This window comes from Marmota monax, unplaced genomic scaffold (genome assembly GCF_021218885.2).
Source record: "Marmota monax isolate L192 unplaced genomic scaffold, Marmota_monax_Labrador192_F-V1.1 WCK01_AAM20220418_F8-fsc00106, whole genome shotgun sequence".
Lineage (NCBI taxonomy): Eukaryota > Metazoa > Chordata > Mammalia > Rodentia > Sciuridae > Marmota > Marmota monax.
In genome coordinates, this window is record NW_026695218.1 from 8,664,353 (window position 1) to 9,241,068 (window position 576,716).

General features: G+C 44.2%; 8 protein-coding genes, 1 long non-coding RNA gene, 2 other non-coding genes and 1 pseudogene across 38 annotated transcripts; 6 read left to right on the forward strand and 6 right to left on the reverse strand.

Moving 5' to 3' along the window:
* Positions 1 to 33,971: 33,971 nt before the first annotated feature.
* On the reverse strand, positions 33,972 to 241,357 carry Dysf (dysferlin). Of its 17 annotated transcripts, none has more exons than XM_046432398.2 (57): positions 241,136 to 241,357; positions 214,030 to 214,085; positions 213,250 to 213,341; positions 196,194 to 196,299; positions 187,071 to 187,185; positions 185,708 to 185,800; positions 185,132 to 185,343; positions 183,956 to 184,084; positions 183,520 to 183,582; positions 182,765 to 182,815; positions 180,325 to 180,355; positions 179,488 to 179,603; positions 178,029 to 178,155; positions 175,305 to 175,408; positions 168,640 to 168,708; positions 168,418 to 168,461; positions 164,927 to 165,009; positions 155,944 to 155,985; positions 154,575 to 154,690; positions 154,000 to 154,116; positions 152,642 to 152,819; positions 151,918 to 152,042; positions 150,014 to 150,120; positions 144,596 to 144,788; positions 142,426 to 142,581; positions 138,960 to 139,091; positions 138,709 to 138,875; positions 137,840 to 137,954; positions 137,463 to 137,568; positions 137,068 to 137,210; positions 135,221 to 135,394; positions 120,936 to 121,029; positions 120,274 to 120,351; positions 113,066 to 113,247; positions 110,308 to 110,448; positions 109,560 to 109,589; positions 107,760 to 107,789; positions 99,562 to 99,663; positions 99,284 to 99,445; positions 98,077 to 98,242; positions 97,612 to 97,688; positions 91,594 to 91,656; positions 69,976 to 70,074; positions 59,619 to 59,747; positions 59,204 to 59,359; positions 57,627 to 57,718; positions 54,721 to 54,891; positions 53,925 to 54,067; positions 52,464 to 52,603; positions 51,320 to 51,408; positions 50,985 to 51,080; positions 50,432 to 50,573; positions 46,551 to 46,650; positions 41,458 to 41,636; positions 39,751 to 39,860; positions 38,027 to 38,174; positions 33,972 to 34,271 (listed from the first exon to the last, which is right to left on the reverse strand). In XM_046432398.2, exons 1-57 carry the CDS (start codon positions 241,221 to 241,223, stop codon positions 34,233 to 34,235), a joined length of 6,408 nt encoding a protein of 2,135 aa, XP_046288354.1. In that variant the 5' UTR covers positions 241,224 to 241,357; the 3' UTR covers positions 33,972 to 34,232. The 17 variants fall into 17 exon arrangements, with proteins under 17 accessions (XP_046288354.1, XP_046288353.1, XP_046288360.1 ...); XM_046432397.2 differs by lacking the exon at positions 241,136 to 241,357 and adding an exon at positions 229,738 to 230,144; XM_046432404.2 differs by lacking the exon at positions 185,708 to 185,800.
* Positions 241,358 to 241,887: 530 nt separating this feature from the next.
* Positions 241,888 to 242,018, forward strand: LOC124084956 (small nucleolar RNA SNORA3/SNORA45 family). Its single transcript, XR_006849302.1, has one exon. It is a non-coding gene; the product is annotated as a small nucleolar RNA SNORA3/SNORA45 family (small nucleolar RNA).
* Positions 242,019 to 263,914: 21,896 nt separating this feature from the next.
* Positions 263,915 to 333,595, reverse strand: Znf638 (zinc finger protein 638). Of its 5 annotated transcripts, none has more exons than XM_046432178.2 (27): positions 333,481 to 333,595; positions 319,626 to 321,141; positions 315,113 to 315,174; positions 311,529 to 311,567; positions 309,722 to 310,020; positions 308,470 to 308,744; positions 307,082 to 307,228; positions 306,086 to 306,208; positions 298,753 to 298,811; positions 298,488 to 298,537; positions 293,618 to 293,668; positions 290,128 to 290,193; positions 288,973 to 289,059; positions 288,643 to 288,711; positions 288,214 to 288,254; positions 286,591 to 286,722; positions 283,775 to 283,903; positions 282,386 to 282,427; positions 281,968 to 282,102; positions 279,170 to 279,295; positions 277,301 to 277,338; positions 271,603 to 272,821; positions 270,981 to 271,046; positions 269,176 to 270,115; positions 266,882 to 266,983; positions 265,859 to 265,977; positions 263,915 to 264,231 (listed from the first exon to the last, which is right to left on the reverse strand). In XM_046432178.2, the coding sequence occupies exons 2-27, from the start codon at positions 320,937 to 320,939 to the stop codon at positions 264,166 to 264,168; spliced, it is 5,796 nt and encodes a 1,931-aa protein (XP_046288134.1). In that variant the 5' UTR covers positions 320,940 to 321,141; positions 333,481 to 333,595; the 3' UTR covers positions 263,915 to 264,165. The 5 variants fall into 5 exon arrangements, with proteins under 5 accessions (XP_046288134.1, XP_046288133.1, XP_046288135.2 ...); XM_046432177.1 differs by having other exon boundaries at positions 333,471 to 333,595; XM_046432179.2 differs by lacking the exon at positions 333,481 to 333,595 and adding an exon at positions 268,273 to 268,380.
* A 66,402-nt stretch (positions 333,596 to 399,997) lies between these two features.
* On the forward strand, positions 399,998 to 402,468 carry LOC124084842 (transcription factor Sp2-like; annotated as a pseudogene).
* A 19,525-nt stretch (positions 402,469 to 421,993) lies between these two features.
* Paip2b (poly(A) binding protein interacting protein 2B) lies at positions 421,994 to 458,141 on the forward strand. Of its 2 annotated transcripts, XM_058575068.1 has the most exons (6): positions 421,994 to 422,160; positions 422,810 to 422,913; positions 428,539 to 428,635; positions 446,947 to 447,095; positions 450,857 to 451,033; positions 452,303 to 458,141. In XM_058575068.1, exons 4-6 carry the CDS (start codon positions 446,958 to 446,960, stop codon positions 452,357 to 452,359), a joined length of 372 nt encoding a protein of 123 aa, XP_058431051.1. In that variant the 5' UTR covers positions 421,994 to 422,160; positions 422,810 to 422,913; positions 428,539 to 428,635; positions 446,947 to 446,957; the 3' UTR covers positions 452,360 to 458,141. The 2 variants fall into 2 exon arrangements, with proteins under 2 accessions (XP_058431051.1, XP_046288282.1); XM_046432326.2 differs by lacking the exon at positions 428,539 to 428,635.
* On the forward strand, positions 444,125 to 444,335 carry LOC124084961 (small nucleolar RNA U3). The gene has a single exon (XR_006849304.1). It is a non-coding gene; the product is annotated as a small nucleolar RNA U3 (small nucleolar RNA).
* A 3,934-nt stretch (positions 458,142 to 462,075) lies between the features above and the next one.
* Nagk (N-acetylglucosamine kinase) lies at positions 462,076 to 471,186 on the reverse strand. Of its 6 annotated transcripts, none has more exons than XM_046432338.2 (11): positions 471,084 to 471,154; positions 469,840 to 470,088; positions 469,181 to 469,265; positions 468,931 to 469,029; positions 468,006 to 468,147; positions 467,090 to 467,200; positions 466,304 to 466,416; positions 464,595 to 464,682; positions 463,597 to 463,694; positions 463,084 to 463,162; positions 462,076 to 462,390 (listed from the first exon to the last, which is right to left on the reverse strand). In XM_046432338.2, the coding sequence occupies exons 4-11, from the start codon at positions 468,988 to 468,990 to the stop codon at positions 462,200 to 462,202; spliced, it is 882 nt and encodes a 293-aa protein (XP_046288294.1). In that variant the 5' UTR covers positions 468,991 to 469,029; positions 469,181 to 469,265; positions 469,840 to 470,088; positions 471,084 to 471,154; the 3' UTR covers positions 462,076 to 462,199. The 6 variants fall into 6 exon arrangements, with proteins under 6 accessions (XP_046288294.1, XP_046288292.1, XP_046288290.1 ...); XM_046432336.2 differs by having other exon boundaries at positions 469,995 to 470,088; positions 471,084 to 471,152; XM_046432334.2 differs by lacking the exon at positions 469,840 to 470,088 and having other exon boundaries at positions 471,084 to 471,186.
* A 43-nt stretch (positions 471,187 to 471,229) lies between these two features.
* Positions 471,230 to 477,137, forward strand: LOC124084896 (uncharacterized). The gene is made up of 4 exons (XR_006849286.2): positions 471,230 to 473,049; positions 475,295 to 475,471; positions 476,324 to 476,463; positions 476,634 to 477,137. It is a non-coding gene; the product is annotated as an uncharacterized LOC124084896 (long non-coding RNA).
* Positions 477,138 to 491,033: 13,896 nt separating this feature from the next.
* On the forward strand, positions 491,034 to 500,390 carry Tex261 (testis expressed 261). Its single transcript, XM_046432360.2, has 6 exons — positions 491,034 to 491,185; positions 492,102 to 492,181; positions 493,501 to 493,654; positions 496,690 to 496,757; positions 497,383 to 497,485; positions 497,654 to 500,390. The coding sequence occupies exons 1-6, from the start codon at positions 491,116 to 491,118 to the stop codon at positions 497,767 to 497,769; spliced, it is 591 nt and encodes a 196-aa protein (XP_046288316.1). The 5' UTR covers positions 491,034 to 491,115; the 3' UTR covers positions 497,770 to 500,390.
* Positions 500,391 to 500,969: 579 nt separating this feature from the next.
* Ankrd53 (ankyrin repeat domain 53) lies at positions 500,970 to 505,786 on the reverse strand. The gene is made up of 5 exons (XM_046432232.2): positions 505,586 to 505,786; positions 505,057 to 505,256; positions 504,165 to 504,329; positions 503,599 to 503,719; positions 500,970 to 501,671 (listed from the first exon to the last, which is right to left on the reverse strand). The coding sequence occupies exons 1-5, from the start codon at positions 505,775 to 505,777 to the stop codon at positions 500,970 to 500,972; spliced, it is 1,380 nt and encodes a 459-aa protein (XP_046288188.1). The 5' UTR covers positions 505,778 to 505,786.
* Positions 505,787 to 515,526: 9,740 nt separating this feature from the next.
* Atp6v1b1 (ATPase H+ transporting V1 subunit B1) lies at positions 515,527 to 543,186 on the reverse strand. Of its 2 annotated transcripts, XM_046432382.2 has the most exons (15): positions 536,982 to 537,116; positions 536,537 to 536,640; positions 536,075 to 536,130; positions 524,104 to 524,202; positions 523,828 to 523,921; positions 523,268 to 523,345; positions 521,962 to 522,101; positions 521,032 to 521,133; positions 520,359 to 520,456; positions 519,202 to 519,325; positions 518,785 to 518,935; positions 518,468 to 518,550; positions 517,605 to 517,709; positions 517,276 to 517,405; positions 515,527 to 517,186 (listed from the first exon to the last, which is right to left on the reverse strand). In XM_046432382.2, the coding sequence occupies exons 2-15, from the start codon at positions 536,607 to 536,609 to the stop codon at positions 517,023 to 517,025; spliced, it is 1,497 nt and encodes a 498-aa protein (XP_046288338.1). In that variant the 5' UTR covers positions 536,610 to 536,640; positions 536,982 to 537,116; the 3' UTR covers positions 515,527 to 517,022. The 2 variants fall into 2 exon arrangements, with proteins under 2 accessions (XP_046288338.1, XP_046288337.1); XM_046432381.2 differs by lacking the exons at positions 536,537 to 536,640; positions 536,982 to 537,116 and adding an exon at positions 542,973 to 543,186.
* Positions 543,187 to 545,337: 2,151 nt separating this feature from the next.
* Positions 545,338 to 574,741, reverse strand: Vax2 (ventral anterior homeobox 2). The gene is made up of 3 exons (XM_046432364.2): positions 574,460 to 574,741; positions 556,294 to 556,481; positions 545,338 to 546,023 (listed from the first exon to the last, which is right to left on the reverse strand). The coding sequence occupies exons 1-3, from the start codon at positions 574,704 to 574,706 to the stop codon at positions 545,580 to 545,582; spliced, it is 879 nt and encodes a 292-aa protein (XP_046288320.1). The 5' UTR covers positions 574,707 to 574,741; the 3' UTR covers positions 545,338 to 545,579.
* Between the last annotated feature and the right edge of the window lie 1,975 nt (positions 574,742 to 576,716).

A 576,716-nucleotide genomic window follows, 5' to 3' on the forward strand; every position in this document is an offset into this window, starting at 1 on the left:
GGTGGGTGACTTCTCAGGACAGGATCTTCAGAGCACAGATAAGCTCCCAAGAAAGTGAGAAATAACTAGGCCAAAATCTAGAGGGAAAAGATTTCCCAGAAAGTTAAAGGACACCCCCCCCCCAGCCCTGAGAACACCTCCCAGCCTGGAAGAGAAACCTTCAAAATCAAAACTGAGATTTTCACATATCTCATGGAGATGGGGAGAGAACAAAAGTCCAGAACCTTCCCAAGCTCTGACAGACCACCTGTCCATGAAGCTGGGATTCTGGAGAATTCCAACTGCAAGGTGAGGATGGACAGGGAATAAATACACACTCGCCCCAGCCTCCTTGCACACGCATGTGTGCGCAATCACGCGTACACATACACGCACATGCCCCTCCTCCCCAGGCTATGCACAGAGGTGACTTGATGCAGAACAGATCTGGGGAGAGAAAGAAAGAAATGGGGGACGGAAAGGAGGTCAGGACAGGGGAAGGAAGAATGGACAAAGTCATCACTGAGAGGTTTTAAAACAAGCCCAGGTCCTCCATTGGAATAAGCAACCAAATGTGTGTCCCTGGAAAAGTACCAGGAATGTCCACCTGTGAAATAGTATGCAATTGGGTCCATACTTTCAGTCTTTTATTTTTCCATTATCATACAACTAAATATATAATTATAAGTTATACATTAAAAGTTACTTGAAAGTTTTTTAAAACCAAAAAAGGTACTTGAAAGTTTTTAGAACTAATCAAAAACTTAAGGATACATACCATGGGATATTTACCAAAGAAACGCTGAGGGAGCCGTGTTGATTTTACACAAAATAGAATTTAAGGGGAAAAGTATTATTAAAGATAAATGGTTTCATTCACCATCATAACTCACATTCCAACAAGGTATAAGAAGCTTAAAACTGTAGGCACCTAATAACATAGCCTCAGAAGTACATAAAGCAAAAATTATCAAAACTTCAAACAAATATCACAAATCCACAATCATAGTAGAAGATTTGAATACATTCTGTAAATAACTGATACAGCAAAAGAAAAAAAGTTAGTAGAGATACAGAAATTTTGAAACACAGGATTAACAAACTTGACCTAATGTAAATAAATAGAAAATATCACCCAGTAACAGTAGATGATACATTTTTATTTACACACACTTGGAAATTGTATAAAAACTGATGTATTCAACTATATGTAGTACTAAATGTATCATGTATTCACACAATGTTTATTTGTACATATCCTGATATATTTGGGATATTAGCCCTACTCTTCTACAGAAAACTTAAATTCATCTTCTATAAAACTTCTTTTATAATCCTGGAAAAAAACTGACCATATAACTGGCTCATAAACCTAAAAAATATAAAAGAATGTAATCATAAAGAGCATGCTCTCTAGATCCTATGCAATTAAATGAGAAATCAATCAATAACAAAAAAGATAACAAAAAAATCTTCCTATGTTTGGAAATTAAGAAATAAATAAGCATATATATTCCAAGAGTCAAAAAAGAAATCATATATAAACCAGAAAAAATTAGAAAATGTTTTGAACTTCACAATGACAAAAATAGTATCTGTGAAAATTTGCTACAACCAAGAGAAAAGAGGGAAATTTACCACCATGATATATCAGACAAGGTATAAGCCAGAAGAATAATGAGAACAATGAATAAAACTTCAATGCCAATCAGTTAGAAAATAAACACCCTTCAACAGATGAATGGATAAAGAAAATGTGGTACATATGCACAATGGAATATTACTCAACCATAGAAAAGAATGAAATTATGGCATTTGCCAGTAAATGGATGGAGCTGGAGAATATCAAAGCTAAGCAAAATAAGCCAATTCCTAAAATCAAAGGTCAAATGTTTTCTCTGATATGCAGATGCTAATTCACAATGAGGAGGAGATTAGGGAGGAATAGAAGTTCTTTGGATTAGACAAAGGGCAATGATAGTAGGAAAGATAGTAGAATGAATCGGACATTAATATCCTATGTGCATGACCAATGTAAGTCTCCATCATATACAACCAGAAGAATGAGAAGTTACACTCCACATGTGCATAGTATGTCAAACTACAGTCAACTATCAGGTGTAAATAATTAGAACAAATTTAAAAAAATAAACACCAAAATAAACCCAAAAATTTAGAAGGAAATATTAAAGACAAGAGCATAAAATGGCAAAGCCCCAAACTGAGACTCCTAAAAGACCAATAAAATTGTCACACCACTAGTGGGAACAAATGGGGGAAAGAAAGAGAAGGAATTTCAGAAGACATCAAAAGCCAATATCAGGATGAGAAAGTGGACATCTTCACAGATGCTGAAAAAATTTAGAGAGGCAAGAAAATATAATGAAAAATATTATGCAAACTAATAGGCATGCTACTAAGAGGTCAAGTGGCATGCACAAAGTGCCAGCCAGCTGACTTCTGTCCTCCCAATACCTACCAAGGCCTCCGGGCTCAACCTTTCCAATGGAGACTTTTGCCTTTCAAGTCCCAGCAGAAATAGGAGCTGAAAGATCTCGTGCATCTCAGGCACAGACTTGCATTAACCCAACTCACAATAGGCAGAGCACAAACCGGACGTGGGTTTGTTTCTCTGGGGAAAAAACCGTCCATTCAAGTGCCTGGAACGCACCTCCACTCAGGGGACCCTCTCCGGGGACAGGTGGAGAACTGAACAGCAGAATCGTCATTAAGTAATTGAGATCAGCAACCAGGCTACCTGGCAGAAATCTTTGTCTAAAAATTTATTTATTTTTTCATCTTTAATTATTTTAGCTGATACATAAAAAATAAAAGAGTATGTATTTGTGGGGTGCCATGTGATATTTCAATATGTATATACATTGTGCAATGTTTAAATCAGGTTCAACATATCTGTCTCTTTATACGGTTTTCATTTCTTTATGGTGAAAACATTCAAAATTCTTTCTTCTGTCTTTTTAAAATACACAGAACATAATTGATATCTATAGTCACCCTAATGTGCAATGACACATCAGAACTTCTCCCGCCTAAGTAATGATAACCTTGTACCAATCTATCAACCTTGCCCCATTTATCTCCCCTTTCTCCTCAGTTTCTGGTAACCACCAATCTATGCTCAACTTGGATGAAATCAACATTTTTAGCTTCCACATATAAGTGAGATCATGCAGTACTTGTAGTTCTGTGTCTGGCTTCTTTCACTTAATATAATGATCTCCAGTTCCATCCATGTCATTGCAAATAACAGGTTTTCCTCCTTTTTTATGACTGAATAGTATTCCATTGTGTATATAAATAACCTTCTCTTTATCCACTCATCAGTTGATGGACACTTAGGTTGTTTCCATTTCATTTTTTGACTATTGTGAACACCACGGCAATAAACATGGGGAATGCAGATGTCTCTCTAACGTACCGATGTCCATCCATTTGGATATATATCCAGGAGTTTGATTACTGGATCATTTGGGAGACTTATTATTAATCTCTGAGGAACCTCCATACTGCTTTCCATAATATCTATACTAATTTAAATTCCCATAAACACTGTGCAAGGATCCCCTTGTCTCCACATCCTTCCCAGCACTTGTTGTCATTTGTCTTTTTGATAATAGCAATTCTAACCGGAGTGAGGCAATATGTCATTGTGGTTGGGTTTGCATTTCCATGATGATAAGTGACAGTGAACATTTTTTTCATATATTTGTTGGTCATCTGTGTGTCTTCTTTTGAGAAATGTCTATTTTGTTCTATGGCCCACTTTTTAATCAAGACTTTTTGGTGTCAAGATTTCTTTTAGTTCCTTATATAGTCCAGATATTAAATCCTTGCCAGATGTATAGTTTGCCAATCTATTCTTCCACTCTGTAGGTCGTCTCTGAATTTCTGTTGATTGTTTCCTTTACTATTCAGAAGTTTTACTGTGATGTAATTCCATGTGTATGTTTTTGCTTTTGGTTCCTGTGATTTGAGGGTCTTATCCAAAAACCTGTGCCCCTTCCAATGTCCTGAAGCACTTCCCCTGTGGTTTTTTTCCTAGTAGTTTCATGCCTTAAATTTAATTATTTAATCCATTTGGAGTTGAACTTTGTAACTGATGAGGTAGGGGTCTAGTTTTATTCTTTTGATGTAGATATCCACTTTTCCTAACATCATTGTTGAATAGACTGCCCTTTCTCCAGTGCATGTTTTTAGAACCTTTGTTGAAAATCAGTTGACTGTAGGTTTCCTTTTAGGATCTCTAGTCTGTTCTATTGGTCTATGTAACTATTTTTATGCCAGCTGTTTTGATCACTGTAGTTTTGTAGCATATTTTGAAGTCAGACAGTCTAATGACTCCTGCTTATTCTTTTTGCTCAAGATGGATTTGGTTATTCAGTTGTTTATTTGTGTGTTTCCTTACAAATGTTAGGATCATTCTTTCTAGTTTTATGAAGAATGTAATTGGTATTTTGACAGTGATTGCATTCAATCTGTGCATTGCTTTGTGTAGCACGCATATTTTAACAATATTGATTCTTCCAATCCATGAACATAGGATGTCTTTCCATTATGCATGTGTGTGTGTGTGTGTGTGTGTGTGTCTTTTTAAATTTCTTTCATCAGGGTTTCATAGTTTTCATTGTAGATATCTTTCACTGCTTTGGTTAAATGTATTTCTGGTACTATGGTTGTTTGGGTTTTTTTTTTTTTTTGGTTTTTGGTTTTATTTTTTGTAGCTTTTGCAATGTGATTTCTACTTCAGATAATTCACTGTTGGTGTATATATATATATAGCAACACTACTGATTTTTGTATGTTGATTTTGTATCCTGCAACTTTGCTGAATTGGCTTATTAGGCCCTGAAAGTTAACTGACACTCTCTGAGCTATAATTTCCCCCCATGTACAAATTCAGAATAGTAACAAATTCCTGTGAGGCGTTATTGAGTTGATACACATAAAGAACCTAGAAGAGTGCACGGCCCACCCTAAGCACCCAATAAGTGTTCCCAGAAACAACTGCCTCTCTGTGGGAAGACAATTATCACTCAGAAGGTTGCTTAGTGAATGTAGATCTAGAAAAGAGAGGTGGAATGTTTGGTGGGAGATTTTACTTCACTCCAGGGAAGCCTAATAAAACATTCCAGCTCCATAAGAGGGACTCCTTCTCCTGGTCCCACTTTCTGAGCCTCTCTTCCCTGAACATGGCTGGAAAGCAGCAAACATCTCTGTCTCTTGGATCTTTTTAATGACAATCCAGCCCTCCCAGCTCACCCACCCTTCTTGTAAATGAGTTACTGTAGCCGTGAACTCAAAGGCGTTTCTTCATGCCTCATACCTCATGTTCATATAAATGTCACAGAAGCATCTCTATAGTGAATTTCTTGTACCAGTTATCTACTGTTGCAAAACAGACCCTCCAAGTCATAACGGCTTGAAGCAGAGTTCCACAAGTGATCCTGGCTGGGTTTTGTAAAGTCCATGAATTAAACATAGTTTCTTAAGTTTTGAAAGAGTTGGGAAAAATACCAGGAGAAGAATACTATTTCATGACATGTGAAAATCACGTTCTATTCAAATTTCAGTATCCATAATAAAAGTTGTGCTGTCTGTGGCTGCGTGTGCAAAGCTAAATAGTTCCAATGCAGATCTCCTGGCCTTCAAAGCCTAAATATTGACTATCTTGCCCTCTGCAGAAGTTTGCCAACCCCTGACTTTAAAACATAAAACTGTCATTTTGCTGACGAATCCTCAGCACTTAGTGGGAATAGGTCACCTCGGCTCCTTCCCAGTATTTTCTGGGCTGGCTCAAGGCTGGGACTGACTCATTGTCTAAGGATAGACATGGGCTGAAGATCTGTTTGCTCACCTGTCTGGTGGTGGGTGGGGCTATCAGCTGGAACCGTTGGTCAGAACCCCCCGACGGCAGCCTCTCTTCCCCGTGTGGTGTGACCGCTTGACTTCCTCACAGAATGGGAGCTGGATTCCAGAAGCAAACATTCCAAAAGACAGGAAGCAGAAACTTCCAGTCTCTTAAGACCTGGCCCCAGAAACATGCAGGTGGAAAGCATCGCTTCATATTTTGCTGGTCAACTGTCACTGAGCTCAGATCACGGAGAGGAGACAGAGACCCCACCTCTCACTGGAGAGGACGCCAAAGAATTTGGCAGCCGTGTTTTAAACCCAGCACGGTGTTGTGGGCATGGGGCTGTGGCTTTGGGTGTGTATATTTGTAACTGGTAAGTCTCTCTCTCTCTCTCTCTCTCTCTCTCTCTCTCTCTCTCTCTGCTTCCTAGTCATGATGTGAGCCACCTCCCTCTGCCACACTCTCCTGCCATGATGTTCAGCCTCCCTGAAGCCCTGAGGAGGGGAGCCAGCCTTCTGTGGACCTCTGAAACTGTGAACCCCTAAATAAACCTTTCCTCCCCTTCAGTTTTTCCTATTGGGTCTTTCAGTCACAGCATCGAAGAAGATGACTAAAACAGGGGTCCTGGGGGCATCCTGTCTTCCATGGGTGTCGATTTACATCGATTCTGGTCATAACTGCTCTGGAGTAGAGTTCAGGCATCCCTAGTTCTTAGAAGGTCTTCGGGTGATTCAAACGTGCAGTGTGGATTGAGGACCCCTGAGCCCTGGAGCATTTCTGGCATCTGCAGACCCCTTCCCCACCCCACCCCCAGCGGTCCCCACACACAGTACATGGATTACATTTCTCTGGTCCTGTTCATGAAGTCTTGGGATCAAAACCGAGATTCATCTCTGAATTCCCTGCAGAGCCCAGGTTAGGCCTGGGTCACAGAAGGGTCTCAGGTGACACCAGTCCAAGTGGCGTGAATTTGAGGGTTCCAGGATTCCAACCTTCCATTCCTTGCGATTTTTTTCTGACACCAGATTGACCCAGAGCAGGGCCACCTGGCTTTTCTCCAGACTTCCAAGCCCCTTCCCATTCCCGCTTCTCCTGGACCGGGCTCCTTCTGGGAGGACACACTGAAAGGTATTATTAGCTGAGGGCCAAGAAATGGATTGCCCCTTTGCTTGGGCAGAAGAGCAAATTCACCAAGTTCCTAGTTGTTTTGGGTGATGAGAAAAGAGTCTATAGGGGGATTATGGGTGTCACCCAGCTTTGCTGGGGCCCAGAGTCCATGGCCAGCTGTGTCACAACTGGCCAATCCCACACCAAAACCTGGCCTCCAGATGCCAAGCCCAAGAATCAAGGAGACCCTCTGCTATGGCTCCATAAGTTTCCTCAGACGGTGGCCCTGGACATGGGAAACTGAGGCCTTCCAGTTGTGGGGACACATGATTTGGTGGCCATGCTGCCCCCCAACCCAGGCGTTGTCAAGAACTTGGAACTCAAAAGCACTAATGTCAAGACAGGGCACAAGTCTCCATTGGCAGAGTGGCCAAGAGACCTTTTGTGGGCAGGATTTGCTGCAAGTCCGAGCCACAGTGTACAGTGAGGGTAAAGTGCTTCTCAGCTCCATTAAGCCCTAGTTCTGGTCACATCAATGTGACCTCGGACTGACCACAACCATGGCCACAGACCGACCCTGACACTGACTCAGATTGATTGCAACTCTGGTCAAGATCAACCTCTGATACTGGCCACAGGACTGACCCTGTCCAAAGACAAACCCTACCCTGGCAAAATACAACTGACCCTCACCCTGACCACAGCCTTGACTCTGACTTGTGAACAGACTTCGTGGAATGCACCACACCAGAGCAAGGTCTCACAAGCCCACAGGTGTCAGTCTAGCTACACTTGAGTGACAGCCACATTCCCGGAGGAGAAGGAGGCTCTGTCCTGTAAACCCAAGGCCACCTGCAGCAAGCTTAGAAGCCATCAAGGACACCCGGAAGAGGCCAAGCAGTTACCAAGCCCTAGCCCGTTGGTGTCCTTTCTGCTTGTTCCAATCCTGACACGTCCAGTCCCACCCACTCGAAGGCCAATCTGACTGCTCCACTCAGGTGTTCAAAGACCGTGGATCACTCAATCCTGACAGCAAGTGTCCTCTAAGAGGGTCCCCACCTTCCCATCCAAGGGTGGATACAGGACCTGCACTTTGCTTCTCCCCACAAAACTCACTGTGGAGCAAACTGAAATTTTTTAAAAAATATATTTATTTTTTAGTTTTGGGTGGACACAGTATCTTTATTTGTTTATGTGGTGCTGAGGATCGAACCCAGTGCCTCATGCATGCTAGGCAAGCGCTCTACTACTGAGCCCCATCCCCAACCCAACTGAAATTTTTGAAAACATATTTATCTGTCTTCTTGCCGATGTGATTGCTGGGAAGAAGATCGACATCAGTATGATTTGAGCTTCCTTTTCTAGGTGGTCTGTTTTCTTTCTAAATAAGTCAGGAGGAGAGAGGGGACAGAGGGTATGTGACTGAAGAGGCAAGGAGAGGTTCACCCCTTGGGACAGAAGGGTGTGAACAAAAGAGTGGGGAGTCTGGATGACTTGGCCATGCCTTGGCCATGCTGTCCCTCCAACCTGCCTGCCACCTATGCTCCAAGCACCACCCACCCTCCCCTCTCAGTGTTCCTGAGCCTCTCACCCAGACCTGCTCTCAGAGCACAGGTCCTCCCCTCTTCCATGGCGAGGAGTCATTCCCAGTTCCTGTATGACCTAGCTAGGAGACATGGCACACGTGGGTGCCTATTGTGTGCATGTGTGAGGTGTGCATGCACGTGTATGTAGACGTGTGTGATTATATGCTCTTGTGGGTGCATGTATGTGTGTGCGTGTGTGTGTGTGGATATGAATGGGTAAGTAGGCATGGGGTCGTCTCGATGTCAGTCTGTGTCTGACACGTGTGGGTGAGTGAGGTGTACGTGGGTATTCAAGAAGGCACCCTGCAGCACCCTTCACCCATGTTCCCAGCATATCCCTGGACAGGATATGGCAGATCCCCAGAAAAGCATCAGGGCTTGGGTCCAGTAGGACAAGATCCAGGCCTCATATGTCTAAAGGCCAGTGATCTTGGCAGAGCCAGAGGTCTGTCAGCAGTTCGGTGCCCATGGGTGGCCTGGAAGAATAAAGATACCAAGAGCTTTGGGGGTAGCTTTGTGCCTCAGTATTGTTACCCTAATGCCAAGTCCAGGTCAAGGGGAGTCACTGCCAGAGCACACCACCTACAGCTAATGTCCTTCTATCCTGAAACCAAGGTCCCGAGCCCCTCCACATGCAAAACCCCAGCCTCTGCTCGCTTCCTACTCGCCGCTCACCACTAACTCGCAGGCCTCCCTGCTCCGCCCCACCTGCTGCACACACCCTGCACGAAACAAGAAGAGGGAGCTGGCACGTCCTTCACCCCGAGACAGTTTGTGTCTATAACTGGGATTCGGAGCAGGCCTGGGTGGTGATGGGGAAAGGAAGAGTAACCGGGGGAAAGGTCTGCATCCCTGGACCACACCACAGCCTCCCCCTCATCCCTGGCCACCCATGAAGGAGATCTGGGGCCTCAGAAGCTGCTCAGGGTTCTGCTGCACCCTGCAGCTGGGAGGGATGGTTAGGGGGTAAGCGGATTCCCTTTAACTGGCTCTCAGGGCTGCCAAGAGTCCAGGATGACAGCCACAGTCCACACCGACCCACGGGCCCTTCCTGCCAGGTGGAAAGAGAAAGAAAAGGTGAGGCATCCTGGGAAGAAGCTGGGCATCTTGGGAAGGCCCTGAGCTCTCCTTGGAAGGACCTGAGGCACCCTGAGAAGGCCGTGAGGCACCTGGGAGGAGTGTGTGATTTGGGTCAAGTCCCAGTTGAACTGTTTATTAGCTTTTGTGACCGACCTTTGGCACATCCCTTAGTTTTCTTATATGGAAACCATTTGAAATTCAAATTGAAACACCCTCAAGAATCCAAGGGAGAACTATTGAGTATTATATCCAGACAACAGGTGTGAACCTCAAGCATTCCAAGGGAACAGGGCATACTCACACTCTGCCATCTACCCCAGTGCCCGGGGATGATGATGGTGATGCTGATGATGACAATGATGACGACAGATTTTCAAAGCAAAGAGCCCTGGCAGGTTTTCAATCATTGCGTTTCAGCCTTGAACCGGAAACTGAGTGTGAAGGGAGGGGAAATGGCCAAGGCAGCCTCTGCATCTTCCCATCTAGGCACTGCCTCCCCAGCAGCGCCTCTGCAGGGCCTCCTGCCCTCTCCCTTCCCTGCTCACCTCCACTCGCCCCACTCCGCAGGAGAGTGGGGCATTAGCAGGGGACCGGGTCTGCCTCCAGGGGAGCGCTGGGGTCAAAGATCAGGTCAATTTTCTGGAAGACTGGTGGTTGTCAGCCAGAAGTGAGAGTGGCCCTGCAGGCACCGACGGACGGGGTCAGCCAGGTTATTTTGACTTCTTGGTATGGGGTAAGGGGACCTCGGGAAGGAGAATTCTACAGCGCGAAGAGGGAGAAACTCCATCTCTGATGAGCTGGACTTGGCTTTGCTTTCCAGCTTGGAATAAAAATGGGGAAAGGAGGAACCGGGCAAGGAGTTGGAACAGCGAGGAGCAGAGGTGGCCAGGGAAAAATAAACCTGGAGAAGAACCTATTTTAAAAGTCACTCTTTTGGGATCTAGCTCTCCCCACCACACCCCAAAACCCAGGCGTTGGGCCACAGGGTGTGGTGACAAGGTGTGTGTGGTCAGTGACGGGAAACCCAGGCGGCTGGGGAGAGGCAGGGGGGTGGTGGGCAAGGCCAGGCAGGGGTCAGCACTTAAGTCCCTTGCTTCACTACCCTTGGGTGCCCTGAGACCAGGGTCTTCACACTTTTTGATAATAAAACACATAGAGTCCCCCACCCCAAATACATGCCCTTACTAAGTCAGTGCAGCCTATATTTTTATTTCTACTTTTATTTTTTTAAATGCTGATTATAACCCGTGATTTGCTTTTGCAACCCACTGTGGGTCGTGACCTGTGGTTATGAAAAATCACTACCAAGACACTACACCCCAAACTCGAACGGGCCTGCCTATCCATCACCTGGGAGCTTAAAAATACAGATTCTAGTCCAATTGGACCGGGTGGGTCCTGAGACCCTGCATTTCTAACAAGCTCCCAGGTGATGCCAGTGCTGCAGATGCTCAGATCTTGGAGTAGGAAAACTGGTCCACATTTCCTGGATGGCACCAATCTCAGCAAAGTTTTGGGGGATCAAAGGCGAAGATGAAGGGCTACCCCACGGAGGGCTGCCTATCACTCAGCATCAAAGCAAGACTATAACCAAAATGCAGCAGAGACATTGCTACAATTCAGATCTTGAATGTCCCTGAAGGACATGCCTTAAAGACTTGGTCCCCAGGGGCTGGTGCTATTGGGAGGCAGTGGAATCTCTGAGAGTTGGGGCCTTGTGGGAGGCCCTTAGATCATTTGGGGCATGCCCACAAAGGGAATTATGTGACCATGGCTCCTTTCTCTCTCTCTCTCTTCTCCCTGGCTAATGGTGTAAATGGTCGTGCTCTGTCCTGTGCTCTTACCATGGTGTGCTGCCTCACCACAGGCCCAAATCAATGGAGCCAACAAATCATGGACCGGAATTTCCAAATATAAGTCAAAAATGAATCTTTTCTCTTTATAAGTTTATTATCTCAGGTACTTGGTTACATTAGTGGAAAGCCGACTAACAGGAAACTGGTGCCGAGAAGGGAAGGCATTGACTGTGGCTATACATGAGAAAATGTGTTCAAGCCTTTAGAATTGGTTTATGGGAGGAGTTTGAAACTCTTTGGAGAAGCAGGATAGGGTCTAGAATGCTGTTAACGGGTGGTTCTGGTGAGGGCTAAGAGCATCAGAATGTTGCTGGAAATGCTGTCAGTCAAGGCCAGGCTGATGAGGTTTCAGAGGAAATGAAACTGACCAACTCTGACATAGATGAATATGATGGTGAAGAGCCGCTGTCCAGGGACCTAGGCCAACAGCTGTGGTCTCAGGATTAAGTGAAGATAACACATTTAGAGCCCCACAAGAAAAAAGAAAAGAAGGAGAAAAGGGAGGAAGGAACCGTTCGTTTTCTTATATTGAAATCATTTGAAATTCAAATGGAAACACCCTCAAAAATGAAAGGGAGAACTATTGAGTATTATATCCAGACAACAGGTGTGAACCTCAAGTATTCCAAAACAACAGGGCATACTCATAGGTGAGTCTGGGACCTCACCCCACACTCTAACAGGCATGGTTGATAATGTCACAACTGGATCATTCACTGGAGATGGATCGTGAGTGCTAACCAGGAAGAGCTCCTATTGGTGACTGACCCAACTTCTGGGGTCAACAATACAACTGACCTTGCCTGCAAGACACTCAGTTCAGCAGAAGCTATGCAGCAGTTGGTCGGTGCAGCAGGGCCCAGAGATGCAGAAAATACTAGCTGCAGGCGACTGTCAGTCAGAAGTGGGTGCAAAGACAAGTGTGTTTGGGGAACATTGCGTGTCCCCAAACATTGCATTGCCCCAGCACCACCCTGGAATCTCCTTGTTCACCGTAAAAGGCCCTGAGAAGACAGCAGTGAAGAATCCTGTTTTATTTGTTTTAATTCATCCTTTCCTAAATTTACTAAACCATGAAGGCCTTCTTTTTTTCTTCTTCTTCTTTTTTTTAATCTTTATGGAAAAAATTGGGTCCCCTGCCCACCTTCTCAGAATTCATATTTTTTATTTGTTCCTTTTAGACACACATGACAGTAGAGTGTGTTTTCACATATTATACATACGTGGAGTAAACTTATTCTAATTAAGATCCCATCCTTGTGGTTGAACATGATGTGGAGTGACACGGGCCGTGTATTCACGTATGAACATGGGAAAGTGACGTCGGATTCATTCCACTGTCTTCCTATTCCCATTCCACCTCCCTTCCCTTCATTCCCTTTTGTCTAATGCAATGAACTTCTGTTTTTCCCCTCCCTACCCTCCCCTGTTGTGAGTTAGCACCCACATATCAGAGAGAACATTCTACCTTTGGTTTGCAGGGGACTGGCTTCTTTCATTAGCATGATATCAAAATTCATATATTGAAGCCCTACGGTGACTGTAATTGGACATCTGGCCAAGGTGGAGCCTAATCCAATAGGAAGAGGTCTGTGAGGTGGCTGGGGAGGAGCCCAGCTCCGGGAGTCCCAGAGACAGAGACCCAGCCTCAGAGTGCTTCTGCAGAGGGGACACAGAACAGTGTAGGCCCACTTTGCCATTCTCCCCGACCGCAGCTGCCATGATCTTGCCACCTGGGATGGGGCTGGGTGGATTTCCCAGGAGTGGCAACCAGCCACGCCCAGCCTTCTACTGGGGACATGCAATGTGGGGTGGGGGGTGGATGGAAAAACTATTTAAGGTCCTTCATCCACCCCATCCACACAGGTCTAGGATGGCTGAAGGAGGGGCCATCTCTGCCCACCCACTTTGCTCCTCATATGTAAATGGACCCAGCTGGATGCTCTCACTGCTGTGTGTCCTCCCTGGACTAGCTCATTCAGCCCAGAATTTGTGATCATAGGAGAGGAAGGAGAGAGGCCTGAGGCAAGCGCTAGAGGGAATGGCCAGAGGACCATTCAGGCCACCAACTGGCCCCCTCTGCCCAATGACTATGAGGTCCTGAGAGTCCTGAGGCTCTTCAGGGAGCTTTGGGGTATCTTGAGGAGCCTTGGAAGGCGCTGGAGACCAGGACCCCCCAGCATCAGCCCCCTCACATGGCTGTCATCCAAACTGAAGATAAGCCAGTTCCACTCTGCTTTAATAAACTGGGGTCCTTGTCTATTACATTCAGTGAAAGGAATCAACATCTCAAAAACTTATCATCCTGCAGGTTGGCTTGGGGGTTGGGGGAGAAGTTGACGCGTCTGTCCTGCCTGGCAGGATCAGGACCACCGTGAAGGGCAAGTGGAGGTGTGGGGGAGACTCAGCCTTTCTCTATTTCATGCTCAGAGCAGTTCTCTAGGCGAAGCGTGGTGTTCACATTTTTCACCATGGAGACTGGAAGAGATGACCCACTTGCCCGGCCCTGCCCTCACAGACAGAACCTCCCGCCCCTCCTGGGGTAGGTGGCAGCACTTCCTATGTTCATTGGCTATGGAGGGGAAGCCTTACACAGGGCCACCAGTGCCTATGGTAGGATACAGCATGCAGGGTTTACTCTGGAGAGATACCAGGCAGGGGGACAGTGGGGACAGAAAGCGGAGATGACAGGGATCGGAATCCTGTTGCCACCAGCCCCTTACAGCCTGCGTGGACGTGAGGGACCTCTTCCACAGCTCTGCTGAGTTCACCTGTGAAGCGAGGTTTCTAGCACCCGTCCCACAGGTTTAATGTGAGGACGGAACGGTTGATATTTACGAAGCTCTTCTAACAGTGCGTGGCTCCTCCTAAGTGCTGTATCAGTGAGTGAATTAATTAATCTGATGCTGTGTGACCGGTGCCCCCTGGAGCTGGTACAACCCAGCAGATCAGGAAGGGGATTGGCACTAGAGGCAAATGTCTGAGTTCAAGCCTGGGCCAGGACCTTGGATTTGACCCTGTGTCTCTGGCACTCACTGAATGATGATCTGGGCTGGCAAATCCTCCAGGAATTGCCTCCTGGTTGGGTAAGCCTGCTGAGATCAAAGCCACAACTCTCCTAACCCCTAGTGCTCTGTTCTCCCCTCACATAAGCTTGTCCTCTACCCAATGCAGACGGCAGACACTCTGCGCTCTGAACAGGTCCTCTCAAGGGACCTCCTGCAGGGAGGGCCTAGGTATGATGAGGCAGAGGGGGAACATAGTCCCTGTCTTCCCTGGCTGCGGCAGGTGGTGACATCTAAACTCATCTCCTGTGCTATAGCCACAACTCACTTCCCAGACTTCCCTGCGGGGGCCAACTTAACAAAGGCTGGGGAGGCTGCTTTTCGTGGCCCCTACCCTCTCTCAGTGAAGGATTTGCTTCTCCTCACGAGCCCGGGCTGTTAGAGGCCACAGGGAGGGGCTGGAGTTCAAGGGCTCTGGCTGGAGGCTCAATGTCTTCCAGGTGTGGGGGAGGCCCAGCTGGACAGGCAGGTGTGGGGAGGGCCGGAGCAGCTGCAGGGTATCTGGAAGGCATTTGGGCGGCTAATGAGCAAGGGATCTAATTAAAACACTGGAGGAGGAATCTGGGCCCAAGCCATGGCCGGAAGTGTAGATGGGGGCTGCCTGAGCCAGGGCTCAGTGGGAGGAGTGCCCAGCTGAGGTGCCAGGGCCCAGGAGGGACACAACTCTGGCCTTGACCCCACCCTACCTCACCTTGCCTCTTCCTCTAGGACCAGTCTAGTGGATTCCAAAGTGACAAGGACTTCCACACCTGACCCCTGCCCTCTTCAGACAAAATGTTCTCTGGGCTGAGGGCCGAGGGGGGCAGCCGCAGTGAAGGCCCAGACCTGGCCCACGAGTCCCCCAGGCCTGTCCCCTCAGCCTATGCCTGTTTCCAGAACAAACACCCACGGAGCCCATGAGGGCAGGGGCAGGGGCTGCGTTTTCTTGGCTGTGACCCAGAAATCAGTGAGTTCTAAACTCAGACCTCCCCCAAAGGCCACAGGTGTGTCCACAGGCTGGAGATGCACTGGACAGGAGGCCCATCACCTCAGATGTGGACAAGTGAAGACATCAGTCTCACACTGTCAGCAACCTCACCACCACCAGCAACTCTCTGCAAACTGGTCATTGACCAAAAATGGCCTCAAGAGTGCTCCTGCTGTCAGTGGCCCCCCTCAGGGCCTCCCCGTGGCTGCAAGTCCAGTTCTGGTCCTGTGGACACTGGCTTCCTTACACACAGTCCCAAGTATACTCCCACCCTCAGCCCACCCCAGTCCTGGGCAGAATCCTAGGGAGGAAAAATGTCTAGGTCTTCCCATTGCCCCCACAGGACGCTCCCACCAGCCGCTGCCCCCAAGGCGGCTCTCTCCTTCCCCAGTCTCCCTGCCCCCCTCCCATCTGCTCCCAATAACTGGGGCTCAGGTCTCCCAGCATGCCCTTCCCTTCCTGGTCCCTGAGGGAGGGCTGGGGAGGTGCGACACCCCCACCCTGGTCCCTGACTCAGGGTGTTAATGAGGACCAGGTTTTCACCCCAGCTGTGGCCTGCGCCCTGAGACGGGAGTTTCCTCTCTCCTGACTTCTCCTTTCTTCTTCAAATGGCCCAATTTCCCCCTCACATGCCTGGGGTTGCAGGCGAGAGTCAGGTGGGGAAAATGAAGGCTTCTTCCTGGAGTGGCCAAGACAGGGAGGGGAGAGGAAGGTGGAGAGGGCGACACCCTGCTGGGAGCCCGTGAGGAGAGGGGCAAGAGAAAGCAAAGGAGGCCACTGAGAGGGGCCCAGTCCCCGAGGACAGAAGTGAGGTCAAGCAGAGGCCAGACTCACAGACCTGGGGGTGGCCGTCTGAGGGAGCCTAGGTCATTTCCCCACCAACCCAGAACACTCAGCCCTCAGCCCACTCTGCTTCCCCACCAGCCCCTCATCTTATCCCTACCCCACGGAAGCCTTCCTAGGGACCCCCACCCTCCCTGGTCCAGATGCAGCCTCAGCCACACTACAGGGTACAGGGACACTTGCTGGCCCAGGTGAGAGGACAGGGCCGGTCTCATCTGCCTGACTCACCCCATGCGTGGCCCTCGGTGCTCAGCAAGCTCAGGGTCTGCTGACGGAATGGATTAATGAAGTGATGACCCTCATCTAAGCCAGGCAGCCTAGGGAAGGGATGGAGCTGTTTCTGCTCTCTCTGCTTGGCTGTGCATGATAAGCATAGGTTCCTTGCCCTCTCTGGACTCAGGGTCCGACTAGGTGAGCTGGGAGTCGGGATGCCACTCTCCCCTCATGGAAATGTTGGAGGGCTGTGCCTGCGAGGTGCACTGGGAGCTGCTTCACAAGGGCAGAGAAGAAAATATATCTGTGGGCTGCAGAGGTTGGGGGCCTCGGGGGATTGAGCTGAGCCCTGAAGTCAGCAACCTGGGTGGAGGACGAAAGAGAAGGGCTCCATCTCCCCCAAGGATGTTGGTTGGCATCTGGCCCACCCAGTTTTAGTGGTGGACCATGAGGAAATCCTCACTCTATAGATTTCCAGGAAAGAGAAACTTCAAAAACACCTGTTTTACTGGTGCCAGAGGTCTTACCAATTGGACCATCCAGAAGTTCTTCTTGGTATCTCACAGCATTTCCTCCTGCTGCCTGACCTGCCAAGGTGCAGTTCAGAGGGACAGAGTCCTGCCTGTTCTTCTCCAGAAGCCAGAGCAGCCCTGACCACCACTGAGTCTTCTCCTCACACACCACATGGGCTGGTGCTCCCCCAGGTGCTGCGAGGTTCTATGCAGCACGAAGCCCACAGGAAGCTTCCAGAGGTGCCGAGGCCTCCTGCCTGAGGGGCCAGCCAGCTGGACGCCCTCACCACCCAGAGGGAAAGGCAAGAGTGTGACCTGCTGTCACCTCTCCGTAGGGAGGGAGGACCCCTGGACGCTAGGGCTCCACCTTCTCTGCGCCTGGTCTTTGCCAGGAGCACCCCAGCTCCTCAGAGGGCGGGAGCACCTCACCCCCAAGAAAGACTTCTCACCGTCTCTACCATGGGTTTTAAATGAGGAGCCTGGAGAGGACCCAGAGCTGCAGCCTGCTGGGGACGGGGGACAGGCAGAGGCCCTCAAAGCTCCCACGAGTCCAACGCTTAGACTATTACCTGCTTCAGGAAATCCCACCCCGGCCCCCAAAGGGAACCTCCTCCTGGGTTCTTCAATGGCCCACAGGGTGCAGGTGAAACTGCTACCATCCCACTTCACGAGTTAGCATCTTTCTTCTTCATGGGACCCCAGTGACTACCCACTCCCAAGGAATTTGGTGGGTTCCAATGGTCCAAGCCAGAGTCCCAGTTCTCAGGATCTGGCCATGCTCCCAGCCCATGGCCAGGACCCTGGCCACATGCTGCCAGGAAACACCCAGTTCCTGCTGTCCTAGGACTGCCATCCTCAGGAGCATCCAAGTTGTACCATGCTCCTGGAGTCCCTCAGAAGTCCTCCCGAGGCTCCCAGGACCCCTTCACCAGCCAGCCTGCACACCCACAGAACCAGCATGACCACTTTCCCCTCCATCTCCCTGTCCCAGGGGGGCCCAGGCCCGAACTCTTCCTCCTTGGCAGCTATCATAGCTGCCCTTGGTCAGATTCTCCATGGCCACCCGAATGCCTTTGAGTCTTCGCTGGGACCAACCCTAATATGCATGTGTCTAATTAGTCGTCACAGAGGTCCTCAGCGCCCCAGGACAGGCCAGTGCCTCTACCATTTGACTGTGGGTTGATGGAAAGCAGGGGCTCTGTCTCCCCATCAGAGTACCTGTTCTCTAAGGGCAGAGGCTGTGCCTTCTCCATTGATCTTTGAGGTGTCCAAGGGCAGGGTCTGTATCTCCCATCAGATCTGAGGCTCTTTGGGAACAAGAATGGTGTCTCCTACCTTTCCTGGGGCTCAAAGGACAAAGACACTGCCTGCCCATCAGTTTGTGCTCTAGAGGCCACCATGTCCTTTCCTCCAATCTCTGGGCTCCCCAGAGAAGAGAATGTGCCTTTCCCATCAGACTGGAGCCTCTGTGGAGGTGAAGACAGGGTCTCTCCCATCAGACCCCAGATGTATCAAGCCTACCTCCACAATTCACAGGGCCCCACATAACAGTGTGGGTTCCTGAATTTTGAGAGGTGATAGCAGGACACTAGATCTCTATGGGACCCCGTTAGACAGCACAGGGCACATGCCCATGGAGCCAGCCTTCTACAAAGGGTCCCCAGGTAAGGTGAGGTAGAAGATGAGGAGCTAAGAGGCCAGAGGGAATGGAAAGAGGGCTGGAGGTGAGCAGGACAGGGCCCAGGCCTGAAGGAGGGACACCCGGGGTCACCTCCACGAACAATAAAGCATTCACAGCAGCCTGGCTCCCGAGCAGCGCCCTGACGCCAGGCTCAGCACTGGAAGTGGTGCTCCACTCACGGAGCCGAGCGCTGGCAGGGACTCAAGTGGGAGAAAGTTGATCCTGGGGAGGAGAGGTGGCCGCCGTGGAAACATCTATTTTTACCCTGGCAGGCGAGGAGGCAGGTCAGCCGTGGCTTTGAGTGAGTCCTAGAGCAGCCACCACGGGGACCAGTGAGGGCCTAGGATGGGACAGCTGTGAGGGAGTGGGACGTGGGGCAGCCCAGGGCCACCCAGGCAGCCCACTGAGAAGTGCCAGGTCAGGCCTGCCTTGGGCCCAGGAGCAAGTCAGCACATCCCTGGGATAGACCCCAGGAGGGTCACCACATCTGTTCCCAGCTCTGTCCCCCTGACACATGGGTCCCTGCCCTGTGGACAGGGACAGTCTAGAGCAAAGTTGAAGACACATAAAGCCCTGTGCACACCACCCACTTGCCTGCTCCCAGGTCTCTGAGGACACTCTGGGCCTTCAAAGTTGGGGAGGGCAGAGGGAGGAATGGAGGGTCATTCTAGCTTTCTCTAGAAGGGAGACCTGATTAATTGTCCTTATTCGGGAGTGGAAGGTGGTTAGCCTTTAAAGAAGGACCTGGAAAAGGTGGTTGCCAAAGCCCAAAGCCATCCAGTGAACCCCCTGGCAGGGATCTTCAGACTGCACCACCTGGCCCCCACTTGGGTGGCCGCTCCACAGCTCCTTGGAGAGGCCAGCTCGTCCCCACAGCCTGCCTCTGGCAGCCAGCACGAAGCCCCCACCTGTCCTCCCCACAGGTGGGACGTTACATAAACCCAACGGCACTCTCGTCAAGACAGTCTGTGGCTCCCCCTGAGTAATGACAGGGCAATGGCCTTCTCGAGCAGGGCCAGGCTGGGCTCTTGGCCATGAACCCCAGATCCCCTCTGACTCCCGGCTGCCTCTGGTCCTCTGCCAGCTCCAGGGAGGAGGAGGGACAGCTCTGCCTGCTCACCTCTGCCAGCCCTGCGGGGCAGCCCTGAGGGAGGAAGGCAGGCCACTAGCCCCTGCTAAGACTAAGAGGGATTCAGGTCCCTTGTCCCTAGTATAGGCCCCCAAGGTGGCCTGAGGATGTCCCCAAGGTGGCCTGGGAGCCTTGGGCTGATGCAGAGGGCATCTGCCTTTGAGTGACAGTTCAGTGTCCCCCTTGAGAAGGCTCCCTCTTCAGAAAGGACAGTCTGCAGTCCTCCCAAAGGCCCCTGGCCCACTCCTCAGCCTTCTGCCTGATCCATTGCTATAGCAAATCCTTCTGTAAGGTTCTAAGCGCTTGGTATTTATTAGCTGGTTTAATCCCAGGTCCAATTTCCCCTCTTTCCTCACTAACCAGAGTCCCCTTCCTCTGAGCTGACAGGTGAACAGTTACCCCCTCCAGGTAGGGACCAGGGGTCCTTGAGGCAGGAGCTGTCCTCGAGGCTGGGGCAGGGGGAGAGAGGAGCGAGCCGAAGACAACATTGTCCACATCTGGTTGCCCAGCCTGTGTCCTATGCAGCCCCAGGGAGGGGCGATCTACCTCATCGTCCTTGAGGACGGGCCCTTAGAGGTGTGCAGGGCGCCATCTGCAACCTCATGTGGCAGGAGGGGCAGATCTGGGCTCCCCAGGAGGATCCCTCCCTCTTTATAGGTCTTCTGAGCAGCCCTGAGGCCATCCCCTAACAAGTCCAGCCTGTCGTAGGGGCCTAGCCATTAGGGTCTAGCTCATAAACCACAGAGGTCTGAGCTTGGAAGGGAAGAAAGAAGGGGCTGGCCCCAGCCCCCAGCTGGGGGAGGAGAGGGCTGCAGACAAATGGTTTTTACACTTGGAGTTAATGAGGGTCAGGCCGGGGCACCCACTGGCAGGCGGGAATAAATGAGAGGAAGGGGGGGCAGGAGGAAAAGGAGGGGTGAGGACACTGAGTGACGGAGGCTTGTCCGACGCTCAGCCATGAAACCTCTCCCAGATGCACGTTCATGCCCACGCTTCCCACGCCCTGAGACGGGCCCAGCAATGAAGCTGTGGTCACCAAACCCTTCCACAGCAAAGCCCTGTGGGTGAAAAGCATGAGCCTGCACTAGTGACCTCCCCATATACTATATCCTGAGTCAATAGCTCAGGGCACATTCTAGGTTTAAAGCAAGGGTCACTGCTACAGATAGTAGATGTAAGTAAGTCCTCATGGCGTTTCAGCTTGCGTCCCTGATTTCTTGGCAGATCTAATTACAGTCAGCCCTCTGTACCCATAGATTCCTTGGCCACCAAGTGTGGATTGAAAATAGTCCCCCCACAAATTGCATCTGTACTGAGCATGCACAGACTATTCTTCTTGCCACCATTCTCTAGATAATGCAGTATAACAACTATTTATAGAACATTTACATTGCATTACATATTGTGAGTAATCTAGAGATGATTTAAAATATACATCATATGCACGTAGTCATATGCAAACACTATGCCATTTTATATAAAGGATCTGATTTTGGTATTGTTGGGAGTCTTAGGACCAATCCCCTGTGGATACCAAGGGGTGACTGTATACCCTGGTTTTTCGCTTCCTAATGCAACCCGTGCATCAAGCCTTGGCTGGGAGCAGCTGTGGGAGTCTGCTCTGCCAGTCACTTCTGCTTGGAAGTGTGAGTTCACCTTCCATCTGCCTCTTCTGTGTGCAGTGCTAGCTTCTCTTCCGTTAGAGTGGTTTAGTGGCAGATGTCTTTTTTAAGTCATGTGTCTTTTTTTTGTAGAAGTTGGTTCAGTGAACTGCAGATCATGTAATCTGTAAATCCTCTTCATTAACCAGATTCACGCCAAAAGCTAAGACACAAAAAGCAAAGCACCAAAAGATGACCAACAAGGGTGATATGACTAAGACCTCTTCCCTGGGGTTACCTGTTGGCTTAACACAAAACACATGGCCATCAGCCACATAGCATGAGTGGAGTCCAGGGTCCATCCAAGCATCATGTCCTCAATTTTTGTTTTGTTTTGGTTTATTTTTGGTACTAGGGATTGAAACCAAGGGCGCTTAACCACTGAGCCACATCACCAGCTTCACTCCACCCGCTCCACCTCCTGGCCCCCCAGCCCTCTTGTGTTTTATTTAGAGACAGGGTCTCACTGATTTGCTCAGGGCCTCATTAAATTGCTGAGGCTGGCTTTGAACTCACGGTCCTCCTGCCTCAGCCTCTGGAGCTGCTGGGATACAGGCATGCACCACTCCACCTGGCAACTAAGTTTTGATTTTGCCAATATTTTCTTCCCATTCCCCAGTTCAGTGCTGCGTGGAGGTCTTCAGACAGTGCTGTGGGGTTGGCGTGGACGTGGAGAAGGTGTGCTAGCATCCCCTCAGGGACTTAATCTAGGGTGGAAGAAAAAGATATTAAAGAAACACTTCAAACCTGAGCGTCCCCCGTGGGCCACATCCCTGGCATCTGGACTTGATCATAACTGAAGGAGCCATGATGACCTCGTGATGGCTGAGGAGAGGGGACAGAATAGTCCCAGCCCTCCTGGATGGTGAGGGGAGATGCCTGCGTCAAGTTCAAGCATGTGCAAATAATTGCTGTTCACACAGCAGGGTGGCCAGGACTCTGAGGGAGACTGGATCCATGAAAGCAAGGACTCCATGAACCTGCTCTGGGAGAGAAATCAGGGGCAGCTTCCTGGAGGAAGCAAAAGAGGCTTTTCCTGATTGGTGAGCCTCACCAAGCCTCAGTCCACGCTGCACCCACATTTCCCTGGGGGGTGGGCCTCCCAGATCTCCCCACCCACATTCTCACCCCCAGCTCACCTGCAAGGCCTTCTGCACATCCCCAGGATGCGCTCTCAGGGCAGGTGGTGCCGATCACCCCTTCCTGCTCTGGGCCCTGGGTCCTCCGTTCTCCCCACCATCCCTACCCCACCTCAGGAAGGTGCCTGAGGCAGGACAGAAGCCCAGATCTGCCTTCCTCTACAGCAGGGCTGTTTGTAGACAGCTGTGGAGATAAAATTTCCTAGTTAAATTTTATCTCCTCTGTCTTTCCAGGGGTTCCATTTTTGCCTGGGGGTGTCTGAGAGACTTCAAGACCTGCCCTAGAAAAAGAAGCAGGAACCTTCTCGTCCAACCAGACTCCCATCCAGAGCATCTCACCCTGCCCTCCTATCTCAAGGATTGCTTAGACATTTCAAAATAACCACCTGCAGCGGCCACAGGTAAGACCCGGGGACACGATGCTCAAGAAGAGGAAAACTACCTAACAGTCTTGACCCAGAGGAGCCTGACTAAATGAACCGTGGTTCCTCTGAAGGATAGATTGTCAGACAGCCATGAAATCGTGTTGGAGAGGCGCATTCAGTGATGTGGACGGACGTACTCAGAATCGTGGTTACAAACCACTAGGTATGGTGAGATCACATTTTTTAAAAATGCTCACATATAGTTTATACATGGAAAATTCTAGAATTACCCCAAGCGCCTGAAGTGGTTCTTTCTGGGTAATGGGATTAGTGGCTGGTTTCTATTCTTCCTTTTGCTAGCTGTTTTCTCAAATTTCTATAATGAACATATATTGCTTTTGTAATAAGACAAAAAAACCAATAAAAGCTATTTTTAAAAATAAAATAAATAGTCACCCTTGCCCATCTGGAAATAGCATGTTGCCCAAATCCCCAGCGGGGGTTAGAGTGGGCAGCAAGGAGTGTGAACTCCGGAAGCATTTCCCAGGGCCCAGGCCGGGTTCCAGACGGCCAACCATGAGAAAGAAGCCAGCCAAGGGGCTCTGTGCCCGTATTGCCAGCCCAGCCTAGAGAGGATGAGGGCGTCCACGCGGGTCCCAGCAAAGGCAAAGCAGTGAGGGATACGAAGGAGCTGAGATTCCTTCCCAGGCCCAAAAGAAGGTTAAGACAGGCCTCATCCAGCAAGCCATTTCTGCCTCAGGGCCTTTACACCTGCTGGGCCCTCTGACTGGAATGACCTCCTGAGGTTTTCAGGCTCCCTCTCTCACCTCATCCAGGTCTTTGCTCCCATGTCACATTGTCTTTTGAGGGCCTCTCCCCTCTCCCATCTGAAAAGAACCATCACTTCTGATAGTCCCACCTAGAATCATTTTTCAAATGTGTTCACCTTACTTGACTTTTCCTCCTAAAACTCATTCATCACCTCCTGAAACTATTTATTATCTGACCCTTGACGAGGACCCTTGACAAGGACAAGGCCTCTGCTTAGAACAGTTGCTCTAATGACCGTTTGTCAGGTGAATGGACACACTGCAAACTCCACAGAACCAACGCCACCTTCATATCCACGGCTCCTACCTGTCTCCTGAGTGCCACCCCTGCCTGCCCTGCAGGACTCCTAGATGTCACAGACGTGAGACTGGTTGAGCAGGAGCACCTGGGCTGGGGGTGAAGAGCAAGCCTTTTGTCAGAGACTGTGTCACCTCCAAAGTTTTCTCATCTCTAAAATGAGGCTGGAGATAGCTGCCACTCACGGGGGACGACTCCAGGTGTGGACAGGCCTCACACAGTGCCTGACACACACAGCCTGCACTCAGCGGGTAGGGCTACTTCTCTGACTGCCCTGAGGCCGGTCAGCCTCCAATCCCACTTCACCCGCAAAGGAGCAGCTCTGGAGAAGGGGAACAGGCTGGGCTTCCCAGGAGCCCGTGCCCCTCCCGCTTCCCAAGTTCCCCCAACTCCCTCAGACAGGAGGGGAGAGGGGAGCGCAGGGTGGGGCGTGAATCTCAGGCATCCACAGCAGTCTGGCTGGTCATGGAATGGAGCCTCCCCCACACAGAGGCCTGGGGAAGGCAGGACAGGAGCTCGTCCACCTGGCACTGATGGCCTGGGGCTGGCACCGCAGGCCCCTGCTCAGGCCCCTGCTCAGGCCCCTGGCCCCAGCTCTGCTCCGGCCCATCCTGCTCCTTCCTACCCTCCATGGTGGAGGTGGCAGCAGGAGCCTAAGGAAGAGCCATTTCTCTGTGGCCAGGCCTACGTTAAGGAAGAGGCCCCAGAGGACCCCGGGGTGGGCAGACAGAGCCCTGCCCTCAGCCCTTGGCCTGCAGCTCCTCTGTGAAGCCTTTCCCTGGCCCCACAAGCCTTCTCCCTGCAAAAGCCTGTCTATTCAGGTCCCCAGGTCCACCCTCCCCACTCTCCTCCCCTCCTGCCTCCAACTCCCTGAGGGCTCCTCCAACTCAATCACGAACTCAACAAAAGAGATATTTATTATTTCATCAATTCACCCGTCCCCTATCAATACGGGCTTCCTCCTGGCCTCCTCGGGGCGTTCCCATGGAATTACTGTCTTTACTGTCCCCTTAAAGCAGCTCAGTTCCCCACCAGGGCCCTTCCCTTCAGAAGAGCAGGAGGAGGGGACACCTGGGTCACAGAGGGCAGCATCCCACCTGAGGGCGTGCACTTCATCCCTAGCCTCGGACAGTCACAAACACAGGAAGGGAGTCAGCAAGGAGAGGTGGCCTTCCAAAGGACATTCTCTACCCAGGAGGGCCCCCCTCCCACAGGTTTGCTAAGACTCTGACTGAGTGGGTCTTGGAACGCCAGGTCCAGGTGCAAGGAGCAGACCCCCATGAGCTGAGCTCAGAGAGGACCTGCAAACCCGGATGCCAGCTCTCGGACACACAGGGGAGACACACGTGCCCCTGTAAGCACGCAGGTGCTGGAGGCTAAGCTGCCGTCAGAGGTGGCCATGGGAGCGTGGAGAGTGAAGGAGAGGGTCAACACTTGACCCTCAGCCAGGGGCACAGAAAGACTTGACAAAGAGTCTGCTGGCCAGGCCTCTCTCTTCCCCGGACACAGTCAAGGTGAGTGTCAGCTGGGCAAACCCTTGAGCCGTGAAGATTTGCCAGCCCTGGAACCCATGGCCTCGGCAGGGAACCTGCGCCAGTCACTTCCAAGCTCATCTCTCAGGCAGCATCCCTCTTTTCAAACTTCCACATCTCCCGTGGCACCTTGGTGCTGCCCCAAGTCCAATCGGAGTAGGGAATCCAAGATCCCTGCAACTCTTTCCTGGATCCAGGACAACAGGGAGGGGGAATGGAGGATGTGGGTCCAGAAGGGTCCCCTGCCCCGCCCCATTTTCCAGGCTCAGCCACGTACTGACTTGTCCCCTCTTTTCAGTAGCTGGCAGAGAGTCCTAATTGAATTTGCAGTAGGGCTGAGAATGAAAATAGAAAACCCTTTACATGTCTGGGATTAATTTATCCCTGATGATGGCCACGTTCACACGCTCCTTTCTGCTTGGGTTTCCAGAGCAAACTCTGGCTGACTATGTGAAGCACGTACGCACACACACGTACACACGTGCACATGGAGAGAGACGTACGTCTGATGCTCGTGTGTGCCCGTGCCCGTGTCTGCGTGCGACCAGGTCCGAGAGAGCACCAGGGTGCATCCCGGGGAGTCTGAGCGTGGCCAGGTGTGATTAAATGACTGGGTCTGTCTACAGGGTCTGACCACACATCTACAGGGGACACCCATTCTGGTCATTAGGGGTGACTCTCAGCCAGCCCACCTGAAGGTGGCCAGTGGAATAAAAGCACACCACTGGCTGAGAAAGGAACCCCTGGACATGGTGTGGGACAAGGGGAAGGGGCAGGTTGCTTGAGAGACAGGATGGGATGGCGGACACCACCACGATGTCAGGCAGCTGCGTGGCTTCTCTCTGCTCCTTTCCCACATCCAGGGAGAAAGCCCAGCCCTTCCCAGGCAGAGAAATGGGGTTACATCACCCCGCACTGGGGGAGGCCCCCAGGGAGGGAACCCCCTCTCGCCTGCCCTGTCTTCCTCAGCACCTCCCTCCTGCAGCACCCAGGTGACACAGAGCTACTTCATTAAAGTGTGACAACTTCCCCCGCTTGCCAAGGAGCACCCACTAGGGAGGCGTCGTCTCAGGGAGTCCTCACGACACTGAGGGGAAGGCCATCTTCATCCCTGGGTTCAGACAGGAAACGTGACCTGAGGGCCAGTGTCTTGCCCGAGGTCCCACATCCAAGTGCTGAAGGCAGGACTCGGGCTGCCGTGCGTCGGATCCCAGGGCTCCTGCCCTTAGCCACCAGGCTCTAGGAAGATCTCCTGTGACCAGGAATCAGGCTGGGAATCCTCCTGTAGACTGAAGGAGACTGGGACCCTGAAGCACTGCCATACCATGTCTGAGCTTGAGTCTCCCCAGAGAGAGTGCTCCCGAGCTGGCCATCCACAGTCCCACTTCAGTGAAAGCCAACAGGGCGCTTTCCCCGGGGTTTTCGATGGTACCATCCTTCCATCGCCCCTGTCCTGAGGTGTCTTTGCCCCTCCTCTCCCCTTCTCTGGGGTAATCCCAGATGGAAAAAGTGCTCCAAGAGAAGGCGAGGAAGCAAGAGATTAGAGTCACAAAACACACCGGCAGGTACTTTAGAAAACTGTCACCTGTTGTATGTGGGATTTTCTTGCTGTGCTTTGGTCTGTTACCATTTGTTCTCAGTCAAGTTCCTTTTGAAGAGACCCCAGGACATGTCTGCTGAACCCAGCAGTGAAGGAAAGAGTTCCCTGCCTCGGCCTGAGCTGAGTGGCAGCATGATTGGACACCTGCGGGATCCCCATGGAGGCCTCTGAGCCTAATGGAGGGCAGAGGAGTGTGGGACAAGGGGACGGGGCAGGTTGCTGCTCCAGGCCACTCACAGACACGTGGAGAACAGCCAGGCTGGGGCAGGCACTCAGCCCACGTCCTCGGAGCTGAGCCAACCCCTCTCCCCACAAATACACACATGCCAGCCCTCAGGGTGACGGACGGTGGTGACCCACAGAGTCTGCAACAGCTCCTGCCTTCTGAGGAAAATCTGGTGCCAGGCTTGCCCGGCTGGGCTTGGGGGTCCATGTGGCCTGTAGCCTCTCCCCTTCTTCTCTCCCATATTCTAAATCAGCCTGGGAGCCATTGGGGAGGGCAGAATGGAGATGGAGCCGGTTCTGACCATTGATAAACGATAAGCAAACTGAAAAGATACTCCAGCCACGGCAAGACATCCTTGGTCACTTTCCTGTCCCTGCTGACCCTTTCCGTCTGTCTCTCTCTGTTCCTGTCTCTCACCATGAATCTGTCTCTTTTTACATCTGTCTCATATGTTGGCTCTTTTACACACACACACACACACACACACACACACTACACACACACACCATGAAAACCTGAGACCAGAACAAAGGCAGAGAAACAGGTCTGAACCCACGCTGGCCAAGCCCCAGGAAATAGAAGCTATAGCTATTTTCCCCAGAGGGAAGGACAGAAGCTCTCACTCCGGGAAGAGGAGGGAGGGGAGACTTGCTGCTGTACTCATTTCAGCCGCGAAGGGACAGAGCATGGCGGGTGAACCCCTGCCCTCACCCAGGCCATTTTCTCAAGCGGGGAAACATCTCCTGGGCTGTCACCAGGTCCCAGGCAGGGGATGCCCACCTGGCTTCTCTGGAAATCCCATAATCCCACATTTATGAAACACATGGAGAGAAGATTGAGACACGTTCGAGGTCCCTAGGGTAGAGGCAAATGGAAGGGGCAGCCTGGGCAGGGCTTTAGCTTTTTCTAGGTCTTTCCTCCTCCCTGTCACCCTGTCCTGGACTGGCCACATAAACACAAAAAAGGGATGGAAAAACAGAGATGTGCAGATATAGGTATGCATGTGTGCAGTGCGTATATTTGCATGTTTGCCTGTGTGCATGGGTGCGTGTGCACAGGTGTGTGTGTGTGCATGTGTAGAATCTCTCAAAAATACCAGCAAAGGAAAAAAGAGAGAGGGGGAGGGAGAACTGAGCATTACAGATACAAAAGGCTTATCAAGTTTTACTGAACCACTTTTTAACAGATGAGATTTATTCTCCACCTTGCAGCCAAAATTGGTCTCAAATGTTGAGGACTAACTGAATTTCAGAACATAAAATCCTATTTGAAACGCCTCTGCGGGCCTGCCTGTTTTAAGAGAACTTGCAATGAAACATTTAAAGTCTCTTCGGTGGAGGAAGCAGACATCTCATTAAGGACTGATATGCCACTTCAGCCCCAGAGGCTCAGGGAGGTGAGGGCGATTGGTCCCCAATCGCTGAAGCCCCAGTGACTGGGGAGATGGAGGGAAGAATGAAGTAGGAGCTTCTCTTGCTGGTGGAGGATGGAGATTTTGAATGAGTAACAGCCTCTGAGCTGTGGGCTTGAGTCACCCTGGGGGTGGGGGGTGGGGTGGGGGGAGCCCAGGGCTAAGCAGTTGAACAAAGTACCTGCAGCTCAAGAGAAGAGCTGGGTGAGAAGGGGATTCACCTCTGAGGACAAATAAAGTCCGATGAGGAGGTGAGGTGACCTAGGAGGTCTGCAGTGTGAAAATAAGGGCCAGGAAAAGAGCCCCAAGGAACATTCTAGACCCACAAAAAAGGATACTGAGAAGGCCCGGTCACAGAGGGGGAAGAGACCTCGGTGACCAGGGGACCACGGGAGCCAAGGACAGGCCAAGTTTACCAAGAAGCAGAGCACATCCCTATTCCAGTAGCCGCTAAGGGTCCTAAAGGACAAGCGTCCGCAGATTTAACAACTAGGGCTGGATGGTGCCCTTGGGTGAATTAGAAAAAGGTTCCCTGTCCTCAAGTAATTTACTTCTATCAGAAAACTACTGTAACACACTGGTTTTATTAGAACAAAACACTTTACTGCCATCTGTGGGGACATTATTATAATAAATAATAAGCATATGATGTCTTAGATGTGGGGCCTGTATACAGAAGCCCTGTTTCATGGTGACTGTAGTAAAACTGGATTTTAGGGAACAGAATGAAACTCCTCTGAAAGGATACTGTGGGTACCATACCACCCAGACAAAAGGGCCTTGCACAATCAGGAATTTATGATCCTGCATCACAAGACATCTGGTCTGGAGGTGGGGCAGTTCCAGGCTTGGTTCTTTCTCCAGAGCTTCATCAAGAACCAGGTCCTTCCCATCTTCCTTTCCCCAAATTTGTCTGAAGACACCAAGATGGCAGCTACAGCTCCTGTCATTACATTTTTTTCCCCACAAGATTAAGAGACAAAAGATGAGGATGTGTCTCCTTTTATATCCTTTTGTATTAAGGAGCAACCCTTTCTAGCAGTGCCCCAGTCCCCCTCCTAACTCCACCACCTTCCCCTCATATCTCATTGACCATAAATGAGTGACATGCCTCTTCCTGAGACAGTGGCTGTCAAGGTCAATGGCTTAACCTTCACAATGGGTGGAAGGGCGAGGTGAGGATGTGGATACAACCAGCATGGACGGTGCTTTCCAGAACTTTGCAAAAGGAGGAGAGAGACCTCCCTGCAGTTAGCAGGGAGACATGGAGGGCAGGAAGGGCATTTTGTTCGTGCTGTAAACACGATTGAACATCCTTATCCAGAACGGACTTGATGAATGGGAACACAGCTGACCCCTCATAAAGCCAGACAGTTGGGAAGCACTTGGAATTTCTCTCCCATCCCACCACTCCCCTAGCCCTGACGAGTCTGTCCTCAAATCCTAGCAAATTATCTGTCCATCAGTTTTGGACCCCACTATGCCAGGATATCTCAACAGCAGTACTCTTGACATTTTAGACTCGATAATCCTTTGTTGTGGGCAGTGGGGCAGGGATAAAGGAACTGCCCTGGGCTTTATAGGATGTTTAGCAGCTATTGAAGGCTAGAAGCAACCTCCACCTCTCCCCTGTCAGTTATCACAATCAAAAACATCTCCAGCCAGGCACGTGGGCACACACCTGTAATCCTAGAGGCTCTGAAGGCTGAAGCAGGAGGATCACGTTCAAAGCCAGCCTCAGCAAAAGTGAGGCGCTAAGCAACTAAATAAAATATTTATCCGTCTCTAAATAAAATAGGGCTGGAGAAGTGATTCAGTGGTTGAGTGCCCCTGAATACAATCCCCAGTACACCCATCCCCCCCAAAATCTCCAGGTATTGCCAAATACGCCCTGGAGGACAAAACTGCCCCTGGTTGAGAACCACTGTTCGGTATCCATGTGGAAGTTCCTATGGATCTTAGAGCCTGTTTCTGGTTATGGCCTGTCTTTGGGCAATTTTTTCCCTCCTTTTTTTGTATGGGGGAAGGGGTACTGGGGATTGAACTCAGGGCACTCAACAGTGAGCCATATCCTGAGTCCTATTTTGCATTTAATTTAGAGACAGGGTCTCACTGAGTTGCTTAGTGCCTCACCTTTGCTGAGGCTGGCTTTAAACTCTCCATCCTCCTGCCCCAGCCTCCCAAGCCACTGGGATTACAGACGTGTGCCATCCTGCCTGGCTGCACTCTCTTCCCTCTTCACACTTTCCCTCCCCTGCTCTTGACCCTGTACCTCCTGCCCTTCCAACAGTGTCTGTTCCTGTCCTACTTCCTGCTTCTCCTACTCAACTGGGAGCTCGTGGAAGGCAGCACCCACGTGTGTCTTTCTCAACATTCATCTCCAAAATCTAGCACCGTGCCTGGTCTGCCGACAGCCCTCTCCATCTCTGTCCCCATGTACGTCTATATGCATAGGCAAATATATATGCATGCATATTTCTTTAATGAATGAATGAAAGATAGGAATGAACGATTCACTCTAACCTCACCTGTCAGATAGTCCCCAGTCGGTTTCTGGATTCATGAACCAGCCTTCTAGAATGGCCCTCTGCAACCGGCCACGCAGCACCCTGAGCAATTGCTCTTCAGTATTTGTGACCAGAGACCACTTTGAGAGTAAGGTGGGATCCCCACGTTCCCTGCCAGAGGCAGTTGGCCATTGATTGACTTGTCTGAAGCCCATTCTGAGTCCCCTGGGGACTCCTGTCTCCCAAGACAAGAAGTAAGATGGAGGGATCATAAAAAAAAAAAAACAGACTGCTGATCCGTCAGTGGAGTGTTGAGTCCTCCTGTGCTTCTGCATTGCCTCCAGAATGAGGTAGGTGTGCACGCCCAGGCCCTGCACACCTGGCCCTGCCCTACCAGCTCATCTCCTTAGCCGCGTCCCTGCTGTGACCACACCCTGGACAGCAGAGCTCTCTGATGGCTCCAGCTGGCAACTCAGCCTCCACCTCCGTCACTGGAACCCCCCTTCTCTTAGCCTCTGGGCCAGTTCAATCCTCTGCTCAAATAATGTCCCTTCTAGAGAGGGTCTCCTGTGCCTCTCCTCCCCAAGGCAGGACACACCCCTTCTCAAACACTCCTCCTATCAGGAGACAGTTTTCCATCCTTGCTGGGATCCCTGGGAGGACAGGAGTCACAGGTAACTCACCGCTGATCCTCAGAATCTGCTCTGGGCCTACCACATGAAGCACCTCAACACTGAACATGTTTGCTGGGCAAGTGTCCCCTTAGCATCCATCCCCCAGACCTCCCTGAGTTTTTCTGATTGGCCCATGTGATCCCAGGAAACAGTTTCAAGCCCAGTTCTAGGAATGGAGCCAGCTGTAGCTAAAGCCAACCTTGAGGAGGGCAAAGCAGAGAGAAAACACAAACTCTTAGTAATCTAGTTGAGAAGCTGGATGAACCCTTGCCTGAAGCCGACCCTTGATGTTTCATTTCCATAAAGCCCTTAAGTTCCCTTTACTAGGTTCAGTGGGCTTTTCTAATACCTGCAACCCAGAGTAGCAAGGAAAAAACATCTGAGTCAATGGAACAAATGGGACAATGACCCTCAAAACCCTTTTAAGCCAGCTGATAGTTGCATGGTATGCCTTTATTTGCGCTTGCCTTCTGGGCCTGGAAGAAAAAGCCGGATCTTCTTTCCAGAGCTAACACCTTCCTTATCTTTTCCAGAAACTGATTCCTTTAAATATTCCTTTAAAAACACCCACCCATCAGGCAAACCCATACCCTCTCCTCTCTTCCATCTTTCCTGATTCAGGGGCTTCCTTCTCTCTACCTTCAGATGTTCTCAGTCCTCTCCACCCTGCAAAGCTCCCTTGGCCCCTCCTGGAGCTGCAGCCCCCCTCTTGCCCACTCTCCTGCAGCCTGCTCTGGAGGCGGCCTCCCCTCCTGCCGCACACGGGCCACACTGCGCAGGCCCAGTAAGAGCTCCCCACCTTCTCAGCCTTCCAGGAGCGCTCTGGACCCAGCTCCCTGCTGCGTGTTCTGTGTGAGTTGTGGCTCCTGGCTCCAGGGTTCAGGTGGCAGTGTTTCAGCACTGGCCACGCAGTTCTTGGGGCTCACAGCCACCTCCCACCTGAATCTCCCCTAAAGTAGAATCACTCTGTTCGGAAGGTACAGCTCCCTCCCCAAGGTAATTTCTGGACATCATCCCTCTCTCAGCCACCGTCCAACCTCCCAATCCAGAGGGGCCTGATCTTGGGTCCCCGAGTGCAGGGGAGAACCAAGTGGGGCTGGAAGGTTCCCTTGGGGACCTTGGGGCCTGGGCGGGACCGGAGAGGAGGCTGGTTTTCCAGTCCTGGGGTGAGCGGCGGAGGCCACATTTAGAAGCCACGTCCCCCAGCTCTGTGTTTTCCAGCATGTTCCGGCTGCTCCTTCCGAGTGAGCCCGGTTTCCCGAGGAAAGGACAGACCAGTGGGTAAAGCCAGGCGTCAGACTGCAAGGAAAAGCTGTCTTTCTCCAGCTCAGACCTTTAAAGCAGAAGGAGGAAGCAGAGGGAGGGGTTCCCAAGAGTGTCAGGGACAAGGCTGGCTTGAGCCAGAGCTCCTGCAGCCCTCTCAGCCTGGAGCGCCCAGCCTGACTCTCCTTTTTTGTAAAGTGGAACCTCTTCCTCAGCATGACCAAGGAAACCAGACGGTTCAGGTGACTGCCCGCTGGAGCAAAGGGCAGACTTGGAAAGGAAGGAGGGTACTTGAGTGAGGAGAGGGGAGGGGGTGAGAGGAAAGGAGGCCCAGAATGCTGGTGGTGAGGCCGGCCAGACACCGAGCCTCCAAGCCCCCTACCCCCAGGCAGCCTTGTAAAAGCAGCTCTGGGGGCTCCGCCCACCTGCTTCTCCCTCTGAAAGGCCATACCAGCAATGGTGGCACCCCGTGCACAACTGGTCCACCCAGACACACCCCTCCCCTGCCCAGCCACCCCTCCCCCACCCAGCCATCCCCACTCCCCTCCCTGCTCAAGTACACAGTCAATGCACTCTGTGGTTCAGTCTGTTTTATACTGAAATTATATGAGCTGATCCAAAAGGGGATCAGGTTGGGGGGAGAAAGAGATGATGAAAATGGGTGATCCCAGGGCTCCACGTTCATCAGTCACTCTTGCAGCAGGTGCTGTCCGCCCGACCTGGCAGGAGGGTCAGGCTGCGGAGGTCTGGAGGAGCTCGGCTGAGCTGGGCCGAGGAGGCAGGCCAGCCCTGGCTGGGAGGGCAGCCCGCGCCCCCTTCTCCAGAACAGGAGGTCCTCAGCTGAAGGGCTTCACCAGCTTCATGGCAGCATAGTTCTGGAGGGAGGAAGGAGGCAGGGACACTTGGTGACCTCTTTCTGGGCAGGCACAGCCAGAGCAGCTGGACAGGTCTGAGTGACAGGTAGGAGACTGGGAAAGGAGGCTAATGGCTCCTCACCTACCTGCCCACTCCTTGCCCACACCTGCTTCTCCCCCACACTTGGCACAAACTCCACACTGACTGGCACACCCACCCATCAGGCAAACCCATACCCTCCTGAAACCACTCATACCCTCCCGGTATCTGGGATCAAGGCCACCTGAATTGCCCCATCTTCTCTCCCATTAATCTGGGGCCCACTCCCACCTTCCCACCAGGACTCTGATCATCAAGGTCCTGGCCAAGGGACTCTGATCCCCAAGGGCCTAGCCTCGGGAGGCCCACCCTGGGCTCTTCCTGGTGCTGAAGGCAGGGCCTCAATTCTCCCCTATGGCCCTCCACACACACACACCCCACATGGAAACCCCAATCTCACTGGTCACCCTGCTCCCTGCCAGAGAGAGAGTTGGGCTGTGGAGCCCTGATGCGGGGCAGGACCAGAGATGGGTGGCCCTTGATTTAGCCCGGCCTGCTGCAGGACTGACAGGAACCTCCCCTCCCCACTCCTCCCTCCAAAAAACCATGAACACATACACAACACAACACAGGGCTCCTAATTGGGACAGTATGTTCCCCAGCGCCGGCCCGGGGAAGCCAACTCTGGAAACAAAGCCGGCCGGCCTTCCCCGCCAATTCTCCTCTTGCCTCCCCACGCTGGCCCTGCTCCCAGCTGGCTCTGAGGGGGGAGCCGAGAGGAATCAGACAGGCTGCCCCCTCGCCCCTCCCAGGGGAATTTCCAAGAGGGTGGGGGACTGGGCCCACTGGAGGGGAGCAGCCCCACCCTGGGCCCCTCTCCACCGGGCCTGGCTTGGGCCAGCTAGCATAAGCCCTCTGTCCCTGGCCTAAAAGCCAGGTGAGGGGCACCAATCCAGTCCTCACAGAAGTGGGACTGGCCAGGTGACTGACTTGGGTGAAGGGGAGCAGGACTTTACCAGGCTAAAGCAAAGCCTACAAGCAAAAGGCCTGCCATCTCAGTCCCAGGCTGGCCCCTGGGTCCTTGGCGCCCTGGACTAGGATGTGCCCCTGCTTGTTGGCTGTAGGAGAGGGAAGGCAGGGTCAGTATTTAAAGAGAACAATTTCTAGAAGGACTTGAGGGACAGTGATACTGTTAGGGAGACCAGGAGTCAGGGGAGGGCCTCTGAACAGGACCCCCAAAATGCTACTCAGCTCCTGCCCACATGGCTGAGGCTAAGGCTAACCCCAGGGACAAAGAAGGACCACAGTCTAGAAAGGACTAGAAGCCTTCCCTTCCCACCAGCCAGGCAGAGAGACTCCTTCCCCAGGCCCCAGAGTCCTAGGTCTGCCACCCAAAGGCCTCATAAGATGGGCAAGCTGGCTGTGGCCTGGGGTTAGGCATAGAAAGGGCAGTGGGGGTGCTGCTTGGGGCCTGCCCCCGGCCCTCCCCTAGGCTCTTTGGGAAGAGACATGGCTTGACATGCTGCTCCACAGGGAAGGTGAAGGAGTTCCCCTGGCCTTAATCACAGTCACAAAAGGCCAGAGCTGACCTGGTCGTCGTCCACCACCACCTCCACCAACCACCCCCCCCCCCGCCTCCACCTTGCCAAGGTCACACAAGAAGTCATGGGTGGAGCTGGTCTTGCTGAGTTCAAGTGCAGAACTCCATCTCATTTAACAGCACTTCTCCAACCTCAGTGTGCCCCAATGCAAACTCTGGGGGCTGGCCCAGGAGTCTGCATTCTAGCCAGTTCCCCGACGATGCTGGTGCTGGTGGCTTCAGGCCCACGTGGAGGAGTGTGCCTGCACCAGCCCCCCTTCCTAGCCCCGCAGCTTGGGCCTCCTAATGGAATGTTCAATTAGCCGTGGCGGTCATCCTTATTCTGTGGTCATCCTTACTCGTCCTTATTCAATGTCTCCCAGGAGACCAAGAACTTCTGGTGGCACAGGCCTCCTCATCTCCTCATGCCCCCAACATGTCCACTCTGCCCAGACACATGTGCTTGCTTGAGAAAGTCTCCCCAGCTAGCTGATGGCAGCCGGTATGTCCAATGAGCAAAACCCAGCTGGAGCGGGCCCAGAGACGGGAGCTGGGCAGCCTGGGCGGCCCCTGGGAGCAAATCCCTGGCAGAAGCTCTGGGGCCTTGTCACAGCCCAGGTCACCTCCGGCAGCAGCTTGTGCTCCAGGACACCATACTTGAGTGGTTCCTTCTACAGACCTGTCTCTAACCTTGGGATCTCTTTTTCCTTTCTTAAAGAGGCCCCTGAAATGATACAAACTTCAGGGCCCCCCAATCTGGGTCCACCCCTGGACCACAGTCCAGTTTAGCCAGTTGACCTCAACTCTTCTTCCTAGCCCCAGAAAACATGTTAACAAGGCACCCGAGGTGACCCCAGCCAGCGTGGGGGGCCTGGCCCGTAGCTGGACCCATCAGCCATCCTGGTTCTGGGCCTTCTTTCTTGCATTGGCTCCTAGAGAGCTGGGGCCTGGACATCCGTCCCTCCATGGCTCCTCTCCGTTTATGACATTAGAGACAGCATGGGGTGGTCTATGGTTTCAAGGCTTCCTCCTCTGGGACACACTCTGCCGACAAGGCAATGCCAGCTACCAACTCTCAGCGGGGGAGTCTCCACCCCTTTCCACCTCCTGGAGGGTTCACAGAGCGAAGAGCTGCCTGGGAGTCATTCCCAGCAGCTGCTGCAATGAGGACAAGGCTCCCGGACTGAAGCGAGAAACCAGTGATCCCTGGACAGGGGCTGTGTGCCTGGAGCCAGCCCTTCCCCTCCGAGTCTTTGCTGTGAAAATCAGTGTATCCAGGGGCTGATTACACCCTTCTCTCTACTTTTTTATATAGGTTTAAAATGCTCATATTACAAAGCTTTTTAAAGATGTAAAGGACGTGAGAAATCAGGTGTGATCCTGAGAATGCTGTGATCCTTTCAATGTCTAAAGTTCTAGAGACACTGGGGGCTGGGGCATTTTCAGGGTTACCTGTAAAAGCCAGGGCAGACACCTGAGTACCCCCTTCCCTGGTGAGGGTCCCATGGAGCTGGGGACACAGCAGCCATCATTGGTATGGGCCTAGCAAGCTCTTTGCCAGGTATCAGCTGGCTTCTTACCAAGTGAAAGGGACCCTCCAATGTGTGCCCTGCAAACGAGGGGCTCCTGGGCCAGACTCCCCCCTTTCTCCATCCCCACCCCCACTGTAGGAGGCAGGAACACTCTACCAAGGTCTTCAGGAGACACTGGGACCCTCTCCTGGATCCAGCCTCTCCCTTCCTCTGGACTTAGCAAGTGGGGTCCTCAAGGCAGAGTGGCCATCCCCTGTGGTCCCCCCAATTCTTAACTTCCCATCCAGACCCAGTTTCCACACCCTCCTTCAAGAAGTTTCCCCTGCTCGCTCCATCCCAAGGGGCCTCATCTTTTGCCAACCCCTTGATGACACATGTTCCAGGGGCTCGCTGAAGACAGCTGTGTCTCCCCGTCCAGGGCAAGGACTCAGTTTCCACCCCCCCGGGACCAAGGGCTCCCCAGGGTCATCCTTAGTCCCCTCATGGGACCAGGGACTCCTGGGGACAGAGGCTACTCCTCTCCCTGAGGAGACAGAGGGAGCTCCTCACAGTCAAGGATGAGCTTCCCCAGCAGCCCAAGAGCTCCCCAGGTCGGCACATCTGCCTCCCCATCGGGCCTGCTCACCGGGAAGGCGTAGACGAAGATGCCCAGGAACAGCAGCAGGATGAAGAGAATGAGGAAGAGGATGAAGGCGCACCGGAAGCGCCGCCACAGGATGAACTTCACAGTCTTGTACGGGGAGGTGAACCACAGGAAAGAGGTGTCAGGGCGTCTGGAAGCAAGACCCCAGGGGTCAGCGGACCTGAGCCTGCAGGTCGAATAGCCCTGGCCTCCAGGGTGCCCAGGACTCACCCAGGCCCCCAGCCTCTGCCCCCAAACTTAGCAGACAGGGTCTGCATCCCTGTCCCCAGCCCCTGCTGCAGCATCAGCCCTGACTGTGCCGCCCTCCTGTTCTCGGTGCTCCGGAGCTGGTCCCCAGCCGTCCTCCCCAGGATGCCTTCCCCAGAGCCTATGCCTCAGGCCTTCATCATAGACCCCAGATTTGGGAGCTGCCATGTTGGGTGAGCCGTGGCCCATGGGCCTCAGAGCAGCTACCCACTTTCCCAGATGGCCATGGCTGGGCCGCACTTGGGGAGGATGGTGGGAAGAGAACCCAGAGGCTGATTTTCTTTCCCTCCCAACCAAGAACCTCAAAACCCTCCCTTCAGCCAGCCCCACAGCTCAAAAGAACACGCAGGATTTTGTGTCCAGATCAAGGCCTGTTCACGTCTGATTGTACCCCTGGGTCTCACGGCTTTCTCTTCTCTGTCTACCAGATCCCAGCATCCGGGGGCAACCACACCCCTCACAGCTCGGCTAGATGCATGGCACTCAGGATAGCGCTGTGTCAAAATGAGCCGTCTGTACTAAGCAGGCTGGCTGGGGACATCACACACAGCCTTGAGTCCCCAAGTCTTTTTTTTTTTTTTTTTTTTGTACCAGGAATTGAACCCAGGGGCACTTAATCACTGAGCCACGTCCCCAGCCCTTTTTTATATTTTATTTACAGGCAGGGTCTTGCTAAGTTGCTGAGGGCCTCACTAAGTTGCTGAGGCTGGCTTTGAATTTGCAATCTTCCTGCCTCAGCCTCCCAAGCCACTGGGATTACAGGCATATGCCACCCTGCCTGGCCCCAAGTGTCTTTTAGTGATTGTCCAAGAGCTGCCTTTGAGAAGCCCACATCCACTGGCTTGGTTTATTTTCCTAAGAGATGTATGGTATAAAAAAAAAAGGATTTAAAAATTGTATTTACAATCAAAAAAATGAGAAATTATACCCCATTTGATTCAAATGTATGAAATGTCAAGATCATTGTACTGTCATGTATAACTAATAAAAAATAAATAAAATAAAAATTGTATTTAGTCGGGGGAAAAAAAGCACTGGTCTCCCCATTTCACAGATGGGAAAATGGAGCTCAAAAAGTCATCCGAAAGCCACAACACCAGAGGACAGTCATGGAGGCAGCATGGTGAAGGGGAAGACCTTGATGAGAGCTAATCAGAGCACACTGGAGAATTTCAGCTTCCCTACTTTCCTAGTTGGAAAAACCTTATTTAACTTTGCTTTGTTTTCTCACCTGTAAAATGGGGATAATGACCACCCAGCAGGGACGGTTCCCAAGGACAAGGTGTACATGCTGTATGACAGCACGTTGGCACACAACCCCTGAAATGATGCCTGTCACCTGCCCCTCTCTGAGCCATGTGGGCCTTGTGACCTGTGCATGGCTGTGCATTGGGTGCCCCCTCCAGGAGGGCCTGTACCCCTCCACCTCCTGGGCACCAGGAATGGGGCTGGGCACTAACTTTGGATCCTCGAGCTTTGGATTCATGTTGGGTTCGTCCCGTCCCTGGCCAGCAGGCCGTTCCTCATGCTCATTCTCTGACACGATCTCCAAGGTCATTTCCAGCTTGCCCTGTGGTGGGGGGGGGGGATACACAGTCTGATTAGGGACTACCAGGTGGCCTGGAGAGGAGCCAGGCTGGGATGAACATAAGGCCACTTCATTTTTCTTAATATTTTTAAGATGTACAGATGTTGTGATGATAAAAGCAGTACTCGCTCCCTGGGGAACACTTAGAATCTACAGAAATGTATAAAGAAAGATTATCATCCATACCTCCACCGCGTGCAGACAAGCAGTTAGTAACCTTTTATGCCCCAAAGCTGCAAGTGCAGGAAATATCACACTGTATACACAGGTCTACGGCTCACTCTTTTCACTTAGGAATATATTTCAGTATATAATTATATGTTCTTTAAAGTTTGCTTTTTAATGATTGTAAAACATTTCATGGGTGCTTAACTGTAATGTATTTCAGTAAACTACTTATTTTGGTTCATTTAGGTTGTTTCCAACTCTTTGATATTATAAATAATGCTGCAGCAAACATCCCAGAACTTTTTCATTTTATCTGGTTACTTCTTTAGAAGAGAGTTTAGAAGTGGGACAACAGAGTCCAAAGGCATAAATATGGTTACATCTCTTGCTGTATGCTACCAAAGTGCTTCTCCCCACACTAAAACCTCTAACACTCCTAGCAAAGTAAATGGGGAGGTCTGTCTCTCTACGTTCTCACCATTGGTCAGTATTTCTTTTTTGATATCTAATTTAATAAACAAAAAATCACATTAAAAATAGTCTTTTAATTACTAGAAGGAATAAACCCCTTTTTTGCATGACTAATGGACATCTGCACTTCTGTGGATTATCTACGGAGGTCCTTTGCTCATGCTTCATTTGGGGTGTTAGTATTTTGTAGTAATCATTACAATTCTTCACATAACAAGGGTATTTTATTTCAAGAGCCACTTTAGGGTTGGCTGGCTGCCGGCTGTTTCTGTGTCTGGGATTCGCTTCCTTCTGCAGCTGCTCTGGGCTGGGGGATGGGCGGAAAGAAGGTTCTCCCTGGTCCTCTAATCACCCCCCAGATCAAACCTCTCAGCAAGGAGAGCAGAGCCAGGAGGGAGGGTCCTGCTCCAATGGGAGAGACACGACCCCGTCCATCCCCCAGGAAACCCAGATCACTGTTAGGAACACACAGAATAGAAGCATCGTCCATTATCTATGTATCCATCCATCTATTTATTTTTTTATTTATATTTTTTTGGTACCAGGGATTGCACTCAGGGGCACTCCACCACTGAGCCACACCCCCAGCCCTATTTTGTGTTTTATTTAGAGACAGGGTCTCACTGAGCTGCTTAGGACCTCGCCATTGCTGAGGCTGGCTTTGAACTCATGATCCTCCTGCCTCAGCCTCCAGAGCTGCTTGGATTACATGTGTGTGCCACCACGCCCTGCCCAGCCATCATAGTCTATTTAAATAAGTGTCCCCTGGGTGTGAGCCTCAAAGGAAAGAAAGGCTGAGAATGGGAAAGGGGACAGGGGAGGAGAATGCCCTGAAACTAGAGGGACAGAGGAGAGGAGCAGGGAGCACGCGCTACCCGCCACTCTCTAAGGAAGAAGCCACCAGGCACCCTCCACCAGGAGGCTGGGGAAGCAGACTCACCGCGAGAATCTTCTTCTCACCCTCCTCTGCTACACAGGGCCACCAGCCCTTCACTGTCTTCTGCTCAAAAAGGGACACAAACAATTCCGGGTGGAAGGTGTCGTCCAGCTGGTCCAGAGAGCACTTCTCAGCCGTCTTGGCTGGCTTGGGCATGCGGTTGAGATCCAGCTGCAGGGAGCCTGCCACAGAGAGATGTGCTTTGGCCTTGGGTGGCCCTAAGGCAGGCAGGCTCGAGAAAGCTCACCGTCACCTCCTCAGCTTCAATTCATGGCTTAGCCATGGGCCAGATCCCACAAACCATCCACCCCCCATCCGGAGCCTCTCATTCCCTCCCCAGTTTCCCATCCATCTACTCAGTGTCCATCTGCATTCATCCTGTTGACTCACCCTTAACAAGCCCCCGATTCTGCCCTTCACCTTACTGAGGACCACCCCATTCACATACGCATGTCTACATTCATCATGTTTTTTAAAATTACTTTTATCAAGATGAAATATATACATCATAAAATGGATCGTCTTAACCCATTTTAAATGTACAATTTGGTGGCATTAACTCCAGCCACAGTATTGGGAAACCATCCCCAATATTTCCAAAATGTTTTCATCTCCAAATAGAAACTTTGTATCCATTAAGCAAAAACTCCCTATTCTCCACTTCCCTTAGCCCCTGGAGATCTCTAGTCTACCTTCCGTCTCTATTAATTTGCCTTTCCTAGATATTTCACACAAGGGGAATCATATAATATTTGCCCTTATGCCTCTGGATTATTACATTGACTACAATGTTGGCAAACCTCATACACTTTATAGTACACATCAGTAACATTCTTTTAATGATTGAATAATATTCCATTGTATGTATATAACACATTTTATATATTGATACATGTGTTGATGGATCTGAGTTGTTTCACCTTTTGCCACTGTGCATAATGCTGCAGTAAACGTTGGCATACACGTCTCTGAGTTCCTGTTTTCAATTCCCTGGGAGCACTGCAATCCAGGTGTGTGAGGAATCCCACACCATTTTCCACAGCAGCTGCACCATGTCACACCCACCCAAGCAAGGTACAAAGGTTCCGACTTCTGCACATCCTCAACACCTCTGACTTCATCTCAGTAGCATTACTGTATTGTTGCCCTCCTAGGAGGTGTGAAGCAGGGCCTCGCTGTGGTTCACCCCAGTCTCTTCATCCACCCACCCGGCTTTCCAACCAGCCATCTTGTCACTGAGTCACCTACCCTACCGTGCTATCCATCCTCTCTCCATAGCTGTAGCTATTTGGTTCAACCATATCAAAATGCCAATAGGTAACTATTTTTGACCTACAAGAACAGCAATCTTGTGGTTTCACCTAATCCAATCAAATGTAATGGAGTCAACAGGATAGGAGCCCCAGTCATGAGGGACTCATGGGAGAGATGGATTGCAAAATTGTTTCCTGGGGCCAAATTGAAGAGATTATTATCATGGAAAGCTTAGATTTTTCTCAGCGTACAATGCTTAGTTGCTGTGGCTGGGCATTGGATCTTATTATTTTTCCTGGCTTTCTTTCTTTCTACCCATCCTTTTATCCATCTTTCCTTTTATCTCTCCACCCATGTCAACCCATCTACCTCCCTCTATAGCCTCCACCTGTTCAGCACTATATCTATCCACTTGTTCACCAGTACATCACATTCATCTATCTATCTACCCACATATCCCTCCACCCAGTGCAGATAAATATTAATTTCCCATTTGAAATATGATCCCAATATAATATTAAGTAACTATCAGAGTATTAACATACACACACACACACACACACACGCAAACACACACAAATTATCCCATCACGATCTACATTAAAGATAGTTAAGGAAACACAGGATTATCTCAGGATGGTGAGATTATAGATGCTTAATTATTACCAATAAGATTAAAAAGTAACAAATATTCAAAGGGTATAAACTATCTAATTATAAAACAGAGTATAAAGTGGAAAAGAGAAATCTCCTAGAATTAAAAGATAGTATTTGCTAATGGTTTTATGAAGTTTTATTTTAAAAAACAAAGGATGAAGCAGGATGTGGTCCCAGCTGTTCAGGAGGCTGAGGCAGAGGATCACAAGTTGGAAGCCAGCCTCAGCAATTTAGTGAGACCCTGTCTCAAATTTTTTTGAAAAAGGGAGCAGGGAAAGGGTGGGTGGTCATACAGCTCAGAGGCAGAGCACTCTCCCAGCATATGTGAGGCCCTGGGTTCCATCCTAACACCACCAAAAAATAAAAACAAATAGAGGACAAGCCTGTTTAACTTTATTTTCACACTGTTTTCTAATTCAGTTAAAATACAATTTTCTTTTCTTTTTCAAAATTAATTCTGAAGCCTCACTCCATAAAGTATAGATGTTCCCATTTTTTTCCCAACCTAAGGATTGAATCCAAGGACTTATGCATGCTAAGCAAGCACCCTACTCTTGAGCTTCATCTCCAGTCCATGATGCTCCCAAATTTTAATGTCTCTAGCAAAAAGATTCCATAAAAATATTAAGAGCAAATGAAAAAATGGCAAGAAATTTGCAAGGTATCCTTAATATATAAAAAGCTCTGAAAACCAAGAATAAAAGATGAACATCTCAAAACCATGGAAAAAAGGCCCACTAACAATATGATTAATGAATATATTTTTTATATTCTACCTTATAAGTAATAAATGCAAACAAAAATTAAAATAATAAGGCATTGACAATTTTTTTAAAAAAGTAACAGTGGTAGCAAATGTTTAGGAGAAATGTCACCCTTGTACAAACAGGACACCTAAGTAGAAATATAAATAAGATCTTTCTGGAGGGCAATTGAACAAAATGTTTCAAATATCATTAGAATGTTCAGACTCTGACAAATCTACTTCCTACGGTTAAGGACAGCGATGTACAAAGGCTCTAAATATGTCTGCCTAGGGGTGTCACTCACATTGGTAAAACCAAAGATGGCCTGATGATCTACCGAGAGAGGATAAACCGAGCAAAAAAGGGTCCATCTACACAATGAAACACCAGGCAGGCAAATGTGGTAATGCAGATGTCAATGTAGATGGATGCCTATGGACCAGAGAGGGTACTCTCAAAATGTTAAATTAAAAAAAAGAAACCCAGAATATAAAACAATATGTATGATACACACCCTTTCACATACTGTGCAGATGAATATTTATATACATGTCATATATCTACATAAAATGCATACATATCCATGTTTGTTTATCAATGAACCAACATACAATAGTATACATCAAAAGGTTGGTAGAGGTTATCTCTGGGTGGTGAGATTAAGGAGGAGGAAGAACCATTCTTACCGTGGTCATCTAATCTTTCTACAGGAATAATAGACAAAATAACAAGCCAAATAACAAAATTCAATTTGGGTGCCATCACTTTTACATCTGACTCTATAATGAAGTCCTGAGCAGCTCCCAGCCCTAAGTGTGCTGATTGCTGGGCGTGGGACCTGGATTGTGGGAGTCCCAGGAAACGAGAGCAGTTTGATCGGCAGCCAGCCCTCCCCTGCTGAGAGCTGCTCTTCAGAACGCCCCCTGCAGAGGCTGAGGGCTCCCCTTTCTGCAATCAAGAGCCATCCAGGTGGGCATCGGTGATCTGACACAGGCCACCCTGCTCCCAGGTGGCAGAGCAGAAATGGAAGCCAGGAATCCTGACTTCCGTGGGCTGCCTTTACCATGGATTCAAATTCTTTTAAAACTTTTTTTTTCCAATTGAGGTAAAATTCAAATAGCATAAAATTTAATACTTTAACCATTTTAAAAAATATATTTTTAGTTGTTGATGCACACAATACCTTTATTTTTATGTGGTGCTGAATGTTGAACCCAATGCCCTACATGTGTGAGGCCAGGGCTCTACCACTGAGCTACAACCCCAGCCCGCACTGTAACCATTTTTAAATGTGCAAATCAATGGCTTCTAGTGCATTTAGAGTTGTGTAACCACTACCACCATCTAATTCCAGAACATTTTCATCAGCCCCAAAAGAAACCCCTGTACCCACTAAGCAGTCCCTTTCCACCCTGCCTCTTCCTCCCAGTCCCCACTGATGGTTCTGCCTCTCTGTGGATTCGCCTCCTGTGGGCCTTTCCTATACACGGAGTCATGAAATAGCTGTCCTTCTGCATCTGGCTTCTTTTACTTAGCATGTTTTTCTTTCTTTTTTTCTTTTTTGTACCAGGATTGAACCCAGGGGCACTTAACCACTGAGCCACATCTAGCCTCACTAAGTTGCTGAGGCTGGCTTTGAACTCGTGATCCTCCTGCCTCAGCTTCCTCAGCCCCTGGGATGACAGACATGAACCACCACCCACTTAGCTTATTCTTAAGGTTCCTCCATGGTGTCATGGGACAGCATTTCATTTCTTTCTTGTGGCATTTTATGGCTGAATAATACCCTATGGATGTTCCCCGTTTTCCAGAGTTAACACTGGAAGAGTTAACGCAGAGTTGCCATCTTTGTCCCCACATCCCACCCCTGCAGAGGCACTGCCTCCGGCCAACCCTTTAGCCCAGCTCCCTGCTCCCAGCTCAGGATCTCACCAGCCCCACCGAACCCCTGGGATTGGGGGATGGAGTCTATGGTTTGTTCTTTCAGCCAGCACCTGGGCACAAGGATGAGCAGTGGCTGGAACACCTTGATTTCTGGACTCAAATCTGTCTGGACTGGGGTGCAACGAGAGCACCCGCCAAGCACGAAGCCATTCAGCTGTGACAGGCAGCACACACCTGTGCAGGCTTCAGCCTGAGTTTCCCCTCTTCCTCACCTACCTGAGTCCCCCATCCAACATGGCCCAATGGTCAATGCTACCTCTGCAAGAGGCCCACCCTAGAGGCCACTCTGATCACTGTGATCAATCTGACACTGTCCTGTCATACATTTCACTCAGCACTGGGGACTCAGTGACTCTGAGCCCCCTGAGAGCAGAAAACCCTACCAGGTTTCCCAGGGGCACACGGGCATGCACACACACACACACACACACACACACAGCGGGTTCTGGACCAGCCTCTGATACACAGTGTTGGCCGACCAGAAACAAGGCTCACCCAGAAAGTCATCAAAGGAGAACTTGTCGTTGTCCCAGATCTGGAATACCACTCTTGCTGGGATTTTGCTCTCTGTCTTGTCCAGCCTCCAGAAGGCATCCTGACCCAGAGGAAGAGCAGAGAAGGAAACAGGGAAAAAACATTAGTGAGGCCACAGTCCCTGCAACCTGGAGGGCTGCCTGGAAGAAGAGGTGGAGTAGGATGTCCCTGGAGTGGGACCTGCCAGAGCCAAGTCCTGGTGGGAAGGCTGGTAAGGGCAGATTCTGGAAGGTAGTGTTCAGGATCCACAAGAAGACCACACAGGCTCACCTCACGTCAGCTGGCTCCATTAGCCTCCCAACCCTGTAAGTCAAGGTTATCACTGGCTTTTCAGACAATAGAACTGAGGCTTGAAGGAGTTAGAGGACTTTGCCCAGGTTTAACAGTTAATAATAAAAACATTAATGTCACATTTCCTACACATTGGCAGCCCTCTACCACTAGACGCATGATCCTTCCAACAGCCTACAAGGGGACACTATGTTTTCAGCTGAGGAGACCAAAGCAAGTAACTTGTCCAAAGTCCCATGGCAGGAAGTGGCAAGCTGGGGTTCCAACCCAGGCTGTCAGCTTCCAGGATCCTGCTCTCAGCCCTGCTTGGCACATGTGATCTCAGCAGCACAGTGGGCTGAGAACCTGGGATCCCCCACCCACCCTGGCTGGCACCAGAAGGAACCACAGCACACTGCGGTAAGGAGCTGGCACTGGGACCAGGACCCTAGCTCGTCCCTCATCACCCCTCTCCATACCTCTGCACCTCCAGAGCTTGCCCCAGCACTGGGAGTCCCCATCCTCCTACTGGAACAAGAGGAGGGGTCCCTTTCTCGTGGTCCCACCTCCCTCGCACCAGCTCCACCTGGAGCCAGGTCACCTTGGACTGCTTCCCTCAGAGCCTCATGGAGCAACTGAGGGGTGTGGGACTGAGCCAGCCCCTGACTCTAGCCACACTCGACCCCAAGGGCCGTCACTGGACTGTCCTGCTCACAGTGGCTTGTTCTTTCTCTTGCTGGTGGCAAGCACAGGCGAAGATCTGGAGAGGCAGACAGAGGAGGGCCTGAACCCAAGTCTCAGGGACACTGGAGGTGCTGGGGACAACAGGTTCACGGGTCCTGAGTGCCCACTGAGCAGCATGGTCACACAGATCTCACGGGGCTCTCTACTGAGCCCATGACCATGGCCCTTGAGGAGTGGGCATGGTGCACAGCCACCTACGGGACTGCTGCCTGGATTGGAGCAGGCGCCCAGGTCCCCAGCCGCCCTGGCCCCCGGCCCTCTGTCTGATGTTCCCCTTTTCCAGGCCCCAGCCCAGCCCAGCCCTCCTGCAGGTGCCTGCCTCCTCTGGCCAGCTTTTATGGCCAGCTCCAGGCCCGCCTGCAGGGCCGCCAGCAGCCTCCGATCCTCTGGCCGGCCTGGTTTATGAGCTCAGTAATGAGCCAGAGGTTCAAACAGCCCCTGGTGGGAGCAGCTGGGCGGGGGCTCCAGCCTGGGGAATGAGCCCCTCAGGTCCCCAGCGCTCATTATGCTCCCAGCCTGGGCCCTTTTACTAGCTGTTTATTTGCAGGGTGGGTGCCTGGCGCACTGCAGGCCCCGGTGGGTGTGCTGGGCTCCAGGTGGGGAGCTGGGCCAGGGCAACCAGCGGTGGTTCAAAGCAGCCGGATGAAAGGAGACCTTGTACTTTACGACAGTCTCGTCTGGTTAATGGGGTCCCTGGAGGGCCTGCCTGCCAGAGGCCCTGAAGCCCACGGCCGAGGGCTGGCTCTGCAGCAGGCCCGGGGAGCCCACAGGCTGCACAGCCCCTGAACCAGCCCACCTCAGACATGTCCATCAGCCCAGACCAGCTAATTAGGGCCCTGCTGTGGGCATGGCTCCACCTGCCACCCAGGGCCCCTTCTCCCCAGAGGCTGCCTTCAGAACCACCTGGGCTGTTTCTGTTCCTCCTCCTCCTGTGACCTCAGTCCCTGCCCCCAGCCATCCTCTGCTCAGAGCCTGAGGTCAGGAGCACCTGCTGTCCCCTCCTCCCCAAATGTGCCTCTTACTCACTCTTTGACTCCTCTCCCTCATCTCCATCCCTTTCCATATAGGCTTCTCCTCCCAAGTGGAGACCATCAGACCAGGCAGATACTCCCGGTCAGCCTCAGTGCTTCCTCTGGTACCCCGTGAGCTAACCCAGCTTCTTCACCAAGGCCTTCGATGCAGACACAGAACTTCACTGATGCCCAAATTATTAATCAGCAACTCCACCTGGGCCCTCAGAGATGCCAGGTCACCCTTCTCATGCCACCAACCAGCATATTCCATGTCCCCTCCCCATTCCTCTTTCTCCCACTCAGCATAGCCACTGTTTCCCACCCTTTCCACTTGTCCCAGATCACGTGACAGGCCAGTTTATCTCTCTTCTGTTATTTCAAAGAAAAAGACAGAAACCTCTCCTCTGGCCACACCCCTTCACCTGTCACAGTGAAGGGGTTGCCTCATCTCCCATCAGAGTGGCCATGTGCATCTCCTGGCCCCATTTTCCCCTACTGTGCCAGCCCCTGTAGGGCCTGGGGAGCCCCTGAGACGGCTCTGTTCTCTACTCCTGGCCCAGCTCTCCCTGTCCACAGCAGACTCGGGAGGGGGGTTGGGACCTGTATGACATGGTGCTCTCTGACAGATGGCAGCATGTGTTCCATTTTGACACCAGTATTGGGAAAGACAAATACTGCACAAAGGCACACGAGATGAGACCTAGCAACGGTCTGGGCTGTCCTTGACTCCACAGAACCTGTGGCTAACTTCTGCTCTCTGGCAGGTGCTACCCAGCGAACCCTTTCACCTTGGTTCTCTGTGTCTTCTTCTGTTTGATGGTCTGAGAATGTCCAATGGACATTTTGGTTTCTCTAAAGTGCAGGTGACTCTGTGTTGGGCTGGGAAGGATCAGGCAGAGGAAGCCATGAGGAGAACTGAGAAGAGCAAGGTAGCCCAAGCCCAGGTCCCCAGCCGCCCTGGCCCCTGGCCCTTTCTGAGCTCTTGCAGCCAGTCAGGAGAGAGAGAGAGAGAATCATAGGGGCTTTGGGGCCTGAAGCCTTGAGACACCCCCAGATGGAAACCAGACCAGCAGGACCTACACAGAGAGGGATCTGCCTCCTTAAGCAGGAAAGCACCAACAGGTGGCAATACATGCCAGGCAAAGTGGTGGATGAGGGTGATCAGAAGCTCCCAGGGGCCCTCTGCCTCCAGTCAGTCTGGCCAGAGCCCCTCACCGCCCACAGCAAGCCCTTCACTGTGCTCTGGTGGCTGCTCCCTAAGGGCGGGCCTCAGGCAGGAAGTGCCTGCCGTTGACTTTGCCTAGATCAGAGGTAGAGAGACTGTGGCCCAGAGGAGACCTAAAGTAGGAGATGCTGAGACACAGAGACTGAGGTCCCCAAATCCACCTCTCCCTGCTGGCTGCTGCTGGCCTGTCTCTCCAGGTGCCTTCAGCCTGCAGCGAGAGGTGGTGGAGTGGAGAGAGGAGGGCAGCACTTGAGGCTCCCGGGGACTGTCCAACCTGGACAGCAACTTCAGACACAGGACACAGTTGCAGGAGGCCAGGCAGCCAGAGGGATTTGCCAAGCCATGCCCAGTGCTACAGGCAACCCAGGCACACACCAGGCCAGCCCTCTTGGGAAGCTCCCCAGAAGTCACCCTCTCTGCACCTCCGGTGACCAAGCTGGGGTTCCCTCTCTTCCCATGTAGACCCCAAGACTCCATCCGCAACGATGGAGAGGGGAGAGTGGTGGGGACACTGATGGGGACAGTAGCCATGGGATCCCACTGGCAATGCAAAGTCTGGACCGAGAGCCCTGGGGACGAGGGACACTCACCTTCTTGGAGACAGAGCAGACTTGCTCCGCAGGCAGGTAGTCAAAGGGGAAAATAAATCTCCAGTTGAAGTTGCCCTCGCCGCCCAGGGAGCGGTAGTGCACGTCTGTCTTCTGTCTGTGGTCTTCAAAGCCGACCATCCAGCTAGACACACACACACACACACACACACACACACACACGCCAAAAGCATTTATTGTTAAGATTCACAACGTCCCCAACTTGGGAATGAGGAATTACAAAGGTCAATGAACTGGGTAAACGATATGGCAAAGAGAATTCCCAGGAAACCTCCAAGATGCAAAAACGTGCCATACATCAGAAAGCAATCTGACATCTCAGCCACTGTCTCGGGGCATCCTCAAACCTTGTAACTTTAGCCCAAAGATGAGTGCAAAAGAAATCTGCTGGGGGGACAATGTCCCAAAGGAGGAGACCCTCCAAGACCCTCCTTTGAAGCCTGCTGTTCTCCCAGAGCTCCACCCACTGGGCGCCTCCCCAGGGTACAGGGCAAGCCGCTGAGCGGGCACAGGCAGAATGGCCATGGCGCCTTACCCTTTCACATAAATGTCGCTCATCTTCTCCCCTGTGATGCTGAGGTCGTCCAGGATCACGTCTTTGGTGTTCCAGACAATACAACGCAGGAAAAACCTGAGGGGATGGAGAAAGACTCAAATCCACACAGATTTCCCACCAGAGCTGAGCAGCTGGCTCATCCAGGAAGGCCTGACACATGCCTGATGGACGCTTGACCAGACCCAAAGGAGAGCTGGACTCTGAGCCCCAAGTCACATAAAGCCTGGCCAAAGAGCAACCTGCTGCTCCCACCCAGAGCCAGCATGACCCTCCCTCCTCCAGCTTAGCTGGGAGCCTGGGGTTGGGTCAGTCACCTTCTGGCTCTCCTTGGGGTGATGTTGAAGGGAGGTCCAGGCCGCCCCAAGGCCTTGGGAAACAGGTCGATCCACATCTGCAGCTTCCCCTGTGAGATACAAGCCTGTTTTGCCACCAGCCTTTACATTCAAACGGCCATGGCACAGCTGCTCTGTGCCAGGCACTTGGGGAACAGGACAGAGAAAACTCAGGCCCTTCCAGGAAGAGGCTTCCCGCCCTGTGGGGAAGGGACCCTAATCAAGGGACTGCAGGGTCCACTGCAGAGGTGAGCCAACTTCCCCACAGGTCACCAACCTGGCAGGCTCCCCAGGGGAGCTGATGTGTACTAGGGAGTAGTCTATGCAATATGGTGGGGGGCACAGAGCAAGGTTTAGTCAGGGGACTCAGAAGGTCTCCAGGAAAGGAAGCCCCTCCACCTGCCCACCCTCAGCCCCACCCTCTCTGCAAGCCCAATGTAAATTTTGTCCCCATCTTAAGGGGCAGGGATTGCAGTGCTGACCTTGCACTACCTTGGGGAGGCTGGTCACCAAGCCACCTAGGGAAAGAGAGTCTGCTTCTGACAAAGGCATCTCCAGGACTCACCCTGACCCCTTCTCATCTGTGACCTTCTCTCCCCTTAGCTTCCTCCAAACCCAGCTCTGGGCTCATCTCCTCCAGGCTCACCCCACCCTTCTGCATGGGAGGGTTCCCCTGCCCCTCCTGTGGATGCTCTCTATGGCTTTCTTTGCCCTTTGGTCATAGGGTACTAGGAACCCTCTCTGAACACCCAGCTGCAGCTCAGCACAGGGCTGGGCATCTGACACTGAGCCTCTGACAGATGGCAGTGAGCAGGGAGACACCCTGAGGACCGGGTAGAACAGTGAGGCTCCAGAATGGTGGACTGAAGTCAGAGGCTGGGCCTACACATGGCTAAAGGGGTTGCTGGGATTCACCCCCCACCTCTGAGAGCTGGAGGTGGCCAGGGAGGCCAGTTCCTAGAGGTCCCTCCTAGTTCCAGTGGTGACCACTCAGACTGCAAAGGAATGGGTCAAAGAGGGACTGGCCAAATCCCAGAGTCTCCAGTGGGTCCTTTAGGTGTTCATGCTGACCTTGGGGTGGGGTCTAGGGCTCAAGGACTCCAGGACCCAGAGGCTGAGGTCCTACCTGTTCAATGTCTGGCTGCAGAGGGCTGTAGAGGGGCCGTGACTCCACGTGCTCGGGGACCAGGCCCTGCTGCTGAAGAACGTGCAAAGCCAGGCGCTCCTCTACTGGGCCCAGGTGTGGGTTCGGGATCCTGCCAGCCTCTACCCCAGAGAGGACAAAAAGTTACCAGAAACAGGACCCTGAGAAGCCTGGCCTACCAGCCAGAGACACGGACTTGGAGGCCCCTGTGCTAGAGGCCTGTCTGGGAGTGATGGTGGTCCACATGCACGTACACACCCACAAGTACACACCCAGGGCATTCAGGTGTGGTCACGTACACACACACACACACGTTCACCCATTGGACCTGCTCTGCCCACCTTAATAGGGGTCCCAAAGAAAGAAGAATGTCCCTGTAGGAGCCAGTGATCCGGCTCTGTTCCCAGCTGCCTGGGTGACTCTGGGCAGTTTGTTAACCACTTTTGGCCTCAATGGCCTCATCTGCAAAATCAGGCAGATGTTGGACCTCACAATTTTATGCGTACGAGCCCTGGTCCCTGTGCTAAATGTGCTCACAGAGCAACAGTGGCCACTGGAGGAAATGAGACTATCCCTAGATCAGATGCACGCTCCATAGGAAAAGGGGGGTGGTGCCTGATGGCTGAGCCTGGCTCGGCCATAATCTGGGGGAGTGAGAAAAACAGAACGAGGAGGAGGAGGGGGACCTGGGCAGGGAGGCATCAAAGCTGTCATTTCCCTTTTATAACCTCAGCACCAGCTCTGACATCAAACACCTCTGAAACAAGCAGGAGGCGAGGGGCCAGCTGGGCCTGTAAACACCTCCGGGGAGGCTGAGCTGCTCTGGGTGGGCAGTGCAGGCCTGTGGCATCCCAGACACATGGAGAGCATGTGGGGGGATCTCAGCCATCAGTATCAGGCAGAACCAGGGGCAGGGGTTGGGCAATGACAGACCTCCTGCCTGCCCTTTGGAGACATAGGTGCATGGACGGTACCCAGAGGGATTCAGAAGGTGCATCAAGGTCCAGCTGGTGGGCTGCTGCAATTCAAGTAGAATATTTTTTCTCAGAGATGGATGTCCCCCAAACTCTGAACAAAGTCTAATTACCAAAGCCAAAAGATGAATCCTATCTCTGACCCTGACCCTGACCCTGGCTTCAGACTCACTCCTATCCTTGCCCTCAGATGAGCTCCAACATGACCTTGGACAGAGCTCTGACCCTGACCACTGACCTTGACCCCACCCTGACCTCTGATTTTCACAACGGTGTCATGGCTACACAGTGGACCTAAAACACCAAGGGTAAACTTAGTGCATCTGCGCTGCCCTAGAGAAATCCAAGCCCTCGCCCTGCTGACGGGGACCATGTCCACCTGAGCCTTTACAACAGGGGAAAACCTGAAGAAAGAGGAGAAGAGAGAGAGGGAGACTCGGCGTGGTTTGGGGGTCACGGGACAGCTCACCGATCTCCTCAATGGTATATTCTTTATCCTGAAAGGTCACAGAGTCCGTGCGGTACACGGGGGCCTTGACCCTGTGCTGCTGGCAGAAGAGGTGGAGGAGCTGGGAGGGGCGGAGCTGGTCCCTCCATTGGTTCGGTCCAGAGCTGAAGCCCAAGTACAAGGCAAAGATGAGACACTCCAAGGACATTGAATGGGGCAGAAGGGTCGGTAATGATCTGTGAAACCCCCAGACAGCATCACCCACCCTCCACTTGCATCATTTTCTAGATGGAAAAACGGAGGACCAAGAGGCAAAGGATTAAGTACCCATGGAATTGGTACTTAGATGTTTCCAATTTCCTGAGTTAGAGAATCAGACCCAAACAAGACTCAAGATGGTGGGAAGAGGTACCATCCACCTGCGAGTCCCCTGACAGACCATCCCAGAGTTCCCCGCAAGGCCCAGTGGAAGCCCACTGACATCTCCTTTCCTCCTCTTCCTCCTTCCCTCTTCATCTCTTCCCAGGTACCCAGTTCTCTGCAGGCCCCCATGGTATATCAGAGAACTGGGTTATAACGATACAAACAAGAGGCAGGTCCTTAGAGTCAGATGAACAGGTTCAAATCCTAAGCACACCACTCATAAGCCACGGGCCTTATTGCACCTTAGTCTCCTCATCTGTTAAGTGAAGTCAAGGCCCCCATTGAGCTCAAGGGGAGAACACCTGGGAAGTGCTAAGCCTGAGGTGGACACACAGAAAAGCTCAATAGACAGGGTGACTGGTTGTCAGAGAAGCAACCAGCCCTAAGCACGTACACACAGTAGGTCTGCGGGAGTCCACAGCGGGCCCCAAACTTGGACAGCAGCCTGTTCTCCAGGTCAATGACTGTCTCCCCAATCTTCTCATCCTTGGAGAGGAGGTCATAGTCGTAGACGGTGATCTTCAGGTCCTTCTCCAGAGGCAAAGTGCAGGTCAGCTCAAACATCCTGCAGGAGGGGTGGACTTCAGGACACTGCCAGCCCTCTGATGTCAACAGACCCATCGAGGAGCAGGACGAGGGCAGGAGCTCAAAAGTCCACCCTTCTCCAGTCTCCTGTCACTCACTCATAGAGCACATCACCCATAAGACTCTGTACAGAGCTTGTCTGAGAGGGTGTGTGTGTGTGTGTGTGTGTGTGTGTGTGTGTCCCTTATAAACTGGGTTGAACAGGTACCCGCCTGGCAGCCCCCAGAATGAATGAATGAAGTGGAACAGAAAGTTAAAATTGAAGCTCCCACTACACCACCAGGAGACAGGAGATGTCAAACTCCAAAGCCAGGAGCCAGAGCTCTGGCATTTACCAAGGGGCTGGCCCAGGACCCACTCTCTGGGCACGTAGGGCAGCACACCAACTTCTAGGGCAGAATGGAAAAAGGATTTTTGAGCAGATTTTTTTGGGGAGAGGAGCTCCTGCAGGGTCTGAGCCCCTGGCCACCACCTGGGTCAAGGTGGAGGTATTCTACCTCTTCCCCTTGAAATGAGTTCCCTGGAGTGGGAGACACAGCCCACGGCCTAACTCACACTCAGGACGCTAACTCTGCAGAGAGGAGGAGGCGGGGCCCCATCTGGAGGTACTGCTCTCCCGTCCACAGCTGAGCAAGGGACCCAATTGCATCTCACAGAGGAGGGGGTTGCCACAAGGCCAGACTGGATCTGCTCTGAATCCTGCCCCAAAGGACCTCCCAGGGTTCCAACAGCCAGAGACTGTGGAGGAGGCCATCTTAGAACCAGGCCATCTGAGGACCAGGGGGTAGGAGACATTCAGCTCAGGGAGGCAGCATCTCCCACATCCCAAGAGGAGAGAAAGAGGCTCAGAGGGTCTCTAAGAGCCTCTTGAAAGCACCCACAGGAAAATAAACTGGCTCAAAATATTTGCCACCCAGAGAGCAGCTGAACAACAAGGGCAGCTGGCACGTGGAACAGACCCTTCCCCTGACCTGCGCTCCCCAGCCACAGTGGAGGGGAACAAAAACTAAGCAGGGCAAGGGGACAGGCAGAGACCCTCCACACGCTCACCCATACACTGCATCTGGGGAACCCAAAGAGTAGCTTGAACAGGAAAATACTCCCCTAGCACCATCAGGATGTTTAGGGTTAAACATGGATGAGCATAGTAGCTTCACCCCTATGGCTGTGAGTTTGTGGCTTTCTTAAAGTGGCTGAGCTTATCAGGGCACAGTGGCTCATGCCTGTAATGCCGCACTTGGGAGGCTGAGGATCACAAGTTCGAGGCCAGCCTTGGCAACTCAGCAAGACCCTGCTCACAGTAAAAAATTAAAGAACTGGGTGTACAGCTCAGTGGTAAAACACCCTGGATTCAGTCTCTAGGATGGATGGATGGATGGGTGGGTGGGTGGATGGATGGATGGATGGATGGATGGGTGGGTAGGAATGTAGGTAGGTGGGTGGGTAGATAGATAGATAGATAGATAGATAGATAGATAGATAGAACTTAAAGTGGGCAGAAAAGCCATGTTCCTACCACAACATCCATCAGGGAAGGGCACTATCAGACATCAAAGCTGTGTTTGATTATCTCAAGGGTTGTAGAGAGTATTTCTGCTGGGATCTGAGGGAGCAAGAAGCACCAGGCACACCAGCCTTCAGGCATGATTTGGAGGGAGATGGGAGTGAGAGGAGTGTGTTCCCCAACCTGCCCTGGGTGCACACACAAGCACAGGCATTCACGCACACACATTGTGGGACAGGTCCATCCACTGCCCATTACCACTAGCCACAGCCCTGTGCCAGCCACTGGGGCTCAGCAAACAGCGCTGCCCTCTGCACCCTCCAGCCTCCCTCCAGTCCCAGCCTGGTGGTGACTCATTGCTGACCAGATCCGTTTGCCCTTCAAAATCTGCATTTCCCCAGGCTGACAGAGTCTTGGTCACAGGCTAAATGATAACAACTAACCAAACGGATACTAGGTATGAATTCAATATGTCACTTGACTCTATCAGAAGAGGCTGCTTCTGTAGGTGCTAGAGAGACAGCCACCAGCTGTCAACCTAAAAAAGCTCACAACCAAGCAGCGATTCAGGATTTCAGGATGCCCAGAAGCTGCTCCCACAGCATGAGCACTGAGTCTTCCTTCTATTGTTCTTGTTCTAGAGTCAGTTACTATCTCGGGTCTACATTCTTCCCCTAGCTACCCACGGCAGACACATGTGGGGCACTAAAAGAGAAATCATTGAGTGAAGCATGGTCCATTGGACCAGAAAAGGAGAATAAAAGGACATTAGTGGAAAACTGGTGAGAGCCTAATAAAGTCCAGGGTTTAGTGGGTAGCATCGCACTGATGTCATTTCCTCATTTGGGCAAAGGTAAGATAGAAAGTAGGACTAAAGTTATATGCAATCGGTATCCTCTCTGTCACTTTTCTGTAAATCCAAAGAAAAAGTTTATGCAAAAAGGAATTAACCAATGCATCTTCTGAGCTTCTGTGCAGATTTCTGATCTTCTAGGCAATTGTTAAGTGTGTTAACTAGGGGCTTCTGCTGGGACTCCAGCCCTTGGCTCACTGAGAGCTAGCTCAGATTATACCCACCAAATGCAAGATTTAGGGAATACAGTTCTGCCCCAGGAGAAAGGAACTGCCCAGCAGCAGCCCCATCTACCCAGTGGTCTGTGGGGTATCCAGACTGGCTTCTGCAGCCCGGGACCCAGCTGCTCCCCACTTACTTTCCAAATACAGGCTCCAGAGTGCAGGGGATATAGTTATCCTGGTCACTCACAGATTTCTTCCCAATGGAGATCTTGATGTAAGGATCACACTGAAGGACAACACAGAGACACTGAAGTGAAATCATTCTCCCAATGTGTCTTTGGGGGCTTCTTGAGTCCCCTGCCTCCGGATGGGGTGAGGGAGCCAGCCATTAGGAGGCTGTGACGTGGACTGGGTTCTGCCAGGCCAGGAGACCCACCCTAAACCACATGGCCCCTGACACAGCCTCTAGCCTCAGCCCCTGCAGCGGGAGTGGGGCACCTGAGTCTTCCTTACTCCTGATCCATTGCCCCACTGGGAGAGGCTGGGGGAGGCGGGGCCCAGCCCCCAGGCTCGCACACACGACAAACTGGATTCTATGTGGGACTAGGCCAGGCTGGGGTCCTCTCTGTGACTGCTGCTTAAGCAGATGGAAAGGAGGAGAGATGGTCCCACTTTCTCCACCAAGACTGGCCCAAGCCGATCTCCTGGATATGGCCCAAAAGCAACAGCAGCCCTACAGCTATCCTCCAGGAACAGCCCGGCCAGAGAAGGCCCAGGGCAAGTCTGGCTTGAGAAGGTGTGAAGGATATAAGCCAACCCGGCCACATCCTGGAGGCCATCTGTGGTGCCAAGGCTGAGGATCATCTGACCTCCCGGCCCTGAGAGGCCAGGCAGCAGGAGGAGAATGCTGAGCCCCTCCCCACAGCCTCAAGGACACACAGGAGGCCTGAACCTGTGTAAGGAGGTAAGAAAGGACCACTCCTGCCTCTCAGCTTTCCTCTCTCTTTCCAGCTTTCCTCTGTCACCCAGTTTACTGTCTCCCTTTGACTCCGGGACTCCTTCCCTTCTTCAAATCTCCTTCTTCCATCTCTGGCCAGGATTAGGGTGAGACAGCTGAGTCTCTTGCCTTAGGCACACAATTTAAGGGAGGGCCCCAAAACTCAGGAATCAAGATAAATAACACTTCAGTGCAGTATTTTGAAAATTAAAACCAATGCCAATAATCCATGATGAACAAAACACCAGAATGTTAAATAAAGGCACCTCGAGCATTCCTGGTTTTCCTTCTACCTCCAGCTCCACCACAGCTGGGCACAGCAGTTACCAAACCTGCTCCTCCTTCCTTCGTTCCTTCCTTCCCACCACGGATGCCCTGCAAATCCCAGCCTCCAGCTACACCTTCGCCACACTGATCCTTATGTCGCATCCTAATTGCCCGTGGACCAAGCCCTCCCATTTCAAACCTTTGCCTGTGCTTTTGACTTCTCTTAAAATACTACTGTCTGACCTATCAAAATTCCTTCTGTACTTAAGAATCCTATTCCTTCCCCAAAAACTTCTACATATTTCCAAAGTCCTGTGCCAACTTTGCCCTTCTCTGACCTCCTACATTTTGGTCCTTGACAAAAACTCCATCCAGTGACTTCTCAGTTCTGCGTGGGTTTTTCTGGTTTCCCCAGCCTACTGTGACTCCCTGAGGCAGAGACCATGTCCAGACTCCTGAGGCCATTTGTAGTCATGCCTGCCATTCTGAGTGCTCTAGGAAAGTTACCTTCCCATTGGGGTCCTTGGGCTGCAGGCCAAATGCTCGGACAATGTAAATACGGACCAAGCACTCCTGGGGCCCTTGGGCAGCCAGCTGGTGGAACTGTCTTGGGGGCATGGGGATGGCTGGATCTTCTGGGAGGGGATAAATTTTGAAGAGGCCCTGAAAAGAATGAGAGGTTAATTTTGATTTTTAGCATTGTCACCAACACGATAACCATTATGACCATTGCTCTCATCTCTAGGAGAATCATCACATGAACTTCACCCAGCCCAATGCCGCCCCATTACCACCATCAGGAGCATCACTACTTCCACCACCCATGTGGTCACCAACATCAGCACCATGGTCACCACTGCAGTTGCTGCTCCACCCCCTTCTTCACTTAGGCTGACCCAGGGACACATCCTCAGGGACTTACCTTAAATTCCCCAATGACAGATGGATCTTCTGTCTCCTCCTGAGTCTTGCCCCGGTAGAGCTTGAAGGTGTTGCAAAAGTCGGACAGGCCTTCAAAAGCCTCCACATTCTCCAGTGATGTGTCATAGACCTGTCATATAGGGGGACAAGGGAGAGCAAACAGAGGGACAGCAAAGGAAGAGGAAATGGGAAAAGAAGGGAACACACAATAGTATGAAAGTAGAGAAAGAAAGAGAAGGAACAGAGAAGAAGAAAGTGAGTGAGGACCAAAACAAATAAAGGAACACAGACAAAGAGAAGGGCAAGATGGGAGAGGTGCAGAGGAACCAAGAAGAAGAGAAAGAAATGGGGGAAAAGTCAGAGATGGAACGAAAACCCCAGGAGAGGGAGCAAGAGGGAAGACATTGGTTCAGTCCATTATGGAAGCGAGTGTTTGAATTAATATTCCAGATATTTGAGCATCATCACAGAAAATGATTGGTGCATTTTTTAAAGAAGATAAGCTTGGGGCTGAGGCTGTAGCTCAGTGGTAAAGTGCTTGACTCACACCTGTGAGGCACTGGGTTCGATCCTCAGCACCACATAAAAATAAATAAAGATACTGTGTGTTCATCTACAACTAAATAAATATTTCAAAAAAAAGGAGATAAGCTTACAAACATATAAAAAGTTAAATTTATTTGTAGACAGAGTCAGAACTCTGGAAAATTAACAGATCAGCTTTTCAAGTAAAAATGAACCCCTGTTCAGAATGTCCAATGAGGATGGCATCAAATATTAAGCAAAGCAGACCTGCTGAGCACCAGCTTAAATTTGTTAAATCTATTATTTATTTGTCTGCTCTCAAATAGCCAATAATGATTATTTGCTAGAAAAATTTTTTTGAAATTGATAAGGGATAAATGAAAATGTATTTTTTTACAGATGATAAAGATGATAGTAGTAATATTGATATGTTTACAGGTAGACATGCTGAATTGATTAAAACTGAAATTAACAGTAAAGTTACATCAGTTGCTCTCTCATCTTTCAAAATATTATTTCTCATTTTGGGCCAGCTCAAATTCTCTCTTCCAAGTAATATTTTAATTATGCAAGTGATAGCAATATTAAAAATTAGAAATTATAATCAAATATGAAAAATTAATAACACTTAAAATCCCCCAAATAATAGTTATGTGATGAAAAATTGGTATGTGTCCTTTTGAATATTTTCTTAATATTTTTTATTGGAATTTTTTTCTTCCCAAAATGCAGTTCCAGGAAATAAATTGTGTTGTTAACTTTTTTTTTATCCTAACAATGTTCCGTGAATATCTTTATAGGTGAAAAATATACTTCTATATGACCCCCATTAATGGCAATATAACATCAAAATGTATAAATGTACCGTAAGTTATAGCCAACATTTAGTTTTGCAATTGTTCAATCTTATTTTTAAAAAATGACTTATAAATTACAGGAGTTTGAAAACTGTTACCCATATGCTTTGTGTATTCATTTAAATGTGTCTCTATGGTAAGGTTCTAGAAAAAGAATTCCTGGTCAAAACATATGAATGTTTTAAGAACTTTGATGAGCACAGTCAAGTTGCCCTCTGGAAAAATTGTCTAGACTCGTTCTTCCAACTACAGGTGCAAATGTATCATATTCTGGACTTATACTATCACTTAAACGTTTGTTAATTTTGATAGATGTTAATTTGCTAATTTGATAGATGAAAGATGGTATATTAAATTTTTAACTCACATTTATTTGACCACTGGAAAAACCTGTATGGGTTTATTAGCCCTTTGTATTTCTTCTTTATGAACTGCTCATCCTTGTTATTTATCCTTTTTCCATCTCCTGGTGTCTGTTTTCTGATTTGTAGTAATTTGAAAGGCCTCTTTGTATGTAGAGGATATTAACCACTGGTCTAGCAAACATGATACAGATATCTTGTCCCAGTTGATCACTTGCTGTTCAATCGTGTTTATGATATGTGTGTGATATTTTTATGGTATGTTTATGTTTGTATGTGTTGATGTCATGTTTGTGTGTGTTTGTGTGCTCCATTTGTTTGTTTTCTTAGCCATTCCAGAAATTTCTACACAGCTTTTTCCTTACAGCTTCTGCCTTTCAAATTAGGCTCCAAGTGTCTTCTTTCAGCAGGAACAAGCACTCAATTCAACTTCGTACACAGTGTGAGGGAAGAATTCAAATTCTTTTTCACCAAATGGTTATGCAATTGTCTAAGGTCTTATTTGTTTAAACTGTTCCTCCTTTTCACAGTGACTTGTATCACACACTAAGTGATCACACATCCTGCTGGTTGTGATATCTTTCTATTCTACTCTATCATTCTGTCTACTCCTCACTAACACTATGTCTAATTACCGCGGCTCCATATTCTGAAGTCCTTCCAGATGAAATTTTGGAACATTAAGTATAGTTCTAAACAAATGCTTCTTGGAATTTTTATTAGACTCACATTAAACTTAAAATTAATTTTGGAGGAAGGAATCAAGATCTTTTCAGTATTAGTTTTTTTAATCCAGAGATATAATCTGATGCTGAATTTATTCAAAACTTATTTTCTAGTTATCCTCATATAGGGCCTACATGCTTTTCATTAAGTTTATTCCTAGCTAAGATAAATGTTTCATTGGTATTGCAAATGTGAACCTTTCTTTCACTAGATTTTCTAAACAGTTGCTGCCATCTTCCTGGGTTCTCCTAGTGATTCTAACTTGCAGATTCTTTACAGGGGGTCAAGCAAATCCTTCACACATGATGGTAATGATAATTGCCTCCTCCTTTCTAAAATGAGTGACCTATTTCTTTTTGTCCACACGGAAATGGTTAGAATACACATGGTTAGAACAATGTATGTGGTCATGGTGAGTCTTTTCTTGTCTGTCAAAAGGGATGTCCCCAGAGCTTCCCTATAGGCCTATATTGAGTCACACAAGACTTCAGTGATCACTAATCAATAAGCTATGAACCCTCGCCCCAGACAAATGCACTTAAGGAACATTCTTTGGAAACAGAAGCCTAATTTCTAGGGATAGAGCCCTGCAGAAGTCATGAAGCTGAATGCTGGCTGTTGGTTTGAGATATATTCTAACATTGAGGAAACTCCTTCTTATTTCCGATATGTGACTCATTCCAAAGAATCAACAGTAGCTACTGAATCTTACCAAATGCTTTTCTATATCTATTGAGTCTCAGTTAATTTTACCTTTCAATAAGATGGATATTATTAATGATTTCCTAATATTGACCTCTCCTTATTTTTACCATAAAGTCAATTTCACTATCATGCATGACTTTTTATTTTAATATGTGATTTGGTTCCCTTTGGTCTTATTTAAGATTTTGTACATATATTCATTTCATAAATGAGATTTATATGTATGAGTGGGCTTTATCAGATTTTGGTAGTAAAGCAATTCTAGCTCTATAAAAAAACCAAGATTTTTTACTTTTAATTCTTTTTCTGCTGTGGAATAGTGTATGTATCATAGGAATTATTTTTTTAATATTTAAGAAATTGCCTCTTTAAATCCCCTGATTGTGGCTCTTTCTTGGGAGATAATTCTCTGATAATTTCCCTGTTTCTTTCATAGTTTTCTGTTCCTTCTTGAGACAGTCCTAGTATTTCTCTTTGCCTTCAAATTAACTCATTTCAATGAGATTTTCAATCTTATTAGTATGGAAATATCCCAAACCTGTAAATGCTCAAGTGCCTTATATAAAATGGCATAGGCTGGGCACAGCAGCACATGCCTGTAATCCCAGCAACTGGGGAGGCTGAAGCAGGAGGATTGCGAGTTCAAAGCCAGCCTCAGCAATTTAGCAAGGCGCTAAGCAACTCAATGAGACCCTGTCTCTAAATAAAATACAAAATAGGGCTGGGGATGTCGCTTGGTAGTCGAGTGCCCCTGAGTTTAATCCCTGGTACCAAAAAATAAATTAAAATAAATAAAATAAAATGGCATAGTATTTTCATTTAACCTACTCACATCTTTCAGCATAGTTACACCATCCTCTTATAATACCTAATACAATGTAAATGCTATGTAAGTAGTTATAACAACTACTTGTTCATTGTTTAGAGAATAACGACAGGAGGAAAAGTCTGTACATGTTCAGTAAAGACAAATTTTTCTCAAATATTTTTCATCCGAGATTGGTTGAGTCTGCAGATGTGAAATCCACAGACAAGAAGGGCCCTCCATAGAACTTAAAATTCTCCTGAACTGTTCTAATTCTCCATTATAATCACTATGTCCCTACTTCCATTACGGATTTTGGCTTGTTTTTCTCTACATCTCTTATTGAATCAGCTGGAGAGATGTTCATGTAACTGATTCATTTCAATTTAAGGATCAGTTCTCAGATTTTTCAGTTCTATCATTTTTTCTTAGTTTCTCATTTCTGCTTTTATATTTTCTTTGTGTTTTAATGTATTATCATTATTATCTCTGACTTAAAGAAGTCAATTATGACAATAAATCATAATTATTAAATAATAAATTTATAATAATTATTAAATTATAATAAATTATAATAATGTATTATTATTATATCCACTTCATTCTTTCTTTCATGATAATTAAAATATTTACTGCCTCAAGACTGCCTCTCCTTGCCACTATCTTGGCAGTGCCCTATTTGTATTGATAGATAATATTTTCATCTTAATTTTCTTGGCATTGTGTAATTACAGTTTTTTTTTTATAATTTGGTTTCAGAATTGGATGTTTAGTTTTTATTCTTTTATAATTAACCTAAGTTCTGAAGGCTGTAAATGTACTCTGAAAGCTGCTTTAGCTATAACGAGTAAGTTTTACTGTCTAGTATTTTATCATTCTTTCCTAGATATTCTGCACCTTTGGTTTGTATTTTCTCTTTCCCTCAAAAATTATTAATAGAAGGTTTGTATTTTTTAATTATCCATATAGAAGAGGCCGTGAGGACGTTTGATCTTGTTGCTAATTTCTAATTTTTACAGCATTGTAATCAGAAAATGGGTGTCTGTGATAGCATCATTTTTTTTTTCAATTTAACATTCTCTCTGTGGCCTGTTACATACTTATTATTTTGTAATTGTGCCACAGGTGTGGTCTTTATTTTAAGGCTTCCAAATTCAATTGGGTTAATAATTATGCCAGGGCTTTTGTATCCTCTCACATTTTTGTCCCCTTGATCTGACATATACTGATAGAGGTGGATTAAAATCTCTCTCTACTTTTCAATATGCTTCTATTGCTTCTTCCACCTCCTGTACTTTCTGTTTTGTAGCTGATGACGTTGTCTTGCTTCACACGTAGACATTCTCATTACTGTTCTATCTTGAACTTGTTCCCACTGAGCGCCATAAATTGCCAACTTTTGTCTTGTTCAATCTTAGGAACCTGAAAACTTTAACATCATGACTTCTGCTATCTTTTCATTTACATCTGCCTGGTACACATATTGCCAATTTTTTATTTTTCACTCTTTATAAATCTCTTTGTCTTAGAGTTAGATTTTGTTTTGAGGTCTGATTTAACAGAGATTTTTTTTTTGAGATCAAATTTAAATTTCATAATAAGCAGTTGATGTTACAGGTAGTGATATGTAGTCTGAGTTATACCTTTGTTTTTATATTGAGCTAGCCATGGAATTTTCTAGTTTCATAGGTTTTTTAGAAATCTCTAGCTGCACAATACGTGTGTGTGTGTGTCTTCTGGTATCTAGGATAACCTGAGTTTCCATTCTGGTATTATAAATGTATAAATATTAATAATAATTAGTCCTCTATGTCTTTAGAGACAGTGTTTGTGGGTTAAACTTTATATTCCTCCTTCTCCCTCTCTATCACCTAGTTTTAGGCAACATTTTCTTCTTAATGATTACCTTTTACTATTTGGTCATAATTTGCTTATAGTCCTATGTTGTGATCTGCAAATTTTTTAATCTCTCCACTCCATTCATTTTGTAATATAGCAATTAGTGTCCTTATTCTACGTCTCACCTTCTTTCCTCCTTCTCCACTGACTTTTTGTCAGTTTTATCATTTCTACATTTTCAGTCTATTCTGCATTTACCATATCATGTGGTATCTACATTGTCTTCTGAGCCTAAGCCTTCCATTTGTTTTCCTTTGGGTTCTAAGGTAAAATGGGATACGCACAGTCCTTCTGCTCTGGTCGCCTCGCTGGCTAAAGCTCATCTCTGAGAGTTCTGTCAAGCTGGGCTCGTAGGAATTATATTAACTCAGTTCCTGAAGACACACACCCAGCTGTCTGTAGTTTTGCCTGAGGGCAGCTTTGCTGAATGTAAAATCCTCAGGTCACCCTGCATTTCTTTGATGATCCTATATATGGTGCTTTACAGTAAGATTTTGAAGGTTGTAGAGAACTGAAATCATCTTGATTTATTTCTCCTCTACCCTATGGAATGAGAAAGAGCTATGACTACCCAAAGAACTCTGAAGTACAGTAATTACTCTAGTATATGTCTCAGAGTTGACCAAGCTGGGTCCATTTTTCCTAATACACAGTGGACCTTTACAAAATGTATATTCAACATTCCTTCATTCCAGTGACGTTGGATTAAATTATTATGTTTACTTGTTTGGCTTCACTGTTTTGGTTATCATCTTCAGAGGGGCCAATTATGCAAATGTTGGGCCTCTTTTCTTTGACTTCAATATCTGCCATTTTCTCTTTTTCCTTTTTCACATTTTTCCTTTTCCATCATTTGCTTGTTTTGGTCATTTTGGTCATTCTGTCCTCTACACCCCTGAGTGTGTTCCCCATGTGTCCATGCTGCCCTCTGCTCCTTCCAATTTCATGTTTTGTCTTCCTTTTTCCTGAGTCCTACCACTCACAGCTCCTCTCCACTCATCTCATCATCCCTTACTTTGCTTTCTAACAGCCCCATTTCTATAAAGCTCACAGAAAAATGTTCTATCACTTCTGCTCCTTGGCAAAACTTTTCAGTGGGTATATATCCTCTTTCATTGCTAAATTTGATTTCTATTTTCCCCTCCTTTCCCCCACCCAGAATTTTTAAATTAATGCTATGCCATTTATTTTATTATTATTCATCACTAAGTAGGTCGGATTTTTCTGGACCAGCTACTTCCTTTGTTCCTACCACAGAGGCAGACTGCTTCCTGCAACTATGGCTCATCTGGGTGATCCTCATGTAGCTCCACCATCTCTGCTTCTCAGAACCAAACCAGTCTAAGGAGGCTTCTGTCATCACTTTGATCCTGTCTCCAAAGCTCCAGTGTTGCAAACAGGGGATTAACTTTCATATTTCACAGTGCAACCTCAATTCCAAGAACTATATTTTAAAACTACTTATTATAAAAAATTTCCAAGCACACAGAAGTAAAAACAAATAGATAACAAACTCCCATGTACTCATCACCCATCTTAAATAATTATCAGCATTCTTCCATTTGGAAGGATATTTTCACTGGGATCTGCTACCCCTATGCGCTTTCATCCTCCTCGGTGCATCTTCTCTTCATTTACTGCTAAGTGGGTCTCTACCCAATCTCAGTTGTCCTTGGGCAGCCCTTACTTATATTTTGCAGTCTGCTACTTGTATTTGTTTCCAACTTTTCTGGTAAAAAAAAAATGGATTTTGTGGGTTTGAATGATTTCCAAGAGAAAAGGGAAAAAATGCTGATTTATGCAGTCATGTTCGTACTGGAAGTCCTAATAAAATACTTTTTAAAATTTCAAACTGGTTTAACTTTCTTTTTAAACTTTTGTTATTAATTTCTCATTTTATTTTAAGCTCTCTTGTATGATATCTGCTTTGGGGAACATATTACTAAACTAATATGTAATCAAACTTTGTAAGCATTCTCTGAGCATTAGAAAAAATGTATTCTCTATTTTTTATGACTTTTATTTTCTATTTTAAAGCTACAACTGTGACTTCATGTAAAGATGCAACATTAACTTGACATAACTTTAAAACATCTTACCCAGTTACTCAGATTTTTATTTTCTTATTTATTTTTTTACTGATCAAAAAGTAATATATATTAAAATCCCTCACTTCAATTTTAATTTCTGTGTTTTATCTGTCTGAAGTAATTGCTTATATATCCCTGTCCATTTTTGCTCAAATATTTCTAAGCATTGGGTGCCTTCTCATTGAAATGTATCTTTTTATTTCTATAAAACTCTTTTTTTCTTTGCTTTTTACTTTAGTTCTACCTGCTTCCCCTTTGTTCATTCTTACCTGAAATTGTATTTGTAGCCAAAACATTGGTTGCCAAAGCATTTTTTAATCATTCTAAGTTGTACATTTTAGACACATCTTATAAAGGGACAGTGTGATGGGGGCTGGGGTTGTGGCTCAGCGGTAGAACACTTGCCTAGCACACACAGGGCCCTGGGTTCGATCCTCAGTACCACATAAAAATAAATGAGTGGAATAACGGTATTGTGTCCAACTACAACTAAAAAAATAAATATTTAAAAAAAAAAACAGACAGTGTGATGAATTTCAACTTTTGATATAGTCTAAGAGTCCTTTTCACTTAATAGGAGAGTTTAATCCATTTTTGTTTATTAGGAAAACCAATCTGTATTGCTCTTTTTCTACTGTTTTTTTCTATAATTTGTTTTAAATGCTTTGTTATATCTTTTGTTTTCGTTTTGCTATTTAAGACTATGCATTGGTTTTTGCCCTATGCTAGTAAATTCCAAAATGAGTTTTTCTCCACTTGTTGTATACTCTGTTCTCTCCATTATGCTATAGGCTCTTTTTCAAAGACCCATGCTGGTGATGCTGGCTTTCTTCTATTTACTTATCCTTAAAGGACTTCCTTCTAAGTCTAGTTTTTCCCCCATAAATAGTTGGAATGCCTTTTTGCTTTGGACAGGCTATTTTCACTTGGATGCTGTTTGGAGATCTTCTCAGAGAGGTCAAGCAAGAGGGCTGGGTGCCAATTCAGCATCCGGCATCCTAGGGAGCAGCGAGGGGCCAGGGCCACGGGCCACCCTGGCAGCAGTCCTCATTCTTGCTTGGTTTGTCTCATTTTTTGGCAAGGCCACAGTACCACATGCCAGACCTACTGTGTTGAACCTTCTTCCTGGTACACAAATAGTCCTGTCCCTTTGCCCAACCTCACATACCCAGCTGTGAAGTCAATGAAGAGCTTACTGCTGGGGGAGCCACTGTTGCTGCCTGTCATCTAATCTCTGAGCTGCCAGGTCTCCAGGCACAATTCATCAGGCAGCCTCTAACACATCAGACTTGACATTTGCCACCTCGTGAAACCACCCTTCAGGGTCCCCACCAAAGACTCTCAGGCAGAAAAATCAGCTGAAAGACCAGGCCACCCAACTACCCTGGACCCTCACTTATTCCTTCCCCTTTAAGATCCTGGGGACCCGTCTCATGCATGTGACAGTCTTCACCCACCATTTGTTCTCTCCTGTCCATGCCTGTGGGTAATCGTGGGGCACAGAATCTTTCTCATTTACATTCAAAAGAAGTAAGTGAAAATATAGGGCACATAGTTATATTTTAATTTTAGATAAATAAAAAATACTTTCTAGTTAAGTATGTCCCACACAAGAACATAAATGGTTCTTAAAAATCATCCATCATTATCTGAAATTTAACCTGACATCCTGGGTTTTATCTGGTAACCCTATACAGGAAACTTGCAACTCCTTTTGGCAGTGATTTTTGAGTCACTTTTGTTCATCATTTTAAAAAGGAATCCACTTTTTAAAAGAGTGATCGCATTTTTAGAACTTCCTCAAAATACCAGAATTTGGCTGATTAGCCCTGGTTTTTATCCAGAGACAAGGTTTCACCATATTTTTATATTCAGAGGCCACAGGTACTTTCTCAGATTGATTCCACTTTTTATTTCAATACAAATTTTCTATTATAGGAAAGTTCGAACAACACTAGAAGAGATCAGATAGTACTACAAATCCCTAAGTACCCATCTCCAATGTTAACAATTAATGCTTTATAGGCTTACTCATTTTTAGCCTTTTGAAAATCTGTCAGAGGACCACCCATACCATGTATCTTCCTCCTGCATATTTTTGGAGTCTGAAGGGGCATTCTTAAGGCAAAACTCAAGCATCATTTTACCTGCAAATACTTCAAGTATCACAGGTACCAAAATACTTTCTTAATTATCCCAGCCCACATTGACTATAGGTGGATGAGCTTTCTCATTCCAATTAGTTCATCAAGAGTCCCAACCACACACACACACACACACACACACACACACACACACATTATCTTTCTGCTGTATCTCCCGCTGCCCATCCCAGGTGCCCAGTGACAGCAGGCCTGAAGAGAATCCCATCTTGGGAGCGAGACCTCACCTTTAGAGTGTCAAAATCCTTCTCCAAATAGGAGCCACACTTTTCGTTCTCCCCTATTGAAGCAAAGAATTTGCTCCACCAGTCGATGAACTCCTCTTCCTGAGTGGGGAGAAAGGAAGAGACCATGTAAGAAACAACTTGCCAAGCAAGGTCCTTCTTAATGGATCCCCACCAAGGCCTCTGGCTTGACCCAGATGCCAAGGCTCACCTGACAGGAGAGCTTAGGGGAGCAGGGAGCTGAAACCTTGCCTCTCCAGGGCACAGACTGGAGGAGAAGGTGTCTACCTCTGCCTGGGGTTGCGAGGCAGAGGCTCTGGCCCTCGTGCTGACCCCACTGCGTGTGTTTCTGTCAGGTTCTCGGGCCTTTCTGTAAGGTGGGTATAATTATCATGGCACCCTCTATATCCCAAGGACACACTAATGCTAAAATCAGAGGGTACCGAGGCTGCTCTGGGGGGAAATGTCAGTAATGTATTATTGATGAACAAAATGCACTAGACCTCTCCTGCCCTTCCCCTCCCCACATTGGAAACCCAAACTTAGATTTCCTAGAGGTCAAATCAAGGCACAATCCCTAAAAATCAATACATACTAAGTGACCTTTATTCAAAAGACGCTGCTAAACAGGGGAATTGGGTGAGCATAGAGGAGGCTGTAATGTCTCTCTCTCAGCCCTCTCCTTCCTCCAGTCACTCACATTTGCAGGAAGAGGAGGGCCTGTTGTCTGTGTGGCAAACATTGACCTTCCCACCTTTTATCTCCTCCAGCTCTTGAGTGGGGAACAGTCCTCCAGCCATGTCCTGTCTAAGGAATGTGCCCTGTCTCCCAGGAAGTCAGCAAGTTCCCTGAAGGAGGGATGGTCACAAGTAGGCAGGCCTCAGAAACCCACGTGGGGCTGGGCACTCAGTTTATGCCTGTCCACACCCCGGCAGCTCATCCAGTACAATGAGAAAGGCCATGTGCAAGGTGTCCAAAGAGTCCATTCTGAGACTCCTACGAGAGGACGGTGAGGAGATCCCAGAGGAGCCTGCACTAGGTCATAAAATAACCTGAATCGCTACCATCAAACTTCCGAAAATACTAGGGGCCCTTTTGGGCCAACACCAAGTCCTTTAAGTTCCTGCTTATGAAGGGATGAGCTCAAGCAGAAGCCAGGCCAGGGCCACATGAACAGGCATTCTGGGGAGAGGGTGACAGCAGGGGTTTAGGGTCCTAACATTCTTGGTCCCCAGACAGAGCAAAGAATGAGTGCCAGAGAGAAGCTGTTGGTACTGGACCCACTTACCAGGAAGATCTTCTGCTGCCAGGAGAGATAAACCAAGATTCAGATGGGTTACACACAAGGGGGCAGAGCTCCTGACTTTTAACCACTCCACAAAAAGCCAAAGTAATAGCAAGGCAGTCCCTAGCCCTGATGTTTAAGGTTCAAGTTAAAGAAAAAGATGCTACAGATAAACACACATATATGAACACATTATGTCAAACTCACAATGACCAGCACACAGGAGAAAATATTGACACAGTCACATCCAAGGGAGATGTGTATGCCAGATCGCATGTCACCCTCACAGAAACACACAAAGACACACAAATATGTACAAATAGGTACACGTAGGTAAAAATAGTTAAAATGGAATTCAGTTTAGCTGCTCAGTTCCTTTCTTTCCCAGCCCAGATACTTTAACATTTGCATTTATAAGTCAGACAAAGACAGACAACCAACTAGTATGCTTTTGTACAAAGAAAAGACAGGAACACAAGAGTTGTGGGAAAGGATTTATGTCTCTCAGTCTTGAAAATCCAAGTAAACTTAAAAAAGAATAGGAGACAGAGAGTCTGGATAATACCATTAATGGTAACAAGCAAACAAACATGTAAACCCAAAACAGAAAATATACCTTCTTTTCCAGCACCCTTGAAGCACTTAGAAAAAAAATCAAAAACCACAAAGCAAATCTCAATAAAGCCTCAGAAATAAAACCCAAGACAGTCACATTCTCTAACCATTCTGCAATAAAACTTTCATTGTAGAGGTCTTTCACCATTTTTGTTTAGTTTATTCCCTTGTATTTTTTTGAAGCTATTGTAAATAGGGTGATTTTTCCTAGTTTCTCTTTCAGCAGATTTGTCACTGATGTACAGAAATGCCTTTGATTTATGGGTGTTGATTTTATATCCAGCTACTTTGCTGAATTCATTTATTAGTTCTAGATGATTTCTGGTGGAATGTTTTGGGTCTAGTAGTTACAGAATCATATTGTCTGCAAGTAGTGATAATTTGAATTCTTCTTTTCCTATGTATCCCTTTAATTTCTTTCTTAATAAGACTTCTATAGCAAAAGAATTAAAACCAAGAATCAATAAATGGGATGGATTCAAACTAAAAAGCTTCATCTCAGCAAAAGAAACAATCAGTGAGGTGAATAGAGAGCCTACAGAAAGGGAGCAAATATTTACCACATGTACATCAGATAGAGCATTAATCTCTAGGATATATAAAGCACTCAAAAACCTTAACATACACACACAAAAAAAAACAAATAACCCAATCAATAAATGGGCCAAGGAACTGAACAGACACTTCTCAGAAGAGAATATATAATCAATTAACAAACATATGAAAAATGTTCAACATCTCTAGCAATTAGAGAAATGGAAATCAAAACCACTCTAAGATTTCATCTCACTCCAGTCAGAATGGCAGTTATCAAGAATACAAACAACAATAAGTGTTGTCGAGGATGTGGGGGAAAAGGCACAATACACTGCTGGTAGAACTACAAATTGGTGAAGCCAATATGGAAACCAGTATGGAGATTCCTTGGAAAACTTGGAATGGAACCACCATTTGACCCAGCTATCCCACTTCTCAGTCTATATCCGAAGGACTTAAAAACAGCATACTATAGGAACACAGCCACATTAATGTTTATAGCAGCATAATTCACAATAGCTAAACTGTGGAAGCAACCTAGATGCCCTTCAGTAGATGAATGGATAAAGAAAATGTGGTATATATACCCAGTGGAATACTACTCAGCATTAAAAGAGAATAAAATCATGGCATTTGAAGGTAAATGGATGGAGTTGGAGAATATAATGCTAAGTGAAATTAGCCAATCCCCCCCAAAAAAATGCCAAATATTTTCTCTGATATAAGGATATTGATTCATGATGGGGTTTTTGAGGGGAGCATTGAAGGATTAGACAAACATTAGATAGGGCAAAGAAGAGGGAGGGGAAGGGGGAACATGGGTGTAGGAAAGATGGTGGAATGAAATGGACATCATTACCCTAAATACATGTATGAAGATAGGAATGGTGTAACTCTACATTGTGTCCAACCAGAAATATGAAAAATCATGCTCTATATGTGTAATATGAATTATAATACATTCTACTGTCATATACAACAAATTAGAATAAATTTTAAAAAGTATTAGCTTTATTAGCATGATGAACATTTTAAAGCAAAAGCCAACATTGTGTTTGAGAGTACCAAGTTTTCTCCCTCCTGAGCATTTATACCTACAGCTACCTCTGTCCACAATTGATTGCATAAGATGGAGACCTAAATCAAGAATAAAGCAAAGTAGTTAGGATCCAGGACTCAGGAACAAGATTTCCAGGGTTCAAATCCTGCACTCCCAGCTGTTGACCTTGGGCAACAATATAACCTCTCTGCGCCTCAATTATCTAATCTGTAAAATGGCAAAATAACATCAACTTGAGTTATTATGAGGAATAAATCAGTCAACATGTATAAAGTGCTTGAAATGGTGCATAGCACATAAATGCAATGCTATTACTGTTAATAGTATTGTTTCATGGACCAGGTGGGCTTCTTGGCCAAGGGCTATCTCCCACAAACTGCTGGCAGAGCACAGCTGGCCTCAATCTTTCAGGAAGGCAAATGGGGAGCAAGTTGCTATAGCCTTAAAAATGTGCAATCAGGTCCTGGAGATGTAGCTGAGGAGAGAGCATATTTAGCATTCATAAGGCCCTAGGTTCAATACCCAGCACTATCCTCAGAAAAAGTTTTTTAGTGTATATGCTCTGACCCAGCAATTCTATTCCAACCCATCCAAAGAAATTAACCATGCATATTCAGAAAGATTTAACTTCATTAAAAAGAGCAAAAGTTGGAAACAACCTAAGTGTCCAACAACAAGGAACTATTTAGGCAAACTGTTCACCCACATTATTAAAGATTATGCAACGTAAGAAATGATTTTATAGAAATATTGAACTGGAGAGATATTCACAACTGATGAGACTTATAAAATGCATAATGGAATCCCAAATGTTCATAGTACTTACCTCTGAATGGTAAGATAATGTTTCATTTATTCCTTCTTTGTGTGTATCACTCAAAAATTTCTGAGTTTTCATTGCATACAAGAATGTCTTTCAAAACTTTAAAACCTAAAAATTTTTTAAATAAAGCATAACAGCAATATGTTTCAAAGGACACCACCACAGTTAAAAAGACAATTCACAGGTTGGGAGAAAAATATTAGCAAATCGTTTATCTTATAAGAAATTTGTATCCAAAATATGTAAAGAACTCACACAATAAGAAAAAAGACAATTAATCCAATTTAAAGATGGGCAACGGATTTATCTTCCAAGGAAGATATCCAAATGGCCAACAAGCCCATGAAGAGATGCTCAACAGCATTGGCCATCAGAGAAATGCAATTCAAAACCACAATGAGAAAATATCTCACACCTGTCAGAATGGCCATACTCCATAAATCATATAATAAAGAGTGTTGCTGAAGATATGGAGAAACTGGAAGTTTCGAACGCTGTGGTGGGAAAGTCACATGGTGCGGACACTTTGGCAGACAGTCTGGCCACCACTCAGAGTGTTAAATACAAAGATCCAAATGACCCAACAATTCTGCTCTTGGCATAGATCCTAGAGAAATGAAGATGTCTGATCCACACAAAATCTTGTACTTGGATGTTCATAGCAGCATCACTCATGAGAGCCCAAAAGTGAAAACAACCCTAAAGTCCATCAGCTGAAGAAAGGATAAAGAAAACAGGATGCCCTCATACGATGGCATATTATTTGGTAATCAAAATGCATAAAAAACAGTTAACATGCTACGGCACAGATCAACCCTGAAAACATGCTGAGCAATAAAAGTCTATCACAAGAAAAAAACAAAACTATGATTCCATTTATATGAAATGAGACAAAAATAATAAGTGAGGGGTTGCCAGAGCCCAGGAATGGCTGAGAGGAGATGGCAGCAACTGCTCTCCAGGATAAAGCTTCTTTTCTGATCACAGTGGGGCCACCCACTCAGTGAGTCTGCCCCCATCTCCTTCCTCCATCCCATAGAGGGGACCCCTCTTCTAGCCAACCGCCCTCACCTTCAATGCACATGGTGCCTGCAGAGGAGACATGGTGGACACATGACCTAATTTCCGCTTGTTGCCCCTCCAGTCCTTGGCTCCCTGTCTTGTGCTTCCTGCTTTTGAACTCTCTTGCCCTTCTCTGGAGCCATCTTATCTCTGACCCAAACAGCCTGGGTTTCAATCCAGCTCTTCCTGTCTCGAACATCAAACATGACCAGAGGAAAACATCAAACCACCTGCCCAGTCTCGTTCCCCACTCACGTCAGGCTCCACTGCACCCAGGGCCATCTGTCCTCCCTGACTCCTTTCCTAGCCCTTTTCTCTCCTCATCTCCTGACACCCCCACTCCTCCACACTTCTCTTTCTCCTTGGACCGCTACGCTCCTCCCTAGCCTTGCTCTTGTCATGGACCCTGATCCCTCTTGCTCTCTTTCCTCAAGACCCCACAGCACTTGTGCCCTCGCCACCTCTCCCCCTGTGCCTGTCAGCTGACCCAAGGCCAGCCTCTACTTGCGCCCAGGTCTCATCCCCTATGGCCCATTCAGGGACCTCACTCCATGATCCTCTCCATCCTCTCCTACATCATCACACTCACCTCTACCAAATCCTCCCCATCGGCAATTAGACACTGGCCGCAGTCACCCAGCTTTTAATTATTTCCGTTTGTCAACTCAGAATAAAGCTAAAGCCCTCACAACCCAGAAAGCCACTTGTGATAGGAGCCTCTCCTCTCTCACCTCACACCCTTCTGATTTCTTGCTCACTCACCCCACTCCAGCCACACTGGCCCTTCAGGTCCTCAACTCTTCACACCCTCATGCCCTTCCCTTGCAGGAGCTCCCTCCCTGCCAATGCCATCTCAGTCCTTCCCTCCTAGTGACCATATTTTACATGACAGCAGCCCTCTCCACCTTCCTACTCACCTTTCCTTGACCTTTCTCCATAGTGCTTAACCCCACCTGACACCCCATATATGTCACTTGTGTCTCCTTACCATAGGCAGAGCCCTCTATCTTGGTGACACCCATATCCCCAATACTTAGAACCCTCCCTGATACACGTTTGTACTCAGTAAATTTTTGATGGACATATGGATGCCTAAATAGCAGCAGGGGGCATCTGTGGTCTCCTGGATGCAGGTGCTGAACCATGGCTTTTGAGTTTCCAAAGGCAGATAATGTACCATTAAAATGGCAGGTTTGTAGAAAGCTTTGTTGAGCCAGCTTTCCCCCCATCAGATGCAAGTGCAGAGAGGGACAGGAAGCAAGAACTAGAGACTTGTGAAGTCTCCTGATAAGGCCTATCCTCACTCCCATTGGCTCCTCCTTCACTCTGGGGATCTGGTAGCATCCAGAAGTTACCAGAGGAATGGGGGCATGAGGCACTTGACAGAAGATGGTTTCATGGATGTCATGGGAGAGAGCCCAGCGAATCCTTGACTTTTCCCATAGATCCCAGAGAATCATGGGAGAGCTAGCTGCTAAATAGCGCCACGCTCCCTGGGTGGACTTGCAAGTTAGTTAAAGGGGGAGGGAGCAGGAGGCCTTACAGGATGGTGGGGCAGAGATGAGAAGACGCTGTCAGCAGATGGAATATAATCCATGTGCCCTGAAATCAGCAGGCCCCTAGATGCCAGGGTGGACACAAGCCAGGAATAGGACTAACTCTCTGCAGAGGTAATGACATTATGGAAGCCCAAACCAGCATTTAGCCGCCTCCCAGGGATGTAGAGGGGGGAAGAAAACCCAAACTAAAAGAAGTTTAAACCTAAAATCTTGATGATTACCATCAGAAAAAAAAAAAAAAATATATATATATATATATATATATATATATATATATATATATATATATGAACTCAAAGGAGAGAATAAGTTGACTTACAGAAAAGTAAAATTATATTTCTAACACTCTCAAAGGTGACTTGAAAATATCGTCCCTGCCATTATACTAATCTGGCTTCTGCTGGAGTTATTCGAAGCCCATTTCTTCCTTCTCTTCCCAGGAACTTCAAGAGTACCTTCGCACACCCATAAGAACGAGACCCACAAAAAAGCAGAGTAGCTTTTCCCCCTACCCCAGGTATGCCAAGGCCAACTAACCCTCTGACACTGATGGATTCCCATCTTCCAAAGTGCCAAAAGGGATGCAGCTCTATGTTCTCTAATTCCAAGTGTGCTCTTGACCTCATTTTGCAACAGCTAAGCATCTGGCCTTGGAGCATGGCAAGGAGACCAAAGAAATGCAAGAGGCTTGATTTCTGAAGTGTCAGCTAAGGTTCTAACAAGAAATCTGGCTGTTAAAACTTTATTCTCCCATGCTCCAGGTTCAAGGTCCCTCATTGTTCAGTCAGCCAACCAAGCAAGTGTGATCAAGGCACGGACTGAGAGCCTCTCCGATTTCAGCTAATAGCCAACGTTCAGTTCCCGAGCAACCAAAGCCACGTAACAAAGACATGTTTCCCCAGGCTCAATCCAGACTAATGGGCACCCTAATCCCTCCAAAGACCCAAATCAGCATGGTACATTCCAAACATTTAATCTCTCATTATCAGCCAGTGGGTCTAACACATTTAACACGAATGTGGATAGCAAAATTGGCAATAATAATTCTATCCCCTCCTTTTTGTGAAGTTAGAAAGTGGGGTGGGGTTGGAGGACAAAAATAAAACTTTTAATTTCTCCCCTGGATGACTGCTTGAATCAAAGAGAAAAGTTTCTGGTAACAATCATTTTTTTTTTGTGGGGGGGATCCCGGGGATTGATCTCAGGGGCACTCAACTATTCAGCCACAACCCCAGCCCTATTTTGTATTTTATTTAGAGACAGGGTCTCGCTGAGTTACTGAGCGCATTGCCTTTGCTGAGATTGGCTTTGAACTCACGATCCTCCTGCCTCAGCCTCTAACACTGCTAGGATTAGAGGCATGAGCCACCACACTTGGTGACATTTATCTTTCAGCAAGGTTATAATGTTAAATCTTAGGTCACCATGGAGAATGCTGGATGCACTCACTTCTAAATAAAGGAGTCCTTTTTTGTATGATTTTAAGAAGGCTTTCTTTGCCTGTATCAACCCAGAGGTACACATCCTAGACTGTGTTGAACATAATTTCTCTTAGAGAATCATTAGCATCAAGATAATTATAACAATCCAACACTGGGATTATTATGAGACTCTGAGTTAATGTCTTTGAAGATGTTCTCTGACCTATGAAGTTTACCATGATAAACTCTTTTTTTTTCTGTCTTTTTTTTTTTTTTGGAACTGGGGGTCAAACCCAGGGCTTTGTAAATGTGAGGCAGACGCTTTGCCGCTGAGCTACATCCCAGCCCATAAACTCTCTTGATATGGCCAACATCATCCGCTTCATGCCCAACACTGCTACCCCCTGACTCACCATCTGCATAACTGGAAAAATCCAATGATGATTCCTCTAATTCTTCAATTAATTGTTCTGAGGTTTAAGGAACTGAGACTACCAACTCATGACACACAAATACAGACACATACATAATACTCAAGTACTCACGTCTACAGCAGACCAGACAAATACCCTGACTTCAAACTGACCCTGCCCCACGCATACTAAATCACTTAACCCCCCCCCAAAAAAAACCACACAGACAAATGCCCACTTCCAGCTACCATGTTGATTCAGCAGAACTCTCCACACTCACAGCAAAAAAGAAAAAAAAATCACTTAATTATTTCCACAAGTGGAACACTGGGCTCTCAGACTCTTGTTGACACTCCCTGTAGTCGGGCCTCCTCGTCTGTCCAGGAGATCATTCCTCTGTGTACCCTGACTTCAAGCTGGATCAGCAGCAGGGCCTAGAGGGGAGGCCTTGAACCAAAGTGCTGAATTGCTCTCAAAGGCCCGTGAATAAGCCTGAGATCCAGCAAAGTCAAGCAGATGGTAAGGGGACCTCATCATTTGACTTCCGGTCTGTTCCAGATGGGGGCTCACATGGGCAGGAGGCCTGAGGGACCCAGCTTGCTGGCCCTTTCCCAACTCAAGAGCCTAAGTTGAATACTTGAGCCCATGGACTTGGTCTTCCAAGGGCAGCCTGATCCCATATACCCACGGAGAACTCCTAAAGGAATGGAATCCAATAGGTTGAATGGAATCCGTTCAATAGGTTGAATGAAAGAAGATTTCATCAGAGTATCCAAATCTATGAAGAAACCAATGACACATCACTAATTCAGAATCTGTGCAGATTCCAGGAGGGCTGGGTGGGCAAGAGCTCACCTAAGCCCGCCGCTGAGGGAGCCAGTTTTACTTAAAAAGTTCCAGCAAGCTACTTGAGAGAAAAACTGTTTTTGAAGGCCTTCCCAGGACAGAAGTATTTCTCAAACTACAGACACTAATATTAGCTATCTTAAATTCAATTTTAAAAGGATTTGGGGGGAGCCTACTATGGGCCAAAGTCAACCTACTGTTGGAGTCACTCTGTGCATTTTCATACACAAAATCACATGACTTTTCAAATAATTTTTTGAACTGGTGCTAACTCAGTCTGATTTCCCCAGGCCACGGTTCATGCAGAGAGGTGTGAAGGACACCCGAATGAGTTAAGGAACCTCACCAAGCACCCTGAGAGGAGCCCTATGCTCAGGAGTGAGCTCTGGCAGGTTCCAAGCACAACTAAGACTCAGGTGAGGTGGGGGATGGTGTGCAGGACCAAGAGAGAGAGGGAGGCAATAAGTTAAACCTTGGAGAAAGCTCTCTATCTGTAGATATCCAAGGACAGCCAGGAATGCCCCTATAAGAAGAGTCGAGTCTTTTTTCTCTGTATGGATCAGCAGGTCCTTTGGACCCAAGGGAAAGACCTCTTGGGGAGGAGGATGGTGGCGGGTGAAGGTGGAGGCTAGGAGAGCTGGCTGGGAGAAAGGGGCCTCCTCCTCCTCCCCGATGGGGCCTGGAGTTTGCCAGACAAGTTTCACCCCGGGCTGTCCCCCCTGCAGTGTGCATCGAGGGAGGAGGGGTGCACCCCCGAGGAGACCACAGGAATGCCAAGCAGGGGAAAGGCGCCCCGAGCCAAGGGCTCCGGCAACAAGGATCCAATATCGGCGGGTGACTCCAGCCCCCGTAACAGGAGAGACCGTAAAGTATGTGCTCTGCTTCCCAACCAGCAAACACAGCAAATAACCAATTACTCCAAATAGCTAACAGATTTCGGCTCTGATTTCCCTCTCTTCATTGCCTGCCACCCCCCACCCCCCCAATGCCTTCACTTGTCATTTGATGGGCGATTTGTATTTGCTCTGAGAAAATAAGAGAATGAGTCACAAGGAAGGTCCAGATTACACCATGGGCATCGAACCCCCTCAACATTAATGGGAGCAGAGAAGCCAGTCTTTGTAGCAGCAGCTGAACCCAGATCTTTTTAAAGAAATACACTTGTGTTACCTTCCAACACAGTGATTTTGGCTACACCAACATTGCCACGTAATGTCTTCAGGAAACCTGCTTTCAGAAGAAACTGAGTATCTTCTTAATTATTTCAACTGATAGGTACTAAAGGAGAGGTAAAACCGTGAACGCTATTAAAGTTAAAACGCTCCCACTCCGACTCCCAAGTTCAGAGGTGAAACCGTGAAGCGCAGAGAGGAGCTGTCTCATATGCCTTCTGGAAATGCTTCTGACTGGGGAGCCACGCCCTGTAATTGATTCCTTTGCTCAGAAAAACCTTTGCTTCAAAGTCTTGGGATAAATTGTTGTCAGTACTCATGAGCCGCAATGAAGCATCCCTTGAAATTTGGAATTAAGTGAAACAGGGCCGCCCTTGGAGAATCAGACCATGAAATAAATGCATGGGGATCTGAACAAGGAGAGGCAGAAATCACCTCAACAGAGAAGAATGCCTCCTTTGCTAAGCCTTAACTCTCTGTGGGAAGGTGTGAGTACATCTAGGGAAAGAATATGTCAATGAAAAAGCAATCAGTCCACCCTGAGAGAAGCAAGTGTTGCAATTTTTTTTTTTTTTTTTTTTTTTTTTTTGGTACCAGAGGTGGAACTCAGGGACATTTGACCATTGAGACACTTCCCCAGCCCTAATTTTGTATTTTATTTAGTGACAGGGTCTCATTGAGTTGCATAGCACCCTGCTTTTTACTGAGGCTGACTTTGAACTCACGACCTCCCAAGCCACTGGGATTACCGCGCCTAACCCAGGGTTGAATTTTGATAGTTGTCCACACCTGCACCATCAGGGGAGAGAGCACCAAGGCTGAAGCCATCCCTGCCTGAGGAGATGGACGAATGAGACCATCTTGGTCAGCTGCCACTGAATTTCAGATCACACCAGTGGCTCTCCTCATTCTGATTGATTGTTCATCCATCTCTAATCACAATGTGCTTCCCCGGTGGCTGAGCTTGCAGATGAAGAGCTGGCCCAGTGTTCAAGGTGGCTTACCCCAGGCAGGCGTGTCTCACCATAAACTCATAAACTGTCATCCTTAGTTTAGAAGCTTGAAGAATAGGCATCCAACCCAGAGAAAAATGACCCGTCAGAAGTCTGAATCCACAAGGTTTAGGATGCATTCAGCCAAGGCTACAGAAAATGCCCTGAAGTACAGCCCTGCCTTCAGGAAGAGGGTCGACTCTCCTTTACTTAACAAACTCCTGCAGAGAACTTAATAACAAGGACCATGGCGTGGCGCTGACCTGGTCAGCAAACACCCAACTGCCACCACAAACAGGAAACAAACTCTTCTGTCCAGAAGAAAAGCCTCTGACCCAGGATCCCTTCTTACATCTCCCATCCCATTAGATTTCCAACTGGCAAAGTCAAATCCTAGCAAATCTAAACGGTTTCCTTCTTCCCTCTAAGTTTGATATTAGGGGAGGCCACACATTGATGGACATAATCCACCTGAGCTCCTAGCACTTACCAAGCAAAAACTTTCTTCTGTAGGCAGAAGTGAAAGACAGGAGAAGGCACTCTGGTTTATAAGAAGGAGAGCCATCAGAAGGTGGAGACAAGTGTCTCCCTGAGCTCAAGAGCGAAGTCGAAAGCGGAAGAAAAAAAAAAACTGCTCTGTATGTTCCTGGGAAGTCTCAAGAAGATACCACAAACTAGAAATCAAAGTACTCAGTCCTGAAGCAGATACAACCTGCTTGATTAAAAACACAAACTTATCAAATTTAAAATTAAAATCCAGACTTTGATTTCCAGCAAAATGTCAAACTAGACAACCAGAGAAATCCTCCAAGCAAGAACATGTGAATTAACAGATATCTTTAAAATCTATTTTAAATGCATGACTGGGCTGATGGGGATGTAAAGAAAATCCTTAAGGGCAAATGAGAAAGGAAAAATCCAGAGAAATATGGAACCAAACGCATACTGACAAGGGGACCCGAAAAGCCACAAGCTGAACATTTAGTTTTAAGTGAATCTGGGTTTGTAGTGTCTCCAGGCATCTGGGAAAAGTAAACACATATCCTCTCTGGAAGAATGTGACTTTCATCCAGGCCTCAAAAATATTCTCAGATAAAGTTCCAAGGAACATGAGTTCACAATCAAAAATAGTGAAACACGTAAGGAACAAGACACCATGAGCAAGAGAACTAGAACCAACCAACTGCAGAACCAGAGCTGTTGGAACAACTAAAATCAGAATGGTCAGAAATAACACTTTACTAAGAAGACTGTTTAACCCATTACATCCCATCGTCCCATATGCGGGACACCTATGAAAACTCAAATTGAGTCATAAATATACATTGATGGCAACTTTGAAATAAATATTTATGTTTTTCGAATACTAGTCTTGAGAAAAGTAATAGATGAGTGAGAAGTTATAGTATTCATTAATATTATCATCAATTATTATCATCAATAATATTATCATCAATGTCAATAATAATTATAAATTATATCATAAGCCAGAGTCTATGATTTCCATCCTATTTTGATGCACCTGTGTCAATTTCATTGAAACAGGCACAGAATCGAAAATTTGGTATTTAACGGATTAAAGAAATAAAATACATTAGAAATATAGAAAAGGGCTAAGCAACTCAGTAAGACCCTGTCTCTAATAAAAAAAAAAAAAAAAAACAGGGCTAGGGATGTGGCTCAGTGGTCAAGTACCCCTGAGTTCAATCCCTGGTACCAAAAAAAAAAGAAGAAGAAAGAAAAGAAATATAACAAAGGGACAAGAGATCTTCAAAGACAAGCAAGCAGCCAGGCAAGAGATGCATATCTGTAATTCTGGCTACTTAGGAGGCTGAGGCAGGAGGATCACAAGCTGGAGCTGGGCAACTTCATAAGAGCCTCTCTCAAACAATATTTTTTAAGAAGGGAGTTGGGGGTATAGCTCAATGGTAGATCGCTTGCCCAGCATGCAGGAAATCCTGGGTTCACTCCTCAGCACTGCAAAAACAAACAAACAAGCAGATTGGAGAAAGAACTTTTAGAAGTAAAAATATAATACTTAGGACTAAAAACTCAACAAATGGGGTTAGGTAGCAGATAAGAAACCGCTAGAGCTAGTGAATGGGAAGAGAAATCTTCAGAAATTAGCCAAAATGCAATGCAAGGGAACAAATACAGTTGTTCCTCAACATCCACAGGACTCCGGTGAAGAGACCCGGATCTGAAGGTACTCACCAAGGCCTTTGTATAAAATGGTGCAGCTTGGTACCAAGCACCAAGCACTCGATCACCAAATACATCTTCCTGCATATCCTAAATCATCTCCAGGTTACTTATGATGTCTAAAACAATGTAAATTCTATGTAAATAGTTGCCATAGTGTATTGTTCAGGGAACAATGAGAAGGGGAAATGTATGTACGTGTTCAGAACAGATCCAATTTTTAAAAATCTTTGTGATCCATGGTGGTTTCCATCTGTGGATACAGAACCCACAGATCCCAGAGGGCCAACTGTAATGTAAAAGAAAGTTTAATTGACATAGAGACTAGAGAAGGTCCACTAGAGAAGGAGACTAGAGAAGTCCAAGTTGAGAAGGAAATGATGCAGAGACTGGGGAATATGTAAGATTTGAAGAGATAGCAGTTGAGAACTATCCAGAATTAACGGGGAGGGGGAAAAGCCCTAAGATTTGAGAAGCCAACAGCACAATGGGAGTCAGAAGACAGTGCTGACAGAAAATAATTGTCAGTGAGTCTAGTGTTTCCAACATAAGCATGAACTAAAAATATTTTCAGACAACTAGAAAGTGAGAATGTTTATAATAAACTGACCCCAATTATGGGAATTTCAATCAGTTCTACTTCAGGGAATAGAAAAATGATCCCAAGAGAAAGAAGCTTGACATTCAAAAAGAAATAGAAGGTGTGAGTTTGGATAAAGGGAAAATTCACTGCTTTAAAAAAAAAAAAGAATGCTCTTAAATGCAGTTTACAAAGATAGAACTAAAGTATTAAACAAAAGTTTGGAAACTGGTAGGTGATCAGAGTTAAAGCATTGTAAGTTCCCTGTAATGTTCTGGAAGAGGCTGTACATGCCAATTGAACTTCGACTTGATAAGTTAAATATGCATATTAAGATTTCTCTATTAGTTGCTAAAGAAATAGAAACAATGTACAGCTTTGAAATAAAACATGAGGGAAAAAAGATCAGGACATGCTAAGGGAGACACAAAATAAGATGGTGAAATAAATGCAAATATATCAGTAAATATCAGAATAATGCAAAAACAAACAAACAAACAAAAAACAGAGTCCGTCTATTTGCTATTCACAGAAGAGGCATCTAAAACAAAAAAGTCACAGAAAAGTCGAATGTAAAAAGATAGACAAAGATATGCCAGAGAAATGCTACCAAATAAAAATGGTATAGTTTTACTAACATGAACAAAAAAGACCGTAAGAAAAACTTATTTTAAAAGGTAGAAGATTTTTAAAGGCAAAGGGACATGTTAAAAGATTCAAATCTCCAGGAAGATGTAAGAATTATCAACTTGTTTGTATCTAATAACGCAGCATCAAACACATAAAGAAAATACAGACAGCATTATAAGAAGAAACTAAGAAATGTCACTTTGAGATAGGGTCTTAATATACCTCTTTCAGAAACTGATAAACCACACATGCATGAAAATTAGAAGAAATGTAGATTGGAATAACACAATGAACAAATCGGTTCTAAATGGACATATCATATGTAAAACACATTTGGAGAATACATGTTCTTTTCAAGCACTTACAGGAGGGTTTCGAAAACTAACCTTTTCCTAGGCCATAAAGAATGTGTCAAGTCATTTCTAAGTATCATTACACACATGCTACGTTCTCTGGAACACAATACAGTTAAGCTAAAAAATCAATAACAAAAAAGGTAAAGTATAAGTTAATAACTTCCAAAATACATTTTTATACTGGTGTCAAAGAGGAATAACAGAAATCATAAAATATTCAGAATGGAAAATAACAAATATACTACTTGTCAATTCCTGTGAGAAGCATAAAGCAGAGCTTAGAGAGAATTGTACAGTCTTTAGGGTTTACAAAAAGGTTAAAAATATAATACCCCCCCCAATAGAGGAAGGAAATAATAAAGAAATGAATAAACCAAAAAACACAGAAACAATACAAAAGGTCAGCTAAAACCTGATTCTTTGAAAAGGCTGAAAAAAAATCCAACAAATTATGGCACAAATAATAAAATATAATCTTAGGAATGAAAGGAGACATTACTAGACATGACTAGAAGAAGAATTTTTTTAGAAAAATTAAGAAGGTGTTATGAAAAATGTTATGCCATATTTTTAGGAGGAAATGGATAAATTCTTATAAAATATAAATCACTGTAAGTGACTCTCCTAGAAACAGAAAATCTCAAAGGTCCTATAAACATTTTTTAAAATTGTAGCAGTAGTTTAAAATATCCCCAAGAAGAATGCTAAGTCTGGACAGTTTTACAAGTGAATCTGCCAAACACTTAGACCCAGATAGTGCCAATCTTATGTCATTCTTTTAGAGACTAGAAAAAGAACATTTACACCCAGGTCCCTTTATAAAATTGCTATTACGTGGACACCAAAGGCTAAAAAGATTAGTATGAAAAAGAGAAACTTCAAGCCATATCGTTCATAAAAAGTAGATGCAAAAAAAAAAAAATCCTAAATATTTGCAAACTGAACACAACAATGCAGAAAAAAAGATAATATATCATGACCAGGCTAGTTTGTTTCAGAAATGTTTAGTTGCTTCAGCACTAAAAAGGAAAAGAAAAGAAGCCCATCAATGTAATTCACCACATTAACTGATTGAAGGACAAAAATCATACGATCACCTCAACAGATACACAAAAAAATATTCAATAAACTTAACAACATTCATGATAAAAACTTAGCTAACTAGTGATAGTTCTCCTCAGAAATTTCATACTCAATGGTGAAACATAAAAACATTCTTTTTAAAATGAATACCCAGTTACATAAAACATCCAGCTGAATGTCCTAGCCAGTTCAATAAGGCAAGAAAATGAAACAAGAAAAAAGAAAGAAAAATAAAACATACATAGAAGAATTAAAACTATGATTAATCACAAATTATGTGATTAACACACAGAAAACCCAGAAGAACCATGAATCAGTAGAACTAATAAGAAAGTTTAGCAAAGTTCCTGGATATAAGAACAGTATATGAGAATCAATTTCATTTATATATGTGTAAAAATTAATTAGAAAATGTACCTTTAAAGAACAATAATGCATAAAATACTAGATCTAAGTATAATAAAAGTTGTACCAAATTTTTTTAATGACATTATAAAAATTTACTAAAAGACATTAAAAAAGACCTAAATAAATGGAAAAACATATCATGTTGATGGTTTAATAGACGGTATTGTAAAACTGTCCGTCCTCCCCTGTTTGATCCAGATGTTCACAGTATCTCAGTCACAGATCCACACACTTGTTTTTTTCCTATGAAGTCGATAAGCTGATTCTAAAACTGGGGTAGAAAAGCAAAGGACTAGAATAGCAATGACACTCCTGAAAGTCAACAGGGCAGGGTACTTCCTGTACCAGATATCAAGACTCATTAGAAAGCTATAGTTAAAACACACACAGAGAGAGGTCTACGAATACAGAAAAAAAAGAGATGGACCAGTGGAACAGAATAGGGAGCCCACAAATAAACCCATATTTATATAAAAACCTTATATATGTCACAGCTGTTATTATAGACTAATGAAAAAGGAGGGATCATTCTATGATGATGTCATTATCATATAGATCACTGGTTATAGTTTGGAAAAAACAAAAAACTAATCTCTACCTTACAGTTTGCACACACGCATGCATGCACACACATATACTAGTATGAAAAGCAAAACATTCAAATTTTTTAAAAGAAAATGTAGACAAATAGGGGCTGGGGTTGTAGCTTAGTGTAGCATGTGTGAGGCATTGGGTTCAATCCTCAGCACCACACAAAAATAAATAAATGTGTCCATCTACAACTGAAACTAATTTTATTTTAAAAAAAGAAAATGTAGACAAATATCTCCTTTCAAAGGTTTTTCTTAAAGGAGAAAGAAAAATATGAAGTGATAATTTAGATTATCCAAAATATATGACTTGAGCAGAGAAATTAAACAACCTAACTTCACATTTGCAGAATTGTCACAGAGCTGGTTGTTTGGGTAAAAAACAACTGTAAAATAGATGAAATGCTATTAAGCCAAATAAAGAAAAATAAATAAGACAAATATACAAAATTAGTGTTTCAGACAAAAACAGGACAGATACAAAAGCATTGTCTTTAATTGTAGGAGCATGCATAAACCCAGCCCAAGGTTAACAGGCAATGCAGGGATATCTAAGCTACCAAATTCACTGAAGGCATAGAAATTGATCAGAGAATTCCCTCCAAAAAGAGGTCAGGCCAGTTTCACAAGTGGAGAGCAATTGTCTTAAGCAATCACACAAAATACCCATTCTTGGAAAACTTGTATAATTCAAAACTCATATTCTGCATACTGTTTTCTGAAAAGATGACAGGTATCCTGTTTATCAGCTAAACCATAAATAAAATTCACCACCTTTGAATTTATAGAATTGTTAATCATTTTTTTTAATTTAGGTTGATTCATATTATTATCCATTTTGTACATAAAGTAACTTTTTAAAAGATAATATAACACCATTTCCAATTCATATAAGTCAAATTCACAAAGAGAGGTTCAAGCGTATTGTGGAAAACTCCTGAGAAACAATAGTTCCCACACCCTAGAGACAGTTAAAGAAGCATGGAAAGAAGAAATGCAACTGAAAAATATTTTGTGGGATCGGTATAACCCTGATATCAAAGTCTAGTAAAGACAAGCCAAAAGCAATACTGATTCACAGAGATGCAAAAATCCCAAATAAGTAATAGGTAATGTGTAGTATGTGTAGTAGATGTTCTGCTTCCAAACTATCCCTTCACCATGAACAAACACTAGCCATTGTCTGCCAATAATCTAAGATACAGAGCCAGGGGAATGCCTGTGGCTATTCTAGAATGTTCCAGCAACTCCCAGAAGGTGAGCTGTATGTTTACCAACAGCCAATTGCATTGGTTTCCAAATCTGTTTATGCCAGTTGTTCAATGTGGTAATTAGATAAAGATTACAACAATGTGTAAAATGTTAATGTAATTCTCTTGACTTTTTAAAATTTAAGTACCAGTGAGAACACAAAAGATAGGGAATCTTAAATGTTTAAAAAAACAAAGCACTGCTCTCAGACTTTTTTGCTAGGATCATTGAGTTCTCCTCAAACTGTAATAAATACAAAGCCAAAATTCAGATGTGGTTTATAATAACAAAAGGATAACGTGGTCCTCAGTCCAGGACATCCAAATTCAAAGAAAAGGGCTCAGCACACATCAAATGATTAGCAAATGAAGATGCATGGATATGGGGTAAAGCTGAAATGCTTATGGCATGAGCTACGATTTTTAATGAGTCCTTATTAAACCAACTTTTTCAATCAGCCAACCAACTACCTGTTTGATTGCATTGGATAAGAGGGCTTCAGTCTCAGCAAACTGTAATACCATAACCAAATGGACCAATTTGGTTTACCCCAGGAATACAGTAACTATATTACAAAACTATACATCATCGAACAGGAAAAACAAAATTATCGCCTTGATAAATGCCAAATGACATCTGATAAAATTCAACTCCTATATCTATTTAATCTATCAACAAACTAACAATAAAGAACATGACCTGAACAAGATCCAGAATATCTGAAAACACTAATCAATTATCATAAGGTATGGAAAATGAAAGAATCACTTTTATTATTCAGTGACTAAATAGCTTTATTCACTAGCTAGCTATGATCAAATGTTATTCTGGAAAAAAGTACAAAATATTAGCTACTAGAAAGAGCTACTTATTACTATTTGAAGAAAAAAAATCTTAACCACCTGGAAAACCCAAAAACTCAACTAACAACTGTCAGAATTACTGAAGAGCTTAATAAAGAGTCAGTTTCAAAGTAAGTACACAAAAATATTATGTTCTATATTCTAGTAGTCAAAATCTTTTTTAGGGGGTTGGGGAGTACCAGGGATTGAACCCAGAGGTGCTTAACCACTAAGCCACAGACAGTTTAGTAGAAGTCATGGAAAACACAAAAATGCAGAGAGTTAAAATTACCTGTATTCCTACCAGTTGAAGAGAAGATTTTGATGTGCCTATGTTTTTAGACGTTTTTTATGTACCTGTGTCTACTTTTATTTTTTTAATTGAATTTGTATTGTACAATTCCCCAGACAGTTTTTTATATTTTAATTTGAGACAGAGTTATTCGGGCCTCACTATGGTGCTGAGGTTGTCTTTGAATTTTTGATTCTCCTGCCTCAACCCTCCCCCCGACCGCCACTGGGATTACAGGCATGCACCACGGCATTCAGCTATTAGTCAAAAATTCTTAAGGGAAATAAAAGATACTCCATTGAGAATAACAAGAAAGGCTAGAAAATGCCTAGAAATACATTTTAACAAGAAATGGCTAGACCTACAGAGAGTAAACTAAAACAACTCCTTGGAGGTACATAAAAGGGACAATAGTGAGAATTAACAAATTAGACATTTAATGATAAGGAGTAGTTAATACTTTATGGATATCCACAGCACATGCAACCATATTTTTAAAGAATATAAAAAATGGAAAAGCATTCTCATTATATTTTTTTAAGTTTTGAAATGTAGATTTTAAAAAAGTAGTACACAGTGCTGTGGCACAAGCCTACGATCCCAGTGACTCTGGAGGCTGAGGCAGGAGGATCTCAAGTCCAAATCCAACCTCAGCAACTTAGCAAGGCCCTATGCAACTTAGCAAGAACCATCTTGAATTTTTAAAAAATAATAAAAAAGGGCTGGGGATATGGCTCAGGGGTTAAGCACCCCTGGGTTCAATTCCCCAATACAAAAAAAAATGTACAATACAAATTCAATTTAAAAATAATAATAAAAGTCGACACAGGTACATAAAAACATCTAAAAATGTAGGCACATCAAAATCTTAAAAGTCCTTCCCTTTAACTGGTAGGAATACAGGTGGTTTTAACTCTCTGCCTTCTTTGTGTTTTCCATGACTTCTACAAAAGATAAACCAGAGAAAAATACAAATAGACAGCACTTCCTCCTAGAATTCCATAGGACCCTGAATTCACAGGAATGGAATTGAACTCACTGCCCTTTGGACCACGGGACTTGATGTATACACACCCAGGCTCCACACCAAAGTCACCTTCCCCAGGGACCCACACCCAGAAGGAGGACACTAGGGAATCAGCTGAGGCAGGCAGAAAGCTGACCAGTGGCCCAAGCAGACCTCTCAGAACCTGCCAGGACCCTGGGGCCCTTCAGTCAGGCACACCCTCCATGCACTGGGGAGGGACAGAGAAAGTCAGCCTGCTTTGCACACACTGACTTTTTGTGTCCTGTGTCCCAGAAGTCAGAGTCCAATCCAGAGAATTCCAGTGCTTCCAGTGGCCAGGCAGCCCCACCCAACCCCAGCCCCCACGCAGGTTAACAGGATTGAAAGGAATCTCAGGAGGCACCAGGAATAACATGGGGACATCACTGCTGACTGAGATCCTACCCCATAGCTTGCCCCACCCTCTTCTATTTCATGGATCGAGGCTGGTGACTATCTCTTCTTTCTTCCCTCCTCGGTTCCCCTCCTAGCTCCCACCCCTTAGCCCCCCCCCCCAAGGAAATCAGAGAGCCCACAAATAGGTAAGTAATACATACATGAGGGCCGGAAGGAGAGGACACCGTGTTAGTGGCGGCCCAGCTTGACAGACCATCCGAAAGCTACAAATTAAACAGGCTGGTTAGTGACGGGATTAGAGGATTCATTCGGGGAAGGCTGGATGGCCCACGGGAGTCATCCTCTTCCTCTATCTGGCACCCGCTGCTCCTCCTCCAAGGAGCCACAACAGTTGTGGGAAAGACGTGTGCTCCGAGTCAGAGAAGCCTGGCTCCATGGCCACCACCTGTGTGACCTCAGACAAGTATCCTGCCATCTCTGAATCAGGATCCTGTCTAAAGAACAGCACCAAGCCCACCTCCAGCAAGAGGGAGAGGAAGGGCCCACACACTCGGCTCTAGTGAGGCACTGGATGCTGCCCCTGCCCCTGACAGCCCTTTCATGTGCCTTTCCTGACCTTCCAAACTCTGCCTACCTGAGGGACACTCCTGCTCCCCATCAGAGAGGGGCTTTCTCCCATCCTTGCTGGGCAGGGTTCCTGAGCAACTGCAGGTTTCTCAGCCTTCTTGCCTCAAGAACCAGGGCATCACATGGCTCCCCAAAACTTGTACCAGGGAAACCTTAAGAGTCTTCCAGTCCCACCCTGCCACCCTATGCCACCAACTTTCTGCATCGGACCCTTGCTTGCTGTCTTCAGTACAGTAACTCGGTACTTATGGTGTACTTATCCCTGGAGTTGGGGACTCCAGGCAGGAGACCTGTTCAGAGAGCACCACAGTGGGCCAGAGGGAGGTGACAGCGGTCTGGGTAGATGAGCAGCAGACAAGTCAAGGAGATGCAGTCTCAGCAGAGAAGGTAGCAACGGCAAAGGCAGGAGGAGAAGGAAGCAGATGGTCCAGGAAGGACAAAGAAGGCAAGGCAGGAGAGGTGGGGGGGTCAGCAGGACCCAGAACTGCCAGGCTGGTTGGTCTCTCTCCTCTTTTGAGCCCCACGCAGAGGGCTCCGGGAAGAGTCCATAGGAGGTCAACCCCCCAGGCCCTTCCTCCCTTCCTCAGCAGAAAGAGCCCTGGAGACACTTCCCAGAGGGTCAGGAACAGCCAGAGAAGGACATGGAGGATGCAGCCCTGCTGGCACCTGGAGGAGATCAGGGGACTCGAAGAGGCCACCCTGCTCTTTAAAGGGAGCATCACTGCAGGGACATCAGAGCCAGAAGCCTGGGCAGGAGGGCACAATGGCCCAAGGGCACCAGCCAGGCCCATTGGCCATGTGTTGTTGGGCATGCGCGGCCCCTGGAATAGAATGGATGACCTCCCCGTGCAACCCCCCAGCCGGGACAGAGACAGGGCCCAGCCCCTCCCATTCTCCTCCTGAAGCCCACAGAAGCCCTATTGTTATTTTTACTACAGTCCTTTTTAGAAAGGTGAGAGGGAAACCGGCAGTTCACCGGAGCAAATGGGAGAAAAAAGAACACACTAAACATAGTGCCCCAAAGATCGAATCCAGCTTCAGAAATTACACGTTCCCCTTTGGGATGCGGGCATAATTTGCTGCTCCAGTTCTGGGAGTGTGTTTCCACCTTCATGGTGTCCCAGAGACTATAACTGGAGCAGCAAGCTCAAAATTACCCCAAGCCTGGGAGCCTAGGAGCCTGAGGGCCTGGGAGCAGGCCAATCCCTGCACTTCAGCCCGCGGGCGTGGGGAGCAGGTCAGTGCCACCTTCTGGTGTTTCCTCCACTCTGGCCTGCCAGGCCTGCCTCCTCGCTAAGCCCACGCCCACCACACACACACACACACACACACACACACACACACTTACACACACCTCACCACATAAACACAAACACATTCCACCTCACCACACACACATATATCCATGCACGTGCGCACCCGCACGCACACAGTCCCACTTGCAAACCTCTGCCCAGATTCCTGCCTCCCAGGCAAGCCCTCCTCTCTCCCCTTTTCTAACCCCACCCAGCCTCCTCTGAGGCCTCCCTCCTGCAACCTCCTGGAGGGCATCCCTGATTATTCAAGCCCAGGCTGACCCCAGGTCCAGGAGTCCCTGATGTTGGGTATCCTAGTTGCTAAAGCACCTCGTCCCTGTGACATCACTCAGGGGAAGTCTGATAGACACCTCCCGTCTCCCCAGGATCCAATTCCCCAAGTGTTCTCTCTCTTTCTCTCTCTATCCCCACTCCAGAAATTCTCCTCTAGAGACCTAAAGAGGGGACCACACCCACACCGGTCCCTGAGAATGCTAGCCGAGAGTCACCCTAACACGCCAAGTGGGCTATGCAGGCTTCTCCATGCCCAGAGAGGGGGCAACATTGGGGGTGCAGACCACCATGTCTGCTTTGAGCTTCGAGACGCTCGCTGGGCCTCAGCTGGGGCAGCAAGCCCTGCACATCTGCTTACTGTTTTTCTTTCCATCTTTATAATCATAACACCCAGAACTGGTTTAACTAGAAAAACAGATTCATAAACAAAGGCCCTAGTTGTTTGTTTGTTTTGTTTTGTTTTGTTTTTAAGTAGCAATGGAGTCAGAATCAGGGACAGAAGGAGAAAAGGATGGAGAATGAAATGTGGGTGGACAGCAGTTTACTTAGTTGGAGGCAATGCCCACCTGCTCATTATTTTCCCAGTTATATCAAATGAACATGTGTCATATTTATGATCAGATAAAAATGAATATATCCGTTTTTAAAGTGGAGACCTGGGTGGAATCAAGTGTGCTCTCCTTCTGTGGGGATCTACCTAGGACTGCCTCACACTCAGCAGTCAAGGCCACCAACAAGCCTAGACACACACCTCTGGCCAACACCCTCAGAGCTTGTCCACTCTCTTGTTCCCATCGTCCCCACCTCCCTTGCACACTCGCGTGCATGCCATACCACACACACACACCACACACTCAGGGACCCATCTGACACCTACACAGAGGACAGCCTGATGGACCAAGAACAAACAGTGGAGCTGATCTGCAGGAATCCCACCCCCACCCCAGCCCACTTCTGCAGAGAACAGTTCAGAGAGGCCAGGCACCCGCCCACACAGGGTCTCCCCGGCCCCAGAGATGGGTGCCGGCCCCGAGCCCCAGGAGGCAGATCTGCCTCATCCACCCACTTTGTCATCTCCAGAACTGACGACTCCTGACACCAACCAAGACGCTTCTGAGAAGCAGAGGACTTCTCTGCGCGCCAGCATCAAGAATCTCAGGTGACACTCTCTACCTGGGCAGTGGGCTCATGCCAGCACCTCCGCAGATGATGGTGAGACTTTCTGAGCAGAAAGGTATGAGCAAGGAAAGAAAGGGCGAGATCTGAGAGAACAGGGCCAGCTGGAAAGGAGCCCGAGGCCAGCGCCACAACTGGGAGCCACTGGGAAGCCATGGGGACAGGGTTGGGGCGTCAATCATGAGAATCACACAGGCTGGCCAAACAGGAGCCAGGCGAAACCTAAATTCTGCCAAAATCCTTGTTCCGCCAGTTCCTATCGACCAGGGCGTTCCATTCTATCTGCTTTGTGGGGGAGGGGGGGTCCCAGCCAAAACTACCTGACAAACTATTACAACTGGAGCCCACTGCCTCCCTGGTCAGCCCTGGAGAGGAACCCCCAAGTGCCAGGAGGGTGAAAAATTTCTTGGATCTGCCAAGTCAGATCAATAGATCTCAGAGAAAAACACAATATAAAATCAGACACCAGACTGGGGGCTTCCCTGGAGGGTCAGAGCTCCCTGGAGACCAGGGCTGGTCTCACTGCTAGATTTTGGGCTCCTTGAGAATAGGGGGGCTGTCTCCATCAGTTTGTTCAGTAAGTCTCTGTCCAGCTGGGGGTTTGCACGGGGAGGTCATCCAGTCTATTCCCTGGGAGCAAGCTGGTTTGCCCTCCTCCATCTCCCCACTCACCTCTCAGGTCAGGTGAGACCACCCACACACACACATACACCATGGTGCACCTCCAGCCAGGAGCCAGCCCTCTGCTCCAGCTCCTCACCATTCTGCCTGGCCAACAGCTCTAGCCAGAATGGCCATGCGCTCTCCACAAAGAGCCTGGGGCTGGTCCTGGCTCAGACCCCAGCCCCAGTTCCCTTGTGTCCACGCTGGGAGGACGTCCAGCCTAGCCTCCTTACTGTCTGCCTCTGGCTGTACTTGTAGCCAACAGGACCCAAAATAATCCCTTCTCATTCAAATCTGCAGACATTTTGAGGGCAACACTCATAGAACAGAGATCCGCTGGGCAGCCCACTGAGCAGGGTAGGAAACAGGAGCCAGGATCAGGCAGTCCAGAGTTTGGGGCAAATTCTCTGCCTAATTCAGCCCTAAACACCCAACCAGACCAAAAGGCATGAGCACAAAATTTAGCTAACCTTCCTATTGAGCCATCTGAAATGTCCATCTGGGTTTCCCCAGCCAGGAAAGGGTCCTCCTGAGACCCATACAGACACAGGACAGGCCACCCATCCATCCATCTATTTATCCATCTATCCATCCATCCATCCATCCATCTGTCCATTCACCCATCCATACAGACTTTCACTGAAGACCTCCTCTACCGCAGGCCCCATGCTGGGCACTGAGGATATAGAGAGGAAGGTACCCCAATCACTGTCCTGAACTTAGTCCAAGGAAGATGCTGACCTTTAGAGGACCTAGGGCAAGTTCAGTAACTGAGATCTTCCAGGCAAAGGGGAGGAGCTAGGGAAGACTCCTCAAAAGAGATGACCACACCGGAGTTGAATCTTAAAGACCAACCAGGAGTTGAGCAAGACGGCAGAGGCCAAGGTTACCTTAACAGAAAGATTGGCAGCTCAGACCTGGGGACCCCTGGAGGCTGGGGAGACAGAGAGCTCGGGGCTTCTGATGTCTTCTTAGCACTAGGAAACTACAGAGCAAGACCTTAACTGACCCCAGAGATGTTCCCCTGGAAGTAGCAGAAAGATGAACGAATGAGAAAGGGGTAAACAGCCCTAAATGACCCAGGGAAGCCCTGTAGATGTGACCTGAGGATCCTCAGCCCAACCCACACTCAAGTTGTTCTCTTCCTCTCCAAGCTAATATTTGATAGTTTAAAGAACACGGACCTCTCTGAAGCGCCACCCCATCCTGAGCACATCTGCAGTCTGGGGGCCTGAGAACACAGGGCTATCTACACAGGCTGGAAGATTCAGGCAGCCTGGAAGCTCTGGGAGCCCGAGGGTGTCAGAGATGTCATGCAATATGTGGCCAGCATCATGTGGAGCCCAGAGAAGAGGGTGACAATGTGACAGTCAGCAAGTTCATGGCCTCTGCCCCCAGTTGCAGGAAAAGATTGGGTGGCCTCAGCTCTGAAGGATCCAGAGCCCCTCTAGACCCAAGGTACAGAGAGTGCCCTCCCTCCCAGGTTAAAGATGTCACAGACCTCGGGCTGTGTCATTTACCATTGCATCTAGGTCACCAGCAGGCTCTAGGTAGCTGAATATAGCAAAGGATCGCTCTGACTTCCTCAGAGTTGAAGACCCTTAAAATAATGTCCCTCTCCTGCCCCTCTTCCTTCCTGTCCCTGGTGGAGGGGAACAAGGTAAGATGCATCACTAGCTTGGAGGTACCTCCAAGGTGCCACCAAGTACCAGCCCATGGAAGAATCCTCCTCCCAAGAAGAGGTCTACCCAGGGGAGGGTGATGGGGCTAGAGTACCCAAGACCGCCCAGCCCTCCGTCCCTACCTTCCTTCTCCTTCATGTCTCTCCACTCTGATTTACTGAGTGATCTCCAGGGGGAAACCCTCAACATGGCCCCAAAGGTATCAGGCGCAAGCTTCCAGGAAAACGAATTGAGTCTTTCCCTGAAGACCACAACTCCCTCCCCTTCAAAGACTGAAAGCCCCCATCTAGGTCCCTCCACCATGCAGTAACCAGCCACCAGCGTGCAGAGGGAGACATTCTCTAATGGCTGTGTGACAATAAAGCACGGAGAGCAGGAGCAAGAAGAGATGGGGAAGAGGAGTGGAGGGGGAGGGGAAATCCAGGCCAGCCACTGGGGGGGGAGTTGGCCTCTGTCCCATGGGGCCCTGTGCCCATCCTACCTGGATGGGGATGAGGGGCTCCTTGTCATCGATGTCAATGAGCACATCTTCTCCAGGACTGAGTAAGCTCACATCATCTGCAGGTAGAACCGTGTCCAGGCTGGTGAGGGACTCGGCCGGGGAGCTCGGACAAGACCCCTCGGTCTCTCCACTTCCTCACCTCTCAGTTCTCCCCACTCCTCTTTGCCCTGTCTCCCAGTTCTCTCTCTCAACTCTCGTCGCATTCCCACCCCCTCCATAATCCCCCTACATCTCCTCCCTCGTCACCTCTTCCCTCGACTGACCTTCATTTGGACCCATCCCTCCTCAGCTCCAGGAGGTTCCCACCTCTGGTCTAGCTGACCCGAAGCCACTTCTCACCCAGACCCCCCAAAGAGACAAGCTTCAGGATGCCTCTCGGCTGGGAGGTGCTGCCTGCCCTGCCCCTCTGCCCTGGCCCCTCCAGGCAACAATCCTGCCCCCTACCTGGGCCGCCCTGTGGGGACGGACTCTCCGGTGAGTAGGGGTCACACAGGAAGCTCTCCAGGGAACGGATGGTGCACTGGCCCACTACAGGCCGGCGACCAAACTGGCGGTTATCAATGACCTTCACCACGATGGGGGGACAGTAGAGTTCCTCCCTGGGCAGCATCTAGGTAGAGGAGAGGGAGAGTTTGGATACCAGCCTGAGCCCATTTCTGGGGAGTCTCAGGGAAAGAAGGGAGGGCCCTTCACAAGCAGGCGCGAGGAACTGGAAAGGACCACAGGCCATCCCCAATAGCCAGAAATCCAATATGGCGGACGGCAGAAACCCAGGAGCTGGCCAAGGAAGCAGAAGCCACACACCTTGCTCTCGAATGCTCATGTGGAGGCTGGCTTCCCGGATAGCTTTACCTTCCAAATACACCCAGCTCAGCCTGCAGCTCAGCAAGGCTACTTACTCTCCCTGAGCGCGCGCTGGCCGGGGGGGGGAGAGAGGGGAGTTGGCCCAGGTCGCCACATTTCTTGCAGACAGTCCCCCCAAGTGGATACTCTAGAGTTGGCTTACAGACCCAGATCCTTCTCCCCCACCCCCAAAGCACTTTGAACACAACTTGAAATAATTTATATGCTCTCCTTCAGTGGCGGCTTTGGCTCAGCCGAGAGGAGGCTCCTGTTGACAGCCACTGGGCCTGGAATCCCTATAGCGCTTTCATCTCACAGAACATTTTCCTCTCCTCAGACTTGCCTCACGCCGCCGGCCACTAGGCCCAGGCAGCACAGGGAGCAGGAGAGGGCTGGAGGACGGAGGCCCGAGGAGCAAGCACCTCTAATGGGTCCAGGCCAGGCCAGGGTCAGGGTCAGGGCAGCTTGGGAGGAAGCGCTGGGGGGTCAGAGCCCTGGCAGGTCCCTGAGGGGAGCTCCAGAGACCATCACCTGCCCTGGAAGGAAAACCAGCCGCTCTTAGAAGCTTCTGCTAATCCAGGATTGGGTGTGAGGGAGGAGGCCAGCCCCATTTGTCTGCTCTAAGGACAGGATCTTCTAGTGAGGAGAGAAGGAGCGTTTTCCCCATTTTCACAGGAAAGTGAGGCAGAGAGATGACCTGAGCCCCTAGGGATCCCGCAGGGAGCCAAAGCTCAACCCCTCGACTGCCTGAGGCCATGAGGACACTCTAGCCCCTAGGACTCTGGGAGGGGACAGAGTGGGGGCTCACCACTTCCATGAAGAGGGTGCAAACATCAAAATTGGGGTTCTTCCGGAGGTTCCTGATGACACAGGACTGCACCGCCTGGCCCCCGCACTCCACCACGAGGCTGGGGGAGGAGACGCTGGCCAGCTGGTAGCTCTTCATGTTCCGCAGACCCCATGCCAGGATCTAGGGACAGACAGAGGGGATGGCTGGGAAGGCCCAGGCCCTGGGGAAGACTGGGGCCAGGAAGGCAAAGGGCCAGGCTGCCCCCAGCCCCCGCCCCCACCCCGGGCCAGGCTCACCTCAATGGCCGTGCGCTGGAGAAGTGGTTTGATGTTCTGGGGAACCACGTAGACATTGGCCTCCCTCTGGGGTGGCGGGTAGGGCAAGTCTGTGTCCTCGGACTGCAGGGGTCAGCAAGTGGACAGGAGACAAAGGCGGAGAAGACCAAGCCGAAGATGTAAGAAAGGACAGAAAAAAATGATGTGCACAGGGAGACACAGAACAGAGACCCAGACCCAGACGTGGGGTCAGGCAGGCAGAAGTGGGGGAGCTGTCAGCCTCTGCAAGGCACCACCCTTTCCAGGATTACCAAACGCCATCCCCCAGGTTCAGGTCACCCCATTTCAAGTGAATAGCAAGCTTCACCTCCTCCCATATTGCAGGCTCTGGTGACCAAGAGCAGCTCAGGGTCTCCCCAACCCCAACACGCACGATGCCCATGGGGCCTGCTTCAACCCAGAACATCCACGTGCCTCCCTCTATCCTGCTTCTCCTGCCCCCTGGCTCAGATCCCACTGGGTTACCATCCCCCAAACCCACATCCACACCCGGACACCTTCCAGCCCCAAACCTGATCTCTCACGCCTGTCCCCCATGAGGACAGAACATTGTATACCAGAAGAGCAGAGCAATCGATAAAAGAGAAAAGGAGATACATGTTCATTATGTCTGGAACACACGAACTCTCACTAGGACTACTGGTGACACCTTTGTGACCATTAGAGTAAGATATCCCTTTCTCAAGACAGTCTACTTCATGTCAGAAAACTGTCATATTTTAAAAGTTTATTAGGACAAGACACTTTACTGCCACCTACTGGAAAATTTTTATAAAAAAATATAAATTTATGATGTTTGTGTTATAAATTGCACCCCCTTAGACACAGTTGCCTTTGTACAGTGCATAACCTGCCCATCCATACATGGAGGCCATAACATTCAGGAAAGGTTGACTATAATTAAAAGGGCTGTGCTGAACATTTTACAGAGCTGGCTTCCTGTAATCTCATTTAATCAACCATGGAATCATTAGAGTCATTCTCCAAGTAACTAGCTTTGGGTTTCTTCTGAAAGGATAACACATGCATCTACAGATGCTCTGTCATAGATGGTGAGAGAAGCTGAAACAGAAAAAAATACCATCTTCATGAAACCTCACAGCCAACCCAAGCCATCCTTTCTGTCCAAGGACACTCAGATGACGCCATGCTTCTCTGACCTGTAGCAGTAGTAATAAGCTCTGTTCTAGAATCAGACAGACCTGGACTCCAGTTCCAGCTCTGCTATTGCCTAACCGTTTGACCTTGGGCAAATCACCCAACCTCAGTGACTCAGGATCCTCCTAAAGATCAGGGATAGCAATATTCTTGTGAAGTTGCTCTGAGAATTAAACGAGACATTTATATAAAGAGTACCTGGCACACAGAAGGTGCTTAATAAATGGTTGTGACCGTAATTATTACTACAATTGTCAGTGCCATTGTTTTTACCATCAGTACCGGTGTTGCTCTTCCCAAGATGACTTAAGGACCGCAGGGCCACCAGAAGCATTAAAATGCCACAGCAATGCTGGCATTATAAGCAGGGACGCCTCAGTTTCCTCCCCCACCCACATTCTGACTGGCTGAGGAGGGCTGATGTCCAGGGCTGCACATCACGTTCCCGCCTGCTCGGCCACTGCAGTAGCCTGGCTGCTCGGGCCACCCCTAGTGTGATGTCCACCACGGCACTCCAAGGCCACCAGCTACAGGTGGCTGTGAACCGGGGTGGCCTCTCTAAAGGAAGGCTGTACTTCAAGACCCACTCATGGCCTGATGGTGGCCTCTCCTGGCTGATGCCCAGCTCACCGTGGGGCCAAGATAAAATAGGGACAAAGGGATCAAGGAGGGAACAGCCCTAAGCTCCCTGAGAAGGACAACCCGTCGTCAATACATTTCCCCCGGAACGTGTCCCCTCTGTGCTCTCCTTTTCTCTCCCTCATTCCCCAACTCCATCTTTCCTCGCCAGCCCCCAGAGCTCCGTGGTGACGACGTCCTCGCCATGTGCAGAACCTGCCCGCGGAGACCACAGCCCTGGCGGGTTAAGCGCTAGTACCGTGTGCAGCAGACCCTGGAGGAAGAAGGCAGGAGTGCACAGCTGCAGGGCGCCGGCCCAGCGGAGGCAGGAGGAGGAAGCAGAAACAGAGGTTAGAGATGTGTCCATCAGCAGCTCCCCACAAGAGGCACCAGACACATCCACGGCCCCCTCCAGCCACATCCGGTCCCCAGGGATCCCAGGACATTCTGGCCCCCAGGCTGGTTCCACCACCTCCTTGGGATCCCACCTCTGTCCCACCCACTCCACCACACAAGCTGCCACCACACTGTCCCCCCAGCGCCATGTGTGTCACACCTTGGCTCCTGGAGCTCTTCCTTCCCCGACCCATCTCTCTGGAATCCATCCGCGCCCTCCCCTCTGCGGGCCTTCTGCCGCCTCCTCCTCTCCTTCCTCTCTTCTCTCTTCCTGTCCCCACCCAGGGCCTCCCTGTCCAGCGCCTTCGGCTTCCCCCCAGCACCCCATCCTGGAAACTTCTCTCTCCAAAGTCAACAATCACCTCCTAGAAGCTCAGCCCAAAGTTCACTCGTGGGTTCCCACCTCTCCCCCTCCACAGCATCTGCCCAGCTGACCCCCATCTCCTTCCTAAAGCCACCCCTCTGGTTCCACACTGCTGTCCCTCCTGCCCTCTGATGCTAAGTCTCTCCCTGGGCAGCCTCCCCCGCTTCCTCCACCAGCCCTGAAATGCCAGGGCTCCTGGGTTTCCTGTTCCCGCTTGTCTCTTCTCAGCCCCATTCCTAGAACCTTTCTGCTCCGTTCATCCACACACCTGAAGGGCCGCTCACACTGAACTTGTCCAACACTAGACTCTGCTTTCTCCCTTTCAATGCCATCTCAGAAACTGGCCCCAACAGCCATCTAGACAACCAAGCCAAAAAAAAAGTGCCACCCTGGGTTTCTCCTCCCCTCGTCACTAATCTCTCTCATACCCACCCTGTCTTCTTCCTGGGCTCAAGCCAGCACCCTCTCTCTCGGACTCACTACCATCCAGAGTGGTCTCTGTGCATGTGAGTTGGCACACCCACTCCCTACAAAAAGTGCACATGTGCTTTGCAGCCAGTCCAGGTTTCCAAAAAATGCCACCCTCTGCTTACACTCCTGAAATCCCCCCACCCTGGCAGGAATAATGCGAATTTCTTTAATGAGGCTTCCAAGGAGGATGCCAGGGACCTGGAGAAGGGCTGTCTAGGGTCCCCACCAGATATGTGTGGGGGGTCAGCTGGCAGTGGGCAACGTGGGCCTGGGCTGGGAACCCTACCTGGGAACTCTGGGAGGAAGAGCGAGGGCCCTGGGGAATGAGCAGGTGGAGGGAGCCTAGTTGGGACTGTGTGGAGAAGGGTGCAGGTGGAGGGTGGGCCGGGAGGTGCCCAGGATGTGCCAGAGTTCTCTGTGGGCCTGTGCGCCCACACCCCGTCATGGTAACACTTTCTGGAAATATCTCTCAAATGCTGCTCTCTCCCCTCTCATCTCACTGCCACCCCAAACCCAGGCTGGGGCCCCTTTCCAAGGAGGCTCCCCGTTCCTGTTGACTTCTCTGATCACATCTCTCACCAGATAAACTTCCCCTCCAGGAGCCCAGATATTGATGAGCCACCTCCCAGAACGTGCCGACCCCCACAGCTTCCAAGCTCTAGCAGGTAGCCAGAGGCACCAGGCTCTCCTTAGCTTGGAGGCTTGGAACTCACTGGACCCTGGGTCTGGAATGAGCTTCTGGCCACTTCATCTGGTGACCTGATCTGCTGGGACTTCAGATGTCCATTTAAATCTTCCCTATGCCCTGAGCATAAGCCAAAGCTCCCTCACGGCTCCCACAGCCACATGGACTTAGTCCCACTGAAAGACACATCTATCCCTCTGCACCATTCTATGTATTCATATGACTGTGTCCCTGGTGAAATTGGCAATTCTGTACAACTGGGATCACAGCTAAATCCCCCACCTAATAAATGAATGATTATGGGTAGATTACTGAAGGAAGGGAGGGAAGAAGGGCAGACAGAGGAAACAGTGCAGGAAGAGATGGATCAAAAAATGATCCCGACACACACCTTCTCTCCTATCTGCTCCATCCCGGCCCTTGGGTCCCCGCCCAGCCCTGCCTCCCCTGTCTGCTCACCGCGCTGTCTGTCTGCATGGGTCTGCTCATCTGCCCAAATCTAACACAGCTTTCAAAGCCTAGGTCAAGTTCTCCAGGCACCCAGAAATCTCCCCAAACACTCCAGAAACTTCCCATAACCCTACTCTCTGACATCTTTCAATCCTAAATGACCCGGGCCCCACCCACAGTTCGCGCGATCCTAACCAGTCTCTGATCATCTCACCCATGGAAGTGAAAGAAATAGAAAGTTGGTGGTCCACTTTCAGAATATTTAACCTTGATTGGATCCAACTGTAGCCATTTAATGAGAGCCCATCTCTTTGCCCACCCCAATTTTAACATCAGCTCATCGAGTAGATGATAACTCCAAGCTCCTCCAATCTGGGCAAGGGGCAGTGCTGCATTAGGGATAAAGGCGGGGCCTGCCTGCCCAGGGGTGCTTGCTAGCCAGGTGGGGCAGTGTGCCCTTCAGCGGAAGTCACGTTGGCCTTGCCCACCCACTTCCAAGGTGTTCCACTTTCCATTCTTGCAGCACCTCGGAGTCTCTAACAGGAGTCCCGAGCCCATGCAGAGACGGCTCCTGAGCACCCCCTTTCTCATTTTCTCAGAGAAGGTGCTGTGACCCTTATCAGAAAATGGAGGCCCTATCAGCATGGCCAGGCAGGGGCGGGGTGCAAACTGCAAGCACAACTAGGACATCCTGATTCACTGTCCTATGGGTGACGGGGACTCCAAGGACAGCCATAGCACATAAGCCAATTAGAGGGAGCCAGCCCATTCCTGGCGTACCCTGAACGCAGGGCAGGCAGACCTGCAGCAGCTACAGTGGTGGGCCGAACGGGCAGGAAGGATGTCCACCAAGTTGGCTCAGATCAAGAGGACCCCAAGGACAGCGAGGCTCTCCCCACAGAGCTGAAGCCACCTGGAGGCCTGTCAAGGTGGCACCACAGTGGACAGATGCTTCTTGCCAGGACAGAGTAGACGGGGACAAGCCTCTCCAGCCACCTAGCTGTCCCATCACCAGAAGCCTATAGACCCCACCTTGCCCAGTGGGAGAGAGTCAGGGGACCCTCTGGATATTCACATCCCTGTTCCTCGGGGAGCTCCAGGCAGGGGGCAGCCAGGCGGGCTGGGAGGGCTCCATTGTCTGCCGGCCCCACCCAGCTCGTTAGGAGCAACATGCTGCTCTAATTACACTTCCCAGGAAAAACAGTGTTTCAAATTAAGGCCTTGGGGGAGGAAGAGGGGGATGGGGGACCAGTGGGCTTATTTTCCTGATTGCAAAACATCAAATTTTTCCTTTTCGTGGATGTAGGGGTGCAGGAGGGTACCTCCAGTACATCTCAGAGTGAGAGTCACACACCTTGTCTCCTGGATTGGGACGGACACATGGGGTGACATCTGGATGGCCCCTGAGCCAGCCATGAAAACAGTCACAGAGCATGTGATCCCTCCTACGAGGGCGTCCCTGCCACGCAGCCCTGGCATGGTCAGGACTGCAAGCCCCAGGGGTCCTCTCTACGTGTGCTCCACATCCTAAGGGCCCTGGTTAGAAAGGATCCCAGCAGCACCTCTCCTGCCCAATGTGTGTGCGTGTGTTCTCGCGAGTGTCCACATGTACACACGCTCGCACGTGCATGCACACACTCTCCAGTTCTCAGGAAATCTGAAATTGCGTTTCTTTGAACTCCTTCCCCCTGGCAGTGAGGACCGCCTTTGTTCTCCGGGACAAAAAGAAAAAGAACCAGAGGAGGGCTCAGAGGAGGCGGGAGAAGGAGGGAGGCGGCCAGGGAGCACACAGAGCAGGGCGAAGCCCAGGGAGGGTGGGAAGAGGCTCAGAGAGGGAAAGACAGACAAAAAGGCCCTGAGGACAGGGGACCTCCACACGCCCTCTGAGACTCCAGCCTCCAGTGCACAGGGCAACATTCTACTTGCCCCGCAGAGAGCCTTGGAGAGTGGCCTTCACACAGGCACCCAGCCTGGAGAAGGGAAATTTTGTCACCCCAGGCAGTGACACAGCCCCAGCCCCAGGCACTGCTGCCTGCACCCGCTCCCTGGGCCCTTTCTGCCTATTCAAACACTAGCTCGGTGTCACTTCTTCCAGGAAGCTAGCCCCGCTGTCCTGCTCTGGGAGCCCACAGCTCTGGGAGACAGCAATGCATCTAACTCACAGGCACGTGTGAATCTTTGCTGCCCTGGCACAGATGTTCTCCCCACAGGAGGGGCCATCCGGAGTCCCCAGCCCCATCTGCTCCTCCAGCCCCCTCTAGTCTGGTCCCCCATGACGGTGACTATCTCAGAAGCCTCCTTCCTAGCTGGTTTCTCCCCCAGTCCCTCCCTCCCCAACACGCACCGTGCAGTCAGACAACTTCTAACACCCCCGTTCTGCCCTCCCCACTCTCAGACTTTCCAGGGCTTCGGGAAGGCTCAGGTAGTCCCCAAAGGGATGAGGCTGGGGCCTGGGAAGGAGTGGATGGGAATCAATGGCAGGAGCTTGGCCACAGCACGGAAGACAGAAGAATACCACCAGGGCCTTGGACTCCCCGCAGGACCAACCCAGCAGCAGCCTTGACCTGCCCCCTCCCACCTCAGGGGAGCCCGAAGACCAAATAGGACCCTCATATTGGTATGAAGCTTGGCCTTGGAGTGAGTGGAAGTAGACTGAGCTATGGGGGTGGGGATCATCTGGAGGCTTGTTCCCTGGACTAGATGACACTCCTTTCATCCGATTGGACCCCGGGCCTTTGAACCTGCTGGCTCAGTCCAGCCCTGTGCCCAACAGACCCCAGGACTTGTTCTCCCCTGGCTCTGCTGACCCACAGGAGGCCTCAGCCTGTGGCCTGGCTGGCCCTGCAGCAGGACACTTGGCCCTCTGAAGGATCTGGACCAAAAGCTACAGTTTTGATTTGCTTCCTGACAACCAGACCGCAGTTGGATCCCTGTGCTTAGAATCTGAGCCTTTACTGCTCTATATGACAAATCCAGTTATGAAGGATTCTAACTTTTTTTTTTTTAATAACTCATCCCTGGGCTGGGTCTTCTTCAGAGGAGGCTGTGGGTTTTGGCCACAGAGTGCTCTCAATCAAGAGCGAGGGCTCCGTGCTGCTTCCCTGGACCGGGCTCTGCCTCCCTTTCCAAATCGGCAGTCTTTCGCAACTGCAGCCAGAAGCTGGAGGCCGCCTGTCAGGCGCAATCACGGCCAGCTCACTTGGCGGACCCCACCTCAGTCTGGGAGTGAAGGAAGTGAGGTAAGGGGCGCGGGGCCTGCAGATCCCACATCCTGGTTCTGCGCTTCAAGTCTAAATTGCACTGAAAATGTCAAACGGTGTCCGCTCCCAGCCTGGGGATTCCCTGATGACAGGAAGTGGCTGCCCTTTTCCCAACTGGCCCTCTGACCAGGGCTCTCATTCCTGTCTCTCTATCCAAGACTCTGCTGCCCGCTCACTCATCATCATCCCCTGACCCATGCACAGGAGGCCGAAAGAGAACGTGCTTCTCACGCCCAAGGACGTGGCTCTCTTCACGTAGCTGTAGCTCTAAACTTCTTCAAGCGCTAGGAGTCCACGTTCCATCCACCTCCTAAACTCCCATGCTGGTCCGTGGCCCCTTGGGCCAAAGGCGTGTTTCCACCTTGCTAAGTGCTGCACAGATGTCTGGCTAAGGCTGTCTCCACCAGAGAGGCTTCCTTGACTATTCTGAGCCCTGCTGAACATTTTAGTCTTACAAACATGCCACCTGGTAGTCAACCAGCTAGAACTTGAGTAGCCTGGGTAAGTCTGGCCCTCCCAAGAAGGCAGCAAGCCTCTGAGGTGACACACACCCTGGGACACTCCCCAGGCAGCCCTGGACCCACACAGAGCTTGAGGAATAAAGCCCAGATAGGTCCCCATATGACAGGTGCCTATTGGCACCAGGAAGCTAGAAGACTCTGGGGTATGGACAGGGAGGCTGGACAGCTGGCCTTCACCTCCCTCTGTGTCTGCCCACTGGTCCCCAGCCACAGGCCACAGCTCCAGTCCGGCTCACCTCATCCAGGATCCTTGATGTATCCTGCACCTGGACCACACCATTGAATGTTCCACATCCAGGAGATAGTGCATGAGGAAGAGGGAGGTAGAAGTCTCCATTAGTAACAGGGAGAGCTAGTCTGGGCCAGAGATCAGCACCCCAGACACCACCACCAAGAGGAGCCAATGAAAGGCCCCTCCCGGCAAGGGGAGAATGCCGTGCTCCCAAGCCACACCCTCCATGATGTCCGAGAAAGAAGATTCAATGGACCTGAGCCAGAGGGACATGTGGGAAAGACTCATGCCCAAGCGTAGAGTCCAGGCAGCTCCAGAAGTGACCGGAGAAGGGAAAGTAACAGACAGGTGGCAGAAGGACCTAGAACCCTATGAAGCAACCCCGGGAGGAAGTCGGGCCTGGGCCTTGGAGTCATTGCTCCTGCAGGGCAAGTGGACCTGGGGGACCAAGGGGGACAACCTTGAGTCTCCAGGGCTGGCAGAACTGAGAGTCGAGCTGGGAGAGGACAGAAAGGGAAACTAGCAAGAGTCGGGGGAGAAGCGGAGGGCTGGGGTGGCAGAGGCGGCCTCGTGCGGTAAAGACTGTCTAAACCTCGGGTGGACGCCTCACAGGGGCAAATGAGGTGTCCGAAAGGAGCCCGCACAGCTGCACCTGAGCCTGGTCTGGAACAGCATAAGGAACTGAATAAGCCTGGTATCTGTGTTTTCTCCCATGGCCCCCAGGACAGGGAAGGAGGGCAGGGACAAGGGGCTGAAGCTGCCATTGCTGGGAGAAAACAGTGTCCCATGAGAAGGAAAAAGTTGGAAAATCCAGTCTAAATCAGGGCTTCTGAAACTTGACGTGCATCAGAAGCTCCTGCAGGGCTGGGAAAGCAGAGGTTGCTGGGCCACGCCTCGAAGCTGGCATGAGGAGGACCCTAGGTGACCCAGAGGCTATATCGGGCCCTCACTTTCTGAATCATGGGGTGCTAAGAGCCATAGCCAAGTAGTATGATGCATGGCATTTTTGGTTGAAAGGTGATGCCAGCAAGCCATTGAGATGATATGATTATGTTAAGATCTGCATTCAAATGGATATTAGACCCCTGCTGTCCACCTTGGCCTGCTACTTTGGAGCTCTAGCAGGACTCCCAAAGAGTTCCCATTGGTTGGGAAAGTGCGGTAGGAGGGAATTCCGGGGGAGGGATTTCCTGTTGGGGTAGTGTGCACCGGGAGAACGCCGCGTGTATGGGTCGGCATATTTCCCGGGAACATACAGGGCATTGGCGGGAGTTTCAAAAATAAAGTTTGTTCCTGTTTGAGTGGCTCGTGATTTTGTGCCCAGCCAGACTTCGGCAATGGGGTTAAGTCAGTGGCCCCAGGTGCACATTAAAAGTCCCTGGGCACTCCTGGAAGGCACCAAGGCCAGGGCCGCACACCACAGGTTGTGTTCTCACTTGGTCTGGAGTGGGACAGGAGCACTGATAAGCTTTAAAGCCCCAGGTGACTCCAAAGCACAGCCCAGCCAGCAACCACAGCTGGATGATCATGAGGCCTCTGCAAGGTGGGAGTCTCCGATTCTCAGATCTCTCAAGGAATAAGGGCTGGTGAAGTGGAGGCTGGGTGCAGAGACCTGGAGTGCCCCAGCCCCGCCCACCCTGCCCTGGGGCCCACCCAAGCCCTCCCCTGCTTAAGGAGCTTTCCCTGGGACTCCAGGCAAGGCAGTGTCAGAGCGGCTGACCACCCTCCCTAGAGCCAGAAGGGGGTTAAGACACAGGGAGGGTGGAGCTTAGCTTAAAGAAGGAAAGATAAGAACAAGGCTTACCTCAAAGCCAGGAATATGGTAGATGGCCGGCTAGGGTGAAGAAAAAGAGGGCATCGATTATGCGCTTGTCACCCAAAGACCTCAGCCCCCTCCTTTCTGCCCCAGCCCGGCAAAACATGAAAATGACCACCATGGAATGTGTCAGGATTCAGACAGGCCAGGAGGCTGCAGACCCCGTTTCCTAGGAGAGGGAGGGGTGCAGGGGAAGCTAAGTGTCCCCTCCAGACACGTCACCCAGAGCAGCCCTCCTTTCAATTTACACGTTGGGGTTCACATGATGCCAAGAATAAGTCTGAAGGCAGAGCAGGAACCCAAGCCTCTTGGTTCACAGTGGCCACACAGCCGCCCAGGGCCACACAACTAGGCCATGGCAGGGCCAGCACTGGAACAAGGATCCTGCCCTTGCCTGTCCCATCACAGCAGTTAAGACCCCACCACCAGACCACAGAGGCCCTCCTCCCAGAGGCCACATCAGGATATGACCCAGCGCAGAATAAATCCAGGGATGAGAGGACTCAGACATTACAGACTCCCAACATTCTACCCCAGTGATTGATGGAGTCCTGATTTGAAGCTCAGAAAAGATGGGCAAAATGGGTCTCACTAGGAGGCCTGATTTTCAGAAGAGATTGCCCAGAATCCCACTGGGCACTGGCAGCAGGTGGGGGGATCCTGGCAGCCCTGCCCTCCCCACCCCACCAGGTACCCCTCCTGGGCCTTCCTGGGTCTGGATGCGGCCCAGCCTCACCTTCTCTCTCTGGATGAGCTCAAAAGATGCCAGCAGCTCCCCCGCTGGCTGGCTGCCCCTCATCAGTGGGAACCAGGCCAGCCGGGGCATCCTTTCCAGGCTTGGTTGACATATGCAGCGACCCATGAACTCATCTGCACCCTAGACCAGGTGTGGAAGGAGAAGGGTCAGTATCCCCCAGCTCAGGATTCAGAGTGACCTCCAAAAATCAGTAGGCCTGAATCCTGCCTCCTGGGAGGGTCCTGGGAGTCAGGGAAGCCCCCTCAGGCCAAGTGGAAAACCCTGCCCTCCTGAGAGGGACGCCAGGATCAGGTGAGATCTGAGCAACCTTGGACACTGTGCTAGGTTCAAATTCCCACCATGGTTGGGAAGACCCTCTGTATACTGAACTAAGTGCTCCTGCTTTAATGTAATCCAGCTCTGAGCCCATGAGAGACCAGAGAGACAGTCTCCCCACATTTCTCTAATGCCCACAGCCATATGAGTGACATTCCCAGGGACTTTTGATATGTCCTGACTGTTCACTTTCATCCTTAATTTCTCCAGCTTTAAAATGGAAAACTCTGATCATGCTCATCAAATTATGTTCCCAAAATAATGTTTTCACCTGATAATCCCTTTTCCCAGGTACCTTCCTCAGCTCCCTGCTGTCCAGAGGACAGAGTCCAAACCCTCCTCTGGCACAGAAGGCCCCCTCACTGCCGCCTGACACCTCTCTTTCCCTGCCTACGCATCCTCTCCTCCTCCGGCCCACTGGCCTCAGCTGGCCTCTCCCTCTCCTGCCCTCACATGGCCACTTCCCCCAGTGCTGCTGGCCTCTCCCCTTGTCAGCCACCGCACAGAGACTGTGCATCACACGCAGGCCTGGCCAAGTCCAGCAAGGGCAGTGGGCAGAACCTGGGTCTCCGCCAGATGGTGGTGTGGCCTCCCAAGCCCTCGTGCCTTGCCCAGAGCAGGGACAGACCCAGAGCAAAAACTGGGAGGCCATGCTAACTGCAGCCACACCACTGCAGGGGACCTCGCTGTCCCCAAGAGCCATCCTGGAATGGCCACCGGCTCCATATAAATGCCCACACCAGCAGGTGACAGTCTGGCACCAATTACTGAGCGTTAACTGCAGCAGCTACAGCACTGGAAGGGGTCCTGAGACTGCTCTGGGCCAGGTGTTGCCCCTTCAGCTGCTGAGAGCTAGAGACGGGGTGGGACTGGTGGAGGGCTAGGCAGGCAGGAGAGCAGGAGCTCCGGGCAGCAGTCATTTGCTAGATGCTAGCCCACAGGGAGGGAAAGGACTCCGAGCAACACGTTAAGAAGAAGAGGGCAGATGGTTTGGGCAAAGGGGCCCCAGCCTGGATTGGGGGTGGCAGTGGGATGAGAGGGGAGAGAGCAGCATTTGAGAGATATTTCCAGAAAGTGTTACCATGACGGGGTGTGGGCGCACAGGCCCACAGAGAACTCTGGCACATCCTGGGCACCTCCCGGCCCACCCTCCACCTGCACCCTTCTCCACACAGTCCCAACTAGGCTCCCTCCACCTGCTCATTCCCCAGGGCCCTCGCTCTTCCTCCCAGAGTTCCCAGGTAGGGCTCCCAGCCCAGGCCCACGTTGCCCACTGCCAGCTGACCCCCCACACACATATCTGGTGGGGACCTTAGACAGCCCTTCCCCTGGTCCCTGGCATCCAAGTGGTGGCAACTTTTACTGGAAACATCTTCCAAACCCTGCCCCCGCCATCCTTCTCCTTGCCCCTACCCAGGTGAGGCCTCTTTGCCACACCCCTGGTCATCTCTTCCAGGAGCATCAACTTCTTAAAATGTTGCTCTGACCCTATCACCAACCCCCCACGCTGTTTCCTAACTCGCACTCCCTTCCCCCTGCCAGCCTGCCCACCCCTCCCCTCGCAGCCCCCCACTCACCCCCACACTATGCTGCAGTGCCCCTCAGCCTCCCCCACCAACCCCGGGACCCCATTTCCTTCAGGGCCTTTGTCCTCCCCACAGCCTTCCCTGATGTTCCAGCCTGGCTCCATCCCTCCCTCCTTGGAACCTTCCAGAGCTGCCTTTCCAATACTGGAGCATTAGCCACCTGCAGCTATTTAAATTCACATTTTAATTCTTTAAAACACAATGAAATTTAAAACTCAAGTTTCTGGGTTTGTACTAGCCACATTTCAAGTGCTCCCTAGCCACATGCAGCTAGTGGCTCCCACTCTGGACAGCACAGCTAGAGAGCACTTCCGTCATCACAGGAAGTCCTGTTGGACAGCTCCATGCAGAGGCCCCTGCCTGTGCCACAGAGCTGAATGGCTCTCTGGGACATGCTCACTCACATACATAGAGGATTCTCTACTCTCTGGGTGAGTCTCAGCCTCAAATAAGGGACCACTCGTCTCAGTAAAGCAAGTCTCTGATAAATGTCTGAAGAATCAGCAGCTTTTGATGGGGAAAGAGGCTATTCTTGGAATCACATAAATAAGGTAGAGACAGAAAAAACCCAGGCTCCTGACCACAGCCAAGTGCCCTTTCCAGATCTGTCCCCTCACTGTGCCACAGGGCACAGCACATGTGCTAGCAATCCATTTTTAATTCCTCTTAAATAGTTTTAATTACTCCACAGCCTGAGGGGTCAGGGGAGAGGCCACCAGCCCCAGCCCTGGGGAGCACCCAGCTGGATGGAAACCCAGAGCTCATAGCACAGCTCTCCCCAGGGCCCTGCAGCAGGTGGGCAGTGGGGGGCAAGGGAGCGAGCTGGGCACACTCACGTAGGTGTCGTGGTCATAGAGCTCTACCACGATGCTGGGCGGCTGCTCAGCAATGCTGGCCGGCTCACCGAAGATCTCAATCTCGTAGAAGATAAGGGTCTGGTCCCAGGTGGGGTTCAGGGTGTTCTTTACGACCACTGTCTTCTGACTCTGGTGCAGGAAGGAGACGATCGCATAGGGATCTGTATGGGCCAAGTTGGGAAGAGAGACAGGACATGGCAGGGACCCTGAGAGTCTCCTCTCAGGAGGCGCCCAGGCCGCAAAGCTGAAGCAGGGCTGTGGCCGCCACTCCAGAGCAATGTATCCACGCTGGAACCCATTTTCCTCAGGGGCCTTTCCTGGTCAGGGGAGATCAGACTGGAGGAGGCGGGAGGTGATTCAGGAGACCAGTTACGAGGCTCCTACAATGACCCCAGGCAGATATGGTCCTGGCTTAGTGGGCGTGGACCTAAGAGCTGGTATGCAGTGGGTCGTGTGAGCTCCTTACTATCCCCAAACTCCTTTGCAGCCTGCCAGCCCTGGACGCACCAGTCTGGGACCTAGCCACAAGCCATTCTCTCGGCCCAGTCCCAAAGGCAAGTTAGTGTCACTGGAGCAGATTCTAGGACAGTGGTTCTCCAATGCAAGCAGGCAACAGAATCCCCTGGAAGGTACCCAGAGATTACTGAGTCCCACCCCACACTATGACACTGCAGATCTTTCCAGCAAGTTCCAAGGTGATGTTGATGCTGCCTTAAGGCCACACTTGGGAAAACAACAAGGGAACAGGTCCTTTGGGACTATGTGCTACTCAAGAGAGGAGCACAAGGCCTAGAAGAAGGGGCCCTTCCAACTTGTCCTAACAGAATGGGAACCTGGGGCTGAGGGCTAATTTGTTACCATTTTGTAAGTCTCCAAATGCCAAATGCTGAGGGCACTTGGACAGGAAAGTGTGGGGACACAGGAGGCTGGCAGCTGATACTGAATGTCTGTGAGGACTTGGCCCAGTGCCCTCATGGAAGCCCTATGCCCTTGGCACCTTGCAGTGCCCTACCTGCTCTGAGCCCACAGGCCTGCCCCAGCACTGACACCCTGTGGGACCCCAAGAGATCCTCAATGACCTTAAAAGCAATGGTCTCTGCCTCACTGGGCTCAGAAGGGTGCAAGAATGTCCAAACAACCCTGAGGCTGGGATGAGGAGACAGTGAACCCCACCAAGAAGACATAAGATGACGGGCTCCTGGACCACAAGGAGACCAAGGGGTAAGCCAAGGCCACCGCATAGGACACAGCAGAGAGAGGGACTCTGCCGGTAGAAGAGGTGGGAAGGTGGGTGAGGAGCAGCAGGACTCCTATAAAGGGACCCAGAGAGCAGGGCCTAAGATGGTGGGTGTTGCTCGAAGAACCCATCATACGGGGGAGGGGCATCTAAGTTACCAGGCAGAAGCCATGGGTACCCATTGGCTGGTCAATGCTGGGTTTAGCCACAGGAGGCTGACCACTAGCCTGGGGCCAGCCTGTCACCTCCTGCACAGAAGCACAGCAGGGTCAGTCATGGGGAGTGTCCTGCAGGAAATTGATGTTGAGCCCTGCTATGGAGTAGCAGAGGAGCAGAAGGTTCTGGGGATAGAAGGAACTGCAGGGGGAGAGGCGGGGGCAAATGCCACCTCTTGCTGATGGGAGCCTCCCTGGCACGGGGCTCCCCCTTCCACGCACTGGCCCTGGCAAGGCTGGCTGAGTCCTCTCCCTCCTGCCCCTGGCAGGGCCCATCGGCAGTGGCGGCGTCTGTGCATTTAATGAAACCGTCTGGCTGTGATACCATCAGCTCCAAGCTCAGCAGAGAACCTCTCCCAGTTCCAGTAAGGGAAGGAGGGTGCGTTCCCATAAATAAAACCATATTAGAGGGCCGGCGAAAAAGCCCCTTTTGTTCCCACCCCCCGTGCTTCCCAACGCTTTATTTTTATAAGCATGCGGGCCCCAGACCGACCGCGTTTACACAAAGATCACAATTGCACATTGTGGCGGGCCTTGCACGCCGTATTGGTGTTGGCAGCACCCCCCACGCCGCCCCCCGCCCCCAGCAGGCCGGCTCCCTCCAGCAGCCCCAGCAGCCCAGGCAATGAGCTCAGCACTGGGGGGTGGGTGCTTTCAAACAAAACTCACCCAGACCCACACACGGGCCCCCAGCCGCCCACGGGAGAAAAAACACAACAAAGACATTGTAAAGAGCAGGCCTGGAGGCCCCCGGCCTCAGACACTGGGCCACTGTGTGCTGGGGCCTGGCCTCTTCCCCAGAGGGCCCAGCCCCTCCCCCAAAAAGCGAAATAAGGAGGGGGGCACTGTTGCTCCAGCAAGGTGGTCAGATGGACTCACAGACACATCCTCTTGCAGAGAAACCAAGAGGAGGGAAGGTGGAGGACTGGGTTCTCACTTTCATCCCAGCCTCGGGCTCTCCCCAGGGCTGTGCACCCCGGGCCAGGGGGCATGTTTGGAAGGGTTCTCTCTGAGGACCACAGCTGCCCTGGAGAGACTCCAGCCACACACACACAGGATTCCACCAGCATCCCCATCCACAATAGAGCCAGGGGTTTCACCAAGTCCCAGGCAGGTTTGTTGATTATTGGGGGGGGGGGGCGGTACCAGGGATTCAACCCAGGGCACTTAACCACTGAGCCACATTCCCAGCCCTTTTTTAATATTTTGAGACAGGGTCTCTCTAAGTTGCTTAGGGCCTCACTAAGTTGCTGAGGCTGGCCTCACACTTGCAATCCTTCTGTCTCAGCCTCCCAAGCCTCTGGGATTACAGGCATAAGCCACCATGTCAAACTCCAGGCAGACAATTCTTTGGCTGGATCCAGTGCCCTGAATCTGGCCGTTCAGACTGAGCCCTGCTGCTCCAAAGGAGGACCTTCTGCATTCAACATCCTAAGCTCCCCTGTGGGACCTTTCCACCAACCAGCCCAGACCACCAATGTGGAGAACAGGATGGGTAGTGTCACATTCTTTGTCCAAAGAGGGAGATTTGCCCCCAGGAAGACCTGCAATTCCAATTCCAGTGCTCCTACATGTCACACTCGTTGGAAGGAGACCATGGAGTGGATCACAGCAATCAAATTAAAACTACCCTACAGCAAAAATTTAAGAAAAATGATTCAAAATTGTAACACTCAGTGTTGGCAAATAGTTGATGAAGTATGAGGTATTCTTTATCGCTGGAAGCAATTCAGCAACCTTCAGAAAAGTAATTGGGAAGTATGCCCATAAAGCATAAAGCCATTCAGGCCCCCTTTTCCATATTACTGGGAATGACCCAAATTAGCCAAACGCTATCTGTACAAAGATGTTTGCTCTGGTGTTATTTATAATATATCATTCATTTTATATAGAGTTGTTGGTAGGTTATCACTGACCTAGGAATGGGAAGATGAAGGAGACCAATTATAGCTCTTAGCATCATCAAACATCAATGAAACAAGAGATAGAGCGTAGGTTGTGTGTGACTTAATAGTGGAACACACAGGTGCAAGGCGTAGGGGTCCCCAGCGTAGCCTGGTGACATTGAGTCAGGCTTCCTGGAGGTGGTCTCCTACCTGAGCCTCAAGAATCAGGAAGGAATCAACAGAGACCAGGATAAAGGTCAGCCAAGGGTGTCAAGGCACCCAGCAGGCAGAGACACCAAAGAGCATGGGCACTTGGGAAACAGGAAGTTGTTGGTGGAGGTGAAAGGGAGTAGGGAGCACCCATGGCGGGGGGCAGAGGGGAGGACCAAGGTGAGCAGATCACCCATGGCCCTGGACTCCTGCTGAGCAGTGTGGGCTGAATACTGTAAACAGGATGTTGCCCTCCTCTGGGAGCTCAAGGGTCCCAACACGGTTGGACAGCCTCCTTCCCTGCAGCCGCAGCACCTCCTAGGCCACCGCGCCCTGCAAACATGAGAGCTCCCTCCCCGTCTCTTTCCTGCTCAGGAACCTTTCTTCAGTGGAGCATTTCACAAGCCTCCGATGCATTTGGGGAAAACACCTCCTTATGCTTCTGGGGCAGAATGCCTCCAATGGAGCCAACCCGAACAAAAAGCCCTGCCTAAAGGGAGAGGGGGCCGGAGGACGTGACCAGAATCCAGACGCAGGAAGCCCCAAAGCAAGAATTCCCCCACACCACTCAGGACAGAGTCCACATCTGTATGGAAAACTGAAGCTCTGGTCCCCAGGCCACAGTGTAGCAGCCATTCATCAGATGTCACTGTGGCCCAGCCTGGCAGGAACATCTCTCAGGACCACCCAACTGCACAGCCTTTTCCTCCCAGGAGCCATGGGGCCAGCAAAGAGGGCCACGGGACCTTCTGCCCTGACACCCACCCCAGCTATGGGTTAATGAACAATGTGACTTGGGAAGCCACATTGAGCCCCATGAGACCCTCAAAGAAATATTTCTGGGCTCCTCCAGCTAAGGGCCATCTCCTAGAATGTGACAGAATTGTGCCAGTGCTGCATCTGGGTGGCAGCTCTGCCACCCAACCAAGTTCTCATCTGGGGAGCAACTTGGTGGAGCAGAAAGCTTCCCACAGGGAACCCTTTGAGAAATATCAGTCTACCAAGAAGAGCCACCCGGCTTACATGTGTTCAGGGAAACCACACTACCCTCTCCAGAATTCCAGGGCAGGCAAGGCAGAGCTGGGTGCCACACAGATGTCACTGTCTTCTCTAGTCACGGCTTTCAGTTTAAGGCAAAGCCAGCACATACCAGAGACGCTGGCCAGGCACCAACAGGCCCATCCCCATATCCAAAAGAAGCCACTGGAATTAAGAGCATCTTACAATGTGTAGGTCTAACTGCTGTACAGGACACACACACACACACACACACACACACACACACACACACCACAGGCACTTTCCAAGGGTGCAGAGGACCCAGGCTGGCTATGTGTTCAAGCCCTATCTGAAGGGGAATCCCCAGGCTTCCTGGACAGTCACATCACCACAAAAAGCCCCTTCTAGATGGTGGAATGAGATGGCCATTATCACCCTATATACACACATGATTACACACATGAAACACATATGATTACACGGTGTGACTCTGCACCACATTCGTGTACAATGTGTCCAAGTGCATTCTACTGTCATATAAAACTAACTAGAACAAATTTTAAAATTAAAAAAAAAAATAAAGAAATTATTTTTTTAAAAAAAACCTCTTTATGCCAAGTCCGATATTGTTCCAGAAGTGTTTTCTGGGCAACTCCTGCATATCCCTCAACTCCTCAGCCAGGGAGGAAGCACAGATACAGCCCCTGCCTCTGGACAGCTCCAGAGTCCACCGCAGAGGGACAAGGAGAGTCCATGGGGGCACCAGAGCACAGGAAAGGCCCAGGTCAGGCTCAGGAGCATGCCCCGGGGAGGGCCCTCTGCCCCAGACAGCAGCAGGCAGCTGGAAGGTGCTACCAGCGACAGACAGAGTTAGACCCTCCCCTGGCCCCAGACATTCCGGATTCACACATGAGTTTCCTCAGAGAAATGCCAGCCGGTGGCCGCGCACAGCCTCGGGCCGCCAGCCGCCCCAGGGTCAGTTCCAGGGGAGAGATTGCTTTGGTTTAGGGTTTGGGAGTGAAAATAAACACTCTGGGTTTTATAGGTTCCCCGTGTTGGCTGCTGTTTTCCCTTCCATCAGCTGCTCAATTGGGCCTTTCATTCAGAAGCCAGTGGCCTCTGAGGAAGCCCTGGGCAGTGCCCGCAAAGCTCAAGGGATGTTTATCTGGGGGAGGGGTGGGGCCAGGATGGAAAGTGTGACGTCTCCGCAGGCCAATGCCAGGCTGACCCTGCCCTGCAGTCCCTGGACTGAGCACTGGCTTCCCACGCTGGTCCCTTGGAGGAGTTCCTGACTTGTAGGGTCCTCGGCCAACCAGGCGCACAGGGGACAAGAGGCCCTCCACCTGAGCCCCACCTGCCCACTCACCCTGCACAAACCCACTGCCTGCACCCTCCCCCTTCACAACCTCCCCAGGAGAGAAAGCAAGGCGGCGAACTAGACCCCTTCTTATTTCTCAAGGTAAGTTCCAATGGCCAGAGCCCGGATGTGTATCCCAGAGTTAGAAATCGCTGCAGATATTGACCTGCCCCTGGCACAGCCCTCACAAGGTTGCATCTGTGAGTACTACCTGGGCATAGGGAGTGCTCAGAAAGTAGTCATTCTTAGGTGCCCAATGCTACAGGCTCAGGGGAAGACAAAGCCCTTTCCTGGGGGCAGGGCAAGGAGGGTCATGGTCAAAGTGGGAAGGTTGAAGCAGGAAGACCCCAATTCATTTGTGCAGCAGGTAAGGGCTCTGAGAGAGGCACCAGAGAGGAAGCCAAGTGCTGTGGAAGGAGAAATTGTCTCAGCCTGGAGAAGGGCATCCCGGCGGGTCTTGAAGGACAACTAGGAGTTCACCTGGTTTAGATTAGGAAGGAAATGCACTCTAGGCAGAGAGGATGCTAAATGCAAAAGTCAGGCACCTGGAAGAGACTGGCAAACAGATGAAGGCCGATGGGACTGGAGCTAGTGAAGAGAGGGGAATGAGCCCCAGATGAAACCGGTGAGGACCACAGGGGCAGGCTGGCGAGTGGGGGTCCGTCTGTCAGGGTTTTTGAAAGCAGATGATCGATGTGCCCAGGTACGCTGAGGGCAGGCAAGCCACGAGGCCTCCAAGTGGCCTGAATAAGAAGGGGCAAGGCCAGCGTAATGTGACAGTGTGATGCTGAAGACAAGGGAACAGATCTGAGAGATCTGGGTGCCAGAAGCCACAGAACCGTGTGACTGAGGGTTTCTGAACCCCAGGACCAAGGCAGGAAATGCAGAGGAGCCTGGACCTGGGAGCGGCGGCCCCTCAAGGATTGGGTCTGGACGGGATGGGCCACTAGAGCAACTGCAGCCCACGCCATGAAGCAAGTGGAGAAGAAGGACGCCGCTGGAGACCCTGGAGAGGGTGTGGCCTGGAAGCCATGCCTGGGGGGCTTTCAGGAAGGAGGGGATGGTCAGCCATGCCAAACCCTGCAGAGGAGTCAAGCAGATCCCGGAGGAAGGGCTGCTGCACCTGACAACCAGGAGGCCACGGGACTGAGCATCCAGCAAATGCAGCAGCCACCCCCCACAAGGGATGCCTCGGGCCACATCCCCTGTTGCCTGCAGGCCTGACTCCTCCATCTCAGCTCTCAGCCCAGGGTCCCCGGCGCTCCTCCCTCTCTCCCACCTACCAGAAAAAGAGTCCTTGTCCATCGCTGGCAGGTCCCGGGCCTGGTACATGTAGCAGCGTAGGTGGTAGCGATTCCCGTCTTCACCGAAGAAGAAACAGAGACGCCAGAGTGAGCGGTTGACGGGGTCTAACTGCTGGGGCTAGAGGGGAGGGGAGTCTGCCCTCAAAGGACAGCAGACAGAGGGGCTGAATGACAGAAGGGACATAGGCCACTTCTCGAGAGTGAGCCTCGCAAGCCAGGAGGACGAATCACAGCTCCAAGGTAGAACAGATTGCTGCATCCTGAGGCCAGACTAGAGCTTCAGGAATCGGGAGGAACAGAGGAGGACAGGGAGGAGCAGAGGCCAAATAGGTAGCAGGCACTCACTAGGCACAGTGTGAATGCCCACTCTCACACTTGAGTGGATGCACACGTGCACACACACGTGCACACACACAGACACACGTGCACACACAGATACACACGTGCACACATACAGACACACACATGTGCACACGCACAGACACACAGGTGCACACATGCCTAAAGACACTGATCAGAGAGCACACAGACTCGGTTCTCCAGAGCCCCGATATACACACCTGCCCACGTAATCCCATGCAAACAGAAGTGTAGGGTGCACACGCACATCACCTCTGTAGGTCCCACCAAGGATCACTTACAGTCAAAGATGCAGGAGATGGTGGGTCTGTTCACACCGAAGCTCAAGGTAGAGACGGACACAGAATCGTCGCTCCTATCGTCCACTACACCACCCTGGAGGCACAAAACTGGTCATGGCAGATTCTGACCCCAGAGCCCAAAGCTAGTGGGGAAACATAGGGAGGACACGAGCCAAGAAATTGGGAGTCCTGAGACCCCACCATCATCATCGTGACAACTGCCCACCTTGTAGGTGGGAAATGCAGGAGTTTGCCTTGAGTCCTGCTGTCCTGGGCCCTCCCTGTGTACCCCAGGGTGTGCAGCAGTACACCTGGCCTCCACCTTCTGGACGCATGGAGCCTCTCCACTAAGTTGTGGCTACCACAAATGTCTCCAGACATTGCCAAATGACCCCTGGGGTTAGAGGGATTGCCTCCTACTGAGAACCAACAGTAAGAATTAAATCAAATGTTGTACCTGCAGCCTTGGGCAAGATGCCTGGCACTCAGTAACATCAGTTTAACTAGTGACATCAGTTTAACCCTGTCATCTCTCTAGTGTCATGTTAATTTAGTCACTTCTCCTGATCACCCACAGTGCCCTGAACTCCCCTATGTCTGCACCCACCCCTTCACTACCAGGGTCACGACACTCTTCAGCTGCTAAAAGCAGTTGTCCTCCAACGACACTCAGAAGCTCATCCTCTCTACGGCATCGCTAGACGCCAATGTCAAAGTACCAAAGGATTGTGGGAAACTCTTCCGACCCTCTAGAGAAGACTGGATAAGCCAGGGGGGAATTCTGAGCTGTTCCAGATTACAGGTTGACAGGAAAAGACTCTAAAAGACTCTCCAAGGAAGAATTCAGCAGAGAGCTGGCTACTGGGGTGCATCTAGTGGAGCCAAGGTCTGGAGGTCCCGGGTTAGCGTCTCTGGGCTCCCACTATCCACCCACTGCGTATTTATAGACAGTGCTGGTGCCAGAGGCATATAGGTCCCAAGCCAGATCACAAGCTCTGGGGAAAGGCTGTGCTAGATACTCACTGTCTCTCAAAGTTCCCACTGTGCTAGGGAGAGTCTGGGGCCAAGGACAGGAACAGAAGCAGGGGCCACAGCTGGCTCAGAAATCTCTCCATCAGTTTACTGTGTACAAAGCCATTTGGGCAGGCCTGTCACCTTGTCCTGATTAGCACTGGGATCTAACCATGGAGCCTTGAGTCACTTTTGGGAACACGAGGACCAGACCACTCCCCTGAGCCAGATGCCCACCTCTCTGGTGCCCTCCCTCAAGCCCACCTTCCTCCAAGGGCCAACAGCCCAGCCGCACACCACAGAGGGGCTGGGAGAGCAGGCACCGTTTCCCAGAGGCCCGTGCTGCCTGCTCCCTCTGCCATCGCTATTTCTCCAATCCTTCCTCCCGTCCTCTCCTCAGACCGTCACCTGCTCCATTTCAGAGGTGGTAGGGTGGAGTGATAAGGTGGCCTCTGCTCCATTTCCTTGCCCAGTGGCTCTTCCCATCCCACAAATGTGCACAACCCCTCTAAGAAAGCCCTGGCACCTTCCTGGGGTTGCCTGCTGGTCCCACCCAGGTCCACCCAGACGGGCCAGTTCTCAGCAGTGTAGCCCTGATCTTCACCCTGGATGGAGCCATTTCCCAGGAAGCACCCCAGCTCCTGGAGCTGCAGGGTCCCCCAACCCCTGTACCTCCAAATATAAGACAGTCTTTCACTTCTGTCCTCTCCTCTTCAAACCACAGCCACCTTCAAGCCTAGCCCAAGCTCCTCATCCCAGAAGTCCCTGGATGCCTGTCCCCCTACCCACCCTGCAAGCCAGGACCAGCTTCATCACCCACCGTCACTCAGCTCCGTAGCGGGAACCTTCAGTGCCTCTTATACCTGAAGGGTCAAATGACACTTCCTCCCAGTCAGGCCCCAGTGACCTGTCCCATCCCCCATCCCACACCAAGGTCTGCCTCCCTCAAACCCGGCCCCCTCAAGCTTCCCAGGATCACCCTTGCTCCCTCTGCTCGCTGTTCCCTGTCTAGGCTGCCATCAGGCATCCCAGTCCTCCCCACCTAAGGTCATCCTGCAAGTGATTGGCTCTGGCTCACTTCACCAGACATCCTCCTTTGTGACAGGGAGGAACAGTGACCCTGCCCTAGCTTCCTTTCACCACAATTTCAACGAGGCTCTAAAACCAGATCACTTGGGCCCCAATTCTGACCCTGTAATTAACTGGCTGTACAGCTGTGGGCAAGTTGCTTAATGTCTCTGAATGAATCGTTTGTGAGTTGGAAAGAGGTCTACAGCACCTATCTCAGAGGTACCGTGATGGACAGCTAAAGAAGAGAGAAGACAGAGAACAGGAAGTTCTTGGTATACTGCCTGGCACCAGAGCCAATGTTCCAGAAACGTTAGCTAGTGATGACCTTGGTAAACGGCTGTGCTGGGGTGGTGTTCAGACACCTCATACTTGTATTCTCACAATTATTCCAGGAAGCTGGAAAAGTGAACGTTTCCATAGGGGATCCCAGCCCTGGGGGATCAAACCTGCACGAGCAGGCGCCTCCCCAGAACTTGGGTCCCCCCTCTCTCTCTCTCTCTCACACACACACACACACACACACACACACACACACACACACCAGCAGGGTAACAGGGAGGAGTGCCATACTGCAGGCAGGGGAAGTCCAAAGGCCTCGTCGTCTTGAAGTCCTCCCTCCTGGGCAGCTGTGGCCCCCAGGGTTCCCACCAGGAGAGGCTCCTGGCCTGACCACACTGCTGCGCTGGCAACAAGTCAAGCAGCTACTGGCCACTGAGCACCCCTCCTGGCTACAGTGCCTGTGGGCTCTGAGGCCAAGCATGGGGACAGACTTGAAGGCTCCCAGCAGGCCATCCAGGCAGGAGACACAGGACACCAAGGCAACAGGTGGGGACACCAGCCAGCACTGGGGTTCAATGAGGCATCTGGCACTGGCACCTGGCCCCTCCAGCTGCTGGCTATGAGGCCTGGGGTGTGGTGGGGGAGAGGGACTGGGTTCAGTTGGGGTGAAAGGGCCACAGACCCTTGTCCCTCCTCCCCAGCCTGGCCACACACAAGTGCCCCACCGGCAGGTAGGGTGCTGGGTGAGCACAAAGTGGTGGTGGGGGGTGTCGTCCAGCTACACAGGCCCCATAATTCACCTCTGCCTCAAGGGCACCCACAGGGACCTCCCTGCTTGTGGTGGCTGCCAACACCCATCCCCACTCACCTCACACCTCCTTCAGACGGCCTCCCCTCCTGCCGCCCATCAACACCCCCCACAGGCTCTGTCTGGGACTCTGGATCCCTGTCCAAGGGCAGGGCCTCCCGCCTGCCATCAGAAGAGGTGTTCCCCTCCCTGGGACTTCCACCAGGGCTGGGGCCAGGTACAGGCCTGACCCACAGCAGCCCCTGCCCGAAGAATAACTCCCAGGGGGCCCTCCACCTGGCCTTCTCCACCTGCCCTGCCACCAAGGGAGGGGCCCAGCCATCCCCCGTGGTCACGGGACACCAATGCCACTCACATACATCCCTTCTTCCTCCCCTCTCCTTGCGGTTCAAGGTCGGATGGGGATTGCGAGGAAGATCCATTTCTGGGGAGCAGGGCAGACACACACTGAGAGCCAAGCAGAGGGACAGTTACGAGATCAGTGCCTCCCAGCAGAGCCCCAGTGCCCGGCTGCCCTGGCTCACACTCGGGTCAGAACTCCAGCCACACAGCAGCCCAACATCTTCACATTCTCTGGCCACCAACCCTCCCCAAAGGGACCTGGGCTCCCCAACAGCCCCTGACCCTCTTCTGTGGCCTTATTTTTCCTTACAGCACAGATGCCTGGCACGTTCACCTTTCTGCTGACTGCCTCCATCACTGGCAGTGAGCTCTAGGCGGGCACCGCTGGGTCCCCAGTGCCCACTGCAGGGCCTGGCACACAGAGGCCCTGGTGACATGCTTACAGAATAAGGGAGTGAAGTCCAGGGCCAGCTCCCCACCCACCCACGCGCCTCCCTCTTCACACCCTGGAACTTCTGTAGGGGTTGAGCCTGACTCAGGGGAAGGAGCCCCAGAGAGGCGCCCCCCCCCAGGTGAGAAGAGAGTGCAGGCAGGGACCCGGAGGGTGGCTCGGTGGTGCAGCACTTGCCCTGCAGGCGAAGCCCTGGGACCCATCCCCAGGAATGAAAAAGAAAGGAAGAGGGTGAAGTGGCGGTGTGATGTACAGAGTACTGCCAAGCGGTGTGCTAATCCAGGGACTACTCAAAGAGTCCCCACAGCCTTCCAGGGAGGGATGACAACCGCCTCTGTGACCCCAGAGCACACGGAGGCAAAGCAACCCGACAGCAGCAGTCCCAGGGCAAAAGAGCGGCCAGCAGATATGGAATAAATGGGTCACCTGTAGCAGCACGTCATGTGCATGGAGGAGAAAATCCAGGTGACAGATTCATTTTACAGACCCTGGGGCACAGACAGAGGAAACGCCCAGGCTGCATGAGGTCCCAGGAGGGGAAGGGGACAGGAACTCCCCAGGCCTCCAAGTGTGGATCAGTGGGCATAGAGAGGACACGAGCCAGGGGAAATTGGGAGTCCTGAGACCCCACCATCATCATCGTGACAACTGCCCAACTAGTAGGTGGGAAATGCAGGAGATTGTCTTGAGTCCTGCTGTCCTGGGTCCACCTTGTGCACCCCGGCATGTGCAGCAGCACAGCTGGCCTCTACCTTCTGGACGCCTGGAGCCTCTCCACTAAGTTGTGGCTACCAGGAATGTCTCCAGGCATTGTCAAATGACCCCGGGGGTAGAGGGATTGCCCCCAGCTGAGAACCAACAGTAAGAATTAAATCAAATGTTGTACCTGCAGCCTTGGGCAAGATGCCTGGCACTCAGTAAGGGGTACTAGTGACATCAGTTTAACCCTGTCATCTCTCTAGTGTTGTGTTAATTTAAATGATGTCTCTCCTCTGGTCTTCTTTAATGCCTTGAGCCCACCATCCTTTTGCCACAGGGCCTTTGCACAGGCTGTCCTCTCCATCTGACATGCCCTCTCAGCTAGCTAACTGGAGCTCTCTCTCCAGCTTAGTCATCACTGAGGCATGGACACTTCCTTGATGAGCCAGCCTCCTTCCTGCATCCATCCCCCACGCACATAGGCAAGGTAGGCACAGTTCTATGATACCCACACTCAGCCCAACATCTGGCACTTAGTAGGGATCCAGTAAAGACGGATTACGTGAAACAAACCACCATCATCCCCTTTGCCTGAACCACGTGCCAGTCAGCAACCTCCCAGCTCAGGAGGCCAGGATCTGACACTGCCTGGGTGTGGCCTCACTCAGGTCCATGATGGGGGAGGGCAGGTGGGGCGCTGTGCAGGGGGAGTGGCACCGGCAGCGTGGGGCAGGCAGCAGGAGCAGCGAGTGCTTGCTAGGCCCAGGCCACGGGGAGGCTGCGCTCTGCCCCCCACCTCCCACAGCCCTGCACACACCCTGGCCGGCCCCAGGGCCAGGGCCAGGGCATTGGGTTTCCCACAATCACATTCCTGCCTCCATAGCTCATGCTGGCGACTCCCAGGCTGGGGCTGGCAGCCACGCGGTCTGTGGCCACGCACTCTGTCCCAGGGCTAGCTGTGTAAGGGATCCTGCTGCTCGCCCCGGGGCCTGGGTGGCCTCCAACCCACTGCTGCCCGGCAGGAGGCCACGGCTCCCTGGAGGAGCCGGAGGTAGGAGGGACTCACCCCTCAGAGATGTTCCCAGGCTCCCCAGGAGCCCCAAGCCAACGGCCACCTGAGTCTGTCCAGGCCTCACCTCCAAGCACCTCAGCCAGGAGGAGGTGAGCAGGTGAGGAAAATGCAGCCTGTGGAAGGGGACTCCTCACCCACTGAAGTCACATCAAGACCAAGATGGAGCCCAGCAGCAGGCCTGAGAGTCCTGCATCCTGCAAGGCCCTGCAGCAAATGGCCTTGCCCTAGACAGGGTCTGCAGGTCAGGATCCATGGAGAGGAAGGAGGGACACAGAAGGGGTGAGAGCAGAGGCAGATGCTGCAAAATGACACAGGCTGGGCGGGCAGGTGACAATGCCACACAGCCACACCACGGTGGCCTGGCTGGAATCAACAGGACCTAGAGGCATGTCAGTGCCACTGGGGAGACCAGAGACGCCTTCCTTCCCTGTCCCAGCGGGGTCAAGCAGATGTGCCGCTCTCCTCCACTTCCAGGAGGACCCACGTCCTACCCAGGATGGTGCCAGCAGCACAGGTGGCACAGCTGTTGGAAAGGGCACCACTGCTGGGGGCCATCCCCAGCTCGACTTCTGCAGACAGGACCAGGGAGCAGAGGGTGCTAGGGCCAGCTCACGGGGCTCGCGAGAGCAGATTAAGTTTTCAGGAAGTCTGCAAGTCAGCTGTTAGACACCGTCATCAATAAAAACCGACTCATGCAGCCAGTTACGGGGGTACACACCTGCTATCCCAGCGTCTCAGGAGGCTGAGGTAGGAGGATCGCAATTCCAAGGCTAGCCTCGGCAACTTAGCGAGGCCCTAAGCAATTCAGTGAGAACTTGCCTCTCAATAAAATATTTTTTTTAAAAAAAAGGGCTGCGGATGTGGTTCAGTGGTTAAGCAGCCCTGGGTTCAATCCCTGGTACCAAAAAAAAAATTAAATCATACAAATTGACAACTCAAGAGGTCATATTAAAAAGCAAAGGTGGTAAATATTCAAACCTCTCCTAATCACTACCTTTTGCAATTATCTCTCCTCCTGCAATCAGCACCCTTGTGATGAGGTACTCCTGTATCCCTGCTCCCAGCCTTCCTTGACTGCCTCCCTGTTCAATGGTGCCTCATTGCTTAGCTCAAAACCAGCCATGGTAGGGGTGTGTTCACCATGGAAATCAGCAAATGCTACCAATCTGGGCCTTGTTTGTTCTGGAGAGCTTGTTGACCAGCACAGTACTCGGGTGCCATTCCAGATTCTCACCTTCTTCACTGTCTCTTCTCTATCTGCTTTGCTGGGACAGCCAAATAATAGGACAAGGTAGGAGAGATACGATAAACCCTGCACAACCCAGCCATTATCTGTTAAGACCTTTCACAATCCCTGTGTGAGGAAACGCAGCTGCAATAATGACGACTTGTCTTCTCTGAGCCTTATTGGTAAAAGGGGATTGCCAATAGAACCCACCTCCTAGGACTGTTAAATGAGATAATATGTAAACAGAGTGGGAGACGACTATGCATGGTATGTGCCCTAGGACAGGGGTCAACCATTGCTGACCAGGAAGAGCCAGGTAGTAAATACTTTCACCATGGACCCTATAGTGTCTGTCACACTGTTCCGCTCCCATTGTAGCAAAAAGCCACCACAAACAATATGCAAGTGAATGACCACACCGTCTGTCTGCCGAGGAACCCTTATTTACAAAAACAGGCAGAAGGCCAGATTTGGCCTGTAGGCCGTGCTTCACCAACCCCTGCTCTATAAGGGGGAGGTTATTATTGGTGTTGTGTCATTATCATCCCCCATCTGATAATCAGTGAGAAAACTGAGGACCAGAGAGACCAATGTCTACCCTGAGATTACACAGCAAATTTAGCGGGCAGAATCAAAGGTCTCCATGGCCAACCTGCTCAAGGCTTTTTCCTAACAACACCTGCTTCCCCATCAGAGCTCAGAGCATCTAAGCCAAGCTCTGGAGCTGCAGAGGACTGAGTACCAAGTCAGGACTGTAGGGAACCCGCTTCACTGCCCTGGAGCTTGGCGGGAAACCCCACACAGGCCAGCAGCCGCAGCCAAGCGAGGAGAAGCTTTTAAAAGAGGGAATGGAAGAGAGGAACGAGCAGAACTCCCTTCCTAATCAGGGCTGATTGCAACCTTAAGTAGAATAGCAGGCGAGGGTGCAACCCCATTTCATTTACAGCTGGAGCCAGCGCTTGGAAGCAGATGCTAAACTCCTTGCAAAACTACTGGCTGGCCACTGGGGATGTGGGAGTGGAATGAGGAAACCTGGAGAATCCACAGTGCCACGTGTGGGCTGGCGAGGGCATGTGTGTGTGTGTCCCTCCAGGGTTTCCACATCTCCACATGTGCAGGGTGCAAAGAGCTCTCTGGCAGGTTTTATCCCGGGCCAGCGTGCCTCGGTAATTAGGACAACTGTATGTCCCACTTTGCCTGGAACGGCCCCACTCATGCCTGTTTAGCCAGCATGATCATTAATAGTGTTCCACACCAGACAATAAATTATACAGTCCCCTAGAAATCATGGAGCCAGACCCTTGTGTATACAGGGGGGCACCTGACACCTCTGCCCAACAAAATGTGGCTGCCATTCTGTCTGGCAATTGGGTCCTCCAGAGTTTAGCATCCCAATCTGGGCAAGATAGACCCGGAGTCCACGCATTTAGAGCACTTGCCCACATTTCTTTCTCTGGAAGAGAGCCAGGGAGACAGGGAGGAGCGGAGAGCCATCAAGCACCCGCTTCCAGCACAATGTCAGGTAGGGGACAGGAACAAGAAACCTGGGCTGCACAGAGTTGCCTTCCAACAGCCCAGCCCCAGCCCCAGCCCCTGCTCAGGCCTGGGTTAACTAACCAAGCAAACCCCTCACACCTCCCGGGCACTAGCCTGGCTCAGAGCGCCAGCTCTGGGAACGGTGCCTGAGGACTGGCCCAGCACACCGCATGGCTCCATCCAGGTGGCAGGCAGACACTCCCACACACCCCAGCGCCCACCCACAGCTGGCCTCCTTGTCAGCCAGCTCTGATCTCGAATCACTCCATTCTGGAAACTGCTTCTCCATGATCCCCTCCCCAGAACTTTCAACTCCCAACTGCCCTTCCATGCCTGTGGCCCAGGCTCGGGACACCTGTCTTTCTGGGTCCTCTCTACTTCAGGGCAGAACTCAGGCCTCTACCAACAACTGCAGGCTTTGGAGGTGGGTGCTACCCAGGGTGGAGGGGAGATGCTTCTCTAGCTGCCCAACTGCCCCAGGGAAGCCAAGCCTCCTGGCTATAAGGCGGAGTGGGGATCCGGCCAAGGGCCACAGCCAGCTGCTCAGCTGCCATGTCCCACCCTGAAGGGCTCTCGATGGGTGAGGACGAACTTTTGCTCTTATAAAAGTGACTTATAAAAAGCGGGTGAAATTACCCATTTGGCCAATGGTCAGGAGACATCTGGGGAGAGGAGACAGAAGAGCCGGCTGTCTGACCTTGCTTCTAATACTGACCCATGCTCCCACTTCTCAGGACTCAGTTTCTTCTGTGCTGACATTTGGATCTCAGAGCTGTTCTAGAGTCGCACTGTCCAGTAGAACTTTCTGCAATGATGTACCATCCTGGGCCAGCTCGTGCGGCCACTGTGTGCTCAAGATGTGTCTGGTCTCACTCGGAACTGAATTCTCTTTATATTACTTTAGATGTCCGTTTAAATAGCCACATGTGACTAGTGGCTACTGTAGCCCAACTAGAGCCTCAGTCTCCTTGACTGTAAAATGGGGCTGATAATAGATGCCAGCCTTCTAGGGTCACCACGAGGATAAAATGAGATAATACAGATTGTCTCACTTTGGGTTTTGGCACGTGATTAAATAGATTTTAGTGATTCTGTCCCCTTTGGGGTCCTGGATCCCCTAATGAGGTGGATAAAACCCAGGACCTTACACCACAATTTAGCCATTACATACCCGAACATGCAAACCATACACACGCATTCGCAGATTGCGCACTTGTGCGCACACACACGTGCATAACTTTGCATCCGATTTCAAAAGGCTCCTGCAGCTCAGGAGTCTGTTTGAGGACATCCTCAGAACACGAAAGTTCCTCCCAGCTCTGAAAAGCTCCAAGGCTCTGAGCACACGTTGCTGGTCCACCTCCTCCCCTCCTGCCTCCTGAGGAAACCCTCAGGGCTGAGCAGAGGCAGGGCTTGGAAAAATCCTTGCGCGGAGGGCAGGCCCAGGGCAAGGGCGACAGGACAGATTCCGTGAGCTCATCCCAGCAGCCGTCACCAGAGTTCCCAGAGAGGCCGGTGGCGTCAGGAGGGGGTGACTGGGTGGGAGCCGGCGGTGGTGGCTGCGGCGGCAGCAAGGGGTGTGGGGCAAGGAGAGGGAGGCTGGATGGAACGCGCTATAATAGCGGCTTTGTGCTCCGCTTCCCAACTCCTGGGAACGCCAGGAAGATTATGAAACCCGGTGTCTTTGGGAATGCCAGGATATTAGCTGGAAAAAGAATAATACGAAAATAAAATAATGCTCGGGATGGAGACAGCAGACGATTAGCAGACGGAGCCAGGGCCTCCCGCTCCGCAGAGGGAGCCAGGCTTGGCCCCTGCCGAAGGTTTCAGGGAAAGGCTGCCCGTGCTAATGAGCAGACAGGGCCTCCCTTCCAAGCAGACGTCTTCCAGAAGGGGGCTAGCCAGCCAGGCCCAGCCCTCCGGTGGACACACAGGCCAGGGGAGGGGTAGTGGAAGGCCGTGGGCATCACCAGGCCTGTGCTTGGGCCCAGACATCAAGGTACCAGGAAGGCTACCGCCCCCCTCCCACTGTCCTTCACTGGCTCCTTCAAAGTCTGCCTCCAGTCCCCTCCACCAAGAAGCCGCCCCTCATCAAACAGTCACCCCGGAAGCACGCATCCTCCCTCCAGCTCCTCCCTGGAGCTCACTGTGATCATTTCTTGTCCTAATCACACAGGCCCTCCCCACGGGCCAGACCAGAGGAGTATTAGAATATCATTTCTGTCCCACCAAGGAATAGGGAGAATAGGTCATCTTGTCCTGCCTCCCTATCCAAGATGCTGGCCACATACCTTCAGCCAGGTGTGAACAGGCCCTGCCTCTCTCTGTGAAGTGAGACTCTGGGGACCTGCCTGGATACTGAATCAGAGTCTGCATTTTAACAAGATCCCCTGACTGGCTCCTTTGTTCAAGTCAGAGGAGAACTTCTCTACATGCGTCCCTGTTAACCCTGACCATGACCCTAGGGTGCAGTTCCTTTCATGAGTGAAATAACAGACTCCCTAAACGCATGAGTGACCTGTCCACAGCCTGTGGGCAGAGGAAGCAGAGTCCAGAGCACACCTGCACACTCAGAAGCGCTGCCCATCTCACCAAGCTTTCACCAGCACATCAAGAGACGCTGGAGCTGGGCGCAGTGGCACACACCTGTCATCCCAGCAGCTCGGGAGGCTGAGGCAGGAGGATCTTGAGTTCAGAGCCAGCCTCAGCAAAAGTGAGGCTTTGAGCAACTCAGTGAGACCCTGTCTCTAAATAAAATACAAAATAGGGCTGGGGATGTGGCTCAGTGGTCCAGTGCCTCTGTGCTCAACCTCCAGTACCCACCCCCACACTCACACACAAAAAATGACATTGGGACTGTGAGCAAGGACCAGCACTCAGGTAAGGCAGCAGGGTCCTGGCACCAGAAAATCTTGGGACCATCTGTCCCAAGATGTGAGATGGGCTTTAGACCCAGTCACTCGCTGGGGCATCAGTATGTCCAGAGCAAGGATAGTGGGGCTCAAGGAAAGAACCCAGACTATCCCTTGTTGTGGCAGGAAGTGTGTAAAGGTGACTGGGAGAGAGGAGTGTGTTCGTGGGGGGAGGGAGGATGTGTGTTGGGGCTGATAGGGGCTCAGCTCACTCGGAGTATGGTCCAGTCAGTTATTGTCAACTGGGCCTGTGTCTCTGTCCAAATGCTGGACCCACCTAGGACTTTCCAAAACTCTGCGGTCTTCCCACTCCAGGTATGTGGGATGCATCCTCCCAAACCACTGGCTCTCTCTGTTCTCTACCGCAGCCCCCGTTCTCCCAGGACTCAGAGGACTTGGTGGCCCCTGGCTTCTTCCGCATATCACAGCCACAGCCAGGTCACATTTGAATTGTAATCCATCACCTCCCCTTTGTCGACTTGACACTTGATTGCAATGATGTCTGGTGACATTTTCTCCCACATAAAGAATAAAAGAGTTGGTTTCTCTGTTTCTGGGAAAGGCTCCCCCATTCTCCCAGTCACTGAGCCACGAAAGCTTGGCAGCAGGTCCCCAGCCTTCCTCACCTTCCTCCTCCAGGTCCCACCAGCCCCAGCACCCATCCACACTCCCATCCATGAGTCCCGGGGCACCTCTGGCCTTGCACCCCCCTCCCTTCCTGGCCCCATCCCCTCCCAGCTGATGCTCAGCCCCCACACTCCCACCTCCCTGCCTCAGGCCACCTGGTAGACAGCCGCCAGATCTGTATTCACACAGCACTACACCAGGTGTGTGCATCAGGCTCTCCGGGGCCAGCCGAGAACTCACTGCAGCCCCAGGCCCACCAGTGGTGCCCCTCCATCTACCCTTTCATTCTTCCCTCCCCTGCCGCTCCATCTCCCTCTGCCCCAGAGGGTCACCTCACCCGTGGATTTCTACCCCAAACTCCTGATGGCCCCGATGGGCATTCTCCGTCTCCACCCTGACTGGTGCTCCCAAAGTTCAGTTCTGACCAGAGCGCGCGGCTGCCCCACCCCCCACAGTGGCTCCCCCACAGCCCACTGAGGAGCACTCAGCTGCTGCCATCTGAGCTCTCTGCCCAGCTCTGTTTTCAGAAGCTCCTCTCTCCTGGCAGTGGTACTGTCAATCACAGAGCAGGGCCACGGACCCGGATGGCCAATCAGAACCCTCCATTCCCTCAGGTGCAGGGCCTGACTCAGGTACATGACCAGGTGGAGCCAGTCGCTTGGAGACTTTCATTAGCACTTTTGAGAAAGCAGCCCTCTGGGGTCTCCAGCAGGGAGGTGGGCTGTACTAGCTGATGGAGCAGGGCTTCGTGGGCTGTCACGAGGAGGTCAGCCTTTGGTCACCAGCATCATCTTTGCCACCAGGGAGACAGCCAGTATGAGATGAGGTCAAGGCAGGTGTGAGTCCTGGGGACACCGTGCGAACCTGGATCTCCTGCCACCCTGATGCCCTGCCTACCTCCTGGGTGCTTCCGGGCTAAGAGAGCCCATAAGCCCCCTTGTCTCTTTAGCCCATTGAGTTGAGTCTCCCTTTGATGGAAGCAAGTGCTGGTTACTCACGGTGTCTGCCTGGCCGAACCAGACCCCGCCTGACCGAGACCCAGGCCTTCCTGGAGGTCTTTTCCCACCATGCTCAGTTGGAGTCACGTGACTATCCCAGGCCCTGCCCAGTCCTGGGCCAGGCCCTTTCTGACTCAGGACAAAAGGGGTCACCAGACAGCAGCCCTGCCCCCTCCTACCTTGCTCCTGAGCTGGCCTGAGGACCAGTTCAGCAACCAGAGAGCCCAGGCTCTGCTGTCTCCCCTCAACCTCCCCAAGACTTGGCCCAGGAACTCGAGAGCAGGCTTCCTCTGGATTCTCAGACATTATCTGACCAGTGGAGGGTTTCCGCTCCTCTTCCCATGGCTGGGCCTGGCTCACCATCATGGCCTGAGAGTGGCAGACTTCTGTTCACTCCCTCATGGCCACTGCTGGCTTCGACTCCCATCAGATCCTGGGCCCACCCGCTGTAGCCTCTCAGCCCTGGAGACTAGGCCACACCATGGCTATGTCCTTGGTGTCCATTAGACATACACAGGCACATGTGGCTGGCTTCCCATGGATGGCTTCATGTCCCATCAGCCAGTGCAGCTGTGAGACCTGCTCTCTGGGGTCCCAGCCAGAGCCCCCATGGGGGTCACATGCTCACAGCTCGATTTCAGAGGGGGCACCACAGTCAGGCCTCTACTTCCACCCCTGGGAATCTGCAGGGCACAAGCTATATATCACTGGCCTGAGGGTCCCCACTCAGACTCTCCAGGACGCGTCTGCTCATCTCTTTGGGGGAGTCCATCACCCAGACTATGGGTAATCTTGAACTGATTCCAGTGCCACTGGTTGCAGAACTGCACTTTACAGGCTCAGGTGCTAAAGTTCATCTCTCCCCATGTACCTGAGAAGCCTGTGAGCATAATCCCTGCCTCAGGACAACCAAGGGCATCCCAGGGTCATCCGACATCTCTAGCTACTACAGTGCCTTGGGCCTCCCACCTCCATGCCAACCAGCCTCTTTAAGAAGATCAGGGTCCCTTGGCTCCAGTCCTGGCGATCAGGTGATCAGAAGCGAAGGCCCCTCCCTCTCGACTACTTACTACTCAAAGAAGGAGAAAGAGACTATTTTATTTTAGGACAACACCCAGACAGGATGACTGGCCAATGTCACATCCAAAAAAACAAAAAACTAACCTGGGGGCTCCCATGCCCCTCCCCCATCAGCCCCTGGAAAGCCCTGGGAAAGCAAGCCAGACCCCAGACAGGTGCAGCCCCACCTACCAGAGCCCCCTCGAGGGCAAACACAGCTGCTGGCCCCGTCTTCTCCAGTGGCTCCATGCGGCGGCGCCAGCGACGGCGGCGAAAAGCATCCGTCTTGCGATATTCGAGGTGGAACTTCCAGCCAAAGAGAGAGGCATACTCCCAGCCCTCGCCCTCCGCCTCCGCCTGCCTGTGCTGCACGGGAGAACAGGGCGGCTTAGAGGCCAGTTGCTAGGCCTGTGGGGCGTCCAGGACCCAGCTGTGCCTCCCCACAGACTCCCACAGCAGTGCAGACCAGGTAGGAAAACCTGGGAGGGCTGCCTGGAGGAGGGGGGCTTTGAGAAGCATCTGGAGCAACAAGACCTCTAGGTGAAAACATCAGGAGGGGAGAGGAGGCTCCGTGGCTGCAAGGAGAGCCCGCAGGAGGGGAAGGTGATGCAGCAGTGGTGGAAACCCTGGCTCTGGGGATGCTCGCTGATTTGAATTAGGGGAGGGTTGCATAAATCCAGGGGTTTCTTGTCATTTCCTTTTTCTTCTTCTTCATATTCCCAGCTTATAAAAATAGAAGTGGGCCTGTAGTTCAGAGGCAAAACAAAGATCCTGTTTCCCCAGGAGGTGGGATCCAGGTGAGCTGTGGAGACCCCCTGCACTTGTTCCAAGAGGCCCCTCTCCCAGCCCCAGAGGAAATCTGGAAGCCTCTCGCCCCAGCTCCTGGGAGAAAGTAGCCTGAGGCTATCTAGAGCCACAAGCAGTGACAAAGGCCAGTCCTGGAGGTCAGCTGCCTCCCCTCCAGGAAGAAGGGAAGGCTAAGGGGTCTGGCCAGGCCCTACCTCTGACAACCAGCCCGTCAGGGAGAGCACTGTGTGCCTGGCTCACAGCAGCAGCAACAGCTAATTACCCAAACGCTTCTTCTCCCCAGACCCAGAGACATTCCTCTTTAGATTCTAGGCTCAAAAGAGAGGAAGGAACCTGGGTCATGCCAAAGGCTACATACACTTAGACTGGTGGAAGCCTGGGTTCTTGGGCCAAAATTCAAAAGCGCACTTGGGAAGGAAGGAGGGAGACCAGGAGGGTCCAGGGGAGGCAGGCACTGAGGCCATGCGGAACTTGGGCATCTGTGTGACTCTGGAGCAAGGGCATGTGTCATGTGTGCTCATACGTGTGCACTCTGGCCCTGTCTGTGTCCTGTGGGATGGGGTCCCGTCCTTGGGTACATGCTGACGGAGCCCATCCTTATCCCTTCACCATGCTCGCACCCTGCAAACAAGTCAGGTGGTTCCAAGTTCCCTGCAGCTGCCTGCTTAGAGCCTGCTAAGAGCCACCATGCTGGGGAGGTCTGTATCCCAGCATGCCCCAGCAGCCTTCAGCCAATGACAGACAGCTAGGAAGATGCCAATCCAGCCCCCTTGCCTGCCAGATGAGGAGGATTCTGTGGTCCAACGTGGGCCCCTCCCCAAGGCACATCCTTTCCCCTCTCCCTCCTGAGAACACAGTCTTTAGGGACTGGAGCCAAAGCCATGTCATGGATTCTGCTTTTAGGAAGCTGTGCCTACTCCTGGGGTCGCTCTGCACCTGCTGGGGCTGCAGGGGAACCCTGTATGTGAACCCCTGGGGTAGGCTTGCTACGTGGATATGCTGTGTCTGTGGGATCTGCATACCTAGGTACTAGGAGTCGTCTGTACATGTGCTGGATGTGATCACTGCGTGTGTTGGGTGTGATCTGTGAGCAGCTGCAATGAGTCCCAAGTGCCGACGCATGTCACATGCACACCTGCATGTATCTGTGTGCACACAGGTGTCTGCACCTGTACCCCAACCTCCTGCAACCAGGAGTGCCTCTCCCAGTCCTCACCCCCCTACCAGCTCACCCTGTTCAGTGCTTCCATCTGGCTGAGGTCCCTCCTGCGCAGGCGGACCCAGCGCCGCCGTCGGTGTGTGTAGTACATCTTCTCTGCAGGGACCCAGTGCCTCGGCTTTCGGTCCGGAGGGATAGTGATGCTGTACTCCCAGCCTGGAGGAGGACACCAGTCACCCATTGCCCAATAATTCTCCATCTCTCCTGAGGCCATCTCTTCAACTGGGGCATGCTCACAGACTCAAGCAGCCAGTGACTCTTGGCCCTAATTTGTCACTTGAAGAGGAGATATACTACAGTGAAAGCCAGTGCCTCAGGCCAAGGGGCTCTGGCACTCAGTGGTCCTCACCAGCACACCTTGAGCTCACCAGGATGTGGGGGGCTCACCAGGCTGCACAGGTGGCCTACCTTGTTCATCGACAGCCCGGTTGAGGTCCGTGGACCATTCCTCATCTTCCCACTTCCACCCCAGTGGGCACTCAATGTCATCCTTCGGAAGCACCTTCTCTCCATTCTAGGGACAAATCAGGAAAGGCAAGTGTGAGAAAATCAGACAGTCTTCAGCAGGGGCCCAGAAAAGAAGCCCCAGACAGAATGGCAGAGCCCCCGAGACCCATGTGACTCAGGACTCCTATTCTTCTAGAACCCAGAACATGGAGACTCAGCAGGTGCAAGCAGGACAGAAGATGTCCCAGCCTTCTCTGAGCCATAGACCCCTCCTGGGGCTCAGGGGATGGGTGGGGCAGCTTTCCCTAGAGTCCTGGACAGTTGGTCCACCTCCTTACCACATCAGTGTAGTTGTCACTCATGTAGATCCACTGGCCCCCGGGGAGCCGGGTCTGGTTCTCAAACACCTCCTCCACGAAGCTCAGGTGACCAGCATCAGCATCATGGAGCAAGCTATGGGGGAGGCCAGTCAGAGCCGCTGCTGAAGAGGCCCCCATCCGCCCATCACCTCCAGGAGAGCACCCTGCCTTGGCCAACCTGCACATCAGCCTCACTCCAAGACAGACAGAGGGGAGGGTGCAAGAGACCAGAGCAAAAGGAGACCCAGGGGCACCTCGTTCATGGCGAAAAGAATATATCACCCAAGATAAAGAAAGAGAGAGGGGGGCCAGTCAAAGGCACCAAAAGCTAGGTGGGTAGTTGAAGCACAACAGATAGTCCTAGAAATGTAAGGTGTTATCTAACTGCACACTTGGTCCGAGTGCTTGACTTTAGATTATATGTTATAATTTAATTTTTTTTTTAAATTCCCAAACATCAACCCAACGGGAAGAGAGACAGGGATGGCAACGTGGATGGAGAAAGATGATGTCAATCTGGGAGGGACCCCTGGGGGAACATGTGAGCTGCCTGCAACCCAAGAATTATTACACGAGGAGCAGAAAGAGCTTGTCCATGGTGTCATGGAGCACAAGGCCAAGTCAAATGGGGGCTTCGTAATAAAGGGCCTTCTCGGTATTAGAGAGCTTCCAGAAGGAACACTGCATAGTGAGCCCAAGTCCTGGGACAGCCACAGTTCTAGTGACCAGTGTAGCAGGAGGCAGAGGAGTTGACAGAGCTGGGGACTCTGAAAGAAAGTTGCTGGGGCAGAGGGGACGGTGGCTGGCGGGCAGCCAACCCTCACAAGACTACCCTGCCCACAACTCACGTCTTTTCTGGACACACGAACCAATCTCCAGCCCAGGCCCAGCCAGCAGAGGGGCGGAAGCTGTCTTTGGGTAACTTGATCTTGCCCCTGACGTCAGAAAACTTGGGGTAGGTAAGGCCCGTGGTGCCCCAGTTCCCAACCAGGGCCAGCTTGGTCTGGTTCTCATACTGGAGGGAGAAAGAGAAGTACTTTGGGCTGCGGCAGGTCCCGCAGGTTCAGGGGGAGGCAGGGGCCAGGTGGTGGGCACTCACAGTTTCGGCAAAGACAGACAGCTTGCCCTCGGCAAACTGGTTGAACTCCTTCTCATCCACAGAAAGCCCAAACCAGAGCTTGACTCGTATCTGCACAGGCATCCGGGCCCCAGGTACCTTCTCCATTGGATACTAGGCAACAGAGAAGGATAGAAACTCACATTCCCTTTCAGGATCAGGATGTCCCAACTGGGGTGGGGACTGGGGTCCTCCAGGTTTGGACATACCAGCTCAATAGCCCCTCAATGTTGACCAACGCCTGATGGACAACTTAGAATTTCAGGGAACTGGAATGTAGAAGAACTGTCTCCCCTGCCAAAATTCCTTCTCATCAAAGAAGACTACATTGTCCCCACCCAGGAGCTCTCTGCAAAGAGGGACCATGTCTACGTCAGGGTCCTTCATCTTCCCCTTCTCTCACAATTCCATTCTCCTCAATCCCATTGTCTTCAGAATAGCACTGTCTTATGGAATCTTCTGCTACAGTGGAAAATAGTTTCTATCTGCACTGTCCAATATGGTAGCCACAAGTCCCATGTGGCTAATGAGCACTTGAACTGTGGCTGGTGTGACTGAGGGATTGAATTATTTGATTTAATTAATTTAAATTTAAAGAGCCATATGTGGCTATCCTCCGAGACAGAAGAACCATTCTAGAATTTGTCTTTAAAGGAAACACAACGACACAGGCCTGGAAGAGGAAGAAATTAAGGCCATTTCATTTCGTTCTCAGTATTTCATATTTTAGCCAGACGTTAGTGTACCATCTAATATCCCTACATTTTCAAGTGCTTATCAGCATGTTAACCACTATTTACTGGTCTTCAAGTGCTTTTAATCCTGAAACCTTCAGACACTCTGCCAAAACTGAATAACCGCAATAACCCAACCTAAAAAAAAATAAACATTTTCTATGATCACTTCACCATTTGACTAAAGCCCAAAGTGAGATATGGAGTGAGAAACAGAAGTCTTTCACTCTTAGAATAAATAACACACGGTCCCCATACAGGAGGTGACACATGAAGTACCTAGGCCCCATGTGCATGAGCTCAGAAGAGTATGTCCTCTAGGACAGGGAGTCAAGAGAGAGGAACAGGAAGCTCTGGGGGTTCAGACGAAGAGTGGGAAGCCAAGGCCAAGGTCCCAGGCTGATGGGGAGGGCTGGACCCCTAGCGGGAGTCAGTACAGGAAGGAGGCACAGGAAGTGGTGCTGGCCAGGCCTGGGCAGTGACCATCTCACACTTCCCAGACCCTCTGCTTCTGTTCACCCTGGTGAAGCCTGAAGGAGCCCCTGATCCCACGTGTCACCCCCTGGAAACCTCCCCACAGCTGATGGCTTCAGCTGTCCTGTCCCGGAGGGTGGTTAGCTGCCTTTTCCCCTCCAAACCACCAGCCCCAGGGAGATGGCAGGAATGCCTGGCCCCCCTCCCCCACCTACCCCCAGCTCTCTCCCTTGCCCTCCCCCAGACAGGGCCAGCCTGCCCGACCCAAAATAGCAACAGCAAATAAAGAAATGTCTAGTTTGGGGCTCCTCTCCCTCTCTGCTGGTGCTCATTTTTTCCAACTTTGGTTTAAGTTAAGAAACACCAGTGTTTTCTTGGTCTCTGCTGCCAACATTTTTGTAGAGCTTGCTCAGGAGCTACTGGCGGGGCTCATAAACTCAGTGGGGAAGACTTCGAGAAACAATTCTGTATCTTTTTTTTTTTTTTTCCTTGCTTAGAATCAGGGAAAATTTTCAGTTTGCATTTGGCTGTGGCTACAGGGCCAAGAGGTCAGAGCCAGAACTCAATCTGTCCCAGGGAGTCCCCCAGGTGTGCCTCTGTGTCCACACCTCGACTCTCAGCACACAGCCTTCCCTGGCCAGCCCCCCAAATGGGGTCACTCCTCCATTTCCTCTCCTGTCTGCCCCATGAGCAGAGAACTGGCTTAGGAGGGAGATTCTTGGTCAGACCTAGAGGTTAGGATCACACAAGGACACGCCCCAGGTAACATATGAGCAGATTGTGGGGCAATCCCCTGCCACACACACACACACACACACACACACACACACACACACACACACTTGGCAAAGCTGGCTTCTCCTCTGAAGTACCAATGACCCTACGTGCAGATACGCCCATCCCTGCCCATGGGTTGGCCTCTAATCCAGGTACCTGTGGAGCCTGGGATCTCTACCACAGGAAAAGGGAAGAAGAGGGCAGACACTAATATCCATTGATCACCTAGGTGCAGCAAGGTCCATTACCTGGGTTATCTAATTCAGTCCTCAAAACCTATGAAGTTGATAGCCTTATCCTCATTATATAGGTGAGAAGAAAATGGGCAGTTCAGAGAGGTTAGGCAACCTGCCCAAGGCCACACAGAGTACTAGTCAGCCCTAGAAATAAGTGTACACGCTGCCCAGCTAAAGCCTATCATCTCCACCCACATAGGGAGCAATAAGAATGGCTGGCCAGTATATGAAGGGGTCAAGAGCACAGAGGGCTCTACTCAGAGGGTTCAAGGCTAAGGTTGATCAACAATGACTTACTGAAAGAGATGAGGTGGGAGGAGAGACGTGGGGAAGCAAAGGGGCTTTGGGAAGTTGGACCAGGCTGGGGTAAAGGAGGCAGCTGAGGCTGAGTAGGCCCTGACTGCAGAGGGAACAGGAAGTGGTAGAGTAGGCCTGCTTCCGGGCCATTCAGCCTCTAGCAGGGCAGCCTGAATGGCAGCTTCACAGAGGGACCTTCCCCTTGGGCCTGCAGGGCCACAGCCCAGAGGGGAATTGCCACTGTGTTCTGACTCAGAGGCCAAAAGACCTCTCCACAGTCCCCTGACCAAAGCAGCCTTGGCCCTGGGTCCCCACATTCACCCAGGAGGGTAGGTGGCCCCTCCCCAAACACTCGCTCACCTCCCTATCACCAAGGCTGGTGGGTCCCCCAAGAGAAGACGTGGAGGGAGCAGGCTGGGGGAGACTGAGGGCAGCAGTCTCTGCTCCCTCTGAGGGTTCTGAGTCACAGGCACAACCCAAGCCCCAGACACCAGCCTTCCCAGCAGTGAAGAACTTGAACCCCAGTATGGCTCCCGCTGGAGTAGGGGGGTGGCATCATGCAGGGTGTGCAGCCAGGTCTGTGCCAGGATGTGGACGGCTGGTGGCCAGGCCCTCTCTACAAGGGACCTGCCCTACAGGGCAAGAACAGCCTCAGAGATCTGCAACCCGCCCTCACAGCCTGGGACCACAGACTCCTCTTCATTCATTCCCAGGGTCCCATGATTCCAGCTCCAACGTTCGCACCTTCTAGACCATAAGCATGGATTCTGGGGACTTTGTGAGGGACAGAGGAAAAACAAAAGTCATTTTGACCAAAGCGCCTTCTCTTCCAGGACCAGAACCCCAGGTCCAGGAACAGGAAAGGGATGAAGTAGGAGGAAAGCTTTGAACTGAGAAGTGCAATCATGACCTGGAGAGAGGAAAACTCACTTTCAGAAAAATGGTCTGCAGCTTCCCACAATTCTTGCCACAGTAGCTGGCCCCGCGCCTGGAGAAGAGGACTTCGTGGGCCGGCACCCTCTGGTAGGCTACACGCTTGTCTCCCTGCAGCATCCAGATGATGACGTCCGGCAAGCTGTTCTGGGGCTGGAGAAAAGGTGGCCGTCAGGGTGGCTGGCCACAGTGACCAGTGACATGCCCAAGCCCACACTTCACAGTGGCACAGCACTGTGAGCTGACCTCTGACCCAGAGGCCAAAAGACCTCTCCTCAGCAGCCTCCATCCACACACCACCCACTCCTGGACTTCCCCTTGACCTCCAGGGCGGGCTGAGTCTCCAGCGGCTCGCATCCCCCAGAGGACAGGGCATGAGGCTGCCCCCAGCTCACACCGGAAGCAGAACACAGGTTTCCAGGAAGAGTCACTCCTGCCTGGAGCCAGAGCTTCAGTTCTTATGTCCCATCTACTGGGCAGATGTTCTTGGGGATGAGTATTACACTTAAGGGACCAGACTCCCCTTCCTCAATCCAGAGGGCAACAGCAAATCCAGAGAAGGTGCACATCTTCCCAGAGGGCACTCCTCCCTCTAACAGGGGACCTTTGAGGCCTGGTCTGGAACAGAAGGACTAACTTGGAACAGAAGGGTCAGGCTCTGAGCCCTGGAGGCTTCTAGCCATGAGGGACAACTGCCCGTTGCACACTCTGGAGAAAGCACTGGTTGGGAAAGGGTCCATCTGCTTCCAAGGATGGTGAGCCACGGGGCTGGCTCTCTACCCAGGTCTGTTGCTGAAAGTCCATGCTCCTGGGGCACTCACTAACCTGTCACATGCACTGTTTCACTTAATCCCTGCAACAGCCCAGGAGGCAGGAAGGGCTTCCCCATTTGACAGGTACGGAAATTCGGGCTTAGAGAGGTTAGGAGACAACTCAGGTTTTTCTGCCTCCAGATATGTGTTCCCAACCACCATGCCAGGGGTTCAAAGTGTGTCCCCCAGGCGCAGCAGGAGTTCCCAGGATCTTGTTAGAAACACAAATTCTCAGGCTCCATCCCAGACCTGGGGTGAAGGGGTCAGGAACTCTAGAGCTTCTGATGCATACACAAGTCTGAGCAGAGCTCTCCCTCCAGATCCCTTACAGTAAGAGCTCCCATTTGACCTTAATCCTCCCTGCTATATTCTAATCTGTGCTCTGTTCAGCATCAGCCTAGGGCAAGATTATAGATGCAGCCAGAGACCAAACCTCAGGATGGTCCCCACCACTGTGAGAGGCTGGTCAATGGCTGAGACACACAGCATGTCCCCAAGGAACTGGCCACGTGTCGGCAGGCCACCCAGGGAGGCATCCAGGGCCCAGCACCCCTTCCTAAACAGCCTTCCCCACTTCCCCTTGACAACCTGCTGCTCCAGAAGGCCCTCTGGCAGCCTGCTCTTCTGGAGGCATCCCTTCTCACCACCTCCATCTCCTACCTGGGGATCCCACATGGCTCTGGTCAGAGTGGGCAGCAGCTGTGTCTGCCCATGACCTGTAAGCAGATCCTTCTCATTCTCAACAAACCCCTCCCTGGCTTGCCTGCTTGCCCAGGAACTCAGTTGATAACATCTGGCCTCACAGACCAGGGGAAGGGTATGCATGTGGGGAAAGGGTGCCCCAAAGATAAACTGGAGCCAATTCTAAGATACAACAAAGTTCAGAGTTACAGCAATCCATCCTCCCCAGGCCAGGGGCTCAAAGGCATCTAGGAGAGCAGGAAACACTGGACCTGTGAGAGGCAGGTTGGAAACCAGGTACAGACAGGTACCGGTTGGCAGGAAGAAGTCAGGTCCCTGGGGAAGCAGGGACCTAGAGCCAGACACCCTGAATTCTGGTTCTAGCACTGTCTCTACCATCCTTTAGTGGGTTGGGGGCATTTATTGACTACCTACTATATACCTGGCTCTGTGCTGTGCCCCATAACACCCAGAATCCTGTTGTATCCTCTCTTCTTCTTCTGCAAATGCCTATATTGAGTCTCAAAGAGATTGGGTCCTCTGCCTAAGGTCTCCCCCCAGCAGTGGAGCCAAGGTTGGATCATGCTTCAGACAGTGCCCACCCCCCACACCCAGTTCCAATGTTCCAGGCAACAGGACAGCAAAGGAAAGCAGCACCCTGCAGGGTTAACTACCTCCTCTGCCAGGACACGGAGACGCAGGAGCCAGTCCTCAGCCTGCTCCAGGGCAGCAGAGAGCTCAATTTGCCCAAGCTTCAGGGCCAGTGCAGCCTCAGTGATTTGGCTCAGGTGGCGGGTACGCAGTCGGAACAGGTACTGGTCCAGGTGGGTGGCAGAAGGTATCTCATGGACATCACTCAGGGGCTGGCTGTGAGAGACAGAAGGCCAAAGCTGCCCCAAGTCCAAGCACACATATGTGTGTACACACAAGTACACATGTGCACAGCCCCACAAGAGAAGGCCTGTCTGCACAGCGCCTTCTCCAGCCTCATCGACATGAACGGCTCCCTCTGTGACCCTCAGCTCCTCCAGAAAGCTTCCCCAACTTTGTCTGCCCTCCTACCTCCCATTCCGAAGCCTAAAGCCCTTTATTCTGGGGCCACCTGTTTGGGGCTCACCCTCAACCCCTTGTCTGATGAGTGCTTTTGCCTGTCCCCTCGCCACAGGTGACTGCAAGCTCTCAGAGGACCAGAGAGTCTGCATCCTGTCCCTGCATCCTCCTAGGCAGAGGCCCCAACACTAAGTTGCCCTACACTGAAACAAATCGTTTCTGCGTTGTGCACACACTTTCTCCAAGAAAGAAATTTATGAACCCCTGACAAGCCACTGCAGACGCCGTGCGGAGGCCCGCCACCAATAATACAGATGTGTCCACCCGGGGCGGCCCACAACACCCCTCCCAGACGCTCTGCCTGGGGAAGCTTTAGGAGACATGGTGGGGCTACATGCAGCCCTCAAAACACAGCCCTGAGCCCCAAGTGTGGAGTTAGGTTTAAACTCAACCTTGCTTGGAAGCAAAGAACTCTGACATGCGCACGCATACATACACCCACTTCCCGCAGGGGCTCCCTAAAAGTCCTTCCTAGGGCTGCTCCACACCACTCCCAAGTCTCAGGTCCCTCCACCAGCAAGGGTCACGCAGGATCGGATCGAGTGGTGGCGTCTGTGCGCTCTTACACCAAGGAGACCCCCTCCTGCCTGTCCCTGCTGGAGCATGGGGGTGCCCCGCCCCCACCCCACCCCCGGGCGAGCCCTTGACTCCCCAACAGGACATTAGTCAAAGCCGCCAGGTCTGCTCCCACCGCTCGCTTGCAGCGCCCCCTCCTACTCCCCTCCCCGCAGCGTCTGGACTCCCGGCTCCCGGCTGATTTATTTTTCTGCCAATTTCCCCGAGCTATGCAGAACCAATTACCGCCGGAGCGCAGCGGCACCGCCGCCGCCAGATCCACCACTCTGGCAGCCCTCGGCGCACTACATTTTTCCTGTTATTTTTTTTAATTGAATTTTTAGGGTGGGGGGGAGCAGGAGGCGAACTCCTTCTCGGGGAAACTTAAGCCCCGGGGCCTGTCTCAGGTCACGTACTGCACACCCTGTAGTAATATAATATTTACTGCCCCGAGGGTGCCGCGGACGGGGCTGCCCGGGCCGGCTGGCCGGGTGAGGCCCCGGAGCGGGGCTGGGGGCGGCGGGCGACAGGGTAGGAGAGCCGCAAGCCAACCGGGGTGATTTATGCGCCCAGCCTGGGTCGGAAGCTGGGAGGGACTGTGCTACAGACCACCAGAGGGAGATTTTCATGGAAGCCCCAGCCTGGCCAAGATCCGCGAGAAGCAGGCGGGACCCGTGAGCGCCACTAACAAGATGCTCCCATCCTGGGAAAGCCCAAGGCAGGGGGTACAGAAAGAAGGGGAGACAGGCAAGACGAGGCAATGGGATGCTGCACCCCAGCCTTAAAACAATGGCAGACGCCCTGCTACCTCTGGCTGACTTGGAAATCAACATCTAGTGGCCCTGAGCGCAAGGATCTGCTAAGAGGAGACCAGAGCTGGCTGCTCACAAGTTGCTGGCTGCCTGCCCCTGCAGGACCAAGTGGGTGACTGTAGGGGAACAGCCACCAGGAAGGGAGTGTGCAGCCTGAGAGATGAACTGGCTTGGGGTCGTTCCTTTCACTCAGCAATGGTGCTGCTGGGCCTCAGCTGAGCTGAAGACTACCCAAAGAGGAGATCCCGCCCTGCTCTCTCTCTAGGGGACAAACCTGAGAGGGGTCTCAAGTCCCACAGAGCAGCCTATAGAGTCAGGAGTCCCTCCTGGAAGAAGTGGTTCCCACCTGCACCTTGGAGGGCCACAGGAGCTAGTCAGGCCCAGCTGAGTGGGAAGAGCTTTGGACACAGAGGCAAGGAGAACATGTATGGTTGGGGAGGGGGTGCACAGAGATGCAAAAGGATGGGGATCCATGAGGCAGATGGTGGGGACAGAGAGGGGCGCTCACTAGGATGAGGGCTGAGACTTTCTCCGAAGTGTAGTAGGAGCCACTTCGGGGCTGCAGAGGAGGTGGGCATGGCACCATCCTGAAGACAATAAGTGAGGAGGCTGGAGGGGAAGAAAAGAAGGAGGAGGTGGAGAGGCAGAGTGACGACTAGTGGGGGGAGAGAGGAAGGGGGACACTCAGAGCTGGCCCAAGTACCCAGCATGGTTTCTGGGAATGATGAATCCAGAAGAAGACACAAGGGGTGGGGTGATAAAGTGTGCCCAGGGCCTGTACAGTCACAGACACAGCATAGCTGTTGGGGCCATGGGTCTAGAGGTCAGAGGAAAAGGCTGGCCAGAAAGAACAAAGTGGACACCGTTAGCCCAGAGAGACAGCTGGCTGGGCCTGAGCTGGAACAAGGGGCACTGATGCTGGAGATGTGGGCAGGGCCGCTGAGAGACTCGGCGAGCAGCTGTGGTCAGCCCTGGCACCCTGGCTTGGGCACGAGGTAGCTGGATACCTTGCTTGTCAGCTGGGTCTGTGCCCAGTGGCAGAGCAGGAGGAAGGCCTCTCACTGAGGCCCCGGGGCTGCTCTGTAACATCAGGGGATGCCTGAAGGAATCAGTCCTGAGGCCTGGAATTCCTCCTCTGGGGACCCACTTGTGTGCATTCCCAGGAGGGTGGGAACCCAGCTCCCCTCCCAAGCTCCTGAGCTGGCACCAATATCCCTGGAAGGACCTGGCCACCCTGCTACCCCCAGGGTAGAAACTCCAAGGGCCAGATACGGCAGAAGTGTTTTTAGCCAAATCCTCCAAAGAGCAGAGTTCAGAGGAGGGCACTTAAGGCAGTCCAGGACCTGGGTCTCAAATGTTCCAGGCACCGTAGACCTGCCAAGGTCTGCCCCTCCTGAGTCAGGAGAAGCACTACAGGGAAAACTCTAGCCCTGCCCCCCAGCCCCCAGGCTGTGCTATGGGGCACATTCTGCAGGTGTGGGCTGGTGGGATACAGGGACCGCCTGTGAGCCCACCCCACAGCTGCAGCCCACCCCTGTGCTGACCATGCCTTGCATGCCCTGCCAGCTCATCTCATCTTCCTCCTCCCAGACCCCAAGCCAGGTTCCTCACAGATGTCCCCTGCACACGGCCTGTCCTGATACCTCATCGCCCCTCTGCCTGCTTCTCTTTCTGCTGACTTCCTCAGAGAATGGCCCCAACACCCACACAGCTGCCCTGACCAGAGCAGGGGTCCTTTCTGGACCCTTCTTTGGCCTCCATATCCAATCCACTGTCAAATTCTGTCCATGATAGGACAGCACATCAAGGGGCTCCCCCGCATTCGTGACATGTGAATCTGGGCAGGTTAATCAACCTCCCCGTGACTCAGTTTCCTCATGGGTAAGATGGGGATCGTTTCTGCTTCCTACTGCGATGATTAATACATGTGCAATTCCTTAGAATAGTGCCTGGCACGACACGAGGCTGTCATCACAGTGCCTCCTAGAGTGTCCACGCTGCCCTCTGCTTCCCTCAGGCCCCACCTATCCCAGCCTAGGACCTCAGTGGCCTTGTCACAACTCACCCACACAGCCTTATGTCCACTCTCCCTTCACTTGGTCCCCCAGCACCCACTTGTCACCACCACCACCACTCCATCCTCATCCTGAACGAACATCCGAATCCCAGCACTTATCGCCAGCCACCTGAGCTCCAGCAGGCCCCTAAGGCCCACCCCGTGGGGCATCAGCTTCTCCCTCACGCCCCTGGAGGCAGCCTGGTTCCAGCTTCTGAAGTTCAGGCTTCTGAGTCTCTGCTTGGGCAGTCCCTCTCCTCCCCCTCTAGGTTCACACGGGCCAGCCCTGCTCTGGGAAGCTTCCCTGAACGGGATCTGTTGGAATTAGATGCACCTGCTCGGAGCTGCCACAGCGCGGGCTCTCCCTCCCCGGCACGCTCACTTCATGTTTCATTTTTGCATCCATCACCCCCCGGAGGGCTGACATTGCGCCTTGTCAATGTGCCTGGCACTCAGCCTGCCAGGCTTCCAGAAGTTTCGGAGAATGGATGAATGACCTGTCTGGAATTCCACCCGCCCGCATGAGGGGGAGTGTCTTTAGGGTAACACTTTGATAAAGATACACTTCCTAACCGGGGTATAAAGGACCAGAAGGGGCGCTGTGGCAGGCGGCACGGTTGCCAGGGTCCCCCGCACAGGAGCCGTTCTCTAATACATTCAACAGGACTCTACAGCCAGGTCGGGGAGGGTGATGAGTGAGGCCCAGAGGGGGAGGGGCACAGGTGACATTTGCACATACTCACACTTAACCCCACAGAAAGGAGAAGGGCAACTGCTTATTAAGTCCATTTAACAGCTGAGAAACTGAGGTCCGGAGAAGTGGCGCTACCTAAAGTCACAAAGCTAGTTAAAGGGGCCAGGGCCTAAGTCTCCAGCCATCTCTTCTTCTTAACAATAATGACAGCTACCATGATTAAGTTCTTCCTAACTTCCTGGCACTTTGTAGATATTATAAAGTTATTATAAAGTTAGTTATTCTTCATGGTAAGTTGAAGTTCAAAGCTCCCTTTGGAGTGGCTCCCCTAAACCCAGCCAGCAGTGGAAAAGATGCTGGCATGTGTCCCCTCTGCTGGGCCTTGGCACCTCTGTTCTCCATCACTCCCAAGACCCCCTCTTCCTGAAGTTGACAATCAGTCGTGTCAATAGAAGGCTAAACAGAAACTGTGGTCCCGACATGGCCTTGGGGGAAGGAGGGGCGCCGTCCCCCCCACCCCCACCCCCGCCACTCCCCGCCCCCACCCTCCACCAGCTTCTCCTGGAGATTCCATCAGGGAAATAAGAGGTCGGGGATCAGAGACACAATGCTCCCCATTCAGGTGAGCAGGGCCGCCCCCGCCCACAGCTGCCGCTGCTGCCGGGAGATTTATGACCTGCTCTAAATGTCACCTTTTCAACTCCCCGCACTGACTCTACCACCTTTGGACTCAGCACGGGCCGGACTGCTGGCCAAGTGTGGCTGGGAGACGTGCGGCCACTCACTGCCACACACGAACACTCCCAGGGAACTGGCCCTGCCGAGCCAGGGGAGGCAGGCGCCATGGGCATCAGGTACCCCCTACCTGCAGTCTGCGATGAGCTCATCCATCAGCTGAGTCACCAGGGAGTTCATGTCCTCAGTGGAACACTGGGCCTTCAGGGCCAGGTGGACCTGCTCCAGGCCAGCTTCCTGTGGAACAGGCAGGCAAGGGTCAGGAGTGTCACCATGGAACAGAAAGTATATACTGGACCCAACCCCCAGGCCCTGAACCAAAAAGGATTAAACAGAGAAAGCAGAGCCCAGACCCAACCAACCAGCACTGGCCTGGCCCAAGAACCTTCCAGGATTCTCCACAATTCCCAAGGTGGAAACTTCAGCCTCACACAGACACGAGAAGCTCACGTGCTCTCAGGGGCCGTCAATGGATATGAATGCAGCCTGCTCCTCACCCGGCACCTTCAAGCCAGGTCTGACTTCCCATGGTCCTCTCTGAGCCTGGAACCTCTTTCCTTTGAAGATTCTACTACTGACTCTCAGGAGCAGTTCAGCTACCTCCAATCACGGGGAGGCCTTCTCCAAACCCCCATGGCCTGGATTTTGGCTGAACTGCATCTGGCCCCCTCCTGGCACTCTTCCCCAGACCTCTCCATGGGTTCAGCCCCAAGCCAAGAGGTGAGGATTGTTCTTGGAATACGTTGTCAGGCCCAGGTCTGTCCCTCAGTCCACCATACATCCCTCCCCATCCATCAGCCTTCTTGACTTGTACTTTGGCCCAGCACCACCAGCCTAAGGATGGACACTAGATAGATAGAAAACACAGTCCCTGCTCTCTTGAAGTCTGCAGACAATGACAAATCAGAACAGTTGGCTCTTGTTCCGTGTCAACTCTGAATTCTCCTCCTCTTGGTCTTTGCTGGTCTTCCTTCCCCCTAGAACCGCCAGTCTCAAGGAAGTGATAGGCACTATGGCGGCTCGCCTTGGCCTGCACTCCTTCCAGCCCCTCTTTCCACCTGTGCTCATCCACAGATATGCCCAGGCCTCTCCAATCCCCTTCTCCCCTCCCTTGGCCTCTGTCCTCTTACGATTGACTCTCCTCAACTCCTGGCTGAGCACCAGGCCCACGGCCCCCAGCACATGCAGACAGCCTCCCTCCTCACCTCCAGAACAGAACCTGCCACCCACCCCTGTACGCTGCTCTTCTCCCTGCTTCCCAGTTCCCCAGCCACCAAAGTCACTGCTTGGTGTTTCATCTCCCCAAATCCAAGAAGCCACCAAGGCCTTGTAGCCCAGGTCCTGCAATTGCCCCTCGAAGGTCGTCCCCTTCCCATGGCCTCATCATCCTCCTAGGGCCCCAGCAGAGCTCCACTTCCCTTGTCCCCCCACTGGACAGGGGCCCCTCGAGTGCCTGCGACACCTCCCAGTGCTCCCTGGCGGCTCTGCTCTGAGCCCCAAGCCTCTCCCTCTGCCACCCTGAAGCTTCAGAGTGAGAGGCTCGTGGGGCCCTCACCCTCCTTTACCACACCAACCTCCTGAGGATGGGGCAGCTCCCTGTTCACTTTGAGTTTCTGGCTTCTAGCAAGAAGTTTCTAGCACCAGCTCTTGTGTGTGCTGAGTCAAAAGGCATCCAACGTGGACCAGTGCTGAGCTCTGTCCTTCTCAGCCCTTTCCTGTCTGTCTGTCTGTCTCTCCCCCTCCCTCTCTCTTTCTCTGTTTCCTCCCACATCAGACTGGTGCTTCCCAGGACTGTTGTGACCTCCTCTTCTCAGCATGTAGGACAGGACCACAAGCCTAACTTTGCAGGACACAGAGAGGACAAAAGGCCCTAAAATTCACTGGGCATAGTAGTGTGCGTGTGTGTGTGTGTGTATGTGCGCACATGCACACACGCACGCACACATACGCAGACACACTGCCAGTGGACAAGTCTGCAGACACCCAGGGCAGGGCAGGGGCCATGCACACGGCTTAGGGCAGGCCTCCACTTACCAGTCGGTCAGCGATCCTGAGCAGCTGGTTCTGAGTCTCCACTCTGTGGCTAATGTCCTCCCAGTAGGATGACAGCACCACCACAGGCTTCACGTTGCCCCAGGGTAAGTAGTAGTAGTGGCACCCTGGAGGCCAGAGGAGGTTGAGTACTGGGCAGAAGCCAAGGGCAGGTGGCACACAGCTCTGCAGAGCTCAGACCCCCGGACACTCAGAGCTGCAACTGGCATCATTGGGAAGGGGACCAAGGGTGGGAGGGAGACAGGTGCCTGTTCCCCCTTCCCTCCTAAGAACCCCCTTGGACACACATGGTGTGATCTGTGTTCCCCAACATCCAAACCAGCTGCCTGAGCTGTGGTTCCCTGGGGCTCCTTAGCATATCAAACAGAGGGGTGGTTAGCACAGCCCTGCAGGGAAATCCCAGCCCACATCTCCCAAGTCTCCAAGCCAAGCTCAGCAGACTCCGACTGATGTATAATGATCTGGTTGGGTCAGGATCAGTGAACCACAGCTGCTCCAGGAGTCGGGCTGTGGGCTCTGACAGCGGGGCCCCACCTGCAGGGGCACCGCGGGAGGCAGCACAGGCAGCAGAGCTGGGGTCACCCCAAACAGTCTGCCAGGGCCGGTGCCTGGAGCCTCCCGCAGCCTTGCACAGGAGGCAGGACTCGGGGTGCGGCCCCTGCTCTATGATCCGGGTCTCATCCAGGAGCCAAATCTCGGGCCTCACCATCAAAGACCGCCCGGCTGTACTGGGTGGTGGAGGCCAGCGGCAGGCAGGTGGTGTCGAACTTGTTCCCATAGTTCCCAATGCTGACCTCAAACTGGATGGCGTCGTCCACGTCCTGCAGCATGGAAGCCGAGTAGAAGGCGGCAAAGAGGGAGTACTTGCGCCTCCGGAGGTACTTCTGAGGGCAGAGAGCGGGCAGGAGGGTCACGATGAAGACACCCAAGGTAGAGGAGGGTCACGTGTCTGGCAGGCCCTGGCCATGACCAGCACCCGGAGACTCCTGGCTGGACTGATGACGGGCAAATCAGTCCAACTCAGAAACAGCATCCAGATTTGGTTACTGACTGAACAAATGCATGCCAGCTCTGTGTGTTTGGCCACATTTCCCCAATAAGATCTGCTCCCCCAAGGTCATGCTGCTCCTTAATCCGAACCAGCAGCAACGGCATCACCACGTCAGCCGAGCAAGGGCTCCCGCGGTGCCCCTTGGGGGCAGCCTGGAACCTCCCCCGCCACTCAGTGAGCTGAACGCTCTCAACCACCAGGTCACTGCCCAGAGCTCCTGCCCCTCGCCACTCAGGGTCCCCACCACGCCAGCCAGCTCTGCGGCACTCTTGGCCACAGGCTTGGGAGCAGTGAATCTCACTGTCCTCTCTGGGAACAGGGCTGAGGACATGGTAGGCACTCAGTCACATGTGACTTGAACCAACGTGACTCTTTGATTCCCTTCATGGCAGAGCGAAGAAGGATTAAACTGCTATAAGGTTTTAGGAGAATGTTGAGAGCAAGTGCTTCTTGCATGCATACATTGATTCACTTGTCCCCACAATCTTGTCATTATTATGCCCACCTTACAGAGAGGAAAACTGATACAGCTGGTAAGTGGTACAGCCAGGACTCATGGGCCAGTTCTACCATTGGTTGCTCTGATATATCTGAGCCTCAGTTTCCTCCTCTATAAAATGGAGGCAATAACAACCGAGCCCTCACGGGGTTCTGGGAAGACTTGAGGACATCAGAAGGATCGCTAGCACGATATCTGACACATGGTCATTGTTTAGTTGACTTCAAAGCTATGTCTACATCATTATCATAGAACATCATCTCATTTTGCATTGAGCTCTGGGCTTTCCATATATTTTCATTTATCTTCTTTAAGCTGCTGAACATTCCTCCCAGGGCGCAGGGTAGGTGTTGAATTTTTCCCAGTTGACACCTGAGATGCTGAGACCCAGAGAGGTGAAGGCCCGATGAGCATGAGGCAGAACTGAGTCCTCCCTCTGCCATGACACCCAGTTGGTCACCTTGCCCTGTCTGTCCCCAGCAGGGACCCGCCCTTCTCCCAGAGTGCCCCTCACCTCCACCCGGAGAATGTCGTCTGCGGCGAGGTCCTCCACCTTCTGCTCACTGTGCTGCTCTACCAGCTTGGTCTCCAGGGACACCAGAAGCCGGCCTCGGTAGGCCACACCTTCCCCCTGTGAGGGGAGGTCAGGTCACAAAAATGAGGGGTCAAGGGGGAGGGAGGAAGGGAAGGAAAGGGGGACAATCTAGCACCCAGTTCATCTCCTAGGAGATTCCTGAGCCAACCCATGACAGCAGGTGAGGATGTCATGGCCCAGAGAGTTCAGGGACTGTGCCAAGTCACTGAGCAGATTGGTTGTACCAGCCTCCAATCAACCCCAGGGAGTGTGGCCTGAGTGTCTAAGGGACCGGGACAGTGAAAAGATCAGAGCGCTCCTGAGGCACAGGCAGAGGGGGACACGCAGGAAGAAGGAGCCAGGACCGGGCCAGACAGAAGGAGAATTCTCTGAAGGGATGCCTGCTGACCCTGGAGTCTAGGCTGGGCCTAGCTGCTGCAGGCCAGGCTGGAAGACCCCCACAGGCCAGCCTGGGCACCCGAGGGGCCTGGGGACCTGGTGCTCCAGCAGCTCACCTTGCCAATGTTGAGCTCTGCATATGGGTCCGGGAAGCCTGTGAACTCCCTGGGGCTCCCATAGAGGTTCACGTAGCAGGGCCCGAAGGTGGGGAGGAAGCCCAGATTGTCATCCACTGGAAGACAGAAGCAGGGATCAGAGGCGCCGGCCCCGTGGGGCTTTCTAGGGCTCAACCCAGCCACCTTCAGACCTGAGCCCATCCCTGGCCCTCAGTTTCCTCACATGCACCAGATGCAGCCACTATAAATACATAAACAATAATAGCACTAGACCTAACTGTCACGGGAGGCACAAAGGAGGTCCCAGAGTCTCAGGACCAGAGAAGCCGTCTCTCAGGGTCCTGTGAAAGGCCCCACTAGAGGTCTCTCCTCCATAGTGTAGCCCCCAGACACAAGCCCCTGTGTCCTGATGGCCTTGATTCATCCCAGGATCCCCTCCCCACCACACACACATGATGCAATGAACAATTTTTAAGTGGAGCAGGTCAGAGGAGCCTTAGGGAGAGAATAAACAATGAGGGGAAGTCTGTCCTCCACATCATCCCCATCCTTTTCTGGAGGCTTTTATTAATGTCACTTTCTGGTCCATAGCTCCATTTCTCAGGCTGGGACTCTGAAAACCCTGCAAGCCCTCTGTCCCTTTCAGAGAAAGGGGGGAAGAGGACATTCCCAGAATGCCAAAGGTGGGCAGCAGGGCTAGGACCATCTGGGATGACCCTGTCCACACAAGGATGGGCCAAGAAAAGACAATAAAAATGGCCTTAGCAAAAGAGCACCTGGAGCCGACCTAAGGTGTGCACTGTAAGACCCTGGGGGTGAGGGAGGGCAGTGACAGGCAGGAGCCAGGCCCACCCCTCAGCCAGGAGCACCCTCCACACCCTCCCTCTCCAGACCCCAGCACACACAGGGCTCTGGCTCTGAGAACCAAAGTAGGAGGTCTTGCAAAATGAAGCTCACATGAACATGACTAGTCATTTGTGCTGATGGTCTTGATCATGATCTACCTGTGAGCTCCATTTCTAGAGTTTTTCACTCCCTCTGGCTTCCTCCCAGTCCCTGAGACACTTTGCACTCCACCTGGACCACTGAAGCCCCATGCCTGCCCTAACCCCTCACTGCCAGCCCCAGCCCCAGCCCCGCAGTAGTAGGAAGGGGTCTGGGAGGGTAGGAAGAAATTGCTTTTAAGACATTCCAAGCAATTTACATGTTCAACCCGAGGTGAGAGGTAACCACCTGTGGTAAGCTCCAGACCCCCAACCCCATCTCATGCAAATCAGAGAATTCCCCGGTCTCCAACACCCTCACCCCTCCAGCAAAAAGACACCCAAGACCCCAAGCCCTTGTGGTCCCCTAGGTGACAGCAACATACGGTCTGTGGCTCGCGGAGGCTTGACCACACCTGCAGGCTCCTCTGAAGCATAAAGAAATGGAAAAGGGGTTAGGATGGGCACGGCTGGGTGAAGGAATGGTTACATGAACGGGCACGTGGATGGACAGATGGCAGACAGGTGGAAAGACAGCTCCTAAGTGGGAAAGAGACGTGGCCCCAGGCTCCAGCCGAGCCCAGCCATGAGTTTGTCACAGACTAAGCCATCACCAGCCCCACCCCAGCCAGACATAGCCCCTAGGACCACAGTGAGCCCTCGGAAAAGTGGACCCAAAACATGATTAATATGTTCAGCATGATTCAATGTATTCAAGAAATAATATTTTTACTTTAATAATAAAATATGCTTTTCTATATTATAGCCAGATGAGTGAGAAATACCTACTACCGACATAAAGAAAGCGCAAGGGAAACATGAAGGGATCAGAGTGAGGCCACAAGGCACACCCAGGACTCCAAACCCAACAGGCAGGTTGACACTAGGGACCAGCGGCTGAGCAGTGGTGTTTTAAGGCACAACATCTCCACCTAGTGGTCACTTCCAGTATTGCCACTGAAGATAAGAGTTGCGTTTTCACAACAGGGGAGCCTGGGGATCTGGCTTCTGGCACCTTCTGCTTCCAAGAAAGCATGGTGACAGATGCTGTTCACTAGCTGAAGGCTCTGCACACTTTGGTGTGCCCATAAATATTGGTAACTGATTCTAGAAATAGAAGCAAGGAGGGAAATGCTTTGGCTCTCGGTATCCATCACTCATTTCTGGGCAGGTATGAGATACCCCAGGGGAATGAGCAGCCTCAGTCTTCTTCCACCACTGACTCTCCTTAATTTCTGCCCTTTCCTATACTCTGATATTCCTTTTCTTTTCTTCTTATTTTTTCCCCTTCTCCAATCAGCAAAACTGTACCTACGAGTCTGAGGTCATGACCAAGCCTAGAGACATGTTAGTGAACTTGGGGATGATTTTCAGGCATTGCTCACCTTTACCAATTACTCTTCTCCAAAAAAAAAAAAAAACCTGTTGCTATTTTCCTATAGATTCAAGGGTTAAGCAAAATGTTGTAAATAAGCAGACAGAGAAAGAAAGGAGAGGAGAGGAATGTGGATGCCCAGAAGAGAGGACAGGGCTAACCAAGTGAGGCCAGAGGCACAGGGAGGGTGAGTCCAGTCCCTCCATGGCCAGGTCTCAGCTTCAAATGCCCGCTGGAAGAAAATCCAAGTTCATGGTCCTTTGAATATCCACAGGAATCAGCTTTCATTAGTGAGAGAGCCAGGCCTCTGGCCACAGGGGAGCAAGGTGACCTCGGCAAGATGACCTCCTCAGGCACAGCTATGGTCCAAGAAGAATAGTGGCCAGGGACCCCCGGAAGGAAACAGACTTCCACTTTAAGCTAGTTGCAAATTATTATGAACAGATCCAGCCTATTATCTCAGGCTGATGAGGCCAAGGTCATATTTCCAATCCCCGGGTGCTTCTTGCAGAGGTAAACTTGGTTTCCCACCCACAAACTGGCTTGCAAACTGGTTCCCAGCCAGACACAGATATCCCCCAAATTCTACAAGCCACCTGACCTACACATGCCTCTGGTGGCCAGGAGGACTAAGCACTCCTTTTCATTCATCCATTTGTTCATTCAGCGAGGCTAATCAGGCACCATGCTAGACACTGGGAGTATGTAACAAGACATAGCCCTGCTGACATCTGAGGCCAGTGATTCCTAACTTGAGGGCAGGTCACAGGTCTCTGGGTGCTACAACTCATCCCAGGTTTTCTCCCCTGTGTCTGCAGACAGCTCATAAAGTCAAGGGCAGGGTGGCCGGAGAGCCCGCCCAAGACAAAGCTTCTATTTAGTCCTCTCATCATCCTTGTGCCAAAACACAAGTGTTTTGGTGTGTTTTCTCTGATCCCAGGGAACTAGGACCTGGAAGTCCCATAGCACAGATGAATACTCCCAGTTTTGTGGCCTGAGCAGCAAAGCCCAACTCCCTCACCTGGGGGAAACTGAAAAAGACAGAGCATCCCTCCCTGCCCAGTGAACCACAAGCCCTACAAGCCACAGCCCTGCAGACAGTCCCCAGGGACACACATGTACCCTGGAGAAGTCGAGGCCATTACCTGCAGCTGGCCTGCCAGTTCCCTCTGCCTCTCGGCACACCTCCAAGCCCATGGCATTTGGCTGCCTGACACTCGCCTGAGCCAGGCAAGAGGAGAAACCAAAAACTGCTGGGAAACCGACATCATCTACGTTCCAAAGACAAGAAGAAACTAACTTGGGGTTTCTTAGCCATGGAAAAAACTGTAGGATTCGAGTGCTATTTATACAGCATGATTCTCACGTGTGTAAAGTTATCAAGAACTCCATGTAGGTTTCACAGGTCTCACGTGACTGTGACCTTTTGAAAGAACTGCCGCGTCTAAGGAAAGCACTCCCTTTGAAAAAAAAAAAAAAAAACAAGATTTTTCCTTGGTGCACAGGGTCCAAGGAATACTTTGGTGTGCCCAGGCAAACTCATGGCAGAAGTACTTAAGAGGTTAGTGTTCGGTCCTGTCCTCACTGGGAATAAAAACAGGAATACAAAAACAAAAACTCCTAACTGAACAGAATCATCTGGGGAAACATGAAGTGGGGGAATGCGGAGAAGAAGTTTTTAGAGTTCAGTTTGGTTTGGGTTTTGAAAGCTGTAAGGAAATCAAGTGTGGTGAATCACCCAGATGTGCTAGAACCCCGTGAGGAGGAGAGAAATAGTACAAAAGAACTAAAGAGAAAGTGGGAAGGGCATGTTCTTTTTTTTTAGTATTTATTTTTTAGCTTTAGGTGGACACAATATCTTTCTTTTATTTGTATGTGGTGCTGAGGATCGAACCCAGTGCCTCACGCATGCCAGGCGAGCGCGCTACCACTTGAGCCACATCCCCAGCCCGTGGGAAGGCCATGTTCTGAGGGGGTTGGGGGACAAGCAAAGAAGCTGAACAGGAAACCAGGCACGTGCTAAGTTTCAGGACTTCGGAGAAGCTCAGGCCTCAGAAAGAGAGCCACCTCCAGGAAGGGACATCCTAGAAACTGAGCAGTCCCAAGAATAGCCTAGTTCAACCAATCAGTTTAACTCTTTTATTGTCACATAGATCAAGCTATTTAACTATATATTTAAAACCCAGTTGGCTGGTTGCAAAAAAGATTCTCCTTTATTTCCAGAATAATCTGGGAGGAGATGGTCCTGCTCTTGGAAACCTCCCTGAAGCACCCTGGGTTGCCTGTGACTGGAGCGCCATCTAGTGGCCACATAAACACCTTTCTTGCCTTCCCATTAAAACAGTCGAGATGTCAAGTTTTTCGAGTTCTTTATGTATTCTGAATATTAATCCCTTGTCTAAGGAGCAGGTGGCAAAGATCTACTCCCATTCTGTAGGCTCTCTCTTCACATCTTAATATTTCCCTTTGCTGTGCAGAAGCTTTTTAATTTGATGCCATCCCACTTATTGATTCTTGGTTTTATTTCTTGGACTTTAGGAATTTTGTTAAGGAATTCGGGGCCTGTGCCAAGTGTAAGCCTATTGTGTTTTCTTCTAGCATGCAGAGTTTATGATGTAATTCTTAGGTCTTTGAGTTGATTTGTGCAGGTTAAGAGACAAGGATCAAGTTTTACTATTCTACTAATGGATATTAGTTTTCTCAGCACCATTTGTTTAAAAGGCTATCTTTTCTCCAAAATATGTTTTTACCACTTTTTTTTTTTAGTATCAGTGACTGTATCTTTCTGGATGGGTCTCATGTCTTCTATTCTATTCCATTGGACTTCACATCTGTTTTGGTGCCGAGACCATGCTGTTTTTGTTACTATCGCTCTGCAGTATAATTTGAGGTCCCAGATTATGGTGCCTCCAGCTTCACTTCTTGCTCAGGATTGCTTTGGCTATTCAGGGTCTCTCATTCTCCAGATGAATTTTGGAACTGTTTTTTTCTAGTTCTGTCGTTGGTATTTTGATGAGGATTGAATTGGATCTGTATAATGCTTTTGGTAGAACTCAAAAAAAAAAAAATTTAACAGCAAAAAGCAAATAACCTAATTAATGAACTGGCAAAAGAACTAAAGAGATACTTCTCAAATAAAAAACACAAATGGCCAACACATATATTAGAGGATGTTCAACATCTGTAGCAATCAGGGAAATACAAATCAAAAGTACACTAAGATTTCATTTCACTCCAGTCAGAATGGCAATTATCAATAATACAAATAATAATCCATGCCAGTGAGGATGAAGGGGGAAAGGTGCACTGGTACATTGTTCATGAGACTGAAAATTAGTACAACCACTCTGGAAAGCAGTTTGGAGATTCCTCCATTGACGAGGAATAGAACTACCACATGACCCAGCAATCCCACTCCTTGGTATTTATCCAGAAGATCTAAAATCAGCATACTACAGGGACACAGCCACATCAATGTTTAGAGCAGAACAATTCACAATAGCTAAGCTATGGAACCAAAGTAGGTACCCATCGATACATGAATGGACTAAGGATATGTGAGATACACACACATACACACACAAATGGAGTTTACTCAGCCAGAAAGAAGAATGATATTATGTCATTTGCTGGTAAACGGATGGGACTTGAGAGCATCAGGCTAAGTGAAATGAGCCAGAATCAGAAAGTCAAGGGTCAAATGTTTTCTCTCCTATGTGGAAGCTAGACCAAAATAGGAGGGGAAAAGGAGGGAGGGAATCCCAAGAAAACAGAGGAGAGATCAGCGGAGTAGAGAAAAGAAACTGAGGGGGGGAGAGGGGGGGACAGGAAAGGGGAGAGACCATGAAATGAATCTGATGAGAATGTTCTATGTACGTATATCTATCTATCTATGATGCATTAACTTTTAATAAATTATAAGTAACGAGAAGAAAGACCAGTAGAGTAGAGGAAAAGGGCACAGGAGGTGAGAAAGAGAGGGGAAGAGGAATTACCTGGGACAGAATTGGAGCAAATTATAGCCCATACTTATATAATTATGTCAAAATGAACCCCCAATATATGTACAACTATAATGCATTAATTTTTTTAAAAAGTCCCAATGACACACACAAAAAAAGATGAAGGCCAACATCTCCATCAGAAATGAGGACTGATCCACTCCAGCAGGTGGATGCTGTCAGCCTCATGGAGCAGCAGCTGTTGGAAAATAGTCAGAAAAATCATGTTGGCCTCCACCAGGATCTGTCCCAGGATTCAGAGAGGGACAGTAGCCGTCATAAAACCAGAGAACAACCTCCTCCCATTCCAAGAGTTGTGACCTGGGAGGAAGCCAGAACACCCCTGCACCACCCCATGATGCAGTGTCCCCGCCTCAGGTCCTTCAGCCTGCAAATGCCAGACAGCCCTTTGTAGGAGCCTGATGAAGGGGACCTCCTCCTGCAACAGGCAGTTCTCCCAGTCAGGAGGGGAGCAGCTGGGGCAGGAGTCCTTAGCAGCTCCTTCTAGAAGGTTGTTTTTATGAATTCCACCAATGCAAAGTATCAAGGGTGAACTCAGAAAGGCAGAGAGTAGCTAGACGTTGAAGCTGAGCGAGGGTAGCTGGGAGTTTGTTGTATAATTCTCTAGGATGTGTTTGAAATTTCCTATATTTAAAAGGTTTGTCTGAAAACTGTTTCAAAGAACCTGGAAGAAGGGATTGGAGAAGGCACTGACTTCAAGGGTACTGGTTACAGTCTTCCAGGAACTAAGCACATTAGCCTGTTCTGCTGCTAAGAATCCGTGCAGACGGACAGACAGACCTGTGCCCTGTCTGGACAAGGACCCCCTCGTTGAGCTGATCGTGCTAGAGAGTGAATAAAGCAGGAGGGGAATGACAGAGTCCCACCACCACGGGGAAACAGCACCTGTAAGATTCAGGAGAGCCTCCATCTGAATGTTTTGGGAAGTGGTTTGGGATCCTCAACAGTGAACAAGAGGTACCCTTCGTGGACACAGCAAAACTTATGGGAGAGGACAGACAGCAGTAAAGAAGAAAAGGAAAAATATATAAAGACAGAGGGAAGAGAAAGTTTGTCAAGAAAGAGTGTATAATAAATAGTTCCTTTTAAGGCCACATGGGAAGCCGAGAAAGCAGAATTGATGCAGAAAAGTACATTAGATGAGTGATGTGAAAAGTCAAGCATAATGATAGTCAGTGTGACTTTAGGGTTTATTCTATACCAGGTACAGTAAGAACTTTACCATTGTAATCTCACTGAATCCTTCCGACAACCTTAGGTTGGAATTTGTAAGAGCCTTGTTTTACAGAGAGGAAACTGGAGCGAGTCCCTCAGCTACAAAGAGGCAGAGCCAGCCTAAGGTGACCCCAAGCTGGCTAGCTGCAGAGTGGCAGCTCCCTCCTGCCCCACCCTGCCCTCAGCAGCCCCGGAAATGATGCTAGAATTAAAAAATAATATATCCCTCAACTCATATTTAAGAATTTACATGTCTCAGGAAAAATAAATAATGAAACCAGTCCTGCACCTAGATGGATCTAAGTACCGTAAGTGACCCATGAGACATTCCAGTACATGAAGGACCAAGTTGACACAGTGGTCCCATAAGATTGTATGGCTGATGACCCCATGGCCTTCTTGGTGGGTGTAAGTACACTCTGTGATGTTAGGACAATTAAATCAACAAGCAAAGCACTTGTCAGAGGTCACCCCAATCATGAAGCATGGTGTGACTGTTATTTTCTAAACTATGAGAAAGAGATAAATTCCTACAAAAAAAAACATCTCCTCTGGGGGGGGAAAAAAATATGTATACCACCTACACAGGAATGAAATCACACTGGTCTCAGAAAATACACTGAAACAAATTCAGAATGGAGCACTCAAGTATAAAGACTTAAAATTAAAAGCAGTTCAATATAACCTTGGTTTGGTGAAGACCTTTTAAGCACGATATATAAGGCAGAAACAAGACTTCAACTATTTAACTCATTAAAGACAAATGGAAGAAATTAGAAAGTTTAAAAAGGAAACAGTGAAATCAGTCTAAAGAGTTAAACAGGATAAAATTGACAAAAGCTGATAAAGTTTAAAAAAAAAAACTAGTAAGACTCATCAAGAAAAAACTCCAACACAATAGAAATGAGAAAAAGGAAAATACCACAGGTAGAAAGAATTGTTTACATTATAAAAGGTTGCTCTGCACAAGAGTATGTGAATGGATTTAAAGTAATGATGTTTTCCTAGAAAAAGGTAAACTATCAAAATTGACTAGAGTAAAAGCAACAAACTAAAAATAACAATAATCACAAGAGAAATTGAAAAGCTTAAAAGAGCTATTACTACACCCACTCAAAAAGGGCACCCAGCCCATATGGTTTTATGGGTGAATTATTTCAAACCCTCAAAAGTCTATATTCTTATGTTATATAAACTGTTCCAGATGTTAGAGAAGACTTTAAAATCTTTCCAATTAATTTTACAGAGCCAGCATAACCCAGATACCAAAACCAAAGAAGTAATACACAGACATACCAAATGAAGATAATAGAAAATCGAGAAACTGGCCCAAGAACACATTTAGGAATTTAGTAGGTGATAAAGATAGCATTTAACACTGTAGAGAAAAATTATTTTAAATATAGTTTTGGTATATCACCAAAAAAAATTTTGAAAAAAAAATTAGAGTCCTGCCTTATTCATTAAGGAAAAGATTAACAGATTTGGCTTTAGAAAAATTTAAATTACTGTAGGTCAAGAACTATTAGTTGGTAAAATAAAGCTGACCAGAATTACTTGCCACATATATGACAGGGGGAATAAACATCCGTATACATATAGAACTCTTACAAAACAATGAGAAAAAGACAGCGTACCATCATAAATATGGACCAAAAATATGCATTTTTAGCAGAATAGCCATAAAGTATATAAATATATATCACATATAAATTTTAGTCTTTTTAAATTTACACTGGTCCATTTCACCAGCTATCAGTGAAATGAACATTAAGGCAACAATCGGATACTATTTTCAGCCAATAAATTAACAAAGATCTTTATGACATTATTATTTTACCTTGCATTCATGTGGATGCAACAGAAAAAGCTTATGGGAGTAACTGGATTATAGATTAGTCCAGATTTTTTAAAGGACAATGTGGATACAGACAAAAAACCTTAAAAATGTTAAAATCCTCTGATGCAGCAATTCCACTACTAGATAGTCATCCAAAAGAAAACTCATGAACTGCACAGATATTCAGCCACAAAAATAGTCATTGAAAGCCAGTTGTTCATAATGTAGAAAAATTAGAAAACAGTTAAATATTCAACATTTACTAGTGTGTGTAAATTACGGCACATTCACACAATGAAATGTTTGTTCACTTAAAACTGTTGTAGAAAAGCATTTAATCACATGAAAATACATCTACATTGTATTGTCAAGTGACAAAAGGCAATTTTCAAAACAATTTAACTTTTAATATATACGTTTATATTCCTTTATGGATGTACACACACACACACACACACACACAGATAAACACAGAAAGGTCCCAGAATACTAATAGTTCTTGCCTGCGGTAGAAGATTTATTTACCACATATATATGACAGGGGGGTAATTAACATGCAATTTCACACAAAGGTCTTATATACTTTTTTTCAGGTTATCTTTTTATTTAAAATTTTATAAAATAACAATAGGTTACTTTTCAATAGACTAATACAAGCCATTACAAAATAGAAACTGCTATGCACAGTCATCTACCAAGAGATTACCCTCATTGTACCGCTCAGTGATACATTCTACCATTCAACTGTGGAGCATCCTAAGTGTCTCCAGGGCTTCTCTCTCACTGGCCAGAGCCCTACACCATGGAAAATGGACAACAAAGACCTTATAATCCTCCCTTTTCTGCAAACTCTCCAACTCAGAGGTGAGATGGAAAGAGCCTGCGGGGTCAGAGAACTCAACACAGGTGGAACTTACCTTCTATCTCTCCTCCAGGGGCAGAGATTTTCGACATACTCAGGTAGGTGGTGGCCACGATATCATTGTGAGTAAGGCGATCCCTAGAACAAGGGGACAGAGAGAACCTGAGCACAGGAGGAGGATATAGACCACTGTCTACCCTGGAAGGACTCGGCCGGTGTTACACATATGGGGAGTCCCAGTCTTCACACCAGGTATGTTGGTGAGGCCTGGTAATCCCAAGGAAGAAGAGATTGGACAGAAAGCTCACCCCAGCTGCCCCTAGAGGGAACGAGTCTGTCTTGCCAACCATTGGTATCTCATCAGCCAACCAGCTCAGCCAGCAGCCTGGAACCCTCAGGTTGACAGGGAGGAGGCGGGAGGCAGGGAGGGTAAGCCATCAGGAGGCTGCTCAAGAGCAAGATTCCCAGACAGACCTGAGACTTCAGCAGCTAAAGAAATACCAAGTTCAAGGAGAAAACCAGGTGACCAGGAAAAGCTAACTCCAAGGCCACCATCTTGAATTAGCCAGTGCCAATGCATGATTCCCTTTTGTGTGTGACTTTACATGTGACCAAGCACTTTTGAAGAAACAAGTACTTTCATTTGCATCTCTGTTGTATAACCAGGACCCAGGCTTGGAGCTGTGCAGGTACTGCCCCAGGGTCAGCCCGACAAGGAGGAACAGAGCCAGGCCTGGTGTCCTGATTCCTGTCTGGTGCTCCTGCTGTGGCTCACATGGCTCCTTGGCAAGGAAGGAGCCAGTCCTGCTTCCCACGCAGCGTAGAGGACTGTGGGTAGGAGAGTGACTGATCTCCCCATTAGCCAGCAACCTCCTGGGCAGACTCTCCTGAACCCTATGCCCACCTCCCTTGATAACAATAAAAATAACAGCTAACATTTAAGCCTTACTCAGCCACTACTAAGCCAAGCTCGGTACTAAACCCATCATGTGATCTAGCTCACTTATAACATCTGCCCCATTGGGTAGGTACTACAATTAGCCTCGACTTCAAGCTAAGGATACTGAGGTTGAAAAAGTTAATTCATTTCCAAAGATGGCCAATATTTGATTTGGGACCTGACATTCCTGACATGGAAACCAAGCTGGTTGTAGCCACTTGCTGCTTCCTTGGCAAGTTGGACTTGAGGCTCTAAACCTAGTAGTTTTGATCCCCCAGAGAACTTTTGGCTAAGTTTTGGAGTGAGAAGCGGGTGCTTACCAGCACCTACAGGGTAAAGCCAGGAATGTTCCTAGTCAGCCTAAGCAGACTGCACAACCTCCATCCATCGTGAAGGACTATCAGCCCCAAAGATCAATCTGCTGAGGTTGAGAAACACTGGGCTGAGCAAGACCTATGTATGACCTTCAGGAAGTTTCTCTGGTGCACCTTCAATCCCTCTTCTACTCAAGGTCCAGGACCCCCTCTTTCCTTGCTAGGTGAAGTTTGGCCATGGGTGGCATCTGGAGAGGGTACATCCCAGCTCCATCACAAAAGACACCTGAGCCTTCTTTTTAAATCCCCATGAGATAGTGATTTCTGCTGATCCCTTTCTTCCTCTTCATATTTCTCAGGAAGGTGATTCAACTCTGATTTTAAAGTTTTTCCATCAGGACAAAGGGGCTGCATGAGGAAGAGTGACCTGTCAGCACAAATCTGCATCACTGTTCTGGTGAGTGACATGAGCAAGAACTGGAAAAGGAGAATTTCCTTGAGATTATCGATACAGATACCTGACAGCGGATGGCATCCTTGAACTGCTTTCCCGCCCAGCCCTAGAAAATACCAGCTCATGAAAAAGAATTGGATTTCTGACCTCTGAATTGGATTTTCTGAATCAGGCGAGGAAGGAAGGAGAATGGGAGGAGAGAGGTTGTTTTTATGGTGGTGGGGAGTGGCTTTGGGGACATTTTTTTTTTTAATGAAAAAAAAGGAATTTTTAAAGAATTGAAAGGAAGATTAAGTTTCAGAGAAAAGGCCATATGGACTGTATCATATTTCCAGGATTCAGGTAATTACAAAAGTTTATCTGTTTTCTGGGAAGAAAGCACTTTTCGGGACAGGAACATGTAACAGAGGAATGCTTTCTGGCCAAGAGTTGGGGTTTGGGGCTTGGGGTTGCTTTTGGAAAATACAGCGAGTCTGAAAATAGACTCACAATAAAAATGCCACTTCAACCCAAACCAGAGACGCAACCACCAGATTCGGTAATGTGTTTGGATTGTACAGTATGCTGATGCCTCTGACACGGCTCCGATGGAGTCAGGCCAGCACATCCACGGCACAGGGCACAACCGCATCCACACGCGAGCACATGCACACACGGGCCCAGGCACGCACCGCCAGCCGCCCCGGGCAGCACAACACACACGTCGCCAGCTGAAATGCAGGGATCGCTCTGGGGATGTAAAGTGGGTCTCTCCAAACCGCTTCCCCACGGCACATACCCGCGGTCACAGCCCGGGGGCCTCTCCCTCGTCCCCCCCACCACCTCCACCACCCTGCTGCTCCCTTCCCTCTAATTCTCACAAGCTGTTTTCTTTAGGCCTGGGGAACTGGCACACACTTTAATGGCTCTGTGGCCTGGGGGTTTTTCCCTGGTCTCTCATTATCCTGCTGGTTGGGGGTGTCATGGGCCTGGGACCAAAGAAGAGCATGCCAGGGAACCACACGGCCAAGACTTTTGGGGGCAGAGAAAGGACAGCTCTCTTTTTGGAAAGCCTGGTATCCTAAAGATTGCATAGGTGGACCCTGAACGTCCCCCTCAAGCGTGAGAGGGATCGTCTTGACATTGCAGGAGGCAATGTGGCCTAGTGGTTAAGGATGCAGGCTTGAGTTCACCTCTGACCTCTACTACGTTCCCGCTGTCCCCTCAAGCAAGTCACTCCGTCTTTCCCAATCTATTCCCTGCCGCGTGAAGTAGAACCCCATCACTGAGTCAAGGGTCAGAGGAAATAATGCACATAAAGTGCTTGCTAGGTGCTCAATGAGTGTTAGATACTAAGATTTTTCTAAGATGCCCGTGAGCTCTTGTCCTCACCTGCTCCACACCTGCAGTGCTGTCTCTGCTCAGGCCACTGGCCCAATTCCCTATCCTGGAAACTGTCCTGTGCCACCCCATTGGTGGACAATAGCCCATGCTCCCAGAAGCTCTGCTCTCTCGGTTTCCAGGCCTCAGTATATGACCTTCTGCTCCCTGGAACGCTGTCACCATGGACATATGAAACCCTCTATCCCACCAGGTCATGGATGCCCCACCTCCCCCAGGGAGCCTCCCAGCCCTCAGGTCCCCAGAGGTGGAGCCCCCTCAGCCTCCCTGGCTGTGCCCTCTTTATCTGCTACCAGGACAGACATGGCGGGCAAGCAGTGAGCCAGCGTCCCCAAACCACCAGCCCTGCACCCCCTCACTCTGCACAGACCACATTTCACTCAAATCAGGCTGAATGAAACCCAGGGCCTCCGTGGCCCTCAGGGCAGCCCCCTCTAGAACCCCCGCTTGGAGCTCACCAGTCCACTACACGGATCTTCATTTTTTCACACATGGAGGGAAACTGAGGAGGGAAAAAGAGGCGTGTTGAGAGTAGTCCTTTGAAGACAGTGACATCCCCTCCTCCACACAGAAGTCCAAGATGCCGCAGGAGGCTGGAGAGGACTGGGGCCTGGACCTCCTCAAGTCCCAGGCCCCAGGGCCTCCTGGGGAGGGTCAGTGGGTGGCAGATCGAGGCTCACCATGGCGGGCAGCGTGATGTGCTGGTTCCACTGGGGATTGGCCGTCTTCTCCAGGATCTTGCTGCAGAGCTGGGAGGAAACAGAGGACAGGGGCACTGAGCTCCATGGGACTCTGGGATCCCTCAGGGACCGCCCCAGCCAGCAGCCACTTTCCACCACGCTGACTGCCCTTAGGACTGGGCTTAAGACTCTGGGGTCTTGGGGCCAAGTGCAGTGAGCTCAGACTTAGGAAATCTTTGCAAAGACAAAGTTCAGCAGGAGGTCAGACCCAGAGCTAGGAGTTGGGTGAGCTCCCTGAATGGCACAGCCCTTCCACCCTGAACTCATACCTCTGGCTGGAAATTCTCCTTTTGTACCTCTCATTATGGATATGATCCTAAATGTGGGGTCCCTGAATCCCAGAGGCCTCCATAGTCCAAGGCACCCCTCCTCCCTCTGCCCATCAGACCAGATGACTCTCCACTTTGGAAGGTAGTGGAGATCAGAGGTGGGGGAGGGACAGGAAGGGGGCCATGGCCCTGCACCTGCATCTGAAAGTGAAACAAAATTCAGTGAAGATCTAAACCCTATAAGTCACCGTCTGTCTCGGACCAGCCCTGCCCTAAAGACAAGGCTTGTCCCAAACAAGAATCCTAACAGGAACAGAAAAAGATCTAAGCCTGTAGCTCACATGCCAACCCTCTCCTTGTAGTCCATGGGGAGCACCAGGCCCTTTGTCCAGCCCCAGGCTGCAGCCACACACAGACACAGCAGGTAAAGACTCAGTTTCAAATAAGTAGATCCTGGTGGGTTTGCATGTTCTGCACATAAAAGTAACCGGCAGGCCTTTTCAGAGCATTTCCTAGAGACCATGTAGCGTGCTAAGCACTGCATTTTATGTGCATTATCTCATTTAATGAGCATCTGAGTTAGATCAGGGACTTCAGATCCCCAGAGTGAGGGCTTTTTCTCCATCCCTCATCCACCCAGTGCCAACCCCTGCCCCACCTTCCTCCCCGCTGTAAAAAGAGCTCAAGCAAAGGCTGCGTGGGGCTGGGGGAAGGGATGGGTGCCAGAATTTGGGCCTTGTGTTAGCAAAGAGAGGGAGGAAGAGGGAAAGATGAGAGAGCAGCTGTGGAACAGTGGGCAAGAAATGAAACAGTTCACAGGAATGGAGACACCACAGGCAGCGAAGCATTAAAAGATGTTCATAGTTTAGCTATTGTGAATTGAGCTGCTATAAATGTTGATGTGACTACATCACTGTGGTGTGCTCATTGTAAGTCCTTTGGGAATAAACCGAGGAGTGGGGTAGCTGGGTCAAATGGTGGTTCCATTCCAAGTTTTCTGAGGAACCTCCACACTGCTTTCCATAATGGTTGCACCAATCTGCAGTCCCACCAGCAATGTATGAGTGTGCCTTTTCCCCACATCCTCACCAACATTTATTGTTGCTTATATTCTTGATAATTGCCATTCTGACTGGGGTGAGATGAAATCTTAGAGTAGTTTTGATTTGCATTTCTCTGATTGCTAGAGATGGCGAACATTTTTTCATTTATGTGTTGATCGATTGTATGTCCTCTTCTGAGAAGTGTCTGTTCAGTTCCTTGGCCCATTTATTGATTGAGTGATTTGTTTTTCTGGTGTTAAGTTTTTTGAGTTCTTTCTGTATCCTGGAGATTAGTGCTCTGTCTGAGGTGCAGGAGGTAAAGATTTTCTGCCATTCTGTAGGCTCTCTCTTTACGTTATTGATTATTTCCTTTGCTGAGAAGAAGCTTTTTAGTTGGAATCCATCCCATTTATTGATTCTTGATTTTACTATGGAACCAACCTAGGTGCCCTTCAATAGATGAATGGATTAAAAAGTTGTGGGGTGTGTGTGTGTGTGTGTGTGTGTGTGTGGAATATTACTCAACCTTAAAGAAGAATGAAATTATGGCATTTGCAAGTAAATGAAGGGAGCTGGAGAATATGTGCCAATAATAAGCCAATCCCAAAAAAACAAAAGCTGAATGTTTTCTCTGTTATGCAGATGTGGATTCACAATGCGGGGAGGGGCTAGGGAATAATAGAGTTACTTCAGATTAGGTAGAAGGGAGTGAAGGGAGGGGAGGGGGTATGGGGGTAGGAAGGATAGTAGAAAGAATCAGACATTATTACCCTCTATACATACATAACTATACGACTGGTGGGATTCTACATCATGTACAATCAGAAGAATGAGAAATGATACTCCATTTTATATATATATATATATATATATATATATATATATATATCAATTCATTATATATATCAATCTATTGTAATGTATAACAAATTAAAACAAGTATAAAAATCTTTAAAAAGATGTTCGACCTCATTCATCATAGAAGAACCACAAATAAAACCAATGAGATGAAATTTCTCATCATCAGATTATAAAACTCTCTATAATCTGACAACCCACTGTTGGGAAACTGCACGCTCACATTTTGCTGGTAGGAAAATGAAATAGCTTGATACTTCTAGGAGGCAATTGGCCACTACCTATCAAAATTACAAGTACATATTTTCTTTGACCTGTCAATTCTACCTCTAGACATTTATCCCACAGAAGTGCTTGTACATGGGAAGAATGACCTACATGTGAGGTTATTCAACACAGAATGGCTTGGACTAGCAAGGATTCTGAACAACCCAGGTATCCAAGAGAGGACAGGTTAAATAAATTATGGTCCATTCACCCAATAGAGTACTATGCAGTTCTAAAAAAGAATGAGGACCACTCTATGCACAGACATGAAATAATGTCCAAGCTATATATTATTAAGTAGAAAAAGCAAGCTGCAGAGCCATGAGTCTAATGTGCAGCCATTTATATTAGAAGGGTAAAAGATAAAAACTATAGTCATGTTTACTTCCATATGCATAATGAAGCCAAATAATATAAAACAAACTAGCTACAAAGGTTTCCTTTGCAAGGAGGAAATGAGTAGCGTTGAATGGGTACAGAGAGACAGGGAAATGATAGGTAGGTACAGAAGAGATGGAATGTTCCTACGTAGAGGTATTACCTAATTCAGTTTTTTAAAAGAAAGGACTCTCAAAATACCATAGCTGACAGCCCTGTCTGCCCTGCGCTTCTTGCACTCAGGGCATTCAGCCTCACCCTGGGGAGGCCAGAGCCTCTTCCACAGCAAACACTTCAACCCTTGGAGGCTCCCACTGAAAGAGCCACTGGGATGTGGGCCTGAGGGAATGAACAAAGGCCAGTCCACATACCTCTGCCCTTCTGCACCAGACATCACTACAGCACTGGGCTCGGGAACCAATTTAAAGTGAAATCACACACACACACACACACACACACACAAAGGCATAAAACATGCCAAAAAAAAATGAAGTAGTACTAAACAGACCCAAAAAAAGGGCCACATCTACAAGATGAAAGATGGAGGCAAAGCCGGCGGGACCTCAGCAGCCAATATCCAGCTGGGGGAGGAGGAGGAGGAGGAGGAGGAGAGGAGAGGGGGAGAGAAAATCAACAGGAAAACATACCAGAAAGAAACACAGGCAGACCCTAGGTGAACTATGGTTATCTCTGGGATGGTGAGGGCCACAGAAATAAAATATGGGTTGGGTATGGGTTTTGCTTCATTTTCCTGTTCTCTGATTTTTTTTCAACTCTTCTTTTTACAAGTAATGGGTTATATTTTTTTTATTCATAAAAAAATTTCTGAACCTCCACCCCTTCCCTACAAGTACCTCCCCTTGCCTTTTCCCATATATGATGTACACACACACACACACACACACACACACACCATCCCCCTGAGTAACTTGGTCAAATCCGAACGGTTCACATCTTGGGTAATAGTGCCACCTTGTGCCCATAAGCAGTACTGCAAAGATGTCCAGGAGGGGCTTGATAGACCCAGAGGAGAAAACCCTAGCACTCTTCAGATTAGGATGCAATGAGATCATCAGACAGACAGATGAAGAGAGCATGGAGAGTCCATGAGGAGATGATTGAGAGCAGAGAGAAGAGGCCACAAGGGCCAAGGATCACAGAGGAGGCTGACCAGACTGATGCTATCAAGGGGGAGATTTCAGGGGCCCCTTCCTTATAAACTCATTCTTCAACTCCCACCACCCCTTTGAGAAGGACCATGGGCTGCAGCTTCTTGCTTAAGCCCAGCTGCCCTGGGCTTCGTACAATCCTGGGCCTCAGCCAGGCCCCGCCCCTGATCACCTCCCCTGGCCATCTGCACCTTGCCAGAAAAACTCCCAGGGTCAAAAGGCCCCAGGAGCTGGGTAAGGTGGTGCACACCTGTAATCCCAGTGGCCTGAGAAGCTGAGGCAGGAGGATCACGAGTTCAAAGCCAGCCTCAGCAATTTAGTGAGGCCCCAAGCAACTCAGCAAGACCTGTCTCTAAATAAAATATTTTTTTTAAAGGAGCTGGGGATGTGGCTCAGTGGTGGAACACCCCTGGGTTCAATCCCTGATACCAAGAGCAAGAAAGGGCCAGGGGAGATGAAGGGGGGCTGGAAAAGACCCGGGAGCAGCAGGAGCTCCTGAGATTTGGCTCCAAGGAAAGCAGGCCATTAAAATTGGTCTTGGGTGTCACACCATGGAAGCACCCTATCATGGGGGAACATGGAATAAAGACAATTTTCCCAGTTGGCATGACCTTCTCCATCTGTCAGTGGAAAACACTGATCCTAGTCCTTGGAGCAAAAGCTACCTAGCCATAGCTTCCTGTATCCTCCCTGCAGAGCGGAGCAGAGAGAGTCCATGAGGAGATGATTGAGAGCAAAGAGAAGAGGCCACAAGGGCATCCTGTCCTGGCCCTTCCTGAGGTTAGGTTCAGGGTGTCAGATGCAGACCCCTAACCAAAACCAAAACCTGCACCAGAGAAAGATCTGCCAGCAGCATTTGAAGGAGCTTAAAGCCTGAGTCACGGGACCCAAGACGTTCTCACTGAGACCCTTCGTTAGGCTCTGGGGATGGAAGAACCAATGGAAGGGCTCGCAATAGCCAATTTCAGGATAACGTGTGCGTCAAGCCAACAATGACGGATTCCAACACGTTGAATTTATAAAATTAATGTGGTCCCTTGTAATAGTCAAAGGGGCAAGAGGATCAAAGCTTTTCTCCACAGAGAAATGCCAACTAATAAAGAGAGATGGAATGATAATGAAAATCATCATTCTGCAACCCCAAGGAAATGATTTACTCAGGAATGAATACAATCAGAAATAGGATACCTTCACAGAGCCCAGGCTATGGTCTACATAGTGCTGGAATTACACAGGAAGACACAGACTTTTAAAAGGGGGAGATCCATAGGCACCCCCTTAATGGAGCGTTCAAGGTGTCATCACCCATGACACTGATGCCTGACATCACTGCTTCCTGACATGTTGCAACATGACGTTCAGAGCATCACATGTGACGAATTCTTGACAACATACATAATCTGAATCTAATGGAGTCTGCAGACCTAACTTTCAGTTTATAGAAAGTACAGGAGCCAGCAGAGGAAATTAAGCCACACCTGCAAGAAACAGAGAAATCCAGAACTTGGACAAGTGGCCAGGGTCTCCAAAGGGTCAATATCATGGTGAGGAAAAATGGCAGCAGGGGAACACTGTCGTGTGGTCCTGGGAAGAGGTGGCAGTGGCTCTGGGGATGTAGGGAAAGGCTGGGTCCTTTGAGGTCAACTCTTGAGGTCAAGAGTTAGAGATGACATGTTTACTGTAGATAGAGAAGAGGGAGGAGTCCAGGCAGGCCCACAGTACAAGTTCTGCCTTGGGTGGTGATACCCGGTTAAGATGGGGGCTCCTGGACATGGGGCAGCTGGTGGCAAAGAAAATGAGTCCTGAGTCAAAGCTGTTCAGAAACAGAGATGAAGGTGAAGGAGGAATCAGAGCTAAAGAGACCTGTGAGAGTCCCCCCTGCCTTGGCAATGGCTGAAGCCCAGGAGCAGCCCAGGCTACTAGAGAGAGCCCTTAGGGTGGACACAGACACTGGGAGGCACCTGCCTGTGTGTAGAGAAGGGCAGGGGCAGAAATTGACAGGGACAGGTGTAACTGCCTTAGCCCTGGGCAGTAAAGAATCCCTAGGGTGCCCACCAGAGTGGTCTTTCCCTGCCCGACTCCTGCCACAACTGTTAAGAATAATCATGTTTTGAATCCCAGGCCTTACAAGGGCTAAGTGAGCACTTTACCACTAAGCTACATCCCTGTACCCCTTTTTATTTATTTTATTTCGAGACAGGGTCTCACTAAGTTGCCCAGGTTGGCCTTGAACTTGTGATCCTCCCGCCTCAGCCTCCTGGGTGTGTACCACACCTGGCTCATCCCACATTTTTCTTTAAAAAGCTTTCCCTATCTATATGCCTTCACATCTGCTTTCCACACAATTGCTTAATTTTCCACCAGTGTATTCAGGGTCCATCTGTCCTCTCTGGGTCTATATCCACACCTCGGTGTCTGGCTGGACACCCTGGGCAGACCTGTCCACATTCTTGTGGGCAGCAGGCCCAGAGAGCCAGACCTGGGCATGCATCCCAGGATCAGTGCCCACCATGCACACCCCTCCACTGCACCTCACCTTGAACTGTTCTCTCTGACACTTGTTCGAAGGATGCTCAGCCCTCTCCCTCCCCCAGGAGCCCTCCCCCTCCCTCATTCCTTACCATTTTCCCTGCAAAGCTGACTTCCACAAAGGGGTCCACCAAGTTCTTCTTGTTACTGTCAAAGCCAAAGATCTGCTTCACGTTGTCCATCACAGCATCATCCACTGGGCAGAAGGACAAGCCAGTCACCACCTGCTATCCCCCGTGCCAAACCCCAACTCTGCTCCATCCATCTCCAGGCAGCCCCGGCTAGACCTGAGTGAGACACTATGGCCCCATCCTCTGGGGCTCAGCCAAGGCGCTCCCAGGAGGGAGGACTGCTGCAGAGCCACAGCCCCTGAGAGCCCTGGGCTGCTTCCTTCCTCAGCCCCAGACACCTTGTCCACTGTCCCCTCAGCATTAAGAGGTTTCAAAGCAGGTCTCCAGGCTGGGGGTGTAGCTCAATGGTAGGGTGTGAAGCCTTGGGTTCAAATCCCCAGTGCCAAAAAAAAAAAAAAACTTAAAAAAGAAGTTTGCAGAGCAGGTCTCCAAGTAACTGTTTGATTGATTCAAGATCTACATCACCAAGGATAGTAAGCAATCTAAAAAAGGACTGAAAGTTTTTATAATACCCCATTGTTGGTGACCCTTCCTGTTTGGTTTTTGTTGATGCTGGGGATTAAACCCAGAGTCTTACTCATGCTAAGCAAGCACTCCCCCTCTGAGCTACACCCCAGCCCATTTAAAAAAGAAAGGAAAATCACCCAAGGTACTGAGGTTGGCCTTGAACCTGCCACCAACACCCACACCACCATCTCAGCCTCCCAAATACCTGGGATTACAGGTATATGCCACAACACCTGGTTGACATTGTCCTTTATTTCCATTAGCAGAGTAATTTACCTAAGGTTAGCCAATCAGTCAATTCTGGCTTCCTTTGGTTTGGCGTACTGAGGATTGAACCCAGCGGTGCTACATCCCCAGCCCTTTTTATGTTTTATTTTGAGACAAAGTCTCTCTAAACTGCCCAAGTTGGCCTTGAACTTATGATTCTCCTGCCTCAGGCTCCCAAGTGGTGGGATCTTTTAAGAGTTTTAAATCTATGATACTTCAAACCAAATTATTTAACTGAGTTAGACAGATTATTTGCACATGTATATATGGATAGATGTGTTATGTACATACATATGTATATGTATGTTTTATATGTTATGTTTTACATGGCCATGAACGAGTGTGAGGAGAGGGACAGTTAAAGATTATATGCTCACTAATGCCTACATGAATAACGGGTAACAGCGATTAGCAAATAGTCATGTTCTATTTACTCATCTATTTTGTTTTTATTTATGTTTAAACAACACTGCAGCAAATACAACACAAAGCTCCTTCACCTTAAGAAAAGCAAACATTTCCATTTCCCCATGCCTTCTGGAAGCTTGCCAGTCTCTCTTCCACACAGTTGCAGCCAATGAGTAAAGAATGATTTTAAGCAGGTATTCTAACATCCACTGAATTCCCATTACTTATTCAAAGGCTTCCCCACTGTGGTTTTGGTCCAAGTAAGTTTGCACAGAAGGAACCCATTTCATTTAAGGATGTCAATTGTCAAAGCGGAAACCCTCAAAGAACTTTCTGCAAAACATGTAAATGAGGACCCAAGTTGCAGACTGCTGGGGAAGAAGACTGGCTTGATGAAGCTAATGCACACTCTGAAATAGTGACTCACAATGGGCTCCTGATGGAATCACCTGAGAAGCCTCTGAGCCCTACCCCAACCCAAGTGAATCTGAAAGGCTGCGGGTGGCGACGGGGGCAGGCACTGTACTTTCTTTAAGCTACTCCAGTGATTCTACTGTGCAGCTGAGGTTGGTACCCATGGCTCCCCAATATTTGATATGATTCCCCCAAGGTTTACTAAATACACAGGGTGAGACCAGTACCATTAGCGGCCATGCTGGCCTTCCTGGGAGGATGTGGGAGGTGATCACAAGTCAGTTGATCCAAGGTCCCAGTTTGCTAGGGACTGAACAGTTTCCAGGAACGTGGGACTTTCTGTGCTAGAACGTGGACAGCCCCAGGTAATGGAGGATGAAGAGCCACTGGGGGAGCAGCATTCTTCATCTATAGAGAAATGGTCCCAGGAAGGCCTCCTGCAAACCCTCCAGCATCATAGCTTCCTGCCTGGGCTCTGCCAGTGAGGGTGTCCCCACATCAACGACCTCTGACCTGGGAGCAGGCAGTGTTTAGATGGCGCTGCTTTCTCAATGAGAACCCAGAAAATGGGTCTCCAGAGTGGCTAAAGAGCCAGGGGACACCAGAATGGAGCCCAGCAGCCACTGTTAAGCTCCAGATTCTGGCATCTGGTTAACTCCACCAGCATGTGTTATTTTCCATTAAATCCTGATTGCTGGGTTGGAGGTATGGGTTAGTGGTAGAGGGCTTACCTGGAGTTCACAGTTCACGAGGTCCTGGGTTCAATTCCCAGCACCACAGGGGGGGAAAAAAAAAAAACTTGGAAAACCTAGAAAGGCTCAAGGTATTGGCCAGGCAGCAGAGTAGAGGGCCAGCTGTCCAGCACGGATCTCTAACAGACCCTTGAGGAGGAAGATGGGCCAAAGGGAGGCAGGAAGGAGGCAAAGGGATGGTCCCTGGTGGGAGGAAGGATGAAAATGTGCCCCAGGAACCCACAAAGTGATGCACTTTCCTCTCCCAGGGAGCCAACCATGGTCCCTCCCTCACGATGTCCTCACAGCAGCTGTAGCAGGCGCCCACCCATGGGGGAGGGGGTTGCTCCACACTCACTCTGAGGCAAGTCCTCAGCTCTGAAGACCTTCAGGCAGAAGTGGGCTCCTCGAAGGGCCACACCAGTCGGCCTGAGCAGATTGCCTTCGATGTCCTCCTTGTCTTCAGAGGGGTCTTTTCTCTCCAGCTATAAAGCAAGCCAAACATGATTCCTCCATGAGCTCTCGGGCGCAGTGTTTGACCTTCCTTTTCTAAGAGCTCACCCTACCATGTTAAGTGAGGTGTCTCATAAGACAACTTGCTCTGGAACATTTTTCTTTTCTTTTTTTTTTTTTTTTTTTTGGTACCCAGGATGGAACCCAGGAACACTTAACCACAGAGCCACATCCTCCAGCCCTTTTTTATATTTTATTAGAGATGGATCTCGCTGAGTTGCTTAGTGCCTCATTAAGTTGCTGAGACTGCCTTTGAACTCGCGATCCTCCTGCCTCAGCCTCTGGAGCTGCTGGGATTACAGGTGGACACCACTGCGCCCAGCTGTTTTGCACATTTTTCTGCCACAACACTGCCAGCCTTCTCTTCTCAAATACACAGGGTGCTGACACCTCCCAGCTCTGAATGCTCTTCTCATTTTTTTTTCCAGGAAGCAGGGCTTTTTTCTGCAATATGGAGGAAACATGCTTTGCCCACCTGCCCCAGACATAAATCATTACCACCCAGGAACTGCCCAGGGGTCCTCTTGTGGACCCCTTCCAGGGTTCTAAAGACAAACCAGAACCCAAAAAATTCTTTCTTCCCTTAAACACACCCATATCATTATTTACAGAATTCACTTTTACTGGTATCAAAAATTATACTAAAAATTTATCACTAAACTAACTTTATTATATTTTTCCTCTCTTAAATTTTTTTTTGTTAAATATCTTCACTGTCCCGGGTACTCCTGCTTCCTATTTTCTTGGTGTACACTGTGTCCTTATCCTTTATAGGTTTTCTGCACATCTCTTGGCACCTCTAGTGACTCTCTGCTCAGATTCACTCTCCAGTCTAGGCTGCATGCCCAGCTTTCTGGACCTCAGACACCTGAAGCCTGAATTTACGGTTGCTCCTTTCTCTTCCTGGTTCCTCATGGGGACTGCCACACTTTTCTCTCTCACTTTCTCCTTTGATTTAGAACTTTGCCTATTACCACATCCACATGATAATGATATAATCTGAGGCAATAATATTCAGGTTGCAATATCATGGAGAGAACGATCTCCCTTTGCAAAAAGAAAAATACACACATATTTTTGAGAAAGGCAGGTGAGAAGATATTGATAATGGCTCTCTCCAAGTGGTAGAATTATGAGTGAGCCCTTTTTATTTACACTTTTCTACATGTTGTACAGTTCTCATAATTATCATGCATTCTTTTAAATCAGAAAAAAAAAATTAAGCTTCAGGATTTTCATTGGGTGCTTCCACCACCAAGCAATATGTGAAGGGCTGTGAGGAAGACCCAGGGAAAGGTACTCACAGGAGCTTCATCTCCAGGCCCCAGCACACAAAGGCTGGCTTTCAGGTAGCCTCTGGCCCCAGCAGAGAAATCGTCAGGGTCCGAGAGGAGCAGCCACTTCCTGAGATAGGCATGACCTAAAAGAGAATGATCAAGAACGGGAAGACCCAAGACTGCAACTTGGTCCAGAAGCCCAGGATGGATCGCATACAGTGCGATAAAGGGCTCAGCCATGGCAGGAAGGGAAAGGAGCAAACCCTAGAATCCCTTGGGCTGAGAAACCAAGAGCTCTAACACCAGGATGACCAAAGATGGCTCTCTATGGCATGCCACAGTCACTCAATAGGGCTGTCTCTTCCTGAAGAGAAGACTTAGCTATTCATAATCATGACATGGTCCACCTGGGTGATGTTGGCAAGTAAATAAATGTCTCAAATTTGTTTTTTTAAGCCTAGAATAATCAACTTTGAGCATCTACGTAGATCAGAAGTATTAACAGAAACCTCTATAAGAGGCAAAGCTAAACCATTTTTAACCTCCTCAGAAAGTGACCAAATCAGAGAGAGAAGAATCCCTGGACTTCATCACCCAAATGACCTGCCTCTATCTGAGGTGACCCTGGGCCCCAGGACCTTCCAGGTTTATCATCCCTGAATGGGCCATCTGACACAGGTGGGGGTTGCATCTTCCTGAGGGCCTGAAGGCTTTGCGAGGAGGATGCAACCCCTGCCTTCTCTTCCAAGAAAGCCTCGCCTCCATTCCAAACCCCCCAGGGAGGGAGAGTGAGCACCCAAGCAAGTGTCCCCAAGCAGCCTCCAGAGTCTCATGCAAGGACACACCAAAGGGGTGAGAACTCACGGGGCTCTCTGTAAATGGTGCCCACGTCCATCTGAAATCAAAGGAAACACAAGTCAAACTCTTGGCACTGAAGTGTTACAGCATGGTGCATTCAATGAAGCCAGTAAAGGGGTTGTTTTTAAGAACTTTTAGAGATGCAGGAAAACGTCATGTGACACTCTATGGAATATATTTGTTATAGAGTTAGGTAAAGTATGTTAATGCCCCAAAAAGAAAGAGGGAAGGAAATACCCAAAATAGCACCTCTGCTATCTCTGAGGGGCTTGATTTGTTTTTTTCTTTCCTATATTTCATAGTGTTCTTTTTTAAAAAAAATCATAGATTATCAAGATGTTGATAGTAGGGGAGGTTGAGGGGCAATGGAAGGGCAAAGAGTACACCTGAACTTTCTGCACATTCCACTTGATATTTTTTAATATTTGTTTTTTAATTATAGGTGGACACAATATCTTTATTTTATTTTTATGTGGTGCTGAGGATCGAACCCAGTGCCTCACGCATGCTAGGCGAGCGCTCTACCTCTGAGCCACGACTCCAGCCCCTCCACTCAATTTTTCTGTGAACATAAAACTGCCCTCAAATACAAAGTCTGAGCCAGGCATGATGGCACATGCTTGTAATCCCTGCAACTCGGGAAGCTGAGGCAGGAGGATTGTAAGATCAAGGCCAGTCTCAGCAACTTAGTGAGGCCCTAAACAACTTAGTGAGACCCTGTCTCAAAATTTAAAAGGCTGGGAATGTAGGTCAATAGTAAATTGTCCCTGGGTTAAATTTTTAGTACTCCACCCCCCCAAAAAATAAAATAAAATTCGAAGTTTTTTTTTATCACAGATTAATAACTAGAAAAAATATCTTTCTTGACCCATGGATTCTCAGAACAAGAATATAAAGACTCAAGTCTCAAAATAATTAAGATTTCATTTGTTACATAATGACTCAGACTCAAACCCACTCCTTTAAAGAAATGCCTTACCAAGAAATTAGATTCTGTTTTTCTAAAATCTTGTGGCTACTTCCCAGAGGAGGGGAGGGGGTCATTTATTTGGATAGCAGAGGCAGGTTAAAATAAGTCTGCACTCTTTCTTTCCTTTTGATAAATCCTCAAAGATTCTCAAATAAAAACATCAGTGAGAAACACACTAAATGACGTCGCAGCACCATGCAGGTCTGTCTCACTTTATGCAATTATTTTTTGCAAGCTGTTGAACCATCCTCTGGGACACACTGTGCTTCTGGTACTGGGTTCCCAGAGGTGGACTGCTCCCTTCTGGGCTGCCCAGGACAAATAAGCAGGCTGGGGCTCCTTCCCCCAGGGCCCTCAGCTGAACCCCAGTCCTGACCCACCGTGAAGGTGAGGTCAGGGCAGAGAGTGCCAGGTTGCACAGTCCCAGCATTGGCCAGAATTGGGTGGACGCTGCCTTCCCAGATGTAGAGACAAATAGGAACTAAAGAGAAGAGGCTTAATTCTTCCTACTGGAAATAAGGGAATATTTTAGCTCTCCTCTTTCTGTCATACATTTTACCTTAGAAAACCAGTAAATGTAAGTACTTTATCTGTTTGAAATGTATCTTTCTAAAAACTAACTAAGCATTTTATAAAATTTATGATATGGAGACTAGACATCTTTGTCAAGGGCATCTTCTCTTTGAAATGTAAACATCAAGGAAGAAGGTCCTCCTACGGCCCAGAGGGAAGCTACCGGCCTGACTTGAGTGGGTGCCATGCTCCAGGCTGTAAAACTACCTCCTGTCTTAAAGATAGGAGTTGGAATCCTGTTTCCTCCTCTGGATAAAGTAAATTAGTTGACACTGATGGTCATTATCCACCAAATCTAGGATGAATTCTGTGTGCCCAGCAGTTCTACCTAGTTGTCTTATTTGAGGTGTTCTACCTCCAAGCCGCATCCCCAGCACCCGGCCTGCCATTATTATTATTATTATTATTATTATTATTATTATTAGTTTTTTTAAACTTTGAGGCAGAGACTCACTAAGTTGCCCAGGCTGGCCTCAAACTTACAATCCTCCTGCCTCATCTTCCAAGTAACTGAGATTACAGGTGTTCACCACCATGCTTGGCTAGTTATTGTTTTTCTCAAAAGAATGAAAATGTAATGGAAAATATGTAATCTACTGGCTATATGAAAGGATGAGACTCGTTCCTGTCTTGGTAATCTCTTAGCAGATGGCCTGAGATATTCAGCCCACCCCAGTTAATGCTTATTCAACAATGAAAGTGTCCTACTTCTCTGCTACCTTTGTGGAGAGGTTTTCTGAGTTGGGAAATCTGATGGGTTTCTAAGGGGAGGGGTTGAAATCTTCCCAACATGGACCCAGGAACACAGGGTCTCTGGAGAGCCAGCCCCTGCAGGTAACCCACAGCACCTCCAGGAACACAGGTAAGTGAAAACTGACTAATCGCAAGGAAATGAACAATTACCCGGAACTCCCCAATGAGCGCATCTGTCCGGAGGGAAAGGGAGTCTACCACCTAGGAGGAAAGAGCAGTTAAAATCCACACCTATGAGTGAAATTGGGACTCAGACAGGGTTCAACCCAACAGCTCTTCTCTCCCAAATAAGAACAGCCAATAATGAGCACTTACTCTAGTCCAGATTGTTCTAAATGATTCCCAAGAATAGTACTCCCAAGAATAGTACCCTGACTAGGCACTCTTATTATCCCCATTGCACAGTTGAAGGACTAGAGGCACAGAGATGACAGGACTTGTACAGAATCACATAACCACAAGGGCAGAGATGGGACTCGGGTCCAGATAATCAGGTGCCAAGGCCCGCATTTTAACCACTAGAATATACCACCTTCCAAGTGGGAGAAGACTCAAGAGAAAGAAAATATTGGCCAAAAGCAGGCCCATGGACAAACAAAATAAGATGAAAACCAAGGCGTCCTCTACAACCAGAGGTTTCCCACCTGAGACCCCTAGGGAAGGCCACAGCTGAGGTGTGTGGGCGCTCCCACGCCCAGCAGAGGCTGGCTGCGAATGGTCCACATTTTCCGGGTGCCAGACTTTAACCCGTATCTCTCTCACACACACACATACACACTCACACTCACCAACAATGCTGACACGCATGCACACTGAGATGTGCACGTACACACACGGACAATGCCTCGCACGAACACATGTGCACACAGAGCCCCGGGGAGAACGCTTGGGTTGCTGAGACTTACTGTGATAAAGATGGGCTCATCAAACAGCTCCAGGGGAGAGTCAAACACGTTGAAGAAAAGAGTCTGTTGGTCCAGAGAAAAACCGAGACAAATCAGTGCCTATGACCCCACAGGCCAGGCAGGGGGAAGATCAGTACCCAGAGGCCTTCGAGCCTGGGAGTGGAGCCCACATAGGAAATGAGGGCTGAGCTCAACTCCATGCTGAGCTCTGGGAATCTGACAAAACCCCACAGAGGGTGTCATCTCAGGCACAGCCTTACAGGATGACAGGGACATGGAGTAGAGAGACCCTGGGCAGGAATAATAGCTGGAGTTCTTCTCCAATTCCTGAACCAAAGTTAGCACCTCAGGTGAACACTCTGAATAAACTGCTCTGGGCTCCCTGTTTGGAAGACCTACAAAGGTTCTGGCCCTAACATTGCCCAGTGTCTCCCACCTCGTTGAAGAGAGGGCTGTTTCCCTTGTGGATCCGAGTCCTCTTGGTCTGCCCGGCAGCCGTGACCTTGACCACAGGTCTGATGTTCACTCCCGGCAGCTGGCGCCCCTCGATCACCTGGACTCTGATCTGAAAGTCAGCAGGGACCATGAGAAGGAAGAAGGGAGAAAGTGTATGAGGCCACCCACCCTCTGCCCTGAGAGACACAAATCTCAGGGACCAGCCGGCTTCTTGGAAAGACTATTTAAAATGTTTTAGGAAGAGCATTCTAAGAACAAGCATATCTCCTACCAAGGTCCCTTGCATCTATAAAATCCCATAGTTACAGAAGAGCCGCCACGCTGCCCTGCGTAAACCCCCTGGGATCCCAATGGGAGGGTGGGAGTAGTCCCACTCTCTTCATTCAGCACAAACCCCACCTGAGACCTTATTGACACTGACATTTTAGAGATCTGAACAGTCCTTACTGACAATTCCCTCAGAAGTCAAGCTTACGAATTGAAGTGACTCCATAAATAGTCTTTGTTCTTTTTTCTTGTGTGTGTGCGCATGTGTGTGTGTTTGTCTGTGTGTGTGTGTGTGTGTGTGTATTCATGAAGATTGAACCCAGGGCCCCACAAATGCAAGGCAAGTGCTCTTCCCCTGAGCTATTGTCCCTAGGTCCCCAGCTCCTGTTCTTTATATTGTTAGATGCAATGCTTTTTTTTACATTCTGAGACATAAATTAAGAATTTTTGCCATTGAACTGTAAGTGAATGAAGAATTCAAGAACATCTGTACTTCCAAACATTAGATCGAGTATTTTAAAATATTGTTTTAAAATATTAAAGTAATTTTCATGAAAAAAGAAGGTGTGTATTGGTTCCACTTTCTAATCGACTGTTATTTATTAACTCTTCTTAAAAACCGCATGTCATGGAAGGACAGATTATCATAGCAATAAGAAAGTGGGTGAGTGATTTTAAGGTATTTTCCAAAACCTTGGGCCTGAGCAGAGGCTTGTTCTGAGGCCCCGAGACTTGAACTTCCTGTTCAGCAGCTGCCCAGGACCCAGGGAGAGCAGATTCCCACCAGGAGGCCCTCATGGTCCCAGAAGCAGCTCCCCTGAGGCTGGACACACCAGCCAGGCGCTGCTGATGGGTTAAAGCCATCAGGGTGCCAGAGCGCCCCAATCACCTGGAAGTCCTGCTGCTTATCCGACAGCGGCTTTCTGGATGGGGGTGCACTTCTCTTTCTTTTGCTCCCCGGGTGGTAGGGGGGAGGATGGGAAGGCAGCTTCCTGGGGGTGGTGGGGCCCCCCGGGCCTGGAGTGCCGCTCTGGTCCAGGAATGGTTCTGCTTCATCTCCTGTGAGCCCCTGGTCCTCCGTGTCCTCCTCTCCTCCTGTGTCTGGGAGGACAGAGCCCCAATGAGCTCTGGGTCCTCTGGCCCTGCCCTTGGGACCCAGCCCAACAGAGGGAGGACCCAGAGAGCACGGGCACTGAGACCCACCGCCACCTGCCTGTGCCCTCCCTCTCCCATCATAAGCCAGGGTGGATGGGTAGGAAGAAGAGAGGCTGCCAACAGCCGAATCCTGAGGCTACCAGTTCAGTTAGTCCACAGGAGGAAGAAAGAATGGCCCTGGCCCTCCCCCAGCTCTGCAGAAGAGCCGTCCAGCCGCCTCATCCCACTCCAGCGGGCTGGCATCAGTGTCCGGTGAGACGGTTACAGGTGGTAGGGTCTAGGATGGGGACAGCTCTGGCTGGCATCTCACCCGTGGGGACCAGCCACTTCTTTCCAGAATATCTTGTGTCCATGGTGCTGTCACTGAGCAGGGACCAAGTCTCGGCCCGGCTCTGTCCCCCACCTGGCACATGAGCAGGGCACAGCCCCAGAGGAGGGGCAGGAGGGAGCCGAGTGAGGGAAGACCACCTACTGCACCCCCAACCCCCACCCCGCTTGCCCCCCACCCAGCTCAGGGCAAAGCTCAGTGTCCCTCCTTACCACCTCTGCAGGCAGGACTGACACCCCAACTGGCCCAAACCTAATTCTATCTCACTCACCTCAGGGGGGTCCCAGAGTCTTTGGGGCCCTCCTCCTCCCCCTCCTCTACCATTCAGAACACCCTTCTTCCTCCCCCTGAGCCTCTTCCAGCTCGAGTCCAGCTTGGACTTCTCAACCCAGTCCAGAGTGGTTTCCCATCTTAGCTCGGACAATGCGGGGCCCCAGGAAGATGGCCCTCTCTGCCTCCTTCTCCACAGGGCCCTCCACAGGACTTGGCTTCCCAGACAGGCTGAAGACCCAGCCAAAGCAGAAACTGCTCCGGTTTCCATGCTGTGCTGCCTCGACCCTTCTTCAAAACAGGAGAAACTCCAGCCTCTTCACCACTGGCAAATGCACATGGCCCGTCTCTGTAGCTTCTGCCCTACGCCAGCAGGCTGACCACACAGAGGCCCTGCCCGCTCCCACACCCGACCCCCCCTGACAAGCCAGGCCCTCTGGCCTGGATCATTACCCGACAAGCCCCCCAGGTAAGAGAACTGAGGCAGGCCCAGGACTTAGCTAATTCAGCCTGCTCATTCCACAAATGATAATCTGTAGGCCCAGACAAGGACAGCGACCAGCTCAAAGTCAGTGTCAAAGGCAAGACTGGAACTCATGTCCCCTAATGTTATCCCAGGATTCTTTCAAAGAAAAACTAGCTCTTGGGTCACATGTCATCACTAAAGGCCAATTGGAGCTAGGAGAGGGAAGCACTAGATTCTGGGGAGCAGGCGGGGCCTTAGGTATAACCTGGACAGACCTCACTCAGTCACATACACCTCAGAGCTGTGGACTGCAGAGGGCCCACCATGCACAGCCCCTGCCCTGGGCAGCTGGAGCTGGGAGGGTGTCTTCACACCACCCTCAGTAGCACAGAGGAAGTTATGCCTCCTGCCCCATCTCTCTGCACGGCAGAGGCAGCTCTCAGAACTCCCCACCCACCCAAACCCTCTCCTCTCCACGCCTGGGCAGCCCCAATCTGGGGAAGGCAGTGAAGGCTGGGAGGTCTCTCTGCAGCCCCACCACCCCAGGCTTGGGTACCCCTGCTGGCCTTCTTGCCGGGGGCCCTGTCACACAAAGGATGGGCTCCTCACCAGCCACCATGTCCAGGTCAGGCAGTGTCGGGGATGGTTCCAAGGGAACAGGGGGTGGGAACAGGGGCACAGCTCCAGGGAGTGGCGTGTAGGACACCTGCAGGACCAGCGAGGCCTGGAAGAGACGGGGATGGGGCAGCAGGTTAGTACGCTGGCCTCAGACCACTGCCCTCCTGCATCCTTCCTGTTTCCCGCATCCTTCCCCAGGGAACAGGGCGCTGACAAGGATCTAATCTGCAGGGAATGTGAAAAAGCCACCCCCAAGGACCCATGAGCATAGTCAGGTAGTTATGGGCACAGAATCTGGGGTCAGTTTCTAACCATTCGGGAGCTAGGTGAACTTGGACAAGATATGCAATCTCCCTGTGCCTCAGTTGCCTTATCTGTAAGGAGGGGTAGTAATAGCAATAGCAGCTTCTTTATGAGGGTGAATGAGGATTAAATTGTAATCAGGGATCCAACTTCTCTTGCAGGATTTTTCAAGTCTTAGGAAAAACTCCCTTTAACCATTCTGCTCAGCCAAGGACCTGCCCTCCTTCTCCATAGACAGTTCAGCTCTGCTCTACTCTACTCAGCAGGAAGCCAGCATTGAGAGGGTCTTGGGCTGCCACTCACCTTGCTGACTCCCGCCCTCCTAGAGCACACCTGCCCCCACCACATCCTCTGCTGAAAGGAGAGTAACTAGTGGCACCATCCACATCAACAAGGGATGATCATCACCGACAAGCCCCACAGAGGCAAGTGAAAGAGGACCCACCTCAACCCCACCCTGAGTCCCACACTGTTCAAAGGAGTCCCTGAGCCCTTTGGCAGGCACAATCCTAACAGACACTCCAGCCTCACGCCTCCCAGGCCAGCAGGGGCCTGGCTGAGCCTCTCCCATGCCAGTCTCCTGGGGCAGCCATCTGTTTTAATCCAAGTTATAAATACTCTGCTTAAGAAAGTGTGGAAACTAGAGCACTCACCTAGCATATGTGAGGCACTGGGTTTGAGCCTCAGCACCACATAAAAAAATAAATAAATAAAGGTATGGAGTCCATCTAAAACTAGAAAAAAATTTTTAAAAAAAACAATAATAGGGATGGGGTTGTGGCTCAGTGGTAGAGTGCTTGCCTAGCATGTGCAAGGTCCTGGGTTTGATCCTCAGCACCACATAAAAATAAATAAATAAAATCCAAAAACAACCCACAATAATATATTCAACCTACAGACAACAATGAATATTCACGGTGTATGCTTGTAATCCCATCAGCTCAGAAGGCTAAGGCAGCAGGAGGATCTCAAGTTCAAAGCCAGCCTCAGCAACTTAGCAAGGCCCCATCTTGAAATAAAATATAAAAAGAGCTGGGGATGTGGCTCACTGGTTAAGCACCCCTGGGTTCAAATCCCCAGTACAAACAAACAAACAAACTTGGAAAGTATAGAAACCTTAAAGAAGAAAAATAGGCCAGGTATGGTGGCTCACACCTGTAATTACAACTCAGGAGCCTGAGGCAGAAGGATTACAAATTCAAGGCCAGCCTCAGCAACTTAGCAAGACCCTGTGTCAAAATTAAAATTATTAAAGGGCTGGGAAAGCAGCTCAATGGTAAAGTGCCCCTTGGGAAGAAGGAGTTAGGGCAAGGAGGAGGAAGAAGAGGAAAGAGAAGAAGGAGAAGAAGAAGAAAACTAATGCATAAGAAAGAAATTGTCCATAATTCCTCCACTTTCACAATTTGACATCTTTCTCTCCAGTCGTTTCAAGCAAATAATGTACAGCTCTGCTATATTTAAAAAAAAAAAATGCTTTTCTTCTGCTTAGCGTTAAACAATAAGTACTTTCATGGGTTTTGGCAAAGTTTTTATAAGTGTTTATTGATGCACGATCTCCCTCCGAGTGGCTCTAGCATAGGACAGTGGACATCTTTTCTGATAATATTAGGAACACCCAGAGTTCCTGAGGCAAAGAGCCCTGAGCTGAAGATCTTGGCTGAAGGGTTTGATGTACGAGGTCTCATGCTTACACCCTCCAGGCTGGAGCCTGGGGAAGGGCATCCAGGCAAATTTAAAGCAGGACCGTAGGAAGCAGGGTTCAGAAGACTGAAGGTAGACACCCTAAGCAACTGAGACCCTTTAAATCCCACCATCCGACGCAGGATCATAACCCGCCCTGCAGATTCGTGAGCCACCACCAGGTGTCGCCACCTGAGCGGACAGCACCAGCGCCGACTGCTTCAGCAACTCCTGAGGAAAAGAACCACCTGGGTCGGGGGAGGGATCGAGGGGAGGGATCGAGGGGAGGGGTCGAGGCACTTCATTTGCAGGTGGAGCTGGAGAATAGCCTGTTAAATGAAGTAAGCCAATCCCAAAAAGCCAAAGGCTAAATGTTTTCTCTGATTAATGGATGCTGATCCAAAATCCCCGCCCCCCCACACACAAGGAAAGACTGGAGGAACTTTGGATTAGGCAGAGGGGAGTGGGGGAGGGGAGGGGGCATGGGGTGAGAAAGATGGTGGAATGAGAAGGACATTATTACCCTATGTATGTGTATGATTGCACGAATGGTGTGACTCTGGCGTGTATAACCAGAGAAATGAAAAGTTGTGCTCCATTTGTGTACAGTGAGTGGCAATACATTCTGCTGTCATGTATATCTAATTAGAACAAATTTTTAAAAAGGAGGAGGAGGAGGAGGAGGACCACGACCACGACAACTACGACAAACAACCTGGAGCAAGGGACAGGGTAGAGACACCAGGGGGCCTTGCATCTCTATTTCTAAAACCCTTCTTGGGGTTTCCCCCACTTTATCAAAAGGCTAGTTGGGCTGGAATTGTAGCTCAGTGAGAGAGCACTTGTCTAGCAAGTGTGAGGTACTGGGTTCAATTCTCAGCACAGCACATAAATAATAAATAAAAATAAAGATCCCTCAACAACCAAAAATATATATTTAAAAAAGGTTAATAGGGATCTTTGGAAAAGTAATTAATTCTGGGGCTAAGGCAGAGGAGGTACAAGATGAGCCTGGATCATCATTTCAGCCAGAAAGCAAGGAAATGCTCAGTGAATAATAGAAACATCTCAAAAAGACACAGAAGACAGGGGCTCCCTGATTGTCCGGCCAAATCTGGGACAATTTAAAACATGAAAATCAATAAGGATAGTAACAATTTAAACCATTGAATAAAACAGAAACACATGGATTCATATTGAAATAAGTAAATAATCAAAGAGGAAAACAGCCTTTCCTTTCAGTAGAATGCCAACTGATTAACAAAAAGGATTAATTTAGAAACATCACCACTTAGGAACCATCAAAACAATAATATACGGGCTGCAGTTATAGCTCAGTGGTAGAGTGCTCGCCTAGCATATATGAGGCACTGAGTTCGATCCTCAGCACCACATAAAAATAAATAAATAAAGGTATTGTGTCCATCTACGGCTAAAAAAAAAAAAAATTAAGAAAAAACAATAATATATTCAACCAGCAGACAACAATGGAAATTCATGTCAAAACTGGGAGATCAGGCTGGGGACACAGCTCAGTGGTAGGGCAAGTGTTGGGCATGCATGAGGTTCCAGGTTTGACTCCACAGCACCATAAAAAGTAAAGCAAACTTGCAGGGAAAGGTTGGTGAGGAACAGGATACTTATGACCAGACAAAATACTTCCCCACAAAATCCTTACTCATTAGAAGGTGGGGTGCGTGAATGGGAAACCCGGCAAATGCCAGTTTATACAATCGATCAAGGGGAATGATGCACTAAGAAAACAAATCAAAAATCATATCACCTGATAAAGAACAATGAGAGCAACACAGCATCACTTATGCCACATTCACGCCAAGACGCATAACCTAAATCTAATCACAAGGAAACATCCAACAAACCTAAACCAAGGACATTCTATAACACAAGTGACCTGCATTTCCAAACATTTCAATACTACAAGATGATAAAAGTAAAAAAAAAAATACTGAAGAATTATCTCAGACAGAAAGACCCTAAAGAAACAACAACTTCTGGGTGCTGTGGTGCCTATAATCCCATCATACTGGGAGGCCAAGGCAGGAGGATTGCAAATTCAAGGCCAGCCTCAGAAACTTAGCCAAGCTCTAAGCAACTTAGGGAGACCTCTCAAAATAAAGAATAAAAAGGGCTGGGGATGTGGCTTAGTGGTTTAGCACCCCTGGGTTCAATCCCTGGTACAAAAAAGAAAAGAAAAAGAACAACATGTGTTGTGACTCTGAACTGGATCCTTTGGCTAGAAGTGATACTGTCAAAAAAGACTGATGAACCTCCAGTGGAGGTCTGTGGATTAGATGAACTGCTGTGTCAATGGCATTTGCTCATTTTGAAGGCTGTGCTATGGTTATGCAGGACAGAGTCCTGAATCATAGAAATTACACATTAAAGTTCAGGATGCTGGGCCAGGAGGTCGGCAGATTAGTCTCAAACGGATTAGAGCATAACACTTTTTATAATATTCTTGGTTACTCTTCTCTAAATCTTAAATTAACTCAAAATAAGTGTTAAAAAAAAAATCTGTGAATCCTTTCCTTCCATGACTGCAAGAAGCTCACTCAGCAGACAGAGCCCCCTGTCCCACTCAGGCTGGCTCCCTGCTGCAGAAGTAGTTTAAGTCAGAACCAGATGCATTATTTGCAGGCCCCAGTGCAAAACAAAAAGCTGATGTCTCTCATTCAAAAATTATTAGAATCTTAACATGGTAATGGTAGACAACTAAAGCAAATCCAGGGTCCTTCTGAGCACGGGACTCTGTGTGACTACCTACCAGGCCAGTCCTGGGTACAGTGTTTGCTTAGGTCAGTGTGTGTGTCCATATCAGAAAGACAGGAAATGGGGACCCTGCCTGTCATGTCTGGCCCAACTCGATTAATTCACAAACTCATTCCCTTTGCAAATACATATTGAGAGCACCTGCTGGGGACCAGACCCTGTTGAAGATCCTGGGGATATTCCTGTGAACAAGGTCTCCACCTCATGGATCTGATATCTCAGCAAAGGAGGAAGACAATATATAATAATAAACATAAATTGTAGCATCTGTTAGAAAGAAGGGTCAAGAAGGGTCAGGGGAGTAGAGGAGTCTCAGGTTGCAGGGTTAAATCAAGTGGTCTGAGTGACCCCCAGTGAGAGAAGTTAGACAAAAACTTGAAGGGGCCACATCTTGGCTGCCCTTGGGATCCTGACCCTGGAGCTGAATCCTCTGGAAGAATACCCCTCCCCACTGCAACTCCAACAGCCCAAGTCCCAGGCAGGAAGCACCAGCCCAGGGCTCCTTACGACTTGCCTGGGGCTGCACTGTGACTTCGGTGCTATCATAGGTATGGGCTCACCCTGCTTATCTACCGGCTCCATACCACCTGGGGCTTCTGATACACCAGCTCTGCAGAGATGGCACTGCAGGAGGGTTACGGCTCCACCCTGGCCTGGTGTCAGCACCTCAGCACAGGGCGCTCAGGGGCAGCCCTCGGCAAGAAGCAGGAAAGGGTGATAGCTCTAGAATCTGAAGGCAGTCCAGGCAGCCCCTCATGGGGTTTCTTGAGCATCAGGTACTTCCACACTAATAGCCCTGCACTGAGCATCTAAAGAACTGGCAACATCCAGGTGGTTCCAGGCATTGGAAGGAGACCTCCAGCCCAGAGCCAGGCCCATCTCTTATATGGCCCATCCAGGAGCCTCAGGAACATCCCAGGCAGCTTCAGAAGGTCTAGAAACCAGGATCTAGAACAGATGCCCCAGCACGGGGTGGACTCCAGGGAAATTAGTTTTCATGCTAGGAGCAGAGATAATTAATACTGGAGGCCTCTGGCTCCACTGAGGATCTCAAGGGAAAGGGATCATGTCTGTAGTCCCACCCAGCATTGGGACCCTTCCTTCTCCAGAGAGTCAGTGCTGGAGGTCTTCTTCCTATGGGCTGTGAGCTCTGTGCTGTCCCAGACCTCATGACCTTGGCCTAGAGCCCTGGGTGGGATGCTCTTCACAGCCCTCCACGTCAATGTACCCACCTGATAACCCAGTTTCTCAGGTCCCTGGCTGGAGGTTATTCTACCTCAAGGCCATTATCAATTATGTGTCCTCCAAAATACACTGCTATGAAGTGGGGTAACCCCAGTCATTTTGGGGGGTCCACAGCCAACAATATCAGCAGAACTTTAGAGGTTCCTGAATGATCCCCAGGCTAAAAGGGCTCAGGAAGCCCAATACAGAAGCAGGGAGCCACCGTGTAGGCTCCTCCTGGGTCCCTGGCCCCCTATAGATTCTGCAGCCAGGCTCAGGCTGCAGGTTATCTGACTGCTCAGCCTGCAGCTTGCTGCCTACTCCTGGGCCACAACTCTCCACCCCAAGCTCTTTCAAGACCAGACCCTTACCCCACCCCCACAACGCACAGTCAGGACAGCACAGGCAAGGCCTAGTGTATGCCCAGGACTCCTTCACCTTTCCCTCGGGAAGCCTCCAGAAGCTGGTGGAGGGTAAGGTGGGCCTGCGCTGACAGTGTTGGTTGGCAGAATCTTCAGACCACTTGAAAGAAGCTCAGGGTTTCACTGCAGCATTGTCTGTCCTCATTTTGTGCCTGATCCCAGCATGCAGTGCCCTGGCTTCCCCGAACCACCCCATGTGCTCTTGTCATCCAGGGGGTTTCCCTTTCTGATCTGACTCTGGCTTAAAGGCTGCAACAATGTCAAATTAGTTCTCATCATGTGTCCACACCCTCGTCAGTGAGCTGCTTTTAAAATGCACACACAGGCCATTTCTTACACTCCTATTGGCCTCAAGTTTCCTCAGGACAGGGGCAGTGTTGTCCTCATCAGTCTGGAAGCTGTCTGGATAGCTTTGGACTCTCCAATGCACACAGTCCAGATGCCATATCTGAAGGGCTGGGGAAGGACACTGAGCCATAGGCACAGGGAAACCACAGCCCAGCCTGCGGCAGGACCTCCCCACCTCTCCCCATGCCTCCTCCTCCTCTCAGTCTTTCTAGGGTTTTCTAGCAAATCCGCAGGGCCTCTCTTCACTCCCATCATTCCTTTAGCAGGTTCCTTTGGTCTTTAGAAGCAATTTGAACTACAGCACGCTGTGCTCGGGGGGTCCAGCCCAGAAATCCAGCCTCAAGAGTGGCTGGTGGAACCTTCAGCGTCTCATGGCTCTGTCCCCTCCAAGCAATGTTCACAGTTCATAGTTTAAGATGTCTCCCACTGCAACTCCAAAAGCCCAAGTCCCAGGCAGGAAGCACCACCCCAGGGCTCCTTATGACTTGCCTGGGGCTGCACTGTGACTCTGGTGCTATCATAGGTAGCAGAGTCTGGTTCTGGGCCCTGCCACAGTGAGGGCTGCACCCTGGGCAGCAGGCAGGAGGCCCATCTCTCCCCAGCTGGGGGCTCACCTAGCAGGGTCCAGCCCTCCTCCCCGTTCCCCAGCTCCTGGCTCTTCTATGCCCTTCTTGGAGACATGGTTGATGAAGGATTGTCTGCAGACAGGCAGGGTCCCAGGACAGGGGAGAGAAGGCAGCAGTCTCCTCGTCTGAGCATCAAGCCCACAGAGTGTGGGAACAGGAGTTAAGAAGAGAGGTGGATGGTGGCCCACCTGGCTCAGTCCCATAAAAGGGACCAGGTTTGGAAGGTTCTGTCTCAGGGGCTGGAGGAGACTTTGAGTTTGGAGGGAAGCATGTACAGGAAATGCCAGCGCCACAGATGCATAAAGGGCTGGTGGAGAGAGGCTGGCATCTCAGCAAGGAAGTGAGGAACTCTGGTTGGAGGCCTTAAGGTCGAGTAATGACAAAAGAATGGCCTCACCCTAGGTGCGATGGAAAAGCTCGTCGCAGATTCCCTGACCCCACCAGCCTCTCACCAGCTCCCTTGATCCCTATGCCTTCTCCAGGGCCAGCTGGGGCCCTCTTCAGGATCCCTGAAGGGACAGCTCCATCACCCCTTGGAATCCTCCTTGACTGGAGGCAGTGTCAGGAGACTGGAGAGATCAAGGGAAGCCTAAGAGGAGACTCAGGAAGTGACAGAGATAGACTCGAGAACATGGCACTGAACCAGAATGTCCTATCAACCAGCAAGGTCTGAGACAGGAAGGGATTCTTCTGGGAAGTGGCAGCTCCTCACCAAGGAAGCAGGCTGGCCATCACTGTCCCAAGACCGTGGGAGCAGACTGCAGCATTAAGAAAGTCACAGACCAGGAGTGCAGTGAGCCACTCGAGCCCCTCCCACTCTGGAGGCTTGGAGATGCACCCTTGGATGTCCCATTTGGACATCCATTCTCTGGGTCCCCAGTTGTTCCCTTTCTCCAGATCTCAGCACCCAGTGTGGTTCCATTCAGCTCAGCCCAGACTGTCCTGTCCAGCAAAGGGCTCAATCACACACACACCACACACACACACACACACACACACACAAACGCACAGGAGCACACCCCACCCTATCTGAAAAAAAGTCAAGGCCCACTCAGAACTTCCCAGGTCTCACTGGGAGGAAGCATTTCCAGATCTATAGCTCCTCAGTGCATCCTAGAAGGTAGACTTAGAGGGAAGGTCAGGAATCCTAGTGACCAGGAAGAAAGAACCCTGCAGGGTATATTTAGCTCACTAAAAATAACAGGAGGCCAGAGATGAGGGCTGGGAATTGGCTGCTTGGAACAGGAGTGCTCTGCAAGGCGGGAGGAGGGGCAGGAAAGACAAAGGAAGAAAAGGAAGGGGGTCTGACAGGTCCTGGTGGGCAGGGGAGGGCTGTCTGTCTTCCTTCCTGGTAATCTGTGACCCGGATGACTCAGTTATTCCAAATCTGGGGCTGGGCAATGAGGAAGGCAGTTCTCTCAGGGAGACTCAGAGAGCCATGGCCAAGGCTGACTGGGAACTTGGAACAGAAGGTGGCCCAATGGACAGAACAAGACCCAGAGGCAGGCCAAGTTGGTAGGGGTCAAAGCTGACTTGACCAGGGCCCCCTTCCCTCCCATTTCTGTGTCCCTCCTGTCACCCCAAGATCTGGCTTAGTTCCGGAAGCTGGACTTTGATACATCTCTGAAGTCAGAAAATCAAAGGTGACAGAGAGAGTAGGAGCCACCAGCCAAGAACTCAGACCAGAACCTGGCCAAATGCAGGGGCCATTCGGTACTTACCCCAGTGGGTTGCTGCTTGGTGTCCAGCAGGGGGGCATTGAAGCTGGCAGACAGGCTGGGAGTGGCAAGGACCTCCCGGAGTGGGACCTTGGCTTCCCCCAGGAACCTAGGAGGATAGAGAAGTCAAATGTAGAAAACTAGCCTGATGTGCCCTGGTTCTTCTCCCACCAGACCCCTCATCAGCACCACCACCACCACATACACAAAGGTGATCTACCTAGACCACCAGTCCCCTGGGAGCCCCTGAGCTTTCCCCCTGCGTCCCCAACCAAGTCACTATCAGGCGCCATCCTGGAAGACCAGGTCCCTGGGAAAACACCTGGGCATAAGAGAGGGGTAAGAGGCACACGCCCTTCCCCAAGGTCAACCTTGACCCTTCCTGCCACAGCCCAGAGGCCCAGCCAGGTCTCCACTGTCACATGTAAGGACTTTTCCCCACCAATCCTTGACAGCATACCAGGCCGGCATCCCTGGAAGGCAGGGTCAGCTTCTCCACCATCACACCTGCATTGCTCCTGAGCCCCAGCAGCTCCCATCAGCCATGTCTACACAGGCTGTCTACACCAGTTACACCAGGACTCAACAGCAGCAATCATCAGTCAAAACAAAGGAACTTCCCTGTCTTCAGGGACAGGGAGAAAGGACATTCAGGCAGGGGAGACAGCCTCCCTCCCCAGGGAGACCCAGAATGGCCAAAAGCACACACACTTGAGGATACTCATCTCACCGAGGCCGAGGGCACCATACACGATGGGCTCCTGGGAAAGAGTGGGCCACCAGCACAGTGGCCAGAGAAGGGCCCTTTGAAGGGCTCTGAGGAGTAGTGTGTTCCCTGAGCTATGAAACTGCACCATGTACTACGTGCCTCTCTGCAGCAGCAGGAAAACAGTGGGTGAGCGGCTGAGTCCACTAGAACCTGTCACCTAAGGGAGGCACTGGCCCTGCTTGCTTTCCTGGGAATCCGAGCCATCCTGACAGTCCCATCAGGGCATGAAGCTTCATTAGTCCAATGAACAGTCACGGCTCACTTTCCTTCTTCCCCTGCTCCTCCTCCCTCTTCTTCTCCTTCTTCCTTCTCCTTTCCCTCCTTATTCTCACACTTCATCTTCCTCTTCCTCTTCCCCTCCTTCTTCTCTGATGGATGAACCAAACCAAACCTGGTATCCAAGACCATCCTTTTTCTGACCCCTGTAGCCACTAATTTGGATATATGTTTTTATGACCCTATAAAATAAAACTGCAATCTTGACCTAATTAGCTGATTTAAAAAAAAAATAAAACTTGTTATTCACAATGAAATACCACTGTACATCCATTAGAATGGCTATTATTTAGAGAGAAGGCATTGGTCAAGATGCAGACAGCCAGGCGCAGTGGTGCACACCTATAATCCCAGCCCCTCGGAGGCTGAGGCAGGAGGATCATGAGTTCAAAGCCAGCCTCAGCAAAAATGAGGTGCTAAGCAACTCAGTGAGACCCTGTCTCTAAATAAAATACAAAATAGGGCTGGGGATGTGGCTCAGTGATTGATTGAACTTCCTGAGTTCAATCCCCAGTACCCCATCCCCCAAAAAAAAAAAGATGTGGATAAACTGGACCCCTTGTGCACTGCTGGTGGGGAACAGGAAGAGGTACAGCTGCTGAGGAAAACAGCATGGAGGTGCCTCAGAAGAGGTAAAACAGAGAATTACAGTATTACCCAGCTACCCCAATTCTGGATATATATACTCCAAAAAATTGAAATCACAGACTCGGTCACTTTCATATCAATGTTCATAGCAGTATTATTCACAATAGCCAAAAAGTAGAAGCAATCCAAGTTGGACAGATGGACAGATAAGTAAAATGCAATACGTACTTACAACAGAATATTATTCAATCTTAAAAAGGAAGTTCTGACATGAGCCACAACAGGGGTTAACCTTGGAGGCACTATGCCAAGTGAAATAAGCCAGACACCAAAAGACAAGTATTGTCCAATTCCACTTATTTGAGGTACCTAGAGTAGTCAAATTCATGGACACAGGAAGTAGAACGGTGTGGTCACCAGGGCTGGGAGACCAGGCAGTGGAGAATTATGATTTAATAGGTGTAGACTTTCAGTTTGGAAGATGAAAAAGTTCTAGAGATGAATCAGGTGATGACTGCACAACTTTAATGCCATTGAAATATATATTTTAAAAGGTTCAAATGGTAGGTTTCTAATGTATATTTACCACTCTAAAAATAAAAAATAAAAACTGGTCACTTGTATAAACCTCTGGACAATAAAGTACATCTATTTTCATCCTTCTTGGGGTAGGCCAGCTCTCAGTCACCTTGAAGTGACCTTGCTAGAAAGACAAGAAATGTGGCATATGTTCAAGGTCAATTTTTTTCTCATATTTCTTTAAAGAAAGGCTAAATAGAGAGACTTATTAATATTCATTGCAGAGTTCTGAAACTCCTTCATCCCCTCACAATATACATGTCTATCCCAAAGAGCCACCATGAGGTGGACACCTGTCACAGTATGTTGACTGAAGTGTCAAGTGTCCTCAGGATCCAGACAAAGTCAAAAAGATCAGAGAGTAGGTGTAGAGGACCCCTGAGACCATGCAACATCAGAGATCAGTCACCCTGTCCCTCCTTCCTGGGAAAACTGAAGTGACAGATCAGAATGACTTGTTCAAGCAGAGATGGCACAGCCAGTCCTAGGGCTCTCCAGATTTCCTGAGCAATCCCCACAGCCCTGAGACTTCCAGCATTGGGGACAGGAAGGCCAGGCCAGGAAGCAGGAGTGGAGGCGACAGACAGCAGGCCTGGTCAACTAGAGACCTGTACATGGGGCTGGAGCTCCAATTTGGGAGTCGAAACCAGAGGGCCAGCGCAAATCCAGGTCTCCTGTCTCCCTTTGTCGGCAGCCCTGACCTCTCAGCCCAGGCCCAGGAGAATTCCCGGAAGTGGGGTGGGAACAATGGGAGGAAATGCAGAAGGAAGCCTTGGCCCCACCCCTGCCAGCCCAGCACCTCCGAGTTGCCTCAGATCGACTGCTATTTCCTCCCTGATACCTCTTTTTGGGTCATGAAATGCACCTTCCAAGGTCTACCACCACCATAAGCCCTGGGGTCAGTCCCTCCAAGGTGCCAGTTGGCTTCCAGAGCCCCGGCATCCCTAGGAGGAAGGACTGGACAGTGCCAATCCCAAAGCCCAAGAGGCGGGCTGTGGGGACCTGGTTCAGGAGAGTCAGGGAGATGCAGAGCCTCCCACCAGTGGGCCTGGTGCAAGCGTTGCTCAGGAGGAGGCAATGGGGGTGCAGTCAGGGACCCCCTGAGGGAGGCCAGAGGGCCTTGATCAGAGGACACCTTGAAGGCCTCTCCTGATCCATTCATCCATTTCCTGTAGTGGAGACTAAAGCTCCCTGGGTCTTTACTCAGGGAGCTCCAGACCCCGAGGGACCAGACCCACTGCCCCATCTTGAGTTGCCTTCTGCACGTCTGGGATGCTATACACTCAGTTGGCACCAACCAGTAGCATGGCAGGTGTCAAACACTATTCAGTAGAAGCCAACCAGGCAAGGAGGGGCCTCGGGCCCCTGTGCGGGACCCTGGCTGTAGAAGCCAACTCTGATGGGTGGCAAGGAAAGCCTTGGCCCCTGACCCTGCCTCTTGCAGCCTACTGGTGGAAAAATGCCACAGGCCCTCAGAGCCTCCCTGGACCTGGTCATGATCTCTCTTGGCTTTGCTGTGTTCCGAAGCCATTGGAATGTGGGAACAAGAGGAGCATGGGGACTCAAAAAAAAAAAAAAAAATCTGCTGCCACCCAAGGAAACAGAATCAGGAATTGGCGTGGAGGAGTAAAGCTGGTTAGTATTGACAGGGCACACATTTTTCCCCCATGAAAAAGAACTAGTTCCATTATTCAGTAGAGCCTCTGCCCTAGCAGAGCAGAGAGAAGAGGGATTGGGTGGTAGCCTCCAAATCCAATGCTGAAGCACTGTGTGGGAGGCAGGAATTAAGCTGGTCAGTTAAATTCATTTTGATAAAACATAAAAATTTTTTTTAAATTATTTAACATATTGGACCTGGCAGGACATGGCAGTACATGCCTGTAATCCCAATGACTCAGAAGGCTGAGGCAAGAGGATCACAAATTCCAGGCTTACCTCAGCAACTTAGCAAGACCCTGTCTCAAAATTAAAATAAATTAAAAAAGGAATAAGGATATATACAGTAACAAGGCACCCCTGGGCTCAATCCGTGGTACAAAAAAGAAAAAAAAATGGGCCTTATTATTTCCTTGTGTGTAAGAACAAACACAGGGTAACCCAAATGTCCACCATGCAAAGCAGGTAAAGTAGGAATACAAAGGAATACATACAAAGGAATGCTATACACCTATAAAAATAATGAAGTTCATCATGCACTTTTATAGAAAGTCTTCAAGACACATTGTTAAGTGAAAAGAACAAAGCACAAAAGAATGTCTATAATATGTTACCTATTGCATTAAAATAAAGAAAGTTAGAATCTATATTGAGGATTAAGCAATAAGAACTCTAGAATGATACATAAGAAACGAGTGGGAATGTAAATTAGTTCAGCCACTGTGGAAAACAGTATGGAGTTTCATCAAGAAACTAGAAAGAGATCTACCATACGAACCCGCTCTCCCATTTCTAGGAATATATCCAAAGGGAATGATATCAGCATATCAAAGAGACACTTCAGGCCCAGGGTTGTGGCTGCACCTGCGCATTTAAGGTATAAAAGCCTGCCAGTTCTTTGTTGGAGAGATCAGGAGTGCGTGGACATTTTTAAAAGCTTTTTAAAAGCTCATTGGGTGTACGTTTTTAGCTGTACTTGTTGGTAGGTCTAGTAGTCTAGACTTTGCAGGATTAGCAATTGTTGGAATTTTCAAGGGAGTTTGAAGGTTGGGCCCGAAGAGAGAGGAGAGGTGGAAGAGAAAGGTCCTACATGGAGGGCAGAGGTGGCGTCAAGCAGGTGGCTGAAACTCTGGGAGAAGCCAGTAGGTCACACAGAGGCAATTCTGAGGCCAAATGGCTGAGGACCCCTAAAAGAGCAGACAGTCCACTGAAAATGGTCTGAATGCCTGCAAGGGTTGTCAGGCCCCCCACCCCAATTACCCAGTGCTTTCTTCATGCCATGGGGCTGTGAACTGAAGAATGAAGGGGTGCAGCAAACTAGGCTGGGGCAACGCAGAGAGGCTAAGAACTGTTAGGAGCAGGGAGGAGGAAGGAGCGGACGCAGCTAGAATGACAGAGAAGTGGGCTGGAGACAAGCTTCTCCCAAACACTCCAAAGGAAGGTGACTCAGAAATGCTGACAAGATGTGTAGTAACAGGGACACCCCAGGTGGCTGATCCTAAAGTGCTACACGCATTAACCCCATATTCTCAAACTGTACCTTTCAATCTACAGCAACACCTTGAAAATGCTCTCCATCAACTACCTTCCTAAATTAGATCAGTATTTACATTCAGTGATTAAGTATAAGAGCTCTTGGCCATGTGAAGTGGCACACACCTATAATCCCAGCCCCTTGGAGGCTGAGGCAGGAGGATCATGAGTTTAAAGGCAGCCTCAGCAAAAGTGAGGCACTAAGCAACTCAGTGAGACCCCGTCTCTAAATAAAATACAAAATAGGGCTAGGGATGTGGCCAATTCTTTGTTGGAGAGATCAGGAGTGTGTGGACATTTTTAAAAGCTTTTTAAAAGCTCATTGGGTGTACTTTCTAGCTGTACATGGAGCGGCTATTGGTAGATCTAGTAGTCTAGACTTTGCAGGGTGAGCATTTGTTGGATCCACCTGAGTTCAATCCATCATACCCACCCACCCCCACCAAAAAAAGAATAAGAGGCCTCAAGTCATCCTGCCTGGGTTGGAGGCCCAGTTCAGCTGATTGGCAGCTGTGTGGCTGGGCACAATTTCCATAACCTTCCTGAGACTGATCCTCATTTGGCCAATGCATAGTGAGCACCTACCACAGTCTGGGCACTGAGTACTGCTCCACCTCCACCACAATCTTGGAGCTTTAGGGGAATAGCACACAGTTCAGAAAATTCTGGTAAAAATTCAGCTGAGGAACCTAACGTCCCACACATGTGCCAGAGCTTGGTGAATGCTGGGTCCATTCCTCCCCACCCTGCTCATCCTTTTTCTGTCCTTCTCCGCACATTCTCACCCTACCAAATGATGCTGAAGGTCGCCTTAGATCATGAGCTGTCGTGTTTAAGAGGTTAGATTTCTTTGTGTCATTCCAGAGAGCAGAATAGAAATAAAAGCCTCAACATTTTCAGGGAGAAAGAGTGAGGCTCAGCAGAAGGAAAGACTTCCTAACAGAATAATTCAGCCCTGGAATGGCTTCTTCCTCCCTCCAGCACTGTCCTTCATGAATGCAGGAGATGAGACTGGTAGCTTGGGGGTCTTTCAACCTGGAAAATTGGCCTTGAGCCAGGGGTGAGCTCGAGCGAAAGCATAGGTGGCCAGAACACTGTAGGGACACAGGATAGGGATGATGGTGCCATTACTGTGACCATGTGGGGCTTGGCGGGAGCAGCTCACTCAGCCCAGACTGGCACATGCGGAAGGGGGGCTGGAGACAAGAAAGCAGCTCACGACCATCATGGTAGAGACTAGATCAGGCAAGAATCATGCCCAGGTGCCAAATCCAGGGAGCCATCTTGATTAGGAGCAGGACATTTGCATCATCTTAAAACATCTCTTAAGAGTTCAAGGGGAAGAAAGAGCAATAAAGAGACAATTGAAAAATCAGACAACACCTGGCCAGGTGATGGAAATGAACATCCCCAGGGAGGAACATCAGGTGCCTCCATGATGAGATGGGCACCTCACTTGGACAGCATTCCGGCCAGGAAATACTAACCTACTCTAGTCATGAGAAAGTCTCAGACAAGTCCCAAATGAGGAGTATTCTATTTTCAAAAAAAGTAAGGAAATTATGTTATTCAAAAGTGCAAATGATCAGAAAAGACAAAGACAATCGCAATGTTCCAGATTAAAGAAAGCCATGGAAATATGGCTGCATTCAATACGGGACCCTAGACTGGACCCTGTTCTGGCAAGAGTGCTGGAGAAAGATCACTATATAAACAATATTTATACAATTGATAGGATTGGAATACAAATAGTAGATTAGATAAATCAAGTTTATAGACGTTAAATTCACTGAAGTTAATAACTACACTACAATTGGGTTAAAAAAAAAACTTACTCTTAAGAAATATATGTGGAAGTATTTAGGTGTAAAAAGGCCAAGATGATATAATTTACCCTCAAGTGGGAAAGAGAAAAAGAGAAGAGGAGGGGAGAAGAAAAGAGAAGAAACTATAATCAAACAAATGGACTAAAATGTTAATGAAGCCAGATGTGAGAGTGCACACCTGTAATCCCAGCAGCTCAGGAGGCTGAGGTAGGAGGATCACAAGTCCAAAACCAACCTCGGTAACACAGAGAGGCTTTAATCAACCTAGTGAGACCCTGCCTCAAAATAAAAAATAAAAAATGGCTAGGGATGTGGCTCAGTGATAAAGCACTCCTGGGTTCAATCCCCAGCATCAAAAAAAAATTTTTTTTTAATGTTGATGATGTGTATATCTGAGTAAAGGTAACTAAATATTCTCTGTATTATTTTTGCAACTTTTTTAAAAGTTTGATTTTTTTTTTAATGTTCCAAAAGGGTCATAATGTATCTATTTTGCATTCTCGATCTTTCACCTTAAGCAAAGGGCATGTTGATTTAATCTCTATCTTACAGCTCAGCTCCTCCCTGACTCAGCTGCATCTTCCCCTCATCACTCAGACTAGACAGGAAAGTCAAGAGAGCCCCAGTCCCGGGAAATCCCCCCCCTCCCTCCCTCTCCCTTTCTCCCTCTCTCTTTCTCCCTCTCTCTCCAGGAAGGCTACAGTACACCCAGGAGGAAATATGTGTGAGCTGAGCCCCTCAGCTGAATGTGCCCGGCAGGAAGGGGCAGGAAATGAGGGACAGCAGGACATTCCACAGCCCCTGAGTCTGCCTGGGCTCTGCCAGCCTTCCTTCCAGTATCCAATTCTCCAGAGGCTACCCCAGGGTAACTCTAAATAGTTTTCTACTTCAATCCAGAGAAAGACAAAAGAAAAATTATTCTGAAACTCAGGGATGTCCTGGATAGAATCCAGATCAAAATATAATTATAAAAATCCTTGAAAATAAGGATATGGCCAACATTTTCGAACCTCCTGAGAACAATGGGATAGTAAACTGTAAACATTCCCACTTCAATCAACTGCCCCAGGATTTCAGAAAGGGGAGCCAGAAAATTGGCTTGCTAAAACCAGAGACTGAACTCATGCCTATTTTTGCCAACTTAGCAACAGCAAACAGCAGCTCTGCCTTTTTAAATGTCTGTGAGCATGCACGCACGCGCGTGTACACACACACACATCTGGTGGGTATCAATCTCACATGAGGATGCACTATCACAAAGCAAGTGATGAATGCAGAAAAAAATATCCTCCCTTCATAAAATAGAGCAAGTGTTAATATCCCTAATAATACCCCAAAGGTATCCATTACTGTTCATTTATAAGAAAAAAGCAAAGCAATTCAAACCAGAAGGGTAGGCAACAGACAGAAGAAATGTAAATGGGCAATAAGCTTATGAAAAGATGCTCAACTTTGCAAGTCAAAGAAACTACAAGATACCTTCTTTGGGTTTTTTGCTATCACACTAGCAAAAATAAGACTGGCAAGTATTTTTTTTTTCACTGTTGGTGACATTTTTTAAAACTAATTTGACAGAATCTACAAAAAAAAAGATATGTTTATACCATTTGATCCAGTGATCTCCCTTCTAAGGGACCTATTTGAGAGAAAGAAATAGAATAAGAACATAAAAACATTTGGATGAAATTATTCCGTGGATAATCATTGGAGAGCAAAAATATTTGGAGGGAAACCAAATGCCAATCGGTAAGAGTGCAGGAGGATAAAGTCTGGTGCACCCGAACTGGAATATCACATAACCATTTAGAAATGAGGTTGACACACTGTCAAGTAACATACTGACCTGGGACAGGGTCAATGGTGAGTGACAAAAAGCAATGGTGACACTTTTATATGTAAATGTGCATGCATTGTATAAAGAGATGCTTGCATATGCTTAGGAAAAGTCAAGAAAGATATGCACCAAGTTGTTAATAGTGAACAGCTCTGGAGAGAAGGAAAGAAACAGATGGGTGAAAGGTGGGAGAATTTACACATCTTCCACTAGAACCTTTAAGAATGGAGCTTGCTTATCATTTTTTTTACTTTATAATTTTTATGATATTTTTCAACTTTTTTAAGTGAAAGAATATCTGCACATATGTGTGTGTGACACAGTAGTGAACACTCAGGTACTGACTGCCACGTGTCCACGTGGGGTATACAGATAAATGTTCACACACTTGTGTGGTTTACGTATTTGCATCTACATGGATTCAGCTACTACCAATAACCCCCATAACCCGAATGTCTTCAATGACCCAAGCCCTAGTAGGCATTTGGCACATGCACATTATCTCACTGAAATGTCACAACAACCTTGCAACATAGGTACTGTTGTTGCCGCTGTCCTGATGAGGAAGCAGACATTCTGAGGAGTCCAGGTCAAGACAAAGCCAAGATGGGGCAGATTGCTGAGCAAAGCCCCTGACCCTCAGTCTTATGCCACTACCCAGGCTCTGGACAGCCTGGAGGATCTAGATCACCTGCTCCTCCCAGAACCTCGAAATCACATCAGCACTCCAGGTGTGGGTGACAGGCACCAATTGGCCAGGTCCATCACCTAGACACCTCTGCCATCCCGGCACATTCCTACCCTAGAGAACTAAGAGTCATGTCCAGCTCCTTCCCAGAAATCCCCACATCACTTCCCCAGCCTAGACAGAGTTTTCTGTCCTTGAGCAGTCACCCACCACGGGAAGGAAGTAACCCAGACTTTGGGGATGGCACCAGAAGATCTCAGAAAGGACTATCTCCCAAATTAACAAACAGAGAACACAGGAATGTAGCCATTGAGCCACTTCTTCAAATGCCCCCTGTTCCTGATGATGGGCAGAATCACAGCCTCTGGGACAGAAGTCCCCTGTGTTTCTCCTTTGCTAGCAAAACAATAAACCTTCGTTTTCCCTTTTTTTCAAAAAATTAAAAGAAAAGAAATCCCCACATTCTCCAGCAGCTGGGGAGGCTGAGGCAGAAGGATCACAAGTTCAAAGCCAGCCTCAGTGACTTAATGAAGCCCTAACCAACTTAGAAAGTCCCTGTATCAAAATTTTTTTTTTTAAATGTTGCCAAGCGCAGTGGCACACGCCTGTAATCCCAACAGCTCAGGAGGCTGAGGCAAGAGGATCAGGAGTTCAAATCCAGCCTCAGCAAAAGTGAGACACTAAGCAACTCGGTGAGACTCTGTCTCTAAATAAAATACAAAATAGGGCTAGGGATGTGGCTCAGTGGACGAGTGCCCCTGAGTTCAATCCCCAGTCCCCCCCCCCCGCCATAAAAAGAAAAAAAATGAAAAAAACAATTCCCACATGACCTCAACAAATTAAGCTCTGTGTCACAGAAGGCACCAAGTCACAGTCACCTTCACCCCAGGAGCACCAAACCTTACTCCATCTACATCAGGAAGACCTGCCAATCCTGAGACAGCCCTTCATAGGCTACCGTGGTACCCAGGTGCTCACCGTGAGCGCTCTCCCTGCCTGTCTAAGCAGAGCCTGGGCTGTAAAGCAGCATCCTCCAAGTTCCCAAGGAAGAGCAGAACAGCAAGCCCAGGGCTGCCACCTATGAATTAGCATGATTTAGTCCCTTTTTGAACCTTAGGTGGCTGAGAATGGCCTTCCATTGGAGAGGGCTGAGTCTAGGCACCACAGTAGGCTACAAGGGGACATCTCTTGAATCTCAGGTCTTCCTGACATATAAATAACTGTCACTTGAAGCAGCTGTGCCACAGGAGGGCAGCACAGGGGGCCCGGGGAAGAGACTTGCCAAACAGAGCTAGCAGGAGAGGAGCACGTCTTCACTGCAGGTCCCTTAGATGCATTTTTGCCTTTGACTTAAAATGGAAGAAACAGATTCAGGAAGCTTAGGTGACCTGCCCAAAGCCATACAGCTGTTGGAACTAGACCACAGCTCTTCTCCAAGTCTGCACTCCTTCCATGGGACCAGGTCGCCCAACCCAGTACAGGCATGGAGGGGGAAGCGGCTGAAGGAGGAAGGAGGGAGGAGCACCTATACTCAGGGAGGTTCCTGAGCTGCCTCCTAGCCCTGAGTCACACTGACACTCAGCCATGGAGGAAGGGTGAAGGAGCAACTGTCTGCCCCCAAACCCCAGGAACACTTTATGAAGTTATCAGGTCATCGAAAGGTAGGGAGCGATCACGCTATTCCAAAGAAAACGCTATTGTGAACACCTAAAGTTTCTTTAAGGCAGTCACATGTTCCTGATTCTTGGTAGTCTAGGTCCCCTTCTGGGCTGCTCAATTAAAGCAAGGCAGGTGCGTGCACCCGGCAGGTACAGTCACTAGGTAAAATAACAGGTACCCAGTTAGGTTTGTATTCAGAGAAACAATGAATCATGTTTTAATATAAGTATGTTCTGTGTAATATTTGGGACATTCTCATCTAACAGGGTGTCGTGTATGTCTCTTTGTTGACTCTGGTCCCCTTGTTCTGATCAGGCTTAGAGCTGGTGAGTTACTGAGGTCAAAGTGACCATCACTTTGACCCTACTGTTTTGCCAGGAGGAAGTTTAGATCACATAGAGATTTTTTTTCTTCCGTGTTTTATTTATCAAACAACTTAAGTTAAAACTACACCTATATGCCAGCCTCAGTGGGGCACACCTGTAATCTCAGCTATTGAGGAGCGTGAGGCAGGATGATTGCAAGTTTAAGACTTGCCTGGGCAACTTCACAAAATAAAAAGGACCCAGGATGTAGATAAGTGGTAGAGAGCTTGCCTACCATATGTGAGACGCGTGTTTAATCTGCAGCACAAAAAAAAAAAAAAACCTCTATTAATTAATTTCTAGGGGCATTTTCCAGAACAAATTAAGCTAGTTTAATATGTTGTTACATTTTCTATGCAGCACAATTAAATTCTTTCCTTTTTTCTTTTTTACCATCTTTATTTTCATTTTAAAAATATTATTTTCATTAGGAACAATTACTTTCTGCCTAAATTTCCCAACACAGATTGGGTTCTTAGAATTTTTTTTCCTTCCTTTTTTCGGTCCACATCCAGTTTTATCAAATATCACTCACTCCCTGACATTTTGAGCTCCTTTTATGGAACTGGTTTTTTTTTTTTTTCAGTTGTAATTGGACACAATATCTTTATTCCATTCATTTATTTTTATGTGGTGCTGAGGATCGAACCCAGGGCCTCACGCATGCTAGGCAAGCGCTCTACCACTGAGCCACAACCCCAGCCCCTGGAACTGTATTTTAATAAGTCTCATTTTCATATATCAGGGTTTAGTTACCAGCAGGATTCTTTGTTCTATTTTTCATTTCTCTAACAATTTTACCATGTTTAGTTTCAGCTTTCTTTTAATATTTATGCTGGGTACAGTGATGTACACCTGTGATCCCGGTGGCTCTAGCAGCTGAGGCAGGAGGATCACAAGTTCAAAGCCAGCCTCAGCAACTTAGCAAGACCTTAAGCAACTCAGTCTCTAAATAAAATATTAAAGTCTCTAAATAAAATATTTTTAAAAGGCTGGGATATGGCTCAGTGGTTAAGCGACAGTCCCCTGTACCAAAAAAAATATATTTTTATTTATATTTTTAAAATCATTTTATTAAATAATTATGCATTGTTTGTTATTGTTTTTACTTAGTTTATCTTAGTACTTATTGTTTTGTTTATTTTAACAATTTTATGGTGATTGCATATTCAAGCAATTACGAGAATAACTGCTTATATCTATTCCTCAGCTTATCCATGAACAAAATTGAAAGTGATTCCTTTTCAAAGTGGCAGCGTGGCTCTAACTCCATGGGTTCTCCACCTTGGGCGTACCCTGGCCTCCTGTGGGCAGTTTCCAAAAGCCCTGATGCCTGCAGCCCCACTGAAGCATCTTGTTTGATCTATTTGGTGTGGAGCTCAGACATGGGTATGTTTTTAAATTCCCAGGTAATTCTAAGAGGCAGCCAGGGTTAGAACACTGTTCTAAAAAATCTAGAGCTGCCCTGTCTAAATACAGTAGCCATTGGACACATGGCGTTATTCAAAGTCACTAAGATGAAATACAATTGGAAGACCCAGCTCCTCCATTTCCCTAATCCACTCAGATGTGACGTTTCCATAACCTCAGAAAGTTCTACTGGGGAGAACTAGTCCGGAACCGGGATTGGGTGGCTCTCAGTCCAGCTGCACAGGGGAAAGGCCCAGCCCCTGCGGAGTCGGACACCCCTGCTCTGAACTAGAAATCAGCGCCTCGGGGCTGAACATCCCACAGGCCCAAACACTCGGTCAGAGACCAGGATCATGTCTCCTCCTCTCAGAAAGGCCCAGAGTAAACAGGAAGTGTCCAGGGCAGCCCAGGACCAGATTCGAGATCCTCCAGCTGGATTGCTTCAGTGTCTTCCATCCAGAGGAGCAGAGCTTCCTTTTATGAGCATTTGAAACCTGATTTTTGGCCACACAAAGTTAATCCAGCCCTGAAGCTGGCTCAGGGTCGCTCAGGCTTGGGGCTGCCCCACGGGTGGGTAGAGGGGGTGTTAAACAGCCTTGAGACAGTTCCAAGACTAAGGTCCCCTTCCTGAGATATGAATGAATGGAGTACTTCCCACGATCCCACTCCAGGCCAGCAGACCTGATCTAAGGAGGCCACCCCAAAACTGCCAGTGATCACTGAAGAAAAGACAGAAGTCCCAAATGCCCCAGAAGCCAGAGGAAAAAGAGGAGTGGGATGGAAAAGGGGGAAGAGAAGGAGAGAATGAATTAAAAGAGGAGGGGGTTTGGAAAGAAAAGGAGAAGAGCAAGAGACTTGTGCACAAAAGGTGTGGAAAGTGGTTACAAAGAATGAGGGAGGCGCTGAGGGGACTCTCAACACAGATGGAGGTAAGTGGAGGAGGATGGAGGTTTGGAAGAGGGAGCAGAGATGAGGTGGAGACAGAAGAGTGAAGTACTGCTGTGGTCCCTGAGCCGCTGCTGGAAGAAGGCCCAGGGAGGACCCACCCAGGAATCCCAGCAGTGAAGGGGCTGGCCATGGGAACTCCGTGGGCCCTCGCTGAAACCCACCGGAGGTCTGAGGACGACTGGATGACTACAGTCATCATCACCTCCTGAATGGACAGTGTTGGCCTGAAGGCAGTGAGTGGGCGTTCAGTGTCAAAGGATCCTTGAACTGAGTTCATTGAACTCTCTCCCTTTTCTTTCAATATTTAAAATGTCCTGTGGCTGCTCTTGTCACTTCCTGGAATGTTTCTCATTTTGACAGAATTTTTATTATTAGAATTTTTCATGCTTCAAGGCTCTGATTTTTTTTTTTTAATTGAGAAAGTACTTCTCCATCTAATCATAGGACCCTGCTCTCCTGCTGCTCCAGATGGGGACACCCCCCAGGCACTGGACTGTCGAGCAAACTGCTGTGGAGGCTGCTCACCCCATTTGTGCCTATTACATTCTTCCAGGACAACGTTGTTTTGACAGCTTTTCATATTCTTCAGATATTTATGGATATAACTACATTTTAATTTAGTGTAATTGCAATTTAATTTTTAACTGCTTAAACTACAAAATTAAAGTAAGTGCTTGGGTATGAAAAATTATACCAATAGTAAAATTTACTATATAAATTTAACTGTATTTATAGTAAATTGTTATTTATAGTAAATTGTTAAGTTCGGTAACTTTAGCTGTTTTGCAATTTGAGGAACTGATCTCAAAACTGACCTGCAGTGACTTGGTCATGGGGAACTGATTCTCAGGGAGCCAGCTACCCCCAGGATCTAAAAGGCATCCATGAGGGCCAGTAGGAAGGCCGCAAGGTTCAATGCACCCAGCCCCCTCTATGTGACACATGACCCACGGCCTATGTGTGACCCTGGCTTACCGTCATTCTGAGGATTCAGCCTAATCCTTGAATTGAATAAAAATATGTTCATAGCCCCTTCTCTCACATTGTCTTTGTGGTCTGAGAAAACAAGCCCCCAACAGCTTATAATAACACGGAACATAATTGTGAAAATAAAACGTGCATTTCCTCGGCATGCCCTGCTGTAACCTATCTACCTTTCCCTCACTAAACCCTCAATTCCAGCATCACTGGGGGAAATGAATTCTCCAGATGGGCCCAGAAACCACCTGGGGCTTCCAGAATCCCCTGAGGCGCAGGGTTCAAGGATTATGAGCAGGTCATGATGACCTGCCCTCCAATCACAGATCCACCATCACCAGCTTTTGAGGAAACTGACCAATCTCTCAGAGCCTCAGTTTCCCGACCTGTAATGAAGATGATCACAGTAGTAGTCCCTCAGTGATGGAAAAGGATCTTGTCTATAAGGCTTAGCACAGGGCCAGGTACTCTGCCAAGCGTTTGGTAAACATCAGCTGGGTGGTCTTACTGTCGAGATCCCCAGCCTGGCATTGGAGACCCAGTGCAGCCCCACTTCCCCCTCCTCAAAGGGCTGCATATGTCATGAGACAGACCTCCATACACACACCATAAGGCCTGAGCCAGGCTGCCCTCCACACATCCACACTGGAATACCCTCTCCAGAGCCTGCCCCAACTCCAAGTCAATGTGGGCCTCCTCCAGGAAGCCTTCAAGAAATGCCCAATGTCTGCCATCTAGGTTTGTTGGAGGCCACTTCATCTTCCACAGTCTCTGTGTGGCAAGGTAGCTTAACCTGAACTGATTCCCACCCGCCCCCTGTGCCATGGGGCTGGAATCTATAAGCCCCAGGTGCTACAAAGACACAGCAGTGTAGGATTTTTCTTCCATATTTTTAAGATTTCAAACTTTCTGGGTGTTTGGCCACCTGCGATCCTCCCTAGTCCTCCTCTCCCATATCACAGGAAGACATAGTCAGCCTCCAGGCCTCAGACACTGGCTACGCTGACCCAGTTCCCAGACAAAGGCTCCCCTGTGAATGGGTCACAGAACAGCAAACCCAAGCCTGCGCCTTGGTCTCAGACATCAGCAAACAGTACCAGGCGTTATGCTGGCTCTAACACAGTGGCCCCCTGTCATACCCATCAGGGACCACTGAACCCCTCCCCAGTGAGCAAGGCTTGTCACTCTGCAGTCTCCCAGTCTCCCAGTCCAACACACCACAATCCCCAGCTCCATCAGTGAGCAAGGTGGGTTGGTCTTGCCCATTCCCCCCACTAGCAAATACAGGAAGACTCAGGAGCTCCATGGCAGAGGTGACATTCATTGCCTGTCTTGCCACCATGACTTTCCTCCTGCAAGTTCCCCTACCCAGAAACCCTTCCCCCCACCAGGTACATGAAAGAACTCAACAGAAACCTGCCGCAGAGAAATACCAGTCTGTATTGCCCATGAATACTGTTCTGTCTTCTAAACCACAAATCTCACCTTCAGTCCCGTGTCTTCTACAAAGCCCTCCTCCACGGTGCTCCACTAGCTGCAGCCTCGCTCTGCCTGCCCGCCCTCACCAGCCCAGCCTGGGAAGGGAGGGAATGAGGAGGGGGAAGGGAGGACCTGCCTCTGGGCTGGAGCAAGAGACAGGGAGCCTTCTCCTCCCTGCTCCTGGGGCACATGAACACGCTATCTGAAAAAACTTGGGGTCACCTGATTCAAGCCCATCTTCTCTCCCCTGCAACCTGGGCAGCTCTCAGCTGTACCCGCGGCCATGTTCCTGAGGCCAGAGCTGAGTTTGTTCCGAGCATCTACTGAGGACCACTTCTTCTGGCCCAGGAGAGGCGGTCCCCAGTGAATTAATCAATGCTGAACTCAAACACCAGCTCTCCAGCCCAGATTCTGGAGTTTACATATACCTTGACCTACCTGTGCTTTCAAGCCATGGAGCCCCCATCTCACCTGTTCCTCCCCATGGTCTCATGGTCTTTGACCACCACGTGAAGCTCAGAGCTCTGGTCCAGGGGGGTGCCCTTGAGGTCCCACTCAAAGCCCTAGAAGAAAAGATATCTTAACCTGTGGCTCCCAGGAGAAGAGACTGTCTGGTTTGTGTTCATGCATCCATTCAAGAAGGTGAGTGGGTGGATGGATAGGTGGGTGGATGGATAGATGGATGGATGGATGGATGGATGCATGGATAGTGGGTGGATGGTTGGATGCACCAATGAATGAATGAATATCAGAGTTCCAGAGCCTCAGAGGTGATGGTGAGAGCTGAAAGCAACAGAAGAGGAGGCCACACTCTCGTGGTCCACTCTTCCATGGTCCAACTCAATTCCAACTCATGCCAGCAAAACAGGTCAAAAGCATAGTTGGAAACATGCCATGTAACCCTGCAGGGTCCTCAGAGTCCAAGATTGTGCTCATTCAAAAGCCACGCCCTTAGTAGTGCCATGTCAGGTAGCCCTGCCAGAGGCTCCTCAGCCTGCCCCACAGCAAAGGCTCCCGGTGCATCCAAGACCCCATCAGGAGACTTTGGTTAGAATTCTGGACAACCAGCCCCTGTAGGACACCACTGAGAAAAGCCACCTCTGCCAAAGCCCCTAACTTGTCCTGCAGAGACAGACAGGACAGAGAGAGACAGAGAGACAGAGGGAGGAAGAGAGGAAGAAGAAGAAGAGAAAGAGGAGGAGGAGGAGGAGGAGGAGGAGGAGAGGGGATAGGATAAAAAGACACACATACCTCATTCCACACAGGGTTCACATTGTTCTTGATGACCTTGGTTCTCTTCTTCACCCCTGAGGGAGACACAAAAGGGAAAATGGAGAGACACATCGCACCCTGCTCATTCCACCCTGGTAGGTGCAGCTGCTGGATCCATTCAGCACTGTAGCTCAGCTGCCAGAGGAAATCTCACAAAACCAACAGATTCCCCGAGAAGCCCACCAAGGGATGCCAATCCCACCAGTGCAATTGTACAACTTCTCCTCCAGCTCTGGAACTACCAAAGAGCAGCCTGGGCAGAAGGATGCTTTTAAAAGAAAATGCCCAGACTGATTCTTCTTAATGAGTTTGTTATTGTCATTCCTGACTTTTTAAAGTGTTTTTATGCAAATTTTCTGGTTCTAAAAATCAACAATCTTCCTAGAAAACGTTTCATTTCTCTTTTGAAAAAATACCTACCTCCAAAAATCTTTGCCACTTGCACCACAGTTAGATCTCCAGGACATATAAAGAATGCAAAAAACTTAACACCAAAAAAACAAAAACCCAATAATAAGGAAATAAACAGACACTTCCCAGAGTAAGAACTATAATCAATCAACACATATATGAAAAAATGTTCAACATCTCTAGCAATTAGAGAAATGCATATCAAAATTACTCTACAATTTCGTCTCACTTCAGTCAGAACGGCAATTATCAAGAATACAAGCAATAATAATTGTGGTAGGGATATGGGGGAAAAGGTGCACTCATACATTGCTGGAGGGACTGCAAATTGATGGAACCAATCTGGAAAGCAGTATGGAGATTCCTCAGAAAACTTGGAATGGAACCACCATTTGACCCAGTTATCCCACTATTTGGTTTGTACCCAAAGGACTTAAAATCAGCATACGACAGTGATGCAGCCACATCAATGTTTATAGCAACTCAACTCACAATAGCTAAACTATGGAACCAACACAGGTGCCCTTCAACAGATGAGGATAAAGAAAATGTGGTGTATATATGCACAGTGGAATATTATTCAGCCTTGAAGAAGAATGGAATTATGGCATTTGCTGGTAAATGGTAAAATAACAAGCTAAGTGAAATAAGCCAATCCAAAAAAAAAAAACCCAAGGCCCAATATTTTCTCTGATGTGCAAATGCTAATTCACAATAAAGGGAGGGGCTAGGGAAAGTACTTTGAATTAGATGGAGGGGAATGAAAGAAGGGGAAGGGGCATGGGTTAGGAAGGATAGTAGAATAAATCAGACATTATTACCCTATGTGCATCTATGACTGATGTGACAGGTATGATTCTACACCATGTACAACCAGAAGAATGAGAAGTTATACTCCATTTATGTATGATGTGTCAAAATGCAGTCTACTGTCATGTGTAACTAATTAGAACAAATAAAAATAGAGAGAAGAGAAAAAAAAACCTTCCATATATTGTATGATTCCATTATGGATACAGTAAGACGCATTCCACGGTGTCCTACTAGACTTAGGGAATCTCCTCACCTGAGCCTATCAGTCTACTGGGTGGCCCCTCCAGGAGGGTGGCCAGAAACTCTGTCCAAAATCCTTCTTCGTGGATTACCAGAGATAGGAATGCACCTGCTTGACCCAGCAAGAGACCAGGGGCTGTGATTCCGTAGGGCAGCAGTTCCCAAGCTTTTTGGTCCCAAGATGTCACTCTTCAAAATGATTGTGAACTCCAAAGAGCTTTGATCTACAGGATTCACATCTATCCAATTTTACTACAATAGAAATTAAAACTAAGGCATTTAAGATATTTACTTAGCAATTAATTTAATATAATGAGACACCCAATACATGCTAATATAAGTGACATATTTCTTTGAAAAATAGTTGTAACTTCTAAAGCAAAGGAAAGTAATACTGTTTTTACATGTTTATAAATCTCCTTAATACTGTTGCTGGATTATCATATCTACGTCTACATCCAATTTGTTGACATGTTGGTCAATATCTATGAAGAAAATGTAGCCAGAGATGTAGCTAGAAGGAGGCACATACTTTAATGAACTTTTGGGTAACTGTGAATATCCATTGAAACCACATCTAAACTCATTAAGTAGTATCTCTTGAATTTCTTAAAGGTAAGTTGCAATGTAAAACATGAAACTAGATCACTGAACATTTTGTTCCCTGTTACATTACAACTAATTATTCTACCTTGCACTTTGAATGAATCTTTACCCATTCATGATTCTGTAACATCTACATCCGTCATTTGGAAAAAATTTTGTTCATTGAGTTGTGCAGATCTTCCAAATGCTGACACATTTCATTATGCGATACCAAAAACATCACCTTCATTAATATCACCATTAACGTCACCAGAAAGGTGTACGTACTGAGAAGCTGAAAAATACAAGCTTTCTAAAATTCCACTTTTTGCTTGAAAGTTCAAACTTTGCAACTGGCAGAAGAGATACATGTTAGCTATTCTTCTTGAAGTGGCAGGCTGGCTTTGTTCATTTTCAAGAATTTATCTACCGAATATGCAAGTCTGAATAACCATAGTTTGTCAATCATTCTTTCCAGGAAAAATAGTATTCCATGAAAAAATAAACAGCCAGACACAGTGGTGCACTCCTGTAATCCCAGCAGCTCAGGAGGCTGAGGCAGGAGGATGGCAAGTTCAAAGCCAGTCTCAGCAACTTAACAAGGCCCTAAGCAACTTAGCAAGACCCTGTCTCAAAATTAAATGGGCTGGGGATGTGGCTCAGTGGTTAATCGCCCCTGGGTTCAATCCCCAGCACATAAATAAATAAATAAATAAATAAATCTTGGAAAATATAGAAACCTTAAAGAAGAAAACTAGGCCAATTAACCAGTGGTTAGTTTAGCCTATAACTCAAGCAGTCACTGAAGTGCTTTTCCCTTGGCAATTGTCATTGTTTGGGTGTGCAGAAGTGAGCTACTCAGGCTTCCTACTTCACCTCCCAAAATATTAAAAACACGTGTCCTTGAAGGTTAGCATTAACGATTTTTGGTTCATCAAAGACATTCTTAAATGAAACTGACTTTTTTCTTTTTTAACTAAATACTTAGGATAGAAAGAATACAGCCGGTACCGTTTGCCGTCCAGGTCCTGATGAGTGTGGAGGCATGGGGTGTTTTACTTTATATTGCCTGCGGCCATCAATGCAAATGCCAACTACTCTCATTTCCTGTTACTGTGAAAAGGATTTTGACCTTTCTGAGCTGCTCAAAGAATCTTGGGAAATTCATTTAACATTGCAGCCTCGTTTTTCCTCATATGTAAAATCATAATGGCACCTCCACAAAGGGTTGTGAATATTAAAAATATATATATGATGTGCTGGGAGTGGTGATGCAAGGCTGTAATCTCAGCAGCTCAGGAGACTGAGGCAAGAGGATCGCAAGTTCAAAGCCAGCCTCGGCAACTTAGTGAGGCCCTAAGTAACTCAGATGGGCTGGGAGTATAGATCAGTTGGTAGAGTGCTTGCCTCACATGCACAAGGCCCTGAGTTCAATCCCCAGCACCACAAAAAAAAAAAAAAAAAAAAAAAAAAAAAATCTGCCTAAGTAACTCAGAAAGACTCTGTCTTTATATAAAAAATATTTAAAAGACTGGGGATGTTGCTCCGTGGTTAAGCACCCCTGGGTTGAATCCCTGGTACCAGAGAGAGAGAGAGAGAGAGAGAGAGAGAGATAGGATATGCCAGGGGCCCAGCACCCTGGGAACCCCTCACGTGGGAGTTCACTGCCCCTTCCCTCCCCTCTATGCTGCCCTCTGATGCAGCCAGTAGACTCCTGATTCTTCAATGCCCAGCTCAGCTGTCTCCTCTGATGAGCCTCCCTGGACTCCCAGACTCTCTTGGGTGCTCTCGAAGCCAGCTGGGCCCACAGGGGCTGGATAACAGTTGAATAACAGCCCAACCAGGCTGTGAGTTCCCGAGGACAGACACCACACCTCACTCATGCAGTGACCCTAGCACATGACAACATGCACAGTGAGCAGGTGCTGAGTGAGGGCTCTTTTCTTTCTGACGTTGGCTGCAGACTCACTTTCTCACCAGAGGATGGAGCACTGTTCCTGGGGCACCCCAGAAGCCTTCCTGAATCCTCAACAGATGAAGGGAGGGAAGGAGGCCCAGTGGCTCCAGGGAAGGTGTCCTGGAAGGGGCACCAGTTATTCTCTAGATTCTCGTGTAGGCCTGCCGGGGCTGAACCTCTCTGAGTCCTCCTGTGGGTCATGAGGCTATGGCTCCAGTTGAAATTGACCCTGGAGTCATTCAATGGTAGCCACTAGGGAGTGACCTAGAGTAGAGCTCACCACTCTGTAGGCCTTGGTGAGATAAGAACTAGAGTGTCTACAGCATAGGGTTCTGGGGGACATAGAGGCAAGCCAAGTGTCCACTTCCCCTCCCCTGCCACAGATCAGCTTCCTGTGTGACCTACAGGAGTAACTTGGAAAATTCCAGCTGCACCCTCACTGGAGTCGTCCACTCGGAAACTCGCTTCCTGGTGACTCCAGCCGGCATAATTGAGCTGTGTGTGTGTGTGTGTGTGTGTGTGTCAAGCCCTGGGCTAACTGTCTCAGAGCCATTTTCCATTTCCTGCCTTTCCTAAAGTTGAGGGAAACAAGAGCCTGAAATGAGATTTCACAGGGTCCTGGTTAGAAGAGTCCACTTGGGACCCTCTGGGTGACATTAAGAAGGGGTTGCTTATGGGCAATACTACCCCAAAGAGGAGCAAGAAGGAAAAGGGACATGAGTCTGGCACTCATCACATGAGTTACAGACACCAAGGGAAGGAAACAGTTAAGACAACAGCAGCTGTTACACCAGCCTTTTGGCCATGTCCAGGCCACCTCCACCACAGCCTCTACTCTGGCCCATGGTGCTGACCAGATAGGGACAATTGTGGCCACTGGCCCCTGAGTCAAAAAAGATACCACTGAATGAACAAAGATGACTCTTTTTTTTTTTTTGATGGATTTTTGTTTGATTTATTTACTTATATGTGGTGCTGAGAATCAAACCCAGTGCCTCACACATGCTAGGCAAGTGCCCCAGCCCCAAAGACAACTCTTGAACAATACTTTTATAAATGGCATCTTGGAGTAGTGCACACAGTTTGAATAATAATAGATTTTACATTATGAGATAAACCGGAGAAGAGTATTGGACAAAAATAGATTTTATAATCTCTGAATCATGGTTTCTTTTTGTTTTGTTTTGTTTGTTTGTTTGTTTGTTACCCAGGATTGAAACCAGGGGCACTGGACCACTGAGCCACATCCCCAGCCCTTTTTATGTTTTATTTAGAGACAGGATGTCACTAAGTTGCTTAGTGCTTCAATTTTGCTGAGGCTGGCTTTGAACTCAAGATCCTCCTACCTCAGTCTCCTGAGTCCCTGGGATCATAGGCGTGCTCCACCACGCCCAGCTGCGTCATGGTTTTGAGCTTCCTGGTTGAGGCACAGTCTCAGTGTTTGAGGAAAGTTTGTGCCAAAAAACTGAAACAATTGAAGAGTAAATACCATCCATCAGATTTCTCACCAAGTTCTCAGCCTAATATGGAGAATTCCCTTTTGTCCACCTAATGAAGCATTCACAGAAGTAGTAAGACTATTTTCCAGATGAATTTGAAGCCAGGCAGCATGGTGGTACACCCCTATAATGCCAGGGAATCAGGAGGCTGAGGCAGGAAGATCACAAGTTCAAAGCCAGCCTCAGCAACTTAGTGAGATTCTGTCTCAAAATTAAAAGTAAAAAGGATTGGGGGTAGGCAGGCAAGGTGGTGCACACCTGTGATTCTAATAACTGGGGAGGCTGAAACAGAAGGATTACAAGGCAGAGGCCAGTCAGAGCATCTTAGCAAGACTTTGTCTCCAAATGGCTGGGGATGTTGTAGCTCAGGTATAAAGCACCCCTGGGTTAAGTCCTCAATACAGAAAAAAGAAAAAAGATGAACTTGGAGATTATAGTAAAGAAAGCCAGAGGCTTAGAGTCAAAGACTTCTTTCAGAAAGATGAGAGAGAACTATTTGGAAACCGGTAGGTAAAGAGAAGAGGTTGGTAACCAGATCCAGGTATAGAAACTTTGATCAAAGACTCCCCACCCAGTCTGGAACCTTCCAGACCAACCTACAAAAAGCAGAAAACCCTTCAACCTCTGTGGTTACCAGTCCATGACAGTAGACTGAGACTAGACTCTGAGCTACTGCCAACTCAGCAGGGACTCTTTCTCAGAGAAACCAGTGCCCATGAACCTTAGCAGAACACAGCTGTGGTTCATGGAGCACAGAACCTGGTTCACAAGCTCCTCTCCTATGAATCAGTCCCAGTATCCATCAAGCCAGCCATACCCAGACACGTCAGAAGAGGAAAAGGCACCCAGAGGATGGCAGAGAAGACCGGAGGAGGGACAGCCCAGGCATCAGAGGAAAAGTCCTGAGAAAATGGCTTTAGGAAAACATCCAGAGTAAGCAGAGGGAAAATAAACCATACAGGTCAGTACAGAAAGGCTTGGGAATTGAGCAGAAAAAAAAAATGTCACCTCTCTAAAAACATAGAAAAGAAAGGACAGAGGAGGAGTTGCTTTGGCACCAGCCTGTCCTGGGGTTTCAAAGCTCTGTAGTTGGTTCTCTTGAGGTTAAATAGAAAAAAATAATTGAGAAGCTGTGTTTTACAATGTTCATGTCCCTCTCACTTTTCATATGTGAACAGATGCTTTAAGTTCTAGGTCAAGTCAACATGAAGTGTGTAGCATGCTTGCCCCCCAACGTGGAAATAACTTTTTCCTCATTTTCTAAAAGCACTATTACATTTTTCTTACATAAAATGTAATTTCCCTCCAGGACAGTAGTTCTACTTTTATTCATCAAATTGCTATCATGGTGGAATTATTTTCCATTTATTTTAAGTTAGAGGATTAGTAGACTTTACATCATCTGTTTCTTGGTTGGGTTTTGTTTTAGTTTTGAGCCAGGTATTTTTATGCTCATTGATTTTTTTTCTATAAAGCAATTTAGATTTTTTTTTCTCTTTTTGTTTTATCTAACTTGTCATGTATTTGCTGGGTTGCAAAGTAGAAAATGAAAATAATAATAAGCTTAGGTTACATATAGGTTTAAAAGTTTCAAAGAATCTTGATACAAAATCAGTTTATATTCTGGAATTGTTTATAAAAAAGTGTTCTAATTTCAAAAGAAGAAGGAGAATGAGAAAAATAGTTCCATCATCATGAATTTAGACCTGTCTTGTCCCTAAGAATTACTTTTAACCTTGAGACATGTTTTTTTTTCCTAAACATTTATTCTTTAGTTGTAGGTGGACACAATACCTTTAATTTAGTTTTTATGTGGTGCTGAGGATCGAACCCAGTGCCTCACGCATGCTAGGCAAGCGCTTTTCCTCTGAGCCACAACCCCAACCCCTTGAGACATGGTTTTATGTGTGACATTTAACAGACTCAGGTGCTCACAGTTCACTCTGGGGGAGAGGGAGGGAGCTACTCCCTTTCCCAACCTGCTTGGCAAAACTGGGTTTCGGCATCATCTGTGAAGATCAGGCTGACGTGCGGGGGTATTCTTCCAGACAGAATGACACAGCCAGCCACAAAAAGGCAAAATTTCACTTAAATGAGGTACCTGGAGTAGCCACAATCATAGGGACAAAGTAGGGTGGTGGCTGCCAGGGCTGGGGGAAGGGGGCATGAGGATTAGTGTTTAATGAGTTCAGAGTTGCAGTTGGGAAAGAGGAAGAATTCTGGAGATAGATGGTGCTGATGGTTGAACAACGATATGAATTTTTTTTGTCTTTTGTTTTACGGGGATTTTTTATTTGTTTGTGAATTTGTTTGATTTTGGCTTTAGAAAAACATCCAGAGAAAGCAGAGGGAAAATAAACCATACAGGTCAGTATAGAAAAGCTTAGGAATTAAAAAAAAAAAAAAATCCAGGACCCAGTGTCCTGGACCTCGTGCATAGTAAGCATGTGCCCCACCACTGCGCTACACCCCCAGGCCTGTGAATATAGTTAACATCACTGAACTGTATCCTAAAAAGTGGCTAAGATGGGAAATTTTATGTGATGGGCATTTTGCCACAACATTTTGAAAAGTCCCGGGGAGGTGTCCTGGGATCTACCAGCCAATGTCAAGGTGAAGAATATTTCTACCTAGAAAGAGGCAGAAAGCAGGAGGGAGGATGGGAGTTTTTAGACTCCCAGATACAGTGAGAAGGATGGCGGCTTCTGTCCTCATGGAGTGACAGGTCTTACACTCCTCAGAAGTTGCAGAGGACCTTTAGATCCTGCAGGCTGCCTTGAGGAAAAGTCCCTCATTCATCCCACAAATATTCATTGAGGGCTTGCTCTGCACAGGACACTCCCTTGACACCCCAGTAGAATACCCATTAAGACAAAGAAAGTGGTAGATATTCAAGTATCCAAAGATAACTAGAGAGCAAGAGCAGCTGAAAGGAGAGAAAACAGACCTGGCTTCTGTTGAAGGACAGTCTGCTTCACCTCCTGGCACAGATACCCCAAACCAAAGGGTAGGTGGATTCTGATACCTGCCACATCATCCGAGGACTCAAGCCTGTGCACCCCCGACCTAGGCGGCTGTCACTCCCCCATCACCAGCAAAGCACTGCTCTTCTTACCCACAAGAATCCCCCATCCCCATCTTTCTAAACCTGCTGGAACCACACCAGACAGGGAAGAAGTGGCCAGGAAGGACAGTGGGCAGTAGATATACTGTCTATAATGGAATGCACTTTGAGAGGGGTAGTCTTTAAACTGAAAGGTCCATTACAGCTGAGGAAGATATTTCTATACCATTTTTGTTGGTCAAATAAAATAAAATTAACTGAGGAAGATACTGGAAACACCTATGACAAAATGTTAATATTTCTAATATGTAAAGAGCACTTGCAATTAATTAAGAAGCAAACAGCCCAAATGGACAAATTAAAACAATAACTCCGGGACTGAGGTTATGGCTCAGCGGTAGGTGCTCACCTCTCACGTGTAAGGCCCTGGGTTCAATCCTCAGCACCACATAAAAATAAATAAATGAAATAAAGTTATTTAATTAATAAATAAATAAAAATAACTCATTGAGAAATAAAAACTAATAGGTAGTGTTGAAATAGCATGAATACTAATTGAACCTCAGGACACTGTGAAAGATGATTTTAAGAAAATGAACCCTCATTGAATCATGTTAAGTGACATAAGCCAGATTCAGAAAGACAGTGTTTTATTTCTTTTTCTCTCATATGTGGAAGCTAGAGGGGAAAAAAAAACAAAAAAGGTATGTCATTAAGGTAGAAGGAAGACCACTGGGGTAGAGGAAGGAGGGAAGTGTAAGGGGAGGTATTGGGGACTAAAGCCAACCAAATTGTGTTTTCTGCATGTGGGAAAATGCCATAATGATACCCTATATTCTGTAAAATTAATATATGCCAATAAAAAGGAAAGAAAATAAGCCCCAGGCTGGGGATGTAGCTCAGTTGGTAGAGTGCTTGCCTCACGTGCACAAAGCCCTGGGCTCAATCCTCAGCACCACAACAAAAAAAAAAAAAAAAAGAAAAGAAGCCCCCATGGAGGATGTGAAGAAAAAAAGGATCCTTATCTAATGTTTGTGTACATTTGTGCAAGTATCTGCAGAATAGCTTAAAGGGTTCTCAAAAAAACTGAAAGTTAAGCCAGGCGCCATAGCACACACCTGTAATCCCAGCAGCTCGGAAGGCGAGGCAGGAGGATCGCAAGTTCAAAGCCAGCCTCAGCAAAAGCAAGGTGCTAGGCAACTCAGTGAGACTCTGTCTCCAAGTAAAATACAAAATAGGGCTGAGGGTGTGGCTCAGTGGTTGAGTGCCCCTGAGTTCAATCTCTGGTACCAGACCCCCCCACACACACACACACACAAAAAAAACACTAAACTAAAAATAGAACTATTGTATGCTCCACCTAGCTCCCTCCTGGATAAATATCCAAAGGAAATGAAGTCAGCATACAAAACATACCTGCATACCCACGTTTAATGCAGCAGTATTCACAGCCTAGGTACCCATCAACAGATGAGTGAATAAAGAAAATATAGTAGGTATACACATGGAATAATATTCATCTCTTAAAAAGTATGAAATCCTACCATTTTCAGGGAAATGGGAGGACATCATGTTAAGAGGAATAAGGCAGAGGCTGGAGTTGCAGTACAGTGGTAGGGGGTTTGCCTTGCACATGTGAAGCACTGGGTTGCATCCTCAGCACCACACAAAAATAAATAAATAAATAAATAAAGACACTGTGTCTATCTACAACTAAGGGGGGGGGGGAGAGAGAGAGAGAGAGAGAGAAGTATTGCATGTTTTTTTTTCCCTAAATGTGGAAACCAAAAATAAAAAATAAAACAAAAAATGACCTGAAACTAGAGGAGGAACTATTAGAGACTGGGAAGGGGACCAGCAGGGAAGGGGGAGAGGGGACAGAAGGGAAGTTAGACATGATCAGTATACAATATATGCATGTAGAGAAATGCCACAGTGAAATTCATTAATTTGGACAGTTAGTATGTGTTAAAAAAGAAAAGAAAAGAAAAGAAAAGAAGCCCTCATGCTTAACTGGCAGAGGGTAGAGTTGGTACAGACTTCCAAAAGAGCAATTTGGGAAATGCAGCAAAGCCTCGAGCCCATCTATTACCTCGGACACAGCATTCCATTTCTGCTGCTTTACCCAAGGAAAATAATTAATATGCAGGCAAAGATTTAGTCACCAGGACACTCCTCACAGTAGCAGTATAAGAATTGGATAAAATATTTAAAATGTGTTGTAACCTGAATATTCATCAATAGGGCATTGAATAATGATTTGCCCATATAATAAAACATTCTTCAGACATTTTGAAAGGTTATGTAGAAGAACTTGTACTGATATAATATTCCTTTTTTGAGTAAAATGCAAATATGTGAACATCTGGGGGGGAAATTCTGGGATGGGATTGCCTCTGGAGAGGAAGGCAGGGGTCTAGGAAATAGTGGTGGAGGGTGGAGCTGACCTCAGGAATATTATTACCTGTGTATTCCATTCAAAGTGCATTCACGAAAGCAGGGTTTCTCCACGTTGGTACTGTGAGTATTTGGGGCCAAACAACCTTTGCTGTGCATACTACAGCGACACAGCCACATCAATATTTATATCAGCACAATTCACAATAGCTAAACTATGGAGCCAACCTAGATGCCCTTCAGTGGAAGAATGGATAAAAAAAAAAACATGGCATATATACAAAATGGAATATTACTCAGCAATAAAAGAGAATAAAATCATGGCATTTGCAGGTAAATGGATGGTGTTGGAGAAAACAATGCTAAGTGAAGTTAGCCAATCCTCCCAAAAAACAAATGTCGAATGTTTTCTCTAATATAAGGAGGTTGACTCATAGTGGGGTAGGGAGGGAGAGCATGGGAGGAATAGACAAATTCTAGATAGGGCAAAGGGATTGGGGGAAAGGGAGTGGGCAGGGGGTTAGCAAGGTTGGCAGAATGTGATAGACATCATTATCCAAAGTACAAGTATGAAGACACGAATTGGTGTCAACATACTTTTTTTACAATCAGAGACATGAAACATTGTGCTATATATGTGTAATAAGAATTGTAAAGCATTCCACTGTCGTTTATTTTTTTAAAGGCAATTAAAAAAAGAAAAAAAAAAAACTTTGCTGTGAGTGTTGCAGAGTTGTTCTGTGCAACCTTTCAGCAGCATCCTTGGCCTCTACCCTTTAGATGCCAGTAACACCCCCACTTCTCCAGTGGCATCTACCGGAAATGTCTCCAGATGTTTCCAAATGTCACCTCTCACTGAAGAACAGAATTGCTCCCAGCTGAGAACCACCATGTAAAATTATACATTTATATTTTTTGTACTTATTTATGTGTTAAATTTCATAACTAAAGATGTTTTAAAAGAAAAAAAAATCTTGAATGAAACATGCCAAACTTTCTACAAATTAATGCGAGTGGCAGGATTTGGGGTCTATTTTACTTTTGCCTCATGTCTTTCTGGAATTTGTCATTTCTTTTTTATCTTTCTTTTTTTTTTTTTTTAGCAGGGAGGGGAGGGGGTACTGGGGATTGAACTCAGGGGCACTCAACCACTGAGCCACATGCCCAGCACTATTTTGCATTTTATTTAGAGACAGGGTCTCACTGAGTTGTTAAGTCCCTCAGTTTTGCTGAGACTGGCCTTGAACATGCAATCCTCCTGCCCCAGCCTCCTAGCCACTGGGATTATGGGCATGCACCATTGCGCCTAGCTGGAATTTGCCGTTTCTTATAGTGAATACCTATTATGTTTATTAAAAAAAAGAAATAAAGCTATTTTCAATATATTAAGTTATGCACTTGTTTTAAAAGTCAGGTTCTGAGAGGCCAGCCAGTGCCCCAACAGCCTACCTGCCCTGACAGGTGAAGAGGAGTATTCTCTAAGGACAGAGGGTTCTATAGGAACCCGCAGGCTCCTGCCCAGGAGACAGAGTGAAGGGAAAAAAGGGAAAGAGGAAGAGAGGCTGGAAAGACAGGAGAGGCCCTGAGGGATGAGTGAGACGGGAAATAGACAGCGACTCCTAGGATCCTGGCCTCAAGGCAGGGGACACAGAGCAGAAGTTCACCAAGTGAGGGGCACAGCAGATCTGGCTCCAAAGCACCAGGGATCTGACTCTGTCCTTGGATACATCCCCAGCACACAGAACACTACCAAGCATGTAGTAGGTGCTCAATAAATAATTTTTCAATGAACCAAATGTATGAGTTAGAAGGATATAAATAGTCACATTACAGAATGGAAAATGTCAAGGCAGAAGAGAGGTACAGATGACCAAATGCTATAGGAAACAAAGCTGCTCACACACACAAATATCCACCATGGCTAGTTACCCATGGCATTTTTAGTTAACTAATTAATTAATTAATACAAAAACAAAGACACGGCCAGAATTCATGAGTAGCCTCTACCCTGAGTTCCTTAGACAGGGAAGCCAAAGAGTGCTCTCAGAGTCCAGCCTCGGGCAGCTCATCATCTATTTTGGGAGGCAGGTCCTGAAATTTCATCTGAGGCTGGAATGCCCAGGGAACAACTGCAAGCAAAGCCAGGCCAGCCGGGGCCCATACATTTCAGGCTACATGTTGGAACAAAGCACACAGGGTAGGCTGGCTTCTGTGCAAGCAGGTCACTGTCCCCTCTGTGCCACAGGGGGTTGGGCTCAGTGCTTCTAAGCTGACTGTGCATCCAAAATGCTCAGATTCATCAGAAACACCTACACCTGAGTCCCACCCGGAGTGATTTAGCTCCTGGAGAGGGGGAGGGGGCTGGCAACAAATTTTATAAACAGTACCCCATACTGTTCTGGGGTACCACACCTCACCTGAGCTCTGTGAGTTCTGGGTCTGATTCTAATGACTTCCCTCCCTAGGTATCAACTCAGCCCCAAACTCCATCGTGACTACCTGTGGGGGGGGGGGGCTTATGGGCTTCACCTATCACATCATCTCTGATTCAAATTTTTCTCAAGGTGTGGTTCCACCATGTCCTGCACCACGTACATATCAAATGCTGATTTTTAACTCACCTTCCTAACCTGCTGCATGAGCACCTGTATGGATGGGGCCTCAGAAGCTGGTTTTTCAAACACCCTCCAAGTGATTCTCAAGCATAAACACATCTGGAGGATGGCTGGAGGCTGAGCCAGAGGAGGCACAGACACTGCTGATGGCCCATGTGTGCTCAGCACTAGGACATGCCAATGAATAAACAAGGTGGCCTGGTGTCCTGGGGAGGAGCTGAGTACTGAGCACGGGTGGCTGGGGTGAGTGTGCTAGCTGAGCTGATGAGGCCATGCTGAATCCAGAGATGAGACTAGGCAGCCAGGGAGACCCTGGAGACCTCCGTGGAGAAGGTGGTAACGCAGCTGATTATGAAAGACAGACTGAACAGTTGGAGAGGTTATGTTCTATTATATTCCAGCTTTCCTAAGGGCTTGTAAATGTAAATAATAAGGCTTTTTAAAATGCAGGGAATACAGATTTGGGGAAGACCGGAAGTTGTACCTGTTCAGGGTTCCATGGACAGGGGCAACAACCAAAGGGGGCCTCAACAGATTTAGTTACCTGCCTGACTCAAGGGCAGTACCCACTCAAGAGTTGGTACTTCCCTGGGGCGACCACTGACATGAACAAATCATGTGACTTCCCTGGCTTTCTATTTTCTCATCTGCAGAATGGGCGTGACAGTTGCCACCCCAGGACTGCTGCAGAAACAGGGAAAGAGCTATGAAAACAGATCCAATGGGGTTTCAATGCAAATGTGAGTCCTAGGCTGATGTGGTCCCAGGGGCTCAGTGTCCTTAGGGAATTTCTTTTCCTCACAACTATGGGCCCACAATTTGTGTGTGTGTGTGTGTGTTTGTGTGCATGTGCACACATTCACACAGGAAATTGAACTAAGGGCCTTGCACATGCCAGATGAGTGCTCTACCACTGAGCTGCACCCCCAGCCCTGCCCCACAATTTCTATATAGCCAAGCCTAGACAGTATTTATGGTCGAGGAGAACAAAGGACCTTGCTTTGAATTTGCTCCGGCATAGTGAACACCCTGGTCTGTCACTGATGGATGAAAATGGCTACATTGTCTAGAATGCTTCCAATCACACTTTTCAAGAGAAAAAATGTAAAATGTCCCATAACAGAGAATAAAAACTACACCTAGAACTCACTTTGCTAAATGGTGTCTTTCATCTATCATTATTATTTGGAGGCTACTTAGGGGTACAGAGGAGAAAATGGGTCAGAACTGTAGAGCCCCCTGGGTGCTCCCGCTGATTTCAACCCTCATGAAAAGCCCTGACCCTGTCCTCTCTCCATTTGACTATTTTTGTGATACACATATTTTCAATTCCACAAAGCCAGAAAGTATGACTCCGGGCTAAGAGGAAGCCCTCTCTCCTTATTTATCTTTCTCTGCAGAGCAGGGGTCCTGACTCACAGCTATTGTTCCTTCTCTCAAATTTGACAGATCCTTCCTCTTCCTTTTCCCCTTCTGAGACACCCTCCCGTGGGAGTATCTGCCTGAAGTGAGGGTAAAGGAGCTGGAAAGAAAGGAAGGGAGTGATTCCTTCTCTGTCCCAGAGACCCTCTCTGGTCAAAGCCTATAGGGGATTAGCTCCTTGAATCTGGGAAAACATCCTAGACACTCCGCAAAAGGCCATATCCATCCTATTCTGTTTCTCTTCCTCCTGGTTGATAGATGGCTGACTGGATATGGCCAGCATTCAGTAAAGATACCTGAGTAAACGAATGAATGAATGAAATGCGTAACTTTCAAAGCACACTGTGCCCAGTTAAGTGGCTGAGTCCTATCTTCTTTCTGCACCCATCTTCCATCTCAGACCCTTAAGAACTTCGACTTTATTCCTTCTGAGTATTGTCTTAAAAGAGTGATAACCTTTGACGTTTTATGACACTTTCGATTTTCCATAATTTCAAAGTCTTGTGGCATTTACTGTGCCGTTTCATCCTAGTCAATTTCAGGCTGGGATTTCTGACCCGGATGACAGAGGAACAAAGTTTGTCCTGGATTAGGGTTAGCACCTGTGCCGGGGCCCTAGACTCAGCAGTGGGTTCAGGGTATAGTGGTGCCCAAGCGTAGAAGCGGCGGCCACCGGGCTCTCACCTCGGAAAGTCAGGCTGGCGATAGGGTCGCTACGCCCATCCTTCTTCACATTGGGTAGGTTGCTGGCCCTCACCAGCAAGCAGCACAGCATGGCTCAGCAGCCCCGGGCGCGCAGAGGCGCACGGACCGAGCGGGAGCGCGAACGCAGGATCCAGGCACCCACCAAGCAAACGGTCTGCTCCCGGGGAAAACGCGCCGAAAAGGAGCTGTCGCCTTCGCTTCGTCTCGGTGAAAAAGTGGCCAACCCCTGGTGAAAAGCCTCGGGAGGACACCGGACACCCGCTGGGCGGATCCTCCCCTCCGGCCCTTGCCCAGATCCGCCCTGCGGGCGGTGGGCGGAGCGGGGCAGGGGTCGATCTCACGGCGAGGGTCCCCGCCCACGGCTGGAATAGGAGCGCAGCTGGCTGGAGGCGCACCGCTCCGCCACAGAGCGCAATTCGGCGCAGCAGCACGGTTGCGCCAGCCCTCCAACGCCCAGGGTTCCACCCACCCAGACCTCGAGGGCCGCTGGGCCGCTTGGAGAGTGGGTGGGAACCTGGACTGAGTGCGGGCGGGCGGGTGCGGAATCGGCAGCCGGGACGCGAGTGAGTCCACGGGAACAGCAAGTTGGATAGAGCGCTGAAGGAGGCGTCTGCGCAGCGGCGAGCGCGGGCCGCCCCGGAGAGCGTAGCCTGGAGCCTCGGCCCGGGCGCAGCTTGCAGCTCCCACCTGCCTCATCCCCCGCGCTCGCCAGCCGACCCTCTCCCCTCCAGCGGGTTACCCCGGCGACTGTTCTGATGGCTGGAAACCGGCGCTAGAAGAAGACCCCGAAGTTCCAGCCCCTGCGAACACGCCTCGGAGTTTTCTCCGTGACAATCTAGAGTCGCTGGTCTCCCCGAGTCGGAGGTCAGTGTTCACTTCGCAGTGCGATTGCTGGAGTCCAGGACTCCATCTCCAGTTCCCCACCCCCAACAATCTACGCCCTCTACCCCACCGGAGGGAAAGTTGCTTATGACGTGAGCCCTGAGGGGTGACCCTCGTTAGCACACTTTCACCTGATGTCTTTTTCCTTTCCAGCTTATAAACTTCTTGACCACAGGGCCCCGGCTTCTCACCTCTGTATATCCCAACACTTCAGCACCTACACAGGTCAGGGCAGTCTGTTTTCTCCCACTTCCCAAGTACTCACCTCCTTACTCAACCTAAATTTGGTGACTAGTTATCAGCATCATTTGGCTGAGCAAAATCGCAATTCCCTCCCCTCCCCGCTTATTTTGAGGGATACAGCATTTTCATAGGGCCGAGCTATAACCCCGTGGAATCCAACCCTGCCTTCTCCACACCCGCACCCTAAATGCTAAATGTGTTGGAGAATAATGAGGCAGACTTGAGTGGTGTCACTTGATAGTCATGATCCCAAACTCAAGTAGACCCATGTTGCTGCGGGCAATCACACTCCATTTCCCTAAGCCCAACAGCCTCCCTCTCTCATAGACAGCTATTTTATAGCAATTTTTTCTCTCCCCAAACCTACAACAGCCAATCATACATCCCCACCTTCAGTTTGCTTATTTACTCAACAGAGAATGTCCTTAGGCTCTTTCTTCTGACCCGCAACAGCATCTATCTCCAAATCCTTCAGTTTCTCTTAAGATTTTTTTTTTTTTTTTTGTACTGGGGATTGAATCCAGGGGCCTTAACTACTGAGCCAAATCCCAAGACCATTTTAAAAAAAAAAAAAATTTTTTTTTAGTTGTAGATAGCATACCTTAATTTTATTATTTTTATGTGGTACTGAGGATCAAACCCAGTGCCTCCTGTGTGGGAGGCAGGAACTCTGCCACTAAGCTACAGCCCCAGCGCCCCCCCCTCAGACCTTTTTTTTATATTTCATTTTGATAGAGGATCTTGGCAAGTTCATTAAGATCTTGATAAGTTACTGAGACTGGCTTTGAACTCGAGATTCTCCTGCCTCAGCCTCCTGAGTCCCTGGGGTTAAAAGCCTTGGACACTGCTCCCAGCTCTCTTACAGTCTCATAAATGAACTTAAGACCAATGAGGACCAATAGAGCTCATCCCCACTCACTCTCAGTGACAAGGCTCTGGCAATCCTACCCATCCCCTAAATACCAAGTTTTCTCTGTCTACTGGATCATTATTATGTTACTGCTTTTAATAAACACCCTGTTGACCTCACAACTCCTTTAGCTACCACTAATTTCTCTCTCTCTCTCTCTCTCTCTCTCTCTCTCTCTCTCTCTCTCTCTGTGTGTGTGTGTGTGTGTGTGTGTGTGTGTGTATATGTGTTGAACTCAGGGCCTCAAGCACACTGAGCTACACCCTCCTCTACCACTTTGCTACACTCCCCCCCACACATTCCCCACCATGCCCCCCCCTCTCTCAAATCCTTTATCACTTTGTTTATCTTTTTTAGTGGTGCTGGGCTCTAACCCAGAGGTTTATTCATTACAGGCATGTGTCCTACCACTGAAATGTAACCCCAGCCCATTTGTATCACTTTATTCTTCTTTCATCATACCAGTCACCTCCTGAAGGTGTGGGAAATCACAGTGCTTTGGTATTCACAGAGGGGCGAATGCAAAGGCATATCAGCAATTTTTATTTCTGGTGGGCCTTTCTTCAAGACAACTTCATGACCTTCCCCATGGCAAAGCCTTTCACTGTGATCCCAAAACAGAATCTTCTTCTGATCCAATATAGATTCCACATGCTTCTGCTTGCTTCAGATTCACATTCCTGAATTCCATACTTTCTTTCCAAGGGATGACATAACATGTTGGGATAATCTCTTGCTTTGATGAAAACCATAACAAATGGATTTCATCATACCTTGCTGAGAAGCAGGACTCTCACTGTTTGAATCCCAAGTCACAGAACAACTGGAAATGCAGCCTTCCTCTAATCTGCCATCTTGAATCTCTCCCCACATTGTTCTCTTTTTGCAACATCCTTTGGAAGATATCCACACTTTGTCTCCACTCTTTCTCTTTTAATCTCTCTAGAAAGAACCACCTAGCCACCAAAACTACAAATTCTATTAACTTTACTACTGCAAAATATGTCCAAAGGCGGGTGGACAGAAGAAAGGAAAAGAAAAAAAAAAAACATTTAAAAGAAAGAATAAAGCCGTACTTGTTAGCACGCACCCAGCAACTCAGGAGGCTGAGGCAGGAAGATTGTGCGTTCCAGGCCAGCCTCAGTAGTCTTGTGAGAATCTGTCTGAGAATAAAAAATAAAAAGGGCTGGGGTGTAGTTCAGTGGTAAAGCACCCCTGAATTCAAACCCCAGTACCAGAAAGGAAAAAAAAAAGTAAAAATTCTATGTCCAAAATCCCACCATCTACATTCTCCATTGTGACTACCCTGGTTGAAGCCAGTGTCTGAGTCATAGCAGTAGATTTCCTGCTCCTGCCCTAGGTCCCCACCACAGGCTTTTCTTTATCCAGTCAGCGCCACCTGGTGTCACTCCTTCACTCAAAGACATTCAATGGCTCCCTCAGAATAAAACTCAGATCTGATGACCTTCAAACCCCCGCCTGACTTCACTGGCCTTTAGTCTTGCCTTCTTCAAGCAATTTAGCCGCCTAGCTACTCCTCAGGGAGAGAAGAGAACACCTCAGGATCTCTGCCAGCTGTTCTTCTGACTGTGATGCTCTCCCATCCCTTCCTCAGGTAGCCACTGTCAGGAAACCTTCTGTGGCCACTCAGTCTAAGACTACAACCCTCTCTTTTCCTCTCCCTTTCAAAATTTTTAAACACCGGTCACTAGGTATGTATATATCTTATTTCTTTTCCATCTTTCCTATTAGAATATTTGTTCAAAGAAGTCAGAGATTGCTGGATGCAGTGGCGCACACCTGTAATCCCAGCCAGCGGCTCGGGAGGCTCAGAGAGGAGGATCACAAGTTCAAAGCCAGCCTCAGCAAAATCGAGGCACTAAGCAACTCAGTGAGACCTGTCTCTAAATAAAATGCAAAATAGGGCTGGGGATGTGGCTCAGTGGTCAAGTGCCCCTAAGTTTAATCCCCAGTATGCCGCCCAAAAGAGAGATTTTCATCTGTTTGTTCGAGGCTGCCTCCTCAGCTCCAGAACCAGCACAAAGTGGTCTCTCCATAAATATTTCCAAATGGTTGACTGAGAGAATAAGTGAATCCCACACCCATCATCACTCACACTTGCTGGAACAGTGCTGAGCCAGGCCAATATATCCCTGCCCTCAGGATGCTCACCATCAGGGGATACAGACAACAGATAGCAACAACCAGATCTAAAGGCACAGTGGGAAGTGCTCTCAAGAAGCAGGAAGCCCAAAGGAGCCAGCAACTCTCCATGGGATGAAGCATGGTTATGGAGGGACTGTCTAGAGCTGCCCTCTCTCCAGAATCTTCTCTAGCTATTTGGACCCTACCCTCCTCCTCCTGACTCTACCCCTCTCACTCACCCTCAAGATGTAGTGAACACTTGGTTCCTTCCCAACATCCAGCCCCTTCCTCCCTCCTAGCAGAACCTGGCTGTGCATATGCCCATTTCCAGCTCCAGGGTGGATCTTGCCCTATCTGAATCCATCTCCTGACAATGGCTATTGGTTAAACAGTGGACATGCACCCGATTTTTGTTCCCCTGAAAGGAGAAGCTTCTATGCTATGAATGGAGAAGCCCAACTCCCTCTCCTGCTTCATGAGAATAACGAAGCACGTAGATCCACTTGCCAACCAGCCTCTGGGATGTAGCAGGGACCAAAGACCAGAGAGAAAAGTGAAGTCTGCTTAGGTCCAGGGAGATGCTGTGGATCATCTATACCCAAAGCTCATCTGTCTCTGGTGAGTCAATTAGGTGCATTGATCAAAAGACAATTTATCATTAAAGTCTATTTGAGTCAAGAATTTCAGTCATGTGCAACCCAAGTCATTCTTCCTGATTCCCATGACTTTGGTACCACTTGGGTGCCCACAGCCTTCAGACCCCCCCATCAGGTCTACCACTCTCCTCTTCTGCCCAGGTTACTGCAGGTGACCCCTAACTGGCCACAGTCACTCTGGCAATACACACACACACACACACACACACACACACTTTAGTCAGTTAATCGTAAAACAAATAGGATCAGATCACTGCCTTACCTAAAACTCCTCAAAGCCCTCCTATGCTCTTGGAATATCCCAGATTCTTTTCCTCTGCCCAGAAGGTAAGGCCATTCAGCCCCTGACCCTGAACGCTAGCTCCAGGGAATTCTCAGTTTTTAGGACATGCCGAGCTCCCTTCTATCTCTGAGGTGGGCTGTCCCCTCTGTTTGCAGCTGCCTGTGCTGCTCTCTCTCTGCAGGGCCACCCCCATCTATATCCCTTGGGCCGCATTTCAAATATTGCTTCCCCAGAGAAGCAGTCCCTGGCCTCCTGATATAGGCTGGGTCCTTTGGCAAATAACTACCTGCTAGTGCTTTTCCTTCTTAGCACCATCACAATTGTACAGAGTGCCTACTTGTGTGATTGTTGAATGTCTAGCTAGGCCGTGGAGTGGTGAATGAGGGCGGAGACAGAGGCTTGGTGGCCCAGGTATCCCTGTTGTGTAGGTCAAGGCTGGCCTGGAGTGGATGTGATGGACATTGCATGTGGCTCTGGGAATGGTTCCACTCCATGATCTGGCTAAGCCAGTGGTTCTCAGAGAACAGTACCACCCTCTAGAGGAAATTTTAGATATTGTGAAATTTTCTTTTTAAATTATCACATTGATTCCTGTCTCCCCATCCTATCCCATCCACATCCACACCCCAGGCCCCTCACACAGAACATCGGCAGGGGATATATCTAATATTTCCAGAGGAACATTCCAAGGGATTTCAACAAACTCTTGGCTTATGTCCAAGGAACGGGGGCTCCACACACTTCTGCGAAACAGAAAAGTGGCACCTAGAGACCTGAGCCCTGGGTATTTCCAAAGGCCTCTTTCCCATCCTAATCTCCAACTTCCCAGTTTGGCCCTTCCTATTCACTGCCCAGGAATTCTCTCTAAACAGAGAGTTTTTCCCTTGCAGGCTTCAAACTGGCGCCTACGAACTTAATGGGACTTCTTCCCAAGGGACTTGTATCAGTAATGAACAGTGTGTTTGAGTTCTCAACTTGCCCCTCGATATCTGTCCTCCTCTTCTTCTATAGACATTTTCCAGAATATTTTACCTGGCATAGGGCCACTCAAATAGAAAAACTAATTTCCCAGCTTCTTCTGCAACTAGATAGGACTATGAGACTGAATGATGACCAATAGGATCTGAGCAGGAGGGACGTGAATATAACTGCCTTACAAAGCAAGGACATGTCTCCCCAACCCCTTTTCCCTCTGGATGGAATGTGAACCATGGTGGTGAGCCATCCGGGACTAAGTTGTCAGGAGGACCCCTGGGGATTGCAGGGCAACAAGGCAGGAGGATCTTGGATCCCGGACAGCCGGATGGACCAGAATCTTACCAGCCAGGATGACGTGCATCTCAGTTACTACAGGAGTGAGGGGACTATCCTGTTTATCCCACCATTACTTAGGATTCCATACCCAACAGCCAGGTCTGCATCCCACTTAAGACTGTGGACGAGAGCAGCTCCTCAGATCCCAGGCTGCTCCAGCCCTGCTAGGAAAGTGACAGGCCAGTTTAGGAGCCATAATCTGGCAGGAACAGGACCTGTTTACTTCAATTCCCAGGGCTGACAGAGGTAAGGAGGGATCAGATTAAAGTTCCTCCATTAGCCCCGTCAGTGTAGTTACCGACAAGGGCCAACTGATACACCAAAGGAGAAGACCTCGGAGACTGCCATTGGTGCCCCTCAAAATACCAGCCTACAGATGTGTCATCTTGGACCTATACAATGTTTTATAACAAACTCCTGCCTTAATTAAGCTTTAGGGGATTTTCCATATAAATTTCAATTTACAGCTTGTCTTGAGAAATCAGAGAAGCTGGCAGGTGGACCCCCAAATTTCTGCCTAACACTGATAATCTGGCACCTGTGAACACGGGGTTGGGGAGGGGTAGGGTGCACACTTGCCCCCACTTACTCAATAGGCACATTTGGTTTTCCCTCTGGCCTCATCTTCTCCGTTGCACCACCTACCAAGATCCCAGAGACACCTGAGTTTGTGAGCCCTGTCCTCTCTGTCATCTATTAGTGGCTTTACCTCCCTGATCATGGAAGAAGGTTGGAAGAAGAAGAGCTCACTGCCTCTGATCACTTTCTTCTAATATTGTGGGGGGCTTTGTTTCATCCCAAGGCCAAGGTGTGTACAGGATTCCTTTAGAGCACATTTGCAATATCAAAATCTTCCAGAAATATGAATTTCCCACTGCTTCCTTCCCTCTCCCCTCCCTTTCAATTAAGGATGTGTCACACGGATATCACGATGCAACCAGTGGAGATTGACAGGCACCTGTGTGTCCACTGAGAGCGTAAAATGCACACACAGTCCTGATTTCAGCTACAGCCACTATTGTGTGACTGCCAGGAAAGAGCTTGCCCAGAAGGGAAATGATCCTGGGCCTCCAGCCCAGTTCACCTTGCCCTTGCAGTGTGACCTGAGGCATGTGATTCACCTTTCAGAGTAGGTTTAGGCTTCTGTGAAAGCAAGAAGATAACACTTCACATAGCTGTTGGGAGGACTGAGCAAAACACCAGTGCCTTTTGCACGGTGCCCAAGCAGCATATATGTGACAGGTGTCAGCGCCCTCCCTGTTAGCATGTCCTGACAATGAATAAATGCGGAAAGAGGAACATGCAGGGAGCAAGGAAGACAGGAGAGAAGACCCTGGAGCCAGACTGTTTGGGCTTGAATCCGAACTCCACTACTTAGCAGCATATAACCTCAAGCAAGTTATTTAACCTCTTCGTGCCTCCATTTTCCTATCTGTGAAATGGGGGTGATGACAGCTGCTACCATATATGCTTGCTAGGGGGATGAAATGAGGTTGATGTAAATGTATCTAAGTGCCTGTTAACAATTTGAAGTGGACTATGATGTAGCTCATGTTAAATGTTCTATTTAGAAGAGTGTCTGGCACTTCATAAGCACAGGATCAGTTCAACAGGTCTCTTTCATAGGATTGTTATGAGCTTTCAAAAACCAGCCTCTGAACATGGCATCTTGTGCATAATAAATGTCCATTCCCTCTCCTTGTGAGGAAGACTTATTTTAAAAATCGGGATCCTTCACCTTTTGTCTCCCAGTACCCACCCCCATAGCCCTGCATCCCCCCTGCTTCAACTCTGTCCCATGCTGGGGACCCAGAGCACTGCCCTCCCTGGCTGACTCAGTCGGGGCACTCCGGGTGTGGGCAGTGCGTGGTATGCATTCCAAAGCACTTTCTAATCTATGAGCCATGGATGTTGAGAACAACAAAGGGCACTGCCAGGCTGGGGGTACTCTGGTCACTGTGTGACCTAGGCTAGGCCTCTGTACTTCTCTGGGCCAAATTCTTACCTTTAAAGGGGGATTCTATCCTTGCCCTTCAGCCTCACAGAGCTGCTATAAGAAAGAAGTGAAATTATGCTTACACAGAGGAGCTATGACGTGTCATTATGGGATGTTAAAATCATGTAGCCGGCGGAGGAGGGGCTTTATAGGACAAAAACATAGTGTGGGAAGCCAGATCCCCAACAGCTGGTGAGGGTTACTTCTCAGAAGGGAGTTTTGCTTTCATCTTGTGTCCCAGACCAGAGCCTCTGTGCAATCATTCACTAACCTGGCCCTGGCCTGGAGAAGGAGGGAGAGCAGGCCTGCATGCGCAAGGAGGCCAAATTTGGACTTGGGTTTGGAGCTTGGCTAATGCAGGAGGTGGAATGTGGCCAGGGATGGGGGAGGGGAAGGACTGCATTCCCCACAGCCTGGTGTTGACACTGGTCACTGCAAACCAGGGTTCATTCAGACCAAGGGGATCATCATGGACAATATACCTGCTTTCCCTCCAGCTAGCTCTGGGCTCTAGGGAGGGGAAGCCCACTCAGAGGAACCAGACAGGGCAAAGGGCAGCCTTCAGAGGTGGGGCAGGGGAGGGATGTGTAAATATGGGGATGGAGGAAGGGGAGACTGCTCCTCAGACAGGCCCTGGGGGCTGAAATAATGACCAGAGAGAAGCCACACCAACAGTACTTCCTGTGGGTAAAGCACTTCTGGGGTTAGGAAATGCTTCCCTCGCTATTTCTCCTTTCCTCTCTCATACTAGAGTTCGATCTAGGGTGAGAGACACAGGGAGAGATAGGAGGCTGGTGTATTGAATGGGAGGATGTGGCTCAGGCCAAGTGGACACTAGAGACAAAGCCCCTGAGACCGAGACGGGCTATGGATGAGAGTGTATGTTGGGCACTGCACAGCTGTGGAGAGGCCCTTCCCACTCAGCCTTGCACTTGGATTACTGAATGGGGCAGGGGTGCTGCAAGAGAGGGCAGCTGCTTAATGCACAGCGGTCTTTCTCCCCTACAAGAAGATCCTCCCTCTCCTCAGCCAGGAGTTTACAGTGTGAATAGTGTCCCCTGAAGTTGTGCAACATGGAGCTGGGAGCCATCAGCCAGGCAGTTGAACCAGGCCACTGGCCTGCCCAGAACTGAGGATGCAGAGAGGAAGTACGAACCCCCCACCCCCACCCCCACACACATACTGACACCACTATCCTCCTGACTGGAAACACCTTGCTAAAGCTAGTTTCCGGAGGCTGATGTGGAAAACTGTTTGAGAGCAGGTCAAAGAGCATGTTAGGGAAAAATACAGCTAGACAGCCCCCCACCCCAGGCTCCTCTGGTACATGCTGCTTTCCAAGCCACAGAACCCTTCAGCAATTCCCAGCTCTACCCTGGCCCAACAAGGTCAGAAGACCCGAATCGCATCGCCAGCAGTGGAGTGCCTGAGACAGCACATCTGTGTGTGCTAGGATGGACAAGTCTGCATTCTTGGGGCCTCTACTCCTTGGAGTATGTGGGATGTCCCATGAGCTCCAAGCTATGCACCAAATATGTGTACACTGACATCTAGGAACAAGTGTACCTCTGAGCGGGAAATGGAAAGGGAATGTCTGTGCTGAAGGCCCAGGGATCAGCTGATGCTATAACAACTTATTATTATTATTATTATTATTATTATTATTATTATTATTATTATTATTATTTTAGTTGTAGATGGACATATACCTTTGTTCTATTTATTTTTATTTATATGTGGTGCTAAGGATGGAGCCCAGTGCCTCACACATGCTAGGCAGGCACTCTATCACAGAGCCACGCCCCTAGCCCCTGATGCTATTTCTAGGGCCTGGGATGCAGGTAGATTGCAAGTCAGACCTCTGGGGAGAAGGGGGCGTGGCAGGTGATGGAGGATGAGAAGGGAACCCACAGAGTGGGTCAGGAGACTGGCTTAAACTCTAGCCCCCCTGGTCCTTCACTATGACACCAATCCCAAAGGCCCAGCTGTGTAGATTCCAGCCCTGGCTTGTCCCTGAGGAAGTCCTGGGGAAGCAGACAGGATGGAGCCCTCACTTACTGGAGGAAAAAACTCCAGATACAACCCTATGAAGACCTTCTTATGGGAGGTCCCAATCTTGTTGAGGAGCAGGCTGCATTGCTCAAGGTGGCTCCAATCTGATAATGGACACCAGATAACACCCAGACAATGTACCTGTCTGCTGGGGAGGGTTGGGGGTAGACAGAAAGTCCCTAAAGATTGGTGCTGGCGGACAGCTGTACCCAGTTGCTATATTTCTTCCATCCTGTGCCCAAAGCAAGAATAGGATTCCTGGAGAGGTGGGCGTGCCTCTGCCCCCAGCGGCCGCAAATCAGCTCAGCTCAGACTCTGGTAGTGAGCAAGGGGTGAGGAGAGAAGCCAGGCCTGGGGCTGGAAGAGCTGGGTTATAAATAGGTCTGAGAGCAGGCCTTCCGGGAGAGGATCCCAGGGGAGCCCTGCGACACCGTGCTTTGCTACCCACAGTGCGGAAAGACACATTTCAAGAGTCCAGAAGAAGTGAAATGAGAGATGCTGCCTCAGGGCCAGGCCCCAGAAAGCGCTGCTCAGCCCTCTCTCTCTCTCTCTCTCTCTCTCTCTCTCTCTCTCTCTCTCTCTCTCTCCTTCTCTCTTCCTCCTCCTCCTCCTCTTCTTCTTCTTTTCTTTTCTCTCTCTCTCCTTCTCTTTCTGTCTCTCTCTCTCTCTCTCTCTCTCTCTCTCTCTCTCTCTCCTTTTCTCTTTCCCCCCCTCTCAGCCTCAGTTTCCCTCTGAGTCGCCCCTCCTCAAGGATGTCACGCTTTTGCCACATTCCACCGCACTCTGGCGGCTGGGACAGGGTCCCCCACCTCCAGGCGCTCTCCAGGGTACAGAGCCATGGCCTCTCCTCCCCCGACCCCACCCTAAGCCCTGGCGGGAGCTCGGGCCCCTCCTACCTGCAAACACCGCGGAGCAGTAGGCATCGCTGATGTCGGTGTCCGGGGTATGGACGTTCTCGGCGTAGAGGATGAAGACCCTCAGCATGCCTGGCGCGCCTAATGTCCCGTGCGCCCCGGGAGCGAAGAGGGCTGGGAAGGACCGGTCCGGCCGGACCGAGGCGCTGCTCGCGGGTGCCCTCCCTGGAGAGGGCCGGTGGAGCGAGCCTGCCTCCGGATCTCTGGCTCCTGGATCAGAGCAGCTGCTCTTAAAAGGGAACAGGCCAACCCAAGCCTCTCCAGTGGGCTAGGCTCGTCCCCGCCCCCTGGCTGCGCTCAACGCCAGTCTGCGGGCGTTGCGAGAGCAGGGGCTTCTATTCATTGTCCACCCCCCGCAGCCCTACGTCGGCTCCACAGAGCTGTAATTCAATGCTCCGGCCACCAGCATCCCCAATGACACGGCACTTTACACCTGACTGGTGAACCGCGGACAGGGCGGTGGCCGCGACAGCCTGGGACTGGACCAGGACTCAGCGCCCGGCGTAGCCTAGATCCCTCTCACTTATGCTCGGCCCTTCTCCTGACTTTATACCCCCAGCGGAGCGCTGCTCCAAGCCTGTCTCCATAACTCTCCAGAAGCCACACGACCTCTCTGAGTAGGACCCACAGGGGATCCCTAGGTAGGGCTGGGGAGCAGACGCAGGGCCGGCACTTTTCCCTTAACTTAGAATTTCATTGGCAGACAGAACGGCTGCCTTAAAATTTTGCTTAATGCTGAGACTGGAGTCACATCCCTACACAGAACTTGTCCTGGTGTGCCACAGTTCTCGGAGAGAATTTGCTGGTTTTGATTCACTGGAGGGGACAGTTAATGTCTACATTAGTGCCCAGATCAGAAACGTAGTCTACCTGGGACCTTAAAAGTTAATGTTGGCTTCTTTCCTTGTACCCCAAGAAATTGGTACATGGCATGATGTGTTAAAAATCCTTTTCTCTTCTAATTTTCTTTCTTTTTTTTTTTTTTGCTTCATTCTGCGCAATGGAACAGACCTATAATCCCACCGACTCCGGAGGCTGAGGCAGGAGGATCGCAAATGCAATTCAGTGAGACCGCCTCAAAATAACAAAAATGAAAAAGGGTTGGGGATGTAGCTCAAAAAACGTGGCGTTCATTCTTCTAGTTTGTAAAGTAACACAAAATAATCTCTGATTCTAAAATATATGTGTTAATATATTAATATTTGAATACTAACCAGTCCAGGTTTTCCCCTCTGAATGGATACATGCATATAAATTACTTATTAAATATATGGGTTCAGAACACATATGCAATCTGTGTTTTACTTTTTTTTTTAATTAATGTGGTGCAGGGGGTCAAACATGGTCTCTTGCGTGCTAGCAAACACACATTTCCAGCCCTGCCTTCCACATTTGTGTGTAACATTTTTCTTTTATCATTAAATATTCTTCTTAAACAATCTTTTCAATTGCTGTCACATAATATGCTAAATTCATAAAGCTTTCCCATTTGTACTCATTAAGCTCTTCCAAGATCCTCACTAGTATAACAGTGAGAAATATTTTCTTAAAGTAATTAAAACTAGGCTAGAAACCCATCTTGTGCCATCCTTTGCTAGATCCTCAGATTGGATTCCTAGTCTCAGAATTATAAAGTTACAAGACATGACTTTTTTTAGGTGCTAGTACTTGTTGCTAAACTGCTTTCCGGGAGCTATGCAGAGCCACTCTCCCAGCAGCCTGACTCACCTTCTAAAGAGGGCCTGTTGGATGGGTGTGCAGCTGCCAACTAAACTTCCTCAAGTAGCTCATGGGGGCAGCAGACACACCCAAGGCAGAAAAAAAGTCAGCTACTGACTGGTTGAGACCCATTTGGAAGTACCAGGGGAAGCAACACTCCCTTAAAGGCCCATCCATTCAAGATCAGGATAGCACACATTTCCTGTGGTCACTTAGATCCTCCTGCAGCAATCTGTCTGTGCTTTGTCTCTAGCATAATACATAATAGTTGGGGCAAGCAAAGAGCAGGGTGCTGAAATTCAATCATTCATTTAACAAGTATGTAGAAAGGACAAGCCAGGCACCATTCTGAGTGATGTGGAAACCATGATGAACAGAAGTGACATGTCCCTGTTATGGGCAAATTGTGTCCCTCCAAAAGACATGTTGAAAACAACTTCTGGTACCTTGGAATGTGACTATATTTGGAAGATAGGACTACTAAATAAATAAATAAATAAGTAGATAAATAAATGGAAGATAGGGTGATTAAGGTAAATTGAGTTCGTTAGAGTGGGCCCTAATACAGTCTGACTAGTGTCCTTATAAAAAACAGAAATCTGAACAAAGATAAAACAGGAATATGTGCACACACAAAAAGGCCATATGAGGACCCAGTGAGAAGGTATCCATCTGCAAGTCAAAGAGAGCAAGGGTCGGCCTTAGAAGAAATGTCAACTAGCCAGGTGTGAGGGCACATGCCTTGTAATCCCAGTGGCTTGGGAGGCTGAAGCAGGAGGATTGTAGGTTCAAGTCCAGCCTCAGCAACTTAGTGAGGCCCTAAGTAACCTAGGGAGACTCTATATCAAAATAAAATAAAAAATAAAAAGAGCTATGGATGTGGCTCAGTGGTAAAGTGACCCTGGATTTAATCAGGGAAGGAGAAGGAGAAAAAGAAAAAGAAGAAAACACTCCTATCCACTGACAACTTGATCTTGGACTTCCAGTTTCCAGAACAGTGAGAAATAAATTTCTATTACTTAAGACACCCAATCTGTGGTATTTCATTTTGACAACACTAGTAAATTTGTGAGGTTCCCAGCCTCAAGGAGCTCCCACTTTGGTGGGAGAAACTTGACATTTATTGAATGATCAAGCCAATGATATCCCAGTACACATCTGTTAGTGCAATTACATTCAGAAAATTGGGGAGCATGAGAACAGGTGGCAGGGAACCCTAATGTAGTCCCTGGATCCAATGGCCAATTAGTTCTCTGGGTAAGACTGTGGTGGGAGCAGAGGAAGAGAGTGTTCTGGGAGAAATTAGGGAGTGCTCAGTGTCAAGGTCCTGGAAGGAGTTGGGAGGAGAGAACACAGTGTTTGGAGTATAAATTAAGGTGTGTTGGGATGCAGGGTTATATTGGAAAACTGCAGGATCTGTGGGGAGCTGCTTACAGCCTGCTTAATCCAGAGAAGTGGCAGGATCTCATCTATCTCACAAAACTCCTTCTGGTTAGTTGCCTTTTGGAAAAGGAAGTGTAAGTGGAGGAAGCTCAATGGTAAAGTGTCCCTGGGTTCAATCCCCCCCCCAAAAGGGGGGCATGGTTGTTGCAATTTTGCCTCCTCTTTTCTTGTTGTAAAAGTAACATATGCTGATTTTTACACACACACACACACACACACATACACACGAAGAAATCTCTGATGAAGAGCTAGAGGTGACAGCAGAGATTCAAGGTGAGATATGAGGGGGACATGAAACAAGACAATGAAAGTGAGGATGAGTAAAGTAAGGCCAAGCTGGAAGGAAAATCTTCAGATCAGGTAATCAAATCTCTTACTACAGAACTTGGTGGTTCTGGGTGATGGGATAAAACAAATTTGTCATGGATAAAAGTGACAGGTGGATTGATAACATACATTCACTCATCAACATTTATAGGTGTCTTGTGTATGGCAGGCAGTTGCCATACTAAGGTTTTAGAGAAGGGTACCACGTAGGGAGTACAATTTAATTGCACTGGGAAGAAGGGCAAGAGGCCCTGTTGATGTAGGGAAAGCCCAAATTATGGTCTATTTTTAAAGAAGTACAGTTTGGCTCTATCCAGATGTATGAAGCAACATGAACCTGATCTATGGCAGAGCTAAAATTGGATCTAAGAAGTCCCTACCTAGGTGTAATTAAAGTGATTTGAAAAGAAAGAAATTTCCTCATGGGTTAAACTTTTGTACTTTATTCATACAGCAGCCTGTGTTCAAACTTTTTCTGCTTAGCTTAATCTGTGCAGAAATAAAAGTTCAGCAAGCAAGTATGTAGCCAAATTTTATTCCTCAAATTTTAGGACATGTTTATCATGTTTATTTCAAAGGACCACTTTCTCTGAGACTACTCAAGCTTAACCAATCAGATTATCTCTCCCAAGAGTTTGGAATTTGGGACCAAGAGACACTAACTAGCCTGTGTGTGACTAGAGCTCACACAAATAGAAAGGGAGGCTCAGAAGTGGCCAGGTGCACGGAGAAGTAGAGATCTCTCTGCAAAGAAAGAGAGATCAAGACTAGGGAATGTGGTGGGAAAACAAGAGACAGAGACCCTCTGGTTGTTGTTCCTGAGTCCCACTATTCATGTGTCTCCCTATGAGTGCTAAGATGGTCCTTGTGGTGATTGCCATTTCAAGGTCACTTTCCCTAAATGCCCTCTTCCCACCCCCTTGTGAATGGTGTTGGGAGATAAGTGTTTGCCTCTTGTCTGGAAGCTGCAGAGCCAGGACCTTCCTTTCCCTGTCACTGTGCCCATTTACCCAGGCTAAGCCAGTGAGATGTTCTGTCCTAGGACTAAGTCCTTGTGGAGCTTTAGGAAGTCAGATGTTGTAGTTGCAATGGCAGCAAATAACCAACCTTTTACTGCTGAAGATCAAAGAATCACAGCTGTGGCTTCTGCTGCTCAAGTCCCATCCATTTCCCAAGCCAAAGCCTCCAAAGCTCCCTTGAAATCTTTTCTTGCTTCTGATGCCCAGATGGGGTTGCTGAAGCTAGCAGCCAGGAATCCCAACTGACAGAGTCCCTGCACATTTGGCTTGGAGTAATTCCAAGCACAGTTCTGTTTTTTTTTTTTTTTGCTGCAAAGAACTTTGGCTACGATAGTCATGACATTAAGCATACTAACGTTCTGTTTTTCTGCCTACCTTCTCCTCTCCTTTGGAATTATGATAAGTATCCAGACCAGGAGAGAAGAAAGGGAGTAAAGAATATTAGGAGTAAAGTTTTGATGAATACCAAAAAACTCTCCAGAGGATGAGGCGAAGTCTTGGGGGGGTGGGTATATGTCTGTGTTGCTAGGGGGATTTATATGAGGTGAGGTCTGTCTTGGGGCAGCATGAAAGGAATAACTTTCAGTGTTGTCACATATAGCTGCACAGATAGATAGTGCACTGAACAATTACACTTGGTGACCTTATAGACCATAGTCCTATATAGGAGCAGAAAAGGGAGTAATCCCTCTTCTGCCCATTGTAAAGGGTGGTCAACACTCTTATACCAAATAAATAAATAGATAGATAAATAAATAAATAAATGGCAGGTTAGTGAGAGAAAAGCCTAAGAAGTTCATTTGCGTCTCCCCCTACCCCCACACCTGCTAGAACTGGGGATTGAACCCAGGGCTTTGTGCATGCCAGGTATGCTACGTCCCTCTTTCTTTTCTTTCCTTTTAAAAAAATTTTGAAGCAGTATCTAAGTTATGCAGGCTGGCTTCCAACTGGCGATGGTCTTCCCTCAGCCTCCTGAATAGCTGAGATTGCACGTGTGTATCACCAAGTGGTCTGGCTTGATGGTAGTTTTGTGACACGAAAGCCCAAGCCCCAAGCTCCAGGATGAACTATCCATTTTTATGCTTAGGTTTGACAAAGCACAGACAACCATGCAGAAATGTGATTAGACCCAAAGAGCATGATCAAATGCTAATGGACTGTAAGGACAGCCAGCAAGGCCTGTCTGACATTCCTTCCTGCTGCCTATAGGGCAGGGTCCTTTCTGAAATGAAGGTCTTATGATCTACTATTAGATAAGGGAGGCTAGAGAATTTCCTTATGGTCAGCTCCAAGAAAGAAAAACAGGGAAAAATTAAAGTGATATTTTTAGGTTTCATGGCTAGCTTTGGGGGTGGGGGGGAAGGGTTCTGGTTTCTGACTTATCCTGGGGGAGAGGGATTCAAGTTTCTACAGCTTGGCTTGGTGGAGAGTGAGAGGTGAGATAGGACAGCAGAAGGCAAGAGAGAAATTTTGCATCTGAAGCCTTCCCTTTGGGGTGTAATTTTCTGAGCCCCAATACCTGTCAAAGTCAGATTTCTAACTAAACAACAGGCAGTTAGTTTTAGCTCAGCACACCCCCCGACTCACCCAAAGAAATCTACTCTATAGACAGACCAGCTAGGACATAACAAAAGCTAAAAATCTTATGTGGTTAAAATTTTCAGTTCTTTCCCTTATGGCTTCTACTTTTATTGTTGTAATAAATGATCCCTGACTTATCCCAAGGTTACATATTTACACAGATATCCCTAAATTTACCCATATTTATCAGCTGAGTTACTTTGATTGTTAACTCAGGATTTCATCTGGTTTCTCCTCTGGGAAAGTTCCCAACGAGAGCAACTTAAGGAAAAATTATTTGAATCATCAAGGTCAATCCATTTTTGTTTCTGTGAGCTCAAATCTTTTAGGACCATACACTCTGTGCTCTGGGACAGAGAAATCTGGTAGGTCAAAGTGTACTAGGGGAAAGGAATGGAGAATAAATAGTACACATGTTAGAACCCTGTTTCCACATGAACTTATTTTTAGTTTTAAGACATTATATAATGAGAGTTTGTGGTGAGAATAAAACATTTGTAAAGCACTATTTTAAGGTTATCCAAAATTGGGGAGAGTATCTCTCTTCTCTGGCTGAGATGGTAGTTTTATTCTTTTAAATTGCAGCAGGTTGATGGGACTGCAAATTGGTGCAACCACTCTGGAAAGCAGTATGGAGATTCCTCAAAAAACCTGGAATGGAACCACCATTTGAACCAGTTATCACACTCCTTGCTATATACCCAAAAGACTTAAAATAAGCATATTACAATGACACAGCAACTCAATCCACAATAGCTAAGGTGCCTTCAACAAATGAATGGATAAAGAAAACGTGTAAATATACCCAATGGAATATTAGCCATAAAGAAGAATGAAATTATGGCATTTTCCAGTAAATGCATGGAACTTGATCCTATCATGCTAAGTGAAATAAGCCAATCCCCCCAAATCAAAGGCTGAATGCTCTCTCTGATATGCAGATGCTGACACACAATAAGGGAGGAGGGGAGGAAGAAAAAAGGTCATTGGATTAGACAATGGGGAATGAAGGGAAGGGAGGGGAGACAGAAGTAGGAAAGACAGTAGAATAAATCGGACTTCATATGTTTATATAGAATTCCACCAGTGAAACTCCACATCACGTACAATTGCAAGAATGGAATCCCAACTAGAATATACACCCTGTATGTATAATGTCAAAATATACTCTACTGTCATGTACATCTAGAAACAAAAAAAATCATAGCTGGATAAGAAATTATAGCACATCAAGATGGAAGCTGGTAAAAAGATTTTATTTTCTGCTTCCTTGTCAAATGCAGACATGTCCCCTCTGTTCCTGCCCTCTTCTGAAGGTGAGATTCAACAGTCTGGATTATCCAGGGCCATGGGGTGTGCTTTGCTTGTTTGCTCACTGGGGGCTGACAACAGAGGGTACCTACTTCCCATAGCCAAGTATAGCAGGCAGAGGGGAAAACAAACCTTCCAGCAAAGACATATTCAATTCCTAATCCCCAAGACTTGTGAACATTATGTGATTAAGGATCTTGAGAGGGATATCCTGAATCATCCCAGTAGACCATAAACACAAAACCACATATATCCATAGAAGAGCGAGGCAGAGTTATTAGACACCTATACACAAAGAAAAGCATGTGAGGATAAAGGCAGAGTTTGGAGTGATGCAGCCACAAGTCAAGGAATGTAGCCACTAGCAGCTGGAGGAGGCAAGAAACCAATAATCCTCCAAAGCCTCAGAAGGAGTGTGCTTCTACAAACACTTTGATCTTGGATTCTTTTTTTTTTTTTTTGTACCAGGGATTAAACCCAGGGGTGCTTAACCACTGAACCACATCCCTAGCCCATTGATCTTGGATTTTTTTGCCTCAGGAATTTTCAAAGAATAAACTTGTTTCAAGGTGCCCAGGTTGTGACCATTGGCTATAACTAATATACCAGGCCTTTGACAACACAACCAGATCAGTGCTGAGAAGGATGGGTGTTCCAACAATTTTATACTGCTTACTATTTCAGGGCAAAAGTGGGTCCTGGAGAGGTTAGTTCTTCAAACCGTGAAATTAAGGGACATGTTTGATACCATTTTCTAATATAAGAAGTGAGAAACCCCCAGGAAACAGAATTCTGACCAAGACACAATGTGAAAACACTACATGATTTCTATGTTCCCTGTCTTCTAAGAAGTCCATACAGATCCTTGTGCACAAGCTTGTTAAGAATCACAGACCTGGAGATTCCAAGATGGCGGGCCAGAGAGAGGCAGCATCCTGTGTCGCTCTGTGACCCAGGTCTCACCTAGTAGAAATACAGCATCTCAAAGAGTATAAGAGGACCCCTCTACAGCTGATTTCCACAAAAATCACCAGCCATGTGACCCCCATGCAGGACTCAGAGCCTCAGTGTTCGAGCAGGACTCCAGAACCCTGGCTCCCAAACACAAAGCCCGCAGTTCTAGCTCACGCACGGCTCTCAAGCTGCTTAGCAGGTTCACCTATCAGCACCTCTGCTGAACTCCAGAATGCACTCTGCAGGTCACTCGGCTACTACCAATCGACAGCAAAATGCCCAGCTCTCCCCACCTCACCAGACAACCCAGCCCTGGAAGCAGACGGACTCCCTCTTGGATGACCTTTCTCACCATATTAGGTGGGGGCAGATCTCAGATCAGATCTCCATCTGGCCAGATACCAGGTATCCAATTCCCCTCCAGCAGCGATAACTCGGCATAGTGACCACCCAATACAAAAACAGCTCTCAGTTGCACAGGTGTGCAGTGCAACCAGCGGGCTGCCCACCTGGTGTCAGCCTAGGGGTGAGAGGTCCTGCAGTTGGGAACGACTAATTGAGAGAGGGGATGGGACTAAAGTTTGGAGCCTAACAGAGAGACCAGGATCTGGGAAATCTCCAGACAAGAGAGGGAGAGGATACCAGGCACTCAAGTCAGATGAGCGGTCCCAAAAAGAGACCCGTGAGGTATGATTTCACTGCTGGGACTGGAAGTGGCACTCCCCACTCCCAGATGCCCTACACCAGGTCTAGTCATCTCACCCTGGTTACCTATGCCATCCTAAGCAGAGACACCAGCTTAAAACAGACCACCTCACCTATTGGATGAGAAGAGAAGCAGGAAAGAAACGGATCTCTAAAACTAGCAACAACCCTGGTTTATTCTTTCAAGTATTTTTTTTTCTTTCTCTTCTACGCTTCTATCCTCTGGCCCTCACATCCCCAACATATGTGAAACCAAAAACTTTGCATGAAATACGGTTTTGAGGACTGAGTCATCTGAATAATATAATATAAAGGAGTTGCATATGCCCTTTTTGTTCTTTCTCTTTTTTTCTTCTTTCATTTTTCTTTTCCCCTCCAAATTTTACTATTTTTACATCCTATATTTTTCTAAATACATATGTGTTTGTTTTATGTACTCTACTGTCTTCCCATGTACTTGTCTACCCTAAATTACTTCCTGTCTATTCCCCTGCTACTAACCCTCTTCATTAGATTTCTCTTTTTCACATTTCCTAAGATATATTAACTCTATACTCTCACATCTTTCCCCCTCAGCATATCAACCTATGCCCGATGCCAGTTCATTGTCCATCGCCAGAAACTGTAACCTTTTTACGAAACTATTGATTATATTTTAGATAATAATTGAATCCAACATTTCTGGACATTGAGACTAAACTGTAAATGTCTTAATAACAACAAATTGTTCATAGGTGATGTATTGTTGATATTGGGATCTGTTAACATTGTCCTTCCCAACAAAGAGGGATCTTGGAACCCTACAAGAGCACTACAAACCTATAGGGTAAAAACAATAACACACCAGACCCACAGAGCTGGAAAGGAAGACACACAAGCAACATGAAAAGACAAGGGAAGAAAGTACCACAAACAAATCAAGACAACACATCATTAGAATCATTGGCAGCTACAGCAGAAAAAATGACAGAGTAAGATTTCAGGATATGCATAGTTAAAATGTTCTGTGAACTCAATGAAGATATAAGAAAGCAAATACAAGCAGTGAAAGACCATTTTGACAATGAGCTATATAAACAAATCCAAGAAGCCAAAGATCAACTCAACAGGGAGATAGAGGTTCTTAAAAAAAAAAAAAAAGCCAAACAGAAATCCTTAAAATGAAAGAAATAATAAACCAAATTAAAAATATATTATCTGGAAAAGAACATAGACCACACAGTGATAATGGTAAGAAACCATGAGCAGAACATTCAAGAAATATGGGATAGCATAAAAAGACCAAATTTAAGAGTTATTTGGATAGAGGAAGGGATAGTGGTCCAAACCAAAGGAAAGAACAATCTATTCAATGAAATAACATCAGAAAAGTTTCCAAACATGAAGAATGAATTGGAAATCCAAATTCAAGAAGCCTACAAGATGTTAAATGTACAAAATCACAACAGATCCACACCAAGGCACATTATAATGAAAATGCCCAACAAACAGAAAAAGGAGAGAATTTTAAAAGTCACAAGAGAAAGGAATCAGATTACACATAGGGGAAAACCAATTAGAATAATGGCAGATTTTTCAACACAGACCCTGAAAGCTAGAAGATCCTGGAACAACATATATCAAGCTCTGAAAGAAAATGGGTGCCAACCAAGAATCTTGTATCCAGCAAAATTAAGCTTTAGATTTGAAGATGAAATAAAAACCTTCCACGATAAACAAAAGTTAAAAGAATTTATAGCTAGAAAACTGGCACTACAAACATCCTTGGCAAAATATTCCATGAAAAGGAAACAAAAAACAATGAAAATCAGTAGAGGGAGGTAGTACTCTAAAGGAAAAACTAATCAAAGAGGAATAAGAAAAAATCAAAGTTAAATAACAAAAATAAACAAATATGGCTGGAAGTACAAACCATGTCTTAATAATAACCCCGAATGTTAATGGCTTAAACTCACCAATCGAAAAACATAGGCTAGCAGATTGGATTAAAATAAAAAAAAAGACCCAACAATAGGCTGCCTACAGGAAACTCATCTGATAGGAAAGACATACACAGACCAAAGGTGAAAGGTTGGGAAAAAACAAACCACTCACATGGACTGTGGAAGGGGTTTCCATCCTCATATGAAATAAGTAGACTTCAAGCCAAAGTTAATTAAAACGGATAAAGATGGACATTGCATACTGCTCAAGGGAACCATACACCAACAAGACATAACAATCATAAATATATATGCCCCAAACAATGATGCAGCTATGTTCATCAAACAAATTCTTCTCAAGTCAAGAGTCAAATCAACCACAACACAATAATCTTGGATGACTTTAACACATCTCTCTCACAACTGGATAGATCTTGCAAACAAAAGTTGAATAAAGAAATTATAGAACTCAATAATATAATCAATAACTTAGATTTAACTGACATATATAGAATATTTCAACCTGCATCAAGTGGATACACTTTCTTCTCAGCAGCACATGGATCCTTCTCTAAAATAGACCATATAATATGCCACAAAGCAATTCTTAGCAAATACAAAAAAGTAGAGATACTACCACATATTTTATCAGATCATAATGGAATAAAATTGGAAATCAATAACAAAATAAAAAATAAAAATGTCTCCATCACCTGGAGACTAAACAATATGCTACTGAATGAACAATGGATTGCAGAAGACATCAAGGAGGAGATTAAAAAATTCTTACAGGTAAATGAGAACGTAGACACAACATATCAAAATCTCTGGGACACTATGAAAACATAGTGGAATTCATTCATTAAAAGAATTCATTCATTAAAAAATTCTTACAGGTAAATGAGAACGTAGACACAACATATCAAAATCTCTGGGACACTATGAAAACATAGTGGAATTCATTCATTAAAAGAAGAAAAAATCAACAAATAAATGACCTCACACTATATCTCAAAGCCCTAGAAAAAGAAGAACAAATCAGCAGTAAAAGCAGTAGAAGGCAAGAAATAATTAAAATTAGAGCTGAAATCAATGAAATCGAAACAAAAGAAACAACTGAAAAAAAACTGACAAAACAAAAAGTTGGTTCTTTGAAAAAATAAATAAAATTGACAGACCCTTGAGAGAGAAAACTCAAATTACCAGCATACGTGATGAAAAAGGTAATATCACCACAGACACTACAGAAATACAAAGGATAATTAGAAATTATTTTGAAAATTTGTACTTCAATAAAATAGAAGACATTGAAGGCATTGACAAATTTCTTAAGTCATACAATTTGCCCAGATTGAATCAGGAAGATATACACAATTCAAACAGATCAATATCAAGTGAGGAAATAGAAGGCACCATCAGAAGCTTACCAACCAAGAAAAGCCCAGGATTGGATGGATACACAGCTGAGTTCTACAAGACCTTTAAAGAAGAACTAATACCAATACTCTTTAATTTATTTCAGGAAATAGTAAAAGAGACAGCACTTCCAAACTCATTCTATGAGGCCGATATCATCCTGATTCCAAAACCAGGCAAAGACACATCAAAAAAAGAAAACCTCAGACCAATATCTCTAATGAACATAGATGTAAAAATTCTCAATAAAATTCTGGCAAATCGAATACAAAAACATATTAAATAGATTGTGCACAATGATCAAGTGGGACTCTTCCCAGGGATGCAAGGTTGGTTCAACATATGGAAATCAATAAATTTAATTCATCACATCAATAGACTTAAAGATAAGAATCATATGATCATCTCAATAGATGCAGAAAGAGCATTTGACCAGATACAACACCCCTTTATGTTCAAAACACTAGAAAAATTAGGGATAACAGGAACATATCTCAACATTGTAAAGGCTATCTATGCTAAGCCTCAAGACAACATCATTCTAAATGGAGAAAAATTAAAGGCATTCCCTGTAAAAACCGGAACAAGACAGGGATGCCCTCTTTCACCACTTCTATTTCAGCATAGCTCTTGAAACACTGGCCAGAGCAATTAGACAAAAGAAATTAAAGGGATATGTATAGGAAAAGAAGAACATAAATTAGCACTATTTGCTGACAATATGATTCTATACCTAGAAGACCCAAAAAGCTCCACCAGAAAACTTCTTGAATTCAGAAAAGTAGCAGGATATAAATCAACACCCATAAATTGAAGGCATTTCTGTTTATCAGTGACAAATCCTCTGAGAAGGAAATGAAGGAAACTACCCCATTTACGATAACTTCAAAAAAATAAGATACTTGGGAATCAACTTAATGAAAGAGGTGAAAGATCTATACAATGAAAACTACAGAACCCTAAAGAAAGAAATTGAAGAAGACCTTAGAAGATGGAAAGATATATCTTGCTCTTGGATAGGCAAAATTAATATTATCAAAATGACCATACTACCAAAAGCACTGTACAGATTTAATGCAATTCCGATCAAAATCCAAGTGGCATTCATCATAGAAATAGAAAAAGCAATCATGGAATTCATCTGGAAAAATAAGAGACCCAGAATAGCTAATGCAATCCTTAGCAGGAAGAGGGAATCAGGTGGCATCACTATACCAGACCTTAAACTATACTACAGAAAAATAGTAAAAAAAAAAAAAAAACAGCGTGGTATTGGCACCAAAACAGACTGGTTGACCAATGGCACAGAATAGAGGACACAGAGACTAACCCACAAAATTACAAATATATTAGACAAAGGTGCCAAAAACAAGCACTGGAGAAAAGATAGCATCTTCAACAAATGCTGCTGGGAAAACTGGAAATCCATATGCAACAAAATGAAATTAAACCCATATCTCTCATCATGCATAAAACTTAACTCAAAGCAGATCAAGGACCTAGGAATTAAACCAGAGACTCTGTGTCTAATAGAAGAAAAAGTAGGCCCCAATCTTCATCATGTAGGATTAGGCCCCAACTTCCTTAATAAGACTCCTATAGCACAAGAATTAAAACCAAGAATCAATAAATGGGATGGAATTAAAGTAAAAAATTTCTTCTCAGCAAAAGAAACAACTTGTGAGGTGAACAGAGAGCCTATATCCTGGGAGCAAATTTTTACCCCTCACACATCAGATAGAGCACTAATCTCTAGGGTATATAAAGAACTCAAAAAGCTAAGCACCAAAAATCCCCAAATAACCCAATCAACAAATGGGCCAAGGACCTGAACAGACACTTCTCAAAAGAGGATATACAATTAATCAACAAATATATGAAAAAATGCTCATCATCTTTAGCAATTAGAGAAATGCAAATCAAAACTACTCTAAGATATCATCTCACTCCAGTCAGAATGGCAGCTATTATGAAGACAAACAACAATAAGTGTTGGTGAGGATGTGGGGAAAAAGGCACACTCATTGCTGGTGGGACTGCAAATTGGTGCAGCCAATATGGAAAGCAGTATGAAGATTCCTTGGAATTCTGGGAATAGAATCACCATTTGACCCAGCTATCCTTCTCCTCAGACTATACTCAAAGGACTTAAAGACAGCATACTACAGCAACACAGCCACATCAATGTTTATAGCAGCACAATTCACAAAGCTAAACTGTGGAGCCAACCTTGATGCCTTTCAGTGGATGAATGGATAAAAAAAAAAAATGTGGCATATATACACAAAGGAATTTTACTCAGCAATAAAAGAGAATAAAATCATGGCATTTGCAGGTAAATGGATGGAGTTAGAGAAGATAATGCTAAGTGAAGTTAGCCAATCCCCAAAAAACAAATGCCAAATGTTTTCTCTGATATAAGGAGGCTGACTCATGGTGGGGTAGGGAGGGGGAGCCTAAGAGGAATAGATGAATTCTAGATAGGGAAGAGGGGTGGGAGGGAAAGGGGGGCAGGGGATTAGTAAGGATGGTGGAATGTGATGGACATCATTATCCAAAGTACATGTATGAAGACATGAATTGGGTGTCAACATACTTTAAATACAGAGATATGAAAAATTATGGTATGTATGTGTAATAAGAATTATAATACATTCTGCTGTCATTTATTTTTTTAATCAATTAAAAAAAGTAAAACTTTAGGTCTGTGCAAGGTGAAATTTCTAACATGACTTTTCTAAACTATACAAACTATGTCTAATTGTTGTATATAAAAACAACAACATATCTTTGTTTTTTGTTCCTGGTCCCTGGCACAGCCCTCCTGAAACCCATTCATTATTAATAAAGAACCCCTTTTACCATTAAAAAAAAAAAAAAAAAGAATCACAGACCCTGGTGGTACTCTGATTACCTCATATGCTTTCTCTGAGGAGAAATACTCATGGTAGTGTTAAGAGGTTTCAATTTCTTATGACAGGGTCTTTCCTGAGAAATATACCATAATAAACACTAAGCAAACACTCAATAAGTAGAACTATTTATTATTACTTGTTCAGACATGGCTGTTGACACAAGTAATAATAATTCCTACTTACTGTTTGCAAAGTGTTTATTATGGTAGGTGTGCTCAGATTGTCACTAAGGGCCTGCCTTGAAAGGGATTGTTGGACCCAGCTCATCCTCTTCTTTTTGTTCTGATTCAAGATGTGAGTCTTGCCATGATGTACCATCATTTACCATCTTCACCAGAATTAATGCAGGCACTACCCCCATAACCTCCAAAACTGTTGAGCTAAGTCATTCTTTTTCTTTATAAGTTTGCTGCCTCGGATATTTTATTATTAAAGTAAAGCAAAACTAATGCTATCCTCTTTATGCGATTGAGAAGGCTCCTCTATTTCTAGTGTACTGATTTTGGGGCTGGGGCAGGGGTACCTGGAATTGAACTCGGGGGGCACTTAACCACTGAGCCACATCCCCAGCCCTATTTTGTATTTTATTTAGAGTCAGCAGCTGGGCAGTGTACTGATTTTTAACAAGAACTGGTGAATTTTATCAAATGTCCTTTTTGAATCAATCATTATGATCATCGTTTTCTTCTTTAGCCTGTTGATATTGTGGATTACTCTGATTTTCTGATATTGAATCAGCTTTATGAATTTGAATAAAGCCCTCATAAAATGAGAATTATTACTGTACTTTCTGGAAGAGACTTATAATATCAATTCTTTCTGTGTTGATAGTAAAGGGCTCTAATGAAACCTTTAGGCTTAAATATGTGTTCTTCAAGAATATTGTCATTACAAAGGCAGTCTTTAATGGTATTAGGATTATGCAGATTCTGTATAGCATCCTGCCCAAGTTTTGTGACTTTGTATAAGGAATTTTTCCCTTTCATTCAGAGTTGTTGAATTTGAGCATACCGCATACCTTTATTATTCTTTCAGTGGTTACAGGAACTACAGTGATATTGTCTACTGCATTCCCAGGTTCAGTGACTTGTACCTCAAGTCAATCTTGCTAGAGTTTTTTTGTTTTGTTTTGTTTCATTGTTATCCTATTTTCAATTTCATTAATTTTTGCTTTTTATCATTTGATTCCTTTTGCTTGCTTTTAGTTTGTTCTGCTTAGTTTCTTAAGGCTGGAACTTCGAAGAATGATTTGAGATATTTTTTCCTTAAAAATTTAAGCACTTAGTACAATAAATTTCCCTCTATGCACTTCATCAGCTGCATTCCAGTTTGTTGTTTTCATTTTCCACTCAATTCTGGGTTTTTTTTGTATTTTTTTAATTGTTGATGGACCTTTATTTTATTCATTTATTCATATGCGGTGCTGAGAATTGAACCCAGTGCCTCACACATGCTAGGCAAGTGCTCTACCATTGAGCCACAACCTCAGCCCTCAATTCTGTTTTTTAAAAACAGAGGGGCTGGGGATGTGGCAAAAGTGGTAGCGCGCTCGCCTGGCATGCATGGGGCACTGGGTTCGATCCTCAGCACCACATTAAAAAAGATGTTGTGTCCACCGAAAAGTAAAAACTAAAAAAAAAAAAAAAAAAAAAAAAAAACGCCTTTGAGATTTCTTCTATGACCCATGGGTCATTTGTTAGTATGCTGTTTAATTTTCAAGTATTTTCGTATTATACTATAAATATTTCTAGTTTAATTCCATTATGGCTGGAAGACATATTCTTTTTTTTTTTTTTTTAACTTTTTAGTTGTAGACGGACACAATACCTTTTTTTTTTTTATGTAGTGATGAGGCTTGAACCCAGTGCCTTCCACATGCGAGGTGAGCACTCTATCATTGAGCTACAACCTCAGCCCTGGAGGACATATTCTGACTTAAATTTGGTTTTAATTTGTTAAGGTTTGGTTTATGACCCAAGATATAGTTTATCTTGTATATTCCCATGGGATCGTAAAAAGAATATATATTTTGCTATTGGGTAAAATGTCTTATAAATATCAACTAGATACTGTTGATTGATAGCATTGTGTGGCTTTTTGATGGACACGTGTAATTTATTACAATTACTCTACACTGAGTTAATATAACATTTCATGACTACTCTCTAACCTCTACTTTGTCATTCATATTTCCCGATATGTTGAACTCCTCATGTCTACACCAGTCAATGGGTGTTTAGCATCAGCTAGCCTATATCTTTTTATGCTCATGTTCTCATGTAAAGACTTTAGAAGACAGACATGACTTACATACATATGCTCAGATGTGTATGTTTTGCTTAAGAATTATAGATGTCAGTGCAGAATGAAGTGGTAAGGAGTCACAACACCTTACTCTTCCTCTCCATGGACTTGGTAGCGTATTGCCATCCTTCCCCCATCTTTCTTTTTAAATCTTTTAAAGTATTCTTACAAAAAAACACTTTTTGAAACAAAACATAAACCCTAAAATTTTTACCAAAAGGTAAGACTTCCTTTCAGCCTACAGAACTTATAATTCCTTCAGTTTTGTGACCTATGAGTTGAAAGTACAGCATCTTACCTCCTACATTTGTATATACTCAGATATCCCTTAGGTCCTATGAGCTTTAACCTGTTCATAATGTCACTGGTTATATGATTATTAGAAAACACAAGATATTAAAAACTGATGACCCTACAGATACAAATCTCCTTGTTAAATCACAATAGTAACAAAGAAAGTTACCTACAGCAGGAAGTTACCTGTAGCCAGAAAGGTAATTTCTTTCAGTATGACTTATTTTATAACAGTACTCTAGAACATGCCAAATTTAAAACTATAACCTCTAAAACTAAAAAATCAAACTAGAAACCTTGATGTGAATCCAGACAGTAGCAAAACTACTAAAAGAACTATTTCAAGTGAAAAGTGAAAGCTCTATAATTTGAGTGTATATCCTTAATGAGGTATACCTTCCCTAAGGAAAAAGAGAGTAAATGGGGGATGGGGGGAGCTTTTAATCATTCTAGGTTGTGGTCTTTGTATTATTATCCTGACTGTGATGTGCAAAGTTTGAGATGAAGCAGCAATTTTAAGTTGACAGTTTAGTTTTTTTTACTCTAATGTCCCTGAGAATTAGAATTCTCATAGCACAAAGATCTAGATTTAAGACAGAAGACCTAAAAACCTGGAAATCCTAAATTTGAATGGGAAGAAACAATAATGATAGTGATGCATTTTATCTTAAAAACAAAAATGTTAAATGTGTATTTTCATAAGTCAAAGTCAAAAGGTCAAGGGTTGTATGTTTTCTTATATGTGGAAGTTACAGGAGAAAAAGGAAAAGAAAGGTAGGGGCAGATCTCATGAAAATCAAACGGAGATCAGTAGAGGAAAGGGACCAGTAGGTTGGAGGCAGAGAAAGAAAGGGGAAAGTGATAGGAAGTGACATTGGCCAAATTATATTGTTATATTGTATGCATGTACAAATATGAAACAACAAATCCCATCATGTACAACTATAATACACCAATAAAAAATGTGAAAAAAAAGCCGTGTATTTTAAAATTCTATCCACTGAAAAGCAATGACCAATCTAAAAGCAATAAACACCCCAATTATCCACTATTCTTTAGGGAAATGGATGGCTTCAAGTTTGGGGCAGGAAATGTACAGATGCTCCTAGAACACCTTGATGTATGAACGGTAAGGAGACAATAACAGCTAGTAGTGTCATAGTGATAGGAGCAATGAGTTAAATTAAAAATGGGATAATGTGAACATCAACAAAGCTAAAACTGTAAAGGTTTGAAACATCAAGTATGTTAAAATTCATGGGTTCATGTTTTATAAAAGAACTCATCACTGTTGATAGGTACCAATGAAATGACTCATTCTGTAAAATCAGGCAAATAAAGGAAAAACATCAAATATTTGTCATGTCTTTCTTACACAAATGACACCCCTGAGTAACCAAATATCAGGAGTAGTATCTCCCTTTAGAAAAGTATTCCAACTTATAAATGAAGAAGGAAGAGAGAATTAAAACATCACTATTCAACCTCTAGTTACTAAGTGAAAAATGAAGCATCAACTGCTATTAAAATGTCAAATAAAGCAGCCAGACATCTTGTGCCTCTTGATGAGGAAGACCACTTGAAGCAGTTCTACCGAAAGAAAAAGAGCCAAATTCTAATGAAGTGTCCATATTCAACTACCAACCTATAAGTGCAACAGAGGACAAGAAATGTGTTAAAGGGATTATAGGGTTGCAATCATCAAAATCCAGAGCACAGGAAACCTATCAACAGTGTTTCTCAAACTATGTGCTGGGTCATTTTTTTTTTTTCTCCCCAATTTTTAATCCATTGCAGACTAATGCTTTTGTAAAACACACAAAATGAAATTAAAAATCCCCACAAAACAATGCAAATTTAAATTTTTAAAATTGTTAAGAGTCAATGGAGAGACATAAATCACCATTAAAATGCTTATAAACAATCTCAACTTATGTTCTTAAATCAAATAACATAATAACTAATAACAAGTTTGTGGGTTGTTCCTGGACCCAAAGACCTCCTATCCACCCTCCCCTCTCCCCTCCCTGCCCCCCAAGGCTGGAGATTGAACATAGGTCCCTGTGCATGTTAGGCCTACAATCTATCACAGAGCTACACCTCCAGCCCCAAAGACCACATTTGATGTAGCTTCTTTGTAGAACCAAATAACAAGTTTCTTATCCAAATAAATTACAAGGAGAGAGAGAAGAATCTATATTTTATACTATATAATTTAAAAGACATATCAGCTAGCACAATGTATGGTCCTTATTTGAATGTAGATTGAGATACAATATTAAAAAAAAAGCAAAACACACACATACAAAAGTTGAAAACCTGAACTGAATTAAGTAAGGAATATTTTTAATGATATTGGTTACATTTAAAAGAATCTTGGGGGGTTGGGGTTGGGGCTCAGTGGTAGAGCGCTTGCCTAGCACATGGAAGCACTGGGTTCGATCCTCAGCACCATATAAAAATAAATCAATCAAATAAAGGTATTGTGTCCTTCTGCAACTAAAATATATATATATGACATAGTTTCTTTAAAAAATAAAAATAAAAAAGAATCTTGGGGGCTAGGAATTTTGCCTAGGATTTGAGAAGCTCTGGGTTCAATACCTAGTATCTCCAAAAAAGGAAAAATGAATCCTTTTAGAAACACACAATGAAACATTTATGGGTAAAATATCATGCTAAGATTTACTTTAACATAATACAAGAGAGGTAGTGAGAAATATACACATACTCACATATATCTTACTGGCCTTGAGTTAATAATGGTTGAAACTCAGTTCAGTATGAAGATATACTGGATAAATTATTATTTTTAAAATGTTTGGTATTTTTTCCTCAAATAATACTAAAATAAAAAATTTCAGCTTTAGAAACTTAACTCCCCATGATTAAAAAATAAATAAATAAATAAAAAGGAGAAGTTTTGGAGAGGTAGGTTTCCACAGCATTCCATAATAGGAAGTGGAATAAATTCCAAAGCTTTTATAGAGGTCATGTTGAATGCCACCTATTTTGCTTTGGTATCTAGTTGATGAAATGACAGAAACCTATAAAGAAGATTGCAATCCAAATTACACCCCTCAATCCACTAATAAGCAGAAACTGCTATACACATGCATATTTCATGTGTAGTATGACTAAAGGAAGGAGGTATTTCAAGGTTTTCTGAAAACATCAAGAATTGGAAAACTATATGCAAAGAATGTGCTTATTTTTTTTAAAAACTTCACAAAAAAACTTGTACTGGAAGCCCCATGATAAAAAATAACCAGCATTAAATGCAAGAAGCAGCAGAGAGGAATATCATTTATCAGTCACTAGGATGAAACAAAAAAAAAAAATCTGTATAATTTTTATGCTTTAGAAGTTCCTTTTATTCGAGTGTAGAATAGCAATTCCAAGAAAAAATAGCTTTTTTCCAGATAATTACTCAGAAGGAAATAAAAAAGAGTGAAAGGAACTTAAGCTTGTAACTTCTCTGGATGCAAAAATTCCAAAAGCAAGTCCAGTATAAAAGATTCTCATTCACTCTGATGATTTAGATTGAAGCATCTTATTCTCCAGCATTTTAATATCTCTTCTTCCCCCTATTACCTCATTCACCTATATGGGTTCTAATCCCAACAGACTCTTGCACTTCCCTCTACTCACTCTACTTCCTATCTGATATGTAGTCTTTTGTAGTGTTGCTGAGGCTGTGGCTAAATTTGAACTGAATGTACAGTGAGTTTGGAACTGCTGTTATTTTTGTTTTCATTTTTTTTTTTTTTGTGGTACTGGGGAATGAACCCAGATGCACTCTACCACTCTACAACATATTTGAGGCATTGTCTTCTTGCTAAGTTGCTGAGACTGTCCTAGAACTTGGGATCCTCCTGCATCAGCCTCCTGAGTCACTGGGATTAACAGGCATGTGCTATAGCACCTGGCAAGAAGTGCTGTGTTTTTGATCTTTATTCCACTTCTTGCTGGCTGTGGTGTAACTCCTGTGCTGTCATGGGAATAAGAGATCTAAAAAGTTGTTTTGTTGCTATGGTTTCTCTCCATTCAGTCTCTATTATTATCGGGTACATTCTAAGGAATCAAATACTAAAAGAATTTTGAAGTATAGCCTAATCTAAAAATATACAGTACAGGATTATGTCCAGCACCTTCTAACAATCCACTTAATTATTTTTGTTGCTGTACCAACTTTTTACAAACATACTGGATAATAATCTAAAGGGTTTTAAAATCATCTGTAAAAGTTCACAGAAAGTAAAGGCTGCTCCTCTGTAGGTTCAAGCTAATAATGACTTGAGAGGTACTACTTTGAAAAGCTCTTGGCAGAAATAGTTTTAACAGAAGCAGAAGCGGGGGCGGGAGGGGGGGGACGCGGGGGGATGAACACATTTAAAAATTACAGCAAACCGGGCATAGTAGCACACGCCTGTAATCCGAGGGACTCAAAAGGCTGAGGGAGGACTGCAAGTTCAAGACAAGCCTCAGCAACTTAGCGACCCTGTCTCCAAACAAACAAATAAATAGGGCTGGGGATATTGCTCCGTGGTTAAGCACCCCTGAGTTCAATTCCCAGTACCAGTAAATGAATAGATAAAATTAAAGCAATACTTTATTCAAAACTTACGTAGGTCAAACATGATATAATTTAATTTTATCTAGAAAAATTGAGCATTTAAAGAAATCTTTGACCTGTAATACATGGATGGATGAAACAAGGTTAAATACTATCATGATATGACTTCCAGTAATATGGGAAAAATTCCCAAACTTCCCAAATCCCAAGGGTTGTAGAACCACCTTATCTGCAATCAGAAGCAAGTTTTTAATAAATTAACCACAAACACAACATTTTAAATATACAGTAGGAACATTTATTTTAACACCTCTAAAAGACATTTCTCCATGCCTGATGATTTGATATAAAAATCAAACACATCATACTTTCCCCATCAGTCTCTCTACATCAAGGGCAATCAGAAATTTATACAACATGAATATTTGCTTCTGAAACAAAAATTACAAATTAAGTGATAACAAAAATACACAAATCAACTGGACCCTAAACAAATTTCTAATGAATTCTTTTCCCTTTCTCCCAATCACCTAGAGCTTCTTTCTTCAGCCTCATTCTGCTCCTTTTCCTTTCTTTGCTTGGCCATGAATTTCTGCGAAAGCAATTTACAATATGAAATACTTATTAGATATTATTTTCCTGTGTATGAAAACCTTTCTAATGTATTTCATTGCATTTACAATTTAAAAGTGCCCAACTCTAAAAACGATTACAAACACAGTGCTTTATATTAGTATTCCTTCTTTTCATTCATCAGTCTTATGATATTTTATATATACCAAGCTTTATGCTTGGTGCTTGAAGATTCAGTGACAACAAAGTAAGATAAGCATTGTATACAATGGAGCTTATATTCTAATTAGGAAAGACAAATGATCAAAGAAAAAAAATAAATGAAGTAATTTGGGGTAAGTAGTAAGCACTCTAAAATTATAAGAAGGCAACTGATTAGGTTGACCTTTTGTGGGGAGGGGTTAAGCTGGAATGTCCTACTTTAGCTAGGTCTTACTTAAGCAAAGTTCTTTCTAAGGAGCTAATATTTGAGTTGAAACCAAAAATAAGTGAAACTGAGAAGAGGCAAAGAAATAGCATTGTAAAGGTGTAAAACTGGCAAGGAGCCCTCATGTATAAAAAAAAGAAAAAAGAGCCAGATATAGGGCTGGGGATATGGCTCAGTGGCAGACTACACTTGGGGGGTTCAATCCCCAGTACTACAGGAAAAAAAAAAAAAGTCAAACAGAGAGCCAGAAAAGTTGGGATGAAGTCAGTAATAAAAAGCTGAGTTCAGAGAAGTTTAAAAGTCAGATCAGGTAGGGCTTTATGGACTCACAATAAGAAGTTTAAATATTATTCCAAATGCCATATTATGCAGTTGGGTTTTAAATGGAAAACTACACAATAAAGTTGAAAGCACAGGGAACATAAGTAAAATGTATAAGGGTTTGAGGCTAGAATAAAACAACTAGGTCCAAATCTTATGTCTGCCACTAACTAGTTATGTAACCTTGGGTTTAGAAATGTAATCCTGAGTCTGGGTCTTCATGTCAAAAGCTGGAATAACATTTGTCTTTTAAAGTTGTTGAGGGGATTAAATAAGCTTTCAGCACATAATAGTTCAGTGTTTGATGAGTGTCTATAGCACAAATTCAATAGAAAGTACATGTAAAACAATCTCAAACATTCAGGAGGAATCAGAACCACTGCTTTAATGGCTAAGAATGATTCTCTAGAGCAGTACTGCCTAAACATGTAAAACTTTAAAAAGAGGGCTTTGTGATCAATCAATTTAGGAAACTGCATTGCATAAACTTAAGCAGGATACTTTCTGGCTAGCAATTCAGGAAAAAAAAAAAAATTCCCCATATGTTTTTTGTTGGAAGAAATGTTAGTTTGCTAACATGTACATGACTTTGTAACAGGGCATCAAAATATGCAGTTTCTTTTACTTTAATGGAGTGTCACGTGAGACTATTAATCTGCAGAATCTACTCTGGCAAATGCTATTGTTGGAGGAAAAGAAATAAGGGCTAGAAGCTGCTGGCAAGGTATAGTGAGGGAGAAAATAGGATTTTGGACTTAGATGAATAAACTAGCAAGAACATCCACAACAGTTCTCGCAAAAGGGAAAAAAATGTACATTTTGGGTAGATATTTAACTAGTTCAATTACAAGACAATAACATCACCTGGAGATTGTAAGAGTTAATAATTAGAAATTACCTCTGTATTTTGCTTATGACGAGTACTCTTGCAGTGATTTGTCATTGCTTTTTCACCTGAGTAGAAGAGGGAACAAATTGGACAGAAGAATCCAGCCTTCGGTACAAGAAAATCTAAATCTTTAAGATAAAAGAGTTGAGAAGAGAAAGGAAGAAAATTAATAATGTACTAACAGTTATGTCAGTTTATCCAAACATTTTAAGCATAGTATATATACTTATATACAAGGATAGTAAACACTTCTATATACTGTGAGATCAAGAGCAATAACTTTAATTATAAAACATTTTTTTTTTAAAGAAATTATTATCAGGTACAGTAGCAAATGCCTGTAATCTCAGAGATTTGGGAGACTGAGGCAGGAGAATCAAAAGTTTAAGACCAGCATCAGCAACTTAAAGAGAACCTGTCTCAAAATAAAAAAAGACTTAGGGATGTAACACAGTGGTAAAATGCCCCTGAGTTCAATCTCCAGTAACAAAACAACAACAACAAAAAAATTTCATTCTCAGGAATGCCAGAATTCCACTTAAGTGGTATAATGTAAACTGAATAGTTTCCCATGGAGAAGGCTGGATTAGAAAGAACATTCAATTATCCTTCAGAATAGAATCTGACAGAGTCTAAAATAAAAAATTTTAGGAATACCCTGATAAAACAATAAAAGAGAGAAGAGGCAGAATGATAGGTGATTGCTTATGGAGTGTACAGGCTGAGCAAACAAGGTTTACCTCATATGGTCCTGAAAAAAGTTTGCAAACTTAACTTTTCTGCATGTTCTACCTAACTGGAGTTTCTGCCAGGGCAAGTATAACTCAATTCTCCCCTCAGCAGCAAAGAAAGCACCAGAAATAAAACAGGAAACATATATGCCAGACTTTTTAAAAGAGTGCAATAAAAATATTCCTGCCAGGTTAAAAAACAGCCTACTTTTTAAGCTGTCTTCAGAAGTAACAAGCAAGGTTACTCAATAATTCATTTAAACAACAGAACAAGTATTATGGTGCAGACATTTCACTTTACCTTCTGGGACATCAGGTGCCACTGATTTGCCTAAAGATGGGTCCTCAGTCTTCTTGCGTTTTCGATCTGGTTCTGAATCCTTTAATCCAGATTCTTCATCAACTAAAGTCATTAAAAATTTTCAAGGAAAAAAGGAAGCTATTCAACATAGATTTATAGACTTTGTGAAGTTAATGTTGGATAATCCCTACCTTAGATGACTAAAACTCAAAGAAACTCTTCCTTGGTTAATACCACCTGACTATTCTGCATATACTATTCTCTAGATTGTCTGATGTCAAAAAAATATATGGGTAAATCTGTTTAGATTTATTAAATGCATTTAGAGGTAAAGGGCCAAAACTAACAGAAAATTTTATTTACATATAGTTTCAGAAAAAACTTACAGGGGAACAAGTAGGACTGTAGTTCTGGGAAGAGTTAACTTGTCTATACAAGGTGCTGGGTTGAAGAGTTAAGTGGAAATTAGGGGAAAGGATATACCGGCAGAGAATAATTCTGATGCCCCTCCAACCTAGAAAACTGAGCCTAAATTGATAGCCTAAGAGAGAATTAAAAGTGATATTATGAATATGAAAGCTCAGCAGAGTGAATAACCTCTAATGGACTGTGTACAGTACTAAGGGCCAGCTGAGATAAGACTCAAAAGAACTTGGACTGACTCATGGTTGATAATTTTTCCTTAGAGAAAAATTTAAAACAGAAAGACTACACTTATTGCTCTAGTAACAATACTTAAATTGCTTTAAATTAAACATATTAAATTGTTTGAATAGCAATTTCAACACCTTTATTTTTAGCAAATAATATTCAAAGCTGAGAAGGAACCCTATTTCTAATATAACATAGAACAAGGAGGCAAGGAGGGCACTGCAAAGAGAATAATGGTAAAAGGGATACCTTATAGTGTTGTTTTAAGTCATACTGGTAATAAATTCCCAGATATCAGGAACTTTGTGTTCTTTTCTACACTTTTCAGCATTTTATCCAATATAATGGACACAAAGCCACATACTTGTTGAGTGAAGTATTCTCCCTTGCTGGATACTGTTCCTTTTTTGTTTCAACTTAAATTTTATTGATGTTATTCAGACATTTTGTTACTGGCTGGCTGCTTGGAAGCATTAAAAATAGACAATTGCCTGATGCTACAACATGGTCAGAAGAACCTTTTATAGATCATTTCTACAAATATATCTCATCCTAATTTCAATGGTCCATTATCTCTAAATTATGAAAATAAAAATTGTATCTGGACCTAATAATCCTAAACCTGCCATTTCCCACTCCTGTTCTATTTTACTGCTTTCTACTTAGATGGTAATCTTTGAAATTTTTACCACCATCTCATGCTATGTAACTCTCTCCACATCCTAACAATCCTGCTTTACCTTCACTAATTTGGAAGGCCTCTTCACCTTTTGCTGATTCTGTTGCAACAGCTTTTTCTAAGAGTGGTGCTTTACCACCAATTCTAATTCTCTTCATTGGTGTTTTAGCTTTAAAACAGAAAGACTAAATTTACTGCTCTAGTAACAATATTTAAATTGCTTTAAATTAAACATATTAAATTGTTTGAATAATAATTTCAACACCCTAGTTTTTAGCAAATAATACCCAAAGTTGAGAAGGAACCCTATTTCTAGTATAAAATAGAAGTCATTTAAAAAATATTCCTTGTAGTTAAAACATCCTCCTACATTCCCTTTTATCATGTTCCAAACAACTCTTCTTCTCTATCTTCTTTACTTAAGGTGGCTATACATATTTTTCTAATTTGCTACATAAGCCTGTGGAGATCTTCCTATTATTTTATTCTTTGGTTTAAATCTTCCCTGATCTTCTTTAATGGAAATTATTTATCTCCTTCAAGTCCTACAAGTGAGCTGCTCTATTATTCTAAACCATCAAAATATTAAAGTAAAATTGTACATTATTGAATTGTTCTAAATCCTAAATTTAAACAAAATCTGGGTAGCAGCGTGGTATAAACATCCTTCTGATCATCAAAAGCTGTTTTGCCCACAATGTAAATAGACCATTATCATTCCAATTCTAAGTTGGCTATACTAGCTTGTTTTCTGTTTTTGACAACCTTTCCTTAGAGCAAGTTCTGGTCTATAACTAAGAGAAATATGTGAAATCTGTACACATTTCTGTGGAAAATATTATTTGCTGGCTTACTATATTGATACAGGATGAAATTATTGGTAATGCCACAACATATAGTCTAAAATTAATTTTATATATAACCCTTTCATAAAACAGGAAAACTACCACTTCCAATAATCTACCTGCTAAGTGTCTTTCAATCATGGTTTTCAGATCTTCTGAAACATTCTCATTTACTGGACCCATTTGGGACAAGGCTTCAAGTTTTGTCTTCTTTGTGTCCATGGCTCTCTTCTTTCTATCTCCTCTTTTATCTAGAGGACCATCATTTTTGCTTTGTGCTAACTCAACTTTTAAATCACTGTCTCCATCTTCCTCCTCTCCAACTTCATCAACAGTAACAAAATTAAGTTCTTCTTTTAGATTGTTAAAATCAGCCAGAGAGTCTTCATCCTCTTCAGTTACTTCATCCAAAGTCACTAAATGCAAATCACTGCTGTCATCCTGTATTTCATCTACAGTGACTAAAGTAGAAGGGTCTTCAGGCATCTGAGAAGAAATGAACCCAATGGAATCCTTTACAGGATTTCCTTCATCTCCTTTAGCATTTAAAGTGGCAAAAGTTATGTCTGCTGACTCATTTAAAGGTAGCTCTTCTACTTCTCCAATTTCATCCACAGTTACCAAGCGTTCTTGTTTGAGAAGATCTTGTTCTTCAGCCACTGTTAGAACAGTAACATCTTTTGGTTCACTGTGGGAAATGCAATCATCCTGGTCAATTAATTCATCTAATGTAAGAAGTGAATTTGAATTTTTTACCATTTCTTCCATATTTAATTCTTCTTCATCAATTACTTCATCCACAGTGACTAGAGCTTGTGCAGCTGCATCTTCCTCTTCCCCAATCTCATCCAATGTTACAAAAGATAATTCTCCCTCAACACCATGAGAGGCAGAGGTTTTCCCCTTCTTTTTCTTCAAGTTAAGTTCAGAAGGAGTACTTTTAAGAGCTTCTTTCCTTTTTCCCTTTAATGGATTCTGCTTGGCTTGAGAAGAATTCACTTCTTCTATAACCTCATCCACAGTAACAAATTCATCCAAGTTAAATGGAAATAACGGTTCCTGTTTGGAAGTTAAAAATCACAGTATTAACAACTACTGACCACTCAGGTTGCAAATAGTCACAATAAATGTGCAGGCAGATCATTTGTAAGAATTATACTGCAGTTTCCTAAAGGCTAAAATAAAATTAGGATTTTTTTAAAAGCCTCCACAAACAGATTAACTGCAATTCATGAATACATGTTAAAGAGATTCAATGATATCAATCTAATTCCATTTTCACATAATTTTAATAAGATTGATTACTTCTTAAATGATAAGTTTTGTAATACAACAATGGCACAAAAATGCTACATTTAAGCATCTGTCAAACAATTAATATAAAGAATTTACTGATCCATATGCTAAATATCTAATAAGTGCTCTGAGAGGACTTACAGAACTTCTAAAACCACTGCAAATGTAACTAGCTCAATGGACTGTTCCCATTGATCAATTCACTTACAATACACATTTTACTTATGCAATGCTAAGAAATAAAGCTTATGCTTTGATAAAGTTATTTTATGAAAACAATTATTACTAGTTAATGTAACTATATTTGAAAACAAAACATCTGTAATTTGAAAAATGGTGCCTAGAGAAACCAGTTTCCATCAGTGCTCCCACATTTATTTAGAATGCTACCAATGATCAATTGTAAGTACATGTAATAAACTATTTAGCCTACTTCAATATAAAAAGTATTAGTAGTAGAATTAGTGTTAGGGTCAAAAAGAAAACAGTCATTGCTATCCCTTACTCTATACCTCTCCTTCTCTAAACATTTTATTAACTAAATAAGGCAGACTCAAGTTATAAGACAGACGAATTCTGTAATGGAAGGCTGGAAATGAAGTAGTGGTGTTAGTGGATTATTTTTTACCTCTTTAGATTTGGAACTTCTACCAGTGGTGCTTTTAGAATTCTTAGTGTTTTGCCCAGACAAAGCCTGAAATATTAAGTAAGAAATACAGAAAAACAGAATTTACATCCAGGTAATTAAAGTTCTTAAAAAACCCCAAAACCCTAAACACAATTATGCAAATATTTAATGAGTATACACAATTAAGTTACTGGTCATTTACTAGTACAGGCATAGTCTCTGAAAATTGTAGCTAAATTCAGTTTTACCAATCTTTTCTTTACTATATCCATAATGTCTAAATTGGGCAATTATGTGACTACAAAAAGGAAGCTTCAATTTAAAAGAAAAAACAGATTTTTCATTCAGAAGGAGAATGCTAAGTCACGTTAAAAGATTCACTACAGATTTTCCTTTTAAACCACATATTTTTGACCAAATAATGCTTTTCCAACTAATTATGAACTTTGAGCTTGATATTCTAAATGCCTATTGGCTTAATTCAATGGATTTAAGAAAGGGAAATGAGAGCTTGGGGGGCACAGTGAGGAGATGAAAGTATGAAACATCTCTACTCTGTAACTACAGCAGCAGAGCTAAGCACGTCAAAGACACACTGAGTCATTCTTCTTACTCTCCTCACCTTATTGTTGCTGTCATCCCGTTTCATGATGGAAGGTCTAGCCTCTGTTTCCTGAGACTGTTTGGTTATGTCCTTGTAATCCAGTTTAGAATCCTTGCCTTGAAGGACTGAGATCTTTCCACTGCTTTCTCTGGTAATACCACTCTGAGTGGGTTTGAATTTACTGCTGCCTTCTGCCAAGTCTGATCTGGTACTTTTAAGTAGACCAAGTTCTTTGGCTGAAAGTTTCTTTTCAACATTTACTTGATCTCTGAGCACAGATTTTAGAAAACTTTTCTGATTTTCAGTTTTTGACGCTGGAGCTTTTGCTTTAGGAGAAGAGACCATAGCAGCCTTAATATTTGATTTATTGCCAGATACATTTGATACAGCCAGCATACTAGTTTTACCAGTTTCATCGGGCTTATTGGTCTGACCCAATTCCTTATTTGGGCAGGCCTTGATTACAATATTTTCTGCAGGCTTTTCTTTCATTGCTACCATAATCTTTTCCAATTTTTCTGCAACCATCTTAGCTTCATTCTTTTCAGTCTTCTCTGTTCCTATCTGTAGATCCATTCTGGTTTCCTTGGTATTAATTTCATTGTCCTCCTTTTCATCCATGTCGCTTTTTTCAGAAATACTCTTTTTATTCACTATCTTCTCATCCCCAGTGCAAATTCCTGGTGCTACAGTCGTAACACAAGCAGATGGCACTATTTCTGAAACAGTTTCATGTGTGTCCACTTCAGCTACAGCTTCTACCATAGATTGTGTGATTCCAGAAAAGAAATCTTCTGCTTCAGATGGAGAATCTTCTAGAATTCCTTTGATACTCCTTTCTTCTATAAGTACACTATCTGATATTGGCAATTCTGTTTCAGGTTTCATAATTTCTGCCTCTTCCTTCTCAAAGTCAGTGGTACACACCTGTTGATTTAAAGCAGACTCCTCCATATTTTCCACAAACAATTCAATACTAGCTGGAGTGGTTGCCACAAGAGGAATTTCTATGTTGACCTCCTCCCCTTGAGTTTCAATTTCCAGTGTTTCAATAGCAAAGTCAGAGTCACACAGTGCTTTTTCAGGTTCTTCCTCACAAGGCTCTTCCTGCTGAATGGAAGTTTCTGTCTGAATATTGGGAGTAGTTTCTTCTTCAACCTCACTAGGTTTAACAGAGGGACTATCAGCTGCTGTTTGCACCTCACTTTCATCAACTGGACTGTTTTTCAAGTCAGGGCTAAAAGTATTTAAAAACAAACAAAAAAGAACACAAACAAAAACAAACAAAAATCAAACTATGATGAGAATTCAACCATTATAAATAATTCTGTTGATGCCAATTGTAAAGACTTCCTGATGCATTCATAATAAGCACTGGGAAATCCAGCCAATCAGCATTAAAGTGGTTAAGATGTTCTGATGTAAGTGTGTAAACAATGTAAAAACTTGAGATCCTTCATCTCACTGAAGTTTTTTTTTTTTTTTTTTTTTTTTCCTTTTTTGGTGGTACTGTGAATTAAACCCAGGGAAGATCTACCACTGAACTCAATTCTCAGCCCTTTTTTATTTTGAAACTATGTCTCACTAAGTTGCCCAGACTGGCCTCCAATTTGTGATCCCCCTGAGTTGACCCCGGAAGTTGCTAGGACTATAGGCATACGTGCCACCCCACCTGGCTTGAAGATTTCTCTTTAATTCAAAAGAAACAGTGACAGAAATACGACTACTGATATGTTTGTTCATTTTACTCATCTGAGTTATAATCAATATTTTTTTCTGCTGTGTCAAGTTTGTACTTCATATTGGAAGGCCAAATGTGAATTTCAAATACCTTCAGTTATTATTAGATGTCCTATCCTCTTATCAGTGGTAATAAGAAAGTATGTGTACAGTTCTACAATGAAACTAAAATTTTCTATGTAAACTTTATCTAAACAAACTGGTACGGGGAAATGTCATTCTTAACCATATCCTCTCATTTTTTGATGTGAGACAGATTTGTTTTAATCTCCCAAGAATTATAGTTATTAATGATATATACTTAAAAGAAGACTTTTCTTTGGAAATATTTTTAAAAATAATTCTGTTGGAAATTTAAAGTTAGAGGTGAAACTGATAGAACCACCTTAACATGAACATACTGTCTTATAAAACATTGTTCTCTGGCTACATTATAGAAAGGAATATATGTTCTTAAAAGAAACCTCTCCAGTACTAAGAATAATAAAAAATCTAGTTATTCAGAAGAAATAGAGAAAATACATAGCCATAGTTATTCAGAAGAAATAGAGAAAATACATAGCCAAGTACATGTAATTGATGTTATCTCTCATCATGGTCTTCCCAAACCCAAAGTAAACAAAAGTGCGTAATCTTATAATTCCACTACTTTCACTGAGGCGGAGACAAAGTATTTTTAATATTTATGTTCTACAATTAAAATTTATCTTAGGAGAATAAGGAGCACCTTAGCTTTTGAAGACAACATCCAGCATGCTGTCAACACAAATTAAAGTTTAACCAATATATTCACATAATTACATTGGAGGAAATTTAAAAAAATGATGATTACCATATCAATACCTCATAGTAAAGAGTACCTCTGATAAACTTCTGAAAGTACAGTTAAATATATTCTAGTTAACAATGCAAGATGACGTGTACCTGTGTCCTAAGACGTTCATCACATTTCAGAAGCATGGAAAAAGTCCAAATCAGGGTTTAATCATCTGAGCCAATAAACTGGCTCTCCCACAAGGATGGTAAATTTAATTAGGCTTGCAAAGAAGAATAGAACACTTTTCTACCAGAAAAACACCTGTTTGTTCAAAAGTTGCAAAGGCACCAAGTTTGAGTAATTTGAGTTGAAGAACCAGTAACCATGGACCTTAATATGTATTCTATTTACTGTAAAAGCTACACTTTGTATAATGAAAGGCTTTTATTTGAAATAATTCACATCTTTTATATTAAAAACACCAATGGCCAGGCATGGTGGCCCACGCTTGCAATCCCAGTGGCTCGGGAGGCTGAGACAGGAGAATCGCGAGTTCTAAGCCAGCCTTAGCAACAGTGAGGCGTTAAGCAACTCAATGAGACCCTGTCTCTGAATAAAATACAAAATAGGCTGGGAGTGTGGCTCAGAGTGTGCCCTTAAATTCAATCCCTGTTACCAAAAAAAAAAAAAAAAACCAGTGGTTGATTTTATATGTTCCAAATTCTTGGGAGTAGTCAAAATAAAGTTTGTGGCTAAGCACAAACATGACAAAGAAGTTGTGACATACACAGATACATGAATATTATTTCCCAAAATACAAGATTAATTTCTGATGATGAAGAATAAACTCAAACTCCTGAATCATTACTGAATTGCATATTAACCCTAAAATCTTTACAAACATTTATGGGGCTGGAAGAATAACAATGAAGAGGATCTTGATTCCTGGCTCAAGAATATAGCAAGATTTTTTTCCCTTTACCATATTTAAAGTTTGTCTATAAAAAGTTATTATCTTTTATACAAAATGAATCACTATGCAGTTCCACACTTGAAAGAGAACATAGAACTATTTGGAAAAAAGATTTAATTCCATATTTGTCCTTCTGTGCCTCTCTCTTTAAAAATTTATAGAATTCATTTACTAAAAATTAATACCTCCAGCTGATATGGTAGAAAGCATCAATAGTGATCAATTCAGATTGAAAAGTCAGTTTGAGATGTCAAATAAGTGACATTATTAACACCAGAGTTAAACAGGAAAACAGTCATATTCTGGAAAATGGCACACAAAAGGGATTCCAGGAAGGCATTCATCACAGGTATCTAATTTCCTACTCCCCTGTTCTACCCCATAGTCCCATAATTCCACAATGTCAAAAAAGGCATACAACAAAAGCTGAGCATGAGAACGAAGAGTAACACTGTAAGACAGGAAACTTTAGAGTTGACTTCACAATACTGAAGATTAGTGTTTATTTCAGAGTCCCACTGGGTACTTCCCAATATTAGTGAGTTAGGGAAATTTCATCTAGCATCCTTATTTGGAACCTTAGTCACATGATAAGTAAATATTGATTGCATGGAAGGGGGATGAATACAGGGTTAATATGTGGGTTATTATTAAATTATGAATGATATTTTCTCTACATGGGAAATCTATTTAAATAGTTTACATTAATTATAAACAAAAGGATCATATTCATGATGAATGGCAACCACAAGTACTTTATAAAAACAATAAATATTAGTATTTTCTTAACATCAGTTTACTCTAAAAGAAATATTAAGTATTCTGGCCATATCCCGTATCTTTCTCCTTCATCTCATATAAGTCAGAAAAAAATGAATGACATACTAGAAATTAACTATGAAATGATTAATGCTAGAATTTCTAAATTAATTTTATAAGACTGAACAACTACCTGTAAATTCATTATTAATATCTAATTTTAAAAGATATATCTAAATAATAAAAGAAAGATAATGACTAATTACTACTGCTATAGGCAATAGCTTTTCTTTTGCAGACTTCAGAGAAAACTATCAAAGTACAGAAAATGAATTTGGGGACAAGTCTATTTATTTACTAGTCACAGAGTTATTGTGGAAAAACTGTTGGTCTCTGTACTACTACATGCGCCGCTGTTACTAAGTCCTCTGTGGCTTTAAGGGAAAACGTTGTTGGTTGTATTATTCTTTAGGTATATGAATTTAACTAGGTTGATGATGTAAACTTAAAAAAAAAAAAAAAAAGTATGTGTTGACACATGTGGAAAACCCATTGCTTCAAAGTTACTAAGAAGAAAAAATCCATAAGACATTCTGTCTTCAGGCATCTTAAAATCAGTGTACTAAACAACAAATACTTTTTATATTTAAATACTTTCAAACTGTTATTTCAAGCTTACATGTTCTTACAACGTGGACTAACAAAATACCAGTGATGAATTAGTACACAAGAGGTAAAAGAAATGTTCTAAATCAATGCTGTGCAAATAAAAGCAGTGAATGGCAGGTTATTAACTGGTAGGATAAGGAAGTGACAAAGACAATATCCATTTTAATGAAAACGATATCCATTTTAATGAAAACGTTAGTAAGGAGAGAGTGTACTGTGGTCAAATCAAGTTTGTCAATCACTAATTTTTAGGGACTCTAAAAAATGAGCTTTCATCCTCTGAAACTACAAAGCAGTTCATATTAACTTTTTTTGTTTTTTGACAAATTTTCCTTTTCCCACTTCAGTTTCTAAAAATGTACCAAAATATACACTGAAAATTATCTTTTTATTAAAAATTATCTTTTTATTAAACTAATGAAGTTTTGTATTTTGGAAATTGATTTTTCACTATTGTGTTCACTATAAAATAGAAAACTCTAACAAAAAGAATATAATATTGACCATGAAGTTAAATTGTTAAAGTTTCTACAAAGCATTTTATAAAGAAGTCATATTTATATATTTAATCTAAACAGTAATATTTATATTTCAATTCATAGTTTACCTAAATAATCAGTAAAACCTGAATGAGATAAAAAACAAAACCCCTCGGTCAACAGAACCCCAAAAGAAAACCACAATGACTTCATATATACACAAAAGGAATGAGTAAGATAGGATTTTTTCCTACAGTGAGACTATTTACTATAAATATGGAAATAAAATTCAGTATCTAAATACTGTACAAAAATGTTAGCAAACTTAAAGCAACATACCTTTCTTTTTCTGGTTCTGGGCCTTTCTCAATTTTCGCCTGAAACACAATCCATATTTTATTAGAGGTTATTCTATTGGATTTTAAATATTCAGTTAAAAAATTTTTAAAGTTTAAACCTTAAACCCATTATGTCCTATTGTCCTATATAAAGATCACATAAATATCCATAAACTTTTTGGAACACCTGTAAAATGGCTCAGTTTAAGTTTTTAAAGGTGTCCTATACATAAGATGGAACATAATGAGTTAAAAATAACGGATAGTTTTCAGTGTTCACCTGACAATCAGGTTCTAGAAATATTTTTCTCAATAAAGACCATTACATTGTGTTATACAGAATAATTCACATATAGCAATTAAATTTTACTTAATGTTGACATGAATGAGAAACTATCTGTGGCTTATAAGAAAGCCAATAAACCTGAAATATAACCATCTTCCTTGTAGAATTATTTTAAAAGATTTCTATTTATAAGGAAGACTTAAAAAGTTTCCTACTCAAAACATTTAGAAATGCTGGAACAATAAACCTTTTAAATATTTTTCTGAACTTCCAACAAAACAACATTCTGAGACCCACCGCCCCCCACCCCCAGAAAAAAAAAAAAAAGTAGAAATTAAAAGATCAGTGCCTATGTACCAAACACTATCTTAGGTACTTTGGGACATATCTGTGAACAACTTGCAAAAATAAAAAATATCTGCCCTTTAGAGCTTATACACAGAAAAAGGAGGACTTTTCTTTAGGAATCATGTGTTATCTCATTTAAAACTTTCTAGAAAGTCTGTCAGAAAAAAAAAAAGAATAGTACTTTACATAAAATGAATAATCTGCTTAGAGAACCTCTTTTAACAGAGTATGTGACAGAAGTCTAGTCTACATCCTACTAGCATAGTAGATATTACTAACAGTCAATAAACCCCATCCAAAGATAGTATTTATAAGCAGTCTTCTCAATCTGTGGAGTAGCCTGTTAGTAGGAACAAAACCTTACGTGATAGCAGAGGAAATCTAACAGATACCTGTATGAGGTAACTTCTTTCCCAATTCATAAGTAAAAGAGAAAAACAAATGCATAGGACTGAATGTGATAAGCACATAAACTGGTTTAAGAAAGATATTTCAGACAACTGTAGGAGCTTTAAAAAAAAAAAACTAAAAAAAACAACCCTAGAAAAATACAATAAAAATTGAAGAGAAAAAATAAACAATGAGAACTTTTCTCAAGTGAAGAATACACTGATCTTTTTTTTTCCCTCAATACTGGGAACTGAACCCAGTTCACTTTACCACATCCCCAGCTCATTTTATTTTTTGAGACAGGGTTTCACTAAATTGCTGATATTGACTTGAAATTGTGATCCTCCTGCCTCATCCTCCCAAGTAGCTGGGATTAAAGGCGTATACTGTGATACCCAGCTAAGAACAGAATTTTCAATAAAATTTAATTTAAAACAAATATACACACTTCTTTCTCCCAGAAGGAAAACCAAAGCAGCCTATCATTATCATCATTATCCTAGAGATAATGATGATACGTATATGGAGTTACTCCATCCACATGTCAAAAAATGATATTATATTTTTCAAAATTACCTCACTTTATTCTCATGAAGACAAATTTACATTGTTCCATAAACCATGACAATTACATGTGACTGCAAAACAAATTTTAAAAGAAAAAATATTTAGGGTCAAAACTAGTTTGACTACTGATTAAAAGGAACAAATTTTTAAAAAAATTTAAAGAATAATTATTCAAACTACATTTAGAGTATATCTTCTAAGCTTTGGGTAAGTGCTGTTTTTTTTTTTTTTTTTTCATTTTCGAAAGGAACAAAAACTGACACACACACAAAATGTTACCTCAGATAAATCCATCTTTGGAGATAACGTGCAAGTCAATACATGGTCACCTATGTTTTGTGGATTTTGTTTCAGAAAGTTGTACATTGATTGAGCAGATTCAGGACTTTCTAACTGAAGAATCGCCTTTGGAGAAGATTTAAAAAAAAAAGGATGAGTAGTTCCTAAAAAATTAAAAGTAGAATTACATTTATTTAAGTATGATCTAGCCATTTCTTTCCATACACCCAAACGAACTGAAAAAAGAGACTCAAACATTTATTTGTAAATAGCATTATTTACAATAGCCAAAAGATAGAAGCAACAAAACTGTCGACCAGTGAATGAGTAGACTTTAAAATGTGGTATATGCATACAATAAAATATTGTTCAACCTTAAAGTGGAACTTCTGACACATGATACAACATGTATGAACCTGGAAGACATGTTATGGTTTAGATATGAGGTGTTCCTTAAAAGCTCATCTGTGAATCAATGCAAAAGGATTTAGAGGTGAAGTGTTAAGAGAGCCTTAACCTAATTAGTGTGTTCAACCACTGACTGTGATTAACCGGATGGTCACTGTAGGCAGATAGGGTGGGGTTGGAGGTGGGTCACTGGGGGTGTATCTTGGGGTTTATATCTTGTCCTTGTTAAGCAGTGCTCTCTCTGCTTTCTGGTGTGATGTCTTGAATTTGCTTTCCAGCATGTCCTTCCACCATGATGTTCTGACTCACCTTGAGCCCTGAGGAATGGAGCCAGCTATCTGTGGACTGAGACCTCTGAAACTGTGAGCCCCAAAATAAACTTTTCCTCCTTTAAAATGGTTCTTGTCATGTCATGCCTAGCATGCAAGAGGCCCTATGTTCCATTCTACCACCCCACCCCAAAAAAAATCAAGGAGGAAAAAAAAAAAGAAGAAAATACAATGTTGATTGACAGGCTGAGAGGAAGAGGAATGGCAGGCTATTGTTTAATGGAGCTTCTATTTGAGATTATGGGAAAACTTCTGGAAACGGATAACGATAATACTGTCAATAAAATGTGAATGTGTTTAATACTTAATAATGATACTTAATAACCGAAATTAATCAGTGAATTTAAACATTGCTGCAATGGTAAATTTATGATTTTGCAAATGGCAGAATTTGTATATTTTACCACCATAACATCTTTTTTTTAATTCTTGAATAATTTGATTGTCTTTTTCTTTCAGGCTCTAGGTGTGTGATTCCAAAAGTATTGTTAATCCTATCTCCAAGTAAAGAAACGAAAACGATCCTTAGAATGCTGCAAAAGGCAAAGCAAAACTGAAAATGATATGCATTTTTAAAGACTGTGTATTAAGGATGTCTACAAATATATATATAAAAGGATGCTGGGCACGGTGGTGCATGCCTATAATCCTAGTGGCTCAGGAGGCTGAGGCACTATGCAACTCGGTGAGACCTTGTCTCTAAATAAAATACAAAATAGGGCTGGAGATGTGGCTCAGTAGTCAAGTGGCCCTGAGTTCAATCCCTGGTACAAAAAGAGTCTGCCTAAAGTAAAACTTTAGAATTTGTACATGCCATCTGTGCCCTACCTTCCAGCCTATGTCACACCATTCCTATATGCACATCTGTAATCCTAAACATGTAATCCCAAACATGCTCTATTTTCAGTTAGGAACATACCAAAAAAAAAAAAAAAGTCATTGATCAAATATGTACTTTATATGAAGCAAAAATCATCCACTTTAATGTGAAATCCTGCCTTTCTAGATAAAATACTGCTGATCAAAACCTAATTTTAATGGTCATAAACTAAAATATATATTGAATATAGAGGGTATGAAAAATGCAAACAGATGAACAATTTTTGGTTCTTAATTTTAAGAGAAGAACATAGTGGTGCACACCTATAATCCCAGAGACTTGGGAGGCTGAGGCAGGAGAATTGCAAGTTTGAGGCCAGCCTCAGCAATTCAGTGAGGCCCTCAACAACCTAGCAAGACCCTGTTTCAAAACAAAATAAAAATTTAAAAAGGCTGGGGATGTGCTCAGTGATAGAGCAAAGTGCCCCTGGGTTCAATCTTGAGTACCAAAACAAAAAGAAAAAAAAAGAAGCCAAATCATGAAATGAGTATTTATAACTTCTCATAAATGAACAGACCTAAATCTATGTTTTATAGCTGAAAGGAACTTTAAAAAGATATCTGGTAATGTGCATTTCATTTTACAAATAAGTGTAAAACAAACTGCCAAGGCCACAAAGTTAGTCAAAGTCATATTCAAATAAACTCAATCTAAACTTCCCAGTTAGATAATACTTTTTGGACTATTTTATCCCTTCCCCTGTGTGAATCTTGTTTCTCCTTAAAAACTAAGAGTTCTGAAAAAAGAGAAAGGGAGACAGAGAGAGATTGATTATTTTCTTTTCCTTGTCACAGCTGAGGAGAAAATATCCTGGTCTGTTATCCTACTAAGCAACTGAATGGTGTTTATAAATGCTTCAATTCAGAAGTTAGTTGCAGACCACAGCCAGGCATGGTGGTGCACATCTGTAATCCCAGCAACTCGGCAGGCCAAGGCAGGAGGATCGCAAGTTTGATGTCAGCCTCAGCAACAGCCAAGCCATAAGCAACTTAGTAAGACTTTGTCTCAAAAATAAAAAATAAAAAGAGCTGGGGATATAGCTCAACGCTGAAGTGTCCGTGGGTTAAAAATCCCTGGTACACTGCCCACCCCAGCCCCCCGCACCCACAAAAGTTGCAGACCACAAGAATAAGGGTCCAGTCATATATTCGTAAGAGCTAAATTAGGGAGGAACTTGTTACCTTGTTTTTATTATTCATGAATATGTGGTGATTCACTTTTCCAAACTGAAGTCCAACACAAAGTGCACACTGAAGTCCATCTTCTGGTAAATTATCAAGATGCACAAACTGGCTATAAATTTTATCTGTATTTGCCTGTATTTTTTAAGAGATGGCATAGAAAAATTCAAAGCTGTAGCTTCAAACTGTGAAACACAGATTAGTAGTAATTTAAAATTACAATGGCCATATGATGTCTTCTCAAGAGTAAGAAAATGACTGTAGATAAAGAAAGTAAGATCCACATGACATATCTTATTCCTTCAGTACAAGTATCTTAATATTGCTACTAAGGTCTTCTTTAATTCCTAAAAGATGAACCAATAAAACAATGTTTCTAACAAACGCGTCAACATGGGTATGTAAATGCAAAACTCACCTCTGGGTCATCTTCTTTAATCAAGGTTGTAAACAGGGCTTCCTAAAAAGTCAAAAAGATAAAGGCTGAAGAAATAAGCTCTTTCTCATTCATGTAGTTAGTCAAGATTTATAATATAAAACTCTACACAAATTTGCATTATCCATTATTTCATCAAATGAGCAATAAAACTTTGATTCCTTCCAAAAATATTTCCCTCCTTTTGAAAAAGTTATTGAAGTCTCACCCCATACAACTTCATTTTCCTTATTTCTCTAAATTAATTAAAGATCAGTAAGTGCCATTTAGGGAAGACATTCAAATTCACAAATAAGGAACTAATTATGACTTAATATGAACAAAAGAAAGAGAATTTAATATTAAAAGAAGCTAACAGGAGCTGGAGCGCTAGCTCAGTGATAGAGCACTTGCCTTGTACATGGAGGCACTGAGTTTTATCCCCAGCACCACCTTAAAAAAATAAATAAAATAAAGGTATTGTGTCCATCTACAACTAAAAAATTTAAGAAGAAAAAAAAAAAAAGAAAGAAAAAAGGAAAGCTAACAAAGCAAAGAAAAAGATGAGGAATAACAGATACAGGCAAATACAAAGCTGCATAGTGTAGAAATGTACAGTGAACTATTGCTACTGAAATATAAAAAGGCCAAAGTGACATGAGAATAGAATGTCAAAGCTGGCAAAGAATAACTAATGAAAAGATTTATGTGCAGGAAAAGAACTTTATCTTATGAGACTATGGTTCTCTTTTTTTCTTTGACACAAGTGACATATATAAAACACTCTCTCTAATTTACAAGTGTTTTGCATTTCCACCTTCCTCTAGACGTAGTAATATGTCACTATAGGTCACATAGAAACATTGAAGGGTTTTTACTGAATTTGAATAGATATGAACTTTGTCATTTTTGTGGTTTTGTGAAGAACGAACTTGATGAGACATAGCTGAAGGCATAAAGTACAAAGGAATATAACTTTGCTGGTCCAATAAAAGTTTTTAAGAGAAGTAACTGTAGACAGAATGAAGAAAGGGAAACAAATTTTGTAGTTAAAGAGAGAAAACTTCATGAAGGCTCACATGTAAGGAATCAGGAAAAAAAAAAAAAAGAAATCAGAGAAAAAGAATTAGGAAAACTTCCAAAATTCCTGTAAGATATGAGCAGCGAGGAGATGCCTGTTTCAGATAATTTTAAATTTTTTTCTAACCCAACAAACTATGTATAGGATTCCCTCAATAGTGGATTAAGTGATTATTGGGAAAACAAAAAGTTTTCTTAGCGCCTAGGAAAAAGACATGCACCAAAGAAGAAAACAGGATAACATAACAGACTATAAAAATCTGATAAAAAATTAATATCTAATAAAAATGATGGTGTAAATCTATGATTTACCTCATCTTTTATATTCACGTTTTTAGGAGCCATACTTATGGAGAGTTGATTTCCATCCATGGATATTGGGAAGCAGGTATAAAACTTTACCATAGAATCTGCAGATTTTCTACTTATTTCTATATATGCCTTTAAAAATAAAAATTACAAGTAAAAAAAAGTCTTATTTTTTCTTGAAAAGAAAATACTTTAGTCAAATGACTTAAACAATTTAATAAATATATTTAAGATCAAAAACGCAGACCTCAAAATCGTGATGCACACAGTTAACTAAGACTACTAAGAAATAATAAATGACTTAACTTGTAAGGCAATACTACAAATATAAACAAAAAACATTCTAGTAACTGACATTAAGGTAATAAATTATTCACTGCATTTTTAGTACAATAGTATCTAACATGTAGATATTACATTTTGAGTAAATACATGTATAACGACTATCAAGTTATTTTTTGTTTTTTTCATAGGTATAAAATTTTAGCTCTATGTATTTTTGTCTTAATTTTCAAGCCTAGGTAAGTTGAAATTGATTCTTCTATACATTTGCTAATATATACTGTGGTAAAAATCTTCTATGTATTTGTATACAGCTACAAATATTTCACAAATTATTTCTGTCATTTGCCCATGTATTCATTATACTTTTAATATGCTAAATAGCATATTGTGGATGTGAAGCTTCTGTTTCTCACTTTATACAAATGTTTTTTTTTAATTTCAAGTATCCATTTTCCTTTATGTTAATTTTAATATCATCATTAACTAAAAAAAGATATATAAATTTTAAAACTGAATGCCATTATGGGTGGTGTGATGAAATCTCCAGTCATCCCACTTCTTGCTTGGGACCTGAAAGATCCCTTTGTCTAGCATATCCATGCTGTATACACATACTACTTGCCCATTAGTCATCTTAATAGCCATCTCTGTTACTGTTAAGTGTAGCTCTTGTTTAAGTAACATTAATTTTACTAAATAACGGCCTCAAAGCATAAGAGTATGATGTTAACCACTTGTGCCAAAGAGGAGCTGTAAAATGCTTCAAGTAAAAAGGTAAAAAGTTTATACATAATAAAGAAAAAAAAATACATGCTGAGATTGCTAAGATCTATGATAAAGACAAATCTTTTATCTGTGAAATTGTGAAGAAGGAAAAAGAAATCTGTGCTAGTTTTGCTGTTGCATCTGAAAATCAAATCAGCAAAAATTATGGCCACTGTGCATGTTAAGTACTTAGTTAAGATGGAAAAGGCATTATATCTGTATATGTATGTATTGGAAAAAATATAGTATATACAAAGTTCAGTCCTATCTGCAGTTTCAGGCATCCCTATAGTCATCAAATGTAATTCTCCTATATAAGCAGTAGTGTGGAGGCAGGATGGACTACTGTACTGAATCTGATATTTTTTTTATGTAATAGCTAAAAGTACTAAATCTCCAAGTATTTAATACTTCTACTCTAATCAAAACTGGGTAGTTAATAACCTAGGTATTTTTGTGTTTAGATTTTATACTTATATACAATATATAATATACATGTATTTATACTTTAATGAATTATGTAAAGTTATCAGTAATAAATTTTAATTGTTTCTGGGCTGGGGTTGTGGTTCAATGGTAGAACGCTTGCCTAAAACGTGTGAGGCACTGGGCTCGATCCTCAGCACCACATTAAAATTAATTAATTAAAAAATTAAGTTATTAAAAAATTTTAACTATTTCTAAAAATGCAAATTTCCCCTATTTCAATATACTGTCACATATAAAACCTTAATATTAAAAAATGCATTTCCTTTTATTCTCATCATCTTTAAACTTACAAATAATCTACTTTTCTTTTAATAAAATGTAACTGTCACAACATAAAATTCACCCATTTAAAAGTGTACAATGCATAGTTTTTAATGCATTTACAGAATTGTGAAACACTCAAATAACCTATTTTTGACATATTTTGAAACTACATAACTTACTTGTATTCACTCTTCTCTCATTTTCTTAAGAACACTGGCCTCAAAGACCTTTCATGATCTCCAACACACCTTTCTATGATAAGAACACTGCTGTTTACCAATCTAATGGCATGATTTCCAATGTTCAAACTTTTCCTGAAATCTTACCTCCTATAAAATACCTTCCACCAGTTGTTTATTATTAACCAAAAAATCTTACTGTGCTGTTTTAAAATTACAAAAACAATAAATACTGAAAGTTTGTAGCATACAGATAAACTTTTTTGGGGGTACTCAACCAGGGGTCTTAACCACTGAGCAACATCCCCAGGCCTTTATTAAAATTTGGAGGCAGGTTCTCGCTAAATTGCTGAGGAAGCTTTGAACTTGCAGTATTCCTGCCTCAGTCTCCCAAGTGGCTGGGATTTACAGGCATGTGCCACTGTGCCCAGCAAACTTATTTATTCTAAGTAGAGCTAACATTATTAGTTTATGTCTGAAAACAGTGACTGCTCATTTGAGTTATCACTGATGAAAGAATAGAATAAGACATACTAGTAGAAGAGTCATCTATAAAATTTTGTTATTAAACAGCTTTTTATTAAACATTAAAGATATTAAACATTTTCTAGTAAAATACAATCTCGAGCAAATCTTTGACATATTAGTTAGCCATTCCCTCTTATCATTAAAACTATGCCTTATTAGGACAGTATTAAAAATAAATCTGTTTTATATTTTAAAACTCTCTTAGCTTAATGTAAGCATTACTTTGCAATGTTGCTTTTAAATAGTTTCATGAATTTAATGTTTCTCAAAATTAGCGTGTAAACTATCACTAATATTAACAACTCTTACCTTTTTATGAGATGATAAAATCAAAATATCCTTTAAACCACCAAATGGTTTTGTCAAGTTATTAATTTCTTCTATAGAATAGCCTTTATTAGGCAAATTAGAAATAAGTACCACGCACATTTCTTCTGATTCCTTCAAAAGAAATTAAGAAATTAGTATTAAAATTTTTTAACTTATTTTTATATTTAAATTTATACTTCACATCATTATGTTAGTACTTAAATTGTGTTTACTTCTGAGAAAAGTCTGACCAATTCAGGAGGCTGGAATAAACTTCAAATAAAAAACAACCTTTCCCCTTACATTTGCAAATTTACATTCTTCAAATATACAGAGTAACTATAGTCAAACAACCTGTCACCTAGTCCTGATCTGTGGGTTGTTTTCCCCCTGCCATTCGGTGTTTTAAAACATAAGCTTACTTACAACTTCTTTTTTTTTCATGTACTATTGCCATTTCCTATACCTTGTGACACAACATCCTCAATCTCCAAATTAGTGTGTATCTTTTTATCTTCCCAAGTAAGATAATTATTTTTAGGCAACATAAAAAAAAGCTTACCCAATTCATTAAGATCCTTACCCAACAACCTAATCCACACTTTGAGGAAGTACTTTCTTTTCTACTGTTACCTATCTTGATCCATTTTATTTTCTAAAATAACTGTTTCATCAATACTATTTTTCTTTTTGTGAATTTGGGAAAATTTCTAAGGATAAGCTATATAGTAAGCTTGGCAGTTTTTCACTTTTGTTTAAAAAAAAAGGTAGAAACTTATAATTTTCATAAACCCTCTGAGAGTGATTTACTGGCACATCATATGTGTAATTCCAGTGCTTCAGGAGACTGAGGCAAGAGGATCTTGAGTTCAAAAATCAGCCTCAGCAACTTGTCCAATCCCTGAGCAACTTAGCAACACTCTAACTAAAATATAAAAAGGGCTGGGGGTGTGGCTTAGTGGTTATGCACCCCTGGCTGGGTTCAACAACCCATACCAAAAAAATGGTTCCTTTTAAAGTCCTTTAAGGGATTCCTAAAATACTTAGTGACTTCTTAAAGAATGAATTAATGGATTTGTTACAGCAAAATAAATTTGTGCTTATTAGCACCTGAGTGACCTTAAAATCTAAACAAATAAAATATGGATTAATGATACTTTAATATTCTTAATGATAAATATAACTACAAGAAAATAATCAAAGCGAACTTTATGATCTTTAAATAAACTGGAAACTCCACCTGCCCCTCCAAAAGTCCCCACAACATCAAACAACCTCGTGTGTTCTAAAAAATATAATATTAGCATATCTCCTAGGAAGAAAAAAGATACCATGAAATTCTGAGTTCTAATTTGATGAACTGTTATTTACCCCAAACCCCATTTTAGCTATTCTCAGGGAAAAGTGATCTTTTCAAATATGTACACATTTTTTGGTAATCTATCCCTAAGATCTACTCTGTAACTCAAGGTTTTTGAACTGAAACCATATTTAAGGAGTCACAAATGACTGAATTTTCCACAACACAAATACTGTAAATTTTTTTTACGTGGATCTACAAAAAAAACCAAAACAACTGTTTTGTCAAAATTTGAGCTTTAAAGAAATAAAATAAAAACTGACCTTGTTAACTGCTTCATTTTCTGTGGCTTCCAAAGCAGCTTCTTAATACCAAAATAATAATAAAAATTAGTTTTTTTAAATTCATGTAGATATATTTATTAAAATCTCACTTTACAATGGATTGAACAGAAGCTATATGCACATATTTACAATTGACAAAAGACTAGAAAATTAGTAGGTAATAACTACAAAAGAGACACTAGCTTTTAGATAATATTTTTTTTTCCTTGTAAGAGCAAAATTTCGGAATAATCTTGTGTATGACAGTGGTATTTAAAAATACATAGCTGTGTGTGTGTGTGTGCGTGCACGAGCACACACACACACACACACACAGAGATACAAAACTTGGTACTGCTTTTCTTAAAATTTAAAAATTTTCCTCTATCCTTAACCGTAGGGGAACAAAATAAAATTCTATTGGCCTACCTGAAATAGTTTCTTTAGCACTGTTTTCAGCAGCTTTAGCTTCTGTACTGGTATTTACTTCAGAATTTGCTGCATGAAATAGTCTGTTTTAGTAGTCTACAAAAACACTTATCTAATTAAACTAGTAAATGTAAATAATAACAAATTATTTTGTCATTTCAAGTCTCTTTCACTGTCCTGGTTCAAATCAAACTCAACCTAACACATTTCTTTCTGAAAACAAAATAATCCCTTTGAGGATTTTTAAGGGAAATTTCAAAATACATCCTGAATACACAATAAAAGGATCTAAAAAAAATAAAATACAGAATGATAATACTTCAAGCTTACCTGGTACAGTTACAGGTTTGTTTAAATCTTTATTTTTTATATTCCCAGCCTTTCTGGCTTCTAAAGACTTCTTTCCAGTAGATTTTCCTTTTAAAACAATCCAACTGTTATTCTACAGGTCTGTTCAATTATTTTAGCATGCTTCATACTAATGTATTAGTAAATGAATTGTTCAACTTTATTGTAAAAGCAGTTCTTTCCATATATTCATTATTTCCATTTATTTTCAATATCTGTTTACCAATAGTAAAAGTAAATTTAAGTTGAGATACAATTTTAAAAAAATATTTTTTAGTTGTAGTTGGACACAATACCTTTATTTTATTTATTTATTTTTATGAGGTGCTGGGGATCAAACCCAGAGCCTTGCACGTGCTAGGTGAGCACTATACTGCTGAGCCACAACCCCAGCCCAAGATACAATGTTTTGTTGATGGCCTTAAATAAATTTAACCTTCATGTAGTAGAAACACATAATCACAGAAGCAAAACATGTTTTAGAATTTCTGCAAAGGTTCTTTGATACTAGTCTAAGAAAAGATACCACCACTAAGAAGATCATGCTAAGTTTCAAAAAGCTACATTTATTTAAAATAACGTACTTAGAGAGAAAATGTACTATTTCTTTACAGAGAAATTCATTCTACTAACATGGAAAGAACTAATCTTTTAAAGTAACAAACATCAAAAAAATTATACAAGCTAGGAAAGGTAATGTGAAGCAAATATTCTGAAAAAAAAAAAAAAAAGAACAAGGCAAAGACTAAACTATTTATAGGAGAGAATGACAGAGTAGCCTTATTATATGATTATAAATCTGTCAAACTATACAATCTATAAAACTACATATATAGTTAAATATAATCAATACAATCTATAAAGCTATATATACAGATGTGTGCATGTGTGAATAAATAAAATATAGATAATATGAGTTATATCACTGCACAAAAATGTATCTTTAATGGCAGTTTACTGTCCAAGATAAAAGTACCAGCAAATAAAAGTCCTATATAGATCATAGCAATATCTATTTTCAAGATGTTATTAAATACTAAAAATTATTTGTGAATTTAAAATTTGTTTCTGATATTGTATTTGTATGCTTTAAGGAAGAATTAAAAGTAAACGTAATAAAACCTCTTTTAGTCTTACCTGTTTTGATAGCTTTAACTTTAGCAGCTACTGTTACCACAGATTTTACAGAACCCGCTGATTTCCCTAAATAACAAAAGCTAAGGTCAAAACCGGTTTACTTAACTAGTATCAGCAATCTCCAAAGAACAAACTTCACAGAGAAAGAATATACGCACAACCGCACAGATGATTTTCTAAAATCCAGCTATGATAATTTATTCAGGGGGAAAAGAAATCACTGACATAAGAATTCATTCTCCTACTAGGATATAAACAAAGGTGTTTGGAGATTGTCACAACTATCTAACAGTAACCTTGTAAGAATACAACCATACTTTTGAAAAATTAAATCAATCTCTCTCTCTCACACACACACACACACACACACACACACGCACACACACATATACACCCTGGGACAGGCAGAGAGAATTGAGGGGGGTGGAGAAAGACAGACACACAGAGAGAGGGAGGGAGGGAGGGAATAACTGACATCTATAAAATCCAATAGTAATAGTGTACAAATCCACCTTTTATATTCAAGGACAGACCATAATCGTTGTTCTAGAGGAGGACATACAATCAATCAACAAGTACATGAAAAAATGCTCACCATCTCTAGCAGTCAGAGAAATGCAAATCAAAACCACCCTAAGATACCATCTCACTCCAGTTAGATTGGCAGCCATTAGGAAGTCAAACAACAACAAGTGCTGGCGAGGATGTGGGGAAAAGGGTACACGTGTACATTGCTGGTGGGACTGCAAATTGGTGCAGCCAATTTGGAAAGCAGTATGGAGATTTCTTGGAAAGCTGGGAATGGAGCCACCATTTGACCCAGCTATTCCCCTTCTCGGTCTATTCCCTAAAGACCTAAAAAGAGCATGCTACAGGGACACTGCTACATCGATGTTCATAGCAGCACAATTCACAATAGCTAGACTGTGGAACCAACCTAGATGCCCTTCAATGGATGAATGGATAAAAAAAATGTGGCATTTATACACAATGGAGTATTACTCTGCATTAAAAAATGACAAAATCATAGAATTTACAGGGAAATGGATGGCATTAGAGCAGATTATGCTAAGGGAAGCTAGCCAATCCCTAAAAAACAAATGCCAAATGTCTTCTTTGATATAAGGAGAGTAACTAAGAACAGAGTAGGGTCGAAGAGCATGAGAAGAAGATTAACATTAAACAGGGATGAGAGGTGGGAGGGAAAGGGAGAGAGAAGGGAAAATGCATGGAAATGGAAGGAGACCCTCAGAGTTATACAAAAGTACATACAAGAGGAAGTGAGGGGAAGGGGAAAAATAATATAAGGGGGACAAACGAATGTCAGTAGAGGGGGCAGAGAGAGGGGAGGGGAGGGGAGGGGAGGGGAGGGGAGGGGAGGGGAGGGGAGGGGAGGGGAGGGGGGATAGTAGAGGATAGGAAAGGCAGCAGAATACAACAGACATTAGTATGGCAATATGTAAATCAATGGATGTGTAACTGATGTGATTCTGCAATCTGTATATGGGGTAAAAATGGGAGCTCATAACCCACTTGAATCAAATTGTGAAATATGATATCAAGAACTATGTAATGTTTTGAACAGCCAACAATAAAAAATTAAAAAAAAATAAAAAAAATAAAACAGCAACATGAAAGGAATCTTTCAATTTTGCTTTTCAGAGTTTCATATACCCAAAGATTAAAATTAAACAATTTATAAGTAACTTTGTGTCATTCTGAGTCCTGCTTCATTCTGCCTGAGATGTGAATGTGCTATTTATCCAGCATATCAACAATGTATACCTGGTCCATTAGTTACTCAGTAGCAGTCTCTGATATCACACTATTACTTGAGCATTTGTGTTTATTTAACTACTTAATTATGGCCCCAAAGCTCAAGAGTAGTGATGCTGGGCTGGGTTGTGGCTCAGTGGTAATACGTTCACCTCACATGTGTGAGGCATTGGGTTCAATCCTCAGCACCACATAAAAAACAAATAACTACATTGTCTCCATCCTACAACTGAAAAAAAAAGTGTTGTGATGCTGACAATTCACACATGCCAAAGAAGCTGTAAAGTGCTTCTTACTTTAGGTGAAAGTACAATTGGTAAAATATTTTTAGAGATCATATTCCCTTAACTTTTTATTATTTTATTATCATTGCTAATTTTTACTGTGCCTAGCGTATAAAATAAACTTTATCACAGATATTTATGTGTCAGAAAAACAGTATATGTGTGGTTTGGTACTATCTGCAGTATCAGGTATCTACTGTGGGTTGTGGAACACATCTCTGTGGGTACAGGAACTACTGCACCAATTCCTTACAATCTGTCACACAACTAGTCAATTCTTAGTAATTTGTAAATTTTTTTAACACTTATTATTTTTTTAGTTGTAGGTGGACACAATATCTTTATTTTATTTTTAGGTGGTGCTGAAAATCGAACCCAGTGCCCACATGTGCCAGGCGAGCACTCTCCCACTGAGCAACAACCCCAGCACCCAGTAATCTGTAACTTTGCCCCAGTAAGCCTATCATGCATTTCTTTTACTATCCCTATTATTATCACAAGTCAATTCACTTTCCTATTTCCATTTGTATACCAAAATTTGAGAAGGAAAAAAAAAAAGCCAGCATCTATTTCCAACATCCTTTGCCCTAGTAATAATTCCTCAAGAAATACAAAGATGACTCTTGGGATGTTTCTAGCAGCTTTATCTCCCAGCCTACCAAATCTCTACCAGTGACTTCCATACCCTTCCTATCAAAGTAATAATGAACTGTTGATAAATAAATGCAGTCTTAAAACAAGTTTCCTTGCAATATAAGACCCCCTCAGATGACTGCTTCTAAGAAACTGCTACATGAAAATTCTGGGTCTGCCACTAACGGTGGTATTTCCCAGTAAAAAGCTACTTCTTTTCCTGTTTAATACTGTAGGGAAGACAATTTAATCCACTGCTCTTATCCACTTAAAGATGACCCTGAATTAACCTGCATTTAGTAGAAATGGGAGGGAAAGGAAAAGGAAGCATTATGCCAGAGTAAAGAAAATAATAATAATTACTTTAAAACCTACTAGTTTTATAAAAACTGCAAAGAGATCATGTTTGCTTTCTGGACTATTGTATAAAACAAAGTGAGAGACAACATCAATGAAAGAAAAGGAAGAAAATATCTGTGATGTTCATTATAAGAAATACTTTCTCCAGTTTAAATATCTTACTTTGATAATTACTATAAGGAAAGAATATTATGCACTAAATCTCTCGTTTCTCAGAATTGCAGGATGACTGTATATTTTGAGGATTAATATACATTCAATAAGACTGTATCACATGAAATCCAAGACTACTGCTACACATTCTTAATTTAAAGTAAGCTAATGTGTCTAGATCTTAACTGTAAACACACCTGGAGGACTGAGTGTGGCTCAGTGGTAGAGCACTTGCTAGCATGAGAAAGGACACTGTTTCAATCTCCCCCCTCCCAAAAAATTACCTGTAGATTTGTTTACTTTGACTGAAGATGTCTTGGTTTGTCCAGTTTTGGCTAAAATAACAAGAAAAATATTTCAATAACACATTATAATAACATCATTTGGGTTAAGGTAAGAGCTAACCTGGCCATAATTTTGATTATGTGTATGGCAAGAAACATCCCAAGATGTTCTTGAGGAATTATTACTAGGGCAAATTCTTAAAGATGAACTTGATCTGTCAAAAGGTACACACTAAATTTTTAACAATTAATATTAAAAGAGCCCTCCAGCGTGGCTGTACCAATTAATATTCCCATCAAATATGAGAGTGGGGCTTCTACATTTCCACTCAAACATAACAACTTATGTTTGAGTAACTTAACCATAAGCTTAACTCAGTGACAAAAGTTATGAAATCTTTCCAATGTGACATCAACACTGGTATGATTTAATTTTTGTTAATTATGGAAAAAGTTGAATCAATTTTCACGTTTAAATATCATCCTTATTTTTTACATCCCTACATCATCTTACATACTTATTCTATTTGCCAAATTTCTCTTTAAGTTGTTGACATTTTCCTCATTTACTAGTCCCCTTTAAATATTAAGAAATTGGTCTATATCACACAGGTAACAATTTTTAAAATGCAATTATACAAAATTTTTATGTAAAAGTATTTTTTATGTAATCAAATGTTTTCCTATTTGGAATGAATTTCCTCATTTTGGAATTTAAAAAATATGTTGTCCACATTTAAAAATATCTTTACCAGGCTATGTGACACATTAAATTTCTGATCCAATGGTTATTTTGATATAAATACTTAACTTTTCTGGGGGGGAATACCGGTAATTGGACTCAAGGGCACTTGACCACTGAGTCACACCCCCAGCCCTATTTGTATTTCATTTAGAGACAGCCTCTGCTGAGGCTGCCTTTGAACTCCTGATCCTCCTGCCTCAACCTCCTAAGCTGCTGGGATTACAGTCATGCGCCGCTGTGTAAGACTTAACATTTAAATGATAGAAAAATAAAATTAAATATGTTCCCTTACCCAGCAAGTAAAGGATACAAAGACTTATTAACACAAATTATTAATACCAAGTGATTTAATGTATAAATTATTACTAGAAGAGAGCTGCAAACTTCTAACAGAGTAGGAAAGTCAGGGAAGGTACTGAAGAAACTGAGACAGGCCATAAAGAATGAATTAAAATTGGCCTTAACCCTACCCCACAAAAGGAAGTCTTCACTGACCTTTTGTATAGAATTATTTTATTTTTAAATCCAGTGCCTTACACATGCTAAGGAATACAGTCACAGCCCCTTCACCGATTTTTTTTACCTTTAGCACCTTGCCTGGTACTTGTTAAGTAGGTACTAAGTAAAGCTCACTGAGAGTCAGACAACAATTACATGAATGGTCAGCATAAGTAAAGAACTGAGAGATGAATGAGCATAGCATGCCTAGAATATAAATTGTTCTGAGAGGCTGAAACATAGCTGAGTTTTGAGGTAGAAAAAAGGAAGATGAAGCCTTCAAAGGGCAAAGGGTAATTTATGTAAAGATGAAGAATTTGGACTTTATTCTATACTAGATTTTAAAAAGGTTAAAAGGTAGGCACAGTGGTGCATACCTACAATCCCAGAGACTTGGGAGGCTGAGCAGGAGGATCTCAAGTTGGAGGTCAGGCTCAGCAACTTAGAAAGACCCTGTCTCAAAATAAAAAATAAAAAGGTCTGGGGATGCAGCTCAGTGGTAGAGCTCCCCTGGGTTCAATCCATGGTAATTGTTTTAAATGAGACGAGTACATCTGAGGGTATGGAGAAGGTTTAAATATGTATAAGAGATGTAACTGGTCCTTAAAGACATGGAAAGGAGAGAATCAACTAGGAAAAAAAGCATAGCATGAAAAGTGGAACAAACTTTTAGGGAAACTATTAAGATAAAAGAAGAACAGTGATCAAGAGAGATTAAGAACAAGCTCTGTAATCATTTATTATTTTTATAATTATATATTTTTTGTATGTGTGTGGTGCTGGGAATCAAACACAGGGCCTTGCACATGCTAGGCAAGCACTCTACCACTGAGTTATATTCCCAGCCCCTATAATTACATTTAAAATAAAGTAATTTTTATCTGGGAATTCATTTTGATAGCAGTACTTTTATGCAGGCGAAACACTTTGAAATCATACAGTTTGAGTCCTAATTCTTCATGTGGTCTTCAGTAAGTCAAATAACTTCTCTGAATCTGTTTACTTATTTAAAAATGAGAAAAGATTACATAAAGTAACTAACATAAATACATTAAGTGCCCAGTGTAAATAACATAACTCAAATAGATGCTCAAAATTTGACTTACCCCTGTTTTCCCTTTTTGGGAACAGATTGTTAGTAGAACTTTTTGCTTAAAAAAAAATCACTATTATTTACACACTATATTCTAAAGGTAAATGAATTAATCACCTTTACCCTGGTTCTATTTTTTTCTTTTGGTCACAGCACTTCTCACTTTCTAAAACACATATTATTTAATGTTTTTATTTCTTTCATATTAGTATTGGGTGAGAATTTAAAAGTCTCCCTTTATGATCAAATTTATGTTTTTGCCTCTTCCCCACAGCTTCAATCTTTTTGATGTGCTTATAATCAAACTATCTTTAATTGACTTTTCATATCACTCTTCAATCTGACATATCTAATCTCAAAAAAGATATTGTATACCATTCTTTCACCTAACACTTCTTTATAGGTTCCTCTCTTTCTATATTTACATTAGAAAATAGGAAGTGCTTAGTATTTAACTTGAAGCATTTTTCTTCACAGTAATTATTTTTATTATATTAGAAAAATTTAACATTTATACTTTACACTTAGAAAATTTCCTACATATCTGCATTTCACATTCAATGCCATATGACTAGCTATTAAAAATATTCAGGAGATATTCTAAAATAGCTGAATTCTGGCTAAATTGAAATCTAACATCACGTTTCCCCCAAGCTAAAATAAATAAATAAAACTGTGGCTATGTTTTTCTGTAATAACCAATATTACCACTTTTTTTTTTTTTTGTAGTTGTCGACGGACAGCATGCCCCTATTTTATTTGTTTATTCTTATGTGGTGCTAAGGGTTAAACCCAGTGCCTCACACATGCTACTAAGCAAGCGCCTTGCCTTGCTGCTGAACTACAGGCAAACCCAATATTATCATTCTTGGAGCAAAATTCATCCAACCCAAAACTTTAAAATTATTATATTCCTTTAATATTTATATCTTACTAAAAAAATTCCACACAACAAAATTCAAACTTTACCTTCATATGCCATTCTAATTAACCTTTTCATATCAAGTCCCAATTACCCCAAGTGAATCCAACTGTTTCCTCAATAGAACTTTTCAATCTCTCCATTTATCAATCTATGTAAGAATCCTAAACAACTAGTAGATGGCTCCATATTTTCTATGGCAATTTTACCCAGGGTCTGTACCAACTTTTACCAATTTTAGAGTAAAAATGGAGTGTACTTTAGCCAAGCTTAGGAAACAGAGGATTAAAAAAAACTGAAAATAAATGTTTCACGGATTTAAAAAAAAAAAAATAGTACATACCCCAAATTTTATCTGACCCAAATCATCTTCTAGAAATTACTCCCATGCAACACATTTTGGGAAATGTTATTAACTGGGTCAAATAAAAAACTCCCCAGCATGACTCCTAAAGGCCTTCTACAGAGTACTTCCTCAGTTTTACTGCCTTTGTTATGCCATCTCCCTGCAAAAGGTAATCTTGTTTCTATGTAATACTTGTTTTTTTTTAATATTTATTTTTCAGGTGTAGTTGGACACAATACCTTAATTTATTTATTTTTATGTGGTGCTGAGGATCGAACCCAAAGGCGTGATAGGTGAGCACTCTACTGCTGAACTATAACCCCAGCCCTCTATGTAATACTTGTAATATATACATCATCTAATTTAAAATCTTAGTCAAAATGACTGCCACAGTACCTCCATTAATGTCCAATGCTTCATTACTTTATCCAACTAAACATTATTAGAGAAAGGAGATAATTTTACACAATCCAATTTTCCAGTCACTTGGTTAATAATTTTAGTACCTCAAATCCTATCTTATTCTGAAAAGAAATCCAAAACTCACTATATACCTGCCATCCCCAAACAGAACATACAAAAAACAATTTAATTCTCTGATTATATTTCATGTCTGCTTTATTTTAGTTTTCTCTCTGTCATTCACTATTAATCTATTTATCCTTACTAGTCTCAAGAGGGTATATTTTGGCAGCAATTTTTTTCTAGTCCTAACTGGATTGAGGGAAAAAGATAACAATTTTTTAAAACTATGCAAAATTCATTTAGCTAGATTCATAAAAAAGACATGAAGTACCTTCCTGAGTGTAAAGAAACAACTTTTAGCACCCGAATGCAATAATATCTATTTACTTAGTCTTTTGTTATTGTTGTTGTTATTTACTTTTTGACTCTCAGCTAACTTTAAAAAACCAAAGGGAAACAGGTAAGCAATCTTACCAAACCTTTCTTTACGTTTTATCTTGTGGTTTATTGGGAAAGGTTGGAGCGAAGTATTATTAAAACTAACCTAAATATGTAAAAATACAGCTACAGCTATTAAATATGGAACTATAATAGGTCGTTTATATACATTATCTCATAGAGTCCTTATCTTTATTCCAGATATTCTGTATTACAGAGCACTAAATATTAAATGCTTACTTAATACAATTAAAGAATGCAATTTAAAGTATAATAATGATTTTCAAGCATCATCTTGTAAAAACATTCAAGTGAAATGACAAAACACCCTCATTTGGATGAATATTAAGGTTAACAACTTACCAGAAGCTGAAGTAACAGTTTCAACAGTTTTTGAAGCATCTGCATCTTTCCTATTTAAAAGAAGAAAAAAATTAGCAACCAACTTAGAAGTTCTATAAAATTTTAAAAATGCAGCATTCAAAACTGAAAAAGGTAAACATCATTCCACTGGAACAATGTCCCATTTAAATTATAGTTATGGTGATTTAAAATACAGTTTTAAAATTTAAATTTTTCAATTCATATACACATTAATTCTCACATATGAAATCATAGAATCACTTACTTTAAAGCAGATGCAGCTAATTTCTTTGAGTCTGAAGTTTTCTTCTTCATTTCTTTGTTCTATAAACGAAAAATATTTTGAACAAAAATTTTAGCTTTCTCCCAATTATAAAAATTAATTTAGAAAATGCACAAAAGCAAAAGGAATTCAAAAAGAAAAATAAAAACCATTGAAAATCTTCCTACTATGAAGTATAAATGCTTATTTACCCTTTTTTCTACATACAGATAGAATAAAAATATTTCCTTCAATTTGTGATCATACAGCAGAATTTTATATTTTCTCATCACTCACATACATTTTTCTAATCATTATCTTTCAAAAACATGATTTCTCATAGTGTTGTGACATTTCAGATGTCTAACTGCCAGCACTCCAATTCAATCAAGGTAAATTACTTAGCTTTGATTAATACAATTGACTCAGAAGGATCTCTGCTTCTGTCCTTGCCTTTTCATCTACTCACACCCTATTGACAACATAAAGTCAGATTAAATTTGCCATTCCTAGCCCCGAAAACTTTCCCACACTCAGAGCTGTAATCTCTCCATTTCTGTGTGGTATACATTCTAAAAATCCCCAGTGGATAACTGAAACTACAGAGAGTATTAAACCCTATATATACTGTATTTTTTCCTTTACATACATACCTACCTGTGACAGTTTAACTTTCAAATTAGGCACAACAACAGATTAACTACTACTACTAATAAAATAGAACAATTATAAAAATTTATGCAAATATGGTCTCTTGAAATATCTTATTGATTACACTTTTACCTTTTCACTTAAAAAGAAGCACTTTACAGTTTCTCTTTGGCATATACAAATTTCCAGCATCAACATCCTTGCACTTTAGGACTATAATTAAGTAAAATAAGGGTTATTTAAACACAAGCACTGTAACACCTCCACATTTAGTGTGAAAACAGACCACTAAGTGACTAATGGGAAGTTACACAGCATGGATATGCTAGACAAGGGGCTCATTAATGTTTCTGGCAAAGACAAAGCACAACAGCTGGAAATTTCGTCACACTACTCACAATGGCACACAACTTATAAACCCAATAGCCTGTAAAGGTTTCCTCCAAATGTTTCACTACTCTCTACTCCTCAAACCACCATTTATCTTCCACCCTCAACCTCAAGCATCCTTCTTCTCTTCAAACAAGCTAGTGTGGAACTAAGTGTTTTACAACTAAGTGCTGTTCCTTCTCTGTGAGACATGGCTTGATCCCCAACCCTCTTAAGGTACTTCTTCAAATACCTCCTTTTCAATGATACCTCCCTCAATTACCTTATTGAAAAATTCCAGTTTCTTGTTCCCAGTAAGAATACTTCTACTCCCCTTTCCTGATGGTTTTTCACTATCACCCTTGTTGCCAATAGACATGATACGTATGTCTATTGGCAACAAGGGTGGTCTATTCTCTCTATATTGATGGTCTATTCTCTCTATATCTCTTAAACTCTGTGATACCAGGGACTTTATTATATTCCACATTCTATTCAAGTGCCTAAAAATCATGCAGGGCAATTTGTGAACATTCAGTAAAATCTGCTAAATTGAGATGATTTTCATAATAGTTCTCATGTAATTTTACATTTTCTGTTCTTCTGGGGAATTTCTGCAATTTCCTCTCTGTACTATAAAGGACTGTATTCCAAATGTCTCCATCACCTCAATGATTCAGAAGATATTAAATCTCCTATTTTTATTTTGTTACTTTCAATTTTAAAAGAAACTCCAAACTACTAATTTCCTCTGTATAAGTTTTAAAAATTTTAGCTCTCACATCTTGCTACATTCCAATTTTGGAGTGGAGAGGGGATACTGGGGATTTAACCCAGGGGCACTTTATCACTGAGCTCGATCCCCAGTGCATTTTTTTTTTTTTTTTTGATAGGGATTGATCCAAGGGTGTTTAGCTACTGAACCACATCTCCAGCCCCTCTTTTAATACTTTATTTAAAGATAGCCCTTGATGAGTTGCTTAGGGTCTTGCTAAGTTGCTGAAGGTGGCTTTGAAGTCATGATCCTCTTGCCTCAGCCTCTTGCACCAGGAATTACAGGTGCATGCCACCGCACCTAGCACAAATTTTTGATGATATAGTTTGGCATAAAATTATCTTTTTTTAATTTATGCTATATTAATTTATCAAAGTGATTATTTTGACTGTACATTTTATATAATTCTCCATTTCTTAAGTTCTTTGTTTTATATTACTGCCTAAAAAAATACGTAAATGAATTAACTTTCTAAGCCCATATATGTCTGAAAATATTATCTTAAGTTATATTAGAATTTCACTTGCAATAGATATACTGAATTGCAATAAATCACAGTCTTTTCCCGTACAACCCTGATAATGTGTTGCTCTACTCCTGAAGGCTGGATTACTTCTTGTATTTTACTGTGTCTACCTAGATCATGGTAGGTCACCCCTCTCCTTCATAACCAAGAAATATTAAAATCTTCACAGCCATTTAAGTGATGTCCTCTTTCTGAAGTTTCAATTCTGTGTAGATTAGGTTTTTTAGATTTACCTACCAAGCCTTTCCTCTTACATCAGTTTCAGCTCTTTAACCTTTTCTCATATATAAGGTATAAGGATAGGACTACGTCTGTTTTGTTCACCACTGTATAACTTCTGCAGATTCTACACTGTCAAACTCATAATAGATGCTTAAGAAAGTTTTTTATTTAAAATGGAATCAACCCTGATCTGAATTCTAATCACATTTTTTGCTTTTATCACCTTGCTAACTCACTAGATTTTCCATAATGCTCAAATGCTTACTTTCTCCCCAAATTATTTTTCATTTCCATGCAATCTTCTTGGCTCTTAGTTGACTGTTCTAGGTTTAGATATAATATCATACATGTTGCTAAAAAATATCAAACTGAAATTTCTGAAGTATTGCTTATTTGTACAGGGTGAGCCACAATAGTTCATAGCTCTAAGGGTTTTGTTTTGGGGCAATTTGATCACACTTTTTTCTAGAGTAAGGGCTCCTGTCCCTTTAAAAAATTTTTTGTGAGTATATGCCTGAAGTTATTTCTCTGGGGGCGGGGGTGGAGGGGTTCTCTGAATACTTGTTTTCAGGTTATGAGTAACAGTAATAAAGGAACTAGTTCAGAAGGAAGAATCACTGTTTAGGAAAGAGATTTATGTTGGCTTATTATTAAAGATAAGTAACTGAGTTTCCATCAGTTATGCGAATCCATATCAATATAAATATATTAGAAATTTTTACCTATTCTAAAAATTTCTTTATTGACTCTGAAAAGCAGCAAAATGGGGAAAACTTATGTAAAACACAGCCAGAGTCAGAGGCAGTCCTAACATCAATTTGGGCAGGTCAATTAAGTTTCATCTTGGTTCTAACTACTCATGCCAAAAATCATGATCTGGACCATGAAAACAATAGCACAGTCCTTTTTTTTCCTCTAATTTGGGTTTCCAGTTTATTTTTGGCTTGCTTTGGCAGGAAAACTCAATGTCTTCCACTTACTGTGTTAACAGGCCAAAAAGACTGTCCACATACTTCCCGTCTGAAGAAGGCACAACCAGAGTTCTGTTGGAGTTCCCCTCCAGTCAATGCCTAGGAATGCTGTTCTATCACAACAGAGGGAGTCATGAGTTAGCCGTCTAAGCCTCCTTAAATTCAGCATCATCCAAACCATATTTAAAGAAGAACATCAATATTTTTGACAGGTGGATGACATGTTGTCCAGCCTCTGGTGTTGACAGTTTCCCCTATGCATTTCTAGAAAAATCATGATAGCAAATATGTCTGGACTCTTGGGCTTAAGTCATTACCTTAACAAATCTTACCAAAAAAATTGTCTAAAAGGATTTTAATCTGTTTGAAACACTCTAATTCATTAAATGTATTCTTATCTGTTTTCCTAAACATTAAAGAATAAATAAGACTGGCTTCCCCACTTCTCCAAATCTAATGACCAGCTAAGTCTTGCTTAATAATCATTGGTTTAAATTACTTTACTTTCCTATTTTCAAGATTACTAATCTATAAAAAATAATACCATTATACAAGATGAATTGACTAGATGAATTTTCTAACTGGACTTCAGTGCGCTCTTGACTCCTCTCCACTTTGGTCAAACTGCTAGGTTTTCTTTGCTTTCAAGTCACTTGCTGAATTTCAATTCATTCTCCAAACCAATTCCAGATGCATCATCCTAATTAATCCCTTCCATTATGTTCAAACCTTTGAATAAGATTTACCTGTCAATAGGATAAAGCTTAAGTTCTGAAATTATGCATTCTATCCTTGCTTCTCCTTAACCTCCTCCCCAACTTAAATGGCCATGTGTGGTAGTTCTAGGAAATTAAATAAATGTTTCTGGGTAACTCATTCTTTCAAACCCATTTATTTCCTCCTTTCTGATTAGAATATAGAAATGATGCCAGAAGATATAGCAACCATCTTACAACTGAAGATGAAAGCTACATGCTAAAGATGGTAGAGAAGAAAGATGGGTTAGGTTCCTCAAGATATTATGGAAGCTGCTGCACCAGCTCTGGATAAACTACATAAAGATTTCCTAGTAAAACATAAAGGTAATTCTTATTTAATAAACTGATGGTAAGGTTTCTGTTAAATGAAACTGAACAAAATCCTAAATGATATAATCAGCAATACTCAGGGTCACCATATACTTCATTATCCAAACCAAGACAACAAGAATGGACAGCAAGCACATAGCAGGGAAAACTAGGATGATGCATTACCCGACTAGTGGCTACTGAAAAATAAATAAAAAGTAAAGCCCCTTTCTCTTAGAGAAATATATTTTATATAAATATATGTATTTTTATAAACTTAACGCCCCTTAAGTATACAGAACTGTTTATAAAAAATTATAAAACTGGCTAATGGACAGAAAATGAAATTTAAATTAATGGAGAGATAAACCATGCTTTTAAAGAGAAAGACTCGGTGAATTTGTATTTATACAAATTCAGTATAGTATCAATTAAATCTCAGGGAGACTTTTCAGAGAATCTAAACTGATTCTAAAACCAACATCAGTAAATGTTCAAGATAAACCAAAATAAATTTAAATAATATCTAAAAATAGAACTCTACATACGATAGCTTATACCTTTTAATCTCAGCTACAGGGGAGGTTGAAGCAAAAGGATCAAAAGTTTGAGGCCAGCCTCTCCAACTTAGCAAGACCCTGTCTCCAAATTAAAAAAAAAAAAAAAAAGGTAAAAGGGCTTGAGTTGTAGCTCAGTGATAAAGCACCCATGGGCTTAATCCCCAATACCAGGGGTGGGAGGAATTCTTGTCAGAAAGATAAGGAAATATTATAAAGTTACATAATAATTACTATAATAATTTATACCACATAGTAACACCATAAAAATGATTAGATTCATGTAACAGAATAATCTAAAACAGACCTATGTATATAAAGAAATTTAAAGAGGTAAAATCAATAAGGATAATTAAATCAATAAGGATAGAGTAGGTATGAGTAGCAATGGGTTAATTGCTACCCATTTTGTATATAATACCAAGCCTAACCCCACATTATACCGTGAAAAATAGATTAAGAAAATAAAGGAAGTGTATCGTTCTGGCACTGATATAGTGAAGGTATTCCAAAACATGATAAAAGGGGAAAAAAACAAAAGCCACAGAGGAAAATACCAGTCCAGTTGAACACATGGAAATTAAAAACTTATGTGCATATATATATATATATATATATATATATGTAAGTATGTGTATACACTCATACACAGATACTTATATAACACAAAATTAGTATCTAGGATAATAAACACCTTCAAATGAATTTTTGGGGGTGTGGGGGGATACCAGGGATTGAACCTAGAGGCATTTAAACACTAAGCCACATCCCCAGCCCCTTTTCTATTTTTTATTCAGAGACAGGATCTCGCTAAGTTGCTGAGGCTTGTTTTGAACTTATAATCCTCTTGCCTCAGCCTCCTTAGCCCCTGGGATCATAGGCAAGTGCCACCACACCAGCTCAAATGAATTTTTAACTGATAAGAACCCACTGGGAGAAAGAAACCAACAACTCACTAAAATACCTAGTAAAAAATAGCTAATAATTATATAAAAATACGAAAGTTCACTATATGCAAATTAAAATTAGATGCCATGGGGATAGGGGGTATTGGGGATTGAACTCAGGATATTCAACCACTGAGCCACATCCCCAGCTATTTTGTACTTTATTTAGAGACACTGAGTTGCTTAGTATTTTGCTGTTGCTGAGGCTGGTTTTGAACCCACGATCTCCTGTCTCAGCCTCCCAAGACACCGGGATTACAGACATGCACCACCATGACCAGTTTAGATACCATTTTTGATATACTGAATTGTTAAAACTAAAGAAATTAAAATATTGCTAATTTAGAAATACCAGTCCTCACACAAATTACAAGGTTATATGTTACTGCAACTACTTTGCAGGCAATCCAATACTATGTATTACTGTACATCCTATAACACAAAAGGATGATCTGTGAGAGACATGTAACAAGACAACTAAAGTCTTATTTATAATGGTGAAAGACCTAGAAATAACATAAACATCAACCAATAAGGAACCTTAAAATAATTGTAAAATACAAAGTAATGCCTCACAGAAAGCAAAAATGAGAAAAACGCCTCATACATTAATACGGATAGACTATTACTGGGAAATGTTTGATATAGAACCTTGCTGTATTCTACAGCAAATAGAAAAATAAAAGAGCACACACAAAGCAATACTATTGAAGATTTTAAAATAATTCTATTGATATTTTCTTTCAACTAAGCACAGAAAACAGTCTAAGCAAGACTAAACTCATAAAAATTAACACTTCTAAGGAAATAAGGATCCCAAAAGAACATATCATCTCTGATTTTGTTTATATAAAAATATAAAACAGACAAAACTCAACCATGGCTTCAGAAAGGAAGTGAGGAAATACCTGTGGGCAGCAGGGAGGGTTGAGGAGCAGCAGCTAAGGATGTTATCAATGTTCTGTTTTGTGATATAGGTGGCAGTTCACAGACACTTGCTAGTTTTGTTTTACATATGGTTAAGTATATGTAAAGTATGATCCTAGTCTGTTGCTTGTTATTTAAACCACTGTGGTGCTATATGTGTGTATGCATAAAGAGTTTTTAAAATTTCAGTGTATCTGAATTTATACACATAATCTGTTGGGCTAACATTTACATTTCATAAAGTTTTTGCATGTATGCCACACTTAAACAAAAGGTTAAAATAATCAACAACAACAAAACATCTAGTACCAAAATTCAATTTACCTGAGCTTTTTTCTTTCCTGGAACACTTATTTTCACACTTTTTCCTTTTATCACAAGAGGTGATGTTTCAGTATACTTCATGACTGCAGTAATTGCTTCTTTAAATTCCATTTCCAAGTAAGCCTAAAATGAAATTTATTTCTTTTTCAGTAAAAAAAAAAAAAGGGGGGGGGGTACCTTTTAAAAGCCCCTGTGTTTTAAAATGGACTTATTACTTCCTTATGGAACAGAAAACTATGAAATTAGTTTAAGGCCCAGTTGCTTTTGCCTCTCTTTGTTTCACTTGATCATTTGATCTTAAGCATGTTTCACGCATGAAAAGGATATTTAACCTCATAGAATCTCTATACTGTTACCAAGACAGGAAGAGGGACCCAGAAGTCCATGGCAGGCTCATGTAACAAGAAGGAATAGCAAGGCAGGGTTAACTGAACAACAGGAGTAAAGCCAGGATCTTGTCTAGCTTGCTCAAACCTGAACATGTTTAAGGCTTCCTGCAGTAAAGATGACACTACCACTGTGTTCCCTTATCTTAACTCACACCTATGTTCTGCTTTAGTTTTAGGGTTCCTCATAGTTCTAAAACTTTATCAGATGAGCTATAGGAATATCCCCCACATGCAAAAAATACTTACCATACAAAGAAAATAATTTATTTTAGTATAACTCCACTGGTGTAAAATATGGCACACCATCTATTTTTGTAAAGTTTTGGGAACATGCTTGCTCATTTACATATTAACTACAGCTACTTTTATACCACAGTGACAGAGTAGTTAGAATGCTATGGCCAACCCACAAAAGCTTAAAGTTATTTGTTATCTGGCCCTTTACAGAAAAAGTGTACCAAAAAATTGGGAACATGTTCATTCACATCCAAACACTTGTAACTCCCAGTGAACATATGCAGTATAACCAGGTGAGAGACCCAACAAAAATTCACAGAATCACTAAAACAACAACTGCATGAATTTTAAAACAGACTGAATGACTCACCTCCTTTCTATATGGAACGATCAGGACATCATTAACTTTTCCAAATGGCTGAAATATCTTCCTAATATCTTCTTCAGTACAGCCATCCTCTGGTAGTTCAGATAAAAGAAGAACTGAACCATAATGCAAAGACTGCTCTTTCCGAAGCTATTTTTTGGAGTGAAAGAAAATAAAGAAACCAAGTTAAGTGACAAAGAACAAAATAATAATTCCTTGTATAATATATTATCCTTCTAATCTTGTTCCGTTAATGGATCTGTTCTAAATGTTTATAATTTTTTTTTTTTACATGGGCAAGGCAGGGGAGGAAATACTGGGGATTATACTCAGGGGTACATTTAAATTCTTAAATGCTAAAAAAAAAAAGGGGGTAACAAATGATCTAGAGCTATTAAGAAAAATTTTCTATTTGAACCTACATGGCCCATCATAGAGTGAAGCTGAATTTCCCATGTTGTTAATTCTATGTTCTAATGATTAAAAATGTTATTGTATATGGGTATAATGTTTTTAAATATTCATTTGTTAGATATAATTTAAATATACTATAATAATCAAATTTATTATCCATATTAAAAATTATCTAAAATAAAAAAAAGAACTTTCAAAAAAAATTCATTACTACCCCACAGAAGTCTTGAAACAAAATGTAAAGAACTTTATATACTGTCTTGTCAGACAAATTAAAAATGTTTCCCTCTTCAAAATTTTCCCCATACTTAATACTTCTTCCAAAGTCTCTTTGAAATTCTATAATTGCAAGTTGATTTTCTAAGTTTATCCTTTTAAATATAACCTTTTTGGGGCAAGAAATAGTTGGTGAAAATCTTCAATGTGCTGAGGTATGGTAGCACGTGCCTGTAATCCTAGCTACTCGAAAGGCTAAGGCAAGATCTCAAGTTCAAGGCCAGTTTCAGCAACTTAATAAGACCCAGTCTCAAAAAAATAAAAAGGGGAGGGGATGCAGCTCAGTGATAAAGCTCCCCTGAGTACAATCCCCAGTTATCTCCCCTGCCTGCCAGATCCATGCAAAAACAAAGTCTTCAGTGTATTTAGAAAAATTTGAGAGCACTATATACCTAAGCACTTGAAGACAACAATCTATCTGTGAAGCCAGCCAAAAATTTTGCCAAGCCATCACAATATTTTTTGACGCATCAAATGCCAAATCTCTGACATTTCTAAGCTGTAAGATTTGAATTATTGGATTTTTATACTAAGAGTATATGAGAAACCAATGAAATGGAATCGTATCAAAATAATTAAACAAGTTATGAGTTCACATTTATTGGAAATGTAGAATAAGAAAATTTAGACAACTTTGTTTTCTCTTTGCCATAACAACATATATATGTACACTTTCTCTGATAAACAAAAGACTTACTGACCTTACGCTGGAGAGAGACAGCTTTACCAGACACCTGTTTACATTCTGGTAAGGTGTCATCTTCAAGATTCTTTGATTTACGAGCAGAATGTCCTCCTAAATTTGCGTCACTCTTTGTAGAGCTTATAGATTTAACTGGTGGCTTTGTTCCACTGACAACTTTAGGTTTTTGTGCTGGGGAGTGTCCTGTATCAACGGCTTCAAGATGCTTCTGTTTGTTAAATTCTGCCCCATGTCCAGATCGTTGTACCACATCTTCTAACGCTTTTTTTCTATCTAGTAAGAAGAATGTAAGTACAACTTCAATTGGAAGGAATATAAAGAACCACTTCATGACATCATGAAAAAAAGACTAACTTTATCACACAGAGCTCAATAGGGAAGATAAACACACAAAAAAATGGTCTCAAGTTTTAACTGTGCACTCTGAAGGCTTTTATATGTAGTTCCTTTATTCCATGTGGCTCCAGGATTTCTTCACATGCTGAGAACTTCAAAGAATTTGTATTGTATTTACTGATATTTACCATATTAAAAGTTAAAAACAGAACTTTCAAACAATTTACTAATTCATTTAATATAAACTCCAATATTAACGGTGACATCTTTTATAAAGATTAAAATTCTCAAAGTAAAAAAAAATTAGTGAAATGAGTAATAACACTGTACATTTCTCTACACACTTTAATGTTGGGCTTAATGGGAAATACTTAAAAATTCTTATATGTGGTTCTGCCTCCAATATGCTGGATACACCGTTTTGGTTGAAAACATAAAGAAAATCCAGCCTCGCACATATATGTAATTGGAAAAGGAAAAACCTTACAGAACTTTGGAAAAATCCTATGGATATGTAGGGGATCTTGGACCACAACAATGAGACCAGTTGCCTTATAAATTTGCAAATATTTCCATTTACATTCAACCTTTTAGAATATACTGAATATGAGAAAAGAACTATTCAAAGTTCTTCTTAAACAGGGTAAAAATATGAGTAATTTTTTAAGTTTTAAATGTATTCATGAAAGTCTATAGTTAAGGCAAACTATGTTTTCACATGCTTACTTTTGTGCATGGACAGATACAACTCTCCCAAAATTACCAGAAAAATGGACTCTGAGATAATGTGTCAGAATTCACACAGCAATTTTACAATTTTATAAAACAATTTTATTTCTTAAAATCTAAACAAAAGGAACTAAAAATTTTAATCAAAATAAGTAGATTTTATTGTTTCATGGTCATCAGCATACCTGATGATCTCACTGATCTCCTTGATGTCCTTTCAGGGCTGACTGATCGATAGCATTTTGGACTACCTCTAAATGGATTTCTAATTCGATATGGCGAACGGGATCGGGATCTAGATCTGTATCTAGAAATGAACCGATGGCAAATTCTTGGACTCCGACTTCTTGGTCTATATGGGTAGCGTATTGGGCTTCGAGATCGATGAAACCTGTGACTTGAACTTGATCTCCTAGAGCGCCTAGGACTGGGGGAATGAGAACGTCTTCTTGGAGTCTCATTTTCTTTTCTATTGCCCTCATTTCTACAAAGTAGAAGAAAAAGAATCAAGATGCAGCAATTTAATGTAAATTAAAATTATACTAAGTGACAGAAGTACCTCTTTTTTCCTACAGTACTGGGATTGAACCCAGGGGCACTAAGCTACGTAAGCTACCTCAGTCCTTTTTTATTTATTTTTGAGGCAGGGTCTTACTAAGTTATTTAGGGCCTCACTAAGATCCTGAGGCTGACATCAAACTGGTAATCGTTCTGTCTCAACCTCCCAAGTTACTAGGACTACAGGTGACCAAACCCAGCTCCCAGTCTTTTTCATTTTTTATTCTGAGACAGAATCTCACTAAGTTGCTGAGAGTCTTGCTAAATTACTGAAGCTGGCCTTGAACTTCCCAGCCTCCTACCTTATCCTTTCAAGTCACCACCATACCCAGCTAGAAGTACCTCCTCAAAAATTAATTATTACCTTCAATATCAAACTCATAACAAGTATTACTTAAAACAAGAAAACCTATTGTTATGATATAATTCAACTTTCTGGTTTGGAAGAAACCAATTAGAACAGATGATCAACATTCCAATGGCTTGGAATCTTACCCTTTCTAGTTTACAGAAGAGTGTCATCATTGATTTCTTATGCTTACCCCTTTACGAATTATGTTTTTCAAGTATAAAGCTAACTAGAGAATTTAGAAACTGATTTACATACAGAAATATTTTCAAAAATTTTTCCTTGAAAAAGTATACTGTCTACATATATTTTTTTGATTTCCATAAATGTGTATACACATAAATTGAGTTGGTATTCTCAAGAATTCAAAGCTTAACATGAAATTATAATAAAGTTAGAATAAAAATATTTTCATTAAAGATTAAAGAAAGTTGAAGTTCAGAAAAAGAACGTATTATTTAACATACAATAAGTAAAGAAGCTTCAGAGAGCTTCCTGCAATTGCCCATTATGAAAAGTGATCAAAGTAGGACACAATTCAAAAGAATAGCTTTTTATTTTTTGGTTTAAGGGAATGAACCCAGGGGTGCTCAACCACTGAGCCACATCCCCAGCCCACTGTTATTTTATTTTAAGACAGGGTCTCACTAAGTTGGTTGGGGCCTCATTATGTTGCTGAGGCTGACTTTGAATTTGCGATCCTCCTGCCTTAGCCTTCTGAGGCCCTGGGATTACGGGTGTGCTCCACTGCTCTGGGAAAAAATAGCTTTTTAAAAAGTAAATATTTGCTCTTAGAAGAAAATTAAGGACATTTTTTTGTTTGTTTTGGGTTTTTTCTTTTTGGTACAGGGATTGAATCCATGGGCACTTAACCACTGAATCACACCCCCAACTCTTTTTAAAATATTTTATTTAGAGACAGGGTCTCACTGAGTTGCTCAGGGCCTCACTAAGTTGCTGAGGCTGGCTTTGAACTTGCAATCCTCCTGCCTCAGCCTCCCGAGCCACTGAGATTACAGGTGTGTATCACCCGTGCCCAGCTGAAAATCAAGTTTTAACAATAACAACGCTATAAAAAATGTTACCTTCTTGATGGTAGGATCTCAGGATTCCAATCAGGATATCTATTTTGAAAATAAATAGTATTAATAGACATTTAAAATAAGATTATATGCCTCAATTAATCTTTATTTGTAATATCTGAAGACTGTTCAAAAATCTAAGTTTACATCGTGATTAATAATATTTTAAATATGAAAAATTTCTTAGAAATAAAATATTTTGGGTGTCTAATTCAATAAATAAGGTATTGTGCTAATATGTATATCAGAGAAACTTATTCCCCATAATTTAAAGGCCTCAAACTCTAAATAAAATGGGCAACACATGCAAAAAGTATTTAGAGGCACAGAAGAGGTATAAGATATGAGTTTAGGAAGGGTTAAAAGAGAGAAGACATTTTAGTTACTTTACAGAACTCTCCAGGACTCCATGCTTATCATATTCTACATGATATCTCTCAGAATACAATATGAACAATGAGAGATGGTACAACTTGAAGATATTCATCTATTAAGAACAATCAGGAGAGAATTCACAGAAAGGTTACTTTGTGGATAGCACTTAAAAAAGTCTATCAACAGGTATGGATTAGGTTTGATTTCAAATACAAGCAATACATAAGTGAAGGACTGGAGGCAAAACATAGGTGTTCTATTCCACTGACTGGTCAGCTACAGCATAGGAATGATGAAAAGAAATTATAAAGGACAAAACCTGGAAAGGCTACCTCAGGGAGAGACAACTTATGAAAGGCCTTGAAATCAAGTAATGAGGTTGTACACAAATAAAAGGGAAAAACTCATGAACATTTCTAAGCAAGAATATCAAATAAATGTTTTTAAAACAATTATACATGAATCTCTAGAATTAAGCAAAAAGATGAGAACTGAAATGTTTAGCAATGAGGCATATAAAAGCCACAGCTGTAGTCTTGAGAGTGAGACTAACACAGGGTGGACACAGAAATAGGAGGAGTGAGAACAAAATCTATGAACAATACTTAAGCAAAGAAAAAACAATGAAAGATTAAGGAGTACTCATAAAAAAAATGAGTAAGATCACAGAAGCCATCTTCACTCTTAACTTTTCTTTTCATTTCTTTCTTTCTTTTTTTTCTTTTTGTGGTACTGGGGATTCAGGGCACTCAACCACTAAGCTATACCTCCAGCCCTTTTTATTTTATTTGGAGATAGGGTCTCACTAAGTTGCCCAAGCTAGCCTTGAACTTGTGATTCTCCTGCCTTGGCCTCCTGAGTTGCTCGAATTACAAGTGTGTGTAATGTTTTAAAAATTATTTTAAAACTTTTCTAGAGAATCTGGACACTAATAGGTAGCTGGACATAGTAATTATCTTAAGTCACTAATATTCAAGAATATAATTTCAGTAGTAAGACAAAAGTCAGGTAATGGAGGTATAGCAGATTGTTTTAGTAATTCACCTAGCAGAAAAATAAAGTTAGATCAAAACTTAAGAGGTAAAGTAGTTCTTATTTGTTGCTATTATTAATGAGTTAACAATAATTCTCAACTCCTTTTTCTCTTGCCTGCTTTCACTACAAAAACTAAAGCAGTGTTATATTTGCTCTCTTAGCCTATCCAGAAGATAAACAGTGACACGTTCTAATCAATGAAACATAGGTGGCAAAATGACAGAAAATTCTGAGAAAGCTTCTGCCCCCTACTTCTTGCAGCAACATGCGAGAAACTATGAGGTGAGAAACTATGAGGACAAAAAGTTAACTTCAATCCAATCTAATGTTAATAATTTCCAATACAAAAGAATCCTTTTATCTACTCCCACATTTTCATTTTTCTGTACCTTTCAAGAAGATAATTTCTAGTCTTAGACTACAAGGTTTACAAAGAAACCTTTGTAATCGAACAAAACTAGATTTTTCAATGTAGGTGCTGTCATTTAATGGCTATGTAACTTAAAGTCGGTTACTTGATATGTGTAATCCTTAGTTTTCTCACAAACTGAAATATAAGCTGGTTGAAAATACATAGAAATTATTATTAAATTTCTAGAGCTCTACAATTTATGGTTCATAAGAGCTAGAGAACTATTACTGAAGAATCAGTAACAGGGCTGGGGCTATAGCTCAGTGGTAGAGTGCTTGCTTAGCATGGGTGAGGCACTGGGTTCAATCCTCAATACCACATAAAAATAAATAAATAAAATAAAGTTACTGTGTCCCTCTACCAAAAAAAAAAGGAGTCAGTAATACTGTTTTAGACCTTTACTAGCTTGCCAATTAAAACAAATGCTCTTATCTCCAAAGCTCAAAGCAAAAAGATAAAGTATAACGTACTAAAAGTAGAGTTGGATCACCCAATATCTGCCTAATTAGTAAAAAGTATGTTTTAAAAGCATGATACACCTAATGAAGTAGCATAACATAATGATCAAGAGCAAGAAGCTAACTAAGACTATGTCCCAATGTGATGCAATAAATACATCACCTATGAAGTATCAGTGACATAACTGTTCAACCTAAATTTAATGATGAGGAAGCAAACAGCATGGAAGACATTCCATAAGACACTGTTCCTAAACTCTTCAAAAAAGCCAACACTGGCCAGGCGTGGTGGTATAATCCCAGCAACTGGAGGTGGGGAGGTTGCTGAGGCAGGAGGATTCCAAGTATGAGGCCAGTCTCAAATTTAGTAAGATCCTATCTCAAAATAAAAAGAACTGCAGGTATAGCTCAGTGGTAAAACACCCCTGGTTAAATCTTCAGTATTATTTTTTAAAAAATCAATGTAAACATACTCTCCAAAGAGAAGAAGGAAAGAAAGGAAGGAAGGAGAGAAAGAAAAGAAAAAGGAAAAAGATAGGGAGACAGGCACAGAGAATGCTACTAAAGCAGTATTTTTCACCTCCATATCTAGTAGGGGAAATCTTCAGAGGTGCCCTGTCTTAAATAAGGAACAAAGTAGAATGGAACTAATATTCATTCCTTACTTAAAATTTATTCTGAAAACAGATTCTGAGCCAGAGAGCTTTTAGACTGGAAATTAAATACTGATATATGGCTTGGATTAGTTTTTATTTATTTAACCCTTGAGAAAGGGGGGAGATAATAGAAGGGAATGATATCTGCTCTGAAATAATAAACCATTCAGGGAAGGCAAGCCAGCAAAGCAAAAAAACCAAAGATATAAAAAAATCTACCTACTGGGAATTAAGTTAGGAAGGAGTTGAGTCAGAGGAAAGGATCAGGGGCTGGGGATGTGGCTCAAGCGGTAGCACGCTCGCCTGGCGTGCGTGCGGCCGGGTTCGATCCTCAGCACCACATACAAACAAAGATGTTGTGTCCACCGAAAACTAAGAAACAAATACTAAAAAATTCTCTCTCTCTCTCTCATCTCATCTCTCTCTCTTAAAACAAACAAACAAACAAAAAAACCCCAGAGGAAAGGATCATGCTGAATTCTCTCTTTTTGGAAAAATATTAAATATACTGCTACAAAATTAGTATTTTAATAGGCAATAATCTTTAAAAATATTTTCTACAAAGTATCATACTAAGGGTATTTAACAGTAATGTCTGAACATATTTTGCAAATTCAACATTTATGAAAATAAAGATAAAAATGTTCTTACTGTTGACGCAACTGTCGACAACTCTCAATATGAGTAGATGTGTTTTGATGCTGAATCCAATCCTATTGTAAAAGGAGAAAAGTACTGAAATTAGAATATTCCTCTTGTTGACCAATGAATTAGATTTATCTTTTAAATGACAAAGGATTTTAAAACAAATCTAATTATAAACAGCATTTGGCCACTGAATAAAATTTTCACAAACAAAACTTAAAGGTGTCCAAATGCCCTTGAAACACCATACCTCATTGATCCCATTTAAAAATGTTTTAGTATAAAAAAAGTTCAAAAAAAATTATACCCATGGATGCCCATTTTGAAATCAATACATATTAACACTTGGAGAAAATAAAAGCATAGATCATAAAATAACTCATTTTGAGTATAAAAAAATTCAGAGAACAAAAACTATAAATAAGGTGCAAGTGATTATCTACAAAACAGCATCTTCAAAATATAGTATCTGAATGACTTATACCTCATGCTAACATCATCAACAACCAAATACTACTAGGCCAGTACCATTCCAAACAAGGTACTCACTATATTGAGAAATGATAAAGATTAGTGAAAATATGAAAAACTGATAATAAAATCTAATTTATTTTCAAGATTAAAGGAAAGTGACGCCATTTTAAAGACAGTATCCCTTACATATTGAGCTTTACAATTAACAAAATGCTTTCTTATACATTACTTCATTTACAAATAAATCTGCCCTAAAATTACAATCTATAACCATAAATAGCTCCTGAAAGATACATCTGATTTTAAAACAAAAACAAAAACCAATACAGTTTTTAAAGATACAGTCTCCAAAGTGAAACAATCAGTTAAAAGCAACATGTATATTACTCAATGTTTTATTGTTCCTCCACCATTTGGAAAGGCAAAAAAACCTTAATAAACAGTTCTGAATTTTACAACTTCCCTTGAGGAAAATCTTGTTTCCATTTCAAAAACATTTTAGTTTAGGTCATTTCTAAAAGACAAACTAGATGTTTCCATAGTTAAAACAACATTTGACACTAATTTTGAACTCTGCCTTGGCAAGAACTATCTGAAATACTTAACAAATTATGACAAAATCTGAACTGTTTCATTAAGCCCCAAGGTTTGATTGTGGGCTGCAAAAAGGAAATATTTGCATATCCTCTTCAGTAATACAAACAGAAAGCTAAAAAAGATTAGCAGTTAAGAGTCTCTAGTAGTAATACTAAACCCACATCTTTGATATTAATTGGACATTATTTACACCATACAGACACACTGGCAGTCAGGGAGTTTGGCTTGATTTATTTGGACCATAAAGTATTTTATTTAAATAATTTACCAACACTTATAAATTCAGAGATTTTTATCCCCAAATCCAATTTCTAGTTTTTCTTGAAGAAATATTAAGATATCACAATACTTAAATACATATTCTCATAGCAACTATCAGCTGAAGGTGATAGCTGCCCTATTTATTTAAGGTATGTGCTCTTCAATTCAATACACTCACCTATACAAACACTGCTGTCTTCTAACAGGCTTACTTTACCTACTGACATTACTTACTTTAAGCTCAGTAAATATACATATGTCATCCCAATTTCTAGATTCCCTAGTAATAATACCCAGATCAGATAACTGGTTCAAAAGCAACAGTGCCTTTCCAGGGAAAACAGGGATAATACCTACCAAAGCAGAAAATCCTGCAAGGACTGTAGACTGGACAGGATCAGAATGGAACTGTAAAATACAGACCCCTATCAACACTTGCTCTCTAACCTCCAACTACCTTGAAAAATTCTCAGGTTGATCTTGAAGCAAATTATTTCAGTCAAAAAGACAATTTTCTAAACCAAGGAAAGCCCCTCTTAAACCCAACCCATAATTTAGAAAGGAAACACTTCACAATCTACTGTTGCATTCTCAAAGTATCTCTTTATGCTATAATTTAAAAGACTCAAGGATGGGTAGAAAAGAATTGTTGGATTTACTCAGCAGGAAAAAGCTTGCAGTTGGTAATTCATATTTACTGGCTATATATTTATAATGTCATATATATGCACATTTATGAGGCAGTAAAATTACATCAGAAAAACAAGAGTTAGTTGTATCATCTAAGTTCATGTTCGCATACTATCATTTGTCCATTCAGTGGTGGAATTCATTACTTCAATGAGCTTCAATTTGTTGTGCTATTAGAAGTTGGGTTTTTATTTTAAAAGGCACTCTATAAGCTCTAATGATCACTAAGTGATTTTCTCTCCTCTTAAATTTTTATCTTATGAACCCAGGCTTCCACCATTTTACACTTGAATAATAAAGGAAGCCTCCAATTACATGTCCTACTCCTCATTCCCATCTCATTTTCATTCACCTGCACACTTCAGTCAAATCTCCTATACACTTTCAACATGCCCATTCACGTATCGAGAAATTAAACTAACTTCCTAATGCCTCCCAATTTTAAAATCTAAACTCCTTAGGATAGCTTTTCAAGACTCCTTCTACTTATTTTTAGCATGCTCATCACTCTTTCCCAAATGCCACCTACTGCATTGCAATCGATGTATTCTTCTCTCAGACTTTTGCCTATCCACATATTGATCCCACCTGGAATGTCATCTCTCCTCCCTTTCAGATAGGTATATCTAAAGCCCACACATCATGTGAACTACTCCACGAAGTCTTCATTCTTGAGACATTCTAGTCTAGACTTACTTAGTAACTTTGAATCCACTAGTCTTATCTAACTAGACTACAAAAGTCTTTTGATGCCAGGAAGTGTATTTATACTTTTTAATTACATACTGGGTAGACATACAATAGGTATTGGTCAAGTGATAATGCTGGCCTGACTGATACAAATCTGAACAAGATAAAAATACTAAGTATCTTTCCCCTCCATCACAGGAAAACAAGTTAAATAAATCACCAAACCATTTTTTTCCTTTTCCTAATTTTTAAAAAGTCTTTTGATGCATAATTTTTCCTCCTCAGTGCAACTGTATGAATTGTTTGAAAACATCTAAATTTAATACTGTTCCTCATTTCTGCCCTGGCACCTACAGAACAATGTACAAAACTGGTATCAGTAAATATACATTGAAAAAGTGTGTATACCTTTTCTAGTCTACAGAACAAAAATTAAAACTTTAATTTCTTTATGTGAAGATATATTTTCTTCAATTGAATATTACTAATTAAAAGTTCAAAATTATGTGGTATGCCCAGATACAGTAATACAAAGAGCTTCTAACACTGAGTCCAGCATTACTTACAGTTTACAACAAAGCACTGTGAATTATTCTGAGGTTTTTCAAGGTAAAGACTTTTTTATCACTTTTGATGAAATATGGCCAACTATTTATTATTTTATTAGATTTCAATAATTCTGGTTAAAATGAATAGAATGCTGGTTTTTTGTTTGTTTTTTAAAATTTTTTTCTCCTCCTGGATACTGGGGATTGAACTCAAAGCCCTGTGCATGCTAAACAAATGGTCCACCACTGAGCTACACTCCCAGCCCAGAATGTTGTTTTCTTTGGCTGGCATTAACTTTAAATAACAAGAGCAACAGATCTAGGTATCAGATTCTTGTTGAGTGGATAAATGAGGGAAAAAAGGGTAGCAAAAACCAAACAAACAAAAAAAAGGATAATTAACACCCTCAGATTTTTAAGCTTCTTCAAAGAACACACCAATTTAAGGCTAAGGCCTTGAATCAGTTTCTTCCTATGGGAAACATCTCCTACTCGGCATTTGCCATCTAAATCTACAAATTACAATAGTAAACAGAAAAACCCGTGGTTCTAAACATATAATAAAACTTACTTGGAAATTCCTGCTCAAATCTACCAATAATTACTATTAATAATATAGTCTACATGGTATTACTCTTCAGCATCTCAGCAAAAAACTTCCTTCTAACTATATTAACCAATAAAGTTACCTTAAGCCTATTTTAGAAACTATCTGCTAAACCTACAGCTGGTCCCATAATAATTAATGCATCTTGATTCATTTTACTATTACATTATTTTACAAAGCCCCTTCTCAATACTAAAATAATGATAAGAAAATAAATTATCAGTGGTCCATGTAAAAATCAGAATGCATTTAAATCAACCTTAAATGTTGTCTCTTCAAAGTATGCAGCAGAAATGATTTACCAAGTTTTTATATTTTATGCTAAAAGATCTTATTTAAACACAACTCATGTGACATCATGTTATAAGTACACAGTTTATGTTATATAAATTTTGTGTTGGATAAATGGGATAACTGAAAGTTCAAAATAAATGGACAAACTATGTGGTACGCCCAGTAACAGGTGTGTAGAACATTCAATTCAGTACTAAAGCCAGCAGTATATAAGATTACAACTAAAAGCACTGATTTTTGCAATCAAAATCAGTTTCTGTAATTTCCTTAATGCCTATTAACACGAGCATACACATCAGAATTTAGAGAAAACTTGGGCGCTGAGCATCATTATACAGTGATCTTTAAAAACACTCACCTTCAAATGACTACATTCTACGTTACACAGAGAACACAAATGTGGAAATATTCTTGGAGATGCTGCATAATAATCATTCATCATAGAAGGAGTTGGAAGTCTCTTCATCTTCTGGACATCAGCATGTGAAAACTTTGGTAGCCATGATGCTTTCACAATCCCAAAGGGAGATTGAATGGGAATGTCAGTCTCTGATTGATAATTCTTTTTACTTCCTCTCGATCCAACATGTACATTAGATGAATTAATCACAGGTTTATGTGGGATCCGCTCTTGCTGGTTTACAGCTGAAATTAATTCAGATGAAAAAGGTTGTTGGTTCATAGATGGAGGAATCAGAGACTGACTCATTGTCTGACTAACTGTTTGGCTAATGGATTGGCTGATGGATTTTACAGGTTCAAGGACTGACTGTCCTGAAATGTGTAAGCCTGACATCTTGGTTCCACTCTCAACTGGGAAAAAGGACTGATTATTTGAGGACTCACTGGGGAAGTCCATTGGGCGAAACACTTCTTCAACAGGAAACATAGTATTACATATCATATTTGGAGTAGGAACAGATGCAGAAATGCTCTGCTGTGACCGAAATTCATTCTTGACCTCATCGGTTGGAATTTCAGGATCATAAATACGTACTTCAAGTGGATCTTCTGTGTAGCCGTATTTGCTTGCATGCCCATAATCAATCACATTACTTGAAACTGCTTCACTACCAAGTGCTTCTTTATTTCTGTTCTGAGAAGGTAAATTCGGTAATCGGCGCCCCATTTTTCTCATTCTTATATCCCTCAAAATCAATGGCATATTTTCAGGAGTTAGCTGTTCATCAGGATAGCGACTAAGTTCTTCTAGATCTTCATTAGACAATCCAAAACTTGCTAAGATACTTGAGGCACTCTCTTTTGTATAGCGGCTCTGTACTTTAGGACTCTGCCCTGTAACCTGTGTGATAGAACTCTGTTTCACTCCCACTGATGCAGACATATGAGGCTCATCATCCCACCGGCTACCATGAGGCTTCCCCTTCTTTTGTTGTGCTTCATGAAAATCCAACTTTTCTTTGGTCAATCTTGGATCAGTTCGGTGTTGAGTTACCTGAACACTCATTCTCTGTGGTCCCATGTTCTGATAAGATTCATGGCCAGCAAATCTGTGTGGGATTCCACGGGCTCTCCCTGCTGGGTAAAATCTTGGAAGACCCATAGATCCAGGCCTCATAAATGGTCCTGGAGGCCTCATCCCAGAAGGGTTAGGTGCTCGTGGCCTTTGAAGTGGAAAGTTTCCTCGAGGATTAAACCTGGGTCTCGACATGGCTACTTTCAAGAATGCCTGATTTAATAAAGTGTAAGGTGGTGTTGAACCATGTGAGGCAACGGCATTCAGCTGCTGAAGCGCCAACTGAGTCTTAATCTGAGCAAAGTGCAAAGGAGATGGGCCCAACAGAAGTGGGTTTGCAATGCCCAGGCTCAAGGAATTCACAAGTGGTGCGAAATTTTCCAAGAAATACACAAAGCTGAAAGTTAAAACACAAATATTAGATCATTTTAACTCAAACTACTTCATGAAGTGGGTTCTACAGCCAGTGTAAAACATTTTGAAATAAAGCCATGAAACCATTCTGCATTTCATATATTTTTAGAGTAAAGGCTTACAAGAATTTAAAATTTTTTCCTGAAACCTTCTCTTTTCTTCTTTCCTAAATCCAGAACACAAACCCCAAACCTCAAGCCAGAGTTCCTGTATGTGATGCACTGTTTGCTAGGTGCTGTATTTATAGGTTCTTTTAAATAATCTTGAAAAACACAAAGTATTTATTTCATGTTTTAATGCTGGAAAAAGAAGATGAATGCATTAAAATACTTAGAAATGTACACATGCTTAATATGCATGAATCATACATATAAACAATGAAAGTAACAATGGTTAACCTTAAACTTCTGGTAAGACTCATTTCTGTTAAGACACATTCTTCCTTGGAACCAGCTTTCACACTTAATAAATTCTACAAAGCAATTTAACTGCTATTAAACAGTTTCTTATAAGGTAAAACTTTGCTGTCAATAACGAATTCAGAGTCTAACAAAGCAGATGCAAGAGCACGAAACTGGTTATAACAGACAAGATAATATGTAACAAAACTAGTCACCCTACTTTTTAATTTCTTTTTTTTTCTTAATATTTATTTTTTAGCTCTAGGTGGACACAATATCTTTATTTTACATTTATGTGGTTCTGAGGATCGAACCCAGTGCCTCATGCATGCTAGGCGAGCACTCTACCACTGAGCCACAACCCCAGCCCCTACTTTTGAATTTCCTCAACAGCGAGTTTAGATATATTAGTAATAACAATGATAAACTTTATAGAGCATTGTCCATGTGTCATTTACAGTTCTAAGCACATTGTGTGGACTGTTAGTTCTCACACTCCCTGAGATATGTATAGTTTTATAACAGATACTAAGGCATAGAGAAGTTAAGAAGCACACACTTGCTTATGTCCATGTTTGCATTCAATGTAATTTAACCCCATAATCCATACTCTTAACTAACAGATGTGAGCAAGACAATCCTGCAATCCCCAGACATGTATTAGTTAAAACTGGCTGCTGACCAGCCCATCAGAAGTGCTATGTTACTCCTACTTCTGAGAGAAATAGTACTTTAGTTATCGTTCAGGACCAAGGTCAGCAGCCACATAACTTGCCTTCCCTCTTCCAGTTTTTTGTTTATTGCTGCTGTTTAAAGCATACATTATGCCTGGGCTATCCATCAATTGCCTACTTGTATACTTGTATACCCAAAGTGTACTGTGAAGTCTTGTGGCATCTACGTCTACCAATGGGAATCCAAGTTGTGGATTCTATTTACTGATCACTGATTTCAGGTTCAAGCTACAATTCCACTCATAATTATATATACGTTTTTCTTTATATTTAATGTTAGTAAGTAAACTAACTTTGCGTACTTTATACACAATGTTAGTAAAATGCTAATTTTTCTGGGAAATTCTCCCTTCCAATCATTTTGCACACTGCCAACACATTCAATCTTTGCAACAGGACATTTTTACTACATTGCTCTTGTTCAAAAAACCCAAGAGTTTCTCTTTCTCATTCTTTATTTCATTCCAAGGTCCAACCAATCTAGTCAATCTCTACCTTTCTAATTTTACTGGATACTTACTCTAGCTAGACCTTTGCCTCTATTCTTTTCCCATCTCCCTATCAAAACAAACAACATAACCTTGCCCTAGACACTGATTTGACTTTACTCACTTTCAAAGTCAGTATCCATCAAATTTTTGTTGACCATCAATGCCAATAATTAAGAAAGGTTTATTAATTATTGCTTAATTATTGCTTCTACCATTTTTTTACTTATACCTTTTACTAGCTAATGTTTTTGTACTCACATGCATAATCTTTTCCAACAATTTAGAGTCAACTGAAGCTTATCATTAAGACTTATCTCCCAAGCATATAAACCCTATTGCTACTCACAAGACCCTCAAATATTTGTTAAACTATCTGAACTATCACCTCCAAAGTCCTCATTATTTACAAAGATTATTAATTTTCAAGTTAGAGTAAAACACTAAAATAAGACAAGTTACATAAGCTTCAAATTCACCAGACATAAGCAGACAAAGCTTATTGAACACTGATACCCAAATTCAATGTAAAAAAAAAAAAAAAAAAAAATTCCCACTGATAACAAAATCCAGGTTTTTAAACAATCACAAGTCATATGAAACTGTACCTACCACCTTCTACATAATAAAATTACTTCTAAGAACAATTTTGTTTTTAACTCAATCCTTTAAAACAATGATTGCTTTGGAAATCAGTCTGTCATCTAGTTACTCAAACACTTTCTGCACAATTTTCTCCACTTGCTGATGATTCCTCTTAGAACTTCAGGACCACAAGCCCTTCTAAATATTGTTTCTCCTCCAAAACAAGACACAAATGGCAAAGATTTCAATCACAGCCATCTAATTACTATATGTAATTATGAACAAATACCAGTTGGATATAACTATACTTTATGTTCCTTAAAAGCAAAAACTTACTTATGTATTTTCTAGATGTTAAAAGTTATACATTTACAGGATTTAAGAGAGCAGTCTTTTATTTACAAACTATTCTGTAGAAACCTCTCATTAAGAATTACGTTATACCATAACAAAGAAAACAACTCCTCTGCCTTGTAAGAATGATACTGGATGAAACCAGAAAACAATGTTACAAGAAACAGGAACCAAAGACAAGGATATATTTGTCATTAACACCTGGAAAACAACAAAACAAATTATGACAGACATCTAACCCCAGGAGCCCTAGTCCTAAAGAGTTCACCCAGAGGAATTTACAGATAGCCAACTTATGAAATCATTAAACCAAGTTGAGATCTGAGCTATGGATTATTAACTCCTTTGAAAATGACTGCAATTAAACAGTATTAATCCTTTAAAACTTTTATTCCTATAATATTATATATGCTTGTTATAGAAAATTAAAAGCAACAAAATCTTTCAGTAAAACCCAAAACTGGTCACAGTGGCATCTGTCTATAGGACCAACAACTACACAGGAGGCTAGCAGGAACATCTTGAGCCCAGGAATTTGAGGCCAGCCTGGGCAACACAGAAATACTCCCTTTCAAAAATAAATAAAACCATCACCTAGAGTAAACTAATATTCTGATACAATTCTTCTAGTCTTGCATATGCATATGCACATGTGATAGAGAAGAGTTTAAGAACAGTTTATGCTAAACACAATTTTACAACTCAGAAGTATGCTGTTTTCTTTCTTATTTATTTTGTGATATTGAGGATAAAACCCAGGAACTAGAACATGATAGACCAGTACTCTACCAATGAGCTATATATCCCCAGCCTATATATTATTTTTAATTGACATTTTATTTTTCCTATATTATTTTTCAAAAACAGGCTATTTAATGATCACAAAACATTTATTTTGACAAATAGCAGCTAAAAACTCTCAAGAACGCTCTTAACTACCACTCTAAAATAAGAATTCAGTATGTCAATCATAAAAATTCTTTTGGAACCATGTAGCAGAAGCTGGGTTCTTCAGGGAAGCATGAAGAAATGACCTGACATATTAAAAAAAGATATCACCATTAAATCCCGTGAGGAATTTCTGAGATTTCTACTATTATGGACAATCAACAACTGTCTATTATTTTGATACTGTCTTTCAGAGGAAAGGAAGCCCTAAATTTTTTTAGAGGTATTAAAAGACCTAAAAACTTTTTAGAATCCAAAAGCAGCATCAAAAAATTAGCCGATGGCTCCCCCAGATTTATAATAAAAAGATTTACATAAAAATCTCATACTTGAACTTTGTAGCACTTCATGGTTTACAAACACTTTAATACCATTAAATTATCTCATTTGAACTTCATAACCAAGAGCAAACAAATCCCAGTGTTTGTAAACTGTACAGATTAAGTGAAGCCTTAGAACACAGCAAGGAAACAAGACCATAACAGAATCTACATCTCTCCTTGGTGTTCTTTTCATCCTGTTATCTTAATTGTAAATTTATTCTATAGCTTTCTTTTTTCTAATTATTAAAATAATTCATGTTCTTTACCTGTCTTACCTCCTTACCAAAAAGAAAAAAGTGGGGGGACCATCTTTATGACATGCTGACATGCAGAAAAGTTTTCCACCAATTTACTATAAAGGAAAGAATAGTATTTTAAAATTATTTTTCTAGGTATTCACCCACATACCTCATTTGAAGCCACTTTGTCAGAGCACTGTCTCAGAATATTATACATTTGCTTTGGCACTTAAGAATGCAGTTATAAAAAAAAAAAAAAAAGAATGCAGTTATTATAATAGCTAGTTAATACAGGAGTCCAGCTGTTCATTCTGTGCTTTTCTCAGTTAAACTACACTCTAATTTCCCTTACCATGTAGAGCTATACCCATTCAGTCAATTCTTTTCTACCATTATTTTGTTCCCTTATGTTAAGATACACATGCCATAATTCTGAAGGTGCCAAGACGGTGAATAGAGAATATCATGTTGGGCATTAAAATGCTAAAACATGGTGCTTTCAAAGAAGCAGTAAAAGAAAGCAAAAACAATTAAAAACTTAAGTTGGCATCAGGAAGAGCATCACAAACTGCACTGCTACCTGAAAGGATGTATAAACATCATGAGTTCAAAATTGAAGAACAAGGGAAGATCCATTGTCAAAGCACAATGTTAAGAACAGATCACCATGAGAACCAGGCACTAACAACCCCATATACCAATAATTTAATATTGTTATTATTTCCATAAAAATACATGAGCTAACATTTATTTTTATTTTTTAGGAGCATGTACACTGCATACATAAATGGGTCTCTAGACCACAAATGTTTTCATCGTAAATGTTGCTCCCTGAGCATATATATGCATTGGTGATACTACCTTAACTCTCCTAAAAAGCATAATAGATTATTTCAAAAGAAACCACCTGATCCAAGTTGAAATAAATAATCTTCCCTGGGATTATTGTTTTTAAAACTAGAAATGAGAATGTAGTAGATGTTCATAAAACTCGAAATGCTTTGACAACTATAGTCACTGCCTCAGAAAGCACAAGCACTACAACAAAATAAAGATACCATAACAAAGGCAAATAGGACCAACAAGTAAACAGAATAGTGAAGGCATTCAATACCCAATTCCAACTGTTTCTGAGGCCTAATCACATCCTTGCCTTCCCCGACATTTGGTTACTTGCTTCTTTCATGGATAACACAGGCCAAAAAATATTCCCATTCAGCTTAAAGTAGGTTCAAAAATCACCAAGTAAACATACTTAAAGTACTTGACTGAATGAATGCCTTAAAATAACAAAAGCCTTAACTTCTTTACAAAGTACAAAAGAACATATATAGTATACCATATTTGTCAAAAAAGGGAAATAAGAAAATATACACATATCTGCTTATGGGTACAAAATAAAACAGCACAGAACACAATGAAGTGGGTTATTTATAAAAGGTAATGGACAGCAAGGACTTAAGGGATATGAAAATGATATTTCATGGAGTAAATAAATCCTTTTTTTGGAGGGTGGGGTGTACGGCAACTGAACCTAGGGGCACTTTACCACTGAGCTACATCCTTGGCCCTTTTTTATTTTCATTTAAGTTGCTTAAGGCCTTGCTAAATTGCAGAGGCTGGACTCAAATTTGCAATCCTCCCACCGCCCGCCAAACAAAGCACCAAGGGCTGGCATCATAGGTGCATGCCACCATGCCCAGCCCTGGAATACACCTTATGTTGTTTTTTTGTTTGTTTGTTTTGTTCCTAACACACCGGAGAAAAGTTCTCTCTACAACTGAGTTAGTTAGCTTTTATAATATAGTTTTGAATTTCGGAAGCATGTTAAGAACCTACATACTTTTAAAAAATATTAAATCAACAAGGTTGGGAAGGAGAGAAATACCTCAAACTGAAAGCAAACTAATTCAATCATATTTTAAATGAATACTACAACCCACTGAAGAGGAAAAAGAAAAATTCAGTAACTTATAACTCACTATTCAATTTATATACCTCAGTTCTGATAGAGCTGAGGGAATGGGAACAATTCTTCACTCATTTAATAGGTTTGGGAGTTTTGTTTTTTGTTTTATGTTTTTGGATAGTAATATGGATGAAGTCATGCTAAAACTACTCTAGATTATATCCTAGGAATAAGCAAATAAGTAAATGTTTTGATGGTGTTGGGAACCAGTGCTCTCACAATGTGGAAAGCAAGATATACAAATGTGAAATGGGAGAAAGCAAGAAAGATCTGAACAGTAAAAAATTACAAAACACTGAGAAAACCAACAAGAGTCCATAAGTCCATATCAATAAATCAATTAATGGAGGAGAAGGGAAGACTCTTACTGAGCGCTGACCTTCCACTAGTAAATTTAGAGAACAAGTAGAGTTGGAAAATCACTTTTAAACTATCAGTAAAGAATGGCTCAGGCAAGAATCATTAGCAAATGTTACATCCAGAAGCAAATTTTGATGAGTGGGACATATACATGGTCTTAAACTGTCTTTCCTAGCAAACATGTTACATAAAACATGTCCAACATAGTATGACCCATGAAGTCATACTATGAAGGGCAGATGGACATCACACACCTCCAGATCTGATATCCTGAGGACATACCATTATTTACGCAATTTTTCCACCCAGGGACGCATAATTTGAAATTTGATTAATCAAGAGAAAATATCAGACAAAATTCAAAGTGAGAAATGTTCTGTTAAAAAGAAGAGCAAAGCCGGGCATTGGTGGCGCACACCTGTAAACCCAGCACTCAGGAAGCTGAGGCAGGAGGATCGAGAGTTCAAAGACAGCATCAGCAAAAGCGACAAGTGCTAAGCAACTCAGTGAGACCCTGTCTCTAAATAAAATACAAATCAGGGCTGGGGATGTGACTCAGTAGCCTAGTGCCCCTGAGTTCACTCCCCAGTACACCCCCCAAAAAAGAAGAGCAAAGACGACTGTATACCCCCAAATGTCAACTTCACAAAAAATAAAGGTAGCTACAGAAATGTTCTAGATTAAAGAAGACTAATAATATGATATGTCAAGAACTATGTAATGTTTTGAACAACCAACAATAAAAATTAAAGGAAAGGGCTGGGGATGTGGCTCAAGCAGTAGCGTGCTCGCCTGGCATGCGTGCGGCCCGGGGTTCGATCCTCAGCACCACATACAAAGATGTTGTGTCCGCCGAGAACTAAAAAATAAATATTAAAATTCTCTCTCTCTTTCTCTCCCCCTCCTCTTTAAAATTAAAAAAAAAAAAGAGAGAGATATAACAACAACTAGATGCAGTATCCCAGCCTAGATGATCCTGTACTAGAAGGGAAAAAAATGCTATAATCAACTTTATTGGATCATATGAGGAAAACCAGAATACAAATTCAGATTTAAGAATTTTAACAATTTTAAATTTACTAAAGTTGTTAGCTATAATATTACAAAACATCTTGTTCTTAGGAAATATACACTAAAGTATGTAGGGATAAAAAAGCACAACATAGGCAACTTACTATCAAATTGTTCAGATAAAAAGTAAGTTTTGTGTGTGTGTATGTGTGTGTGTACACATGCACCATGCACAGAAGGGAGAAAAGGAATTCATTCCCTGTCACCCAAAGCTTAAATTCATTAAAAAATCGTTAAATTATCCAATATTTTATGTACAACACTGGACTTTATAACTTAATTGTACACTAGGTCAAAAAGATTATAAGCAAATATGACAAGAGACATAAAAAAGATCAGCAGCCCCAAAACTCATTTTTTAATTTGGCCCTTCTTTTTCTACATCATGTTCCCTCCCCAACTACTGTTAGTCCATTACGAAATCTGTAATAATCCAATCTTTGGGGAAATTTGCACTGATCCAAAGATATCCACCCCTGCAAGGAGAGGTGCCAGTGAATGACTTCATACCAAATTGGTTTACTCCCATAAGCAAAAATTAACACTATTAATTCAGATTTAGAGAGATACTATAGCCCAATGTTTAAAAATTTAGACCTTATATTCAGTGTTATAATTCTGGTCCTGCTACTTAATAACAATGGGACCTTGAGCACACAGATTAACCCAAGTTTCATCATTTGAAAATCCAAATAAAACCAGAACACTCAGAACGTTGTCATGCAGATTAAAATTATAACTGGAGCTCAAAAAAATGCTAGATAAGTAAATAAAATGCTTTACGTAAGTAAGAAGCAGGTAGATATCTGTTCCTTTTATTAAGACTGGGTAAATTCTGAAAATTACAATATATTAGAAATAGAAATAGGAATTAATTGCTTATTTCCACCTTTCTTGCAGTCATTCCTAAATTCAGATTTAGCATTACTGACTACATTTTAAAGTCATATCAAAATTCACTAATTCAGATAAAGCAAAACTGTTATATAAATGTATCATTTAATGCATAAAAAGCAAGGTTTTTCTTCAACAAGAACAAACAGGTAGGTGGGCAGTTTATAAATAGGCCTAAAAGATGTATCAACCAACTGCAACCAATTATAAGCAACTGCTCCGATTATGAATCTCACACAGATCCTGACTCCAACAAACTTTATATATGCACGTGTGTGACACATTACAAGTAGGAAATCTAAAAACTGCCTTAATATCTGATATTATTATATTTTAAAATTATTAACAATTATGTCATCATTAAAAATTGGTAATGGCTATTTTAGATGTGATAAGCAATTTTCCTAAACATTTTAGAAAATATTTTGAACTATATATTAAAGAACTGATCAGAGACATAGGATTTGCTTAAAAACAGGGTGAAGATCTGGGTGCAGTGGCACACACCTGTAATCCTAGCAGTTTGGTAGGCTAAGGCAGGAGGATCATAAGTTCAAAGCCAGCCTCAGCAACTTTGTGAGGCCCTAAGCAACTCAGTGAGACAGTCCCTAAATAAAATTTTTAAAAAGGGCTGCTGGGCTCAGTGGTTAAGTATTCCTGGGTTCAATCCCCAGTACCAAAAAAAAAACTAAGGGTGAAGGGTAAGGGTAGAGATTAGACGAGATTGAATATTAGCTTGTTTACTTTTATTTATTCGTTTTTTATTTTTTGCAGTACCGGGGATCAAAGTAGGGCATGATATCCAAGTGTTCTACCACTGGGCTATACCCTAGCCACAGACTGTTAGCTTATAATTATTGAAGCTGGATGACAGGTACTTGGATGAATCATTATGTAATTCTCTTTTTTGCATATATTTAAAATTTCCATAATAAAATGTTTAAAAAATTTTTTCGGAAGGTTGGCAACTTTCACTCAGCAAGACAACAGAAAAATTAGTTGAAAGTTTTTACCTATGCTTTAGGTAGGGAGCTTGTAGACTTAAATACTTAGGTTATGAAAGATAGACAATAGAAATAAGACAGGTGAAAAGTACAAAAATTTAATACAGACTGGAAAAATAAGTACATGTTGGTCTTTAAAAAGAGTTGAAAAACAATCCAAAATATACGTAACCCCAAGATAACTACTAAGATAATATATGCACCTTAAAGCTATCTCTCCTTCTCCCTGAACTTTCTTATTTTCATTCCAAAATGCTTTTATTCTTGATCCTCACTGATCATTATTATACCTGTAGGTTTTATTTCTACATTTTTCTTCACCATTCTTTCTTTCTATTATTCTTGTTTTCCATATACTTATTTTCCTTCCACTTCCAACCACCAAATTCAGACTACACAAAGTTGAAGCAATGAAAAGAGCAAATAAGTTGGATACAAGTGGGGAGCTTATTAGCTTTAGCCAAAAACAAATACTTTCAAGGTGGAGAATCTCTGAACCACATTTCAATATTCATTAACTCCTGTTACCTTGCAAAACAGCCTAAACTTTATTAATGAATACCTTTACAAGAAGCACTGTTTCTCAGTATGTAACACATGTAAGAATGGCCAGATTTTGGCAGATCTATGCAAACCTTGATCAATATACATTAAGGCACAATGGAAAGGGAATATCGTCCAGGCTCTAGCAACTACTGAGTTCATTCACCCAACTTCTGCGTATCCAATATGTACCAATCATGCAAACAGATACAAAGACTAACACAATCATGTAATACATTATTACCATGTTTTGAAAAGTGCAAGAGAAGCATAAAGTTTATAGAAGCCCAAAATATTTAAATGAAAGATTATCTCTGAACTCTAAAATTCTATTAATTGAATCTAAATTCTTTTAAGCCTCCTCTTAATTAAAAAGCAATATTCCCAAACTGTAATTTTCTATCAAAAAATGTTGCCTAAGAACTTTAAAATCTGGATTAAAATTAACAACTAAAACTTATTAAGAGACTAATATGTATCAAGGGATAGGAGCTTTCCATATTTTGTTTCAATAGTGACCACAAAAAAACTCAAGGAGAAAGCAGTTAGTATCACCACTTTACAAATAAAGAAACAAAATTTCATAAAGACAAAAATAACTTGTCCCAAGTCTCACACAGTTAAAAGGAAAATAGGGATCTGAATCCAGATCTTCAAAGTCTATTCTTCCCATGAAGCTGTCTCTCATTTTTTTCCATTACATTAAAACAAAACTTTCTGAAATCACCTTAAGAGCACCACCAAAAAGAAAGAAAGAAAAAAACCTTTAAGACAGCCATAAAGTGACAACTGATTATGAAAATATTTTACACACTAGTTTCTACCATACAACCCTCCATAACAAAATACAAAGAAAAAAATTATGAAACTTAAATATAACCAATATATAAGGTGACAAATATATGTGACAAACATTTTCTGAAAACCAGTTAATAAAAAGCAAATTAGATTTTGTGGTTTCTTTCAACTGTTTTATCTTTACCCCTACTTGGTCCAAGGAAGGAATGGCCCAGCACATTTTAGCATATTAATATGGTGGATTCCACACAATTATTTTTAAGTATATATAACAGAACATAGGGACACAAAGTGTATGTGAAATGCTGTCAAATAAATTTCATTAAAAAAATACAACATAAGCCCATTAAATCTAGAATGCCAATCATTAACATTTAAAGCAATCTTTTAGTAATGTAACATGCAAGTTTATTTTTCTGTGTAAACGTCCTTAAATTCATCTGCATTTTGTAAATTTCTTTTTCCAGGTTATTTTAAATTGCTAATCTGAACCAGCAAACACAACATCCCTGAAAAAGGAGTTAACCTTTTGCAACAAATGACGAAAGAGGATTGGGAGTGGGGGTCATTAATTCCAAAGCTGGTTAGGAAAAGAATCTCAATCAATATAAGCCGGTGACAATTTTTCTTCCGAACTCCTTCACATTCGTCGTATTTCCTCCCCTCCTTCCAAATTTCGCCTAAAGGCAAATTTTAAGGTTAAGAAAAATTAGCTGGCGGTGGCCCTCATTGTCTAGCTTAATTGAAAATTTTGTAAGATTGTTAACTCTCCCTACCTTCACAATTAACTCAAACAACAAAAGATGTTTCAAACCTCCTCAAGGATTACAGCATGGGGTAGATACATTTTCCCCAACAGATCGCCCCCTCCAAAGCTAGGAATCACACAAAAACTAATCACTGACGTTCTGTATTCATGATTCCTCCGAGAAATGTGGAAATAAGTATCACCGCCATTTACGAGCCCTCCGTATCCCACACAGAGGTGACGTTTTTCTCCGCACAAGGAAGCACAGGGAACAGTGGCCGGCAAAAGGCGCTGGATCGCATCATTCCCTTCCACCCCAAATCCCCCAGCCCCAAACGCAAACACGCTCTTCTCCGCATGCTTCTTGCACAACGTCGCTGGCCAGAGGACTCGGCTCAAACTCCGCCGCCTCCTTGGGCGGAGGGGCATGGCTCCTCCCTCCTCGGGCTCCCTCACCACCGCTTCCACGGCTGTCAGGCCTGGCGCGGGCCTCGGCAGGCCCTGCGCCCAAGGGGAAGGGGCCGCCCGGCCTTGCCAAAGGGCTCTTCTCGTTCCTCAGCCCGTGCAGCGGCGTCAGCGGCTCTTTCCGACGCAGGCTCCGGCGCCCGATCAAGCGCTCCTGGGCAGCGAGGCGAGCAAACGCGCGAGCGGGGCAGCCCAGCACCCCTTCTCTTGCCATCCCGGGGGTCCCCCAGCTCCTCCCGCCCCCGCCGTCTGCCCGCCGCCATTTTGTGCGCAGCCGCTGCGACACACATACAATAGTCGGCCCGGACACCACAGAAAAGGCGCAGGACCCCCACGCTTCGAGCCTCCGCCTTCCAGCCCCCTGCTCCCCACAAGGCAGCAGTCCTACCTATGCCTACCGACTAACAGCCGGATCCCATTTGCGCCCCACACAGTCTAGCACTCAGCGTTCAGTCGCGACGCCGAAGAAGCTACCGCCTCCAGCGAGCTGCACGCATGCGCGCCCCTCCAGCACCAAAGAGTCCTAAGCGGCTCCTGGCGCCTGCGTACCTCCAGCACCGCGCTCGCCCGAAGAACCAGAGAGGACCAGGGGCAGCCGGCTTCCGGAAGGGGGCGCTGCGGTGGTGTGGCGTGCTGCGGCGCCCTCTGCCGACTCGAGCATAGTGTTAGTCAATGCCTTTGCCTGTTGTGAGCCCATAAACCATACTCCCTCTTTGAAGACGTATAGTGTCTCACTTCCTCCATGAAGTTTCCCATGATCATTTCCCCTTCAGTAATAACATTAAAACAAGTAATGCCTGGCACTTAATATCAAGATGCTTTATACAAATAAAGTTTATTCCTCCTATCTTTATCGTTTCACCTTGCACTCTTTTTTTTCCTTCATTCCTATAGCAATCACATGATGTATATCGTGGCCACTCAAAATGCCAGGAAATTAGATACTGAGCTAAAAGCTTAACTCTGGAAATCCTATTATACACCATTTCACACTAATGCCTCTGCGGTAGGCGTTCATAATGCCATTAAAAACCTTGCTCTGAGAGAAATTAATTTTTTTCAGTGCTTTATCTTTTCAAGATGACTCTATTATATCAGTATAAAAACTCAATCATTAAACAAAATATGGTAAACCCCTACCTTCCAGATACCACGCAAATCACAGCACCCACTTTGAGGCTCACACATAAGTTTTAGCTGGCACCCACACTCATATTGAAATAAGCAGAGGAAAGGCTAAAAGACAAATCTTTTTTTTAAAAAAAAAAACATCTAATTGGATTTTTCACTTCAAATGAAAAATCCTGCTTGAGGCAACAAGACAAAACCAAGAAATAAATAGCCAACCAGTTCTCCCTAAACCCTGGGTAACCAATAGTAAAAACTTATCTGATGAGTTTAATTCCATATGTTTCTTTATATTCACACAATGTGTGATTAACATGGAACAAAAAAAAAATGTTCGTTATTCTTTTTTTCCCCCAAAATGTACACATTAGCTTGATATTTGCTTTTCTGATTACTGACATTTCTCCAGGTAAGCCATGTAGATTCTCTCTTTAATAGTTGTATAATATGTGTAGTATATAGTTGCACCATCAATTATTCAACCTATTGTGGTACACTGAAGTTGCTCCCAGTCTTTTTTGCTACTAAAAGTATTACCATATACAAATTGACTTACCAAATGATGCTTTAATTTCTAAAGGCTAGAATCCCAAGAGTGGGACTATTATATAAATATTATACAAATATTTATATAATATATGTGTAATATATTAAAATATATAATTTTAATAGTTGCCAGAATATTTCCCAAAAAGCTTATACAAATTTCCACTTACACTAAATATGCAGGAGAATAATAATTTACCCACAAACTCATTTCTTTCTCTAAAACCTGCAATACTTTAAATATCATTGGCTTGTCTGTTCTTTTAATGTTTGATAAAATCCATCTTGGAAATATCTTGTCTGGTGCTTTATTTATGAGAGCTATTCTTCAACAATTTTATCTAGATATTTTACAACATTTAATTTGATAAGAATTTCTCTCCTCCATAATTTGGTTAACAATTACACTTTCTGAAAAGCATTCATTGAATCTAGGTTTTCCAATTAAGTTTTCTACTATTGATCAAAATAATCTCTTAAATTTTCTTTCATTCCCTTCAGGTAGACTTCACCTGTGGTTTTATTTATTTCTACATTTGCCACCTTCCAACACATCAAAAAAAATTTTTTTTCTTGTGCTACTGGGGACTGAGCCCTGGGGCACCCCAATCCTTTTAAATTTTTACTTTGAGACAGGGTCTTATCCACTTGCCCAGGCTGCCATTGAACTTGGGACCCTCCTGCCCCAGCCCAGTCTCCCAAGTACCTGGGATTCTGTGCCCCACCACACCTGGTTTATCTTTTTCTTTTTTTTTTTTTTTTATTGGTTGCTCAAAACATTACAAAGCTCTTGACATATCATATTTCATACATTAGATTCAAGTGGTTTATGAACTCCCATTTTTACCCCAAATACAGATTGCAGAATCACATCGGTTACACATCCACATTTTTACATAATGCCATATTAGTAACTGTTGTATTCTGCTACCTTTCCTATCCTCTACTATCCCCCCTCCCCTCCCCTCCCATCTTCTCTCTCTACCCCGTCTACTATAATTCATTTCTCTCCTTGTTTTTTTTTCCCATTCCCCTCACAACCTCTTATATGTAATTTTGTGTAACAATGAGGGTCTCCTTCCATTTCCATGAAATTTCCCTTTTCTCTCCTTTTCCCTCCCACCTCATGTCTCTGTTTAATGTTAATCTTTTCCTCCTGCTCTTCCTCCCTGCTCTGTTCTTAGTTGCTCTCATTATATCAAAGAAGACATTTGGAATTTGTTTTTTAAGGATTGGCTAGCTTCACTTAGCATAAAAATTCTACTTTTTCTTATGTATCTTCCTCCATCAGAATATAAGTCAGGGATATTTGTCCATTTTCTTCATTGCATTCCAAGAATGATACTTAACACAGAGTAGAAAAACCAGTAAATATTTATTTAAAGAACAAATGAAAGCCAGGCACAGTGGCACATGCCTGTAATCCCAGTGATTTAGGAGCCTGAGGCAGGATGATCACAAGGCATGGTCAGCCTCAGCAACTTAGTGAAACCCTAAATTACTTAGCAAGACCCTGTCTCAAAATCAAAAATAAAAAGGCTGGTGATGTACTTCAGTGATAAGCACCCCTGGGTTCAACCCCTAGTACCATACACACACATAAATGACTCTGATGGGTGAAAAATTGCATGTAACTATGGAATACAATTTCATACTTATTAGCCATGTACATTTCTTTATTTTAAAAACTCCTTTTCATATCCTTATATTTCTAATAAGTAGATAATCTCTTATTACAAGGTAGTTCTTACTACATAAGGAATATTAATTCTTTTCAACCACATTATAATTGGTTTTTCTCCATTAATGTTTTGTTTCTTTTGGTATTATAAACTTTCAATCTTCATGCAATCAAATCTATGAACTTTTTCCTTTATGAATTCTAAGTTTTCTTTTTTAGACTAGAAAGCCTCCTCCTACTCCCAAGAAGATACATACCCAGAAATTATATAAAATAATTCTCCCAAAGCTTTCTGAATTTGTTTGCAACTTCATAATTTTTCATATTTAGATGTTTAATTCATCTAACATTAATTTTATGACATGAGGTGGAAATCTAGCTTTATTTTCTTTGAAATGAATAAAGTCAATCATGAAGATTCCAGATATTAAGTAAATTATCCTTTTCCTGTATTCAAAATATGCCATACCTTTCCAAAAAATGAAGAACTATTTCATCCCTGTATATAAAAATGGATATATGACCCTTGCCTGAGGAGGCTGAGGCAAGGAGGCTGAGGCAAGAGGATAGCAAGTTCAAGGACAGCTTGAGCAACTTAGAGAGACCCTGTCTCAAAAATTAAAAGGACTGGGGATATAGTTCAGGCAGTGTGCCACTAGGTTGATGGGAGGGTGTTTATGGACCTTCTGGCTTAATGATTTACTTGTTTACCCATGGATCAGTGCCATTTGGTCACTCATTAACTGATCCAACAAAGTGTATTGTATACATTTTTAATTTTCTAGGCTATGATGTTTGACACTTTAAAAACCAGGGTAGTCTACTCTTTGAAGACCACCAAGGGCTCAACAAGAACATACCTTTGTTATGCAAACTAACAAATCCAGAGCCCTACTTTCTCCCTTGGTCCCTAGACTGAAGGAGGCCCTATTCTTCTGCCAGGATAATCCCAATGTCAGTTGTCAGGAACTAAGAACCATGCTTATCTCTTAGCACTTGCCTCAATTACTCAAACTAGCCAATTCTTAGCTGTTCACCTTGCCCCATCTTGCTTTTCCTTCAGAAACACTAATGAAAGCCTGTCCTATTGAAGCCAGATTTAAAGTTAGGTACTCAGTGTAGTTAGGTAAATCGGGTCTAATATCAGTAAAATCTAAAATGGAGGCCATGCTGAGAATGATTCCGGGGCTCGCAGGACAACTCAAGGAATGGAAAGGCCCTAGGCCAAAGTCCACCCCAAAGAAATGTTAATGGAACCCAGGGAACAGCCCCAGCAGATTTGAAGAAGTGTTAATGAAGTCCTTCCTGCCCAGATTACCTGTGTCCCAACCCTTCTCCTACATTCCATCACCAAAACTATAAAAAGGTGAGACAACCGCACCTCTTGGGTCCCCTTCTTCCTCAGGGAGAAGTCTTTTCTGCTGTCCTTTAATAAACTTCTAATTTCTACTCTGACCTTGCCTCGGCGTGCTCTCTGGTGTTATTCTTCAACATTGGAGAAGCAAGGACTCGTCACCAGTCAACATCGGTAACACTATGCTTTGCCCTCCATCCTGCCCCTTCTTCTTCCTGACTGACCTTGGTGTTTCCTCCTACAGACCTGCATGGCCTGCCATGCCTCTGGCCTCCAGCACCTGTGAGTATGATAAATTCCGTTTTCCTGAGACTCCTATGTCTCCTCTTGTTGTGGCTATGCCTGGCTATCTTCCAAAAGAACATATAAAAAAATATTACTTGAGGGTCTGCTCTGGCAGAAATTATGCTATTCACCACAGAAAACTGAAAACTTCCTGCTGTCTAGTGACATAAAGCTGTTGTGATATTGTAGCACAACACACTATTCACGTGTTGTGATGATGCTGCCAGTTGTATAAAAATATAGCCCAAACAACTATCTATAGAGTACAATATGTGATGATAGTAAATGACTCTGCAACTGGATTATATATTTACTTTCCCATACTAGTTATCATTATTTTATAGTATACTCCTGCTCATAAAGTTTATTGCGTAACAGTATGCTATGGATGCCAGCAGCAACCTCAGGTTTACCATGGTTCTTGGCTACATCGATGGGCCACATCAAGTGATTGACCTATACCATCTAGGTTTGTGTCAGTATGTTCCACGATGTTCATAAATAGCTAAATCCTTCAAGATGCATTTCTCAGAATTATCCCCATCATTTTTTGGAGCGGTGGAGTACCAGGACTGAACTCAGGGGCACCTGACAACTGAACCACATCCCCAATCCTTTTTGGTATTTCATTTAGAGTCAGGGTCTCACTGAGTTGCTTTGTGCCTCAATTTTGCTGAGGCTGGCTTTGAATTCTCAATTCTCCTGCCTTAGCCTCCAGAGCCACCGTGATGACAGCATGTGCCACCACGCCCAGCTATCCTCATAATTAATGACATGATTTTCTCATTCCTTAGAGGCTGCAGATCCGAGGTCACGGTATCAGGAGGTTTAGTTTCTCCTGAGATCTCTCTCCTTGGCTTGCAGTTGAGCACCTTCTCACTGTGCTCTCACGAGGCTTTTTCTCTGTGCACATGCTCCCTTCCGTCTCTTCCTCTTCTCATAAGGAGACCAGTCACATTGGATGAGAGCTCCACCATTATGACCTCATTTAACCTTAACCACTCTTTAAAAGGCCAGTCTCCCAATGTGGCCACTTTCTGAGGTACACTGGGAATTGAGGCCTCAACATGTGAACTTGGATAGAGGACACACAATTTGGTCCACGACAAAGGCCATTTTAGGGGCTTTGGTTTTTATTGCGAATGAGAGAAAGGTTTTGAGCAAAGAAGTAACATAATTTGACCTGCAATACATTGAATACTTCTTTTATGTCACTTTGCTAGGTACTAGAAGATATTTCAGTGATTAAAACTCAAGTCCTGACCTCACAGATTTATACTTCAGTAGAAAAAATAAATAAATACATAATGTGATAACATTAAAGTTTAAAAAATACAACAGGTAAAGGGGAAAATGATGAGGTGGGAACTAGGAAATACTTTAGATAGGGGAGTCAGGGGAGTCTTTTCTGATGAGACAACATCTGAGCAGAAATACAAAGGAAGACAAGGGAAGCCATGCAGATACCTGGAAGAACTTTGGGACCAAAGGAAACATCAAGCTCAAAGGCCCTGGTACTAACAAGAAGGCCAGCTCAGGTGAGGAAGAGTGACTGAAAGAGAACAAGATGAGAATGGAGAAAAAGGTGAGGGACCAGATTATGCAAAGTCTGACAGACACAGCAATATGTAACTCTGCACAAGACACTGGATAAGGAATTACAAGAGTCATCTCTCTGGCTCCTACTTTGATACAAAACTCACCAGATTTTAGTTTTATTACATGTAAAAGGTAAAAGAAGGAGAAATTAGATTAGCTTGTCCATAAGATGTATCTGGAAATCTCCTGTGCACCAAAAGCTACTCATCAAGACCTATGGCATTTCTAAGAAAAATACTCTTTATCATAGTCTGCTAGACCCATGATACTGTAGGTTTCTACGCTTTCTAGTCACCTTGAAAGGCTTCCATAAATTCTCATTCCCAGCTAGAAGTGTCAGTATTCTTTATAGGGGGGGAAAGATATTCTACTCATCATTGTCTTTATATTTTTTTTTCTTTTTCCTTTTTCAGGGCTGAGGACAGAACTCAGGGCCTTGTGTGTGCTAGGCAAGCCTTCTACTATCACTGAGCTAAATCCCCAACCCCCACCAATCCCAGCATCACTGCCTCTTTACCATAACTCTTATCCACAAATCCCTACCCTCTTCTTTCATCCACCCTGTTTTCTGATTGGCCAGACAACAAGAATTGAGCAGCTCTATCCAGCCCTCAGTTTCTGCCTGCTCAGCTCTGTCACAGCTCAAAGCCCAAAAGTATTAGAAAAAAAGAAGAGTCATCATGAACTTTCTCCCATGATCTGTTAACTAAATGGGGCTTTGTCTCAATGACATAAAGCATCTCATCACTATTTCAGTTCAAGTGCAAATATTCTAATAAATACCATTTGGGGCAACTACTTGCCCTTCTTCTGTCTTTAGTTTCTAAATCTAAGTCCTAACATAGACAGAAGGCCATGATGAAAAATCTGAGAAATCCCAGAATCCTTTCCTGTCCTTGAAAAGAACATAAACATCTAAAGGCTGAGAAAGGAGGATTGCAAGTTTGAGAATAGCCTCAGCAACTTAGCAAGACCCTAAGCAACTTAGCGAAACCCTGTCTCAAAAAATAAAAAGGGATGTGGCTCAGTGGTAGAGTAGCCCTGGATTCAATCCTCAGTACCAAAAAAAGAAAGAAAACTTGATTCTTACTGATCCTTGAATTTTGGAGATTATAAAGTACACCAAGGCATAATATATATAGAAGTTCAAAAACTAACTCAAGAAAATTAGCAGTTTCTTTTCTGGAGTTTTATCAAAGCTAATGCAATGGTGAGAAGAAATCAGTTTGTCTCTTCTTGTTAAATGATTTTTAAATATGTTTGTTAATTTATATGATATACTTCTCTTCAAGAGATGAAACCTAGTTCCCTTCCCCTTGAATGTGAGAGACTTAGTTCATTTGTTTTTAATGAAGAAAATGTGGCAGAAGTGATACTATGTGACTTTCAAGGTTATGGCATAAAAAAGGAGAGCAGTCGACTACCCACTTTCTCTTGGATTACTTATCCTAGGGAAAGCCAGCTTCCATGTTGTGAGGACATCCAAGTAGGCTGTTAAGAGGCCCACAGGGGCTGAACTTCTGTGGCACACACCTGCAATCACAGTGACTCAGGAGGCTGAGGCAGGAGGACTGCAAGTTCGAGCCAGCCTCAGCAAAAAGTTAGGCACTAAGCAATTCAGTGAGACCCTATCTCTAAATAAAATAGGGCTGGGAATGTGGCTCAGTGGTCGAGTGTCCTTGAGTCCAATCCCCAGTACCAAAAAAAAAAAAAAATATATATATATATATATATACATTTATGTACACACACACACACACACACTACATCGTAAACTGACATCCTGAAAGCAACATCATAAGAACTGCCTAACTAAGTTAATCTTCAATTCCTGACCCCCAGAAATAATTAAGATAAAAAATATTATTTTTTTATTAAGTTTGGGGATAAACTGTCTATACAGCAGTATATACCTAATATTCTTATCTGAAAATGAGGGAATCAATTCATTGAAAACATGAGTCAAAATCATAATCAATCAGTGGGCAATGAATTGGGCTTTAGAAACAACAGAATTTTAATCTAAGCTCTAATTTAAGCAATATTAATAATTAGTTTTCTCAAATGAAAATAATCCTTTACCTGAAGGATGATCATCATATGAGCCCTTTACCCTGATAACACTGTGTACAGTGTACACATTACCTACAAAAGCAATTTAAGAAAGATCTAGCCAGATGGGCATCATGGTGCCTACCTGTAATCCCAGCAGCTCAGAAGGCTGAGGCAGGAAGATCACCAGTTCAAAGCCAGCTTCAGCGATGTAGCAAAGCCCTGAGAAACTTAGAGAGACCCTGTTTCAAAATGAAAAATAAAAAGGGCTGAGGGTGTGGCTCAGTTGTTAAGTGCCCCTGGGTTCAATTCCTGATATAAAAGAAATAGAAGGGAGGGGAGAGGAGAGGGAAAGAAAAGGAAAGGAAAGAAAAGAAAGAAGGTGGGTTTGGCATCACTCATCTGGAATCTCAGTTACTCTGGAGGCTGACGCAGGAGGATCACAAGTTCAAGCCCAGTCTAGGAAATTCAGTGAGACCCTATATCAAAATAAAAAATTTAAAGGGTGCTGAGGGTATAGCTCAGTAGTAGACACTTGTCTAGCATGAATGAGGCCTGGGTTCAATCGGAAGGAAGGAAGGAAGGAAGGAAGGAAGGAAGGAAGGAAGGAAGGAAGGAAGGAAGGAAAGAAGGATTTTTCAAAATGGATGCAGGAAGAGTTTCATGGACATGCTTCACAGTGAGTGAATTAACCACAACTGGTGAAAATTACTATTAAAAAAATAGCCACTTAAAGTTCTATAAATTGTTCTAACAACAAATAGTGAATGACGAAATAGACTTACTAAAAAAAGAAATCTACCAAATCTTGGTAAGAACAGTGGGAGTCTCTGGCATTTGAATAACCCACTCATTTGTCATCTCAAAGCTCAGTGTGATGAAATCTCACTCTAGTTGGTGTAGAGAAGATGGGTCTCCTCTTACTTTACCCCCCAAGAGATACAATCTCTCTCCAGAGGAACAAGCCATCAGCATCTCTCTTCAGTCTAGATTAGCAGAAAGGTCTGGGGCCCTTATTATGCCTAGCCCACATTTACAAAAGGGAGGCTCTACCCAGATGAAACAGGGCCCTGCTTTTCTGTGCTACCTAGAGAGGGGTTCATACAACAGTGTTCTGAATTCCTGTGATAACTTCATGGGAAACTTCCACAATGTCCAAAACCCTTGATGCCCTCCAAATGAAGAAGAAAGATGTCTTCAAATTCCTTTTAGCAGAGACCCACTTAGGTGGTACCAATCTTGATTTCCAGATGGAACAATACATCTACAAAAGGGAAAGCAATGGTATCTATATCATTAATTTGAAGCAGAACTGGGAGAAGCTTCTCCTAACAATTTGTGCCACTGTAGCCACTGAAAGCCCTGCTGAGGTCAGTGTCCTACCCTAGGAATCCTGACCAGTGGCTGTGTTGAAGTTTGCTGCTCCACTAGAGCCACTCCTTTTACTGGCCACTTTACTTCTGGAATCTTCACCAACAAGATCCAGACAACCTTCCAGGAGCCACATCATCTGGTGGTTACTGATCCCAGGTCTGACCACCAGCTTCTTACAGAGGCATTTTATTCAACGTGCCTGCCATCACTATGTGCAACACAGATTCTCCTCTGCACTGTGTGGACATTGCTTTACCATGAGACAACAAGGGAACTCACCCCGTGGGGCTGATGTGGTGAATCTTCCCAGGTGCTGGCCCAGGAAGTTTTGAACACACATGGCATCATCTCCTCTGAACATTCCTTGCAGGTCGTGCCTGATCTTTAATTCTGGAGACACTGAAGAGGCTGCCACTGAAAAGCCCATGACCAAGGAGGCATTTCAGGGTGAAAGAACTGTGCCAGCTCCTGAAGGAACTCGACCTGAGGATGCAGACTGGTCTGCAGATGGGCAAGTGGCCTTTATGTCTATCTAGCAGTTCCCTACTGAAGATGGAGGGCCCAGCTAGCCACTGAAGACTGGTCTGTAGTACCCACTGTTAAGGCCACTGAATGGGCAGGAATAAGAGTGGTTTTGAGCTCTTCTTCCACAGCTCTTAAGCAAAATGGAAATAAAGTTCCTGGAAAACAAACATTAGTTTCAAAAATAATAATACTGGGCCTCCTCCCAACATGTTTTTAGGTCAGAATCCCACTCCAAGAGAGGTAAGCTGAGACGATCAAAGGCTACTGCCCCTATCCAGAGTTCTGCTCTTAAACTAGGGTTGTCTTTCCACAGAAGTGGCCCACTATTCCAAACTTCAACTCTGGAGCAGTGGCTCAGAGATTTTGCTCAGAGGAAGAGGCAGGCTATGAGCAGACAAGTTCTCCTCAGGGGAAATGGCTTAATTTAGAACAGAGTACAAGTTCAAGTTTAGGGGCAGTCTCAGAGACAATAGAGAAATTAGATAAGAAATTAAAAGGAAGCTGACAGTTTCACAAGATCGATAAGCAAAAATGTAGGTGAGCAAATTTGCAAGAGAGAACTAGGGAAAGAGAAAGCCTCCTGGGAACAGCACAAACATCAGGAATTATTCTCAAAAACTATCTCTGCAAAGGAACATAAGTTTAATTCAATCAGACTTGGAGAAATTTATAACTCAGGGCATGGTCAGAAACAACAGGAAAATCAGCATGCAATTAATGAAGGCTTAAAGCTGGATGGGCGTGATGGTGCACATCTGTAATCCCAGCATTCAGGAGGCTGAGTTAGAAAGATCACAAGTTCGAGGCTAGCCTCTGCAACTTAGAGAGGCCCTGTCTCAAAATTAAAATAATAATAAAAAAGGTCTAGGATGTGGCTCAGTGGTAAAGTACCCCTGGGTTCAGTCCCTAGTACCAAAATAAATAAATAAAAGCTGGATATGATACGATAATGACAGGTGGAGTACAACAGAGAGATCAAGGAAGAATTTGGAAGTCAAAAAGAACACTGAAACAGGAAGATCACAAATGCAAGGCCAGCCTCAGTGATACCCTGTCTCAAACTAAAATTTTTAAAAGGACTGGGGATATAGCTCAGTGATAGAATGTTTACCCAGCATGAGCAAATAAAGTCCTGGGTTCAATCCCATTAATGGGATTGAGGGGAAAAAAGAGCCCTGATAAAATGCTTATCCCAGGAACCATGTATACATTCTAAGACTTCAGCCTCTGTAGAGCTAAAATAGAGGCTGTGCATTTCAAGGGAAAGGGAAATAGACTTCACTAGAATAGTTCAGCTAAGTCACTAAACAAACAATAACAAAATAAGCCTGGGGAGGGGGAGAGTCAGTATCCAGAGTTGCTGCAATATATTACCCAAGATACTCCAGTTTTCAACAACAAACACTGTGAGACATGGAAATAAACCTGTAAAAAGGGTAACCTGTACAGAGGAAAACAGGCAAAAGAAACCCCCTGTGAAGGGGCCTAGATATTGGATTTAACAGGCAAAGACTTCATAGTAGCAATTACAAACACATCAAAAGACCTAAAAGAAACCATGATTAAGTTTTTTACAAAAAAGTACGAGAGTATCAACAAAGAAGGAGAAATGATTTCTGGCTGTACTACCAGAATTTTTCATTTCTCCTCCTCCTGTTCTTCTTCCTCCTCCCCCTCCTCCCCCTCCCCCCTCCTCTTCTTCTTCCTCCTCTTCCTCCTCCTCTTCCTCTTCTTCCTCCTCCTCTCCCTCCCCTCCCCCTTCTCCTCCTCCTCCTCCTCCTCCTCCTCCTCCTCTTCTTCTTTTTTAATTGGGGGCTCACTGTGTTCCATGCTGGGCTCCAACTCATGATCCTCTAGTCTCAGCCTCCAAAGTAGCTGGTATTACAGGTATGTGATGCCATGCCTATTTAGTTCAGAATTTCTGATTTAGTATGTCTGGGGAACACAATTTGAGAATTACTGCTGTAGCAAATTTGGACTCTTTTGAACAGCTAAATTAGTAAGCAGCTGTTATTTTTGCCTTCCCAACATTCACCCCTATCCCCTTCTTCCCATAACCAATCCATTTTTCCAGAGGGGAAGGATTTCCAAGTTTAGATATGGCTGAACTGCCAACCTGGAACACATGAGACACATGACTCAGTCCTAACCAATCAGAATATTCTATTCCCATGGCCACAGTAATTGATTCAGAAATAAGAAGGTAACCAATCAGAATGCTTCCTGGGATTTTTCTGCCAGAGTGATCAGAGAAGATACTCTTTTTGCTGAGATTGCTAAGGCTAATAAGATTTGAGTCTTAGACTTTTGATGGCCCTCATGATTACCAAATTGAGAAAACTTACTAGGAAAGAAGGACCTGGATGACATTTCAGGCTTTACATTCAGCCACGTCCAAAATCAGACTATCCCATACCCTTTCCATTTCCATGAATCAATAAAATCCTCCTTCCCCTCACCTTTTTTTGGCAGTGCTAGGGACTGAACTCAGGGCTTCACACATGCCAGACAAATGCTCTACCACTGAGCCATATCTCCAGCCCTACACTTTTTTTATTTAAATCAAATTGAACTGAGTATTTGTTATTTGAAAACCAAAATCCTGACAAATTACTAATTGATAACATAAAAGGATTAGAAACAATAAACCATAAAATATGGAGTGTCATGCAGATTCTTCTATGCCCTAGCTATGAAGTAACTAACCTTGGTCTGTGATTACAAAGGAGCTAGTTAAATTATAACTTGGAACACTAACTTTCTACCCACCAAACCTACATTTTAAAAAATTTATAGTTCTAGATGAACAGCATGCCTTTATTTAATTTATTTTTGTATGTGCTGCTGAGAATCAAATCCAGTGCCTCTCACATGCTAGGCAAGTACTCTGCCACTGAGCTACAGCCCCAGCCCCCAAACCTACATTTTTAAAGGCTTTTAGAAACATTTTAGATGGGAACACATAATTTAAGTTGATCCAATCACATTAAAGGAAAATCTTGATTCATTTTAATAAAAACCCCCTCCCCCTCTCTATATCAAGAATCACCAAGGAAGTCTATGTCCTTTGTGTCTATTGGCAGCTACCTTGCAACACAAGAAGCCGATCTTAGGAGAAAGCATCTGTTGAGAATAGCAGAACAAAGAAAAGAATAAACTTGGGTCTCTAATGACATAATTGAGCCATTGCTGATCTTGACTAGTCTAAAGCTCACCCTACCTCTGGACTTCCCATTATGGAAGATAATAAATGTATCTGTTTGTATTAGGATTTTCTGCAACTTGTAATAAAAAGTATCCTCACTCAGGTATTGATTATTTTGGACATCTAATTCTCATAAGAAAGTCCAAGTTTCAGTTTAAGTCAGCCTATCTGAAAGCCAACAAGGAAAGACCGTAGGGTCGACACTTCTCAGAAGAGGATATACAATCAATCAACAAATATATGAAAAAATATTCATCATTACTAGCAATTAGAGAAATGCAAATCAAAACCACTTTAAGATTTCATCTCACTCCAGTCAGAATGGCAGCTATTATGAAGACAAACAACAATAAGTGTTGGCAAGGATGTGGGGGAAAAGGGACACTCATACATTGCTGGTGGGACTACAAACTGGTGCAGCCAATATGGAAAGCAGTATGGAGAATCCTTGGAAAATTGGGAATGGAACCACCATTTGACCCAGCTATCCCTCTCCTGGGTCTATACCCAAAGGAGTTAAAAAGAGCATACTACAGGGACATAGCCACATCAATGTTTATAGCAGCACAAATCACAATAGCTAAATTGTGGAACCAAACTAGATGCCCTTCAATAGATGAATGGATTAAAAAATGTGGCATATATACACAATGGAATTTTACTCAGCAATAGAAGAGAATAAAATCAGGTCATTTGCAAGTACATGGATGGAGTTAGAGAAGATAATGCCACGTGAAGTTAGCCAATCCAAAAAAAACAAATGCCAATGTTTTCTCTGATGTAAGGAGGCTGATTCATAGTGGGGTGGGAAGACGGAGCATGGGAGGAATAGACAAACTCTAGATAGGGAAGAGGGGTGGGAGGGGAAGGGAGAGGGCATGGGGTTAAAAATGATGGTGGAATGTGATGATCATTCTTATCCAAAGTATATGTATGAAAATGTACATGTACTTTGTATACAACCAGAGATATGAAAAATTGTGCTCTATATGTGTAATAAGAATTGTAATGCATTCCTCTGCCATATATAAAGAAAAAATAATAAATATATACTTGAAAAATTCTGCTATTATGTTATTGAATAAATTTTCAGTAAAGTTTAAAAAAAAAAAGACCATAGGGTCTTACAAAGAGATACTTTCATGCCCACAGACTAACACAGATATGAGTCAGATAACCACTAGTTTTGCTTGGCTGCAAAAGTCAAAATTTGTGCCAAACTAAATTAAAGGAGACACCACGGGAAAAAAAATCCAGACCTAGGAAGACTCAAAGAACTAGAATATCCTAAAGAGCAATGGTCCTTCCTGACCCCTTCAACCGTCCCAAACTACTCTATTCAGATAAAGGTAAATACCACCTGGTAATGAACCATTCCCTGGAAAAGCAGAATGGGGACAAGGGGCAGAAAAGCTATTTCTCCCCAGCTCAAAGATGATCCAAGACATAGGCCAAGACTGAAGTAGTTAAATTAGGAGAAGGAGCTAAACAGAGAACTATTGCAAAGGAACAAAAATGGCACTCATATTCAACATTGATGGGATCACAATCTTTCTAAAAGGCAATTTAGCTTAACAAAACCTTTTTTAAATGTCTCTACCCTGGATGTAGTAATTCTATGGCTAGGAATTGAGCCTGAAGAAATGAAGACTTAATTATAGACATGCTCAATTTGATATTTAAAGTGACCAATCATTGGAAACAACTTGCCCCCAAATTGGCAAAGTTATATTTTTAATTTCACAAATACTTATTAGGTGTCTTCTGTATACCAGGCAATGCCCTGAGCATTGAGGATTCAATAGTAGGCCAAATCAGATATGGTGTGTTTGCAACCAGTACATATCAAGGTAAATGCAAAATCTCAGAGTAAGTATTCGGAAATTTTTATATCACTGATAGAGAAGATTTATATCTGTTGTGTCTGATAATAAAAAAATTGAAGCTTATATTTTGCCTTTGTTTTTATTTCATTTTTCTTTTTAAAAATATTTTTAGTTGTATCTGAACACAATACCTTTATTTTGTTTGTTTAGTTTTTAATGTGGTGCTAGGGATCGAATCCAATGCCTCACACATGCGAGGCAAGCGTTCTACCACCAAGCCACAATCCCAGTCCTTTATTTCATTTTTCTATTAATTTATTTTTACTATCTTTACAAATGTGACAAAATGTAACAGATTGGAAATTTTTTTAAATAATGGTCCTTCACCACAGATACTTCAAGAGGCATTGCTATAGAGAATTTGAGATGGGGTCCAATGGGGAACACAGAGACCAGTTGGTTGGCCAAAGGTCATATCATAGACTGAAATGTTGGCAGTAAAGACACTAAGAAATGGAAAGACTTGAGAAAAATGGGCAATGAAACTCCTCCCATTACCTGGCCATGCCCGCCAAGAGGGCTTGCCAAAGGTTACTAGCTCCTCCAATGACCTGGCTCTGTTAAGGCCATATAAAAGCCAGATCCTCAAGGTGGCCCACCACCATTTTCCCCACAAGATGTGCCCCTCCAGAACTGAATAAAGCATGTCTGGCAATGAGGTTTAAAAAAAAAAAAAAAGGAAGAAAGAAAGAAAAAGAAAATGAGCAATGATCTGGTAATACGATAGACACAGGGGAAGGCAGAAGGATGCATTAATGATGATTCCTGTGTTTATGCCTTATTTGGTAGACAGATTACTGTGCCATTCACTTAATAAGGAACATTGGCAGGATGTCAGGTTTGTGATGGAAGAATTTCATAGTTCTCACTTGCTTGGGTACATAGAATTTGAGGTATCTGGATGCCAGCAAGTGGAAATGCTACATAGTAGGTCTGATATATAGGTTGGGGCTCAGCAGAGGTTTATAAGCTAGACATATCAGTTGTGAGTTGCAGGCATGTTATCTAGCAGTTGAAATTGCAAGCCATCAATACAAATATCTAGGAGATAATACCTGGAAGAGAAGAAGGTCAAGGCCAAATGCTAGGAATAAGCAAAAGCTAATGACTATGAAGAAAAGAGTGAGTTTGCAGAAACAACTGAAGATAAACCACAAAATTGGTTTATATCCATACAACAAATATTACTAACATTTTTTAGATTTGTAAGATGACCTGACAAGTTTAAAGTATGTCTCATTTTCAAGCAACGATATTGAGACATATATGTACATATATCTCAAAGTACATATCATTAAAAGTATGGCGTTAACAATTAGGAAAATTGAGGGAATTTTCCCCCTTATTTTTATTTCTACTATCTCATTTTTCTACATTACATTTTTTTCTATGTGGCAAAAGCAAACTTTCAAAAACTTAAGTGTAGTCAAGGAGACAGTTCTTAGATTTTAAATTTCATCTGAAACAAAGGAAATATAGAAAATAAAATCCCTTAAGTTTTGACCAAAGTATAGCAAAGTCGCAGGGTTGTTAGGATTCTTTGAAAATGCCATCTTTTTGGCATGCTAAATTTTACTTTTTGGGGGTGGGCCCTGCCCCTATCTAAACAATATTATTAGTTCTAAGGAAAGAAACAACCTATAAATTCAGAAAATCAGAAAAGTGTGGAAAGCATTATTATGGAGTAAATGAACCCAGGAAAATGTCCATAACTCACATTACAAAGAACTAGTGCCCTCCTAAAGCACCTATAAATAAATAAGAATAAAAGTAACTCAACAGGAAAGTGGGCAAAGGATAAGAAAAAAAATGAATCACAAATGGCTATTTAACCTCTAAAAAAACACTCCATTTTACTGAGAAGAAAATGTAAACTGAAACTACGTGGAGATTCCATAGCTTCACATTGGATTAGCACACATACAAAATTATGACTACGTTGGCAGGGGTGATGGCACAGACCTATGATCCATCTATTCTACAAGATGAGGCAGAAGGATAGGAAATTCAAGGCCAGACTCAGCAACTCAGCCAGATACTGTTTCAAGATAAAATTAAAAGGTCTGGGCATAAGCTCAGGGGTACAGCACTTTCCTCACACATTTTAAGCCCTGGGTTTGATTCTCAACACTACTATCTGCAGGGTAAATTATAATCTTTCTAACAAAAGCAATTTGGTAATATCTATCAACAAAAGCACATACCTAAAATAGCAATTCTAGAGAATCACAACCTTTGGGACAGGAGTCCCCTGTTTCTCCTTTGCTAGCAAAGCAATAAACCTTTTCCCTTTTCCTCAAGACCTTGTCTTTGTTATTGGATTGGCATTGAGGACGAGGACCGAGCATTGGGTTACAAATTTGGCAACCAAGCCAGGAGCCAAGAGCAGCCCCTACTCCAGCTTTCTTGGGCAGGCCTGGCTCTCCAAGGAACCCCACTTTCATGCTGGTGATTCATGGTGCTGGTGAGATTGTTGAGAGCTGACTACTGGAGAAATTGGGAGACTTGTGAGTTTGCCTCAGACTGAACCAAAGGAGCTGTTTCTGGAGTAAACGGAGGAACTGAGGGACCACCCCAGCAGCTGCCAAAGCTCCTTTTGTGTTGAGGGCCACAGCCGAGTCGGGATGACGCATGGCATTTTTGCCAGAAGTAGTGGTTGAGAGATGACGCCAGCAAGCCATTAAGATGATGACTTTTGAGTTCTCGCAGAGTTCCCGTTGAGTTCCGGTTGAGCTCTTGCAGGGATTCCTGGAGAGTTCCCATTGGTTGGGGAAGTGCCGGAGGAGGGATTTCCGGTTGGTGGTTCCTGGAGGAGCCGCGTGGCGTTCGGGAGAGTTCCGGGGAGAGTGTGTGGAGTGTGCTGGTGGAGTTCAGAAATAAAGTTTGTTCCTGCTTCAGTGGCTCATGATTCGTGCCCAGCCAGACTGCGGCACTTTTGCTTCTCTGAACTCCCACCTTCTCTCCTTGAACCGCACAAGTTGCTCTGTCAGTTGCTCTACTTTGAGAAAAAGGAAACTGAACTCGGGAAATTCATGACATCCTAGGCCATTCCGTAAATCCCATGGTGTGCATGCCAAGACCCTTGATTCCACCACACACCTAGCTCCTATTTGTGGGAACAGCTGGTCCCTCTTTCTGGGGACATCTATGGCTCCACTGGTTTAGGAGTCACAGTTAAGTGGGACTTGTGAACCTAGGGATCTTTCTGACCTGTTCTGGGTTCTCATTTGTTTGTTGATCTTGGGCTTGGGAATTCCTCTGGATGTCTGCTTTGTTTGTATCTGCTACTGCCCCTTTTAAGACATGGCCAGTACTACATTGTTTCTATGGATAGTCTCTTGGGAAAGTTCTTGGCTGGTCAATTTAAAGGTTCCTATCTATCAGCCATAGTTTTGGCACTTCTTTCTGGTTGTCTGTGTTTCTTTTTGTACAATCTTGCAATTAGAATTGATTTGTCGGAGGTAAAGTGAGTTGAAGAAAGGGCCACCTATAAGTCTATCTAAGATAATGTTTTACTGTAAAGATCTGGCTTTTAAATAGCTTTCTAGATTATTGTCCAATCTTGTAGTTGTGGTTGGTCAAAGGTAAAGTAAATAAAAGAAATTTGTACATGCAGGTTTGTCTGTTTTTAAAGGTTCCTATCTGTCAGCCCTGGTTTAGGTGATCCTCTCTCAGCCGTGGGTTTTTTGTTTGTTTGTTTTGTTTGTTTGTTTTTGTTTTGTTTTGTTTTTTGTCTGTTACTGGCCTTTAAGACATAGACTATGCTGCATTGATCTTACCAGTAGTCTCTTGAGCAGAGAGATCTTGGCTGAACTGGCCACCTATAGGTATAAGCCTAAGAGAAAGATGGTTTGCTGTAATACAATCTGGCCTTTGAATGGTTTTTCTGGATTATTATACAATTCTGACTGATGCTGAAGTTGGTCTGTCAGGGGTAAAGTATATGTACGGGCATTTATACTGTTGCATGATAAGGGGTCTGAACCATCAGGAACTAAATTGAAGGTGCCAAAAGGCACTGACTGCCTCTTCTGTGTAAGGATAGCAGGAATCCAGAAGAAAGGGTTGAAAAGATTTAAATCTTTTAAACCCAGTGCTGGTATTCCCAGCACTGTTTCTCAGCCTGGCTCCAATCAGCCGCAGATCATTTCATTGTGGTCAAGGACACTGGCCCTAAACTGGGGGGGAAAAAAATCCCAAAAAAAGCCACCTAGGCTGTAGAAAAACGACCAAAGAGGTTCTGGGCTCTGCCGTGCCTTTCAGCCCCTTTTCCCCCCTGGGTTGAGGTGGAGGTTGCTGGCCACATGGGATGTGGCAGTAGGTTCCAGCTCTGTCAGGTTATGACCTGGGGACAAGAAGTCTCCCCTTTGAAGATCTGACAGGAGACCCTATTTAGCCAGGGAATATTCATCACTGGGGCAAAGCAATTCTTGCTAGAATAGCATCCCATCAAACTAAATGCCTGGGGAAACCCGCAGAATAAATAACCGAACTCAGAAAAGAAAAAGGTAGAAAATAAGGCCCACCTGTGTTTTGTAGGCAGCCTCTGAAAAAGGATCTTCAAGGAACCCTAAAGAAAAGGATGGAAAGGGCCTCCGCCATTGCATATCAATATGCCTAGTGTAAGAAAAAGGCCCCAAAGGAGCCCCTGGGTACAATTGACCGTGGGGAACTCATTTAAAGTCGGTGACATTGTGATAATGATAAGGGAGACAGGTCAGGCTCAAAAATATCCTGTGCTCCAACCCCTTAAATGCAACATTCTGGATTCTAAATTGATTAAGCATCTAACCCCTTAAATTCAAAAGATTAAGACACAGTCTTTGTATGTGCTGGATTGTCCAACTCTCTCCTGGAATAGAATCATCCTGTAAATTAAATGCACAGATAATATTCATAAGGTCTATTTCAGAATATGAATTTAAGAAGGGTCCAAAACCAGACAAGATAAAAGAAAGCCACAGGTATGAAAATATATTTTAGTATGAAAAATTAGAAGGTAAAAGAAATGTTTCTGGAGGAGAAAGTATTATCTGGTAAAGTAGTATTCCTAGGCTAAAGTCCAAGATGGAAGTGGGCAAAACTAAGGATGTAAAGAAGTTGTGAATGTTTAAGTCAGTCACAGAAGGTGTGCAGAAGGTAAATCTCAGAAAGTTTGTGTTTGATTAAATTGGCTATAATTAGCAGAGTCAAAGTTATTTGAACTTTAACGTACTAATATGAAGCAAAGTCTGAAACATTGATCTGCTCTTATCTATTTTATTGTATTTGTCAGGTTTATTACTTGGGGAAATCAAGTCTTAAAGGAATTGAGGTTTGTACCTGTTTTAAAATCTTAAATGATTACTTTGTAACTAAACAAACAACTGTTATTTAGGTTAAAACAATATAGTTGACACCCAAAATATATATGAATAGGATATGTATGCATCTGAGAACTGTCTAAGTGTTATGTAAAAGCTTAAAATGAAAGTATATGTAAGTTTACTAGCAAGATAACCAATAAGTGCTCTTTTTTATACATTGGATCTGACATAGAAGGGTCACACTGTCATTTGAAGACCTGTCTTATCTATTGGTTTTCACTAAGTCAATTTCTGATGATTAACACTGTTTGCTAAAAGTTACAAGAGATTTAAGGCTATCCTTTGAGTTTTGTTAATCCATGCAGACCTGTGTTTACTGTTACCGTACACTCTGGATTCTAATGTACTTTAAAATTTAAGCTTTGGGGCTGGGCTGGGGCTCAGCGATAGAGGACCTGCCTGGCATTTGTGAGGCCCTGTGTTCTATCCTCAGCACCTCATACAATACATGAATAAAATAAAGGTCTATCAACATCTAAAAAAAAAATTTTTTTTTAATTTAAGCTTAGATAAATGTAAAGCTTTGGAGAGCACTTTGCCAAGTTGGTGTTCTCCAAACTAAAATTAGGTGTAGCAAAAGTCTCAGGTTTTAAATAAATTTGGTTGGTATTTATTCATATATTTGATGTTTTATAGCTAGATAAAGTAACCTGTTGTCAAAAAGTTATATGTACAATTTTGTGTTACTCTGCACACTTGAAATGGAATTTAAAGGTATTTTTAGAAGGTATTAAGGAGAGTCTGATCTGTTTAAAGATGACATGTTAAAACATGGAATCATCCTGCTACTTTTTCCACAAAAAGAAAGTTAAAGCTCTCTTAGCCTTTCTGTGACTCATGTTTCAGATGTAATGCTGTTTTGTGTTATTTGTGAAGAGCCCTGCCTTACTGTGGCTTTTGTTAAGTCAATTTCTGATGATTAACACTGTTTGCTAAAAGTTCCAAGAGATTTAAGGCTATCCTTTGATTTTTGTTAAGGCTCTGCCTCCCATCTTACTCCATGTTAAAATGGCTCCAAAATAGGCTAGACTTCAGCTCATGTAAAGTTGTGAGCAAAAGATTGATTTTGTTGTAAAGATTACTATGATCTCAAACAGGGGATATCATATAACGTAAGTAAGCAAAGATTCAAGATTATAAAAGTCTTTTTTTTTTTTTGGTTCATATCTATTACACAAAATGAATGTTTTTGCTATGTTAATTTTGTTTTGTATTTTCCTTATAAATTTTATAACTGTTGCCTGCAGTGTTTTGCAGAGATACTACTTCTTTAAAAAAAAAAAAAAAAAAAACCTGGGTCAATATTTGAGACTAATTTGAGCCATCACCTATAGGATAGATATTATATAATGCTGACTTCCAATACTAATACTAACCACAATTAAATGAAACTGGTTTGCTGGGCGTTTAAAACCAAAAACTTGGAGACCAAAGTCAAGGAAGTACAAGGGCCAAGGAAAAGCAGCCAACACTTTCGCCCTTGCCCTCTAAGGTCAGCTGGGACCCAGGGAACGACAGAGACCCCTCTCTGAGCCCTGCAACTCTGGTGAGCCACTCGAACTACGAATCAGGAAGATCTAAAGAGGACCCCAGAGAATAGGAAGCCAAGCAGTACACATTCTGCAATGAGGAGGGTCACTGGAGATGGAAATGTCTCTAATGCTTCCAAAAGAAGCCATTTATGCAGCCAGACCCCAACAAATCCTGGGAAGTGGCACCACTGTTACAGGAGAGCTAAAGGAGCCAGGAGGCTTCACACATGTCCCCAAGAGTGATCTCTGAGGACTCTCAGCTGACTCTTAAGAATATATAGGAACAAGGTCAGTTTTGACCAACTTGGTCTTAAATACCTGGCAGGAGAATATAGCTCAAGCCCAGTCCTATGTGGGTAGACATTTAAAAGGAAAAAACAATGTTGTTGTTATTGTTGTTTTTAATGTAACTTAAGATATACACTTGTGTCAGCCCTACCAACAGTAAGTAAAGCTGGAGGCTATGAAGGAAAGGTTCTTGTGTGAGTGTGCCTAATAATACTAATCACAAGAGTTACAAATTTGTCCTGAATTAATTTGAGTCTGATTTCATAGGCTTACAAATCTTCCTAACCTCTTAGATTGAATTTGATCCGTTTTTCATTGAGAAGATTATGAGTTACTGAGACTGGCTGAAATAGTAATTGTTTTGTGCTGTTTACAAAAAAAGCAATGCTTTGCTGTCTTTATTGTTGGCTTAGCATAATCCCTGCCCTATGTATACCTTGTCCAGTCACCTGCCATCTGCCACTGTGGACCCCTGGACTGCTCTGAAGCTGAATGCTCTTAACGGTCCATGCCCCACAGGATAGAGAACAAGGATTTTGGGTTACTTCCCCAAACTTTACCCCCTTTCAGCAGGAAGTAGCTTTGGAGATGTCATCACTCACTTTCCATAGAAATGGAATGTAGAAATTGTCAGTGGGGAATTATAACAAGGGTTCATTTTATGCTTGGACTATATCCCTTATAGCTTTGAAACTTACTTTTTTTTTTTCTTTTCCCTAACCTTCTTCCTGATCTCTTCCCTAATCTTCTCCTTCCTGGCTGGGGATGTGGCTCAAGTGGTAACGCGATTGCCTGGCATGTGCGGGGTGCTGGGTTCGATCCTCAGCACCACATAAAAATAAAAAAATAAAGATGTTGCGTCCACTAATCTTCTCCTTCCTGATCTCTCCCTATTCTCATTTGCTCTGAATTACCCGTATAAAAGCCTCCTGTCCCTGCAGATGAACAGATCATAGCCTTTGGGACAGGAGTCCCCTATGTTTCTCCTTTGCTAGCAAAGCAATAAACCTTCTTTTTCCTGTTTTCAAAAAAAAAAAAAAAAAGCAATCTATTTCTAGAAGCTTATCCAATAGATACACTCATAAAAGCACTATTTATAATTACCAAAAATTAAGAACATCCTAAATTCCACAAACATGAATTAGTTTAACAAACAATTATAAACCCAACCAATAAAAATACTATGAAAATGTACAAATGAGTAAGAAATCAGTTTTGCATAATGGTCAGGACTGATCACTGAGCTATATTTAATGAAAAAAAACAACACACACACACACACACACATAAAGAACACTATGGTGGGTGGCTGGAGTATACCCTTTTGTATATACTTTTTTGTTTTGAACTATGTGAATACATTGCCAATTAAAAATTTATTTTTAGGGCTGCGGCTGTAGCTCAGTGGCAGAGTACTTGCCTAGCATGTGTGAGGCACTGGGTTTGATCCCTAGCACCACATAAAAATAAACAAATAAAATAAAGGCATGCTCTCCATCTACAACTACAAAAATTTAAAAAAAATAAATAGAAATAAAATTTTATTTTAAAATAAGTACTATAATTAAAGATTCAGTTTCAAACTTATCCTCTGTCTCTCAGACACACACATATAAACAAAATTAAATAAATTACAAATGTCAGGAAAAAAAAGACAAAGATGTCCATTACATTATGCTGTAATGACAGATTACCATAAACTGGTGGCTTAAAACAACAGAAATGCATTCTCTTCCATTTCAGAAGACCAGAAGCTGAGAGCAAGATGTTAGCATTGATTCCTTCTGGAAACTCCAAGGCATAGGTGCCATGGTGCTTGCAGGCAATCCTCGGTGTTCCTGAACTGCAGATACACTACTCCAATCTCTGTCTCTACCTTCCCTGTGTGTCTATGTGTCCTTTTTCTTTGCAGTACTGTAGACTGAACCCAGGGGAGCTCTACCACTAAGCTATATCCCAAGCCCTTTTATATTTTGGGACAAGGTCTGGATTTGTTCCCCAGGTTATCCTGGAACTTACTATCTTTCTGCCTCAGCCTCCTGAGTAGCTGGGATTACAGGCATGAGCCACCATGCCAGGGTTATGTGTGTTCTTTTCTATCTCTTATCAGGACACTTGCATTGCATTTAGGTCTAGTAGGATCTCATCTCAATCCTTAGTTACAACTGTAAGGCCCTATTTCCAAATAAAGTTATATTCTGAAGTTTTAGGTTAAACTCAAATTGTAGCAACACTATTCAATGCACTGATACCTATAATCACTGGGGGGTTTTTGTATGTTTTTTTTGTTTTGTTTTGTTTTGTTTTTGACATTTCATTGGTGGTCCCAACTATTGAGATAAGACCAAAAAAAAAAAAAGTAAGAGTAAAAAAGAATGAAGATTAGAAACAGAATTGTCTTATTTGCAGATGATGTAACAGTCTGTATAGAAAACACCAGCTGGGCACGGTGGTACATGCCTATAATCCCAAAGGCTCAGGATGCTGAGGCAGGAGGATCACAAGGTCAAAGCCAGCCTCAGCAACTTATGAGGACCTAAGCAACTTGGCAAGACCCTGTCTCTTTTTAAAGTAAAAAGGGCTGGGGATGTGGCTCAGTGTTTAAGCACCCCTGGGTTCAATCCCCAGTACCAAAAAAGAAGAAGAAAATGCCAAAGAACCTACAGATAAATCAGTAGAATAATACAGTTTAATAAAGTATCTGAGTATAAGATCAAATTACCAAGTGAAGTACATTTCTACATACTAACAAAGTCAGAAAATATTAAAACAACCACTTATGGTAGCGATAAAAATTAAGATACCAAGAGCAAATATTTAAAATTATACACAAGATTCTATATGGAAAACTTTTTAAAACTTTATTTAAACATACTAAAAAGACTTAGTAAATATAAGCTATATACTGTGTTTATAGATAAGAAATTTAATATCATAAATACATAAATTCTTCCCAAAATACATTCAAAAGAATTAATAGAATTAAATTGAATAGAATTTCAACCAAAAACCTTTCCTAGTCATACTTTGGAATTTGATAAGATAATTTACCATCTATATGAAAGAATGATGAGCCAATAAGAGGAGGTGGGGGGAAAGGTACACTCATACATTGTCGGTGGGACTGAAAACTGGTGCAACTACTCTGGAAAGCAGTATGGAGATTCCTCAGAAAACTTGGAATAGAACCACCATTTGACCCAGCTATCCCACTTCTCATTCTATATCCAAAGGACTTAAAATCAGCATACTACAATGACGCAGCCACATCAATATTTTCAATAGTTCAACTCAAAATAGCTAAACTATGGAACCAACCTAGGTGCCCTTCAACAAATGAATGGATAAAGAAAACATGGCACATATACACAATGGAATATTACTCAGCCATAAAGAAGAATATTAATTATGGCATTTGCCAGTAAATGGATGGAACTGGAGACTATCATGCTAAGGGAAATAAGCCAATGCCCCAAAACCAAATGTTCCCTCTGATATGCAGATACTAATACACAATAAGGGGAGTGTGGACAGAAGAACAGATGAAGACTGAACAGTGGATTAGACAAAGGAGAATGAAGGAAAGGGAGGGGAGATGAAGACAGGAAAGACAGTAGAATGACTTGGATAAAACTTTCCTATGTTCCTATATGAATGTACCACCAGTGGAACTACACATCATGTACAACCACAAGAATGGGAAGTTATACTCCATGTATGAATAGTCTGTCAAAATACACTCTACTGTCATATAGATCTAAAAAGAACAAATTTTCAAAATACCTTTGGGGGGAAAAAGAATGATGAGCCAATAATAGACAAAAACTCTACTATGGAAGAAGAATTTCCCTACCAGATATCAAGGTTATAATGTAGAAGAAAATATGGCATTGTTCAGAAAAAGACAAAAATGAATGAAAGACAAGAAAGCCCAGAAAAAGATCTAGATTTATGGACACTTGATATATATCAGAGTTAGGATCTTAGCTTAGGCTGCTTAACATAACACCATAGGCTGAGTGGCTTAAATAACAGACAACTTATTACTTAGAGTTCTGCAAGTCAGGGATCAAGGCACTGGCAGATTCAATGTCTGGTGAGGACTCTCTTCCTGGCTTGAAGATTACCACCTTCTTCTGTATCACATGGCAGTAACATACAGGGCTCTGTTCTCTTCCTCTTCTTCTAAGGGCATGGCAACTCCACCCTTAAGACCTCATCTAGACCTAATTACCTTCTAAAAGTCTCCACCTCCAAAAACCATCACAATAAGGATTAGTGCCTTGACAGATGAATGTGGGGGGAAGGGAGGTCACAAACATTCAGTCCCCAGCAGGCTGGCATTGCAGATCAGCCGAGAAAGAACAGACTTGTCAATGAGTGGTAAAAGTACAATTGGCTTTCCATATGAAAAAAAAAAAAAAAAAGTGGACCTTTATTTCACATCATACCCAGAATTCATTCCAGGAAGATTAGATACTTGAAAGTGAAAAACAAATCTCTAAAATTTTTACCAAAAAATATAGGAAAATACTTTTATGACCTCAAGATAGGAAAGAATTTCTTATACAAGACTCAACACAAAGGATCAAGGGAAATATTAATGATCCTCTCCACTTTGAATTAAAACTGCTTATTAAAAGATAACCCAAAAAATTACAGAAGCAAACTAAAAGGTAAGCCACAAAATAGAATATTCACCATAGAAGTAATTAATGAAGGTCTTTTTTTTTTTTTTTTATAATGATAGCCCTTTATTTTCCCATTAATTATCACTGGCAATTTTAGAAGGTTGAGGAGTTGCCTGTTGAAAAGTATAATATTCTTTTCTTTCTTGTTCCTTGCTCCTTAGGATTCAATTCAGGAGAAGACCAGTGCTTACTGCACAAGGAGTGAACTCCACTGCCTGAGGGAGGAAGGCCATTTCCTACAGACCTGCTCCTCAGGGAGACAAGGCCAAGGACCTGCCACTACAGTGTCTTGTCAGTACCTTCGGGAGGTGGCCAGGACCCACTTGTGTGTCTCGACAGGGCTTCTGATCTCCTCTTGGAGCTCCAGGAGGGCTCAGGCAGGTCTTCTCTACCTTGGAGAAATTAGCTACGAGTTCAGAACAGGAACTCTCCTTAGGGTCTTGCCCTTACCATGTTCCCCTGTTCTGGATTTTTTTTTTTTTTTTTTTTTTTTTACTGAGTTCCTCAGAAGTAGGCTCTTAGTCCCCAGTCACTGACCAGCTTTCTCCTTGCACTGTCAGAGCTGACTGTGGAGGAGCAGTACTACCTGCGATGTGTCGGGCAGTTCTGCACCCAGGGAGGGAACGACTGGCACCGCGTGCACCTTGTCCAGAGGCTCTCGAGCCTGCGAGGGATGGAATTTGTGCAGAGCCTCTCAGGCAGGGCCATCGATGCCAGTGGGTGTTTCCCAAGGGAGTCATTGCACAGCAGGTGAGACGCAGGTCCCTGGCAGAACAGGAAAGCTGTGGGAACCACTCCTCACTCTCCCATCCCTCATAATAGGCAGGACACAGGCAGGTATCTGGTCCTTGGTCTCTGCTTCAGGGTGGGTTTAGGCCACCTGCCATGGGGCAAAGGTAGGTATGGGCATGTTTGTGTGTGCACATTTGGGTGTGTTTCTGGTTTGTAGTTCACCTGCATTTTATCAAGGCTTAATTTCTAATTGAATTCTACACTGGAAAAGTGAATGAATGTTTCTTTTAATATTTGCTTCCAGCAAAGTAAAAGGCTACTCAGCTTGCAAGCTGTGTCTTGGGCTCTCTGCCAGGCAGAGGTGGGTAAGAATTGAGAGACGGTGCAATGAGTTTGGCTTTCTGGCTTCTCCATTCCCAGTGCTCAGAAATTGTCAAATTCTTACTGTCTTGGGGTTAAAAAATGGCACTGAAACTCCTGGCATCTTTAAGATGACTATCTGGGACTCAAAGATGACATGTTTTTGTCACTTTGCTTGGTGTGTTGCCGTGTGTAGAGAAAGCAAGAAGCTCCAGGTTCAGCCTCCCTTCTCCCCAGGCTCTCCATCCCTGTGGAGGCCATGCTCCTGAATACCTCCAGGATTGTCATGGCTGGATCTCGCAGGGAGTTCCAGCTGAGTTGCTTCTCACCTCCAACGGTGTCTGCTATCTTTCTTTGCCTATGGAGAAGGGAGTTTGCAGAACACCCTACCCTGCCCCACCATGACTAACCCTCTTCTCCTGGGCTGCAGAAGGACCACACAGGCCAGATGGACCAATACCTGGTGTATGGGGATGAATAAAAGGCACTTCGTGATGCAGTGGGCAAAGCCATGCTTGAGTGCAAGGCCTCCAGCCTCGAGACTGCTCTGATGGTAGGATGGGCTCGCAGCTTCTCCCTGATTCCAGGTGGTATCCCTCACACCTTCATCTTCCCTGCATGTTATCAGTTACGAAGTGGAGCGAGACCTGATTCCACTGATTATCTCCAACTGCCAGTATCAAGTGCAGCAAGGTGGGGAGACATTGCAGGAGTCTGACCTTGCCTGTCTTGTGATCCAACCAGAGGAAAGCATGGTTCCTTGTCAGCACTTTGCAATCAAAGATGGCATTATTCTGTGCTGGTTGACAACATGCCATTGAGTGGTGGATTCTGATGGGCTCATCCAGGTAGACATGATGCTCCTGAAACAGGCGCAAATTCGCACAGCAAGTGAAGATGACCAAGGGAGATGGCATGGAGGCCAGACTAGGGGTGTCTCTCCTACCAGGGACAACAAAGAGTTCCTCCAGATTCAGAATGCTCTTCATAAGCCTATACCCCTATCCCCTCTTGGGTCCCCTTCTTCCTCCGGGAGACGTCTTTTCTGTTGTCCTTTAATAAACTTCTAATTTCTACTCTGGAAAAAAAAAAAAAAAAAAACAGAGACAGGAAACTTTCTGATGTTGTCACCACCAGCCACCAAGGTGACTCTGACAGAAACCACCTGGTACATTAAGTTCGGTCTTACATCTAATTAAATATCATATTTCAGTATCCCTTGCCCAAATGAGCACTTAAATCCAAGTCCTGCAAATGATCTTCAAATAAGCTTTGTCCTTTCTGCTTGATCTCCCACTAGTGACTTTGTTTGGGGGACTCATAATTCTCTTATGTTGGTCATGTTTCTAACATGACCCCAAAAGTCATAGATCCCGCTCTAGAGAGTGAGAACAGCTTTGCTTTATTTTTGGGGAAAAATAGTACATATTGCACTGTGAAAATTTAGAAAGCCATTCAACCTGGATGGAGGTGTAGCTCCTGTGCTCAGTGTAGAGTACTTGCTTGGTATGTGCAAGGTCCTGGATTCACAATCTCCAGCAGCCCCCCAACCCATGATAAGTATCTCTGATTTGTGTTTCTTGGACAAATCAATGATATCCATTCTATTATAATAGAGATTTTTCAAAACACTTGTGGAAGCTTTTATGTGGCAACACCATTGATTTTCCACATCCAGGAATTCCTCCAAAGTGGGCTGGGGTTTTTCGCCACCATTTCCTGTGTTCAGCGCGCCTTTGTATTCCATGCCCCAGATCCCCCAGTCGTGAAGGCAGGCTCACCTCTGCAGCAAGAGCAATCCATGTCATGTCGGCGCCCTAGGTTCCCAGGAGAAACTGCTGTGCAGAAGCAAGAAGTGGAGAGAAGGCAGAGGATGCCCGGGTCTTGGGGCCACTGGGCACCACTGGCCTCATCTGGGCACTGCTCCTGTGGCTCTAGGCTCTGCAGGCCACAGCGTACCTCCTGCCTCCAGGAAGGAGCTGCAGCACTCTGACAAGACCCCAGCAGATTCAATGAAGGATTTTATAATTTGAATTTATAAAGAACTCCTTAAAATCAATAAGAAAGTATTAAACAACACATAGAAAAATGAACAAAATAGGGCTAGGATGTGGCTCAAGCGGTAGCGCGCTTGCCTGGCATGCATGCGGCCCGGGGTTCAATCCTCAGCACCACATACAAAGATGTTATGTCCACCGATAACTAAAAAATAAACATTAAAATTCTTTCTTTCTCTCTCTCCCTCTCTTACTCTCTCTTTAAAAAAAAAAGAAAAGAAAAATGAACAAAATATTTGAATAGGCATTTTCCAGATGAAGAAACACAAATGGCCACAAAAAAATATGTTCTACTTCATTAATAACCAAGACAATGCAAATGAAATTCATTCAATTCAGCCAACAAATAATTATTAAAGTCTACTGCAGGCAAGGCACTGCTCTAGGGCTACAAGAAAGAACAAGACATACGAAAATAAATAAATAAATAGTTTAGCAAATCGCACACACACAAAAAAATACTTTATTAATTTATCACACACACAAAAAAAAGACATAGAAACTCCCTCTCCCTTGCCAGAAGGGAAAAGCAATGGTAATAAGTGCTCAGAGAAAAATAAAGCAGCAAAAGGATTGGGAAGAAGGGAGAGGAATGTCAGGTTTCACACAGCTGGCCAGGAAGACCTCACAGACAACAGGAAAACAGAGTAAAACCCTGAGGGAGGTAAAAGAGCAAACTGTGCAAATCACAGGGAAAAGAACATTCTAGGCAGAGAAAAGAGTATGTGAAAAGGTCATGAGGAAAACTCAAGAGTCCAGAGGGACTGGAGCAGACCATATTGCACACACCAGGCTAAAACCAAATAGCCAAATGTTGGTGAGGATGGGAGTAATGCCAACTCTTAACACTGTTGACAGGAAGGTGCATGACAACCATCACTGTAGAAAACTATGTGCCGTTTCCCAGCATAGCCCTCCTAGATGAGTGGCCTAGAAAACCGCTTGAATGTCACAAAATGTTCACAAAATGTTTAACAGCAAAGTTTAAAGCTTTCTTGAATTAAATACTTCTCTTCATTGAATAGATAAATAGCAAAATAAATGGTATATTCACAAAACAGAATACCATACAGCAGTAAAAATGCATCAGCTAAATGTATCTACTTGAATGAGTGTCAGAAACAAAACGTTGACTCTTTTTTTTTTAAAGTAACTTGCAAAAGAATACCTATAATATGTATCCATTGGTGTAAAGTTTTAAACATACAAATCTAAGCACTACATTGTTTATAAATGTATCCATAAGTGGGTAAGTTTCATTTTAAGGTAAGAAAACAAGAAATCAAAAAACTAAAGGGCTGGGGGTGTAGAGCACTTGCCTACCATGTGCAAGGCCTTGGGGTTCAATCCCAAACACACACACACACACACACACAGCCAGACTGGGGGATGTGCAGGAAGGAATGTGGAATCAGTAGGGGTACATAAAGTTTCAAATATATTATTAACATTCTATTTGTTTAAATGAGTGGTAAGTACAGGGCATTATTTTTATGATTTTATCTTTAAATATCTCATATTTTTACTGGGGAATGATACTGGCTAAATTATATTGTTACATTGTGTGCATCTACCAATATATAACAACAAATCCTACCATTATGTAAAACTATAACCAATATGTAACAACAAATCCCACCATTATGTAAAACTATAATTTACTGATTAAAAAAAATGTGGAAATGATATAGGACAGATGAGACTGGACACCTGAGGAATTTTCAGGCAGTAGGGTTAAGTTGTAATGGTCTAGAGGGGCTGATGCCTAAAAATCTCTGGAACTTTGGTGGGAAATTCTTTTAGATTTATACTCAGTGGAGTGGTTACATAGCAGGTACTCTTTGTCCCATATTTTAGGACAAACAGAGGTTTCACTAGTTTTTACCACGGAAAACAGAGATAATAACAGTGAGCTCTCTTCAGACAGCCTCTATCAGACCCTTTGTCTGAAAACCTGGCATTTACATGAAAGAGGAAGCCTCAAATCACAATGAGCTTTCTGCAGAAATCCTTCGAAATCCTGTCAAAGCTCTGTAAGATCTTGCTGACAAGAACCTTAATCATGGTAGTGGGGTTGCTGGAAAAGCTTAATTATGGTACGGGTCTTTGGGGGATTATTGTAGAAAACAATTTCATATTTTTGATACTTCATTTTAAAAGTGCTTCATTTAAAAAGTTCTTTAAAAATGAACGTACAAATTTTAACTTCACTAGCACATATCTTAATATAATCCTAAAATAAGGCAGAGTATCATTTAAAAATCTTGATTATTGCAAAGATTTTTCCACTGAATAGATTAAAAAATATCTATAGAACAAAAATCTAACTTGCATTAATATTTCCTTGTTTCACTTTCTGAGAACACAACCCTTTAATAAAAAATCCTTCATATAAATAAATAAAATGCCTGTAATTTTCTCTTCAGTGACTAATTTAAAGAGGTAAAATTAGGCTGGGATTATTGCTCATTGATAAAGCTGCTTGCTTAGCATGTGTGAGGCACTGGGTTCAATCCTAAGCAATACCAAGCCAATACACATAAAAATAATAAAATAAAAGAAATAAATAATAAAGTTTAAAAAATAAACAAACAGGTAAAATTGGGAAAGATGACTGATGGGGAGGGGGAAAAAAAGCTATTAAATCCTACCTTAACTGGTAAATCTGACTTAGACTTTTCTTTTTTTAATTTTTTAATTTTTATTTTTTTTTACTTTGCAGTGCTGGGGACATCTCCAGCCCTTGATTTTTTTTTCTTTTTAGTTAGTTGATGGTAGAATGTATTTTGACATATTTTTCTTTCTTTCTTTTTTTTTTTTTAAATCAGGGAAAATCCTCTAGAAGTTCACTCATCTGTCTAATGACAGATAAATCAACTCAACGAATAGCAGAAATTTAAACTTTAATTCCACATAATTTTAACATTATATGTGCCATCATTGTTCTAAGTGCTTTTACACTTATTAATTCATTTAACCCTGAAAATAATCCTGCAAAGTGGGCACTATTGCTATCTCTGTTTTGTAGAAAAAAAAGAACTGAGGCACAAAGTTACGGGATTTGCTGAATGTTACACAGTTAATAACTGGGAGTCTCTATTTGAACCCAGGAACAGTCCTGGAGAATCCTTATATTACAAAGTATTAGTGGAAAAGGACAGTGGGACAGAGGTCAGAAAAAAGAGGAAAGGAGAACAGAATGCTAAGGAGGCAATACCAGTGTCTGCAAGAGCCCAAGAGGCAAGGTGCCTAATACACGGATCAATATTGCTTTTCAACATGTATGAAATACTTCACATAAATCATGGGCAAGCATTGTAAAATCTTGCCAGAACAAGCATTCTAATCATTCCAAAAGTTTTGAAATATAAACATTTTTAATCTTTCTTTTCCTCATTTCCATCAAGGAATCCCTGATCTCTTCCAAATTTGGTGTTTAAAAAAAAAAAAAAAATTAGAGTTCTGTCACCATCTTGTGGTGTTTTGTAGTATTGCTACTAAAAACCTTTAATCTGGACTGGGCTCCAAGAAAAATGCTTAAATCAATTTTAGGGCTGCTACTTTGCCTGCTTTTGATAATTCTGATTACCTACCCTGGGCTTCTGAATTTATCTACACCACTTTTTTTGTGTGTGGTACTGGGAATTGATCCCAGGGCCTGGCACATTTTAGTAAAGCACTCTATCACTGAGTTACATCCCAGTAAATCACTCAGGCTGGACTTGAACTTTAATCTTCCTGCCTCAGCCTCCCAAGTAGGTGGGATTACAGGCATGTGCCACAATTTCTGCCTATCTACATCATTTTTAAAGCATATTAACCAAAATTGGGCACAATCCAGTCTATTAATTTAATGCCAGATTAAGACTAGCTATGCCCCAAACCTTTACAATTAAGGAAAACCATCTCATTGAGCCCTCCTGAGGGGAAGACTGTGTCACTTTTTATAGTTACAAGTCTCAAGATAGTTCTTTGCTTTGGGTACTGGAGTTTGAACTTGGGGGCACTCAACCACTGAGCCACATCCCCAGTCCTATTTTGTATTTTATTTAGAGATAGGGTCTCACTGAGTTGATTAGTGCCTCACTTTTGCTGAGACTGGCTTTGAACTCTCGATCCTCCTGCCTCAGCCTTCTGAGCCACTGGGATTATAGGCATATGCCACCATGACCAGCCTCAAGACAGTTCTCTATGCTGAATCCATTCTGGGTTCCCTTAGCTTAAACCAGTAATACATTACATCAAATCATAATTCTTATGTTAGTCACTATCTTATTTCCTCACTGCAGGGCTGGTCTCCCCTCTCAAGGGTCTCTTCCCTTCCCTTGGGAGGAAGGAGGAACAGGCTGGCACTGGGGTATACTGCAATACCAAGCCAATACTACAGGCTGAGAATTATGAGTCTTTCAAGTACAGATCTACTTGCTGGTAGCTTCCTGGTATTGGCAACTAAGAATTCAAATTCCAGATAGAACTTAAATGAAATCTGTTTTTGCCTTGATTTTGATCAAAATAATCCTTGAAAATATACCTTAAATTCCTTATTCAGCTATAGCATATACAGTTCTATGCAACCCATTCTAAAGACTAGTTTGTCTCTTCCTCTAATTTTTCACTTAGCTTTCTTTTCTTTTTTAAACTGGGGATTGAACACAGGGATTTTCTACCCCTGAGCCATATCCCTAGCCCTTTTTATTTTTTATTTTGAGACAGGCTCTCACTAAATTGCTTTGGGCCTCGCTGAGTTGCTGAGGCTGGCCTTGAACTTATGATTCCCCTGCATCAGTCTCTAGTCACTGGGATTTCAGGTATGCACCACTTTGACCAGCCACTTAGCTTTCCTGATGACCCTATATTCTTTAAAAGAGTATATTTTTCTCTAATGTTCTCAATCTAAGTCAGAATGTTCCTAAACCCTACCTACCCACTGATTTATGAAAATCTGTAGAGGCTATCCTTTGGCTGAACCCACAATCTAGGAGCTACTGGTATTTAAGGGTCAAGGGCCATACAAAATAAAAATTCTGCAATGTGTATGACCCTGTCTTAATTGTTCTGCACAGTCAGAAATCCAATACTATTCACTTGTCTGGCCTCCTCAATTATGCACAATTCTTCTTTATAAGTGGTCAGAAAAACCCTTAAAATTATTGAAACACTATTTCCTAGGCTGTTTTTGGACAAACCACACACAAAATGGAAAAAAGCACAATGGTAGTCCCTTGCCTCTGTTGAATAATTTTAAATACACACATACACACACACATACACACACACACACGCACACACCAGAATCAAAAAAGCAAATTCAGCAAAGTTACAAGATAAAAAAATCAAAACACAAAATTAATTGTTTCTATATACTAACAATGAAAAGAAAATTAAGAAAATTATTTCACCTATAATAGTATAAAAGAATAAAATACTTTACAGGAATAAACCTAACCAAGGAGGTAAAAGACATATACTAAAAATTACAAAATACTGCTAAAAGAAATTAAAGAAGGCAAATAATGGGCTGGGGATGTAGCTTGATTGGTAGAGTGCTTGCCCTGTGTTTGATTCCCAGCACCATGAAGGAGGAGAAGGAGGAGGAGGAGGAGGAGGAGGGAGGAGGAGGAGGGAAGAGGAGGAGGAGGAGGAGGGAGGAGGAGGGAAGAGGAGGAGGAGGAGGAAAAAAAATAATGAGACATCCATATTCATGAATTGGAAGATTTAATAATGTTACAATGGCAATAATACCCAAAGCAATCTACAGATTCAATGCAATCCCTATCAAAATAAAAAACATACCTTTGCAGAAACAGAAAAAATCCATATAAAATTCATATGGAATCTCAAAGGATCCTGAAATGCTAAAACCATTTTGAAAAAGAACAAAGTTGGGGACTGGGATTGTGGCTCAGCGGTAGATCCTCGTCTAGCACGTGCGAGGCTCTGGGTTCGATCCTCAGCACCACATAAAAATAAACTGTGTCCAACTACTTCTAAAAAAATGTTTTTTTAAAAATAACAAAGCTGAAGAATTGACACTTCCTGATTTCAAAACCTACTACAAAGTACAGTAAAAAGAATGTGATATTGGCATACAGACAGACATAAATAACAATGAAATAGACAAGAAAGCCCAGAAATAAACCTTCACATATATGTTCAAATGCTTTTTAGCAAGGGTACAAAGATCATTCAATGGGAAAAGGACAGTCTTTTCAACAAATGGTGCTGGAAAAACTGGATATCAACATGCAAAAGAAAGAAGTTGGACCCTTACCTTATGTCATATACAAAAGCTAATTCAATTTAAGAGTCAAAACTATAAGCCAGGCATGCGGGCACATGCATAATTCCAATAACTCTAGAGATAGAGGCAAGAAGGATCACAAGTTTAAGGTCAGCTTCAGCAACTTCGTGAGGTCCCAAATAATTTAGTGAGACCCTCTCTCAATTAAAAAAAAAATGGAAAGGGATAGGGATGTAACTCAATGGTAAGTTACCCTGGTTTCAATCCCCAGAAAAAAAGAGTTAAGACTATAAAACTCTTAGAAGCAAACATAGTGTGAAAGTTTCTCAACATTGGATTTGACAATGATTTCTTAAATATAACACCAAAGTAGTATCATATTCAATAGTTACCAGGCAACTAAAGAAAATACACATAAATAGACTTCATCAAAATTTAAAATTTTTGAGCTTCAAAGGACAGTGAAAAGGCAACTCATGAAATGGCAGAAAATATTTGCAAACAATACATCTGATAATGGATTAATACCAAAAAAATATATAGAACCCCTCAAAAATAAAAAACACCCCAACTTTTAAATATGAGCAAAGGATTTCAATGAAAATCTCCCCACAGAAGATACAGATGACCAACAAGCACAGAAAAGGATGCTCAGTATCACCAATCACTAGGAAAATGCAAATAAAAACCACAATGAAATACCACTTAATACCCATTAGGATGGCTATTTTTTTAAAATTCAGAAATAGAAAATAACAACTGTTGGTAAGGGTATAAGAAAAAGTGGAACATTATGCATTACTGCTGGGAATGTAAAATGGTATAGCCACTGTGGGAAAATAATATGGCAGTTAGTAAAAATCTAAACGTAGAATTACCATATGATTTAGCAATTGCTCTTCTAGATATACACCCAAAAGAGTTGAAAGCAGGAACTTGAACAGATATAGTTACACCACTGTTCATAGCAGCATCATTCACAACAGCCAAAAGGCAGAAACAACGCAAATGTCCATTGATGAAAAGATAATAAGCAAAATGTGGTCAAAATATTCAATAAGATATTATTTAGCCTTAAAAATGAAATTCTAGAGTTGGAGACTTAGCTCAGTGGTACAGTACTTGCCTAGCATGCATAATGTCATGTATTCAATCCCCAGTACCTCAAAAAAAAAAAAAAAGGAGAAAATTCTAATACATGTTATAGTATGAATGAACCTTGAAAGCATTGTGCTAAATAAAACAAGACAGACACAAACTTTATTTGACTCCTGTTATATGAAGTATCTAGAATAATTAAATTCATAAATATAGTAGAATTGTGGTTCCCAGGCTGGAGGAAATGGGGAATGGGAAGTTATTATTTAATGAATACCGAGCTTCAGTTTTGATTGATATAAAATTTCTGGAAATGTATAGTGGCTATGGTTGCACAATAATATGGATGTACTTAGTCCCCCTGAATTGTATATTTTAAAGTGGTTCAAATGACAGAGAGAGAGAAAGGTATCTAACTGTAACTGAAAGAGAGAAAGGTATCTAACTGGCCCCATGTGGCCTTGGCCAAAATTAAAAAAAAAAAAAAAATTAAAGTGGTAAATTTTTATGTTATGTATATTTTACAATTAAAAATTGGACCTGAATGGTACACATTCATCTTTTCTCCCATTGATCACTTACTTTAAGTTACCAAAATGAGAATAATTGCTCTTGGCCATATCTCAAAACCTAGGTTCCGGTTTGATCAATAGTTCCTAGGGTGCCAGAGCTAACTGACTCTCTTTGGAAATGCTTAAGGCATCTCTGTCTCATCCATTACCTCAATAATTAATTGAGGCAATTAACTGTCACTTGAAGTAGTTAACTGTAACTATCACAAAGTCCCAGTCAGCTGAGATAAAGTTTACAATTTGAGCTAGGGATGTGGCTTGGTGGTAGAGCACTTGCCTAGCATGTGTGAGGCACTGGGTTCAATTCTCAGCACCACATAAAAATGAATGAATAAAATAAAGGTATTACGTCCATCTAAAACTAAAAATAATTTTTTAAATGTCCACAATTTACCACTTAATATATACTTTATTTACCACATAATATATACTTTATCCTAGAGTCCAAAGCAGTGGGAGAAAGCAAGAAGATGCTGAAGGAGTTCGGGAACTCATATAGGTTTCTACATGCAATTCCGACATAGGGTACCAGTCAAGCTATATAGGACAGTGATTCTCAAACTTCAGCACATATCAGAATCACCTGAAGGTTTGTTAAAACACAGGTTGTCATCCACCCTACTCCCCAATAGAGTTTTTCATCTGGTAGGTCTAGAATATAAGAACATGATCATGCATTTCCAGCAAGTTCTCAGGAGATGGCTGCTGGCCCAGGGACCAAACTTGGGAACCACTGAAGAAAGTATTCAGAAACATAACTCCCACTCCCCCATCTGATCCCAAAGGAAGACCAAATGGGAGCAAGGAGAAATGCAAATGTATTAACAGTGCCAATTCAGTATCTACAAACTGAAGATTTAGGAAAATATTTCCCATTGTCCCTCTTTTTTTCTATTTTCTTGGGCTAGTTTGAGAACTTTAGAAAAAAGAATTTCCTCTCTGTTCAAAAGCTTTACTAAAGTCTTTCAAGTCTATAATTCTATGAAAAGGCAACACACAGCAAGCAATTGAGAAGGCAGTGCTCTATCTGCATCCGAGCCAGGGTGAGGGTAGCACTGCCAGGAAGAGGGAGACAAGGCAGCTTCTCACAGGCCACAGACATCTGTCTCAAAACCAAGAATTTCAATGATGTAACAACAGAAACTCAGGCATTATTACAAAATACAATACAGAATCTCACACCTCACCTGAACTCTCCATGTCTAAAGAAAATACATATGTTAATGGAGTTTGGGTGGAACCTCAATCCCACCAAAGTTATAGGTATTATTTTTAAATATTTTGCCCTGAAGCTTTACCAGGAATTCTCATTTAAGATTCAGCAGGGGGTAAGAGAAGGGTGAAGAAACTCACACTGTATCATAGATTGTCTAACATGTATTTACAATGTTAAAATAAATGAGCAGGAATTTTCCATGTTCAATTCCTAAAACTACCACTGTGAAACAAACCATCACAAAAAGTACATTTGGTGCCTATGTAAGGAAAAAATGATAGCAATGAAAAATGAATTAAAATAATGTCATACCCATATTTTCACAGGCAGCATGTCCAACTACATAGCTGAGATTTTTACCTCCCACTGATAATAATGGTCACATACAAATTTTGGTAGCATAAATAATTGAAATGACCAAGATAATAAAAAAATTCAAATGCCAGAAAAAGAATCAAACATTACTGTTAACAAACTATGATTTAGGCATGTAACGTGACCCAAGCTTTTATTATTTAAGACTATAAAATCTGCAACTGAAAAAAATACAAATTAAAAAACAGGAACATTTAATTATGAAGTTTTTCATATAGCTCAAAACACCTTTGATTTAAAACCAAAAACATGGAACCATTTCCCTGATAGTCAGCTTTGCATCACTATGACCAAGAACAACTTCAGGAGGAAAGGTCCATTCTGGCTAATGGTTCCAGAGGTTTAGTCCATGGCCAACAGGTCCATTGTGAACGGGTCCAAAAGGCCCAAAATGAAATAGCAAATCGAGGCAGATGGACACAGTGGAGGAGACTGCTCCAATCATGGCAGCCAAGAAGCAGAGAGAGGAAAAAGGGTAAAGAGACAGTAGGGCATGCCCCCAGTGACCCACCTCCTCTAGCCGTGCCTCACCTGTCTATAGTTACCACCCAGATAGACCATTGAGTAATATGGGGTTCTGCTCTGTATTTGTGAATAGTAGTCTTTTTTTTTTTAATTAAGTATCATAAAAGAACTCCGAAATACAGGCTCTTTTTCAAACAAAGATGAATTTTATGTGTATAGTTCAGAGATTTGCTAAGATACTCTGTGCATTCTACCTACACAGAAACACCTATTATTATAATTGGCTTATTCAGAATTAACAGGGTTTTTTTTGTTTTTTTTTTTTTTAACACAATGCCTTTATTTTTATGTGGTGCTGAGAATCGAACCTGCATCCCACCAGTGCTAGGTGAGTGCTCTACAGCTGAGCCACAATCCCAGATCCCAGAATTAACAGTTTTTATGTTAAAATTATTAATCATGCTTACTGCACACAACTCTGCATTTATGAATCTGAACTTCGCAATCTTTATAATCTACAAACTTCACAATCTTTCACACACTTAAAATCACTAATTAAATAACTGAGGGCTGGGGATGTGGCTCAAGCGGTAGTGCGCTCGCCTGGCATGTGTGCGGCCCGGGTTCGATCCTCAGCACCACATACAAACAAAGATGTTGTGTCCACCGAAAACTAAAAAATAAATATTGAAATTTTCTCTCTCTCTCTCTTTAAAAAAAAAATAATAACTGAAAAACAGACTAAGTTGAACTAAAAGATGAAATTTTGGCATAGTGATTTTTTTAACTTAGGGAATTAAAGACATTTGTAGAAATTTGATGCTGTTTACTTTTTTATATATGTATACCTATTTTATTTATTTATTTTTATGTGGTACTGAAGATCGAATCCAGGGCCTCGCATGTGCTAGATGAGCACTCTACCACTAAGCCACAACTCCAGCCCCTCTGTTTCCTTTTTGATACTTTGATTTGTGGCTATCCATTTATATGATGTTACTGAGAAATGAGAGTTCATTTCCATAAAGTGTAAGATCAAAGAGCCTGCCTTGGAATTCACTCTTAAATTCTATAATTCTGAGAATGAAGTTTAGGACATAATTTTCATTTCTGGAAACCAGGTTCAGCACATATTGAAGTGATCCAGAATATTCCTTAGTGAAAAAAATTTCCAAAAACATTTATTGCTGGGCATGGCGAGGCACACCTGTAACCCTTGTCATGTGGCTGCGACAGGAAGATCAACAGTTCAAGGTCAGCCTCAGCAACTTGTGAGATCCTGTCTGAAAATAAATAAGTAAAAAAGGGCTATGTATGTGACTCAGTGGTTAAGGGCCCTTAGGTTCAATTTCTGGTAGCAACAAAGAATTAACTAAAAATGAGAAAACTGGATCAAATAAATAATGGTACTCCTTGTGAATGTCCCTATAAAGAAATATCTGCAGTATTTAGAAAGACTATAATGTCAACCAAACAAGCCAAATCTTCGAGCCATTCTTCATAGGTAAACTGAGGCACACATTTTACCTTATATGATGTGTATGATTTAACAGTTCAAATAGTATTTTTGGTCCTAAACTACATATAGGAAACTAATATATTGTTCATACTATTAGTGCTGTAAAGCCTTGAACTACCTGAAGTTCAAGTATCAGTATCAAGTTCATGGTGTTAATGACTACACAGGTTGGGTTTTTTGTTTTTGTTTTAGTACTAGGAATCGAACCCCCAGGGGCACCCCAGCCCTTTTGGTTTTTATTTTGAGACAGGGTATTTCTAAGTTGCTTAGGGCCTCAGTAAATTGCTGAGGCTGGTGTGGAATTCACAATCTTCTTGCCTCAGGCTTCTAGTTACTGGGATTACACCACACTCAGCTACTAGTTCCAATTTTAAACTTTTGGCCTAAAAATTATTCCTTGTAAAATCTGCGTAGAATTAAATTTGTGTCTATTTCCTTTAAACAAGTTGTCACCAGCATGTCCAATGTTAATCTCAACTATTTACTATCCCAGGAGCACTACATATAATTAATAAGCTAATAAATTTTTACATATTTTCATTAAATTTTGACAGACTTTTCAAACAGGCCCAGTGAGTCTTCTGATACTGGTATTCTCATGGGCAAAAAAGTTCAAAAATTTGTCAACCATTAAAATCTTCAGATATCACAAATATTGCTAAGTGTGTGACATTATCTAAATATGTTTGCATGAGCTTAAATTAAAAATGATATAAATAATTTAATTTTGTAGCTTGCCTTTTAAATCCTCGCAATGTCTTCAATATGCTATGAAATAGTATTTCTAATTATATTTATTTTTATATGTTTATTTATTTGAGAAACAAAATTTCTGCTCCAAAAATGGCTCTGCTACTGGGCTGGTGAGCAATACCTATAATCCCAGCAACTCAGGAGTCTGAGGTGGGAGGATCACAAGTGCAAGGCCAGCCCAGGCAACTTAATGAGACTCTCTCAAAATTAATGGGCTGGAAATATAGCTCAGTGGTAAAGCACCCCTGGGTTCAATCCCCAGTAGCGCAAAAAAAAAAAAAAAAAAAAAAAGGCACTGCTTTAGGAATCGATCATCTATATAAGGTATTGATGCCCACAGGCTCATAATTATATATATATATATCTCCCATATTTAATTACCAATTCAAAAACAACACTTTTATATCTCTTCTGTATACAATATTCCCTCCTTATCTGTGGTTTTGGTTACCAGTGGTTAACTGTAGTCCATAAATATTAAATAAAAAATTCCAGACATAAACAATTCATAAGATTTAAAATTGTACACCATTCTGAATAGCATAAAGTAAAAATAAAAAGAGCACTTTTCTGCTCTATCCTGCCCAGGACCTGTCCAACATAGTCACATGGCATATGCCACCCACCTGTTTGTAACTTGTGGGAGGCCAACCTTACCGGTGACTGAGTTACACTCCCCAGCTGGGTGCTGAGGCACTCAGTCACAGAAATGGGTGTGTCTTGCTACAGCCCCATGGGTGAAGCTATGCTCACCTGTTCCTTTGTAATTAACCCCTTGCCCTGTTTAGGATAGAATCTTCCATGGAAGTGCCTTGTGTGTGTCTCCTCCTCTTACTGTGCCCTTGGGTGTGGCCTACCCAGGTGTCAGTCAACCTGCTGACAGTGGACATCATGAAGATAGACTCAGCCCCCTGAAACCTGACCCCTTGCCTCATTTGAATAGCTTCTCCTCAATAAAAGGGGTCAGCACGAGCTCTCTCTCTCTCTCTTTCTGCGGACCCTTAAGGTCAGAGGAGCCGTCACAGCAACCCCAAAGAAAAAGGTATTTGTGTCTCTTGTGTGGTTATTTCGTGCAGCCCAGTTAGCCCAGTTTAACTAGAGTGACCCCTGAGCCTTTTAGTCGCGAAAACAGAAACCCGGCAGTAACTTAGTGTCAATCTTGGTTACCAGATCAATTGGTGGCACTGCAGTGGTTGTATGTAGGGTTCAGTACTATCTGCAGTTTCAGGACTCCACTGGGGGGTCTTAGAACATGTCCCCAGCAAAAAAAGGGGAACTACTGTAGTAGGTATCATGCTTACTATGTATGGTTGATTTGTATTTTTTATTTTATTTTATTTTTTAGCAATTCTTGGGATTGATCTCAAGGCCTTGTGCGTGCTGGGTGAGCACTCTACTGCTAAGCTACATTCCCAGCCCCAAGGTTGACTGCTAAATAATGACATCTTTTCTTCTCTCTCCCTCCCTCCCTTCTTCCCTCTCCCCTACCTCCTCTCTCTCTTTCTCTTTTGTACCAGCAATTGAACCCAGGGATATTTAACTGCTGAACCACATCCCCAGCCCTTTTTATTTTTGATTTTGAGATAGGGTCTTGCTAAATTGCTTAGGGCCTCACTAAATGGCTTAGGCTGACCTTGAATTTGAAATCCTCCTGCCTCAGCCTCTAGAATCACTGGGATAACAGACATGTGGCATCACATCCAGCAATGGCATCTTTTCTTGACACAAATACTCTTTGTTTACATATTAAAGTATAGGAATTCTCTTCACTTCTACACATTAAAAAATGCTCTTTCTTCCCCTACCTTTTTTTTTAATGAAAGGACCTTTTTGTTTTTCTATATTTGAAAGTAAAAAGGACCCAAAATATACTGTCTTTCCTTCTTAAAGCTATAGCAGTAAAATAACAGCACAAATATAAAGGATAAGTTTTTACTGACACTTAGCCCACAAATTGGTGTCATGAGCAAATGGGAAGCACATCCTCTCCAAAAGGGACAGGTGTGGACTGGGGAATGTAGCTCAATGGTAGACAGCTTGTGTAGCATGTGACAAGCCCTGGGTTGCATCTCCAGCACCATTTAAAAAAAAAAAAAGGAGAGGGGGACAGACCTGCCCCCAACTCCAGCTATTGCAGCCATGAACTAAAGCAGTCTCAGCTTTCCCAGAGTTCTCATATCTTTAAACCCTGGAAATGCAGGCAGGCTGTGTGTGTGTGTGTCTGCTTTATTTTAAAGTATTAACAGTTAATTCAAAACCATGTAAAATACTGAGAGAGTCAAACAAATGGTCCACAGCCCATTAACTTAAGATGTCTTCCCCTCTCTTCCCACTCAATATCCATCTTGAGATTTAAGTCCAACATCCAACTATATTCTTAGAAAATAAGTAAAGCAAACAGTAGTCTTTTCACACAACCCACCCACTTCCCCATTTCTTTCCTTCTGGGAATCCAGAATTTGGTAGAAGCTTAACAGTCTTCTACCAAGCCTCAGGAATCACTGTCCTAAGACAACATACAATAATCTAAAAGTTAATTGAAATCCTTGTGGTCTCTGATTCTATTCTCTTTTACTTTGTGAACTCCTCATCTAATCATAGTTTACAATGCATAATGTTTAAATGCACCCTTTCCCAGGGCCATTCTCCCATTCTCTTGCAACCTAGTGACTTTGTCAGCTCCATAGGAAAGAGGTACTGACCTCCAGGTTACCAATAGAGGGCAAGGATAAAGTATGGAGCAGAAAGCAGTACAGTGAGTCAGACTATATATGAAACTATGAGACCCTTGGTCCCCATGCAGAAGAATTCATATAGCAGGCCTGACATTGCTAACCTTTCAAAGGCCTGCTTACAAGGTCTTCCCTTGGCTGATGCTTAGGAACTTTGATTTCAGGAAGGCTCCCACAGTTTCCTAACTGATATGAGTGGTTTGTTGCACCTAAATATTGATTGTACAATGTAGTTTATGCTGAACACCTGCTTTCCTTCTGGGAATCCAGAATTTCAGTACATGCTAGACAGAAGGTGCCTACATGACCAGTCCCCAAGAAAACCACAGGCTCTGAGTCTCTAGTGAGCTTCTCTGGTAGACAACATTTCACCCTGCAGTCATAACTAACAAGCAATCCTATGGAACACCATTGGGACAAGGAATCTTGGAAGCTTGCACCTCTTTTTCTCCAGATTTCACCCCACACACATTTTCCCGTTGCCAATTTTGCTTTGTATCCTTTTGCTGCTATAAATCTTAACTGTGAGTACAAGTATATGCAGAATTCTGAAGTCCTCCTAGTTAATCACTCAACCTAGAGTTGTTCTTGGGGACTTGTGACACCCTCTCCTTCACTGGGCCTGCTCCTCAAATTACATCCTATACTGCAAAGAACTGAAAGCTTCTCCCTGAAGAAATGGAAAAGCCACACAAAGAGAAAAAAAAAAAGAACTTCCAAAGGCAGAAACAATGAAGAAAGCAAAAGAAAACTCTAAATGCAAAACCCATACTTAATATCCTTATTTTTAAAGAAAACTCATTGCCCTCCTAAAATAAGAATAGGATATTATGAAAAGAAGCAATCAGAGAATATGAAAGAGCTCTACAAAATTAAAAGTATGATGATTAAAATAAAATACTAAATAGAAGGACTAGAAGATATAGTTGAAATTTTTGCCTGGAGAATTTGGAAAAAAATAGAAAGGAAGATATAAAAAATATAAGAAAGATTATAATAAATTTAAAGTTTGAACCAGAAGGTCTGAAGTCTGCTAAGAGCCATAGCCAAGTAGTATGATGCATGGCATTTTTGGTTGAAAGGTGACCCAGCAAGCCATTGAGATGATATGATTATGTTAAGATCTGCATTCATATGGATATTAGACCCCTGCTGTCCACCTCGGTCTGCTAAGGGACTCCTGGAGAGTTCCCATTGGTTGGGGAAGTGCGCTAGGAGGGAATTCCGGAGGAGGGATTTCCTGTTGGTGTCGGGGAGAACTCCACGTGTGTGGGTCCGCGTATTTCCCGGGAGCTTACAGGGCATTGGCGGGAATTTCAAAAATAAAATTTGTTCCTGTTTGAGTGGCTCGTGATTTTTGTGCCCACCCAGACTGCGGCAGAAGTCCAACTAAGAAAAGGAGAACAGAATTGATGGAAAGGAAGAAATTACCAAAATTTTACCAAATAGGGAAAAAGAGGGGATCTCAGGTTAAAAGGGCCTTATGGAGAAAAAAAAAAAAGAACCACTGGAAGAGCACACTATCATACAATCTCAGAAAAGATGCAGAAAATCTTTCAGGAAGGAAAAACAATCCATATCTAAAGGAACAAGAAACTTAACGATATCAGATTTTTATTTTCCCTCAGTACTGGCCTCAAAATTACAATCCTCCTGCCTCAGCCTCCCAATCTCAAAGGCTTTTAAATGTTACTATGCAAGAGAATTTCTCTCAAAATAGTAAGCCTGAATATTATACAAGTATAATCTTTACTATATTTCAGAATCTTTTACACATATTTCTTTTTAATAAAAAATGATATAACATTCATATGTCTTAAGAATTTATTTTTTAATCTTGTTATTGTGAATATCTTTTCATTTTACTCATTTCTTTCATAATATGATTTTTAATGGCTGCATAATTTTACATTATATTAATATAGGAACCATTACATAATATATATTCTATTATATAAATTATTTTTCCATTTCTTTATTTAGAGAGAATGTTTTTCAAAGCTTCATCATCATAAAGAACAATGCAACAAACATTCTAGTAACAAACTCTGTTTTCCTTAGTATAAATTTCTGAAAGTGGAATTGCTGAGTCAAATGTCTTCTAAAAATTCAAGGATTTTAACAGGTATGGGCAAATGGTCTCCTGATTAATTCTTAATAGAAAAGTAAATATGAGGTACTTAGGGGAAATGACATAGGATATTTTACTGAATTGATCTTGAGTCCTCAGCTACCCCAATGAATCTTGGTACGGATCTCAAACTGCAAAATTTCACATGTGTAAGATAAAAAAAGAGGGGATTGAACCTTGATAACAAAACCACAGATCTTACATGAATGCTGCAAGGAAATGATTGAAGTTTCAGAGAAAAAGAAAAGAAGAAAACTTTTAGTAAAAAAGTCACTGAGAAATGAGTTCTCAAAAACCTTTCAACTTAATGTCATTAAAAACAATCAAAGCCTCTAATTCCAGCAGCTCAGGAGGCTGAGGCAGGAGGATCACAGGTTGAAAGTTCGTAAGCAACTTAGAGATACCCTGTCTCATAATAAAAAATAAAAAGGGCTGGAAATGTTGCTCAGTGGTTAGCTGAGCTATACCTAGTACCAAAAAAAAAAAAAAAACCCACAGCATTTAACATTAGCAGTCCTAATAGTCAGTTACTAAAGCATTTTATTATCCCATTCATTTCTTAAAGGAGAAAAAGTCATAATAGTCTCTGATGTTGCTGATATGTCAATGGAAAAAATTTAAATTTTAATATAAACTATAAGTCTTCCCACCCCCTCATCACAAAAATTGCATATTCAACACTACTGACACCATTTCAAATTTGGAACATTGGCATGTAGTATCTGATCTAAACTAACTGGAAAAACTAATCCTTCAAAATTGATGCCAGAAAACACTAGGTATGTTTTTTTTTTTCTGTATCTTGCAAAATTTATTTAATGGAAGATGATGTATTCCCATAAAAAATGGGTTAGGGTTGTGACTCAGTGGTAGACTGTTTGCCTAGCACGTTTGAGGCCCTGGGTTTGATCTTCAGCACCACATAAAAATAAGTAAAATAAAGGTATTGTGTCCAACTACAACTAAAAAATAAATATAAAAAAGAGCTCATGACTATTTAGTAAACAAAAATGCCAATGTTGCATTCAAATGATTATACCACATCAAAAAATTTGCAGAAACATAATTCTAGAAATCACAACACACATATTTTTTAAAAAGAGCAATCTTCAACATATTCTTCAAATCATTCTATTTTATAAATTGTTACTAAGTTTTCCTTACGAGTATAAACTGTCCCTAGAGGCAAAAGGTAAGGAAATACTATACTTTATTATCCCTCTCACTAAAATACACTTAAAATTTAAAGAAACACTAAGAATCATGACAACTAGGAACAGCAAAATAACACATGAGTTCTTTAAATTTATTCCAAGGAGATTTATAGAAAAGATAAATCAGGGATACTTTCTGATTTTACATGTAAATTAATGGTAGCATTGGCAATTGTAAAAGGTGCATTCAAAGCATTTAAGTTTTTCCTACTTAGTGAATCAAAGCAAAATTTGTACTTTCTAGTCCCCTAGTGAAGAACAATTACAGTATTCCACAACCTTCCATATGCTCTCCTTTTAAAAAAAAATTGTAATTTAGTCCATAGAAAGTGGAATAAATTGCAGCTTTTTTTTTTTTTTTTTTTTTTTTTTTTTTTTTTTTGGTAAAGTCAGCAGTCTCTTTCCCTAATCCTTACAGGATAGGAAACAGGCATTCCTTTTCAACTCAAATCAATCCAGAGGGCTGGAAAGGGGCAAAACAGGCTGAGACAAATGCTACCAGAACTTGGTTCAAGTGCCAAGATGACAATACCAAAGCATTCCGTTTTTCCAAAACGTCTTATCAATCTCTGCACTTTCGGCTCCAAACAACTCCCACAAACACCACAAAGATTGGGAGGGGGATGTATAGAACTAATATCCATTGTATTGAGTAAGAACAATTCACTTATTTACTTCAAGCCTCCATCCAGCCTGATCCATCCAGAGGACTGGAGAAGCCTCAGGCCAAGAAGGGCGAAAAGAAAGAGCCGATGCTGCTATCAAACGCCCCTAAGGCGGGAGCGAGAACAGTGTCCCTTATGACTCCAAATCGCTGCAATAAACAACCTGGCCAGCAGGACAGCCTCTCCGGATCTTGGGGTCAGCCCTGAGTCCTCGGCCAAACACGGCTGCCAGGTGCAGCACATATGCCCTCGGCTAAGTAGGATGGGGCTGGGGGATGCAATTTACATCGTTCCAAACTCTGGAACCTGTCTATGTAGAGGTGGGTGAAAGCACACCTAAGCAAAATGAGAAAACAAAACTAATTCTTCAAGATTGATCATTTAGAACATTATGTATGGCTCCTTTTATTTTTCTGTTTTCCGAGAATTTCCTTCAAGAAATCTATTGTTATTAAAAAAAAAAAAACTCAAAACTTTCTTCCTATGGGGAGGAAGAGTCAATTTTGCATTCAAATTACTATCCTGGCATCAAAAGCTATTTTTGGATGAGACAGAGCAAATTATGCAATTCTACAGTGTAATTTTTCTTAAAAGAGCTCAAGCTCATCCGAGCTATTTCACCCACACAGAAGCTAAGCAGCTGCGACCCCCAGCCCGGCCTCTCAGGTACCGTTAAGTGCGAGGGGGGCTTTCACTTAACCCGGGTATTCTCTGGACCTCGCACTGCGTGTCTAGTTCACCGAACCCATCCAGATCCACATAAGAGTTGCTTGGACCAAAGGCCGAAGACAAGTGCCCGCGGCGGCTCGATGACCAGTTGGCACATCTGCACACACCACTTACTAAGCGCGACAGGCATCTTAGGGACTGACAGTCACGGGGTGAATCTGGACCTGGTCCCGGGGACGCCGGTGCGCAGCACCCAGTCGGCCCGCCCCTTCCTGCCCACCCGCGGCCAACTGCCCCTTGGCACGGGCGAGGGCGGGGAGCATAAGGGGAAAAGGAAGCGCTCACCGCTTCAACGGGTCCGAAACTTGCGGCGCTCCGGCGGTAGCCAAGACCGACCCAGCCGTCGCAGCCCCGGCTGCCGGCCGGGGTGCGGTCCCGGCAGAACCGCCGTCCTGGGGCATCGCCGGCGGCGCGCGCCCAGCACCCGCGCAGCTCCCCGCGCGCCTCGCACGCCGCCGCATCAGCCCCGGGGCGCCCGGCTTCACGCGGAGGGGCCCGCCCACCGGCGAGGCCAGCCAATGGGCGCAGAGCGCGGGAAGCCGGGGGCGGGGCGGAGCAGGCTGAACCGCCCAAGTGTCTCAGCTGCCCAGCAGCTGCCCAGCGACGCTTCAGGTTCAGCGGTCCTGAGCGCTGTCCCACCCATAACCTTCCAGATTGGGGGAAGCACATTCTGTAACAGTCTAAGACGTTAGGGACACGCTTCTGATTTTGCAGATTCTTTCCTGTTTTAGACAAGTATTTCTTTGCTCGCTTCTTACCTTCTGCGGGCCAGCCACAGCCTTACTTTCGGATCTCGTAATCCGTAGGATGGGTGTGCAAATACAGGAAACAGGGACTTGCAGGAGCCCACAGAAGGCGCAATCCAATATCAAAAGTCAAGTTTTGATATGGGGAGGGTGAGATTTTTGCCGGGAAGAAAACCCAATTCTGAAATTCCAGTGGCCTTGGTTCACAGTGGAGAACAACCCACACCACGTCGTCGTTGATTTTTTCTTACAACTAGGCAATGTGTGATATGGTTAAAATTTTTAATCATGTGAAAAAAATCTATTCAATGAAATGCGTTTTCATCCTCCGCTGCCTCTGCCTATTGCCCCCCACCCAGATTGGAAATCTTTTCTTTTAAGCTACCATTAAATTTCTTGCATGTTCCTTCAAAGACAGTCTCCATTAAAAATACACACACGCACACACACACACAATACTTCTCCCCCAATCAGTCCCCCGCCATACACACATACCGTTTTCCACTTTTCTTTTATATACGTACAATGTATCTCCATGCCTTTCATTCATTATATTGATGGCCTAGTATTTCATCAAATTATTTCTACTTGTTTCTATGCTTTTGCTATTACAAACTGAAAGAATCCTCCACGCAAGACAACTGGTCGGGGAGAATTCCAATTTTATTGCAAAAGGCTGTGTGCTTATATAGATCTAAGGAGAGATGGCAGGGCTTAGATAAATGGTAGGCCACCCATTTATTGGCAAGTTCTTCCAGATATCAGCTCCGGAGCTCAGGAATTAGTTCTTATTGGGGCTAAGGTTCCCCGCCAGCGAGATTTGAAATTGGCGCCGGCGGGAACTTTTTGTGCCAGTGAAAAAAAAGGCGGGGGGAAAGTAGGAAGAGAAGGTCCTTAGGCGCCATGTTGGGCTTTTTTTCTGGGTGCGGCTGCCCTTATATTTTTCCCAACACAAACAATACTGCAGTCAGTAAGTACTGCAATACCGTCAATACTCCTATCTATAGCCACTTGGCGTATGAGCCTACGTATGTTTAGAGTAAATATCTGGGTGTTAAATGCTAGACCTTAAGGTGGGGACGTTTAAAATTCTGATGAATGTTCCCAAATTCCTCTCCATACAGTTTGTTTCAGGTTATGTTCCTATGGCAATGTCTCAGAGTGCCTGTTTCAGCACATTTCTCTATACAGCATGCTATCAAACTTAATTTTTTAATTTCCTTTTCTGTGAATGGTCTGCTCATACCCTTTGTCTGTTTTTCTATTTAGTTGGTCTTTTTGAAAGCTGTGGAATATTTTCGTATATGTAAATTAATCCACCATAAATAGTTTATCTTTACCCACCTGTCTTTTGGCTATGTTTATGGTATTTTTTGCAATGATTTTTTTTATTTTTCATATAAACACATTTTAATTGATTTTTAAATGTTTCTAATCTTTCTTTAGATTAATAAAAGATTTAGAAAAATTCTCCTGTGACTGCTCCTAGTATGTTTTATCTCTATATGTTATTCAATAATGCAGATAATCCACAATAGGAATAATATATGTTATGACAAAGAAATAAATTAGGGTAAAGGATATTAATAAATAGTTCTCCAAAGATGATATACAAAGGCCAATAAGCACATGAAAAGATATTTAACATTAATTGCCATCAAGGAAGTGAAAATCAAAACCACAATGAGATTCCACTTCATAATATCCACTTCAAGATGGATATTATAAAAAAGGCATATATATTTTTATATGTACTTTGATTATATATAATCCAATACATATTTATATAGAAAAAAAGATAATAACAATATATATCACATGTAATATATACAATCAAAAAGATAACAACGAATGTTTGTGAGTGTCATGGACCAAATTGCATCCCCTACAATTCATATGTGGAAACTTTAGTGCCCAATATGAATGTATTTGGTGATAGGCCCTTTAGAGCAGTAATAAAGGTTAAATGAGATCATAAGTGTGACTCTACTTGAGGCCCTAATCCAATATGACTGTCCTTGTAGGAGGTGTGTGCACACAGACAGCAGCCTAGCAGCCCATCGGCCCAGGGTAAAGACATCCATTGGTAAGCCAAGAAGATCTTGGGATAAACCAAACCTGCTAACACCTTGATCTTGAACTTATAGTCTCTAGAACTATAAGAAAAGAAATTTCTGGTGTTTGAGTCTCCGAGTCTAGGGTATTTTGTTTTGGTATCCCTAAAATACTAATACAGAAAGGATGTAGAGAAACTATTGTTGTAAAAGTAAAATAGTACAGCCACTTTGGAAGACAGTCCAGTAGTTATTCATACAGTTAAACAAAGAGTTATAATCTGATCCATTGTTTCAGTCAGGTTTTTCATTGCTATGACCAAAGGAACTGACAAGAATAACACAGAGCGGAGAAAAAGTTTATTTGGGGCTCACAGTTTCAGAGGTGTCAGCCATAAAGGACCAACCCCATTGCTCTGGGCCCAAGATGAGGTACAACATCAGAGAAGAAGGGTGTGGCATAGGAAAGCAGCTCAGGACATGCCAATCAGGAAGCAGAGAGAGACTAAGCTAGGCTTACTAGGTACAAAATATATACCCCAGAGGCACACCTCCAGTGACCCACCTCCTCCAACCACACCCTACCTGCCTATGGCTAATCCCTATCAGTGAATTAATGCAATGATTAGGTTAAAGCTCTCATAACCCAATCATTTCACATTTAAATTTCCTTGCAATGTCTTACACATAAGCTTTTGGGGGGAAATCTCAAATCTAAATCATAACACCAAACAATTGCATTCTTGTACACATACTAAAGAGAAGTGAATCGTGCCCATACAAAAACTGAATATTGGGGCTAGGGATGTGGCTCAAGCGGTAGCGCGCTCGCCTGGTATGCGTGCGGCCCGGGTTCGATCCTCAGCACCACATACAAACAAAGATGTTGTGTCCGCCAAAAAGTAAAAAATAAATATTAAAAAAAAAAACTGAATAATCATAGTAATGTTATTCATAATGGACAAAAAGTGGTGACAACTTATAAGATTATCAACTGATGAATGGATAAAGCAATGGGATATAGTCATTATGTAGATATATATCCATTCTATATAATGGAATACTATTCCACAATAAAAAGGAACAAAGTACTGATATGCTTCAAATGAATGAACCTTGAGAACATTATGCTAAGTCAAATAAGCCAGTCAGTAAGGATCACATACTATATAATTCCATTTCTATGAAATAGACAAGAGGTCAATCTATAGAAACATAAAAGGAGATTAGTGGTTGCACAGAGCTGGGAATTGGGGGCCAGATTGATGCTTGGGCACAGAATTTCTTTGAGGGTGTTAAAATGTTCTAAAATTGTGGTGATAGTCACACAACTCTGTGAATAGACTCAAATTCATTGAAGTATATAATAATGGAGAAATTGTGTATACATGAATTATATCTCAATTAAAACAAAATGAATACCCAGACTTCACTGGATAAGAGTTAAAGTATATAAGCAAATAGTCCATACAAGAAGAAATACAAGAAAGTAAATCTTGGAAAAATCATTGACTTTGCTGCAATGCTAGTTGAAAATTACAAAAGAGAATCTTGATAGAGCTAGGAAAAATAGCTAAATCCATAAGTTGATAAAATTGTTTCACAGAACAACTATTTTCAAGAGTGCTGTAGCAAAGTACAAGATCTATGAAATCATTTCTTTTCATCCAATCATCTATATATAGAATACAATACAGTCCCTCAAAATAATACAAATTAGAAAATCAATTTTCATTCATTATTTATTGCAACACTATTTTTTTTAATATTGACCTTTTTTTAAGTTTTTTTAGGTGGACACAATATCTTTATTTTATTTTTATGTGGTGCTGAGGATCGACCCAGTGCCTCATGCATGCCAGGTGAGCACGCTACTACTTGAGCCACATCCCCAACCCCAGCAACACTATTTATAATGAAAAACAAAATAAAACTGGAAACTACCAGGATACCTAATTATTGGGAGGATCCACATTAAAGTAGCAAAAATGGGTTACACTAATAAATGGGGAAATACATGTGAAACAACATGAGAAAAGTAGAATACAAATTAGTTTGTAAATGCTTACAATTATGCATAAGTAAGCATGCACTATTGAGTATCATTAGGAAGAAATTCAGTAAATAAATAGTACCAGGATTCCTCGGGGGCAGAAAACTGTTCTTTTTGGAAAAATACACTCATAATTTGTTTTGGGTGTCAATTGAGACCATGAAAATATTGATTATGAGCAGAAGCCCTAGCAACACAAGAAAAACTGCGTTGCATGAGAATATGAGAGGAATTTATCTTTTGCCTTGAGAGAGAGGAAGATAGAGTGTTGAGAAGAGATAGGCCAAACAAGGAGGGGATAGGAAAGACTAACCAAGGGGACAAGGACAAGGCTGGTTATGCATTGAGTAAAGGGCTAATGGGAAATCTCTGGTGATAATTTGGGAAAATAGAGTTTTAAGCAAAGCAGGGTGTGACATGTTAATTGGAAATTACTTCCCCAAATCTTAAAATTTCACTGAAGCTTTGCGTGAATGGAGTTTTGTAGAAACTGAGGAAGAGGCTGAAGTTGAAGCAGTTGGAAGTGAAAAGGTCACACAAAGCTGAGGCTTCAGGGTTGAAAGACTGGAAGAGACAAGCACCTCAGCAAAGGCTGGTGATCTTGAGAAGGGGTGTGGCCACCCTGATGGCTATTTAAGATGAACTCACTTAGATTGCAAAAGGAAGAGAAAGTCTAGCTGACATTTGCCTTACATAAAGATAAGAAGATAACATTGTGTAAATGTAGGTGTTTTAAGTTTAGGAGAGGCTTAAGTTTATGAATTTTTAAGTAATACTGATTTTCATCCATTGATGAAGATAGAATAAATGAAGCCTGGTTAAGCCCCTGCCACAAGTGAAATCCCTTGGATGTCATGTTCAATGGACCCTGGATAATGGCTGGGAGAAATGGAAACGAATAAGCAAGATGGAAAAAAATTTATTCCCATCTCTGAGTAGTAAAGTTGGAAAGAGTATAGTTAAGCCATCCAATTTGGGGTAAATCATTTTAATGTGTTCCGTGTTGATGTGTTATTACAGCAAAAATAGAATCAAATGTTCAAGAAGGTTGAACTGTAAAAAAAAAAAAAGTTCAAAATAATGAATGTATATGATAGTCTCCACGAGCATTTGAAATTCTTACTTGCTTGGACTTCAGAATTCATGAATTCCACTGACTTAGCCAGAGGAAGGTTATAATCAGCCCTAATTTACGGACAGCAGGTCCGTGGCACAGGGCCTAGAAGTGATTTTCCCAAGGTTATAGAGCAAGCCAGAGGGTGAATTGAAAATAGAACTGTACCTCACCACCCCATGCAGGCTATATGATAACTTGTGTACTGTCAGCAAAGAGTTGAGGAATGAATGTCCTGGAGAGGTTAGCATGGTTTTATGGCTAAAGGAGTCTTGCTCAACAATTGCAAATGCCACCTGACAACAGCAAATGACCTATCTAAGCCTATAAACAGTAACATCCTGGGCATGGAATCAAAAATTTCAGAAAAACAAAATTCCTCTTTGACAACCAAAAAAAAAAAAAAATTAAATGCACAGCTTCACCATCATGAAACCATCATTTGTGTAATGCTGTAATCTCCAGAGGTAGTCACCTTCAACCCTACCCCTCTAAAGACTAAACTTCTAAAAAGTAACTCCTTGGCTGTGGGTATAGCTCAGTGGTAGAGTACTTGCCTAGCATGGGTGAGGCCCTGGGTCTGATTCTGAGCACTTAAAAAAATGCAAAAATTACAACTCCTAAATACTGTAATATCAGCAAGTTTATAGAATCTTGGATATGTATTTACATGTTTTTCCGAAGTACAGGATTTTCTGGTGACATAGGACCTCACTGATAACTTTCTCTAAGTTTCCTTATTGAATTAACAGAACTAGAAATTAGAATGATAGTCTGGAAGTTAAGCCTCATAGCTCAGCCACTAAATAGACATCTCTAGTTATCCAGGAAATGGAAAGATTGCCCAGGTAGCCATTCTGCTCATACCTGGGGATATTTTAGAAAAACAACGAAACTTAGGATCCCAGTTAGGTGACTGTTCTCTAGGGTAGGTTCTTACACCGCACTGATGTAGTAACTAGAAAGTTACAAAATATGTTTTCAGGAGTTTTATTAATCTCATTCTGTCTCAGATAGGATTCTTTTTGATGAAGGCTGTGTAAGGTGGGCTGATACTTTATGTCCAACCCTAAATGGAAACATCATGATCATATACTATAAACTTCTTAACTGGGTAGCTTTTTTTTTTTTCTTTTAACCAGGAATTGAACCCAGGGGCACTTAACCACTGAGCCACATCCCCAACTTTTTTTATTTTTTATTTGAGACAGGGTCTCACTAAGTTGGTTAGGGCCTTGCTAAGTTGCTGAGGCTGGCCTTGAACCTACTATCCTCCTGCCTCAACCTCCAAGTCACTGGGATTACAGGCATGCACCACTGCACCTGGGTCTCCCTTTCTTATTAGGGACCACATGGTTATTGCTTTTGCTTAGTTCTTCAGAGTCACACTTTATACAAGATCTGGCCAGGAAAAAAAAAAAAAGAATTCTCATTAGAAGAAAGAAGTAGAAGAAAGAAAATGTTGGTTCCAGCATCTATTTCTCAGTGAGCTCTCATTTAACTGATAAAAATGGTGGAAGCCAATCCCCTTCCTATAGTATAACTTTGTATCTATAAACCTCTTACAGAGCTCCCATAAAAAGTAGGAAATACAGATCTAATTGGATAAAATGTGTGTTGAAATGTATACTGTAAGTTTCCACCAATACAAAAAAGTGTATTAGAAGTGTTATTTTTACAGGCAATATTTGATTATATATGAATAATTCAGTTATTATGAGATAAGGGAACATCCACATTTGCATTAAAATTTTGGTCTTTCTATCTCTTTTAGTATTGTTTGGCTGCTACTATCCCCTGCTCTTTAGCATCATGGTATCATAGGTTAGGACTTTTGGGTCAAATACACATAAATACATAGTCTGAATGGGTTTTGTATGGATATTGATATAACTTTATTCAGAATGCCTTTTGAGCATCCTTAGCAATTTTACGGTTTGAATTCTGGCAATACACAAGAACTGTCTTCGCTAACCAAGAGAGAAAGACCGTGTTCACACAGAAGGAAAGGAAATCTGAAGAACTCCATGGGGTCAACAATGTATCTGGGTTGCCCCTCTGCTTCCTTCTCTTAGTTTGACTCATGGTCTGTTTTACATCCTGGCTTTTTATTTTGAAACCTGGTTTAGCAATTTTCTTTTTCTTTTTTAAATATTTTTTAGTTATTGATAGACCTTTTTTATTTATTCATATATGGTGCTGAGAATCAAACCCAGTGCCTCACACATGCCAGGCAAGTGCTACCGCTGAGCCCCAGCTCCAGCCCTGGTTTAGCAATTTTCTTATGCACAGTTCCAAAATATGGACTATTTTAATTGATTCCCTAATTCATCCACCTATCAAAAATTTTTTTTTTTTTTTGGTATCAGGGATTGAACCCAGGAGCACTTAACCACTGAGCCACATTTTCAGCCCTTTTTATTTTATATTTTGAGACAGGGTCTCACTAAGTTGCTTAGGGTCTCACTAACTTGCTGAGGCTGGCTTTGAACTTGTGATCCCCCTGCCACAGCCTCTGGAGTGGCTGGGATTTCAGGTGTGAGCTACCATGCCTGGTCCAACATTTTTATCACTATAGCACATAAGCTCCTCTTGCCCCCCTTTTTTTAAAAAATATTTATTTATTTATTTTTGTTTTCGGCGGACACAACATCTTTGTTTGTATGTGGTGCTGAGGATTGAACCCGGGCCGCACACATGCCAGGCGAGCGCGCTACCTCTTGAGCCACATCCCCAGCCCTCCTCTTGCCCTTTTTAAGGCTGCAGATGAATGGTGAGATAGCCACAGTGAAAATACAGTGTAAGAAGGGTGGGCTTTAGGGTTAGAAAGACTTAAAATCAAACTTAAGTCTACCATTTATTAGCTGAGTGACTTGATTTAAATTACTAAACCTCAATGAGTTTTAGTTTCACTCTCAAGGAAAAGGAGTGTGGAAGGTATCTCTCAAGGTAGTTCTCAATGATTCTGACATTCATGCTTTATGTAATCTTCTTGCCTTGAATGTGACCTGGACCTAGTGACTTGCTTCTAGCAAATAGAATATAGATGCTCCTCAATTTAAGACAAGATATGTCCTGATTAAATCCAACATAAGTTTAAAATATTTTAAGTTGAAAATGCTTATAATACACCTAAGCCACTGAACATCACAGTCTAGAAACACAGTACACTGTAGAAGATGGGTTGTATCTCCTGTTGGGTGTCTGACAGATCAGCAGCCAGATGCCACTGTCAGCATAGCAAGGAAGGATCCTACTGCATATCCCCACCCCAGGAAAAGATCAAAATTCAAAATTTAAAGTACGGTTTCTGTCAAATGAGTATCACTTTCACCCCCATTGCAAAATCAAATTGCAAGAGGAATCATCATAAGTTGGAGACCAGAGACACTGCAAAAGCATTGGGCTGTCACTTCCATAAGAATGACTTCCATCTTACCAGATTTACTCTATTGCCTTCTTAGTTTACATGCTTTGATGAAACAAGCTGCTATTTACAAAGCCCTCTGTGGCAGGAAATGAAGACCTCCAGGCAATAGTCAATGAGGAACTGAATCCTGCCAACAACTGGGAAGCAAATCCTTCCCTAGTCCTGCGTTGAGATGCCATAGCCCCAGCTGGCACCTTGATCATCATCCATAAGAGAACTTGAAGGAGAAGACCTAGCCAAGTCAGCCCAGATTCCAGGAACTGAGATAATAAATATTATTTAAAGCCACCAAGTTTTGGGAGTACATTTGTTACATAGCAATAGATAACTAATACAATAGGAAAACATGTCCCTTGCAGACCTAGTGTGGGAATTGGAGTGTATATAAGAAAGATGATGATGATGATGATAATGACAGGGGATTCCCAAATGGACATAAAGTAAGGCTTGGAATCTGACAGAAGTGCTTCTATTGTAAATAAAAATATTTTTAGTTCTTGAACCCCTGAGGAGTAAAAGAGATGTAGGTATGGGGAGCAGGGTACTGTGTTTCTCACAGGCCTAGACTGTCTGACTCAAATAGAAAGGAACTTGTATGCAAAAATAAAAGTGGCAGGTTTGTGAGATTCAGTGAACAAGAAAAGTTGCATGGGGTCCCAGGTGACAAAGTTGGAAAAAGAATTGGGAAGAGGGTTGTTCTCCCACTTCTGCTCAGATTGGAACATAGTTATCACCATGTTTGGTATGATGGGTGAACAATAAGAAAGAGATCATAACAAAGAGCATAAGTGTTCTTGATTCTGTGCAGCTTCTAAGAAGGGAAGCTGAGGACCAGATGCCAGTGAAATTTGGGGTATAGGTGTCTTAAAGGATATGCCACAGTTTGACAGGCAAGTAAATGAAAACATTCCAAACTGAGGGAACAGCACAGCAAAGATTCAGAGCTGTGAACAAAATCATTTTTTTTAGAGAAAAACAAGTGAGTTTATGTGACCAGAGAATAGAGTACATCCTGATCTGATTCCAATTGTCTCTAGAGCAATGATTCTCAAATGTTTTAGCATTAGTTTCCCTTTGTGCTCTTAAAAATTATTATCACCTCTAAGAGGTTTTGTTTATGTGAATAAAATCTTTTGGAAATCTATCATGTTAGAAATTAAAACAGATAAGTGTTTAAATATTTAGTCTGCATTCATCTAAAGTAACAAAAATAAATACATTTTATATTAACATAAATAACACATTTTTATGAAAAAAATAAGCTATAAGTTATAATTTCCAAAACACAACAAACAGCTGAGAAGAGTGGCATTCTTTAACATTTTTTAAAGTCTTTTCTGTTTGCCTTAATAACAACTAAATTTTCATATTTGTTTCTGCATCAATCTGTTACAATATCACACATCACATTGAATCTGGAAAACAGCACTATGCATTTGTGAGAGAATGGAAGTGAAAAGAGCAAATCATATTGTATTAGGAAAGTAGTTTTGATCTCCCAAGCCCTCTGAAAGAGTTTTGGGGCTTCCAGAGGTCCCTGGATCATACTCTGAAAATCAGTTTCCTAAAGCAAAAGCAGTAGCTATTACTGAGAGAAAAAGCCAGAGTTCACAAATGCACTGATGACGCTGATGATAGAACTAATCGTGATCACTAACATTTACTGGGTTCTTTGTTTGTGCTAGTCTAAGCACTCACAAACACCTAAGATGTGGTTACAATTATCCTTCACAGATGTGGAAACTAAAGTCAAACCCTAAGCAACTTTCCCAAGTTTACACAGCTAGTTAGTAGTGGTGAAGTTAAACACAAATGCCAGAAGGGTGGCTCCTAACCACTGCACCACCCAGCCTCTCTCAGGGACAAAGGCCTACAGTATAATTGACAAAGGCCTAAGTCAGCCCACTCACCCACCCCTTCTGACTCCTCTCCTTGCCATTTCAGATTTCAATGCTCTTTTCTCTTTCCCTGCCTGGTTAGAGAACTCATGTTTCTTTTGACTCTGCAGTAAGTCCTTGTCTACTGCCCGTTGTTCATTATTCCCACCACTCCACAGAAACTGCTCTCTCTAAAGTCACCAGTGACCTTATAAGGATCAGATTCAATGGCCACTTTTCAGTCCTCATTCTCCTTGCTCTTTGAGATATGCGGTATTATTAACCATTATCTTGTTTATTAAAATTCTCTCCTCTCTTGGTTACTCTGACACCAGATGTTTTCTGTCTTTTACCACCTATGCAATAATTTGTTTTCAGAAAAGTCTTTATGGGGATCCTCTCCCTTGCCTATCCCTTGAACATCTTCATTCCCCAGTGTTTGGTCTTAGGCCCATCCTTCTTCTCCTTCTGCATCTTCTTGGTCTTCCACACCATTCACTTCCATGACTTTAATTATTAAATATATACTGTTAAAACCCAAAGATATCATTTAAAGTCCAAGTCTCTGTCATATGTCCCATGCACCTCAAATTGAACACATCCAAATCCTCCACCTATCATCTCTCCCTTCAGATTGGTCCCTTTTCCTCTGGTCTCTGACCTGGGTAATTATAGCACCATCTTTTGTGACACTTGGGAGCCATTCCAGATTTCTCTGACATGCCTCATGATTCTACTGGATAACCTCTGAAAACTTTCTGAAGTCTATCTTTTTTCCCTCTCCACTTCTGCTATCTTAGCTCAGGTCCTCCCCTTCCTGCCTAGATTATTGCACTAGCCTTGTTTTTCGTTCCCATTCTCCTGGTTCTGGCTGCCGACAGTTCACACACCCACAGCAACCAGGGTGGCCACTCAACACAACTCTAGCAACCATGGTTATTTTTGTCTCCTGTATTACTGGGAGCCCCTGGAGCTGGACAGCCCTGATGCTTTTGCTCTTCACTACTGTTGAATTTCATGGTTATTCCATAGCAAGGAACACTTTGGTGAGTCCCCATTTCCTTCAAGAAGCCCACACTTAAGCTATCCTTGTTGACTGGGTAACAAACTGTTTAAGCTGAATCGTGTGAATCAACAACCATTTTATAAGACTCATGGATTCTATGGATCAGAGATTTGAAAAGGGTATAGAAGGGATGGTTTTTCTCTTCTCTTTGATATCCAGAGCCTTCCTTGGAGGTGTCTCAGATGGTGAGATTTGTACTGATCACAGCACCCAAATAAGCCACTCTGTGTGGCTTAATTTCCTTGTAGTTACTTTGGGGTAGAAAAATTTCTCATGTGGCACTTCAGAGTTCCAAGTGCAAATGCTCCAGTGAACAAGGGGAAAGCTACAATACCATTTATGACAGACTCTGAATGGGTGCTAGGGATGTCTCTCAGAGGTAGAGCCCTTGCCCAACGTATACAAGCAAGCCCCTGGGTTCAACCCCTAGCCACCCCCCACACACACATACATGCACACATGCACAGCTGAGGGTCGCTTCCCAACATAGGCAAACATAAATACAGAGGAAATAATCCTATAAGCTTTCAAGCAGGAAAAAAAAAAAACAGATGACTTGAAAAGAAGTTAAACTGCGTTTCTGAAATGTCAGAAGAACAGACAGAATGATCCCCTCAGAGTAGAATTCAGAAATAGGTGCAAGGATACACTGGAATTTAATGTTTGATATATGGGTGCCTTTTCAAATCAGAGAGGGAAAAATTCCCTACTGAACAGTCATCCAAGAATTAGCTTCACATAGTAGCTATTGGAAAAGCAGAAGTTCTTCCAAACTCCGATGCTATTTCCCCGAGTTGTCTGCTCTGCTTGTGCTCCTACCACCTCTAGTCCGGCCCATCTCCTCCACTCTACTCTGCTCTTAATCTCTGCCTGGGATTCCTGGACATGTGCCTCCCACAGATTCTGCTCCTTCAGTGTCCACATCATCATCAAACAAGTTTGCCCATGTGTGTAGTATTCAACTCTACTAAGGACTGGGAAAATTAAAGAAAATTACCATGTAGGTCAGGAGAACTTAAGAGCTGAGTACCAAATATGATTTTCCCTCCAGAAAACACCTATGAGATTCATGTGAACAATGTTCATTGAAAGGTGCATGGATTTACTGAGTAACCCACTACATACCAGGCATAGTTCTAGATACCGGGGATAGAATGATGTAGGAGATGGTGTTGTGCCCCCACCACCATATACCTTTGGTCCTTACCATTGTACTGCACTCCATCCCACTTCTAATTACAAGTATCTGCATCTCTTTGCATGTTGCCTCTCTTCAGAAGTTAGAACACAGCCTGCCTGTGAGCAAGTCGACTCATCAGGAAAGAATTAATACACCCTAAAAACAACCCTCAATTGGTGACCAATAGGAGTTGACACAGTACTACCCTTTATATGTGGGAAACATTCCAAGACCCCCAGTGGATTCCTAAAATCATGGATAATAGCAAACCCTATATAATACTGTGGTTTTTTTCCCTACACATACTTACCTATGATAACATTTAATTTATAAATTATGTGCAGTGATAAACAATGACAATAAATAGAAAAATTATAACAATATATTGTAATAAAATTACCAATATCACTACTTTTGGCTTTGGAGCCATCATTAAGTAAAATAATAGTTAATTGAACACAAGCAATCCAATATCTTCATAGTCAATCATATAGGCAAGACAGTTACTAAGTGGTAGGCAAGTGGCACATCCAGAGTGAGCTGGATTCACATCGCAGGCAGGATGGAGTGAGATTCCATGCTATTTAAAACAATAAAAAATTTGAAACTTACAAATTGTTTTTTTCCTAGAATTTTCCGTTTAATGATTTTTAACCACAGTTGACCACTGGTAACTAAAACCACAGAGAGCAAAACCACAGATCCAGAGAGGGAACCATTTTTCACTAATATTTCAGCAACAACACCCCTCACAGTATATTCTTTCAGGCTCAATGTTTTCCTGCAGGACAGAGCCTTAGTTAACTACAATGGTAACTTGCTTGACAAGTTATCCTTTATTGACTGACTTATCTGTCTCAATTCCCATTCTGTGTGTGTATATATATGTATGGGTATACATATATATATATATATTTTTTTTTTTTCCTTCCTTCTTTCTTTCCTTTCCCTTTTCCTTCTTTCTTGTACTAGAGCAATATTGACTCCTCAGGCACTCTACTACAGAGTTATATCCCCAGCTTTTTAAAATATTATTTTGATATAGAATCTGGCTAAGTTGCTGCTGAGGCTGGCCTCAAACTTGATAAGTAGTTGGGATTACAGGCCTGGCCATCGTGCCTGGTTAAAACATATATATTTAAAAAAAAAGAAGAAGAAAAGAAAGTCCTAACCTTATGGTAAAGATAAATTATAAATAAGTAAATAAATGAAGGTGTGATTTTAGGAAATTGGAAATGCTATGAAGAAAAAATAAAAGAAAGTAGGGGACACAGAATGATTGGTGGGTATAAGGAGAAGGGATGCTATTTAGATGGGGTGGTCAAGAAGATCTTTTGATTTGAGGGAGGTGTGATTGAAATGAGGGAGCAAGCCTTGGGAATGTCTAGAGGAAAAATATTCTTGGCAAAGTCCCTAAAGCAGGAATGAACTCCGCATAGGTTTAGCAAGAAGGCCAGAAGGGCTCTTTCCTCTTCTCCAGCTACACTCATTCCCTTGGGATATCCTCTAGTCCTGTGGGCTTTGGTCCCTTCCATGTGCTTCCAACTCCCATAATCATGTCTCCAGCTGTATCTCTTTTCTGGAATCCAGACTTATAAATCTAATTAACTGCCCTTCTCCATTTGTATGACTCAAACTTAAGAGGTCCAAAATCTAAATGCTGATCTTTTCCGTACACTTTCTCCTCCCACTGAGATGTCTTCCCCCGTCTCAGTAAATGGGCAAACTTCATTTTTCCAATCTCCCAGGCCAGAATTACTGGGGTCATCTTGTACTCCTCTCAATCATCTCTTACTTCCAATTTGGTAGCAAAATCCTATCAGTTCTGCTTGAAAATATGAGAACCCACTCACTTCTCACTGCCTTTTCTGCTGCCATTTTGATCCAGACCACTATTGTTTCTTGCCTTTCTGGTCTTACTTACTCCTACTGCAGTGTATTCCTAGCTAGGAGAAGAAATCTCTTTAAAACAAAGTCAATTTATCTCATTCAAAGTAAAAGCCAAAGTTCTTGCAATGGCCTACAAGAGTCTACACTGTCTACATTCCCACTTAGCATTTTTACCTCATTACGCACTATTCTCTTTCACTTCATTATAGCCACAAGAGTTTTATCATTATTATTATTATTATTATTATTATTATTATTATTATTTCCTCAAATATATCTATCTCAGGACCTTTCTACTTGCTATTCTCTCTCCTTAGAATGTTCTACTCCAATTAGCCATGAGGTTGGCTCTTCCTTCAGATATTTGCTTCAATGTCACCTTCAGAGTGATTTGCTTCTTGCCCAGGGCCACTGCATATGGTTGTGTATCTGGCCAATAGGACAAATGGAGACTGAGATCCATTCTCAGTACATAACACACAGGTGTCACTCAATAAATGTTCTTGAATAACTAAACAAGTGACCAAAATAATGAACTTTTAAGTGAGACATACATAAGACTCATAATTTAGAGGAAAGGACATTTCTTAATTTCATCTCCAGCACTCTCAGAGCTTCACAGTATTATTCAGAGTGCCATTAGTTCCTTTTCCCTCCCTTGGGTAACAGATTGTGCCCAATCTGCTTTGCTGGGAAAAAAAAAGAAGCCTAGTTCTCTTTGACCCTTTCTTAGTTGCAGTAAGACTTGGCTGAGGCTGTGGAGATTGCTATACTGTTCTTAATGACTGGATTACATTCTCAGAACCATATCTTTCTCCACAGGAACAGTAAAAATGGGTTGTATTGTCCCTCTTTCTTTAAAAAATATTTTTAGTTCTAGATGGATACAATATCCTTATTTTATCTATTTATCTTTATGTGGTGCTGAGGATCGAACCCAGTGACTCACAGAGCTACAACCCTAACCCTGTATTATCCCTCTTAAGAAATAGAGTTGAGTTTTTGTGTTGTTTTGGAAGTGCTGAGAACTGAACCCAGGACCTCACACATACAAGGCAAGCACTAACACTCAACCACAAAGAGAGGCTCTCAGTGGTGGAAGAGGCCAGGGAGGAAGATAATTAGTCATCCACAATGAACACGGCTGTCACTTCTTTTGTCAATCCCAGTGACAACCTGAAGCTCCAAACTGCCACTAACCAGGACTCCCAGCCATTTCCCTACCCCATCCCTCTTTGAGAAAAAATTACAAAAAGGTTTATTGCTTTGCTAGCAAAGGAGAAACACAGGGGACTCCTGTCCCAGAGGCTGTGATTCTGCCCATCAGCAGGAACGGAGGGCTATTAAAGAGGTGATTTAAAGGCTACATTCCATGGGTTCTCTGGAGTTGTAATTCACTTTTTAATTTGGGAGACAGTCCTTCCCAAGATCTTCTGGTACTATCCCCAAAGTCTGGATTACTTCCTCCCTATGGTGGGTATATACTCAAGGACAGATAACTCTGCCTAGGGTTAGGAAGAAAGATAATCCTGTTGCCTTGAGATGAGGGAGGGGGAGAGATTAGGGAGGAGCAGGGAAAGAGAAAGAGAAAAAAATGTGTCCACTTAAAAAATAAGTAGCAGTGGCAGAGCAGCAAAGGCTATATTTAAAGCATAAGGTAGACCACTGTTACATTTCCCCACTGTCAATTTCTATATTTCAATTCTATTGAAAAATGGACTATGATATCTCCAAGCTGCTCCCTGCTGAAAGAGGGTGAAGTTGGGGAAATCACCCAAAGTCCTTATTCTCTAACAGGTGGGGGGTGGACAGTTAAGGGCATTCAGCATCAGAGCAGTCCAGAGGTCCATGGTCCAGCCCTCTCTTGACCCTGTTTGCTGCAACATGTAGCAAAAGTGTCCCTCCAGTTCTTGAAGCTTCTGTAGGGCCTTCTCCTCCCCATCTTCCCCCAACCCATGCCAAGAAAACTGGTCCCTGTCAAACCTGCCCCTCTCCTTCTCGGTCCTGGCAAGAATAGCTTTGGCATCTTGTCCTCCAAAGGAAATATACCTCAGATTCAGAGGTCACAACTTAGTGCTTCCTTCCTGGAGAGCGGCTGGTGTTTGTTATCCAGAACCCCACCATGATCAATAAAGGAAACTGACCAAATGCCAGTATCTAGTACCAGGCAGTCCCTCAGATTCCGGAGAGCAAATCCCAGGCTATCCAGGTACAGCTCAATCTCACCAACCAAATCCAGATCATCCCTGGTACAAATCAAGCCATCACCACCTGTTAGATGTCCAGTCATAAGCCTGTTCCTCATCAAGCCAACCCCCATCTAAAAGTTGAGTACAGTCATCATCCCTGTGTAGAATCTGGCCAGCTTGGTGAAGCTGACAGAGAGGGATGGTAACATGATGCTCACCCTGCCCATCAACAACCCTGTGAATGCCAGTGACACTGGGGCCATCACTCAGCTCCTCTACCAAAAGATCCCCTCCCCCTTCTGTCACTGTCTTAGACTAACAGGAAAGCCAGGAAAGAAGAGTCTTCCTGCCTCCCAACTGTCTGAGGTTGTGGCTGAGCAAATGGAGATGGTGTTAATCAAGACCATGATTGAGACCAGGGCAGACAACGTCACCAGGAAGAAAACAACCTGATTGTTCAGAGCTCTGGGAAGGCAGGCAGGCAGCTATGGTCCAGATGGTGCCCCCAAAGGCAGAGCAGCAGGAGATGGTGCAGATCCTCCAAGAGACTCTGCAGGGAGTGCAGACTGCACCCATTGCCCTCCCACCATCAGGCAAAAACTCTCCCAGAATTTTCAGATTCAGACTGCAGAGTCAGCGCCTACTCAGGTCGCCAATTGCACACCTTCCGGTAAAGGTACAGTCAGTTCTTGTTCATGATAGCCTCTTAGCAACAGCTGCAACCACCTGTAGCAGCCCTGTACCCCAAGCTCTCTAGCTGAATGGGGCCAGCAGAAAACAATTGGATTCAATTCTCCCAAAAAAAGCATCCCCTGCTAAAGATTGAGCCTGTTGGGAGAGTCATCATTCTGAACACAGCACAGCAGTTGCCCAAGCAATGCAGACCATCAATATTAACCAAGTCCAAGTCCAGGGCATGCTGTCACCATCACCAACACTAGTCAGACAGCAGCAGTTGTAAGTGCAGAATGTTTCTGGAAACAACTTGACCATCAGTGGGCTAAGCCCCAACCAGATCCAGCTGCAGATGGAGAAGGTCCTGGCCAGAGATGCACCTGGAGAGAAGTGCTGTATGGCCTACATGAGTCCCAATTGCAAAGATGGGGAGAAGAGGTCTGGAGACAAGGCCAGAAAAAGCATGTGTCCATATCCCTGACTGTGGCAAGACTTTTCTGAAGGCATCCCTGCTGCAGGCCCACGGGCAACTGCACACCAGCAAGCTGCTCTTGCTCTGCAAATGGTTCTTCTATGGAAAGAAGTTCACATGGAGAGACAAGCTCCAGAGGTACACTCTCATCGACACAGAAGACAAACACTTTTGAGTGTACCCAGGGACAGAAGAACTTCATGAAAAGTGACCACCTTACCAAGCATTACAAGATCCACCTGTCCCAAAGAACTTATAAGGCCAACTGAGACAGAAGATGCAATCCTTTATCTGTCCTGCCTGGGCCCCTGGCAGACAGGTGCCCATGGCTGCCTTTAGCCCTACTCCTGATATGTGGCTGCAGACCCATAGGAAGGGACTCTGCTCGCTATGCTCTCCTTCTCCTAAGCCCCCCGGCTCCAACCGGTCCTTCCCTTTTCATCACTAGCTTCCAGCTTGTCTAGACCATGGATACTGGCCATGCCCAATGAGACATTCTAAACCAGAATGCATGGGAACCCTTATTTTCAAAGGAAAAACATGCATTTCGTTCCATCAAGGAGCAAATCTGAGCTCCCCTCTCATCCTCACTCCCTACCCCCAACACTTCCAACACTGTGGGAGTCCCATCCTGCCTGGCCCAGCCCAACTCCTATGCCTCTCTGCCCCCAAACACAACCACCGAGGATGCCCATAGGCCCTGCACCTAACTCCCTATTGGCACCCACCTCTGCAGAGGCTCAGGAGGCACCTCCACACCACTGCCTAGCCCTGTTAGGGTGCTCCTCCAGACACTCCAATTTCCTATTTGAAAAGTCAAATACCTATGAACCCTCCCCATTCCTCATTTTTTCTTATGGAGAATGCTGCCTTATGTTCTCTACTTGGGATGATGAACATTGTATATTGTGTGTGCTTTAAAGAAGTTTTATTTAATTGCTCTCTTCTTCCTTTCCATGGAAGTTCCCTCCCTCATGACTGCTTTCTGTTTACACCAAACTGTGGCAATGATGAGCACGTGATTTTTTTCTCTAGCAATTCTCTTTCCTAAGTGGCACGATATTTCAACTCATATCTGGATTCACATAAAAATATCTCCATCCAAGCTGGGTGCAGGGGCCCATGCCTATAATCCCAGCGACTAAGGAAGCTGAGAAAGGAGGATCACAAGTTCAAAGCCAGCCTCAGCAACTTAGCAAGGCCCTAAGCAACTTAGTGAGACCCTGTCTCAAAAAATAAAAATTATTTTTATTTTATTTTATTTTATTTTTTGGGTACTGGGGATTGAACTCAGGGGCACTCAAACACTGAGCCACATCCCCAACCCTATTTTGTATTTTATTTAGAGACAGGGTCTCACTGAGTTGCTTGGCACCTCGCCTTTGCTGAGGCTGGCTTTGAACTCCTGATCCTCCTGCCTCAGCCTGCTGAGTTGAATTACTGGGAATACAGGTGTGCACGACTGCACCCAGCTAAATTCTGATTATTTTTATACTTAAAAGAAAAATATTGAAACTGAACTAAAAGAAAAATTAGTGAATGTAAATATCAGTGAGAGAGAGATTTCTCAGAATAAAAACAAAAGTTGTAAATCACAAAAGAGTGAGCTGGGCACAGTGGTGCACTTAAGAATCCCAGATCTCAGTTACTTGGGAGATTGAGGCAGGAGAATCACTTAAGATCAGCCTGGGCAACATAGTGCTCTGCCTCAAAATAAATAAATAAACAAACAAACAAATAAAATAAAGAACAGATAAGTTTGCCCTATATAAGAATTTTTTAAAACTTCTATGTGAGCATTTATGAATAAATACAGATGGGGAAAACTACAAAGAAAAATGAGAGAATTATTAGCAAAAATTTTACATAATAGTTACTTTCTTGGGGGAAAGGTAATCCCACAATTTTAGTTCTTTAGATTATCCTAAGGAAGGAAAAATACACTTTTCTAAAGATATATTTGCAAGGATGTTAATTTCCATGTTTTCATATTGGAAATAAATAAATTTTTATTGATAGAGAACTGGTTAAATAAATTGTGACATACAATCTATGAAATAACACAATAAATGGAATTCAACACCCATATTAAATGATAGTTTAGATATATTAGCATGAAATATATCACAGATGGTGTGATAGCACATGCCTGTGATCCCAGTGGCTCAGGAGATTGAGACAGGAGGATGCAAGTTCAAAGCCAGGATCAGCAATTTAGCAAAGCCCCAAGTAATTTAGGGAGACCCTATCTCAAAAATAAAAAGGGGATATGGCTCAGTGGTTAAGCACCCCTGGGTTTAATCTCTGGTACAAAAAAAAAAAAAGGCCACAATATTTTTCAAATGTGAAAAAAGATTAAAGAACATCATGTGTACAATAGTTTCATCTGCATGTGTATGTGTGAATATGTGTAGTCAAAGAGAGGTATATGAAAGTACCAATAATGGATTATATCTACCTTATGATATTTCTGGACACATTTGCCATCCTTTTCATATTTTCCTGGATCATTGTATGTGTAGTGATACATAAATGAAGTAATAAAGTAATTTATTTATGTCAATATTTATTAATTATTAATTTATTTTATGTCAAGTAATTTGTGAGTTTTTAAAGGTGAAAAATACTGAGATAGTATTTTTATTTGTTAAAAATTATTAAGTATATTTATGTCCCTATTGACCCAGGATTTCCATATAGCCCTACAATCATGACACTCTCTTCCCTTTTCTCACTTTCTACCTCAAACCCATGTTGTCCTCCCTTCCCCTTCCTCACCCTGTTCAGAAAGAATAGCTTCATTTTTCAGAGCCCCTGATCATCAGCACTAGGAGGATTAAGGACAGACAATTATCTTCATTTTTTTTGTCTTTAAAAATCATTTTTATTCAATTATCTTCTTTTTTGAGATGAAATATTTGAGAGCTAGAAAAAGGAATGAGGGCCACATGATCACACAGCAAGTTAACATCAGAAGTTGTCATGATAGGCCAGTTGCAGTGGTACCTGCTTGTAATCCCAGCTACTCAGAAGGCTGAGGCAGGAGGATCTCAAGTTTGAGGTCTGTCAGGGCAGCTTAGTGAGACTCTGTCTCAAGATAAAATTTTAGAAAGAAATATTCGTGTTAGAACCCAGGTCTTGTAATAATTCAGTCATTATTCAATTCAAAAAGAAGCTTGTGGGAGGAGGCTGTAGCTCAGTGGCAGATCGCTTACCTTGCACATGTGAGGCACTGGGTTTGATCCCCAGCACCACATAAAAATAAACACATTAAATAAAGACATGATGCCCACCTACAACTACAAAAAAAAAAAAAAAGCTTCATTATAAAAAAAGAAAAAAAAATAAGCTTGTGTCAGGCACAGTGGCCCATGCCTGTAATCCCAGTGGCTCTGGAGGCTGAAGCAGGAGGATCTCAAATTCAAAGTCAGCCTCAGCAAAAAAAGCCAGGCATTAAGCAACTCAGTGAGACCCTAAAATAAAATACAAAATAGGACTGGGGATGTGGCTCAGTGGTCAGGTGCTCTTGAGTTCCATCCATGGTACTCACCGCCCCCTGAATAAAAAGAAGCTTGCAATGAGTTAACGTGCTGCGATGGTTAGGAAATTTGGCACCTTAGGGAAAAGAGGCAGGTGGATACTGTGGAGACACACAGTTTACTCCATTCCTATTTGTCTGTCTTCCCCAAGCCCCATAAAGTCTAAAACACTTTGTAGCACTTATTTACATTTTCATCTTTCCCATTCACTGCGTGCCCTTCAAGGATAAGAATCATGTCCCATTAGCCATTGAGTTCCTGGCATCCAGCTGCACAGTCTATTTGTGAATGGAAGGTTGAACAGGTAAAACAACATCCTTTCAAGGTTTGAGCCCTTGGAGATCCACAGACCATTCCTGTTCTTACCTCTTTCCCATACTTCCTGTCTGTTTCCTCTTAGAGTAATGTGTATGTCATTTGCCAGTACATAAGGTACAAATGATCAAGTACTGGGGAAGTGACAAATTACAGTCACTGTCCTACCTGTTTCCCCAGGCCCTGAAGTCATGGCTCTGCCAAGGGCTTCTGCCCAGGGACAGATGCTGCTCTCTCTCTTGCCAGCTTGCTGTGCTGACAGCTTTAATTGCTAAATGAACAGACTATGTTTCTAGTGAGGAGACAGACTCTGAGAAGAGTATCTGGGCTCCTGCTGCCCTGGAAGGGAACACAATATTGTGCAATCAGAAACTGCCACCTCAGCAAGGAGAGGTCAGCACTAGATTTTCCATTACAGGAGGGGTAAATTTGGAACCTGTAGGTATTCTTAGAATTTTGGTTCCCAGGGCACAGGGAGACCCTTCTAATCGTTGGGAATGTGAATGAGTTTTGTTTTCAGAATACTGTGGAAAAAATAATGGTGTTCAAAAGATAAATTGGGGAGTGCTGGGAATTTTTAAGTCCATCCATAAACAAATATTTGTTTGGTCATGTACTTGGAGGGTAGAGTAATCTAGAGTTCTGAGTAATGACACTTAAAGAGGTGGCAATTTTATTAGGGAGTAAATCAGGCAGACATGAAGACATATCTAAAGAGGCTAGGCAAAAATTGGTAAGAATCACATAATAGATGCAAGGTTTTAGGAGAAGAAATCTTCCAATTCCCTTAAAAAATGATGAATTTTCAAATGAATGTTCCTTATTGAAATTGGGAAAGACCTAATAATTGAGAGAAATCTGGAAACTATTTTATCAGCCATTTCTAAGCTCAAATTTGTTCTGTAAAGTCTCTTAAATTAAAGTCTTTTGGCCAAATGTTTCTGGTCAACATTCATCATTGATAACATATTTTCACCCACAAAGACTGGATTTCTCATTAGTATGATAATTTATTACATAACTTATGCTTTAGTTTCTAGTCAACTTATTAATAAAAACTAATGTGTTAGCTTTTTATTCATAACTTTAAGAAAAAATACTTAAGCAAACAAGAAAACAATGAATATTATCCTGGACAGGCATAAACTCACTATCTGCATCCAAAATTGGTCAAAGTTTTACCATATTTTCTTCATTACATGTATATGTGTATGGGTTGCTAAACCATTTCAAAATTAATTTCAGTTATCATAACAGTTCATCCTTAAATATTTTCTTATAGCTCTAAAAAAATAAGAATATTCTTTCTATTAACTACAATATCACCATTACAACCTACAAAATTAGCAGTAACTCTCTAATGGTATCTAACATTCAGCACATATTTATTTTTTCCCAATTATGCCACACGTACTTCAAAGCTGTTTTAGCTTATTACTTAAATGGTCATTGAAGTCATCATTACCATTAAATAACTATCATCAGTATCACATATTTTGTTTAATGTAATGCCCCCTCCCATTCTGTGCCTTTAAATCTGTTGAACCTACTCAAATACCTTGAGGTAGACATCTAACACAAATGAGATTTGGGTATCTCATCTCAGCCTTCCTTTCAAATCCTGGCTACATCCTCTATACTCTTCCCAGGACCCTATCCCATTCTTTACCATCCTTCCACCTGACTCCTAACCATCTAGCTTTATCTGCTTTTTGTTAGACTGGACCCCACCTGCTCTCTCCAGTCTTGGTCTTGGCTCTCTCTTGGACAGTTTTTGGACTCTCCTTCTGGCTCTCTTTCTTTCAGCTGTTCTACTAACCAATGTCAACATTAGCCAAACTATGCCTTTTAGGTTGACCGCGGTCCCCATGTAGGGGGATGGGACATTTTTGCATTTAGTTCCTGGTGGGCAAAGTGGAGGAGAATTTCAAATTTGTGGATCTGTCATGGTTCAGTCCTGCCGTTCTTTCCCTGCCTTGCTGTGATGGATCACTCTTCCATAACCTCATGCCTGGCTCCCACATCTCTGCCTGGAATCTTCAGATTTATGCTTCATTGAACTGGCACTATGTTCCAGACCTACTATAGAAAGGGTTTTTTTTTGGGGGGGGAGGGGGCTGGGGATATATATGGCTTGGTGATAGAGTTCTTGCCTAGCATGTTCAGGTTCCTGGGTTCAATCCCTACCACGGGGAGAAAAAAGAAGGAGCAGGGGGTGGTTTGCATTCTACTTGCACTCCTAAGAAGTGCAACCTTAAGAAGGAGGGTGTAGGGTAGGTAGAGAAAAGCCAAATCAGGACATTTAGATATCTAGAGAAGCTAATGATTGGATGCTTCATTAAAACAATCCTTAAAGAATATTTGTTTAATGCTTCTTTTGAGGAAGAGGTGAGCACCATGTGGAAAGATGGAGGACCATAAGTCCTTACATACACTCATAGGCAACTCAGCAAAGCCAAGCCTTATGGTTAACTGGACCCACTTTGTTTTAAAAAATAGTTGGGTAGAAGAGAAGAAGCAGTATTGCTGAGAATGAAATGTTCCATGGAGGGAGAGAGGGCAGTGAACCAGAAGACCATTCATTCCAGCTGTTTGTGGGAAACAGTGCATCCTGAGCCAGCTGCTATCAGTTACATGCTTCCCACACTGTCTGAGGTCTGAGGCCTCTCAAAGCTCAAGGCCAAGAGATCAGAAGCACTCACATCTGACAACTTCAATACTGTTTGGGGCCATATCCTGTGGCTGTCCTGCCATATCAATTCCAGAGGTCCCATCTACAGGGGGGGTTGAAGGCCTGTCCAGTTATCACCCTCCTCCCTAGGGCAAGTGTCTACTTGACTTTCTGCCCAGTCTGAGAGCTAGCCAAGCAGCTGCACTCCCACCACTACTACTGCTGCTACTACTCCTACTTCTTTTTTTCTTCTTCTTTTTGAGGCAGGGTCTTGCTAAGTTGCTTAGGGCTTCACTAAGTTGCTGAGGCGAACTTTGAACTTGCAATTCTCCTGCCTCAGCCTCCCAAGGCAATGGGATTATAGGTGTACATCACTGTATCTGGATGCACTCCCAATTCTGAAGCTGAAACTCTTCTCACAATCTATAACACCAATTCCTCAGCCATACCACAATGACCTTTGTAAAGTAAAGGGCTCCTTCCAGGACTACTGAGTCCCCAATACAGCTTGTCACACATTGGACATTAGTAGCGGCTCATTCACTGCTTTCCTCCTCTAATGGCATCAATAAAGGAAGCACCCCTTCCTACTCAGAGAGTGAGGCTATTTGTTAGGTTCTGGAAGTTGCTCAAGAATCCAGAGGCTGCAGACTTTGTTGATCTCAGCTCTGACCTTGTTTGAACCAGTCTAGTGTTTTACAGTCTGTAGGCCCTTAACTTATTGCAAAGTTATGAGGGTGACTGTATCCCAGAAGGACATCATGTCTGTTAACTGCATCCCTGTGCCCATTTCTCACAGACGCTGACCCTGGTGGAGGTCAAATCCCAGGAAGTGGGAATTCCAGCTTTTAGGCACTGTTTCCCGAGAGCTCAGCATCTGAGGCTAGGGCACGCATCCCATCACAGCCTGCAGCAGCTGCCACATGCAGGGCTGTTCTCTTCACTCCAGGCAGGCTGCCTCTTTTTAGTGTTCTTAATTTTCCATCTCATATACTCTAGACAGCCCAAACTACCTCTTTCCCTAAAGCTCAGGGGGGCAGGGGCTCGGTTGTTGCCCTATCACAGGGCTTCCTGACTACTTATATCTAGCTCTAAATATAAAAAATAACATCCTTCATATTGCTTCATGAGAATTTCACATTGAAGACATGCCTGGGAAACCTGAGGAATTAACCCTCTCTAGCACCCAGGGCTTCCTTGAAGGTTTTTTATTCAAGCTCCTGAACCAAGACATTTTCCATATTAACTGCTATCTGTATCTCCACAGTAAATCTACCCATCAGGTCTTCCTCCACAGAAGATTCAGAAGACTCGGTCATTTAAATTCTGAACTCACCCCTAGTTCACCTTGCAGATACACACACACACACACACACATACAGAGAGAGAGAGAGAGAGAGAGAGAGAGAGAGAGAGAGAGAGAAAGTGAGATTCACTGTGTTGCCCAGGCTGGTCTTGAACTCCTAGATTCAAGGAAGTCTCCTGCCTCAGCATCCCAAGTGATGGGATTCCAGTCACGCCCAGCTACCTTACAGTTTATTATCCACTCGCCCTGATTAGTATTCATTGTTTCCAGAAGGTACTGAGCAGGCTTCCGGGTTTTCACTATCCCTGGCAATGTGTCTTGGCCTCTCAGCCCAGCTTTTCTGTAGCTCAACAATTAATACAAGTTACTTATTCCCGATCTTTTAATTAGTTGTCTTCTCTGCTCAGGTCCTCAAGGCAAACCCTGTCCCCAGAAATAGGCCTTTAGTTTTTTTATAACCCATGTTCTAAACAATGTCTTGCTTTACATACTATCATTTTTATTTTCTCAAGCCTAGGAAGTGTATATTTTTAACACCTTCATTTTATAAAGATTGAGTAATTTGCCCAAGGCCAGCAAGTGGCAGAATCTAAGTATGAAATCAAGTCTAACTCCAGAATCTGGGCTCTTTTCAGCCACTGCCTGCCTGCCCTCCACAATGGATGTGAAGTATACGGCTATCTTACCTCTAAGGACTCTAAAATCCAGGCCTGCACTTCAGGAAGGAGATGTCCTATGGAGAAGCTTCAACAAATATTTATTACTCCTCTCTCATAGGAATTTCTCTTTGCTAGTGGTGATGTCATATAGTGATATACAGTTTAAAAGGCAACATCCTTGCCCATCTGAACTCTGCCTACTACACACAGCCATCATTTGAGGTTCTGTTCCTGATGCACGAAAGAACTTGGTTTTCTGGGCTTAATCTATTGAGTTCTTAAGGACTATTTGTTGTGTTTACTGCTCTGGTACTTCAGGACCTGTATCATTCAAGTAGGGATAGGTCAGGCTGTGTAACAAACAGTCCTTTGTTGACATGAACAAGTCTTTTTTTTTTTGGTACTGGGGGTTGAACCCTGGTATACTTTACTACAGAGCTATATCCCCAGTTCTTTTTTATTTTTTATTCTGAGTTAGGGTCTAACTGAGTTACTAAGGGTATCACTAAATTGCTGAACCTGGCCTCGAACTTGAGATCCTCCTGCCTCAGCCTCCTGAGTCACTGGGATCACAGGGGCACATTTAGTGCTTAGTTAAAACAAAACTTTGATACTTTGTCTATAGGGTACTACTCATTACAGTAACTCAGGAGACCCAGACTGTTGGAGGCTCTGTCTCAATACTGGTTATATGATCACTGCGATAGAAAGATTTTATAAGTAATATGCTGGTTTTATGTCTGTTTGTATCTGTCCAGAAATGACATATGCTTCTACTCACATTTTATTCTCCAGAGCAAGTTGCATACCCATGCCTAACTCAAAGAGGAGTAGAAAAGTATCCTCTGCATGACTCTATAAAAAATACTGGAGGATTGGCTTTTTAACTCTCAAGATAGCCCACATTTTCTCTTGAGAGTATATCTACTTCCTGAATAAACCTCTGTCTATGCCTTTGACTAGTCTGTGCTGAAACCCTTTTCCAACACATATACCAAGAACCCTGCTGGTCCTGAGTCAAGCTCTCTCTTCTTGTTGGTAACTCCTTAGACCCTTCTTAGGACATAGGTCTTCTCCCGTGACACCTCTTTGTGGCCTGTATGGGGAACTTCAGAGGCACTGACGCTGATTACAACACTTCCATGTTAAGAGGATGGCAATACAAGAATTCTAGCCCATCCCACAACTGAGTGGGATGACTCCTTTTGAACAGTCAGGATGAGACTTTTGATCACTGACTAAGTGGGGTCCTCATCCCTTACCAGCCTGAGGCAGCCACAGAAGATAGATCATTGCCCCTAACCCTTAAGATTAAGGAATCAAAGTCTGGGGGCGAGTGGCAGGGATGAGATAGGAATTAGGGATAAATGAGACAGGAATTGAGTCTCAAAGGAAATGCCCCTGAGTCATTGAGATGAAGAAAGTGCTTAGGAATAACTAAAACTCCTGAGAGATATACCGTTGGCCTGTGCCCTTGTAAAATGAGGGAAATGCACAAATACAGGGGAAACCAGTGTGAAAGCATGGGGCTCCACCTTGGCTCCCCTTCCAGCCTGGCTCCCAACTACTGCCCCTCTATAAATTTTAGAGCCCCAACCCAAGGAGGGTTGAATGTGTATCTACTTCCTAAGTAAACCTCTGTCTATGCCTTTGTAAAAAACAAAAAATTAAACAAAACCAAAAACTAGAGGATTGGTTAATGGTCCTAATGACAAGCTCAGAAACCAAAAGTTGGTATGGCTCATTCAGTGTTATCCCCATCAAGGTCCACCCCAGTGTGCCAGTCCTCTCTCTTATTCCTTGTTCTTAGAAGGAATGTCCATTCCTTCACCCCTGTTCATCCATTCATCCCATGTTGCCTCAACAATCGGGCTCCTACTCTTCATATTGCTCCTAAGATTAACTCCCTGGTGTATGGATCTATCCTTTGGCCTTTGACTCTGATCTCTGCCTTCTGTCTTCAGGCCAAATAAATATGGGAAAGAGGTGCTTTGTGCACAAGCCATGCCTGGAACCTTTCAAAGGTCAAGTAAGTCCTTGCCTAGGCCCCTTTCTGACAGTGGAGGCTTAGACACCCGGAGTCCCAGGACTCCTTACTGGAGAACAGATACCAAAACTGTGGCCAAGGGAGGGTGCTAACGCTGAGGTAACTCGGTAGAACTTACCTCATGCAAAGAGCCAGAGGCAAGTAACAAGATCCTAAAACAAGGTCAGGAAGCAGGGAAACATGAGAGCAGAGACCAGCAGGGCGGACACTACAAACAGCAACTCCATAAACAGTGCCTCACAGATCCCATCTTGGGGTTTTCTACTTAACTGTGTTTAGTCAAAGTAAAATCAATTGGTTGTAAAATCAATTGGTTTCACTAGACTGATACTGAAAAAAAATCACCTGTTCTCTCCACCCTTGAGGCAAACTTTTTCAACATTTTAAGCTGCTTCTTTTGATATGTATATAGAGAGACATATAAAAATCTTTATCTACTAATAAACTACTATCAATAACAATATAATTTAATAATAAATATATTTATTCTTGGAAGTTTTTAGTTTTAGGCTAAATCTAATCTATTGGCCTTTTTTTTCTTTTTCTTTTCTTTTTTTGGTACTTGGGATTGAACTCAGGGGCACTCAACCACTGAGCTACCTCCCCAGCCCTATTTTGTATTTTATTTAGACACAGGGTCTCACTGGGTTGCTTGGCACCTCGCTTTTGCTGAGTGCCGCAGTCTGGCTGGGCACAAATCACGAGCCACTCAAGCAGGAACAAACTTTATTTCCGAACTCCCACGAACGCCACCCACGTGGCCTTCTCCGGGACACACCACACACCAACCGGAACTCCCTCCACCAGAACTTCACCAACCAACTCGAACTCTCCAGGAATCCCTGACCGGAACTCAACGGGAACTCTGCGAGAACTCAAAAGTACTGGCAAAATGCTAGGCACCATCCCAACTTGGCTGTGGCTCTCAACAGCTGAGGCTGGCTTTGAATTTGAGATCCTCCTGCCTCAGTCTCCTGAACCACTGGGAATATAGGTGTGTGTCACCTGCCCAGATAATCTATTGACTTTTAATCTATACTTTCCTACTCCCTATCCTCCCAATGTGGTCATATCATGAATTTTGTGACATTCAGTATTAACATGATGATGACTGTGTAAATACAGAGGCAGCAGAACATAGTGGTTAAGAGTAAGAACTCTGGGCAAAAATTACCTAGATTTGAATCCTGTCTCTACCCCTAGCTCTGTGTGACAGCTAGGATAATGTGCCCTTAAAGATGTCTACACACTGATTGCCAAAACCTATTAATATATAATTTTACATGATAAAAGGGACTTTGTAAGTTTAAGTTAAGGATTCTGAGATGGAGAGATTATCCTGGAGTACTCGATGGGCCTATTTATTTATTTATTACATACATGACAATGGTAGAATGCCTTACACTCATTATTACCTATTTATAGCCAATTTTTCGTAACTCTGATATAAAGTATGTTCACGCTAAAATTATGCCATTATACATGTACTCTTGTTTTGCATTACAATTCTTAATACACATATATACCACAGTTTTTCATATCTCTGTTTGTATATATGTATGTTGACACCAAATTCAAATCTTCATACATATATTTTGTATAATGATGACCATCTCGGTGGGCCCATTTTAATTTCAAGGGTCCTTTTAAGAGGAAGGCAGAAGCTGGGCATGGTGGTGCACACCTGTGATCCCAGCAGCTTGGGAGGCTGAGGCAGGAGGATCAGAAGTTCAAGGCCAGCTTCAGCAATTTATCAAGGCCTTAAGAAACTTAGTGAGACCCCGTCTCAAAATCAAAAATAAAAAGGGCTGGGGATGTAGCTCAGTGGTTAAGTGACCCTGGGTTCGATTCCCTATCCTCCTTCCCCCCACATACAAAAAAAAGAGGAAGGCTAAAGAATCAGAGTTAAAGAGATGAGGATGGAAGCATAAGTTGGATGGAGAAAAGATGCTACATTGCTGGCCTTTAAGATGGAGGAAGGGGCCATGAACCAAAGATGTAGGTGGCCTCTAAAAGATGGGAATAGGAAGGAGATGGGTTCTCCCTTAGAGCCTCCAGAAGGCACTCAGGCCTGCCAACAGCTTGATTATAGATCATTAAAACTAAAATTATGGGGGCCGAGGATGTAGCTCAGTGGGAGAGAGTGCTTATCTAACACATGTGAAATACTCAAGGCCCAGGTTTGATTCCCAACACTGCAAAACAAAAACTAACTTGCTGTGAACTTCTGACCTCCAGAATTGTAAGATAATAACTTTTTATTGTTTTAAGCAAGGAGAAAGCCTGAGCTTAAAGTCTTAATTGGGGTTTCCAGGAAAACACAGGGTAAGGTAAATCGTTTAGGAATAGCAAATCTGTATAATTTTGGCAGGCTTTGGGTTCCAGGGATGGTGTCTAGTTGCCTGGTACCCGACCCTGGGATGATCCAGGCAGAGGAATATGGCCATTTGGGATGTAGGAACAGATAGAGATGGCAGATAAAGTCTGCATATCAAAGCTGTGCTCTCAGCTGAGCCCTTTGCTGACCCTAAGAATTGACTAGCCCCAAGACGGGCAGTTTCTCCCCACACAGGTCCTTTGAGATGTCAAACATCAAAATGTACATAAAATAAAAGTATATGCAATATATTAACGTCCTTTATGCTATTTGCTTTTTTTCTCTTGTTGTTCTCAAACTATCTCTTTGTCTTTGATCCTTGACAGTTTGATTACAATATGTCTTGGTGTACCCTCATTTGGATTGAATCTGATTGCAGGCCTTAGACCATGGTGTATGTGGATATATATATCATTCTCCAGGTTTGGAACATTCTTTCTTTAAATAATATTTCTTCCCTTTTATCTTTCTCTGATCCCTCTTGAATGCCATTGGCCCCCACACGTTCTCTTTTGATGTTATCTCATGAATCCTGGAAACTTTCTTCATTTCTTTTTATTTTATTCTTCTAATCATACTTTCCCCTTAAGGAATCTCTCTTCAAATCCAAAGATTCTTCCATCGACTTAATCAATGCTGCTGTTGATTCTTTTTCAATTTTCACTTCATCCACTGTATTTTTTTTTTAGTTCCAGGATTTCTGTTTGATATTTCTTTATTATTTCAAAATTTCTATTGTATTTCTCACTTCTAGTCACATTTTTACATTATTTCATTATTTTGCATTATTTCTCTTGAAGTTCATTGAGCTTTCTAAAAATAGCTCTTATGAATTCTTTGTAAGACAGTTAATACATCTCTCTCTCTCTTTTGAGTCCGTCACTGGCACTTTATTTTGTCCATTTTTGTAATGTCACCTTTCCTGATTGTTCTTGATCCTTGTGCTTCTGTGTTAATGTCTATTCTTCAATGACATTGAAGAATTATGTACTTATAAACTGTGTTCTGGGAACATCCTTCAGCAATAAACACGCCCACAAATTCAAAAAATGTATATATGCAATGTATTGTGTGCATCTTCCAGAAGCTCCCAATAAAAGAGTCCCTGAAAGGTAATTTCTTGAGGCTATGATTGTCTGAAAATTTCTTTATTCCACCCTTACACTTCATTGATAGTATGGCTGGGTACCAATTTGTAGCTTAGAACTAATGATCCCTCGGGATTTTGAAAACATTCCTCCACTAGCTTCTGTTTTCCTGTGTCAACATTGGAAAATCTGGTTTCATTCTGATTCCTGACTTGTTCTTAGGTGACCTACTTATTCCTGGAAACTTATAGGATCATCTTATCCCTATTGCTTTGCAAATGATTGGACTTGAATTAGTTTGTAATGAAAAGTCTGACTCCATTTTTCATATTTGCTGACAGCATTCATTCTCCACTTTCCCTTTTCCCCTCTTGCCTCATAAGTAGACAAACCAGTAAGAAAGCTTCCTTCCAGAAATTCTTGCCTTCCAAGCCCCAGCCTGTCTACAAACACCCTTTCCCCAGCCATCCCAGTTAATAACAAAGCCGAAGTCAGTCATCCCTTCTATCTCTCTCAAGGCATTTTCTGACCTGCTTGGAAGCCTGAGACACAGGAAAACCTCATTATATGGATAATGCAACTCTTCATGCCTTCTTAAAAAAATTATAGTTGTAGATGGACAGCATACCTTTATTTTATTTGTTTATTTTTATGTGGTGCTGAGAATCAAACTCCAGTGATTCATACATCCTAGGCAAGCGCTCTACCACTGAGCCACAAACCCAGCCCTCTTCATGCCTTCTTGATACACGTGGAACATCATCGGTATGACATCTGAATCCATTCTCCCTCTGCAGGAAAACAGAATGATTTTCCTTGGTTTATCTGTTTATGAGGGAGGAATCATAACAGTAGTGTGTTGTTTTGAAGAACAAATATGAAGATTAATACATATTAACTGCTTAAAGTGATACCTGACACACAGTTAAAACTCAGCAAGTATTAGATATTACTGGTATGGACTTTTTAAATTCAAAATGTGCGGTGGTTGTTGAGTTCATTTTTTTAAGGAATTAAGTTAGTTATGAGACATGTTTTGGTATCACTTAATTTATATCCTTTCAGAATTTTTATCGACCCCTCCTTCTAGAACATTTCTTACACATTATCTTCTCTATCTTCCATGTAATTTTCTTTTAAATTTTGCTTTATATGACATTTCTTTCTTTCCTTTTTTTTTTTTTTTTGGTACTGAGGCTTTAACCCAGGGGTACTTTACCACTGAGCTACATCCCCAGCCCTTTTGATTTTTTATTTTGAGACAAGATCTCACTAAGTTGCTTAAGGCCCCACTAAGTTGCTGAAGCTGGCTTTGAATTTGCAATCCTCCTTCTTCAGCCTCCCAAGTTGCTAGGATTTACAGGTATGGACCCCTGCACCTGGCTTTATATGATATTTTATCAATTTCATCTTCCAGCTCTTCTGTGGTAGTCATATCCATTCTCTTCTATTAACTTAATAGTAAAATCCCTGTTTTACTACTAGCACTTGATAATAAATAACTAATTTCCTGACTCCCGATACAGCTGAGTTTGTTCATATGACTAAGTTCCGGGCAGTGGGTGTAAATGGAAATGGTAAATGAAACACTTCCTGGAAGTCCCTTAAAGGGAAGAGACATAGCTTCTTCACTTCTTGTTCCTGCCTGCTGTGTGGAATGTTGGAGCCCCATTTTCTTATTTCCAGGCATCTTCTGTTTAAGAGCAAAATAAAACTCTAAATTTATTTTATTTTATTTCATTTTTTTTTATGGAAGTGCAGGGGCTTAAACCCAGGGTTGCTCTACCACTGAGCTACATCTCCAGGCCTTTTTAAAGATTTTTAAAAATTTGAGATAGGTTTGGCTAAGTTGCTGAGGCCAGCCTGGAACTTGGAATTCTCCTACCTCAACTCCCCAAATAGTGAAAATTATAGGCCTGTACCACTGTGCCTGGATGAAAAACGCTAATTTTAAGTTTTTATTTAATTTCTAAGAACTCTTTCTTGTTTTCTGAATTTTTTAAGTAGCATTTTCTTCTCATTTAATGATGCAGCATCTTATCCTTAAAGGATATTAATTAAAGGGTTTTTTGTTTCCTTCTTTTTTCATTTCACTTTGTTTCTTACATTGTCTCAGTTTCCACTGAGCTTATTTTTTCCCCTGTGTGTTTAATTTAATCATTGTCTTTCCTGTTAGATACTTTCCTCAATTGTCTGATTATCATTGTCCATTCATGATAAAGAATGAGATACTAGCCAGACTCGATGGCACATGCCTGTAATCCCAGTGGCTTGGGAGGTTAGGGCAGGAGGATTGCAAGTTCAAAGCAGCTTCAGTAACTTAGTGAGACTCTGACTCAAAATAAAAAATAAAAAGGGCTGGGGATGTGGCTCAGTGGTTAAGTGCCCCTGGGTTCAATTCCCAGTACCAAAAAAATTAAATAAATAACAAGGCACTAGGGACTGGGGTGCAGCTCAGTGTTAGAGCTTGCCCTTGCCTAGCATGTATGAGAGTTTATGTTCCAGACCCAACAATGGGAAAATAAAGCAGCAGTATAAAGAAAATTGTGTATAAATTATCTTTGTGTATAATTGTTGACGAGTTGGTTTCACCATAGGGAATAAGGTAGGACCCAGACATTTCTTAGGGATCTCCAAATGCCTGTATCTCTAGGTCATTTATCTTGAGTTAGTCAGTGTCCCTATAGAAAGATCTTGGAGAAATTCCCTAGGGTTGGTGACTCTGTGTTGTAGAAGTCCTCCTGTTTCTAGAATAAATGGATAGTATAACAATTTTGAGAGAAGTCACAAAAGAGCTCTCCCTTGGAGCCTCCCACTGAGCCAAATATTCTTTACATTGCTCCTTGGGTTGGTGAAGATGTTCAGAAGAGCTTCTACAGTAACTGCAGATGCTTCAAAGCCCAGCCAGTGTATCCACTTATTTCTCTATTTTACCTCTCCAGTTTATCGGGGTTTCTCCCAGGAACCTCTCTGGGATGTAAGGGGAGACAAAACAAAACAAAACAAGATCTCCACTCCACAAGTTATACTCCATGCACATATAATATGTCAAAATACGCTCTACTGTCATGTATATCTAAAAAGAACAAACAAACAAATAGATCTCCACTTTGCTTTAAAGCTTTGTCTGATAAAGTAAATTTGACCCTATAAGAAATGCTTAATTCTTTTATTTAAAAAAAAAATCTGTCTCTATGATAGCCTTGCTATAGCCTCCTCTGCTTCCTTCCCTAGGTGGCCTTCAGGAGGATAATAAGAGAGGGACTTGGGCAATCTTATGGCTTTGAAAAAACAGGCTCTTTAGAACCACATGGTGTCCTTGCACAATCAGAAACACTCCACCAGCATTAAAAGACACTATCAATAGAGAGAAAAGACAACTCACAGGATAAAGTATTTGCAAGTCATATATCTGATAGAGGATGAATATCCAGAATACCTGAAGAACTCCTACAACTCAAAAAACAAAACAAATCTGATTTTAAAATGGGCAAAGGACTTGCATAGACATTTTTTGAAAACAGATATACACAGGAAAAAAAATGCTCAACATAACTAATCATTAGGGAAATTCAAACCAAACTCACTAGATATTAATTCCAACCATTAAGATGATTAATATTAAAAAAACACAATATAACAAATGTTGTCAAGGATGAAGAAAAATAGGAACCTTTGTACACTATTCAAAGGAATGTAAAATGGGTGGTGCAACCATTTTGAAAAACAGTATGTCACTTCCTAAAAATTTAAATGTAAAAATGTGAACATACTTAATGCTACTGAACTGTACACTTAAAATAGTTTAAATGGCAAATTTCATGTACCCACGGAAGCAGAAGGCCAATTTAAGGAATTTGAGCATCCATGGATTTTAAAAATCCTTGGGGGAGCCTGAAACTAATCTCCAGTAGATACTGAGGAATGATCTATAAAAACAAAACTTTAAAACAGAGCAGACAATCCTGGGCTGAGGTTGTGGCTTAGTGGTAGAGCACTTGTTTCTTATGTGTGGAGCACTCGTTGGATCCTCAGCACCACATAAATAAATAAAATAAAGGTATAGTGTCCATCTACAACTAAAAAAAAAAAAAAAACAGAGCAAGCAATCCTAAACAGATGTACACCTAATCATAAAACTTCAAAATTAATGTGAAACAATTTGAATAGAGATCCTAGAATTGTACATGCTAGACATTATTCATGTCTTGGTTTAATGTTTTTTTTTTCAAACAGACTTTTAAACTGACCAGCTCTTTAACTTACACTTGAAATAGCCATTCCTCCAAACATTCTGTCACTTGTATTTTTCTTTAGAGCACTTAGCCACAACCTAACACTTTAAAACTTTTTGGTTGGGGCTGGGGTTGTAGCTCAGTGGTAGAGCACTTGCCTAGCATGTGTGAGGCACTGGGTTTGATCCTCCGCACCACATATAAATAAATGAATAAAATTAAGGTCCATCAACATCTAAAAATTTTTTTTTAAAAAAAACTTATTGGTGGGCTGGGGATGTGGCTCAAGCGGTAACGCGCTCGCCTGGCATGCGTGCAGCCCAGGTTCGATCCTCAGCACCACATACAAAAAAACATGTTATATCTGCCGAAAACTAAAAATAATTAAATAAATATTAAAAAAAATTCTCTCTCTCTTTCTAAAAAAAAATAGTTAAAAAAAAAAAAACTTATTGGTTACTTGCTTCTAGGCATTCTCCTTAATGGAGAATAAGCACTAGGGGTGCATCTTCATTGTTTTATCCATTTTATATACCCAGAGCGTAGATCTGAGTATGGAACATTTTAGAAGATGTTCAATAACATTTGATGAATAAATAAATGGATTTATTTACTTTATTGTATTATTTAATGTTAAATATGTATTTAATATATTTAGTTATGGTATTTAATCTGAATTTAATTCTCCTCTTTATTATCATTTATCCGCTCATTCACCAAAGCCTCTACTTGTGTCAAGTTCTTTAGTCAGCATAAGAGGGTGGGAGAAGACAAAGATATATACTGTAAACTCATATACCATAAAGATATTCCTATTTTTTGAAGAATAAAATTCAAAATCCTTTAAGATTGGACGCCCTAAATCCAAGGGAGAAAATAAGTTGGCCTTAAAAAAAATACCTGAATAACTCAGGTTTGTTTTTAAAAATGTGGAAGCGTCCCTCTAATTCCTTCTAGTCTTCCAAGGAGCCTAGCTCCTAAATTTTCCGCGACAAAACATTGCGCCAAGTCCGAGCCACCCTTGCTCAAAGCTCCTCCCGCGGCAACTGACAGTAGGGGAAATCCCATTGAAGCCCACCTCCAGCCTCCTGTATGCTAAACTGATTGGCTAAACCCGGTGGGAATGGCTTCCGGCTCAGCCAATGCAAAAAGCAAAAGCTAAAGCTCCTGTAAACAAACCAAGAGGAGCTGAGCCTTGTGCTCCTCCCCCACGTGGAGGCCAGACGCGTCCTTGGCCCAAAGCCTATTCCGGGTTAGCTCAGCGTCCTTTTAGTCAATCAGTCGGGGGTGCGGGGGAGGGTCTCCGGCAAGGGGGGCGTTCCAAACCCCCACCGCGAGGGAAAGAACTAAGGGAGTAAACGGACAGACGTTAAGACCAATCACAAGCTTAAACTTCTGAGGGAATGGGCGGGCACAGCTTCACATTTAGACCAATAAAAGCTACATATGCCCTTCTAGGTGAATGAGCGGCATCTTCCTCGGTCCAATAGACGAATGGGGCGGTGCCCGGCAACCAATGGCTTGGATTCGGGGGCGGGGTGAGAAGCCAGTGTGCAGTAAGAGGTAACCGGGCGAGTGTTAGTGGCGCTTCTCCCGTGCTGTGGCTCACGTTTTGGTACTAGAGGCCGAGACTGTCCTGGCGACTGCTACCATTGCGGCGACGGCTTAGGCTCCCCGAGGAGTGGCAGAATACGGTCTGGAGGAGGGACTTCTGGTTAGCACAGGTGGGCTCGAGTGCCGGAGCTACAAGGGAAAGGACCCTTGGATCTAGGGGCGTCCTGCGCCCCCTTTTAGACCGCCGTGGGAGCTGTAAGGGGCGGCGCGCGCCTACCCGAATACCTGTGGGGAGGGAAAGCCCGCGGGGTCCCACGTTGCACCTTTCAGCAAGAAGGGACGTCCGCTTGGGTCACCCTGTATCTCTGGGGAGCAGTAGAGGGTTTTAGTCCTTTTTTTTTTTTCCCTCCGCGCAGGTGCTCTGTTCTCTCCCACCCAAGTTCCTGAGTCTCCTCAGTCCCTTTCGAACGCTCGGACCGAATTCTCGGACATGTGGGCCCCCTCACTATCCCGGTGCACCACTGCTAGTAGCGCAAATTGACCATTGCTGCGTCCCCCGCCCTCTCCCCGGGGCGAGAGCGAGGAGGAGTTGCGCGTTTACCCCTCCCCCATTGGCTGGACCCCGCGCATTTTCTGCCTATCTTCTACTCCCTCCACCTTTACCCCAGCCCTCCTCATTCTTCATACCTAATTTAACTTAGAAACCCTGGCTGCTTCTCTTATGCTTTGTCTTCTGAGAGTGAGTCCATCACGCTCTCACCCCCTAAATTTCATTCTCATTTTTCTTGGAAACTAACATTTTCCACTTGCTTCTTCCAGGCAGCTGGAAGGTGAACCCAAGAGAGACAGAAGAACTGGAAAGAGGCGGAATACACTGAACAGGGAACTTGGCAAGGTTGGGAACTTTAATCGCTTTGTTAAAGGTAAATTATTTTTGCCTCCTTTAAGATGGCATTTGATCGTTATAGCCTTTTAGGATCATTGTCCCGATACAGTTCTTTTGATGATAATTGTTGAAAATGCAGGTGAAAGGGGCCTATGGCAGCAACAGACCTAAAATGTATTATTTTTTCAGTAGATGGAATTGGATTATACTTTAAAGAGCTTAACTAAAGCGTCAGTGTTTCCAGTTAAGGGCCTGGCTATCCTATCATAAAATATAGGACATACTTTAGTTGTATTGCACAATGGGATTTGATCACACCCAACCTATGAATGGATAATAACAGCATTGAATCTGTTTAAAAACAACATTCCATAGTCTCTTTTCACCTTTGTATTCACCTTCATAGTATAGCTGCTTGGTTTCCAGTAGTGTTGGTTCTGGCCATATGTTTATAGATTATACTTCACACTGTCTTGTACTATTTATTTTAGCAGTGCTGGCATTTGAACCCAGGTGAGTATGCTAGGCAAGTGCTCTACCACCGAGTTACATTCCAGCCCCCTAAATAAAATTATGCCAAGAGTTTTATAGGGAAAAACTAACCACTCTTAATTTTGATTTAAATTTTAGAAGTTTGAAAATATTAATTTAGATATTGAGCTGTGAGGATTTGGAGGAAATGAGAGCATATTGAGTTAAGCCTCTTAGGCTATTTGTGTATGAGAGGATCGAGCATATACACGTGTACAAAACCCTATTCATTTCCATAATTCTTAGTTTTATGATTTTACATAAAATGGAATTGTTTTTCCCAGGTCTCAGTGAAGAAATATAAGCTGTGAGTTTAACATCATGTTTACTGTGTTTGGGCCAGGATTTTGTAAAGCTTTTGTGAAAAGAAAAAATTTTTTTTCTTATTCTACTTGTAAGATATATAAATATGCTTCCCTATATTTTACTTATGGTAAGAGTTTATCTTGTATAAAGAAAGATAAGAGTGAATTCAAAGCAATCTTTACTCTGAGGTGATAAGTTGTCTAAAGGATCATATGTTTGAGTCTTGTTAATAAATTACACTCAGTAGAGCACGGTCTTAAAACTAACAAATGCCCAGGTATTCCGAATAATTTATGTCAGAGTTATAACAGCCATCAAAGAAAACCCCCGGATAAGTTGCAGATCTCTGAGTTGATCACTATTGTGAGTTGATATAAGACTGCAGGTGAAAAACAACATTATTTTTGTAAAGTCTTTTCAGGTATGTTTGTGCTTAATAGTTATTCCTTTGCAAATTTCAGAGGACTATAGCTATGTTTCTTCCTAGAGACCTTGACCTTGAGGTGCTCAGTTTGGTGGAGGATAAACCTATAAACCAAGAATTAAATGCAAAGAGAGGTTCTGCAGTTCAGGGTGTGTACAGGATACAGAGAAGCACTGTGGCACTGTGTTCTGGCCTCATCTCTCACTGCTCTAGACTTCCCACAGTGCCATTTCCTGAACCTATCTATCTCACATAGGTTATAATCTTAAACCTAAAAACAACCCATCCTGATAGATTCTAATTTCTTTATTTTGCAAAATAGACTTTTATAAAATGGGGTTCAAAAGTGTTCATGGATTTGCCTGGGGCCTTCTCACTAACAGGTGCCAAAGTTGATTCAAACCTTATCCCAGTTGGCCCTATAGCTAGAGCTTCTTGCACTGCACTGCCCCCTACTGTCTGTCCTCTGGTCATCTCTATATGAGAGCTGAATCTTTGAGCCATGTCACCTATTTGACTTCAGCTTGAAATGTATGCAAGAGGCAGTAGATTTTTCACCACTGTATACTTATCCAGGAAAGACCTCAAGAGCACCACTTGTTAATTTTGGGGTTACACATAAATTTTAGTAAGTAAATGAATTTGCAACTATGAGATCCACAAATAGTGAGGATCAACCATGCTTCTAAGTGATCCTTAGAGACCATTTCATGGTACCCTCCCCAGATTCTCTGTGGAATGTTCCTTTAGCTTCTTTGATAATTTGTTCACTTATTTATTCAATCAACATATATTTAGTAAGTACTTATTATAAGCCAAGCTAGAGATTAAATTCTTGCTATGTGGATCTTATATTTGAGTTAGAAAGACAGCTAATAAATCTGGAGAGGGAGGTCCAGGTTGAAATTATCAATTACCTTGAGCAAGGTGACACCTGGTGTGCTCTTTCTCATGTTACCTTCCCAAGTATACTTCCAGAATATATCTGTTCTACTCTTATGAATAAACTTTTCCCTTTGAGCCTCTCTCCATTGACCTGTGTCAATCTGTACTTGTCATTTGTTGATTTTGAGATCATTTGCCCATGTAACTGGTGGGATGTTGTAGAATCATGGTCTTTGAATTCTGTCTCTTCTATCAGGTGGGTGAATTTGATCAAGTTCTTGGAATTTTGAGCCTGATTTCATATGTATATGTATTACATGTTAAACACTTTTTAGATTTCAGGGAAGAAGCTCACACATATTACCTTTGGTGCTGAGTAGTAAATGTAAATTTGAATGGGAAATAATTTCAAGCATCCATATTTTCTCTCAGTTCTAGAGCTTTTAAAACCTCACAGAACACTAACTCAACAGTATTTAGGATAGGATTTGAGCTCTAGCACCTGCTTTTTTTTTTTTTTTTTTACTTTGTTCACCCAATGATTGTATTTTCCAAAAGAAAATAATCTGATTGGATTTGTCTGTCCAAATAAAATGAAACTTCCTAAAATGGAGGACCCTACTAGGCAGAATTTTGAGCCAAGCCATATTCTTGGTTATTGATCTTCCTCAAGTTCAACCTGTATTATGTCCTAAGTTGAAGCGCTGAGCCCTGGTTTCCTTTCTTTCAGCCAAAGAAACAGGGTTGGTTTCATATATTATTTGTCTGACAACTATAGGATATATAAAACTCCTTAGAGACAGTTCTTCAGACCCTATCTAGGGGCAGCAGTCTTAGAGTTTCAGTCTTCTTTCCAATTCAAATGCCTTCTAACATGATCAAAGATAATAAGGCATCTACAAAAAAAGTAATTGACACATGTCAAATATGCAATATATCTTCTTCTTGGTGTTGCATTTAATGTCTTATAATGTGATTATTCATATGGCTGTCTTATAGACTATGAGCTCCATGAGGGCAGGATCCACAGCCTTGTCTTTCTATCCTTGGCACTTAGTTCAGAGGCTTATACATAGTAAAAGATACAGAAATATCGAATTTGGGGAATTCTCAACTCTTCCTGAAAGGATATGAATATAGAAGGCTTCCCAGAGAAGGTATTGTTTAAGCTGATTCAGTCCTCCCCTGCCCCCATGGTGGGTATTGAAGCACAGATCTTGCATGTTGCTAAGCCTGGGCTTTACCACAGAGCTACATCCCTAGCCCTTGAACTCATTCTTAAGGAATGAGTGGGAATGTTCTCTAGGTAAATGAAACCTTAAGACAGCATTCCAAAGAGAGATCAGCAGATGCAAAGGCACAGATAGAAAAAGATGAAGTTTACAGAATACTACTGGTAGGCTGAAAAAACTTGACCAGAGGGTATGTCACAACTGAGTAAACCATGGTGCTGCTTAGTAACTGGTGCTAGTTTTTCTCAGATTGTTGGCATGGTATCTATAAGGATGTTGAATTCTTGGAACTACTATATTGTAGTGAAATAATTTACTTTTTTACCATGTATGAATCTCTTGTGGGACATGTACTATTCAAGGTGCTGAAAATATAGTGAGACTTACTCATGGAGTTCACAGGCAAGCAAAAGAGATGAATGAACAACTGATTTGTTTTATGGCAAGTGAGATAATAGAGATTTTTAATAAAATGCTATGTAAATCAAGAAAAAGGAGCAGTTAATAATATATAAAGTGCTGAGGATAAATCACTGGAATGAGATGATACTGAACCCTCTGAAGCACTATACAAATATAAGGCAGATAAAAGAAATATATCCAGCTTAATTTGAATTAACATTTTATTTTGTTTTAAACAGAAGTAGTCTGTTCTTATTGTTGTAAATAGAAATCACTGAACGGCAAAAGTGTGGGGGGGACTACAAAGTAATTCCTAGATCCTATCATCCTGAATCAATGGTTAATGTTTTGATGGATATATTTTATACTTTACATGTATATTCATGTGTATACATAAATATATATGTATTTTTAATAGAAATGGGTTTATTCTGTGTGTTCTATTTAGTCATTTCACTTTTATGAGCTAAATCCCCTAAGGGTATAATTACTACATATTACTGTACATAATGAGAAATAGAAAAGGGGCACTTTTCAGCCTAGTGAACCTGTAACCTTATGATGATTTCATCTCCTGAACCATTTTAGAGGCTTCATCAAAGACATTAGAAATGAATTAGATGTGTGTAGGTGGTTATACTTGGCATTATTGTTTATATGGTAGAGATTACTTCAGTATCCATCAGAGGGAACTAGTTAAGTAAATTGGAAAATCCAAACCATGGAATATTGTGTACTTTTAAAGAAGAGTGAAAAAGACCTATGTTCTGATATAGAAGACCTCTAATATATATTGAGTTTTTAGTATACTACTTTTTTGTGTTGAGAGAGAACAGTACAATATACATGCATATTTGCAAAAAAAAATTCTGAAGACATATAAGGAACCAATTGAAGTGTTTATCTGTGGAAGGAGAATAAGAGTAGAAATGAGATTTTGCCATTATGTTTGTATGGAGGCATATATTATATTTTAATTTTTTGGAATTATGTGTTTGTATTACCTTTTAAAAGTGAGTGAGTGAGTGAATGACATGAAGTTATTAGAAATCAGAAGAAAGGATCTGGGGGCTGCTAGTCTTTTTGGTATCAGTGAATACATAGCAGAAACAGCAAAGATGGGAAGATTTACCCTAGGAAATGGAGAGACAGTCTTTTTTACTTCTTTCCCTCAGTTTTGTATACTTTTAAAATATTTTTGAGAGCAATAAAATAAAACAAAAATGTTTCCAGACTGTAGTCTGCATTATTTTAATGGTGACTTTTATTTTTGATATTCAGTTGTATTTTTATATATTTACATATAATATTCTACAGCAATCACACTTTTAATCAATTTAAATTTACCTAATTGTGTTTTCTCTGTGGTACTACCATAGGACCTTTATTTAAAAAATGAAGCTAAGGCAACTTTGTGTAGTGCACATTTCAAAAGTGGGCTGATCTACCTCAAGAGGAGGGAATTCAAGCCCCGGAGCCTACATGTGACACATACATGAGAAAAAATAAGAAAAAGGAGATTTAAATATCTACATACACACACATGTATAAATGAAAATAGCATTTTTCCTTGATTATAAAGGAAGCAATATTCTCCTTGAATAATTTAAGATAAAATATAAAGAAATATAATCTTAAATTTTGCCACCCAAATCACTTTTTTGTTTTGTTTTTTAGACCTTTTCTATGCATGTAAACATTTTTAACAAGGAGGATCATGATGTATAGTCTTTTTCTCACTATAGTTTGGTTATAATTTAATGGTGGTATCTATACCCTGACATCATCATTTGTGTGTGGTACTGGGGATTGAATCCAGAGGCGCTCCACCACTGGGCCACATCTCCAATCTTTTTTTTTTTTTTTTTTTTTTTTGAGACAGGGTCTCACTGAGTTGCTGAGGACCTTGCTAGATTTCTGAGGCTGGACTCAAACTTGCAATCCTCCTGCCTCAGCCTCCCAAGCTGCTGGGATTACAGGTGTGCACCATCATATTAAGCCTGTCTCATTCTAATAGCTGGATTTATATTATGTTCACCACTGCCCCCCATCGCCACATGGGGAATTTCATTGTACATTTTAGCAGACTTGAGAAAGTATTTTTGGGTTGAATTCTCAGACGTAGAATGTCTGTAGGAAAAGACTATAAAACAACTTTAGGGCTTTTAATATAAATTTTTAAATTATCCTACAGCAAAAATTGTTTCAGTTTAGGGAAAAAGAATGCTTTTGCTTTATTCTTTTATCTCTTCTGATTGGTTGTTATTGGTTTATATGAATACTATTAATTTTTTGTATTTATTTTTATTTATAAAATAAATTGAACTAAGTGCCTTATATATTTTTGTGTTTATTTTATAGCCAGTCTTGTTACTAAGCTTCTATTATTTCTAATAGTTTACCAGTTGATTCTTAGTCTTGCTGAAAAATCAAAATCATATTTGCACATAGGATAATCTTGCCTCTTTCTTTCCAATAGTGATACCTATTATCTTGTGTTCTTGACTAGTTGCATTGGATGGACCAATTGACTAGAATTAATTAGTGGTTATAATAGTTGATATTTCTAATCTTTTTCCTGTCTTCCATTAAAGACAGGAAAGCATGATTTTACTTATTCCTGGGTTTTGGGGGTTTCTTTGGTTTTTGTTTTGTTTTGTTTTTGGTACTAGGGGCACCCAACCACTGAGCCACATCCCCAGCCCTTTTTGTATTTTATTTAGAGTCAGAGCCTTGATAAGTTGATTAGGGCCTTGCTAAATTGCTAAGGCTGGCTTTGAACTTGTGATCATTGTGCCTCAGCCTCCCTAGAGCTGCGAGTACAGGCGTGCACCACAGGCCTGGCTCTGTTTTTTTTGTTTGTTTTTGTGGTGCTGGTGATCTAACCCAGGGCCTTGTCAAATTAAGCCACACCCCCAGCCCATTGAATTTTATTAAACACATTTCTGGCAACTACTGAGATGATCGTGTTTGTTTTTGTTTTTTTCTTGTTAATATGATAGTATTTATTTTTTAAAATTTCTAACTGTTAATGGCTATTGTTGAATTTCTGGGCCGAACTTAAAGTGGTTTTGTTTTTAAATAAATTGCTTGATTTTATTTGCTCGTGTTTTATTTGCAGTCACGTTTGTAGCATGGAAATCATTCTGTGATTGTAGTTTTCTTTTGTGCTAATGTTTGTTCAGTTTAGTGTGTTGAGCTACCTATATACAAATAATTAGAATGTTCTCTTCATTTTTGTGTGTGTGCTTTGAAACAGTTGCCTGTTTTTGGAAACTCGGTGCAATGTGAGCTATAGACTTGTCTTGCCTACTCTTTAAAATGCAGTTACCTCAGGGAAGTAAAGTTTTTATGTGATAATTTTGGCAGAACAGAATGTGGTTTTCTAGTGAATCTACTTTTATTTGCTAGCAGTGTTCTTCATGTCTCTTTGTTGTTTAGGCTTTGGTGCTGGTGTTGAGTTATTAACACCATCTGAAGGCTTAGAGGACCTTTGGTTTAATATTGAACACATGTAACTGTTTGTGTACCTGCAAGACTACAGAACTACAATGTGCCTGTGAGGGCTCTGCTTTATCCCCACTGAAAGCAAGAAGTAATGCAGTAAAACTTTGCTGGACTAGAAGTTTTTAAGAATACGGTATTCTGGTTTAATTCTGTTAACTTGGAAGTAGTATAATTGTGAAAACTTTTGAAATCTTAACTTCCTGTTGAATGCAGTTCTGAAATATAGCAAATGATTCCACTTTTCTTCTCTAGTAAATTTGGTATGTTCAGACCTAGTTAATGTTTCATTATAGAATTTCTAATGTCTGAGATTCACATGATGAAGATACTTGTTTAGAACTTTAGATGTAAGAGGATGAAACAGTACTGCTGTGTAAGATCAGTCTGGAAGGGACAAGTACCCTTTCCCGAGTAAATCTCTGGTAGCAGTTTGTTTGCTTATTTAACTAATGAAAATAAAACACTTTCAATGAAAGGAGGCTGGGAGTAATAAGGAGATTATGTATTTTAATTGGAAATCTTTATTTGATATCAAAATAGAATACAGAGAATGCTTGGCTTTTGACCTAGAGAAGGAAGGTATTTTTCTATCTGTTGCATACCTGAGGTTCTCAAATTTGAGCGTGCATCAGAATCACCTGCAGGGCTTGTTACAATACAAGTTGTTAGGCCCCACCCCAGAGTTGCATGTCTAGGGTGGGGCCTGAGAATTTGCTTTTAACAAGTTTTTGCTGATGCCACTGGTTCACATACTAAATTTTTAAGAATCACCACCGTTTACTAAATATGAATCATAAAAATCTTGTTCTAAAAGAAAGCTTAGTTTCTGGGAACACACAGGTTATGGGGCAAATCATGAAAGATTCAACCCTCGCTGCCAGCATAGTGCTGTGTTTGGTTTAGACAGAACAGGGGACTCTAGTAAATAGGATTTAGTGATGTAACCCCATGGGAATAGGAGTTAGATGTCCCTTCTGTGTCCTCCATCATTTAGCATTTAAGCTAGTTTAGAAAGACCTGATTTTTTTTTAAACTGGTAAAAGGCTTTGAGTGCTTGTTAAATTCAAAGCTTTATGTGTTTTTAAAGATACTAGCTATGTTTATTGTTAGGTTTTAGGGATTTTAATACTAATTTGAGATAATAAGAGAAATGTTTTCAGAAAGAGACAAATCACTGGAATTACCTTCCTGGATTGTTGGAGAATGTAGTATGCTTCACAAAACATCAAGTGTGCTGTGGATTTTTCATATTTTTGTGATTTGTCCTTTGTATTGTTTGAGCTAATACTAATAATTCTGATCATCTTTTTGAAGTTGAAAAATGAAGGCCCAAATCATAAACCTGGCATAAAAACTACAAACTAGAAGCAGTTATTAAGGAATAGATGGGTATATACGAATATACATACAAATACACATATACATACATACATGCACGTGTAGATACAATGCACATATTTTTTAAAATTACTTGTTTACTTTTCTTTAGCTGGAGACAAAGACATCTGTGCTAAATTTAGGCATTATATGTTGTAAAATCTTTGAGTTGAAGAGAGAAAACTTTGGGAGCAACACCTTTTTATAGAGGCGATGTGCTTTAACAAGTTTTTCTTGCTTGTCAACTCTCTAATTCCTGTTGTTCCACTGCTAATAGGTTCAGTTTTTAAATTGACCAGCTGGTCCAGCCTGGACTGTTCAGAGGAATAACTGTATGGCAAACACTGGGTGGGGCAGATTCCCTACCTAGAAACATTCCTGTTTGGTTCCCTTTATACCCTTAGAGAAGGTATTCCTTAGATGAGGAAAAGGAGAGTAGAGACTAGACCAGTGATTCTGAAGCTTGTCTGCACATCATAAACAACCCAGGAGTTTTCTAAAAAGTAATCTAGATGTGTATGGGGGAGGCTGTATCCCAAACCATCTGAATTATTACCTCCTAGGTTAGAGATGCCTGGTTATCTGCATTGTAACAACTTCTTCAGACAGTTTTATAGCTGGGCACTATGCCTCAGATCAGACCAGTGTTGGTCTCAGGTGAATTTTAAGCAGCCCTGAAATAAGAAAATAAGGACCACATAGTGTTTTTGTAAAATTTAATTTATTCAATTTAATGAATTGTCATTTGCACTGAATTAAGACTTTATGTATTTTATTGTTAAAATAGTATTTTATAAAATGATGTTGATAGGATGCTTTTACTCTCTTGACCTAGTTTTTTAAAATTCTAATCCTGTGTTTCTCTCAAAATATTTTCTTCTTCTCTCCCCCCCCCCCCAGTACTGGGGGTTAAACCCAGGGGCACTTTATGCTGAGCTACATTTCTAACACTTTTATTTATTTATTTTTTATTTTGAAACAGGGCCTAACTGAGTTTCTGAGGCTAGCGTTGAATTTGTGATCCTCCTTTCTCAGCATCCTAAATTGCTGGGATTACAGGCATGTGCCACTATGTCTGGCCCCCCAAATAGTATCAAAAACATACTGGTTTATGAAATCATGGAGATTGAATGCCTCTGATTTAATCATTCTTGGAAATTATTTTTTAAATGCTTTTGAATACTGATCCATAGAGAGTCTGAGCCCCTTGACCAGATGAGATTCAGAATTGAGAAATTTCCAGGTTTTAGAAAGACACTTTCTCTCTTGTATAGTGCTGCATGGGTCTGGGGCAACACTTTTTTCCACACACATTAATACATTCAAGCAAAGCAAAAGTTTTTTATACTAAGTGGGATAAATAAAGACTGTACATAGGGGCTAGGGATATAGCTCAGTTGGTAGAGTGCTTCCCTTTCATGCACAAAGCCTGGGTTCAATCCCCAGCACTGCACAAAATAAATAAATAAATAAATAAATAGATAAATCAACCCTGGTTTATAAACGTTTCTTTTTTTTAATATTTATTTTTTAGTTGTAGTTGGACACAATGCCTTTATTTTACTTATTTTTATGTGGTGCTGGGGATCGAACCCAGGACCTCACATATGCTAGGCAAGTACTCTACCGCTCAGCCCCAGCCCCAGCCCTATAAGCGGTTCTTTAAAAAAAAAAAAAAAAAGTCTGTACATAGTTTCTTATCAGTTCACTTTAAGTTTTACTGTCAGCTAAGTTTTCACATGAATTATATGAATTTTTTTAGTTTTTAGAGCTTTGGATATTGAAATTGTGCATAAGGGATTATAGACCTTTTGGGGGTCTGCTTTCTCTTCCTAAATGTACCAGCAAGCTTCAAATTAAATGGACTTTATTTGTGTATGGTAGGGAATATTATTTATTTTGATTTAAACATACTAGCAGGTTATATGACCTTGTTCACCTTTTTCTTCCAAAGACCTCAGTATTTTTGTTGAATATAATTTTTCTTCAGCCTGATTCTACCACCTGCATTTATAATATTTTTCTTTAAAAAAGTGAAACTTAGCATTGTTTTTTTTTTTAAGAGAGAGTGAGGGAGAGAGAGAATTTTAATATTTATTTTTAGTATTTGGTGGACACAACATCTTTGTATGTGGTGCTGAGGATCGAACCCGGGCTGCACGCATGCCAGGTGAGCGCGCCACTGCTTGAGCCACATCCCCAGCCCGAAACTTAGCATTTTGAAAAAAAAAAAAAAAAGGCATTTTGGAATTGAAGTGGGTAGTGGTTCTGAGCCTGGGTTTTGGGGTTGGCTCAGAAAGATGTAAGGTTAAGCTCCAATTGTGACTTTTACAATATTGTACCTTACACAAGGTATTTAATGCATCTCTGAACAATAGACAATTCATTGGGGAAAAAAATGAGACAATAACAGCCATTGCCTTATAGGATTGTTGTAAAGATTAAAAGAATAGTTAGTGAATTTCTTAGAAGAGTTATTATTTTATTTTTGTTCTTTCTCCTTGCTTTTGGGTAAATTACTCTTTTTTTCTCTATGTAATTTGACTATTTAGTGGGTCTTCTCTTTTGCTTAGAGGTCTGGGGGAATTTGCCTTGAATGCTTTCTCAACTCATGAGCTATTTTAGCTTCCTCTTTACAACTTAGATGTAAAATTCTGTTTCTTCAAACCTCCACACCAAAAAAAAAAAAAAAAAAAAAAAAAAAAAATCCATGGGTTCCTAAGCTCTGTATGGGCAAGTAGAAAATCTTCAAGTGTAGTTATTATTACATAGTGTGAAGCCTTTCACTCTCTAAAACATATTGTTCTTGACTTTTCTTCTTCATTGTGCTCCAGCATTGTGCCCCTGTTAGCCAGAGAAACATTCCCTTTTCTCCCAGGAACAGTTCTGTCTTAACTTGGTCTCACATTTCTCCAACAAATTACCTTTTCCCCCACCTGTGCAGAGGATTGAACTCAGGGCCTTATACATGCTAGGCAAACTCTCTGTCACTGACCTACATCCCAGCCCTTTGTATTTTTTATTTTGAGACAAGATCTCAATAAGTTGCCCAGGATGACCTCAAACTTGGAATCCTCTTGCCTTAGCCTCCCATTACAGGTGTGTGCTACTTCACCCAGCCAATTTAACTTACAAAAAATTTCTCCCACCCCAAATTATTACCCTTCCTGAATAGACTTGTAGTGCATGCTGTTTTTTCTCTCTCATTACATAGGTATTTAGGCTGATTGGCTCCCCTCTTCCCACTTTGCTATGGCAAACCAATTCTTTTTTTTTTTTTTTTTTTAACCAAAAGTATATCAAATAAAATGAAAATGGTTCCCCTTTTTTTGTAGGAATCCCTGGTTTTCTTCCAGTTTAGATAGTTCCACTGTGGCAAACTATTATGCCTAACCCACAACTCATGAGAATGTTATAGCCACCTGGTGTTATTAAGTGCTAATAGTGAATAAGACTATCTCAGAATTTCCTGGAAGTGGGGGATTTTCCACCTTGAATAACTTAACCTGTCAAAAACAGATTCCAGAATGGGGTTGCCACTGGCCATGGGGAATAGCTGTTCATACCCCATGAAGAGTGCTCAGCTACAGATCCTTGCCCCTAAGGGTATGGGCTTCCTGCCTGAATAATGAGATTTAGAATACAGAATTCTAGAAACAGCAGTTAATCAACAAATTATTTATTGGGGACTGGTGGGTGCCAACTTCTTTCTTGCCCTCAAGAAGCTTTCAAGATGATAAATAGACTATTCCCAAACTGAATAATGAGTAATGTTGTCTCAAATATATGTGAAATCAATCAAATATAAAATGGAGGCCAAACTAGGAGAAACTTAGGCACAGAGACCTCCTATTGTGGTATTTCTGATAAAACAAGTTGAAATTGTCATAGTCAGTCTTAAGACATTTGTACACTTATTGATGAGGAAAGTTATTATATGTAATAATTTTCCCATATAAATGTTTTTATTAATATTATCTTTAAAAACTTCAAGTATTTCCCCCTGTTAATAATATGTAATAACTCTTTAGAGCTGGATCTGGAGAAGTTAAGAAGGATACTGTGCTGACTGTCATTTGATGTTCTGGAAGGAAGATGGATTGCCTTTCAGTGGGAGGAGTAGAGTTTGAAGGAAGGTCTGGGTACAGAGTCACCAAATGTTGGCAAATCTGTTGATTCTACCTTTGGAAGTGCCATTAAATGCTTTATGGAGTCTATTTTGTGTACATTTCTCATAGTGTAATACTAACATTACAGAATATCCCTAGGACATTGTTTCTAAAAGTTTTTGAGTTAATAGATACCAGGTTAAAAGTGTAACAAATAGTTGTCTTCATTGATTTGTGCTCATATAATAAAATACTGGGAGGGAGTAATTTATAGAGAATAGAAGGTTTTTTTGTTTGTTTGTTTGTTTTTTAACAGTTCTGGAGGCTGGGAATTTCAAGATCAAGGTAACAGCAAGTCCGGTTTTCTGTGAGGGCTGCTCTCTGCCTCCAAGATGGTGTTTTGTATCCTCTGGAGGAGTGAATCCCTGTGTCAGCAGAAGGGCAAAAGAGTCAAATTCTGTGTGAAGCTACTTTTATAATGGCCTTATTTCCATTCAAGAGGGTGGAGCCTAATCACCTCCTCACAGCTCAGCTCTTGGCTTTAAGTTTGGCTTTAGGTTTCAAAACCTTAATTTTGGATGGGATTCAGTCACCACGCATTAATAGATAATAAATAAATAAATGTAATAAATTGGGTAAATAAAACTGGGAAATGCTTTAAAAGGACTTCTCAGAGCACTGAATTTACATAGCCATGTATATGTGGATTGTGTTTGTTTCAAAGAGAATTAGTAGAACACCAATTTGGGAACTGCTGATGTAGAAATTAGGGTAATTAGAATTTGTACTATTCCACACAGTCTGCCACTTTATTGGAAGAATTGTTTTTAGTCATCTTTAGTCTTTCTACCCATCAGAATTACCTATAGCAAATTATTGAGCAAAAATACAAATGTTGGGCCTTGACTCTGGCCTAACAATTCAGAATGCATGACAGTATGGTTGTGGAAAAGCTTCCAAGTGATCTGATGTACTTGTGAGACTGAAAATCACTGAATGCCTTCTTGCCATTTGCCATATGTTTTTTAATCCTATTTGATTAAAATTTTTTGTTTTGTTTTCTTGGCTTTGGTCCAGGGAACCAGCCTTAATGAAGTTCTCAGCCTTAATAAAGTTCATTGTTGTCATTCTTCTCAGAATGTCTGTGTCAGATTTTCAGATTTCATTTCATCAATGGGGCAAATTTATCGAATAGTATAAGACAGAGTCTGTTTTTTGTTTTATTTTTGTTACTGCTTGGATTTTGCGGTGCTGGGATTGAACCCAGGGACTTGTACATGCGAGGCAAGCACTTTACCAACTGAGCTATGTCCCCAGCCCTTGAATAGTACAGGATACATCATACCGTTAATAGAAAAGAGATTTATCGAATTGCTATTGTCTTTCTAATCTGGCAGCACTGAGTTTAATTTAGGGGGGGTGGTGCCCCGGATTGAACTTAGGGGCACTCGATCACTGAGCCACATCCCCAGCCCTATTTTGTATTTTATTTAAAGACAGGGTCTTACTGAGTCCTTAGCACCCTCCTTTTGCTGAGGCTGACTTTGAACTTGTGATCCTCCTGCCTCAACCTCTGGAGCCACTGGGATTATAGGCATGAGCCACCCCACCAGGCCAAGTTTAATTTAAATGATGCTTCTATTTGTAATTTACCCTTGTTTTTATATTTTTTGTTATTAGGGATCACATAAATTATTTCTTTCTCTCTCTCTCTCTCTCTCTCTCTCTCTCTCTTTTTGAAACACTGAGCTCAGCCCCATCCCATTTTTATGTTTTATTTAGAGACAGGGTCTTGCTGAGTTGCTTAGGGTCTCCCTAAGTTGCTGAGACTGCCTTTGAACTCATGATCCTCCTGCCTCAGCCTCCCGAGCCCCTGGGATTACAGGTGTGCACCACTGTGCTTGGCTGTTGCTCTTTTTCTGGACTTTCTTGTCAACTGATATGTTTTGAGAATCTTCTTGTCAACTTCTTATTGCAGGTAAATTCAGTTTTCTGTGTGTTTAACACTCACTAACATTTTTGTTTGTAAGCACTCTTTTGTATCATATGAAGATAAGTAATATAGCATTTGTGCACTGAGGTCAACATAGAAAAGCTTAGCAGGGTGATTACCTACTTGTTTTCTATTAAAAATTTGGCAGCTCCTGCTCCGTGAATGAGTGAAATGGGAATACCAGGAACAAAAATCTTTTTCTTTCTTTCTTTCTTTTTCTTTTTAACAGTACTACTGGAGATTGGAGATAGAGGTGCTTTACCAATGAGCTTTATCTACAGCTTTTTTTTCTCCTTCCCTCCCTCTCTCCCTCCCTTCCTTCCTTCTTGCTAAATAACCCAGGTTGGCTGGAATTTAATATTCTTCTGCCTCAGCCTCCTGAGTTGCTGGGATTATAGGTGTGTGTCACCACACCCAGTGACAAAATCATTCTAATTAGAGATTAATTTAGAACTTGATTTTTAATCTCTATACATATCTCACTTATCTTCCCTCACCCTTATGACAGTTGCACTACTCTCCCTGCCTTCTGTCTTCCTTAAATCCTCCACCAAATGATGGATAAAATCTGGTGAGTTTATTTACTTAGTAAAAGAACACTTCTCAAATAAAGAGACAAATTAATTTAGTGCCAAGTATAACATGGCATATAAAAATATGTTCCACATGATTTTAAAGGCTTTATAAAGTTATTTCTTGTATTGCCTAAGTAGCTTTACATAGGTCCCACCCCCCAACACCATTGCCACCCAAGAAAAAATGTGTGGTGGTGGGGGGATATGACCCTGCAAAAAATTAGAAGAGGAAATGAAAGGCTAATTAGAAAGTTGGAGAATTGGAGTTTGACAGGTTAATTCAGCAACTGTTCCAGTTAGGGAAACATACTTGGGAGACAGCATATCTGCCACCAGGCAAGTGAAATCACCTACCATAGGCTAGTGATGTTTCCTATGACTTTGTATGGTTCAAATCCCTCTCCCCATGCTCTTTTTCCTGCTGCTCTGATTTAATGTTCACCCTGCAGTCATCTATCACTAAGAATCCTAGGCATTTGTATTTTGGAGCATGGTTGTGTATTCTCTTTTGTGTTTATAGCCTCTCCCTCTCTACTAGACCCTTTCTGTGAATGCCTAAACATGCCACTGGCCTTTTCAGTGTTAGTTTCTGTGGACTTCTCACTCCTCCAGTTTCTGCCCATGCTTTCTTTGGCAGCTGGACTCCTTGAAAGAGTTACTTCACACATGCTGTCACCTGCATTTCAGCTTACTTCCATTTGACTTTCCCCCTTATTTTTCTACATGGAAACTGCTCTTATTAAGGTAATCAGAAATCTCCAATTTCCTAATTCTGTGGATGCTCCTTAGCTTTCTTCTTCTTTGACCTTTTAGCAGTCTTCAGCATTCCCACTTCACTGGAAATGTGTTGATTTTCTGTGGTTACTAAAACAAATTACCCATAAACTAATGGCTTAAAACACAAAATTGATTCTTTCTCAATTCTGGAGGCCAGTATTCCAAAATCAGCCAGTATACCAAATCAGTAGAACTGCACTCCCTCTGAAGGCTTTAGGGGAGGATCTGTTCTTTGCCTCTTCTAAATTCTGGTGGCTGCAGGCCATACATATGTTTTGGTGAACTTTCATTTAATCTATTACACTGGAATTCTGCCTTCCTTGATTTCTGTATTGTCAAATTCTTCTGATTTCCTTCTCATCTCTAGATTCTCCCTAACCTCCTTTCATATTATCCTCCTCCTCTGCCTGTCTTTTTTAAAATCTTCACACACATCAGAGCTGAGCCTTGGACCATCTTTTCATCTCACTTTGCTCTTTCTTTCTAGGCAGTGTTTTCTAGTCCCATGACTTCAGTTGCCATTTATATAAATGACTACTCCAACTTTCTCTTTTTAGCCACACTTCTTCTATTCTTGATGCATATGGCCAACCTACTTAACATCACCATTTGAGTGTTTCTGAGGCGTTGCAAATTTAACATGTCCAAAATAGAACTCATCACCCTTCTTAGCCCACCCCACCATTGCCACCCAGGAAAAATTTTGCTCTTCCCACAGAATTCCTCAGCTCAGACAATGACATTACCATCTGCCCAGTTCCTTGTACCAAAATTATCTTTGATATTTCCCTCACCCTGATTCCCCACATCGCCTTCATCACCCAGAACTTCCTGAAATAGTTTTGGAGTTGGCCTACTTCTCTTCTCACTGCCACCATCATGAACCAAGCAACCTCCATATTTTCATCTGGATTAAGAGCATTAGCTGCCCTACTAGTCTCATTATCTGCTCTGGGTCTCTCCAGTCCATTTTCCACATAGCAGCCTGAGTGAGTGCAAAACATAATTTGAATCAAGTCATTATATTGCTGAGAACTCCTTATAATGGCTTTCATCACTTTTAGGATAAAATTCAGAAGCCCCATATGATCCAGCCTATCTGCCTCTTCAGCCTCATCTCTTCCTTGTCCTTCTACTAGATGCCCATCTACCTTCTTTGTGTCCTGAAAAGGTCTCTTCTGCCTGAGGCTTTGCACATGCTTCTTTCTTCTCCTTATTGCTGATTTATATTTTTTAGGTATCAGTGAAAATGTTGCCCACACCTGAATTAGATTGGTTCCCTCTATAGTTTTCTAATAGTCTCATTTACTTCTCACTTTGCAGTATAAATCATAGTTACTCTTAATTATTTGCTTGTTTTTCTCCTAAGAGAATGTAAATACCATCAGGGCAAGGACTGTGTATCCTGCTGCCAAAGCATCAGTGCCTAATGTAAATTGGCACTCAGATTTTAATAAATGAGTAGATTGAGCCAAGGGATTGCATTTTTAAGATGTAATGAGGAAAGGTAAAACCTGTATCCAGTGGCAGCATATTTGAAGTAAATAGAATTAAAGACTATTATCCACAATATTTAATTTTAAAAATAGTATTAAACAGGCTGGATGGAATAATGAAACTGTTGAAAACAGAATAGCAGAGGCTAGTTTTATTTTTTTTAAATTAATTAATTATTAATTTTAGGTACTGGGGATTGAACCCAGAGATACTTCACCATTGAACTATCTCCCTAGTCCTTTTTACTTTTTCTTTTGAGACAAGTCTTGCCAAGTTTCCAAAGCTGGCCTTGAACTTACGATCCTCCTGCCTCAGGCTCCTGAGTTGCTGGGATTACAGGCATGCTCCACTGTGCCTGGCAGAGATGACTTTTTAATTCAGTCAAAAATCCCAAATATAGCCAGTCATGGTGGTGCATGCCTATAATCCCAGTGACTTGGGAGGCTGAGAGAGGAGGATCACAAATTTGAGGCCAGCCTGAGCAAGACTGTATCTCAATTAAAAAAAAAGGGGGGGGCTGGAGATGTAGCTCAGTTGTAGGGTGCCCCTAGGTTCATTCCCTGGTACCACCTACACACCCCAAACTGTTATTATGGGCATAATTCAGATTTTATAGCTTATGAAATATCTCATATAGATCCAAAGAACAGCTGTTTTTGGTATGAGTGTATTGGATCTGAAAGGTGTAGGTGTTCATTATGGCTGGTAACTAAGGCCCCTATTTTAAGCCAGATATTTTAGACATAAACCCTTGACCATGGTAAAGTACTAAAGCAAATGCTCTGCAGGGTTTAGTACCCCTGTATATACTCAGAACATGAGAGGGAAGGTAGGGTGGGGGAGCGATAGGTTTCAAATTGTTCTTAGATTTCTTAATGCCAAATACCTATTGGGTAAAAGTGAAGAACTGGAAATGGGAAATTTAATGTTGATAATCTTATTATACCCTGTTTCTTCCCCAAGATGGAAACATCCATTTGCTTCCCTAGGAGCTACCAGTGTCCAGCAAAATTCCTACCCTGTTACTAAAGGAATGGGGCACTTGAAGCACCAGTTCACCCTCACCCAGTACGCCCACAAGCCAGTGTTGTTCTTATGACCCACAGATTGAGAGCTTAGTCCCACCAGACTGTCACCCACTGCAGACTCCAAAGTTCCAGATCTCTTGCTGTATGTGGTGGTACACGCTTATAATCCCAGCAGCTCAGGAGGCTGAGGCAGGAGGATAACAAGTTCAAAGCCAGATTCAGCAACTTAGTGGGCCCTGTCTCAAAATAAAAAATAAAAGGGGCTGGAGATGTGGCTTAGTGGTTAAGTGCCCCTAGGTTCTACCCCTCCAGTCAGAATGGCAGCTATTATGAATACATACAACAATAAGTTTTGGCGAGGATGTGGGGAAAATGATACACTCATACACTGCTGGTGGGACTGAAAGTTAGTGCAGCCAATATGGAAAGCAGTATGGAGATTTTCTTGGAAAATTGGGAATGGAACCACCATTTGACCCAGCTATCCCTGTCCGACATCTGTCTATACCCAAAGGACTTAAAAGCAGCATACTACAGGGACACAATGTTTATAGCGGAACAATTCACAATAGCTAAACTGTGGGACCAACCTAGATGCCCCTCAGTAGATGAGTGGATTAAAAAAATGTAGCATATATACACAATGGAATATTACTCAGCAATAAAAGAATAAAATCATGGCATTTGCAGGTAAATGGATGGAGTTAGAAAAGATAATGCTAAATGAAGTTAGCCAATCCCCAAAACCCAAATGCTGAATGTTTTCTTTGATGTAAGGAGGCTGATTCATAGTGGGGTGGGGAGAGGGAGCATGGGAGGAACAGACGAACTCTAGATAGGGCAGTGGGGTTGGAGGGGAAGGGAGGGGGCATGGAGTTATTAATGATGGTGGGATGTGATGATCATTATTATCCAAAGTACAAGTATGAAGACATGAACTGGTATGAATATACTTTGTATACAACTAGAGATATGAAAAAATGTGCTATATATGTAATAAGAATTGTATACATTTCGCTGTTATATATAAATTTTAAAAAATTAATTTAAAAAAATCCAGACCTCCAGAACCTCTGACCAGCTGGCTTCTAATTGAGATTTCCACAACCCCATCCTTAGGTACAGTTAATTTGTTAGAGCAGTTCACAGAACTCAGGGAAACATTTATGTTTACTAGTTTATTATACAAGATATACAAATAGCCAGATGAAGAGAGATATAGGGTGAGATTTGGAAGGATCCTGAGCCCAGGAGTGTCCATCCCCAGAAGTTGGCTTCACCATCTTGCTAGGATGTGGATGAGTCGTTTTTTTACCTTCCTGTCAGCCTCCACACGTTCAGCTGTCCAGAAGCTTTCAGAACCCTTTTTTTATTTTTTTTTTTAAATGAAGGCTTCATTGCATAAACATGATTGAAACATAGACAACTGTGTAACAATGTAATTAGACAAAAAAGGTATGATCTAATGCTAATAAATGAGTGGGGAAAACCAGCAAATCCTGTCTGTCCAAGATTCTTCTTGGCCTCTCTGCAAATTTCCTTGCTCCAAGCTATGGGACAGGACCCTTTTTTAAAAAGGGGGCTTATGATCTAGTGTCAGACAAGATGTGTCAGAGAATTTCCTTATGACTAGCTGAGAGAGAGAAAGGTAGGGGGAAGATTAGAGTATAAGTTTAGTTTCTTTTTTCTGCTGTACTGAGCTTGAACCCAGAGATTCTCTACCACTGGGTTATATCCCCACCCCTTTTTATTTTGCTACAGAGTCTCACTAAATTGCCAAGGCTGGCCTTGAACTTGCAGTCGTCCTGCCTCAGCCTCCCAAGTGGCTGGGATTACAGGTGTGCACCACTGAGCCCAGCTATATTTTTAATTTCTATGACCTGGCTTGAGGAAGAGAAGTTCTGGTATCTGTGGTATGCCTTGGGGACAAAAAGGATCAGGTGAAAGGAGGACTCGAGGTTAAAGAGAGAAAGGGATTCTGGTTTCTGAAGCCTAAAGTACCTTTTATAACTATCTAGGACTGGAAATGTAGCTCAGTGCTTGCCTAGCATACATGAGGCACTGCACTGAGTAAATGGATAGATAGATGGATGAAATTATGGAACTATGGATGAAACCCCAAATACACATACATTATAAAATCACAAGTAACACCCTCATGTTGAGTTTATGGTAATTACCATTGCCTTTCTCATGAACAAGTGCAGTGTGTAATTTGCTCTGTGTTCTACCTTGCTCTTAAATCAGAAGGGGTATTCTGTTCTTTTTCTGCCTTCCCTTTTTCCTTATGATCATATGCACTTAGTATTTATTTTTTTTGATAAAGGCAGATGTTTTAGAAAACTGAACTCTGATTCTCTGTGGACAATTTCCACATGGATGGGGAGAAATGCTGATTGTAAACAACAGCCAAATAAATCTTTGGAAATACAATACAGGATAACCTGCTACCCAGAAAAGTAGAGAACCTGTAAGAGTCTCTGTTTAGGAAGATCACACTTACTTACGCAGTTGCTCTGGCATTTAAAGCTGAGTTGCTTCTGTCATTGCTATGCTGCAAATGGAAGTAGTAAAAATAAAGAACTGGATTCCTCCTTTAGCCCTGTAGAATTGTTTTTAAGATCCTGTATTGAAATAAACATTGTCTTATTTTGTCTCTAACTATCTAAAATATGTCTTGAGGAGGAGGCGTAGTGTTCCCTTCTGAGCGTGAAGCTGGCTTTTGGTTTTGCTTTGCTGCAGCTGCCTATTGCCATTGATGATCGTTCTTCTCTCCTTTCTGGAGAACAAGAGGGAGGGAATGCAGTCTGAGTGGTTTCTGTTTTAAATAAATAAATAAATAAAATATGTTAAACAGATATTTTTCTTACCAGGTCCCCTCTTTAAACCTATAGTAAATTTAATGGGTTCTGCTTTAAATGGAATTTTTTTAGAACTATCCGTGAGTTGTTTTTCCATCTATTCATTACAGTTCACAGTTCTACTTGCCTTATTACAAGATTAGGGCTTTATTTGTTTTTCTTTTTCTTTTAGTGGTACTAGGAACTGAACCCAGGGGCAGTCTACCACTGAGCTACATTCCAGCCCTTTTTACTTTTTATTCTGAGGGCAGAATCTTGCTAAGTTGCCCAGGCTGGCCTTGAATTTGGCAATCCTGCTGCCTCGACTTTCCAAGTTGCTGGGATTAACAGGTGTATGCCACCATGTCCAACTACAAGAGTAGATTTCTAATGTTCATAACAGTTTAGGAACTTGCAGAAACTAAAGAAGATTAAGTAAGAAATTTTTAGTATACTCAGATGCAAAGAAAGGCTTTTAGGTGTGTTGCCAAGATGGAGACAAGAGGGAAATAATTTGTTAAGAAACTCTTAAAGAAGCCCTAAGGAATTTGGTGAAAGCAAGATGGGATAGAGAGAGAAAGTTGCTAAAGCACAATTAAGCCACAAGTATTTATGGAGTCTTTAATGTTGTGATAAGTTACAAATTGTATGCACCTCAAGTCTTGTTTTTCAGGAATTGAGATCTAGTTGGAACAAGAAAGGTTATGCACATGAAACAGAAAAAAACTGAAAGAATTTTAACATGGTACTCCCTAGGTACAGTAGGTTAGAGAAGAAAAATGAGTGAAGACTGGAATGTTTTATGAAGAATGGTTAATATTAAGATAAAGAGTAGAAAAAAGACACATTCTCAGTGATAACAAAACACCAAAATGGATTACAAGCCAAAGCAAAGTCTTTTTTTCCATACATATGGACCTTTAAGAGTCGTAGACTGACATACACACACAAGCTGTAAGCAAAGATGAAGGCTAGCAAATATGGCCACCAAAAATAATGGAGCAAATATAGCTAGGCACGGTGTTGCATGTCTGTGGTTCTAGCAACCTGGGAAGTTGATGTAGGAGGATTTCAAGTTTTAGGCCGGCCTCACCAACTTAGGGAGACTGTTTATAAAAAATAAGAGTTGGGGCTGTAGCTCAGTGGTAGAGTTCTTGCCTAACATGCAAGGCCTTCGGTTCAATTCCCAGCACCACAATCAATCAATCAATCAATCAATGGCTAGGGGTGTAATTTAGTGGTAGAGAGCCACTGGGTTCAATCCCCAGTACTGCAAAAAATAATAGTAATAAACAAGTGTAGTAATTATTTTACTTGTTTTTATAAATTATTTTTTAATTAAAAAAAATTTAAACTAATAAGTGTTCTTACCAAAGATAAGGAAAATCCACAAATCTTAATAGAAAAATGGCCAGTAAACATTTCAAAATACTTAGCCTCAGTAAAAATTAAAGAAGCATAAACAATAAAATGCAGGTTTTCTCTTATGAGACTAGGAATGGTTTTAAAATAATAGTATTCATGAATGTGGAAAAACAGGCACTTACACACTACTGGGGGGATTTAAATTCTTTTGGGAGGGTGGCAATAAATCAAGATACTTAAACAAAGGAACATACTCTCCAATGTAGCAGTTATAAAGAAATCATCAGAAAAAAATAAATACCAGAAATTCATCCAAACTTTACAATACAGAAACATTGGACATACTCCAAAAGACATTATGGCTATATTAACACAAATGAGAAAAAATGGTGGGGCATCATGATCCTGTTACTGCTGAGAATGGAAACTTGGGGAACATGTGTATGTCTGTATCTACATACATGCCAGGGGTGTCAGGAAGTTTCCGTGCACCATCACATTGTTAATTATTATTAACTTTAGATGGTTGGACAACTGGTGATTTTTTTTCTACTTTTTGCTTATCATACAATGAACACGTATTATTGTTTTGAAATACATTTTAAAGAAACACAAAGTTTGAGAATCAGAATAAGGAGCAGGTGCTTACAGTATTCATTAAGAATGCATACTCGGGCTGGGGATGTAAGTCAGTAGTAGCACACTTGCCTAGTATGTGTGAAGCCCTGGGATCAATCCCCAGGACTACAAAAAGAATTAAGAAATAGAAAAAGAATACATTCTCTCTTCCTGTTTAATCATTAAGGAAGTGATCTGGACTAGGTTCTAGGACCTTCAGGAATTTGACATGGGAAGATTCCTTACCCCCACCCTATCCTATGTCTCTTGCCTAGGGGGAAAAAAAATAAGCCTAGACCCTTTTTTTCTCTTAACTCTTTAAGAATTGTGCATCTGTATTAAATGGCTCTTTTATTTATTTATATGTGGTGCTGTTTTATTTATTTATATTCGGTGCTGAGAATCAAATCCAGGGCCTCACACATGCCAGGCAAGTGCTCTACCATTGAGCCACAACTCCAGCCCCACAGTTATAGTCTTAACAGTCTCTGTTCATTTAAGTCTTTGGCTCAGAACTTCAGAAACTTCTAAAAGAACTTAGATATTGTGGGTTTACATTTTCTTGATCCTTGTATTCATTTTATCCTTTCTTTTGCTCCTATAGAGTCTGTCATAATGAATGGATCAAGTGTGGCAAATACACCACCCAGTGTAAAATCCAAAGAGGACCAGGGACTAAATGGGCATGATGAAAAAGAAAACCCATTTGCAGAATATATGTGGATGGAGAATGAAGAGGACTTCAACAGACAGGTAAAGAAAGAAGTAGAAGCTAATGATACATGTAACTCAATAGCTGTAATATTTTCTGTAAAAATAAAAATGGCTGGGTGTGGAGGAGCACACATAATCCCAATGACTCAAGGTGGCTGAGGCAGGAAGATTGAAAGTTTGAGACCAGCCTCATCAACGTAGCAAGATCCTGTCTCAAGCGGGGAAAAGGCAGGGGATACAGCTCGGTAGAGAGCACCCCTGGGTCAAATACGCAGTACCACCAAAAAAGGGGAAGGTGTCACTGGTTCCCTTGCACACCTTTATGGAGGACTGAACCCATGAATGCTTTACTACTGAGCCACATTCCCAGCATATTTGTTTGTTTTTGAGACAGGGTCTCCTTAAGTTGCCCTGGCTGGCCTTGAATTTGTGATCCTCTGCCTCAGCCTCCCCAAGCAGATGGAATTACTGAGTACCTGGGATGGCAAACTTGTACTACCCCACCCAGCTAGCTAAGGTCTTTTATCCTGCCCTGATCCTGTTTTAATCCTAGGAACCACTCTGATTCTGTAACTCTATAAAGACAGTATGAAATTAAGTGCTTATACTATGGAACAATAAGAAATAGAATGGTAATGAGCTTGCTTTTCTGGACTTTGAAGTTCATTGATTTTATTTTCTTATTGGAAATGTGAAACTGTGCTTCATTTTGAAAATAAATGTAGACATAATAGATGTTTATGAACTCTAAGCGAAAATAAATATATTTTCTATGGGATTTTAGAATAGTTGCATTTAGCTTTTGTGTTGACCTGTATGACTCTGCCTTTAACTAGCCTCTGACCGGAAAAAAGTTTGCTGAAAGCATAAACAGTTTGTCCTGGCTTTGATAATACTTGTTGACATGCTCTTAACCCTGCTGATTAGGACTGGGACTTAAGAGCCAGATGTTTACACTGTAGGCCAGATGTGGGCTTCTGTATCTAAGAATATAGCAAACTGAGGCAGGGTACTTGGAAAAGTACTGGAAACCTAGCAGCTTACAGAAACATGCACACACACACACCCAAAGAGGTTGAGGAAAGATAGTTTAGAAACTTTAAAAATTATAACTTGTTTCAGAACTAGGAAAGCAGTGACAGTTATATCCTGCCAGGCCCTTAGAAAGGCTAAGCAGATAAACGATTGTTTGCTTGAATTCTCCCAACCCTAATATTTTACAGGAAATACTAGTTTTGTAACATTATTTTCCAATTGGTATGCGATGTCAAGCCAGGGGTTTGAGTATTTCAGAGAAACTTTGTAATTCCTCAAGAGCAGGAAGATTTAGGATCTCAGATCTGATTGATGTAATTTCTGCTTATACCCCTGTAGGTCACTTTGACCATGTTGAACTATACAGTTTTTACCACAATCAAGTTGTATTTATCTTATTCTATTTTCTCAGATTTCTTATTGGAAAGTGCCTCACATGTGCTAGAAGATATTATATGTGGGTTACCAGCTATAGAATCCAATGTCTTCTCACTTGAGGTTCAATTCAAGATTCATTGTATGCAAAACACCATACAAGCCCCCAAAACTAGGAATGAGACATTGATCTTTTGATAACTCATTGAATTTGATGCTGAAAGAATTTGAAATGTAGCTTTGAGGGGAGAAAGAATTAAGTTCCAATAAAAATAGTATCAGTCATCTTCAGAAAGTATAACTGAGAAAAGAAGGGAAGAAGTAAGATTAAACATACCAGTTTATTGTAAATGGTTTGATTATACCCTCCTCTGCCCGGCTTCCATGGAAATTTTAAGAAGAAAAGACGCCTATTGTTAAGGGTTGGGGGGAGGCAAAAAAACAGTCATATGTAGTGTATAAAATGTGCTTTTACTCCCTGTCTACACTGTGGAAAGAGATGAAGAATGCTTATTGAATTTTTAAATCTTATGATTCTTTTGTATGTACATTTCTAATTACCAGGGGACTTTTTACTCTAAGCTCCTGCCGTTTTCCCATGGTGTCTAGTAAGAGTAGGCTAGGTACATTCCAAAATGTCATTAATCTCCATTCAGGTCTGAGTGTTGAAATTAAGGTGACTTTTTTTTCTTTCCTTCCTTCCTTCTTTCTTTCTTTTTTTTTTTGTAAGTAGATGGACACAGTGCCTTTATTTTATTTATTTATTTTTATGTAGTGCTGAGGATCGAACCCAGTGCCTCACATGTGCTAGGCAATGCTACAACCCCAGCCCTAATTTCCCAACTTTTATACAAAGAAAACAGCTTACTGCTACAATTCAGGAAATAGTTTTACATAGTAAGCCCCCCAAAGAGAAATATATGAAGTAAAATGCTTCAGAAAGGGAATATATAAAAGAATGGAGCAAGAAAATTCCAGGAAATTTCAAACACAAAGTCATGTTAAATCTTGTGGCTTGGAAATATTTTGTTGTGATTATTTTAATAACTTCATAACTATGTAATTCATTTGACATTTTTTAAAAATGTGACTAATTACAAAGTTAAAATTCCTTTCCTTAAATCTTACCACCAGTGACTTGTGAATTGTATAGGCTAATTTGAAAAATCATTTTTTGCTTGATGTTCATTCTAGTGGTGGCGCTAATGAGCTGTGAGTTTGTCATCAGGATGCAGGCAAGGAATTTGCCAAACGTGAGGCAGGAAGCCTGTTAAAGTCACAGGAAAATCTGTAGAGCTTACTATGAGTAACAATGTTTGCAAAGAAGTGTAAAATATTCTAGATGTATTTATTGCTTTAGTTTGGGGCAGAGTTTAAGAAATATGGAGTTGTTTAAATATTCATACATTTCTTCTTGCTTTGAGAGAATACTATATTGATGACATGGTTGGTTTTCTAGTGATATGCCATAAAGTATCTTTTTTTTTTTTTTTTTTTTTGAATGGGGGTACCAGGGATTGAACCCAGGGGCACTAGGCCACTGAGCCACACCCCCAGCCCTATTTAGTATTTTATTTAGAGACAGGGTCTCACTGAGTTGCTTTGTGCCTCGCCTTTGCTGAGGCTGGCTTTGAACTTGCAATCCTCCTGCCTCAGCCTCCTGAGTTGCTGGGATTACAGGTAAACACCACTGCACCCAGCCACAAAGTATCTTTTGTGTCTTTCTAAGGTTCTGAAATTACTTTTCTGCCTTGGGGGTCTCATTACTAGAAAAGTGGTCCAGGAGCTAAGAATTAGTTTTGATTTAATCTCCACTATCCAAGTAGTACAGTAATTACATACTTTCTGTATCTTGTTACATATTTCCTATAAAATGGGAAATTTAAGAATTTCTTTCTTAACAAGACTGAGAAAATAATTTTAAGCTGTAAAATGATTTTCCACAAGGCCATAGAAATGGAAAATATCTGGTACATATTGTAGGTCTTACAAGAAATGTGAAGACCTGAAAAATTTTTTTTAAATATCTTTTTTGGTTGTAGGTAGTAGACACAATATTTTTATTTTATTTATTTATTTTTGTGGTGCTGGAGATTGAACCCAGGGCCTTGTGCATGCAAGAAAAGCAACTCTACCAACTGAGCTATATCCCCAGCCCAAAGACCTAAAATTTTTAATAACTATTTCTCTGTTTTATTGTTGATGAAATTCAGCTAAAAATTAAAAATCGTGTTTTTCCTAACCAATCATAACAAGCAACTTAATTCTTAAATCTCATACAAATTCATCTTAGCTTCAGAGCAATAACCTCTGAAGGGAAGGATTGGGGGCTTCCTGGTAGGGATGCGTCCCCTGGATAGGATATCTGAGGTGCTCCCTTTGCATGCCAGGTGGAGGAGGAGCTGCAGGAGCAAGACTTCTTGGACCGCTGCTTCCAGGAGATGCTGGATGAGGAAGACCAAGACTGGTTTATTCCAGCACGAGACCTGCCGCAGGCCATGGGACAGTTGCAGCAGCAGTTAAATGGACTGTCCGTCGGGGATGACCATAATTCTGAAGATATTTTGGTAAGAACCATGTGTATTTCCACATAAGACAGGGTAAAAAGAATGTAGAATTTGGAGTCACAGACTGTTTTTCTGGCCCTCAATCTTTTGCAAGTTTCTGGAGCCCTCTGAGCTGCTGTTTCTTCACCACTTAGATGGGCATTGATGAGAGGGTGCAGTGAAGACATGATGCCAACTTTCATTCCCCTGCTCTGCCAGTGGGCTTTTCATAAAACTATTCAGACGAAGGATAAATTTGAATACTCAAGATCAGGTTTGGTTTCACATGATCTGTTGAGGGCCATCTGGCTGTGACATGTCACCCCATTTATCACCAGGGTTGTTTCTGCTGATCTGGCTAGATGGTGTCCCTTCCTCCTTCACTACTCGGTGTGTCTTGCCTGAAGCTGCAAATTGAGGATGATCTTCCCCAGTAGAGGAAGCCCATTCTCCGGTCAAGAGTTTAGAGTAGCTGTACTCCCCTGATAGAACCTCCAAACAGGCTCTGAAATGATCACTTGCTGCTATCTTCCTCTTTACTGTTGCCCAAGTCTGTATTTAATAAACCTAAGTTCTGAATGTTTGTATCATAAAAATTGCCTGTTCATTTTAGAAGGAAATATACTCCTGAGAGGTCATTTGCCACTTATAATTAGACCAGATAAATAAATTTCTTGCCTTCCATGTTTATGTAACATCAGAATTCTGTATGCATTATGTTTTTCACCCAACTTGTATCTCAAATGATTATGCCCTGAAGTTTGCTGAGTTTTGGGGTATTCACAACAGAGGTGTGAATATATTTATAACCAAAGAAATAAAAATGAAGAAAAGTGGAAATTATGGTAACCAAGACCAGTTTCATGGAGTTCTGATTTTCATGAAGTTGAGATACTTGTGAAATGAAAATTCTTTTTGGAGTTGAACTGAAAGGCCTCTGATGAGATTGTGAGAAGCATCAGGAAGGGAACAGAATCTCAAACAGGAAGGAGAAAATGAGCTAAGTATGGGCTAAGTATGTTAGGAGCCATTGAGAGCAGCCAAGCAACAACAGAGTTACAAGGAATTTTCTTTCTTTCTGTCCTAAAGGCTAAGGGGAAGGAAATGGTATTAGTGGAAGTGGAGGGGTTGAGGGTGTATCTTAGTGGTAGAACACTTCTTAGCATGAATGAGGCCCTGAGTTCAATACCTAGTACCAAAAAAAAAAAAAAAAAAAAAATTAAGTAGGAAGAAAATAAGTTTTAAAGTACAGCTTGCCTTAGGATTTATTATCTCTTGTTCTTATTTCAGAGCAAAAGTAACCTGAACCCGGATGCCAAGGAGTTTATTCCAGGAGTGAAGTACTGAGCCAACAGAACCTTTGAGGAGGACTTGCCTGTCCCCACATTTGGGGATAGTGATGCACAAAAAGGCAGAGCTGTCTAGAGGCGGGTGGGGTGGGCAAGGGGAGTATAGCCGGGAAGGGGAACCTCGGTTTAACTGGATACTGTGACTCTACCAGCCTCTGAGTATTTCCTTTTGGTTCTACTGACTTTGGAGCAGTTTCCTGTTTTGTTGTTAATTAGCTCTTTTTGAATTAAGGAAATCGCATTTTATTTTTTCCTTTATCAGGAATGTTCTACTGTCTGTGTTTAAACAAAATAAGCTGACCAAGGAATATTGGGTTTTTAAGAAATACCCTTCTCATCCTGCTGTGTACCTACCAGGAGCAAGAAATACCCACAGAGCTACTTGCAAAGACTGTTGTGCTGTCTTGCTGGATGGGAAGAGGGACAAGCAGAGGAGACACATGGTGCAAACCAGAATCTGGAGCCCAGCTCTCCTGTTCCCTGGTGTTTCTGCAGTGAACTGGGAGTACCAATGGCCTGTGGAGCCATGTCTTTCTGCTCTGAACCCCATTCAAGAAAAAACAGACTTAAAGTTCTTAGTTTACAGTAACTCTTCATTCTGATGAAAGTTGTACAAGGAGTGGACTATGATGGCGATTGTCACTAGAGTCCTGTGGTTGCTGTTGTCCTCTTCTTAAGCCTTTGTTTACAGCTACCATCAGTCTCATCATTTACAGGTGAAAGGGCACTTAGGACTGATTTGCCACCTCAGCCCTCAGCTGTCTCTGCCCATATCTGCTTTCCACCCCAGCCCTACTTTGTGTTTAGGAAAAGTTATGTTACCAAAACATGTGAGAAGCCTTCTGTTTTGGCCATTAGCTCGAGCTTGGAGACTCAACCTTAAATCCTGGTTTTTGTTTACTGTAGCATCTTGGGTTGTTTGTGTCTTAAAATTTATTCAGACAGTTTTTAATTTTTTCTCCAGTCCCATCAACATGGTTCTCCTAGTATCTTAATTCCCTCAGAAAAGTTTATGCACCTTTTCAAGGAAGTATATTTTTCAGGACATGAGTAAGAAGCTCAGCTCACAGATTGGATGCTTCTCCTACCTTATAAAAGTATGCAGAGGAATTGAAAAATGACCTAGGAGTCCTGCTAGACCCATATGACTGTGTCTACAACCCTCCAGGATAGTTAAAGCTGTTTCACATTTTACTGTTCCCATACACCAAATCTTTTGAGTTTTCTAGGTTGACCTTTCTGGGTATGCTCCTGTTGTCTTTCCTACCTACAACTCACTGAGGGTTTTTGTTGATACATCTAAGGACTAAACTGGGCACCAGGAGCTGCTTTTTGTGTACAGAGAACGTAGGAGGTAGTAGTATGTGGTGTGAAAGAGTATGTCTAGTGCTGGCTCTTCTCCCAGGATGAGTACTGGCGGAGATCTGAGGATGCAGTGGCTTTTGTATAACTGTTGCTTGCTGTGTGATAGGCCTACAAGGGCAAGATCACATAACTTGAAATAAAGTTGGTAGAGATTCAGTATGTGGATGTGGGACAGAGTTTGGAAGAAAAGGACTAGGTCTGGAAAGCTGAAGAAATTCTCCATTTTCTTATGAGCTCACTTGTTGACTTTTTTTTGGGGGGGGGGCAGGGAGGGTGCCAGGGATCAAATCTAGGGTTTTATGCATGCTGGGCTGGCACTTTGTCACTGTGCTATATCCCAGCTTCCCTTGTTGATTTTTTGAAGAGCCACAGGCTAATGGTAGGGTTTTTTCTCCAGTACTAAAGATTTGAACCCAGTGGTGCTCTACCACTGGGCTACCATCCCCAGTCTTTTATTTTTTATTTTGAGACAGGGTTTCTTTATTTGCTGAGGCTGGCCTTGAACTTGGAATCCTCTTTCCTCAGCCTCCTGAATTGTTGGGTTTACACTAATGCCAGATTTAAAATACAAACTCGTATCTTTCCTCATTTAAGTTTATAGGGTGGAATCATTTGAAAAATGGTCTTTCTCACTAGGTCACATGTCATAGGACTATGAGTAGCTTTGGGAACATATATTGCCAAACATGCATATTCCCAAAGCTTCTACCTCAAGAGAATGAAATTGTTAATTTTCTTTTAGGGAAGACTCTGAATAAAAAACCTTGTTTATTCCAGCTTAGTTTTCAGCCAGGATGTTGCCTCTAATAAAGAGAAGGCATTGGAAGTACATAAACAGGGGAAATCTCTCTCCTGGGGCTACTGTGCCTGTTCTAGTCTCCATTAGCCCATCTAAGCTCAAAAATGCTGAAGGCTGTTGGAATGTGTTGGCAAAGAGGACAATGGACTCTCCTTTGGCTACCCATCAGGAAAGCTCTGTAGGGATCCAGAGTAACCATTTCTTCATCCTGAAGGTTTGTTCTTTTGATGTCAGGTAGACTGAACTCCTAGGCATGATCTAAGAGGCTCATTTTTCTTCTGCTGTGCTGGCTGTTTTGGATGTCTGTCTTCAGCACAGTGTCACAAGGTATATTGGGTCCGGACTAAGGAAACTCAACCAGATGAGTCTGGAACCTAAGGGCAGGATTTTTCAGTCCCCCTCAGATGCAGAATGTGCTGCCCTCCAGATCAGGAAGCAGCGGGCAAGGTGATCCCTTATTTAATATATAGGACTTGTGCTTCCACTGGTTCTTCCTGTGGCCCAACTCTTTTTATCATCTATTTCATGTTCTCAAATGTGTTGGGTTGTAGGAAGGGATTATCCCCTGGGCCACAGGCTCAGCCCTAATTTGCCAACTTCTTAGCAGAAAATTCATGTGGGTCTGGTAGACCCTTCCCTGGGGAAGTGCTGAGAGTCTCCATCTCAGATTTTTCCCCCAGGAGAGGTCTGAGTGCAAGCAAGGCAAAGCTTGTGTTTATGAGTGATAGTTTTGATGTTGAATTTAAACCACTGTTGTCTTCTTACTTTTAAAATTGGCAACTAGAAGTTTGACAGTTTATAGAAATGGAGTATTTTTAACAGTTGCCAATCTGGCTGGTCCCAGTGTTAATTTATTAGATTACTGTGATTATTTATTTGACTCTAAAACTACAAGGAGATAATTCCTCTTTTTCTTCATGGGAAAAAACAATAAAGGAACATCTTTTGAGTTTCTCAAGATATTTGAACTGCAACAGAAAATTCAAGGATATAGCCTAGGCCTGGGTACATGCAGTTCTGAGCCTCGGGCCAGTTTCTGTGTACATTAGTTTACTTTTGGGAATCATATAAGGACAGACCTGGAAAGATCATAAAGATAAGGATGGATTTTTGTAGCACCTTTAATTTGCAAAGTCAAAACAGTTGGGATGTTTTTAAATTTACCCTGCTAACAGTAGCTTACAATAAATGTTTTAGTGAAATACTAAGCATTTTCCAAATTGGTTTTTTGCTATAATGTCGAAAAGTTTTATCTTGATTTAAGAGAGGCTGAGCCATAGTGAGGTCACATGAATATGCTGGTAATTAACAGGTTAGAAAGCAAAGTTTGAGAGAAGTAGTAGTCCACAGAAACAGCATTCCTGCATCCACCCTCCGTTGGCTGGAAGAGGCAGCCCTTTTTCAGTGAGCATCTCAGCATTACAGGCTCCCTTGATCTCTTGGTTTAGGTGATAACTGAGGTATGAGAACCAGTAGAGATCTGAAAAATTTGATCAAGATTTGGAGATATTCACCCATTTATAAAGACTGTGCATCTCCTCTAGGATACTGGCAAATGGGCCGAGAGAACAGGATTGACCTTGATTTTCTGTCTTGTGAATTTCATCCACAGACTTGGTCACAGTTTGGAAAGAGAGGTTTTAGAGTTTCTTTCTCCTTGTTTTAATCTCCCATACTGAACATGCTACTGGTGACAGGGACAGGGGAGCAGGAAATCTACCCAAGGAAATACTCAAGTGTCTTGCATATTACTTGGCCTTCTGCTCTCACTTTCTAAACCTCCATTGCTGTTCCCAGTCAGTTTCATTTTTAGGGAAGTTATGAGAAAAAGACAGCTGGATATACTGATCTCTGTAGGGTGTTAGCCAAGTGATTTGTACTTCCTGCTTCCAAGGGACGTGAGAGAAATCTAAAAGAACACAGAGACACTATCTTTATTTGGGGGGGCGGGGGGGAATTATTTTTAAAAGGCTGCTTTTGTTTTTAAGTCTCATTTGCAAAATTTGCTGAGCTTACTTCCTCAAATCTACCTTCTCACTGGCTACCTTTTTTTTTTTTCCAAAATAATAAATGTTTTAGGTTATTTATTTCTACAGAAAATTGAAAATTTTTTTCTGTTTTGTATTGCTAGGGCTCAAATTCAGGGCCTTCCTCATTGTTGGGCAAACACATTCTATTGAGCTACATCCCCCATCCCTGAGATAATAAAATTTAAAAACATTTTACTATTTTACAATTACTAAAATATTTTTTTCTATAAAATAGTAAAATGTTTTACTGTGTAAATCAATACTAAGTGATAATCCTGTTCTTTTGATTGTGAGCTTTTCAGAATTGTTTAATGCTTGAAGGGTAGTTGGGAGGTAGGGAGTCTTTTTTTAAAAAACAACTTTAATGATGCATATTTTACATATCATAAAATTCACCCATTTCAAATGTTGTACAAGTCAGTGGTTTTAGTAACTTTCCTCAGTGGTGCAGCCGTAACCATTACTTGGTTCTGGAACATTTTCATCACTCCCAATAAGATCTTCATGTTCATTAGTCCCTGTTCCTACTCCAGGCAACCACTTTCATGTATAAATTTGCCTTTTCTTGACATTTCACATCAATGGAGTCCTGCACGTGGTCTCTGGTATCAGGCCTTTTTTCACTTAACATAATGTTTGTGAGGCTCATCCACTACATAGAACATGTTTTGGTGGTTTGTTCTTTTTACTACTGAGTAGTATCCCATTGATGGGTATGTACATTTTGTTAGCCAGACAGCCTGACGAACTTGGATTTCAGATTCCTGTGGTCTAAATGGAACTCTTTGAACATAGATATATAGGACTCATAGGTGAAGCTACTGTGCGTGTCAAAGGAATTACTTTTCAGAACCAGCTTTGTCACTAGAAGCTTCACAGAAGGAGCCTCAAGTGCTGCAGAAATTTTTATAATTTTGCAACATTTTTTTTACAAGAAACTTTTGTGCTGTCTACTACACATCGGGACTTTTGAAGCATCTAATAAATCCATTTAATAAGTATGAGCATGTGTCTCAGTGGAGAAGAAAGTGAAACCATCTATGCTGTGCTGGATGTTTTTCCTCCTCCAGAATGAATGGGGGAATCTGTGAATTTCCTAAATAAGTAGCATGTCTCCAGTTACAAAGCTGAACATGTATTAAAAGTTGTACTGCCTTTGTTGGACACATTAGGAGGGAGGGAGAGAGGGAGGGCTGATGGCAGAAGCAGAGAGGAGAGAGAGTGGAGCTTGTGGAACAAGAAGCCCCCAGAAGGTCAGAGGGTGTGTGTGTGGCACCCCTGTTGGTATGGATGGCAAGTAAAGTATTGATGGTACTGGGGACAGCATAGCATCCCCGGCTGGTCCACGTTGAGACTTTGGAACTTTGTCACTGTTTCATAAATGTTTAAAAGCTATTGTTGCTTCCCCCCCTTCTAAATAAACTTTACATGGCAGTTATTAATACTACTTTGGAGGAGGAATAGTGCTTTAAAATTGAAGAAAATAATTTTCATAAAAATATAAAAAATAGAAGTCATTTTTTAAAGTTTGCTATACGAACCAAATGGCAGCTGTTGAAAATCTCAATAAATGAGAATAAAGTGCATTTGCTGGCCTTGGTACTTTTTTCCTAGGGATGGTTCACTATGTATCATCATAATGTAGGGGTATGTGAGTTATTTTTTTTTAATGTCTAAAGACATATCAGTTTAAATTGAATAATATTCCTTCCAAATGAGATTACAAAACAGTAAAAGCATGGGCTTGGAATCAGACCTGAGTGAACCCCCACCTTCACCACTTTCTTAGTGCCCTTAGGCCTGAACTTGTTTATTGGTAAAGGTATGACACCTACCCCGAGTCTTATTTTGAAAATTAGAATTTTATAATATTGACTAGCACATTGAAAGCTCTTAATATTGTTGGGTGTGGATGCACACATCTATAATCCCAGGAGCTTGGGAGGCTGAGGCAGGACGACCACAAATTCAAAGCCAGCCTCAGCAATTTAGCAAAACCCTAAGCAACTTAGAAAGACCCTGTTTCCAACAAAATACAAAAAGGTCTGGGGATGTGTCTCAGTGGTTAAGCACCCCTGGGTTCAATCCCTGATACCAAGAAAAGAAAAAAAAAAAAGTGAGTGAAAGCTCTTAATATATCTCAGCCAGTAGTGGCAGTAAGTACACTTTGAACAGAGGTGGTGAAAGGGACTTCTTGGGCTAGAAAGGAAACTTGAAGAGTTGACTTCTGTTTGAGCCAAAGCTAACTCCTACCTTAAAAAAAGTGAAAAGATTCTGTTATCGGTCTTTCAACTACTAAACAAGTTTGAGCGCCTACTACATTCAAAGCTTCATCTTAGGCACTGGGGCTACAGGGTTAGTGGGGACGACTATTGAGAGGATTGGTGTTTTGTACTTTTTTCTTTCAAGGATTTTAGGTGCTAAAAAGATTATGGGCCCATGGGTTTTGCATTGAGCCCTGATTTCTTGCCAAAGCTAGGGAGAAAAATCTGAGTTGACCTGCCTATTTATAACTTTTTCTAAGTTATAAGTATAGGGCTGATATATTAGATTGTAACATCCTTGAAGATGTGGATGGTATATTTTTTAAATTTCACTAAACTTAATTGTAAGTGTAGTGTACTAAAGTGTGGATATATTTTATGTGTACAGCTCTGAATTTTGCTAACTAAAAAATGGCCTAGTCATTTTTAGCACTCAGAGCACTTCATCACACCTGGAAGACATCAGTGTTAGCTGACTGGTCTGGATGATGAGCTGTGCTAAGATCAGACAGATGAAGGCAGTGCCAGCCTTATTTAAGTCCAGTGCTCATTGCTTTCTTGCCCTGTCATGAGGCCGTTATAGGCTTGGATGCCTTGGTAGTGCAAAATCCCATGAATTGCTCCTGGTATCTTGTTGGAAGCATATGTTTAAAGGGGAGGAAACTCTCACACAAAAATAAGCCCCTGCACCACAACTAGTGTAATAGTGTCTTACTAATGAGAATAAACAACCTCATCACATTTGTTTAGTTTTGTTGTTTGTCATACTAGATAAACATACTATACCACTAAGCCACATCCTCGGCTCTTTATTTTTTGAGTCTTGATAAATTTCTAGGCTGGCCTCAAACTTGTGACCTCCTGCCTCAGCCTCCCAAGGGGATTATAGGTATGTGACCACACCCTGCTTGAAACCTTATCACATCTACTAAATGTGATAGAATCTAGGAGCATATCTGACCTTAGGTACTTTATCGCCATGGGGTGGAGAGATTGGAGATATAGTTCAGTGGTAGATCACTTGTTGGGCATGTGTGAGGCCCTTGGTTCAATCCCCAGTACTTGGGGGATGGGAGAGATTTTCACTTGTTTTTTGTATAGTACTGGGAATTGAATCCAGGGCAGTCTACCACTGGCTTCATCCCCAGCCCTTTCCACTTTGAGACAGAGTCTTGCTAAGTTGCCGAGGTTGGTCTCCAATTTTCAATTCTCCTCTCAATAGGAATTTCTGGGATTACAGATGGACACCAGTGAATCTGGCTTCATTTTTTCAACTAACATTTACTCAATAATCATGTTCTTGGACTAAGAAAGTCAAGATATGCTGCTATTCTTTTCTAAAACCTCCACTGTCCAACTGGAATTATAGAGTCTACACAAATAGAGTGATGGTCATATTTGAAGAACATAAGTAGGTCTCATTATTTATAAACTTTTTACCAAAACACTGCTTGAACCTAATCCTAAGAACACATTAAAACAAAAAAAAAAAAAACAAGCCAGGTGAGTGGCACATGCCCGTAATTCCAGAAACTCAGGAAGTAGGATCACAAGTTTGAGGCCGGCCCAGCAATTTACTGAGGTCCTAAAAAACTTACTGAGACCCTGTCTCAAAAAAAGAGCTGGGGATGTGGCCCAGTGGTAAAGTGTCCCTGGGTACCAAAAAAACCAAAAAACTGGGCATGGTGGCTCATGCCTGTAATTTCAACAACTCAGGAGGCTGAGACAGGAGAATTCCAAATTCAAGGTTAGCCTTCAGCAATTTAATGAGGCCCTAAATAATTTAGCAAGACCCTGTCTCCAAAAAAAAAAAAAAAAAGTAAAAAGGGCTGTGGATACAACTCAGTGAGCCTAACATGTGAGGTTCTGGATTCAGTCCCTATTACTATTATTAGGACTGTGGGATATAGCAAAGGTACTTCTGTTATATCCTTGTTCTCTGCAGACTTTTTACAAGGTGAGGTACTAGCGATTTGCCAAGTGCTGGACCCAAAGAATTGGGTGACAGTTGGATGTGAAGTTGTGCTCTGTCCCTTGAAGGGACTTGGCTTGAGTTCTTACTGCTCAAAGCACCAGCTTGCTACATTGGGCTAGGGAAGAGAGCTGCGGCCATTCTGTTCCACATGAATGATGTACTGTAAACAAACAGGTAAGACTTAAGATCCCCTGAGAATGTAACTGGAACTCAGAAGCAATAAGGCAAACTCCTTCAAGTACAGATGCTGGACCTCTGGCAAAAATCACCAAGACAATTGAGTAGGAATGAAAATTCCTAGGTGGGCATGGAGGTCTATGACCAGCTACTTGAGAGGCTGAGGAAGGAGGAATGCTTGAGATCTTGGTTGAGGTCACTCTGGGCAACATAATGAGACTATTAAAAAAAAAAAAAATTCCTCACCCACTCCACTCATCTCTGACCTATTGAGTCAGACCTCTTGAGGTAGGGGGTAGGTAGGAGGAGGGAAAAAGACTGAAACCTGATTTTAAAATAAACTCTAGAATTGAGGCATGTAAATTTGAGAACTCATGTCCAGGAGATGATCGATGCCTTCTAATAGTGTACACTCTGGACACTTGTAGAGGCAGCCACTGTGGATCAAGACTGTAGCACAGGCAGCAGCACAGGAAGCTTTAGGTTTGTCTTCACTAGTCCAACTACAGAATCCAGAGGACAGGGACCACGTCTGCTCTTCACGGATGCTCATTATTCCCAGGGCCACACAACAAACAAAATGTCATGCCATAACCAGAGCCAGGCTAGTAGCAGTCAGGGACAGGCAGGTAGGCCATCCAGATAGGCTATCCCTAGTTGGCCTTTTTGGACCTCAGCAATCTTCATAAACTCAAGAATTCATTCACACAAGAAACTGAAAAATGCACTGCTTACTTACAACTACCAAATCCAGTGAGGTAAAAAATTTTTTGAACTAGAATTGTATTGTCCCCTAAATCCTACTGAGAAATCTCATTCAGGGGAAGACTACTTAGTTCCAATAGGGGTCAGGCAGGAATCATTACCTACTTTTGACAGGAGAAAACTTAAGTCACAGGTTAATGTGTATGGTAAGGCAAGGGGGATGTGTTTGAGGTGGCACAGATAAATTACCTGTCCAAGAACATGGTGATCGGATGCAGATCACAGACCAAGTCCCTGGAGGTGGGGCTTTCAACTATGGACAAAACCATTCCTAAGCCCTCTGGGACACCTGCTAGTGGTGCATTGAGGATATAACAGCAAGGGTGCTTGAACACACAATCCAATTGGGGAATGGGCAGAGTGCATTTATTTTCTTCTATATGTGTTTTTAAAAAAGAAAAGACCTCCTTTCTAGCACCCAATGTCCACTAGGCTTAGAATGGGAGGATCTAGGACCAGTCCCCTAGGAGAAGGTGTAGGAGTAGAAGGCAATGGCATTGACGTTGTAGTCCATGGGGAGGAGGTGCCCAATGTGCCTGGCCCCTAGGCTGGCCCCACCCAGGGCGGAGGAGTGCCTCAGCTTCATCAGGGTGAAGCTGGAGAAGGAGTTCTGAGCCTGGATCTCTCTACCCTGGGTCAGCGCCAAAAGGAAACCTGCAAGGAAGAATGCAAGGACAGAAATGAGAAGAGACCAGGAGGAGGGGAAGGGGACAAAGATGCTAAGGTCTTTCTGTGAAGATGCTGAAGGGGCCAACAGGCCAAGTCCCCAGGACACAGTGGATCCCAGGGCACATGCAGCCAGCAGCCTCAAAGGCCTGCCCTCCTCTCAGTTCCAATGCTGGGAACTCCAATAGGGGCCGTTAAGCCCTGCAGAATGTCTAATGGGAGCTGAGCAACTTCCTGAAAGGAGGCTGCCTGGAAAGAAGTCACGTTTCTTCTGGCCAGGATTACGCTGACTAGGGATGTTACCACCGTTAATCATATGCTGGAGCTCTGATTCTGAGTTTTCACTTTAACTTTAAAAAGACGTTATTTAATAAATCGTTGGAATATGACACGTTTTCAGGACCTCAAGGAACTGGGATTGCAGCTCAGTGGTAAAGCACATACACAGCAAGTCTGAGGCCCGAAGTTTAATCCCCAGCATAAATTATATATTAGTTCGTGGGAAGTCGGATGGGACAGAGGCAAAGTGAAGGCTGAGGGCCTTAACCTGAGGCATCAGTGGCCTGTCTTGGCCTCAGGGCACAGGTCTCAGTTTTTCCTAAAACAGGCAGCTTTCTTGGACTTCCACTCCAGACCCATTCTCTGCCTTTGCCCTTCCCCTCCCCTTGCCCCCAGACTTACCTTCCTTCAGTAACTCCCAGCTCTTCCACACAGAGCCCACACACAGGATGGGGAGGCCAATCTTCCCTTGGAACAAGACCTGGGTGGAGGGCCAAAAATGGATGCTGTGGACTGAACAAGCATCTCTGGAGCTGCCAGGTGGTTTCCTAAGACCAACCCCAAATCCCAGACTTTCCCTCTAGTCAATAACAGAATAAGGTGAACTCAAGGAAAGAGAAACAAGAAGAGCAGGCAGGGCAGGGAAGAGAAAAGGGGCAAGCAACTACAGAAATAGGAAAGAGAAAAGGAAGGGGAATAGACAGAAAGGGGACAGACAGACATTAAACCCATTTACTACATGTAAATACAGGTAGTAACATACCAGTTACAGAGGGAAGCACTAGACCGTAGGATTTTCTTACGTTATAAGCAGAATTTTTCTCACCTCATAACTTCATCTAAAATAGTTTCTAATTGATGCAGGGTTTGATGGGGCAGTTGCATCACCAAAAGGGAAGCAGCACCTCCACTCACCGGGTCAATCTCGGGCAGCACTGCTACGATGTGTCTGCCCAGCATTTCCCCAGCCTTCCTGAAGATGTAGCGGGAAAGGGGGTCTCCCTGCTCGGCACCTGGGATAGGAGAAGGGAAAGGGGGGTTGGTGAACACCCAGGGACAGCTTGTCCCGGTTACTCTCCCCATCACAGGGCAGCACCTCTAGCTGGCGGAAGTCTGAATCAGGACATATGCCTCACCACTGGCACGGGGGCAAGAAGTCTCATGGCAGCACTCTCCACCTCCCCGCTGCACCTCTGAAGGCACTGGGAAGGACAGCCCCCTGCCCCAAAGCACCCTACCACTAGATTACCAGGTTACACTGAGTTATTTTGAGTCTATCCCTATGAATCTCTCAGCTCTGGGGACCCAGGAATTCAGCTAAGAAGCTGGCTGACATCTGGTCAGTGCCTCCCACCTGCTTCCAGCAGTCTGCCGCTGATTAGCCCCTTCCTTGTTACTGGGGGAGAAGGAACTCAGTCTAGCAGGCTCTAAAAGAGCCCAAGAGTACCCCGAGGCTATGGAATCCAAATTAACAGAGTATGGACGTGACAGTGGAGAAAGCAAAATATAAACAAGCAAGCCATATTTTGAGCTTCTGACACCCAACAAAATATGCCCAAGGTTTCCTTAATCCCCTGGTTCTTTGAATGTAACAAGTTAAAAAAAAGTTATAGTTTTGTCTAAATGAAAACTGTTTCACAAATTTCTCAGAAACTGGCATATAGCTTGCCCTAGCCTTGACACCTGTCAAGGAGAAACACTGACAATACAAAACAACAGTCAGTACAATCATCTAGTCCTTCTGCCTCAACCCCAAGGCACACCCAGTACCATCACCAAGGACAGAGGTGGCAAAACAGTGAGGTCACTTGGTGAGAGGGAAATTGGTGTCTAGCCCCCATATGAACTTCACCCCCTAATTAGGCAGGTCTGAGGGAAACAAAGCCCGACAGAACCCTACCCCACCTCAGTACCTTCGGCAATTTTCCGGCAAAACCCAGCAAACCTGCTTTTGTCAAACTCCCTGTACAGGTGGGTGAGGATTCCTAGCCGATCTGGCACCTGAAAGACAAACAACACAAGACAGCTATGAGAAGTAAAGAAAATCCCATTTGCCCACCTAAGTTGCCCTTCCTAATTTATACTATTTGAAGAGCTAGAATAATTCTGGGAGCACGTTTTAGCTCTAGAAAGTATAAGGATGTGAGATTTCTCATTTTGAGAAAAGTGTTTTCCCAGCATGGACTTCATTGTTACCCATTAGCTTACAGGCAGTATAGAATACAGATATGTAATCACCACAGCATGTTCTATAGTTCCTTAAAGTGCTCTTGGAAAGGTTTCTTTGGTCAAAGGAATCTAAGTAATACCATATATTGCAACTGTCCCTGGGAGAGTTACAACACACATTAGCAAAGGCTCCAAGAGGTACTGCAACCAAGAAATTCATCTGCTTCTCCCAAACTTATGTGATCACAGAAGGTCCTTCTTCCCCAACAAACTTGCCTACCCTTAACATCTCAAATGATTTCCCAGACACATTTTAGTAGAGAGAAGCGGTGCTAAAATTTGAGTACCTACATATATAAATATTTTATACACAGTCTCATTTAACCTTAATAACAACTTCCTTTTCTTTTCTTCTTTTTTTTTGTACTGGTGATTGAATCCAGGGGCACTTTACCACAACCACTGAGTCACATCCCCAACCCTTTTTTATTTTTTTGAAAGAGGATCTTGCTAAGTTGCTCAGGGCCTCAGTAAGTTACTGAGGCTGGCTTTGAACTCATGATCCTCCTGCCTCAGCCTCTTATGCCTACAGGGCACACAGCAAACCTTGGTAACAACTTTCTAAGAATGACTGAAAAATGTAAGAGGGAGCAGCAGGCATGCTGGTGGAGTGCAGACACAATTGACTGGGTGAGACAACTAAACTGCTAAGGTGTTTTCTCCTGGTTCCTCCCTATTCCTCACTGTGGCACAGGATAGGGTTACTCTTTAATCACCAATCCCTCAGCCTTAAGAAGACATGCCCTACCTTCTAATATCTCTAATCTCCTTCCTCAGCTTTAGGTCCAGCTTGCCTAAGTGACCCCCAAAAGACAGACTGGCCCTCATGCAGATAGACAAGCTATTAAATAAATTTATCTTCCTTCTTCTCTTCCTTCCACATCCTCCCACTTTTCACCTCTGACTCCACTAAAGGCAGTTGTGTCTCCCAACCCACAACTGAGCACAGCACAGATGAGGAGTCAGTCCCCAGTGTGCTAGGTAAGTGGCTGTGCCTCCCTCTGAAATTCTCCTGCTTCCTTTTTAATAGGCTTTCCTGACCCATAAAGGCCAGAGAGCAGATCAGCATTCAAGGACCTTGCTCAGACTCTACCTGCTATTTCTCCTTTCTGACCTCACTTGCAATTTTTATGTTAGCCTAGAAAGCTGTTTCAGTGGGTTTTAGCTGCTCAAGAATGAAGCCTGGCTAACCACTTGTTCTCAAACCACAGCTTTCTCATGCTACCTTTGGAATGCACTGTCTTCAGCATTCTAAATTCTGTTCTTACCTATACTTCACCTTGCAGCTCTGACCCACTTTGGCCCACCCAATCCCTCTCCTGCAACTGCTGTATCTTAGAGTCCCCCTCTGCCCTACCCCAGGTGTGCACATCCACTGGGGCCAGGGAAGTACCTGGAAATAGTTGAACATGGCCTGCTTGACATAACCAATATCATGAGGAGCCGCCTCTAGGTTGTCGATGGAGTCAAACACTATTTTCACTGCTTGGTGTGCAATCCAGTAGGCTGCAGAGAGCAGAGAGGGCTAAGAAGATGGGCTATCTCTTGAAGCTCACCAGGAAGGAAACTCAGACCCAGACAGGGTTAGTGATCTGCTTGGGTTTTATAGAAAATTACATTTCCTGATTCCTGGGGGTGGGGATGCCGGGGAGAAGGAGGTGCTTTTAATGAAACTGTATCTGACTGACCCAGATAAAAGCAAGTTGGAGCTGGAAGACAGAATAGGTGAATCTGTATCACAGCATCTCCTACACAAAGACAGGGTCAATCAGTTCTCACAATTGTGCCAGAGTCACAACTCGAGCTGGGCCCCAACGGCCCCTATGAAAATGTACACATGCTACCCATAAAGAGACCATGGTGGGAGGAGTTTCTGTCTCTTTCCCAGAAGCGGACTGATATGGCATCTATGATCTTTCATAATCTCAATTCTTCCCTAAGGTCTCCAAAAGTCCACACAGGTAGGCTACAGCCATTGTGCTGAGATGTGAATCTGAACCCTGGAGCAAAATCACTAGTGAAGAGCAATGTCAGCAGTTAGTCCAGCTATGATCTGTCGCCATTACCCTGCACTTGGAATGGCTGTCCCCAGAAAACCCCCAGGGATTAGTAGGCCAAGAGCAGGGGAGAAGATGGGGAGCTGCAGGAAGGAAAGGGTCCAGGCCCAGTGTGAGCTCACCTGAGCCCTCGTCTCCTATCATGTGGCCCCAGCCGCCGCAGCCACTCTCGGAGCCATCAGGGTTGATGAGCCTGCAGTTAGAGCCAGTTCCAGAGATGAGCACGATCCCACCTGGGGAAGGGGCAGGGAAGGCTCAGTGGCCAAGGCTCTGTACAGAGCAACAGCTTCCGACTGTGGAAGAAGATAGGACAGAAACCACACACATCCTAGGCAAAAGGGTTACCACCCAGTCCTACAGGGGAGAAAACTGAGCCCAGTAGGTTTCCTGCCTAAAGGGGAGGGCCTGGGCCTCGGAGAAACTGCAATCATAGAGCCTGTCTCTAGGGACTGAGGAACATGGTCTACATCTCCTTCAGGGAATGTGGCTTCTTGCCAAGCCAGTCTTCAGGTGACTCTACCTGCTTTACTGAGTTCCTACTATGTGCCACAGATTGTGCTAGACAATGTTCTTATAGTAATACTTAGTCAGCACCTTATAAATATAATTGTCCCCACTGTATAGATAAGGAAATAAAAAATCAGAGAGTTCCATGACTTCTCCAGGATGGTAGAGCTAGCAAATACCAATCCTGTGATCTAGCACTACAAAATCATAGAGCTCCCCAACTTTCTTCTCTATGCTCTAGGCTATGCACAGCCTGCTTCTCACTGGCTTCCACCAAGGGCTCCCTCCTTTGCAATGGAGTCTTATGTTTGATTTGCTTACCACCATGATTACATTTCTTGCCCACTTTTCTTCTATCTTCCAAGTCTGCTTTGGCAGAGTCTTAAGCTGATCATGATAGGATTTGGGTAAAGAGGGGTGACTCAGAGACTTCCTTCCAGATACTGCAATACTAGTTTTGCCAGCTATCTCTAAGGGGCTTTCCCAAGCAAAAACCAGTTCTCAACCTCACCCCTCCATCCATCTCCTCACCATCTGGTGTAGCTGTAGCGATGGAGCCTGCAGCATCCGTGGTGATAAAGTAGTTTTCACTCAGGTAGGGAAATCGGTCCCTCAGCTCCTCCGTCAGCATCCTCAGTGCATCCTCCTGCTCCCCACCACTCAAGGATAGGCCCTGGGCCACGTGGGAGGTGAGCAAGCAAGCAGAGCTCCAGACACAGTGCCTTTCTCATCCCAACCCTCCTGATGCCTGCCTCCTGCTCTCTATTATGTCTGGCTATACCTTGCTCATCCAGCCTCAGTCGCTCCATCCCACACCACCGCCCCTCAGAAGGCCCTGGCTCTGAGAACAGCCCAGACTGGGGATGGACAGAGGAAAGAGGAATTTAACAATACTATGTTTTTAGAGCTTAGACAACAATGCTCTTAGAAAAATCAGGCAGAGAAACAAGGTAAGGGGTGATGGTTTGGCTGTGTCCAAAGAACATTTCACTTATGTGTACAAGGAGTAGACAGAGCTGCATCAACTTGGGGGGAGGATCTAAGCTGAGAGTAAGAATAGCTTACACCTAATGAGTGCATATGGGTCAGATTCTGTGTTAACCCTTTTGGGATGTATCACTGTACTTTTCCCAATAACTCTGGGATAGCTACTGCTAGCAATGTTTTCCAAGTGAGGAAAGTAAGACCCACTTCTTAAGGGTCAAATAGATACTGAGTGGTAAAGCTGGATTCAAACCAAGATCTCAGTGGCTCTCCCCAATCCTACTCTTCCAATATACTTGTAGTTGAAGGTGGCAGCTGAAACCATGAGAATGGGTAAGATCACAAGTTTCAACACCAGGGACTAGACCTTGGAGGCCTTCTCATCCATAGTCATCAAGTTCATCCAATCTAAACTTGCTACCTGTCTTAGTGTTGCTGTTGGCTTAATTCCAAGGCTCTACCCCAGACTCACCAAGCTTCGCAGAGGTACCAGAGGATCCACCCCTGCTTTCTGTTTGGCCCTGTTCACCATCTCGTTGATCCTCTCCACACATTTTTCTGTCCCGATCAGCTGGCCCAATCAAGGGAAGGAGGAGTTACAAAGGCTTGCAGGACCTATGTCATCCCTATCAGTTGCTCTATGAATCCCAGCCACCACCTCAATTGGAATTAGAGAATCAAATCAGAACCAAGCCCTCTGGTCCCCTCAGTGTGGCTTTTACCCAGTGGTTTGTGCTCAGTCCATCTGCTTCTGCCAGGATCTGCCCATCCTCGGAAAGTAAAAGGACCTTGGACCGTGTGCCTCCCCTACAGAACACAAGAGGGCACTCAGTTCTGCTTAGAAAAACCTGCAGTAGAGCTAAGCTAGTGCAGTCCCTGTTGCAGGCAAAGCCCAGTGTGATAGAGATAAGTTTCAGTAATCCCAATCACCACTCTCAAACCCACCTCTGTGGTTTGGTGTTTGTTATGCTCTTGAAACTGAAACACAGTTCTCCTTCAGTTTCCCTTTGAATATGCATCATCTAGGCCTTGAAATTTTCTGATGTGTGGCCCACCCCACTTAGTTAAGGCTATGTTAGTTAAACCCTCACAGTGCCCCCATAACTATTAAAATTTTCCTCTGCATCAAGCATGTGTTCAGTTGCTTTGTGTCTACTTCTAAATAGATTTAACAGCTCCACTGGGCCAAGCTTTGGATCATTTATCTAGCCTCATAACTAGCACAGAGCTTGGCACAAACATTTGGTTAACAACAACAACAAAAAAGCTAAAGAAATGTGCACATCTCTCTGTTCCTCTCATAACTACTAAAGGCTGCCTTTCAAGACCCGAGAGCTCCACCTGCCAAGGTCTTCAAGACATCTTTGGAAGAAATGCTCACCAGATGGCAGGGAGAATTTACACACAATCAATTAAACCCTCCAATGCTGATTACTGGGGAAAATGGTAGTTTAGAGGCAGATCTGTGGTGATGGGATGTGTGTTTCCTTATGGATCAGTACTTTTAGGAATGTCTTAGGAGAGGACACTGAAGACCTTCTCATCGGATTCAAAGAAGACACGAAGTTTCAAACAGTAGTCAATGCATGTGAAGTGGTAGATTCAACATCCAAAACAATATCTTGACAAACTGAAAAAAATGGGTTATAGCTTATAGATGAATGTTACAGGGATGAATACAAACTGCTACCTACACTGTACTGAGGTTTAAAAAAAAAAGTGCTACAAATACAAGATGGTACAGGATGGGGAAATCAACCTTCACAATTCATGTGAAAAGACTTTTGGGTAAGTCAGCAGTGAGACATGGCATACACTGAAATGAATTCAATCCAATTCAAAAGCTCTGAAACAAGTCACCTTCTATTATATCCTGAGTCAACACATTCAGATTCACAGAATCTTGTCACTGGCAGGGAATCTGGTAATCAATCATCTTGTTCCTTTCTGTCCTCAGTAACTGAAGCTCAGAGAGGTATTACCCAAAGTTATACCCGGGGCAGAGCTACTACAGAAAGTCCTACAGACAAGATTCTTAGCAGAAAAATAGAGTAACAGAAGATTCAAACCAGCATGAGGTGCCTGTGGTGCCAAGATAAATGAAAGCTTTGGGGCATGGGCACCAGGATGAACACTGTGTCTCGCAGCTGTTCAGGCTCCCAGATACCCTCAGGCAAATATCTTTGTCCCAGCTTCCACTCACTCCAGCTTGCTATCTCCAACCCAGAAACTTCACACCTGACACCTGTTCTGCAAAAACTCCTTCTGGATCTGGAAATGAGGAAAAAGCTGCTTTCCCAGAGGGAATACGCCGAGTGGGCTGTCCAGTGAGTTGTCGGTGGAAGAAAGGGGCGTGGTTCCGCCGTAAAATACAAAGGACCCCCTGGGGTGTGGCCTTGGCACTCACCGAGACCCTGCAAGGCACAACGCCTCGCACTTAAGATTGGCCCTGCACGTGACACACCCTTTCTCCGTAAGGCCCTGCAACCCAGAAGCCCACAGTGGCCGGATCCTGAGGTGCGAGGCTACCTGCACACCCTGCTGGCCACGACCTTCCGCCCCGCCCTCCAGCCTGGAATGTCCGAGGCCGCCCCTCCCGTGCTCCCGGCGTCGGGCCGCACTCACCCCTCTACACCCCCATAGAGAGCGGCCATGCTGCTGCTACCGCCGCCGCTGGTCCCGCCGATTGCTCCCCCGCCCTCCTTCATCTTCCCTCCCTCCCTCCTGCTCGGCGCCGCCCCGCGTCACGTATTCGTCTGCGCAGTCTAGCTGGCTCGCTGTGCGCGCGAGGGGGCGTGGCTCCGGGAACCGCCCCTGATCCCTGGTTGGCCCGGGCAGGGCAACTCCTCGGGCTGGGCTTCTGTGCTCCTCAGCGGCTCTTCCCGGTCCCGGCCGGGCCTCCCTCCTCCCGGACCCTGCTTCCGAGGATGGGTACTGGATCCTCAGTGCTGGAGTCAGAAAGTGGCGTCGCGAATTGGCCCCACTCGTCACTCCCCTCCCCGGCCCTGGACGTCCGGAAGTTGCTGGCAGCTCCGCGTTGCGCGTGCGCAATGCTCCTGTCGGCTGTGTGCAGGGTTACGCTGACGGTGACGCACACACACGGCAGGGCACCGGGAGCTCCTCGCACAAACCTGGGGTCCGGGGGCGTCCTAAGGAAATTAATGTGAGACCCTGGCGATGGCGAAAATCACACGCGTGCACAAAACACCTGCGCAGGTCTTCAGCTGCGCTTGTGTGAATATACGAAACCAGGAGGAAGTAGAAGCCTTTTGCAAAACAAGAAAAACCCTCCAGGCTGTCCTGAGAAGGAAACAGCTCTTACTGCCGACCTAATTTAGTTATCCGTGGAGGGTATTTACGAGGACGCACACCAGCAGATAAAGTTTTACAGGCCTTTTATTACTTTCCATCCACCACTCCGCACCCGTTCTCCCACAGCGTCAGGAAAGGGACTGGTAGCCCGAAGGAGGAAGGGTTGGCCACTGACGGGCCCTTTGGGCTCCTAAGAGTAGTTCTGTGTCTCCGACGCCCAACTCTGCCTTGCAGTAGGGCAGCCCTTAGCAAAGTCTCTTTGGGAACATCAGTCTAGGGATGGGTACTTCTTAAGGCAGCAGTTCTAGAGCTAGCCTATCCGTGTCCAGCCCCTGACCTTTCCGTGCTTGCCATCTTGTAATCTTGAACAGGACTCTCTACCTGACAGCCAGCCGGCTGAGTCTGGTTATCCTTTGACATGAATATTTGGCATACTTGTGCTTTTTAAACTGGAAGAGAAGAATCTTCATTTCCTACATTCGGGATGCTGAAGAACTAAGTAACGAATAAAAAGTAAATCACTACATGATAGAGAATATAAAGGTTTAAAATTCTTGCCCTGTGACATTTTCATTCGTAGCTGCAAAGTATTTGATCCAGCACACATATTTTTAGAATAACAGCTAATAGATTCTGGTGAGTTTCAAACTGGGCAGGAGTTTGAGCAGAGACGCGACGCAAAATTGTTGGTGAATTTTGAAAAAATATATTTTTTTCTAATCTTGCGTGGTGATGCATACTTGTAATCCCAGTGATTTGGGAGGCTGAGATAGGAGGATTGCAAATTTGAGGACAACCTTAGCAATTTAATGAGACTATCAGCAACTTAATGAGACACTGACTCAAAAGAAAAAATTAAAGAGGCCTGGGAATGTAACTCAGTGGTAAAGTGCCCCTGTATTCAATCCCCCATACAAAAAAAGAAAAATGGATTCCTTTTCTGTACCATTGCAATGAGTCTTGGAACCTACATGTGTGATAATATTCCAGTGTGCTCTTGGTTTGCTTGTTTAGAAAAGAAAGCAAAGAGGAAAGTGCCCAGGTTTGAAGACAAGGATTGAGTTCATCATTTAGTAGCTGGATGTTTGAAAGAATTACACATAATTTGCTGCTGATTCTCATATATACAGAATGAAGATGGTAAACCTACACCTACCCTGGATACATGAGATTTAAATGTCAAAAACTTTTGGAAAACCCTAAAGTGTTGCACAGATCTCTCTCTTTTTTTTTTTTAATGTGGTGCTGAGGATCGAATCCAGTGTCTCACACATGCCAGGTGAGTGCACTACCACTTGATCTTAACATTTATATTTATATTTGTTGCCCTACACAGTATCCATGTGACTGTTGATCACTGGAATTGTGGCTAGTCCAAAATGGGATATGTTGTCAGTATAAAATACACACATGATCAAACAGACTTAGTGTCAAAGGGGAATGTAAAAATATCTCACAAATCATTTCTATATGAATTACATATTAAAATGACAACATTTTGGATATAGTAGGTTAAATCTTTATATTATTCAAATTTGTCAGCATCTTTATCTTTTTAAATACGGGTACTAGAAAATTTTAAATTACATGTGAGACTCATATTTGTAGCATGCAGTACATTCTGTTATGCATCTGTGTTATATGTCTTGTTTCCTATCCATCCAGACCAGAGTATTTCAGTCACCTCTCCTGGCTGGGCAAGATGGCAGGAGATCACACAAGTTCAAAGTCATTGAGTGCTTGTTTCTGAAATAAGTATTGGTCATGTGATTGGTTTGAAGAAAATAGCATTTAATAAAAGACTAATAATACTATACATTTTTGTTGCACATTATAATCCTTAAAGTTCTTTATATACCTTAATTTGTTTATCATCCTAAAATTTTATGATAAGGAAGAGATTTCCAACCACACGTTATCAGTGAAAACTGAGGCTCTGAAATCAAATTAGCCTAAACTCACAAAAATAACAGTGTTTATTATGGGTGTGGTTAGTTACTATAACAAGAAAGAAATAAAGGTGCTGCAGTACAGGAAGGTGTTCATTAACTCTAAATAGCTTTGTAAAAGTTTAAAGCTCCTTTGCACTGGGCTTGCAGCATCCCAGCAGTGGCTCCTATGATACTCACGAGGTCGGTAATTTCCTTTAGATATCTGTAAGCCTCAGTCTTGTTCTCTACCTTCTCTACTTTGTCCGTGTGATGCTAGAAGACTATAGTTTCAGGGGAGGCAGGACAAAGGTGTTAAGAAGGACAGTGGAAAAATATCTTTCATGCCAAATCCACTTATTTTGGAACAGAGGACTTTTAGCCCCAAAGGTCTTAACAGATCCTTCTGACAGCTCATGAAACAGTTCTCTTTGCTCAACACTGTATTTCCAGGGCTAACCTCGGTACCTTGCACATGACAGGAGCTCCAAAAATTGTTTCAAGAATGCTGGTAGATGATATGTAAGCTATCACATATGTTGGCATACAATTATAATATGACCTTAATATATTTTTAGCATCTGTAGTGTTATTTTGATAGCTCCTTTTCCATTGATATTAATTTTTATGTTCTTGCTTTTTTTCTTGAATAGACTTGCTTATTTTTTATCAATTTTAGCTGTATTATTTCTTCTCTATTTCATATATTTCTGGTCTTACTCTTATTTTTTCCTTCCCACTATATAATTTGAAAATCATTTATTGTTATTCTAGCTTCTTTCTGATAAAGTACTTTAAGTTATAGATGTTCATCTGAGTACTACTTCATCCCAGAGATCCTGATATTTTAAGCTTTTATTATCACTTAGTTCAAAGCACTTTTTATTTACTTTTATTGTGATTTCTTCCTTGACCTTGAGCTATTTATAAGTGTGCCATTTAGTTTTGAAATAGGGCTGGGGGTATAACTTGGTTGGTAGAGTACTTGCCTCACATGCACAAGGCCCTGGGTTCAATCCCAGCATCACACACACACACAAAATTGAAATAGCTTACATGTGGGGGTGGGATTCTATATATCTTAAGGTAATTGATTCCTAATGTAATAAATAAGGCAGGGGGAAAAAAAGAATGCTGGTAAACTATAAAGTCCTGTGCCACAAACATGTGGTATAGTAAATGCCCTACTATGAACTGAAGGAAAGAACAAGCAAGTTCCATGGCACAGACAATTTACAGAACACTAGGGAGAGAAAGACATAGAAAAAAATAAGGAGAAGTGAAATTGTGAACTAAGGAAGCAGGAATTGGTCATGTGGTCATGATGTTGGAGCATGATGTTGGAGATGAGAACTGCTGACCCAGGAACAATAGAAATGAAACTGAATCAGTCGAGAATATGAATACACAGGCAAAATTCATTGCGGGGGGGGGGGGGGGAGGTGTTGTACCTCAAGGAAAAGGGAGAGAGCACTGGGGGATGGGTAATCAGGAACGACAGACCTTTTATTGGGTTGCTGGGGGTGAGTTGTCTGTGGCTCCAGAGAAGGGAGAAATCCTTATCATTTGAGGGAGCAATCTCCATTTGTTTTGCAGGATGATTAACAGACCTGTGAACCTGGAAAGGGGCAATTTGGTTCCCATGAGATGACTGTCTCTGCTTACTGTCATTCTTCTCATGGGGTAACCTCTCTGCAAGGCTCCACTGTTCCTGGAAGGTTTACGACACTGTCTGAAGATTTCCAGGTGCTGCTGCAGAAGGAAGTTGTAAAAGTGAGTAGTAGAATGTCCCTGCAAATCTTGAAAAATACCTACTTACTGTTATCTTGGTGTCTTCAGCCTTGAAACAGGCAATTACCAGCTTTAAATGAACCCTCCTTAAATGCTTACCACGCCTGTGTACAAAGGTGAGCAGAAATCTGACCCACAGTTTAAGGTAATAAAGGAGACAGATACAAAATGAAGGCAGAGATGCCAAGCTTGATCCTTTTTTAGTTACCCATCAGTCATCAGCAGGTCCAAGTGAAGTCAGTGCTTATTAGCAAAGGCTGCCTCTCTAAGTCCCTGTTATAATTGAGGGCTCAGACTCATTCCGTTTTTGTAATACTTTTAATGAGCAGTAGATCATGAGTTAAGGCCTTGGGAGTACATCTGCCTTTTGTCACTGTGGTGGTCCCTAACTGTCTTAATCAGCGACGCCTCAACGGGATCTAGCCCTAAGAGTTGCCAATACATATGTGACCTCAGCACTGTGCTGATTTACTGGCAGATTCCTTATAATGGGCCAAATGGGAGCAGAGTTTGGAGCCTGGAGATAGATACTTAGAAGGCTAAGCAATGGCCTGGACAAGAGATAAACAGGAAAGTGATAAGGGCGTAAGGAAAGCAGGAACCATAGGGAGGGATCTGAGTGGAATTACACTGACATCTCCTGCTTCTGACCCAGGACAAGGAAGGGAAGAAAGGTTGGATTTCACTGTCTCACAAGGAAAGAGAGTAGAGGAAGGAGCCTCTGGGGAAGTAAGGAAGGGTTCTTCTAGACCAATCCAGGTGGGGAGGGCATATGTGGTCCCCAGAGTGCAGAAGCATGTGTAACTAAATGGCATAAACATTCTTCCCCTCAAGGCTCCTCAACCATTGAAGGAAGAGAAGGGAAGGAAGGGCTTTACCTGCCTCAATCTGAAGTTGTTCTGAAGGGTGTGGAACCTCAGACTAGGGCAGCAGCCTGAGCACATCACACTGATCTATTCCTTCTTCTTTCCTGGGTATGTGGGTGTCTGCATAGGATTTTATGTGCATACCTCGGCCTGTGTGAATCTATAGGTAGACAGGCACATATTTACTTATATTTTTGAACTTGTCTTTGTATATGTTGTAAATGACTGGGTCTGCAGACGCATGTATTTGAAATAACATCTATGTATTTTTCCTGTAGGAATGTGTCTACAGGATTAGAATTAGCATCTCCATCCTCCAGGAAACCTGAGCAATCCTACACATCTAGGCACCTTTGGGCAGATGCATCAATGTGCAAATGTGACTTGTGTCAGAGCTCTGGTGTTGCACCGGAGCACACTCACACCAACTCACAAAGACCCAGCTTTGTGTACATCTCTCCAACTCCATTAAGAGATATGTCTGTAGCTTGAAATCACCATTGTGGGAATGTCTATACCACAGAAATCAATAGCTGCTACAAATCAGGTTATTGGCTATGGCTGTTTTAAAGAAAGCCACCTGTTCAACATTTACCAGCACACCACTGGGTACAGGTTTTATGTACCTGAGAATGTCAGTGGTCTATACCTGTGTCTATCTGTGTATAAGTACATTTATAAAAGTGCCTACCTGTGTAGTGAGTTCAATTTTTTAGAGTCTACAAACTCAGGGGTACAAAAATGTAACTATTTTCCTACAATAAACTTGATTTCTGTCTTAATTCTCCATTCCCCCTAATAGTGGAAAGCTTAATCTCATCACTTACAGCCATTTCACTCGCAACTAAGATCCAACACCTCTCTTTCTCCTCTTGGGCCCCCTGGGTGCCATGTGAAGTTCAGGGTTAAACAGTACCATAGCTCCTACAGGCATTGGCTGATATGTGCTCTTTTCCCATCAGGCCTTTGGTCACTAGTGTCCAGTTTCTGGCGTCTGAGGTTCCTTAGGCCGCATGAGGTCAGTTGTTCTGTCTGCACTGACCTCCACTTGCTGGACTGTCCCATTCCTTTGTCAGGATTCAGCTCCCTGGTTCCTAGCTGGAGTGCTAAATATGGAGGTCTCTGAGCCATAAACACTATGTGTCCCAGGAGAGGGAGTGAAGATCTCAGGGAAGTGAGGTGGACTCCCCTAGAACAGATCTCTTCTGAAAGAGATCTCAAGGACGGAGAGGGCAAAGGGAGGCCATCTATCCCATGCTTGTCCATTAGCACATGTGAGGAACCCATGGTCCTACTTTTATAAAAATTGACTTTCTTTCCTTTCTTTTTTTCCTTCCTCCCTTCCTTTCTTGTTGGTGGTGTTGGAAATGGAACTCAAGGCCTCATACATGCTGGGTAAGCACTCTACTACTGAGCCACACCCCCAGCCCTTGAGTTTCTTTTTTGTTTATTCCTTAATATGGAGTCTCCCTGGGCTCAAGGTATCCTCCCACTGCAGCCTCCTGAGTAGTAGGACTGCAGGTAGATGCCATGGCACCCAGTCTATATTTCTTTTTTTTTTTTTTTTTAGTAAATAATTGTAATTTTATTAAGACAATTATAGAGTCACAAGCAGTTGTGAGAGATATCAGAGACTTCTGTTTTTCCCATGGTAAAATCTTGTACAACTATAGTACAAAACCTCAAACCAGATGTTGACATAGATACAAAGCCCATCAATCTTTCAGATTTCTCCATTCTTATCTGTATCCATTTCTATAATTGTGAATTTGTGTGCTTAATTCTATGCAGTTTTATCACGTGTAGGTTTGTGTGTCCACTACCACAGTCAATGCGCAGAGTAATCCAATCTCCAGCAGGACCGCTCCAGCTGTCCTCTTAAACTCAACACTCCTCCCTTCCCGCCTACCACTAATTTGTTCTCCAGTTTCAAACTTTTGTCATTTCAACAATGTTTAGAAATTGCCATGTGTGGTGGCATACACCTGGGACTCCCAGCAACTCCAGAGGCTGAGGCAGGAGGATTACAAGTTCAAAGCCAGCCTCAGCAACTTAGTGAGACCCTGTCTCTAAATAACATATTTTTAAAAAGGTCTGGGGATGTGGCTCAGTGGTTGAACACCCCTGGGTTCAACACACACACACACAGAGTCTAGAAATGTAGACTTTTTTCACCCAGCATAATTCCCTGGAGATTTAGCAACACGATTACATGTCTCTGAAGTCATTCCTTTTAATTCCTGGGTAGTTTTCCATGATATAGATGAAGTATCTTTTTAACAAAAATCTGTACACTGTATGTAAAGGTCATAAAGTGGTTCCTTGTTTGTGGGCCTTGAGCCTCACAGAAGAACCTGGAAAATGAGGATAAAGCCTATGTTTGGCATCAACTCTGAAGAGCATCTGTCATTTCCTGCTGGGTAGGGTAATTAGCTGGGATTATAGGCATCGGCATGTTTTTAGGTTTCATAAAATTGTCTTCCAATAATTTAGGAGGGCAGAAATTATATGCTACTGCAAATAACAGAATGAGATATTACTACACAGATCAGTTCAATAGTGTTTCCCAAATAGTGTTCCCTTGGGAGATAATTGGTAGTTTCACAGCAATGGTTCTTGTAATCCCAGGGGGACACTGAAAATCCACCTGCCCTACACTTATCTTAAAGAATCATGATGCCCATCAGTAGGTTAAGGCTCAGAAAAACTCCCAAAGGAGAGAATCCCATTCCTGTTCTGTTTTGTTTATTGACTAGAGAAGCAAGGTTGTGAGTCAAGAGGGTCTTGTCTCTCAGGGAAGTTTCCAACAACACCACTACCACCCAGCCAAATATATATCACAGACTCTCTAAATTCCAGTTTGGAAAACTCTGGGAGAAATAGATCTATGGGATCCCCAAGTTTATGGCCCTGAAGGCTCTATACCAACTCAGTGATCCCTTGGGCAGATTTCAAGGAAATCCAAATAGAAGTAGAATTTTTATTCTTTTTCAATTTATCTATCTACTTATCTATCTCTTTTTGTACTGGGAATTGAATCCAGGGGTGCTTAACTACTGAGCTACATTCCCAGCCTTTTTAAAAAAAATATATTTTAGTTGTCAATGGGCCTTTATTTTATTTATTTATATGTGATATTGAGAATAGAACCCAGTGCTTCATACATGCTAGGCAAGTGCTCTACCACTGAGCCACAACCCTAGCTTTTTTATTTTTTTATGTTCAGGTAGTGTCTTACTAAGTTGCTGAGGCTGGCCTTGAACTTGCAATCCTCTTGCCTCAGCCTCCAGAGTCACTAGGATTACAGGTGTGAGTCAGTACACCAGACCTCTCTTTTTTTCTTTAATAATCCACTGATTTATAAATGGCTGAATCCTACTCAAAGGCCATAAAACTTTTCAACTCCCCAGAAGCCTCACACTTAGCTCTAGGAGTGTACTTTTGTTTCCTTCTGGGCTGAACCACCTGAAGCAAGGGATCCATACCCTCGAGGCAGCTTGTCCCTGCTGGACCCAAGCTGAGCCCTGGCAGGGAGTAGAATGAGGCTGGCGCCCCTCCACTCCTTCCTCTTAATTTCTTCCCTGGAGCAGCTAGGATTCTGTTTGGCATCAATACAGGTGCTGTTTCTGCAAGGCCTTGGCCTGCCCCATCCCTTTCTGGCCCTTAAGCAGGAAGAGCCAAGTAGCTTTCAGTTCTCCAGATCCAGAGCAAGGGCTAGATCAGACCCAGGAAGTATCACTCAACACCTTCTGTGTGCCCTCCCCAGGAGACAAGAAGGGAGGCCATTGGAGTTGGTTGACTTGATGAAGTGCTTTTTGCAGTCATGACCTGCCCCACAAGCTGGAGCACCAGAGGAGGAGAAGCAGGAGAGACACACCACAGCCCAGATCTGTCCTGAGCTCTGAAGTCCCCTGATCAGGGCAGACGGAGCAAAGACGTAACCACAGGATGTAATGTCAGGCAAAACAGCAGTAGGGGAGACTTTGTGGAGGAGGCAGGATTTGAGAATGTTTTGAAGACTGGGATGTATTTATTCTAGTACCAAACCAGGAGAAGATTAGGGCATGGTGGTGCATGCCTGTAATCCCAGCAGCTCCAGAGGCTGAGACCGGAGGATGGCGAGTTCAAAGCCAGCCTCAGCAAAAGTGAAGTGCTAAGTAACTCAGTGTGATCCTGTCTCTAAATAAAATACAAAATAGGGCTGGGGATGTGGCTCAGTGGTTGAGTGCCCCTGAGTTCAATTCCCAGTACCCCCAGCAAAAAAAAAAAAAAGGCCTGGGCCCTGGTAAAATTGTGAAGGGGTACACCTTGGGCACCTGAAAAATAGGAGTGGAGTGAGCTTCCCCCTATATCAAGTCAGGCCTTAAGCTTTCTCACATCCCAGGCACTGTCCACTCTCAACCTCCTCTGGGAGGAAAGTCAGATAAGCCAGCACCACTGAGGTTCAAAGCCTTGGCTGAGGAATAACCACACTGAGATCCCCAGAGCCTTAACATCCCAGAGGTGGGTGTGATGGTGGGTGTGATGATGGGCTTGATGGTGGGTATGATAGTAGGTATGATGTGGGTGAGGGCAGCTGCTTCTACTCTGAAAATAGTTTGCTGAAAATTCCTTGACATAGGGGTCAGGGGCACAACAGCATCATGTGCAGGACGTGACAGATGGATATAATGGAGGTGAGAATTGATTATAAGATTCCAATTAATGGTGTTTCCTCTTCCCACCCTCCAGGACCCTGTCCTTTCCTCTTGTCCCCAAGTAGGAGATGTGCACTTTAAGAGAAACCCTGAAGGTGAGGGATGGACTGGAGTGTGGTCCCTATAGTAGTGGAATCTCAGGTGCTGAGTCAGATGACAAATAGACACCTGGCTTGGGCTCTCTCTCCTACCCTGGTTATCACACCATGTCCCTAAGACAACTGTCCACCCCAAAGCCAGTTCTGTTTGCTGGGTTACTTCTGCTGTCTCTCAAGAGTGAATAGGGTGGGGGCCACCATCAGAGAAGCTAGCTGGCCAGGCCGGTCCCACGTGGCTGGACATGTGCGGTTCAATGGCCTGCTGAGGCCTAAGCAGAAGGGACAGCCGTGCCTTTCCTGAGACAAGTGGGAAGAAGGTATCAGCCATGGCTGACCGAGCGGTGACCCAAGGCCCAACACAGAGCCAATTAGCAACCACCACAATGGTGGTGGGCTTGCCACAGCTTCCACGGGAGGCCCCATGTGCAGCCGGCGTGTCAGGCCAAGTTAGCACCAGGAGGGCTGAGTGGAGTCCAGCTGGAGGCTGCCTGGTTGGGGGAACATGGGTGATAACGCTTCCCCTGGGCTCTGGGGAGCTGAGCCAAGTGAGACACGAGAATACGCATGCCTCTGCTCGCCGGTGCTGGTGTGGTGTGTGCAGGTGTGTGCTGAGTGTATGTTCACGCACGTTTGTCACTTAGGACCTGCCTGTCATTGGCGTGCCTTCTCGTGTTCCTTTAGCACATTTTAGTGCATGCCTGCTGTGTGCACTGGGAAATCTGGGTCTAAGTAGGCCAAAGTCCCTGCTCTTATGGAGCTTGCATTCTGGTGGGACCGACGGAAGTATCTACTGTGTTGTCAGGCAGTGATAAGTTCTAAAGGAAAGGTTAAGCGGAAGTGGGATGAGTTGCTACTAAGCTGGTGTGGTCAGGAGTTAACCTCTGAGGAGGTGATCTGAATAATAGAGAGAGAGACAGCCTGGTGACTCTGGAGGAGGAGAGCTGTAGACAAGAGCAGAGAGCATGGCCAGAGTGAGATGAGCTGGAATTCTACTATAGGGACCCGGTGGAGTGTGTGGACAGGAGGAAAAGAGAGATGCCATATCTGGTGTGGCACCTGACAACCCAGATTGGGGCAACAGCCCTCAGTAAGAAACTCCTCGCCAGGCTTGGCTCTGAGATCCAGCTCTGACCCCTTCCCTTAGTCCAATCCCATAGCCCAGCACACAGGGGCTTGCCTTGCTCTCACATTCAGCACCTGGACTGTCCCCACAGGGTACCTGCAGTTATTCAGATCCAACTGTGGCATGTGGTGCCCAGCTCCAGGAGATGCCCAGAGAGAACAATTCTTATAGCCAGGCCCCTCCCTGGGACCACCCTGAAACTGGCCTTGAAGCTGCTTCCAAATGGCTAAAGGCAAGGCCATCCATGGTGCCCTGACTTATAGGACTCCACTGGCAGATGGTGGGATAGGCTGACCAGAATCCTGAGCTGGACACTGGAGACCCCAGACCAGGTTCTCTCGGGCCAGACTTCCCCTCAGGGCCGGTCCCAGGCAAATGCTGTAACCAAGGCTGGGCCTGGGAAAGCAGTGGGGGTGTCGATGACCTACCCTCACTGTCCTGAGCCTCCTCCTGTGTGTGGAGGCTCCAGACCCAGCGTAGGCAGGGAAGGACACCTTCTGCTTTGACTTTCATCTACTAAGCACAGCCCAGAACAGAGAGCCCCTTAGTCACAGGAGAGGAGGACCGGGGCTGGCCTCACTTCAGGAGGCCTCAAGAAAAGGTGAGTGGATGTAAGAAAAGGGAGGTGGGAAAAACTGTCATTGCCCTACTAAACCAGACAAAGGCTTGATTTGGGTGTCTACAGAGGATGTCAGGTGTGAAGCCCAGATCTGTGCTGGGTCCTGCATCTGTGGGTTTGCCTGATCTGCGTGTATCTGTGTACAAGTTATTCCACTTCCATCCTGATTGCTTCCATGTCTGAGCAGGTCCCCGTGTGCCTCTTTGCCTGCATGGCTACCTGTGCCCTCTGCATTGCCAGCTGCAGGGGGCCTCTCTGTGTAGTGCCTTTCTGGTGCAGAGTATATGGTTGTGGGTAAGTGAGAGTCTGGAGGTTGGACGCCTGTCAGTCTCTGAAGTCTATTGCGCCTCTACCCCAGCTGACCCAGAGGCTCTCAGAGGAGAAGCTGCTAGCTCAGCTCTCGTCAAGGCTGCAGATGGCCATAGCAAGGAGATTCCAGTGGCTCTTGGGAGATGCCATTCTGTGCTATTGGTTGGCAGAAGTTTGCATTTAGCTTTGTCCCCATCACACACACACACACACACACACACACAGCCATGCAGTTAGCCAGTCAGGGCCCTAAAACCAGTCACACATCAATCTTGGCCTCCTACACTGGCTGTGGCTTCAGACTCACATCCCTCCATTGCCCACTCTGAGAGTGTATGGAGGGTGGTAGGCAGTCTGTGATGGGCAGCTCATCTGGTGTGTTGGGCACAGAGATTCCAGATTGGGATGAAATTAAAAGGTGATCTTTCCCCCCCTCCCAATTTATCAACTCCCACTGGCCACATTTGCATGTGTATATAAGAGAAAGCCTACTCCTATCTCACCTGGCGTCCTCAGCTGACTCTTTGGATGAGAAAGGGGCCCAGAGATTTCTGAACTTCTGCCTCGTGCCAAGCCTGGTGTCTGGCAAGGTTATGGATGAACGGCCATAGGGCCTTGCACGCTGGCTGGTGAAGCAAGATGGAAATGCCTGGAAAATTAACTAAAGAAGCAAGAGAGTCAGGAGGCTGACTCTTGGTGACATAGGCCAGAGAGGAAAAGGGTTAGAGTGTTCTGGAGCAACCGGGAGGGCTTCCTGGAGGCAAGGATGTTAATTGTGTGTTGAAAGACTGTAATAACTGGATACGCCAAGAGAAGGGCACATTGAGTGCCGCCAGGGTAGGAGTGGAAGGGATTTGTTCAGGAGGCAGGGGACAGGATAGGCAAGTTTCTTTAGGTTTCAGAGTCATGATCTGGAGAATCTTGTGTGGGTAGTAGGGCCGGGAAGCTCCAGGGTTTGCTTTTACAAGGTAAGAGTTGGAAAGAGAATGAGGACGGGCAGGCTGGACACATGCTGGCCCCTCCACTGCCAACAACTCTGTAGCCCAATCTGAGAGGCCGGTCGATGTAGGTCTCAGGACTCTAGAGGATCCATGCCTCCTGTGTTCTTCTTTCCCGTGGGTAGTGGTTTCCACTCTGGTTGCCCTGTGGGAACCCTGTGGAAGTGGGGACTTGGAAATCTGCTGACACTGAACCTCATCCCAGGGAGTCTGCTCATGGCTAGGGCTGAGAACCACCAGGCTCCACTTAGACATGATTTAGATAACTAGGGTCATCTATTCAGCCCTGAAACCTCCTCTCTGGGGGAAGTTAGGACAAGTAATTTGCAAGAAACAGATCCTCAACAGTGTGTCATAGAAACCAAGAGTGGGAGACAGCTGGGACAGGAAGGGCCTGGAACTGTGATCAGAAGGCTCAGACCACACCCAATGTCCACTTCCTCCTCACGCACATCAGCTGAGGCTTTCTCAACACAAACTGCTATTGTCACCCACATGGCATAAGTGGTGGCCGTGGGGCTCACAAGCTGCCACTGTGATGGCTGAGTGTCACACACTGCACACAGGCCAATCCAGCTTCTCACAGGGACCCTCTCCAGCAAGTGACCCTTTCACTAGTTTGGGTCAGGGACCCACCCTTCCAAGGGGGATAGTGTGACCTGGCGGAAGGGGCCAGCCTTACAGGCAGGATGGCTCTTGCCCACCATATATGCACTTCTCTGTACCAAGCTCCATGCTGGGATCTGGGGACATGGAGATACACACATTCCCGTGACTTTCCTAGGCAATAATGAGTAAGAGTTCCTGGCAGAGAAGTGGGCTAGGTGTTCATATATAGATTGACCTTGGGCTTGATTTGTGAAGTGGAAGGTAGCACTGGCTACTTCCTGGTCCAGGACCTTCTTACTTTTTTGATCTACTGATCCCCTTCGCAGCCCTAGGAAGGAGGCCAGTTGGTCAGAGAGAGTATTCCCTTTTCTTCTCATCAGAAGTTCCTGTCAGGGGAGACCACCTGGAGCTGCTTGCATATAGGCTAGGAGACAGTCAGGCCTGGATTTCAGTGATCTGCATTATGTTAATGACAGAAGCGACTGTGATGCCTCTCTCCTGTCCTGGCTAATAAGGCTGTTTCCAAGAGGCACTCCAAGCCCAGGCCACCTGGACTTCCACCAGCCAGCTGCTCCCCAACCCTAACCCACCCCACCAGGCTGCAGGACCTGGAAAGTGCTGCTCAGGAGCTCTGGTGTGTGTGTGTGTGTGTGTGTGTGTGTGTGTGTGTGTGTGGAGAGAGAGAGAGAGAGAGACTGAATATTGGTAAGAGAAAAATTCTGACATGTCCTAAATATAGTTACAGTCTAAGAATGTAAGAGAAAAGAGGTAAGAGAAACTATTTGGCTAACCCCTTCAGATCAAACAAAGAACCTGCTCCACATCCCCAAGAGTATTTGAAACCCTTAACATAAAACCCGAGAGGACAACTGTCAAGGAGTCATCACACCTTGTGTACAACCCCGACCAATCCAGGAATGACAAGTTCTCCTTACACATTAACCTACTGCCTCCAAAATTTTGTCTGCTTCGTGTTGTTCTGCCCTTCTTATCTACAGCCAAGGAAGTTCCAGGGTAAGCAATTGATTCTTTCTTTTCCCAAAATTATCATTATAAAATACTCTGGTTTAGATCTCATGGACATTTTCCCAACTGCTACCAACATGCTGCTCGTGGCTTAGGGAATTTGTCCCAGGACTCTTCCTTTCTTCCAGACTAGCATTTGTTACAGCTCAATAAATCCTTTTATTTCAGAGATCTCTCAGTGTCTAGAAATTTGATTTAACAACTTGCTGGGGTCTTACATCCCCCATCAGATTCTTTCTTGTCATGTCTCCTCTCAGGCCTGGCAGCTTAGCTGAAGATAAAACTGAGGCAATTAATAGAGCCTTTGAGGACTTGTCACTGGAGAGCTCTTTAACTCAGACACCTGAGTTGGGGCCCCAAGCATGTGACCAGGATGGGGGAGGGTACCCAGACTGGGAAGCAGCTGCTTGAGTGGGAGCAGAGACATAGTGTAGAAACAAGGTCAGGGTCGGGAAGCTTAGACAACTAAGACATACAGATGCTGTGGACACAGTCGCAGTCATTGCTTTTCATGGTTTGAGCTTTGTCTCTTACTAGAATTTTGTTCTGGCTACCCTACCCTGCTGTGGAATATGAAACAAACCTGCTAACTACATGAACTATTACAGGAAAAAATACCCCCTAGGATATGGGGACATCAAAAGAGGACATCTTGTTGTAACATGGTGGTATGTATTGGGCTTGGAGTGGGATGGGCGGGAACATGTCTCCTTAAATCTGCCCAACCCCCAACTTCTGTGAAGAAGCCCGGGAGCTGGCAGAGACAAGTCAGGTCTAGGCAAGAATCACAAAAGAGGAATAAGGCTTAGAAGGAAAGAGGGGCCTGGGTCTCCAAGCCTGTCAGCCTGTGTCTGACTTCATGGTGTCTTGTGCCTGTGTCTGACTTCATGGTGTCTTGCACAACAACAATTACCTGGTCAGTAAGAGGCAGCACAGGCCCAGAAGCTGAGGTGAATCCTGACCACAGCTGTGTGTAATGTGTATGTGATGGGTGTGATGTGTGTGTGTGTGTGCTCTCAGGGCCTCCCTACTTGGCCTTCACTCTTAAGACTGGCAGTAAGTCCCCAGTTATGTCTATAAAACTCTTCCAGGAGGCCACCAACCCTACCCTAGCTGTGGTCTGTGCCAGCTCCTCGGATGGCCACTAGAGGGCAGCAGCCAACACAGCCAGGTGATGGGAACTTTGACCTCGGGATCTTGGTCTTATTCAACACAACTGTCTTTCTAGACCCTAGAGATGATCCGGCCCTGTTGGGTTGAGCCCTGGGACCACAGATCCAACTAAATGCCCATCCAGGCTTTGAGTGCAGTGAATTTTGAGGGAATGTGAGAAGACAAAATAGTGAAAACATTGGAGACCAAACCAAAGGTGACTAAAACTGGACTCCTCTGGTGTATTCACTAGTTCCTGCAAGGATAAAGACAGAGGGAGGAAAGGATGAGCCCAGGAGTCCAGGCAGCCGCATAGAGATAAGGCAGGACCCAGCCCGCTAGCCAAAAGGCACGTGTTGGGTAGACAGGCAGAATCACCTGACCGCAAAGATTGGTGACTTGAGGATACAAAGGAAAATCATATGGTTTCTGAAACCAGGCTTCCCACATTCAAATCTCCTCTAAGCACGAGGTGTGTGACTTTGAACTTTTCTGGGCCTCCATTTCTCATCTGTAAGATGGAGACAACAGTAGTAATGTCACTGGCTCAGCAGGTCTTTTAACTCACTCAGGATAGAAATCAAACATGGCTTTTACATGGAGAGGGTTAAAAAGAATCATTTGTTGCATTGATTAGTTAAGTAAGATGGTTGTCTCATAGGCAAGCATCCATCCTCATAGGCAGAATAGCAGACAAGTCAAGGGGTGAATAGCATTTATACATTTGGGGGCTGCAAATTAACATATACATAAGCTATGGGGCAATTTCTTATTGTATCTGTCCAATTTAAACTTGGTCAAAAATGTTTACACGTTTCAAAATGTGCCTAAAATTGTGTTAGTTCTCCCCTAACTACCCTCCTGGGCATATCTTTTAACACAGAAATTCATGTAAATGAGGATTACTGTTAGATAGGTAAAGGTGTTGTGATCAGACATATTTGCATCAGGTTTTATGTTTTCTGTTGTTTATCTTGAACAATGGAAGTATTTAGGTAGGGTTTTACCATTCATCTTAAGCACAAAGCATGCAGGCCTTTCCTTTTGTCTCTGACTTGAACTTCAATCCTCTATTCCTGTTTCTGCCACTTATCTTAAACATAGAGCATGTAATGCCTTTCTTTTAATCATCACCAATTTCTTTTCTGGTACTGGGGATTGAACCCAGGGGTGGTCTACCACTGATATACATACCCAGCCCTTTCAATTTTTTATTTTGAGATAGGTTCTCACCAAGTTGCCTAAGCTGGCCCCAAACTTGTGATTCTCTTACTTTAGCTTCTGGAGTTGCAGGGATTATTGTCACTTAACTCTTGTCACCAACTTTTAACCCTATGCGCCTGCCTCAGTACTATCTCCTATACTAGATGTGTTAATTCATCCTCACTCGGAATGGTGGCACAGAGCACTGTGACTGCTAGCACATCTTATCTTCTGTCCTTAATCTTAGTTAAAAAGTCAAGAAGTGTGATGTTGACATAGTTAGTTTTCCCCAGGCCCCCTCATGAGATTTTTTGGGAGTTGGTCCCCACATGCAGATATTACATGGTAACATATGAATGTAAGTAAAAATTAAAAGAATATGTGTAGTTACTAGGGCCTGTCAAAGATTAAATCAACAATCTGGTCAGGATTTCTGAATCTACAAATCCTGTCATTGTTGAAATAAGTCCCTTGAATTGAGTGTAGGTCCCTCCTGCTCTCTTCTCTTTCTCTCCTTTAAGCAAGGCCTGGGCTTGCTGCTCCCCAGCCTGACTCCCTGCTAGGCATGGTCCCAAGGAGCCTCCTGATTCCTGCCCTGTCATGTTGGGCTGGATGGAACAGATAGGAGCCAGTTGCTTTTACTTCTCACTGCTTGCTTCTCGTGGCTCTCAGGAAATTATGGCTCTCTCTTCCTGTCTCAGAGAAAATTTGGTTCCTTAGTTCTGATTCCCATGGCCAGTCTGCAATCTTAAAACTGTGGGGCAATGAAAGTGTCCAGATCTAGAGTAACAGCGCTGGCTGGCTTAGTCTAGGGTAAATGTTCCCACCCTCTGGAGCCTCAAGTTTCTGGAATGGGATGGAGGATGCTTTTCTATTTTTTCCTTTCTGGAGAGATATTTAAAGATCAATTAAGAATTTATCATGCCTCTATTCATTGATGCTTCTGTGATGCTTCTGTGTCTCAAATATAAACTGCCTAGAAGAAAAGATCTGAGAATGAAGCTACCCTGTTGGGCCAATCAGGAACGACCAAGTCACATGATCCAAGGTTATCCCTCTTCCTTCTCAAGTACCACACTGGCTTTTCTCACAAAGTGATTGGGTAACAACAGAAAATTTGAGACATCCTAGTAGATCTTTTAATCATCACCAATTTTAATGTGGACATTTAAAATTTTTAAACTATGAATAGGTGATATATTTACATAGCTCAGTGTTTTAAGGATATAAAAAGACATACAGTGGGAATGCTTTCTTCCACTCTTGAACTCCACTCCTTCTCTTCATAGGAAAATGTATGTATTTTCATTATGGTAAACTATACATGATGCAAAACTTATAATTTTAATGTTTTTTTTGAAGTATACAGTTCAGTAACAGTAAGCGTGCATTTATTGTTCTGCAGCTATCACCACTATTCATCTCCAGAACATTTTCCTCCCCAAATGGAAACTCTACCCACTAAACAATAAGTCCCTATTGGCCGCTGTCCCCAACCCCAGGAAACTGTCATTCTATTTTCTGTCTTTATAATTTTGACTACTACAGGAACCTCACAGGAGGGAACCATACAATGCTTGGCGTATTTATTTAAAATAATATCTTCAAGGTTTGTCTCTCAAGTAATTGGCTTTTTTTCACTTAACATAATATCTTCAAGGTTCACATACATATGTTGTAGCATATGCCAGAATTTCACTTATTTTTTTTTAAGAGAGAGAGGGAGGGAGGGAGGGAGGGAGAGAGAGAGAGATTTTAATATTTACTTTTTAGTTTTTGGTGGACACAACATCTTTATTTTATTTTTATGTGGTGCTGAGGATGGGACCCAGCACCCCATGCATGCCAGGCGAGCACGTTACAGCTTGAGCCACATCCCCAGCCCAGAATTTCACTTATTTATAAGACTAAAGAATACTCAGTTGTATATACATGCCACCTTTTCTTTATCCTTTTATCTATCAGTGAATATTTGTGTTGTTTCCACTTTTTGCCTATTATGACTAATGCCACTATGAACAGTGGTGTACAAAGTCTCTACTTTCTCAATTCTTTTGCTTATATACCCCAAAATGGAGTTGCTGGATCCTATGGTAATTTTGACTTTTTTATGCATCAAAATGTGATGCTGATAGGAAAAAGCATACCAGAATCCTTTTATACACACTTTATTTTGTACGCCTGTCTCTGCCACTAGATGGGGAACTTTTAAACAAGAACTTCCTTCCTCTTGATCCTTCAGCAACTCTTCCAGAGGGTTGGTAAGCGCAGACCATGCAGTTAGCATCCTGCGTTCTCATCATTGAGCAAGGTGCAAGCGACACAAAGGTACAGAAAGAATCTACCCCCAAAGAACTGAGCCTCTATATAAAGGTCGAGTTAGGTCTGAGGGTGACCAATTAAAAGCACTCCAACTCTTGACTGTGAGACTTCATAGATGTGTGACCTGGAGCAAGGTAACCCAAACTTCCATGCAGAAAATGATTCGCATCATTGGATCAATTTCCGTCACGAACATGGAGCCTGGCCTTTTGCACAGCGCCCGGCACTTGTAAGGCAATCAATAACTTCGTCCTTGTTACCTGCGATAGCGAGAGAAAGCCTAGTGGACAACCTGCACTCTGAGCTACTGTAAGAGTGCCTCCTCTTCTCTGCTCCTGGGGACTGTCCCGCGGACAAAAGAAACAGCGGAGAGCAAGAGCGGCGCCGAGGCGGCAGCAGCGCTTGGTCCTCCGAGCCGGCGGGCGGCGCTAGTGCGGACCTGGCCGGGGGCGGCGCTCGGGCCGGGCTCCTCTCGGCGACCGCGCACAGCCGTAGGCCGTCCGCGGGGCGGGGACGCGGCGGCGGTGGCGGTGGCTCCGTGTTGTCGGAGCCCAAACGCGCAGGCCCGTCCCGGCGGCCGCTGGGCGGGCGGGGTGGGGGCGCCATGTGGTTCATGTACATGCTGAGCTGGCTGTCGCTCTTCATCCAGGTGGCTTTCATCACACTGGCCGTCGGTGAGAGTGCGCGACCCTGGCCCTTGCGGGCTTCCGCCCCGGCATTGGACTTGCCAGGGGTCACTTCGCGGGGGGTCTGGAGCGAGTTGGGGGTCCCTGCTCAGCGCCCCCGACCTTCGTCGTTTCGCACCCCCAGCCCTCCATGTCCTGCCACTCTCGGCTAAGCCCAGCCGGTTGGCCTGACCGCGCGTCCTGCCAGGTGTCACAAAGTCCGCTTGGCAGTGCCAGATTGACTGAAGTGCCCTCCCTGCGCTTGTTTACCGCTTAACCGCTCCCATCCTCGCGGGCCCACCTTGCCCAACTTTCCCCAACACTTGCTGTTGCCTTGTTTCCTCTGCCCCTTTGTACTTGCTGCTCTCCGCCTTTGATGCTCTGTTCCCTTGTGTCCCCTTCCTACTCCATCTCAATTAAGATCTTACCTTCTCCTGAAAGCCCTCCAGGATTTGGTGATCCGGTAGTGCTCAGTCCTTGCCCTAAAGTAGCTTTCTTACATTGGGCTAGTCTGACTCTTCTCCCTACTTGTTCCCACCTCCCCTCAACCTGGTCAGGAGGGTTCTTGTCTGTCTTGTTCTACTGTATTCTCAGCACTCAGCCTAGCACCTGGCCCATATTAAGTGCCCTGAAGAGATTTATTGAATGAGTGCATGAAATTATGTTCTCTGGGCCAGAGGTTAGCATTGCGCTGAGGAGTCCCATGCCGGCTTCCATTCATTCTTACGAAATTTCTCCTTAGTTGCTCCAACAAGGTTCTGCTTCTCCAGACTTGTAAGGGCAACATGTGGATTGTTTGATTTGTTCCTTAGTTTCTGGAGTCTGTGAGGGTTGGTGGGGAACTGGCTGCTGAAAGGGATGACCAGGATGGCAGAAGTCACCCTGGCTGATGTTCTCCCTGTTTGTTCCTCTCCTCATTCCCCAGCGGCTGGTCTCTACTACCTGGCAGAACTGATAGAAGAATACACAGTGGCTACCAGCAGAATCATAAAATACATGATCTGGGTAAGTGGCAGCTTTCCCCAATATTCCCCTTGTTCTTGTCTAGCTCAAAAGCAGGAAGTGGGGAAAATTTGGCTTGGATGATGAGAGCCCTGTCTGTGACCTGTCTTTTGGGTCTGCACTCCTGAGCCCAGATTTGGGCTTGCCACTTGGCCTCCTTCCCCAAGTGGCACTGCAGACCTTGTTCTCTGTTCCTAAGGTGACAGCTGAGTGGACATCCTCTGTTGACAGGCCTGTGACTTTGCCTTTGCTTAGCTGTTTTTCACTGTTTCTGGCTCCTTGCTCTGTCCCCAGCATTTAGAACTTACAGGAACCTTAAGGACAGTTTTGAATGCTTGCTCAATGCTGTCTTTCTAATGGGATTGAGTGATTTGTCCTAAGGGGAGCACCCACACACACACCACGCGTGCCTCATGGGAGGCTTCTCTTCCTGGATACGGTCTGTGCTATTGATGCCAAGGCCACAGGAGTGATTGCTTGCTGACAGATTTCCTCCAGCTGCAGGAGAGACTGGGGGTACATCTGGACAGGAAGAGTCCATTGCCACTCAAGCCTCCTGGGGTCATCAGCTGCTTCCATTCTGGACATGGCCTGGTGTTGGAAGTTAGTGGTGGAGACAAGACTGTAGCCCTTAGCTCTGGGCTCAGAGGCCCGGCATGTGGGTGTTGGTGCAGGAATTAGACCTTCCTTCAGCCAACTGTCACTTGTTAAGCACTGACAATTACACCTCCTTCAGAACATTTCTCAAATTGTGGGCACAATTCATTATTGAGCTGTATAATCAGTTCAGTAGGTTGGGATCAGCATTTAGGAAAAAAAAAAATGGAATGGGGCTTGAAGTGTAACCCAGTGGTGGAGTGTCTGCATAGCATGCATGAGGCCCTGGGTTTGATCCCCAGCACCAAAAAAGGGAAAAAAGAAAAGGAAAGACTAGTATTAAATTTGAACTCTGATCATATATATGTATGTGTGTGTTGGGGTCACTGTAGTACATTTTTCTTACTTTGGATTGTTGTCAAAGAACTTCAAGGGTTGATGATGTAGCTCAGTGATAGAACATTTGCCTAATGTGCATGAGGCCCTGGGTTCAGTCCTCAGCACTGTAAAAAGAAAAAAAACGCAAAAAAAAAGTTTTGAGAAATGGCATTTAAAGAAGCTGCCCTTTGGGAGTTGAGAGTCTAGCTGGGGAAACCAGGCCTGTGACTATAAATGAGGAGATTAAAGTATGAACCTAGTGCTACCCATAGGCAACTGGGGTTAGAGAGTCTGGGCAGGCTGTGTGGAAGGGCTTCCTGCATCGAGTGCTTCTTTTTTTTTTCCAGTTCTCCACAGCTGTGCTGATTGGGCTCTATGTCTTTGAGCGTTTCCCCACCAGCATGATTGGCGTAGGCCTCTTCACCAACTTAGTCTACTTTGGCCTCCTCCAGACCTTCCCCTTCATCATGCTGACCTCGCCTAACTTCATCCTGTCATGCGGTGAGAGAGGACAGAATTGGGGAGGCAGCTGACATGGTTGAATAAATATGCCCATCTCAGTCCTGAGTACTGAAGGGGATACAGAGAAGGAAGCAAGCCACAAAGTCCTTCAGGAGGCAAGGCTGGTTGGGCAGATGGACTTCTCAGTCTTGAGGCCCCTAGACCCTGACTTAGCCCCATTGCCTGGAATTTTTGGGGGGTGGAGGGCTTAGGCTGGGAGGGCCTTTCCAAAGAGGTAAGTTTGAAGAAGGATTTGGGAAGGGGGAAGATGATGTAGATTGGCAGAGGCAGGGCTCTCCAATGAGTAGTCCCAGCCTCAGAGAAACCACTTTGGCCTGAAAAGCCTGAGGCCCTATCTTGAGAGGTAGGCAGCTTCCCATCTAGTCCTTTGGCCTAAAGTCATGATTAAGACTGGAGCCTTGCCAGGCATAGAGGTGCACACCTGTAATCCCAGCAGTTGGGGAGGCTGAGGCAGGAGGATTGTAAGTTCAAAGCCAATCTCAGCAATTTAGCTTAGACCCTATCTCAAAATAAAAAATGAAAAGGGCTGGGGATATGGCTCAGTGGTTAAGCACCCCTGGGTTAAAAATCCTTAGTACCAAAAAGAAAAAAAGACTGGAGCCTCAAAGGACTGTGAGCCTCCTGCAGACAAGGGCCTGGTGCAGATGTCTCTTGGGGACTACCTTTTCAAGTCAGTGGTTGCAGCTCCTTTGAAGTTGAGGACCCCTGCTTTCTTGCCTTTGCCCTGCCACCACTTTCTAACTTTGTGTAGTCATGTCCCCTTCTCTGGGCCTTAGCTACTCGATCTGTTTGGAGGTGATACTTCTGACAGGACTTTTGGGAAGGAAATTCATTTGGCACGTAGTAGATGATTATAGAGGTTTACAGGTGTTCATGGAGAAGGTTTTAGAAAGTTTTTCATCACAAGGTTTGCTGTTTCTTCTGCTAATTATATTGATCAGCCTAGCCTTGGGTCAGGGTATAAGACAGAGACGGGGGTTGTTTTAGAGCTACTTTTCTATTTCTGTGGAAAACTTTGAAAGAGATTATTATCCACAGGTAGGGCTCAGTAGTAAACTAGGACTGATCTCTTCCCTGAGTGCCTTGGTGTGATTTCACTGTAAAATTTCTTCATCAGGGTTTTTTGTGGGATTCCTGACTCCTCTGGCTTCCTTTATCATTCCCCCAGCCTACAGCCTGCCATTTAGATGCCCAAGATAGTTTTTCCAAAAAAAAAATTTTTTTTTTAAATTTATTTTTTGGTACCGGAGATTGAACCCAGGGGCCAAATTGCTGAGGCTGGCTTTGAACTTACGATCCTCCTGCCTCAGCCTCCTGAACCCCTGGGATTACAGGCATGCACCATTGTGCCTGGCTAGATTTTTTTTTTTTTAATATTTATTTTTTAGTTGTAGTTGGACACAATTACTTTATTTATTTATTTATATGTGGTGCTGAGGATCAAACCCAGGGCCTCGCATGTGGTAGGTGAACACTCTACCGCTGAGCCACAACCCCAGCCCTAGATTTTTTGTTTTAATGGTACTGAGGTTTGGACCCAGGGGCATTCTACCACTGAGTTATATCCCCAGTTCTTTTTATTTTTGAGACAGGGTTTTACTATGTTGCCCAGGTAGCCTTGAACTTTTGATCCTCCTGCCTGAGCCTTCTGAGATTCTGGGATTTTCCAAAAGCTCTTGTGGGCACAGGGCATTGTCCTGTCTTCAGTTTCCTTTAGCCTTAGCATATGTCTAGGCAAGCAGAGCTGTGGTCATCATCTTAGAAGGGGTGAGGCAAGGGGGTAGAAAAGAGACATGGTAGTTGCTGTGAGGGGTGTGTGAGGAGGTTCAGATTCAGGGGACATATTTTTTCTAATGCCTACCCTTCATCTCCACATGGGAACAGTTAGGGACACCTAACTCTGAGTAACCTCTCTCCAGGATCTACTTGCTTGCTCTTTTTCATAAACTTAGTTGCACACTAAAGAGGTGTGTGTGGGACCAGAACATATCAGACTAGTTGCCTCCCTCTGGGGTAGGATGGGCAAGGACCCCCTCCCTAGTATTTTGAGGAACCATATGATTATACCTCAAAGTGTCTACAAACTAGGGCCTTTTACTCTCAAGGAATAAGGGCCCCTTTACTTGAGTTGACCATTTCTATGCTTCTCAGTTTGGATTAGAATTTCTTAAAGGTCTGGTCTGCATAATCATGTTTTCCTTCTACCTACTGCCTATAGGAGAGTTTTCTTTAGAACTCATATTCAATAAAAACCAAGTTCGTGCTGAGTGTGTTGGCACACACCTATAATCACAGCTACTTGGGAGGCTAAAGAAGGATTACAAGTTCAAGGTAAGCACTGGGCAACTTAGCAAGATCCTGTCTCAAAATAAAATTTAAAAAAGCCTGAGGATGTAGCTCAATGGTAGAGCACTTGCTTAGCATGCATGAGGCCCCAGTACTGCAAGAAAACATCCACTACTAAAAAAAAAAAAAAAGTTTCATTGCAACCAGGCTTTGTGTTATGTAACACAGAATCCCCTTTTTATTAACATGCTAGAACTTTCTTACCTATTTTCTGACTTTACTCATGATGTTCTCTGCATTGAACAGGTTGGGGCTGATTCTCCCATCTTTTTTTGGCAGGGGGTAGGGGTGCTAGGGATTGAACTCAGAAGTACTTTACCACTGAGCTACATCCCTTGCATAGTTTTTGTTTTGACACAGGGTCTTGCTAATTTGCTGAGGATTTTGCTGAGTTGCCGAGGCTGCCTTGAACTTGTGATTCTCCTGCCTTGGCCCCCTGCATCTCTGGGATTAAAGGTGTGGTCCACCACACCTGGCTGATCCTCCCATCTTGACAGATGAGCAGCTGAGTTCTAGACAGGGATATACTGGGTCAAAGCCATACTCTGAGTTGAGTGCAAAATCAGGAGTGAGACACAGGGCCCCCAAATCTCAGGGCCTTTGGAAGCTTATGAATCCTGTTTTACATTATGCCTCCCAAGCTGACTGACTCTTCCTTCCCTTAACAGGACTAGTGGTGGTGAATCATTACCTAGCATTTCAGTTTTTTGCAGAAGAATATTATCCTTTCTCAGAGGTAAGAAGTACATAGCATATGCAGCTAGTAACAGGAATGGGGGAGTAAAGGGAGTAAGCATGATTTGCTTTATAAACTTAGCTATGATCCAAAACTGAGTACATTGAGGGATCATGTGTTTTAAAAAAACAAAACATGGTATAGATGATTTTTGAAAGCAGTGTGGCTGAGAAACAGAGGGATCCCTTTGGCTGAGGTGGGGAAGATACTGCATTCCCCAGTGAGTCCTAAGGGTACCCTGATGGGGTCATCTGAGGCCCTGAAGGGACACTGGGTTGGCCTTGTCTGACTCAGACCTCACAGGACAGGGGTGGGCTGTAGTTCTGAGCCCCAGACCCCATCATGGCCTGCCAGGGTTTTCTTCCAGGATTGCTCCATACCTTACAGCTCCAGGTTGAAGCCCCAGGGAAGGACAAGGTCATTTCTTTGGGAATGTGGCCTTTCACTATTGAATCATCTCTAGGTCTGAGAATGTCCAGACCCTATTTCCTGGCCCCTAGCCCTTGCAGAGATTAGGGACAGGCCTTGTTTCCACTTAGCCACCTCTCTAATACCCATGGTGGCCACACCTAGCCTGCTCTTGCTGCCTCCTGGACATCCTCTTTTCAGTCTTTCTTGTTGCCAGGTCCTGGCCTATTTCACTTTCTGCCTGTGGATAATCCCTTTTGCATTTTTTGTGTCGCTCTCGGCTGGGGAGAACGTCCTGCCCTCCACCATGCAGCCAGGAGGTGAGAAGGGGTCTGTAAGGGCCAGGTGGGGGGATGCCAGCAAGGCCTGAGTTGGCTGAAGGCACCTGAGCCCAGCCCTATGATGAGACACTGGGGCTCTGGGTTGGGAGAGCTGTGTGTACACACATACACACTCTGATATTCATCTCCCTGCCTGTGTCTCCACAGATGACGTGGTCTCCAATTACTTCACCAAAGGCAAACGGGGCAAACGCTTAGGGATCCTGGTTGTCTTCTCTTTCATCAAAGAGGCCATTCTACCCAGTCGTCAGAAGATATACTGACCTTCCTGGGGAGGGGATGTGGAAGCAAGATCAGGAGAGTCAGGCACCTGGACCTCTGTTCTAGGTAGGGGCCAGGATCCTGGAAGGCACCTTCTACCGGCCCTGGCTTCCCTCCCCTCAATTCTGAAACTCCATCCCACCCTCCTCAGGGTACTCAGCTTGGCTCGGATCTGATGCTGCTGGACTGTCTCCTTCACAAGGCACCAGGGAGGGTGGCAGAGCCTGCTCAGCCAGGAGGTCCTCCCCTCTCTCTCCTGAGGAGAGTTGGGAGGTTCTGGCTCAGGCAGGGCAGGGTCTGTGAAGCTGGAGAGCAGTTGGTGACAAGTTCTCTGGGCAGATGGCCATAGGGAGGGGCCATGTCTTGGTACCCAAGAGAAATGGTTTTTGCTGTTGAACTGTGATTTTTGTCCAATTGCTGATTCCCATTTGAATAAAGATTCTAGGTGGCACTGTTTGCCTTAATACCCCCAAAGTTCACCTTCCTTTCTCCCTGCTAATCTTCTGCCTGGACTAGACTAGTTGTCTGCTCCAGGGACTCTTCTGGGTCTGGGTCTTGGTCTTATCCTCACAAAGGAATTCTTCTTGTGGCCCTTAGTGGGAAGGGGGCGGAGATGAGGAATAGAACCTGGGCAGGGAGTTTGAGGCAGCCTTTCTTATGCACCTGTCTCATCTGGGTCTTTTCTCCCTGAGGCTCTGGCAAGCTGGGGATAGGAGATAGTTTAGAACTGGGTTAAATTTTCAGAATAACATCTACAGTACTCTATTTATAAGTCTTCCTCTGAGGAAAAGGAGTGGTTTCTGGTTGAATTCTATTCCAGGCTCAAAGAAAAAAATAAAAACTGGCTTCCAGGCAGCCTGGGCTCTAGCCTGTTTTTTAAGAAATGGGGTTGGTGGGAGAGGCTGTTTGTTGCTCCAAGAGCACACAGGTCTGGTACTCTTCTGTGTGCTGCTGGCCTCCAGGGAGATGATCTCTGCCTTCTAAGAAGGCAGGCCAGGTCTCAGGCACAGACCAGCATCTGTTGACCTTGCACTCCAACTACAGTGCCTTGCAAGTGCTCAACAGTACATATTGGAATGAAGTCCCCATGAGAGCCATCACTGGCCATGTCCTATACCTCACAGTGAGGCTGCAGGTGCAGAAATATACTGCACATGTGTTATCTTTAAACCACTGGGGAGACCCTGTGCTTGGAAATCTTTCCTGTCTATATCATGCCTGAAGTCCCATCATAGCCCTTCATTTCCTTGACTTTAGCATTTCCATTCTCTTAAAATGCCAGCCTTCCCCGTTCCCTGGGAGGACTAGCACATTTTGGTCTTCTTTGGATGCAGGTGAGATTCCCAGGCCCTTTTCTGCTATGCAGACAAGGACAGACACGGTAGAGGGCACGAGGCCAGCATCTTCCTCATTGATGGGCTGAAAGCTGGCCCTACTCTCCCTTGCTGTCCACTTCTTTATTCCTCATCCTGATGATGTGGCTTCACTCCCTCTGTTTACTGCTGGTCAGCGCTCTCCTATGGGTGGCCAGGGTTCTTCATGGGCTAAATCCAGCAGACGCTTTATGCCTTATCTTACTGGATCTTGACAGCAGCTGACATGTCTGATCACCACCTGCTTCATAAATCACACTTCCTGGCACTTCTGTGGCTGGTTATCCCTCTGCCTCTCAGGCTGCTTCTTTTAGTCTCCTATGTAGGCTTCTCTGCTTGCCCTGTGTATGCTGGGGTCTTTCAGGATTCTGTTGTGGGTTCCCTGGGGGAGCACATCCAGGTTGATGGCTTCAGAGATTCTGCCAAGGAACTAAGAGTTGACCTCCATCCCCAGCATCCCTCCTGATTTGAATCATAGTTCTGCTGCCTTCTGGGTTCACAGACCCAGAAGGCACATAGCCCAGTTGGCACTTGTTGCTATCTCTGCAAAACTGCCCCTGTGGGGTACCTGTCTTGGTCTCAAGATCACTCAGGAGCCAGACAGGAAACTTGCTTTCTCTTTCTGCCCTTCATGTCCAATCTCTAAAAATTGTCAAGTTTGTCTTCTTAACATCTCTTGATTTGAGCCACTCCCACTGTCAGCTTTTACCTTCTGACAGCCTCTGACCTTTTCTCTATCCCATGGCTAGCCAGAGTTTTCTTTCTAAAATGCACAGTTGGATCAAGTCACTCCCTGACCTACAGCCTTCCATGGCTCCTCACTGCCCTCAGGATAAAGTCCAGACCCCTTAGCATGGCTTGTGAGACTCCTGGTATTCTGATCCCTGCTTCCCTCTCTGGCCTTGTCACTGGCCTTCTTGCACTCTGGGTTCCCGCCTCCTGTATGCAGAGATGCCATGGCTCTCGTGCCACTTTGATTCTCCTTTCCTCCATTTACTTTGGTACTTTGTCAAGTCTCAATTAAGATTTTACTTCCACCAAGGAGCTTTGAATGCCCTATCTTCCACCAGCCCCACCCCAGCACACCACACAGATCACTCTGGGCTTATTTGCCTGCTTTATGGTCTGTCTCCCCACTAGACTGTAAGCTCCTTGAGGGCAGGAACAGTTGTCCTTGAATTTTTGTATCAACAGTGCCTGGTTTGGTACCTGGCACATAGAAAACACTCAATAAATGTTTGTTTAATGAATGAATTGTGATGTGCGCACGGGGGTTTCAGGGGACCTGGGATGGCTTCCTGGAGGAAGTACAGGTGTTTTCATAGTCTCACATCAAAGCCACTGATCTCACTGAACTCTAGAAACCTCTGGCAGTAGGAGTAAGGGATGGCAGCTCATGTGGTAGGAAGCCCATGACCAGGGTGTGACATATTAGCTGTCTTCCACCCAGGCTGGATCTGCAGTGAGGAGTGAGGCTCAGCTCCTGCAGCAGGCAGTAATTCTGACTGCAGAATTTTCCCTGCAGTCCCTCTGTTTTGGAAGCCTGATCCCTTTTGGGCTGGGGTAGGGAAGCAGGTATCCACTTTTACATTGCTAGGGCCTAACATAGTGACTGACCCCCACTCTGAACCTTAGAGCTCTGCTCTTTTGGATTCCTGGGGGATCCAAGAGATTTCCTCACAGAAAGGGAAGCCTGGAGTCTGAGCTAATGAGCTGGAGAGTGGGAAATTCATAGACACTCCTTCCCCTTTCCTCCCCACCCACCATGTGAATCACCACACCTCAGCCTTCACTGGTTTTCCTCAGGTAGAGAGGCCACCAGAATAACTTTATGAAGGGCCTTGGGGGGAAGGCAGGTCAGGGGACCCCTGATGAGCTCCCATGGCTGCCAGGAAGGCTTCATCAAATATCTCACGCAGGTTCATGACCAGAGCATTGGCCTGGAAGGTGTCTTCACTGAAGTGCTGCTTCTTGGGCACATCCAGTATGTTGACGGGATAAAGGCCCTGGGGCACCTTCATCCTGTATGGCTGTGCCCTTGGGTACAGAACTCGGACTATCACCTCATAAGGCAACTGGGGCACGGGCGCCACCCAGTGGCCATCCACTGTTTGCAGCCATGCTCCACCAGTAGGGTCTGGAGTCACTTCCAGAAAGTCCTGGAAGTCGTGCTCCAAGCACGGGTCTGGGTTCACGCCCAGGCGGATTCCCTGCGGGCTTCCAATCTCGGTGGTAGGTGGTCTGGAAGGGTTAGTGCTAATATTCCACGTGCTGGGCCGTCTGATATTAGGCTTCTGGTAGATGGGCTTGGGAGGCACCACCCGCTGTGATATAATTTGCAGATATTCCTCCAAGGAAGGATGGAAGCTCATAGAAATCTGGGATTTTTGAGTCTTGGAGAGGGCAGTACGCAAAGGTGGGACATCATCCTCCTCTTCCCTGCTTTTGTGGACCAGGCTATGGCATTGGTATGGCAGCTTGGAATGGAGCCACTTCCTGAAATCAGCTTCTCTCAGAAGTTGGCGTTCTTTCTGCAACAATAGGAAAACAGTGGTGGTGGCCTGCTCTAGTACTTAGGTGGAAGGAGGCCCTGGGGCTACAGACCTTGGAAATTTTAGGTCTACTATCCTCGCCACAGGGAAACCCTGAGTTTGAGAGAAACTCCAGCCTATGAGAGCCGTTATTCTGATGAAGGAGACTTCTGACTTGATGGGGGAGATATACTCTCTGACTTGGTAAGCCTCCAACTTAAGGAGGGGGACACAGTTCCTGTCCTAGGAAAAACCTCAAGCCTTACGGGGATAATAGCTCCCTTCCCAGAGAAGAATCCTCAGTATGATAGTGGATATCTGTCTTGCCATATGAGAGTCTCTGGTTTGATAGGGAAAAGGCAAACAAGAAGTCCAAGCTATAGCACTGAACCTGGAATAGGGCAGAGCTAACCTGGACAGGGCTCTCAGAGGTAGGCTTTGAGTAGCCATATAGGGGAGGTTACAGTTGGCTGTCTCCCAGGCTGGGCAGCAATGATTTGTCAAACTGTCCTTCCCTCCATTGGAACTGAACCTTCCACCTGTCCTAGAAACTCCCTACCCTGTAGTCTCAGTGTCTCACTCCCAGACTGTTGCTAAGCAATCAGATTGACCCAGCTGCAAGGGGTAGGCTCTGATTAGGCTAAGCCAATCATAATCCCCTCAGCCTTGCCCCAGACTTCAGTCAATCAGCATATGGCTTTCCTTTAGTTCTAGTCATTGGAACAAGAATGGACACATGATCCAATTGAGGCCAACAAGAGATTCCCCTGGTGGAGATCTAGAAGGGAGTCTGGGGAGGGTTAGGGACACAGGAAACAAAAGGGCTTTGCCTCCCTATGAACATGTATGTGACTGTGAGAGTTGGGTGACACAACAGAGGGATTCAGAACAGTGGAGAGAAGTGCAGCTAGATCATAGCTGGAGTCCGAGTAGGGCCCTGTAGCCCTCCCCACTTAAGGATCTACCTAAGATTCCTAGCATCTCTGTAGGTTCTTCGTTTTTGTTGTGTTGTTTGTTTGTTTGCAGTCTATTTAATTATTCCTGCTTGAAATCCTCCTTTCTTCCCTAGCCAAAGTCTTTCATTGCTCTGGACCTCTACCAGAGCAGTTTCTAACTCTAGTTTGTCTAGCTTGTCATTTCTAATTCACATCTGATCTCCAAACTTGCCATTCTCTGCATATATTATGTTCCCATGTGTCCCTATGCCTTCCTACATGGCTATTCCTTCTGCCTGGTCAGCCCTTCCGTACTTCTTCATATGGCCAACTGCTGCCCACCTTCAAATATCCCTCTTAAGCATCCCTTCCAGGACCCTCCTGACACCCACCACCCCCATGGGAACATTACCTGCCTCTACACTAGAGTGGGTACCACACCTGTTGGTCTTTGGGGCCACAGGGTCTGGCAGGTGCCTAGCGTGGTGGTCTATTGGGAGGAAAGGTGAATCATCTCTTTAACAGAGTGTGAGTCCCAGTGCTGGGCAGGTCCTGGTCTCATTGATGAGAATCTCATCCTGAGTGGGGCTTTTGAATACTTGCTCTTTTCAGCTATATTTACTTTCTGACACAGGAAAAAAACGTGACTGAAAGTGTGGCTTATATGGGAGAGATTTCACCAGAGTATGGGGGAGAGGGGGGCTCTTACTGGTGGAAGTGCTCCCCCTGCCCCTGGTACTGAGGATTGAACCCAGGGGTACTGTACCACTGAGCTACATCCAAAACCCTTTTTCTGTTTTGTTTTGAGACGGGATCTTGCTAAGTTGCCCAGACTGGCATTGAACTTATGATCTTCCTGCCTCAGCCTGCTGAGTGGTGGTCTGGTTGGAAGTGTTTCTAATGCTCTTTTCACCATAATAAATGAGTTCCTGGTCTCTGCTCACAAGCTTGCAGAGCAGCCAGTGCCTGGCCCTGCCCAGCCTCCCCCTTACTTGATACTCAGCCAGGTAGTTGTGTTCCATGACGATCAGCTGATCCTTGAGGTGCTTCAGTTTTCCCATCTCACGGGCAAAATCCTTCTTGTCCCGTTTCCACATGGCATCCTTTAAGAACCTTATGCCAAGATGGACTGTGTCATCCCACAGAGACTGCGTTTCCACCGGGGCTGGGGAGACTGGTGGCTACTGAGGACTTGGAGGGGGTGGGAGGAGCTGCCAGAGCAGGGGTGAGCAAAATGACTCTTGCTTTTGTCCAGGGGTCCTTTGCAGGGAAAAGAGGAAAGTGTCTGGTGGTCTGGTCACCACCCCCTGCTGAGGAGCCAGGGGCACTAGGGTAAGGAAGGATGGCAATGTTTAACCCAAAAAGGTGAGGCCTGGCAAAAACCTCAATAATATCCCGGGCGGGGGTCCTCCTTAGCTGGCTTATCCCCTTACCATCTGGTTTCCCAGACCTTCCTCTCAAAGGCTCAGCCTTGGGTGAGGGCTCTGGGGGAGGATCAAGAGAGGGTTTGGGAGAAAGGGGTGGGGATGCAGGCTGGGGGTGATTCTCACACCCTCACCGGGCACAGGCACGACGGTTCCATATTTTGCAGTAGTCAATGGGCTTGCAACCCGCAGCATCTTTGGCATGGACATTGGCACCATTCTGCACCAGGAACTTCACACAGCTCAACATTCCTTCACGGGATGCCAGGTGCAGGGGTGTGGAGCCACTTTTTGTCTGGCTGTAGAAGGCCCCATCGGAAGGGAAGAGAGTAGAAAGGAAAGGCGAGGGTGTTTGCTCACCAGGTGGGCAAACCAATTTCCAAGCCCTGCTCTGCTGCCAGCACACTGGGTGACCCTGGCTGTGTCCCTTTCCCTCTCTTGCTAATTTAATGTCTGCTCCTGGACTAGCATGTGATCCTCCCAAATATCAGTTGAAGACACTGGCAGTGGTTCCCAGACTTAGCTGCAAATCAGAAACATCTGGGAATCTTTCGAAACTTGCAAAGCCCAGGCCACAATACAGACCCGTTAAAGCAAAACCTTTGAACTGGCTATGGTGGTGCATGTCTGTAATCCCAGCAGCTCTGGAGGCTGAGGCAGAAAGACTGCAAGTTTGAGACCAGCCTCAGAAACTGAGTTTTGCCTCAAAAAAAAAAAAAAAAAAAAAAATCAAAAGGCTGGGGATGTAGCTTAGTGGTAGAGCAGCCCTGAGTTTAATCCCATCCCATGCCCCCCCCTCCAAAAAAAGTCACACCCTTTGAAAGCCTCCTGGGTGATTCCAATATAAATATGAGTTTGGAAACCTGAGCACTGAGGCTTAGAAGTTTAGTGGCCACCTAAACTGACTGCTTTAGGTGGGTCCCAATCCCTGCCTTCCATCAGCCCCACCTGCAAGGATCTGCCTGCCTAGAAGTGGAATTCCTATCTGCCCAGAAGAAGCCTCCTTCTGAAATAGGCTGGACTCACCTATTAATGGCTGCTCCTTTCTGAAGCAGGTAGTAAATGCAGGGGAGTGCCACAGTCTTGTTGTCCTTGTTAATGACCAGATGCAGAGGGGTCTGACCATTTCGGGTGGTCAAGTTTACTGGAAATTGGTACTCCTCTACCAAAACGTGTAGGCACTGAAGTTTGCCCTCCTCGGCTGCGCAGTGGATGGCAGTGAAACCCTGTGGGGTCCAGAGTACAGTAAGAGAAAGCTGAGCGAGATTGGGACTCCTGGGTCCACAACCTAGCCTATGTAGCAATTTTTGGAGTTACTCGTCTCCTCTTCCCTGTTCCCTAGGAATGGTTCACAGCCCTTTCCCACTCCCAGTGCATCAGCTCATACTTTCCCCTCCCTGCCCCACAATGGCCTCCTACAAAAGGTGAATAGGACCAGCCACAGAGAAAAGGCCATCTCTGGATGCCCAGGTGACTACTACGTGAGGAGCTCTTTGCATAGTAGGAGGTGGAAAGAGGGGACCTCAGTCCCTGTTCCCACACTCCAAGGCCTTACCTTGTTGTCGGCTGAGATTTCCCCGCGATTCCGGTTCAGACAGAACCGCAGCCATTCCACATCGCCCACAGCGGCCGCAAACAGCTCAAAGTAGCACTTACTGGCCCTGTAGTCCCCCAACTCCAAGATGCTAGGGTCGCGTGGGGTGGGGGTGAGTGGGACTGGGCTGCACGGACCGCGAAGGGTGTCCATGTGGCGAGGGCAGTTACTAACCCGGGCACCTCCCAGGGGTCGAGCCTTGGCCCTAGCCCTGCTCCCAGAGTGTCCCGACAGCTTCAGCCCCCGCCCTCTATGACAATGCCTCGTCTGGGAGGTGTTGTACCCAGTGCTCGCCTTCTCTCTGGGCCCACCTGGACCGCCTGGAGTCACTGTTCATGAACCTCAGGAAGGATTTTGATGGCCGCTGTAGGGAACCCGTTGGAGTTGTCCATAGGCTGGGTCTTCTGCATTCTTCCGCTTCCAGGTCCCGGGGCTCCAACCACCGTGCAGAGCCCACAGAGGAGCTCCGGTCAGTCGAAGCTATAGAGAATCTGAAGCTCTGGCCTAAGGCCTTGCAACTGGTGTGGCAGTGCGTGGACCCTCCCACGCTCCACCGGGTAGCTACTCCACTGTTGGCAGCCGCTTCCAGGGAGTCAGTAAGCCATCCTGCCAGCTTCAAATGTCTATAGCCTTGTTCCATGCGGGGACAGAACCCAGGCACCTGGGAGGACACCTGCCTGCCACCCACTCCCAACCCACTACAGTGCTCAGAGACAATACACCCCAACCCTAGCTGCCAGGGGTCCACAGCCCTAGAAACTCAACATCTAACCCAGCAAACACCACACTTAGCTTTCGTTCTGATTACAAAAGTTGAAACAGAAGCACAGTGTGGAAATGAAAAATCATCTCGCAGAAACCAGCTGCAGAAATCACGTTCTATTGAGATCTATCCACACGTCATGCGTACATTTTTGTATCTCTTCATTTGGCGTTCCAGTTACTTCCCATTGTCATTCCACGTAATAAACGTACATTATGACGCACCCACAGTCTAGCATCATAATGGATGTGCTGCCATGTCACATATGCTGCAGGCTCAATTCTGGTTCTTAAGATGGATTTCTGCAAGTAGAATTACTAGGTGAAAAGGAATGAGTATTTTTTAGCTGTCAATATGGGATTTCCAAACTGCCCTTCAGGAAGTTTTTATATTCACTTCCTTTCCACCTGCAGTGGGGACCAGTTACTTGATCTCTGTGTCTTAGTTTCTGCCTCAGCAAAATGGGGATCACAGTGTCTACTTCACAGGTAGTCAAGGCATGCAAGCAGTCTAAGAGTGCCAGCAGAGAAGCACTATCCGCACATTTGCAGTTGTTGTAATTGTTAGGAACTAGGGATTGAACCCTGGGTGTTTTACAACTGAGCTATATCCCTAGCCATTTTTATTTTTCATTTTGAGAAAGGATCTCACTAAATTGCTGAGGCTGGTCTTGAATTTGCAATCCTCCTACTTCAATCTCCCAAGTAGGTGGGATTACAGGCAAGTGCCAACTTGTCAGGCTTAATATTTAAAAAAAAAAAGAGAGAGAGAGAGAGGAGAGAGAGAGAATGAGAATTTTTTTAATATTTATTTTTCAGTTTTCAGTGGACACAACATCTTTATTTTGTGTGGTGCTGAGGATCGAACCCAGTGCCCCACGCATGCCAGGAGAGCATATTACCGCTTGGCATCCCCAGCCCCGCTTAATATGATTTTTATTGATCTGTAAAACTTATTAGCATAGTGACCTTTGATATTCTTTGCCAATATTTTCCCATTTGCCTTTTTGACTTTTTACATATATATAGTAATCAACTATTAGCTGTTGCTTGAATCAATTTCTCTTACTGAACCATGCATGTTGTCACCTCTTCTTACTTAAGAGGATAGACCCCAGAGGAGTCCTGAGGGTCCAGGACTAACTCTGGGCATACCTAACTTCATTTCCCTCTTAGCACCTTCTCCCCTCTGCACCCCAGCCTCCCAGATATTTGCTTTGGGAAAATTGAAGGAGAAATGAGGGTCTTCTATGACCATAGTGACCTGCAGGGAAGGATGAAAATTTTCCACTCAGAAGCACCTTTCCCCTTTTCCAGGGAAACCTCCTCTGAGAACCCACTTGCCCTATTACCCCAGTAATCAGAAGGAGTCAGGACCCTTGCCAAGCACCTTCCAAACTAGCAAAGCCTGCGGTTGGGGTTTAGCTCAGTGGTGCAGCACTTCCTAGCATGTATAAAGCTACCCAGACGATGGGAGGAGAGACAACACAAAATGCCCAGAGAAAGATTTGATTTCCACTTGGAAGGGAGAGGTAAGGGTATGGCTCCAGAGCAATTAGTTCTACAGTCCTAGACAAAGGAGATGGAAGGCTGGGGGAGGAAGCACACTTCAGAGAAGTGGGGGCAGAACCCAGAGAGTGCTGTCACCATATCCCAGGTCCAAGGTTAAAGGCCTACAAGCCCTCTGAGCCACCCACAATCCTCTTGAAGCTTAAACTAGTTTGGATTGAGTTTCTGTCACATTCAACTGAAGCCTGATTAGTACAAAGCTCTTGAGGTTAAATTCTCCATTGAGTAAAATAATTGGAACCAGTGGGGTGGCCCCTAAAGAGAGCCATATGGAATAAAGCACTGTGAAGCCCCAGGGGGCATTGGAACTTGTCCCTGCACTGTTTGGGGCTGCAGGTAAGTGAAACTGAAGAATTATGCTTGGAACGGATCTTGAAGCTGATTTTAACTTTCTTCATGTGACTCAGCAGTGTACTGGGCCAAAGATGGTAACAGGATTTCGGGCTTGGCTGCCAGCACGTGGGAGTCTTCTATTGGTGGGTCTGGGTTCTGCCTGTGAAGGTAGTGGGACAAGGATTAGGACAGGGAATAGGACCCTGAATATCAAGTTGTAATTGCAGAATACAGAGAGGAAATAATATTGTCTTGTTGAAATGGACACACCCATTCCGGGGAGGAAGGAAATTTGAAAGACAGGTGTCAACAGATGAGAAAGGCAATGTTTGCCTCTTGGTTCAAGATTTGGAAGAAGAAAAGTATCTGGATTGTTCACTAATCAGTGGGGGTGGGCAGGTCTTTAGGTATCTAGAAACATTAGAGAAAGCAGTTGTATTCCCCTTTCAGTTTTCTTGGTACTGGCGATTGAACCCAGGGACACTTTATCACTGAGCTACATCCTTTTTTTTTTTTTTTTTTTTTTTGAGACAGAGTCTCACCAAGTTGTTCAAGCTTGCAGTCCTCCTGTCCCAACCTCCCAAGATGCTGAAATTACAGGTGTGCTCCACTGCACCTGGCTACAAGTTGTACTCCTTAAAACACATTTCCCAGTGTGTGCCTGCTTCCCTGTCTGTTCTCCCCCATACTCTCAAAGAATCTGAATAGATCCTATTCTTCAGCTTCAGAACAATTCCAAAGGAGCAGCAAAACTGGGCTAGAATCTTATTCCCTCCACTGGGTGTCTCACGGGGTAGCAGTTACCAGAAGCTCCCACATCCAGGAAGTTATTTATTCAGACTATTATTATCTGATAGCATGCTGATCCAAAGGATCCTAGAAGGGACCCAGAATATAATTCTGATATCTCCTGGATTTTTGAGATTTAGAATAAGTTTGTCTTAAATCTTTGCCCAACCTCCACTTCTGAAATGGTAGTATGAGGAGATTCATAGGCCCAATCCTCAAGAAATAACCATAACTGGTGGAAATTATTTTTAAGAACTATTTAAAGTCTCTGGGCATTGTCCCAAGGCATACACAAAAATGAAGAAACATTCAAGAAAATCTCCTAAGTCTCATAAGAATGGTATGAATCTGTGGCATTTGAGACTTTCCCATTTCAGAGCAATGACCAAAGCTTCAATATGGATGAATATGGCCAATAAAATGAGGGTTCTCTCCTCCTCATTCTTAGAAGCAAGACACCAGCATGCCTCTCCCTCCCCTTCCCAGCTCCAATTGGTACAGGCTCTGCCAAGTGACCAGCAGACCAGCAGACCAGCGATGGCTTCATTAAAGAAGGTTCGATTCATGAGTAAAATGCTAGGGAATTTTAAATTAAAGAGACAAGACTCTAATTACCTTTAAAACCAGCTCCAGGATGGCTTCTCCTAGCTCCAGCCTCCAGCCACCTAATACAGGAAGTTATTTATTCAGACTATTATTATCTAATAGCATGCTGAAGAGGCTAGCAAGAGAGATAGAACACGCCAGGGAGTGGACTTTTATTGGGGAACAAAAAATTCCAGGGAAAATCCCATCCAATGAAGGTTAAGGGGGGCAGCATCCCAAGGTCAGGGGCGACAATTGGGTCTTCGGGGCAGTGGCCAGACATGCCTCTGCATGGACAAGCCTCGGACTTGGAGAAGGGTCGGGAAAGCTCTGACACAGCTGTGTCTAAGCGCCTCTCACCCAGCCAGGGAAGTAACTCAAGTCACGTTCGAGGATGGCCTCCCACAACAGGCTAAATTCATCATGAGTGCAGCTGAAAGATTGGAGGGATCCCTTCACTTCACCTCTATTAACAGGGCAGATGCTCCACCTACAAGGATCTGAGAATATTGGGGCCCTGATCACCTTTGGCTCGACTTGCTCATAGCTATATCATATTCTATATCAAGAGAGAGGACCAGATGTGACTGCCCCTGTCCAGAACCCTGCTCAAAATCAGGATGATATGAGACAATCAGGCTACTGTCCTTGCCCTCAGATCCACAGGAGGATCTCAGAAATTATGCCCAGAGAATCCAGAGGAACTGAGAGCTCCAAAGATCTCCACCAAAAGAAATGGCTTTATTTGTAACGGTGTGGAAGTTTAAGTCTAATGGTTCTCTAAAAACAATGGAGATTTTGTTGGTAAGCAATTAAAAACAATCCAAACTCTGGGACAGCTAATTTACCAGAGAGAAGCAGAGACAGAGTTCAGAAGAGCCCACCTAGAGCCAGAACAAACTTCAAAGACAAATATGACCTCTGCAAAGAGATCCGTCCATGGAGAAGTTTATTCCCAAGGGCATCATAGAAAATAAAAAATAAAGTGATAAGCTGGTGATGCACAGAGGCTAAAAGCTAGGTATTACACCAACAGAGGCAGGCTGTTTAATAGATCAGGGAAAGTGACAGTGAAAGAGGATCCTGCTTAAACCACTGCTATCTCAAAATGATGGCATGCAAGCCCAAAGCTGCGCCCTGCAGCGGTCATTTCAGAGGCTTCATGTTGAGAGGGGGAAGACTGCTAAAATAGCCCTTCCAATTCACTGAACAAATCAACAAGCAAACCACAAAAACAAGTCCCAGAGAGAGGGGGGCAGGAAAATAAGAATCCAGAATTGCTAAAACAAGTTACCTAAAAAAAAATCCAGTTTTTAACAAAGCATTATGAGATATGTAAATAAACAGGAAATGATAACCCATAATCAGGAAAAAAGAAATCAAGCAAGAGCAGCTGCTTGTGAAATGGCCCATACATTCGTTTGTCCCCCTTATATTATTTTTCCCCTTCCCCTCACTTCCTCTTGTATGTACTTTTGGATAACTCTGAGGGTCTCCTTCCATTTCCATGCATTTTCCCTTCTCTCTCCCTTTCCCTCCCACCTCTCATCCCTGTTTAATGTTAATCTTCTTCTCATGCTCTTCGACCCTACTCTGTTCTTAGTTACTCGCCTTATATCAAAGAAGACATTTGGCATTTGTTTTTTAGGGATTGGCTAGCTTCACTTAGCATAATCTGCTCTAATGCCATCCATTTCCCTGTAAATTCTATGATTTTGTCATTTTTTAATGCAGAGTAATACTCCATTGTGTATAAATGCCACATTTTTTTTTTATCCATTCATCCATTGAAGGGCATCTAGGTTGGTTCCACAGTCTAGCTATTGTGAATTGTAGAGGGAGCAGAGAGAGAAGAGGGGAGGGGAGGGGAGGGGAGGGGAGGGGAGGGGGATAGTAGAGGATAGGAAAGGCAGCAGAATACAACAGACACTAGTATGGCAATATGTAAATCAATGGATGTGTAACTGATGTGATTCTGCAATCTGTATATGGGGTAAAAATGGGAGCTCATAACCCACTTGAATCAAATTGTGAAATATGATATATCAAGAACTATGTAATGTTTTGAACAGCCAACAATAAAAAAAAAATGACCTATTTCATCACAAAAAAAAAAAAAAGAAATGGCCCATACATCAGAGATAACAGACCAAGATAAATAGCCATTGTAAGTATATTCAAAGAACTAAAGGAATGCTAAAAGTAAAAATAGATAACATGTCATCAAACAGGAAATATCAATAAAGAGAAATTCTTCTAGAAACTAATCGGGAGCTGGTAGTGTAGCTCAGTCATGGAGTGCTTGCCTAGCTTTTACAAAGCCCTGGGTTGGATTCCAATCACCAAAAAAATTCATTACAAGAGCTCAACAGTGTATTTGAACTTACAGAGGAAAGAATCAGAAAACTGATGACAAACAGTAGAGATTAGGTAATACAAGGAATAGAGGGGGAAAGGAATGAAAAAAAAAAAGAATAGAGCCCCAAAAGAAAAGAACAGAAAGAATGAAAGGAAAGAAAAAGAGAGGGGAGACCACTGGACACCTCAATTTACACAAAGAAAAGCTCAGGCCAAACATAATGAGAATATCATAAAGACATGTAAAAGAAATGAATGAGAAAAATTCTAAAGATATGGTGACTGAAAACTTATCAGTTTTGATAAACAAGATTAATTTATTCATTTCAGAAGCTCAACAAACTCCAAGTAAGATAAATATATCAACCCTCAGGTACATTGTACAAAAAATACACAAAGACAAGGAAAAATTTGAAAGAAATTAGAGATAAATAACTCACCACACACAAAGGAACCCCAATCAGATTAACAACTTACTTCTCATTAGAAATAATGAGTGCAAGAAGGCAGTAAAGAAGAAAACTTGTCAGCTAAGAATTTTATATCCAAAAACAAAAATGAAAATAATCTTTCAAAATTGTCCAGATGCAGTGGTGCATGCCTGCAATCCCAGCAGCTTGGGTGGCTGAGACAGGAGGATCATGCATTCAAAGCCAGACTCAGCAACTTAGTGAAGCCCTAAGCAACTCAGTAAAACCCTGTCTCTAAATTAAAAAAAAAAAAAAAAAAGTAAAATAAAGACATTGCCCAACAAACAAAAACTTAGAGAATTTGTTGCTAGAATCCCTGCCTTATAAGAATTAATAATTAAGGTTCTTCAGGCTAGAAGCTACTTCATGCCATAATCTGAATCCTCACAAAACAAAAACAGAACAAATGAACGAGTGAGAGAACATAAGAATAATATTTCAATGCCTCACTGGAGTTAAGTTACCATAAATCTGAAATACATTCTGATAATGTGATTTTGGTAAGACCTAGAATAACCACCAAGAAAACAACTAAAAAAATAGAGTGAAAAAATTATCAAAGGAATTAAAATATTACACTAGGAAATATTCAAATCCAAAAGAAAGCATTAAAGGAGGACTAGAGAAACAAAAGTCATGAAACAAATGGAAAATTAAAGTCAAACAGTGTATGTATATCTTTATGCAGTAATAACAGACTGCAGAAAAATCAGTTTCCAAGCCGGGCACAATGGCACACGTCTCCAATCCCAGGAAATCTAGAGGACAAGAGGGTTGCACGTTCAAGGCCAGCCTCAGCAGTTTAGCAAGGCCCTCAGCAACTTAGTGAGACCCAGTCTCAAAATAAGATAAATAAATAAATAGAAAGGGCTGGGGATGTAGCTCAGTAGTAAAGCACCCCTGGGTTAAATCCTGGGTATAAAATAAACAAATAAATAAATTTCCAACTATATATTATCTACAGGAGTAGATATATTAGATAGCCTGTTGATATATATAGTAGATATATAGAGATATAGATAGCAACTGTAAGAAAGCTGAAGTGGCTATTCAAATATCAAAATGGACTTTAACCCAAGAAGCAAACTGTTGCTAGAGATAGAGGACTATTTTATAAAAAAAAAAATAGAGCCAATCTATCAGAAACATGTAACAGTCATAAACATACATGCACTAACAACAGAGCCCCAAAATATAGGAAACAAAAACTGACATAATTGAAAGAAAGCAATAACTCAACAATAAAAGTTGAAGACATCAATACTTCACTTTCAAGAATGGATAGAATGAGGCAGAAGTACAATAAGGAAACAGAAGTTTTTGAATAACATTAGAAACCAACTAGACCAAGCAAACATCTATAGTACTCTTTTCCCAACAATAGCAGAATACATTCTTCTCAAGTACACACAAAGCCTTCTGCAGAGGACAATCTACTAGGCCATCAAGAAAAACTTGTTAAAATTTTAAAAAATTGAAAGCATACAAAGTGTATTTTCTGACCACACTGAAATGAAATTAGAAATAAATAACAGAAAGAAGCTTAGGAAATTTATAAACTTGTATAATTAAGTGACATACTCCTAAATAACAAATGTGCTAAAGAAGAAATCACCAGGGAAATTAGAAACTGCTTTGAGATGAGTGAAAACAGAGAAAAATCAAATTAAAAGTTGACTTTTTAAAAAGACCAACAGAATTAGCAAACTTTTTAGACAACCAAAAAAAAAAAAAAAAAAGAGAGAGAGAGAGATTTACTAAAATGTGTGAAGTCAGGAAAGAAAGAGGGGATGTTACTATATACCTTACAGAAATATAAAGGATCACAAAGAAATATTAGGAACAATTAGTTGCTAGAAACTCAGCTAACTTAGATGACATGGACAACTTCCTGTAAGAAAAAAAACTACCAAAAAGGACTCAGGAAGAAATAGAAAATCTGATTAGACAAATAGAAATTAAAGACATTCAATTAGTAGCAACAGCAGCAGTAATAGTAACTACCCACAAAGAAAAGCTCAAGCCAAACATTTAAAGAATTAACACCAATTATTCCCAAATGCTTCTAAAAATATAGAAGAATGAACAATTCCAATTCATCTTATGAAACTAGTATTACTCTGATTTGAAAATTAGACAACATCATAAGAAAAAATAGCTATAGACCAACATCTCTTGTGAATGTAGATGTAAAAAATCCTTAACAAAAGACCATCAAGCCAAATTCATTACATATATAAAAGGATTGTACACTATGACAAAATAGAATTTATCCTAACAAGGCAAGTTTGGTCTAACATCTGAAAAACCAAGTTTATATATCATATGGGTAGAATAAAGGACAAAAACTCAGGATCATCTCAATAGACAAAGTTCCACTCTTCTCATGATAAAACATTCAATAAACTTGATTAGAACAAATTTTAGCTCAATAAAGCTATTATTTGAGAACTCCACAGTTGACATCACATTTATGGAGAACAACCAATTAATTTCCCTTTAAGATTAGGAACAAGATGAGCATGTTCACTCTTGTTACACTATTCAACAACATACTGGAGGTTCTAACCAGGGAAATTAGAGAAGAAAATGAAAAGAAAGTCATCTCAATTTGAAAGGAAGAAGTAAAACTATAAAAAGACATAAGAACAAGGGATGCTAAGGATGTGAAAAAATTGGAAACCTCATACACTGCTGACAGAAATGTTAAATGGTGTAGCCACTTTGGAAAGCAGTGTGGAAGTTCTTCAAAAAGTTAAACCCAGTTACCATCGGACCCAGCAATTCTACTCATCAGAAATGAACATATATGTTCACAAAAACTTGTACATAATGTTCTTTGTAGCCTTTTTATAATAGCCAAAATAATGGAAATGAATTACATGTCCAAAAACTGATGCCTAAACAAAAGTTTTGATTTCACACTATAAAATATTATTCGACAATAAAAATAAATGAAGTGCTGATATATACTATAATACAAATAAACCTTGAAAATGTTTTGCTAAGAGAATGAAGCCAGTCACAAAAAAACCATATTGTACAATTTCATTTATATGAGATATCAAGTACAGGCAAAATTGTAGAGATAAAAAGCAGATTCATGGTTGCTTAGGGCTGGGGAGGGCACAGGTGGAGAGTAGTTGAGGGATGATGGCTCAGGGTACAAATTTTCTTTTGGAAACAATGAAAAAGTTCTAAATATTGATTGTAGTGAATGTTGCACAACTCTGTAGGTATACTAAATGCTGTCAAGTAGTACCATTATAAATGGGTAAACTGTATAGTGTATGAATTATATCTCAATAAAGTTGTTGTTAAATAAAAACAACTCTAAGCCCTGTGGACAGTCAAAGCTTTTTATTTTATTTATTGTTTGGCGGGGCAGGTACCAGGGATTGAACTCAGAGACACTTAACCACTGAGCCACATCCCCAGCCCAATTTTTGTATTTTATTTAGAGACACGGTCTCACTGAGTTACTTAGTGCCTTGCCTTTGCTGAGTCTGGCTTTGAACTCGCGATCCTCCTGTTTCGGTCTCCCGGTCTCCTGAGCTGCTGGGATTACAGGCGTGTGCACCCAGCCAGTCAAAGCTTTTTAAAGAATTATTCATGACTTTCTTGTAGATGGGGTAGAGAGACAGGAGGATAGGACATCACAGAAGAGTAGGTCATTTCCAAGGATGCCTCAGGCATCCTGAATTTTGGGATGCTCTTTGCCAATTTCTTGATTTTAGGGGTCTTTCCCAGCCTTCTGCACGGGCTGTCATGTCTGTTGGGCTATCTCCCTAAGGACTCTTTTCCCTTCCTGTCTGCAGCAAACCAAATTCCTCCCCAGTTTCTCTGGGGCAGAACTATTAAAAGCCAAACATATAAGATACCTCTTAAAAGGACAAATACATCCCCCAAGAGGAATTCTATTGTCAGCTCTTGAGGCACTAATGCAGCTTTTTTTCTTTCTCTGTTCTTTTCCTTTCTCTCCTTCCTTCCTTTCCTCCTCATCCACCCCCCCTCCCCTTTTAGGAGCAAGACTAGCATAAGGAACTTCATGCATCCATCACTTGCACCTTCAACAATTACCAAATTTTCTTGTCAATCTTTTTCACTTAAGATAATTCATCTTTGTTACTTCTCTCTTGGGGGCTTTTAAAATAAAAATTCAGGGCTGGGGGTGTGGCTCAGTGGTAGAACTGCTGCTTAGCATGCCCAAGGGCCTGGGTTAGGTCTCCAGCAGCAGCATCACGATCACAGAAAAAAAAAATCATTTAAAATAAAAATATAGTAGGACATGGGCTTTCCTTTGTGGTCTTTCCCAGTGCTGAAGTCTAGGAAGACAGAGTTTGGGGGGCCCCCATAGCCTGTAGGGGTCTGAAGGTGGACGCGGAAGTGGTGAGTTCAGGTATTGCGGGCAGCGGGGGAACGTCGGAGAGGGAGATGGCGGGAGGCAGATGGCGAATGGGGAAAGGTGGCCAACCACGGGCACGTAAGACAGGGGTAACCGGACCGTGCAGCTGCGCCAGGCTCCGTCCGGGCTAGAGCGCAGTGTCGGACACCGTGTCCTGCGGCGCCCCCTCGCGGGAGTAGAACTCGTCGATCACGTTCTGCGGGATGCGCTTCAGCATCTCCTTGGGGAAGATGCGCAGCAGTTTCCAGCCCAGGTCTAGCGACTCGAACACCGATCGGTTCTCGTAGGGTCCTAGGGACCGAGCAGGAGCGTGAGGGCTGTGTGTACGGGGCGGAAGGAGGGTGGAGAGGTTCTGCTTCCGCGCCCGCCAAGCGCCTCACCCTGGTTGATGAAGTTCTTCTCGAACTTCTGCAGGAATTCCAGGTACAGCAGGTCCTCGGAGGTGAGCGCCTCCTCCCCCACCACTGCCTTCATGGCCTGCACGTCCTTCCCGATGGCGTAGCAGGCGTACTGGAGGAGGAAGCAGAGGCGGTGGCGGCTTCGCGGACTTCCCACCAAAGTCCCGATGGCCCCAAACCTGGCTGCCCTTGGGATTCCCCTTTTTGCGAAGGAATTTTACCAGGGGAAAAGCCTGTCGGTCCAGATGGAGCTCAAATCTCCAGTTTCTGAAACTAGATTACCCAACAGCCCCTGGCCCTCTCCTTCTTACCAACTGGTTGGAGACATCCCCGTGGTCCTTTCTCGTCATGCCCTCCCCGATGGCGGACTTCATCAGTCGCGACAGGGAAGGGAGCACGTTGATGGGGGGGTAGATCTGGGGGAGCAGAGGAGGCGACTGGCAGACAGCAGAGCCCACCCCACCCCACCCAAGCTGCTTGTCTCATCTCCCCCTATTTAGGAGACTCGTCCTCATTCATCCACAGAGAAGTCAGTGGTCACACCCTGACACTCTTATGTCGTATATATTGTAGGGCAGGTGACTACACAAGTGGTTTTAGACAGGTCGGTGAGGGAGGAAGATGATGTGACCTTAAGTTCATAAAAAGCCCATTATTCACATTCTATTTGTATCAGACACCTGGTGTTTTTACTCAGCAAAGCAAAAAACTGGAAAGGGAAAATAATTGGTATTTATTTATTGTCTACTATCTGCCAGATACTTCTCATATGCTGACTTGTTTTATGCTTCTCAATGCATCAGTGTAATGAGTATTATTATTCCCATATCACAGAAGAGAAGACCTGGGGCTGGGGATATAACTCAGTGGTAGGATACTTACCTAGCATGCAGGAGACCCTGGGTTCAATCCCTGGTGAAGTCCTGTTCAGGGTTTCCAGCTTTTCTCTGCCCTCCCCACTCTTGCCCAGTACACCCAGACTCTGAAGGGATTATTTTCTCAAGTTCCCACAGCCAGGTAGACTGGATTCTACCCAGGCTGTGGCCCACACAGGCCTCCCTGGGTGCATGTCTCCTGATTGGGTCGGCTTCGTTCATTCAGAGGAGGTAGTGGACATCTGTTCTTCCAGGTCTTTTGGAGTGAGAGCCAAAGTGGGGAGGGAGGCAGCAAGTACCTGTCTATTATGCAGCTGTCTGTCCACATAGATCTGTCCTTCTGTGATGAAGCCTGTCAGGTCTGGGATGGGGTGGGTGATATCTACAAGAAAATGCATTGGTCTCAGTGTGGCTGGGGGTGTGGTCTCCACCCACCCAGGGGTCACCCAGGTTCTGTTTCCCTCATGAGAGTGAGGGGGTAGAGATGGATGTGTAGGAAAGGATCAGCCCTGATGGAGGAGCGAGTTACTGCACATCTGTGCAAAGCAGCATGGGATTTGTAAGAGTCCAGGTGGGAAAGGGAGGAAGGGGAACTCTGGGGGCTTGAGGAGGCTACCATCATTGGGCATGGTGAGGATGGGGATCTGTGTGATGGATCCACCCCGGCCCTCCACACGGCCTGCTCGCTCATAAATGGTGGCCAGGTCTGTGTACATGTATCCAGGGAAACCTCTGCGCCCAGGCACTTCCTCTCTGGCAGCTGAGACCTGCAAGATCCATGGATGTTGGGATAAGAAAGAAGGCAGGGGCTGAAACAAGGAAGATGGGTAGAAGCTTCAGTGACTTTGTGAGGAATGGAATGGAAGGTGGGAGAGAAAAGGCCAGGCTGCAGTTGAGCCCTGGGGCACACATGAGGACGGCAGGCCTGGGTTGACGAGTTCCCTTCTTACTTTTAGGATGATCCCTTGATTCCAAGAGGTCAAGCCTAGGGCAAGGCAGGGATGATTCTGACACCCCTTGATGGTCAGCTTACCTCTCTCAAGGCCTCCGCGTAGGAACTCATGTCAGTCAGTATGACCAGCACGTGCTTCTCACACTGGTAGGCGAGGAACTCAGCAGTGGTCAGTGCCAGACGTGGGGTGATAATCCGCTCAATCCTGGAGGCAGGCATGGTTGGTATTTAGAGAGCCTGAAGGCCCAGGCCTGTGCCCCACATACCCCAGGGCTGAGTACAAGGTACAGAGGGAAGCTGGCTTGTGTACAGTAGCTGGGCAAGGATAAGATGAGCCCCTACCCCAGCCCCCAGGTCAGGTCCATATTCCTGGGAGCGAGCACTTGCCACCAAGTCCTCACCCCTTCACCTGCTATCCATGGGAGGGGAGGAGACAGAGGCCGAGACCAGGAGGGTGGGTAGGTAGGAGACTCCAAGCAGGGGTGAGTGTTGGGTGAGTAAGACAGCAGACTTGTCTGCTGTGGTCTGAAGGTGAAGGGCTCTGAGGTATCTCCCATGGGTGAGGTGGGGGCACAAGTGCCTGCTCTAGCTCCTTCTCACTCCAGGGCACCTGCTTTGTGTCTTAGATAGAGCACTTGCTTTGTGTCCTCAGGATTGTCACTTTACTCATTGTGCCTCTCCTGTCCCTGAGCACACTGGTGTGCGTGGTCCACACACTGCCTACCCTTCCCACTTGGAGCACTTCTCAGTACCCTTATGCTGGGTACCTCTTGGTAATGTCATCACAGCCTTTTGTTCCTTAGTTTGGGGACCCCCCCCCTCAACACCCAGGATATCTTATGAGAATTTTTTTTAATCCACTTGATCCCATATTTTAAGTCTTATTTTCTAAACCTTCAAAATAGCAATCCCCCCCAAAAAAGGAGAGACAATTTCTTTAGTAGTGACTGTGGAAGTGACTCAAGGGTGAAGGGCCGTGACTTAGGATAGTGGCTGGTTGCAGGCTGTGGGAAGAGCAGAGGGACTGCAGGTGGCAGGTGGGGTCCTAGCTGGCTCCCAGGGACTCTTGGTGGGCTATCCCTAGCTCTTCCCAGGCCTCAGTTTCTCCAACTGCGCCTCCAGGGGTTATTTTCCTAGCTCGGTCCCATGACTGTGGTTCTGGAATGCCCTGAGCCCTGCTGGTATCCTGAGTATTAGAAGGAAACATGGTCTTCTCCCTGGACATGGGGAGGGCTCACGTGGGGTCGTTGGCCAAGTTCAGGAAGAGGCAGACGTTCCCCATGCTTCCATTCTGCTCAAAGTCGGACTTGAAGAACCTGGCTGTCTCCATGTTCACCTGGACATAGAGCAGGGAGGGCTGCAGCCTGAGAGCAGCGCCTGGCCCCTCCTTTCTGAGGAAAGCCTGTGAACTGACTGGTTAACAGTTGCTGGGGGTAAAGGTGCCATAGTCACAGGGGTGGCCCTGGGGCTTGAGAGGGCCTCATCAGATACCCTTCCAGAGAATTTCAAACTTCTTCAGGAGCTCAATGCCATCCTGCCCCTCTCTTGGCCAGCTGCCCTGCCCAACTCCCTTTCCTCCCCTTGGGCCCCCTGAGGGCTCCCTGATATCCCCTTCCTGAGCTGTCTTGTCTCCCTGAGTTCCCTGGCTTCCTTCTCCAAGCCACTCTGGGCCATCTTAGAGCTGCTGTGGCCTTCAAGATGTCTGAAGGGACACACTGCTCTGGTCACTGAGCCCACCTTCACCCCTTGAGTCACACTCTTGCCTTTCCCACCAGACTGGCCCAGACTCTGACAGCTTCTCAAGAAGAGGGATTGTGCCTCCCCCAGAAGATTAAGTTGTTTCAGAGACCAATGGATCCAGGGCTGCCTGTTCACAGCTTCTAACTGACAAATCTGCCCCGCCTCTCTTACCCCCATGGCTGCAAAGACGATGGCGAAGTTGTCATCATCATAATCCAGCACTGCCTTGGATTTCTTCACCAGCCCAGCCTGGCGGCAGATCTGGGCAGCAATCTGAGGCAGAATGGGTTGGGAGGGGAGGGAGGCTGTCAGGGCCAGAGCCCAGCACCTGCCCCCCCCCCCCCGGCACCACTAAGGAGGATGGATGGAGAGGTTTTTCAATCTGTCCTCCCGTCAGGGCCTTGCCAGCAAGTGTCCAAGCCCAGAGAGGTGAAGGCTCTGCCCTGGGTCCTACAGCTTTCTTGGGGAGGGGGGCTATTCTGTGACTACTAGAGAACTGAGAGAGCCTGTCGTGAGGAGCAGGACAGACAGAGTAATGAACAGTTCCAAAGAGCAACAGCCTTAGCATGGGTTTGAACCACTTGTCTGAAGGAAGTTGGGCCTTTCAGAGCCCCTAGACCCCCCCTCAGCCTGCTGGAATTATCTGGGCACAGAGTTGCCCCAGGTCTTCAATATGTGGGGCTATTGGGTCCTAACTCTCAAACCAGGGTGTGTGTGTGTGTGTGTGTGTGTGTGTGTGTGTCTGTAAGAGTGAGGGCATTTATGTTGTCTGATCACCAGATCATTTTGAGGGTAAACTGAGGCACATTCAGGAATTCAGGAAGGGTGGGGGAAAATGTCTAGAAACCTTGTCACACCAACTACTCTGGGAGAACTGGCTGTTCATACCTGGTGGTGGCAGTGAAGTAGGTGTGATCTGGGAAAGACTAGTACAAGGACAAGCAGGCAGAGGCTGGGAGCTCAGCCAGGCAGGGCTTTCCACACTGGGAGCTACAAGTGGGCTCTTTCAAGCAGTGAGGGCCGCTCTGACTCAGGGCAGCCTTGAAGACCTGCTTGGGGCCCACTGGTCTTCAAGGCTGCTGCTGCCTCTGCAGGCCTCACCTCATTGTGGGGGAGCCCGGCTGCTGAGAAGATGGGGATCTTCTGACCACGGGCAATGCTGTTCATGACGTCAATGGGAGAAATGCCCGTCTGAATCATCTCCTCAGGGTAGATGCGGTCATGGGGGTTGATGGGCTGGCCTGGGAGGGAACAGGGTTATCAGCTTTTGCCCTCCCCACTCATGCCCAGACTCTAGAACAGTGCAGTTTTTTTTTTTAATATTTATTTTTAGTTATCGGCGGACACAACATCGTTGTTTGTATGTTATGCTGAGGATAAAACCCGGGCCGCACGCATGCCAGGCGAGTGCGCTACCGCTTGAGCCACGTCCCCAGCCCTAGAACAGTGCAGTTTAACAGCGCTCTCTGTGAAGGCAGAACTGTGCCCTGGCTGCGCTGCTCAATGTGTCCCCAGCCACATGTGGCTATTGCATACATGAAATATGGTTTGGTTCAGGTTTAAACAACCACAGGCCCAGTGCTACCTTGGATAGCACTGCCCTGGTGCATTAGAAGCAGGTGGTAAGAACTCAGCCTGGGGACCCCTTGGCCTGAGATAGAACCCTCCTCACCACCTATGGCTCTTGTGCAGGGACCTGAGGGCAATCTGAGACCCCTATAGGAGCAGATGTATGTTCTGTGCTCTGCCACTGGCTTGCTGTGTGGCCTCAGACAAGCTACTGTCCTCCGTGGGCCTCCACGAGGCCCCTCAGTAAACTGACGGGTTAGGGTTGCAGGAGTTGGGAAAAGCCTCCATGTGACTATGTGACAGCCTTGGAGGGCTGAATCTGCTGTAGCGGCCCCAGATCTGAGGACTGGGGACAGGGAACTGAGGGCAGAAGAGGGATGGTCTGGGGGCATGTGGAACACCATGCAATGATGATGGCACTTCATTTTTTTTTTTTTTTGGTACCAGGGATTGAACCTAGGGATGCTTAACCACTGAGCCACAGGGTCTCACTGAGTTGCTTAGAGATTCACCAAATTGCTGAGGCGGACTCTGAACTTGTGATCCTCCTGCTTCAGCCTCGGAGCTGCAAGGATTACAGATGTGTACCACTGTTTTATAGGGGCTGGGCACAGAGTGCTGAGGGCAGCATTTGGATTTGGTGGCTGATTTGGGGACGAGAGGCCTTTGATACTCTCACATCACACCTAATCTGCCTGGCCCTGGGAAAGTGCTGGTCAGTGGCTCTGGCCTGTGTCCAGACAGAACTTCCAGGACAAGGTGGCAGAAATGATGGCAGGAAGTGGGAAGATGTCAGAGACTGGGTCCTAAAAGATATCCAAAGCCTCCACTCACTCACCATTGATGTCCAGAAAGTCCTCCGCCATGACCACTGGCCCTTTGTCAATGGGCTTGCCCGAGCCATTGAAAACCCGACCTGAGTAGGCAAGTGGTGGAGGAGGATGTTGGGGCCAGCCTCAGCTCTCAGCCCCACACCACCCCCCTCCTATCCCCCACCTCCACTGCCCATGGCCCCCTCCCCGTCAACTCTCATTTATCCCAGAAAGCAAGGCCTTGGCCCAGCACAATGACTCTAGTTGAGGGGCTTCCAGGGCTGGATAAGGGGAAAACCAAGCCAGGTGTGGCAGATCTTGAGACTTAGGGGATATGCAGGGCTTAGCAGTCTCTTTCAGCCTGACCTCAAGCAGGGTCCTGCTTTCCTCATTATTGAACATTTGCTGTATGTGGGCCCTGAGACCAGGTCAGAACAGAGAAAATACAACCTTTAGCCTCCAAGAGCTCATGGGAAGGCAGATATGTGTACAGGCAATGACAAAGCCAGGCACTAAGGGTTTGGTCGGAGAAGCTGGGTTGGGAGGGTAGAGGGGCACCCACCCCTGCCCCATCCCCATCCCTCACCCAGCATGTCCTCTGACACTGGAGTCCGCAGGATGTCCCCTGTGAACTCGCAGGTGGTCTTCTGGGAATCAATCCCGGAGGTCCCTTCAAACACCTATGGGACAAAAGGTAGTTACTCTAACCAGGAGAGACTGGGGCTTCCCACTTCAGACCCTCCTAGAATGCTCTGCTCTGGTCAGGGTGTTCTCAGGCAGATAGACATTTGCCTGCTTCACAGCTGGTCAGATAGTGTGGGAACTTTGTCAGTTCATTCATTGACTCACTGAGCCCACTTACCTGTACAATGGCCTTGGTCCCAGCCACTTCAAGCACTTGGCCACTCCTCTGAGTCCCATCGGGGAGGGTGAAGTTGACTATCTCAGCATACTGGGCGAACTGGCAGGGGAGGAGAGCAGCCCAGAGCAAGAGTGAGACAAGGGCAAAGTCCATGCTACCTCCCCCATCCCTCCTTGGTCCAGTCTCAAGCTGCTGTCTGCACTATTATGGCCAGACACTCATGGAAATGAACTTGAGGGACTGGGAAGTGGACAACTAGATTCTTTCTGGGAGGGAGTATACCTGATGGTTAGGAGAAGGGAATCCGGAGTCAGAAGACCAGGTTAGAATCGAAACTCTGAAGCTTAATAGCTTTGGAACCTTCTGGAAGTTACCTAATTAAGTGACTCATTAAGTACTTAAGTCATTAAGTCATGAGCCTTAGTTTTTCTTATCAACGAGGGTGATAATATTAATACTTCACAGGGCTGCTGTGGGCAGGAAATGAGGCAATATTCTGCAAATTTGTTACCTTGGCACCTTTAAATGCTCAATAAAATGAAGTGGGGGGGCTTGGTTTGTGGCTCAGTGGTAATGCGCTTGCCTAGCATGCATGACGCACTGGGTTCGATTCTCAGCACCACATACAAATAAATAAAATAAAGGTCCATCAACAATTAAAAAATATAAAATAAAATGGAATAGCTATTGTGACCAGGTATTGTGACCACCCACGGCTGGAAAGCAGTGTTTCTGCTGCTGTAGACTAACGGGAAACAATGGCAAAGTGCTTCCCTGTGCTCAGGCACCAGAAAAGACCCTGTTTCCAGGAACTATATACCTACCTGGGGCCATCTTTTCCTAGCAGTGATTATGATTCACATGTATGAATCAGGACTTCAGGAATTTAAAAAAATCAGGCTAATTTCAGTAATATCTAAAGTAGAACACGCAGTGAAAATAATTTGATCAAAGGAGAAAATATACAAATGGACAATAAATACATGTTAGGATGCTCAACAGCTTTAGTCATTAGGGAGATGAAAACCAAAACCACAGTGAGGTACTACTTCATACCCACCAGGATGGCTAAAATCAAAAAGGCAGATAATAAATGTTATGACTCCAGATTCCCTTCTCCTAACCATCAGATAACAAGTTATGATTTCTTCACATCTTCAAAAGGGTCAACACAGGGCTGGGATTATAGCTCAGTGGGAGAGTGCTTGCCAGCATGAGCAAGGACCTGGGTTTGATCCCCAGCACCACACACACACACACACACACACACAAAGTTAAACATAGATAGAATTATCATGTGGCTCCAGTAATTTCACTCCCATGTATATACAGGAGAAATGAAAACATATGTCCAAATAAAAACTTGTAGATGAATGTTCATAGAAGTTTTATTCATAGCTGGGTGTAGTGGCACATACCTATAATCCCAGAGGCTCAGGAGGCTAAGGTAGAAGGATTGTGGGTTCAAAGCCAACCTCAGCAATTTAGCAAGACACTAAGCAACTCAGCCAGACCATGTCTCTAAATAATTTTTTTTTTTCAGTAAGGGCTGGGGATGTGGCTAAGTGGTTAACGTCCCTGGGTTCAATCCCTGGTACGGTGGTGGTGGAGGGGAGTAGTTTCTTTCATATTCATAAAAAAGTGGAAACAATCCAAATATCCATTAATTAATGAACCAGACAAATAAAATGTGATATATTAAAAGACCTGAACTCACTTTAAAAGAGGGAAGTTTATTGTATGTAAATGAAACTCAATTTTTAAAACTCCATTGGGCTGTCTCTCAGGGACACAGCAGCAGATGGGCAGTTAGAGATCTGCCCTAGGGAGTCCCCAAGCTCTGCTGTCTCTGTATATGCTGGGAACCACAGGGTTCCAGGCTTTCCCATGTCTAGGGAGGGTCAGGAGCTTGGCCAGGGAAGCTGGCTGGAGGAGTACACCCTCCACATTCTCACAGGGGTCCAAGAACCAAAAGAGCCAAGTCCTGTATCTGCACCTCCAGCCCAGAGGAGGACATGGAGTGAGCGCTGCGTCCCAGGAACCCCCACCTCACCTCCCATGTGGCTGGTTTAATTCAGGAAGTGAACCATAACCTTAATCCAAGAAAAGCAATGGTAGAAAGATAATACCCCTGCACCATTTGCTAATATTCTGTGAAATTAAAGTGCTTTTCTAAATTACTCCTTGCAAAATCAAAACCAAAGTGACAGATTATCTAAAAAAGAATGGAAAGGATATCATCATGCCGTGATCTATAAACTACATGAAGCTGAACCATGTTCTCTGACCCTAATCAATGTAAGTTAGAAATTGGTAACAAAAAATAGAAAAACCTTATCTGTTTGAAAATAAAAGCATTTTAAGTATAGAGGATCTGATCAGAATTAGAGAATATTTGGTAATGCACAATAATGAAAATTATGGGGCTGGGGCTGTAGCCCCAAAATTATGGGGCTCAGCGGTAGAGCACCTGTCTTGGCACATGTGAGGAACAGGGTTCGATCCTCAGCACCACATAAAAATAAATAAATAAAGATATTATGTCCGGGGCTGGGGATGTGGCTCAAGCGGTAGCGCGCTTGCCTGGCATGCGTGCAGCCCGGGTTCGATCCTCAGCACCACATACAAAGATGTTGTGTCCGCTGAAAACTAAAAAATAAATATTAAAATTCTCTCTCTCTCTCTCTCTCTCTCTCTCTCTCTCTCTCTCTCTCTCTTTAAAAGAAGATACTATGTCCATCTACAAATAAAAAAATATATATAAAAAGAAAATTATGCTTCAGCATACGTGTGAGGCATTTGAAATTTTAAGGGTTTTTATTAGAAAAGAAACAAGGTTGAAGAAATCTAAAATAGGCAACGTGAGCCAGTGGTGGCACACATCTGTAAATCCAGTGAGTAGGGAGGCTGAGGCAGGAGGAGCTTAAGTTCAAGACCAGCCTCAGGAATTTCGTGAGACTCTATCAAAACAAAAAATAAAAAAGGCTGGAGATGTGATTCAGTGCCCCTGGCTTCAATCCCCAGTACCAAAAAGCAAACAAACAACAACAAAAACAGCATTAAAACCCCATAAGAAGTAGAAGAAATAATAAAAGGGCAGAAATTATTAAAATATAAAACAAACATGTAATAAGGAAGAACAGGAAAGCCAAATTAGTACTTTGAAAAGTCTAATAAAATTGACTAATGGAGCAGGGTGCAGTGACACACACTTGTAATCCCAGCAACTAGGGAGGCTGAGCAGGAGGATAGCGAATTCAAGGGGTCAGTATCAGCAATTTAGTGAGCCCTGTCTCAAAATAAAAAGATAAAAAGGTCTGAGGATGTGGTTCAGTGGTTAAGCTCCTCTGGGTTCAATACCCAGTTACCTTCTCCCCAAAATTAATTAAGAAAAAAAGAAAAGCCACAAATAAATAAATAAATAAATGTTGGAATTAAAAAAAATTATAACCAGCTACGCTGATAATATTAAAGAGATAATAAAAGGAATTTTGAAAAACTTCATGTAACATATTTAAAAATTTAGATGCAATGAGTGAAGTCCCAAAAGATCACAACTCAAATCAAAACCAAATAAAAATGAATAAAAAGCCAGGCAGGGTGGCACATGTCTATAATTGCAGGAGGCTGAGGCAAGAGAATCCCAAGTTCAAGGCTAGCCTGGACCACTTGGTTAGAGCCTGTCTCAAAACAAAATAAAAAGGGCTGGAGCTCAGTGATAGAGTACCTGGGTTCAATCCCCAGTACCACATAAAATGATCATTATGCGGTCATGCTAGGTGTGTGTGGGGTGGGGTACTGGGGATTGAATCCAGTGGTGTTCTACCACTGATCTCCATCTCCAGCTCTTTTTATTTTGATACAGGATCTCACTAAGTTCCTAGGGTCTAAGATGCTGAGGCTGGCATCAAATTTGATCCTATAATTTTTAAAATATTGAATAAATAGTTTAAAGTGTTCCTATGAAAAAAAGCACCTGTCTCAGATGGTTATACCAGTGAATTATAACAGAGAAAAATAACTTCAAATTTGCTAAAGCCCTTCGAAAGCCTGGAAGAAAAAGCACTGTATTCATTGTTAGAGGCAAGCATAATCTTGATACCAAAATAAAATAATTATAAGAAAATTGTAGGCAATCTCATTCATGAATATGGATTCCCAAATCTGAAACTAAATATTATCAAACCAAGCCCAGCAGTGTACAAAAAAAGACCAAATTACAAACCAAAATAATAATATTTTTTTAAAAAAATGAGCTGAGTATGGTGGTGCACGCCTGTAATCCCAGAGGCTCAGGAGGCTGAGGCAGGAGGATGGAGAGTTCAAAGTCAGCCTCAGCAATGGAAAGACACTAAGCAATTCACTGAGACCCTGTCTCTAAATAAAATACAAAAAAGGGCTGGGGATGTGGCTCAGTGGTTGAGTGCCCCTGAGTTCAATCCCTGGTACCTCTTCCAAAAAAAAAACAAACAAAAAACGAACACACACACACATACACAAACAGATAACAAATTAGGATTATTCCAGAATTCAAGGTTAGTCTAATATTAGAAAATCTATTAATGTAGTTCATCTTACTAATGGATTAAAAGATGAAAAACTATGATTATTGAGAACATTTTGGAAAAAGTTTAAAAACTGTCAAATTTTTAATAATTATAAATGAAAAGTTTAATAATTACAAACAAAAAGCAAAGAACAAAACAACTGTTTGAAAACAGGGAATAAAAGGGAATTTTCTTAATCCCCAAATGAATATTGTTTGAAAACCTTATAGGAAATAGCTACTCAGTGATTTGATGGATAGAGCATTCCCACTAAAACGAGAAGCAAAACAAGAACACCTGCTGTTATCCTTCCACCTAGTACTGGGCTGGAGCAATGGCCAAGAAGAATAGAACCAAAGCAAGAACAGGGAAAAAAAAATGAATGATGATTAGAAGGAAACAGAACTATCTAATGGGAAGCTCAGTGACATGAGAATCCAATGAAGATAGTACCAAAAGAGAATCATTGACCAATTTCTCTAATTAACATGGATGCAGAAATACTAATTAAACTATTAGACCAATCATACAGTGTATCAAATAAATAAACCAGCATGAACAAACTGGGTTTATTCCAAGAATGCAAGGCTAGAACATCATCATCAGTGCATTTGTCAACAATTGACAACGTAATTCATAGTAGGAATTGTCTACAAAAATTAAAAGAAAAACCCTGAAGAAGCATGGTAGCTCACACCTGTAATCCCAGTGACTTGGGAGGCTAAGGCAGGAGGATCACAAGTTTGAGGCCAGCTTTAACAACCTAGCAAGACCCTGCCTCAAAAAATAAAAAGGTCTGAGGATGGAGCTCAGTGATAGAGCATTTCTGAGTTCAATTCCCAGTACCAAATAAGTAAATAAAGGAAAACGAATTGGGATTTTGTAAACAGGAACAGAAACTCTTTTGATACAATTCCAAGACAGCTGTTTCTTGTATAACTTTATGTAAAACAGGAATGAGAGGCAATGACTTGAACACTATGAAAACCAACCTCAACATCCTTATGAAATGCTGAAGCTATTTTTATTTCCAATAAAAATCATAACCATGTCACTGTTGTTACCTGGTACTTTTTTTTTTAGAAATCTTATTTTACTCAATGAGACTAAAAATTTAAATATAACAATGAAAATTAATGGAGAATGTTCTATTTTTTTTAAGGGTAGTGGAGAGATGGGGCTGTATTCTTTAAAAATGTTAAAGAAAGGCTGTGGAAATGATCCAGACTGTAGAAAGCTAAACAGACACGATGCTTAAATGCAATACGTGACCCTAGGCTGGATCTCATACTAGAGGGGAAAAAATTTATAGAAGACCTTATTAGGTCAGCTGATAAATTGGATTATGGATAATAAATTAAAGTGTTATATCAGTGTAAAATTTTGAAGCTGATAACTACAATTATGGTTATACAAGAGGATAGCTTTATTCTTTGGAAATACACACATTGTATTAGGGCATAATTTACCCTCAAGAGATTAAAAAAAGCCAGGCACTATGGTGCACCTGTAAACCCAGCTACTCTGGAGACTGAGGCAGGAGGGTCTCAAGTCTGAAGCCAGCTGGGCAACTTAGTGAGACTATCCTCCATCTCAAAACGTTAAAATTCAAGAAAAAACTATGTACACACATTTTCATAGACACACAGAGAAAATTGATTAAAATTTTAATAATTGAATATATGGATGTACTATTTTTATTTTTGCATAAAACTAAAATTGTTTCAAAATAAAAGTATGCTCATGGGGCTGGGGTTGTGGCTCAGTGGTAGAGTGCTTGCCTCGCTTGTGTGAAGCCCTGGGTTCGATCCTCAGCACTACATAAAATAAATAAGTTAAATAAAGGTATCGTATCCATCTTACACCATATATATATATATAAAAGTATGCTTATGCTGGGTGCAGTGGCGCACATCTGTAATCCCAGTGGCTCAGGAGGCTGAGGCAGGAGGATGGAAAGTTCAAAGCCAGCCTCAGCAAAAGTGAGGCACTAAGCAACTCTGTGAGACCCTAAAGATAATACAAAATAGGTCAATGGTCAAGTGCCCCTGAGTCCAATCCCTGGTACCCTCCCCCCAAGAAAGTATGCTTATGTAAAACGAGATAAAACTCCCTTATTTGCAGATGATATTGCAAATCTAGAAAAACCCAAGAGGCTCTAATTAAAACACACACATACACACAATTACTAGGACCCATAAGAGAACTTGGTTGCAAACGCAATAAATGTATAAAAATCAATCTTTTTTTCTATTCCAATCATAATCAGTGAGAAGAGGCAGTAGAGGAAAACATCCCATCTGCACTAAAGTGAAAACACATAAAATATCTGGTAATAAATGTAAAAAATACAAAAAAACCCCACAAAAGTTTATTGAAGAACATAACAATGACTTGCTGTCATAAAGATATTAATTCTTTTAAAAGCATATAAATTAAAGCCATCCCCAGTGGATTATTGTTTCTTTTGGAATTTGATAAAATGATCTTAAAGTTTATGTAAATGTTTAAGAAGAGCCAAAAATAGTTATGGAAAAGATCAGAGATAGAGGATTTGCCTTACCAGATATTAAAACCTGTTCTTTAAAAAAAAACACTTGCTATAAATGTGCTGAAGACAAACAGTGAATTAATGTGAGTCAGGTAATGGGCTAGAGAGTCCAGAAACAGATCTCAGGTTTTCCAGGACTATGATACAATAAATGTGGTATATTTATTCACGGAGGGAAATTACATAACTAGGTATCTATTTAGAATACCACCTCATCATAAATGCAGATACATAAACAAAATTTAAATATAAAGACAAAACATATTTTAAATATTTACAAGAAACTTTCTTCCTGAATAATTCAAAGACAGATGAGAGGCATCTTTAATAAGAAATTCAGAAGCTGTGAGCAAACAATACAAATTTTTATCTATTTTTTCTCTTTTTTGGTATCAGTGATTGAACCCTGGCAATGTTGTTCTTTCCCTAACCCATAGAGTGGGATCCCTGGAGGGAAGACCCACCCTAAGAGAATAATCCCTGTGGTAAGAGCCCCTGGTACTCAGCCGTCTTGGGTTCTCAGCCACAAGAGGGAGCCCAAGAGCAAGGGCAGCAAGAGACTGGTAAATGAGTTCCGAGGTTCAAGCCCTGACTTCTTTTCCCTTGCACTGGGTGTAGGCCCTGTGCCTGGCCATTTCCCAGAAGTGGCCACGGGCGTCCTTATTTGTCACATCATTGGCGGTGATGGTGGGTTGTTGACTTCAGGGGAAAAATTATTGGTTAGAGGACAGGTCAGAATGGGTCCAAATTCAGCCAACAGGCCCAATAAAGTCGGCGGGGGGGTAATAAAAAATTGATAGTTTTTTATGCGGGTTTATGAGAGTGAGGGGGAGTGGGGAATAGGAAAGTGGAGGGGATAGTTGTGAATTGTGTGTCCCTGAAGGATGAGATCAGAGAAGAGAACTTTAAATATCAAAGATCATGGCCGGACAAGGACATGTCTGGTATGAGGAATATACACTGGAAACCTTTAGGAGGAGAATACCAAACCCTGTGTGGTGGGCAGGGAGTGTTTGTTAAGGAGGGCGAGGATCTCATAACTAGTTAGAATGGAGGGTGCAGGGGAGAACTGCAGGGTGCAGCAGCTTATACACCAAGGAACCCTATTTCCCAGCTGCATATTGAGCAAGCCTGATCCTATCGACTCTCACTGTTGACTTCTAAGAGGATTTCAGGGAGTGGGGATAATTCAGTGCGACCCATCCCCTTTGCTGGAGAGTCAACTGAGTCCTTAATCAGCAAGGGGCCATGCCCCTTATTGCTGCTATGTACATGTCGAAGACTGGGAAGTTCTGAAACTAGTCTACTAGGATTCCTGCAAGGGAGTTCTGTCCTCCAAGGCCCCTCCTGTCAACAATGGCAAGGACAACGTGGGACCTCCTCTCTGGAAATGGGCTTCAGGGCTGTTGCAATCTTTTGAAAGTAGATAAAGATGTCTGGGATCAAGTTTGGTGGATCAGGTGAGTGTTTACTCCAAGTGTCAAGGAAGGATGGATTTGAACCCCAGAACAGAAGAGTTGGGAGATTCTCCAGAGCAGTTGCTCTTAAGTTGTGGTCTCCAGAGCAGCAGCATGAACATCATCTGGGAACTTGTTAGAAATGCGAATTCTTGGGCCCCGATACAGATCTACTGCATCAGAACTTTGTGTGGAGCCCAGAACCTGTCTATGAGCAAGCCCTGCAGGGGAGTCTAATGTATGTTCAAGTATGAGAACCACTGCCTTCGTGAATCTCTAGAATAGCTCCAAGCAGGTGGATGTCAGATATCCAGATACTTCCTCAATGCTTGCAGTGACTGGTGTGTGGGTTTGAGAGTGTGAATGTGTGTTAGTATTCGAGTGTGTGAACGAACTATTGAGAGTGTGAATATGGATGTGTGTGAGTGTGCTTTTGTGAGATCAGGGCTGGGAACGTGGATGCTTCATGATCTAGGAGGGTCAGTTTTACAATCTTCAAATCAGGGACTAAGCCTTTTCTAGTTAACAAACTCTGGGAAATCAAATGAAAATAGTAGAAACTCCCTCCAGAAAAACACATCGGCACATGCCAATGTACCTTCAATTGTTTACATACAATTTTAGGTGTCTTATTTCCTGGGCTAAGAGCCTCTGATCTAGTCGGATTCTTCCCCAACCTGTTTTTCCATTTGTAAAGTATGGAAAACAAGAGTAATTGATTGTGTGTCGATATAGGCAGTAGGTGGCGCTGTAGAGACAGAATAGTGGAATTTTGCCCAAGTCAGGCTGTAAAAGAAAGAGGGGCCGGCAGCGGGAGCAGTGCATAGGATGCTTTCCCTTTCTCCAGGACTTAGGAGACTGTAAACTACCGATTCTTGTCCTCCCTCTATTAGCTGAAGGCTTTCCAGGTGCATGCACCACCTAGTTAGTTTGCTCTGTCAGAGTTACAGATGCATCCAGTAATCACAAAGCCATACGTCTGGGGATCTAGCTCTGGTTTCCTAGCAGGGGGCAATTGAGAAATGGACGTCTGCTAGGTGCTGAGTCTCTGTACTTTTCTGGGTTCCCTATAGACCAAGATTGTGGCAGGAGAGTGTGGTGGGATGGGGTGGGGGACAGGGGATCGCACAACTGTTTGATCAGGCTTATTAGCATTGCTAATAGGAAGAGCTATTGCTGACTGTTCTCAGGGAGGATAATTTTTCTGATTTACTCCTCACTGTCATTATTTAATAGATGAGGGAACAGGAATTTACAGTCCTGGATAGATAGTTCTCAAACCTGGAGGGTTTGTGAGAGCAAACTTGGGACTCCACCCCAAAGACTCTGACCCTGTCAGTCTGAGGTAGAGCTCAAGAATCTGTATTTCCAAGTTGGTGCTAAAGCTGTGGCTCCAGGATTCATAAGGAATTGGTAGAAAAGAGTGGAATTAAGCTGGGATCAAACATGAGAAGTCTTAATTAGCACATTTCAGAAAAGCTAGAGAAGAAGAGTTTGAAGGTTCTCAATAAATTGAACAGTAATGTTTGAGGAGATGGAAGTGCTAATTATGCTGATCTGATTATTGTACATTGTGTGTGTGTGTATATATCTATATATCTATATATCTATATATATCTATATCTATATATATATATATATATCTTGAATTATAATAGTGTACCTCAAAAATAAGTACAAGAATTATATGCCAATTATTAAAAAAAAAAAAAAGCAAAGCAAAAGTCAGTATGGTAGTTCACGTTTGTAATCCCAGTGGCTGGGGAGGGTGAGGCAGGAGGATTGTAAGTTCAAAGCCAGACTCAGCAATTTAGCAAAATCCTGTCTTCAAAATTTAAAAAGGGCTGGGGATGTGGCTCAGTGGTTAAATGCCCCTGGGTTTAATCTCAGTATCAAAATAAAAATAAAAGTAAAAAATGCAAATCAAGGGTGTACACCTGTAATCCCAGCTTCTAGGAAGACTGAGGCAAGAGAATTGCAAATTTGGGACCAGCCTGGGCAACTTAGTGAGACCTTGTCTCAAAATAAAATTTTTAAAAAGAATTGGAGATGTGGCTCAGTGGTAGAGCACCCTTGAGTTCAATCCCCAGTACTTTAGAGAAAGAAAGGGCGGGGGGGAGGAAGGAAGGAAAACAAATCAATGTTATTTTTTTCAACAACAACATCAACAAAAAACCAGAATTATCTTTGTTTTTTAAAATTATTATTGTTATTACAGAAGTTTGGTTATAAAAACCAAATTGTGCTATTGTGCACAATTTAAATAATAAAAATATTTAAAATGATAAAAACCAAAACTTACAAAGTCTGACTCTTCCAAGCCCTGACCCCAGTGTACATACATTTAACTACCTCGTCATACTTCCTCCCAGGGCATCCCTTCTACAATAGATCAAACAGCAACACACATCTCTAGAATCCTTATTCGAGTGGTTCTGATTTAATTAATATAAGTGGCTCTGGTTTTAACAAGTCTTTATCTAGTCATGCTAACACTCATTCATTTGTTCATCTCATTAATTTACTCGCCTTTCCTTTAAACAAACATATGCTTAACACTACTATGTCCTTGGTACAAGTGTTCTGTTGGGCTCCTGGAGTTAAGGATTAATGCATATCCAATAGGAGGGAACTGGGTCCCCTGCCCCCCGCCCAGCAGGGAGGAAACATGTGACCAGATCATGACCCAATGCCTGGATGGGTGCTGTTCAGGACAGAAGGGATCAAGGGTGCACCCGGGGTTTCTAGTTTGTTCAGCTCAGAATGGGTGGGAGGCTGGAGAACTAGAACTGGCTAGTACAGTGAGGACAGCAGAGTGATCTTGAATCTCTGCAGGACTCTTTTAACACTCAACAGTCTCCAACAAGGCAACTCAGTGTCTGCCAGTTCTTAGTTTCCCAGGAGATGCAAAAGAGCTTACTTACATCTCATTTGCCTCCTGTGGGTCCCACTTCACTCCCAACCCACAAGGCTGATTCTGACACTGCAATTGTTCAAAGGACTTTGGAAGCCATCAAGCTCCTGAGAAATGGTAGGAGGAGTTGACGGGCAAATCCTGCTCTTCCCCATGGAAGTCTCAGGTGGGGAGAGTCCTGTCTTTGAGTCTGGCACCACTGTTCTACAGATGCAGAAATGAGGCTCAGCAGGCTGCGGGGCTGCCAGCCCATCAGTGGTAGAACCAGGTTTCCCAAGGCCCATGGAGCCCGGCCTCTGAGAGGTATTTGTGCTTTTTACAATCTCCACTGACAGGGCAGGGATGAAAAACTTTAGGTGCCTGGGAACACAAGTAGGGAAGGAGAGTGCAGACGTGGATGACAGGTCATCCAGGGGAAGGGCAATTTAGAAGATATCCAGTAAGGGAGAAGGGAACCCTGAGGTATGGCCGTGGGGCCAGGGAAGAGGCAGAAGAACCTTACCTTGACCTGGTCCAGCACTACCAGGGGCCCATTGACGCTGCACACCGTCCTGTAGGCTGGGGGAAAGGCAGGGTGGTAAGGCTCTTACCTCCAAACACCCCCTAACACATGCTTGGCCTCCACGACACAGGACACACACACACACACACACACACACACACACAGAGAGAGAGAGAGAGAGAGAGAGAAGAATCCTTGCCTTCCCTCCGTCTAAACACCCCCCACCTCCTCCCCAGCCTGGGCCATCAGGGTCATTAGCTGTGACAGGGCCAGCCACCATTGCTGTAAGGGTCATGCCCCTGCCCGCAGGGCCTCTGCTGCCTCGGACACCTGCAGGAGGCTGGGGGAGGGCAGAGGCCTCAGAGTCTTCCCTGGTCCTGGGGAGGAGACCCTTATCCTCCCTGATGGGCTTCCCCTCTGGCCTCAACCCCCACCTCACCCGCTCCCTCCTCTCTGACTCACAACATTTTCCAAAGGCTTCTGGCCCCCAGCTGTGGTTAAGAAGTGCCCTCCTCTGCCCTTCACCAGGCCACATTTCCTTCTGTTCACCCCACACTGATTGAGCACTGTGGGGGGTGGGGGGGAGAAGCTTTGTTGAGAGAAACAGAACAGAGCCCCTGCTCTCACAGGCCCTGGGGAGGCCCTGCCAGGGAGGCTGCTGGACTCCCCTGGCTCGCTGGGTGCTCAGAGGGGTAGGGGGAAGAAGAAGAGAAATGCCCCCAGACCTAGCAGCTGCACAGGACCATAGAGGGGGAATGGGCTTAGCTTAGAAGGTGGTGTTCTGTTAGACATCAGGAAATACTTCCCAACTCCAGTGCCAGGTTAGCAAAAGCTTTGGTTCTGCCAGGGGCTAGCCCAGGGACTTTGGGACAGTCCTGCCCAAGGCAAAGGGGTACCTCGGTCCTACCCTGGGATTCTTGTGTGGCACCAATGATTCAACTTGAGACGGAGGAGAACTTGGCTTGGCAAGATGGGTGGGGTGCTGGGTCCCTCACAGACTGCAGACCTCAGAGGAAAATGGAGTCCAGAAGGAAGGGCCAGAGTCGCAAAGCAGGTTTGAGGCAGAGCCAGGGCTGAACTCCCCCCAACCCCTTGTGCTTCCTGTCAGCCCTGGTTCACACAGCCCTCTTACAGACATGCTCCTGGGCAAACTAGGTGGCCCCAACCCACCTAGTGCCCGAGAGAACCCAATAGCCCATCACCTACTCCCTCCCCATTCTGGGCTTCTGAATCAAATCCCTTATTTTTGTCTGAAAGCTCCTTTCACCAGGGTGTAGACCAGGAGACCCACCCATGGGGCAAGGCAAGGCTTGTACAGATCTTTACATAGATCCTCCAATGTCTGCACTGTTTGCAAAACTCCAGTCTCAAGGAGAGTGCGAGAAGGAAAGTTCTCTGCCCGGGCTTTGGCTGGCCCAGGGCAGCACCCTTTTGCTCCCTGTCCTCAGACCTGCCTAGAGACCCACTGCATCTGGCTGCCCTCACTTCTTCCCACGAAGGAGGGCCCACCCTCCATCCTAGGCAGGTCTCTCCCCTGCACCAGGCCCTGGAGACAACAAATTCTGCGGTGCAGGGCTAGTGCCACCCTGCCACCACCACCGGCACCCGACAGTCTTTCCTTCAAACAAGCTCTGGTATCTCCCACCCTCAGCCCCAATCCTTCTCCAGCTTCTGCTCATACAAGCATGGCCTCCAGTGATCCAATGGTTCTTCCCCCTTCCCTGCCTCTCAAGTCTCTCTACTCTGGCTTCCAGGGCTGACTTCTCTCTAGGCTTCTCCTAGGCCTCTAGATCCTGCATTCAAAGTGATCCAGCACATTCCATGAGAGGCTGCATGCATGCTCCTTTTCCCCGCCCCCTTGTTCCACCTCTGGGTTGCTTCTCAGATTCTTTGGCCAACACACTCTTCCCTCCTGGAGACTTCACTGCTTGGCGCTTCCTACTCCCCTTTCCCTAGGTGATCTGCTTCCTTCTTCCCTAATCCCTCCCTCTCTCCAAGCATTTCTATGGCACCTATTGGATGTACGAGGCCAGCTGTGGAGCCTACAATCTAAAAGAAGGGACAGAGAGAATGTAACACAATTACCAACTGCAGTAGGTGCTAAGAAGGGCAAGAACAGGATGGGTATGTGAGATGGCCAGGCGGCCAGATCTAGTGGTCAGGGCTTTGCAGGATGGGCCTTTTGAGCTGAGCCCTCAGGTCAAATGGAGCTATCCACCCAGCCCCAGAAGTTAGGGAAAGGGCACATATGCCAGGGGTGAGCAGTTCAGACGTGAGAAAGAATCCCTTACTTGGTGATTTGGGGGAACACAGGCAGTGCAGTGGCCTGCAGAGGCTTGCATCTGGGCTCACTGCTGTATCCCACCTCTCAGGAAAGCACCAGGTATACGGCAGACACTTGTGAAATATTTGTTGGATGAATTATGGTTCCATTAGCTTTTCCTCACATGTCCCACATGAGAACCAACATGTGACCTTCCCTACCTTCCCAGCCCCCCTGGACCAAAGGAGGGTCCTATTGCCCATCCTGAGGGACTGTACCTTTAGCTCCAGTCTGCTTCCTGTGAAGATGGAGATGGAAGAGATTTAAAAAAAAAAAAAAAGAGGATGCATGTGCTAAGGGGGTGTGTAGGCATAAAGAGACCCCCCCCCAAAGAGGGAGGGTAGGGTTCCTAGGTGGGGGCATCTCCCTCCACATTAGGGAAAAAAAGCCACCATGCAGCCATCCACACACACTCTTGCTCGTGTGGTATTTTGATTAAATTGCCAGGGTTGTTAGGACCATAAAGAGGTAGGACGTGGAAGCAGAAGGAGGAAATGAATTGGGTCAGGCGGGGATGGGCAGGGGTGTGGGGACAGGCCAGTAAGTTTATAAGTCCAGAACAAGCCAGCGCTTTGCCGGGTTTTATAGAGTAAATACTAGACGTGCCACAGGGCTGAGGGAGGGGAAGAAAACTGCAGAACTGGGGTAAGAAGACACAGGGTGGGTGGGCCTGGAGCAAGGGAGGCATGGGGGCAGGGCAGGGTCCCCAGGGCCAGAAAGCCACAGGGAATCATTTCCAATTCCAAGGCTTCAGGAGACAGGTCTTTCAACTTCCTCCTTTCATTCACAGCTGGCTCCCCTACTTCACAGCCTCTGTCACATGAAATCCCCGTTAACCTGGAAGGGGAGGTAGGGGACAATGGTGGTAGAGGATGTGGGATTAGAGGATCCACACTCCTCCCTAAGGGGAGGGTCTCTGGAAGGAGCCTGCTAAGTGCCTGCCTGCAGGGACCCTCTGGGAGGCCAACTTCTCAACTCTATTCTGGGAGTTAGGGTGGGAGATCATGCCAGGTCACATGGGGACAGCATGAGGTCTCTGAGTCCCCCATCTTAGCACACCAGCTTCACCTACAGGTCATCTTCCCAGGCTTCAGCAGCCACAACACCTGGTTCTAGGTGGGATTCCTAGGGAGGCTGGATGGAGACACAGCTCCGTGGAGTCTTAGAAAACCCATTCACATGCCATTTCGGTTCCACACTGGGCTGTTCACACCCTTCAAGGTCTTGCCCAAAACCACCTACTGCAGCTCACGGGGTCTCTCCTTCTGAAGACCCATAGCACTGCAGACTGGCCCCTACAGGGGCTGTGTCTCTCCTGAGACAGACAGAATGGTAGCTGAGTGACAGGCCTCTTGTTTGTATACACCTCTTGTTTGTATACGCCTCTTGTTTGTATATACTCTGGTTATGTCCATTTTGAGGAAGGCAAACTGAGACCCAGAAACTCAGCTGGTTTCGCCACAGTTCAGGCAGTATCTTGTGGCCCTCGGGGATTATGGCCACTACACCACCCTGGGATGTCCCCCTTGACCCTGGAGAGGGAAGGGGGCTGCAGAGTTGCCGGCAGAGGGCCGGTTCAGATGACCTGAGGGGCACTCCTTCAATGGGCCTTCCAGACTGTGCAGACACTCCCTCCAGCTGCTCTGCCCACCCTCTCCATTGTCCTAGCTGACACTTCGGGCTGCACTTTGGACTGCAGGCTGGAGAAGCGGCTCCCTACCCCCACCTCCCTACCGCCTTCCCCGTCAAAGGCCCAGCAGGGATCCTGACCGGCACACTAATTAGCGCTGGCCCAGCCACACCTGCAGCGTCCCCGGAGAGGGCTGAGGCGGGCACCCATGCGTGAGGCCAGGGTGGGGGCAAGCCTGGGGCAGCAGGTCCTGCACCTCCTCCCTGATCCCAGCTGGAAGGATTAGGGGAGGGGGGCAGAGGCTGGAAGCTGGGGGTTCTTAGAATCAGCCCAGGAACCTGTTGGTTGGGACTCTCGATGTAACTTTCTCCCCTTTCTGCCAAGGAAACTGAGGCAGGGAGGCAAAGCCAGCGGCTTGGTGCTCAAGCCCCTGGAGGGCCTGATTAGGCTCCATCCCTCCAACCAGGCTGCTAACCTTTCAAAACTTGGCCTAGACTGGCCCCCTGTGCCAGCCTAGCCTCTTCTGCCCCAGTGCCCAGGTGAAGCTCCATGCCACCTCCTCCCCAATGAAGCCAAGGTTCTTGGGGAACAAGTCGAATGCTGTGGAGCAAAGAGACCCTTCTTTCCCAAGGTGGATACTGCTGGTTTTACTCCCCATCTAGACTCTACCTAGCTCCTCCTTTCTGGCCAATTCTTTCCTGTAGTCTCTGTACTGAAATCAGTTGTGAGGAGTCCATCTCCTCTGGGAAGGAAAGGGCTTCTCAAGCTGCACCTCCCTGGCCCTCTGAGTCCAGCCTCTTTCTAGGCTCAGTCTCAGGGCTGAGAGAGTGCTTAGAGTCCCAGGGTAGAAGATCAGGCTGGGGAGGCAAGCAGAGGGGTGAGCAACCCTGCCTCCAACCTGCCAGGGGTCTCCAGATCCTATCTGGTCCTGTGCCTGTCCACATGCCGCAGGGAGGAGCACCCCCTAGTCACCCAAGGAGAACAGACAGGAGCAGGAGACACTGCAGGTGCAGAAGCACGCTGAGGAGTGCTGGGATGCTGCTGGGTAGGAAGGTGTCTGGATGGCTGGGGAAGGTGTCTGGGGTTGATCCTGGGTGCATCCTGTGAGCATGCTCAGTTTGCAGCAAAGTGAAGTCAATGGCCAGAGCAGAGCCAGGAGGGCTCCCTGCACCGAACTTGCTCTGGTTTTTAACTGTGGGGTATAAACACATTTGCCTGGGTGGGAGCTACTGTTGCAGGAGGCCTATAAATATGGAGGCACTGACACCCCTAGGTCCCATCCTGGGTCAGAACCTCCAGGATGTTGATTGTAAATAAAGAACTGGTTAGGAGGAAACTGGCTTGAGGCTGCTCCTGGCTGGGCAATCCTGCCTGGAGGAGGAGTCAGGCAGGGTGACATTTATCTTCAGGACTCACAAGGGCAAGTTTCAGAGGGAAAGCAGGGTTTGTGGGTCCAGACCCCACACCCTGCCCAGCATGGCAGCTCTCCTGTGCCCTCAGGTGTGGGACAGGTGATCGCAGGGGTGGCAGGTCATCTCATGGGAAGGAGTTCCCAGCTCTGGACCCAGTGTGAACTGAATCACTGTGTGTTTCTTAGCTTTGGTGACCACAACTTTGGCCTAGGGAGAATCTACCCCAGGAACCTCTACAGGGCAGAGCCTGTGGGGCCTCCTTAAGAAGACTGAACTCACTGAACTGTCATTTCTCCTTTACTGGAATTTGTTCCACCCTCAGCACCTGTCTCAGGCCTCAGCAGGAGCCTCACACCTTGGGGGCTCTGCTGACTGCAACCCCCCCACCCTGCTTACTCTGTGCTCAGCTCTTGTTGCCCTTTCAAGTTCTCCCCACCTCCTCCATTAGACTGGATGGCTGTAGAGGAGGAGGAGGGAGGGAGAAGAGTTTCCGGTGTCAGATTTTCTTCCTCTCACTCACCCCACACGCCCTGTTAGGAACCTCTGGCTAGGCTTTAACAGGGGCGGGCCAGGCTGGTTTACTCCAGTGAGCTGCACATGCTGTCTGAGAACTGCCAGGCTTGGGAGGGTGACCTTGGAGAAGGAAATTGTGAGGGGGTTTCCCTTTGGTCCTCTGGACCTTTACAGGTTCTCCTCCCCAGACATCTGGACTTGTCCTATCCCTACAGAACCAGCACAGAAGTTAGCTACACAGGGCTGCCTCCGTGAAAGTTACAAAGGTACCCCCCCCCCAGCACTGGTTTACAAGCTCCTACACCTGACACTCACCCTTAGCCCTGTGTACACACATAAAAACTGCCACACTCAGATACGTGACATTGTCCTGTGCTGTCCCCTTGAACATACACATTGCATCGAAGCACATGCAGACATACCTACCCGCACCCTAACAAGCACACTTGCATACATTCGCACTCACAGGATTCTTCCCCTCCAAGAGAAAGTGGGTGCACACCCCTCCAGGCCCACATCTCTCATAGAAGGCACATACAACACGTAGCCCTTGACTCTCGGGACACAGGGACACTATCACCTTATATTGAGAACACTCACATACATTGACACACATGTCAGCCCCACTATACTTCATCATACACTTCCTCCTGCTGAGGGTTCTGGGGCACACTCCTTACATAGAAGTGTGCGCATGCGCACAGACGGGCGCGCACTCTCTCGGGGGCATTTAGAGCTCTCTCTCTCAGGGCTTAGGGTCTTAGGCAGGATCAATGATGACAACTAACCCCTCCCCCCAGTCCTCTCCTCTGGGTCAGCCTGGGCTGGGCACTCCATCCTTCCTCCACCTGCAGAGATGACTCCGTGCAGGCTGCCCTCACAGAGCGGTTCCCACTGAACCGAGGGCCTCTTGCTATCCCCTGGTATCAGTCCTCTTCTTTTTCTGAGGCAAGAAGACTTTTTCTGCTGGAGTCTCAGCAGCTCCCCACCCCAGCCTCACCCACTAGGGCTCATACTCACTGACGCGGGGGTGGGTGACGTAGTTTCGGGTGACCGCCTGGATATGTTCCCTGGCTGTGCCCAGGTCGCAGTCACTGTTGGGGAGCCCGCTGGACCTGCTGTCTACTTTCATAGCCATGGTGTGTGGTGGCCTGGGAGTCAGTGCCTGAGTAGGCTGGTGGCAGCTCTATGACTTCAGGCCCCACTGAGCTGGAGTGAACTGCCAGCCTGCACCTGCAGCCACCGCCCCTTCCTTCCCTCTCCTCCCACGCCCTCCCCGCTCCTCCCCCAGGTTGACTGTAAACAGGGAAGCCCGGGGTTCCAGCTCTGAAGCTTTCCCCACAGGCTAGGCACAGGCTGGGCAGACCTGGGAGGTGGAGGATGGTGAGGAGGGAGGGCAGCTGTGCTTGGCTGACCCTCTGCCCACAATCCACAAGGAGTGTAAATGTGGCTCCCCACTGGAACTTCTGGTGCTCTCCACAGTCCTCATGCCCCTCACCATGTCTCTTCCTGGTCTCCTTCCCACACTCAGCTTCTGGCAAGCTGCCCTCACCCTGTGCCTCTTGCCCTGCCTATACCTAGGTATTTCTTCCCTGGCACAATTCCACCATCATCTTTTTTCAACATCTACAGAAGATCCTCTTCTAGCCAGCTTCAGTCTATCTCCTATATGAAGGCTTCCCTGGCTTCTCCAGCGCCCTGGATTCACCACACATCTGGCCTCCCTTAGGAGAGGCCTCTTGGTTGCGTGGCTGGGCTGTGAGCCCCAAGAGCTGAGCCTGTGTCTTCCACCAGACCTGGGTCTCCTTTAGCCTTTCTGTCTTAGGCCATTGAGAACTGCCTGAGAAACCAGGCTGGCTGTAGGACCCAGACTCACCTTCTTGCGTTCACCTCCAGCTCCCATACCTCAGGCCTGCCTTGTCATGCTCATCCTGGGACAGAATACACATGGAGGCCTATGTGTTGCTTATCTCAACATTTGGAGTTAAAAATCAAGCATCCCCATAGCCTGGCCTGTGTTCTACCTGGAACCTCACCACTGCTTCCCAGGAGTCCTCTCTGTGCCGAGAGGCTAAAGCAGTTGTGCTACCCCAGGGCCTGTAGAGTGTCTCACGGTACCAAACAAGCAGAATAGATGCAGGGTATTGGCTAGACTGGCCAACCCAAGTTCTGCCAGGTCACCTCCATGCCTCATTCCAGACTCAGGACTTCCTGCATTTCCAAACACCTCCCTAAACTATACCACCTGAACAGAGGAAAGGCAGAAGTGCAGTTGTTGGGTATCCCTGGCTCCCAAGACCCCACTCTGGGGGACTTTGTCAGTGCAGCCAATTTGAAACCACAGTGGCAGCTACTGTGTCCCCCAAAGCAGACTGGAGCAGGCTGTGCTTGACTTTTCTGCCCACAGGGCCCAAATTTCACCCTGCATCTTCCAGGTGAGGACCCATTCAGGTCTTGGGTCCCACTCCCATTCTGTCAACGAGCTCTCCTATTGGGGTGAGGGATTGTGTGACCATAAAGGGGCAACATGAGGGTAATCTTTATGGTGATGGAGCATCCTCATGGCATGGTGTCCACGAATCTACTCAGGTGATAAAAAGACAGGGAACTGCACACATGGTACCAATGTCAGTTTCCTGATTTGATATTTAACTTGTTATGGAAGATGCAACCATTGCAGGAAATTGGGTGGTAGGAACTCTGTTGTCCTATTTTTGCAACTTTGTATAAGTCTAGTTATCACAAAATTAAAGTTAAATGAAAGTGCCTTGAGAAAAAAGAAAATAATAAAAAAATTTTAAGTGCCTCATGTTGCATGTTTGCCCTAGGCAGGCCCCTTCTAAACTCTGGGGTCCTGCCTGGATTCAGCTTTGATGCCATCTCTCCTCCTCTCCAGATCTGGTCTTACCTTGCATTGTTTGCCCAATTTTCCCCTCTCATGCATTTTTATTTTTGGTCCAGGTATTGAAACCAGGGTTGCTCTCCCACTGAGCCACAACCCCAGCCCTATTTATTTTTATTTTGAGACAGGGTCTCACTAAGTAGCTCAGGGCCTTGCTGAGTTGCTGAGGCTGGCCTCCAATGTGCAATCCTCCTGACAGGTGTGAACCACCCTCGCAACTATTTTTAATTTTCAAAGAGGAGCTTGCAAAGAATAACACTTAACCAACGAAAGCTTTGATGTTGGCACCTGGAGACTTTGGGGTTCTTGGGTGGGAGCTCAGTTGGGAGTGGGAGTCAGGGACCTATTGACTCACACAGTGGATACTGTGACCCACCTGCATCCTCAGATTCTAGAGTCTTCCCTCTAAGTCCCCCCTCACTCTGAGCCCATTTTCCATCACAGAGGACAGGGACAAAATGGAATGAGGTGTTGCTGCGGGGCCTGTTTCCCTTCTTGTCATCGTTTTCCTTTATTTCAGTGAGAGACACGCACACGCACACTGCACTCACACACACGAGCTGCGGGGACCAAGGCCATTTGGTCGAGTCTCTGAGCTGGGGCAGGTGAGGAGGGGCTGCAGCAGCCACCCCTCTCTTCTGGGCCTGCTCAGTGCAGTCCACTGGGGCTCAGGAGGCTGGGGCGGTGCTGTGCTTGGGGACTCAGTGTCACACAGGAGTGGGAGTTTAAGTGTTAGCGTTCTTGCTGCCTCCGCCTCCAGGGCTGGCTACTTTCCGTTCTAGCCGGCTGTAGGGCTCAAAGGCTGAGGAGCCAAGTTCATAGCCGGCAGGCAGGTCCAGGAGGGGGGCCATGGAAAAGCAGACGGCTGGCAGAGGGGGCGGCAGCGGGGGAGATGTCGAGGCCGAGGGCAGCGGGTTGACACGTGGGGAGGAGTTCCTGGGGTCACCCAAAGAGGTGCCCCTATGGCCAGCAGGCAGGCCAGGCAGGCCAGGGGTCAGTGCCAGGAGGCTGGGGGCCCTGGGCACCGAGAGCAGCCGGCCCTGCTCCAGCAGCCGTAGAATGTTGGAGGTGGCGAAGGCCTCGGAAGCCGAGGAGGAAGCCTGCTTCTCCAGGTCTCTGCTCTGGTCTTTCTTCTGCTTGGTGCGGCGGTTCTGGAACCAGACCTTCACCTTGGGGTGGAGGGTGGGGAGGGGGGACAGGCAAAGCAGAGTAGGGAAAGTGGGAGGAGAAAAGGAGAGGAAGTGTGTGGACCAGGGCAGGGGCACGGGGGTGAGGAAAGAGAGGGGAAAGAAGAGCAGATTGTCATTAAGGTCTTCCCGCCACCAGTCTGCTCTGGGTGAAATGAGTAGGGACCCTTGTCCCCAAATTGTAAATACCCCTTCATTGCTAAAGTTTACTCTGACCTAGAATAGAGGAATGAATTGGCTGATGGAGGATGGAATTTGGGGGTACAATTGAAGTACTGAAGTTCCCTTCTTAGCCTATGCACTTTGGGCTGGTAGTCAAGTTCATGGCTTTAGCCATCATCTATATGCTGCCTCAGGCACTGGCCTCTGAACTGAAGTCCAGGCTGGGCATCCAACTGTCTATTAGACATCATCCTATGGATGTCTCAAAGCACCCCAAACTCCACACTCACAGATGCAGTTTAGTTACTCCTCCAAATAGGGACCTGCATTCCCTCTTCCACTATGATCATCTCCATCCACCCAAGTAGACATGGGGGAAGGCAGAAGCCTCCTCCCTGTGGTGGGCACTTCCTAGAGCAGAGCCTCTTCTCTTCCTGTGTCCTCTCTGACCTGACCATTTCCATATCAGTACCTCTTGACCTTGGCCACCCATGAGAGACACCTGGGAGCCACCTATTAACTCACTGCTAGCTTCACCCAATCAGCTCAGAATGGGGGTGGCTAGAATCTAGGCTCTGGCAGTTTTTACTGCTCACCAGGTGATTCCAAGGTGGGAAGCCCAGTACTGTAAAGGGCTCTACCCCGGGCCCAACCCAAGTACCTGCAGAGGAAAGAGGCAAAATGGAAGCCTTTGTCTCATGGCCTGACCTGGCTCTGACACACACGTGTGGCCACCCCATCCTGTTCACACTCTGCAAACAGCCCATTGACACTTCTTGGACCTGGAGTTCTGAATAATGCCTTCCTTCAGAAGGACTGACTTGAGCAGGGCCCAGGCAAGCACAAGAAGCCACTTGACAGGAACTCTGGAGTCCTGGACCCCTGGGGGTGGGCTAAGATAGGTGCAGGCCCCTAATGGGCATAACTCCTGGCTTTGCAGAATCCTTATCCCATAGGGAAGCCAGAGGAAGCCAAAGTGGGACCCTCTGTGACATGGGGCAGAGGTCAATTGCCCAGTCTGAGGACAGTCCCACCACTGCCTCTGGAGGAAGTGCTTCCTAGCTCAGTCTGGCCTTTGGGGTCTTATTAGCAGGTCCTCTGTCCCCATTCCCCGTTAAGGTCAAACTTCTCAACATGACACTAGGCAGAATGTGGCAGGACATTGAGGGGTCTTTCTGATGGCCACATGCTCAAAGCTGAGGACATAAGGGAACAAAGCACCAAAATTCTAAACAGAGCCACCAACAAAGGGCAGAGACCTATTTCCGGGTCTCTGAGAGGAAGTACACCTGATCCTGCCACCACTGCCCAGCACCCCAACCCTCCTCCTAAAATGGTACAAGAAAAGGGGAACCAGGAGTGGTCAGTTTTATGGAGTGACAATGGGTTCCCTCTCATCTCTGAGAGGGAGGGAGTGTCCCCACCACCGGAGGTAAATCAGTGATAAGCCCAGAAAGAATTATTTGAGCTGGGTACGGTGGTGCACACCCGTAACCCCAGCAGCTCAGGATGCTGAAGCAGGAGGATCGCGAGTTCAAAGCCAGCCTCAGCAACAGTTTCTAAATAAAATACAAAATAGGGCTGGGGCTGTGGCTCAGTGCTTGAGTGCCCCTGAGTTCAATCCCTAGTACACCCAACCCCAAAAAAAGAAAGAAAGAAAGAATCACTTGTAGGTACTGGAAGTACCTCCAGAAAGGAGATTGGCATTTGCTCAGCTGGTGGAAAATGTGTTAGGCCATCATGTCACTAGTGCCATCACTGGAACACCCAGACTTGTGTTCCAGGAGCTGCTCACCCAGAGCCGGGGCAGCATGTGCCAGCAGGAGGAGTAGGAGCCGTAGAGTGGAGGTCCCTGAAGGGAAGCGGTGGGGAGGCCTCACTGGTTCCCTCTAACTTTTGGAGGATCTAAGAAGTCTAGCCACTGCGGTGCCTCTGAGCGAAGGAGCCAAGACAGGCACGGAAGTCCTAGTCCGTGCCCCCTGAGAAGCTGAGGGTCCAGAGGGGAGGGGAGCCAACCCACTCCTAGTGATCAGAGGGCATTTAGGTACAAGGAAGTGGCAGTAACAAGGGGCGTGACAATACAGAATGACAAAGCCTGTACAGGTGCTCTCCCACACACCCATCTTCCCACAGCAAGGAGAGGTGGGTGTGGGCTGCTTCTGCATTTGGGAGTCTCCTGGGCAGGTGGCCCTGGAAGTGGGGAGGAGAAGTCAGAGGGCAGGCGAGCAGGGGCTGGGACCAGGCATGTCATTTGTTGGCGTGGGTGGGCTAGGTCAAGGACTCTCAACCCCGTCGCACATTTAGAATTACCTGGGCACGTTCTTCTAAATTCTGTTGCCGGGCCCTGTCTAGTATTCATTCCAACAGAATTGCCGGTGGAGCAAGGCATTGATATTCTTTGGAAAGCTCTGTGGGTGGCTCCAACATGCTGTGGGTGTCGCCAGCTTTGAGGGTGGGAGTGGGAAGACCTGCTTCTCTACTTCTCACTGTCAATCCTTTGGGACTAGTTTAAAAGGCTCAGCAAACACAGAATAAACGGAGGAGGGACAGGCTTAGAGCCCTCTGAACTCGTCCCCTGCCCTCCACCTGTTGTTATGGTTAAATCCAAAGTTACTGATCTTTTAAGTCTCAATTCAGTCTCATTCTTCCAAGAAGTCATTTCTGAATTCCCCCAGGGTGGCAGAGTCATGGTCTTATCCTGAGTACAGTACACTCCCTGGGACATCACCTGCCCTAGCCTTCTCAGTGACCTCTCGGCAGCCTGCCATCTTGGTTACAGTGAATGGTTGGTGGCTTCACATCCCAATCTCTTACTGGGCCATACTGTGACCAGGGTAGGGGGATGGTTTCCAGGAATGGGGAGGCGTTTTCTGAGAGATTATTTATCATGTTCTTCTGACTTATTGTCAGGGTTAAATTCCAAGATTTATTGTTCCTTTGGAAATTATATAATCTCATAAAGACTGCTTCCTGGGACTATGGGCACACATTGAATCTGAGATCAATGGTGACTGGGGGTTTAGGATGGCCCTGGGTTTTGTAACCTGCACTGGGAAGGTACCATCTATTCTGCTGTTCCAGAAGAAGCCATCTGGGGCAGGGATGATACATGTAGGGCTGAGGACAATTGTAAAAGGGATGGAACAGCCTTGATCCAAGTTAATCTTGTCAGTATTGAGACTTGGCAGTTTGTCCTCAGTCTAGCCTCTGGGCCCCTGTTCCTGCTCAAATCCTCCAGGCCAGCCGAGGGTGGGAATCCTGAGCAGGCCTCTCACCTTTCCTTCCTCCTCAGCCACATCTTTTCTTACTTCCTGCTCTGACCCTGGTATTCTGGTCATTCATTCACACAACACAGAAATAGCAAGCATGTGATACATGCCAGGCACTGCCAGGTGCTGAAAAAACAAAGTAAATGAAACTCTATTTCAACCCACTTGGATCTCAGGCATTAGTCATGGGAAACATGGCAGGTTGGCAAGGGTTATAATACAGTGTTTTGATAGAAGGAGCAAACAATAAGGAGTTGGGGTGTAGTTCAGTGGTAGAGACCTGCCCAGCATGCATGAGGGCCTGGGTTCAGTCCTCAGCACTGCAGGGGAAAAAAAAAAAGTAAGCAGTATAGTAGAGAAGAACCTGTAGTCAGACAGACAGCTGTGGTTCTTCCTCTAACTTGCTTGATGACATCGGGCAGGTTGCTTAAGTTCTTACTGCCTCTGTTTCCCCATCAGTGAAATGGGGATCATATTAATGCCTCCTCATGCTTTTCTTTTTGTGATGACTCCATGGGTTAATAATAATTGACACAGCAAAACTGAAGTTTCTCTCTCTCTCTCTCTTTTTTTTTTTTTTTTGAGACAGAATCCTCACTATGTTGCCTAGGCTGGCCTTGAACTAAAGATCCTTCCACTTCAGCCTCCTGAGTGTATGCCACCATGCCTGGCTTGAAATTGAAGTACTATTAATAGTAGTAGTAATAGTAGTAGTAGTAGTAGTAGTAGTAGTAGTAGGCAAGTGTTCTACTGCTGAGTTACATCCTCAAGCCTTCTGATTTTATTTTGAGGCAAAGTCTAAGATGCTGAGGTTGGCCTTAAACCTGTGATCCTTCTGCCTCGGCCTCCCAAGTCACTGGGATTACAAGTGTGCACCACAGCACCCAGCTCCCACTTTTTTTGAACATAGCATGGTAACCAAGTGTATCAAGAAGTTTCTAAAAGCAAGAATGACAAAATGAGACTGTCCCTGTTCTCTGACTTTGTCATTGTTTTCAGCACATGCTGCCATGGGGGGATGAGGCTGACTGGTGTCAAGAGAGAAACCCCTGTGAGACCCCTCTCCCTGCACAGACACAGGGTTGGGCAAGTCCAGGGCAGTGTCTTGTTCACTGTGCCTACATTGTGTGGACTTCATCCTGCAGAGCCCTGGTGGTGTTGGGAGCAGAGGAAAGGTCTCATTGTTCTGCACACCTGGTCTTGCAGGTGGACTTCTGATTTTTACATATGCATGCAATTCAACATAATTGGGCACACAGAGATTAAGGTAGAATCTAGAAATGCGAATGGGCCCAAGGCAAGCTCACTTTTTCTCTGCCTGATTGAAGAAGGACCATGGCTGGGTCCTTCTGGTATATAGGGAAGGGAGTAGAGATGCTGGCTGGCAGCAGGTAGAGAAGAGGACAGACAGAAAGAGATACCAGCCCTTAAAGAGCAATGGACAGCACCTTCCGTGTAGCACCAGAGAAGCCCTTGGGTCCAAAAGAACCCTCAGATCTAGACTCTCCCAGACCTGTCTGCACCATGGTTCCTCTTCTTAGATTTCCACAAAATTGGGCCTCCTTTTTAAAAACTTTTAATCCCTTCATAGTCTGTTCACTATCTGAGCACACCTGAAAGAATCTCTTATCCTTTACCCCAAAACAATGAGATCCTCAGATAAATTAGAGAAAATCCAGCCCCCTAACTCTGGGGAAAAAAAAATCTGACATCCCTCCTGACATCTCCTGACGTCTCCACTTGGATCTCAAACTTAACTGATGGAATGGAAACTCTTCATTATGCTCCCACTGCCCCACTCCTTTACAACTTTCTCAAATTCATAAAGGGTTTTGCCACTCACCCGGGTGCTTGAGCCTTCCCCTCACCCTGTGCATGTCCTAACAGGTTCTACCTCCAAGTTGGGATACATCTCAGATCATTCCTCTTCTCTCTTCTACCACCACTCTGTTCAAAATACCATGTTAGTAGCCCCTAACTGGTCCATTCTGCTCCCTTGTGATCCATTCTTCAGATGGCAGCCAATGACTTTTGTAAAATGCCAATCATCTCATGTGACTTTCCCTTCAAGGCCTTACCTTTGGCTATAAGCATAACATAATCTGCCGTGATCTACTTGCCCTGTTACCCTCCAACTCAAGCCAGGCTGGCCTTCTGACACTTCTAGAACATTCTATGCCAGGTCCTACCCCCAGGTCAGTAAAATTACTCTCTGCCTTGACTTTTCTTCTGGATCCTCCTCTGGCCATCTTTTACCTGTCATTCAGGTTTAAGCTCTGTGTCATCTCAAAGAGTCCTTCCCTGACTTTTCCAATAAAATGTTTCCTCTGAATCCCTACCATCTACCCCATTTGACACCCCTCATAGCACTCTGAAATTCTGCTACATCTCCTGGGCCTTAGAACAGCACCTGGTATATAGTAGGCATTCAAGAATATTTTTTTAATAAAAGTATTGCTGAATGTACTATGAATTCCATGGAATTCTAGCTAAATAACCTGAGGCTCAGTTTTCTTACGTGGGGGATAACATTATCCACAAAACCAATTCTTCTAAAGTTTAAATGAGCTAATGAATGTTCCTGCTTTAAGTCTTTAGCTAATTATTCAAACTTTCTGTGCCTCAGTTTCTTTCCATTCAAGCTGAAAATAATAAAGACCTATTGCAGTGTAACAAGAAATGTTAGGCCAGGTGCACAGTGGTGCATATCTGTAATCCCAGTGACTGGGGAGGCTGAAGCAGGAGGATTGCAAGTTTGAGACCAGCCTCAGCAATTTAGTCAGACCCTTGGCAACTTAGCAAGAATCTGTCTCAGAATAAAAAATGAAAGAATTGAGGATGTAGCTCAGTGGTGAGGCACCCATGAAGTTCAGTCCCCAGTGGAAAATAAGAAAAGAAATGTTTGGTTTCTGTCTCAGGTTCTGATACAGAGTTCTTAAACCCTTGGAGGGTCCCAAGTGACAGAAATGCCTTTTGTTATTCATTTTGAACCAATCTGAATGTATGCTATTCAGGTGACTCCTGGACCCCTCATGAGTTTCAGGATTGGGGCTAGTCCCAGAAAGACCCAACACATGATTATAGGGTGGAAACCTTCAGCTTCCTCTCACCTTCAAGGAGTGAGGGAGGCTGGAGATTGGAGGTCTGTTTGGGGAACATGTGGAAGTGTTGGGAGGGTGGGGGGGCTGAAGAAGCATGAAAGACCCTCCCCTTCCATCCCCTTGACCTGTGCCCCTCTTCCACTTGGCTCTTCCTGGTTTATATCCTTTATTTTTTTAGAATCAATTTTACCTTTATTTTTAAAATTCTCCCAGATTTTATTGGTGCATTATATCTATATATAAAACAGTGGGATTCATTGTTCCATATTCATATATGCACACAATATAACAATATAATTTGGTCAATATGGTTCCTCAGTATTTCCCCTTTCCTTCCCTCCTCCCTCCCCGAGTCCCTTTCCTCTACTCTGCTGATCTCCCTTCAATTTTCATGAGATCCCCCAACCTTTCTTTTCATTTTGCCTTTCTAGTTTCTACATATGAGAGAAAATATAAGACCCTTGGCTTTCTGAGTTTTTTAACAGAATGTTGTCAAGTTCCATTCATTTTCCTGCAAATGACATAATTTCATTCTTTTTTATGGCTGAATAAAACTCCATTGTGTACTTATACCACATTTTCTTTATCCATTCATACACTGATAGACACCTAGGCTGGTTCCACAGTTTGACTATTGTGAATTGTGCTGCTATAAACAGGGGTACACTTGTATTACTATAGTATGATGACTTTACTTCTTTGAGATTAATACTGGCTGGGCACAATGGTGCATGTCTATAATCCCAGTGGCTCAAGAGGCTGAGGCAGGAGGATTGTGAGTTCAAAGCCAGCCTCAGCAACAGTGAGGTGCTAAGCAACTCAATGAGATCCTGTCTCTAAATAAAACACAAAATAAGGCTGGGAATGTGGCTCAATGTTGAGTGCCCCTGAGTTTAATCCCCCCCCACACCAAAAAAAAAATGGTTAATACCAAGGAGTAGTATAGTTGGGTCATGTGGTGGTTCCATTCCTAGCCTGACTTATATCCTTTATAATAAACTATACATAGAAGTAAAGTGGATCCTAAGCTCTGTGAGCTGTTCTTGTGAAATTGAACCTCAAGAAGGGGATGTGGAAGCCCCTGAATTCAGGGCCACTGGGTCAGAAGCACAGGTGGCTTCTGGGACTTGCCACTGGCATCTGCTGTGGAATTGAGTTGGGTAGGTCTACCCTTGACTTGTGGGGTCTGTGAAAACTCGGAACTTGTGTCATAATGGAATTGTTAGACACTCAGTTGGTGTCAGAGACTTGGAGAACTGGCTGGGGTAGTGTTGGAAACTACACCAAACTTGGTGTCAGAAAAAATGCCTCACACCAATTTCACATGGTTGTGGTGAAGACGAAGCCTGTCAGGAAGGGAGTTGTGCATGGAAAGTTCCCAGAGAATGTTAGCTATACATTATTTATACCATTGCACAATCCCAGGACTGGGAAGAGAGAGGAGGGCGTAAGCAGGAAGCAAGAAGCTGAAGATTTGCTGAGGGTTCACCATGAGGCCAGCTTATTCTGGGCTCCCCAAGGGAGCCTGCAGAAGAGACATGGCTTTCAAACGTGTTCTTGTCCTTGGGCAGTGCATACCAGTTGTCCTTGGGCAGTGCATACCAGTATGCCACCACAACATACAGATACACAAACACACACTTTAAGGTCAAGCCATGGAATATTCTCTTGGGTCAAGAAGCCTTAGGGAAGACCTACTGGAAGAAAAGGGGCTTCAGATGACCTCTGAGGGTCAAGGCTGGATGTGGGGTAGGGTGCTAGGCAAGGGAAGGATGAGGACCCAGAAGGTCCCCAGAGAACACAGTTTCAGGGGAGAGCTTAGGGCAAAACTAGGTGAGGCAGAGGGAGATTAGCACCAAGGAAAGGGGCAGGTGCTGACCTAGGCATAGCCTTCAGGGATGATGGTGTCTCCCTAACTTCCCTGGGAGCCCTGGCCTGGCCCAGCCCAGCCACTGTAGCCTCCTCTCTGAGCACAAGCCTAGCTTCTCAGCCCCAGGCCCATCCCAGCTGGATGGGGGACCCAGCTGTCGTGTGGGGAACTAGGCAGTGGCAGCAGGAGCTAACCAAAACCAGGTGGAAATGTCCTGCCCCTGCAGGACACCAGCTGCTCCGCATCCACCCCCGCCTTGCCTTCCTCGTCAGGTGGCCCTTCTTTCCTCTGCACCCTTAGAGCTCTTGGTTTACTCCAAGAGTAGCCTGCTCAACTCCCAAGGGGACCAGGATAACCAGGTCTATCAGACTGCCCTGCTGGCCACATTCTGTTAGTGTGAGTTGAAGAGCTAGAGGATTCTGTGAGTGAAGAAGTGCCAGGCCAAGGGCAGGACAGCTGTGGCACATGGAGAGGCTCCATGCAGTCTCCTGCATGGCTCCCAGGAAGGAACCCAGAGTACTCAGTTTGCTTCCTCTCCTCTCGCCTCCCTTCCCTTTATAAATCCTGTCTTGTTCATTGTTGGCACTCTGTCTATTGGTTGATCTCCCTCATACATGAGATTAAACTGCTAGAGCTATAGCTAAACTAAGGGTCGCTGTGTTCTTATTCATTTATTGACTTATTTTGGTGCTAGGGATTGAATTTAGGGCCACATGCTAGGCTCATGCTAGTGGTGCTCTACCACTGAGCCCCAGCCCCAGCCCCAGCCCTTTTTAATCTATTTTGAGATAGAGTCTCCGTAAGTTGTTGAGGCTGTCCTCAAATGTAATATTCCTGCCTCAGTCTCCCGAGCAGCTGGGATTGCTGACGAGTGCCATGTGCCCGACTTCTGAGTTACTCTTTGACGAGCTTGAGGCAGGTGGGCCAGGTTCCACTTCAAGGTGCCAGACTGATCATCCAGATCCCAGCTCTGGGACTTATTCATTGTATGACCTTGGACATAACCTCCCCTCATCTGTCAAATTGGATAATACACCAGTATCATATAGTTGTTGTGACTGATTAGTTACCTAACAGGCAGAGCACTTAGTGCCTGGCATGTGTAAGTACGAGTATTATTATTTCACAGTTCCAGAACCAGCTTGAAATGTCTTCATTCACATAGGGTAGGTGCTCAGTTTATAAAAGTTTTTCCTAGGGCTAAGCATACCGTTGTTAAAATGCCAGCCCTTTTGGGTGGGTGAAGGGAGTGTTCAGATCCCTCCTCTGCATAAGAGGGACTGAGGTATACTGAGAAGAAGGGAAGGTTCAGAGGGTGGGAAGGAGCCCAAAATGAAGAAGGGAGAGTTCCCCAGACCTATTGTGTCATGTCTCATCTCTCCCCAGAATTGTTTTCTTGTGACAGGGTCTCACTATGTTACCCAAGCTGGCCTTGAATGCCTAGACTCTGGTGATCCTACCCACTCAGCCTTCTAAGTAGCTGGGATTACAGGAGTGTACTCCCCCATAATAGCATCTCCCAGAATCATTTTTTCCAGCATGCCAACCCCTCACATCCCTTCTCGAGGTTCCTCTTACAAGCTGACATTTCCGTAAGCCACTCCCTAAATTTTTATTGCCCCCTCTAATTTATTGAAGCCTTTTCCCATATTCCACCCAAGGCCCCCTACTGTTGGCACTTACTAACTCTCTCAGTACTCCATTTGCTCTGGTTTGCCTATAGCTTTAAATCTCTCCCTTGTGCATGTGTGACCTCCTCCAAAGTTTGGCCTATAGCAGCCCAGGTCTCATACCCCAAGGAATTCCCCAGTAGCCAAGACAGGGTGGAGAGGCCTGGGCCTGCCTCTTACCTGGGTCTCTGAGAGGTTCAGCTGGCGGGCCAGCTCCGTGCGCTCGCGGCCCACCACGTACTGGCAGCGCTGGAACTCCATCTCCAGGCGGTACAGTTGCTCAGCAGTGAAGGATGTGCGGGTCCGCTTGGGGCGGTCCAGGTCCAAGCCCTTGGGCAGGACAATTTCCCTGATGGTACCCTTGGCATCTGCAGGGACCAGGAAGGAAATCAGGTTAGTTCACTAGCTGGGATTAGGTTACCAACAAGCATCTTTTTTTTTTTTTTTCCAACAAGCATCTTGATAAGAGTCTAACAAGGAACTTCTCAGAACTTCTCGGGTTGGGGCCTGTTGTGTGACCTCTGACAAATTGTTCACCTTCTCTGGGCCCAGCTTCCTCAACCATTTAATGTAGAATGTTGTATCATGTGCATATATAGGATGGGCATCAGTATAAATGTCAGATCTAGCTGGGCAGAGTGCCATAGGTCTATAATCTCAGCTACTCAAGAGCCTGAGGCAGAAGGATCACAAGTTTGAGAATAGCTTCAACAATTTAGCAAGACCTTGTCTCAAAATAAAAGGACTGGGGTTGTGGCTCAGTGATAGAGTGCTCACCTGTCATGCATGAGGCACTGGATTTGTCCTCAGCATCACATAAATATAAAATAAATATATTGTGTCCACCTCAAACTAAAAAATAAAATTTTAAAAAATAAAAGGAACTGGGGACGAGGTGCAGTGGCACACGCCTGTAATCCTAGCAGCTTGGGAGGCTTAGGTGGGAGGATCGCAAGTTCAGCAACTTAGTGAGGCCCTAAGCAACTCAGAGAGACACTGTCTCCAAATAAAACATAAAAATGGGCTGGGGATGTGGCTCAGTGATTAAGTGCCTTTGGTTCAATCCCTGGTACAAAAAAAAAAAAAAAAGTCAGGTCTACTGTCATGGCCAGAGTGAAAGGACTCACTCTGGATCACCAGGATTCTGCTGCTTCAGCAGAGTAAGGACCAATGGAAAGTAATATACTCAGTCCTCAAGCACAGAGGGAAAAAATGGATTAGACTTGGGTGTGGTTAGTGAGGCACCACTACTAGAGACGTCTAGAACCAGATCCCATCCTCAGTGTGTGTGTGTGTGTGTTGTGTGTGTGTGTTGTGTGTGTGTGTACATCCATGTGCACACATGCAGGTACGTGTGAACATTCTGCCCCACAGACCCTAGTGGTGTTTATGAAGAGGTTAGCTAGTGTGGGGTAGAGGGCAGAACAGGGAGCCAGGATCCCCAGGAGGAGCCCAAGGACAACTGCTACCACATCAGGATGCTGGGTACCTTCCAGAGGGGACTTCCACCACTCTCCATATAACCTAATAGCAGTGCCACTCCAGGGCTCTGGATCAATGCCCTCTATGTGCAGGATCTCCAGGACTAGGGGACACTTTAAAAAAGGTTGGAAACCATGCTTGCAGCCCACGTTCATCACATATTCTCACGTAGTAACATCGCAAAGTGTTCAGAAAAGTAAAATATTTGGAGGAAGGTGGTGTATAAATATACATTAACTATAGGGGTAGAGATGATCCATGTTTAAACCACATACACTGCTGACTTGAAATCTAGGCATTAGAACATGCTGTTTAAAATCAGATTGTGGAAATATGCAGGGTCGTACTCTGTAGGATTTACCAAACACTCCCGAATAATGAGAGTGATTTACTATCACAAAGGAAGAACAATGACGACAGAACACTCACTCAGGGCGTCCCCCCCTGCAGAAACCCAGGAACACAGGCTTTTCACAGTTGCACGAATTCAAATCCCCTCCAGGGGGCGCTCACAGTTGGTGTTTGCAATGTAGCCAGAAGCTGTAGTGGCTACCTCTGCTCACATTTTAGTTATAAGAATAGCTGACACTTCTGCGGTAGTTGCTCCAGGCTAGACACTGTTTCAATGAAATTTAAACTGTTATTATTCCCACTTTACAGATGCAGAAGGAGAGGAGTATGATTTAATTAACTTACTCAAGGTCATACTGACAACAAACTCTAGAAATGCTCTAATTTTATTTCATGAATAACCTATTTGACAATCCTTAATAAAGCTGTTGATAGGTTACAATGAGGAAACTTTGGGCATGGGTATAAATGGAATCTTCTGGAAGGATAACCATTCCCCTGGAGAACAAGAGAAAGGAGCTGCATTTGGAATGTGCTGTTTGCCAGGATTCTCCGGATCCACAGGGGAGAATCTTTAGAATTTAGAAGCTTTAGAATCCCTGCTCCAGAGGATAATCTGAAACCCCTCCCTCCAATCCCACCCCATGAGCTGACTCTGGCTGCTTCCTGCTAGTGCCAGTGGGTGTTCACTCCTTCAGGGTGTACTCTGACTCCTCAGGGACCCTGGCTCACAGGCCCTGCCCTTGATCTCAGAGGTTCTCAAGCATCTTCATGTTCCCAGTCAACCCCAGGGAGAAGGGGAGTCAGGATGGAGGGATGTAGTCACTGCTCAGAGGTGTTCCCCACTCCACTAACTGAGGTCAGGTCCTGCCCAGGTGCTGGGCAGAGCACATCAACCAGATGCTTGCTCTGCTCTTCAAGGGTTGCAGGGACCACTGGCTCCTTGGGGGTAACCCAAGCTCCCCAGCTCCAATTATTTGCACATTAAAAAAATAGGGTAATATTTGTGACTACATTGTGACCAGTTTAGTCTCTTTTGCTTGAGTTTCACCATTATCAGTTAGGAGACCAGACTCAGAACTTCTTTACAACACCCCAATTGAATCCATCCCAAAGGCATTTTGTGAAAAGGCATTTTATGGCTTTATGAAATGTGGCTTGAGGGTACAGACAGGAGGAAGGGTGCTGTCACACCTGGTACTGGAGGCTGCATTCTGTCCTGGGGCACTTGCTCAGAACTCTGGAGCTCCTGAGCCAACTTCCTAACCATCCTTTCCTCTTACTACAAGAGGTAACAGGGAGTGACCAAGGGCAGCCCAAGGTCTCCCTCAGGGTCACCAAACAAGAAAGACAATTCTCAGACTTGCCATCAGATACCAAAACACATCACACAAATATTCCCATGAAAAGATGTTCCAATCACCAACCATTAGGGGAAAGTAAATTAGAGCCACAAAGTGAAACATGTGTTAGAAAAGATAATAAAAAATACTGAAAACCAAAGACTGGGGATGAGGCAGAGAAACTGGAACTCTTGTACTTTGCTGGTGGGAACGTGGAATGGTATACAAGTCACTCTGGAAACTAGTTTGGCAGTTTCTTAAAGAATTAAACATACACATAGCAACTAAGGGACTGAATTCTTGAGCATTTATTCTAGAGAAATGAAATCTTTTATTTGGGGGGATAGTATGGGAATTGAACCCAGGTGTGCTCTTACTGAGCTATATCCCCAGTCCTTTTCATTTTTTTATTTTGAGACAGGGTCTCACTAAGTTGCCAAGGCTGGACTTGAACTTATGATTCTCCTGCTTCAGTCTCCTGAGTCACTGGTGAGAAGTGAAACCTTATGCTCACACAAAAATCTATACCAAAAGTACATAGTAGTTTACTTGCCTGTTTCCCTCCCTCCTTTCTTTCTTTCCTTCTTTCCTTCCTTCCTTCCTTCTTCGTGGTACAGGGGATTAAACCTGGAGGTGTTTGCCACTGAGCTCTATCCCTGGCCCTTTTTATTTTTTATTTTGAGAAATGGTCTCACTAAGTGGCCTTAACCTTGTGATCCTCCTGCCTCAGCCTCTTGAGTAGCAGGGATTACAAGTGTACACCACCCTGCTGCCTAGCTGGAGCTTTCTTTGTAATAGCCCCTAGAATGAAAACAAACCAGATGGTCTTAGGAGGTAAACAAACTGTGATACATCCACAGAATGGGATACTATCAGCAACAAAACTGGAGCGTTATTGCTACCCATAGTTTTCAGAATTATACTGAGTGAAAAAAGTCAGTCCCCAAAAGTTATGTACTGTATGGTTCCATTTATATGACATCAAAGTGACAAAATTATGGAGGTGGAGAACGGATCAGTGTTTTCCAGGGTGTGGGAACAGAGGGAGGATGTGACTATAAATAGCCCAAGGAAGCTCCTTTGTGATGACATGGCTGTTTTGTATTTCCATGGCGATGATAGCTCTTTGGATCTCTAAATATAATAAAATGGCACAAAACTATATACAGGGACTCAAAAATGAGCAGGAGGAAAAATGGGTGAAAAACCAAAGTTCCACTTAATTCTGTTGTACATATATCTGTTTCCTGGTTTTTGGTAATGTGCTATGGATGTATAAGACGTCCTCAATGGGAGAAGCTGCTGGATATGGGGGGCCTCTCCATACTATTTTTACAAATTTTCAAAATGAAAACTATTTCAGAAACATGCCATAAAAATAGAGCAATGTGTTATCATAGAAATGGACAATTCATCAGTGAAAAGAATGCAACAGTGTTTCCCCAAAACAGTTCTGCATTCTGCTTGTGGATTGTATGATGATTGAAAATATCACATGATCAATACTTGTCATTTCGAAAGTTATTTATTTAATTTAATGTTTACTAGAAAAAAATTAAAGTATGATTTTACATGCTTAGGGTGAAGGTAAAGTAAGTATTTAATTTTAAAGTGAATGAGGCCAAAATATTAAGTAAATATGTTGAAAAACAGAAGTGGGGATGATGCTCAAATGAGTAAATATTGAGATACAAGGGAATGAAGAGTACACCACTAGACAGACAGACACACACACACACATATACACACACACAATTATGGAGTTTATGATAAAGAGCATTCTAAATGGGACAGGTTGTGTTAGTTGATAAATAGAGGTAAATAAACTGGTGGCCATAAATCATCTAGTTGGAATAAAATTCAGTCCAATTCCTGTCTAACACCATAAATAACAAGTTTTAAATAGATTACAATGTGAATCATAGATTTTTAGGAAATTCCTAAGCAAGATAGACTCTTCCTAAGCAAGAGGCTGTAAAGAAAACACAAAGGATGCATCTGACTGTGTTAAAACTAAAAATTGGTATGAGAAAAGCACCAAAAACCAAGCTAAAAATTTATTTTAAAAGTTGAAGAAAATATTTTAAACAAACAAACAACAAAAAAGAATATTACTGAGGATTGAACCCAGGGGCTTATGCATGCTAGGCAACACTCTATCACTGAGCTATATCCCCAGCCCTTTTCATATTTTTATTTTGAGACAGTGTATCATTAAGTCGCCCAGGCTGGCCTGGATCCTTCAATCCTCTTGCCTCAGTTTCCTTGGATCTACTAGCTGAGACTACAGGCATGCACCACCATGCCCTGCTTAAAGAAAATACTTTTGAAGGAGGCATACAAATAATAACCAGAATACTCAAAATGCAATGCAATCACACATATCTCTCTCTTTCCCATTTCCTGTGAGCCTCACATATGCTAGGCAAACTCTCCCACTAACTTATACCCCCCAGTTCAAGTTCAAGAAGTGCCACAGTCTGGCTGGGCACACAATCACGAGCCACCACACAGCTTGTAGATTCAAACAGCAACTCTTTATTCCCGAACTCACACCAGCCGTCTACAATCACGTTCTGGGGAAATCCACGTTCTCTTCCCAAATCCACGTTCTCTGCCCAAATCCACCTCCACTGGGCTTCTATCTCCAAAATATATTGTCTGAATCCCGTGAGAACTCGAGGGGAACTCAGGCAGCAGGATACGCCCTATTCCCAGCAGGAATAATCTTAAACCTTAAACCTGGAACCTAAACTGGGAACGCCCTAAACACGATTATCTTAAAACCGGGAACACCCTAATCTGCCTTGGTCCTTGAGCAAGGTCACGTACATTCAATGTCACTGCAACATGGGGTACGCTGGCAAGGAAATTGTCATACCTACTTGGCTAATGGCTCCCAGCAAAGAAGAAATGATTTTTTTTTTTTTGTACTGGGGATTGAACCCAGGGACAATTTAGCATTGAGCTATATCCCCAGCCCTTTTTATGTTTTACTTTGAGAAGGGACTTTGCTAAATTGCTAATGGTCTCCCTAAATCACTGAGACTGGCCTTGAATTTGTGATCCTCCTACCTCAGCTTCCTGAGTTGCCAGAATTACAGGTGTGCACACTGTACCTGGTTCCAATTGTGATTTTTTTTTTTTTTAAGGGAAATAGCCTGGTAGAAAAAAATGCTCAAAAATTTATCTGGGTCATTTACAGGAAAAGACATCCAAGTGGCAAATAAACACAAAAAGATGGGCATAGCTTCACAGTAATTGGGATAATGCAAGTTCAAGCATCCATGGAAAGCCAGTTATCTCCCATGAGATGGAAAAGTCATTAAGAGGTGATTAATAGCCAGGCACAGTGGCACATGCCTGGGAGTCTGAGACAGGAAGATCGAAAGTTCAAGGCCAGCTTCAGCAATTTAGTGAGGCTCTAAGCAACTTAGTGGGACACTGTCTCAAAATGAAAAACAAAAAGGATTGGATGTTGCTTATGGTTAAGCACTCCTGGGTCCAATCCCTGGTTAAAAAAATAAAAGTAATTAATAAAGCCATGGTGCACTGTAGGGAAATCCACCCTCCTAATACACAGTTGGTAGGATCATAAACTGTTAGTACTTTTTAAGATTGCATTTATCAGGAATACAGATGCACACAGCTTTTGTTCTGGTGATTATATTTTAGTAGGCATTTTTCCTGGACCAACACCCACTAATGTGCTCCAAGGTATACATTATAATGATGTTTGTTGCAGCATTGCTCAAAATATTGAAAATTTGAAAGCATCCTCAGTGTTTCCCATCAGGGAACTGACTGGTCAAATTATGATACATTCATACTATAAAGCAATTAAAAAGAATGAAGAAATAATTTTACAAACTGATGTTAAGTCACTCGTAAATGATAAAGGTAAATAAAGACATAAATGATCTATGGAAATAAAGACAACCATATATTCACCATATATTTAACAACTACTTACTACGTGCCAAATACTATTCTAGGGTCTGGGGATATATAAATTAGCAAATAGGCAAGGTTCTGTTCCCTTAGATCTAGTGGTGGGAAGAAGACATCATAAATTTATTTATTTTTAATAAGTAACTTATTTTTTAAATAAATAATTTATTTTTAATAAAAAATAAACTTAAAAATAGGTAAGATGATGAGTGCTGAAAGACAATAAAACAAATTAGTGGGTATTACTCTTCCCCCCTCAAATTACCCAACCAATCAGCACCACGTATGCATTGCTGGCTCCTTTCCCCTACTGTGGTATTGTTGTGATGGTCCTGGATATAGGAGGGAAGATGAGCATTGCCAGCTCTGGCTTCTGAGTTCCAAGTTGAGCCCCTGCCCAGTAGGACAGCTTTATCCTGCGAGTGAGAAATGCACTAGTTTTGGTTAAGTCTCTGATTTGTGTTGTCTTTGCAGAAAAATCCAGCCCATTCTTACTGACTCTGTTCTCTGAATTTGCTCCTTCTGAATTGCTTTTTTCCAGGAATCGCTCCTTTCCTGGTTGGAGTTCGGGGGAAGCATGAAGAGAGGGTAATTTTCATTCTGGGACCTCCTTCAGGAACTTAGTTAAGGGTGAAAACCCCCAAGTCTCAACAAAATAAGTCCTGAATTTTGCTGCCTCCTCAGGTGTTTTGCAAAGAACTTTGAGTTTTAGAGGTATGGAGAGAGTGAATTTTGTCCCTTTGCAAAGCCTTTGCTTGGGAGAGGTGATAACCCTCTGGCCTAATAATACTTACCTTATGCTCTCAACCTCCAGGCCCATATCTGACCCCCTCCTTGGGCTCTCCTGATAGACTCCCTTAAAGCCCTCTTTGACTTCAATTTTCACCTAGCATCAGGAAGTCCCCCGTGCTGTTAATGTGTTGACTTTTTAGTGAGACAACGTCTTTCTTGATCTAATCCACAAATATTACTTGATTACTATAAAATTCTTTATGTTGTGTGGGGGGCTTACTGATAGTGTTATATAGCTCAGAGACTTGCCTAGCATGTGCATGGCCCTGGGTTTGATTCCCAGCAGAAAATAATAATAATAATAATAATAATAACAATATAAAAGTAGAATGTGCTATGCAAATACTATGCTGAGGAACTTAAACTTCTGAGAGAGAGAGAGTGAGAGAGCAAGAGAGTGAGAGAGTGAAAGAATGAAAGAGAGAGAGAGAGAGAGAGAGAGAGAGAGAGAGAGAGAGAGAGAGAGAAGGAAAGGGAAAGGTGTATGTGGGGGAGTGTAGGGGGGTAGGGGGGTGTCCTGGAACCAACTCCCTGAAGATATTGAGGATGATATCTGTGTGTGTGTGTTTGTGTGTGTGTGTGTGTAAAGTATTTTTAACTTTGGGGCTGGGGTTGTGGCTCAGTGGTAGCGTGCTCACCTAGCATGCATGAAGCACTGGGTTCGATCCTCAGCACCACATAAAAATAAAGAAAGTAAAGTCCATCAACAACTAAAAAATATTTTTTTAAAAAAAAGTATTTTTAACTTTGGAGAGAGAAGAACTTTCCAATTAGGAACTAAAATCTAGAAGCACAAAGGGAAATAATCATTAGATGTGATTAAAATTTAAGTTTCAATTTAGAAAAAAAATTTTCAATAACAAATTTTTTTAAAAAGAAAAAGACTTGGGGGATGTTTTTAATACATGCAACAGAGAAAGAATTCATTTCCTTATTATATAAAGAACATTTTCAATTTCAAAACAATAAGCAAAAGAAATATGAATTAGAAAATTCTTTTTCTAATTCATAGAAAAAGATATTAACATGTAGAATAAATATATTAGAACATGTTTAGCCTCACTAGCAATTTAAAATACTACTACTAATAAATTTTCTGTTTCCTTTTGTGCTGTTTTGTTTATAGTACTGGGGCTTGGTACATAATAGTCTATAATAAGTTTTTTGTTTTTTTTAATTGGAAAGATTTTCCTCTAAAAGTCTGAGTACATCCTGGGTTTGGGGGATGTGAAGAAATAGCATATTTCTATTCCGTTGCTGGAAATATAAATCTACATTTTTGTGTGATTTTGGAATTGCCTATCATATTAAGTATATATGTTTGGATATTCAAAGTTTACTTCCAGGACGTATCTAGTGATTTTAATCATACTATGTATATCTGAAATGATCCTTTTTTTTTTTTTTCACCAGTACTGGGGGTTGAACCCAGGGCACTATATCCCCAGGGCTGAACTATATCCCCAGCCTTGTGAACCTCCTGCCTCAGCCTCTGAAGCCACTAGGATTACAGGCTTGCACTATGCCCAGTTTGACCTTTATTATTTAAAACATTTTAATATATGAAAAATTTCAAACATCCACAAAATTAGAAAAAAACAGTATATTAAGTTCAGATATACTTCTCCCCCAACTTCAACTACTTTAAACTCAGGAACAATCTTACTTTTTTCTGCACTGTCATAATTTTTAATAGAAATAATATGATTTTACCTACAAATATTTAAATATATGTCTATTTTAAAAGACTCTTAAAAAATTTAACTATAGAACTGAGGATGTAGCTTAGTGGTAGAGTACTTGCTTAGCATGTACAGGATCCTGGATTCAAACCCCATCACTGCCCCCAATAACAATAAGAGAAAAAAAGCTTAACTACAATAGTTTTGTCATAGCCAAAAAAAAAAAAAAAAGAAAGAAAGAAAAGAAAAAGAAAATAACAATTATTCTTAAATGTAATAAAATATTCTACACTTTTACAATTTTCCAAATGTTTCATAAATGAAAATTTTAAAGCTCGTTTATTAAGATACAAAGATTTTCACTATGGCATTATTTGTATAATAGTGAAAAAGGAGACCCAACCTAAATAACCATTAATAGGGGACTGGTTAAATAAATTATGTGATAGCTACATAATAGAATACTATGTGGCTGTTTGAAAGAATGAAGCAATTTTAGATGGAAATAGTTCCACAATATATATTAAATGAAAAAAGCAATTTGCAAAAAGATACTTTTTTGCAATACATAACTTGTATATTTGTATTTTTCAATAGTAGGGAAAGTTTGGGAGATAAAATCTGGAAGTGAAATTGTATTATGCTGGCTGGGAATATAGCTCAGTTATAGAGTGTTTGTCTCACATGCACAAGGCCCTGCGTTCAATCCCTAGCACCATCACCAAAAAAAAAAAAAAAAAAAAAAAAAAAGAAAGAAAGGAAGTGTATTATGTGAGGAAAATTAGGAACTTTCTACCTAACCTTACATAGCAAAACATCATGAACTGCTTTATAATTAAAAATATAATTTATACTTCAGAAAACAAAAGATATAAACAAAATTAAAAGACAAATTATAACCAAAACTTTTGCAACACATTTTGAGAGCAATGGGATACTATCCATAATACATAATATCTACCGATCAAAAAAGAAAACGTATTTGAAAATTAAAACTAATCAAAGGAAATGAATTAGTATATAACAGCGAAGAAATACAACTGGCTAATAAACATGAAAAGATGGTCAACTTCACTATCAAAGAAGTAAAATGAACATGCCAGTGAGTTAATATTTATCACCTGTAAGGTTGACAAAGGTGAAAAGATATAGAATTTGTGGTATAAATTACTGAACTTATTTATTATTTCAGAATAATCTGAAAGTATCTATCAAGATGTAAATTGGGAACTGTGTGGGCAAGATTGGGATAAATGGGCATTTTCAAGCATTGTTGGTAGGAGTGTAAATCACTAAGTCTGATGGAGGGCAATTTGATACCTCCCGAATTAAAAATACAGATAACTTTTGACCCAATAACTCACTTTTAGGAACTTTCTGATAGATATACACATACATGTGGAAGTGAACAGGAATAAGTTTATTTATTGCAGCATTATAAATAATATCAACAAGTAAGAAAAAAAGCTAAATGTCCACCAACAGGGCAAAAGTTACATCACATACATTATGGTCCATCCAGTCCACATAAAGAGAATACTATGCATCTGTAAAAAACAAACAAGAAGTTAAGACCCAAGATATATTGTAAGAAAGAAATAATACAGCCACATTGACTTGCATAAGCATAAAAAATAATCTAGAACATACTAGCGATTAAAAAAATAGCTGCCTTTGGTGCAGGAACTGGAGGTTTTTCACTTTATACTTTAAAAAGTTTTGATCAATTAATTTCCTGTTTTACAATTAAATGAAAATGTTGTTCAAATTGTCCTGTAAACTTTATGAAGCAGCAGTAACACTGCTAGGAACTTATGAATCCATTCAGGAAAGGCACAAAACCCCTTGATTTGGAAATTCATTTCACAGTGTTCATGTTGAGGAAAAACAATTAAGGTTCTTCCAGAGGAAATTAAACTTTCTCCAAGCAAGGGAAAATTTACAGTAAGGGACAGCATGAACTAGGTTTTCCATGCTCATATAAAAACTTACTTTTTTTTTTTTTAAAAAAAAAAGGTAAGCTGAAAAACAGCCTATAGGACATGATTTTGCTTTTATTTATGCTTGTATATGAGCGTGGAAACCTCGCATGGAAAGATACACCTGAATGGTGGCTATTTCTGGGAGCCTCCTAACGCCTCTGGTTTTGTTTTTGTATGCAGTAGGTATTATTCCCAATGCCTCGCCCGCTTCTGGGGGTTGGACCCAGGAGCGCTCTACCACGGAGCTACATCCCCAACCCATTTTTATTTTGACTAGAGACTCATTAAATTGCCCAGGCAATTCTCTAATTCGCGATCCTCCCGCCTCAGCCTCCCTAGTATACTGCTGGGAACACCCACGTGCGCCATCGCGCTGGGGTGAGCACTTATTACTTTTTGAATTTAAATCCTCTACCTACGTTTTTATATTTTAAGCTTAGTCATGCCCGAAACTGGACTTCAGGGGGTCTCCTTCCCACACCCTGGCTGGCAGGCTGCGCTGGAGGACACGGTGGGCGGCCGAGGATGGAGGAGCCTCGGAGGAGTCAATGCTTAATTTAGCAAAACAGAGAAACCTAGCTTCAGTTGCCGGGGCTTTTTCAGTGGTGGGCTGCGTGGTGTGAGTTGGAGGAAGCAAAGACGCGATTAATCCAGCTATTTCTCTCTATTCTGTGGTTACTTTTGCCGGGGCAATAGAATTTCAGCTCCAGCCAAAGGCGACCCTGCCCTTCCCAGGTGCTCCAGTTCCACCCGACCGCTAGATGACCTTCCCAGCCCTGGAGGGCTAACTACTGTGGGGGGCGGGGAGGAAGATTAAGGTTTTTCAGGTTTTGTGTTTCAGTGGTTCCCAAAGTTTCAAATTGCACAAACAAAATTCTAAATATAAGGTGTTATCAATTTTATATTTTAACAATTACATTGTGTGCTCCCATTATCGCCGTTTCATATAAAGATATTCTCATGTAAGTGCGCTGGCCACTTCATATCTAGAGAAATACATGATGTTGATGATTTCCTCTCCTTTCATTTATTCGACAAATACTTGAATGACTACTGTATGCTAAGAACACATGTGGGGAAATCACATGGCTTTGGCAGACACAGAGTCCACCTCCTACTTGGTCCCCTTGCGGCGAAGAGGGGAAACTGGCTCCGGACACTCTTGACTTCAGCCGGGCTCTACCCCGGTCGGCTGCGGGGACAGGTCAGGAGCCACGCAAGTCCCCTAGAGCAAGTCAGTATCTGCGTAGGGTCATTCGTAAGTAGAATCAGTCCGGCACACAGTAGGTGCACATTTATGTTTGTAGAATAAGTCAACTAGAAAGGGATGATCTGAGGGGTCCCCGGGCCTTTGCAAGCTTCCACTAGAGCCTTACAATGCCCTTCTCTCCCAACCTTTCCTCCCAGAGCACGGCCTTGACTTTACAGGGTGTGCCCACACGTAGTTCTACAGGACAGACCCCCGCTTGCCTGCTGCCACCACTTTCTGCAGTGCCCCATGCCACCAGGCTACACCAGGCTTCCGACAGCCGGAGAATCCGGGAGGAGGAGACCCCTGTACCCGCCCCGCCGGATGGGGTAGCCAGACACCTAGGTTACCCTGGGTCCGGAGAGATTCCAGGGCAAGCTCATTCATCCTCGATGTCTTCTTATCAGAGCATCTCAAACTGGGGGACCGAACAGCAACCAGCGGATGCACAACCTGGGAACTGACTGCTTACTGACTCTTCGGAGGACTATCAAAGGTCAACCATTATTTTATACTAAGCAACAGGAAGTAGAAGGCAAAATGTGTATGTTCCCCAGGCCACGCTTCCCAAAGTTAAATGGAATTTTTAAGATTTACCAACCAGCGGGGGACTTGGGGCCAGGGGATAGTTGAGGAAATGGCGCCTGGGCCTGATTTAAGCGTAGATGCCCTCTCTCCTTCCAGAGAGTGCGCAAAGAGTAAGACTTGAACCGGGTACACAGACGCCCCGGGATGCCCACCCCTGTCATCCCCTCTTTTCTTCTCTGTCCCAGATACCCACTCTCTCCAGAGCCACCCGGGTGTGTGTGTGTGTGTGTGTGTGTGTGTGTGTGAAAGAGAGAGAGAGAGAGAGAGAGAGAGAGAGGTATGACTACTACGTAGAGGCAGAAATAGCGCGAGAGAAGAGCCATCCAACTCCCCCACCCCCTCTGCGCGGTTCCGGGGGAAAAAATGAAGACTGGGCAGAAAAAGACCCACCAACAAGATGCATTTGACTGCGGTCTGCTTCTTTTGCGTGTGGGGGTGGGGTAGGGTGGGGATTGGGGGTGGGGAGAGGATCATGAGCATATAAAGGGGAAAATAAAGACCCAAATGCTAGTGTTCTGATAAAAAGGAAAAACAAAGCGACCCCAAGAAAATTAAAAAAAAAACAAACTTGATACTCTCCCCAAACACTAAAAGATAAAAATAAAAACAAATATAAGAATTCCTAAGTATGGTCCTCTGCATAAGCTGTTTAAATCTTTCAAACCCTCCCTGGCGTCTGGCCTGGGTTATCGGATCTATCAACAGACTCAGATTTGAGAGTAAGGTCCCGCGGTCCGCGGAGGCCTCCATGCCCGGACTGGCAGCTTGGTGCTCATTCCAAATGTCACTGACCTCCATCTTTGTTGCCCAAACGCCTGCTCCGCAGGACTAGGCCTGCAGCCCGGGGCACAGTATCCCTAGGCCCAGTGGCCGCCAAGATTTCAAGTGGAAATCGAGTGATGCCCGGCGGGGCTGAGCCCAGACTTGGCTGCTGAGGAGAGGCGTCAGATTCCGCAGTCAGCTCCCAGCCAGAGCCTCTTAAACCCCTTGATGGGAGCTTTTGGACTAGTCTGAGGGAGGTAGGGCTCCGCCGGGTGCACGCCATTGTCTGGTGTTTTGGAACGCGATTCCAGATTGCCTGAGGATTCTCCTAGGGGCCAGACCCCACTAAGGTTGATCCTCCTTTCTCTCAACACCAGCATCGCGGGAATTGTCCAGGCCAAGCCAGAGGCTTGGCTTCGCGACCCTTTCCCCCACCCCAGCACCCTGCGCAAGGAGCAGCGCACTAGCGAGCCGGGATTTTTTTTTTTTTTTTTTTTTTTTTTTGCTGATGGATAGATGGATGGATGAGTCACTCTTTCAAGGATCCTGCCATTATCCCGCCCTCTTGCTTCCAGAAGAAGGGGCACGGAAGATGCTTCTTGAATGGAGTTTCCAGACCCACAGACTGGCGTCTAGACCCGAGGGTCGCCTTGGGTGAGCCAGTGCCACTGCCAAACTGATGTCCTTAAAAATACGGATGCGCATTCTCGGATTTATCAAGATGTACTATTGAATTTATATCTGGATTAATGTGGAAAGAACGTAGTCACGTCGGAGTGAGCGCGTGGGAGGGTGCATGGTGGCTGGGGGAATTGTGGTTTAGAGTTGGGCCTTGTCTTCTATAGGGATCCCGGCTACAACGAAAAGGCGAGTGCACAGCTGGCCGCTTTAGAACCACGCTCGCTTTAGAGCCACGGCTTGGGGAGGCCTCTTCTATTCGCCTCCCTTGGGCGGTTGGTGTACCCTTTCCAAATATAAAACAAAAAGATCCTTCCGTCCCCACCCCTCACCGGATGAGAGGCTATGCATACTAGGTGTGGAGCGGCCTGCGGGGCTGTAGGTCTGGGTGGAAGCTTCACGGAGTTCGGAGGTAAAGCATGCGATGTGCCAGTTATGCACCAACGCCATGCTTGTGCGTTTGTATGGCGAGAAGCAGCCTCCATTTTGAGGCAGGGTAGGAAGAACAGTCAGCCTCCCTATATTCACAGAGGCAGCCAGAGCTGGAGTCATTGGTCAAGCTGGTCCCACCAAGGGAACTGGGGAGGACCAACCGCCCTCTGTGGTCTGCAAGGTGGAGTGATTCTTCTTTACCACCAGCCAATTTTTGACCCCTGGGTTGCTCACTTTCCAATACAACCCAGTCCCTGGGCCCAGAGCCACAGGGGACCCGTTGGGGAAGGGCTGGGGGACTGGTGAGTTGGAAGAGGTCTCCTACACATAGGTCCATTGCCCAACCCACTAGAAATGGCTTGTGGGTCACCTGGAGTTAATCCTCCCTTCTTCCTTCAGCAAGTATTTTAAGAGATCTGCTGGGTGTTTCCAGTTTTACTGAGAGCACCTCTGAAACTTAGCAAGCCTTTCAAGGTAAGGGCTATTCGTCCATTTGTACAGATGAGGAAATAGGCACAAAGACAAAGGAAGTTGTTCAGAATCAAAGGGTTGTAAAGCCAGTATTCTAAATGAACTTTGCATAATTCTGCTACCCAGACTGTCCTCCTACTGCCCAGTGCTGAAGACTCCTTCAGCAGATCTGCTGCCCTGGGGTGGGTCCTCAAGAAGGGGAATACACAATGAAAAAGAATCTGAAAAGATTCGGAGGGAGTGCGGCGCAACTTCAATAGTAACCCAGGCTGAAAAGGCTAAGATCTTCCCTTATTATTATTATTTTGTATTCTGCACTGAACCCAGGGCCTTCAGCATGCTAGACAATCTCTCTGCCACTGTATTTCATTCCCAGCCCTCCTTCCTTTACTTTGGGAGAATGTATCCTCAGAGGTCAAGGACAAAATGCACTTAGGATCTATGGGAGGAACAGTCATTCTGTAGCCAAGGCACTGTGGACTTTCCTTTGCCAGAACCAGAGCTGTTTCACTTAGTAAAGCCCCACCCTGACCACGAGGGGCTGCCAGTGACTGACACAGGTAACCCTGACAAGGAGGGATTAGTGGTAAATGACATCCTGGTCATTTCAGGTCTATAATCACCTCCTCATCATTAAATGGGGAAGGGCAAAAGGGATTTATGAAGGTTTGATTTGCCTTTTATCTCTGTTATGTGTCTAAATAGATCCTCTGTGTTTTATATTTAATATTTTCACTATATTTAAAAAATATAATGGCATTGCTATGTGTATATACATTTATAAAAGTATACCCCCTGAAGATGTACACAGGCTGCCCTGCATATAGGGAGATTCTATGTCTCTCTGGTTTAGAAGGTCCCACTAACAGGGTGGAGGGTCATTTTTGACTCGTACCTTCTAAAAGTCTACAGCTGGCAGCTATTTCATTGACATGTGCACAGAAAATTTATTGGTTCTACACATCATGTTAATAGAATGGAGAAGTTGGTAGGTGAGCTCAGAATTCACAATTGTCTTGGCAAAGGAAATACCCACCCATGATGAGGTGTGATGTGATGAGGTAGTGTGTGGGTCTGGTAGGACTCAGTTTCTACATCTCTGGAGGCCCTACAGATTTCCTTAATGAAACCAAACTGACCGTTCACATGTTGCACTATGGATATCCCACAGCCTATAGAATGGAATCTAATTTAATCCTAGGTGCCCAACAGGTCCACTCACCTGCTGGAATACCTGATGGTGTATTGCCTTGATTCAAGCCTGATCCCAGAGCAGCAGTGCCACCCAATATGCTGGTGACCACACCAGGTCACAGTAGTGTTTCCCAAACCAAGATCCCTGCGGTTATGCTGAAGACGGTTGTCCCTTACCTTCATGTGAGAGTGCCTCCCTGCTATACCCTAGTCCTAAAAGCCAACGGGCCTCTGGAGGCGACCGGCTAGAGCTCAGATTTGGTAAACTCGGATCTTCAGGAGGAGGAGGAAATCGGCTCTTGCCAGTCCCCTCCAGAGGCCTGGTGGCTTCTAGGATAGGTACTCAGGAAGAAGAGGATGGAAAGAGGCAGCGAAAGGAAGCCGAGCTAGCGATCCGAAGATGGAGCTCTGGCGAGCGGTTACCCGCGAAAGCGGACTCCGGGATGGCCAGCGGCAGCCGACTGCAGCCTCCGGCTCGAAGCCTGGGGACCAGCTGGGGGTAAGACCCTAGAGACTCCTTTCTCCTCCCTTCTCAATGGGCGAGGCCCAGATCAAGTGAAAGCAGACCCCTCAGCTACGTAGGAGACTGGCTTTAGGGGCCTGGGAGCCTGGGCCTCCCCGGGCGCTTGCAGGAAGAGAGTGCTGGGAAGGCGAGTTCCGCGCTGAGAAATGGCCAGGAAAGAAGACAGGAGACAGGAGAGCGAGGGGCAAGGGAGAGAGGGAAGGACGCAAAAGGAAGGCGGGGGAAGGCGGCGCCGAGAGCCAGCTGGGCCCAGGCGCCGCTAGGAAGTGGGAACCGGAACAGCAAAGCACAGGCAGGCTAGCACGGCGCGCGCCGCCCCCAGAGAGCGGTGCCCTCTCCCGGGAGCAACTCATGAGGATCCCTATTGCCGGGGATGGGAGACAAGGCTGGGCAGGAGGAGAGGAAGTGCTCTGGCAGCTTAGCGGAGCCTGGGCCTCTTCCTCACGCGGTTGTCCACTCTGGTTCCCCCCACGTCTTGTCCCTGCGGAGCGCATGTGATGCTTTTCTCCGTACTTGCCCTAAGGGACACCGGACAAGAACTCGGCTCTCAGCATCCTGTTCCCCAGACTCATATCTGTCTCCACCACAGTAACCAACCGGGATGGGCCTAGAGAGAGGGGACGGGCCAAGAAAATGAGAACAGTAAGGCGGAGAAACGGGGACTTCTTCCATTCGCTGCTTTGTCCCTTGCACTCAGCTCAGTGTCCAGCACACAATAGACGCTCAAAATAATATTTGCTGAAGAAAGCCTGGATAATGAATGAATGAATATATGAATTGGAAGGTGGAGGAGTCAGGAAAGTCGGAGGCCCTGATAGGGATAGGGTACGAGCCCAGTGGACCAGAGTCCTGGGCTGTCGTCTTACCTCGTACCAGGATGCGGCGGCAGTGGTCCGCCTCGCCGGGCCCGGACTGCCCATCACTGTCTGCGCTGCTCTCCTTGGAGCCCGCAGGGCTGGAGGCCGAAGTCCCGGCAACCTCTTTTGGGCTTCCGCCACCCGCGTCAGCTTGCAACTCCACCGCTCCGCTGAGATCCCCGTTGCGCCCACTGCCGCTACCAGACTCCGCCCGGCGTGCAGGGCCGCGGTCGCGCTCCGCGCCCCCATCGCCCATGTCGGCCGCCACTGCCGCCTTCGCAGCAGCCTAGCCCGCGGCTCCCCGCCCCTCGCGCCCCCCTCCCTACGGCTCCTCCGTCCGCCCCGCCCCTGCCTGGCTGCTCCTCCCCTCCCTGCTGATTGGGCAGGAGTCAGGGTTCTCGGGCTCTCGGTGGCTCACTGGGGCTCTGCGCCTTGCGGGAGGCGGAGAGGGGACGAGGAGGGGGAGGAGGTGGTGACCCCACTCTTCCACCCCTAGTTCTGTCCTGCTCGGAGCCCGGCAGAGGGAGGCTGGGTCTGCCTTGGGGTTCTGAGGAACACCCTACACCCTTCTCCTAAAGTTTATCAACCTCCCCTCACTATCCCCCAATCTACTCCCCTCCCCACTCTCTTCGTCCCTAGGGAAGCGCAGTTCCGCGCTCCCGCCGGTTCAGCTGGATCAATAACCAAAAGTGCGCGAGGAAGGCGACCCAGGCGAGATTGAGCAGAGAACTGGAGGTTGGACTTGCTCGAGCGCTAGGCGGGGTGGGGAGGGGGGGGAGACAGGGCCGCAGGCCGGGGGTTCAGTGCGCCACTCTGCAGATTCATACCCACATCTACACTCATGAACACAGAACACAAGCCCCTTCCTGCCCTTCTAGGAGAGCAAGAGCTCTCCTGGGGTAAATGAGCCTGGGAGAATGGGGCCAGGAGAAGACCGCTACACCCGCACCCTGGGGTGTGTATGAGTGTGTAAGTAAGGGAGGGGTGACCTGTGAACAGACAGCCAGATCCCGGAGTCAAGAGTGAGACTGAGATCTTGGCGGGCAGCAAACGTCCCGTCTCCCCCAAACCTCTGAGGTTTTTGCTCAAGAGAACTGCATCTAGAAACAGGGATAGAACTCGGGCATTTCCTTGCGCTTTCTCTTGCGAAGCTCCCCCTGCTCCTTGCTCTGCGTCCAGTCTCCTGGGACCAGTCCCGGCTGGGATGCGGGCGAGCAGCGCGGGGCAGCAGGTGGGCGTGGATGGAGCCGGGGAGGATCTGGCTATGAAAAGCTGGGCATTGAGGGTCCCTGGGCACAGCACTTGGCTTTCTGAGACGTCCACGTGGGCAGTATTTTCGAGTTTATCTTCACTCTAGACAGTGCCAGGAGGTGCCAGCCCGGATTTCCCTTTCTTTGACTCAGAAAGGGGCAAGAAAGAAAGAATGCCCAGGGAAGGTGTGCGTGCAAATATGTGTGTGCCATAGGGGCTGTGCCCCATCCCCCAAATGCTCTAAGCTCAGAAGTTCTTTGCCTTTTCTGAACTGCTGGAGTGTCAGATGCTAAGTACTAGCAAAGGTGTTTCAGTATGTACAAGGATCTGGTCAAAGTTTCTGTGAGAGGGAGGCTGTGGATTCCTTGGTGTATTTGTGGCAAGGATGAGTGCCTCCGTGACTCCTGTGAGGGGTAAGCACACTGTGTTTGCAGTGTGCATATGAGCCTGTTGTGTGTGTGTACGTGTCCAATTCCAGATGGCTCTAGTCAAAAGAGAGGTGGTTGGGGGCTCACCAATTACTTAATTGGGAGATTCTCAATGACTTCTTTAAGAATTTGGGACCCAGGAAAAGAGAGGAGGGTAAAGAAGACAGAGGAGAAGGCTTACTGGTCAATACTAATGGAAAAAAGACAGGAGAGAGTGAAGGAGGAAGGAAAAGAGGAAGAGAAGAAGGAAATACAGCCACAAGTTATATGAGTGGGTGATTGCAGAAAGGGGATTGGGCCCAGAATAGGTGGTAGTTGTGTGCAGTGGGAGAACAATGTGGACTAATTGTAAGAGCTGAGATTGTAAGTCCAGGGAACCTGATTGTTGGAGTGTAGGGAAAACAGGTGAGAAAGGAAGTTTATTGAATTACAGAATGGCTCTGGGGGAAGTGTGACCCAGCCAAATCAAGCTTGGCTGAAGGAGATTCCTGCAGCTTCAGTGCTGTGAGCCCTGCACTGGGCCCCTCCTAGCCTGGCCCCTGGAAGGTAGCCAAGCTCCTCAAGGACCCCCACCAGGGCCAGCACCA

What these genes read in the sequence shown, in the direction of transcription:
- Dysf (XM_046432397.2), bottom strand. Translation starts at nt 229,828, where the DNA reads ATGCTGTGCTGCTTGCTGGTGAGGGCCAGCAACCTACCCAATGTGAAG. An exon ending in CCCTGGAGGAGAGATAGAAG is followed by an intron (nt 155,986 to 164,926) that starts GTAAGTTCCACC and finishes TTTATGCTTCAG; the next exon opens with AGGAGCCTGCAGGTGTGGTC. An exon ending in TTCGTGTGTCCAGAAAAGAC is followed by an intron (nt 137,955 to 138,708) that starts GTGAGTTGTGGG and finishes CCTCCCCCATAG; the next exon opens with CTTGCTCCATGATGCTGATG.
- Znf638 (XM_046432179.2), bottom strand. Translation starts at nt 320,939, where the DNA reads ATGTCGAGACCCAGGTTTAATCCTCGAGGAAACTTTCCACTTCAAAGG. An exon ending in TTAGCTGCATCTGCTTTAAA is followed by an intron (nt 298,538 to 298,752) that starts GTAAGTGATTCT and finishes TCTTTTAAATAG; the next exon opens with GAAAGATGCAGATGCTTCAA. An exon ending in TTAAAGAAGATGACCCAGAG is followed by an intron (nt 282,103 to 282,385) that starts GTGAGTTTTGCA and finishes TAAAAAATACAG; the next exon opens with GCAAATACAGATAAAATTTA.
- Paip2b (XM_058575068.1), top strand. Translation starts at nt 446,958, where the DNA reads ATGAATGGATCAAGTGTGGCAAATACACCACCCAGTGTAAAATCCAAA. An exon ending in AAGAGGACTTCAACAGACAG is followed by an intron (nt 447,096 to 450,856) that starts GTAAAGAAAGAA and finishes TTTGCATGCCAG; the next exon opens with GTGGAGGAGGAGCTGCAGGA. An exon ending in ATAATTCTGAAGATATTTTG is followed by an intron (nt 451,034 to 452,302) that starts GTAAGAACCATG and finishes TTCTTATTTCAG; the next exon opens with AGCAAAAGTAACCTGAACCC.
- Nagk (XM_046432334.2), bottom strand. Translation starts at nt 471,166, where the DNA reads ATGAAGGAGGGCGGGGGAGCAATCGGCGGGACCAGCGGCGGCGGTAGC. An exon ending in TGGTACCTCTGCGAAGCTTG is followed by an intron (nt 468,148 to 468,930) that starts GTGAGTCTGGGG and finishes CACGTGGCCCAG; the next exon opens with GGCCTATCCTTGAGTGGTGG. An exon ending in CGCTACAGCTACACCAGATG is followed by an intron (nt 467,201 to 468,005) that starts GTGAGGAGATGG and finishes CCCCTTCCCCAG; the next exon opens with GTGGGATCGTGCTCATCTCT.
- Tex261 (XM_046432360.2), top strand. Translation starts at nt 491,116, where the DNA reads ATGTGGTTCATGTACATGCTGAGCTGGCTGTCGCTCTTCATCCAGGTG. An exon ending in AATATTATCCTTTCTCAGAG is followed by an intron (nt 496,758 to 497,382) that starts GTAAGAAGTACA and finishes TCTTGTTGCCAG; the next exon opens with GTCCTGGCCTATTTCACTTT. An exon ending in CTCCACCATGCAGCCAGGAG is followed by an intron (nt 497,486 to 497,653) that starts GTGAGAAGGGGT and finishes GTGTCTCCACAG; the next exon opens with ATGACGTGGTCTCCAATTAC.
- Ankrd53 (XM_046432232.2), bottom strand. Translation starts at nt 505,777, where the DNA reads ATGGACACCCTTCGCGGTCCGTGCAGCCCAGTCCCACTCACCCCCACC. An exon ending in AACCGTCGTGCCTGTGCCCG is followed by an intron (nt 503,720 to 504,164) that starts GTGAGGGTGTGA and finishes TCTTGGCATAAG; the next exon opens with GTTCTTAAAGGATGCCATGT. An exon ending in ACTACCTGGCTGAGTATCAA is followed by an intron (nt 501,672 to 503,598) that starts GTAAGGGGGAGG and finishes CTATTGTTGCAG; the next exon opens with AAAGAACGCCAACTTCTGAG.
- Atp6v1b1 (XM_046432381.2), bottom strand. Translation starts at nt 543,090, where the DNA reads ATGGCTATGAAAGTAGACAGCAGGTCCAGCGGGCTCCCCAACAGTGAC. An exon ending in TAGTGCTGGACCAGGTCAAG is followed by an intron (nt 524,203 to 536,074) that starts GTAAGGTTCTTC and finishes CTCCCCTGCCAG; the next exon opens with TTCGCCCAGTATGCTGAGAT. An exon ending in CCTCACCATGCCCAATGATG is followed by an intron (nt 518,551 to 518,784) that starts GTAGCCTCCTCA and finishes ATTTTCTTGTAG; the next exon opens with ATATCACCCACCCCATCCCA.
- Vax2 (XM_046432364.2), bottom strand. Translation starts at nt 574,706, where the DNA reads ATGGGCGATGGGGGCGCGGAGCGCGACCGCGGCCCTGCACGCCGGGCG. An exon ending in CCGCCGCATCCTGGTACGAG is followed by an intron (nt 556,482 to 574,459) that starts GTAAGACGACAG and finishes TGGTCCCTGCAG; the next exon opens with ATGCCAAGGGTACCATCAGG. An exon ending in TGAACCTCTCAGAGACCCAG is followed by an intron (nt 546,024 to 556,293) that starts GTAAGAGGCAGG and finishes CTCCACCCCAAG; the next exon opens with GTGAAGGTCTGGTTCCAGAA.